This window comes from Pleurodeles waltl, chromosome 6, assembly GCF_031143425.1.
Source record: "Pleurodeles waltl isolate 20211129_DDA chromosome 6, aPleWal1.hap1.20221129, whole genome shotgun sequence".
In the NCBI taxonomy this organism is placed as follows: domain Eukaryota; kingdom Metazoa; phylum Chordata; class Amphibia; order Caudata; family Salamandridae; genus Pleurodeles; species Pleurodeles waltl.
This window is the reverse complement of record NC_090445.1, coordinates 167327040-167875409: the sequence shown is the minus strand read 5'-3', so window position 1 is coordinate 167875409 and position 548370 is coordinate 167327040. Positions and strand designations below refer to the sequence as shown.

Below are 548370 nucleotides of genomic sequence, written 5' to 3'. Positions count from 1 at the left end.
TCCCACGGAGTGCTGGAGGATGCAGAGTTGTTTCTGCGCAGAAATACCGCAAACAAGCCTTGCTAGCTGCAAGAGTCACAGTTGAGGATTTTGGGTGCTGCTAGGGCCCAGGACGGGCCAGGAGGTCGCCCCTTGGAGGAGGAGACAGAGGGGGCGCTCAGCAACTCAGAGAGCCCACGCAGAAGCAGGCAGCACCCGCAGAAGCACCTGAACAGGCACTTAGAAGATCTGAGGACAGCGGTCAACTCAGAGTCACAAAGGAGGGTTCTACGACGTCAGAATCAAACTGAGCGAGTTGGGCAATGCAGGATGGAGTACTGGGGATCTGGGCTAGGCTGTGCATGAAGGAAGTCTTGCAAAAGGGCACAGAAGCCCGAGCAGCTGCAGTTCACGCAGTACACAGGATTACTGTCTGGCGTGGGGAGGCAAGGACTTACCTCCACCAACTTTGGACAGAAGGGCCACTGGACTGTCGAAGACACTTGGACCCAGCGCCTGTGTTCCAGGGACCACGCTCGTCAGGATGAGAGGGGACCTAGAGGACCGGTGATGCAGAAGTTTGGTGCCTGCGTTGGCAGGGGGAAGATGCAGTCGACCAACTGGAGATTTCTTCTTGGCTTCCAGTGCAAGGTGAAGGCAGACAGCCCTCAGAGCATGCACCACCAGGAAACAGTCGAGAAAGCCGTCAGGATGAGGCGCTACAATGTTGCTGGTAGTCTTCTTGTTACTTTGTTGTGGTTATGCAGGCGTCCTGGAGCAGTCAGCGGTTGATCCTTGGCAGAAGTCAAAGAGGGAAGTGCAGAGGAACTCTGGTGAGCTCTTGCATTCGTTATCTGGTATACTCACAGGAGAGACCCTAAATAGCCCACAGAGGAGGATTGGCTACTGAGAAAGGTAAGCACCTATCAGGAGGGGTCTCTGACGTCACCTGCTGGCACTGGCCACTCAGAGCTGTCCATTGTGCCCTCACACCTCTGCATCCAAGATGGCAGAGGTCTGGGACACACTGGAGGAGCTCTGGGCACCTCCCCTGGGAGGTGCTGGTCAGGGGAGTGGTCACTCCCCTTTCCTTTGTCCAGTTTCGCACCAGAGCAGGGCTGGGGGATCCCTGAACCAGTGTGGACTGGCTTATGCAAGGAGGGCACCATCTGTGCCCTTCAAAGCATTTCCAGAGGCCAGGCCCTTCACACCTATTTCAAAGGGAGAGGGTGTAACACCCTCTCTCAGAGGAAATCCTTTGTTCTGCCTTCCTGGGGCCAGGCTGGCCAGGCCCCAGGGTGGCAGAAACCTGTCTGAGGGGTTGGCAGCAGCAGTAGCTGCAGTGGAGACCCCGAAAAGTTAGTTTGGCAGTACCCGGTGTCTGTGCTGGAGACCCGGGGATGCATGGAATTGTCACCCCAATACCAAAATGGTATTGGGGTGACAATTCCATGATCCTAGACATGTTACATGGCCATGTTCGGAGTTACCATTGTGACGCTACATATAGGTAGTGACCTATATGTAGTGCACGTGTGTAATGGTGTCTCGCACTCACAAAGTCTGAGGAATTTGCCCTGAACAATGTGGGGGCACCTTGGCTAGTGCCAGGGTGCCCACACACTAAGTAACTTTGCACCTAACCTTCACCAAGTAGACATATAAGTGACTTATAAGTTATTTATGTGCAGTGTAAAATGGCTGTGAAATAACGTGGACGTTATTTCACTCAGGCTGCTGTGGCAGTCCTGTGTAAGAATTGTCTGAGCTCCCTATGGGTGGCAAAAGAAATGCTTCAGCCCATAGGGATCTCCTGGAACCCCAATACCCTGGGTACCTAGGTACCATATACAAGGGAATTATAAGGGTGTTCCAGTGTGCCAATGAGAATTGGTAAAATTAGTCACTGGCCTGCAGTGACAATTTTAAATGCAGAGAGAGCATAAACACTGAGGTTCTGGTTAGCAGAGCCTCAGTAATAATACAGTTAGGCACCACACAGGGAACACATATGAGCACTGGGCCCTGACTAGTAAGATCCCAGTTAGACAGTAAAAACACCCTGACATATACTCACAAACAGGCCAAAAGTGGGGGTAACAAGGCTAGAAAGAGGCTACCTTCCTACAGGGTTGGTTGCAGGCTCTGGTGCCAGGTGACAGAAAGCTGTTGTAGATGTCCTGGATCTTGGGGTGGAAAAAGGAGGCAAGCTTGTCGCAGAGGTCCTATGACGAGGGATGCAGGTGGCTTCAGAGTGGGGATCTGTGAACTCTTTGATGACTGAAAAGAGTTCCTTCAAGTTGTTTGCAGAGGAGTTGATGAACTCCCGGAGTGTGTCCTTCCTTGCGTTCTTGATTTTTTGTCGGTTGGTGGGGGTTGCGGCTTTGAAGGAGGCAAGGTCTTCGCTGGATTGGCTGTTCCCCCATTTTTTCTCTAGACGTCTGCGGGTACGCTTTGATTCTTGGAGTTCGGTGGTAAACCAGCTAACCTTATAAGTACGCGTTTGGCTGATGTCAGCCTGACAGGGGCTAGAGCATCAGCACATTCGGTGATCAATGCTTTGAGGTTGCACGCTGAGGTGTTGGCGTCGTCAGAGGGGGAGGGATTTGGCGAGCGATGAGGTGAGTTGCTCGTTGGTGATTTTGTTCCATTTCCTGTGGGAGGTCCTGGAGGTGCGAGTGCGGCTGCTGGGTGCGGTGATTGTGAAGTGTATGCAGCAGTGGTCGGTCCAGTCTGGAGTGGAAATTGTCTTGATGGTGATCCGGTTGCTTGAGGTGAAGATGGGGTCCAGTGTGTGTCCTGCGATGTGTGTGGGTGCGGGGACCAGCTGTCTGAGGCCGAGGGTGGCGATGTTGTCAAGTAGAGCGGTGGTGTTTGGGTCGGTGCGGTCCTCGAGGTGGAAGTTCAGGTCACCAAGGAGGAGGCAGTCGATTGACACCAGGGCCTGGGGGGTAGCGATGTCTATGACATCATCTCTGAAAGCTGGTCGGGACGGGTGGCATGTACACCAGGGATCTGCGGATGAAGGAGTTGTGGTTGGAGTGGACCAGGAAGTGAAGGTGTTCCATGGTGGTGCAGTGATCTTCTTGGACGGCCTTGACACGTAGTGAGGACTTGGGTACGATGGCGAGTCCTCCCCCTGGGCGAGAGGGCTGGTCCCTCCTTAGGATGCTGTAACTGTCGGGAATGGCGATGTCTGGACCCGAGGTAGGTTTGGTCCAGGTATCGGTGAGGGAGGCGATGTCCGGTCAGGTGGTGTTGATCAGGTCCCAGAGTTCGGTGGCGTGTTTGTGGAGGGAGCGGATGTTCAGGAGCAAGCAGTTGATGGAGTGGCGCAGACGAGATTGCTTTTGGCGCGCTTTTGGAGCGCCAGCAGCGTGCTGCAGCTGCCATTAAGAAGGAGAGGGGCGGGAGGAGCAGTCAGCTGGGAGGTGGGAGGGTGGGAAAGGTGCTTCGCAGAGGGGGAGGGGCAGAGGAAGAGGGGAGAAAGGGAAAAAGCACTAGGGAAAAACAAGGGGTGATAGAAGAAAAAGGCAGAAAATGCAAGAGTGAAACAGCGACAGAGAGATGAAAAGAAAAGGAAAATACTTGTGATGGCCTCTAGATCACCAGGGATGAGGCACAGGGAAGAGACTGCGGGTGGAGGAGGGCCTCGAACTGAGAGTCAGGAGACTTTCGGTTCATCCCAGGCAAGAGGCGGAGGCAGAGGCAGCAGCAGCCAGAGGAGCTGGGGATGGCAGCAGACGCTGACCAGGAGGTGCCGATATAGGCAACTGGTTGATCCTGGCCCTCATCATTGGTTTGTGCTAACATTGCCCCAATCCCATGTTCAGAAACGTTTGTCTAAACAATTAACTCCTTGCTATAATCAGGTGCTTTGAGTACAGGTGCTGAGCACACAGCCTCTTACAGGGTGTCAAAGGCCTTTTGGCATCCTGCAATCCATATGACGTTTTTAGGCTGTTTCTTTGAGGAAAGTTCAATTAAGGGAACCACAATGGTCCTATAATTCACAAACCGTCTACAGTACCCAGTCAAGTCAAGGAATTGGATTGTACTAGGCCTCCACCTACAAGGTGGCCCTGGAACACAACAAAAGTCTGCCCTATCCTTCACTTACTGGCCTAGATAGTTAAGCAAGCCTGCTGCAGGGCCTGTAACACCTCCTTCAGGTGGGCCAAGGAATCCTTCCAGGTGGAGCTAAATACAGCAATGTCATCAAGGTATGCTGCACTTAAGTCTTCCTGGCCTGAGAGAACTCAATTCACCAACTACTGGAAGGTAGGAAGGTGGCAGGTGCATTTTTAATCCAAAGGGCATCACAGTAAACTGGTAGTGGCCCTCTAGGATGGAAAATGCAGGCCTCTCTTCAGCTTCCTGGGTGAATCCGATTTGCCAGTACCTTGAGGTTAAGTCAAGGATACCTAGAAATTTGGCTGCACCCAACTTGTTAATCAGCTCATCTGCCCTAGAGATAGAATGTACATCAGTTTTGGTATCTGCATTGAGGCCTCTGTAATCCACACAGAACCTCATCTCAGGTTTTCTACCTTTTGAGTGAGGTTTGGGTATCAGCACCAGTGGGCTAGCCCAGGGGTTGTCAGAAGGCTCAATGACCCCAAGCTCTAGCATCTTGCTGAACTGAGTCTTTATGCGAGCTTTAACAGACAGTCTGTATATTTTGTTTTTTGACAGGGAGGCTGTCACCTGCGTCCACATCACGGGTACACCATGTTGTCTGACCAGGGGTTAAAGAAAAGAGCTCAGCAAGCTGGTCTAGCACTTGCCTACAGTCAGTCGGCTGTTGGGCTGAGAGGGTGTCAGATAAGACTACACCTTCCACTGACCCATCTTTGGGGTTGTTTGACAGAAGGTCAGGGAGGGGTTCCATTTTTCCTCCTGTCATTCATTAGTGACCATAAGCATGATCATGTCATCTCTCCTTGATGTTCCCGATTTGGGGTCCCTGGCCTCAGTGTACAGGAGTCCATACTCCCAGTTGACCCTGTGGGTACCACTGACATCACACTCCTCTTGCCTTGCAGCCTGCTACCTAAGGCCTTCAAGAGTACGGCATTCACTTTGCCCTTGGCATAAGTCCTCTCTGGAGGGCCACCCTGCACTAGTGAACTCTGCCTGGTCAGGCCAGGCTCCCTCAGCTGCAGTTCCCTCCTCAGACACCAGGGTATCTCCCTCTGTAGAAGTCTCTCCCTGGTCCTGTGACCTCTTTGAAGCTGCCTTAGCAGACTTCTTGCCCTTTCTCTTGTTAGGGGCTACTTGGTCCGCTATTTTAGGATCCAAGTCCCCTCTTTCTGTGACGTGCTGCCTGTGGTCTGGTGGAGACACACCCACTCAGGGAGACCCAATATCCCTGCCTGAGCCTTCCTTTCTACCTCTGCCCAAGCAGAAGTCTCTAGATCATTTCCCAACAAACACTACACTCGGATGGCAGGGGACACAACCACCTTCTTTAGGCCAGTGAACCCTTCTTATGGTCACCTCCACCCTGGGACTTTGTAGGCACCCTGGATCTGACTCATTTGTCAGCAGTCTTTCCCAGCTCTCTGGGAGAAGACAGATCAGAATCCACCAGATGCTGACACAATTTCTCTGTGGTGCAATTAGTTAGTATGCGCTCTTTCATGATCAAATTGTACAACCCATCATAAGTGTCCACCTTATTGCCTTTAATCCAGCCCTCCAGTGCTTTGACTGAACAGTCCACACAGTCCACCCAGGTCTGGTTTTGACCTTCAGTCTGTATTCTTCAGTGGTGAGTCCAAATTCAGCCACTTCCTCAGGAGGTGTCAGAAGTCTATCTCTACTAGGAATAACTCACAAAGTAGAGAGCCCCAGTGATTAGTTGGTATCTTCCTCATTCTCTAAGCCCTCTCGAAGGCTGCAAACCATTTGTCAATGTCATCTCGATCACTATATCGCTTGTCCCCTCTCCTCTAATTAAAGATTTCTCCACTCCAAGGAGATCAAATTCAATTCCTCCTCTAGGAGTCCTACCTTCTTGCCAGTGGGTGTCTACTAGAAGGACTTCAGTCACTTCCCATAGGTGAAGAGGGCATGGGGAAGGGTTGAGGGCTGTGGTCCTCACCTTCTTTCCCTTCATTTTATGGAGCAAGAGCATCTTCCTCCACTGCTAAGGTTCATCTTCTAAGGAAGAAGCCTCCTTCTCTACCCTCTCTTCTTCATAGAGGCTGAGGGCTTTCTCCAGGTCAACTTTGTTTGGCTGTAGTTCTATAGCCAATGCCTCTAGCTCTGCACAGAGCTCTCAGGGTACTGATCGTCATGGCTGGCAGGATGGACAAGTCGAGACGCATGTCAGCATACTTTGTGCATTTTAACCTAAGAGTTTGGACCTTATTAGAAAATAAAAAAACTTTTAAGAAAACATTCCTAATTCATTAGGCCTATATACATGTCTAATGGATTGGGGATCTACAGAGAGCCCTTACAAGCCAATTAGAAACATTGAACACAATTCTCAAAAACAATTTGATGCTGAAGTCAATTTAGTGGATTTCTTGGGCAAAATACACTAATGACCAAGTAGTACTGTGAAACACAAGTTCAGGATCCAACCACTGAAACACAAGTGTAGGAAAGTAGAGAATTATGTGGTGTGGGGGTTAGTCCTTGCCATGTAATACTCTCACAATACCCCAAAGATGGTCCTTCAATTCACACTAGTAAATCCTTAGCTCAGTCCTGGTAGTGTGGCAAAGAGCAGTCAGACTTTACTAAGAGGAACATGTGTTAAGCACGTAAGAGCACCAACATGGGTGATAAGTAATTGACAGGGCTCAAAAGAAATCCGACACCAATTTATAGAAATGGATCTTATTTTGATCTTAATTTAATTTAGACACCAAAATAAACAGAACTGAATAAGTATAACCAAAGTTACAGGTTTCAGAAGCAAAATTAAATCACAGCAGAACTGGCATTTAAAAATTGCATTGAATTCTCTGGGAGAAATATCACTGGTTGCAAAAAACATATTTATATCTATGATGCAAAGGTACGTTGTCAACTTATCATGGCCTGAGGTTTAACATAACTACCAAATGTGCCTTTAGCACTACCACAGGACTCAGGAAACGTATTTCACACATGTCCAATTATAAACACTCCCAATTTAGGTAAAATGTTTTCAAATTAAAATGATGCTCTTTTGGGAGTTGCCTGCCTAGAAATTCCTCCCAGGTAGTGCTTAATTTGTAAAAAAAAAAAAAAAGTTAATCTCAGGACCCTACTAGGGCGACCACTGCAGCCTTCACCACTCATTGCCACTGCCAGCGCTGCCAATAACAGAACCAATACAAGTATTAACCATTGCACTTCTTCAAGTGTGACAATTCAAACTATCCTAGGCCACTTAAAGATATAATAGTGGTGTAAGCAACAGATGTTATTATTTTGTAATGTATATTGACTTATTAAACACTGTTGTTGAACTTATCTCAAAATTTGACAGACAGTGCCACCATGTGGTGGACTGTCACTAGAGCAGGAGCTGACAATTAAGTGCTGGCGCTGAGCACTGGAAACCACCAGCTCAAATTAAGCTCTGCTCTCAGGTGTTTCTAAAAGTTGCCATGTATGTACTGCACAGGTGCATTATACAAATATAACATATTATAAAACTGTACCTTCCGGAGCTTCTAGGTAAACTGTGTTCTAGACATAGGGGGTTATTCTAACTTTGGAGGAGGTGTTAATCCATCCCAAAAGTGACGGAAAAGTGACGGATTTACCACCAGCCGTATTACGAGTCCATTATATCCTATGGAACTCGTAATACGGCTGGTGGTATATCCGTCACTTTACCGTCACTTTTGGGACGGATTAACACTCCTCCAAAGTTAGAATAACCCCCATAATGTGCTGTTTGTCAACAGACGAAAAATCAATCTAAAGTTAGGCCTGTCTGTCTTTTTCCCTGAACGAACCTGGCCTCTCTTCAACTAATATGTGGGAAGCACTAGCACAAACCAAGAAAATGCATCCAAAATGGGCAACAGTTTAAGCAAAATCCCAAATTTTGGTAATCTGCACAAAGTTTTTTTCTCAATCACAAATGAGTTAGAAAAATCACACATATGTGTATGAAATATCCGATTCACGCTTCTCGAGTTTTAGGTCAGTTGTATCAGAGATTGTTTTACGCATTACGAGTCCATGAGAAATTGATTGATATATGAGGGCTTATATGGTTACCACATGTTGAAAATCAAAACATAAGCTGAACTACAATTTTGCATCTACAAAGGACACAGAGAAGATTATTCAACACTACTCATAGCACAAACACACAAACAATGAGGAATAAGGGGGTATAAAATGCAAATTTCACTGCAGTTTTGTATATGTTACTGGACTAGGGACTTCTTACTGTAGTGAACCATCCAGCCCCTACATAAGGAGTAGTACGAGTGCGTGCACCCAAGAGGCTGGGGGCAGATAAAGGGGATACATAAAAGGCAATTGGACTGCATGAGATCCACTCCTAGATGCTGACCTGCTTGTCTGGGTCTTTGTTTGTGCCTTGTGAGCCATAGTCGCTAAGTTTCTCAGGTCCATGTGTGATGTGCTCCTCCACTCCAGCTGTTTTTCCTTTGAGTTCTAGGCCTGGCAGTCCAGTTTTATAATGGAAAAAAACACGACTAAAAGTCCCTGAATTGAAAGAAAAAAAACTGGACTGGTGCAAATACAGACCACTGCAACCTCCCATCAGGATAATTCTCATAGACAGTCTGTGAGACGGGCTACTCAGCATATTAAAACGTAAGTGAGCGACTCAGTGAATACCATAAATAGTACAAAGGAAACAGCAGGGCCTGCCACCTAAAAGAATCTCAAAGCTGCTTATGTAGTCTCCAGAGCTCAACAAGGAGCTCAGCTACATTGTGTCCAAGGAAACATCAGTCACAGTGCTACTTCCCATGTCATGTGAGTTAGATATCTTGCACTAGTGCAAACCCGTTGTGAGACTGGCAGGGATTTGCAGGGACATATAATGCTGTGTTCAATATTTAGTGAAGGTCTGAGTGAGAGTGCAAGCTTGTGTGGAGTCTTGAAAAAAAAACTATCAATTGGATGTTTTAACAATTGAAGGGTTGCAAGATGAAACATGCAAAGGGAGTGAAATGGGGACTGCAGATTTGAAGGCCAGAACATGTAGCTTGATTTCAAATGTGGTTCACCACCTCAATGATGCAATTAAAAGGATTGTGAAAACAAAGCAGCATTGGAGATCCCTTATTGGTGCTCTTTAGTTACAATGGTTCATAAAACACATGCTAAATGCAGCCGAATAAGAAAAGGCATCCATTTACATGTTCTGCCCTTAGTTCAAGCAGAAAATCAGATTTTATATATCCACTCAGCTGTCCTTTGTTCAACAGTTTGTTTTAAAAGCTGCATCTGATAGAGAAATCTAGCTGCACATTCCTTAACTTAGAATCTTCACCAGGTGCCAGCCTGGATCCGGAAACTTTTTCCCTTAGTACGTCTGGGCACCGGTGGAGGGCATTGCGCGAGTCTGTATGACATCATCTGCCGGATGTGATGTCAACAGAGTCTGTATAACTCCCCTGCCGACATGAGTTCCTTCTTTTCTACGCTTGCAATGTGGATCAGGAGGCAGTTATTCTGGCTGTTTTCAGCCTTCTTCAATGTTTTCCTCATCTTCGGTAACAGTGTGCTATGTCGTCGGGGTTCTGTGGACTGGCAGATGTCGGCTACGGATCCCCATTTGGTGTACATGTGGTGCGTGAGTGAGCATCATCACGCTGAAGACTGCGGCTCCTGTCAGCAACTTTGGCCGAAGGCTCTTCATGAGTGTAGGATTAAGCTTGTGGCTGAGAGGATGGCAGAGTCTTGGACTTCATGTCACAGGAAATCTCTCTCTTGGTCCGAAGTCGTTCTTGTGGACGCCAATCTCCTTCTATGTCCACATGTAAGTTCCATAGATAATCGAGGCCTTAGTATTTACTGACCTCACCCCACTCCACCTCTTGTCATTCCTCGGCTAAGGAGACGAGGTCAGGTTCTGCCCTTCACCTTCCTCCCTTTCCGGGAGATGGGAAGAATCTATAACCGATGCGTGGATATTATTCTTTCTAGCACGTCATCTTGGGTCAGCCACCTTCCTCCAGTGCGCCTGTCAGCCCCAAGGAGGTGCGCAGTGCCTTGACTGTGGCCACACTGGCGAGTTTGCCCTCGGCTTCAGTTAGGCCTGCAACGTCCTCTGAAGTGCCTACTGCGGCACCAGTGCACACCCCTTCGGGGTTCCCACCTTCAGTGCCAACATATGATCTGCTTACTCCGGCAGCTTGGCTGGCAGCCCCGATCAAAGTTGATTCCCCTTCTCCGTTTGACATCGATGATGAAGTCGCGGCTTCGCCTTCTTGACGCCGGTCGACGTTGGGAACGGTGCAGTCCTTCCTTCTCAAGACTCCATTCCTGTTGTTCCTGCGGCAGGGGATGGTGGTGAGGCGGTATTGGAGTTGAGGCCTCCTAGAGAGGATAGCTGATTATCTGATCTGGCTACTGCTAGTGGCTTGGATTCTTCTCTAGCCTTCTGCCCCCTCCTGGACTTGCTACGGAAGCAAGTTCCTCCTTTGCAGATATGCTAAAGAGGATTGTAAAAGTGTTGGGTCTCACCCTTCCCTTAACGGAGTTGGCTTAAGATCCTTTAATTGATATACTCCACCATGGCCAGACCGGGGTTGATCCGGTGCTTCCTTATAGCGAGGCATTACATGATGTCTTGTTGGGTGCTTGGGCTAAGGTTTCTCCTGGGTCTCCGGCTGACCGGGTATATCCCACAGCCACCGTCCTCCCCTGGGTGACCCAACTTGTTTAATCAGACATCCTACTCCTCGCAGTTTTGTGGCACAGACCGCTTTACATTTCCCTGATATGGAGTCCCTTACCCATGCTCCTCCTGATAGAGAGTCTAGAGTCCTAGATCTCTGTGGCAGGCATATTTTTACTCCACAAGTTCTGCTCTACGTTCTGTGAACACATATAATGTTCTTGGATGTTTCTCGCATTCCTTATGGGACTCTTTAGCAAACAGCTTGCCCTCGTTTCCAGACAAGGTCAGGAGTTGTCTTGCTCCTATAATTCAGGACAGGCAGTATGCAGCTAAGTTGATCGTTCTCTGTGGCATGGATTCCACTGACTCTGTGGGTCAAGCTATGGCTTCCTCAGTTGCTCTTGGTTGCTGTGTCTGGTTACTTTCCTCAGGGTTTTTACTGCCAATACAATCTACATTACTGTACATGCCAATTGATGGTGCCCATTTGTGTGGTGCACAGGCTGACTCAGCCTTGAGATGTTTTCGAGATAGAAGGGGTGGAGGTATGAGTTAACCTCGTTTTCTCTTCACCCTTTGGCTTTTTCATCTTTACTTTGAGGTTTTAAGTTATACAGTTGTGCTTCATTGGGATACCGGTGGTGTTCCTCCTTGTCAGGTGCTGAGTTCCCTGGCTTGCCACTTTCATGCCTGATGTTAAGGCTTTTTCCTTATCTTTATTACTTGATGTAAAGTAATGATTTCTGCTTCATGTTCAATGTTGCTCAATTAGATGTTATAATTTATGACACACCTGACATAAGGTGATATTGGTTGCTTCACTCTGAAGACAAACTTATGCTTAAGAGTCGTACCTGTTTGGTATATATTATACTCTAAGTGGAGTATTCACGTCCTATGCTGGTATGCTTAAGAGCAGTTCTACCTGTTTTTTCCTTTAATGGTTTTTTTTCTCCCATTTTCCCCAAGGCGTATAGTTAGTTTTTCTAACCTTTGCATTTATACCATTTTACTAGTATTATCAGTGATTGGTTTTCTTTAACACTAGGAGTAACGGTTACTATGTCCCCTAATACTGTCAAATAAGTTAACTGTGCTGGTACTTTTTGACAGATAAATTTCTCTTTTTCATATATCACTCCCTTCTTCAATATTTTCAGACTTTCCTTGTTTTGATCTTATATGCTTTGGTATAGACCTTTCTATAGTGTTGAGCTGTTCTTTGCACGTTTTTATTTCTATCCTGATTTTGGTATGACTTCCATCATACGTTTTCATATAGATGTATCTCTGGTCAATTCTTCTTAGTTTATTGAATAGACTTCTTTTTTTAACTCTTTTGGAGTTCTTTTACATTTGTTGCACCAGTATGCAATACTTCCTTCCTTTTGAAAACATGTTGCCCCCTTTTCAGGGGTACTTCTTTTTCTCTATGAGGATGTTATATCTGTTAGATATGATAAGGTCTATTACATGATAGTCATATGGATACAATTACTTCATTATTTTACGTACCATTGTTGTAGTTGTGTTCACACTTGGAAGTGGTTGTTACTGGATGTATTCTTTAACTTTGAACTGATTATTTGCCTAAGAATGTAGTCAGTTTATCATTTTCATCCAGTAGGTCTTTCTAATACGTACTGTGATCTCATATTGACCTTTGTTTTTCCTTCTATACCAAGGCCTTCTTGCCCCTTTTTAAAAAAATAAAATAAAAAAATAAAAACATTTGAATCACCTTAAGTGATGACCCTTTGTCCATCTAGCGATATATATATATATATATATGTCTATATATATATATATATATATGAATGTGCACATTTTTACATATATACGTATATACATGGTACTACATAGGCGTTAGTTCTTCCTTCTTATGTCAGTAGCTGTGTATTTTACGCATCTTGATGATGTTTTCATTATGTTTGCTACTTTCCTGTGGGTTATATATTTCATGGCCAATGATTCGTCTTCGTCTCATCATAGGGGAAACTATCTGTCTTCACTACAAGAGCTACTCTATTACTTTGCCTTTTGATGTAGATCTGATTGGGACATATTGTCCTTGGTGCGAGATTCTGCTCCTTGGCCAGTTATACTGCTCTGTGTTCCAACAGCATGGACCTTTACTTACGGTCTACATCTAGAAATGGATATATGTATATCCACTACTCTTTTTCTGCTACTATCATGCAATCATGGGTAGTCTTTCTTATCCATGTTTTCTTGTCTTTATATTCTCAATGCTATGGTCATTCCGCAGTGTTGCTGAACTGTTCGCATGTGGGGTTTCATTCCTTTTGAGGAGCGTGTAGTTTTATCTTTGGTACTTCTGTTCGTCTTTACCACTGAGTGCTTATGCTTACATGGCTTCTTCATTCCATGTTTTCTTTATGGCTCCTAACTCCTATTCAGTGGTTCCTCTGTGGAGTCCTTGGTAGTGCAATATGTTAATGCTCACATACTTTCTCATTTTTTTAGACCGCTCCTGTTTTCAGAACATAATTTTCCAGGTAGCAAACTAAATTTTCATTGTGCAGTCATAGGTGAGTTTTTTCCCCAGGTTCTTCCCGTTTTTGTTTCTCTTTTTTATAGTTGTCTTTTCACCAGTTCTTTTTCTAATGAGGATGTTCTTTCTCATAGGGATTTTTTTCACGTACTTGGTCTTTTCCTCCAGCACTAAATCAGCTTTCCCTCTGGATAAAAGGCTTCCATTGTGGTTGTCGCTTATGACACATGATTGCCATGCCAATGTGGATGAGCTTATTCTATGCTCTAACATGGTTGAGCTTCTTTCTGTGCTCTCCTGTTTTATGGTGTTATCCACCTGTGCTTAATTCCACAGGTTAAGATGTCATAGAATATGTTTTTATTCTTCTCCATTTTTCTTCTTCTTCTGACTTTTACTCTGGTTCTTGACCGATTTTATGACACTTGGAAACTTTTCAGGGTCTCAGTTCGCCGCCCCTCCTCTGGGGTTTTTGTGCTTTGGTATCCGAGTCTAAGTTAAGGAATCTGCAGTTAGATGTCTCTATCAGATGAACAAGTTACTTCCCTTTTAACAATGCATTTGGTAGAGACAGCATCTAGCTGCAGGTTCATTAATGACCCTCCCTTCCTCCGCACTCTGAGACCTGAGTTTCTCTGTGGTCTCCATAGATTTAATTTTAGTAATCTACACCTGGTCTTAAGACTTAGGTGATAATTGACACAAAGGTGTCATGCACACTGTTTCCATTGCCAGTATCTATTGTGGCTCCACGTTTTGAGTACCGGAAACAGTCACGGAAGAAACTGGCGTCAGCGCGGGAGTTATATATACTCCATTGACATCACATCCAGCGGACGATGTCATCACCAAGCCATGCGACGCCCTCTGCCGACGCTGAGATGTACTAAGGGAAAAAAGTTTCCGGATCAAGGCTGGAGCCTGGGGAAGATTCTAAGTTAAGGTATCTGCGGCTAGATCCTGTCTCTACCAGATACATTGTTACCGAAGGTCTCACTGGGGAGAGACTGGAACAATGTTTAGGGTGCTTGGGCTCTCTCTCTTTTGGCCCCACATTCCCATGGACACTAGCTGAGCCAGAGTCTGATATTTGTCTTGAACAAGGCTTGACCTTTGCTTGGGTTGCTCAAATTGCCATTATACTACCTAAAAGGGAGATATTTCTGAAATTAGCCTTTTGATATGGGTATTACTGCAATGCCTGACACACGGTAAAGTGTCACACATAAAGTATTGAAATGTCACACCTAAGTAGACTACAAACCTGGAAATTTCACACAAATAAGCCCTCTGAAAACGTGGCAACTATGCAAGTATAAATCTGGGAAACTTCATACATGCTAATAGACTAGGGTGGCCAGATCACGAGTACCAAAAACAGGGACATTTAGCAAAAACAGAAGGGCTACATTTTTACATCAACTGAATGTCGCAAAATGACAGCTCTCATCATCATTGGAACGCAGAAGAGGCACTAAGAAAATAAATGAAATGATTTTTTTAAACCAGCATCCTACCTGTTGATTAAATTGTTTACTTATAACAACCGCTAACTAGCCCTGCTCTCGAACACCTAAAAATGTTCTCTATTTTCTGTTGAACCCCTCCAAAAACAGGGACATAAGCCAAATTTGCTTAAATCTGCCATGACAGCTGGCGAAAAACCGGGACAGCCCCAGCAAATCCGGGACGTCTCGTCACCCTACAATATATACCCGATTTAGGAGGGAGACTCATGATTTTTGAAGCCAAAAATGTCTTTATTTTTGCCGGCTCCCGCCTGAAATTGCCTCTGCTTCAATAGTATTTGCAGTGTATATAGTCGCAATAAAGTGCTTGTAGCACGATTTATGTGTAGCGAATTTACTACAGTAGTCAATGGGAGAAACACATTCTCCCGAATATTTTTTTTAATCTCTGGCTTGCTACAAAAAACATGTAGGCATGTATGAAACTTCGCGGAGCCGATGGACCCTCCACAGTACACTAACTTATCTTGCACTGAAACACATGAATTATTAATTGCTTTCTTCTATGTTCATTCGAGCCTCTACATTTCCTGAAATTAGCCGGGACAGATTGTGAAAAAGACGGCCTGTCCCAAGACATACAAGACCCCTGCTCACCCTACTGGAGACTGAGGCTGTGTAATCGCTGCTGCCTTGCCGGGTACAGTTTCTAAAACGACCGGAGGTGGCGCTCTATCCACTTACGGCCGCTCTCTCGGCTTTGCTGTGACACTCAGGGCCTTCACGGTATCTCTATGGTAAAGAGGTGCGTAACCGGGTCAGAGTTCACGGACATTCGGAAAGATGGAGCAGAAGTCGGGCGAAGGGGAAAAAGCTGCCAAGTTCGCGCAGAGGATAGATCCCAAGCGGGACCATCTCGAGCCCGAGCAGAGAACATCTATGAGGCGAGCGGAGCTAGCGCACTGGCATAAGAATGTGCATAAGCTTCGGGGCAGAAACGTGGCTACCGGTCTGGGAATTGGAGCCATAGTGTTGGGCATCTGTATCCTTCACCAGACCTTTACATGAGAAAGCTGATACAGCAGGAGCAACACTGTTAACTGCAGTGTAAGGTGTTTTTGTGTGTGAGGCGCGAGAGGAAGCAATGCCGCATCGTAGTTGTTAACTAGTGATCCACTTCATATTTGACACAAACATCAAGTCTTGACTTTTGACTCAACACACTTTGTTCAGGTGTATTTTTCAGTTAAGCATGTCAAGTTATAAGTATAAATCATAGTCGAGTTTTCACAATGGTTATGTGTGAAAAGTCCATGTCTTCAGTGTGCTTACGTGTGACACTTTATTACGTGTACACCTAATCACTTCCCTTCGCGTAATGAGATAAACATAATTGAACTCCACGTGCCTTACGATATTTGTAATTGTGAGATTCTTATGCTGTTTTTGAGAGGCATGCGTCATTCTTGCAATGGAGTTGGCTTCTGCACTCTGGTACCTGCATCGTGGCATGACACGACATAAAGTAAACTGTGACAAGCGGTTCTCTTCAGCCTAATAAAGTCTTTGTCCTCACTGTTAAATTGTGATACTTTAAGTGAGTAGTGGCATTTTAGTTTTGGGATTTGTGGTTTTGCTTTTTATATAGGTTTTAGATACAAAGCCAGACTGCTAAGATTGTTACGTCAGTAGTATCATTGTAATATGGGCTCTAAAACGGCGAGTTAGGCCTTATTTTATTAAAACGCTATATCCAGTGCTGGTCAGGAAGTCCATCAAAAGTTGATTGCAGAGCAGAACGGGGACATTGTAGATTGTCAGCATATTTTGCAGCTGGAGTACAGCCTGTAAAGAAGGGTGGCATACTTTTGAGACTTTTATAAATAGGACTTGCACACAACAACGTATCTAGTAATCCAAACTCTGTATACTTGAATTGCAAACTCTCAGAACGTTTGCCTCGCACTGCTGGCGGTCTGGACTCGTCGAATACCATGATAGATAATGATCAGAAGTTCCATTAACGGTAACAGGCTGTGGCTGTCAAGGTTGCCGAGATTACAAGGAGCAGGTTTGTCACGCTTCCGGCTGCTGTATAATGTGATGCTTGTAGCTGCTGGCCGGGAACATGGCAACTGTAGTGTTGGGGGACCTAGGCCCTCATGCTACTAAAATAAGGGACACCGACTCCGTAGCATGATAGCTTGATAGTTAGAACTGGCCTCGGGCACGTGTGCCTGGCTCTTTTTAGTGGCAGGATCACCTGACTGGTGACTCCTTTTGTTGGGTGGGTGTGGGGTGTGAATGTAAGACCAGCCCTCAGCCGAGTGGCTGGCATAAACACTAGAACGTGTCCAGAAGGACACTACATCCCTCCCAAACTTTATTGAGGAACGAAACAACAAAGTCTAACTTGTGGGAGAGAAACAAAGACACAAAATATATACTCCGAGTCTCTTCATGCAGTGCGCCTGAGCTGCGGCACAGAACAGATGCAGCTGGGCACTCAGCATCACAGCACACCTCCGTTGTTCAACCAGACTGCGCTGGACACGAACAGAAGTGCAGGTGACATCCGGATACTTCAGTCGCTTGTCCACGACCTCACGGTTCGCTGGATATTGTCGGCATGGTCCCGCCTGGGCTCACGATGTCCAAGTCTATTTATAGTTTCTGATGCGGGTGCATCTGGAGCAGTGGGGAGTCCACTGTACACAGTTCGGGGCGGCATTCCGGCTCTGGAGATTGTCCACCTCCTAAGTGCAGATAACGTGACGGCCTGGTGCACCTGGGAGTCCAGCGGCAGTCTTCCCTCTCGTGCCAGTCCTCCTCAAACAGGAGTCTCCTTGAGGCCCTCTGGCGGGCTGCCACGGGACTGTGTGGACTGTGATGGCTTATCACAGGCTCAGCAAAGGCGTAGCAGAGGAATCACCTACAGGACCAAATCCTAATCTTGTGTGGAGCCACAAGGGTGGTTGATGCAGGGTCAGCCTGCTCAAGCCATCAGGATTCAGGTGCTATGGCCATAGTGCAAAGTCTTTGGGTGACCAGTCTCTCTATATGAGACCTCCGTGCTTCCCGATGCCTGACGTTGAGCTGTCTCAGATACATTCTCTCACAGCAAGATTCCTCTCTCACAGGAATTCGTTGGAGGCCCTTGCCCCTGAATTGCCACTGCACTGCGTGGGCTGTGCGGGCCAACGTAGGCCGCGCCAAAGGACTCGCTCTGAACTCCCATTAGGGCCACGTCCAAGTCTTGTACAACCCCAAGAGTGGATGGTCCAAATGATCTGGTCTGCTCTCACCAGCAGGTGTCTGGTTCACGGGGCTCTTAGCAGGTGTTCAGGTGGTAAGTTTCTACGTTGCCAGACATGCCTTGTCAGCGTCGGTTCTTGTTACTGACTGCCTCCACTCAGGTGGTGCTGTGCTCCTTCGGTGGTTGGGCGATGCACCTCATCACGATGATGATCTGTTTTCCATCCTTCTGCAGATCAGACAAGTGGCGGCGTCTTCGTCAGCGGAAGGATCACTTGATGGATGTCGTGGCCACTGGTGTGCCAATATGCTCCTTGTGGAAGAGCAGAATGCCATCACTCGCAGTAAAGCCAGCCGAAAGAGAGAGAAATAGAAGTTTAATAAAAACAAAATGTCTTTGTTAACACCAGACCTAATTAGGGACCAAGACCCACATGTAGGTAGCTTTTTGCATGTCGCAAACAGCGACTTTCACTGTTTGCGATATGCAAAAAGCACATTGCGATGCACAAACCCAGTTTTGCGATTCGGTAACCTGGTTACCGAATCTCAAAACGGGTTGTCGCAATTAGGAAGGGGTGTTCCCTTCCTAATTGCGACTAGCAGTGCAATGTAGGATTGTTTTGTGACCACGAACGCGGGCGCAAACCATTTGCAGTTTGCACCCATTTCAAATGGGTGCTAACACTTTCGCAAAAGGGAAGGGGTCACCATGGGACCCCTTCCCCATTGTGAATGTCACTGTAAACATTTTTTCAGAGCAGGCAGTGGAAATGAAATGAAAATGTTTAATTTTTCGTTTTTGTAACGCATCTCGTTTTCCTTTAAGGAAAACGGGCTGCATTACAAAAAAAAAAAAAAGAAACTGCTTTATTGAAAAGCAGTCACAGGCGTGGTGGTCTGCTGTCTCCAGCTGGCCACCATCCCTGTGAGGGCCGCTATTCGCAAGGGGGTTGCAAATTGCGACCCACCTCATGATTATTCATGAGTTGGGCATTTGCGAAGCCCTTGCGAATCACAGATGGTGTCAGGGACACCATCCTACATTCAGATTTGCGACTCGCAAATTGCAAGTCGCAAATCTGAACCTACCTACATGTGGCCCCAAATTCTTAAAGAAAGTCACAAAAGTGCACCCATGGTATATGTCGTACCCCTATAAAATATTTGTGAACTGTATTTTAGCATGGGTAAATACGCAAGTGTAGATTTGCTCATGTGAAAATCTATTGAGCATTTGCAAGTTCATTTTCCCTCCAGCCACTTTCTTCCCAACCCTGGAAGAAGTTCTAATTCTGCCATTGTCAGGAGTAAATGTCCAACCTTTCTTTTATGGGAAAATATTAGAGAGAAGCTGGTGAAGATCTTTAAAACATGCAGGTTAGTAGGTTTGCAGACTCAAAGGCATTCCAGCCCTGGAACTATTGCTTACTGCTTCCTCCAGCCCTAGTATGCAGATCTGCAGAAAGGTGGCAAAATAAGGAAATTGCTACAGTAGGGATTGAAACTTCAAGTATTCAAGCCCTACTATGGTAGTAGCCCTGGCATAATCAGAGAGGCTATTATCAGAGCTCTTACATAATGAATTCCACACCCCTGTCACTGATGGGCCAACGGTGGCCATCTTCTGTCGTTGTGTGGCCAACTGACACGGCCTCTTGTCCCGTGGGTTACATCACGCCCTTGGGTGCTCTCTATATCTTCGCAGGCTTCTGCCCGTGTCGTCACGTTCTCTGGCGCAGCTCTCTGCACACCAGTGACAGTCTTTTTTTTTTTTTTTTTTTCACTTCTGGGTGTCCCTTAACGCCTGGCATGTCCATCACTGCTGGGGCATGTGCCGTTCTTTCAGCGGTGGTGGCGGACGGCCGCCAGGGGCTGCGCAGGCCATGGATGTTCTCGTGCCTCACATGACACTTGCGTCCATTTCTCACCATTGCAGCTTGGCTGGGACAGCTGCAGTCTTCTCCTTCTCTGTGCAGCGTCGTTTCCATCTTCTGCGCCATTTCCATCTGCGGGCACGCTGTTGGTCTGGTACAGTCCCTTTCTGGGGTGTTGCTGTAGACTTGTCTTCAACATAACTTGCTTCCCTATTAAAGCAGAAACAAGGGTGAAGTACCTACTTTGTCCACTAGATGCCAGTGTTGCACTTGTTTCCAGCTTGAGAGACAGTCTTTTCCTCCCACCGGGCCTCGTTTTCCCAAACAGATGCTGGTGAGGAGCCATGCTTCCAGAAGGAGTTCATCGGGCTGCAGGAACTGCAGGTAAGTTTTATTTACTTCTTTTTGTCCCACTTTTCTCTCTTCTTCTCTTCTCTTCTTCTTTTTTTTTTTTTTTTGTTTTTTTTCACTCAACAAAAACACAGCCTCGTGGGAGGAGGCACACTGCTGGTCGGGAGGGCTCTGGACGCTTCATAAGTTCTTTTCCGGTGCGTGGCAGCACCTTCAGCTTATTCTCTCCCTTCACGCAGCCGCAGCAGGCTTATTTTACACTGCAGGCCGGTCTCTTGATATTTCATTTGGAAAGGTGGTGCAGCCCTGGGCACTTTCCTTTTACTTCGGTGCGCAACAGCACCATTTTCTCCTTATACGCATCCACAGCTTCTTTCGTGCACGCTGCGGGCTGTGCGCTTCTAGCAGTATCATTTAAAAGTGTGGGGGGGAGGTGGCACTGGGCATTTTCTCTTGACATTTCATAAAGCGCAGGCTGCGGACCGCGTTACCTTCTTGGGTGTGGAGCGGGCATTGTTTGGAGCCCCTTTTTTTGCAGTACTTCACGGTGCGCAACAGCACCGTATGCTCACATTATGCGCGGCCCCAGCAACCTTCCCCCACGCTGCGGGCTGCGCTTCAGTTGACACGGGGGATGGCCGAGGGCATTTTGCGCACAGCTCTTCTTTGGTGCGCAACAGCAACAAGCACAGCAGCCCTCCCTGACTTGCGGGCCGTTCCTGGTTTTTCTTCCACGGGGGGAGGGTAAAGGGTGGCGCTGGGCACTCGCGCCTCAACGCAGCGCTGTAGCACTTTCACTTACGGCGACCGCAGCCGTATTGGCAGTGCTGCGGGACGCTACGCTCCTCACCGTTCCACGTGGTGCGTGTCTGCACCATAGTGCTTCTGCTGTCGCGGCCTCAGTCAATCAGAAGATTTATAAAGCGCGCTATGTACCCGTTAGGGTTTCGAGGCGCTGGGGGGGGGGGGGGGGTGCTGCTATCGTTCGAAGAGCCATGTCTTGAGGAGTCTCCTGAAGGTGAGGAGGTCCTGGGTCTGGTGTAGTGGGGTGAGGAGAGAGTTCCAGGTCTTGGCGGCGAGGTAGGAGAAGGATCTGCCGCCAGAGGTCTTGCGTTGGATTCGGGGGACGATGGCGAGGGCAAGGTTGGCAGAGTGTAGTTGTCGTGAGGGAATGTAGAAGTTGAGTCTGGAGTTCAGGTAGGTGGGTCCGGTGTTGTGCAGTGCCTTGTGTGCGTGGGTGAGGAGTTTAAAGGTGATCCTCTTGTCCACGGGGAGCCAGTGGAGGTTCTTCAGGTGGGGGGAGATGTGGCACCGGCGGGGTACGTCGAGGATCAGGTGGGCGGATGCGTTCTGGATGCGTTGGAGTCGTTTGATGTCTTTCGTTGGGATGCCTGTGTAGAGTGCGTTGCCGTAGTCGAGTTTGCTACTGACGAGGGCTTGGGTCACCGTCTTTCTAGTTCCTGTTGGAATCCACTTGAAGATCCTGCGGAGCATGCGGAGGGTGTTGAAACAGGACGAGGAGACAGCGTTGTCCTGTTTGGACATGGTGAGGGCGGAGTCGAGGATGAAGCCTAGGTTTCGTGTGTGGCTGGCTGGGGTGGGTGGGGGGCTGAGGGCGGTGGGCCACCAAGAGTCGTTCCAGGCCGAGGGGGTGCGCCCGAGGATGAGGACTTCCGTCTTGTCGGAGTTGAGTTTCAGGCGGCTGTTGCTCATCCACTCGGCGATGGATTTCAGTCCCTCGTGGAGGTTGGTTTTGGCGGTGAGAGGATCTTTGGTCAGGGAGAGGACGAGCTGGGTGTCGGCGTAGGAGATGATGCTGAGGTTGTGTTGGCGGGCCAGTTGTGCGAGGGGGGGCCATGTAGACGTTGAACAACGTTGGGCTGAGTGAGGAGCCCTGGGGGACGCCGCAGATGAGGTTGGTGGCATTGGAGCGGAAGGGTGAGAGTCGGACTCTCTGAGTTCTGCCGGAGAGAAAGGATGAGATCCAATTGAGGGCTTTGTCTTGGATGCCGGCTTCGTGGAGGCGGTTTAGTAGGGTGCGGTGGCAGACTGTATCGAAAGCGGCTGATAGGTCTAAGACGATCAGTGCTGAGGTTTCGCCGTTGTCCATTTGTTGTCTGATGTCATCTGTGGCGGCGAGGAGTGCAGTCTCAGTGCTGTGGTTTCGTCTGAAACCAGATTGCGAGGGGTCTAGGATGGAGTTGTCTTCTAGGAAGTGGGCGAGGTGTGGAAGGAGAGATTGCGGTGTTCGGGGGCGATGGTGGCGTCGGCCTTGTTGAATACGTGATGAGGGCAGGGGTCAGCGGGAGATCCTGAGTGAATGGAGTTCATGGTCTTTCGGGTTTCGGCGTCGTCTACTTGAGTCCAGGTGGTGATGCTGTAGGCGTGGGAGGAGTTGTTGGGGGTGGGGTCCGGCAGAGGTGGGGTGTTGAAGCTGTCGTGGATGGCTGCGATTTTCTGGTAGAAGAAAGTGGAGAGATCGTCGCAGAGTTCCTGGGAGGGAGGGACGTCGTTGGCGTTGGGGTTGGAAAGTTCCTTCACGATGCAGAAGAGTTCTTTGCAGTCGTGAGCGTTGTTGTTGAGGCGTTCTGTGAAGTGGGAGCGTTTGGCGAGTCGGATCAGTTGGTGGTGTTTACAGTTGGCTTCCTTGAGGGTGGTAAGGTTGTCGGGTGTGCGCTCGAGGATCCAATTTTTTCTTGAGTTTCTGGCAGGTGCGTTTGGAGGTGGTCAGTTCGTCTGTGAACCAAGCTGGTTTTTTCTTGTCTTGGTTGGCGGTGGGTCTCTTGAGAGGAGCTAGGATGTTGGAGCAGTTGAGGATCCATTGATGAATGTTGATGGCGGCGGAGTCCGGGTCGGTTGGGTTGGGTGGTGGGTTTTTGGCGAGGGTGCTGGCTAGTTGCTCTTCGGTGACTTTTCCCCAGCGGCGGTGTGGCGGTAGAGGGGTGCGGTGGTGTTCGGTGTTTTTCTTGAAGGTGAAATGTACGCAGTGATGGTCGGTCCAGTGGAGTTCCGAGGTGTGGCTGAATGAGATGTGGTTGCTTGAAGTGAAGAGTGGATCAAGGGTGTGTCCGGCGATGTGGGTGGGAGCGTTGACCAGTAGACGGAGTCAGAGGTTGGAGAGGTTGGAGGTCAGTGATGCGGTGTTGGCGTCATTGTTGTTCTCCAGGTGGAAGTTCAGATCTCCCAGGAGGATGTAGTCTGGCGAGGGCGTGGGTGCTTGCGAGGTCGGAGACGGTGTCGCTAAAGGGGGCTCTTGGTCCTGGAGGACGGTATATGAGGGTTCCTCTGAGGGTAGTGTTGGGGTCCGTGTGAATCTGGAAGTGGAGATGTTCGGCTGATTTGAGGGTGTCGTCCGTGTGGGTGTGGATCTTGAGGGTAGATTTGTGGGCGATGGCTATTCCTCTGCCGATTCCGTTGGTGCGATCTCTTCTGGTGATCTTGTATCCGTCAGGGATGGCGATGGCGATGTCAGGGGCCGAGGAATCGTTCCACCAGGTTTTGGTTAGGAAGGCCACGTCTGGGGCGGTGGTGTCGAGCAGGTCCCAGAGCTCTATGGCGTGTTTTCGTGCGGAGCGTGTGTTGAGGAGGATGCAGTGCAGGTGGTTGGTGTTGGTTGTTGCTGGCTTCGTTGTTCTGTTGCAGGAGAAGTTGCAGGTACGGCAGGAAAAAGGTCCTTTGGTGTGCTTCGGGCTGGCCTGGAAGCACTCTGTGGAGGGGCCAGGTTTGAGGGCGAGGAGTTCGCTGGCCGAGTAACGAAGGTCTGGGGCGCGGGGCGCGAGGACCAGGGGGGGTGGTGCTGGGTGCGGTACGGGCGCAGACGGGCTTGCCTCTGGTGCGCCTCCGGCGCGCCAGCGCAGCACCAGCCATTAGGAAGGGAGAGGGGAGGGAGGAGCAGCTGGGAGGCGGGAGGGAGCAGCGAATGGGGGTGCAAGGGGGGCGGGGCCGCAGGGAGGCAGCGGCAGGGAGAGAACTGCAAGGGGGAGCGCCCGAGGGGCGAAAAACAAGAAAACAAGGCACAAAAAAGTCGGGCACAATATGAAAACAGTCACAGAAATACACTAATGGCACAAAATACAATCGGGGTACAGCAATCAGAGGGGCACAACGGGGGCAGAAGCGCAAGGAGGCAAGGCGCTGAAAATTAGGAAAAAGCACTTACAGACGGCGAAAAAGCGGCACACTGGTCAAGAGAGGCTTACCAGGGCCTCGAACACGCTAGCAGCAGCGTGGGCGGGGGTCAGGGGCACGAGACAGCTGGGTGGTGCTGCGGACGTGGGGGGCGAGCTCTAGACCTAAAGCAGGTCAGAGGTCGCTCCTTCTTCTCCCTCCTAGCACAGCCTAGAAGTTGCTACTTGCGGCCACGTGGAATCAGACCAACTCGTCGCCATTATAGTGTTGGGGGCCCTAGGCCCTCATGCTACTAAAATAAGGGACACAGACTCCATAGCATGATAGTAAGAACTGGCCTCGGGCACGTGCACCCGGCCCTTTTCATTGGCAGGATCACCTGACTGGTGATGCCTGTATTGGGTGGGTGTGGGGTGTGAATGTAAGACCAGCCCTCAGCCAAGTGGCTGGCATAAACACTAGAATGTGTCCAGCAGGACACTACAGCAACCTAGATGGACTCCTACCTGGTACATTAATTGGACTGGGGCTGATTTGCTCCGTTCAGCAGCCAGTCTGTCATGAAGGCTCTTCCTGATGACTGAGTCACTGTTGGAGAGGACAGTGCTCTCCCCTGCTTGTACATCTCCTGCATGGCTGCTTTCGTGGGTTGGTATCAGTACAGGAGGCAGGTAGCATTAGAAAGCAACCTCTTGTTTACCCAATCAGCGAAGCAGGAATCTCCAAGGGGACTGCCTGAATATTTCACTCAAACTAATCAGCAGGTCGAAGAGCACCATATGTATGAAAATCAGGACGACAACCTCCAAATAGGCCTGCTGACAGAACCATATGCAAATCTAGAGTATGGATTTGACCAGTTATCTGCAAGGAACGGTAATATTTAATTTTCTGCTGCCTCTAATTGTGTGATAATCTCGGGTCCTGGCAATACTGTGAGGAAAACCCACCAAAATGTATTTTTCTAACCTAGGATACTTTGTAGGGCTGTTAAATTTAAGTATCTCAGTATGTAACCTCTTGTTGGCTAAAATGCAGAACTGACTTGAAGGTGTTGGACATTACCTGGGAATGCTTGGCAGGGTATGTGTGGTAACCCTTGACAAGAAGAGGATAAGATGGACATTGGGTTGAAGGGCCGGATCGGGCTGTGTACAGGAGGAAGAAAATATTTGCTTGGCCGTGTAAATTAAGCGTTTACCTTAGACCTGGGACATTTAGGCATTAATGTGGCCTGCTGCTTTAATCTGTGATTAAGTGGTTGCTTCTTTTTGTATGTATGCTCTATTTGTATAATGTGAACCAAGCCAAAGACTTGCTGCATGAGCAACCAGAGATGGATTCTTGCCTTGGGTCGCTGCATCTTGGTTTGTGAAGGCTGATAGATATACAAAACAACCAATTTACATAAAATAATTTTTTTTTCTGATTGTGCGGTTGTGTATAAGATCTACCCATGAGTAACAAAAGAGCAGCCCATGACATGCAGTGGGTAAGGCATTAATTAGCAGATCCTTTATATATTCGAGTGACTCCTGAGAGCCTCACAAAGATGCATTGTTTACAGCCAGGTGACGTGACGGTGATGTGAGCTTGCTTCCGGTGTCATTGCCTGTGTTGGCAGGGTCAGTGGGGTCAGTAGAGCCTGTGGAGTTGTGGTGCAGGGTGTCGCGAGACATGAGTGGAAAGGGGGCGCTGCTGAGTAGGGGTACTGCGAGGAGGCTGGGATCTTCTTCACTGCAAGACCTGCAAGCACTGAAAGTTAATCACAGGCCTGCAAGCCTTGCTCCCGCTATATTTTGGCCCTCTTGACAGCTGTTGGTGAGCAGCTGGGCGGGTAATCCGGTGGGAGGCCTTTGGCGGCAATAGGGCAGCTCCAGAAGGCATTTGGTGGCACAAGGTAGCACTTGGAGGAAAGTGGGAAGTGGTTCCCCCAGCTGTTTACCACAAAGCCTAGCTAATCAGCAGCTTGGACCCCGTGGTGGCACCCAAACTGGCACCTTGTAAGTGAGAGGCAGGAGGTATTAAAGCCCAGGTTGGAGAAGGCGAGCTAAGACTTGGAGCCACTGGTCACCTCAGGTGGGGCGGAAGCGGCTTGCTCCCTTGCCGGTCACATCAATAGGGGCCAGCCTGGAGGCAAGGCTTTTGGTGGTGGGGAGGAAGGAGGGGGTGGAAGGGGGAAGAAGGAGGAGGAGGGGGGAGAAGAGGGAGTGGTGTGAGTCGGGAGGGTCAGAGGTGGGTGGGTGTAGTGGTTGTGCTAGGGTACTATATAGCACACCGTGAGTAATACTCCTGTAGCCTGTGTAGGAAGCTTTTGAAGAGGAACTTTGCTGTAAGGCCCTTTTCTGAGGTGGTGGGAGTGTGACTTCTCTGTGAATAATTGGGCCTTTGCAGAATTGGTATTATGGCCCCCAGTAGTAAGTCACTGGAAAAGAGGGCTTTCTCTTAAAAGAGTAAGGTATGACAAGTAAGAAGCTTTGCTCGGGGAAGCTGGTTTTCTCGAGTCTGTACAAAGACCAGAGCTAACCACCTAAGGAATAAGTCTGCGCACTTGAATGCAGTGAAAGATTTAACACAATTTCCACCTTTTCTCCGGAAAGAGAAGTATGGACAAATAAAGGGGTCTTGAGGGAGAGTCCGCAGGAATTACTTACAAATTCCTAGTTCGATATAGGGACTGGAGTGGAGCCAGTATTACAAAAGAGAGATTGGTGCAGTTAATTCCTTCAGCAATGGAAAGTGTTCCTTTGGTTCAAGATTTCACTCTCCCTGACATTGATCTTGCTGCAGTGCCTAATTTGTCACCACTCTGTCTCTTTGCCACCTACTTCTACACAGGTTTCAGCAGGAAGTAAGTTGTGATCTCTGTTTGATTCCCCGCCTAGGCTACAGTTGTTTAGTACTACACCTAGTGGAAGTCATTCAGTCAACTTGGGGATGTCTAATACCCCAGATCTTTTTCTCTTGCCAAATATCTTTTGACATCCCGTGGAAGAAAGGGATTTGTTGTTCGATACCTTTAAGTGCTTAGAGAGAATCCTATCTTCGATTTTGGCTTTGATGGAGGAGTCAGTAACTAACTCTGATCAAAACCTGGACACAATCCTGGCTTTAACTAAACATCTTGTTATGGATAAAAGGACCCTAGTTGAAAAAGCTACTTCCCTAGCAGTTAAAGGTTATGAAGGTTTGCCTCTGCGGTTTCTGAGTAATTGTGCTATTAATAAGGGTCAGGGAGAAATAGAGAGTCTTACATCCTTGGGCAAGGATTCCAGTACTCAAGCAGGACCACCTTTGTGTGGGCCACAGGGGAGAGGGAGTCACGATGTATTTGGGCTGGATTCATCTTAGTCCTTAAAGTAGTGTTTTCAGATAAGAGAAGAAGAGTTACAGCCCTTAACTATGCCCCACGTAATTAAATCGGAAGGGGAAAATATTTACCTATTTTTGGAGATATGGAGGATTCAGATAAACAAGAAAAGATGGTTAAAGCTGCTAAGAATAAGAGCGTAAAGGGGCAAAAGTCTTCAAGGAGGAGGAAACTCTGCCGTATTAATAAGAGACGGCCAAGAAAACTCAGTTTTGATGTGAACTCTGCTACAACCTCTCCTCTAAAGGCTGGTCTGACTCAAAGCATAGTAGCAGCAGAGGGGGAAGGCCATTAGAAATTATAAGTTCCCCTCCATCGGTATTGCCTGTTAGGGCTCCACTGTGGAGTTCACCAACCATGCAAAGGAGAAATGGCCAGTCTGTAGTAGCTTTTGTTCAGATAGCAATGTCCCCTTCTTATTCTTTGATTCCCCGAGCTGACCTATTTTTCTGAAGTAGAAGATAAAGGTATTTACGATACAAGTAGGAAGGGGCTAATAAGAGGTGTTACGCCAGTCGTTCAGGTACCAATCACAAAATCATTAGAATTTTTCAATATTTTTGATCAGGAAACCTTGAATAGGTCTTTCTTACTGGGCTGTTTTGCCAAAATCCCTGAGCCTAGAATGACTCATAGTAGTGACCTCACTTTGATTCAAGTTATCAACCACAGTCACTATGGAGGGGCTAGAGTTGGCTTTAATTCAAAAGTAATATCTAATCTGGTGCTTTTGAATGGTGACAAACTGCGTTGCTGTGGTATTGATGTTCTCCCTGACCGGAAGGAAATGGTATCTGAGCTTTTCCATAATCAAGTTGTTAACCCGGTTGTTTCTCACGTATCGACTAGTTCCCTAGCGATTCTACCATCTGAAAGGGATGAAAAATTGCTGGCCTCTGTGGGGAAAGGTGGCAGGAGGGTTTCTTTGCACCCTGGAGGTTGAATGGCGGTAGATTGACTCTCATCCATAGAGGAAGATGTTGTGAGTTGGAGATGGATGGCAGAGGTGCTTAACTCTAATCAGTCGACAGGGTTAAGGGCTAATATTAATTGCTAGTGCAGGCCTTAGATTTATCTCTTGGAATGCTGTGGGTCGATTGTCTGATAATAATAAATTATCATTCCTGAAAGGTTTAGAGGCTGATATACTTTGCATACAGGAAACATGGTGTGTAAATAATTGGGCTACAAAAGGTTATCATGTGTTAAGTGCACTAGCTTGCCAGGTTAGGATGGGTCACCCAAAAGGAGGTATGGCAGATTTGCTTAATGCCAAAGTTAGGAAGGACTATAATTATTTTCTGCACATCTCCAATTTAATTCAGGCAGAGAAAACAGAGCCAAATAGGGACCAGAGGGCCAGGGATTCTTTCCTGGTTGTAAACACTTATATTCTGCCTGATGTTAAGTACTTCCCCTCATACCTTAAGGATTTTTGCAAATGAAGCCAAAGGGGCTTTTAAAATTCCTCTGCCGTGTTTCCTGTCAGTGGTAGAGGAAACAAAAGAGATTTAATCTTGCTTGAAGGCCTAAGATCATCCAAACTTCTGGCAGTAAATGGTAGATCTGAAAATGACTCTCTAGCAAAGATTACCCATTTGTCTTGCACTGGTGGGTCTATTGTAGATTATGTACTTACTAATTTTACTTTTTTAAATAGATTGTCCCATATGGAAGTGCTTGGGGATACCCTTAATGACCACAGGTTAATTTTTTGTAGGTTAGAAGTGGGCTCCTCTGAGGTAGGCTCCTGGAATTTCAAAAATGAATTGTTAGAATTTTTAAAAGAACTAATTGCAGAATGTATTGGAATGCCAAAACATGTGTAAAAATGAAAGAACCACTTATGGTACTAATGGAGAATCCGCAGCATCATGTGGACCCCTTGGTGAGACATTGAGTGTGTGTAAAGTCTATGATTACAGCTTGTTCATTTAAAAATAATAATCTAACCTTCAATTGTAGACCATGTTTGGATCCAGTGAGTTGCTTGAATAGAGAAATAAATAAATTAGTAAGAGCACAATTTTTAGATAAATCCCTTGAGCAAAGTAAATTAGTTGCCCACCTTATTCGGAAAAGAAATAGGCTTAAATATTCCATAAGAAAGGAAAAAGAAGATAGCAATTGGGTTTTGTTAAAGGAGGCAGCTACCAATAGGGATGCAAAAAAAAAAAAATTGGGAAATTATTGCGGACGCCTATGGCAGCAGAACTCGGCCTTTGCCAGTTCCTATAAAAGAAAAAGTATGGAGAGAGTATCTTGAAAACCTGTATTCTGCAAATTCCTGTTCGTATTGGTTGTCACCTCTGTTTCTGCCAGTTACCGATTCTTCTAGTGGCTATGCCCCCTCTGAGAATGAGATTATTAGGCTCATTAAGAAAATGAGAGCCTCAAGGGCCCTGGGCCCAGATAAAATTCCAATGTCTCTCCTTAAAAAGGAGCCGGTGTTGTGGGCTTCCTTTTTATTTCCTCTTTTTTTCTATTTCTATCAGAATAGGGTTACTCCCCCTTTTTGGTCGGGTAGTATAATCCCCCTTTATAAAAGGGGCTCCAGACTAATGCTAGGTAACTATCGACAAATTGCATTATTAGATGCAATGGGGAAGTCTTTGCAGAGAGTTTATTGGGGCATCTTACTGACTGTGTGGTGGAACGTAATATTCTCCCCTTGGAGCAAGCGTGCTTCCGAGTAAAGCATTGTATTTTTCAATAACATCTGCATGTTGAATCTCATTGTGGAAAACTACACAGTCATAAGGGAGGTCAATGTCTATGTGGCTTTCATTGATTTCTCTACCACCTTTGATAAGGTGGATCGACCTGTGCTTTGGAAAAAAAAATAACTGCAGAAATTGAGAATTCCCAAAATCCTTTTGTCTCTAATAATTACTCTGTATTCGGCCACATGGCGCCAGGTGCTTCAAGGGGGTGATTGTGGTTTGTCTGAGGCGATTCCAACACAAAATGGGCTAAGGCAAGGGTGCCTGTTGGCCCCTTTAGTCTTTTCCCTGTAGGTGTCTGATTTACCACACTGTTTGGCAGCTAGTATGGGAGATGCTCCAAAGATAGGTGGTTGCGCCATACCCTGTTTGATGTATGCAGGTGACATAATTATGGATTTAACTCAGTGGGGGTTGAAGGAAAGATTGTTGTCCCTTCAAGGGTATACATCGTCACATTTTTTTTAAAATGAAAGTTTCGAAGAGTAAAATCTTAATACTGAAAAGCAGAAAGTATGGGAAGCGCTATAATTTGCCTTGTGGTCTAGATGAAGAAAAATTGGAGATGGTTAAATCTTACTCCTGTGTAAAGACAGTGGTTTTAGGTAGCATACGGTATGTAGCCCATATTGATAATTGCTCACAGAAGGCCTCCTCACATGCAAATGGTATACACACCTTTTATAAGGCAACAGGGCAATGCTGTTTGTCTTTAAGTTGAAAGTCCCCCTGACTTCATTGTATGCCATAGAATCTGTTAATTAGGATAGATGGGGCTTTCTAGAACAAATGTAGGGGCAAATTCCACGTAACATCTGAGGGTTTAATATAGTTACCCTGATACTAGCAATCAGGCTGACTAGCTCCTATGTACAAGGCCTGTCGGACGGTTCGGTGGGGCTTTCAGTTGAAGAATAGTGAAAAGGAATCTATGTGAATCCTCATGAACTGTGAGATCTGAGTCAGAGCCTGTGAAATACTAGTTTTCTCAAGATTTTTTCCTTGCATTGTGATATTTAGGCTGGCAGAAAGAGATTATAACCTTCCTTTCCAATTTAGAATTGAAATCTTTGTTAAAAATGATCACTAGTACTTTTAGTGTGCAGAGAGATTTTATGCATCGTGAGAGTAAAAAAAGGTTACAGGTGTTAGCTAGGGACAGAGGGCTGAATGTGATTCGAAGTATTTGTTTTGAAACCTGGAACATGGTCTTTGTCGCTTTATGGCTTCATTTTGAATGAATTTGCTTTCTTTAAATGATTAAATTGCAAATTGGCTTCACATGGAAAAATGGAGAAAACATGTAATGTTTTTGATTTTGGATGTCAAGATCTCAATTGTGTACCTTTTTGTTTGCCTGGTTCTGCAGCCTCTATCGTTATTTACGTCCAGTGTTTGTAAAATATAGGGTATCCTTTGTTGAGATGACACGAGAGGTTCTGTTTTTCCCTAGGAATGCTGTAATTTATGAATGCATATTAATGCATTCTTCTTTAAACTGTTAAGGGAATTATAAATGGATACAATCAGACATGCATTTGTTGCTAGGAAGTGGTGGTTCCCATGTTTATACGAAGGGCGTGTTGTTGTAGTAGGGTGGAAATGTTTATGGGAAGATTATGGGCGCGAGAGTCTCTTCTCCGATTGCGATAATTTGCACAAGAACCTTAATGTTTTTGTGATTTATAAATTTATATTGTTGTTTTTGGTGCTATGAGGGTGGTTTCCATGTTTACACGTCTTATAGGTAATTTATACTAGAACCTATACGTTTTTCTGGTGTGCTTTGAATGTATACTAAGGGATATATTGTTCTCTGCTAGGAGGGAGATTCCTTTGTTTACATCCATGGTGTGTGGCTGGTGTAGGGGGGGAGCTCATTATGGGGAAATTGTGGGAGTGGGTACATAATTTTTATTACCTTCCATGCTGCACTTTACTTCTCTCTGAACCATGTATTTGTTTACCTGGGATTTGAAATGTCATAACATTTACAAAGAGTTTTTAATAGTTGATATTTGCTGAAGAACTATTTTTATGATGTTTTATTGTGGGTGTTATTGAATATTATGATTATTTTGCCTATTGGATTTTATGCTTTGAATCATGTGGACCTCATTGAGTTCCAAATCATGAATAAAGAATGAATTGAATTACAGCCAGTAATAGTATCTGGGGTCATCTAGGAGCAACATTGAATGACTCATATGCATGTATGTTAAAAAAAAAAAGATTTAGTAATGTTCTTTAGGGGCTATGCAGGGGTGGCAGCTGAGCGACACACAGGAACGCAGCGGGTTGCAGGCAGCCAGAATAATTGTTCTGTCGTGTTCATCCATGTGTGAAAAAGGAACAGCCCAAAGCATGCACTAGCTGCAGACATCCATGGTAAATGTTCCATTGGCTCCCTCCATCTGGAGCACCAACAAAGGACCAACGCATTGGGGTACGCTGATGACAGACAACCAAATGCTGTGTAGTGTCCCCCAAATAGTGGCAGGAGTGAGACCATTGGGGGCGTTCTGGATGCAGTTGTCCAGCATAAAGTAGGAAAATGGTATCCTACAGGTATACAGCCATAGTGAGTGCACCCAGGAGTGATTTGTGTTTTTTAGGGATCAACAATCACTCTTAGTTAAATTCGCTAAATTAAGAATCTGCAAAGTTAACAGTAATGATAGTAAACAACAAAACATATGTGTTTTTATATAAGCTCAAAGAACTGAAGAAAATAGTTATGGTTCTGAGTTAATATGGTAGTTATTTTAGTGCCTTGGCATTAAGCACATAAAAGGTGCAGCCACTAAGATGGACTCTGGAAACACAGGAACCACCAGTGAGTTAGCTTGTCTCAATCTTAAAATTCTTGTGTGAGTGCATTTAAAAAAAAAAAAAAAACGTTTTGCACATGGTGAATGTGGTAACAGGAACAATGAATTACTTTGTGACTAAAACATAACGCCTTTAAAAGACATCTTTTAATGACAGAAAAGCAGTAGAGAGATCTCATATAAGAGGGAATGTGATTTCCCTCCACCCCCCACACCCTCCAAGAATGCAATAATCAGCAGCATTTGAGAGGTGCTGCAGTCTCGAGATGATATAGGAAGGAAGTCCCAGTTAAAGAGAATTACATTAGTCCAGGTGTGGGATCATAATGCCTGGACAACATATTTCCTGTTGGTTTCCTCGAGAAAATGTAAAATGTTCCTCAGTGTGTGCAGAGTAAAGAAACCGTTTTTGTGAAAGCTTGTCAATATCATTTTTATGAAACATTGGTTCTAAATTAATCCCTATATTTCTGGCAGATTCAACAGAAACAAACGGTGGTCCATTTCTTCAGACCACCAATAGGTGAACCAGCATAATGAGTTCCATAAATATTCCCATCCGTCTTATCAGTATCACGATGCAAAAATGTAACAAAAGACCTATTTACAGGTTTTATCACAGTGTGACAACAGAGCACCCTTACAAGCCTATTGGCCCATATATTTTTCACAATAAAGTTGGGCTTATTGCCTTTGTTGTAACATTTTTCTTAATTACACACCAGAACTCTGGCATCAGCTTGTCACCATAACCAATTTAGGCCTACTGTACTGAGAAACTCTTTCCAATATGACATAAAGTATAATACAGGCACTCTTTTTCAGTGGAAGTGTGCAAGTTCTGCCCAATCAAATGCTATAGTTAAGGAAAAACATGTAGGAAGAGCCTAAGCACCTCTTCAGTAATGCCAGACCTAAAAAAGCATTATACTTTTTTGGCAGCTTGATCAAGAAATGTCTATTTGTTTCTAAAATAAAAACTTCTTTAAGAACACGCCTTGTCTGCAAGTCAGATCTAGAGTATGAATATGAGATTAGTTGTTGTTTGCTTGTTAATTAAATTGTATCTCAAACTATATTTGGCAGCATGAAAAAATGAAACTTACTGCTAACTTTGTAAACAGTTTTAGCTGGCATATTGTATATTTATGTATAATAAATCTTTTAATGAAACTCCTATTTAATGTATGCCAAAGATTGAAAAAATGGAGATTCAGTGGAAATGAATGTTTCGCTTATAGAAATCATAACGTTTTCACTCTGCCAAGACTTTGTAAAGTTCATACATTTCTAAAGTGACATGCTCAGCTCATTATCACAGTCCACCTCACCCGAATCCCAGGTTCGGCAGAAAAGGGGATAGTTTGTCCTCTCGCCTCCAGGCTAACTCGGCGCACTGAACGGTAACAAGTGTGAGCGATTAGCCGTAAGGGGGAAGAAAGTAAGAGACAACAACTCTCTTGGACACTTGGCAGCTCTTTCAGGAGTACTGGACTTGCTTTCTTTATGTAAGGACACCAACAACGAGCTCTCGTCCAAACATATAGTGATCATATGATTCTAAAACAAATCAAGGCATACCAAGGGTTATAGTTGTATACCCGAAAACCTAAAACATACACACAGCAGCCTCACGGTCAAACCCCTTTGAATACAAGAATCAAGCTCACCCGTATTAGAAATAACTGAGGAATATATGGAGAACCTAGTCCCTATTTCTTCGTAGAGAATTATCCATAAAATCCTATTTCAATCATAGGATAATGACCAATGAGCTCCATTCTAAAGTAGGAAAGCAAACTACTAAATCGGGTGTAGTGTCAAAGAATACAGTCTCTCATAGGCAAATATTTGTAGGATCAACATTTATGTTCCCAGCACATCACAGTCGGATTATGGAGAGGGAAAGAAAAAGGCTAGAAAAAAGGATTACTAAATAAAGTTCGCTATACTGCCTATCTGGGAACTATGGTACAGTGCACTGACCTGCTAACTAACAGGGGAAGCAAGGGATTGAAAGGGTTAGCAACACCTGACAAATCCTTAGCCAGGCAATGCAGGACCTCTGTGCTAGCATCGGGATGTAGGAAATCTCTTTTGGCACGTGGTGCAGGCTTCAGCGCTAGCGGCGCAATACAGGAAACTACTGAGGAGGCATAGCGAGGAATTCAGCTTGATCAGTGCGAGGACGGTAGCGCTGAGCTAGCGAGCAAAATCCAGGATATGCCCCAGAGCTGTCAAGCCAGTAAACCTTCTCCCGGATTGGAGAAAGTAAGTCAAGCATCATGAAGACGGAGGTCTGGCCTTAAATAGATGGTGCTTCCTCTACCATGAGAATATGAGAGTTCTTGCCAGAACTTGTGTTCCAGACTTACCTTAGGAGTCGAAACAGAGCCCTTAGTCGTAAGTTTGACCTTCAGTCATACCCACACAAGCATCCGGGAATCTCGGGGGAGACAGGACACAACCCTAGGGAGCCATGCCTCTGATCTTATAGTCGACAAATGGGGAGCAAACTGCACATGAAGTGCGAGTCTTAACACTCACACAGGCCTAATGCCATTGGTAAATGTCCATAACTTTTGTAAATAAATGAACTTGAGTCATAGTGAAGTGAAGTCATTTGAGCAAGACTGTCGTTCAGTGGAGAGCATCAGCCTGAAACATTTCTCCTTGTTCCTTACTGGACAGCCTAGGCTCTGCCGTCAAATATATTCTAGGTTTATTTACAGTTATGTAAAATCAGAGTGCGCATCTAAACCAAGCATGGCATGCATAGAGTATTGGAATATGCACAGACATGACCTAGTTGTATGGTATAGTCAGTCTTGTGTAATCAGAAAGATTTCAGACCTTCTTTATTTTAAAGTGTAGATAAGTGAAGGTGTAGATTTCTATACTAAAAGTTGTTGAATAACCGAGCAGTCTTGTACATAAAGCCAGAATGATATAAATGCAGATTTGGTATTCAGCTTTCTCCTACTTACCTAGTGATCTGTGTGTTTGCTGCTTGTCTTTTTTGTTTAGTAATTACTTGTCATTTATTAGGAACTTGCCCCCTACTTATGGTGTCTGTTGAATTGATATCGAAATGCTTTTGTCTCCAGTTCAAGTGGATTTTTCATCAATACGAACCTAGTTTGTGAAGCAATATTGCAATATTATTACATTACCAATGCAAGTGATTCCTTAACTATGTAATCTAGATGGATACACCTTCTATTCTGTTTCCCAAGAGAAGTTTCTGGATGAACTTGAAGAGGAAGCCAAAGTTGCCCGTGCCAGAGTCCCCAGAACATCTGCAAACTGAGCATAATATCGCAGAACTGAAGTGGAGAGGAGACCACACGTTGCTTTGGGCTTTATTGAGGACTTGTTACTGTTACCATTTTTCTTCATTGTTTCTCCATGTTGCTGCCAGCTTTTGGAAATAAGTTTATGCTCTCAAAAGTTTTTCCAGAAAACATACATTCTTCATTTTTAAATTACGTCCTTCTTACACTGCTGCTGAGTGACCTTTTTGAACAATCACGGGTGAAGGATGTTATCTGACACGTAATCAATTTCAAAGTTAATTCTGATCTCCTTTTTTATTTCATGAAGGTAAAACCTCCATGTACTGAATGTCGATGACCATAATGCAATGTCTTCACTGGTGTGTACATTAATTTGCTATAGTGATTCATGAAATAGATACTTTATTTTAAAAATAAATAAATGTGGAAGTAAAAAGTACTGTTGAATGTATTGAACTGCCCTCTCTTACCAACCTTAACAACGGTAATCAAGTTGCTTTCTGTCTAGAGGGGTTTTCTGTGCAGAAGTACATTGATTGGAGTTTTCTCTTGTCATTGTTATTTGTGCCTGAGTTCACCAATTTTGTGCTTCGCCTAGCAAAGTGTTGATTTAATTAGTGATGCTATTTAGGAATTCGGAAAGTGGTGAGCAGATGTAGCATTTCTTTTTGTTTTTAAGATGAGTTCGTTGGTATCGTCTCACTGAAGTAAATGCAGTATGGTGGGATAGATGGGAAATGTCTATGGGAAGTGCAGTAGATAGCCTATTGAATGGAACATGCCTGTCCCTTTTGCTGTTTGTAATGCAGTATCCTTTTAAGTCGTTGTGTGGTTTGCTGACAAAACAATGGAAATCCCTACCCATTTACAGCTTTTCACCATTCCTGTCCATACTTATCTGTCCATTCATTATGATGGCGACTTCAGCTTTGTTTCATCTTTAAGACATTTGGTATGAAGGTCCCCCGAATGTTATAGGGTACAACAAGAATCCATTGCAGCTACTCATATGGTGTGGTGCATTACCATATTCCTGCAAATACCACCAGTGTTATTTGCATTTGTTAAGTGCCCTGTCACCAGCGTATTCTTAGAGTATTCCACGGGACCACTGCCTACTTTGAAAAAAGTTTTGTGCCCCCATTCATGAAGGGGAAGGGGTCCCCTTTCTGTTTTCGAAGGGTTACCACCAACTTGATGTTGGAGGTAACTGTGAATGTTTTGCAACCACATTCTCAGTCACACAACATTCATACATGCTACTGCTATTCGGTTTTATGAAGGGACGCCGTAAACACGCCTCTTCCTAATACCAAATCCAAAAAGCAAAATGCGATTCGGTAACAAGTTACCGAATCACATTTTGCCTTTTGTACATTGGAAAAAGCATTTTACCGGTTGCAAATGGCGACCAGTAAAATGGTTTGTACATCCATCTGGCATCAAACCTCCACTTCTCGGGTCCTAAGTAACTTTTTGGATGGCATGACATTTGAAATATAATCTTTCAGTGTGACAATCCTTTATATGCTGAACCAGAGGAGATCTCACATCCCCTGATCTAACGGCTCTACAATGTTCCTGGATTCTTAACTTAAGCACCCTCTTGATACTTAAATATATTTCCTTTGGCAGTTACACACAATAGCATAAATTACAGACTGACTATTGCAAATAGTGTGTGTAACAGTCTTCATTTTATGAATTCTATACTGACACATATTGCATCCTCCGCAGGTATAAAACCCAGTAGGTGCCTCTGTACTTTGTGAGAGGAGGAGAGAAGAAACGAAGATACCAAACAATACAGTTGTTGGACTCTTGAGGCACTCCCTTCTTTGTGTATTTTTTCTGTTTAAATGTACATATGGTTTTAGAGTAGTTTGGCCATTAAAGGGTGAGTGCTGACCCCTATTACCTTTAAGAACTAGCACTTGTGCAGCTATCCTTAACCAGAACTACTCTTGCTTTGGGATTATTTGTATGTCTAGCCCTACCCATGGTAGGGTGGTTAATTGAAAAGCCAGGTCTCAGCTTCTTGCGAAATTCATGAAGAGAGGTGGAGGCTCTGATGTGGAGTGTGAGGCTGTTCCACACTTTAGGAGCAATATAAGAGTACAACTGTCCTCCTGATCTTGTTCGGTGTATAGATGGGATACGTACTAGCAGGATTCCTGTGGACAGGGGTGTCCAATTCCAATTATATTTGCTTAAAATACATTTATGTCCAGAACACTGTGTAGAGCCTGTTTAAGTGATATAAATAAGAAAACTCATGCATGTTTAATTTTTAAGTCAAAACTATATGTTTATTTTTGAGAAACTAATTTCCATATGTTGACGAGCCAAGTCTGCCTGTCCATCGGAGCACCTAGCGTGAACAGGAACACTTCACTGTACTTAACTCTGTATATTAAATCAATATTTTTATCACATTGCAAGAGAATTAACCTTGTCTACTCTGATGGGTCAACAGTAAGAACATCTCATACAGAAAACATTCTAAAGACATGCTCGTACCCATTCCATTGTGTAGCCAGGCACCCAACCAGGCACTATGCATACATCCTTAAAATAACTTTCTGTTGTGTGTCCATATATGTAAACATGATATGCCCTGTTTTGCTTTGTATCAATCACCAGTTTGTTGCTGATGGAACTGGGGTGTAAACATGTCACTATACACCCAGCTCTATATGTGGCGTTTGTCTTAAACCAGATAAATAAATTGTCCCAGCTTGGTCACATCACACACTTTCTAAGGATAGTCTGATTAGAGAGTTGGCACCGTTAAGAGGCTTTTTTTCTGCACAGGGGACAATTCCTTCAGATATTTCCCCATAATGTGTGAAATCCTGAGCCAATGGGAGGCGGAAGTGACTCCTTTCTGCACATTTTTAAGATTCACTCTATTTGTAAGGCCTCCTCGTTGCAACACTTTCCTGCTTGATTTGTTATTGTACTGTTTCTCACTGCTTCAATTCGTGATATGTAAGAGTTCATCAATTATATTGAATCATTTTTCCTTCTATCCTGTTTTTTTAAAAAAAATTCTGTCATGCCAAATTGTCTTGCTGGGAAGAAGCGGCAGTGGCTCACCTCACAGAGCCCCTTGCTAGGCAGTCTGAGACGTCTAAAGAGATCTTTAAAGACACCTTCTTGCGAGACCTGCTCTTTAGTCCTTATTTTATTTTCATTCACAATTATTTTACTCCTTTTTCCTAAAATGTTGGACCAAAAAAATGTCACCCACCCTACTCTCCAACAACAGCCCAACATCAAAGGCCGCTTCGTTCAGTAGGAGGGGATGGTATTCCATTCCTCCCTTCAATAGCTGTACCTGAGCGCTTGGCTCCTGAAATACTAGGAGTTTCATTGGAAGATTGTAGGGGATATGTATTACTGATCATAGTCTGTTGTTCATAAAGGCTTGAGGTAACATTTTGTCTGAAAAAAAGGTTAATTGTAGTGTTGATCCAGTAACATCTCTATTCGGTGATGTCATAGACAAAGTTGGCTTCATGTTTTTCATTAGACTCTTGATCATCTACTACATTAAGTATAGACCACTTTAGATTGTGCCCTTTAATTTATGACACATTTAGATGATTTATTGATCCTAGATGACCCCACTATAAGCATTTGTCTCTTTATCTATGATTGCCTTTGCTAATGGGCTTGAAGGCCATTTTCTCTTAAGAACGAAGCACCATTATGGCACCTTGATGGCTAGCCACTTTTACAAACACTCATTGTAGATTCTGCTTCCTTGTTCAGTCAAGCTATTAGCTGAGACTAATCATTTGCACCAATATCCCTATGTTCCTTGTAACATGGAAAGCAATGTGGAAAGCAATTGAATCTGCAAGGAGGATTGGAGGTCCTCTCCATAAGAGGATGCCAACTTAGTTTGCAGTAGAGATGAATGATTTTACTGAATTTCATATGTTGTCTTTTCTGGTATACTCTTGTGTAACCCCTTAGCTACTGGGCCTTTCCACCAATGCTCCCTCCTACTCCCCTAATGCTGAGCTCTTTTTTTTGGCTTATTTGGGGTGGTTTGTGCTTAGGCCTCCTTAACCTTTTGTCCACATAAGCAGGGGTGTGGACTTTAATAAAATATCTACTTGACCATGGGACAGTTTGCTTTATAAATCAAAACTAACAACGGTACACTGTTCCAAAAAAGGAGAAGAATTAAAGAAACCACCAGGCACTTCTATATATGTAAAAGCAAGAGCCCTCACACATCTTGTTAGATTTCATGCTTCATCATAGGGCTCGCTCCTCGTCAGACTGGCGCTGCAATATCTGACGGGCCCCACAAGGGGCCTCTTTGCCAGATATCTTAACAGATAGTGTGTGCCAAGGTGAAGAGCACATAGGAATACATTTAAACCTACTGGCAAAGACCGAGGGGAAAAAAGTAGGAGAGAAAAAGAAGCAGAGTTAAAATTGACTCGGGAACCTCCAAACCCTACTTTATTGAATGTGGCAGTGTCCCGGTCAAGGTTAAAAGCATTGTAGAGCGAAAATCATGGTAGAAGGAACTTGCTTCAGCCATGAAAAAAGGTCTACATGTTTTGCGCCTCACAACAGTCCAACCGGATCTCTTGGCGCTTCATAAGGACCAAAGATACAAAACCTTCTCCTGAGCTGAAATGTAAACTATATACAATAAATACCTATATGTAAAAAGCCACATCAAAATAACACAGAATGTGGCCCCGGGGTAGGTCTTCGGATACAGACAGGCATTCGTAAATATACAGCGCCAGCCTAGTGGCACGCTTTGTCCCGTGGAGTCCCATCCCTAATTGAGGATGGCTTTCTTCTATTACATTCATTAGATGTGTAACCCTCTGAGTAAGTTAACTCATTCGTTTTGATTTGGCTTTTTACATATAGGTATTTATTGTACATAGTTTACATTTCAGCTCAAGAGATGTTTTTGTCTCTTTGGTCCTGATGAAGCCCCTAATTTGGTCTGGCATTAACCAAGAACTTTTGTTCTTATTAAAATTCTATCTGTAATTTTCTGTCTATTGGCTGGCTTCACTATGAGTGACAGCATTGCACTGTTTCACAAAGAGCATATTAACACACAAAATAGTTTTATTCAGTGCCAGGAACTACTGTGGCAATTAATGCTTTTTGAGAGAAAAAATATTTTTGCTTTTGGGCAGTGTTTGTTGTAATAGTGAGGGCCTGGCAGCCCCCACAACAATGAAGTTTTACAAAAATCATGTCAAAACAAGTCATGCATTGAGAAAACCAAATGGTTGACAACCAAGTTCAAACCTACTAGCTTTGCCAATGCTTGTTTATTTTCATCTTTCCCATAAACTTATTACACTGATTTCTTTTTTTCCATTATGGATTTATTGTTTTAAAAACCTAGCATGTATTAACACATTTTACTCAAAGAAGTGGTACCTAAAATTTCACAGTAGTTTAGCAAAACTATTTTTGCTAGTTGCATTTTTTTAAAGGACGTTTTGATTTTGTAAGCAAATCATCCTCAGTATTGCTTTTAAGCTCCTGCAAATAGCTGCATCTAATTAGAGAGCATTCTGGGAGCACTAGATCTAGCCTTGTATTGATAAACTTTGCAAACTTGTGTACACATTTTTATACTGGAACTACTATTAGTAGTGTAGTCAGAGCTTACAGCATTTCATTAAACCACTCACCCTAATAATAAAGGCTTTGCATTAATGAACCATGAATACAAGTTCAAAGAGCATTAGCATAAGGACAAAAATGTTACCTTTAATGTAGACAATACCCTTCCCCTGATTCATAAGGTGGTACTATAAAGTGGTATCGCTGTAATTACAATGCAGTGCACCATGATGCTTGTTAGCACAGCTACGTCAGAATTTCTGACACAGTTCTGACGTTTTGCTGGAATAACAGCAAAAATGTTGCCGCTTTTCCAGCAAAGCTCATGGAGGCCCATAGAACAAAGCACAGCGTCATTTTTACACCTGCGCTAAGCAGGTGTTAAAAAATGACATTAGAATGACACTGTGAAATCTTATAGATTTCACAGCGCCTTTCCTAAGGGCCTCCATGTGGGGGAATGCCTCCCTTGCATACATTACACCTGGCACAGGTATAATGTGGCACAAGGGTTAACAAACTGGCACAATGGACCATTGCGCCAGTTTGTAAACATGGTGCGGTGTTGGGGACTGTTCTGTGCCATTGTAGCATCAGAAAAAATGACGCTACCGTGGCACAAGAGGCTTGTAAATCAGCCACTAAGTGTTTAAATAAAGAAATATTGAAAGTGACTAGGAAAAAAACAGCCATTTGTGACCATGTTTTTATCTGTACCTTTTTGTCTCAATGGTCGATTTACAAAAGCAATGTACCATTATGTGCACTAGAACCTTTTGGTTGTGGGGATATATAGGGTTTGTAGGTTCTCCAAGAACCCGAGGTACCCAGAGCCAAACAACTGAGCTGCACCATACAAGGTATTTTTTTCATAGAGTACTGCATATAGACCAGTTAATATGGTGAATTATGTAGTGGGAAAAATAAGTATCAAGATAACCTATATATTTCTGAAAAGGACACAAGAAGTAGAATGTAGGGGCAGTGGTTATTTGTACATCTCTAAATTTGTTGGTATCCATAGGAGCATATGATTTGGAGGGTATTGTTGTAAAATGTCTTCTTACAAACAGACTAGCTTATATTTGGAAAACACCAATGCAGTGTCCTTACACGGGGTCTCCTACTGACCTTGTTTTGATCTGTTCCTGTCGCTGGCGCTAGGCTCAACCACACAAGTGGTGCAGCGTTTTTATCGGCACAAGTGGGGGCAATGGTGGATGGGTATGCATTTGTGGATTCCTATGTACTCTGGAAGTTTCCATCACAAAAATGTAAGAAAAACTATGATTTCAGGCAAAGTTTGACGTTTGCAGGGCAATGTAGGTAAGAAAACCTCAAGGGGTTCACACAAGGCACACCACCCTAGAATTCCCTAGATGACTACTTTAAAAGAATGTCTGTGTTTGGTGGTTTTCCATGGGTGGTGGATGAGCTTCGCCCATATTCACGCAGCTACCCCTGTTGCTGATCTCTCTAAGTAGCATTTTATGGCCTTTTGTGTCAAGGTCTCTTGGCCCACCCACACAGTTAAGTTACCATTTTAATCAGGAGACTTGGGGAAATGTTGTGTGGTAGGAAATTAGTGGCTCCCTGCAGATTCAATAAGTTTTTCTCATGGAAAAATGAGTGGAAAATGTGTTTTTGGTCAACGTTTGAGGTTTGCAGGGCATTGGGGATAAGAAAATGATGCGGAATGCATGAATGCTAACCACACCACCCTGGTCTCCCCCAGATGTCTAGTTTTCAGAACTGTCTTGGTCTGGTAGGTTTTGCCAGGTGGTAACCTACTCAAGCCCTCAAACTGCAGCTATTCACCATTGCAAGTAGGATAATACTGGGAGCCAAGCAAAATAATGATGGATTAAACCCAGATCTGTAGCTGGGGGTGAGTGTTTGAAAAGTTTCAACAGTCCATCCATCATTTTATTTTGTGATATTGCCTTGTGCGCCCAAGTGGCCAGGGAATGTCCAGACGTGGGTCCCTTGCTTGCTGCGCCACTGGATTCAAGCTAACATGGCTGATGAAGGGTGATACCCTGAAACCGGTCACAGGATACTTGAATTCTGTCCAGGGAGGACCTGGCTTGGCAGTCGGACGGGACTGCTCCCATAGGGAGCAGGATCAAGACTGATTTGCACATAGCTGGGTCTGAACTGGGGTGACGTGGCAAGCAAAATAACAATTAGTTAAACCCAGATCTGTGACTGGGAGCGAGTATTTGAAAAGTTTCAACACTCCAGCCATCATTTTATTTTGTGATATTGCCTAATACTGAGAGTTAGCCAAACTCTCTTGGCCCATATGTAATAACACCCAAAACAACTAGATGTCCTCTTGCTTGCTATTCGGATGGGATTCTATAGTCTGCAGGGGAGCAGAAATACTGGTGAGATTTTAGGGTGATGTGGGGCCTGATGTTAGGATGGGAAAGACCCACCTCAATTATTTTATTAAAAAAATTAAATGCGGCCATGGAGTGGTCTTCCTGCCCCTACTGGTGGGCAGTTCGGGGGTATTTACCCCTGAAAGACTGTTGCCTCTTTAGTTGGGGTGGGAGCATGGTCATGCCCACGTGGTCAGCCCCCATCCCTATATTTGTTTAAAATTCCTGGTGTCTAGTGGGCTTTCTGCCCCCCTTCTAACCATCGCCTGTTTGGCATGTTCAGCATGGTCAATATTTTGTGGGTGGTACAATGGCCTTACTATAAAGAACACCATTGGAAGTTGAGAAGGTGGCAACTTAAGCAGATACAGATTGGGTTCTATTGCCACTAACACTCTGTTTAGGAAAGATTCTCTTCCCTTGAAAATGAATCTTTGAAGAACTCAGGGCTTACTTAGCAGTTGGGTATTTCAGGAATTTAATTTCTTGCCAGTTGCTGTAGTAGTATTTTATAACTATAGATTAGTTCATGGAGATGGACTACTTTTTCATGAGCCCAAACAAATCTACACCTTCCTTCTGTCATAGTCCACCAGGTAGGTCTATGGGATGAGTGGGTTAGATCAAAATTTGTAATTTTTGTTGGATTCCCTACGTATTTGGCACTTAAGAGCATACATATCTTGATCTCAAGTATTTTCTTTGTACCAGCCATTCGCAGGTGCCAAAGATATAAGATGGGCTTTAGGCTCCTCACATTTACACTCGGCACATCTTACCTAAAAATGACATCATTTTCCAGGTGTGGTTCGAGATTTCTGTCAAAACACTTCTCCTTCGCCCACTCCTTTGCAATATTTTCAATGTCCTGCCTTACTTAAAATCACACTGAATAGCATGCATCCATTGTCTACGGTTTACAACATGCTCTGGCATCTATCAAATATGCAACAGCAACAACCTTATCCCCTCAGCCTGCACATCATTGTAAACCACTGAATTGCGCAGCATACATGACAAAGTCAGCAGTTATATTGGGCTTTCCTGGCATGTATTCCACTGAAAATACATGTCTGAGTAATTTACTTGCTAACTCCGCTGAATGCACATACACTTTTTCAAACTCTATAGCAGCCTCCATGCATGCTAAAAGCTCATGCTCAGTCACAGAATAGCTGACCTATGGTTTCCTAAACTGTGAAGCAAAGTCAATCAACCATTAGGCACCACGTCCAATTTGACTGTGCCAAGACTGGGCCACGGATTATTATTATTATTATTACTTTTTTACGATTTCAAAGATGGAGCTCACTGTAGTTCTTTCTTAAGTCCTTGCATGTTTTTCAGTCTTCTGCTCATAAGAAGTCAACATCCTTAGCCATCTTTCTCCTTTGCTTCACTATCTCTGCATAATGTGACGTAGAGCTTGCATAAGCAGAGGAGGATGCAAATGCTTTCTTGTTGCTATTTCTCTAGGCTTTTTCAATGGCAGACACCAAGGAGGCTTTAGGTGCCACACCTTGGTCGTTCATGATGTGACCCAAGTATTCTACACTAGGCAGCATGAACTTGTATTTTCTGTGAGACCACTATCTTAAACCTTTTGCAGTAGTTCATATTCAAAGGAGGCATTTTGTGAAGCCACAGGCTTAATTTCTCCGGTCTCTACATTCTCGGTTGAGGGGCAGTATGAAGGATTGAAGTTCACAGCAGATGATATAAGTCTTTTGTACCAATTAATCTGGACTATTAATATTTTACTTCAGCAGGAAAGGGATTAATAATGTATGATATGTACTGGCCAAGACCCACTCGAGTGGTAAAATTCATAGAGGTGTGGAAAGGCACAAGGCAGTAATTATACATGGCAGGGAAACTCCAGACGGCATAGCTACAGCCATACCTCTTCACTAAGGACACTTCAGAAACAGATTGGGATGGTCATTGACAGCCTCTGCAACTTACTCCACCCTTTGGATGTAATAGAGGCACACTGAGGACAAACTGCTGGTGGGATGCTGACTCCAGAGCTGATTCCTTCCACAATTCATGGTGAAAATGCTCAGGATTGCAGCTTAGAAGCAATGAGGGTGGCATTACAAGGGCAGAACATGAAGATAGGGTTGCCTGAGGGGATAGGCAAAGCACCCATTTATGGGTAGAGTGAAGGGAAGTAAAATAAAGGAGAACTGGGCACTGAACTTGACCCACATCTTCATTTAATGAATTGTTACAAAAAATTCTGTTGCAGAATGCACTTTTCATGCCTGCCAACCAACAAACCCCTAATGTTCTACCACAGACCTGGACCCTTCGTATTATGCACACTCCCATTATCCTAATTTTGAACTTATGTCATTCGCTTAGTAAATTTGAAGTAGCTGTCCTGAGCAAGGGCCTCTCCTTTGGTCCCATACACAGAAATGATACCTTTTCTACTAAACTGAAATTATATTGTATCTTCGGAACAATTCACCTGAACTATTTCTTCAGTACACATAACACTTGTACCACTGACTCTACTGGTCTTCATTACCCATCCACTTTTTATCCACCCAATAGTGAGATAAAAAAGGGGATCATAAATTTGAGAATGTGTTCTATCTGAGGTTGACCATCTTTTTAATCATAAAAGATTCACTAAATTGAACATGTCTCAAGAACAGCATGAGGCATTGAAAACACCACAGTCACTCACAAATATAGTGATTAAACTGGCTGCTAAAGGTGGTGGAATTATTCTGCAAGATAAGAATGACTATAACAGTGGAACCTATAGACAACTCAACAACAAAGTGCATTACACACAGTCACAATGTGACCCTGCAGCTTCAATTAAAGTATGTACATCAGATATTACTAAGGTTGGTCTTGACAAGAACTGGCTTAGAGAAATAATTTGCGTACTTGAACACTTGATTACTTGAACACACATGATTACACTGTTCTTGCAATTTACACCTAAAATCCATAAAAACAAATTAAGATCTCCTAACCATCCTATTATAGCTGGCTGTGAATCTATTCTGCAACCTATGGCGAGTATACCTACTTTTTCATAAAATCATGTGCATATCTTAATCATTTGTTCACAATGTTATTAACATTGTTCAAGTTCATTCTTTTGATGGCAACATTGAACTATTGGTCATTGTAGATGTAGAGGCTCTCTGTAAAAACATTTGCCAGTCCTTGAAACTGTAACTGAAGTAGACCCTGTCCTCAGAGTTCTCACATCATTCATCAAAAATGACTTCATTTTTGCTGGCCTTTTTTAAGACCAAACAAAAGGTGTAGCCACGGGATCAATTTTTACCCCTAATATATCAAATCTGTATGTTGCAGATTTTGAAGCAAAATATATCGATCATGACAATAATCCATTCAAATCCAACATTTTCAAATGAATAAGGTACACCAGTGGTTCCCAAACTTTTTTGATCCCCGGCTCCTTTGACCTATTGGCCGTGTTGGCCACGGCTCCCCATTATGTTACTTTTTTTTGGCGGGTGGGGGAACGTAATCCCAGCCTGTACCTGTACCTACACTATTTACAGTTTGACTTCTTAATTCTCTCGTTCAGGTTCCTGAAAACCATTTATTTTAAATTATTTCTTTTCTTTTGTCATAGGGATATTATTAATGGTACTCTGGCGCCCTCCGCTGGTCACAATAATTAATGCAGGGGGTTTTGTTTCCAAAACCACGGTGAAAAGCTACCGATTAAAAGCACCTCCGAGTGGTTTCCAGACTGTGTGCGGCGCCCTTGGCTAATTTTGACGGCGCACCAAGGAGCCGCGGCGCACAGTTTGGGAACCACTGAGGTACACAGATGATTTATTCTTAATCTGAAGAAGTAGGGACAGTGAACCCATCATATTTCGAGAGTGGAACAACTCTAGAAATATGGATTTAGCATTCCCACTAGAATATATTAAGACATCTATTATTATTTAGATGTGATTATCAATAAAGATTACACACTGTGCTCTTCATTTAATGCAAAATGTGCGGAATACACTTCTGAAATTTAGCAGTTATCATCCCAGAACCTAAAAGATAAGCAACCATTTGGTCAGTTTTTGCTCTTAAAATGCAATTGCACTAAATATTCAGACTAGGAGTCTAACTGCCACACAAAATGTTTATTACAAGGTCACTAAATTGTGCTTAGTATAGTGACCCATCAGTTACTACGCCAGGTAAAAGGCCAACAAAACCATAAAAAAATATTCTTTAACAAAATAGAAAGATAATTCTCCAATATTGGCATTTGATTAATAATGGTATATTTCAGCTATATATATACCAGTTTCAAGCATGGGCAAAACTTATGTGACAGAGTAGTTAGGATTTACAATGACTTCTCTACCCAAACTCTGATTCACCAACTTGGTCTCAATCCAATCATTAGCCATTTTCAATGTGTATGTACAGCCTGCAGTACTCACAGTGAAATCTTTTAGTACGTTACACATTTTTTTAACTGTATGACCAGGAGTGTGATGTATTGCATTCACTGCTCATGTGGTCTCTAATACACTGCTAAAACTACTCCAAAAAAGAAGTTCACAGCATCAATCTAGAATTAGATGTTTGGTTCAGAACTCGCAGCTAGTTGAACATTGCATAAAAAAAAGAATTCTGGAGATACAATATAGCGGGTCGTTGCAATTATCAACGGGTCTGTCAGCTAAATAAAATGTTGATTACTTGCTTTCATTGCACAGAGAACAGGGGATCTACAGAACTAGGAATCAAAGGGTCTGCCAGCTAAATAATATGTGGCTACTTGCTTTCATTGCATAAGAACAGATGGATCTATAGAACTAAATTTATGAACAAAAGTCTGAACGCTTGCGTAGAACAGTTCTTGGCCACTCACTAATCATCATTCCATTACTGGGTACTCTATGACGATTGAATCAATCTTTTTTGTGTCCTGTTGCAAATATGAACTGAACTGTGGATAATCTAAATATTTACTTGCTCTCTAAATGATCCCTAAATGATGTCCATGAATTTACCCCAAAATGTAAACCATGGATTCCACTTATTCAATACTTTGACTCATACACACTATCCTACTACTGCCTATTATACGTGCTACACATATACTGGCTGTGGGGCCACATGCATTTGACATACAGATAGGAGTTCAGCGCAAGGTTCTGGGTTTTCCTGTAACAGTGGACCTTTATGTACCAGAGGCCACTAGGCCACACTATCCGGAACGGATAAAAAGGTCTGGTCAGCAATATGAGATCACAAAACATGGTATCCTGCCACCACTGCTTTATGTGCTAAATCTAAGTCGGTGACAGTAGTCCTCTCTTGACTGAGTGTATGCTCTCTCCAGGTCACAGGATAGGCCTTGGACAGCTCATCGTTAGACAGAGGCCTAAGCCTCTGTGCACACACTACATTAACTGGCCACTCAGGGCAGAGGTACACAAAGATGTACAATGCAGGGGGCATTCCTGTCCCAACAGTTACCCAAATCAATTCTCTGGCTTGATAGCATCTTGGAACTGGAGTTCCAGCTATTGATATACTGCTGTGCCTTTCCAGCTCCTCCTAGTCTCTTCTGTCTAGCTTATTGAGCTTCTTCCTCCTTTGGCCTGATAATAGATAGAAGAGCGTAAGAGCTCCTGCTTACGCCCTGCTATTGTGTGTCCCACGGATGCTCTTGCTCTACTCTACATTCCCCACCTGTCTCCAAAAGCAACCACTGCTAATTGTGACAACTTTATCTCTGTAACAGCATGAGTCTTTGTCTGAACTAATTTCTATACGAGGTTTATATTTTTTTTAAAATACATTTCAATGAGATAAGACAGAGACTGTGAAAAATAAGAACATGAAAACTAGCATAGGAGTTCATTTTGTTACACTTTGGGGACAGTGGTGGGATGTGTGGAGCAACCAGAACAGAGCTTGTATATAAACATGCACTTGATAGGTGCCTTGTAATGTACATTATTGTTTCAGCTTTGCATTGGTTGTATCATTTCTTCACTGGGCACTGCAATCCCCACACTTTATTTTCCTTCTTTCCAGTTCCCCTTGTTATTTTCATTCAATCCTTTTTGCTTCCCTTGACCCTGCGTGTGCTGGTCTCAAGTCTTGTCCCTTAGGCATTTACCTGAACGTACCAGAGCAGTTTGCATCTTTACACTGTCTTCTAGTCAAAGTATGGCCTTCTTGTAATCTCTGCAGTTCTGCTTTCCTTCACATTGGTTTTGTGGGCTCCAGTCCGATATACTAATAGCACCAGGGCTCGTTAATGCCTTTCAGTGCCAAGTGAAGGGTAAAATGCTTAGACCTCAGATTATTGTCATGCTGATATTAACGCATTTCTCTAAAGCATGCCTGCTTTTTTTTTTTTATTCTTGTTTTGTCAAGATTACCAAGCAGTGGTTCTGTGACAGTTCAAGGTATTGGCACTATTCTGAACCAGTGGCTCCACTTTGATGACTGTACTCTTTGGGCTTATATACTACCATACAAATCCAGACATTCATCAATTCTGATTGACTATAGTCAGTCAGATTGGCACTCTGAGATTGAGATAATTTTTATGGTCTGAGAAAACACAGCTCAATCACAGTTCTACCATATTTGCACAAGGGATCAGGGCAGTGTCTCTTTTAGAGCTGTGGGGCTACGCTCCAAATTCCTACAAATTCACAGAAAAAATATTAAATATATTGATTTGTTTAGAGATACAATTGTATCTGTAAACAAATCTATGCATTTAAGTCTGGGCTGCCTGCCCTGCCTCGCTTTCAAACAATAGATGGAAGCCAGGCAATAAATCAGCTTTTTACACTGCGACACACGATGCAGGGCTGACTGCACTGAAGCCCTTCATTTCCATTGTGGTCTATGGCAGTATCAGCTATAGTCTACTGACCCTTTTAGCATCATGATTTTGGGCGACGGAGGCTTCATCCCTGCATGAGAGCAGCCATCTGTCATTAACGGGTATAGATCCCACCCTTTCCCCATTTGTCACGCAGAAGGGGTGGATGCAAGCACATGTGATTTAGGGCCATATGTATGAACACATTTTCCCATAGACCTAGAATGGATAAAAATCTTTGATACATCTGGCCCTTAGTTCCTTGTCTTCAGTAACCGTAAGGGGAATATTTAAGAAAACTGGCCCTGCACTCAGTGCAGCGCCACTTTTCTTGCACCCCCATGCACTCCATGCACTACATGTGTGCAGCGTATTTAAAATACGGCGCACCATGGTGGTAGTTAGGGGACTAGCGTCAGAATTTTTTATGCTAGTCCGGCGCTTTGCAGGATTAGTTTAAAAAATGTTGACGCTAATCCTGCAATGCACCCAGAGGGCCATTGTAATCAATGGGAGCCTCCTTTTAACGCCTGCTCGGAGCAGGTGTTAAAAGGGCAGAAAAAAATGACTCAAGGAAATCTGAGATTTCTTTGTGCTATTTTTTTCGGTCCTCCTAATAGGGGAACACCCCCTTTACATACATTATGCATGGCGCAGGCATAATGTAGCGCAAAGGGTTACTAAGTGCATTGCGCCACTTTGTAAATATGGTGCAGGAATTTGGGCCACGTTGAGCTACATTAGCGCCAAAATAAATTATGCTAATGTGCACAAGAGGTTCTTAAATATGCCCCTAAGTGCTATAATGCTAATCTTGTGTTGTTTTTACTGTACTGAGACCGCTTGTCACGCTAACCCCGCCCATGTGACACCCCAGGCCCTGGCTGTAGATATCTGGCTTCTTTAGAAGTGGAGCTTTTGTATTTGTTCCTCGTGAACCTGTTCCAAAGGATGAGCACGGTTCTTGCTCCAACATGGTTCCAAATATCTGAGTCAAGCCCAAGGGGAGAAATACCTGCTTACAGTAAAGGCAGTCATCTGCTGTATGTTGTTGAAGCTGGCCCTATCTTCATGCCTTTAACATTAATGCCACAAATATGGATTGATATGCGAATAATGAATGTTAAAATGTGTGTAATGTTAGCCATTTAGGGCCAGATGTAGCAAAGGGTTTTTCCCATTCTGTGTCAATGGGAAAATGAGTTCGTACATATGGCCCTAAGTTCCTTTTATTTCAAATGTTTTACTTAATGTTGCATTCCTCAAGAGAGCTGTTTCGTCATGCTGTGTATCTGTGCACTGTACTACTCTTGCATAGTGCATACTTTGACTCGTGCCAGGTGTTTATGAGGGGCTTTGATTGAGAGCGCTGGTGCTGGGGCTGAAGGCAAAGCAAAGTGCCTGACATTGGGTTGGTCTCTGCAGAGCACACAGAACAATATTCATGTATTCCAGTTGGAAATGAAATTGTGTAAATGTGTGTTTAGAGTTAAAAATATTTAGAAGACACAGGCAAAATGAAATAAAGTGCTTAAATGTGAATGAGTACCCTGTATGTTTGGGTTGGTAAAATGAGGGCGATGTGACGGAGTGCATTTAGGGGAGAGGCAAAAGAGGTTGCTGAAGGGGAAAGAAAGGGCATACATATCTAATGTAAAGCACACATAACTGAAGGCCATACTCCTTCCATAGACCTCAATAATATTTAATTAACAGTCTCACAATTTCAGAATTGAAACATTTCCAATGTTAATTATTTATAAATAATCATTGTTGTTACTCACTTATCTTTAACAACTAACAACCATTGACAAAGCCAATAGTACTGACAGGTTTTAGGTGTATTGCAGTTGCTGTGTTATGTTTCCTGATGCAATAACATCTCGGAGGGAAACCAAAATATAGGTCAAATGGCACACTATGGGAATCAGAGAAATGTATTTTATATGTTCCATTTTAGCGAGCCCCTACTTTTTCATCCCACTTAAAGATATAACTGCACATATGTCTGTATGATTGATTGCAGCCAGCAGCTGTGTGTGCTTCTTGATGCCTGGTTAGACCATTTTCTTCCACAGTTGGTGCTACATGCAGTGCAAGACACTGGGCAAGTCCACACTTTAAAGGACCTGAAGTTGTCGCACTGTACAATTTGCAATTAAAGTAACTGTTGAACGTATTAATGCAGTAAGATATGGGGCAGTTTTTAATGTGTTTAGTATTTCAAGGCTATATATTCCCACTGCTTTATAAACCTTGCCTTGTCACTAAATTCATTTGCTTTCAAATGCACCATTTGTCAATCTTTTTTCAATTTTTTCTCGGAAGGAGGACTGACTCACCTTGGACCCCATGTTTGTCCATTTAGCTTGCTCGCTTCACTTGCTACGTAAAAGTCATACCCAACCTTTACGCCCCAGCATTTTCAAATGTCACCAGCCACCACTGCAAGGGAAATGGCCTTTTCTACTCAGTCCACAAATTGGATGATGGGGGTGATTGGGGTGGGGGGTCATGCTGTGCTCTGCAAGTGAACAAAATGTTTACCCATTCGTCATTGTTCTGGCAGTTTGTTTTCTTGGTAATTTGCAGCTCCCGAGTGGAGAGTTGTCTTTGCTTGGCACATCATTGAAGTATTGAAATTTTACCTGAGTGCTCCTTCAGGCCTGTCTGTGGACCTCTGGCAGTTTAACATATTTTATACTTCAAAACACACCATTTGGCACCATGGCCAAGATTTAAGAAGTTCTAGCGCCACATTAGTGTCATTGTTATACGCTAATGTGGCGAGAGGCTTCAAAAATCGCCGCACCATATTTCCAAAGTGGCGCAGTGCATGCATTGTGCCACTTTGTAACCCCTTGCACCACATTATGCCTGCGCCAGCCATAATGTATGCAAGGGGGGCATTCCTTTGTTTGGGGGGGCTGAAAAAAATGGCGCAAAGAAATCTAAAAGATTTCTTTGTGCCATTTTTACAGCATTTTTAACGCTTGCTCAGAGCAGGCGTTAAAAGGGGGCACACCATTTGTTACAGTGGCAACCTATGTACTGTTCAAGGTTAGCTCCAAAATGTTGTTATCCTTGAACAGTACAGCAATGGCGTAAACATTTTTGATCCTATTGCCCCCTACCCTGTGCCATGGTGCGCTGTATTTTAAAAATGGGGCACACATGGTGACGGTGGGGGGAAGGCACTAAAAAAGTGGCACTGCACTGGGTGTAGCGCCACTTGTCTTAAATCTGCCCTCATGTCTTTCACAAGTTTCTTGTGTGGAGATCTAATCTCTCTCCCATATGCCAATCTGTGCTGAGCAAGTCAGGCTTGCTAGCTTGCTGGTTACTGTTTATGTCACACCACTTTCAAGGTTCGCCAGCAACCATCACAAACCTGGAAGTCTTTTCTTAACTAAACTTACATAAGCTTGGTCAACAACGTACTGAGTTCATCGCTTATGTATCTTCCTTTAACAATATCTTCTAGGCTAATTCAATTTTGATAATTAGGCTATCTGAAAGTGTCGCGTTGGCTCTCATTATCCTAATGAGACTACTGGATTTTTGGGGTAGCAGGGTCGTTCTCAGTGTGGGGGACTAAGTCTAACCCACGGAGAAGGACCGTTGTCGTCCTCAATCCGGTTTTGCTCCGGCTAACTAACAGTGCCTCATCTCTCCCAAAGGGAAGGGATGATTGGGCAGCCGAGCGCATGACATCTTAGAGCTTCTCAGGGAAGTCGTGGTCACTCAGATCCCAACCAGTTCTCTCATACCAAGTGTGGTCTCATCTACAAATGACAGAGGCAGTTTAAGTTTTACAGATTGATTTAATAAAACGACTGCATTTTAGATAACAAGGCGTGAGCCGCAATAACCAGAACCAAATAACACAGTAGGATTGAAATAGTAACGAGGAGAGTAAAACATAGGAATAACGCTATCATAGTTCTACCAGATTATGTTCTCTCTTCTAAGTTCTATTTTGAGCACAGCATGTTAAGCTCTAAGCTTGCCTTTCAGGTTCCCCGGGAGGACATCAACCCTCATACCTGAGCAAAGGCCTGTGATATGGATCAGCATCTGCAACAGGGCAGTCAGCGTCTAGTTGTAGTTCCCTGGTCGGAATCTCCCTCTCACGTGTACCAGGACTAGGAAGTGTTTTTATATGTAACACGCCGGTGTTCTAAGAAACTTCTCTATGTAAGAATGTGTTCTACGAATCCTAAAGACTAAACTCCTACCACTTCTATCGGCAATGCCCCAGACTGTATCCTTGACTGAAGCACAGAGCGAGCAAGAATGTATTGTTTGAGAACTCCGGTGCTGAAGTAAGCTAAACAGTGTGATAGAAAAAAATAAAACAAGACCGTGAAACTGGCTATTGAAAAATAACAGTGCAAGGCTAAATAAAATGTTTCTAGAACAAAGTGCACAAAGGCCTAACGCTTTAAGCAAATGCGCAAAGGCTATATTAAAAATGGCTACACTACACCCTCCCCTTGTCAGTAGAAAGTGGTTTAAATCTAATCCTAAAAAATGCCCTATGTTAAAAAATTTAACTAAAAACCCTATAATTTCAACAAGTCAAGAGGACACCAAAGCACAACAATCCTAAATTTAAAAATAAGCATGCGGCTAAAAGCCAAATTCATGTAACAGTGTCAATTTAGACCATATCCAATTCAGACGGTAATCATTGAAAGCAGGAGGTTCTCCACTTTGGCAAATGACAAGACTGGAAAATCCACGCCAAATACTATTATGGAGCAGGTGTGTTCCAAAGCCTCAGAATCAACCAAGGCGGCATCCCGTGCAGGGCCTGCGAACAAATTGATATCAACTTCCTCCAGGAAGGGTATTTCATAATCAGCCTCACGAAGCAAACACAGCCGCAGCGCACATGACTGGGAATGAGCCCTCATCGGGAACATCAACAGATCAGCATTAACCACTGGGGGGCGTTGCTGTGAGAGACAGATGTCTAGTGCATGTTCGAAAGAGCACCAACGGCACCGAAACACGGGCTGCACACAATCCAAAACCGGTCTGAATGACAGAGACCAGTCACACTCCAAAGGTCCCAGGAGTGTTGCTTCGAAGTGCTGCATCATGCGTTCACGACACAGCTGCGCTGATGGGAGCGTCCACATTCGTTCTTGTTGCGGCGGGACAGCCATTGCGGAAAAACAATAGCAACAGCAAAATGCCGGCTAATAAAGCCAAAGTGATCGGAAATCCCCCAAAAATGCTTCCGAAAATTGAATGAATAGCCGAAGGTATCAAACCGAATATGGAAGAGAAGGTGTAAACGAAACCAACACCTACGGCTTTGAAAAAATGTGCCAATCCAGCTGTGCTGGAAGCATTAAATATACGTCCCACGAGTTCACCAAAGTGGCTCGGAAAGTTGGTATTCAACAGGGACTGTACTTCTGCTGATGACCTTGCCACCTGAAGTGCGTAGGTCTTGCGCGCAGATGTAAGGGCCACATGCTTTTGAAACAATAAAGCCTTTAGTCTACTTAACTTGTCGAAATTCACCTTGGAAGTAGCAATGTGAGGCCAGATATCTGCTACCTCCCTTAATTTAGTGGGGTGAAACAACACATTCCCGCAGCAAGTAACAACCTTGGTGACCGAAACAACGTAAACTATTCCAGCCCGCATGTCACAACAGTCTTCACTATTGAGGAGGACGTAGCTGCCGTTTGAAAGCACCTGGAATGTGCGTTTAATCAAGGGGACCGGAACTCCCTTCAGATAGCAAGCCAAGTTCGCAACCGAGGCATTACACGCCCCATGCAAGGACAGCTGCTTACATACTATCGAATGGCTAATTGAAGTCTCGCATTCACTACCGCTAAGAAAAACCTCTCTCAAGCCATTAAGACATTTGTACAAGAAGGGAAGTTCCCACACCTCATGTATATAACTGTCTCCCAGCTTTTCATATCTACCTACTGGAACATGTTTTAAACAAGAAGTGAATTGTAGTGTAGAAATAGGAAGATTAATAACCTTGTGTATCAACCACTCAGCTGAGGGAATCTCGGCCACTGTAAAAGGCAATCTTTCCAATTTTTTTAATGTTTAACATGACATAGGTCGCCTCCTTCATAGCCATCAGTTGCTGTTGATGTGTCAAATTAAAGGAAAAAAATATCTCCCTGGCTCTGATGTGCTGCCACGGAACGCGACCCGCCTTCAGTGTCTGAAGTGTCCAACCCAACTGCATAATGGACCTTGTTTGACTTTGTCCATGAAATAATGAAGACATGTCAGATCGTATAATGTCTATAGCAGAAGAAATAATGTTGTCAATGGTATATATTCGGTCGGACAGGGTGTGAATTCCATTATCTACAACAGCTAATGCCTGTTTCAAATTTTCCTGATATATCTGCCTTAATCGGGCCGCAGCCTCTTGTTGGGAAAGTTTTTATATTTCATTGTACACTTCGTACAAAAAACGTTTCCTACGTGGTGTCTTCGGGCCTGACAAAAAACCTTGCAAGTCAGTTTTATTAGACAGGAGAGTGAGATGTGTCTTAACTGCATCTAGCGTAGATGATTTTAACCATTGTTGGCACAATTTCCCCACGCTATATGTAGTTATAATTTCAGCATATTCAGGTGATATGTAGCGAGGGTCTGCTGTACTCATCCTGAAACCCCCCGAGGAGGTGACAACACGCTGATGACACCCGTTGGTGTCTATAGGCCACAATAACCACCTGCCCGGACGTGACAATGAAGTGTTAAATGTACCATTCTGTACCCAGTCTGTAAGTTCACTAAAGGTGGCATTGATATATGTCTGCCAATCCTTCATTTTGGTAGGGACAGGTATACCAGGCATATTCAATTCTCTAATCGTTGCTAAGCCCAAGCAGCTAGTCTGTTGCACAGTTTCATTTAAAAAGATCATCTGGACAGGAATGAGACATGCTCTAAAAAATGTTTCTCTACCCCGTGCCTGCCAATGTTTTGTCCCCCAAACACTTTTGAAATCAACATTTTTTGACCAATATTCATAGCCTTCAATTGACAGTCAGGAAACAAAAGAATCTGAGTATATGAATTTCGTATTAGTCAACAACATTTGCTTATCTTTATACGGACTTAACTTAAAATAATATGACTTAGCATTCATTTGATGATGCCCAGAAAAATATGCAAATTTGTCAGAATATGTTTTAGAACTCCCTTGCGGGGTAGTTGGGCAATGCTCCCATTGCATGTAGTCAAATATTGTTTTTGGACTTATGGCTTTATGTATAAAGTGGTGCCCATAATAATTATAACAAAACATGTCACCATACTTGTCTTTAAACTGGTAAACATCTTCATTCTCATAGACAGTATAATATTGTAACTCAGTCATCATGGAATCAACTGTCTTCACGTCCCAATCATCAGATACAATGCCTGGTATTACAATATCATTCATGGATAACTTTAGAACATATGGTATTTGAATTATCTCAGTGGGACCGTATATATCAAACATCACTTTATCCCACACAGTCCCATCCAGAATTGGCACTGCAGAAATGTTCACAAAGGACAAGTCTCTTCGAACCTTATGTGATGATAAATGCGGCTTCAACACCTCCTCCACCTGTTCAACCGCTGATCACTCAGGAAGAAAATGACCATGTATCAGCAGAAAAAAGGTAACGACAAACCCTATCTATAGAAGAAATGCTATCATAGTCAGTAAGAGCCAAAGATAGTTCCAAGGAAAAACAAAATACGTATCTTTAAGCCACTAAATCAGCTTACGTGGACCTGGGTCAGGTGTTGAAGAGGCAAATGAGTCCGACAGACCATCGTCGTTGTTGGCAAAGCACCCAGAAGCAGTTCTTGCAAAAGGTGCCGCCATATACAATGGAGGAGTAGGTGTTTCTCACGGTGGTACACTGTAAATAACACCACCCGCAACATCAGTAGTCATTGTGACTTGATCAAATGTTTCCAAATTATTCGTTGTCAGTGGAACTATCGCAAGATCATCTTCCCCCCTCCCTAAGCTTGGAGAGGCAACAGTGGTGGTGTAAATGACTTGGAGTGGAACATCTTCCCCAGGAGTGAGAGGGATTCAGGAACTACTGGACGTTCCTCTTGGTCTGCTGTGCAGAATCGGCCACATGTTGTAACTTGACATTGTCGATGGAGACAAAGTGATTTTCTTTGGCACCTGGCAACGGTGGTAAAATAACAGTTCTTGTTGTGTGTATCCCCAACACGGGGACTGGTGTGCGATAAGAATGGCCAAATTCTTTTTTCACTGCGACCTTTCCACGCACAAAATCCCCAACTCTGGGAATCCAACCAGTAGGCGTTACTGGCACATCCTTAATTCCTGTGGAGGCAGCATTTTTAGAAGAGTTATCTTCACGGAACTGTTGTAATTCCTGCAAAACAGTGACACGATCATTTATGTCAAAAGGCGTTTCCGCCGCCTCCACACCAGGACCATCTAGATCCGGAACAAACATTTGTGTTCCGAACAGGCACTCGTATGAAGTACGACCCCCCAGGGACCTTCTAGGCAAGTTATTCAGTGCTCTCTGTACTCCATACAGGTGAGTTAGCCAACTACGACCCGTACCTAAGACTCTAGCCGTTAAGGATTGCTTTAAATTGCGATTTAAACGCTCCACAACAGAATTTCCCTCAGGATGAAATGGAGACGAAAACTGGAGCTGGACCCCCAACGAAGCCATGGCGTCCCTGAATGTCCTTGAGGCAAAAGCAGGGCCCTGGTCCGAATGGAATGCCGCAACTGCATATATACCGACAAAGACACGCAAATCTTTAATAACAGTTCGAGCGTTAGCCGAGCGTTGTGGCCATACCCACACAAATCTGGAGCAAGAATCTACAGCCACCAGGATATATTTGTATGCACTGTCCGGTGTCAATGGACCTCAATGATCCAAGTACACACATTGTAATGGTCTGTTTGATATTAAGAGAGGCGTCTGCGGCGAGCGCTTAGCCGTTGAATCTTTAATTTGTTAACAGATATTGCAACAAAGGACATGCTGCTTAGTCTCCTTATAGAGTCCAGGCCACCAGTAACAGGCCTGTAATAGCGAAATTGTGCCCGCCACTGCAGCATGTGCAGATGCCACCCCCTCATGCGCTGCATTAATCAGTTGAGGTCTTACAACTTTATTGGGGATCTCGCGTACGCCTATGCCTGGAATTTTAAACTCAGCATTCAGCATACTTCCCAGAAAGTATTGATATTTGGTAGGAAATCCTTTAGGATAAGGCGTGCTATCAACCGTAGCTTTTATGGCAGCCAGAATCTCTATGTCTGGTTTGGAACTCGAACCAGTAACTGCGGCCACAGTGGCAACTGCCACTGCTGACTTTGCGGCTTCATCAGCCAAAGTATTCCCAGCGACGTGTATTCCAACGCGCTGGTGTCCAAGAGTATGTACAACATGGACTTTAGGTAGCGTCTCTTTCAGGTCTGCTACCTTCCCCCACAGCAGTCTGTGTTTTATGGTGTTGTCCTTTGAATCTCTGCACCCATTCAATCGCCAGTAATGTAGGTATTGATTAAAAGACTGGACACAGTAATATGAATCACAAACAATCAGTGTAAACTGTGCCGGATCCGTATGTTCTAGTGCCAGCAATAGAGCTTTCAGCTCAGCCAACTGTGCCGTACAGTCCCCTAATGTTTGTGTATAAGTATGTTGGGGGCAGAATTTCTCCCCCTCCATATGTCCACTCACTACTGCACATGCAGCTGAATATTGGTGTTTTGTCCCCACTGCCGGTTGCGCAGAGCCATCGGTGTACATGACCACTTGATAGTGATCAATAGGCAACGTCTCAGCGGGGACTGGATATTCAATCTCATATTGCAGAAATTCCTGTGTTAAACTTTGGGTCAAAAATGTAATCTACATCAGTGGCTGTTAAAGACGTAGCCCATTGTATCCATTGCGGGTGTAATGCTTTCGCGTTAGGAACACTCACTTTCGTAACAGCCTCTAAGGCCGGAATAGGGGAAACGACTATAATGCGTTTTCCCTGGGCAAGAGGTCGTTCTTTAATAACAGCCATCTGCACAGCAGTGAGAATTTTCTCTGTTGGTGCGAATCGTTGTTCAGCAGTCGAATACAAGTGAGACTTGTATCCTATCGGGACAGTCTCACCTTCATTAAAGGTGACATACGTAAACCCAACGGCCCCAGCTATTACCCTGATGACCAAATGTACCTTATTGTCCCGTGTATGTAGATGTTTTGCAGCTAGAAGATCTGCTTGCAACTCTCGAAGAGTATGTGTATGCTCAATCGTCCAAAATTTGCTTGAAAAATCAGGACGTATTAACTCGTATAATGGTTTTATGCGTGTAGCATAATCAGGAATGTGCGTTCTGCCAAAATTTAGAAATCCCAGTAATGATTGGAGTTTCTTAACCGTATTAGGAGGTTGCAATTGTGCAAATTTCCTAAAAATTGTGGCGCTAGGCTCTTACCTTCGTTTGACAGCTCATATCCCAGAAATATAACACTGAGGAAAGCAATTTTCAACTTCTTGAAGTTAAATTTGTAGCCAATTTTGGCAAACCCTACAACAATGCAGGCTACTCGTCTTAAATGTCGCAGCAATTAATCATCTGTAGGATATATATCATCTACATATGACAATGCTTCAGGGTCCAACTCGTGCAATATTTCAGTCACACAAGCCGAAAACAGTCCTGGGCTATTCTTATACCCCTGAGGCAAACGACAGAATTTGTTCTGGGAGCCTAACACACTAAAACTTGTAAGGTCCCTACTTTCGGGTGCCATATTCTGACAGAAGAAACCATTCGAGATATCTAAGGTCGTTTTGTACTTTTTCCGCACAATGTTGTTCATTAGTGCCGCGCTATGTTAATTTTGTATAGCATATGTACGTGTATGTCCGTTCAAATGTCTGTAGTCTAAGACTATTCTATATGAATGGTCCGGTTTAGCTACAGGGAATAAGGAATTATTCATCGGCGAGACACAGGGTTAAATTACTCCCTGGTACTCTAATTGTGTAAGTATTTCTCTCACCGGTGCCCTTGCTTAATGTTTTATTGGATATTGCGGTTGTGGCTGAGGTTCGCCTTTAATCGGAATTACATGATATGGAGAATCCCTATCCCACCATACGTGATTTCTATATAAGGCAGGTGCTTGTGCTAGAGCCCATTTGATGCTATATGACTCTGTGAGTTCCCCTGGAACAAGTGGTGAGAACGAAGGTTTAATAACCTCCTCCTCCACTGGGCATGTGCGAACAAAGTCAGGCGGCCAATCCTGTTCAGCCAGCAAAATGTCATATATCTTGACTACACGATCCCAAAAGATTGCGTTTATAGTGCGTTCAATGTCTCCTTCCAATTGTAAAGTCACTGTGTATACCCTATTGGGATCAGAGACAAGCATATCTGCTGTTTCAACTTGTATGAAGTCATCAGTTGCTTTCATCTCCAGATGCTCTAGAAGATTCCGGCGAACTATTGTGACCTCTGCCGCGCTGTCTTACAGTGCTAGCGCCCACGTCTTGTTCTTCAAGAGAACTCTGTTCCTGTGTGGCATGTCTAATTGAGACTGCTGCCTCCTTCTTCTTTTTAAACTGTTGTTTTTGTTGTATCAGTTTCTCTTCCTTCTTGACAGAAACCTCTGAAGAGCGTTGTGATTCCTGTCTTGGTATCACGTACTCTGTTCTTCGCTCTGACCGCCCACCTCTCTCATTTCTCTTTTCCGATGAGTCCTGAAAGGAACGAGATTGGCGTGTATCATTGTATTGATATCTATCAGGCGTTTTCAAGTTATCCCTATTTCTGAGATTATACCTAGTCTGCGGGGTCTCCGCTCTCGGAGATTCTCCCCTTTCTTTTTTAGGTGTTTGTTGTTTCTTCTCCCAGCGCCTCTTGTTACCCTCAGGTTGCTGTTTAGTATTAACTTTGCTAATTTTTCCTTGAAACTGTGGTTTCTGTGGTCTAGCCCCTAGGCTATCTCGACCGATACTGGAATAGGTTTCCGCTATTATTTTGGACAGTTTCCGCTCCTGATCTAGTTGCGGGACGTCGCGGAGGCGCATGCGCACCGCTAATGCAACTGCCTCCCCTTTAAAATTACTTAGTATTATAGAAGAAACCGTGGCAAAATTGCCCATCAGCTGCATTCCCAAATCTAAGGCTGGGGCAGCCCCATATTCATCTTGAATCTGTTTAAGCACTTCCGGTAGGTTTGCCAATGTTGGCGTACTGTGTGCCGTTGTGTAGAGCGCGGCAAACACCGTGCCCCATGTATTACAATGTTCCACTGTAGGAACCATTCCAAACGGTAAACACATTGTTAATATCCTATGTTTATCCTGAGGTCCCGTATGGGGAAATACCGCCTCCAGCATATTAATTTTTTGTGCCAACCAAAATGGAGTCTCTTCCCGTTTGGCTGGAACCTTACCCATGATAGAGTGTACAGTCGCCGGGTTTATACCTGGAGCTACTGCATGTTGTTGAGCTGGAGCAGCGCGCGCTAGGTTTGTATTTAATGTCTGCATCACAAATTGTACTAAGCGTCTATATGTAGCCGTTAAGTCTGTATATAAACGACGAACTTCAGCCACCGGCGTATTTGCAACCGCAGGATGTGGTGTATATGTGGCCAATAAAGGCCAGGTCGGACCATCATTACTCAGTGGACCTAACCTCACTGGTAGTATTGTATGGGGTAGGGCGCCATCAAGCCAATTATTATGTTCTTGATAAGATAGAGGTATCTCTAAATATGCATAGCCCTGTATTGGCCAGGCGCGTTCGCAATCGTATATGTATGAAATGCATTTGTATTCCCATCGACTGCTGGAAATGGGACCCAAGAGTAAAAAAGTTCTATTCTATAGGCTGCATCGGCGGCCACCACAAACGTGACTGGACCCCCCTGGTTCGTAAGACCATGTGCAAGCAAATGCGCTGTGAGTGGTTGTCTCATTTTAAGAGCTATTTGTATTATCTGGGGATTCGCCATTAAAAAAAACAGCGATGGTTCAGAGAAGGCACACCAAAAACGGGGTTTTTCCTTTTAAGGTTCAAGCTTTAACAACCATCCGCTATATCTAGGATTACCTATATCGCGGTGGTGGAAATCCTCAGTGCCACGGACGTCTCCGTTAAAGGAACCGAGGGATCATTATAATATATGAGACCAAAGGGACTGGTGGACCCGAAAATAAGAGCCAGACCAATCGTTGACGGCGCCATGTCGCGTTGGCTCTCATTATCCTAATGAGACTACTGGATTTTTGGGGTAGCAGGGTCGTTCTCAGTGTGGGGGCCTAAGTCTAACCCACGGAGAAGGACCCTTGTCGCCCTCAATCCGGTTTTGCTCCGGCTAACTAACAGTGCCTCATCTCTCCCAAAGGGAAGGGATGATTGGGCAGCCGAGCGCATGACATCTTAGAGCTTCTCGGGGAAGTCGTGGTCACTCAGATCCCAACCAATTCTCTCATACCAAGTGTGGTCTCATCTACAAATGACAGAGGCAGTTTAAGTTTTACAGATTGATTTAATAAAACGATTGCATTTTAGATAACAAGGCGTGAGCCGCAATAACCAGAACCAAATAACACAGTAGGATTGAAATAGTAACGAGGAGAGTAAAACATAGGAATAACGCTATCATAGTTCTACCAGATTATGTTCTCTCTTCTAAGTTCTATTTTGAGCACAGCATGTTAAGCTCTAAGCTTGCCTTTCAGGTTCCCCGGGAGGACATCAAACCTCATACCTGAGCAAAGGCCTGTGATCTGGATCAGAATCTGCAACAGGGCAGTCAGCGTCTAGTTGTGGTTCCCTGGTCGGAATCTCCCTCTCATGTGTACCAGGACTAGGAAGTGTTTTTATAAGTAACACGCCGGTGTTCTAAGAAACGTCCCTACGTAAGAATGTGTTCTACGAATCCTAAAGACTAAATTCCTACTACGTCTATCGGCAATGTACCAGACTGTATCCTTGACTGAAGCACAGAGCGAGCAAGAATGTATTGTTTGAGAACTCCGGTGCTGAAGTAAGCTAAACAGTGTGATAGAAGAAATAAAACAAGACCGTGAAACTGGCTATTGAAAAATAACAGTGCGAGGCTAAATAAAATGCAACTAGAAGAAAGTGGACAAAGGCCTAACGCTTTAAGCAAATGCGCAAAGGCTATTTTAAAAATGGCTACACTACAAAAGATTCTGTTGTCACTTAACTATTTGTTTTCCTAATCAGCGACTTCACACTGCTGAGTGTGCAGGTAAGGGGATCCATTCTGGATCATGTTATTGTTTCCCAAGGGGCGCTGAAAAAAGAGAAGCTGACCATTTCTCTGAAGTTAAGAGCAAAGGGCAACCTAGAAGACCAAAGCAGTGAGTCCAAGAACTGAAAAAAATGTAATCCTATCACCATTACTTCTAAAATATCTTCAGCCTTCTATAACATCCCTGATGGCCAGGAGCTCCATGTGTTCACGACTTAGTACGCAGAGGCAATTAGCGGCATAATTGATCTTTTGCCTCCCGAAAAACATAAAAAAGGCAAAACAATTAAAAGATCATGGGCTTGCTTTTGGAAAGAATTGAATATGTCAGTGAATCTTGGTAGAGCAAAGCACACCAGTGGTTTTGTGCTAAGATACGGATATTATCTTGCAATTTACACAAATATACTTATTTAAACAGACAGGTCTTTAAAGAACTTGTAAAAGAGGCCTGCTGAGTTTCAGGCCTCAACGAAAGAAGCAAAGAGAATTGGCGTTGCCCCCTGCTTTAGATTTAACACATCAATATTTTGAAATAAGGTGACCAGAACATAGCTTGCAAGAAGGCAGATGCCAACTGATGCGCTGCACATCAAAAGAAGGAGCCACACCATGATGTGCCTCAAAGACAATACAAAGGGGCATAATTATGCAGCCATAGTCTATTTTTTTATGCTAAGGTGGCTTTTCCCCCGCACTGTATTTACAGAGTGGTGCGATGCTTTGCTACCCCTTGCGCCACATTATGCCTGCCTCATGGAGGCCCGAAAAAAATGGCGCAGTGAAATTTACAACATTTCACTGTGCCCTTTTTTCAGTCATTTTAACGCCTACTCAGAGCAGGCGTTAAAACAACAAACCCATTTTGATCAATGGGTCTCCCTGTGCTTTGCTGCACCAGCGTCAACATTTTTAATGCTAGTGCAGCAAAGCACCACAATAGGGTCAACAATTTTGACCCTATTGTCCTAACGACCGCCATGGTGCTCAGTATTGTAAATATGGTGCAACCATGGAGTCGTTAGGTGGGCAGGGGCGACACAGGAAAAGTGGAGCATCGGGACAGATGCACCACTTTCATGTAAATATGCCCCTAAGAGTTTAGAATTGAATTTTGTATTTCACCAGCAGCCAGTGAAGGTCTTTTAACACATCAGTTACACGAGCCCTTTTGGGGGCCTTTTAATTCGTTTTGATCAGAAGCCTATTGACAGCGAGTCAGCATCATCTAGTTTTGATCCAATCAGTGCCACTTACACAGTTTTGAGGACATCAGCAGTTATGCACAACAATCCTAATCTAGTTAAGCAGGAAAATGCCTTTGGATACTGCCAAAGAAATCTGGGGTGTAAGTTAAGCCACTGTTGATTACTACTCCTGGCTTTTTGCTGCTTCTATTGGAATGGGCAATGCACACAGCTAAGGAAGCCAATAAATGTATTTTCAGAGGTCATGTTTGTTGTGAGTAACTACTACCTCGGGCTTCTTTGTGTTCAGTTTCAGATTAGTTTTACCAATCCAATTCCAGATGTAATGCATCACATTTTGTAATGCGAGTTGAAAAGAAAGATGATCATACAAGAGTGGTAAAATCTGCGAGTCATTGGCATACATGTGCAGTTTCCAGCCTTTAGCTGTAAGTTCCTTGACATGGATGTCAAGAAGATGAGGCGTTAGGAACGAACCATGTGGGACTCAAAAATAAGATTACAGCCTTTTAGCCACAAAAGATAAAACATTTTTTTTTTTTACTGATTAAGAGTGGCCAGATAAGAACGATTTCAGCCCTAGCAGCCAGGACTTCAGGAAAGAAAAGACCTTAACCACAGAGTGCCAACGATGAGAATATTCTTTAGCACAAAACCATTGTAAAAACTATGCCACACACATACAAAAATTGTTTTTTTGAGATTAAGTCCATGATGGTCTGAACGAATATCAACAAAATAAAAAAAATTAAGGCTGGAATACTAAAAGTAGTCAGTGATGCACTACACATTCTCAAGAAAGGTGGACTACAAGATGGGGGCGCATGGATGATCCTCGTCCGAACAGTGCAAGAACCTCAGACAGTTGAAAGATAGCGCCCGCACTGTGGGTGCATGGTCTCATTCAAAAGGCTAACTCTATGCCATTTCAGAAACCAAATGAAAGAAGAGCCACACTATATCCTTGAGCAGTCCTCATATATGAGGGTAATTTTATTTTGAGACGGCTCATTTTTTGAGCGGCTTGTCCGTTCTCCCTGAACAGTTCCTGTGGCATAGACTTTTGTGTAAGATCTGATTTTAGCCATGAGTCAGTTAAGCGACGATAGTAGCTGTGGAAGCAAATACTTTCCCTCCGAAAAATTGGGGCTACATTTTCTCTTTCAGAACCAGCTAATCTGAAAATCAGCTACAAGCGCGAGACTCATTACTGCCAAAAAAGCATCTGAAGTACTGGAACTGCTGGGGAGGAAGTGATGGTTGGGGGGCACAAGCATGTAGCATTACAAAGTAATGTCAGGTGTAGGGTGATAAATTGCAAAAAAGAAGAATTAATTGCAAAGGAATACATGGAACTCTAGCAGTGAGTATCAGACTAAGAGGGTGTTATGATAATCAGGGATGAAAGTAGACAGGGTCATAATCAGGATTCAAATATTTTGTCCTGGAACATTAATGGCATGAAGTCATTGAGTAAAATTAAGCTTCTGAGGGAAACACTTTCTACACTGAAGCCAGATATTGCAGGATTGCAGAAGACACACCTTTCTTAAAAGGAAGCCGCCAAACCACATATTTAGGTTAGGAGATTCTTCTATCAGGCTTTGATGGTGCACAGTGCGGAGTGGAACTTCTTGCCAGGGGCAGAGATTGGCATCTGATTAATGTACAGATTGACAGCTTTGGCCACTGACTAATTGCTCACATAAGGAGATGCAATGTTCAGGTTACTATCTCTATCAACAAAGACGACCCTTCTGTTTTTAACTTCATGCTGGGAAAGTTCCATCAATGGCACTATCCTATAATTATGTTTGGTAACTTTAATGTAGCCTTACAACCTGGTCTTGATACCACGTCAGCTGACTACATTGGTACTAATAATATGAAACAAAACAAGTTAGTTACTCAAACAAATCATTTAATCATACACCTTAATAGATGTATGGCATTCACATTACTCTGCCCGACATCCGCATCTTGGATCAATATGTTTTTTTCAGCCACACTATGGTGTCACATCAAGGCAAAAAGCTTAACTCAGTAATAGTCTTGGACCATCATTTTCTCTCCCTTCCTGTTAAGATGGGCTATAATGGCCACCCCGCCTAGTTTCACATTTGACTGTAAATTACAGATTGATACAAGATATAAAAACAATATGGAAGATAAGCTCAGAGAGTTTATTGACTTCAATCTAGGTACAACAACTATAATGATGATGTGGGAGTCGTTGAGGAGACACTCAGCTTTTCTAGCTAAAAAATTCAGGAGAAAACTGCTTGTGAGACCCAGCTCAGGTCTTCTGTGCCCTGTCCAGTGCTTTTTTTGGTAAGAAAAGACAAGTTATTTAAGCACACCAAAATGTAATATGGTACATAGGGATAAAGTAGTATTGGTGTGCACAATAATAGGTTTATGGGGAAACAGACAGTCTCAGAATTAATTGGAGGTGCAGGCTTACTACAATGAAGTGAAGCAGCGTTCCTGTACCTATGATCCACATGTCAATCCATAATTTTGACTATGCAGTTCTGGTATGCAGATTGCAGTTATCTTTAATATCCCCACTACAACTGTTTATCAAAATTAAAAAAACAAATGTATCTATGGCATTAGTGTTTACCTGATGTGGAGTGCACCCAGGATTTCTAAGTGCAGGTGTGCAGTTTTTGTCTGCACAGGGCATGCAGTCATGCTCGCAGTCACTGGATCTTGTTCAGGGGTCCCTGCCTCCTCCTTTCTGCATCTGACCATTGACTGCAGCAGCTTAGCGAAGGAAAGCTGGACAGGTGGGTCCAGCACTTACTGGGGGAAATATTTCCTCTTGTCTTTGGCGTTTAAGTGAGATCTTTGGGGTAAAGCAAAAGCAGCGCCAATCCACTATCTTTTCTGTTGTGGTTGCTGAAACGAGCACTCTGGTGGAACATTTGACTTGCAAACTTTGTCCTTAAAGAGGCCCAAAGGCCCTTAGGCTCACACAGGTCAGTTCAAGACATGTTGCCTTGACAATCTGTATCTTCTGCGCTGTTCCTCTTCTCGGACATGGTGATGGGGCTTCTCCTCAGGCTAATAACTCCTGTGGACCAAGAAACTCCCTTTCTACCTTCTCCACTGGCAGACAAAAAACTACCCAGCTTCTCCAGCAAGATGCACAGATTTCAGGTAATGTCTGGTCACCTCCATGAGACTATCAGTTATTTCTGATACGAGCCCTGAATTACAGCAGCTGTTCGTGTATTCAGTTAAGTTCTCCTGTACATGATCAGTGAAGCAGCCTGGAACTGGAACCACGTGATAACGTTTGTTCCCACTTGTATACAGGATTTGCAGAGAATGTTGATCTACTGTCTACAGTTCAAGTATGTAGGGTTCCTTTTCATAATGTCACCTCTGCGGTGCAGTTAAGATCTTTGTGTAAGGTGATGGTTCCCACAGCAGGTAGAGATGATCCTGGCTCGGGCAGGAGTATTGATAACATGAGGAAGTGCGAAGCTCTGCTCTTGGCTGCCATCAGCCTTCCTGGATAGGCCTCTTAATGTCACAATCAGAACTTTTCTTTCCAACTTTGGTGCAGTGGGTCAGTTCTTGAAGGTTCTGGTCTGTCTGAGGTAGGGGTGACCCTTTCTGGTAGCCACAGTGCTGCTGACAGTGAAATGTCAAAGCAGACTGTGCCTTCCAGAAGGAGTCGCAATGAGGAAAAAACAAACAAAGGGAAAAGCCTCTTAAACAAGTGGGAACTCGAAGAAAGAAAGGGAGGCTAAAGGAGAAGGCCAGGGAATAGACTGTAACCGGCTGTGTGGGTGGGTGGGTAAGACTCCAGACAAGAGCAGAAGACACCAAGGACTCCTAAGAGGAACAAGAATGAAAGTACAGCAGGCAGGAGCAGGATGCACCAGCAGGAGCGAGGACACAGCAGCAGAAGCAGGGAGTGTTGCAATGCAATGAAATGAAAGATTCCGCCCCTTATATACCTATAGACAGGAAGTGACGCAACAGGAAGTAAAGAGCGTCCATCTTGGAAAGGGAAACAGTAATCTAAGAGATAGAAAAGGTTGCGATGTTAGACTGGTGTAACAAAACCCTACCCTAGGCATTCTAGGGAACAAGACTGGATTATCGGAAGAAGACCTATGAGAATGGCTACTAGCCAGTTTGTAATATTGGCTTCCAAAGCATTAGGTAAGCATGTCAGGGCCCCAGCAGAGTGTTATGTTGGAGCCGCGGTTCCAAGACTGGAGCTGCGGCATTCTTGAAATGCTAGAGACAGAATAAAGGGCCACTGCGTAAACCCACGGCATGCCCCAAATGAAAAGGAAGCAGGCATTGCAGAATGCACCTGCGACACCAAAACAGCAACACCAGCCAGTCGCACCAAACTATGGAAGAAGAGGGAGACGCTGCTGGCTGCGCTGTGGCCCCCAGTGGTGAAGAGGGTATCGTCGCGGGCTGGACTGCAGCCGAAATGCGCAATGATAGGTCCCCCTCCCAAGGCCCCGGGTTTGTTAGGAAAACCCCCAAAAAATCGGCGGAAAAGAACTGGAGCATGAATGGAGTCGACATCCTCCCAAGATCTATCACTGGGAGGGTAACCCTTCTAATGAATTAGGAACTGTAAATGGTTCCTAAAGAACCAAGAGTCACAGACTTCCTGTACTTCGTACTCAGGAACATTATCGACCAGGACTGGAGGAGGTCGAGAAAAACCCCTCCTATACGTTTCAGTGACATAGTGTTTCAGTTATGAAGTATGAGACAGAGTGTACCTTCCAGTAAAGCAGTACCTGTAGCCGAAAAGACAACAGGTTTATCACTTGAGTGTTCCTGTAGGGTCCATAGAAGCATAGTTTGAATTTTTTAAGGGACAGGCGATGAGGCAAGAATCTTGAGGAAAGCCGATCCTTATCATTAACCTGATATAAAGAAGACAGACGTCGAAGGACATCAGTGGTTTTTTTAATTTTCTTTTTGGCTTCCTGCAAGTTGAAATGTGTCTTTTGCCTAACATATCAGAGATGTCGGGTAAAAGAGGCTGCAGCTGGAACGGAATTTGAGTCCTGTAAAACAGAAGGAAAGGCTTTTCAATGATGGCCCTATAAACAAAAAAAATGGAGTAGCCTCAGCTGCACTGTGGACAGTGTTGTTATAGGAAAACTCAGCTAACGGTAAGTAGGAAGCCCAATTGCTTTGGGTAGAATTGCAGAAGCAACGAAGGTATTGTTCCAACCCCTGATTTAAACGTTCAGTTTGACCACTAGTCTTAGGATGAAACCCTGAGGAAAGGCTACCTCATTGTGAAGGGACTTGCAGAAGGGTTTCCAGAACCGAGATACATACAGGGGACCTCAGTTGGATTTAATGACTTGTGATAGACCATGTAGGCAAAAGATTTTTTGTATAAAGAGTCTTCCTAATTGTCTCGCAGTAGGTAGTTTCCTTAAGGCGGTAAAATGTGTCATCTTGGAAAAAGAGTCACCTGTCACCTTAATGATTTGGTTTCCTGCAGATGAGGGCAAAGAGGTAATAACATCAGTGGACATTGTATGCCATGGTGCTGAGGGAAGAGGCAGAGGGTGGAGCAACCCTACAGGTTTTAGGTGAGTGGTTTTGGCCTGGGCACAGATAGGACAGGAGGATACGTAGGTCTCAATAGCTTCTTTTACTGATGGCCACCAAAAAGTGTGAAGCACTTGACACCACGGTGACTGGCAATGGGGGAATCATTGCACATCTGTAAGGCTTCTAGTTGTACCTTTTTTGTAGGGAGGAATAACGCTTTTCCATTGTAGTAGTGCTTATCGTGTTGATTAAGCTGATCGATCACATTCCTTCATTCTTCTCCAGTTAGGGAGGCATATTCTGATTGGACCCTATCAATAAATGATTGAATTCACCCGTGATGTGAAAACAGCGACAGCAGCCTGCCGTGCAGAACCGCAGAGTCCCCCAGAAGAAGAGGTGGTCAAGAGGGTAGCATTGTGGGCTGGACTACAACCCACAGCGCAACAATTAAGGGAAGACAAAAGGTCCATGGTCTGCCTGGAAACATCCCTCCCTCTAATGCATGAATCTGCTGACTCACCACCGTCAACCAAATGGCAGTGCTCAGGAAAAACACAGCAGTAATACCCTGTTAAATAGACCACAAAGAACTGTCTCCATCCCTGTCTTCATCGATCACACTTCAGTGTCCAGAGCTGCAACATTTCTCTCAGATACAAGTGAAAATTTCAAAGAGCACGCAGATTCCGAAAAAAGGTGCCCTGGTGCTAGCTAAGTTCAATTGACTACAACATAATGAAGAATAATATAAAGAGATCATGAAGGAAACCGATGAACTTTCAGAGCTTTTCTAAAGAGTGGGAGATTGGACTGCACCTTGACTGAAAGGAATTCCAGAATATAGTCTTCTAGATACGAAAAGGAGTCTCCAACCAGATAGACATGCCTAATGTTAGGAACATTCAAAAGATGAATAGAGAATGAACCCAATGAACGAGTAAATGAATAATGAAATTATGTACTGGAGATAGTGAGGTCTTAAACGATGTATAGAACGATGATGTAGCATAAGTCCTTAAACAAAGACTTTTTGGCTAAGGGAAGCCAGTGTGGGCTGGTCGGATGATATGAGATGGAAGCATGGTGAGAGAAAAGTTAGAAGGATACGGGCAGCAGAGTTCTGTACTAGTTGATGTTGAACAAGTAAACACCAAGGGAGCACAAGATAAAGAAAGATGGTAAGTAATACCTGCTTGGACCACAGTTTCTTGTGTTGGAAGAAAACGTCGAATATTTTTCAAAAATATTCTTGAAAAGCCAAATATAATAAAACCATGTGCCAGTAACCTGTGATATGTGAGCCAGAAATGAAAGAGAAAAGTAAAAAATGACATCTAAATTACATACAGAAAAAGAATGATTGGAGCCAAGATCTAGGATCTACCAAGAGGATGTCCAAATGGAAGTTGATTTCCCAAGCAACCAAACCTCAGCTTGTCGAACTTTAATTTCAGCCAACTTGAGTTCATCCATTTGGCTATGTTAGATAAGCAGCTTCTGAAATTTTTGCTGGCCACGGCCGGTGCGTGAAATGGTGCTGTTGGGTGGAGCACGTTGTAATGCAATCAATATGTCGGGCAACCTCCAACTTCGAGTATCCCCCAGTAAAACACAGAAACACAGAAAAGCGAAGCCCTGTATTCTCTGAGTGCAGCTCTGAGGTCAACACTGGAAAAGAAAACCATACTAACAAAGTCACAGGCTAAAATAATTGAACCAAGACGGTCTTAGCGCTGACAAGCGCAAAAACCCACTGTCTGGAAAGGCTGCATGACAACCTCCATCTAGTGCCATGTCAAAACTAGGGAAATCGAAAATGGACCCAACTGGCTGCAGCAAACACAGACTCACAACATGGAGTCCTGCTAACAGGCATTACACACCCCACACACACTCAACATAAACAGGTATTTTAGTGCAGAATCTATGTATCACAGACTCTCAGAACAGTTTAAAAATAACTATTCAAGCACCGTGGATTAAAAAATGGTAGGCTGCCACCACCGCTTACTGGATATGCAATAGAGACACAGAGGGGCATATTTACAAAAAAGTGGCGTGTCTGTCACGATGTGCCACTTTTCGGGCATCGCCTTTGCCCCACCTAACGACACCATGGTTGCAAAGTATATACAATACAGTGCACCATGGCGGTTTTTGGTGCTATTGTGGCACTAGCATCAAACATTTTGACACTAGTGCAGCAAAGAACAGGGAGGCCCATTAATTAAAACAACATTTTTAATGCCTGCTCTCCGCAGGTGTTAAAAATGACAGAAAAAATAGAGCAGTGAAATAGTGTAAATTTCACTGTGCCATTTTTTCGGTCCTCCCTGCATCGGAACACCCCTGCCCCCCGTTGCATACATTATGCCTGGAGCAGGCATAATGTCGTGCAAGGGCTTACAAAGTGGTGCAATGCAAGCATTGCTCCACTCTGTAAATACAGCATGAAGGAAAGACCTCTTTAAAGCCACCTTAGCTTAAAAAAAATTATGCTAGGGATGTGCAAGGGTGGCGCTAGGGGCTTGTAAATACGCCCCAGAGAGTATGCTTTTGCCCTCCCTGTTAACCTCAGAGCGGTGCGCTAGCAGGGAGCAACCTTTGACCCTGCTTCTGCAGGCAGGTCTCTCCCCGCTCCGTCTTCCGCGCTTCCATCCTGTTCCTTGCTGCTGACTTTTTTCCCCGCTGCTGGGTCGCCTGCGGCCCCTCCCGCCTCCCCCTCCTTCTCACCGTTCCTTTAGCCTTTTTCCCGCTGCTGCGTCCCCTGCGGCCACTCCCGCCTCCTCCCTCCTCCTCCCCTACTTCTCACCATTCCTTTAGCCTTTTTCCCGCCGCTGCGTCCCCTGCGGCCCCTCCCCCCAGCCCTCTCATTCGCCAGGCCCTCCCGGCTCCCAGCTCCCAGCTCCCAGCTGCCACTCCCACCCTCCCCTCCTCTTATGGCAGCCACGGTGCGGCCGCGCAGCGGGCGCGCCAAAGGCAAGCCCGTCTGCGCCCATCCGCACCTGGACCGCGCCCAGCGCCAGAACCTCTGGCCCCGGCAACAGCCACCCCGCCAGCATTTGCTACAACGCCGACACCCTCCGTGCACTCACCAGCCGAGACACCACCTGCTTCCAGGCCTCTCCAAAGAGCACGCATGGACCCTTCTCATGCCACAACTGCAGCTTCACCTGCAACAGAACCCGCATACCTCCAAGGATCAAGACCAACCACCTCCATCGCATACTCCTCAACACCCGCTCAGCACGCAAGCACAGCATTGAAGTCTGGGACCTGCTCGACTCCACCTCCCCGGACGTGGCCTTCCTAACCGAAACCTGGTGGAACGACTCCTCAGCACCCAACATCACCATAGCCATCCCGAACGGATACAAAGTCGCTCGCCGAGACTGCACCAACAGAACCGGAGGAGGCATAGCCATCGTCCACAAAGCCACCCTCGAAGGTAAAACCACCCCGGACGACTCCTTCAGTGCCGCCAAACTCCTTCACTTCCAAATCCGCACCGACCCCAACACCACGCTCAGAGGAACACTCATCTATAGACCCCCAGGACCCAGGGCACCCTTCAGCAACGCCATCGCCGACCTGGCCAGCACCCACGCACTCACCTCCACGGACTACATCCTCCTGAACTTTCTCTTACATACTCCTGACCTGAACTTTCACCTCGAAAACAACAATGACACCAACTCAACCACCCTGACCGAAAACCACGCCAATCTCGGCTTCACACAGCTCGTCAACACACCCACCCACACAGCCGGTCACACTCTTGACCCCATCTTCTCCACAAACAACCACGTCACCTTCAACCATACCACCGAACTCTACTGGACCGACCACCACTGCATTCACTTCACCTTCAAGAAACAGACAGAACACCACCTCACCGAACAACCACCACACCGCCGATGGGGCAAAGTCACCAAACTTCAACTAATCAACGCCCTAGCCCAGAAACCACCCGTCAACCCCACGAACCTGACATCGCGCACACAACCTCAAGCTATGGATCACCGACTGCGCCGACCGCCTTGCTCCACTCAGAAAACCCTCCAACAACCACATCAACAAAAAAGCCACCTGGTTCACCGACGACCTCCAAGCCTCCAAACGCCATTGCCGAAAAATCAAGCAAATATGGCTACTCGAACGCACTTCAGACAACCACACGGCCCTCAAGGTTGCCACATGCAAACACCACCAACTCATCAAGCTAGCAAAAAGATCCTCCTTCAAAACCTGCCTAGAAAACAACGCCCACGACTGCAAAGAACTTTTCAGCATCGTAAAAGAACTCTCCAACCCTAACACCACCGTCAACGACATCACCCCCTCCCAAGAACTTTGCGACGCCCTAGCATCCGCCTTCCACCAAAAAATCACAGACATCCACGACAGCTTCAACTCCCCTCACACTCCAGACGCTCCTACCCCACCCACCACGAACTCCACCCGCTCCAGCCGACTGACCTCCTGGACCAACATCAGCGACGACGAAACCCGCAAGACCATGAACTCCATCCACTCCGGATCACCATCAGACCCCTGCCCACACCACATCTTCAACAAAGCAAACGCGGCCATCGCACCACACCTACGGAAAGCCATCAACATCTCCTTCGAAACTGCAAGATTCTCAGACACCTGGAAACACGCCGAAATCAACGCCCTACTCAAAAAACCAAAGGTGGACCCCAAGGACCTGAAAAACTTCCGGCCCATCTCTCTGCTCCCGTTCCCGGCGAAGGTCATCGAGAAAATCGTCAACACTCAGCTCACTCGGTACCTCGAAGACAACAACATCCTCGACCCCTCTCAGTCAGGCTTCAGACGCAACCACAGCACTGAAACTGCCCTCCTTGCTGCCACAGACAACATCAGAAGCCACCTCGACAATGGAGAAACATCAGCCCACATCCTCCTAGACCTATAAGCCACCTTCGACACCGTATGTCACCACACCCTAAAATCCCGCCTCCACGCAGCAGGAATCCAGGACCAGGCCCTCGAATGGACCGCATCCTTCCTCACCAGCAGAACCCAAAGAGTCCGCCTCCCCCGTACCAATCCAAATCCTTCAACATCATCTGCGGCGTACCCCAGGGCTCATCCCTCAGCCCGACGCTGTTCAACATCTACATGGCCCCCCTCGCAAAAGTGGCCCGTCAACACAACCTCAACATCATCTCCTACGTCGACGACACCCAACTCATCCTCTCCCTCACCAAGGACCCGCACACTGCCAAAACTACCCTCCACAAGGGACTAAAAGCCATTGCCGACTGGATGAGAGACAGCCGGCTAAAACTGAACTCGGACAAAACAGAGGTCCTCATCCTTGAGCGCACCCCCTCTGCCTGGGACAACTCATGGTGGCCGTCCACGCTGGGTCCCCCACCGACGCCCACAGACAGCACACGAAACCTCGGCTTCACCCTCGACTCCTCACTCTCCATGTCAAAGCAGGTCAGCGCCATCTCCTCCTCCTGCTACAACACCCTCCGCATGCTTCGCAGAATTTACAAATGGATCCCAACAGAAACAAGAAAAACAGGAACCCAGACCCTCGTCAGCAACAGACTCGATTACGGCAACGCCCTCTACACCGGTATCTCATCCAAACTCCTCCAACGCATCCAAAACGCCTCCGCCCGACTCATCCTCAACATCCCTCGCCACTGCCACATCACCCCCCACCTAAGAGACCTTCACTGGCTCCCCGTCAACAAGAGGATCACCTTCAAGCTCCTCACCCACGCACACAAGGCACACCACAACACCGGACCATCATACCTGAACAACAGACTCAGCTTCTACACCCCCACCCGGTATCTCCGCTCCGCTAACCTCGCCCTCGCCTCCGTCCCCTGCATCCGATGCAAATCTTCGGGCAGCAGATCATTCTCTTACCTCGCCGCCAAGACCTGGAACACCCTCCCGCCGGATCTACGACAGACCCAGGACCTTCTTTCCTTCAGAAAACTACTCAAGACTTGGTTCTTCGAGCAGTAGCAGCACACCCCCTCCTCCCCCAGTGCCTTGAAACTCTCACAGGTATGTAGCGCGCTTTACAAATTAATTGATTGATTGATTGATTGTGTCTTGTGGTCAATGTTGGGCCTAAAAATCAGCATGTATGCAGGATGTTGTGCGTGCTGGGTCAAAAGAAAGTCAGGCTACCAGATTCACTTTGTGTCTGGTCACTCAAGGCATGGGTGAGCGTCCATTTACCATTCTGGAGACACTCTAACCCCAACACATCACATCACCGCAATTATTCTCACACTTCAATAGTTGACTAGCCTGCATCACATTCAAAATGATACACACCCGAACACCAAACTAATATAAGTATCCATATAGGCCAGGCAATGATACCATGGGCCTGATTTATGAAATGTTAGCGCCACCTTTGCATCATTTTTTTGATGCAAAAAGCGGCGCAAACATACAAAATATAATTATGGGGCATATTTATACTCTGTTTCCACCGAATTAGCGCCATTTTTTTTTGTACTCTAATTCGGTACATATTTATACTTTGGCGCTAGACCCGTCTAGTGCCACATTTATGGAGTTAAAGCCATTTTTGCGACGTGGAAACCTACATTGCCTTAATGAGATGCAAGGTAGGTGTTCCCGTGCAACAAATGACTCTAGGGCCTTAACGCCATATTTATACTCCCATGCAAAAATGGTGCATGGGAGGGAGGAGCTTGCTTTGCCCCACTGTTTAATGCCTGGGTCAGGGCAGGCGTTAGGGGACCTGTGGGTCTATTTCCAAGGTGGAACACCATGGAATAAGCCCACAGGTGCCCTCCCCAAGCCCCAGGGACACCCCCACCCATGCATGAGGGACAGGCGAGGATAGGGGACCCCATCCCTGGTAAGAACAGGTAAGTATTTTATTTTATTTTTTAAAGTGCCATAGGGGGCCCTGAAATGGGCTCCCATACATGGCACAGGGTGCAGTGGCCATGCCCAGGTACCCTGGTCCACTGTGCTAGCCAATGGGGTGATGGGCATGACTCCTGTCTTTTCTAAGACAGGAGTCATGTGATATGGATGGTTTTGCGTCAGAAAATGACTCTAACTTGCCTGACGTCATTTTTTGGTGCAAAACCCTCTTCTTTCATAACGCCAGCCCCACCTGACTAATGTCATTTTTTTTTACACTAGCCTACCCTTTGCACCGGCTTGCACCATTCCATAAATATGGTGCCCGGCTGGTGCACAGAATGGTGTAAGCTGGTGCTAAACTTTTTGGTGCAAAACTGCGTTAGTGAAGTTCTGCCCCAAAAAGTATAAATCAGGGCCTTTATTTTGAAAGTTTACGCCGCTTTCGCGTCAAAAAATGATGCAAAGGTTGCGCTAACTTTTCATAAATCAGGCCCCATATTTCTGACACTCTCCGTCTTGAAATTCCATTCTTCAGGAAGAAATAAAAACCCTAAAGCAAACCTCATTGCCCCTGAAACTCTATCCAATCAGGTGTCAGGACTGCCTCGACCTACGAAACCTTCAAAAATAATGTAAGATATTTTCCTCCAACATCACTTCCTAAGGTCTCTTGCCTTCACATTGATTGTGCCGGTGCATGTTTAAACAAATTGCCCTTTTCTGTACTGCCAAACTACTACGCACCACTAGATGGCAGTGTTGCTTTATACGCCTGAAAAAGCTGTAAACTATTTCTCGTCATGTTATTCTCCACAATCCCCGTATCAGTCCATTTGACGAAGGCATGTATCTGCTCACCTGTCCCCAGTCCGGGTCGCTTATTCCCAGACCGTGTCTTTTGTCCCTCACACTGAAATTTTTAGAATCCTTCCTTCCAACCGTATTGCTGCGCTTGCAGTCCTAACAAGCCAGTATTAAGGACAACAGTTGTGATAGAAAGAAAAATATATTTTTATTAATTTTATTGGAACATTTTAAGAAAAAATGTTTACGAATCTGAAAAAGAATGCATGGTTGCATCAACTGCACAGGACAGTGGATGGACCAAATCCATGGACATAACTTGATCAAAATGCCAGGGATAGAGGAAATGGCATCAAGCACCCCTTGATTAACAACATCAAAAGTTTGACCCCTTGCCCATGGCTTCTCTAGAGGGGGGAAGATGGGTCCCCTGCCCCAGCTCCATTTGTCTTTCCCCACATGTGCTCTATACCTACAGCTGCTGAATGAAAAAAACAGCCACACTACCTCGCACACACATTAATTTGTCCAAATACTTTTTGTTGAAAGCAGTGATGCTTGCTCAAAATATTGAAATTTGGCGTTGTAGTTATGTGTGTATATAGCTATATCTAAATAAATGAAGATATATGGATACATTTACACACACATACCAAGTCAGATTTAAATATTTAAATCAAACGTGTGTGTGTTTGTGTATATATATATTCACTGAAAAAATCAAGGTTAAAGTCTAGTTAAACATAGGACTTTTAATAATAAAAAAAACTACTGTTTGACAACCCAAAAACAGTGAAATTCACATGCTATACGTAACTCCTCTAAGTACATCTTGCAAAGCTATAGATTTCAGATGTCATCTGTGATGTAACATGTGAAGTGATATGCACTGCATCATAGCGGTTTAAGTTCTACTTAGGTCAGTTACCTTAGGCTGTTCATGACTGGGGTTTGGCTGCAGGGCTTGCCTGCGCCCATACCTCTGCAGGTGGCCAACCCCCTAGCGTGCACAGCCAGAAAGGGCTTCGGCTGTAAAGACCCTACACCCAAGCCCCTGTGAACAACCAACCTCTCGCAGGCCAACAACCCACAGACTCCATAAACTTTTTTTTCCTTTTAATTTCACAAGTTCTGTAAAGAAAGAGGCCCAGGGTATTCTCTTTGGATCCTCTCCCCCAAACAACGACTAAGGGGAAAAAGTGTTTTATGACCCATCCCATTTTCTTACCCCCTCTCACTTGCCGGATCAAACTGAAACTTTCCAGGAAGAAGCTAAGGTGGATGACCTTTTAATTTAGAATGGTTTGTGAAGATTCATCAAATGGCACCAAAGTTTGTAGTAAAACAAAAAAGGTTTTCCTATGGAGTCTCTGACTTATGTATAACCGATCGCCACTGTGTAATATATATAGCTTTTATAGATAGTCCCACCAGTTTTATTTGTGACCTTATGCGCGCCCCCCCCTCAAAAAATATAGGGGCATATTTACAAGAAATTGGCACATCGGTCCTGATGCGCCACTTTACTTGCATCGCTCTTGCCCCACCTAACAATACCATGGATGTGCAGTATTTACAGTACATGGCACCATGGCGGTCGTTAGGACAATAGTGTCCAAATCTTTTATGCAATTTGGCGCTTTGCTGCACTAACGTCAGTGCAGCAAAGCAGAGGGAGGCCCATTGATTAAAACGGGTGCGCCATTTTCATGCCTGCTCTGAGCAGGCGTTAAAAGTGACATAAAAAAATGGTGTAGTGAAATGTCGCAGGCAATGTTGCACTTTGCAAATACGGTGCGGGGGAGAAGCCACCTTAGCGCTGCATTAGCATCAAAAACAATGACGCTATAGCAGCGCAAGGTGGCGCTAGGGGCTTGTAAATATGCCCCATACTTCTGGAGACACTACTGCCCTTGCTCCAGCCTCAGCTTTTAAATAACCCTCCATTTGCTAGGCTAAGGCAAGGAGTGAAACTATAGAAAATTAAAAAAGGGTTTATTTCAATCCCACTTTAATTTTTTTTCCTGCCAATTATCTTCTTGACCCCTGAGATCATTAGCAGCGATGCCAGGGGTGCCAAAGAGCAACTCCATTTGATTAACTTCCTCCACGACCAAAACCCAACATGAAAGCCACATATTTAGGTGCTGAGCGGAGGGGCGGGAGGAGAGTGTGGGTCGAGTCTGGAGGGACTTGAACAGTTATGAACTTGGCAGCTCCCGGGATGGTTCTCTGCGTGAACAGCCTTGTTCCGGGGGAAACAGTTCTTGAGGGACAACTTAAATTACTTGAAGGAAGTTTTATCTTTCAGATCGAGTGGTCGGCCGCATGTGCTTGTGGAGCAGTGCAAGACGGGGAATTTCTAAACCAGGAGGTGCTACGTGGTTGGATTTGGGGTGATTGGTGAGTTTGCGACTGAAAGGGGGTTCCTTGTGGTCTCCATGGAGATGGGCTCACAGAGATATCGGAGAGAGGATGAACTTGGATAGAAAGAAGAGACATCTGTGGGAGGCTCTTTAGTTGTTCATAGTGTCAAATAATTCAGCAATGACGGCATTGGGAAATGTGCATTGCCTGCTTTGTTTCCCAGTTACCAAGAACCACCTCCTCTAGAGTCTGTTTCCGTTCTCTTCATATTTAGGAAATATTTCACCCCCACCTGCACCTGATATTCATGTGGCGGCCTTAATAGCCTTGAAAACAAACCAACGAGTTCTTAGAAGCGGGTTTTAATGGTATTATTTCACATGTATGTGCCACATCAATAATTACAGCTGTTATCCCAAAAACAAAACTACTGTCCCTATGCCAGAGGTTTATTTGTCGTTCAATAAACCTGCAAAAGTCCACTTAGGTATAAGCAGCATAGGTGATTGCCTATAGCAAGCCAGCCAAGTCAGCAACTGGACCACACCCAGGATGCTTTATAACAAGATGACAAATTATCACCTTGGCAAATAGAAAAGATTCCAAACCGGCTCTCTTCTGTGACCAATGCTGATTTATTTATTGTGTTGAAGTTTTTATATAAGACATAAAAGGCGAACGAAAGTGCTGGAGCGCTCTAAGTAGAATGTAATGTGTGTGAGTAAACAAAGGCAGAGTAAGTAAATGAAGGCAATGCAAAGCACAAATGTGTTGCATATATAGTGTACGTGATTTAGGAGAGTATATCTTTACACAGTGTTCAGATTGTGCATAGGCACCATGGCCCGGCGCAGTGTGGCGCAGCAAGCCACCTTGCTATACTGCCTTGCACCACTGGGAAAGGGCAGGAATGCACCATATTTAAGGAATACAGCACATTCCTGTCCTTTCCCCCCTGCGCTGGTACACAATGGGCTGCCTAGTGCCAACGCACGTACCCTTGCATGCAGGACTGTCCTTCGCAAAAACAATCCTTAGAGGCATATTAATCTATGTGAGCTGCAGAATGCAGCACACACATAGAAAGAGGAAGTAACAAGGAAAATAAAGACATTTCTCCTCGTCACACCTCTCCTGGGGAGGCGTATCTTTTTGGGACATTTCCAGGTTTGCCAGGTTTGATAAATGTGGAAATGCGCCAAAAACCTCTGGAGTTGCGTCAGAACACCAGCACAACACCCATGGAATGCCTCCCTGGAGTAGAGTAAGGAAACTCAGCGATTAGCGCTGCATTGCCTAACTCCATATTTTTGAAGTATTTCAAAGCCATGCAAAGTGGGTTGTGCGGGTTGTGTCAAGCTTGTACCACGTTGCGTAGTGCAAGCATGATGCAAACTGCTCATAAATATGGGCCTAAGTATCTAAGGCAAGGAACGTATCCCAATTAGTATATATTTGCAATCAAGATGAACAAAGTCTCCATGGCAGCTAACATCCCAGAGTCTCAATCTGTGAGTAGACTTATTACTAGGAAGACGAAAGATGCATTCAATCCATGTAGTGGTCATGGAGAGATGTGGAGTACATCCCTAAACCACAGCAGTCCTCCTGGATTCAGTTATGAGTCAGGCGGCCAGTAAGAAAAAGGTGTTTTAGTTTATCTTTATAAGTTTGCAGCAAGGTGAGAGTAAGACTGGCCAGTTGCAGAGTTCCAAACTTTGGGTACACAGCCAGAGAAAGACTGGTTAGAGTCTAGGTATGTTTTCTGTTAAAAGACGTTTTTTTCCTAAACGAGAGTCAGTGCCGTGGAAGTGATAAGAACCTCAAGAGAGTTTCAGCTTCTTTTGTAGATAGTAGGATAGTAGGGGTGGTGTGATTGTATGTCCGTTCTATTTTTTATTTATTTGTTTAATTACTTGACATGTGTAGTTAAGTAAAACCATTACATGCATAATAATTACTGAATAAAACGTAAAACAAATACCTCAATTACAACTTAATAAAACTCACATAAAACACATTTAATGTGATTAATTATAGTGTAATTCAGTAGCCTCCCATACATAAGCCACATTTCATAACATTCAATTTAAGATGAGCTTTAATCTTTGAAAATGGGTGGTTGATCATTATATGTCTCTACTAAACCATCACAATATCCACAATGCTGAGGTAGAAACGTTTGTTGCAACACTCAATAAAGTGCTGATCAAATACTAAGAGCATCACAATAACATGCAAATATAGGTGGTAGACGCATAAAACACATATATGAAGTGCAATTGGTGATAGTGCAATAGACTCACTGCCCGTAAAAATAAACTACATGTTAACCTATAACAGTGCAAAAATGCTATTGGATTAGTTCAAGGGTCCTACTTTGAGGAGGTCCTGAGTGTCGTATAAGAGATTTTGCATGCAATGAGACAAATTTCGTTAATTTACAGTTTACTTGGGGGTCTGCAGCATCGACACCCTTCATTATTGCTGACCGACATATTCGAACCCCACGTTAATAAAAATGGGGTTTCAGCAATGAGATATGGGGTACTTTTAGCACCGGACACATGCAGACCAAATGTATAATGTCCTCCCTTGCAGCACCACATAGACTGCATGATTGTGGGCCATGATATTTCCTTGCAGGTTAATTGGCCAGGGATGGTAAAGCCCCTAGCCATAAGGCTAATAATTGATGCTTGAGATACACTGGAAATGTCGTGCTCAGATAAGATGCTGGCTTCAAACTGTTGTAGTTATGGATAACCATCCATGCATCCGACAGAGCAGCCAATTTGTGTTTGATTATATGGGTTTATGAACTATGGAAGCAAATTTTGTAGGTGGATCCGACCACTATAGGAAACCAGCTCAATTAGTAGCAGAGTATGGTAAAGTGATACAAAATCAGGTCATTTTACCTCAGTCCTCCAACGGGATGCTGCTGCAGTAGTCACAGTGAAAGGTGTGTTGAGGTTCAGTAGATCCATACACCATGTGCATTGCACATAGATGTGCCTGTTTATTTTATTTTTCTGTAGAACCATCATTGCATTTATGGCTTATTATGTTCGGAGTCTTCTGTGGAGTGAACTGAGTAGTTGCCTCCTGAGAGGTGAACCAGTGGTAGTGTTATATTTCTTCCCAAATTCATAGAAATAATTTGTATTTTGAAAACTTTACCTTTTGAGGAGGCCAAAATATGAGCTGGTTGGAAAAGTGGTGAATCTCTGTTTGTAGTGGATATGCCACCATACTAAAGACACCAGCCAAAGGGTTTAATCAGTTAATAAATTTGCAATCATTTTGTGTTGAAAAGACCCAAAGGGCCTGATTTATATATTGGTGGATGGGTTACTCTGTCACAATGTTGACAGATATCCTGTCCGCTGAAATGTAAATCCGATAGGAAATAATGGATTTTAGATTTCAGCGGATGGAATATCCGTCATTGTTGTGTTTGAGTAACTCATCCGCCAATATCTAAATCAGGCCCAAAGTCTTCCAACAGTCGTAACAACCTTGAGACCCAAGGGGTGAATTTGTATAATCTTTCAGAACTTTGTTTGCTATATGTGATTATTCTGAAATTAAGTATGAACTTATTAGAGACTAACTTGTAGGGAAGATTAACAATATAAAGACACAGTCAAAAGTGTTGTAGACTGAAGCGCTCACTTTAGAAGCAACCCTTGAAATAGTATGCAGTTCTAAACACTCAGAAAAAGTATACAAGGGTAATGTCTTTATCGTAAATGGGGACTGCAGGTGAATGAGATAAAAAAATAAAAATGTATCTAAGAGTCTACAGCTTATAAATAAGAGTAATAAGTGCTGTGTTTCAAAGCATGATGGGAAATAGGAATGGTGTTACAGATGTCAGGGAAATGCACATTTTAGGAATAGGAGGTCTTACCTGGCTTGTCACATTTTTTCCAATGTGAAGTGAGAGGTCATGTAGTATGGATGTGAAAATTGGTGCCGAACTATGGCAACAAAGGTACTAGTTTGTGCAATCAATAACAACCAGTTGATTCTGATGGTAAGAGTTGTGTATGAATGTTAACCGAAGATGGAACAGAGGAGGTGTAAGTCACTGAAAACAAATTTTATGAACCCGGCAGGTATCTGTCACCATTGTGACGGAGTAGCCTGTCCACTGAGTTCTAAATAAGGCCCTTAAGGTCATAGGGATTTTAAGATTTTTGCCCATGGAAAGACAGAATAGATGCACTGTGAATTCATGACAGATGATATAGTTTGACTGTAAAGAATCAAAGGGAATTGTGTATCTGGTGCAAATGCTTGTTAAGTTGGCTGGGTTAAAGTGAACTAGACATAATATTGGATTACAATCACATATATCAGGATTTATCTAAGAGCAGAGTTTATATAATTAATCAGAGAGTAGAGAATGGCGAGATTAGAGTATGGTTTAGACACGAAACTACCCAGAGGTTTGTAATGATCATTTGGGTAATTTGAAAGGATTGCATCATAGAATAAGTCTAAGAACGGAATTCAGTTGTGTGTCAGCAAAGTTAGCAAAGTGCCTTTTAGGATTGAGGTTAAGAAAGGATTACAAAAACTATGTCAAACAGTTATTAAAGAGGAGATAGAAAATTCTGTGTGGTTAGCTCCTTTTAGATTGGCGCATAGGCTGAATATGTCATTGGGAATATTTGTTGTTTTTCAACCTCAACTGTAGCACTGGGAAAGCTTGACAGCTTCTACCAAATATTGCAGAAATTTTGTTTACATGAAAGAGGGTTGGCAAGTTCAGTTCCTTAAATATATCAGTGACTTACCATTAGACTGAGTTACATCACAATTATGTTGTTTGTGACATCAGAAGGTGAACATTGTTATAAGCAGATGTGTCTGCATTCACAGTATTCACAAGAGTGATGGTAATGTTGTTCAAGGATGTGAGTAGGGTATTTTTCTTCCAGTACAATATTTTGGTTGATGACAAGGATTTGAGACAACACTATAAAAGGTTAATGTGAGTGTTGGAGAACTTAAAATAAGTAGAATGACTCTGAAGAAAGAAAAGTGCAAGTTTGCAGTGGTAGATGGGGATTATTAGGACACCATATACCACCTGATAACCTAAGCCGATGGTTTATGCATTTCTTGCCATGACGTTGATCTTTTGCCAAAGACTAAGGCCCATATTTATACTTTTTTTTGCGCCACATTTGTGTCATTTTTAGATGCAAAAGTGGCGCAAACGTACAAAATACAATTGTATTTTGTAAGTTTGAGCTGTTTTTGCGTCACAAAATGACGCAAATCCGGCGCTAAAAAAGTATAAATACAGACCTAATTCTTTTATCAAGGACAAAGCCAAGTGTGTTGGTGAATTTGATAACTGTTGAAGAACAGGCTATAATCTAGGTGGAATTCAGCCATTGTTGAACTGTGGTAGAGAAAGTATCTGATGAAATAAGTAGAAACTCAGTTTTTTGGGGGATTACATTTGAGGTGTTGAGCAGTCACCGAAGACTGTGTGTTTCCATGATTTAGAGTCAATAAGGTTATATAATTCTGAGAGGTGACATTGAGATAGAAGTGGGTGTTATCTGCATATTAATGGCTAGAAATGCCAGATTATTTTAGGATGTTGCCCAATGGTTTAAGATGAAGGTTAAAGAGACCGAGAGCTAACATCACATTGGGGAAATCCAGAGACTGATATGGACAATTACACTTAATCTTCTAAGGTGTGAATAGGATATTATAGTTAAAGACACGGGTAGTGAGTGGTAAGAATGCCGCACTTCCGTTCCGTTACAATTCTTGTTAAGGTAACACTATAAGTTAAATGAGAAAAGGAGGTGCCTCTTGGTCAGGTGCCCCACTACCCTGGTAGGCACAAAGATTTGTGTATCAAGATACACAAAAACAGTAAGTACAGGTAGACCAAGGCACACAGAGAAGTAAAAGTTCAACAATGTTCATGGGATGAAAGTAGAGCCCAAGTACAACGAATCCAAAGGCGAAGAGTAAAGCGATGATTCCGGGTAGGTGTTAAAGGTAGAGTCTTTATTCACAGGTTTAGGTTTGTGTCGTCTTACAGGAAACAGCCAACACGTGTTTCGTCACACAAGTGACTTTATCAAGGCTGTGAAGAAGTAATAAAAAATATACCAATATATACAGTTGGTCTGAATATATGAAATTTACAAAATTTTTACAATGTATGTTAAACCCGTAATCATCAATGAAAAAGATGCATGCGCGATTAGATGCAAGTGAGAAAACAGTCATGCGGCATGGCAAAAAATGGATGCTGTTATGTTGATCCAAACACAAGTGCGAGTTAAAGCAAAGACTGTGTGCAGTGAGTTCGGCGCGACGCGTCTATTTTGTATGCCTACGAATATGGTGAATATATCGTGAAGTGAACCCAAACATCAGTAAGATAGAAAGCAAACAGGTAAGGTTACCACAGTGACAACAGTGATTATGTTGGTAGAGTAAAGTATAGTACCATATGAGAGGGTTTGGCCCGAGAAAGCGCTCAGAGAAAGTGGCAAGGTAGCCAGAAAGGGAATGAGTTCAGAAAAGGGGAAAGAAGAGGGGGAGGAAAACGTGATGTGGGGTAATATAGAAATTTGCTACAAAGGTAAGTCATGGAAAACCATACCTGGGCCCGTCCGGCCAGAGGCACAAGAAGACAGTAAATTCAGTAAATGTAGAAATGAAGATTTCCAGTGGTCGAGTATACGGTGATATCAGAGCCCTGATAAGCCCAAAATGTAACCTAATTGGGTAAACAGAATTGTTGTCAAAGAAGTTGTAGGGGTTGGAATCTCCAAAAAAGGCTTGCGGCGTAGAATAGTTTGAAAAATTAAATCGAAAAAGCTCGATTGCTGGTAAGGCACAATGTTGCGCTAATATATAAGCGCGAGGTAATATTATCCATGCCCTGAAAAAATAATAAGACTGAGCCAATATAAGGCATTAGGTGTCAGCGTGACCGTAGACTTAAAGTGAAAGCCGGGCAGATTCATCAACATTAGACACTAGAGTAAGCCTCCGTTGCATAAGAGTAGGTAACAACACCTTGGAAAGTAAAAGCAAAAAGCTTGCTTGTATGTCAATTGAATATGCCAATGACCGAGTTGTAGCGTGTACGAAAGTCGGTTTGCATAATACTATTTATCCAAGTATGGTGAGTGGAAAATAGTGAAAAAGAACCCCCCAGTAGTATGAGCCACGTTGGGAGGGTCCCGACTACCTGAATGTTGGTCCGGGAGTTTCTAATTTGGCGAAGCGAGTCCGTAGCTCAACGACGCGCGTTCGTTTTGAACTCAATCAGAACGGGTAGAAACAGAAGAGGGACTAGGCTAAACCGTTGTAGGGAGGTGGGTGGCTAAAATCACGGGAAGAAGGAAGGGAACGTAGGCGGCCATATTGGGAAGGATACGAAAGCATTAGAAATATAGTAGAAAAGACTGAGAGATGACTATAGAAAATGAAATTACAGGAAAAATATGGAAGAACAAGTCAATGTAAGTGGACCAACAGAAGTCAATGTAAGTGGACAAACAGAAGCAGTGAAGCTGTTTACCCAATTAGGTTACATTTTGGGCTTATCAGGGCTCTGATATCACCGTATACTCGACCACTGGAAATCTTCATTTCTACATTTACTGAATTTACTGTCTTCTTGTGCCTCTGACCGGACGGGCCCAGGTATGGTTTTCCATGACTTACCTTTGTAGCAAATTTCTATATTACCCCACATCACGTTTTCCTCCCCCTCTTCTTTCCCCTTTTCTGAACTCATTCCCTTTCTGGCTACCTTGCCACTTTCTCTGAGCGCTTTCTCGGGCCAAACCCTCTCATATGGTACTATACTTTACTCTACCAACATAATCACTGTTGTCACTGTGGTAACCTTACCTGTTTGCTTTCTATCTTACTGATGTTTGGGTTCACTTCACGATATATTCACCATATTCGTAGGCATACAAAATAGACGCGTCACGCCGAACTCACTGCACACAGTCTTTGCTTTAACTCGCACTTGTGTTTGGATCAACATAACAGCATCCATTTTTTGCCGTGCCGCATGACTGTTTTCTCACTTGCATCTAATCGCGCATGCATCTTTTTCATTGATGATTACGGGTTTAACATACATTGTAAAAATTTTGTAAATTTCATATATTCAGACCAACTGTATATATTGGTATATTTTTTATTACTTCTTCACAGCCTTGATAAAGTCACTTGTGTGACGAAACACATGTTGGCTGTTTCCTGTAAGACGACACAAACCTAAACCTGTGAATAAAGACTCTACCTTTAACACCTACCCGGAATCATCGCTTTACTCTTCGCCTTTGGATTCGTTGTACTTGGGCTCTACTTTCATCCCATGAACATTGTTGAACTTTTACTTCTCTGTGTGCCTTGGTCTACCTGTACTTAGGATATTATAGTTGATGTTATTAAATGCAACTGAAAGATCATGCAAAATCAATAGAGAGGTATTGATGTTATCCAGGATTCAGGGATCATCATAAATGACTTGCAAGATGGCTGCATCTGTATTACAGCCAGTTTAAACGCCAGGCTGCAAGTTGTCAAGAAGGTTGTCATCAAAGATAAACTGCATAAGTTAAGACTGAACATTGCTTTGCAGAATTTTGGCCAGAGAAGGTAGAACAGACACGGAACAGAAGTTGTTTAGGTCATCTGGTCAGCAGCGGGTCTTTTAAAGAGAGGAGATAGTGTCAAACTTTTTGCAAATCTGCAAATGTACCTTTGACAAAATGAGAAGTTGATATGGTTGGACCAGTAAGGGGGAAGGTTAGTTTGCATCTCTTTTCACAGGTAAAGGAGGAGAAAAGATATTGGAGAGACAGAGTTTGAAGATGGCTTTTAGCTTAGTCTGGGATATTTCATCAAAATAAGAAAAGGTTGCTAGTAGATATTCTGCCCAAAGCAACAAAGTGAGAGTTGGACTAAAGTGAGAGGGACAATTCTGTTGTTTTGTGTATAGTGTTAAAGAACTACAAATCTCTCACATCTCTTGTCAGGATCAATCATAGTTTTAGGGTTTGCAATGCCATTGAATGTCTCAAGAAGTTTCTTAGGCCTTTTATTGGCATGGCCAATGTGAGATTTGATAGACAGAGATTTTGTATAGTTGTTCTAAATTGGTTCTGGTGGAGTTTAGCACCAAGTGCATTAGAACATTCTGAGCAGTTTCTTTTCTTCATTAATGTCTTTTCTATACCAAAGAGCAGGCCTTTTCTGCTTGGTTCTTTTTTCCATGAAAGGACACATTTCCCAGGATCCTAGTCATGGTTTTGTTAAAGTTATTAGTGACTTCTTTAAGATCTCACTCGTGATATGGAAAAGGTAGGATACAAGATATGTAGCAAGATCGGTTATGGTTAATATTTTTAGTGCCCCTAACCGTGGTTTTCAGTTTTCAGTGTTGGCCACAACTCAAAGATTTGGTGAATGACTAGTGGAATGGTATTCAACATATAGAATATTCTTTCAACATGTAGAGTATCCTTCGAACAGCAAAATCTTTCAAATGTAGAGTTTCAGAGAATGTTGTATCACATATCATTCCCATTCTCAGCAGAAAGGAGGAATGTAGCTGAAATGATGAGTCTTTCTGGGTTAACCAATCAAGAAATCATGTAACAATATAGGATTGTTGTTGGAGAGGATGAGCTCAGTGGTGCTATGGTCCATGCAATGTTTAGCAAAGCAATGGTTGATGGATGCTAAATAGTACTAATTCTAGAAGCTTTGGAGTTAGTGGCATTGATTTCTACTGTGTGATATTGAAAACAGGGAATGAATCAGATCCCAGAAATGGTTAGAGAGTATTATTGAACCACATTTACATCAATATCTTCAGATCTAGGTCCGTAAAGAAAATTGTGGGTGTAATGTCATCCCAATGTTTGACTGCCAACCCACAATATCCTGCAAGCACTTGTAAATTTAAAAGCCAGGGGAGTGGGGTCTCAATACAATTTTTATGTTCTACCCTTCTTTTGAAATGATTGTCACAAGGAAGTCCTTGTATGATTTGGTTGTTGTTAGTGTCCATGTTGGTTTGTGGCAGGGGGTGCTTGTTAGGTGTTGAGGATTTCAGATTGCATCTTAGACATATTGAATTCAGCAGCCTTACACATGTGGGGTTAATTATTCTTGGCAAGTTAGACTTCCAGTAAGCCATCAGGTAAAAGGGGAGGAGGAGTTATGTGTGAGCATGGTAAATAGTGGGAGTGGAGTGTGTATCTTTCAATATGTTGAGTTTGGAGTGATTGGAAACAAGACAAGATGGTGAGGATCATGTGATCCAGGGTGCCAAAACTAGATATTTTAATTGTTAAATAGTCGGCATCAATACATAAGGATTTCATTTTATTTGAGAGAATACTGAGAGCCTCAGAAAAGGAGTTGATCATATCATGCTCATCTGAGGCACATTTGCATTTAGACAAAGGTGAAATGGGGTAAATTAGAGGTGTGCTAGGTGAACAGTGAGTTTTCCTCAATACTTCATCAGGGGGAGCTAGAACAGTGGCGGGTATTTGGATGGTTAACAAATGTCGTAGTGTGTTCTAGGGCGGGTCGAGATATCAGTGGGAGGTCTGCTATTGTGAATTAGAGCAGTAGCCTTTTGGAAGGTGAGCGCACTGTCAAAGTAAATAACTGCTTGTCATTGAGCGCTTTCAAGTCTGTGGGATAAATGATGAGAGATACGAGCAATAGTGGCGATGTGAGAGAAGGTGAAAAGACTAGGTGGAGCGAGTGGAGCACATTTTGTAGATTGCTGTAAAAGGTGGGTGGGAACGTCTTAGGATGAAAGAAAAGGTGGGTAGATGTCTCAGAGTAAAGAGCAGCAAGTGTTGCACATGCAATTTTACATGGATTATTCTAGTTTGGATACATCCTGAGAGTAAGTGAAAAGTATGCTGGGAGAGAATTGAAGAGAGTTGTCGGCAGGATTGGAACTGGTAAATAGTAAGGAAGAGAGGGAGTCTCATAAGGTGATTTAGGGTGACTGGAGAAAGAGGAGTGGAGTGTCTGCAAATATAGGAGGTTCAGGGTCCTTGATGAATTGACTGCTTTTGTCACATAGGCTCTCATTATCCTAATGAGACTACTGGATTTGGATGGCAGAATCACTTGTGCTGTGGGGGACTGAGTCTAACCCACTACAGGTGACACCTGTCAGCCTAATCCGGGTTTTGTTCCGGCTAACTAGCAGTGCCTCATCTCCACCCAAGAGGAGGGATGATTGGGCAGCCGAGTGCATGACACAATTGACTCCTCAGGGAAATCGTGGGAACTCAGATTGCATCCGTTGCTCTCATTTACATTAGTCTCACATATACAAGGACAATCAGAGGCAGTATATGTTTCAATAAGGTTTTATTGAAGCAACTGCATCTTAGATAATAAAGCATGTACTGCAATAACCAGGACGATAAAGCATGACAGGATTAAAACTGTGACAAGAAGAGTGAAGCATAAAAATAACGCTACCATATTGTCACTAAAATCGTTAAAATAATTCCTACCTAGGCAATGTTAGAGCACAGCATGTTAAGCTCTATTTCTGCCCTTCAGGTTCCCCTGGAAAGACATCATCCCTCATACCTGAGCAAGAGGCCAGTAGTCTACAAAAGCAGCTGTAGCAAAGCATTCAGCAATCAGCATACAGTCGTGGTCATCTGGCTGGAATCTCCCTCTAACGTGTATGGGACAGAGAAGTGTTTTTATAAAACAGCTGATGTTCTGAGAAAACGTCCCTACGTAAGGATATGTATGTTTCTATGAACACTAGAGACAAAGCGTTAAGACGTTTACCAGCAACCTATCTTACTGCAGCCTTGAGAAAAGCACAGAGTGAAAGAAATGTCTTGTTTAAGAACGCAGTGCTGACCTAGACAAAGAACAGCTAGATGGAGAGAAATAAAACAAGTCCGCAAATGTGGCTATTGTTAAAATAATAAACAATGCTGAATAAAATATACCTAAGTTAAAGTGCACAGTGGCAGGCCTATTTTATTAAAATAATGAGTATGAAGCTATAACTAAAGTGGCTACACAACACTTTGTGGAATGCAGATCAGTTTTTCACATTCCCGTAAGAGGTTTAAATCATGATGTTATCATTAATAAAAATGAATATTCAGATGGACTTTGATAAGTGATGAATGGGTGATGGGGAACTTCTGACCACAAGGTATCTTGGATTTACATGAGATGTTTATAATTCTAGGAAAGAGATCCATCTATGAGGATGTGTTCTGAGAGAAATACATATGGTCTATTTTTTGGCTTCCGTTCGTCATCTTTGGTACTGCTCCATAATCAGTGTTTGATAATGATCACATGAAAACCCATTTTTAAAGTTTTTGTCTGCATTTTAAGGTATATTGAATGGGAAGATGTATATAGATTATTGGGTAAGCTGGAAGGATACATGGTCAGCAAATGTGAGGGAGAAGAGCAGGTGCCAGAATAGACAGTAATTCTAGGTATAAGAGTAAGTAACATTTTCTTAGCTGGGCCTGTGCACTATAAGGTATCAGGTAAGGCTTATGGTAAGGAGAACTATCTGCAGGATCTAAAAAGATTGATTATAGGAGGTCCTATAATCAATCTTCTGGGATCCTGTAGATGTCAGATGATGTACTAGTAGTGACTATCCTATGTAACAACCTGTAATGATGTCTCTGGTGCAAAGGCTGGTTCACATAATGGAATGTTGGGGAAGAATAAACATCTGTGGATGGGCTGTATCCCTACATCGTTTAGCTCAGATGCACTCGTTTGAGTGGGGTGGATCGGAGGCAGCGTTGACATCAGTTTCACTGAGGTAAGGTTAAAAATACAATCAAGTAAGTAAGTACTGACTCAAAGTGATATGTAGAGCGGAACTTAGGAAAAAACGTGAAGGTTTATTACAAAAGTTAAAAAGTACAATACAGAATATTGGAATGTAGAAGCTGCAAGTTTACATAGATGTCAATTGCTATAAGGCCATCCATGTAGAATAATGCAAACTAGTGATAGAAATCAGAGAAGTGCTAAGTTCCAAGCATGCAACAAAATCAGTAAAAAATTAGACAGCATCCCTAGCAGTATAGTAAAGGTCTCAAAAGAGTTCTTGTTCATCCCTGAACTTGGGTTGATATAGTCATTTTCTCCACAGACAAGAATTAGGACTGCAAAGTAACCATAGTGTGAGCAAATAATTCAGGAACAAGCAAATCCAGGTCTTGCTGAACTACATGTAGCAGAAACACAAACAAAGAATAAGCATGATATTGTGACATCCATTTAAAACAAGATGATGTTGAGGTCTAATTGAGGCCAAGTTAGATTAAGCCAGGAAAACACACTTTAGCACGCCATAGCAAATTCGTTTTAACTGCAGTATTTTTCTGTCAGTATGCACAAGTGGATTCTAAAGCAGATTAATTTATTTGCACACTATTAATAATGCACATTTTGAATAAGATGCATAAATGCGTCATCACATCCGTAAGTCTCAGGACCAGTATCAGCTGCATAAATGATCCCCTAGATCGATCACTCACCTGAAGAGCGGGTCGCATTAATGACATTTGTACATAGCTAAATTGTAAACAAATAGTCGGAGCTGTCCACACCCATGACATTTCTAGCACTGGAGAAAGATATATGGGTCAACGAGATCAGAATTGAAGGTCACGTCAAGCATGTAAGCATTTTCTTTCTCAAAAGAGATTGGGCGAACAACCTTTTACAAATACCACTGGTGTTGCTAGTCGTATTTTCTTTTCGGAACCAGTGTCGAGAAATAGGTGCGATCTCTAGAAAATACGACTTGCCACTGCTCCTTCGTTACGCATTCAAAGCAATATTCGAGTCCCCAGTGTGGACAAACAAGCCTCCCCTGTCGAGCACTTACCAAGCCTCTTATACAACAGACGCCATTTTGAAATCGCAACAAAAGAAGTGATGACTCACTGCACAGAACCCATTTTCGTCTGTCACCAGGTGCAGTAGAAACAGTTATTATCAGAAATGTGAATAACAATTTGAAAACGTTTGATTCCTAAGTGCATTATTTACGCCTTCGTTTTTAAAAGTAAGTTGTGTTTAGATGAAATTGTGCAAATAATGTGGTGTGAACTTGACTGTGATATTCTTAGACTAAGGCCAACATTATGACATTGCCGGTATAGACCGCCTACTGCCGCGGTGACGGCCGCCAAAAGACCGTCACTGCGGCTACAATCCATTTGCCAGATTATGACCACAGCTGGACTTCCGCCACAAGAAGGGCGGAAATACGGCAGTGGCCATACTGGCCGATGGTGGTAAGGTGGTGCTGCTACCACCAGCACCACCACGCCAGTAGACCGCCGCCAACCATATCATGACATATGATACGGCCTGGCAGTGTTCTGCTGGCGGGCGCTGCTGGTGGTAGCATCGCCCCGTCCCGTTCCCTGACGGAAGACCAGCTGGATGAAGGTAAGTTGGGCTTCCGACAGGGAATGGGGGTTGGGGGTGTTGTGTGTGTGTGTGTGGGGGGTTGTGTGCATGAATGTGTGAGTGTGTGCGTGAATGCGTCTGTGTGTGTGTAGTGTTTTTTGCGTGGGTGTATGCATGTGTGTGAATGCCTGTAAGTATGGAAATGTGAATGCGTGAATGCATGTCAGTGTGAATGTGTGTACGGATGTGTGCGAGCATGACTGGATGTATGCATGTATGAATGCATGTATGCTAGTGTGAGTGAGTGGGTGTATGCGTGGTGCATGTCTGCGGGTGTGTGCGTGTATGGGGAGGGGGATTGGAAGGGGGAGTGTGGATGGAGGGGGATGTGGGGGGCGTCTGGGGAGTGTTTGGGGGATGGGTAGTATTTTTCACATTGAGGGTGACAGGTAGCATGCTCCAATGATAATTCTTGAATTCTCACCCAGTTTTGAAACCCTTGACTATTCCGTAATATTGAAAAAGATTAATGGAAGTGGTGCAAATGTCAGAACTGGCCAGAAGATAGTTCTTTTCTTATTCTAGACACTTCCAGACACCTCTGATCATCCAAGCTCCTATTTGAACACATCCCAGGCATACGAAAAACCAGATCCGGTGGTCAAATCGTCTTCTATATTGCTCTTAAAGCATGGAACGACTTGCTGTTACACATAAGAGCCTTCTCCTCACTTCTTGAATTCTGTAAGAAGCTAAAGACCTGGCTTTTTTGTGTAGTCTCCCTAGGCCATAGGTTTGGATGGATTCTCCCCCGTTCAGTGTCTGGATATCCTCTGGTTACTTTGCAGAATTAGCGTCAACATTTAGCTTCAAAATTTTTTATGCTAATCCTGCAAAGCGCCAGACTAGCATATAAAGTTCTGACTCTAGTCCCCTAACTACCGCCATGGTGCGCCATATTTTAAATATGACTAAGGGGCACTAAGGGGCGCCAGAAAAGTGGTGGAGCACTGTGTGCAGCGCCACTTTTTTCAAATATGCCCCATAGGGCAGTGCTTAATTTGTAAATAAAAAGGTGCTGGTGCCCAAAGCCTTCCTCTTAAACATGCGACTGCTGCAATTAAATGTGTGAACACGTAATACAGACGCAGTGTAATCCTGAAGCCATCTTGGGCCTCTTCAATCCAATTACAGGCACTCCCTGCCCCTTCAGCTCACTCTTGCGGATTTCTGCTTTTTCCCATTGTGACGTTCTTTCGTTTTTCTCTTCCTCTGTCTGTCCCGTGTGTGTCTTTTTCTCGCAGTAAATGCTTGAGGCAGGAAAATAAGCGCCGGCCCTCAAAAATAAGTGCTGGTGTTCCGCACCGGAAACAACAGGCACAAATTAAGCACTGCCACTGGGGCATATTTAAGAGCCTCTAGTGCCATTATAACACCACGTTTTTGTCATTTTTTTTACAATTTTGTGCCTTAAAAGGCCAAAAACGCTGCACCAAATTTACAAAGAGGTGCAATGCATGCATTGCACCACTTTGTAACCCTTTGCTTCAGGCATAATGTATGCAAAGGGAACATTTCCCCATTAGGGGGGGCAAAAAATGACGCAAAGAAATCTGTCAGATTTCTCTGCATCATTTTTTTCGGCACTTTTAAAGCCTGCTCAGAGCAGGCATTAAAAGGAGGATCCCATTGGTTACAATGGGCCTCTGGGTGCTTTGCAAGCTTAGCGTCAAAAAGCGCTGGACTACTGCCATGGTGCACCGTATTTTAAATATGACACACACATGGTGGCGGTAGGGGGTGCAAAGGGGTGCAGGAAAAGTGGCGCTGCACTATCTGCAGCGCCACTTTTCTTAAAGAGCGCAACTTTTCTTAAATATGCCCCATAGTTCTGTTTTTTGCAGCAGGCATATTAACCCTCTGTGCTACTTTATGTTGTCAAAGCTGCCACTAGGCAAAACTCCCATCTCTCTCTCTCTAGCAGGAACATTAATCACAAGAGGTATCTTGACATTTTAATTGTTTCTTGAAAGCTAAATGCACAAGGAACTTTTCAGCAGATGCCTTTAAATCGCATGTTTCGTAAGTAATTGTTAAACACAGCGCCCCCCTGAGGTCAGCGCCCGGTGCGGTCGCACCGCTCGCACCACCCAAAAGCTGGCCCTGGTATTATACATGTTACTTCCAGTTCCATCTGTTGTAAACAATGTGGATACATGGAGGCAGGAGTTCTTGCATCCCACACTTAAGCAGAGTAAAGAGAGGATTGGGTCCGTCCCCATTTTTTTATTTGCTTAATTTCAGTCCGTGGTTTCCGGTGGCGGGCATTGGCACTTATTTTTGAGGGCTGGAACTTATTTTTCTGCATCAGGCATTTACTGCAAGCAAAAGACACATATGGGAAAGACAAAAGAAGAACAAAAACATGTCATAAAGGGAGGAAGCAGAAAGCTGCAAGAGTGAGCTGAAGGGGCAGAGAGTGGCAGTAAATGGATTAAAGAGGCCTGAGATGGCTTTAGGATTACGCTGTATTCTGTGCTCGCACATTTAATTGCAGCAGCCTTGTGTTTCAAAAGAGAGCTTTTGGGCACGGCACGTTTTTCTTTGCAAACTAGGCACTAGCTGGTGGCCTTCTTTTCCTGCTCTTGCACCAGGCACTGGGATGTTACTTGTTCCTTTTTCATTTTGTAAGTAGCCTCATGTAATGTAATTGTGACAGTGATCTGTTCCATCCATAATTAATGTGCTTCTTATGTCCAGGGTCCCTTATATTCTCCCACACCCACACAAGCAATCGTAGGCAGTAGAGTGCATACTGTGGGAATCCCTACACCACGCAGTAGAGCAAGGATGTCCAATGTATATCAGATTTTTAGATTATTCACACGAAACACATTTTAAAAAGTTAACATAATGGATCTTCTCTCCATAGTTGGAAATTATCTTGAAAATGTGCCATTGTTTGGCCCTCCTTGACCTACGTTGATCAGCCATGCATTAGAGTACCCACAATTTATGCACCTCTCTGCGCTTTGCAGATCACTGCTGTAGATATTTGTGATGCAAGGAAGTCAAGATTATGGGACATAGTCATCTATAACATGCCTCCTACGTGCTGTATATGGCTTGGTGCCCCATTCCAGGATGTTAGGTTTTGTACACTTATCTACTCCTATGTTTTGCGAAAAAATGCAATATGTTCCTCTTGAAAAAGTCAACATGTTTGTCAAAAATTAATTTCCCGAAACTACTGATGATCCCATTGTTCGCTTCTGATGAGTTGAAGCAAACTTAGGAAACATTTTTGGGATGTACTCTTATGTTATGCAGATTTGTAGAGCGCACTATCAACTGGGAGGGTAGCCTCGTCCTGAGCATTTGTGAGTCTAGCCACACCTAGGGCCTAGTGAGACTACTCGAAAAGCCAGATATTCAACTTCTTGCAAAATTCAAGAAGTGAGGAGGAGGCTCTAATGTATAGTGGCAGGCAGTTCCACTCTTAAGGAGTGTTGTAGGAGGATTGACCACCCAAATGTGGTTTTCCGTATGTGTGGGAGTTGTTCAAGTAGGAGACCGGACAAGCAGAGATGTCTGGAAGGTTTTTGAAAGCAGATGCGATTGTTGAGGTTGTAGGAAAGTGCCCTTTTTTACATCGTCACCCCTACTTTTTGCCTGGTATTTGATGCAATTTTGAGTGAATATGCACTGGGTTCCTGCTAACCAGGTCCCCAGTGCCAGATGTCTTTCCCTAAAACTGTACAATTGTTCCCTAATTGGCAATAGCTTTGTTCTCCCTGTAAGTCCCTAGTAAATGGTACCCCTGGTATCTAGGCCCTGGGTACCAAAGAGGGTCCCAAAGTACTGCAGCATGTATCGTGACACCCTCAAGGACCCTTCACCTAGCACGCACAGACTGACATTGCAGGCTGTGGGTCTTGGTGGGTCTTGGTGTAGGTAAAAGTGTAAGCATGACACAGCACACCACTTGTGTGCCATGTCCCCTAAAACTGCATGCAATATATGTAAGTCACCCCTACAGCAGTCCTACCAGCCCTAAGTCAGGGTACACTACATTGCATGTGAGGACATATCTGCATGAGCAAATATACCCCTGCTATGTCTTTGTCGATTATCAGACATAGTGAGTGAACAGGGAAGTCATTTTAATTACATGTGCTGGATACTGCTCACTACGAGTTCCCATGCAACATAATGGCTTCACTGAAACTAGGGACGTTTGGTATCAAACATCTTGTATTAATAAACCCTCACTGATTCCAGTGATGGATTCATTAATGCATGCACCCAGGGGGCACCTTGAGGTGCCCCCTAAAAACCTGCCAACTACCTGTTTGGGGACTGACTAGTTTTAGTCGGACTGCCACCACCAGACACGAGTTTGACTTCCTAGGGTGAGAGTCAGTGTTCAGATATAAACAGTTGGTTGTCACCCAGTGGAGGATTTCAGTCATGCAGGCATTGAACTTGTTCCAGGTACAGGGCATCTTGTCCATGAGGGAGAGAATGAGTTCCGTGTCATCAGCACGAGAGGAAATTGATGTCATGAGAGCAGATTATGCTAGCTAGAGGGATCATGTATGAGTTGAAGTGGGTTGGGCTTAGGGAGCATCCTTGTGGCACTGCAGATGAGGTTACGGGTGTCCAAAGTGTACAATGCCAGACTGACTGACTAGGTCCTTCCAGTCATGAAGCAGCAGACCCATCAGAGTGAATATCCTTGGATTCCTATGTTGTGTAGTCGTTGGATAAGGATGGGTGAAAGACTATGTCAAATGCTGCAGATCAGTCCGGGAGGATGAGGGCTGACGTATACCGTCGTCCAGAGTCATGTATAAGCTCTTAAAGTCCTTGCATGAGATTTAGCCATTGCCTGGGCCTGACTGTTCAAAAATATGTGCTGAATGCCATTTCCTGGTGTCTTATTATAACATTTGATCCTTGTTGCTAATGGAAATTGCTTTATTTGCACAAGGACTATATAAAAAATTGCACTCTGTGACTTGGGTCTTGGCGTACTATATGAAAAACTAAATTAAATTAATAATATAAATAAAGAAATTGCTGATAAATAACAGCTTTCTCAATCCAGGTGTAGAAGGTTCATAATAGCAGTTCAAAAATTAGGGCATTTGCAAATGTACAAAAAAGTTTGAAGCACTTATGCACATTCACAAAAAAGAGCATGGTTCTAACATTTTTGCAAATAAATAACAACTATTTGCAACACTCTGCACTGCACAATGAATGGATTTCGCTGAGAAAAATCTCTGAATTACAAAACAAATAGCAAAATTCACTAATTTATATGCACTAAATTTAACATGGATGTTTAGACCATGTTTTAGCACTACGTGGAGGAAAAAACAAAGTGCAAATTAGAAAAGAGGACAACAATGCAATTTTTAATCGATATTTGAGATCAATTTACTGACAAATTGGGTTAGAATGGTGAAAGGACTGCAGAATTGTACTTCGTATCCCTGACCATGTTTATAAAATAATGGCATGAAAAAAATACCAAAATGGGAAATTAATTTCTAGTGGGTTTCTCCTCTGGTAAAACTAATAACTTGTGCATTGATAAACTTTATCAGCTAATAACTTATGCTATTAGAACTTTTATCTTCAAGAAATTAGAGGTCATATGTGTACTGTGCATGTATACTGAAATGTCTAACTGGCCATTCTAACTTTCCAAATGTGCAGAAAGGACCACACCATACATATCTATTTAATTTGTTTTTTTTTACCGCAGATAGTTACTTGGAACTGCAAATTCCTCTTCTTTAGAATACTCCCAGGCACTAGACTGGATCCAAAGAAGTTTAAAACAATGTCTCCACATGCTGGTAAGTGGTGCCATGTGGCTCCCTGGTGCTTTGTACTGCCCTGTGAGTGGAGTGGCGCTGTATATAGGCACCACTCCTACATGCTGATGTCAGCTTTTTTCTATGCCCTTCAACATGAATCTTTTGATGACTTCAAAATCCTGCAATGAGAGTAGGCTAATTTGTCCCCTCCAAAAACAATAGGATTTGAGCGATACCAAAACCTCTGGAAGTAGATGTTGGTTGGAACTACATAATGTGTGTTTGTGGTGCTTGGGCTCTAATCACAATGCAAAGTCATGCGATGTGTGCCCTTATGCAACCAAAGGCAATCCGGGAAATGGATGTGAAGCTCTTCAATACTGAACATAAAAGGAGTTTGCTGATGAGGCACAAATCCCACTCCAAGTTACAGGGCCGCTCACGGTCCCGGACACAAGGCCATTCCTTTGAAAAGTCCAGCCCCAGGTTGAAGTCTTGCAGTAGGTACAAGTGAAAATACACCATAAATACAAAAAACAAGCTCGAAGACTTGTGTGAAGGCAGGAGAGCTTCAAGCTGCAAATTTCACCCCTCCTGTGTCACCCAAATCTGATTTGGTCCTGCAAATGATCCTGGCGTGTCCCAAATTCTCTGGGCTGTAATCAACCCCGCAGCAGACAGCACAGTTCAAAAAGCCATGCTAACAATTTTCAATGTGCTTCCAGGTTCCTGTGACTCCACAGGGTCCGCCAGTCAGACTACCAGCATTAGGATCTGCCCAGACGAGGCATGCTGCCATTGGTGCTAATCTGCCAGCCCATGATTAATTTCTAATGGTGGTCCTCTAATCTAAAATGTTGTTGGACCACTCCTGGCCTAAGCCACTGCTGGCAGGTCTGTATCCAATGCTGACTGTCCCTTTGGGACCTGCTTATTAGGTCTTTAGCCAAATATAGAGGAGAAGGTGTGAACAAACCTAGAACCAACAGTCTTAAAACAAATTGTGATTCCAGTAGTACTGGACGCATTAAATATTCATCGCACGAGCTCACCACAGTGTCTCGGAAAGTTGGAACTTAAAAGGGACTGTATCTCTGTTGATGACCTTGCCACCTGAAACTCATGGCTCTCACGTGCAGATGTGAGCGCCACATATTTAAACAATAAAGCCTTCAGTCTGCTCAACTTGTCAAAATTCACCTTTGAAGTAGTGATATGGGGCCAAATCTCAGCTACTTCCCTCTGTCTTGTGGGAGAAACCCGGGGCATGTAACAATCTTAGAGACTGAAGCAACATAAACTATTCCGGCACGCATCCCACAACAGTTTTCACTATTGAGGAGGACATAGCTGGCATGCGAGAGCACCCGGAATGCAGGTCTAATCAAGGGGACTGGGACTCCCTTCAGATAACAAGCCAAGTTCGTTGCTGAAGCGTTACACGCCCAATGCAAGGACAGCTGTTTACAAACAATAGAATGGCTGACAGAATTCTCGCATTCACTACCACTAAGAAAGACCGCTTTCATGCCACTGAGACATTTGTATGAGAAGGGTAGCTCCCACACCTCATGGATGTAACTATCTCCTAGCCTTTCACATCTGCCTACTGGAATGTGTTTTAAGCAGGACGTGAATTGAAGTGTTGAAATAGGCAGATTAGTGACCCTGTGTATTAACCACTCAGCAGATGGTATTCCAGCCACAGTAACATTTCTAACTTTTCAATATTTAACATGACATAAGCCACTTCTTTCTTAGCCATTATTTGTTGTTGTCGCGTCAAATTAAATGTGTAAAATATATCCCTTGCGCGAACGTGTTGCCAGGGAACGTGACCTGCCTTCAGTGTTTGTAGTGTCCAACCTAACTGTATAATGGATCTTAGTTGACTCTGCCATGATGTAAAGAGGACATATTACTTTGTATTATGTCTATTGCAGAAGAAATGATCTTGTTTAAGGTGTATATCCGGTCGGACAGGGTATTAATCCCATTATCTACAACAGCTAGTGCCTTCTGTAAGATTTCATGATCTATTTGCCCTAACCGGGCAGCAGCTTCTTATTGAGAAAGCTTCCAAATTTCATTATAAACTGCATATAAGATGCGCTTTCTGCGATGTTTTCTGGGGCCTAACAGGAAATTCTGCAGTAACAGAAGCCGTAGCTACTGCTGATTTGGCTCCTTCATCAGCCAGTGTATTTCCAGCAATGTGTATTCCAATGCGCTGGTGTCCTAGTGTATGTACAACATGGACGTTTGGTAGCGTTTCCTTCAGATCTGCTATTTTCCCCCACAGAAGTCTGTGTTTGATGGTGTTGCCTTTAGAATCTCTGAACCCATTCTGGCGCCAGTAATGCAGAAATTCATTGAAGGACTGGACACAATAGTACAAATCACAGACAATCGGTGTTAGCTGTGCAGGATCCATATGTTCCAGTGCCATCACCAGAGCCTTTAGCTCTGGCAATTGTGCAGTGCAATCGCCTAGGGTTTGCGTGAATGTATGTTGTGGATATAATTTATTACCCTCTATGTAGCCACTTACGACTGCGCATGCAGTGGAGTATTGATGCTTTGTGCCTATTGCTGTTTGTACTGAACCATTGGTATACATGACTCTTTAATATTGACCAATAGGCAATGTATTTGCCGGAACTGGTTATTCTAGTTCATATTGCAAAAATTCTTGAGTTTGTAATTTTGGGTCAAAAATATAGTCATCGGCTGTCAGAGACGTTGCCCATTGGATCCAACGTGGATGTAATGCTTTAGCGTTTGGAAGTCTGGCTTTGGCAGCAGACTCAATGGCTGGAATTGGAGATACGACAATAATGTGTTTCCCCTGGGCCAGTGATTTTTCTTTAATGACAGCCATCAGAACAGCAGTGAGAATTTTCTCAGTGAGAGCAAAGCGTTGTTCTGCTGCTGAATACAAATGTGATTTGTATGCTATTGGGACTGTCTCACCCTCATTGAAAGTTACATAGGTGAAACCAATGGCACCAGCAATTACTCTGATGACCAGATGTTTTTGCTGTCCCTTGTGTGTAAGTGTTGTGCTGCAAGCATGTCTGTTGGCAAAGCTCTCAGAACGTGTGTGTGTTCGACTGTACAGCATTTACAGGAAAAGTCAGGACGTATTAAGTCATATAAAGGTTTTATACGTGATGCGTAATCTGTAATGTACCTTCTGTCACAATTTAAGAAACCCAATTGTGATTGGATTTTTTTTAATGGTATTTGGAGGTTGTAACTGTGTGCATTTTTCCAAGAATTGTGGTGCTAGGCTCTTTCCTTCATTTGATAGCTCGTATCCCAAAAACAGGGCGCTAAGGAAGGCTATTTTTGTTTTTGTTTAAGTTGAATTTATAGCCGAATTCAGCAAATCCTACAACAGTGCGGGCTACCCGTCTTAGATGTTGCAGTTGTTCATCATCTGTGAGATAAATATCATCTACATAGGACAATGCTTCCGGGTCAATGTCGTGCAATATTAAAGTCACACGAGCCGAAAAACAGTCCTAGGCTGTTCTTGTACCCCTGGGGTAAACGTCAGAATATTTCTGAGAGCCTAGTGAGCTGAAACTTGTTAGGTCTCTATTCTCGGGTGCTATATTTTGGCAGAAGAAACCATTGGAACTGTCCAGTGTTGTTTTGTATTTTTTGAGCACTATATTGTTCATGAGTGTTGTGCTATGTGAGTTTTGTATAGCGTAGGTGCGTGTATGACTGTTTAGATGTCTGTAGTCTAAGACTATTCTGTATGAATGGTCTGGTTTAGCTACTGGGAATAAGGGATTATTCATTGGTGAGATGCAGGGTTTGATTACGCCCTGGTACTCCAGTTGTGTGATGATTTCCCTCACAGGTGCTTTAGCATCATCTTTTATTGGATACTGTGGTTGAGGTTGATTTTTAATTGGAATTACATGATAAGGGGAATCTTTATCCCACCCTAAGTGATTGCATTATAATGTGGGTGCTCTGACCGCCCACCTCTCTCACTGCGTTTTTCTGGTGAGTCCTGAATGGAACAAGATTGGCATGTATCAGTATATTAATATCTGTCAGGCGTTTTTATATTATCTCTGTTTCTGGGATTATATCTATTTTGTCGGGTCTCCGTATGCGGAGATTCTCCCCTTTCTTTTTTAAGGGTTTGTTGTTTTTTATCCCAGCATTTGTTAGAACCCTCAGGATCTTGCTTGGTAGAATCTTTAGTAGATTTACCCTGAAATTGTGGTTTTGTAGGTCTGGCCCCCAGACTATCTCGACCAATACTAGAGTAGGTCTCCGCGATAATCTTTGGCAGCTCATATTCTTGATCCTGTGGAGGAACGTCCCGGAGCCGCATCTGCACTGCTAATGCAATTGCTTCCCCTTTAAGGTTACTTAATATTATTGAAGATACAGTGAAAAAATTGCCCATAAGTTGCATCCCCAATTCCTGGGCCGGGGCAGCCGCATATTCATCTTGAATTTGTTTTAACACTTCCGGTAAATTGGCAAGTGTTGTGTGTACCATGTGCGGTAGTATAGAGAGTGGCAAATACCGTTCCCCAAGTATTGCAGTTATCTACTGTGGGAACCATCCCAAATGGCAAGCACATAGTTAGTATTCTATGCTTATCCTGAGGTCCCGTATGGGGAAATACTGCTTCCAGTGCATTTATTTTTTGAGCTAACCAAAACGGAATATCTTCTTGTTTGGCGGGTACTTTACCCATGATCGAATGTACAGTCTCAGGATTGATGCCTGGCGTTACTGCATGTCGTTGCACCGGAGCAGCATGTGCTGAGTTTGTATTTAATGTTTGCATTACAAACTGTACTAATAGTCTGTATGTGGCCGTAAGCTCAGCATCTAAGCGACGGACTTCAGCTGCCGTTAGGCTCGCTGCAGCAGGGTGAGGTGTATATCTGGCCAATAAAGGCCAGGTAGGAACATCATTACATAGAGGACCTAACCTAACATGTAGAATTGTATGGGGTAGGGCACCATCAAGCCAATTAATATGTTCTTGATAAAATAGAGGTATTTCTAGATATGCATATGCTCTGTATTGTGCAGGTACGTTTGTAGGTGTATAGTGATGAAATGTATTTGTGTTCCCATCAGCTGCTGGAAATGTGACCCAAGATTAAAGCAAATTCTGTTCCAATGTAACTGGACCCCCCTGGGCCGTTAGGCCATGTGACAGTAAATGTGCAGTAAGGGGTGGTAGAATATTAACTGCAATTCCTACCTGTTGTGGATTTGCCATCATGAATGGTGAGTTTTGTTCAGAGATAAGAACACCAAGGCCTATATTCATACTTTTTTAGCTCTGCATTTGCGTCATTTTTTTATGCAAAAGCTGAGCAAACTTACAAAATCTAATTGTATTTTGTAAGTTTGCACCACTTTTGCGTCAAAAAATGACGCAAATGCAGTGCTAAAAAAGTAAAAATATGGGCCCAAATTTGGGATTATCCTTTTAGAGTTCAAGCTTGAACAACCTACAGCTTTAGTTAGGTACTCCCTACTTAGCTGAGGAGGCAAATCCTCAATACCACGGACGTCTCCGTATATAGTACTGAGTTGTCTTTGTATGTAGTGAGACAGAGATACTCAGGAGGACCTGAAAATTCGAGCCTGACCAAACGTTGGCGGAGCCATGTCGCATAGGCTCTCATTATTCTAATGAGACTACTGGATTTGGGCGGCAGAATCACTTGCACTGTGGGGGACTGAGTCTAAACCCACTCCAGGTGGCACCTGTCGGCCTAATCTGGGTTTTGTTCTGGCTAAGTAGCAGTGCCTCATCTCCACCCAAGAGCGGGGATGATTGGGCAGCCGAGATCATGACACAATTGACTCCTCAGGGAAATCGTGGTCACTCAGATCTCATCCGTTTCTCTCAGTTATATTAGTCTTGCATATACAAGGACAATTAGAGGCAGAATAGAGTTCATTAGGGTTTTATTGAAATAACTGCATCTTAGATAATAAAGCATGTACTGCAATAACTAGGATGACGAAGCATGACAGGTTTAAAATTGTGACAAGGAGAGTAAAGCATAAAAATAACACTACCATATTGTCACTAGAGTCGTTAAAATGGTTCCAACCTAGGCTATGTTAGAGCACAGTATGTTAAGCTGTAATTCTGCCCTTCAGGTTGCCCTGGGAAGACATCATCCCTCATACCTGAGCAAGAGGCCTGTAGTCTACATAAGGAGCTACATAAGGAGCTGCAGCGAAGCACTCAGCTATCAGATCCACTCCGGTGCTCCATCGGACCCCTGCCCTCACTTCATCTTCAATAAAGCCGACGACATCATCGCCCCGCACCTCCAGGCCGTCATCAACTCCTCTTTTTCTTCTGCTGCCTTCCCCGAATGCTGGAAACACGCCAAAGTCAACGCACTACTAAAGAAACCTACGGCTGACCCGAGCGACCTGAAAAACTTCCGCCCCATCTCGCTCCTCCCCTTCCCCGCCAAGGTAATAGAGAAGGCCGTCAACAAACAGCTGACCACCTTCCTGGAAGACAACAACCTGCTCGACCCTTCACAAACCGGATTCCGAACCAACCACAGCACTGAAACCGCCCTCATCTCAGTCACAGACGACATCAGAACCCTGATGGACAACGGTGAAACAGTCGCCCTCATCCTCCTCGACCTCTCGGCTGCCTTCGACACCGTCTGTCACCGCACCCTAATCACCCGCCTCCGCTCCACCGGGATCCAAGGCCAGGGCCTGGACTGGATCGCCTCCTTCCTCTTAAACCGATCCCAAAGAGTCTACCTCCCTCCGTTTAGCTCAGACCCCACCGAGATCATCTGCGGCGTACCTCAAGGCTCATCACTCAGCCCGACACTCTTCAATGTCTACATGAGCCCCCTCGCCGACATTGTACGCAAGCACGACATCATCATCACCTCCTACGCCGACGACACCCAACTTATACTCTCCCTCACCAAGGTCCCCGCAGCGCCAAGACCAACCTACAAGAGGGCATGAAGGACGTCGCTGATTGGATGAGGCTCAGCCGCCTAAAGCTGAACTCTGACAAAACGGAAGTCCTCATCCTCGGCAACACCCCGTCCGCTTGGGACGACTCCTGGTGGCCCACGGCCCTCGGCACCGCACCGACCCACGCAAACCACGCCCGCAACCTCGGCTTCATCTTGGACCCTCTTCTCACCATGACCAAGCAAGTCAACGCCGTGTCCTCCGCCTGCTTCCTCACCCTCCGCATGCTCCGAAAGATCCTCCGCTGGATCCCCGCCGACACTAGAAAAACCGTGACCCACGCCCTCGTCACGAGCCGCCTGGACTACGGCAACACCCTCTATGCTGGGACCACCGCCAAGCTCCAAAAACGCCTGCAACGTATTCAAAACGCCTCGGCCCGCCTCATCCTCGACGTACCCCGCAACAGCCACATCTCCGCACACCTGAGACACCTGCATTGGCTCCCAGTCAGCAAAAGGATCACCTTCCGACTTCTCACCCACGCACACAAAGCCCTCCACAACAAGGGACCGGATTACCTCAACCGTCGCCTCAGCTTCTACGCCCCCACCCGTCTCCTCCGTTCCTCGGGCCTCGCGATCGCTGCCGTCCCTCGCATCCGCCGCTCCACGGCGGGTGGGAGGTCCTTCTCCTTCCTTGCAGCCAAGACCTGGAACTCCCTCCCCACCAGCCTCAGGACCACCCAGGACCACTCCGCATTCCGGAGACTCCTAAAAACCTGGCTCTTCAAGCAGCATAACCCCCCCCTTTTTTTTCCCCCTAGCGCCTTGAGACCCACACGGGTGAGTAGCGCGCTTTATAAATATTAATGATTTATGATTTGATTTGATTCATACAGTCGCGGTCATCTGTCTGGAATCTCCCTCTAACGTACATGGGTCAAAGTAGTGTTTTTATACTAAAACCGCTGTTGTTCCAAGAAAGAATTCCCACATAAGAGTGTGTATGTTTCTATGAACACTAGAGACAAAGCATTACCACATTTGCCAGCAACCTATCTTACTGCAGCCTTGAGAAAAGCACTGAGTGAAAGAAATGTCTTGTTTAAAATCGCAGTGCTGGCCTAGGCAAAGAACAGCTAGATAGAGAAAATAAAACAAGACTGCAAATGTGGCTATTGTTAAAATAATAAAACAAAGCTGAATAAAATAAATCTATTTTAAAGTGCACAGCGGCAGGCCTAGTTCGTTAAAATAATGTTTATGAAGCTATAACTAAAATGGCTACACAACAGACACCCATTCAAACTTCTACACCAACACTAAGGTCCACATCTGTCCCTTCTGTGCTGGCACAGATGCTGACTTGGCCGGCCCAAGATCCAATTTCAATGCTGGTCTCTGGCCCCAAATCTTGATTTTACCTCTCGAAGCCTGTGGCATGCCACACTATACCAAATGTGCAAGCAATCATTCTTCAGCTAAACACCAATCCTAGGCCTCTGCCATGACACCAGTACAAATCTGATTCAGATGGGAATCTGGACATACTCAATGTCTCTAATGACACCGATGTTGATATGGATGGGGCAATTTATTTCACCCTCATTATACTAATGATGTAGGCTTACAAAATGCCAGTACACTAGATACTTGAATCTTAGCTAGACCACCTGAGCCACCAATGGAAGAAAGTGCTTCTTGTGCAGGTGTAGTACAAAAGACAGGTAAAGTCCTATACTTACAGTTGTTTACATTTGAAACAAAGAAAACTTAACCAACTGAAATTATTCACCCAGGACCTGCTTCATTTAAGCCATTCTTGCCTTTCAATAATGCCTCAGTGAAACCATGTGCTAAACTTTGTTCTTGCCACCTAGTTAGTAGACCTCTGGATAGGTGACATAGGACAACCCCTGATTATCTGGATTTCCTGTAAAATATCCTCCATTGGAATTTGGAAACCCTGGTAGTCTAGGCACCTAGAATGTAGGTGAACTAAAATTATTTTCCAACCAAAACCCTGGTTAAAGAGTCAAAATGAATTAATGATTTTGGCAAAAATGTTTACTTACCTATCCCTGAGATCCATCATCACAGGACGCTTTTGGGGTAGGTACACCTATGCTTTGTGGGCCATCTTAGAAGAACTTAGAACCTCGTTGGTCAAAATATTACAAGATGATTAGGATGCAGCCAAGTAGGTACTGCCTGTCTGCTTGGACACTATGGACTGTATCGGTAGAAGTATTAGCACCAGTCTCCTGTTCAAAAGGCATGCCTGGATAAGATCAAGACCCAGCCCCTTTGGGATATTGGATGTGATGGGCCTGAGGCTGTTCACACCAACAGGAGCAACAATCCTCCAACTCCACCTTCCCTGATGTAGCTGTTGCAGCTGTGCTTTTGTTTGCTCTCACAGGCACACGCCCGACTGGTAGGAGGTAGATTCATCATATTAGACAAATGGATCTTGCCGAATTTTAAAAGGGACTACCCCCAGCCCTACTGACTCTCCACTTCATCTTTCTTCTTCTTCACCAGAGTGGCTTTCATAGGATCAGTCTGTAAGGGTGCCATCAAACAGTATTTGTAACCGAGGAGCAGGATGGATTTACAATATGTTTTTGTTCCCAAATATATACAAAGCCCTCAGGCCAATTTTGGATCTCTGTGTAAAGAAAATAGCAGAGCACCCTTATACTACGTCTTCAAAAGTTAGTACATCATGGTCCAGGAAAAACATTTCAGAACAATCCTTAAAATCAACAGTAGTAAACATTGTAAATCTTCAGCTTCTTGAAGAACAGAAAAACCTCCAAATATTTCAATAAAAAATATTTCCTTTTCTTACTCCTGGTTCGTTTTACATATAAATCATGAATATATCGACATGAGACATTCAATGATGCTGCATGGCTAGTATGATGATGTTCCTGGTCGGTGGATGACACGTGTTTTGTCCTTGATGCAACTTCTTCATGACTCATGGTAGTAAAAGTCAGGCGTAAATATACAATTCACTATACCATACACCAAAAAAATGTTAGGACCTCTCATTTTATTAATACTAAACTATTTATAAAAATAAGACACTAAAAAAATATGAGTGCAAACACAAACTAAAACCGAACCTTGAATTTATTAGTGAACTCTAGATATTTACCTAAACCTGGTGATGGTGTGAATAAAGATTAAAACCACATTAAAGTACACACAAAAGGTTACCCGTGGAACAGGAAAAGGCAAAGTGACCACCACCTGGACCTTAAACGAGGTGAGTAGTATTTGTGAAGAGATTGAACTCCCCGTGATGCCAGAATAAAAAGATTAATAATAAATCAATCAAGAAGTAAAGGACACAAAGATCTTGAAACCAAGAAAAGGGAAAGATTCAGCATATCACCCATCAACAAGTCAAGTAGTCCAGAGAAAGCATCCTTGCATGGACCATATATCAAATATGTAGCCAAACTCAATGTAATTACTAATAAAACTGAACTGAAAAAAACAATACATTTCATATAAGTTAAGATCCTCCAAGCACAGTTAAAGTCTCATAACCTTCTTGCCCCATATTGAATATGTAATATCTTCACCACAACCCAGTCAACAACAATTTCCATAGTCCAATACCAGTATGTCCTGTAAGAAACTAAAGAATAATCACTTCCAAATTGCTCAATGGTCCATATAGGCTCTGTGTCCAGAATCACCAAAGATCACTTGTCCAGTCTCAATAACGTTATGGTTGTCAAAAAAGAAACCTGTTGTCGCAGTAAGAAATAAACTATGGACATCTATGAACCTTGATAAGTCCATGTAAATAATCTGTAAACAACAATGTGTTATACTTTCTGAATAGAAATATAACATAAAGAGTTAAACTAAATAACCTAAATTCATCAAGATATATAATTAACAAATCCTTTTTACAGATTTACGTGGCTACGTGGCTAAGCCGACCTTAACATTAATACAATCATATAAACATACTCAGATAGTCCTGCAACAATAATTGTCATTCCACTGATAAACTAGTTCCAAAATATGATAACACTGGGAAAACTGGTGTGAATGTCCCCAAAGGAAATGCGGCTAGAAAACAAGTATCTGATACATAATCCAATCATAACTGCACTTCATATGATTTGGCTTAAAGCCATCCCCTTACGGTTCTCCAAAAACATGGCTCCCCCAACCTTTAACATCCTATTCAAGTGGTCTTTACGACTCTTGTTGTGGTCCAAAGGAAACCGCCAAGGTATCAACAAGAAAGCGAAGCTAATGATCGTAACATGAATCCCCCCCCAACCCACCCCCGAGGCAAGATCATGTATTATAGATAACTACAGTAAAGCGTAACTTTAAATATTCTTTTGAGGACATTTGCATGACAAAAATAATAGTGGCCCAAAAAGTTATCTGCTTTGCAGGTCTCTCACCACTGCACTACCCAAACCTACCATTAAATGATCAGCATACTGTGCGGCTGACACATAACTGACGAAACAAACGGGCCATTGTGAACCCCTATATAGCGCCACATCTGCCTGTTTACGTGACACCAAACACGAACTTGGGATGGATCAAACAGGAACAACGTTCCTGGCCCCCAGTAACCAAAATAATGATAACATATACACCGTACCATTCTTATCATATCTTTAGTCCTCAAAAAAAAAGTGGACTTAAAAACACAGGACTACCATACCCTTACCTTATCACCAATCTCATAAGATAAGCCTGTTTTAATACACAACTCGCAAAAGATCTATAAGTCATAAGCATGATAAAAAAAACATGCTTTTATTGTGCGAAATTTAAAAATAAGAGGCTATGATGCCTATATCTCTTTTAATTGTATATGTGGAATGTAAATTACAAAGAACTGTATTAGTAACACAGTTCAAATAGTGAAGTAAAAAGGAAAGTAAAAGGAAAGTAAATGGGACATACTATTGGGCATATGTGTGCACAAGAGCCATGACATACCTAAGTGTATTTGAGTATAAAACTGAAATGTTGTTAGTACCATGTGCAATATTGGATCTCCAGCCATTGAATGACCTTTCAAGGACAGGGAAATGCTGACTTGATCACAGATTCTTTCTGCTCTGGACCTAGGAGATTGGATGGTGTCCCTGGAGTTGCAGAATACTTATTTCATATACCCATCCTACATTCCTTTGGGTCTTTGGTTTACAGTGGGGTTGGAAAATGCCCAATTTACTTTGCTCCACTTTGCCTTGCTTTGTTCCCGTGGGTTTTCATGAAAGTGATGGTGTTCGCTGACCATCTTTTGTGGCCGGAGATACATACATGTGGTCTCATACCTCGACAACCTCAAAAACTGACTGCAGGCTCAATGCTGTCAGTCACAAACCACCTCCTTGAGTACATTATATACATGAAGGTGAGTTAGTAGCTCAACCTCGATGGTCATTCTGAAGTTCACTTCTGATAACAATTAGGGTCAGCTGGTTTAGGGGGATAAGAACAGAGAGATACATGGAAGCAAAAATAATCTTCCCCATTTTATAAAATGTTGAAGACGAGACTAGACATCGGTTAATATTTTACACCTGAAAATCTATTCACCATTAAATCTCCTTAAAATAACAACCTTTCATATCCACTGAACTAACAAGCAGAGCAGCTTTCACTAGAGGTTGGCATAGAGGGTTGGTCGAGGAACGGATTGAACTGGTGTGGGACAATTTAGCAATGATGTCTGCGCAATTTTCAACTGTAGTCTGTTATTTGCACCAACCGACTAGTACAAAATGCATGTTATCTTAAAGTTAGTCAGCCTGTCGTCTGGTGCAAAATTGCACAAACACAAATGCCCAGCAGTGATGTGGCCTTCCACAGGATCTGAGAGAGTAAAACTGCTTTACCTCGGCAGCGAGCCAGAAAGCATAAATCAGCTTGTCTTTGCTTTCAGCAGGATAGAAGCAATTCAAGTAACGGGATTATCAGCTATAAATGGAACGGGAGATAAACCTTTAGCCCTTGGCAGACCAGCAAAGTCGAACCAGCTCTGTCTAAGGGCACAGCGCCTCCAAAGCTCTACAAGATATCCCATGTAGTCATTTATCGTGTTTCCTAAAGCGCCAAGAAGGAGCCTTTTGTCTGCTACACAGGACTTACAAAAATTGAAAGGGAAGAGGGGAAGTAGAGATGGTGAACGCGTGAGTATGTGACAGGGCAATTGCGCAACCACAGCGGAATGAACTGTTCTCTACCGCGCCACCCAACTTGAGAATGTTTGACGGAGGTTGCACAGTGGATGGGAAGAAATGTCTTAAGCTGAAAGGCAATAGGACGGGAGTGCTAGTTGTGGGGACTTAGCCCAACCTTTGGGGCCATCAATGGTGGCCAACACATCTTGGGGCTCTCCCCCCTTCTTCATCTTGAGAAGTTAAAGTTCTAGGCTTCTGGCTCCACAAGAAACTGACCAAGGAATACCAAATTAACAAAGTAGCCACTGGTTGTTTTGGCCTATTCAGGTGTTTAAGGAAGATGCCCTAGCTATAGCCAGCCGCTTCTCAGAGGACCATTGTGCACGCTCTAATTAACATTGTGCAAGCTTTAATTATTTCACACCATGACTATGATAATGTCTTTTATTTAGGAGCTACCATGTCTGCTGTGAAAAGACTCCAGATTGTACAGAATGCCGTGGATCGCCTGCCCAGTCATATTCCAACATTTGAATTAGTCTCGCTGCATCTCTGGAAGCGGCACTGGCTGCCGGTTGAAGTGAATTAAGTGTAAGGCTCTTTGCTACATGTATAAAACTATGACAAAGTCTGGCCTCAATTCCTTAGCGCGCTAGACCATTCCTACTGTCCAGAACGATTGTTGCACTCAGCAAGCTATAACCTATCCTGTTTTTTTCAGTACAAATGGGAAAGGTAACAGGGGGCTGTCCTTTTGCTTTTCGAGGACCCTCACTCTGGAACTGCCTTTCTATTACGCTGTAATTTTGTCCCGCATATGAGAAGTTTAAGACCCTTTTGAAAACATGTGTTTTTTTAACTACTAATGCTTGATCTCTAGTCTTTCACTGTAGCAGGGCTGGCAAGCACCATTAAAGCAGACCTGCCTTTTATAAATTAATTACATTTAATTATTCAGAGTTGGCCAATCTATGCGGCAGCGAAAGAAAAATTGTGCAGCAAAGAAACACAATTTATTTAAAATATCTTGCAATTAAAAACAAATAATGTAACCCATTCTCTGATATGATTACCTAGGTAATTTGACATTTTACCACTCTGATACAAAAGGGAGTACAGTGATATAAATATGTTGATTTATTAGGAAACATAGCTAAACACATTTAGCAGATCCTATTCAAAATGCTATCCACTAACTATCAACAAGTTTAGCTTCTACCAAAGCACATGAACACTGTCTGCGATTAATTTGTGCCAGTGGTTGCGCGTGGGCACCACTTACTCTTCTTTCAGGGAACCATGGGCCTTTGCCACTTCTTGCACTGTCCCAGTTCGAACACCTGACGAACAGCAGATTAGTCCTGTTTTATTACTAATGGGCATAGATATAGAAGAGGGACTGGCGATAGAGCGATTTTTCACCATTTCAGGTTATTGGCTTTCCTCCTCCTATTTCCAAGAACAACATTAGAAATTACTATTCCTTTATGGACTTTCACACCATTTTGCTAACACGAACCTTTCTTCCTTCCGTAGCACGATTGCATGAAACAGAGAATGCTGAAGCCAGCATTAAATACACCTACATGTACACTTTCTAGTAGGTATACTGATTGAGTTACGATATGTACACACTACATGGCCTCTGGAAGTTCCTCCTTCCATTAAGAAACAGCACCATTCCAATTTGTGCAGTACGCTCATATTTATCATGTACGTCCCCAATAAGAGGCACACTGGGATTCAATATGTTGTACCTTAAAAAGAGATGCAACATGTTTTTGGGAAATTCTTTTCAAATCTTTAAATGTCTGAATACAGCAATTAGTAACAGAGTAATAGTGTCAAGGGGGGAGACATTGCACCCCCTGGTAATGTTAATAACCGTTATTCTGATCGAGCTACACACAAAATCTGCAAATTGTGCAGTAGATAGTGGATTCTGGGGTAAACCCATATTCATGCAATAAAATCTGTGGAATCCCATTTTTCCAGTGGCCCTGGATGGAGAGAGTAATTGCAGGATGCAAGTGAAAGAAAATGGACATGACAAGGAGTTGGGCCTCAAGGAGGACAGTGGAATAGCTGCTAGGCCAGACAGTGAAATACAATAGGTTCTTTAACTTGCATCCTGCAGGCACTCTCTCCTGGCCTACCAGTTGGCTGACCTCTTCTCCTCTTTACCCTCGCATTGTTGGCAGACAGATCAGTCCTGTTCCCTCTGTCTGTCCCTAATCAGTACATTTTTCTAGAGATGCCTCAGAACCCAATTTTGTTCATTATTTGATGTATTTATGAAGCTCATCCCCACTACTGAGGCAGCTTGGCTCCAACAGAATCATAGATAATGTAAAAGACAGAAACTGGAAGACAGTATACATTCAAACTTGAAACTCAACAAGACAATAAAGTCTTGAGAGGTTTTCTTTAAAAAAGTAAATTAGTTTGGCAGTAAAAAAGCTGAAGAGGAAACGTGTTTCAGAATTAGTGACGTAAGCACTTCAGTACTAAGAACGGCCGTTCCTACCTGTTAGTTTAATCCTAGGAGCTTCTCTTAGAAGAAGTAAGTTGGACCGCAACTGACTAAATTCTGTATAAGGAAAGACATTTCCTAAAACATGAATGGTCAAGAACATAAAAATGTACTTATATGAGGCAAAGGGTCTAAAATTGACTCGCTCCTTCACAAGAAGCTAGTGAAAAAGCGTTTTCAAATGTATGACCTTCATGACCACAAAATTTAGTATGCACTATAGTTTCTTGAATGAGGTGTCATAAAGCCCGAGGTAAAGACAGTTACAATGGTCAATATTGTAATGAACACAGGGAGTGGCAACCTTTGAATTGGAGGTCTTGGAGCAAGGACAGAACATTTTTTCCAAACAGGTGAGGTGCATGGAAGCATAAAGAGGAGAGAGAGGATTCATAAGTGCCTTAAATGAATGATTCATGTGAACAAGCGATCCCAGATATTTACCTTTGAATTATGGCTTGGGGCAGTTCCCTTAGGTGGAGGTCAAAACTGCATTCTGATGGTAGTGGTTTTTCCAGAAATCGGAAACTCTACCATGTTGACATTTAGGGGCATATTTATACTTGTTTTGCACTGAATCTGTGCAATTTTTTTCAACACAAATTAGGTGCAAAACTAACTCCATAATCATACTTTGGCGCTAGACCCGCCTAGCTCCAAATTTATGGAGTAAAGTCATTTTTTGGATGTGGAAACCTACTTTGTGTCAATGAGATGCAAAGTAGGTGTTCCTGTGCAAAAAATAACTCTATGGCCTTAGCGCCATATTTATCCCCCTCTGTGCTAAAATCGCGCCCAGGGGGGAGGAGGAGTCAAATAATGTTGCAAAGCTTGTTTTGCACCATTTAACGCATGGGTCAGGGCAGGCATTAGGGGACCTGTGGGCCTATTTCCATGGTGGAACACAATGGAATAAGCCCACATGTGCTCTCCCCAGGCCCCAGGGACACCCCCACCCACATCAGAGGGACAGCGGAGGATAGGGGCTCAATCCTAGGTAAGTATAGTTAAGGACAGGTAAGTATATTTTTTTAAGTGCCATTGGGGGCCCTGAAGTGGGCTCCCCTACATGGCACTGGGTGCAATGGCCATGCCCAGGGGACCCTGGTCCCCTTTGCTGGCCATTGGGGTGGTGGGCATGACTCCTAAGACAGGAGTCATGTGGTGTGGATGGTTTTGCATCAGAAAAAGATGCTAGGCTGTTTAGAGTCATTTTTTTAACTCTCACCTGCCTAACGTAATTTTATGGTGCAAAACCCCCTTCTTCCATACCGCCAGCCCCACCCAGCTAACGTAATTTTTCTTTACGCTAGCCTACCCTTTGCACCGGCTTGCACAATTCCATAAATATGCTGCCCAGCTGATGCTCAGTAATGGTGCAAGCCGGTGCTAAACGCAGTTTTGCACCAAAAAGTATAAATCAGGGCCTTAATTCCAAGAACTTTTGCCCATCCCAATCCGATTTCCTTTCCGATTAGTTGTGCAAGGCAGGTTTGCTGATCTAGCTAGTCTACATTAAGATGCCCTTCGTCTGCAAAAATAACTGCAAAACAGCTGATGCTTTAAGTCAGAGGTCCTACATAAATATTAAGGAGCATGTTGTAAGAAATTGGGTTATTAGTTGATGGGGGATACATCCCATCAAGTAATACTCATAATACTTGTCAGGGTGAATGACTTAGGACCCTAAACATACCTGAGCTCAGTCCCCGGGTAGCTACGGAACAGAGCAGACAAGCTTAACTTAGAGGTAATGTGTAAGTATTTATGCAATACCAAAACAGTAATAAAGTTGAAATACAAAACAATAACAATTTCAAAATAAATTAGAAAAATAAAGTGCAATTTAATAACCAAGAAGACACGAAAATTACAGAAATCTAATAAAGATTATCTGAGATATGATTGTTTCAAGTTTTAAGCAGACATAACGCTAAGAGTCAAAAAGTGCCAATGATAGTCAATGGTCACTGTAGAACAAGACCTCGGCACTGACAGCAGTGGGAGGCAGGTCAGATACACTAACTAGGTTTGTCTTATTCAAAGCTTTTACCATATGAGTTTAGTCTTTTAAGTCCCAGTCTTCCACAGTTGTACACTTCTAAAGCACCTGGGAACTCAGGAGAGGCACTTAGAGACTCACAGAGTGGCAGACAGAGGCCAACAGGAGGGTCCAATTCAGGTCCAGTTGATACTGGTCAGCTGGACTGTTGCAGGAAGAGGCCTCTTGTAGCTTGCTGTGCCCCTCTAGCTTTAAGGAGATCAGTGTTATGATCCTTGGAGTCCACCTTTTTGTCCTGGATACAAAAAGGGGAGCAGTTCCACTCTTCTAGGCTCTCCTCAGACCTCAAAAAGCAGGTTAAGTTCTCTTCCGATCTTCCACACTTCCAGGGGTGTTCTGAAGAGGGTCCCTGGAGATGCCACATTTATGCCTGGCAGAAAGTAGTGGGTGGGAATGTCCCCTGGGGATGCCCTAATCAATGGGGAATGGTTTGAGTGGCTATTCCTACCCACTTTAGGCATTAACTAGATTAGAAAATATTCGGCCACATTAAACTTGGGCTCTGATGGCATGAGGTGTGTGTGGATGTGTAAAGGGCCCAGCCCAAGTGTTAGCTAATATTTACCTGTGACAGGAGACACCTATTTAAAGAGATCCACAAGTGTCATATTAAAGAAAAAAATAACAGCAGGCTTGTCAAGGAGGTCTTGACACTTTAGCAGGTTCTGACACAGTGATGTCAAAAAGAGGGCTCACTGTGATGGAGACTGCTCTGACTGGGGGTTAATTTCCAGAAACAATTCAACTTCACTATTAAAAATTGTTATTTAATTATTTTTCTTGCTAGACCAATTCCCGGGCTACAGTATTAATACTTAATATTGCATTCTAGTGCTTTCCTAGTGAACAGCCAACTTTGCTAAAGTGAAAATAGCTTTTAGGGCTTTTTCACTACTAAGCCATGTTTAACATTAAACTTTTACATGTCCTACTTTTAAATATCATGCACCCTGCCTTATGGGCAATAAGGCCTACTTTGATGTGACTAATAAATATTTAAAAAGAAGGTTTAAGTTTGCCAAAAGGGCTAATTATGACAAGCGGAATTTAGAATTTAAAACCTGTACAGCCAAGCCTACAGTCATGTTTACATTGTCAGTGTTGCGCATGGCACAATGGATGCAACAGTCACTTGTGACATTTAACTTACAGGTCTCATGAACACCTTGGTACCATATAATAGGAACGTAGAGATAAGTTAAATATTCCAATCAGGTGCATACTGATTTTACCACGTTGAAAGGAGAAGCACAAGCACTTTACCTATGGTCCATAGGGGTAAAGTGTACCGAGTTCTATAGCCAGCAAAAATAGGGTTCAGCAAAAAGGCAAAAAAATATGGGGTGGCCCTGCAAAAGGAGCAAATTTCCAACACATGGTCAACAGTGGTGATCTCACAATTCATGGCACCGTTTTGTAAGTGAAATGGTGCACAGAAAGGACAGACACTGCAAAGGATTTTCAAAGAACAAGGTGAGCCAAGCACTAAGTGTGCCTGTGATGTCAACTTTGCCTAACCTGGTCTTGAAGATTGAGAGGTCCACTGCGTTGACTATGGCAGGCAGATTGAACCAGATAACTCCAGCCAAGTCCCCTTCATCAGCAGCAACTCTGAGTTCATCTATAACTATTGCCGAGGCAGTGGCATAACACAAAATGATGGGGTCCCCTTTCAGTTCCCCATATCTGACAGATATTCATTGGCCTTAGGCTTAAAAGGTAACTCTGAAGGGATAGGGGCCTCCTAAAAGGTTGCCCCCTTACACAGCAGGGGCTTGAGTTACACCTTTGTGCAACCTAGCCAGCTTTTGGCAGAACTTCTGCAATGTTTGTTTGTTAGTATTGGCTCATGCAATGTATGCAGCTGCAATTATATGGAAAAAATGTCCACCTCAGAGTTTGTATCTCTTATTTTGGTGGCACAGCTGCCTCCAGTGTGGCAGACACATCTGGCACAACAGTGACTTGGCAGACCTCTCATCAAACCAGCCATAAATAACCAAGTCCTCTTGCGTCCTCTTCTCAGTCGAATATGATATATTCACCAACCTAATGAAAGCTCTGGCGTTTCTTTACCTGTACAACTGTGCTGCCAATATCAAGGCTTTGTAAGGGAATATGCGATAGTTTAGTTCCTGTCACGGTCATTGAAAATGAACGGGCAAGTCTGATGTCCAAGTAAGGAGTGAATCTTGGGTCCATGCTTTGAAACATGGAAAGAGATCCTACCTATGCCCTGTCTCGCCCACACAAGTTGGTGAAATATAGTAATGCCCTGCCTTGCACCAACCACTTACTGCCTGGAAGGAGTCTAGGAGAGCTCTACTGAACGCAGTTAATTTTCCTCTTTATCCTTACCCCGAGGCACAGAGAGGGTCTAGGGTCCTGGTACACGTGGGCACTGATGACTCAAGACAGTCTAATGATGGCCAGTCCATGCTTTGCCCCTAAAGGTCTTGTCAGGTCCCTCTGAAACCTGATCACAGGCTCAAGAGGGAACCATGATTCACATTTCCTTACCTTCACGGTGAATCTGGGCTGATCCGCTTGTCACAAGGTTTGTTCTGATGTCTGGAGAATATAGTCACTGCCCAGCAGCCACGCCATGCAATCAGGCTCTTCTAGGTAGCACCAGTCAATCCTTGCTCTGCCAACGCACACCAAGGGCACTCATTGCCACTCAGTGAGACAACAATGCCTCTCCTCCCTTTTAGGGACACCCATTTTTGCAGTGGTAGGAGGGGTGCAGGAGCACTGCAGCCCCACAGGAGTACATAAACATGAGATCATGTCTGCAGTCACATTGTTATGTGATTTGTAAAGCACACTAATCCCCACATAGTATCCAGTAGCTCGGGCAGCTGTGTAGTCCCCAAGGGGCTTATACGAAGAGCTAGGTTTTTACCTTCTTGTGGAACTCAAGAAGTAAGGAGGAGGCTCTGATGTGTTGAGGGAGATCATTTCAAGTCTTCGGTGTGATATAAGAGAATAAGCAACCACAAGTTTTGCTTTTGTGAATGCACAGAATGTGTGAGAGTGAGGCAAGCATAGGTGTCTGATGGGTTGGAATATTCTGGTCCTGTGTTGTGTAGGGCTTTGTATGTATGCATGAGAAGTTTAAATTGGATGCGCTTGTGACTGGGGAGCACGTGAAACTTTCTGAGGTGTGGTGTGATGTGGGTGCAGTTTGGGAGGTCGAGTATGAGGCTTGTGGATGTTCTGGCTGGTCTGGAGTCTGTGTATGAGTTGTTTGGAGATTCTGGCGTAGAGTGTGTTCATTCACATACTCTCCTGCAAGGAAGTGGTTCTTAAAGTTACAAATAAGTAAAGAGTTCTGTGAGTCAATCTAGGCTGAGTTTCTTTCCAGGACACAGAACTATAATATACATGTCACTGCACTTGTCATATGAAATGTAAAGCGTATTGATAGTCTGATAAAAAAATAAGAAAGTAGTTTCATAAGTTCTCAGTGACTGTACTGCTGTGAATGTCATACAGGAAACACATTTGAATGATCATGGCGCATCCTTCCTGCTAAGAAATATGTTTGGGAAACTTTAAGAGAACAAAACTGTTCTAGCAGTTAGAACCGAGGAACATTATGCCTTACCTATGATTCTAGCTATCTGCAGCCCACATAGAAAGCGGAAAATACCATGAATGATTCTTTATGTGCAGGAAGGTTCCTGCACATAAACAATTATCCCTGCAATGCAGGCACCCTTGCACCATTGCGGAAGGGAGTCGGCGCTATACAGCAGTGTGTGCACCAGCGCAGAGAAAAGTACAGGGATGTGTTATATTTCTGTAAATACAACGCATCCCGGCACTTTCGAAATGATGCAGCGTGGCGCAGCAAGCTGGCTTGCAGCGCCATGCTGTGTCATTTCCCAGTAAATGAGGCCCTTAGTTCAGAATCTGGATGTTAAGGAATACACATTTTTCTAGCCTCCTCTCGTTCTTATTCAAGAAATTCTATTTTCTCCTTTCAGGCTTCTTAGCAACTAAGGTTTTGTTGCTGGACATCAAGCACATTTGCAAGGACTGATTTCTCATTGTTTCCCAGTTTTTCTAGGAAGCAGCTTATATGCTTGAATATGATCTACACTGAACACTGGAAGTTGAGCCATGAGAGAAGATAATGGTAATGTAATTTTAGTTTGAGATACACCAAAAGGGGATCTCATAAGAAAGCATAGATTCTTACAACAGAATATAATTTCCAAGAAGTACATATGAACGTTTAGATTGTTTATTGTTGGAAATGGCCCTTTTTGCAGGGTTATCCCCAAACTTTTTGCCTTCTTCCTCCTATTTTTTGTATCCACTTGCCAGGCCTCAACCTTCCCTTTTATCACATGTAAGGCACTCGTACGTTAGGCCCTAGGTAGCCCTATGGGCAGGGTGCAGTGTATGTTTAAGGTAGGACATATGCTAGTGTGTTTTATATGTCCTAACAGTGAAATACTGCCAAATTCGGTTTTCACTGTGCAAGGCCTATCTCTCTCATAGGTTAACATGGGGGCTGCCTTTAAATATCCTTAAAGCGCAGATTCTCTTTGAGAGTAGATAAAAATATGGAGTTTAGGGTCTCTGATCTCACAATTTAAAAATACATCTTTTAGTGAAGTTGTTTTTTAAATTGTCTGATTGAAAATACCTCTTTTAGAAAGGAGGCATTTTCTTGCTTATACCATTCTGTGACGCTGCCTGTTTGTGGATTGTCTGTCTGGGTCAGTTTGACAGTTGGGCTGTTCACACCTCTCCTCTAGACAGTGACACAAAAGGGAACGGGGGTGTAGCCTGCATATCCTGATGAGCCATCGGAGCTAGAGAGGAGCGAGGAGTGGTTATTCACACCTGAAAGGACTGTGCCTGCCCTCACACAATGCAGTCTCCGACCCCCTGGTGTGCGTCTGGGGGCCTGGCCTGAACAAGGAAGGATCTTGCAAACACTTGAGACTTTGCTTTGAAGTTTGCCAACTTGGGTATAAGAAGAAGACCCAAACCCCCAGATTTTTAGAATCTTTTTGGAATCAAGAGGAACCTCTGCCCAGGAGAAGAGCTGAAGAGCTGAAGGAAGAGTACTGTTCCTTTGCTGTGTTGCTTTGTGGACTGTCCTGCAGTTGCTGCTTCTGCCTGAAAAGAGTGCTAAGGGTGAACTTTGCTGTGTGTCCTGCTTGAGAAAATTCTTCAGGGGCTTGGAGTAGAGCTTGTCTCCTGTTGGAAGTCTCAGAGACACCAAAGACTTCAGTTTCCTCGACCTGCATCACTGGGAACTGTGTGTTTTGTGCTGCTCAATAGGAGAAACCACTGCAACACCGCCTATGACGCAGCTGGCCTGCACTGTGACCTGCCGATGCTGCACTGAGTCGTATTGCCCCGCTTCGCACCGCGTCCCTGGTCTCCCCGGCCGTCATCGGACGACTTCACCGAGCCGCTGCTCGCACCGTGACCTGTGGGCCCCGCACTCCGGCGTCACCTGCTCACACCTCAGCCTGGGCATCCCCAACGATGTCGCTCCTGCTGACACCGGTGCCGCTGCCTGCACCGTGGCCTGTGGACACCGCTTTTGAGGAGCACGAAGCACCGCCCCGTCCCGCGCCACAGCCCCGGTCCACCGACGCCAGCACCATTGGCTCCAGTGTCGTCACCAGGCATCCTTGCCTGCACTGTGGCCTTTGGACACCGCTCGTGAGGGTCACGAAGCACCGTCCCGTCCTGCACCGCTGGCTTGGGCCTACCGACGACAGCGCTTCCGTAACGACAATGCCGCTGCCTGCACCGTGACCTGTGGGCACTGCACGTCGCATCGTCCCGCTTCGCTCCGCAGCCCCGATGCCATCCATGCCAACACACCTGATTTCATCAGCCCGGAGTTCGATCCCCGCGGTGCATGACTTCAAGGGCCTGACGACTCCTGCACCAACTCCAGAACCGACGCCAGTGACGCCGCTCTCCAGAGCTCACCACGAGGATCACAACGCCCTGCAAATTCAAGGTACTGTTTGCGGGTCTTCCCGACACCGCAGCTGGCCCGCGACGCCGAGGCCAGCCTGAACGTTTGGTTTTGTTGTTCACAACGCCGTGATAGCCCCAGGTGGGGTTATCGACTTCAAGGAACTGTATTTTTAAGTACATCTTGCAGCATTCATATTTTGATTACTGTATGTTGGATTTTTATCGTATCTGGTCTTGTTTTAAATAGATAAATATTGGCTATTTTTCTAAAACTGGTGTGGTGTCCTTTTGTAGTGTTTTCACTTGTTACTGTGTGTTATGTGCAAATGCTTTACACATTGCTTCTGAGATAAGCCTGACTGCTCGTGCCAAGCTACCAAGGGGGTGAGCAGTGGTTATCTGAGCGGGTATCTCCCTTATCCTAACTAGAGTGAGGGTCCCTATTTGGACAGGGTGCAAACCGACTGCCAACTAGAGACCCAATTTCTAACATTTATGGTGGGATTGCTGGTATTTTACTGGTTCTTTCTTGCATATTATATGAACCTGTGCATGAATTGAACAATTTTCAAATTATATTTGTGAAAGGAAACATTTCATTTTGGGGACTATGTTTAAGAGTTCTTAAAGCGGAAGTTTAGTCTCTTGTTGCATAAAGTCTATCCTCTGGCTAAAAGATGGAACCTCAGGTTGTGGAAGTTATGATATCACCTTCATCTTAATAGCTGTCTTAATGACCTGAAATATCCATACATAAAAGACTGGATTTTCGATAAAATATGAAGAAATGTTCAACATCTTTTTATCTCATATGAGTTAATATGTCTGAATTCCATATGGCCTTCAAACAATAACTGCATCCCACATTTACACAATTCTGTTTTCTTGTTCTTTAGCCCATTCTCTATTTTCTGTTGTTGATATGGCACACCAGCTTTGTTGCCACATTATTTACACTAGAGTTAAGTGCCACTTTTCACATAGTTCTTCATAACTATGTTTTGCAGTGCGCCTTGCATTTTTATTTCTTTCAGCATGACATCAATTCTAGTGTTACTGGTATTTAATACCTGGGTTTATGTATCATGAAAAAGCCCAAAAAACTAAATATATGACACCCATAACTTTTGCTGCTACGGAGGCAATGCTCATTTCACCTACTCACATCACACTGCATCTTAACCAGAACTGTTACCAACTTGCACTGGACAACAGCACATAGTTTTATCAACCGTAAGACTGTGAATTAGCTCCCCAAACCCTGCTCCTTCCAGAAAGCATGTGCTAATAATATTAACACATGTTCTGGAATACATTATCACTGACATTTGTGGTCCTTCACACTCCTTATGTAGCCCTACATTCAGTTTGGGATGCATAACTTGGGCAATTATCTCATGATGATGCCCTTGGGAGCATTCATAAATAATGCACATTTGATGACACCAGTTCCACTCAGTGTTTCTCAGTTCATTTATAAAACATCAGCCTCTCCTTTTTCAATCACAAAACCTTTCCAAGAAAAGTAGTATCTCATCTTTTTGTCTTCTGCCTCACATGTGTTGCCTGTGTTCTTTATGGATGGCGGCCCTTGCCTTGGGAATAGTTCCTAAGGGGAGTTCATGAGAGGGAGAGCTGTGAACGATAGCAGAGCACAAAATAAAACAGACCCACTTGACATATGTTCCACAACAATGTTGTGATAATGTTGATAGCTTTATATTGCTACATAGCAGCGCTGTGCACATACAGAGGCACAAGTTTAGGGCGAGAGGAACAAAAACACATCAGCGTTTATAGGCTTCTGCATTATAGTCACAAAGGTGAAAAGATCAGAAATCCCGCCTCTTCCCGTCCCTTCATAAAAATGAAGGTACATTTGTATGTGTATATTTACATTGTACAATTAATCAGAACATTCTGCTCTTCCAAACCCTTCACCATTATCCACCTGTCAGCATCCTGATTACTGTTATGTTTCATGGTAGATCACTTGACATTATCCACCAAAAACAGTTATTCCGAAATGGCAGCGTAAGCCTTGTTAAATGTAGCGATCTTCTTTTGTATTCACACATAAAGGAGGATGACGGATTGGCAACCTGTCTCTTTAAGTGGGTGGGGCCAGCGCAGTGACGTTCATGTTTCCACGCACCTACCACATGGCCATCTTTTTCACACTGGAAAAAAGACATACTCCGAAGAATTTGAGAAGGACTTTGAGCAAACATATAAGCACTTCTGTCCGTACTTCCGACTTTGTGAGAGTTTGTGGGTATCCAGAGAAGCCTGTCTTCCACAGCAGTGAACGGAACCATGTGTTTCATGCAGAAAAGGCCTTGGCGAGAACTTCTGTGCACTGAACCCCTAGCACACCCCGCAAACACTGAATTATGTCTCTTGCCAACCATTGGCTTTGTCCATGCAGTGTTTCTTGTGGTCACTCGAGGAGCAGCAGAAATCAGGCGATTTGTTGAGGTAGTCCAAGAGACTTTCGTTGAGTTTCTGTAACGATCTGTCTCATGTTCACTAGATTAGACAGAGAAGGTGAAAATGTAGGTTAGCAAAGTGCAGTCCAGCAACACTATTTGTGACGAGAGGTGTGCTGTATTATCCAACATAAATCTGAGCATTATTTTCTTAGCATAGTGCTTAATACCGATACTTAGCTCCGTCCTTAATGCTCCCATTAACATGAGAAGATAAAGTAATTTACCAAAAATCATAAAAGTTTGGTTAAGTGACTAAGACAGGAAAATAACTCTGGTATTCCGGTTCTACAGCTTGGCCACTAGACCACACCTCTATCTTAGCCGAGGCAAGGGATGGATGCAAGCAATGACAGTCCACAGCCATTCATTATCATATAAGTAATATTATGATTATAAACCTGAATTCATAAAAATGTTTAAAATGTTTACTTTCAAGGAACACAAGATATGAAAGCCACACTGGTTGTTCACACAGCTCTGATGGAAATTACAAAGGGTCTGTGAGCATAATGGAACATTGGTGACACACTTTACTATTTATTGTTCTTGGGGCAGGAGCGAGAGGTTCCCACACAATGCTCTAGATCATGGGTACTCGCAAACATTTTCCCAGGGGCCAAAAAGTTTGGTCTGTGACGTGCCTGGGGGCCGCATTGATGCCAGGGTAGTGGCGGTCGGGTGGGGTGGCTAGGGGGATTGATGGCAAGGTAGGTGTAGGGGAAGCAAAGGATATACATCTAGTGGCTGAAATAAACAATAGGAAACCAGAAAACCTAGAATTAATCCCGGCTTACCCACTTTTCCAAATTGTGTGATCCTAGGCAATTGTTTAGTGTCACTTTCCCTCCTTTTTCTACATTATCACATTTAAGATGACCTCGAAATACATGATTCATGTATGATAGGAACCCAAGTGACTTGCCTCTTTAATTTACTATTGGTGGTGTTCTCAGGGTAAGGGAAATAATTAATGTTTCCAAATTTGTTTCCAAATGTATGTTTGAAAACTATTACTTTTAAATGAATACATCTCAATGCACTGATAAAATAAATTGTACTAAGACGAAAAGGTTCTGCATGTTAACTAAATACACTTTTTTTATTTTGAAGCAACTGTCTTAGTTTTACACTTATGCTGCAAGATGTCTTTAAAAATGAAGGCGTTTCTAAAGTTAAGTGCAAGAGTCCCTAGTTACATCTTTTCTTTAACACCAATTCAGTTTGAAATAAATTATAAATAAATGATTTATTGTGTGTATTTAATATTTTTGTTAGTGCGGAGTCAAGCAAACAGCTGCCCAGTGCTCCTGTGCCCAAGGGGCCACATATAAAGGTCAGAGGGGCCGCATGAGGCCCACGGGCCGTTCTTTGAGTATCCCTGCTTTAGATAGTGGCAGCCAAGTATGCTATTTCAGGCAAACAGTGGTTGGATCGTATAGGTGACCCTAACTTAATTTGAACTTAAGATCTCATGGAATGTGAGGAAACAAGAAAAATGTACTTTCCTCCCTATTACTATTACTATCCTATTACAGGAGCAATCCTTGACTATACCCACCTCTAGCAAACCGGAAAAAGAAGGCCTCCTGTCCAGTACAATGTCCATTCGGCTGAACATTATGCTCCATTCTGACATTTTTGCTGGGAAGGCTAAAGCTAACTAGCAAGTGTATGAAACTTGTACAAATAGTATACTTCCAGAGGTGCCTTATCTTGCTAGATTAGCCTCCTTGGGTGAGTTATGATATCCATAAAGGAGATAAAAGTATTAAAAATGTTTGCATCATGTTTCTCACTGATGTGACTCTTGCTCTCTCTCTCTCACACACACACACACTTTCTCTCTCCTCCTTTCTCCTTTATTGAAACATTCAAAGTAAACAAAAAAGGAATCACAATTATCTCACATTATTAATACCCAGTAAATACACAACCTCCTCACCATTCTATTGAAGTCTCCAGCAAATGTGACTCCTTTATTTGAGCGTTGCTCTTGGGACCCTGTGCTGCTTCCACTGAAGGAATTCTTTCTTATGATCCCTACGAGACATGAAGCACAGATTAATTAAACACACTCAGGCATTAAAGGAACATCTTCAGTTTAGGTACAATGGCCATCTATGTACATTGAAAGGATCTGCCGTCCTGGCGGTTCCTTTCAATGTACATAACATTTGGGGGACAGCTCCTGACAGTTTTGATGGCCATTCAACAATGTTTTTCAACATTTGTTTTCGGAAACAAACTCACAATATTGAGAGTTTGTTTCTGCAAAAAAAAAAAAAATCCCACACCCTAGGAGCTTTCTTTCACGGGGGAGGACATTTTTCATTTTGCAGTCTCTCACTGCCAGGTTTTTTTATGGTGGTGATAGACTGGAAATAATAAACATTATATTGTCTACCCTAAATAGGGCGGGTAGCATAATGTGTTTCCTTTGACAGCCTTTGGTCTTTTGGGACGTTTTCAGTCGATGGAGCTAACGTGGGCTCAGTGAAACAAATATTGTCCTCCCATATCTAAATGAGGTTGGAAGACCGAGGGTTTGGTGGACAGGGTACTTTCTGACAAAACACATTATCCACTAAACTCTAAATCAGGGCGTTAGTCCTTTTGCATCTTAGACCATAGGCTATATGGACTACTATGCATCTTACTGGTTGAGAAACTGGCAGCAAAAGCCTACAGCAGGTGATTCTGCACATGACCGGTCCATTAACTTGCCTGGTAAATGGAGATGTCTATGCGTCCTTTTTTGGGAGCTAGTGAAATTGAGACATGTCTTGGCAATTAAATGGCATTTCTCATCGGCGTTATGAGGTTACTATGACTTATTTTTAATAAGAAGAAGGAGCACCTTTGCAAGGGTCTGAAGGCAGAGATAAGAAGTAGAGCTTGATTTACACCTCTGCAGTTGGATATACTGCTGTAAAGAAGGATTCGCAAAATCTAATCACGCCCAACCACTAACGTAACCTGAGTACCTCCCAGAATTACATCTGTATTCTAATAGTCTAGCTCTGAGGAGTTGATGCTCATCAACAAGGTAATGACCGTATGACACTGATGAGACTTATGGGTGAAGAAGATCTGGAGCGAGATGTAAAAGCAATTCTGTGTTATCTTTATAGCTTAAAATTTTAACCCAAAAACCCATGAGAGTGTGGCAAGGGGTTGGTGTATATGGTAAAAAGGGGTACCCCAGAATAACAATTTAAATCATATTAAAAAGTGGCAAGGTGGTGGCCAGAAATGTAGGACAGTCTTGGAATCTGCAGTGCACCACTTCCATGAAGATATTTTTAGAAGGGAGAATAGAAAACAGTGTTAAAGATGGGGGGTCAGAACTAGCAAGATGAGGGCAGCACTGCCACACACATCCAAAACAAATATAAAACACTATCAAGAACGTTATTTCTTTCAATATGAGATTCTGTAGGAAATCACACTGCTCAGGATTTTAGTGACCCCTGGCAAAATTTGGTCGATGTTGCCAGGGAATCAGGAGCTGTGTTAGGTTTGTTCAAAAGACATTTAACTTTTTTTTAAAGAATTCTAGCAGTGTCGAGGTTAGTATAACGGAAATGCATAGTTCTGTAATAAAAGGAGAGATGGCAAGGTGATGTTCTAAAGGTGCTTACTTGAAATAGTTTTGACGTTGAGTCTGACCTGAGCACAAGACGTTTTCTTCTCTATGTGGGAAAGGGAAACTGGAGGAAAACTCTTCAAGAAAGGAAAGCGAATGGGGGAGACGGAAGGTGAAAAACTCAACTAGTGGCCCTGGAGATAGTGAAGAAAGAAAAAAGGAAGCTTTGATGTAGTTTATCTTATGAAAAGCAGTCGAAGAAGCCACCATAAAGGCTTTGTAGAGATCAAAGACGTGTAGCAAAGTGGTTTCGAAAGTTATTCAACTATCCTAGAATTCTCTAATTCAGGATCCCATGTTTCAACTATGTGAGTGTGAAAGAAATCCACTTGGACATTCCTGAGTGCAACTTTGTTTTGTTATGTATCTGAGTGTGATGTTTATTGGTGGTCAGTACAGCATGTTTATAATATTTCAGACACTGGTGTATTTTATGGTCACTATTATTAGATGGGCATACAAAGCTTTGACATGGCAAAGGAGTTGTACCCATTCAGGAGTAAACAGCTTTGAGAACTCATGATTCACCTATGTGTGTTTCATCAGAATAATAATCTATTTGCACATGTCCCTTCAGAGGTTCCACATTTCTTGGAAAAACAAGAAAAATTATCAAGCTTATGCCTCAGAAAGGTACATGGGGCTGAGTGACAGGTCACTGCATGTCATACAGGCCATTTTGGGTTTGGGACAATTGATGAATTATTTTTATCAGCCTTTATCTCAATCTGCCTCTGATGACATCTAAATCTCGATTGAAATTTCACTACCATTGTTTCTCAAGGTTACCTGTAGGTGGTAAGATTTCCAGCCGCTGCAAACTATTGCGGCGGGATGACGTGTAGTTCCCCTTGGAGAGGCGTCGCTGGCGGTTGGATAGCATGGCAGCTGGAGACACAATCCCAGCGGGAGGCACTTTGCCCATCTTAGAGTAGAGCTCCTCGATCTCCTTCTTCTGCAATGTCTGCAGCATCTGCACTTCTGACAGGTGCCTGGAAGCAGAGGTAACACTCTTTATTGGCTTGGTCTCAGCATTCTTTCTGTCTGATTCTTATAGCATGTACACCAGTTGCGTGAGAACACATTACAGGTATGACGTTAGGACAGAAATACACATATCAGATCTTTGCTGAGCCCTAACTGTGTTATCATACTGCTTTATACATAAAATTGGGCCAGGAAAAAAGCATGGAGCTTCAGTAATAATTTTAATGTGAAGGTGGGCAGCGAGTTGAAACCATAACATTAATATAGAAATTAATATAGAATCACTCATTTAATTATATATATATATATATATATATATATATATATATATATATATATATATATATATATATATATATATAACAATTAAATGAGAAGGTTATATATATTCCCCAGCATTATTATTAAAATTGTGATTTATATTTTTATTGCTTGGTTCTCAAATCTTGTGTTGGATTTAAGTACCCTAGACCCATCTTCTTGTGTCCTGCAGACCTTCCTGGAATATGAAGATTTAACAATCCAGCACAGGCTTTTGACGAAGAAAGTATTTTTTGCACTGCAGCTGTGCTTTATCAGCCCCTGCTACACATGTCATTTGGCTGTGTGCAGCGGGGATTGGTAACCTGTGATGTGTTGGACACAGAGCCTGGCAGATGGCCAGGCTTTATGTGCACAGCAAGGGTTGGCTGCCAGCAGTGAGTTGGGTGATGGCCAGACCCTGCGGCCAACCTCCACTGCGCAAAGGACATTCTTGGAGGGAATGATGATACTCCTTGCCTTCCTCAACTATGATAATAAATAATATATCGCATTCAATGCATATGCATGTGTGGTTTTTGCAATACTGTTTTAGGCCTGGCTTGAAAGCAGAGCTGTCTCCAGACGTTATGTGAAAAACAAAAAACTTTTAAGAAGCACTACTGAGAGAAGGGCTTTGCCTTCACCAACATGTTGACTTCCTTTGGTGCAGAGTTTGACTGCGTAGAAGTTGTACGCCTCTGCTGAATGAAATGTCTTGCAATTTATTGCCTTGTGGGTAAGCTTATGCTCAATACAGGAGGGCTAAGTTGGTTCTGGTGACAAGCCAGTGATTTAAGCTATAGACCTGATCATTTTCTTATCAAAAGTTATGACAAAGGAGTAGGCCTGACTAATTTACTCTGAAATTCATATGTTAAAACTAGAGTATCCAGTTATCAGCTTCAAATGGTAGAGACCCTCCAGATTGAAATCTTTCTTACTTTGTTTAATATACTGTAGACCCCTGACCTCCCCACATATATCTTTCGAGTACTGTTTCTGTGAGATATTAACCACAATGTAAGTATGTTTTTCTCATGGTCTCAAGTTGCCTCTCGAGTGGTGTGGGGGCGTGTAGCACCATGGCTACTAAATCAATTTTGCCATTGTAGCATATTGTGCTGATTTAGGGCCTTAGGTCATAGCACCTCTGAAGGCGTTTCCCAAAAGCAACCTCTATCAGAATATTTTGACTGCTACTGTTCTTCTCTTCCATTCACATTTTTTCCAAGCAGCATTACAGCGAGGAAACACTGAAATGCATGATATGCAACAAATTACAACATAAACAGATGGGTGTTCACGTGAACTGTCATGAGGGTCACGAGGAGAAATCACAAGACTTAATTGAACTCAGCTAAAATTATTTTAACCCCTAAACGTTTTCCAAAGACTTAATTATTGGGAGATACTGGGGTGTCCCTTCGGATCTTTTCAAGTAAGAATTTGTTGCTGGCATGAACATGTTTTTTCGCCTTCGGCAGGCAGGAGGCGCTCAGCAGTATTCTGTATTATAAACAGAAAGACATAATTCCCAATGTTATCCACAAAAGCGCCAATAGGTGTTTTACGAGGACAAGCAGGATCAGTATACACAGGGAAATGGGATGGAATTTTCCCACCTGAAGTTACCAATACAGGGGGTAATTGAAACTCGATGGGGGGGGGGGGGAGAATACAGCCCATTATGAGCTGGACCTGGACAGCCCATAAGAAATCCAGAATTCATTGTGGAATCCATTTATTCTTGATTTGATTGCCCCAGTAAGTTCTCACTTTGTCCCAGAGAGTATCCTTATCTTTACAGTTGAAAGTTAAAGCTCTGCTGAGTTTCCATAGATCTCAAAATACAAAGGGACAGTAAGTAAATTTACCAGCCCCACTGGAATTAAGTGAAAAATTTGTAGGTTTGAGGTCTTAGGGGATATTTTGTTTTCTCATTTAGGGGCATATTTGTACTGTGCGCCAAATTTGTGTAATTTTTTCTACGCAAATTCAGCGCTAACCTAATTCCATATTTATATGTTGACGTTAGATACGTCTAACGTAGAAATATAGGAGTTTGCACCATTTTTTTGGATGCGTGTACCGATGCAAGGTAGGCGTTCCCATCTAAAAAATGGTGCTATCCCCATAGCCCCATATTTATCCCCCCATGCTAAAATGACGCACGGGTGGGAGGAAGGGCTAAATAATGGTGCAAAGCTTGCTTTGTACTATAATTTAACGCCTGGGTCAGACCAGGCGTTAGGGGACCTGTGGACCCATTTCCATGGGTAAACACCATGGAATGGGTCCACAAGTGCCTTTCCCAAGCCCCAGGAACACACCCACCCACACCAGATGGACACTAGAGGATGGGGGACCCCATCCCAGCTAAGTAGGGTAAGTATTGGTAAGTATTTTATAACTTTTTTTTAAAGTGCCATTGAGGGCCCTAACTTGGGGCCTCCTGCATGGCACAGGGTGCAAGGGCCATGCCCAGGGTACACTTGTCCCCTGTGCTGGCCATTGGGGTGGTGGGCACGACTCCTGTCTTTCCTAACACAGGAGTCATGTTTTTGGTGGTTGTGTGCCAAGAAATAACGCTAGTCTGTTTAGAGGCATTTGTTTGTCTCTAACCAGGCTAACGTCATTTTTTGGCACAAAACCTCCTCCTTCCCTACCCCTACCCCCACCCGGCTAATGTCTTTTTTGAAGATGCTAGCCCAAGTTTAGCTCCGGCTTGCAACATTCCTTTAATATGGTGCCTGGCTGGCGCTGTAGAATGGCGCACGCCGGTGACATACTTTGTGCTGCAAAAACTGCATTTGCGCAGTTTTGCGGCAAAAAGTATAAATCAGGCCCTTAGTGCCCAAGTTCATATGTTCTGATTGACCACCACCATTTCCAGTTAGGGCTGGGTGATGGGCCAACTGTGTCTGAGGGAGAGAAATGGACTGTGAAGTGTATGATGAAGGATTCTCCAGATGCCTTCATTAGCATGTGTGCTTTCCCAGAACTGATAAAAGCAGCACTTGAAAGCTTGGAACAAAACACACTTACTGTTCTAACTAATTATTATAAATTCAAGCATGTTCCCCAATTTTGTTCTGCTATCTCACCTACCTCTCTCCTCCTCTCAAAAAGAAAACATAGGGCCAATGATAACGTCCCTTTTCTTGCTTTCCTTCCGTCAACAAAAATATTTTGTGATTATCTGCGTCGCTCCAAGAAATTCACTACAAAAAAATGAAACTCCTACGTACCACTAAAATAAAACTGGCATCTGTAAATGTTTTTTGTAAGCACTGGAAATCACGTCTACTGGCATTTATTTGAGATTTCCAAAATGTGTAAACCCTGACAACTATCCATTTTCAGACTTTGGTAAACATTGGAAAAATACCCACTGAAATAAAAAAAAAAGCCTGGCTAAATCCAAGGAGCCACTAAGGGTGGATAGTCATTACACTGTGTTAAAGCTTCTAGACAAATATTTTGCTACATGGAATTTCGCAGATGACATAATAGCCAGGGGGTTTTATATAGGTCAACCCTCTGACAAACACTTTTAAAGATCTCAAATGTGATCATCTTCCTTTGGCCCTTTTCAGAAGGGCTGTATATTGTGTTATAATGACAAGCAAATGGAAAGTGCTATGGGCTTGATTGGTTCATTGAGAAATATTACGTCAGATGCCATAGAATACATTTGTTTATTGTGAAAAGAGACAACAAACATAGTGGGCTGATTTATTTTCTGAGAGATACTTTTATTACAGTCTGTAGACCTTTAAGGTTGGATTCTTATTAAACCATTTTGAAGGCTGTAAACTGGTATTTAGGTAGATGCAATCTTAGTGATTATTTAGTAAGCAAATGTTTTGCTGTTGGCTGCTACCTCAGGGTAGACGAGTGCACTGTGATAATCCTTGTTAGACCTTCTTAGGAGAAACTATATATTGTTTGCCAACTGTACTTTTATAAAAATTGATAATTCTACTAAATGTTTGCCTGATGGCTGCATTGTGTGAAAGCTTTTGCTCAACAGAGTAGGCCTGAGTTGGTTATAGGGAGAGCCAATGCTAAAGGTGGGCTTTAAACCTGTAATTACTGTTAACACTAGACCTGGGAGTAAATTAATTTCAAGAGTACATTTAGTCAGCGAGAAAATGCATTGTCGTAACTATTTTGGATGCGATAGTTCAGTCTGAACTCAAAAAAATAGCGCTTAATACAGAGTTATTCTTCTTGTGTAATTCTGCATAATCTTGTGGAATTTATAGGTAACCCTGCATTATTACACTACACAGAATTACATGAGTTAAACCCACACCCAGATAACACCCCAATGAAAGGGAAACAGCCCTCAGCAGTGGCAGTGTGAATATATAAACACTGATAAACACATGCACCAATACAAACTAACATGCCATTCTAGGAAAGGAAAGTCAGAGAGAATGAGTCATTTTAATTTCTTCCTTAAGTGGACAACACAATTAACTTTGTTATACAAGGTAGCAGCTTGAGTTTTTTTGTTTAGGGGTGTAACTAAAATATTATTTCTTCTTCCTTTTGTTTCCTCCATATTTGTGTGGTTGATTTAAAACAGCAGGGCTTACAAGCATGTTTAGGTCTGATGTAATTATTTTATACTCTATTGAATTGGGGAATATTAAAATCATATTTGATCTTTTGATAGTGTTTAATTCATTCACCGACTGGCAAAATAGCTGGCTCATTGGCATCTTGATTATATATATATATATATATATATATATATATATATATATATATATATATATATATATTCTAATAGTATTTATTATATCGTATATATGATACAGAATGAGTAAACCCTTTGATACAATCAGCCCACTTTTCTAACAAGTCAGTATCAATAGAAAGTCCACTGCAATACAACCCGGGCTTTGTGAAAAGAGTGCTGTCACTAATGCGTGTGGGATAATGGTGAAACATGACACAGGATCTTCTGCATACCCACAAAATTAGTAGATGCAAAGTCTCCCATTGTTATGAGTGATACCTTCAGAAAATCCGGGCTTTTTACCCAGTTGCACATTACTGCTGGGGTTATCAAACACATGGTAACAATGTTAAAAGTCAAATTTCACGTCTCAGTATAAAACGTGATGCCTGCTAAAAGATAAGGCCTGACTTAGTGACACTTCTGCCTTAGAAACACTTTGAAAACTATGAATGTCTACACAACAGCAGTACCACATTAATGTTGTCAGGCAACAGTGTGGAAAAACAGCGACAAGCATGCTTAAAGTTAAAAGTTTAAGGTGCCTTAGAATGCAGTGCTACAAATTAATTAGATGTAATTCAAACGTTTAAAGTTTTCACAAGGCACTATGCTGTTGGCAGGGTTGACACCCCTGCAATATCATAATACTCAGTAAGGAGTAGGTGAATGTCCCCCAATTGTGTCCAGGAATATCTTTATTGAAACATTTGAATATGGCACTCTTACTTTTTAAATCCATTATTAGTCCTGTAAAATAGACAGAGTTCTGAAAGAATAAGTGTGAATGGTAATGATATGTGAGCGAGGGTAATGAGATGTGAGTGCGAGTGCAATACACAAATGTTCTGTGCCTAAAACAGTATAACATAAGTCCATTGGGGACACTGCCAATGGGAGGACACTACATAGCCTGTATTGCTTCTCATTTAAACTACATATGTGCTTTATAACAATCAGTGCAAAAACATGGTTTGTAAATACTGAAAAAACAGTTTTTGCCTATTTTGTGGGCTAAGCAGCTGAATAAACACCGATTAGCTCTGATTTCGAAAGGTTCGGAAGACAGTGAAAAACTACTGCTGAAATCCACCAAAATAAAAACTGAAAACAGACCTAGATCAAGACTATAGGCCTGACTGGTTCAAGAAAAGTTGTGTGATGTGCCATAGGTCGAATCTGTTTATAATGAAGCTGACAACTAAGATAGTCGGCCTATTTACTGTGAGAACCATATAGTAAATCCAGAAGGCCTCTAAGGGTGGATTGTTATTTAACTGTGGTGAAGCATGTAGACGGTATTTTGTTACTTGGACTCTCATAGATTATCATAGTAGACAAGGACTTTGGCGTTAGTTCCTTTGACAAACTCTTAGGATTGTCTGTTAGGTCTAATTGTCTGCTATTCATTTCTTTTCATATTCTCTTTCTTTTTTCAGATTGCTTTGCAGCTCTCTAAACAGGCCCACTAGTCTGCCCCTTTAATTTATTCTGCTTATGCTTGTTGAGCTTCTGCATCTGTTTCACTGCCAATGGTAAGTAGGTGGATGCAAGAATAAATCAGTGGATGAATGGATGTATGAGTGGAACGATGAGTGACAGAGTGCTTGTCATATTGAGTGCCTAAACGTATCAGTGACTGAAGAGGCGCTTTCAATATGCAGTACTTACAAAAGTGTTTTAACCATAACTAGTAGACAAAGGTTGAAATCCATGCAGTGAGATAAATATCAATTAGCCAAGCATTGTAAGGCCTCAGTTGTTTTCTTCTGTAGAGTGAGTTTTCTCAAACCTCTGTGTACTGTGTTAATAACTCATTTTCTATTCCCACCGGGAAAGGGGTCATATTTATTGCTTTCATAGCTGAACTAGGGCCACCCATTTGTGTTGCCCTAGCATCTGCCCAGTGTTGTCTTGTTTTATGACCACCTTGTAAGGTGCCAAATGCTAACGGTCACTCCAATCTCTTGTTTTTAAAAGACAAATATTGTACAATGAGCAACAAATGCATTATACACTGTAGCGATGGTCAGAGAATACCATCCATTATCCCATGATCTGCATGAGTGGTACAACAGAAAGTGGAGAATGAAACCTTCTACTGGAACAAACCTGCATTAAATGGATGAAATAATGTTCTCCCTCCATTGAAAAATATTGAAATAAGACCCTCTATAACATATGTTCATGAAGGTTAAAAGTTTAGCTGATCCACCTCTCCTGTCTCATATCCAATGTAAACAAAACTACATGTAAAAATGGTGAGCACCAGAGATGGAGAATGTCATAAGACTATGGTTCATATACACCACAGAAAGTTGGACAGCAAAGATCATGATGCAGAAAAGAACGTCCTAAATAACTAGGTGAACCTTGATACCAAGACATACCCTGGTGCCTAAAAGCTTACATCCTGCCTTTGGTTTAAGTTTTGAAATACTGTTATTTTTTGATTTCTCAAAGCTTCAAGTTTCTCAAAGCTCCTTATAGCATGCCAAGGTAGCATGTTTGCATGATATAATTTCCAACATAAATCTAATGCTGATGTCTGTCCACTCCTGGCCACGGCAACTAGCATACTCAAAAGCAGGTGCTTACTTTTGCCTGAGGTTCTCTAGTTCCTCAAAAATATCCTCGTCTTCGCTATCCGTGTCATCGCTGCTCAGGTAGGAGATACCTCTTGTGTAATGCATCCAAACCTGGACTGTTGATGACACTTGCTGAGGACTCTGGAGGCTATCGTCGTCACTGGAAAAGTTGCTGTCTGGTTCATTCCGATCGCTCACATTCACATCAGGTGTGAATGTGATGAGTGGTCCAGCAGTTTCAACAGTCACTGGGCTGCTGTTGATGCCCCCATTGATGCATGGCATGGGCTGGGTGGGAGCCTCATGAAACAATAAGCTGCTCAGCTCATTATCTTGGTCAGTACTCGTGGCCTCTGTGTCTGAAGAAGCAGTCTCATAGACAGAGAGTGTTTGTTCTGAGGCCTTCAGATCTCTGGTAGGACTTCCCTGGTCCAGATGATTATGGCAGCTGTCGCCATCGACACACGCACTCTTGTTCTCCATGATGGTATCTGTTGGCTCCTTGGTTGTGGAAACCTGGAATCGTCCCACTCGTGTGGGTGTGGCCTCTGAAAAAGACCAAGAGCCAATGCATTTACAGATCTACCATAATGATTTGCAGGTACATATTATACCAGTCTGTAGGCCTCCTGAATTTACACAGTGTTTTCCCACTCACCAAAATCGTATCACTTTATAGAGCCCCACATCTGTGGCATACTTCATACTTCATCATACATGTCAAGAATTCATGAACAACATGCAACTTAATTTGCGAAACCTAAAAGCTGTTTCTCACAGCTTTGTTTAAGGAAAATTACGATACTCCAGTTTTTCATAATACTTTAAACTTACTGAGAGTTTACATTATATAAGGCTGCAGGCACTGCACAGTATTTACTATACAGAGAGCTCAGCTGCCCAGCATACTACAACTATTGAAAAAAACAATAACAAAGTAATGTTTCAAGTGTGTTTGAGCAGTTAATTCGCTCCCGGGGCTCTTCTTGTTCCTGCATATACTTAGGAGAAAAAGCTCATCATGAGAAGAATGATGATGTTTAATACTCGGCGATGAGAGGGGCATAACATACTAACAGGAGAAAAGAGAAATTAAATACTAGAACTGGCTGCAATGAATGTCCGGAACTGAGGGTATGGATGAATACATGGTGTGTTGAGGGGATTATTACATTCTAGATGCAATACCTGTGTACAGGAGAAATGATACCCAAATATCCATTAAATCTGGGAAAAGTCAGACCCAATTCTTACAGCTTCAGATGTCTCCAAGGATTAGGAACACCACTGAAGTCACTTCAGCTATGAAAATAACTTGCTCGTAGCCTATGTACTCTATAGACATTAGCCACAAGCATGAACAGGAGGACCAATGAACTGCATGTGCAAACTCCTGAGTACTGCACCTGATTGGGTATCGGCTTCGGTACTGAAAAAATGCTTCATATGCCTGAGGAAGAGTGAACTCCATGTGCAAGCACCTCAGTAGTAAATGTAAGAGGCTGTTGTCCTTGGTGGTGCAGTAGCTTTAACAGTGGAGGCCGCGCCAAAGCTTTGGTGATAGGCAACTTATGGTTAAATTCTGATGTAGCCCTGGATGGTAAGGAAGAAGCAAATAAGAAGCAGGTCTTCAGCCCTCCAAAACTGCGGCCTAATGTTTCAATGTTGTGTTTTGAACTATCTCTGACCTGTGACTGCGCATCTACTGCCCACCACACTGGGGACATCAACTGATGCTGGAGTGTGAAGAAACATAGACTGGGGGCGAAGGGCTCAGGTTACAAATGTACAAATACAAATCATGCTGCAGATTAACAGGGCCCATCATTCATTTCTGACTGCACAAATACTAAGATGTTTACCATCTGTCTGTCTTAAGGAAGAAATGGCCATCTAAATTGCCATTGCTTCTTTGCATATCCATTCTGGTAATTCAGCTATGTAAGTGATTCCTTTGAAGTTAATTCTCTGTAACATAAATGTGAATGGGTTTCAGGCCACAGCCATCCTGTTGGACCCTTTGTCAGGACTGATGGACTGAACATGGATTAGCCTAAGTTATGGACACAATTTAAGAAGCAGTAGGGCTTTTTCAATCCTCCTCTAGTTTGAAATAGGGGCTCAATTAGCTATTGTCTCGAGCAAAATTACAGATTTTCAGAATGACCAATTTAACTTTTTTTGTGTGATTATGCACAAATCTGTTTGCTTGTAGCAGTATGCAAGCTGAAATAGTGGGCATGTTCGAAGTAATTGAGATGTCTACTGGTTGGTTATTCACAGGGGATCGAAATCAATCGTGGCATGTCTCACTTTACCCTGCAACTAGTGTACTAGCCAAACCATCTTCGGTTCTGTTACAAGCTCATAACTAAAGTATCATCTCGTCAGCACGTAGCGTTTGCTTAATTCTAAAATCCACCCTCTTCTGTTCTCTAATGCCTACTTTTCTTTCATTATTTCTTTTATCAGTATTAATGTTTGACCTTAAAAGAGCTTTCACTCGCAGGAAATGCAACTCTCCTCACATTCTTGAGAAAGAGAATGACTACACTAGTTAAGTCCACAATTAAATTAAATAAATTACATTTGTTTAAAAAAATGAAGTAGGAGAGAAACTGTACATGGATAAATACTGACAAGCTGCAACAGACAACTTACCGTTGGAATTGGAGAGCTTACTTGCTGCTACAGAGTTCATTACCGTAGATTCATGAATTTGAACGCTGTCTTTGGAAGGTGAAGGGGGCACCTTTTAAGAAAAAGAAATCAGGCTCCATTAGATCGCATCTCCCTGCTATGGAATTATAATGTAATTAACAATCATTGCTAATGGTGCATCCAATAGCAGGTTCTGGAGCAACAATTTTCAGAATCCCATATACAAATGCATTTGGGATCCCTCCATTCCTAAGAAACAAAGCCACTTTATGACCTTTGTTGCAACCTGGCACCCTCTTGTGGCCACTCTGAGCAGCATCCTAAGGTAGCTGCAGAGAGCCATCTTAATGAAGCACTGGTCTTATCTTTCTTCGGTTGCAAATGTGAACATCAGCCATAGAGCATTATAGAGCATTCAGGTTTATATTGGAGGGCCTCATTTTGTATGGCCTGTGGACAAAGGTTTGTTCTAGTGTGGAAATGGCCGGAGAAGCTTTAGAGCACCTTCTGATTTTTTATCCAAGAAGATGTTAATCTGACTTTGCCATCTTTGACTGCTAACAGTTAACTGTTATTTGATATTTTTATTTCTTATTTTCTCTTGGAAGTTAGATGGACATTTCTCAAGAATAATAATGAGACTGACCAATAGCAATCTAATTCACTAAAATAGGTTTAAGTCACAGCAGATCACACTAGGACCTTTATTCTAGGTCGCTAAACTGAGTACCATTGCAAAATGCCAATTTCTGAAGTAGCATGGTCTATAAGTAAAAACAAATAATCTCTTCACTTTTCAGAATTAGGTACCATTTTTAACCAATTCGATAGTCCTCATGGTATCAAAATCTAAAGGTTCAATGGGTGAGTCAGTAATGCCATGATTTATTTTTAACCTCTAAAATGAAGGTTGAACACAGATCTCTCTAACATGGGCTCATTTACTCATATGGGGCTAGATGTATCATTATCCCGCTTTGCATTTCCGAAATAGCGATTTTAAAGAAATCGCTATTTAAGAAATGCAAAATGGGATGTGTGAAAATTGCGATTCGGTAATAGCGATTTCTTAAAAGTTGCAATTGCTATTACCGAATCGCAATTAGGGAATGGGACACCATTCATTCATATGGGCCTGCAGGCCCATAGGTGCGAATGTTTTTGCAAATTAGGTAATGCAAATCCCAGGGTGCTGGGGGCCTGAGGTCCCCTTTGATTCCCCCCTAAAAAAATATCAGTGGACATGTGAAGTGCACACATGCCATAGGGGCATGTGTGCGCTACATGTCATTTTTAAAAATGCATTTTTAATGCATTTTTTAAATTGCACATGGTTACCACCAAATTGGATTTGGTGGTAATTGCATTTCCTAAATGCCCAATTCGCATTTAGGAAATGCATGATACATGTGCTTTGGAAATCGCAAATAGAAATTTCATATTTGCGATTTCCTATTTAGAGAATCGCAATTTGCGATTCCCTAAATGGAGTCGCAATTTCAGGGAATCGCTATTTTAGCGATTCCTTGAAATTGCACAGCAAATGCCTTTCATTAATCTTGAAAGGCATTTTTGCATTCACAAATGGTCGAATTTTGCGATTCGCACCGTTTGCAAATGCAAAAAGGTTTGATACATCTAGCCCATGGCCACCAGAAACATTAAGGGTTTCACAACTTCTGTTGCACACCCAACTTCATCATAGGTGTACAAAAAAAACTGCAGGTGTAAATCACAGAATACCGTCTCAGTGGACTTTACCATTTGTATATGGAACTTATTACCATAGAAGATCAGCCATTTTCAGATGTTTTGTATTTTACGTTGTACTAACTTTAAGGGCTGCTACTACAACATGAGTATTTGAAGTGGAGGGGCAATTAAAAGGAGGGCAAATAGCATCGACAAATTCACAACTTTTAATGTACTCACGTACTGTTCCATTGCTTTCCCTCCTGCGTGCCAGTGTAGATTTACTTAAAACACGACTACAAATGTAGTGGGAAAGTTCCCTAATCACCTCATACTTCAGAATGGTGCAAGCAAGGGGAGTTCTCAAGCATTAAAAATATGTTGTCAGTGGAGAAAAAGGAGGGAAGAACGTTCCACTAAGTGATGAGCATCTACGCTTACGTACCTCTTCTACGCGTCATACAGTCTACATTAATAGGTGTAGAGGAGGTGGACTACTCATGGGCAGCTAAAATTTGGTTAGTTTTTTCTGATCATTGGTAGGGATATTCCTGAACTCAAAAAACTGCAAATCTACATACACAAAAGATAATACACTAAGGTTTAGAGCAAGTAGATTAGATCATTTTTTTAAACCATTTTGTAAATTGGTCCCTTGAAGTCCACTAATTCATCTATAATCTTACTGTCGATGAGAAAATGTAATCTGTTCCAACCCCAAGCTAAAATAATGCTGCGTTACATGAAGAAACCAGAAGGTATTAAACTGCATTCTCTGCCAAGGGGGAGAAACAGTAAACAGGGTATTTTGTGCTTTCTGCTCGGCATGGTGCAAACAGAGCCGAGGTATCCACGGCGATGTCCAAAGGCTTAACAAGCTGCTACTTTCCGCTGCCGCATATTTTGTGCCACGGTAATTAACAATTTTATGGCATTTATTTTTTGGCCCTTCTACCTCTAATTACCCATATTTATTTGTAGCATATAGTATCTGTATGTACCCACATTTATTTTGTGTACCTTGAAAAACTGAAGCTGCAATTAATATACGCCCATACTTTTTTTTTACTGATAAATGTACACACATGTACAGATGCCTGCGGTTCAAAGAGATATATATATATATATATATATATATGTATATATATATTTACAATGATTCTCTTCTGTAAGCTTATAGATATTTTGCACTTTTGTTTAACTCCACCTATTGCCCATGTGCATTGCTATTGGCCTGCCAGTCATGACTGACACCTTGGAGAGTCAGTCGAAGCAGACCTACTTTCCATGGTCTATTTTTAAAAAAAAAGAAAAGGAAACATATTGCTTTCTGTTTTGTGTATAAAAGTCAGTAAAAAACAGAAAACTGGAATCCTTAATTAAAACAGAAGATACCTTCATCTGTAGGCCTGCAGCTAAAGGCAATTAACGTTTTTCTTCTTATATTACAGACTTATTGAATTTGTTTATTCATGCAGATAGCCATATCCAACAAAAGAGATATTGAAGTCCTTGCTTACAGATTTGCTCTCCACCTCATCCTTTGCTGGATTTGTCAAATCTACAGGACGTACTCCGGGGGACGAAGGTGCCGCTTTCATGTTGTCTAACACTCCTGGAGCTAGGTGTGGCAGTGAAGAGACTCGAGAAAGCGTTGGTGATGAAAATGTCACAGCAGCATGTGGAGAAGATGGCACCGCTGTCGAGGCAGCCACAACGGGGTTGACTACATGATCCCAGGGTGAGATATTTTGCGATCCCTGAAATGGCTGCGGGATATTGGCACCAACAGTCGAAACTGGCAGGTTCGGTGGGAAGATCTCCTGTGCCCCACTAGAATTAAGGCGTACATTTTGGCACTGTCCTTGGGCAGGAGACCTGGGCACCATCTCCATCTGAGGCTGTGAGTAGTTATTTTGGTACACCGGCTGTCGCTGACCGTGGACTGGCATATGATGGGGTGGCGGACAGTGGACTGGCATCTGAGGAGGATACATTTGGTTGCCTGTCTGGATCCCTTGAGGTTGTGCAGTAACAGCCGATGCACCGGGCAGGAAGGTCTGGGCCATGCTCATTGCCAAGGAAAAGACATTGGCCAACGAGAAGAGTGGCGTTGTGGCGGACCAGTCAGGAGCTGATTGTGATGTTGACACAAAGGGCATGGCAGCGCTGTTTATGTTCTGCGGCACAATGCCGCTGCTCAGCATATGTTGCAAAGGGTTGGGTTGCATGACTGGTGGACTCAAAAGACCTTGATAAATGGGACTTGGAGAATCGCTCCCACTTCCACCACTTGTAGAATGTGAAAAGGAAGCAGCCGCAGGAAACGGTCTGTGGGCAGGAGAAGCTGGGGCATTTCCCATCTGAAGAGAGCTGAATGCTGATTGCGGACACGACTGTGACGTTGGCATGGGGTGACTCGAAGGCAATGAAGCTGCCTGGTTGGAGGATGATTGGAAGGAAGGCCACGTTCTACTTGCAGCCACTGGAGAGCCTGCAAACAGACAAAAAGAGTGAACATCAACACACTTATTTTTTCCGCACCTGAATGCCCCAAGGTAACTCCTGCATGTCAATGCATGCATGATACGTTAAGCAGCACCACTGTTAAAATGTGTGTAATGTATATAAATATATATATAATAAATAATAGTGTAGCCAACCAAAACATTGAAATAGCTACTGTGAATAACTGATGGATCATCATAATTGTAGAGTGCCACTGCCTAAAATTGTTTGCGTGTGCTTGGCAAGTTCTGCCTGTTCCATTACCGGCAAAGTCTATCTACACCTGCAGTAGTCAGTCGGGCCACAACCCCTTGCTATGCATTATCTGCAATACACAGGACAATGCTTATACCCTCTTGTTTAACAACACATACCATTAACCACTGCCAATTGCCTCTGCAATTGTAAGCTCTCTTGCGGTGGTCTACCTACTTCTCTTCCTGTGCACTCCACATTCCACCCTCTTGTAATGCAATTCTACTCCAGAAGAATTCTCCTTTGCCACTACCACAGCTCTCTTGCAATGCTGCATCTAGGACTGCTAGATAGACAACTAAAACCAACTTCGTAGTCTCAGGTATTACAGCTCTTTCTTAGGGATTACCACCAGTTAGCTTGCATGTTTACTGGTACTTGCTGTTAACTATTATGTTTATTGGTGGACTACCTAACTGATGTATCAAACCAAATCACTCAAAGGCTACCTAGAGGTGGACCCTTGCACCGTACAACTCCAAAACTGGTAAATAAAATACATTTGCAAACCCAGCAGAAATCCTGTGCTAACTTCACCCTGTTGACTCACACGCTTTAATATCAAAATAAGTGCACTGTTCCACAACAGAGAGAGAAACAAGAAAACTAATCGAGTTTGAAAGTGGCAAATCTATACTGAGTATTCTTAGGAGGGCCCTCAAGCACCCATTTGGGTGACAGGTATCATCATCGGGCTTACTCCTCGCCAGACTGGTGCTGCAATGCCTGGCGGGCCACCCAACATTCTGGGTGGCACTCAACCATTGTAAAATTGCTAACAACGAGGGTCTGGGAAAGAAACTGAATCAGAAACGGAGAGTGTAGAACAAGAGACAAAACTCTAAAATTAGCTCTGAACCTGAGCCACTGTTTTAATGCGATAGAAATTGGGTTCAGGCCAATATTAAAAACAAAAATATAAGAGTGTTACTGGAAATAATGTACCGTTACACTCTATAATCAGGGAAGGTAGTTCCTGTCGTTTACAGGCGCGCGGCAGAGGGCAGGTTCCCGGACGAACTGAGGATCTAACATATTCGTTTTCCTTGGTTGATGCTAGCGCAGACCTAGGGAGCCCAATCTCTAATATGGGATGGGCGACTATACTGACCGATTGACTTAGACATACTCTGTCTTCTACTCTATAAGTGACTGTATGTCCACTTGATAAATTACTGACACATAGGAGAAGTAGTTTGATAATCAAAGGCTTTTTTCGTGGGTCATGAAGAAGCGTCACTGGATCACTTTGTGACCAAGCATAGACGCGAAACATGTTGACCATGTAGGATTAGGTGAACTACCTTCCCTGATTATAGAGTGTAACGGTACATTATTTCCAGTAACACTTTTATATTTTTGTTTTTAATATTGGCCTGAACCCAATTTCTATCGCATTAAAACAGTGGCTCAGGTTCAGAGCTAATTTTAGAGTTTTGTCTCTTGTTCTACACTCTCCGTTTCTGATTCAGTTTCTTTCCCAGACCCTCATTGTTAGCAATTTTACAATGGTTGAGTGCCACCCAGAATGTTGGGTGGCCCGCCAGGCATTGCAGCACCAGTCTGGCGAGGAGTAAGCCCGATGATGATACCTGTCACCCAAATGGGTGCTTGAGGGCCCTCCTAAGAATACTCAGTATAGATTCGCCACTTTCAAACTCGATTAGTTTTCTTGTTTCTCTCTCTGTTGTGGAACAGTGCACTTATTTTGATATTATAGGTTCATTTTGGGAGACTGTGCACTGGACCATTAATCTCCCAGTTCCCACTTTTGTTTATAGAGACTCACACACTTTGCCATGAACTATCTCTCATGCAATGCCAAGCCCTCTTATAATGCTCACCCTGCTCTCTTGCAATGTTCTGACTCATACAATAACACAACCTACTTCTTGTACCACAGTGCGTTCCTCTCACTTCAAATGTATCTCTGCCCTCGGGAGCCACTCCTCCAACCCTATCCTCTCCTGAAACCTTTGCCCACTCACAGTACTCCTTCAACAGGGAAGTGGCTCCTGGAAGGGGTATATTTCTGTCAAGTGGAAGAGTGGAGCTCTAAGGATGTATGCAAGGAAGCTGAACTGCTGTCCAGTGACCAAATGGTGTGTTTGATGTCCAGATTGTACTGTCTGAAGGGCGGCTGGTTGTGTCTGGTGGTGCACTGTGAGGGTAGTCTGGGGGTCTGGCCAACAAGGTAATGAGCGTCTTTTGCAGGACTGCCTGAGGAGTCTGAGAGAACAGTGAGGGTCTTTAGAAGCTGGCTGAGGGAGTGCTAGAACCAGCTGTGGATGACTGAAGACAAACTTCAGGCTTCTTGAGAGCATCCTGGAGGTATAAAGGGCATTGTAATGGTTGATGAGGAGCACTAAATGACCAGCTGAAGCTAGGGGCACTGACTGTGAGAGTCTCTGAAGGCATGCTCATTGATTCTAAGGGCATGTTGGAGGTGTCTGAGGGTAAAGCAAGGGTCTAAGAGGGCACATGCGGGCTGTTTAAATACTAGATGGTGGTGCCTAAAGGCAGGCTGAGGGACAGCAGAGCATGTCTAAAGGTCAAATGGTGGTGTCTCATGGGTGGCTGGGAGCGTGCATGGGGTATCCAAGAGCTTGTCAGGGATTTCTGGGAGTAGTCTGGAGGTACCTTAAGAGACAGAGAGAGTGACTGCTGGGAATGTTTGAAGGCAGGCTAAGGATCTTTGAGGGACGTTTCACAGTAGCAAATGACTGGCTGTTGGTGTTTGGAGGAGCACCAAGGGCTTGCTAAGGAAGCTATTGATGGTATAAGAGCTTCTGAAAGCTGGCTGAACCTTATGGTATCTGATGATATGATGGAAATCTCTGATAGTGGTTCAGAGAACTGAGAATGGGCCGAAGGTGTTTGTGAGATCCACCTTGGGGTGTCCCTGATAGAAAGCTGTTGGTTACTGAGGGTGAGATGATACTCTTGGGGGCTATCTGTATATGACCAAGGATCTTTTTGTTTTTTTGTAATAGCTCTGAGGGCAGGGTAAGGGTCTGGCTGTCTCAAGGCAAGATGAGGGCAACGGAAGTCCAGCTCAGTGTAGCTCAAGGTGAGCTGAGGACTGTGATGGTTAGTAGGATGTCTGAAGCCTCCTTTAGGGTCTATAAGAAGATCTAGGGTCTTTTAGGACTGCTACTGGTCTCATGTGGCCCACTGAGGATGCCCAAGGACCGGTTCCAGGTGGCTGGGGATGCTGAGGATCTCTGAGGAAATGCTGGTCTTCTGTAATAGATTTTGGGCATTTGCGTAACATGCCAACATCACCCTTTCACAATACGTCTTCAGCTGTGCCTTTCACACCTCTCATGCCAACTCTGCCATCTCTCAATAATTCTTCAGCTCTACCCCTTCACATTACATATTCTAAGTCCACATTCTAATAAGACCACTTCTGCTTTACCTACTCATGCATCACACGTTAACTCTGCCCTTTTATCATTCCCCTTTAGGTCTACTCTCTAAGACCTTAAATGCCAACCCCGTCCTCCCAAAATAAACATTTAGCTTTGCCTTTTCACATAATAACACCACCCTCTCACATTAACCCTTGCATTTTGCCCCCTTACACTCACATGCTAACTCTTCACCTGCACACTGCTTAATCTGCTCTACTCCCTCATACTTGACATGCCAACTTTGCCCTCTAACAATACCCCTTCAATGTTATCCTAACACGCCTCATAAGCGTACTCGGCCCACACAACATCCCCAAAGTTCTTCACACCTCACATGCCAGATCCAAACTATCACAAAAGCCTTTCAACTTTGCACTCTCACATACAATGTACACCTCCCCAAGCAATACTCACTAAATTATGTGATTCTTCTGTGATGGAGATTACTGCACAATCAGAGATTGATCACCGGTGATTTATAATTTCATCATCTGCTGCATAATTTGCAGATTGCAACAAAAATGGTTTTGATTCATATTAATAAGTGATTTTAAAAAAGTGCTATATATGCCTCTGCACAGCGGCATGGCCACTGCATAGGTTAACTGGTTGTATCTAGTTGTTGATTGCTGTCTGCATTCAGGTACTAAGCCAATAATAAATTACGTGAATTATTTGTTCAATCAGCATTTATGTCTGTTAAAATGTCGAAGTGCAAAATAGTACAACCACCGCCAAAGAACATGCAACACTACCAAGCATAAATGAGCTTTTATCACCGCATAATTTATCAACGGTGCTACATAATTTGGTCCTTCATTGCCGCATAACTTTAGTGGCCACCACTATAGTTTAGGGATGCTAACTCGAGTACAGAAGAGTTTATAATATCCTGAATATAAACATGCCAGGCAGATAGAGTCTAGATTAGGAGTTTAAACTGGCATTTGTCCGAGAGTGTGTGCCAAGGGAGTACATCTCACTACTGGCAACAGAGTACCATCCTCCCGCCAACAGACAACAGAATCTAAATATCAAAAGAAGCATACAATGGATCAAGCGTAGGGATGAGTGTTCTCTTCAGAACACACACCACCTAGTAGTTCTAGTGAATTGCACAAACTGTGTGGCCCCGTCAATAATGCATACTAATTAGGCACAGGTAAAACCCAAGCCTTAGGCGCACAGACTTGCAGTTTGTTATTAATATTTGTGCATTTCCCTGTTGGCTCATTAAAGTATAAACCGCAGATGTGAGCTTTATTGCCAGATAACAGGGTTCAGCTGCTTTTTTGCCAATTAAGTTTTAGGAAGTTATGGATTTTTCATTTCTCTTGGATGGTGCAAATTCCCCATATACATTTACCTAAGCTAATGTGTTTCTGCACTGAGGGATCATTTTCACAGTTTGGCAATATAATGTTTGCGCTGTATGACTAACACGTGCCAAGGTTTTCTATACACAAGTGTATCTGATGCAGAACCATTTTGTTATTGGTAAGTAAGGATGTGTGCAACATAAATTGTTACAAAAATCAGACTGGCTCAGGCAGTGAAGATCCTATGAAGAGCAAGTCACAGATTGGATATCGCCCTTGGCAGAAAGAAGTTGGGATCCGCACTTCTGCTGGTAAATAAAATGAGGCAACAGGGGACTCATACTTTGTGTCAGCGGGGGAGGTTTCTCCGTTAGTGCTCTAGGGCTGCGCCCCTCTGAAATTCCTAAATGTTTACCTCCAAAAACATTAAATAGATCAATCTATTAACAAATCAATATATTTAGGTTAGGGCTGTCTGTCCCACCCTAGTCTGAAGCAGGAGACGGAAGCCAGGCAATAAATCAAATTTCTTGAATGTGACGCACAACGCAAGGCTTACCTTTTTAAAGCACTTCATTGCTATTGTAGACTATGGTGGTATCTACTGTAGGCCGGTGATAGTCTATAGGACGGTCAGGGTCAGGATTTCGGTCTTTAGAGCAGGCATCCCTGCATGAGGCCTGACGTCAGGCATAGATCCCACCCTTTCCCATTCATCACACAGTAGGACAGGATGCAAGCATGTGTTATTTGGTGCCTTGTCTTCAGTAATGGTAAGTGTTATAAAACGAATCTTGTGTTATGTACATTGTTCTGAGACTCTTGGTCACGCTAACCTCCCCTATTGTGGCACCCCAGGCCCTGACTGCAGGTCGCTGGCCTCTTTAGAAATGGAGCTGCTGCATTAGTTCCTCATGAATTGATCCAAAAGACGTGCAGCGTTTTTGTTCCCTTGCCATGCTGCAAAGCTGATCCAAATGTCTGAGTCAAGCGTGAAGGGAGAAATATGCATAATATATGGTGAAGACAATTACGTGCTGTATGGCGTTAAAACTGGCCTCATTTTCATACCCTTAACATTAATGCCAAAAACATGTACTGACTTACAAACATGCATGTCAGCAATTTAGTTCCTTTTTATTTCACGTTTTACTTAATTTTGCATTCCCCACAAGTGTTAGCTATTTTGTCATGTTTTGTTTCTGTATTTTCTCCGTGCAACCTATTACTCTTGCATAGTGCATACTTTGAGTCGTGCCAGGTGATTGCGAGGGGCTCTTATCAAAAGCTCTGGTGCGGAGGTGGAAGGAAAAGCAAAGTGCCTGTCAGTGGGTTGGTCTCTCTACAGAGCCTATAGAACAATGGTCAAGTACTCCAGTTGCAATTGAAATTCTGTGTAAATGTGTGTAGAGGGTACACAGCTGTCAAAATATTTACAAGACAAAAGTAAAGTAAAATAAAGTGCTTAAATGTGAGTAACAGAAGGGTACATTTGGGGGTGGTAAAGTGAGGGAGATGCTAGGTACTGCATTTGGGAGAAAGTTAAAAGAGGGTGCTGAAGAGGAAAAAGAAGAGGTTAAAGATGTGCAGATGGATGAGTTGTGCAGAGAAAAGGGGCATCTATATCTAACATAAAAGGCACATAACTGAAGGCCAATACTCCTTCCACAGGCCTCAGTAATATTTAACTTCCAATGTTAATTATAGATTCTAATTATATATAACAAATCATTACTGCTCATTTCTCTTAAACAGCTAACAACCATTGACAAAGCCAATAGTACTGGCAGGATTTAGGTGTATGTCAGTTGTTGTGTTATACATCTGAATTCAATAACATCTCAGAGAGAAACTAAAATAGCGGTTAGGTGTCACACTTTGGATAACACCGAAATTTAATGTACACGTTCCCTTTTACAGAGCCCCCACTTTTATAATTTAAGCCTGGTTACAGCACTTTCTTCAAAAGTTGATGTGCATGCAGTACAAGACACTGAGCAAGCACACACTTTAAATGGCCTGCCGTTGTTGCGCTGTACAGTTTGCACATTACAGTCAGTATCTGTTGAACATATTAATGAGTAAGATATGGGGCAGTTTTTTATGTGTTTAATATTTCAAGTCAATACGTTCCCACTGCTCTATTAACCTTGATTTCTCACTAAATTCATTTACTTTAAAATGCACCATTTGCCAATCTTTTTTCACTTTTTTTCCCCTGCTACGTAAAAGTCAAACCCAACATTTATACTCCACCACTTTCACATGTCACCAGCCGCCACTGAGTGCCAGGCCTCTGAACACACACATTTTAGTATAACTGAATTGAATCACTCATGGCTAGGGCTGACTGGCGTATAGGGCAATAAGGCACTGCCCTATAGGCTGGTCTGAAACATCAGTGTGTAGGCCAGTTTTATTTTATGCTGGGCTGGTTTTAAATGTTGATTTCTCTACTATTAAAACAAACATTGCTTGCAGCAAGCTCACATCCACGCAGTCTTCCAGACCTTGCAAAACTCTTAAGACAGTGTGTCTTTACAAGCTCAAAACTGCCCCAGTTTGTAAACATAGGTCACTTCTTTAGCAGACTAATTTCGTAATGAGGGGCCACTTTTATTTTGGTGCCAGGGTCTATTTTCTGTCTCAGTCCAACCTTGCCCACAGCTTAGCTCTCTCACGCTGGTGCCAGGTTGTTTGTTGTGGGGGAGGGGTTCTTGGTGTGTGGCAACAATGGGTGTGAGGAAGAAGGGAGGGGAAGACAGAGGGCTGATTGGGAATTATGTTTTTAAAATTCTATAATCACTTTGAACTCAATCACTTAAGCCATTTGAGACTGGCACTGATGTTATCACTAGCTTAATGCAGACAGCTCTGTGTGCCCATCAAGATTTGTGCCCTGGGATTCAACTCAGCTCACCAATACCAAAAGCCAGCCCTGCCTATGACACTACCCCTCGCCTACTTGAGGTGTTGGTAAGGACCCATCCCTTTTAACACACAAAAGATGCATAAAGGCTGCAGCTTTCCATAATATGTTACTGCTTCTAACCATGAAGATAAAAGTGTTTCGGGTAGAGGGTCACTTCACTCCCAGGATGCCCTACCCCTGATCCCTCGTCCGAAGATGGGATACAGACAATACTGTAAGTTCCTTCACAGCTATGGGCTGGGCTCAGGTAAATGCTTCTGGTGTATTTTCTTCCCCCATCACTCTCACCCTCGCCTCCAACGAGAGCTTTGAAGTCACCATCCAGTTGCCAAACCGCTTTTGTAAACTTACTTAATATAAAACATTGCCAGCGCACAGAGGTTGCTAGACACCATCCTATCTGGGTGTTTTCAGCCCACCCTTGCCAGCTCTCAAGCATTACATGCCTTCACCTTGGAGGTCCCGATTTTTGTCTTCCCTGAAGCTCCTGTTTAAAGCTCTATAATGCACCAGTATGTACTACTGCCCAATTGAATAATTTATCAACATCAGAAGAACGAAGGGCTAGGATGGTCTTGCTGGGATTCCAATTTGTGTCAAGTAGGCCACAGCAGATGTCACAAGCGAGCATTTAACTCACTGAGACATATTTCCAGAATAGTATCCATTACGTACTACTGTGCTATTCACATATGTCTTAAAGACCGTCCAAAGCAGTAATGTTTCTAATGCCATTATCCTACTCTAAACAGGTGTTTCCGGTTACGTTTGAGCGTCACATAGTTCAGGCCCCAAACGCTCTGGCTCCGGCCAGAATCACTGCACATCTTCGAGCGTACACCTTTCCTCTGTCTGCCATAACAGCGCACATCCCTCTGTTTATGTTAATGTGGATCTAAAATTAGCATGAGACGCATGAAGCGGATCCCTTTTCAGCCCCCAGACAAAGATAGCTGCACAATATTTATACACAAAGAGACAGGCCCATTGTGTTGGCGCAGCTGCTGGGACTGTGGTACTGCGCTCTGTGTTTATCTAAGGTGCCAGCTGAGCTCCGGCACTGGCAGCCATCTGCTGGCACCACAGGGTCAAGGGCAGTACCTTCAGCTTTGCAGAGGTGACACAGGGAAATAAGCCGCCCATAGGGGCTACCCTTATGCGTTCTAGAGTGAGTTTAGTAATACCAGTGAGTAGTTTATATGTGCTCTGGATACTTTACATAGCACATTAGCATTATCCACGTTAATGGTGCCAGACTTACCATCCTCAAAAGGGGACTGTTGAGTCTGCCTTGTGACCTACAGATCAGTAAAATGTCTAATTTTATACACATGGACATATCCCAGTAATCCCTGACTACAGACTGTCAGCCATGCATGCCTATATTGAAGTATGTTATTGCCCATGCACTCGACTGGGGCTTGAAGCTGTCACCACTGCAGTGCCATATTCTTTCACTTCATTAGCATAAATTAGGCTCCTAAAGTGTCCATGTGCATGACTCAATACAAGACCTTTGAATATTGCATGGGTGCTAGCTTTAGTGAAATTTTAGGGGTACCTCAGCTGTTTTCCGAGGGAACGGGGGACCTAATTTTTGTGTCTGCCACTGTCTCCATTCACACCAGCAGTGGTCAAAGATGTAAGTGAAATGGGACTTTAGACTCAATGCCCATCCATTCCCTATTCTCTTTTCTGATACTAGAAAATATGTACCAAGCTTAACGATGGGATACGCCAGAGGCAAAAAGTAATACAGATGGGGTAATTTGGTCCCAACAACTGAGGCTCTTACAGAGCAGGTTTTTGTGGGTTATTAATATAGAAAAAAACATCCTGTGCCTCATTATTAAAATAAACATATTTCCAGAGCTGGTTTGCGTCTGAACAACACAGCAGTTCATCGGCACCTCCCTGATGCTATCCGAAGGTGTTTTGGGCAATACAGCTCATAAAGTTTCAGAGCATCATCCAAAGCAAGGCACTTCCTATGCACAGGCCACAAATTGACATCCATGCCATTTCCTCATGGAAAAACATTATTGATGAGCCCGTTAAGGTCTGGTTCGGCTACACCACAAAGAGAGGTACTAAAATATACATCAACCAGTGCCGCACTACCTTGATAGGCCCTTGTATAAAAGTGGCTAGCCAAGCAGAAGCAGACAAGGGTTGTGTGCATGCACATTTTTCTATGTTTGATAATGTTGGCATGACTTAATAGCTTCAATGCACATGCATATGATCTATGATTTTGAACTGAATGATATAGCGCACACGCCTTCAGCTCTGGTTTCTTCAGCTAACAAGGGATTTTCCATTCTCTGCTCAGTATTCACAGTGACCCTGGCTGCGGACGTCTTCTGTAGATTGACCATGTACAGCTCCGGTGGACTTCCAAAGTTCCAATGAACTCTTTCTTACGCGCTTCCTAATATTTGTAGGAGTTCAGCTTCTTGTTGAAAATATGGGTCCTAAGCTCACTAGCCCCCATCTGATCCGTAGACTTCGTAATGGGAAACATCGTTTTAAATGCCCCTTAGAACTGGAGTGGGGGAGGAAGAACGACCTGTTGCTGAGAGGAATGCTGTCAAATTGGACACTGACTGGAAGACCTTCTGGCTTACAGACATGTTAGAGGTAATATATGGACAAGATATACACAATAGTGAAATGATGACACAAGTCAAGTAGGGCTTTAAAACTAATAGGCTAGGGATGTTTGGGGTATGTGACATATTCTCTCAAATCATTATTAATTGGTGAGGCATTCCTAATGATGATGGCTACTTTTTCCACATCTGTGCAATAAACATGCAAAAGAGGGTGCAGCGAAACACTGCACCCACCTGCCGTGGTTCCTGCACCCCTCCAAATGCAGGCTTCTTCACTGAGTTTGTGCCTGCACTGAGGGAATACATTTATTTTGTATTTGGGCGTGTGGTCCCAGTCTTTGCTAGGCATGACCTATTATGTCTCCTCTCTGGTCTCCTCATCCCCTAAGTGTCTTCTGACTGATGACCCCTTCTTTGTTTGTCAGTGAACGCACTTTATAGGATGCAATAGCATAAGGTCAGAAAAGTGATATACAACGTAAAAGTTTACAGGAAAAAGTATTTATAAATCTGTGATTTCTAAAGTGTAATGGGCAACTTCAGCTTTGCTCTTGTTTTTGTCACTCAGTAGAGCTCGGTGGAAAACACCCCTGATGTTGACAATGTACATATTACCATTCTAAGACAATGATATGAACCTTGTATAGCAAGTATAGTGACATGAAATCTGACATCTTAACTCTTGTAGCAACAATAGCCTTTCTGCACCGCTGACTTCTGGTCCGCGTTTGCATCGCTCCAGCAGCGCAGCGCCGCCTGTTGCTGCCCTTCGTCCTCTGAGCCCGCCTGCCTTGTGTGTTTCAGCTCCACCCACAGGCCTTCTGTATCTCTCTGTCACCTCCTGCCTTTGCTCTTTTTGCCTCCCCCCCCTTGGTTTTTATCTTTTTCTGCCCATTTTAACCCCTTTTGCAGAGTTTTTCACCTCCTCAGCGATCGCTGCGCTTTCCCTACCGCTGCTTCCCTGTGCTGCCCCCCCCCCCCCACAGCCATGTTTCCCACCCTCCCGCCTCACAGCTGAGCGACCCCTCACATCTCCTTCCCCTCCTTAATAGCGGCCACTGTGAGGCCGCGTGCAGCAGGCGTGCCAAAGACGAGCCCATCTGTGCCTGTCCGTGCCTAGACCGCACTTGCGCCATGGACCCTGGTTCCAGCACCACCCATCGATACAGTGCCAGCACCCTGCATCCCCTCAACACCAGAGGCGCCACAGCGCCTCACCCAAGGACACCCACGGCCTGTTCTCCTACCACACTCTCCACCTGCTCTGGAAGATCTCCAAGTGAATTCCCATCGAAACAAGAACAGTCACCCAGGCACTCGTCAGCAGTAAACTCAACTATGGCAACGCACTCTATGCCGGAATCAACAAGAGCCTCCAAATAAGACTTCGGAGAATACAGAACGCTGTGACCAGACTGATCCTGGACATGCCCCACCACTGCCACATCTCCACCCACATGAGAGACCTACACTGGCTCCCCATCAACAAATGCATCACTTTCAAACTCCTGACACACGCATGAAAGACCCTTCACAACATCGGACCTGCCTACCTCAACCACCGACTCTCCTTCTACACAACCAGCAAGCAAGTCCGCTCTCCTCAACTGGCCCTCGCCACCATCCCCAGGATCTGAAAGAACACGGCTGGAGGAAGATCCTTCTCCTACCTCGCCTGGAACACGATGCTGCTTCACCTGAGACAGTCGCCCTTGTTGACTCAGTTCTGGAACGACCTCAAGAACTGGCACTTTGACTGACCTCCATCCCCCCAACTAGTGCCTCGAGACCCCCTGGGTGATAAGTCGTGCTCTATAAATGCTTGATTGATTAATTGATTAAAGCCAAAATCTTTGCAAAAGGGTAAAATCATCATAGTATTATTTGATTTCCTGGTTAGAGAAGATGTATTAAAGTGTGAAGAATACAGTGTATAATTCTGTTTAAAAAAAGCCAGCTAAACATATAACAAAAAATATGGACTATAGGTACAACAACCTCTGCAATATGGCAGCATTTTCAAGCAAACCGAAAGTGAGCAATCCTGCTAGACTACACGCACTCATGAGAAGAAGGCCATAACATCAGTTTGAGTGTTATCTTGCCTGACTACTGCGTCAAATGCTGACTTTATGTTAGTAAACTATTTACCATTTTGCATGCTCTTTGTAGTCCCTCTAACCCACCAGGCACAAAAAACGTACATGTTAATGGTTATTTGTATAGTTATTTTTATATACTCCGAGCGTATGACCTAGGGCAATTTGGGGTATTTAAACCTTAGTGTCCCAAACCACGATACAAACAGAACATTTGTTTCATAAAATCAAATTAATTGAGACTCAATTAGTCTTAACATGTCTCGTTAACTGTCAATACATTTCACCATATCTGATGATTTCAATAAAATTACAGAAATGTGTAACAGTACCATTGGGTAACAGATGTAAACCACGTACTGAATTGCACCATTTGCTGCACGGCAGCACGGGTAGCTGTCTCCATGTCAAAGATGTTTATTTTTTACTATGTTTCGCCAATTATTGAATGAAAAACCATGGAAACTGCAGAAGGACTACACTTAATCACCCAGTTTACCTCAATCCTAAGAACCTCAATGAGGAAGGATCAGAATGTAAGTTAAAAACTGAGCATTAAAGGACGATTGCCTGATGACCTATGGGAATGGTTACCACGAAGTATTAAAACATAAGTATTTAAACAATATAATGGATACGAATTCCTGATTGTAATGGTATTATTGATTGCAGCCCCGAGAAACCTCTAGTTGCACATAGGAATCAACAGAGCAAAAGACATGACGGCTGCGTGGGGAACTACAAGATATCAGATATCAGCATTACATTTCTAACTGGGCTCATAGGGGCATATAAACTTGATTTGTTAAGATAACAGCTGACTGAGGATAAATAACAGGAGAAATACAATTCCACATAAATTCAATTTAAAAAGGCGGAAAGGAAAAACACAACAGCAAACAGGAATTTGCACTCACAATAGAATTACAGGCCCCATCATAATCAAGGTGTAAATGTAATGTTATGCGGATAGCCTGAGAATGTATAATAACTTGCGGAATGTATGTTCTTAAGGAGATTATGCATTTCGAGATCTAAATATACTTTTTTGTTTCAAATGTACGGTAATTAGGAAGAAACTGGATGTGTTTGTCCAAATAAAAATTCATTAGTACAGAGTTACTAGAATTATGCTCAGTGCCACATTTCCCAGCTCGATAACAAAGTGGAATTCGTACAAAATTTGGGGTAGATTTACTAACATTTTGCCCTGGTGCTCACATTGCGCAACTTAACGCAAAACACGGTGCCTACACATTATGTGTGTCCACCGCAAAATTGCTCCGTGCCAAGCAAGCCCCCCTGCTGTGTTTTGCACATTTCTTTTTGACGGTTTAGTCATCAAACAGAAGGCAGTCAGGGAATGGTAATGTTAAAGTATTATGCACATGGGGATTTCCGACAGTAAGTGAATATGGCTTTATTCTCCAGAATCCTAGAGTCAGGCAGACTTGCAATAAAATGGCGACAATGATATTGCCTCACAAGAGAGTTGAGGTGACCTACTGGGACATGTCACAGTCAGTTAACATGGGAGTTAGCCCTAGTTAGCTCTACCAGTCCCCACTCTGCCTTCCAAGAAGCAGTGACAGGTACCCGAAACCTCGACGATTCGTAGTGGAACTTTACACTTTATTTCTTGTTGGACTCAAACCGGGAAATCCCATTAAAAACAACAAAAGCAAGGAGCAGGACTGTGGAGCTGTACAGGGAGTTGGCAGGGATGCTGTTGTGTGACAGAGGATGGCTTTTGCTCCAGGGCAGGTGAGCCTGTGGTGGAGCAGATGGTGTTGTTGCAGCTGCTTGTGAATGTGCTATTTTTGTTGTTTTGTGAACAGCACCCTGGACCTTTTTTTAGGGTCAGCATGTGAGGTACATACAAAATGCCATTCCCTGCTTCTTGGGTGGGGAGGACCATATTAAGCAGCTGGAGCGAAATCATGATTACGAGGAGGGCCACAAGACATGGAAATTTACCAGCCTTCTGAACGTGGTGTACCCACTGTCAGAAGTGTGTCCATATATTCCTCAGTCACAGACCTACAATCTTTACTGGACCACAGCCTCATCTGGAAAGCAGTCCAGTTTCCTTTACGCCTTTGTGCTTCTGTAAAGGCTGGAACCACAAGCAAGGCCTTCATCAACCTATAGATCAGCCTTCTTAAGCCTTATATTCAAGCCTGATGTAATGCTACGAGACTGCAGTCTCTCTATGAGGCACTCGTGTTCCTATTGCCCTTACACCCTCACAAAGTACAATCATCTTAAGGGGGGAGTGGGAAGGCCCGGTCGGCTCTATATGCTTTTATATCTTGTGTTTCTCTGTGAATCCCAGTGCCATACAACGTACAGGGGATTCTGATAAAAGAAATGTGTACACAATCATCGGATAATATTCAAAATGTTATTCGCCAACAAGTGATGATTTTATCTTTGATAGAAGTACTAGAATGGTGCCATATTAAAAATGTCCAATCTAACTTGCAGAAAAATAGTTTGTTATTAGCATATACAATGCTGCACTCAGCAGAAAACAAGACTACACACATAATGAGCAGTGAGCCTCCTTTATTCTGTGCATTCCAGCTATCTTTTAAAACCTGACTTCAGTTTTGGGTTTTATTTTTGTTCACACCTTAGGCCCCTTGGAAGTACTTTTTCCATTACTAAAGAACAATGTAGAACAGAGGCTTGCATTAAAGATTTATTAGGTGTGTGTTTCACCAGAAAAGCACTTTCAAACTTAAAACATCTGGGGCCAGATTTACTAAGCTTTTTTTGTAGTCGCGAATGACTCAATTCGCTGAATGTATTTTCTTATGTACAGGCCATAAACCACGATTTGGCAACAAGTTATTGAACAGCAATTTGGGTCTGTGACCCAATACCGATTAGGTACTTGGAAGGGGAGTGTTTAGAGCATCCATTCCAAATACCAAATCAGATTGGTATGTATTAATATCTTGGGACCAAATTCTGGTTTCAAGACATTCATTTTTACCACCTCCTCAAGGGAAGTGGTAAGCCATTCGCAAACGGAACCCCTTTCCCTTTGTGACTGTTGACAAAAACATATACCACTGCCTTACACTTTTAATATTTTTTTTTAAACGCTTCCCATTTTCCTAGAAGAGAAACGGTCTGCATTAAAGAATGCTTTATTTAAAAGCAACCTCAGCAGGCCACTATCCCTGTGATAGCTGCGATTCCCAGTAAATTGCACAGGAAAATATGTTCCCCTATGGAGAAACCCCTTCCCTTACAAACCCAATGAATCCGGTGTGATTCCTTTCCCTTCCTCCCTGGAAAGGAATGTAAGCCAAAACCTGGGAAGAGTTAAACTCTTACTGTATCTAGGGAGGAAAGCAGAATGAGGAGTTTATGAACGCCCACATATATAGAGGGTTGTAGGCATTCACAAACTTCCAAGGCAAAACATGCATTGGAATGCCCATTTTCCTACTGCTTTGAGTAAGATTTACCGGGGCGGAGAACTCCATACTCATGGTAGAGATCTCCACACGTTTAAATGAGCCTACACCTGCCAGCAATCCCTTTGTAAATTGTTGGCAGGTGTTAAAAGAAGGAAATGTGGTGCTAAACATATGTTTACAATTGAACTTCACTTTGTCAGTAGGGTCCTTGGAATCTGATTTTTCAGCCCAGTGTTTAGGTGAGGACTATACTAAAATGAAAGTCTGATGTTACCTGTAGACATTGAAGGAATATATGGTTGCATCCCCAGAGGAAGTGACAGTGAGGACGGCTCAAAACCACCAAAGACCTCATTCTCCAGGATGGAATTGCTTGGGGACTGGAACGCTGGGGACTGCATGCCCTGATTTGGACTGGTGCACCCCAGATCTGCAGGTCAAAAGAAAGAAAGGACAGTCACACAAAGAGCAAACACACACTAGTACATTTACTGTCTCTCCTCCCCCACCCCTTCCTGCAAAGATGAATGAAAAAAAAAACAATACTTCTGAGTGGTTTGTGTTTTTTACTTACTGCCCCCCAATACAAACCAGGACCAATCTGTATAGAATGTATTGGGTCCTACTAGAAGTTTGGCCCTTGAACGGGGGCGTGAACATATGGCTGATATTCACAGACGTCTGTTGAATTCATTGTGTACTCTAGGTTTCTGGAGGGCCTTACCAGTACTGCATTGGGAATGCAATGCAACTTTGCTACAAAAACAACCACAGCCAGAACCCCTTGCACAGTATTACACCTACAAGCTTGGGTTTATAAATGGGAACTCAATTGCCAAAAGGTGGATGCCTGAAACCCCTCTTATATGCACTGTGTCAAGAGGAGAGCTGTATACAGACAGGGCCGGCTTTAGTGTTGGTGGTGCACAGTGCAAAAATATTTGTTGGCGCCCCCTCAATGTCTTTCTTCTTCACAGATTGCCTACCACTCTCCAATAGTGTCCCTCGTCTCTGCTTAGCCCCTCTCTCACATTTATTGATTTTATAGCGCTACTCATCCCATCGTAGACTGTCAGAACACTTTGCACCACAAACATATTATAAAGAGACAATGAGTCATACAAGTGTGTAAATCATTGTATAGGAAATGTTACTTAAGACAAAGAGGACAACAAGTAGTAAAAGTCACATGTCATCCATACCAGTAGGCATTATATGTTAAAAGTGCTTGGTCAGGGGAAATGAATGGACAGATTAACCAAGTTTTTATGATGAACAGTAACCAAAGTTGTTACGCTGGTGAAAATGAAAGAGCACAACAGCACCATATATACTAACATATGTGTCTGTTGCTCTCTCCTCTAGTGCTAGCTAACTTTATTCTGCATTATGCCAATGCACACCTCCTTACACCATACTGCAAAGGTGTTTGTGTGATGCCAGGCTTAGGTTTTATACTGGAAGGGTACTCAGGACAAAATTCGATCCTTTGACAAAGTTTAACACTTTACCACTCTGAATGTGTGTTGTACGGTGCAGCACATATGCAAAGTTGTAAAGGTTAGGAGAAAACTACGATTTTCTCTAACTTTACACCTGCCTCAATGGGGTGTCATTTTTTTAAATTCCAGTCACATTCTACCAAAGTTAGTAGATAGGGGTTAGCATCAAAATCAATAGGTGAGTGCTTGGGAACATTCATGTACCCCTATTGGTATGCCTCATTGACATAAAGTAGAGAATAGTGCTACTATGTTTGACTACTGCCCAATGCAATTCAGGATTTGTGCTGGAAAATAAGCCCCAAAACACTTTGCACAAGGTTTGCATCACTTTTGAGATGCAAACCAGGTACAAGTTATTAGTAAATACACTCAAATGTACAACAATGACGGGGGAGGCAAACTTATACAATTGCATTGTTACCTGAAGGGACCCCTCTAGAAATCTTAGAATAACAAAAGATTGAGGGAAAAACAATAAGGTTTAAACCTATACCTTTCAATTTGCATGTAGCACTTTGATGCCAGTTCATAGATCAATATACTGTATTAGAAGGACTGTTATGAAAGCCATGAAATAAAGGGATCTTAGTGACCAAAGCAATAACCCACTGAGTTATCTGCATTACATTACTGATCAGTGATCTGCATGCACCACATTGTGCTTTGAAGCAGGAGCATTAACCCTCTATGCTACTATATCATGAGTCAAAACTGTGACTTAACCACCAGTTATCATACCATTGTAAGTATCCCTTGAAAACTGCTGGGCACATAGAGTTCTACAATCTGTTCTTGTCTCATCCAGCCTGTCATGCAGAAGGGGCCCACTGACTTTGGTGCCCAGTGCACAGGTCGCACAGCCCTAAAGCTGGCACTATATACAGATGTATGAGAGGATGAACATTTCTTACGTTGACACATTATCCTGGCTCTAGTGATCCAGCTAGATTTCTCATCTGTAAAGTGCTGCATGGCTACGACAATATGCCTGATACAATAATTTTTTGATAAGAAGCCAAAAATGACTATATGACCATGTGGTGCTGTGAGTGTTTGATGATCTCTTTATGAAGGTTGATTGTGGCCGCGTTGGTGCCTTAATCTTTCCGGACTATTCCCTTTTTGGAGTTGGTAAGTAGAAGTCAGGGTCTGAAACCTCATTCTGAATTGAGTTACTTTATTTCCAGAGACAAATAAACAGTGTTTGTTCTCACGTCTTAAAGTGGGACTGCCATAGGGCTCAATATTTGCTCGTTTTTATTTCAATCTTATCTCAGACCTTCCGGTAAACTGCTCTAGATACCTGATCCAAATATTAGCTGTACATTGACAGCAATCAGCTAATCTCCAGTGTTAATGTGAATGACCATACTTCAGCCAAGGAACTTAGCCTTGTTCTTATACCAGCCTGTTGGTGTGCAAATAACTTTCCAAAACCAAATTCAACAATATCACAAATACTGTTGGCCAAATTAGATTTCCTCAATTGTGGACGAAGTTGCAAGCCTGTCTCACTCACACTATCTAAAATGGATCAGCAAGATGGACTTTAGTCAAGAGGAAGATTCTTAGGTTAGCGGACCCACTGCGCAGTGTTTTCACCTACCACTCAGTGATGAGGAGGAGAAGGAGCGGGATAACTCTTGCAACTTCAAATCAGCCTGCAAAAAATAAAAATAAGGGAACAAAGTATCACATGCTATGCTTTTTTGAAAGAAACTGGAAAGGCTCACAAATGTGTTACTTCTAATACTATTGTAACTCCATTTGTAATGTGTAGTATTGTCCACACCATTGCTCTAGGGATTGTGAGAAGTCTTCTATAAGTCAGCAGATTTTGGTATCTTGATTATGATTACTGATTTGTAATAACAAACACACACACATTGCAATTAATAATTAAAAGAGAAAGAGTAAAGCCCAATTTTCATGACAGAGAATCACGTCTTGGTTCAGTGCTCAGTCTTGTATTGTTGACAAAAATGTAAAAATATTACAAAAATATAAAGTTTTATCAGAACTGTCACATATGATTTGTAAACTGTTGTCTAAAATGTTTTCAAATAACTGTGTAAGAACACAGAAAATTCTATATAATGGTGGCAAAATAATGGGAAGAGTGTGTCAATTTATTGTGTAGAGTAGTGAAGGGTAGCGTTTGATGGCACCCAAATGAGAGATTAAAAAATTAAAAGAGAGATGAGAATAGTGAACCCACTTATGCTGTCTAGTACAATAGCAGAGCTGAAACCTGTGATGAAAATAAAAAAGAAAGAAGGTGTGGTTGCCTTAAACAGAAAATCATAATAGTTGCCCATCTGCTACAGTAGGTACAAGTCCATGTCAGGTTTTCAGAACAACCACTGACACTTTAAATTCCATTTACATTCATTATATATAAATTATTAAAAACGTCTAGTTTACACCTGCCCCACGTAGACTTAAAACTGTAATTTGTGGATAAAATAATTACAAGAGCCCTGTTCGGAAGATCAACTGTCAAGTTTGAAGATCCCGCACTATCTGGATGCAGTCATTTAACTTTCTGCATATTTTCTAAGCCAACCAACCTGTTATTTGATTATATTTGTGGAGCAAAATTAAAGTTGTGTTTTTGGAAATAATTTTTCCCATGTTTGCCTTATGTATCCTCCTACGCTGGAAAGCTTGTTAAAGCATATGTGTGATTTTGGGCGCTCACGTCATCCCTTGACGGTTGTTGTGGGTTAGCCCCACCCAAAGTTATTCAGATTTATGCAGTGCCCAATCACAGATAGTTACTGAGGAATTAACCAACCAACAGTCTGTAACTGCGGCATTGGCCCTGCCCATATATTGAGGCATGGTCTTTACCCCTGACCATGACCAGATACTGGGGTTTAGTTCCACCCAGAGATTACTAAAGAGGAGAACAGAGACCGGTTAGAGGAATTTCATGCTTGGATGCTGAATAAACTGTGGTGTTTAATTCCGGTTTGCACACAGGTTTGCACAGCGATCGGAATTCAGAGCTGTGTGATAATTATCACACAATGGCCTTTTTCCCCTGCTATATTTCATCACTTTAAACCTGATGTAATGTATCTGAGGAAAAGCCCCAGAAAAAAAGGCAAAATGTGTAATTTAGAGTGTTCAATACAAACTATGCCTCATTTCCAAGACAAAATCTTCAACTAGGAGCTATTTACCAACACAGTTAATACCTTGACCTAGGATAATGGTATTTACTGATTGTGGTAAAGACACCAAAACCCATCCGGCTACCTTGTAATCAGGGCCACTCCCACTTAATGTAGCTGTCAATAGGAGTCTCTCTGGATTGCTCTGTGACTTGACTGGTCGTTTCTGAACGAGCAGTATTTCCAGGTCGCGAGCCTGAATCCCAGTAATACCAGCGTAGCCATCGTTCGTTTTGTAGATGGGGGAACTGAGTACCATTCAACAGGGTAATAATACATACCTGTCATTTAATGCACCTGGAAAACAAGGAAGTGGTATGAAGCACTACACAAAAAATGATTCTTAAAATTAATTAGTTGTGAATACGTGCCCAATCTTGCATCTTATCGCTGAGAAGGTTCACATTAAATGTTAGTGATAATATCACAGGATGTTAGAATAATTCAACTCACGCTAATTCACTTTCCACCTATTTGAAAAATAGCAGCATAAAAAAAATAATTGTATCTTTCTCCTTTTAAGCACCAGAAGCACATAGAGGGGGCATCCTAGTAAGTGCATAGAGTATAGCCTTTTACTTGGATGCAATGCTTACCTGCAGATTTGGCACCGAGGTGCTGGATAAACTTGTTGCTGCCGGAGCTCCATTTGACTCGTTCTCTCCCTGAGCATGTTTCTGCAGCAGCGTCTCCACTCTGTGAATGATGTCCCGAATTCTGTTGGTGAAACTCTCTTGCTCAGACTTCATGATGAACTCACTGTTTACCTGCGAATAGATATCATAGTACCATGGTCAAGGCTTAGTTCCTAGGATCCTACTTCCCTGCACTCTTCACCTGGCAATGTTTTTTTGTAATTTAATGTAGATGACACTACTGCAAAATCCATCCTTTCTTGCTCTACTCGTAGTGTTAATAGTTCACTTTGATTAACAGGAGTTTACTCAAAACATACAGTTTAAACTTTTAACGCATCTAAGTCATCCACCTCAAATAATTCCTCTCAAACATCCACCAAGCAACAGGATACCTCATCATGGAAATGAGAAGGTACGACTTGAGCACTGTAACACTCAAGGAGCTGCACGGGCTTCCCCTACAAGCCCTACCATCTTCATGATCTGCTGCGTCATCCAGGTTGTTGCCTCCAACATAGCAGGCTACCTACTGAACAAGACCAATATCTCCAGTGCTGAATGCAACACACGAATCCAGGAGTTTGCCACGCATAAAACAGACATGCAGGAAAGAAAAGTCTAAGGGCCAGATGTACCAAGCATTTTTTGCATTGTTACTGAATCGTAAATTGGAATTGCGACTACATACCGATTCGGTATTAGTACGGTGCATGTCAAGGGCGTCCCTTCCTAATACCGAATTGCAGTGGTATGCAGGAATGTTCTGTGAACGAAATGCAGTCGCAAAACATTCGCATTTTACCACCTACGTTAAGTAGGTGGTAACCCATCTGTAAACGAGAAGGGGTCCCCAACGTTAAGTAGGTGGTCTGCTAAGCCCAGCAGGCCAGCATTCCTGTGATTTTAGCGTTTCCTAATGGGTCGCAATTTGCGACCAACCTCATAAGCATTAATGAGGTAGGTCACTTTGCGACCCGTTAAGAAACGCAAAATGAAACTCTGTGAGTTTCATACATTAGAATAACAATTACATAATTGGGAATCGCAAGTAGGTAATCGCAATTTAACAAAATGATACATCTGGCCCTAAAAGACTTCCCTTCTCTTGCTATGCATCACGGGTCTGGAATTCCATCCACCCACTGATCTACAAACACCTTCACACCTTTACTTCAGGAAGGAGTAGAAACCTTCCTCAGTTAAGAACAACTTGCGGAGAAATAACCATTCTGACTGTTTATAACACAAGAATGCCAAATAATAGATCCCTCCCAGTTGTAAGCAAGTCTTGCTTGCTGTCACTTTGTACCCTTGTTTTATTGTCCAGCGCTCTGTTGCTTTATACCTAGGTTTCCACTACATACATACAAATACACACATAACATCTACAAGAGTATTGTCTGTCTTATGTATGTGAACTAGAATCCACTGCTGTGCCATACAGTGAACCCATGGTGGCCTGAAGCAACATACACATGGGCTAAATACACATTAAAGACTGTTACTGTCTAGACTCTCCTGTGGCTTGTCTCAATACTTTCAAGAACTACAACTGAAAGTATTGAGGAGAAGGCACCTATTACCAATATAAAGCAGTGCTTTCACAATACAAACTTTGGGGCTTATTTAGATGCCATGCGCACCGCTGGTGTGTCACTTGTTGTGACGCACGGGCAGCGCATAGTGCAGGCCCATATCTACAAGGCCACGCAAAGCCACTTTGCATGGCTTCTCATGGCCTTGTAGATATAGTGTAAGGCAACGCAGCACAAGTCGCTGCGTTGCCTTCCTCTGCCTCAGGGAGGAGTTCCATGGGTGTTGCAGCGGGTTTTCTCATACAACACGCATGTGTTTTAATGCACTCCCAGATTTAGAAGAATCTGTAAACCTGGGAATGCATCAAAATCTTATGTCTCCCCATGGGAGGCGCAACAAGAAGAAATACCTTTATTACTTCTTGTTTTTTCCTCTTTTTATGTGTGCTACATTCTGCAGCATAAATAGAAAGAGGAAAAGGCCTCCAGGGATTGTTTTTGTGCAGGAAGGTGTCCTTTTTCTGTGCAGAAACAATCCTATCTGCGATGCAGGCATCCTTCCTTGCACCATGGGGCAAGGGTGACTGCATCAGCGCTAGGCAGCCCGTTGTGCTCCAGCACGGGGGTGGGGACAGAAATGCGCTGTATCTTCTAGATATAGCGCATGTCTGCTCTTTCCCTGTGGCACTAGGCAACGCAGCAAGGTCAGTTGCTGCGCTGTCCTGCACCACAGGGCTGGTAAATAAGCTCCGTAGACTTCTAGATTTTCTCCTGACGCAAAGCAAATATCATGGCCAGCATAAAAGGTGGAGTTTGATAATACAGAAACGGCAAGCCAACCTTCCGGTACTCACCATCACTGCTGCAATCTCCTCGGGGTTGTCCCCATCCAGATCAAACTTGAATGTCACCATTTTGTTGTTGTAGGTTTGCAGCTGGCACTCTACCACCCGGTCACTCTTATCTGAAATCTGAGGGGAAGACTGACGTCAGCAACAGCTCACAATGCCAGTCGCCTAATAACACCAAGATTACTTTTGCTGATGAAGATTGAGGAAAAAACATATTTGTAATAGGCCATGGCCATGGACGTATGTCAGAATATCGATCACAAACATATGCTACAAAAATGTCAAAGCCATAGTGCTGGCTACCAAACAACTGTGAAGTAAGAAAATAATTAAGTGTATATACCTCTATATGTAGGTTTATGGTATTTAGGTATAGGTATATACTGGAAAAAATCAGCTAAAAGTGACATTATAATTAGGTGTTGTAGTAAGTTAAGAACTTGTGTTTAAAAAACGAAAAAATACTCAAATTGTTAATTTATAGTTTAGTGAAGTATAACTTGCACCCTTGTGATACACTGCTTATGATCCTACATATTACACCACTCATGACATGTTAAATGAAATTGTTGATGACATCTCAAATTATATAATTGATGATGTCACTGATGACATCACCCAGTGGCTGTGACAATTTGCTTTAGGCGTTGTGGACTGGAAGTAATTCAGAAAGCTACATCTGTGACCACTTTTCTATCCCCAATCAAGTGATAATGCACATAACATTGTTAATATGCAGTACACACAGCATAACTATAAAGTCACCCATACTTGGTGGATGTTACCCTCTTTTTGCTGGTACTCACCAGCTTAACAAACAAAATCCCTCCCTAGTCTTTAATAGGTCACTCACGTTTTATACCTTGAATACCTTCTCTATTCACATTAATGGGATCATCCTATTAAAGACTTGATATGACCCCAAATTTGAGTCAAACCCTGCGTAGTTTGGTAAAATACGCTACATATATTCCTGTGATGAGCAGTGTGGCATACAACCTTAGATCCGCACTTACAACCACACTGTAAGTTAAACCATCTCTAAGTGCCCCCTTACGTTCTACAAACTACATCATTCAACATTGTGCAATGTTTCAAAATCATCACGGTAGTTCTGCAAATAAACACCCACACCTTATAAACCCTCACTTTACAAAAAATGTGTCTGTAGCACTGCATGATAACTATTTAGCATGGGCATGTGTCTGGACAGCAACAGGTGAACAATCTATTTTGAAAATAAGTTTTGGCTATTCAAACAGCTTTTTGACAGCAGGCTTCGGTTTTACGCCACAACCTACTTTGAAATGTGTTTCTGCAACTCACACCAGGTGCGCACAAACTTTACCTTGTTTAAAATGGAGTGCGTTTTGCATCCAACCCTTACTGGTAGGGAAACTATGCAATATATAACGTTTGACATCCCCAGCCAGACATGGCTCAAGGGCCTCTGCTATTTTCATTCTATGCACCCACACATGTACACACTGTGTGCGGTTAGGCCCCGTGCCCAATCCTCCATGAATGGCCAAACTCCTGCTCTGCATGAACCAACCCTCCTTGTAGTGGTCAAGTTCTTTTTTGTACCACAGCACTACTACAAGAACTGTGCTGGTCATGCAATAGTACTGCAGTACAGGCAACAAAAACTACAATTTATTTTAAATTGTAATCACTGATGGGGGTCACTGTGGGTCCATCTCTGACCCCCCTTTCCACGTGGGCTTGAGAGTAAGGGTATGCTCACCCTGCCTCTTGATGTGCCCTTTTTTCTTTTTTTTATTTTTTTTACTTACGTTCTCCTTTAATTTGTGGCTTGATAAAACTGATTTTGTGAATACCAAATAGGCTTTCTAAAATACAACCTTTATTCAGCATGCAGCTATTTTTGGTTTTGTAAAGTATCTTATTTGTAGATTTGCAGAAATATGTTTTTTTACATGTATCCTTAGTTTACATGTTTTGCTAATTTTAATGTAAAGATTGTACTTTAATAGAATAAGTCACATTAATTGTAACTTCTTTTGTAATAAATCTTGACTTTTTTTTTTAAGTGATGATTGATTAATCATTAGATTTGATTAAACGTGTCCTTACATTTATTATCCGGAGCCGGGACCGCCCTCTGCGTCGAAGAAGTTTCCCAGCGGTCCGCTTAGCTGGCTGCTTTACGTTCCGCTCACCCGCGGACAGTCCTTCATATCCGTCGCTCAGGCCAGACGTCACATCAGAAGCATAGCTAGTGGAAAAGACATATCTGTTTCAGCATACCTCTGGGGCAACTACCAACAGAGGGGTGCCCTAATGACATGTTTGTGAAGGACGTGGGCTACTACACATTATGACCATTGCTGCAATTTTTGAGATTCACAGCAGTAACGTATAATCATGGACATTTCTTGAAAGGTTAGCACCAGCAAAAAGCTATTGGCAAAATGTGCATTAACCACTGTCCTCCTCTGTACGCCAAAAGGATGTTTAGCATTGGAAGTTGTAAATCTGCCGGCCTGAGTGCAGCAAGCTGCTTTTCATCTAAAGAGAAGATTTTCTATCCAGAATCTACTGCAGGTGGTGCTATGATCAAGCAGAGGAAGCGGAGCACGATTTGTAGAAAGATTTGCCAGGAGAGATGGGACCAACCGTGAATGTGATATTGAATAAATTCTAGAGGTTAAGAAGTGGAGTCAGAGGAGGGGCCTAAAGTTGTGGAGAAAAGCGGACTAGCATTTATGGAAAGGGAGGAATTCCCAGTGTTGGCGTGCATGGGTGTAAATTTGTGGGTGGGTGCATAACATGCCCTTAATATTGAACCTCTTAGCATTTGACAAATTCAAGCATCCTACACTCATCCACACCCTGCAATCCTGAATAGGATTCACTAATTTTTCAATCAACACAAGTTAGTTCACATGGGAACCTCCATCTCACATAAAAACCATTCTTATGTGGAGTCCACTAAAATTTCATGCTATTCTACATCATCTTCAACCTCTAAATGTCTTCCCTTGGGACTCTACTCGCGTATAACCGCTTCAAAATTCACAAATATGCAGAAGAGTCATAACTCTACTCTCGAAAGTCTACTCCCCTCAACAAATTCAGTGCCTCAATCACTGCATACACCTCTTCCAGACCTCGATCTCTAGCACCTAGATTAAGTTTAACCCCATTGAGACAGACGTTCCATTAATTGTCAACAAGAACAAGCAAGAATAATCTAAGCCTGGTTCAATGACTTGAAATGTGATGGCTACAAGCCACACCAATCACTCAGTGCCAAATCACTTGGATCCATCCTGACACCAATCTCACCCTCAAAATACCATTGCCAAAAACACAAAGGCGACCTTGCACCCACTCTTCCCACTGCCTTAGCATGGTGTTTCACAAATAACGCGTCTGCAATGGCATCTTTGAAGCTATGATGCACGGAGATAATAAACGTGGCTGTATGTGCTGCATGTTTGTCATGGTACAGAAGAGGGATCTCCTGGGCTGAGAAAAACAAAGAACTGACACCCGCTTCCTACTGATCAACAGACTTATAACTATGGGCCTGATTTAGAAGTTGGCAGATAAGCGTCCAAAACAGTCAGATGTCCTGGGAATCCTATTTAAACTGTATACATGCAATATTTTTTAAAGAGAGTGAACAGGCCATCAATATCTTTTTGGGGGATGTCTTGTAGCTGCCAAATCTTGGTGTGGTGTGTGTGTTAGTCATGAAGGAGGAGGTTAGCAGAAAAGTGAGAGACAGTGAGGTTTGCATTTATGCGTGGAACAGAAGCGTCAGAAGTTCCAGTCAGAAATAACAGCTCAGATGGCAAATGTGCCTGCTGAGAAGATGTTTGCATATCCTGCATACTATAGGTTATCATCACATATATCTATGGACAACGTGCATTGAAGATGTTCCACTCCCTGCAGGGAAAACTCAACTTGTCATCTTTAGTTCTCCAAAAGAGCAAATCTGTGTGATAGCATGAACTGTATGAAAACATAAGCTAATTAAATTATACGTGTATCAATAAATACATTATGAACACATGAGCAGAGGCTGAACAGGGCATGGTACCACTGTCATTTGTATTTGTTGCAAAGTGTGTCTGTCATCTGGTTATGGAAGGGCCTATTTTAACAGAGATACATGCCTAGTCGTGAACTATCCATACTAGACTGGTGCATTCTGGAATTTGCAGTTTTTGGTTTACTTCATATTAAGTTTTTTTCAATCATTTTTACAAAGGAAAAACGTGGTTCACGTGGGCTATCAGTACTATCCTGACGCATTCAGGAATTTGCAGTTTTTAGTTTACTTCAAATTAGGCCCTTTTCAATAGTTTTTGCAGGAAAATACGTAATTAACAAGAAGACATGGAGCCACCGTTTAACCCTTCAGTGCAGTCCCTTTGTAGCACTAAAAGCATGTTGTAACTGTTGCATGTTTGCAATAATCCCCTCATAGCAAAAATAAGACTTGAGGATGATACTGTGTCACTGCCAGCCTGAGCACAACATGGGTAAGGGCACAACATGATAGTCTGACTGCCAGTCTCATGACATCATAGATAAACTAAGGCTTGAGTGTGGCAATGGACACGTGATGACAACATCGGCAACTAAAGGCAAAAATGTGATAAGGTGACGGTGTTAACTGACCATACAATGGGTATACTTCGAGCAGGTTGCCCCTGCCAACCTAGGGCCGGATTTAGACGTTGGTCACAACCGGGATGGATATCCGGTCCGCTGAAATATAAAGGTTATAATGGGATTTATATTAGGGGGACAGGATATCCGTCACCATTGTAACGGAGTAACCCCTCCGCCACACTCTAATTCAGGCCGCAAGTGCCATCTTGAGCAGGGCTGAGCTCATCTATCCATTGAATGGTACATGCAGATAATGTCCACTGAACCTCATTGTATGCCAACACGCTTCATACATATTCACTGAGGAGACCCTGAAGACCTGACAGAATTTTACTGTTTGGTTGGTGAACGAGCTCGTCTCTAATCTTGAACAGATCAGGAGTGAGAGTGAGAATGTGCCACTGCTAGTTTTATCACATCATGGACAAACCGGGGTGAGAGTGTGACTGTCTCAATGCCAGTCACATGACATCATGGCTAGGCTAAGAGGGACTTTTAGTATGAGAAAATTAGGAGAATAGAAGATCTATGGTACCAGTTCCTGTTACATCACCAGCATACTATATATGAGTATTTGAAACTTCAACAACGTATATTATACGTACTATCTGCCACACTTTTGACACACTGAAATTAATTGAAGTTACTGTTATACATGTAAACTTGATTTAAACTCAGAATAGCCTACGTCGTTGAGCCAGATTGGAGTGCGTATTAGGACATGCATTTTTTTGTTGTTGTTCATATAGAAAGCAATATCTCCTGAGAGGAAAACATATTTCTACTTGTAAATCGATCCTTTCCTTACAAAAGTTTGATTTTTCCACTTGGCACGCAGTAGCAATATTTTCAGCAGGGGAGGGTTGTTGTTGTCATTTGTTGTTGAAGTCCCTTTGCCCCCCTTCGGGCATTAATACCTAACTCTGACTGCCCTGACCAATGTCCAAAATGAATGAATTGTACAAAGGAGCATGAGGATTCAATATGTCACTAAAGGCGTTTGACACACTTTCAAGATGATGAAGCCACTTGACCTCCAAAAGCTCTTTTACATGAAGATTGGCACGCGCGTGTGTCAAAATCGTTTAACGCACACCGCACAATTTCTTTTGAGCTGCTTGGCCTACTCTTTGGAGCACACTAACGCCTAAGCTAAAATCTACCTCTTCTCCACTAATATTTAAAGGAGTCTTAAAATCCAAACCCTAAATTAAGAAACCTGGCCTACACCTATTAACATTGAACTCTCCTTAAGTCTACATCAGTGCTTAATTTGGAAAAGAATAAGGGCGGGGGCCCAAAGTTCTGCTTAGAAACCGTCGACGCTATAGAATTATCAGGGTGACAAACACAAAAGTAGCTTGGTCTTGATGCAACCTCATGCCTCTTTAACCCACTACCAGACTACCCACTGCCCTTCTCTCACTTTTGCAGGTTGTTTTTTTCTGTCTCCCTCCTTCTTTCCCTTGTTTGTTTTTTTTCTCTTTCTTACTCTGGGTAAACACTGGATGAGGGAAAATATGTGCCAGCCCCCAAGAATGCGTACCATTAGACCCCACCTCAAATTAAACACTGCTCTGCATTGGTTTGCCTGAATTATAAATGTATGTATTCCGTACATTAATGTTTACCGTGTATCAGGGACTCTTCGAGTCTGTGTGAAATATGCATATCATTCAGCTCACACAATAACCTGTTATCAACTCCTCTCTGCAGTTTTCTTCCTTTGTACCATCTTGAGCCTCACAATTCTCAATAAATTCAAACACAAATAGATACAAAGTATCAGGTTGTCTCCTTCTCTTTAAGCCAACTAAGTGTTCAGTTCGCCAGTACTGAGGTTTATAGATACAAGCCATTTGTTCCCTGAAGGAAGGAAGAGTAACCCTGTGTTTCACTCAAGATCAGTGCATACTCTTGTGACTAAGCGCCACCAGCAGTGTGGAAATGGGGGGCTAATACTGTGGGAATAAACGAGTTTCTCTCCCGATCCGGAGCTCATCCTTTAAAGCAGGGGTACCCTGATAGCCCGAATCATGCAAGATTTTCAGAATAATCAATGACCATTTAAATTAGATCCATTTCGTTTCATGTTATATGAATGTATCTTACATATGTCTGCTGTAAAAAGGGAAAACGTGAATTAATGCACAAGCTGCTTTAAAAAAAATTTAAGATCTTGATTTGAATCCTGAACTTGGCTCTTCATGGAGATTGCTTGATTCTGGGCAAATCAACTAATTTCTCTGTGGTTGAAAAGGTACATTTGTGAACAGCATTTGTAAATACGTGAAACATAATTGTGTAATTTAAAGGCGTAAATTCCCCACTTGATGTAAAAGACATTGCATCATCTAACAAACGCCACCGACCTGTACAGTGCTCCTTTGATTGCCTTGCTGTAAATAAATGTCAATATATACATACAGCATAATATTGTCCTGTCCAAAATCTATAGCCAAAAATTCCTGTATTTTTACCACCCAAACCTCCAGTCGTGACACAACCGTATCACAGAGTTGGTAAGCAAATTGTGTTTAGTGTACCCAGCTGCTTCACCTAGATACGCTACCCAGAAATAATCAGGCTATCTGAATAGCGGACTTCTTTGGGATGAATACATTTGTTATCAGTTACATTTAGTGAATTTCTATCCCTTGTAGCAAAAGATGGTAGTAGATGGACCACCCAAGGTCTACACAATGGAATTCTGGTCATGGGTGGCCTTCAGAATACAAGTGTAATGACAGTTAAGTGAAGGCACTGTGGGAGAACTGCGCAAAATCCCACCAACGGGGCACCAAGGAAAGTTTTATGTCCATAGGTACCTAGAATGCCTGGAAAGCTTGGGTAGTGACCATACATGTGCTTCTTGACACCTATTAAGTACAGTTTGCATCTTCCCTATTGGCAGAATCCATCAGAACATCACCTTTTTTGTATGAAGCATACTAGGCCTGAGAGTAACTGATCTCCTCACCATGACTATTATGGAAAAGGGACCAACCAGTGTCTTACAGACAAAGATATATAAAACACAATGTTGATTTTTGAAACTCCTCTTTAACACGGAAAAACCAAACGTATCCACACGTGATAATTGTACCTGGTACCTACTGCTGTTCGGCTTCCCACTCCGAGTAGGTGGATCTTAATACACAGGTCTTTAGGTAAACACTGGCGGGCTAAGGAAGGTGTGCCCCTCCCTGAAACCAACTCAATGGGCCTATTGAAGTGCAGGCGAGCACCATGACAAGGTGGAGAAATATTGGATTTGTGAAAGGTGTGTTCATAGAGATGAGTAATGGCGTCAATCTCCTCTTGGGTGTAAGTTGAGTGGGTAGGGCAAGGGAGCTCTGAATAAAAACTCTTGGGCTGGGTCCAAAAACATTTTTGACTGACACTATTTCCTGCGCTTGGAGATAAGTTAAGGCACTGCTTGGTGAAAGCATATTTTATTACCATATTATGAAAGCCGGATTCTAGAAGTGATAATGTTTGACAAGATTGTTTGTTCATAATTGTTTTGTGGCACTTTGTTGTGGTGGTGTGTTCTGTTGTTGTGTGCTGCTGTGTTTCTATGCTGCATTATTACAATGGGATGCTGGAGTTGCCGTGTTGTTTTCTATTTTCGCTGCTTTGTTTTGTTGTGCCCTGTTATGGTTTAATAGTGATATTGCATTGCTTTGTGGTATGTTGTCATAGGTTCTGTTCAGTGCTTAATTTGTAAATAAAAAGGTGCCGGTGCCCAAAGCCCTCCTCTTAAACACGAAGCTGCTGCAATTAAATGTGTGAACACGGAATACTGAGGCAGGTAATCCTGAAGCCATCTCGGGCCTCTTCAATCCATTTAAAGACACTCCCTGTCCCTTCAGCTCACTTTTGCAGCTTTCTACGTTCTCCCTTTTTGAAGCTTTTTCGTTTTTCCCTTCCTCCGTCTTTCCCAGGTGCGTCTTTTGCTTGCAGCAAATGCTTGAGGCAGAAGATTAAGCCCCGGCCATAAAAAATAAGTGCCGGTGCTCAGCACCGGAAACAACATGCACAAATTAAGCACTGGTTCTGTTGTTTAGTTTGGAATTCTCAACGAATGCTGCTACTTTTCCAGCAAACAGCAGCGCAACCCCTTAAAGTTCTCGTGACAAGCTACCATTTACCACTGTGTAATGTAATAAAATAAAGCTGCTCTAGTTCTCAACCGCTCACACCATTAACGTCAAAACTGGAAGAGACCACGTCTTACATTAGCACTTGCAGTGATCACTTTATGTGATGCTGCCCATGGACCAGTGTGCCTGAATGGATTTGGAAGAAACACGAAGAACTGGCAGCAAGGGATAGGTGTGTATGTCTGTAGTGGTACTTACAAAGCGCTAACCCGCCTGGGACCCAACAGGGCACTGTAGCTAAGGCAAGTGCCCAAGTTACGATTCAGGGTGGTGAAAAAGTCACATGGGAAGGTACAGAATTGTGACTTCTTGGCTAGTTCTAAAGGACAGATTACGATTGCTTGCAGTAAGAACATGTTGCATACAGCAGGAAGGCTTTTGTTAAGCGATTTTAAAGAACACTGATCATTTGAGTGTGCAAAAACTTCGGTTTTAAAAGGAGAGAATAACTGACTGAGTTTGATCAGAGATCTCAGACCGGGGAAGCACAGGACAGACAATCAGTGCTACCGAAGGTTCAAGAGTGCAGGATCTGTGCCAGAGTTTCAGGATAGCCACAAAACGCCTAATTACATACAGTGAATCTAAATACAGGCATCAGACGGTGATCGACCTGAATTCTAAACATGGATCGGCCCACCTGGACCTACGTTGAAGGCCCCAGACATAGAGAGCTATGAGGTTAAATAAAATCATTTGGATGAGTTGAGTATCATTGTGAGGTACCAGGGTCTGTGATGCTCCAACTAGGCTGTGTTAACAGCCAGGTCACCTTGAGTTAGGGGTTTATATGCATTCCGTCTCAAAGCCTAAGTATGTCGAATCTCATCTCAAAGCACGTACATAGAGGACCATGCTATTTAACACACCAAAGATACATTTTTCCTGAACCTAGATGCCTTTTGACTATGTTATTTTAGCATGTTAATTTTTTTGTTTTTTTGTAGGCAAAGCTAAGACTTTTGTTTCCACTACAAAGTGGAGCAGTTCCTTGGGTGTTTTATTTAAAAATGTCTGCCCCTTCAAGTAGAAGAGTGCGTTCTTATTTTCTATTTTAGATCTATAGGCATTAACATGGTGAACTCACACTAAGGCACTGCTGCCAAGAGGTCCAATTTTGTTTCAAACACATTCAGCCAATCCTGGCTTTTCAAACATCACTTAAAATGCCGTAGCTAGTAGCCACATACTTGCACCACAAACACAGAAATTACTTAAAATGTGAAAGCTATAACTACAAATCCCAGAATGCAATGTGTTGTTAGCCAATAAAATGTGTTAGTTAAAGATTGTATTGGATTTTAGCACGTATATAGGGCTTTATACCCCTGATGAGGTCATGAAGTGCTCTAGTTTGCATCAGGATCCTGAGCCCCCTTTTCAGAGTGTGTGGTTGAGCAGGGCGTTGATGTACATTTACCCGGTGGTGGAGCTGCGTGAGGTAAACGTGATGAGCATGGTGAGGTAGCGTCTCTATTCTTAAGCACGAGGTGTAAAGAACAATGTATGAATAGACTCGTTGTATTTTAAGGGGGGGTTTGTAACCTGTTGCATCACATTAATTCTGGATTACCAGTAGGTGTCAGTGGGTATGCATACCGATTGGTAATATCAGTAACGTTTTCATGGTAGCTTCAGGCTGTCATAGACAGGATGCAGAAATGATAGCCGGTACTAAAATTACCACTGGTTATTAACCAAAATGATTGGGTTTCCTCTCCATTTGACCTTAATGGCTTCCCGTAATGACATTACAGCTGTAGCAATTGCCATCATTTTTTGGTGGGCTCAAAAGTAGGACCCTAAACTCATGAAATTCCCCTAAATAAACCACACGATAGAAAATATAAAAAGGCACAATCTTCCTATAGTGGTTCATAGTATAAGGACTGCCCTGGAATAAAGGTAATAACACCAAAATTAGAAATGCATTCCAGTTTGAACAAAATAGATAAGCTGGGATAAAGAACCCACCATATTCTTCAGCTTCCCCCTCAGGGCAGCAGTGGACATGGTAGACAGTGGGAGGACACATTTAATATTCTAACTTCAGTCGCAGAATACTTGGGCAAAATGCCATTCTTCCCCAAATATTCTAAAAGGCTTATTTTCTATTCTAACTAAAAAGTTAGAAATAAACCAAGTATTTAATTAAAGGGTTTAAAAGTGCTTTGTGGAAAGTGCTGCCCAGAGGGCCCCACTCAAAGCAAAGCACTAGGAATACACAATGAAATCAAGTTTATACAAGTTTCTGACCCTTTGGAGTAAGTACACCCCTCTCGGGGTATCATAGTCAGTCGGTTGGAAATGCCAGATTAGGCGCAAACAGTGTTTGCAATCAACTACGTTATCGTGCTGTACTTCTGCACAATTGCATATTTTTCTTTGTGCACATTTGGTCAGGTAAAACATGGAAAAATATGTACAGAGGAAATAAGTAAGGAGGAGAGAAAATGAGCAAAACGTGGGCGCATAACTCAGATTTCAAATGTTATCCCACTCGGGTGATGTTTGCCACTTGGCCATTTCAAGGCAAAGCCACAAGATGAGGTAATACCGAACCTTTCCTATAAAACAAACAATAGCTAAGTCAATCTCAGGCTTACTTGGATCGAGTTATTAACTTGTCTCCTTTACTCATTAACCAAGCATTGGTAAAGCCAATAGGTCTAGCTTTGGTCGTCGATATTTTGCCTTTAACAATGCTTGTTTTCTTTTGTCATCGTTTTTGCAAAATCTTAGTGTTGAGGAATATGATGTGTCCTTCTCACTCTAAAAATATTTGCTAAAGGAAAAAATATAATTTTGGTCTAAAAAAATTACATATTGGCTTAGTGGGCCCTGCACATAAAACAACTTCTTTGTGTGTGGATGTGCTCCTTGTGAAAGGGCAGAGTGCGTCTCTCACAGTAGAGTTGGCAAATGGCTGAAGTGAGCTGAACCAGTCCCCTCTGCAGTAAGCTGTAAGGGGCGGACGGCAAATATGAACAACATAATAGATCAATGGATGAAAATGACTGGCTGAAAGTTCCGATAAATAACTATATTACAAATACAACTTTGATAAATTCAAAACGTTTTCTCTAACGTCAGCCTCAACAAAAAACACAGATGTGTTTAGCCAATTTTGCACTCCCAGTCTGCCTCCTTTATAATGTCTCAGTGATGTCCCAGGAAACCTATAACCGATAAGTTAGTGGTTCATACCTGTTTACAAGTAATACACAACAAGAAACGCAAACCACAGACAAAGCAAGGGACTGTCCTACCTGTCCACTGGAGATGAGAGCTCACTCACTCCACCGGTGGAGGCCTGGCGCTCAGCAGCCACACTCACGTCGATACTCTGGGGAGAGAAGTGACATATGATAACCCTTCTGTGGCATTTTAAGCACTCACGTACATAAAATAAAGGTTATAAAATGCTCAAATCCAATGGTTTAGAGGACCTCTGATGAATGAAAGGCAGAGTTCAGATGAGCAGTCAAAGGAGCCTGTGACCTACTTAGTATAGTTAACCCAAAATTTCCCCAATCACTTCTTTAATCCATTTAGCTATTTTATCAGCTACATCTAGACCTCCCAACACATAGGTTTCCACTACTGTTGTGTGCCACTACCGTGTGTCACAAGTTATCGGCTATCTTCACATGATCACCAGGTAGGAAGTGCACATAAAGCAAGGTGGATCAAAATGTGGTTTAGAAACCCCTGCATAGTGTGGGTTTATCCCCTATGTCCATTACAGGGTGTGGAAATACCCCAGGCCATTGGCAGTAGACTAAGAAGCTTTTTTAGGGGAAAGGCATGGAGGAGGGTAGAAGTACCTCACAAATAGTGCTTAGCTTAGAAGTTAGCACTTCTGTAATTCCCCCTTTACATTCGGCTATCACTGAATGTCCATGCCTGTGAACAGAAAATAAAGAAGCAAATGGAGGCATAAACTCAGGCGCATATTTACAAGCCCTGTGTGCCAGCGGTGCGTCAATTTGTGTGACACACCGGCAGCACCCAGTGCAGGCCCATATCTACACGGCCAGGCAAAGCCACTTTGCATGGCTTTTCAGGGCCTTGTAGATATGGTGTAAGGCAATGCAGCCATTCGGCTTTATCCAGGACAATGTATCATCGTCAGTGGTGGAGAATATGGAGGTTGGAGGTAGCCATTAAAGACACCAACCATCCGTGCCTGTGATGTGATATTTTCAAAACATTAGATATATCATTTGATAGTGTGCTCTAGACCTATGTCCAATGGTGGTTGAGGTTAGGTTTTTGACATAGGACATGTATCAGGTCACCTCCCAGCTGGACACATCAACCGAAGTCAGAGTGGGCAAGCAGTCCAGCCTAGTACATTATCCACTGTCCAACACTTAAAAAAAAAAGTAATTGTAGTTTTGCTTCCGTAGAAAGACATTTATTGTGTGTTTCCAGTAAGTAGAACCATTGTTCCATGGTGTATTCCTTTCCAAGATCGCTTGTCAGCAGTGCTTAGAATCAAGCAAGTTAAAAAAAATAAAAAATAAAGAGCTGTTCCACCAGGATCCTAAACAGATCAGAGCTCAGTCAACTTATAAGTACCCTAAAATATGATACATTTCTGGATTGGGTTATGTGGTACAACCATGGGTACCGTGTGTGCTCCTTGTCGCCTATGCACACAAAGCATATGGTGTTGGAGTTTCTATTGTAGGAAGTATTAATGAAAATTTCCCCTGTGACACATTATAAAGATTTGGAAGTTGGCCAACATTAAGAATGCTTTTAGATTCCCACCCTGCCCATGTATCGGTTTATTGTCTATTCTGATGCCTTCAATGCAGCACAAGGGTTTACTGGAGTGTAGCAAAGGGTCAATACCCAGTTGCTAGTGTATTAGCCTGCAGATGGTCAGACATCTGACTTCTAGAGTGGTTGCAGGAGCAGACACTTGCACCTGAAGAGGGCTGTGCCTGTCCTTACAAAAATCGGTTGTCAAGCCCCTGGCATGTGCCTGGGGCCAGGGCAGGAAAGGCAGGGTCTTGTGCACTACAAAGAGTTCTCTTTAAGTTTTGCCTACTTCAAAGACAGAAATCGGTATAAGTACTGGACCTCTGAGCCCACATAGTTAAAACACTTCTGAATTCAGGGCATTCTGCCAGGAAGAAGAGCTAGATGCCATAGGAGGGACTGCCTCTCTGCCGGTTGCTTTGCTGTGCGGGCCTGCTGCTTCTGTCCTGGGAGTGAAAGGACTGGACTTTGCTTTCTACATCCTGCTTTCCAAGGTTCTCCAAGGCCTTGAACTGAGCTTTCCTTCTGTTAAGAAGTCTCAGGACCCTCAAAGACTGCACCTGCCAGTGCCAGCGCTCTCTTGCTGAGAGTCCTGACTTGCCAACTGGTACCAAATTCAGTTCATGGGCCCTTGGAAGTGACCTCTGGTGCAACCAGGAAAAACTAAGCACACTCACTTCAGAGCAACGTCGAACCGGTGCCGCTCTCCAACTTTGCGCCACTGCCTGCACCAGAGCTGTGGTCCCCATTGAGTGCAATGACCACGACCTGTAACACAGGCCCGACGCTGCCACAGCTCCTCTGAAGTCCTACCACAGTATGAGTCCCTAGTGCTGTGTCACTGACGTCCGTGACACCCGACTCTGCCCCAGTACCAGTGGCCCTGTGGTGTGATTGCAACACTGTAAAGTCGACACCTTGTATCCTGACCTGATGGATTCATCGACCTTGCCGTAAGGAACTGACGCCTCGCCACTGATGCCACATCACCTCCACTGCAACCGTAAGGTACCAATACCTCACTTTCCCTGCCTAGCAGTAAGGAACCAACGCCTCACCTCCTCAGTAGCAGTAAGGAACTGTTGTCGCAACAGCTCCAGCGACACTTCACCTCTCCGACTCCATGCAATATCTTTGTTTCCTCGTTTTCCAAGGTACTGTGCCTGGGGTCCGTGTGACTCCGTAACCGGCCCGCCCTCCCTCCCTCGCAAGTGGTGTCGGCCTTTTGGAAGTGACTCTGTCAAGATGCTGTGATAGCCCCAGTTGGAGCTACTGTGTTTCTAAGCACTATACTAGGATTTAATCTTTGAAAATTCATATTTTCACTTGTGTATGTTGGAGTTTTGTTGTTTTGGTCTTGTTTTACTCAGATAAATATTGACTGTTTTTCTAAACTGCTGCTTAGTACTTTTGTGATGTTTTCACTGTCTTACTCGGTGTGTGTGTGTGTGTGTGTGTGTGTATACAAATACTTTACACATTGCCTCTGAGATGAGCCTGACTGCTTGTGCCAAGCTACCAAGGGGGGTGAACAGGGGTTATCTTAGCTGTGTGGCTCCCTTACCCTTCCTAGAGTGAGGGTGCCTACTTGGACAGGGTGCAAACCACTGCCAACTAGAGACCCCATTTCTAACACCATGCATAGGTTTTCATGAACTAGAGCATGAGCACAGGAAACAGCTGTGTTGGATAAGCGGTCTAAGAGATCAGTCACCTCTAGATCAATGATCAGGTGACCAGCATGTGGAAAGAAGGACCATATAGTCCAACTAATGATGCTCAGTGAGAAGTTGGGTATTCCTCTAATTGTAGCCAGGTGGATTCAAACCTTTACAAGCCAGCGGCAAAGTAGAGGGTGGGCTTATGCTCTGACGCATAGTCAGATCAACATACAGTGATGGGAATAGTATCAGGCAAGAAAGTGGGGTGAGTACATGATGGACAAGAGAATACTGAGTGAACTGATGATCAAAATGTGGCCTTCTGTGAGGGCAAGCAAAGAACAATGACTTTACCACCTGTCTGCTTCTTGAGGTTCTAAGAGACACAAACAGAGATGACTGCTCAGCTGTGTCATATTGTGGAGTAAAGAACATGTGAATGCAACAGAGGAAGCACCGCATTGGATAAAGATGGAAAACTAAACTGAATGTCAACAGTGTGGTGAGCACAGCAACTGCAGATACAGTCACATTCAAGGATGTGCAGGTGCTGCTTCTGAAAGTGGAACAACACAATGGCCATTGAGATGGTGGATTCAAAGGGATAGTGCTTTTAAAGTCTGTTAGTCTGTACCAGAGGGATCAGAAACTGTTCAAAAAACTGTTCAGGATGTCTTGTTCTTCAATGGGTAATGGTGATCTGGACATATCCCTGTCTTTTGTTAGAATCCACTATCTGTGTAGACTCTGACTGAGAGGCGGTGATTGTTTAGGGGAGGCTCCCTCTCATTCTAGACAGGGTGGTAGGCCGTCGAGTCAATACAGTCGGACATTTGTTGCATTGGCAGCAGGTACATCCCAATCCAAGTGGGCTCAAAAGCATCCACAGCCCCCTCAGGGTCGTCCAAGTCATTGTATTCGGTGGTCCTGTTATAAATGATGATGATCATAGTGGCCAGTTCTAGCGAGTCAGATGCAGACAAAGCACCAGAAAGCCCCTTCTTCTCATGCTGGTATCAAGCAAATAATCTGCAGATGCATACACCATGTAACTACCCAGGGAAAAATGGCCATGTGGAGTGTGCCTCTTGCATGCTGGTGGCAAATAAGTTGGACAATTACAGGGCGGAGTACTTTGGATTTGTTCAGATTCCTGGAACAAATGTGATGGGCTCTCTGGATTTCCAGATATTCTGGAAATATGATGTCCAATAGCTAAAACAGGAGGATTGTCATGAAGATCATCATGTCATTTTGTTCTGTCTTTTCAGGAATACTGAAAAATCAAACATTGGTACAGCTGGCACAGCCTTCCATATCCGCCAAATTTCTTTGCTCTAATCCGGTGCAGAATCGAGCCTACTTTTCACTTTTGTAAATCTCTGCTTAGCAATGTTAAAGTGTGAGTGGAAGAAGCCTACGTCCCCTCAAATCTATTTTACTTCTTCAGAAATTTCAGTGACTTTGGGTTCCATTTTCCTGCTGGAAGTACTGATGTTAAAGGCTCTTTCACTAGGGCGTCCAATGTGATGTATGCCACTTTTGCCATACTCGGAGATGAAGCAGATTTCTCACCCACTAGTCATTTTGAGAACAGTAGCTTGCGCGCTGGATTAAGTGCAGACCTACGGGCCAGGATGTGGAGACAATCAGGTTGTAAGAATGCAGTGATCTTCGTGCTAGGCAGGGGAGCCCCCACCATGAAAGAGCACGGGGCACTGCTTACTCTGGGTTCTCTACAGTCTCAGTTCTGGATTGCAGCTGCAAAATCCTGGGTCAGCCAGCAACACCCAGGAAAGTGCACATCAACTATAAAGAGCTATTGATGTAAACCTGTAGAAAGAACCCTCTAATGGCAGCGCAGAGGTGGTGAGTAGTGGGGTGTCAGCAAGATGGCTGTAGTGCAGGCATGTACCTCAAGTGCACCACAGTGAAAATGCAACAATTATAATGTATGGGTAGGTGTTTTTTATTTTCTGACTTTCTTGTACTGAAACAGGCAGTCCACTGAGGTCTCAACACCTCCAAGTGGGCGAATCAGCATACTGTTGTGCCCCAGCAAAGAAAAGAGGAGGAAGGGTCATGGGCAGAAGTAGTCTATCGCCACAGGTCACAGTCTCATGGAGTCATTGCTGACCAAAGACGTCCCTCGCCACTGCCTTCATCAATAGGTTCAGCACTGTACACCATAAAATGCAGTGTGAACTCTGGGTAAGGCCGAAAATGGTCTGCCAGGTCTTCCATATTTATGTGGTGCTGCACCGGACCGAAGACGTCACATGCCATTTTGCTACCGCCGCTCTTGGTAGAAGAGAAATATGTGGGTGGCGGATGTAGCAGGCCTCAAGACCCAGCATGATAATGCCAGTCCACACTGTGAGATGGTCACAGTCTTAGCAAGGTGGCAATAGAGGAAGCAGAGGAGAGCTCTGGTAGAAGGCAGGCGAAGCGAGTCAACACTGTTTTGGCAGGGATCACTGAGTGGGTGCTTGCCCACTCTTCTGTTTGGATGGATTCTTTCCTTCACAAGTATCAAAATACCCCCAATGGTTGCAGATCAATCCAGATTCCACTGTGGCACTAACAGCCTCAAAGGTGGACAGCCATTTTAGACATGACCAAGCATGGCCTCCCTTGTCCATCACTCCTGCTGCTGGTTTATTTATTTCTTATCACACTTTTAAATTCCGTCCCGTTTTGCATTTGGACTTATAGTCTAGAACAAATATTTTCTTCTTAGAACTGCTCAAACGCCACAATAACTAATCAATTGTTAGGGTCCGTAGAAAAGAGTACTCAAAGTTTATGAGCAAGGAGTAAAGGGTTCTGTATATTAATTAAAGAATGGTAAAATAGGGACAGTAAAATATGGACTGACGAAGATAGTATGGGCTGTTCTGCACAGGGCTGCAGGAACTTTTATTGACTGGCTTGGTCACTATGGACATTAAATACAGAATGGGTAGGGACACAATGGGTCCTCTGCACAGTACCCGAAGGGCTGTTGGTGACAATGCAGGACCTTCTAGGCAGGACTGTGGGTACTGTTAAGAACAGTATGAGTCTCTCTCACAGAATTGAACTGACTGACAGGGACAGCTTATGAGCACAACACCAGTGACTGTTAATGATTGGTTGGACTTATCAGTACATGAATACAGGAATTGTTATGGCCAAGATGGGCTTCGCTGTGCACTACCAAAGTAACTGATGAGGAAAGTATGCGTTCTTATGAGAAAGAGTGTAGGTACATTTAGAAACAATCCAGCTCTCTTTTACAAAGCTCTAGAGACTAATAGAAACACTCTTGCTTTGCATAAGTGCTCTCCTCTTCTTCCATCCACTGCTGCTCCTGGGCATTGTTGTCTGACCCTTCCACTCACTTGCTCAGGGCATTGCCACTCAGGATGTCATCCATGTTGGTGTAAAAGCAGTCATGGAACCCAAGGCTGTGGCTACCACGTGTGTGTCCAGTTGTGTCTGCCCCATCTTCAGCATGGCCAATCCACTTCCCACGTGTGCACCCCAAAATCTGTGACCCATCATCAACACCGCCAGTCCACTGCCCGTGTGTGCACCCCAAAATCTGTAGCAGTATGCCACATCTGAATGGTAACCTACAAAGCAATTTGGGGTCCACTGCAGGATTCAAGGATCTCAGGATTCAAAGATTGTACCCAGGATTTGAGGATCCTAGGATTTCAGGATCTGCTGCAGGAATTGAGGATGTGCTACAGGAGTAAAGATTCTACTGTAGGATTCAAGAATCACACAGTTTATAATAGCCTCTTCCAGGTCAAGGCCAGGTGCGTTGATTTTTCCTAGTCGATGAGAGGAAGTGCCTACTTTTGCTTTGCCTTTTACCTGTAGCTCTCTGCATGTCTTTTGCTCTTCACATGTCTTCTTGGCTCTGCAGATGAAGCAGCCTTCAAGCCAAATGGCAAATTCATTTTCTCAGAAGTTTTCTGCTTCTGGCACACCTTGGAACTTCTTCTGCAAAGTCACTTCAAACAATTCCCTTGCATCATCGGAACTCTTTGACCTCTTCCAACTCTGTCTTCAGAAGCCTCAGGGTAGTGATTAGCTAGAAAGAGTTAGATTTATTTCGTTGTATTGCAAAACTACCTTTTGATTATTGAACTGCCTCGCCTTCTAAATTGCGGTAACAACTGTCTCTTGGGCCTTCACAGAGTTATTTACAAATCATAAGTGATCCTTTGCTTCTTTTCGGTGCCTCTTGTCGTGGCGCTTAACAACTGTGTAGGACATCATAACAGGACGGGTCTTGCAGCGATTCCCTTGGCTCTAGCAAGATAAAGGTAATCTGCCATTGATACGATGAGTGTTTACTATAACGCAGCTAGAGTGATTCTTGGGTATTCCCCAGTTTCTGCAGAATGGTACCATTCATGTGAAATCCATGTAACACAAAAAACTGCACGCAGCTAACAATAAAGTGAGAACAGACAGTAACAGTAGTCCTATGTTCTCTATAGTACCAAAAAACAATCACTGTTGAGAGATTTAAGAACACCTGAGAGGGCTTTCACTTGATAAGAAGAGCTGTGTGGCTACAACCAATGACATCTCTTGTGTGTCTTCTCTCATTTCTCTATCCACATTGCCGCCTTTTCTCCATCAGTATCGATCACAGTCTTGGATGTGTTCCTCGCGGTCGATAGGAAGGAGACTGGAATATTCCACATCATCCTACAGCACCATTCGGATTTATAGGTTAGTCGCACCTTGCACCTAACAAGAAACAGTATGGGTGTCTCTTACAGGGCAATTGCAAATATCAGAAACACTGTAGTCTCTTACATAAATGCAGGGACTGTCAGTTACAGCTTATGGGCAGAAGAGCCGCACTCTTAATGACTGCCTGGGTCCTTCTGTACAGGAATACAGGAAGTGTGTATGCTAGTTTGGGCCTCACTGTACACCACCACAGGAGCAGTTAAAATTGTATGGACCCTTCTGTGAAGGATATCAAACAGTGCTAGAAATAGAATTAGTCTATCTTGCAAAAACAGTGTCAGACTCACCTATAGGACTTTAGGTACTGTCAGATATAGCTGATGACCAGGATAGCTGTTATTTATGGCTGCCTGACCCTTTAGTACATGAATTCTGGAATTTCTAGGGGCAGACTGGGCCCCTCTGTACAGTACCACAAGGACTGTTGGTGACAGCGTAGGCCCTTCTCAGCAGGAATGCTGGAACTAATTGTGATAACATGCCTCTCTCTCAACGGGTATAGTGTCGCTTGACGTTACCTCACCGGGTATAGGTGGACCGTTGGCTTACTATGACTACATTAACTCTATTCACTGCATTTGAAATTTGTACTGAATTTGCAATTGAAGCACTGCATAAAAACTGCAGGTCTGGGTGTGGTGAGGCAGGCATTCATCCAGCTGCGGTGCACAAAGGCTGACAGCTTGCCAGACCTTCCACCCTCTCCGTTCACCTCTTCTGCCCCCATCTGTTCACCTCCAACACTGTATAATTACGTGAAATTAAGGTTTCACAAGAAGGTCGTAGGAGGTGAGTTATGAGGGGGGTGATCCAACCTGCAGATTATTTGTGAAAAAATAAAACAAATACCTTAATAACAATAGCTGGTACTGTCAATCCCTAGAGTGTTGTTCCTTCAGGTGTTTTTCAGGCACAGATCAAGTAGATAAAATGAGACTCGTCATGCCTGTATCTGTACATTAAGCCAGTTGAGGAAGATTTTATTGATTCAAAATGATTGGTCTGTTGGCCAAATGCCTAATCCCACTGGCACAATTTCCCCCAAAATCATTGGGGTAGTGGAAGTAATATCAAAAGAGCTTATGTATTCATGCAGGGTTTTTGTATCATCCTAGAAGACACTGGTGTTAGTCTCAGAGCGCTACGTATCAGATAACATCGGTAGGGAGATGAATACGTGCACAGTGACAAAGACAGAAAAAGTTCGGACTATTCTAAGATGAAGATGTAAAAGACTCCTGTAGACTCAGAGTAGGGACTTTGGATGGAGCAGCTGATTTTGGGCATCTAACCACAATGCCTGAGTCTTAGGTGTTAGGCAGCCAGCATCTTATTAGGTCAGGCAACCACATAACATAAAAGAAAGTGACCCCACAGGGCCTTTCAAATCAAATCAAATCAAATCATTAACATTTATAAAGCGCGCTACTCACCCGTGCGGGTCTCAAGGCGCTAGGGGGGAAAGGGGGGGTTATCGCTGCTCGAACAGCCAAGTCTTTAGGAGTCTCCGGAAAGCGGAGGCCTTTGATCCAGCTATTATCACATGTGGTGACAGACACTACAGTAAGTGTAATATTAATACACAGATCAATGTTTCCACCGAAAGCTGAAGGATGCTTCTGCCACCAGTTACTATGAACGAAGAAGGATAGATCATCAGTTCTTTGTTATTTTCTGTAGGAGGCTGGTGTATACAAAAGCACGTATTTCAAGTGTTACAGGCGCTAGCATCTCTGGAGACAGCACATCTGACTGCAGAGGACTTCAGGACCATACAAATTGCCTTGACAACCAATGAGATTAAGGGTGAGCCCTAAATAAGTAATTTGCTTATTACGGTCCATAAAGAAAATGTACAAAGCCCTTGTATGTTCCACAAATGAAGAACTAAGTCACCGCTAATAGGTAGCATCAAGCACAACAGTCCCTCACCAAAAACAAAATCATTGCTCCCAAGTAAAAAAAAAAATACACGATGTGTTTATTGGCCTTTGTGCATATCAACATGTAGGAATGTTCCTAAAATGCAACAAAAAACTGGGGAGTGGCAACCACTCACTGCCAAAGTTTCTCCCTCCTCCAAGGGTTTCCTCAAGAAAAAGTATTCTCCCCAGAATGGGTGCCAAACACAATATTTCTTCCTTTCATGTGTTTACTTTAGGATGGCTTCCTCACACCTTTCTCAGTATCTTTCTTAGTTTACATGTACTCAGCTCATTCAGCCCCTACCTTCTAAGAAGAGAATGGGTCCTAAGGTTCTTTCTAGAGACCCTTACGTTTCTCACTCTATGTATTATCTCCTTTAATGCCATTATCTCCTTGTATCATCTCTGCAGAAAATATAAAACTCTTCTCTTTCTGTTCATTGCTTATTAGCAACCTCTGCACTCCAATCATTGGTTGGCTGAGTACTATTCAGCCTTGGACAATCAATCAATAAATCAGGAACTTGTAAAGTGCGCTACTCACCCGTCAGGGTGTCACGACGCTGAGGGGGGTGGGGCAGAAGAGGGGGGGGAGGTGCTGCTACTGCTCAAATAGCCAGGTCTTGGGAAGTTTCCTGAAGGTAAGGAGGACTTTGGTTTGTTGCAGGTGAGTGGGAAGAGTGTTCCACGTTTTGGCGGCGAGGTGTGAGAATGATCTACTGCCGGTTGTAGTTCTGCGGATGCGTGGGACGGTTGCGAGGGCAAGGTCGGCGGAGCGGAGATGTCAGGTCAGGGTGTAGAAGGAGAGCCATCTGTTGAGGTATTCTGGTCCGGTGTTGTGCAGTGCTTTGTGAGTGTGGGTGAGGAGTTTGAATGTGATTCTCTTGTTGACTGGAAGCGAGTGCAGGTTTCTCAGGTGGTCTGTGATGTGGCGGTGGCGGGGATGTCCAGGATGAGGCGTTCAGAAGTGTTCTGGATGTGTTGCAGCCTCTTCTAGAGTTTGGCTGTGGTTCCTGTGTAGCGGGCATTGCCGTACTCCAGTTTGCTGCTTACGAGCTCTTGGGTGACTGTTCTTTTGGTTTCGGTGGGTATTCATTTGCAGATTTTTCGGAGCACGCGGAGGATGTTGAAGCAGGAGGAGGAGATGACGTTGACTTGCTGGGCCATGGATAACGAGGAATCAAAGATAAATCCTACGTTGCCTGCATGGTCGGTGGGAGTCGGAGCGGCTCCGAGAGTGGCAGGCCACCAGGAGTCATCCCATGCGGAGGGGGTGGAGCTGAAGATGTGGTGGAGGTTGGTCTTGGCGGAGTCCTTGGTGAGAAAAAGGGTCAGCTAGGGGTAGTTGGCGTATGAGATGATGTGGAGGTTGTGGGATCGGGCGATGTTAGCAAGCAGGGTCATGTAGATGTTGAAGAGAGTCGGGCTGAGGGATGAACCCTGGGGTATGCCGCAGATGATTTCGGTGGCCTCCGAGCAGAATAGGGGGAGGCGGACTCTCTGGGTTTTGCTGGTGAGATAGGAGGTGACCCAGTCCAGGGCTCTGTCGCGGATTCCTGCATTGCTGAGGTGTGAGCGTATAGTGTGGTGGCAGATCATGTCAAACGCGGCCGAGAGGTCCAGGAGGATGAGAGCTGCAGTTTTGCCGTTGTCCAGTATGGTTCTGATGTTGTCGGTGGTGGCGATGACGGTTCTTCAATCTCATGCTCAACTCATCCCAAATTTAGCTACAATACTTTCTTGCTTTTTTGAACCCTAGTGCCCCAAACCTATCTATCGCTTTACCTTCTGATGCCCATACCTCCCCCCACTCCTAGCTAGACTAATATTACACTGAACAATGTCAGTAGAATCAGTCATCTTAACCATGGTCATAACCACTGGACTGAAGCAAAGAATATGATGAAAGTGAGCGCTCAATTCCTAATAAAAAATGCTAAGTTACTGTTAGAAATGGGTTTTTTGGATGGCAGTCAGGTTGCCCTCTGTCCAAGCAAGAACCCTCACTCTAGTCAGGGTAAGTCACACACAATCCAAAATCAGCCTGTGCCCACCCTCTGGTAGCTTGGCACGAGCAGTCAGGCTTAACTTAGAAGGCAATGTGTAAAGCATTTGTGCAAAAAATCATACAACACCATAATATAACACCACAAAAATACACCACACAGTGTTTAGAAAAATATATATTATTTATCTGGGTATTTTCAGGTCAAAACGATCAAAGTTGCAATATGAATTTGTAAAGATATCACTGAAAAGTTATATAAAGTGTCTTAAGTCTTTAAAAAGCAAGCAAAGTCTCTTTCAAGCACAAAGTACCTGGTTTCTGGTGGAAAATCTCCTCAGAGGGCCACAGGAGAAGAGATACGTGGAAAACTGGTGTGTGCGTCGATTTCTCCTCAGCACACACGGACTTGCGTCGTTATTTTCCACGCGGGGAGTCGTGCGTCGTTTTCCGGCACGCGGACAGTCTCTTTCTGTGGTTCGCGGGGAGTACCAGATGTCCCGGGTTTGTGCGTGGATTTTCCTGCTTGTTTTCGGGCTGCGCGTCGTTCTGCGGGGCTGCGCGTCGAAGTTTCGATCTCACGGCAGGCGTAGCGTCGATTTCTCCTGGGGAGTCGGGCGCCATTGTCCTTGCGAGGCCGTGCGTCAATGTTTTGATCTCACGGCAGGCGTCGCGTCGATTTCTCCTGAGAAGTCGGGCTGCGTTATCCTTGCGAGGCCGTGCGTCAAAGTTTTGATCTCACGGCAGGCGTCGCGTCGATTTCTCCTGGGAACTCGGGCGGCGTTGTCCTTGCGAGGCCGTGCGTCAAAGTTTCGGTCGTCCCGAAGGCGTCGCGTTGATCAGCGTCGGTGTGCGGCGTTTTTCTTGCCGCGGAACAAGCTGTGCGTTGAAAATTTCGGCACACGGAGCATCCAAGTGGAAGAGAGAAGTCTTTTTGGTCCTGAGACTTCAGGGAACAGGAGGCAAGCTCTATCCAAGCCCTTGGAGATCACTTTTACAGCCAGACAAGAGTTCAGCAAGGCAGCAGGCCAACAGCAAGGCAGCAGTCCTTTGTAGAAAAGCAGACAGGTGAGTCCTTTGAGCAGCCAGGCAGTTCTTCTTGGCAGGATGTAGTTTCTGGTTCAGGTTTCTTCTCCAGCAAGTGTCTGATGAGGTAGGGCAGAGGCCCTGTTTTATACTATGTTGTGCCTTTGAAGTGGGGGTGACTTCAAAGAGTGTCTAAGAAATGCACCAAGCCCCCTTTCAGTTCAATCCTGTCTGCCAGAGTCCCAGTAGGGGGTGTGGCAGTCCTTTGTGTGAGGGCAGGCCCTCCACCCTCCCAGCCCAGGAAGACCCATTCAAAATGCAGATGTATGCAAGTGAGGCTGAGTACCCTGTGTTTGGGGTGTGTCTGAGTGAATGCACAAGGAGCTGTAAACTAAACCTAGCCAGACGTGGATTGAAGGGCACAACAAGATTTTAGTGCAAAGAAATGCTCACTTTCTAAAAGTGGCATTTCTAGAATAGTAATATTAAATCTGACTTCACCAGTCAGCAGGACTTTATATTACCATTCTGGCCATACTAAATATGACCTTCCTGCTCCTTTCAGATCAGCAGCTGCCACTTCAACAGTGTATGAGGGCAGCCCCAATATTAGCCTATGAAGGGAGCAGGCCTCACAGTAGTGTAAAAACGAATTTAGGAGTTTTACACTACCAGGACATATAACTACACAGGTACATGTCCTGCCTTTTACCTACACAGCACCCTGCTCTAGGGTTACCTAGGGCACACATTAGGGATGACTTATATGTAGAAAAAGGGGAGTTCTAGGCTTGGCAAGTACTTTTAAATGCCAAGTCGAAGTGGCAGTGAAACTGCACACAGGCCTTGCAATGGCAGGCCTGAGACAGGGTTAAGGGGCTACTGAAGTGGGTGGCACAACCAGTGCTGCAGGCCCACTAGCAGCATTTACTCTACAGGCCCTAGGCACATATAGTGCACTCTACTAGGGACTTATAAGTAAATTAAATAGCCAATCATGGATAAACCAATCAATAGTACCATTTACACAGAGAGCATATGCACTTTAGCACTGGTTAGCAGTGGTAAAGTGCCCAGAGGTCAAAAGCCAACAACAACAGGTCAGAAAAAATAGGAGGAAGGAGGCAAAAAGTTTGGGGATGACCCTGTCAAAAAGCCCTTCTGGGGTCCAGCACCCTCCAACTAGGAGTGGCCTCCTCAGAAGACAACATGGTAGGGTCACTGTTATCAGTACCCCCTCCCTCCAGGTCCAGGGGGACACCCTGAACACGGTCCTCCAGCCCAGGGTCTGTACCCTCAGACTGGATCACTGCCTAGCAAACCAGGACTTTCTGGGAGGCACACCTACCCCCCACCAGGTCAGAGTTTAACCTCTGCACCTGACCATTCAACTCAGAGTCACCACCCTGAAGTTGAACAATTACCTGGCACGCCAGGACTTCCTGGAGGGCACCCTGACCCTCCACCAGGTCAGAGTTTAACCTCTGAACTTGGCCATTCAACTCAGAGTCACCACCCTGAAGTTGAACAATTGCCTGGCACGCCAGGACTTCCTGGAGGGCACACTGACCCTCCACCAGGTCAGAGTTTAACCTCTGAACTTGGCCATCCAACTCAGAGTCACCACCCTGAAGTTGAACAATTGCCTGGCACGCCAGGACTTCCTGGAGGGCACACTGACCCTCCACCAGGTCGGAGTTTAACCTCTGAACCTGGTTTTCCAACCTAGGGTCACCACCCTGAGGTTGGGCAACTGCCTGGCACACCAGGACTTTCTGGGAGGCACACCTACCTCCCACCAGGTCAGAGGTTAACCTCTGAACCTGGCTCTCCAACCCAGGGTCACCACCCTGAGGTTGAACAATTGCCTGGCATACCAGGACTTTCTGGGGGGCACACCTACCCCCCAGCAGGTCGGAGTTTATCCTCTGAACCTGGTTAGCCAACCCAGAGTCACCACCCTGAGGTTGAACCATTGCCTGGCAGGCCAGGACTTCCAGGGAGGCACACCTACCTCCCACCAGGTCAGAGTTTAACCTCTGAGCCTGGTTCCCCAACCCAGGGTCACCACCCTGAGGTTGGGCAATTGCCTGGCACGCCAGGACTTTCTGGGGGGCACACCTACCCCCCACCAGGTCAGAGTTTAACCTCTGAACCTGGTCATCCAACCCAGAGTCAACACCCTGAGGTTGGACAATTGCCTGGCACAGCAGGACTTCTTGGGAGGCACACCTACCTCCCACCAGGTCAGAGTTTAACCTCTGAACCTGGGTATCCAACCCAGAGTCACCACCCTGAGGTTGAATCTTTGCCTGGCATGCCAGGACTTCCTGGGGGGCACTCTCACCCCCCACAAGGGACACACCGTCCCCAAGGGCCACACAAGAGTCTGGTTGGCGCAGGTCTCCCGACCTCTGCCCATCCGGCAAAGTCTGGGTTTCCCCCAAACCAGAAACGGTTTCACCTGGGTCATTCCTGGAGGGCTCTGCTCTCAGAGCTGACCCCTGACTCTCAAGGTCCTCCACTGGGGTCTGCAACCCCCTCTCAACCCTATGTCTGGACTTCTGCACCCCCTCACTAGGAGGGGTACTGCAGAAACACCAGAACTGTTGGGATGCTGGCTACAGTCACCCCCCCCCAAGTTCTTCTGACACTGCGGGGCTTCCCTCAAAAGGTGGCCCTACAGTACAGGCTAGGCTTCCCTCCTGTGTTCCCTCATGGAACCCTCTAGGACCTGGGACCTACCTGGGACACTACAATCCTTTCCCACCTCACTCGGTTGGGAACCACCTAGACCACTCCCTTCAGGAGCACCCCCAAATGCCTCTTCAGACTCTCTGGTACTCACCCAGAAGTCTGCCTCCATTGTAAGTTCCCTGGGGTCAGAGAACTCACACTCCACCTGGTGTTGGCGTAGCTCTGGAAAATAAGGACCAGACATATGCTCTCCAGCAATTACATCATTCTGCCCTTCACATGTATTAACCACAGTACCCTTCACCCAACCACCCAGTAGCTCAACCTTGGAAAAACACTCTACCTCACCCTCCTGAGACTGGTGAGACAGTATCTGTCTGTCCCTGACACTCAACCCATACTCTTCTGGGATGTCTCTACACTCTATATCCAGGACGTCCACCAGGGGGGAACCCTTTTCTCTGTCACTCTCTGCTAGAGTCAGTAAAGTGTCCCTCCCCCTAGTAGGAATATGACTCCCTGTGCCAGTTCCCCAATCCTTCTCAGGGACCCTGTGCATAACGGGAACTACCTCATACCCTTGAACCGCCTGGGGTGTGTCAACTCCCTTCTTCAAGTTAGGCACCACATCTCTGGGCTTGTGCCCTTCTTCAGCAGTACTAGATGCAAGATTTTTGCTGCCACCATATGAACTGGACTCAGCCCTTCCGGCCTCCAGTTTCAGCTCTTTACAGCTCAGCTCTTGAGCTGCAATCTTTTCTTCCTCCAGGGCTAAGAGTCTTTTTGCCTCAACCCTTGCAAGATACTCCTCTAATTGTTGCTCCTGTCGCCTTTGACCTCGGAGCCATTCATCTATCTCTGGGTCTCTTTCCTCATCTGAGTAGTCTTCCTCCTCATGTGAGCAGTCTTCCTCCTCATGTGCGTAGTCCTCCTCCTCATCTGAGGGGTACTTAGTCATTTGGTTTCTTGCTGCCTCTCTCTCTGCCCATCTTTCCTCCCCCCAGATTATGTAGTTATGTAGCATCTCCGCCTTAGTAGATCTCCTTGCTACAGGAAGGCCCCATTTTCTGCAAAGCTTCCTTAGGTCAGCCTCAGTGAGGTGGTCAGTACGAACAAAGAATGAGTAGGTAAGCAATCCCATTCTGATAAGATCTTACCAGCAAAAACCAAAATCCAAAGTCCAAAATATCAATAGTATATCCAGGAGGACATCAGAGAATCAAAAGCCAAAAAAAGATGAAAAATCAAGTTGACCTTCAACTGTGGGTAGGTAGTGAAATACTTAGCTACTGTATGTCACTGCACAAACACAGGTCCTATCCTCACCGCTGATCACCAATGTTAGAAATGGGGTTTTTGGTTGGCAGTCAGGTTGCCCTCTGTCCAAGCAAGAACCCTCACTCTAGTCAGGGTAAGTCACACACAATCCAAAATCAGCCTGTGCCCACCCTCTGGTAGCTTGGCATGAGCAGTCAGGCTTAACTTAGAAGGCAATGTGTAAAGCATTTGTGCAATAAATCATACAACACCATAATATAGCACCACAAAAATACACCACACAGTGTTTAGAAAAATATATAATATTTATCTGGGTATTTTCAGGTCAAAACGATCAAAGTTGCAATATGAATTTGTAAAGATATCACTGAAAAGTGATATAAAGTGTCTTAAGTCTTTAAAAAGCAAGCAAAGTCTCTTTCAAGCACAAAGTACCTGGTTTCTGGTGGAAAATCTCCTCAGAGGGCCACAGGAGAAGAGATACGTGGAAAACTGGTGTGTGCGTCGATTTCTCCTCAGCACACACGAACTTGCGTCGTTATTTTCCACGCGGGGAGTCGTGCGTCGTTTTCCGGCACGTGGACAGTCTCTTTCTGTGGTTCGCGGGGAGTACCAGATGTCCTGGGTTTGTGCGTGGATTTTCCTGCTTGTTTTCCGGCTGCGCGTCGTTCTGCGGGGCTGCGCGTCGAAGTTTCGATCTCACGGCAGGCGTTGCGTCGATTTCTCCTGGGGAGTCGGGCGGCGTTGTCCTTGCGAGGCAGTGCGTCAAAGTTTTGATCTCACGGCAGGCGTTGCGTCGATTTCTCCTGGGAAGTCGGGCGGCGTTGTCCTTGCGAGGCCGTGCGTCAAAGTTTCGATCTCACAGCAGGCGTTGCGTCGATTTCTCCTGGGAACTCGGGCGGCGTTGTCCTTGCGAGGCCGTGCGTCAAAGTTTTGGTCGTCCCGAAGGCGTCGCGTCGATCAGAGTCGGTGTGCGGCGTTTTTCTTGCTGCGGAACAAGCTGTGCGTCGAAAATTTCGGCGCACGGAGCGTCCAAGTGGAAGAGAGAAGTCTTTTTGGTCCTGAGACTTCAGGGAACAGGAGGCAAGCTCTATCCAAGCCCTTGGAGAGCACTTTTACAGCCAGACAAAAGTTCAGCAAGGCAGCAGGCCAACAGCAAGGCAACAGTCCTTTGTAGAAAAGCAGACAGGTGAGTCCTTTGAGCAGCCAGGCAGTTCTTCTTGGCAGTATGTAGTTTCTGGTTCAGGTTTCTTCTTCAGCAAGTGTCTGATGAAGTAGGGCAGAGGCCCTGTTTTATACTAAGTTGTGCCTTTGAAGTGGGGGTGACTTCAAAGAGTGTCTAAGAAATGCACCAAGCCCCCTTTCAGTTCAATCCTGTCTGCCAGAGTCCCAGTAGGGGGTGTGGCAGTCCTTTGTGTGAGGGCAGGCCCTCCACCCTCCCAGCCCAGGAAGACCCATTCAAAATGCAGATGTATGCAAGTGAGGCTGATTACCCTGTGTCTGGGGTGTGTCTGAGTGAATGCACAAGGAGCTGTCAACTAAACCTAGCCAGACGTGGATTGAAGGGCACAACAAGATTTTAGTTCAAAGAAATGCTCACTTTCTAAAAGTGGCATTTCTAGAATAGTAATATTAAATCCAACTTCACCAGTCAGCAGGACTTTATATTACCATTCTGGCCATACTAAATATGACCTTCCTGCTCCTTTCAGATCAGCAGCTGCCACTTCAACAGTGTATGAGGGCAGCCCCAATGTTAGCCTATGAAGGGAGCAGGCCTCACAGTAGTGTAAAAACGAATTTAGGAGTTTTACACTACCAGGACATATAACTACACAGGTACATGTCCTGCCTTTTACCTACACAGCACCCTGCTCTAGGGGTTACCTAGGGCACACATTAGGGATGACTTATATGTAGAAAAAGGGGAGTTCTAGGCTTGGCAAGTACTTTTAAATGCCAAGTCGAAGTGGCAGTGAAACTGCACACAGGCCTTGCAATGGCAGGCCTGAGACAGGGTTAAGGGGCTACTGAAGTGGGTGGCACAACCAGTGCTGCAGGCCCACTAGCAGCATTTAATCTACAGGCCCTAGGCACATATAGTGCACTCTACTAGGGATTTATAAGTAAATTAAATAGCCAATCATGGATAAACCAATCAATAGTACCATTTACACAGAGAGCATATGCACTTTAGCACTGGTTAGCAGTGGTAAAGTGCCCAGAGGTCAAAAGCCAACAACAACAGGTCAGAAAAAAATAGGAGGAAGGAGGCAAAGAGTTTGGGGATGACCCTGTCAAAAAGCCAGGTCCAACAGTTACTTAATGCTTGTCATGAGTAAGCTGGAGCATTGTAACAGCCCGCTCCTGGCTCTCCTAAAGTACTGCTTCTCCACAATTAACAAACTGATAAACTTTTGAGAACTCGTTTTGCTTCCAATTACTTATGTCAGTTGGTATTGCTTTGAATGAAAATGCCATGTTGATTAGCCACAGCCATGTTTGAGTGCCCAAGTTATACTTAGACATCCAATGCACTTGCACTTCTTTTGTATTCAGCCTCAAGGAAGCTATCAAGGAACATATGATCAGTGACTGGTGACCTGATCAAGTGACAACATTTATTGTGGATGGAACAGGGAGGAAAATCCCTGGTATTACTATCCTTTAGGTTGTGGAGTGTTCTAAACCCAAACCACAAGCCGTTTAAGATACACTTGTCAACTGGACTATTCAAACCTGCCGTCAAGTGATCTCAGTGCAGAACAGGTGTTGCAAATGAAGAATACTGGACAGGGTTCTCGCTTATCTCACCCGACTGGGCTCTACCTTTCACCCATTCCCGTGCAACGAGCTGTCAAAATCCTCAGCAGTCTGAATTTACCAAAAAGCAATGCACGTTATGAAACGACTAATAAATAAATAAATGAACATTTAAAGTGTTTATGTTGGAATGTTGGAAATGCTCAAGCTCTGGACATACAAATACATAGAATGATAAATACATAAATTAATTGATTAATCAAGAATATCAATTATATGGCCTACACAAATGCGTCTAAAACATGCATGCCCGCTGCAGTCAGAGTTGAGCTGCTGAACCACGCTAGGAGCTTAGAGACATGCGTCGCCCAGGATTTAGCAGATGAGTGATATTTCCTATGGGAAGCGGTGGGTGTGGTGCCAGTTAATTATGAAGTTAAGAGAGGTTCCTTCCACCCACAGGATTTCTGGAGCGCGTCCCATGCTCAGCAGGGTCATGTTAGGGTACGTAAGCCTGCTTTCATTCATGTGCCTTTGCTGTAGCAGCTGCAGGAGCCTAAACCAAAACTGTAGTCTCTGAGGAGCAGTGGGTACCACCTCCTTTGTGGGGTGAGGGTACAAGAGGGCTCGTTCAGTAGACTCTATTCACGGTCTTAAACATTGAGACCAGAAGGTGACTGTCATCCAAACTTGAGTACTCAGAGACAGTGGCAGCAGGCTTGTGATGTAACACAAAATGATGGGGCCCTGCAGAATATGATGAGGACCACAGAAATGTATTGATCTTGGGCTGGATGGGGTCCCCATTTAAAGACTGGAAGGCCCCTGCTGGAGCCTAGGGGATCCACGGGCCCCAGTTATGCCCCAGCAGCAGGCCAGCACCTCACTGCCATAAAAGGTTTGTTTGTTTGGGGGTGATGAAGAGCGGGCCTCATACCCTTATATTTGCAGGGATTTTACGGTATTCTCCATTTTATGTTGTCCCCCGAGCAGCTGCAGATTTAATTTCCTTCACATTGAGTCAGATTACTGTATCATGGTAGGAGCAGGCCCTTGAAATACTGGACTCTACCAGGCCACAGCGCAAACTACAGACACCACTTCCTAACTAATTAAAAATATTTTGTAGGATTGAAAGGTTTACCTCTAAAGTTCATACTCTAATGTTAATTCATAACTGCTGCCAGAACCTTGACTATGGGATGAAAAAAGCTTGATAAACGGCAGGAAATGGCAGTATAGGACATTAAAAAAAAGAGTTTATATAGAATGGAAGGATAGATATATACCTAGGAAATATATGTAGTTCTGATAAAATGTTGTCTGACTTTGTGGCACGGAGAATGAACAGTAATGACAGAAAATGTAAATTTAAAAAATACAGTGAAAATAAAAGCAGTTAGGGCCTCATTGCGAGTCCGCCAACTGGCAGACGGCGGTTGGACCTTCGAGAATGCGGCACTCTGGCGGGTGGGCCACCAGGGAACCACAAGCTCCACCAGGCTTGGAGATCCTGGTGGTCTGGAGGTGGCAGCGGTCCTAATCGACCAGGGCAGCGTTGCAAGCAGCGCTGCCCTCGGAATTATGACCCCCTTCTCTGCCAATGGTTTCATGGCAGTACCCACACCATGAAAATGCTGGTGGAGAACAGGTGCAGGGGGCCCCAGGTGGTGCCCTGCATTGCCCATGCACTTCTTGGTATTTGCAGTGCTGGGGCCTCCCTGGCCAGTACCATTGCAAAGTTCACTGTCTGCTTTGCTGGTGCACCCTGTGTTCTACATCGTTGCCACCGGCTCAATTATGAGCCGGAGACAATGCTGTAGGCTGTTTCCTGCTCGGCCAGCAGGCAGAAACTCAGGTTTCCGCCGGCTGACCGAGTAGTAAACTCTTAATGGGGCTTGCGGGGAGGTAGGCAGTATGGCAGCAACCTCCCAGTCTGAAGCTCGGCGGACGGTGTAAACCATCTGTCGAACTCATGATCAGCCCCTTAGTGATCACCATCCAGTGTTTTTCAGTGCTAAAAATAATAAAAGAGAAAATGTAAAGCAGCTTTTTTTTGCTGGCAGTGCTCCAGGTAAGGAATAGAAATGGAAGTTAATGTATATATATGTTGTTTGGTAGTGAAACATTAATTTTCATTTATGACAGGGATGCTAGAGGTGAGTCAGATAGATTTTAGTTTTAAAACATAGCAACTTTTTGTGAAAACGCTGTCTTTGTAAAGGGTTAATCACGGGCGCCTCTTGCCACCAGGCAACAAAACTAAAACAGCTCCCTCTAGAGGCGTGGTGATCATCAACTTAAACTAGGGTTAGAACAAGACAGCACACAGTAATGCTAGCTTTCACCTTGACTCGCCGGTAGTACTCCTTGTCTCTTAGCTCTGGGCTTAGTGGACGAAAAGGCACTGCAGGCACAAAACTAAACAGGGCTAAAACAGTCCTGTTTACTTTGTGTAGTTTCCATTTGTTTACTTTTGCATGGCGTCCCAGCCGCAAAGGGAAGGCTGTTGAGGACAAGGACTGGCACATATGATGAGACAAAGGTCAAAGGGTGTTTGATGTCACTTTTGCTACCCCTGACATTTGATTAATCTACGTCCTTAGTGGTGCTGCTGGTGCAAATTTTCTAAACAGATCCTCAATGGAGGGCACATCTCTACTTATCCACTACTTATTTTTTTTTTCTACCAGGCAAAAAAACATGCCTGGTGATAAAGGATAAAATGACTGTTCGTTTATTGTGTCATAGTTCTGGGACACCACCACATCGCTACATGGAATGAACTTGTATTCAGGGTCTGCAATGAGATGACAACCACTGCTTCACAAAATGCAGAAATGAACAAGTAAATGTTGTTGGGAGAGAAAGATGTGACCTGTTGCTATAGGGACAAGGCTTCTTAGACCTAGACCAGTGGGCTCAATCAATAGTGTATGAAGAATACCTCTGCTGTGACTGGGGTACCCTAAACAGAAGAAGGCGACAATGATGGATTGACAAAGCAGGAAAACAAGTATTTGAGGGTGTAGCGTACTCACAGATGGGAAACATATCTCGGGTTGCATGCTGGCAGGGCTGTAGGGGTCATCCAGCGAGACGCTGCTCGAGTGCCGAAGGGACACGTTTGGTGAATCCAGGTATCCAGAGGAGCTCAGGTAGCCATCAGTCTCACAGTCCGCTGAAAAATGTTAGAGGTATAAACCAAAGACATTCACTCAAGTCAATGTAAATCATATAAATTCCTGTTCAAAAGTACCCACTACTGCTTCTGATTAAAGTGATGCCACTAGCCACATATCATTCCCTAACATATGCTCAGAGAAGCACCAAAACAAAATAGTCAGCCTACATGTATGGTGGGCTGTGAAAATATGAAAAAGCGAAGAAATAAAGGAAAATGCAAGAAACATTGAAAGATCAGTTTAATAGTCTACATTTAATAAAATGAAAAACAATACACCTGGGCAAAGCTCACTGAAGAGATGTGGGATGGTTGGAAGTAGTGAGGATGGAAAGTTACTGAAAAGAAAAAAGAATCACTTAACCCCACAAAAAGATAGAAATATTTACTTATTTTTGATGCCTCAATTTTTACTTCTGTATTTATAACATAACTCAAAACAGACAATAAATAGAAAGCCCAGGATAGGTGTGCAGACTCCATAAAAGGAGTTTGCATCTGTTGGACACACTTGCGGGACAACTTCTTTGAGCGTGGCCGGTTGCTCCAATGCAGCCAAGAGACCCATCTAGGGTGAAAGGTTTGGGTGAGGCTAGGTGATCATCCAGACATGCAAGTGAGCTGAAGGCAATGAAGGACAGGGAAACTAAGAAACAGCTAGATGCAGGTTCTGAAGTTTGGACATAAGGTGGACGGCAAGGATAACAAAATGTGTGTATTGACATATGACAAGGTTGGGTTTCGTCTGAAGGATTAGAATTCGGATGGAGGTAGGGAGGACTGTGCGAATGTGAGTGGGCTGAACACCAGATGGTCAGACAAGGGGGAGATCAAGGCGTAGAAATATTTGTGAGCTAGAGACTGACATGATTATCAGGTTTGTCCGAAGGTGCTGGTGATCAGAAGGTTTGAAGCGGTCAAGAGGCCCTTTGGCTTTGAAGGATGTACACTGAAGGCACAGCGATTGAAAGATTTAGAATGAGGGTAAGCTACGTGTGATCTTAACATTGTGAATGCACTGAAGGTCTCAGTAACCAGTGGGTTGAGACTGAATGGAAGGGAAAGGGAAGTTTGCAGAGTGGTGACGTTTTGTGGGTTTGTCAAGGCGGTATTGGGCTGAAGGCACAACATCTTCTCCAAGGTACTCTCGAAGCACAAGCTTTTTGCAGTACACATGTTCTTTCATCAATGCCTACACCACCTGTAGTTGTGTGTTACCTTTTAAAGTTTGGGTCATTCTGATCGGACTGCCAAAACACAGCAAAGGGGTCGGCCCTTTAAACTACAAACCAACTATCCCATTAATAAAAACAGACGATCTACCCCTGAGCGTGTGAGCCAAGCACACAGGGACCGCATGTGTGGTCTTGGAAAGAAAAAGAGTTAAATCACGAAACCTCCTTCCTTGCTCCTTTTCACTTCAATATTCGTGCAAACAATTTACCTACGTTGTTGTATATATAGCTGCATTCTGTGCTGGGTTGTACTGCAGCTACACTGGGCCTGGGGGGTGGAAGGGGCGGTGCATGAGCCTCTGTGAGATAAAAGCAGGCTCAGTTACTGTCAGATAAACCCCCCTGGGGCCTGCGTGTCTTCTTATGTGCCCTGGTGATTAGTCAGAGCCTGCCTGTCCCCTGGAGTGTGGTGCTGCTGTTTCACCAAGCTCACGGACAAGTTAGTTTTGCTAAAGAAGTACTGTTAACAAACTTTTCTGGGAAAAACATGCTTTTGCCTCCTCTAGGCTTTTTAAAACAGGATTTTCTACGTTCATCCACACAGTGCCCGCCCGGGGCCACTTCTGAGCAATGAGAAGCACCACAACACAAAAGAGAACACGTGTTTTAATAAGTAATGAACAGATGACACCAGGCCTGAAAAAAGGCAAGTTAATAGATTTATGAACTAGTGATTATTGAAGACCCTGCCATCTACTTCCAAACCCATAGATCATCGCTTAGTACTTGCAATTAAAGCTACTTCGGAAACACTGAAGCTGGAGTGAATCATATGACGTCATAAATGTGCAACTATTCTATTTATTAATTTAGGGTGGCAAAGTTTCGGCCCTAATGCCACACTAAAAAGAACAAGTAGCTCAAGCAATAAAGTACGCCAAATTAATAACTTGCAGTCTACATTTAGTAACATCAAAAGCAATACACCTGGGCAAAGCTCAGTGTTAGGAATGTTTAATGGTTGGAAGGAGTGAGGATGGAGAGTTACTGAAAATAATTGGACAAAACAATAAAACATTGCAAATTAATATGAAATTTCCTTATCTGGAGTCAAAGGGGCAAATGGTGCAAGTCTGACCATGGTACACACACAAGCTTTTCAGAAAGGCATGTTTTGGGCATTTTAGGGATTGTGCTAAACCTTGAGTGCAGGGCCCGTTTGACACCGGAGGCATCAAAGCCGATTAACCGCAGGCTGCAGGAAAGATGTAATTGTGGAAGCAAATGTTAAATACTAAAATCTCAGCAAATGCTGAGGCCCAAAGCTTCAAAGGACCATTGTCTGGAAGAGGAATTCCTTCCTCGGATTAACCTGCTGTAAATCTCACCTGGAATGAGGAGAGGGGGCTTAGAAATCAAGAACCCCACCACTTCCCTCCTTGCCTACCCTGCTCTCCTGCATGCAGTAGGGGACGCCTGAGAAAAACGTGCGGGTAAGAACTAAAGGCCATATCTACAAAACACTGGTCTCAAAAATACAACCAGTGTTGACCGACAATGGCGGTCAGTACTTTTGCCAGCAGTAATATACTAATAGGTCGGCTTGTAAAGTTCTGAATATTGTTGGTTGTCATCTGACTTACCGCATAAACATTAGTAAGGTAGGTTGCAAATTCGGACTCACTAAGTTTGCAGGCCATCATATGGATGGTGGTCATCTGGGGTAAGTAGAACACCAAGTCCTGTGATCACTTTTAAAGAAACGGAACTTTTTTTTTTTTTTAATGTAGCTGTTTTCCTTAAAGAAAATGCGGCTGTTTAAAAAATAATGTATTTTCTTGCCAACGCTATGTTTTGGTGAGGTGGTAGCAGTCACCTCGACAATGAAATGTTGCAGAAATTTTCACAGCCAATTTTATAACTCACTTGCAGGAAGCTTTTTCCTGAATCAAAATTTGTAAACTTTGTGTTAGCTACATGTGGTATATGTTTTCAGTGATACATATGTTTCACTATTTCACTAGGTACCTGTTCTGGTTATTTTCATACTAAAATGGTAATGCTGTACTTTCGGGCCTCATACAACTCAGCCTAGCCAGAAAAGCTACTAAATTTTGTTTCATGTTTTTTCAATAGAGGACCGGTAAAAAGTGTGAGGATAACATCATTTGGAGATGTCTGGGAGCAGGTCAACATTTTGTTATCAAGAGTTTGCTTTCTAAACCAAGCTATTCAAAGGCAGGAACATTAAGAGATATTCAAAGTTACTTTTAGTTCAGATATGCACAACACATCATTTCCCGAAAATAATATTTTCCAACGCCGTTATTTACAATCTGTTGATAGAGTGAACCCCAACTTACACGTTGCTGACGAGTAGCCGGTGCTCCTCAACAGAAAGTGCTGATGCTGGTCTGCCTCGGGCTCCTCAGGCTCAGGTGCAAAGGTACCTCTGAACCCAGAGTCGGCGGAACCCATTGTCACAGGCAAAGGCTGGGTCAGCGAGGCAGCTTCTGTGGATGGTGACGTTTGCCCCTGGGGGGACTTGAGCTGCTCTAGAATGTTTAAGATGTCCTGCTGCTTTTCCACCTCTTTCTTCTTCAGCTCCTCCTGGGCACGTTTTAGCTTCTCCCTTTTGCGCTTAATGGCGATGACGCGATCTCTGATGGCCTTCGCGACGAGCTTGTAATCTGCTTCGCAGACAAAATTCAGAACCACCTGCAACAGAATAGACAGTAGCAGGGTCGCTTCCTGTAGAGCCATCATATATTGAGCTTTCCAAGGACTTACACTTTACAGCAATCTGTTCTAGATTTTAATAAAGACAAACATGGATATCCCACAGAGATGGCTATTGCATCCCTGCTATGCGTACGGAGACATCAAACGTCTTATGAACCAATAACCACTATATCCCGGTGGTGTTGTACCATAATATAATGATCGAAATACAGACCTGTGGATATCTGACCATAATAAAGACTCACAAAATATTATCACAGCAGAGTTAATAATAGTACATCTACACTCACCTAGATTATATTTTGGTAGTCTACAATATTGTAGCAGCATATCTACCAGTTGATATTCCATCTGTGGTATTGTGAAATATCAGCATGAACAGGAATGTTCAGAGTCAGTATCACATCAGTCGGAACAGAAAATGTTTTCTGAGATACTCATGGGTTCTGTTTTTTGCCTCAGTCCTTGATTGTTTGGCGCACTATGTGAAATAGGTTTGGTGGTCACAAAGTGGTTCAAAGGAGGCATGCTGTGTCACTTTGGGCATTATGGCATCCACCACTGACAGGATGAATATCATTTTCTCACATTCAGAAAAAAAAAATATTTGTGTTTTGAGGAAGAGACCAAGGGAGTCATTTAGGGGTTCTCCATAACTCAGCGGTTCTCCGGTCCCGCCAAACCAGCAGTTTCCCCCACTTTTAGATTCAGAGGATCCACCATGTTTCTGCAAGTGCAGCTTCGGCCAGCACTATGGAAGGGATCCCTTGACCGGGCAGTCTGTCTGCCACTCGTCTGCTGGGCCACTATGAAGATCACTGCACTCAATTTACAACAGGGCAACTGCCACTGATCTTCCCTGCTCGGGTCCACTGTTCGAGGCACAGTGGTAGCAGGCAGGGAAACCTTACACTAGCCTCTCTACACATGGGGAAACAAACTACTGCTTGGAATGTTTGTATGTATAAAGCAAAAAAGATGCCAAATGGGTGGAAATAACATGGCATTTAACTCTGTCTACAGTGGACTGGTCGGAGTGGTGGCTAGATTGTAAGCTAAGGGGACACAAGGTTCTCTAAATGTGGCAGGCTGTTTTCCGAAAGACAGGTGGAGACAGGGTTTTCTTTGATCCAGCAGGCTGGCAGACTACTTATCATAATTTTAAATGAAGCCCTAAGGAATGCTGTGGCAGGTACATCTCGTTAATGCCAATAATGCTCTTTTACGGTGCACTCTCCATACTTGAGCCTCTGAATGCAAGAAGACCACCTGGGTCTATGGCAGTTGCAGCTCTCAACGTTCCTGCCACGAGTACTGTTTTCCATATCACCTGCTTCTGAACTTTGGAGCATTCTAATCTTATCTCAAGACAAAATGACCTCCCTCAATGTAGACGAGGACACACTCTGCAAATGGCCTACATTTGGATATCCGTATTCTTTTTAAAGGACCAGGCCTTGATATTAATGCTTTTTAGGAGAGCGTGCACATGTGTCCATGCATGTGAGCCTTAACGATGAGTTCATTCTAATACAATGTCAGAGTAGGGTTAGTGTTCACAGATATTGAGTTGCAACATTTACAGAGCACTACACAGGGGTGGCTCCTTCTCACTGGTGCCATTCTACTGGCTGAGCCAGCAGCTGAAAAATAAAATTATATTTTACTATTGTTTTGTTTTTCAGCTGCTGGCCCAGCCAGCATGTGCAGGATGGGGCAGGGCTGTGAGGGGGGAAGGAGAAGGAGGAGTGGAATGCACTAAGTGCGCATGTCAGTTTGGCCGGTCGTCTTAGGCCCCAGTGCACTGTCTGAGTGGCAGACCAAGCCACTCCGACAAATCCTGATGATTCTCTCATGCTAAGCATGAAAGCAGCACCAGGACTGCATGGGGGGCCTGTGCTGGTGTCCCAGGAACTGCTGGCACACCAGAAGAGCGGAGGAGTGAGGCGGCAGGCAGCATTGGCAACGTTGGAATGGTAAATGTTTAAAAAAATTATTATTATTATTTTAGTCCCCCCCATGGACGTCTGTACAGTAAGAAGCATCGGTGAAGGCTGGCCCCTGATGAAGTGGTGTTATTGACTGCCAAGCCAGCAGCTCAACTTCTATTTTGACTTTGGCTGCACTATTGTTGTTCAATGAGGACTGGAAGGATAGATAACTAATGTCAACTACAAACGATTTGCCACAAGTAACTATCACACCAATGGGTAACGCATCCCTTTCCTGTGGCATACTGCCACATCACTTAAAAGTGATCATAAATATTATATATATATATATATATATATATATATACTTAAAAAAAGCAAAGGCTAGAGAGACGTTATAGTTAGGATCAGAATTTACATTACACGCACAAAACCACAGAAATTCAGCTGTTATAGTTAGAGTTATTTCAAGTAACTATAGCTCGTGCCCTAAGATAACTCTAACTCACGCCCACACTATGAACAGTTTTCAGATCAATAATTTTATTGCAAATGTTGCAATGGTATTATCAATGATATCATAGAAGATGCAATTACTGATGTAATATGTGATGTAATTAGCAGTGCATGAGTGCATGGCGAGGACGGGAATTGTAGTTACTTGAAATAACTAACTATAACAGCTGAATTTCTATGTTTTTGTGCATGAAAATTCTGATCCTAACTATAACGCCCCAGTAACTTTTGTTTTTTGTGAATTTATAAGGTTTTCTAAATGCTAATTCCTAACTATAACGCCTCTGTAACCTTAGTTTTTTTCAGTGAATTTCTATGGGTTTTTTTTTAACGCAGCAGGGGGTTGGCCATAGGGCTTGGCCTGTGGTCGACCCCCCCACATTCATCCAACCCCATGCCCTGAGAGAAAAGCAAGGAGAAGGCATGCTAAAAAGGGGGGTGGAAAGCAAAGAGAAAGCAGTGAAAACTAGGGAAAGGCAAGGAGAAGGCACTCAAAAAACTGGGGGAAAAGAATGGACAAAGTAGTGAAAACACAGGAACAGCAAGGAGAAGGCACTCAAAAAAACAAGGGAGAAAGCAACGAGAAAGCAGTGAAAACGAGGGAAGAGCAAGGAGAAGGCACACGAAAAAACTAGGAAAAAGCAAGGAGAAAGCAGTGAAAATGTGGGAAAAGCAAGGAGCGGGCATATAAAAAACAGGGTAAAAACAATGAGAAAGCAATAAAAACGAAGGAAAAGCAAGGTGAAGGCACGCAATAACGGGAAAAAGCAAGGAGAAAGCAGTGATAACGAGGAAAAAGCATGGAGAAGGCACTCAAAAAATGGGTGAAAAAGCAAGGAGAAGACAAGAGCAATCCAGCAAATAGCTGTTTTTTAAAAACTTTTTGCTGTGGATTGGCAGATCCACTGCAATTTTGCAGCAGAAATTTTAAAAATAAATGCTTTTGGCCCATGATGGGACGTCACCATCAGGCCTAAGGGGTCAGGGTATTCCTACCCTGGCCCCTTCTATTTTTTTTTTTTTCTTGCAACTTGGACAAGTCTGAGTCCCAAGATGGATGCCAGCTCTTCCTGGCTGAAATGTTGGCAGCCAAATCAAATCTTAGTAAGAGATCTGTCGGATCCATGGAGGATCCGCGTCCCTAGATATCCACATTTATTTTTCCTTTAATATGGATGAAACTCTTGAACAGATTTACAGCAAATCACAAAAAGTGATCTTTCTGCCAAATTTTGGTGAAATTCCACTTGGCGGCTCGGGCTATAGTCATGTCTAAAATCTCAATAGTGAATAACATGGGAAACACACAGTTTTTGACCCCACCCTCTTTTCTCAGCCCCCACTTGACAGATCACCCCCGCAACTTTCCATGCAGAACAAGACAGAGTAGGGCACTTTGTTTGGAAAATATTGTGAGGATTTGTTAAACGGCTCTAAAGTTCTAAGCAAACCAAAAAATGTTTTTCCTATGGAAACTAGGGCCCTCATTATGACTTTGGCGGTCTTTTTCAAAGACCGCCGATGCCGCGGGTGCCATTATACCGCCAGTGCTGGTGGTATGATTGCCGCCCTATTAGGAGTTTTCCGCTGGGCCAGCTGACAAAAGCAGTGTTTCTGCCCGCTGGCCCAGCAGAAAACTCACCACAACATTGAAGCTATGTTGAGGTGCGTTGGTGGAGCAGCACTTGTCGCGCATTTCACTGCCCGGAATTTGGGCAGTGAAATACGCGATTGGGCTGTGCATGGGGGCCCCTGCACTGCCCATGCCAAATGCCCAATCGCGCATTTCACTGCCCGAATTCGGTCTTTACCGCCATGGAAAGGCTGGCGGATGGGGACTCGTAATTTCCAGGGCAGCACTGCTTGCAGCACTGCTTGCAGCTTTGCCCTGGCGGATTACAACCGCTGGGACCGCCAGGCTGCAGGCTGGCTGCAGCCTGGCAGTGTCGGCGATATGACTGTGGTGGATCAGCCAGGGTCATAATAGGGCGGTCCAACCGCCATCGCAAGACTGGCAGTCTTAAGACCGCCAGCCACTTAATGAGGGCCTAGGTCTTAACTATAACTTCCTATTGGTAACCACCAGTAGGTAAAAAAATATATATATCACCTACTGGCGGTCACCAGTAGGTAGTTATAAATAGGACCTAGTTTCCATAGAAAAAACGTTTTTTGACTTGCCTATATCTTTGGCACCATTTGACGAATCTTCACGAAAGTTTACAAAAAAAAGGGCCCTGGTGAGTCTTGTTGCGCATAGAAATCTTGGGGGTGATCTTTTAAAGGGGGGAAGGAGGGGTCAAGAAAAAGGAGGGTCAAAAAAGTTGCGTTTCCCATGTTAATTCTCAAAGGAACTTTGGACACGACTACAGCCCGAACCACTGGACAGAATTACACCAAATTTAGCTGAACTCTAGCTTTTGGTATGCAGATTACGCTTTTGCTTACTTGGTGTAAATCCGTTAAGTCGTTTTTGAGATATTAAAGGAAATCCAAATGTAGTATATTTGGACTCACAAATAATTTGCAAATATTTGTGCGAAAAGAAGCGCTGTAATGGCCTGACCGGAACCTCTCTAGAAAGTTGCGCCCACCATTTTATTTCATGGAACACGTTCGCCAGGGGTGAAATATTAATTGAAAGTGGCATAAGGGGTCAGGGTGGAGGTAGCCTGACCCCAGGGGTGTGATATAGGTGTGTTTTAGAGGCAAATTATGGGTTTAAAATAATTTTGCACCACCATTCGTGATATTTGCAAAAATTCACAAATGTTAACAAATTATTCACAAAATATTCGCGAATGTGAAACAATTTGGAAGATAAACCACTGACTCATTCATACACAAATTAATTCACTAATACATGCACTCAGAGACTCATGCGCCCCGCACTCAGACCCACATGCACCCACTCACAGACCCACTCAGACACGGATGCACCCACTGAAGACCCAGTGAGACACTGATGCACCCACACACAGACCCAGAGACATTTATACACCCACTCACAGCATCACACACCCACTCACAGACCCACAGAAACCCTCACACATCCACTCACGGACCCACTCAGACACTGACACACCCACTCACCGACCCACACAATCCCTCATGCACCCACTCACAGACCCATTAAGACCCTCACACACCAACTCACAAATCCACTCAGACTCTCATGAACCCAGTAACAGACCCACACAGACATTAACACATCCACTCACAGACCCATTCAGACCCTCATGCACCCACTCAGACACTGTCGCACCCACTCACAGCCCCACTCAGACATTGATGCACCCACTCACAGACCGACTCAGGCAGTGACACACCCACTCACAGACCACTCAAATACTGACACACCTATTCACTGACCCACTCAGACCCTCAGGTACCCACTCACAGACCCACACAGACACTGACTCAACCACTCGCAGACCCACTCAGACATTGATGCACTAACTCACAAACCCAGTGAGACACTGATGCACCCACACACACACACTCACTGAGACACTAATACACCCACTCACAGACAACTCAGAGCCTCATGCACCCACTAACAGACCTACTCAGACATTGATGCACCCACTAAGACACTGATGCATGCACTCTCACACCCAGATAGAGACTCCCACAGCCACACTCACCCCAGATACACCCTATTCTCACACCAAGAGAGATATGCTGCAGCTAACTCCCTTTGGCCGAGCGCGACGATGGTTGGATTAACATATAGTATTGAAAATTACTATACATTAAAAAAAACATAGAAATTCACTGAAAAAAACAAAGGTTACAGGGATGGTATAGTTAGGAAATCGGATTTTTTTAAACATAGAAATGCACTGAAAAACCAAAGGTTACAGGTACGGTATAGTTAGGAAATAGAATTTAAAAAAACGTGGAAGTTCACTGAAAAAATTCAAAGGTTACAGGGACGTTATAGCTAACAATAACTTGCGCCCATGTAATGCACTGTTTATGACATCACTTATTACATCACTCATGGCGTAGTGAGTGACATCACTGATGACATCTCAAATGACAACACTGCAGTATTCTTACATCAGGATGTTCCACTAGACACTTTACTTTTCACTACTGCTACCATAAGCCTGGAAAGGAATATGACCATATTTTATTTTCGTCATACTTTATCTATATTGATTTTATACATATCCACTGATTGCTGTTGGAGGTACCTCTTGCAGCATTTGCACTTTAGGACCTTGCACTGTGGCACTTTATGTATATGGTCACTGCTGCTAAACATGTGGAATAGAGCCTTTTCCATCTCATACGTAGTGGATATGATTTCAAATTTAGATGTCCCATGTTCCATGAAAAGAACCATTCAAACTTGGACGTGCTAAGGGTCATTGTAATGCATATGGTGTTCAGTAATTATTGTGTATGATATCTTAATAACATAATAATTGTTCACATATGCCTTGCTGGAGTATGATATACCCTTTTTAGGATTTGCACTTCCTGACTGTGCGACTATATGTCAGTTTTCAATAGCAATAACGCGTTGGGTAACCACTTGGATCATCTTTCAATGCGGAGCGATCAAGTGGTGACATAATATGTAATATTTGAATCAGTATAATTTATGGATGTACATGGACAATAAGCACAAAACTACAATTCTTATCAGAATAATGTGTGAAAATGGTCAAAACATATGCCATATGGAAAATGTCACTTACCCAGTGTACATCTGTTCGTGGCATTAGTCGCTGCAGATTCACATGCTGTGCATAGTCCGCCGTCTGGTGTTGGGCTCGGAGTGTTACAGGTTGTTTTTCTTCGAAGAAGTCTTTTCGAGTCACGAGACCGAGGGACTCCTCCTACTTTGGTTCCATTGCGCATGGGCGTTGACTCCATCTTAGATTGTTTTCCCCGCAGAGGGTGAGGTAGGAGTTGTGTATGCTAGTAATAGTGCCCATGCAATGGAATGAATAAGTATGTACAAAATGAAGGTTAAAGTAATATATTTACAAATGTACAAATGTTGAAGAATTACTTCCAAACGGCTACAGGCTGCCGGGGAGGCGGGTGGGCGCATGTGAATCTGCAGCGACTAATGCCACGAACAGATGTACACTGGGTAAGTGACATTTTCCGTTCGGTGGCATGTGTAGCTGCAGATACACATGCTGTGCATAGACTAGTAAGCAGTTATCTCCCCAAAAGCGGTGGTTCAGCCTGTAGGAGTGGATGTAGTTTGAAATAAAATTCTTAGTACGGCTTGACCTACTGTGGCTTGTTATGCAGATAACACATCTACACAGTAGTGTTTAGTAAATGTATGAGGCGTAGACCATGTTGCTGCCTTACATATTTTGTTCATTGGAATATTTCCTAGAAAGGCCATAGTAGCACCTTTCTTTCTGGTTGAGTGTGCCCTTGGTGTAATAGGCAGTTCTCTTTTTGCTTTAAGATAGCAGGTTTGGATGCACCGTACTATCCATCTGGTAATACCTTGTTTTGATATTGGATTTCCTGTATGAGGTTTTTGGAATGCAATGAATAGTTGTTTTGTGTTCCTAATTTCTTTTGTCCTATCAATGTAGTACATTAGTGCTCTCTTGATGTCTAATGTATGTAGTGCTCTTTTAGCTATTGAATCTGGCTGTGGGAAGAACACTGGTAATTCCACTGTTTGATTTAAGTGGAACGGTGAGATAACCTTTGGTAAGAATTTTGGATTTGTTCTTAGAACTACCTTATTCTTGTGTATTTGAATAAATGGTTCTTGTATGGTAAACGCCTGTATTTCACTTACTCTTCTTAGAGATGTGATGGCAATGAGAAATGCAACTTTCCACGTTAAGTATTGCATTTCACATGAATGCATGGTTTCGAAAGGTGGACCCATGAGCCTTGTTAAGACAATGTTGAGGTTCCATGAAGGAACAGGTGGTGTTCTAGGTGGTATAATTCTCTTTAGGCCTTCCATAAACGCTTTAATGACAGGTATTCTAAAGAGGGAAATTGAATGAGTAATCTGCAGGTAAGCAGATATTGCGGTGAGATGTATCTTTATGGAAGAGAAAGCTAGATTAGATTTTTGCAAAAGTAGTAAATATCCTACTACATCTTTTGGAGATGCATGCAATGGTTGAATTTGATTATTATGGCAGTAATAAACAAATCTTTTCCATTTACTTGCATAGCAGTGTCTAGTGGAAGGTTTTCTAGCCTGTTTTATGACCACAATACATTCTTGTGTGAGGTCTAAGTGTCCAAATTGTAGGATTTCAGGAGCCAAATTGCTAGATTCAGCGATGCTGGGTTTGGATGCCTGATCTGCTGTTTGTTTTGCGTTAGCAGATCTGGTCTGTTGGGTAGTTTGACATGAGGTACTACTGAAAGGTCTAGTAGCGTTGTATACCAAGGTTGTCTTGCCCATGTTGGAGCTATTAGTATGAGTTTGAGTTTGTTTTGACTCAATCTGTTTACTAGATATGGAAGGAGAGGGAGAGGGGGAAAAGCGTACGCAAATATCCCTGACCAATTCATCCATAGAGCATTGCCTTGGGAGTGCCGGTGTGGGTACCTGGATGCAAAGCTTTGGCATTTTGCGTTTTCTTTTGTTGCAAATAGATCTATTTGAGGTGTTCCCCAAATTTGAAAGTAATTGTTTAGTATTTGGGGGTGAATTTCCCTTTCGTGGACTTGTTGGTGATCCCGAGAGAGATTGTCTGCTAGCTGGTTCTGGATCCCTGGAATAAATTGTGCTATTAGGCGAATGTGGTTGTGAATTGCCCAATGCCATATTTTTTGTGTTAGGAGACACAACTGTGTCGAGTGTGTCCCCCCCTGTTTGTTTAAATAATACATTGTCGTCATATTGTCTGTTTTGACAAGAATGTATTTGTGGGTTATCATGGGTTGGAATGCTTTCAACGCTAGAAATACTGCTAACAGTTCTAAGTGATTTATGTGGTACTTTCTTTGATGAATGTCCCATTGTCCTTGGATGCTGTGTTGATTGAGGTGTGATCCCCACCCCGTCATGGAAGCATCTGTTGTTATAACGTATGTTGGCACTGGGTCTTGGAAAGGCCGCCCTTTGTTTAAATTTGTACTGTTCCACCATAGAAGCGAGATGTATGTTTGGTGGTTTATTAACACCAGATCTAGAAGTTGACCCTGTGCCTGTGACCATTGTGATGCTAGGCACTGTTGTAAGGGTCGCATGTACAACCTTGCGTATGGGACAATGGCTATGCATGAAGACATCATGCCTAGTAGTTTTAATACTATTTTTGCTTGTATCTTTTGTGTTGGATACATGGCTTGTATGACCTTGTGAATTGTTTGGACCCTTTGTGGACTTGGAGTGGCTATCCCTTTTATTGTGTTGATTGTCGCTCCTAAGTATTGTTGTGTTTGACACGGCAAAAGTTTTGACTTTGCATAGTTGATGGAGAAACCCAGCCTGTGAAGGGTCTGTATGACATACTTTGTGTGATGTGAACACTTTGTTAGCGTGTTGGTTTTGATTAACCAGTCGTCTAAGTAAGGGAACACGTGTATTTGCTGCCTTCTGAAATGTGCAGCTACTACTGCTAGGCATTTTGTAAAGACTCTTGGCGCAGTTGTTATTCCGAATGGCAACACTTTGAATTGGTAATGTATTCCCTTGAATACGAACCTCAGGTATTTCCTGTGCGAAGGATGGATCTGTATATGGAAATACGCATCTTTTAGATCTAATGTTGTCATGTAGTCTTGCTGTTTGAGCAGTGGGATTACGTCTTGTAATGTGACCATGTGAAAATGGTCTGATTTGATGTAGGTGTTTAGTGTTCTGAGATCTAGAATTGGTCTTAGTGTTTTGTCCTTTTTCGGTATTAGAAAGTACAGTGAGTAAACTCCTGTGTTCTTTTGTGGACCTGGTACTAATTCTATTGCGTCCTTTTGCAGTAATGCTTGAACTTCTAGTCCTAGAAGATCTACATGCTGTTTTGACATATTGTGTGTTTTCGGTGGGACGTTTGGAGGGAATTTGAGAAATTCTATGCAATAACCATGTTGGATAATTGCTAAGACCCAAGTGTCTGTTGTTATTTCCTCCTAAGATTTGTAGAACTGGCTTAGTCTTCCCCCCACTGGTGTTGTGTGAAGGGGTGGTGTGACCTGTGAGTCACTGTTTATTTTGAGGGGTTTTGGGACCTTGAAATTTTCCCCGGTTTCTTGGGAATTGTCCCCCTCTGTATTGTCCCCGAAAACCTCCCCTTTGATATTGTCCCTGGTAGGTAGGTGGTCTTGTTTGTGAGGTGCTGGTTTCTGTGGGTTGACCTCGAAACCCTCCCCTAAAAGTAGTTTTACGAAATGTGCCAAATGTGCCTCTGCCCTGCGGGGAGTAGAGTGCGCCCATGGCTTTGGCTGTGTCGGTGTCCTTTTTTAATTTTTCAATTGCTGTGTCCACTTCCGGCCCAAACAATTGTTGTTCATTAAACGGCATATTAAGCACAGCCTGTTGAATCTCGGGTTTGAACCCAGAGGTGCGCAGCCATGCGTGTCTCCTTATGGTGACTGCAGTATTTATTGTTCTTGCAGCTGTATCCGCTGCATCCATAGAAGAACGTATTTGGTTGTTGGAGATATTTTGTCCCTCTTCAACCACTTGTTGCGCTCGTTTTTGGAACTCTTTGGGGAGGTGTTCGATTAAATGCTGCATCTCGTCCCAATGAGCCCTGTCGTATCGCGCTAGGAGTGCTTGGGAGTTGGCGATGCGCCACTGATTTGCAGCTTGTGCTGCAACCCTTTTCCCAGCTGCATCGAACTTGCGGCTCTCCTTGTCCGGAGGTGGTGCGTCGCCTGATGTATGCGAGTTAGCTCTTTTACGAGCTGCTCCTACGACTACTGAATCTGGCGCCAGTTGTGATGTAATAAAAGCAGGGTCTGTAGGCGGTGCTTTGTATTTTTTCTCCACCCTTGGAGTTATTGCTCTGCTTTTAACTGGCTCCTTAAAAATCTGTTTAGCGTGCCTTAACATTCCCGGGAGCATGGGAAGGCTTTGATAATGGCTATGGGTGGAGGACAGGGTGTTAAAGAGGAAGTCATCCTCAATAGGCTCCGAATGTAGCGATACATTATGAAATTCGGCTGCCCTGGCTACCACCTGTGCATATGCTGTACTGTCCTCAGGTGGTGAGGGCTTAGTTGGGTATGACTCAGGGCTATTGTCCGATACTGGAGCGTCATAGAGGTCCCATGCATCTGGATCATCTTGGCTCATGGTGGTATGAGCTGGTGAATGTGGTGGAGTTTGTGCCGGTGATGCATGGGTTAACGGTGGTGAAGAGGGTGGTGGAGTTATTTTCTTTACCACCTTCGCTTGTGGCTGCTTGTCTTCTTGTTGGAAGTCCAGTTTTCTTTTTCTCTTGACTGGGGGAAGAGTGGTGATCTTCCCTGTATCCTTTTGGATAAAGATCCGCTTTTGTGTGTGATCTGGTTCTATTGTTTGTAAGTCCTCCTCAAATCTGTATTTTTTTAGTTGGGAGGACAGTCCTTGTTCCTCTGAGTAGGAACTGGTTTTCGGTTCGGTTGCCGGGTGTTTTGGCACCGAAACCGTGGCTTTGGATTTTTTCGGCTCCGACAAGATCTTTCTTCTTTTCGGTGTCGTGCCTTCTCGGTGCCGACCATCTTCGGTGCCGTTGTCTCTGTGCCGAGCAACTTCGGTGCCGCTATCTCGGTGTCGACCCTTTTCTGCACCACTCTCTCGGTCCTGAGATTGCTGCGTGCCTGTGTCTCGACCTGAGTCGGACGACTTTGGCACCAGCTCGCCCTTTTTCAGTGCCGATGGACGGTCACCTACTTTATGGGTTAAGCCATGGCCTGTTGGCAGTGGCGTCCCCTGGGCTTTCTCTGTTTTTTCGTGTGATCTTTGTTTCGACATCTTACTCACGGTTGGTTGCTCTTCGACGTCGAATTCTTCGGAGTCTGAGTAGGGGATGGAGAATGTTTCTTCTTCCTCCTCCTCGAACCGTTGTTGTCCTGTCGGCGTGGACGCCATCTGCAACCTCCTGGCTCTTCGGTCTCTGAGCGGTTTTCTCGACCGAAACGCGCGACAGGCCTCGCACGTATCCTCCTTGTGCTCGGGGGACAGGCACAAGTTACAGACCAAATGTTGGTCCGTGTGAGGATACTTATTGTGGCATTTAGGACAGAATCGAAACGGGGTCCGTTCCATCAGTCTCGATGTTGCACGCGGTCGGGCCGACCAGGCCCCGATCGAAATTACCCCGAAGGGCTACCGGAGCTTCTTCAAGATTCGGTGTCGATCTGTCTAATCTAACCCGATACCGAACAAAACAATACCGACTGATTTTTCCGAGATTCTGACTAACTTTCCGACCCGAAACACGGAGCGAAAAGGAACACGTCCGAACCCGATGGTGGAAAAAAAACAATCTAAGATGGAGTCGACGCCCATGCGCAATGGAACCAAAGTAGGAGGAGTCCCTCGGTCTCGTGACTCGAAAAGACTTCTTCGAAGAAAAACAACCTGTAACACTCCGAGCCCAACACCAGACGGCGGACTATGCACAGCATGTGTATCTGCAGCTACACATGCCACCGAACATACTGTTACTGGAAATTATTGCGTGACTATCATGGCGTTTCATTGCACTGCCCTCTGAAATCTGGGGCAGTGCCATGAAAGAAGGACTGCTTTTTAGTCACATCGGTGGAGGGCTAAGGGTTGGCCAGTTTTAGGCATAAGCCGAAACGCGTCGACGTTCTGTTGGTGCTTGCACAGCAATAAAGGAAGATAATTAACACCCCAAAGTGCCTGATTTATGTGCATCGACGGTCTGGTGCCTTTGCTTGGATGATGAAAAATAACCAGATACAACGATTGAGAGATATATATATATATCGGCCCAAATCCTTCGTTTTTGTTTACACAAAGGCTCTGACGCTTTGCTTTTTTGCTAAGAAATGTTTATTCCATGTCTGCTGTCAAACGAGTTTCAGTCGCCGCCACCACCATGATCACTGACTATTTATATATTAAAGACCTATGTTTAGGTGAATGAATATTTACTTATTTCAGAATTGACCTGTGTGTGCTTTAACACTACTTGATGTGCTAGTGGTCATTTCTAAAACCGAGGATGGGCTAATAATTAAAAATTGCAATTTTCAGCGACTGCAATTGGACAGTTTCGTTCCCAACCTCTTACATACAATTGATAGGAACACTTGATTGGAACAGCAGCGCAGTGAAATTCTGCTGTGTGCATTTACCAGTTACATGCTGTGCCACGGAATTTTATGCGGACATCTGTGGCAAACACAATTACAGCTTTGTTAATACAGCGGTGGGGAGAGTCTAAATAGTAAAATTAGAAAGATAGTTTAGGCTAAGAAAAGCAGAAAAGATATACAACTGCGTATTTATCTGTTTTACACAAAGTATTTTTTTAAAGGCTGACTTATCTTAAAGTCTTCTTTGCAGTAAAGAAACACCACTTTCAAAAATCATCTATTCTTGCCCCTGCATGCAGCTGTGCAACATGCTTTGAAAGGCTGAAAACCTTCACTCAAAGGTTAGACTTTCTCAAAAGGACTAGACCTACAAGGAATGTGACCACCTGGGACACTATGTAGCAAGGGAGACTTTATACTCAGCATGCACCTCTAGAGTTTCTCAGAACATCTGCTCTAACTCAATAAGCAATGGAGGAGGCCCAAGAGAAAAGATGCAATGATGAGGGATAAAGACAAAGAACTAGCATTACTGGTACATGGGAAGACCAACCTACAGCCACAGAAGAAGTCACACAATGCGTTGGTGAAGGAATGGGGATATCCAAGGGTTGCCATGTCATTACCACTGGGAAGGATCAATCATCCCTCACTCAGTCGGTCTCTGCCACAGGCAAAGGTACACAGATTTTCATGACGTTTCCCGGCAGCATTAGACTTAACTAGCATGAAAACAAACCATCCAGGTAGACACGATCATCCACTCATTTTGAACTTGTATGGGCCTTACCATTTCCTGTGCCACCTCTTCGGCTACGTCTTTGTAAAGCTCAAAGAGAAACTCAATGGCATTGTTGTCTTTGTATCGGCCGTGGAGCTTCTTGGTGTCATCCATGCGCAGCCACAATTTCAGGCCAGACTTGACTCCGTCGTCCTCCTCGGCTAGCTCTACGTGCACTCCAGTGTCCTCTTGGAAGAAGGAATGCTCCAGTAAGTCTTGAATTGTGTACCTACAAAGCACAGGCATGATACAGTGTCAATACTACAATAGTGGCTTATTGCACAATTTATATTCTTATCTAAGGGGAATCTTAATCCAGGTGACCATGGTACCTAAAATATCTGGCAGACTATATGCTACTGCTCACTCATTAGTGAATAATGAGATCTTCCTAACAACAGCAACTGAAGCAGGTTCAAGACTGAGGTCAGTTTCCTCGTGGACCACTTACTGGAGTGATGAAAATGACCTGTTGCCAAGACGACCTGGTACCCAGTACATTGCATAGGTCAGCATAAGCTAGCAATGCTAGTGGGGAGAGCACCACTTATGGGCATTCTTCAATATCTTTCTTAATGACTTTTGGGACCTATGACGTGGAGAGTGATCTGTATCACATGGTCTTAAATAATTTCTGGCGATGCTAAGTGACCTATTCATGCAGTTGCTCTTCTGAGCTCACTTGTAATAGAGGGTACACCAGGGCCAGGCAATTTCCATTTGAAAGATGCCTATGGTTGCTCCCTCAGGCCCCCCAGAGATAGGCTACATGTCTGTTGTAGACCCTATGGTGCTGCAACAGGCAGGGAAATGAGCGCTCTAAAGCCTAGCATTGTTCCAATCACTCAGTACTGCGTGCATCCAAGCAGGTATCTGCTCACTACCTGGCATATGCTGCCATCAGTAGATGAATTATGATGGTTAAGAGATTATCTCAGTATTTTTGCTTTAAATTGTTCTACGGTGTTAGAGTGTATTTATCTCACATGGTGTGTCAACACAGAAATTTTACGCAACATCTTACATAGATTATGGCTTCGGCACTGCCCTCCTTTATGCAAAAGGCATTTTCCGTCGTACCTTTCATTTTTATTCATCCGAATGCACCCCTCTATGATCTCCTTCAGCTCGGGCACCTTCACTTTGTAAAAGCTGTCTGGCTTCATGCCCTACGCAGGGGAGAAAAAAGGGACAAAATTAGATTTCGACTCTTTGATTGAAGTAAAAAAAAACGTCCCCCACCTCTCATCACAGTGAACCAGGTGGCCAAGAACGCTTCCGTCACGAAGGTGTGGCACAAGGGGTCACCTTAGTTGTGAGCACAAGCAACAATAGACCGGTGATTTTCCGCTGTGGAAAGAAGGAATTAAACTGGATACAAGAAAGGGCATAGGCCAAATCTGGCTTTTTCCATAGCAGTTACTCCAATAACACTGACGCACAGTTTCTGGTGGCAATTGCTGGACAAACTCTGGCCGTGGTCCAGCGGCAAAGAAGATTAGCTCTCAGGAATGAGGCGGAAATGTGCGAGAGCCAACAGGAAGCAAAAAGGACCACTAATTAGGCCGACCTCTGTTAAAAGTAATTTTGGGACTATACCCTGACATGTCAACCTCTGCCCTATCATCACCTCACAATCAGAGGCCTGGAGGTATTTTGGAGATTTGCATTATGGATCTTAGATTCTGAAAGGTTTGTAGGGCTAAGGCAAACTCCGTTACATGTGACTTACTCTTCCAGAGTCCAGCAGGGTTGTTGAAGACTCCAGCCTACTAGGAAGACTCCACACAACTTTGTAACAGGATCTAGGGATCACTCACCAATATGGTCCATCACTCAACTTTATATTAGTCTATTCTAACCTTACCAGCTGTAGTTTCCTGCTGGACACATTCTAGTGTTTATTACAAAGCCACTCCATGGCATCCCTGTTCGCAACCGCACAAACCGAAGGAGAAGAAGTGCACCAACCACACAACGAGCTACGTGGTTGCGAAGTTCCTCCAGTCACCTTCACTCCAGTAAGTCATCACCACATGTTGTCCAGGTCGTCTAATGGCAAACACACCATCACTGCCATGTGCCTCACCCAATCCAACGAAGGAGCATCTCATCACCAGGTTGGAGCCTTACCCCGCAAAACATCAAGAGACCAACGAGGCACTCCTGGCAAAGTGTGAGACCAATTGTCCAGAGACTGTCTGATAGCCCACCGCACCTAGGTCCTGTTGGCAAGCACACCGACCATATATCATCCACCCTTGCAGTTGCGCAAATGACTTGGCCGTGGCTCCCATCAGCAATCCTACAGCGGCCTCAAAGAGGCCAACACGCAATCCAGCCCAGTCCACATAGTCCCGTGACGACCCACTGAAAGGGCATCAAGGGAATCCCTGCACGAGAGATGGTCTGGAAACTGCTCTACCGACAGAGTAACAGGAATCACTGGGGATTCAGAGGAAGGCGTCCAAATATCGCCAGTGTCTTCCCAGTCTTCGTGGGATAGGCCTGCATGGAATCAGAATGCCTTACGAGAAACCTCAGCAGTGGACTCCACCAACGATCCTGGTGCGCCAAGTTTGAACTGTTTGACACCAACTGCAAAACAGCAAAAGCATGCAGGACTGATCAACAGTGCATGAACGGTCACTCACCCAGCCAACCAGCTGTCAAAGAATACATCTCCACAGTGTTTGTGCCCAGTAGCAGCTGATTAAGTCATGGATGCATGCAGAGATGCCCGGGTGCACCCAGCTGCACCTGTTCACTGCCATCTTGCAGACTGCCTCTCGAAGATGAGAGACTATGTTGGTGCCCAATGTTTTTGTTACAGGTGGGACTTATTTTTGATACAGGATGGACTTATTTGTATTTTTTTTAAAGTTTGGGAGGAATGTTTTGTGCTGCACGATATTTTCTAGTGTTTGTTACACAGCCACTGCTTGAGTGCTAGATGTTACATCCATTCCACATCCATCTAACACAGGTGTCACCAGTCAGGTGACCCTCCCAATAAAAGAGCCCGAGTGCACATGCTTGAGGCCAGCTAGTATTACCACAACCATGTCTCTCTGTGACTTATTTCCTTGGCATGTGGGCCCAGGGCCCACAACATAACTCCAGCCATGATCCAATATGATGACCTCTAAAGAAAACAAAGGCACTGCCAACAGGCCAACCTGGCTACAGTCAATGAGACTCACAGAACTGTAAATAGGACCCACAGACTAAACCACTGAGGGTCCCCACAAGAGGCTGAAATGCGTTATACAACATAACTACCTCAAAATCTTCGATTGTACCTTCTACATTGATCTCACTCACTCGTTCACTCACATACTCAATGAGAAAATGAATCTCTTCTATGGGAGGGCTAGACATGCAAATGTGCAGCAGAAGAGATAATTTCTCTTTAGTAATGCATGACTAGAAAAGCATGACTCACTATGAGCTCAATTCATCAACCTCAGTGGGATACAGCTGCACGTAGCTTGTCCTGTTTGCGGTTTAAAGATTTTGCAGTAACACTTCTATGCTTGGCACACATTACCACAAACATCTTTAGAATTTCATACTGAAGCAGCACTCACTGTATATAGGCTACTCTATGGGACCGTTGATTAATCAGCATGTTTTTTCCCCAATATGATCCATCCGTGTATTCATTACAAGCTGTTATATAGCGTTTAGCACTGTAATGTTCCGGCTATCTTGTCTAATGTTCTTTACAACCCTGCTCAAACTTGTGCAGACTGTGAAATCAGGGATTCCTTAGGAGTGAAGTTTCTGGAAAGAAACCCTCATTCAACCAGCCAGCCTTACAGATGTTATAAGCATACGATTTACTACTATCAGAATCAACATGTGGGGACATAAGCTCTATGTAACTACCAGAAGGAAACTTTCCAAGATGGCTACCAACACGATGCTAGAAACATACCGGCATGCTTACCTTATAAATTGGAACTGACTTTCCAAAGAACAGAGTGGGCATTGGAGAACCTTGGATTCTAGCAGCAGCGCTTTGGTGGAGCATGTCAGTAGGCTCCTCCTCAACTAGGTTTGCCAGGTTGGAATACTGATTCCTGAAGCCTTTAGAAGGGACATGGAGCTATATCCCTGTTTCATGAAATCACGAGTTGCCACCTAGCCTGTACTTTGTGATAATCTTGGGTGAATCCTACACTGCATTGCTGTTAAAGATTAGTCCCTACGTCTTGTCATGTGTACTCTCCAGAGTCTGTTGTGTGTAGGCAGCACTAGGCCCCATCACAATTCTTTGTAAACGCAGGAGAGACCATTGTACTCCTCATGGCTGCCAAGTGTCACAAGAACACGTCCAGCCATTTCTTGCCTGTTGGCCAACAGCTCCTAATTTTCTTAAACTTGTTCACTACGTTTTATAAAGGGAGAGGCGAACTAGACAAAACCTGATGTAGAAAGGGTGCTGGCTAAGAGCCCAGGACTAGCTCAAAATGTCCCAGGACATATAATGCTTGCTATGAGTGACCCGACGCAGGAGGAAAATGAGCCGCAGGCACACTGAATATCAGCAGTAGCTGAGCATCAGGACGAAATAGTCGCCAGGCGTGCTGAAGGACCCACCAGCTGTTGTGAAACTAGAATACTGCTCAAAGACTTGCAAGATACAGACTTGGTGTGGCTGTCATGGAGTGAGATCACCAAGCAGTGGTCCAGCAACATGGTGGCATTGGTCGAACGGCGTCCTAAGAATTATCAGTGGGCGGGGAGATATGATGAAAAGCAGCTAGGGAGAATTTTGAAACGTAGCATTGCACCAGCAGCAGGATGAGAGTTAACCAGTGGGCACACTGACAGATATCAACCGGAAATTTCACAAGATCAGGACTTTGGTGGCCATCTTTGGGTCAGGCCATCATGATGCAGAAGACAATAGATGGGCATTTCCATGGTAAGGCTCACAAGTGACTGCTAACAAAACAATAAAAAATAGCACGCATCAGTAAAAATAAATACAAATGATGTACAGAATGCATGTATGAGATAAGACATGAATGTGTGATGACTGAGTGTACTTTGAAGATGTAAAATTATCCCAATTAAAATGGAAGGCACAAGGATATACATATACAGTTAATAGCATGGTGTGAGGAACAGAGATACTCCTATGGGGTACAGCCATCGTGTGCTCCCTCTGAGCTTTAAAATATTCGTAACAACAGGTAAAAGAGACACCCCCAGAGCAGCTTTCAGCTAGACCTAAAACGACAGAGCAATGTCCGCAAAATGGGAACAGCATAGAACAAAACTGCACTCTCTGCCCATTAATGTTGGCGTCTGTTAAAGAGAAAATTAACATCCACTTAATATAGGTGCACCTATAGGTGCAAACACTTGCACACTGATAGGAAAATCTGCAAATTCCACAGTAACTATATTTAGCTTTTAGTGCATATTTATGCGCCCTTAGACTTAGGTACTCTCTCAGGGTTTTTCACACCTGCATTTATGCTCTGTTTCAAAAAAGATTAAAAAAACAATCTTAACTTTTAATTTATTTTCTCTGATCTTCATATCCGGTAAAATAGATGCAATGAGGCATAGCAGTCTATTAGGAAGAGCCAGGGGTAACCAGGGGCGACCCCTGGTATGCCCTTTGTTAGTCATAGCACTGTCCTTGCTACTCTTGGTCTTATGTATCATGAAGGAAGCAACGGGAGCAGAAAGTATACAGGGTTGTAAGAGAAACGTTGCCTTTGTGTAGTGTCCAAAACCTGACCTCTCCCCCTTGCTCACATGTCAGTGTAAGGCAGTGGTTCCCAAACTTTTTCGACCCGCGGCTCCCTACATCTATATTTGCCATTGCCCGCGGCTCCCCATTATGTTACTTTTTTTTTTCTTCGGGTGGGCGATGTAAGCCCAGCCTCAGGAGTACTTTAATTATATCAACGAGCATAACATGGATGTTTTGTATGTTTCCTCCTCCCTGCTAGACCACATCTCCTCCAATTCAACCTCTCATTCTTAAACGTCTAAACAATGTAGCCACATCTCCCCCCTGTGTCACAATTGCTGTCCTCCATGCATGTGTTTTCTTCTCTGTTTACAACGTCATTACATTGCCTTGACCACACACACATATCACACCTCACCTTTGGTGCACACATTCTGCCTTCAATCTGGACACTTTCTCCTCTAAAACTACTTAACAGTACTTGATCATTCACCAGTGCTTAATTTGTGCTTGTTGTTACCGGTGCTAAGCAAGGAAGAGAAAAACGAAATAGTGTCACAATGGGAGAAAACAGCTGCAAGAGTGAGCTGAAGGGGCAGGGAGTGGCTTTAAAATCATTGAAGAGGCCTGAGATGGCTTCAGTATTACACTGCCTCAGTATTCAATTTTCTCACATTTAATTGCAGCAGCCACATGGTTAAAAGGAGGACTTTGGGCACCGGCACGTTTTTATTTACAAATTAAGCACTGCTGTTCACACTCCCACTCTGCAGTTTCTTGAGAATTTAGGAGGCACTGCTGCCTTAAATTATTTCAAAGGCTTCAGCTTTTGATAACTGTGCTTTCCAAGTTCCACTTGGTCTGTACCTCCCATAGCCGTTTTTCTGGCATCCCAACGAAAATTGCCTTCCCCTGGCAGTAAGACTCAGTAAGTAATCTGATTTGGGCATGCAAGTGAGGGAGGACTGTGGTCCTATAATTTATTTTTAACAATTTACTAGCATTTAGTAAACACAAATGGGGAAAAAAGGAAAGGTGTGCTTAGTAATAAGAAAAGGGTGGAAGGTTAATCTTTCACAAAGCAGAAATGCTGCAATTTTCCCCTGGACTTGTCATCAACAAGGAACTAATAATTCTAATAATGTCTTCTAACCTAAATAAACAAACTCAACCTCTGTGTGTGTGCTGAATCAAGCTGTTAGCAGTTTTCTTCTGTCCCGAAACTACACAGGGGCCTCGTGCTCGCCCCTGGGAAATATCCATCTGTTTTAAAAACAGAACATTAGTTATTAATAATACTATAATTACTATATAGGTTCTGCTTAGGAGAATTTCCTGCACATTCCTGTGATCTCCGGTCCTGCGGTGCCCTCTCTCTCACCCTAGATTAGAAATCCTAATAATAATAACTTTTATTTAAGAACTAATCATGTTTGGTGAAACCATGCTGCAGAGGGCAAGACCTTGACAGGTGGGGCTTATGTAACTCTCCCACATAAAATGCTAAAGAGTTACTCGGCCGCAAAATACTTTAAACTTGTCATAAACAGGTCATTTATAAACTGCACACATAAATCTTTTTAAAATGTTCAATTCATGTTTCCAAAATGTGCGTGGCCCCTGGCAACTTTTAACGGCGCACCAGGGTGCCGCGGCGCACAGTTTGGGAACCACTGGTGTAAGGGCTTGAAAAGGTCAAGCCTGTGTTGTCTGGAAGGGAGGAGGTGATCACAGGGTGCATAATGTTACTTCCGCTACCCACCCCCTCCCCCCACACACACACACTCTTTATTACTCGACACCCATGCCACAGTACCTACATCCAGGTCCGGACAGGCCTTTCAAGCCACTGGGCATTTCCCCGGTGGGCTGGAGACCTATGAGGCCGGTTTTAAAAGCCAATGGCCGCTCCTGTTGCCTCTGTCACTTTCCCCATCTCCCCCAGTTTCCCCATCTGCAGCAGGCACAGGCTTCAGACAGAGAAAAAGAGAAAAAGAGGGAGGGAGGAGGAATGTGGGGAGAAAGCAATCAGAGATGGAGAAGAGAGAAAATACATGTAAGGAGAGAGCGTGTGCTGCGTGATGAAGGGAGTGGAGCTGGTTTGAGCATTTATGCCAGGGGCAATTTTGCTTCACCCAGTGCTTTAAATGGGCCGGTACTCTCCGGTACTGAGTACCGGCACTTTTTTATTTTGAGAAGGAGAGTAGCGGCAAATCTCAAGAAAAACATAATACTTTTAATTGGAGAGTACCGGCACTTCTCAGAAACAAGCAGGTACTCTATTGCAGAGTACCTGCACTTCTATTTTTCCATTTACAGCACTGGCTTCACCAGTCACCAGCCCTGGTTATATTATGACCCCCTTCACTCCCTTGGGCATCTCGTAGAACACTGACAGTCTTACACAAAACCTTTCTTCGAGGCACAGTGCAGTGCCTATCACCCGTCTCCCAAACCCACCATTACTCAGATACAGATCTTCGTGTTAAGTGCACTATAAAAAGTAATTTTCCATAAATTCAAAAGTGGCATTTAGGACAACACACCGTGCCATCATTACGCATATGCATTCATTTGTAAACAGTATCCCAGCTCCCCACACAAAGGTAAATATGAATATTTAACAGTGAGTGACAGGGCACCTGGTCTCGTGGTTGAGGCCTTCTCCGTGCCAGTGGCCCCCAGCTGCCCCAGGGTTATGCGATGAGTCTAAATATTTGCAGTACAAAAGGTGTGGCCAGGCCACTAAGCTCGGGGACTCATCTCATGAAGTTCCAGCCGAGAGAGCGAGGTCTGATTTAAAACCTTTAAGCCCCATAGAGGGCCGTAGGTTGGCCGAAGTGCTAACACCGCCCGCTGCTGTTGCAAAAGGAGACCTGAAGTGGATTTCCTATGGAATGAAGGAGAGGTCAGAGGTCGACGTGGGTCCCACGGTACACCCAGGAAATCCAATACACGTGTAACCTGCTACCTGCAATGTAGGTTGAACAGAGGGGTGTGAAATTGCAAAGTTTGGGTTTTTTTGCAACCTCCAAGAACGTTTGTGGAAAACACAACTTTGCAAAGTTTGTCAAGGTTTTTGTGTTGACAGAACTGTAGGACAACCTTGACATTAGCAATAATTTGATGCTGCACATATGCTTATTTGACTTTAAAAAACATGCTCTCCATAGGATCATCTTTGCAGAAAACAGCGATCCTTACTTGAGGAATACCATTTGTACAAAAACCTCTGCAGCACGTAAATTTTGGAAGAAAATTCTGCATACGTTTTCATTGAGCATAGATAAACATGCAGAGCAAAATTCTGTAAGCCTTTTCCAGGGTAGCTGAGTTTATTTGGAGCCCGGCATTAACGCAAAACGGTATTACCGTGCCTACTTATAATCTGGTCCCGTGTGATGAAAGCTGTCGCAACCACCTGGAGAAAAAAACTTCCTGGGTGAAAGCACAGGTCCACTAACAAAAGTAAAGGTGACAATTAAGCAAAACTCCATAAAACTCAGAAATGTACCAAATTTAATTCAAACATAGGTATGCACAAGATTTGACAGAATGCATGAAACGAAAAAGGTTTGCCCATTGCGCTTTTGAGCATTTTGCAAACATGGACACATGGCCATGAAAAAATAACTCTACTACCTGGCAGTCGTGGTTTACAAATGTGCTTGTTGTATGTACCAACGCCGACCCTTGTTTGTAGCAACACTGACTACTTCTAGTTTTTGATCCATCTGTGGCATACAAAGTGAGAGCCATCGAGAGGACCTCAGATACAGAGGTCAAGAAGAGATAAATGTATGCCTACCCACTGCTTCACAACTAATCCTTTCAATGTCACTTGCCTTATGCTTTGTTGACTCGACCCCCCAAGAGTAGAGGTGAAGCAGGGTGTAGGGTATTAGAAACAACAGAAAGCAGTCAATGTAAGATCGAAGGGATGCCTACACGCTACAAAGGGACTTGTCCGTTCTCCACTACACACCTTCATCTAACTTTGCAGGTAATTTGGGGACGTAGAGAGGGTTGGTGGGGAAGGGATTTGGAGGGGCCTCTTGGAAACTAAAACTAAGGGATTATGGAAAGGATCAGGCAAAGTGCTAGAATGCTGTTGACCCCTTTGATGTCCCCATTCTTAAAGCACGCCCTCTGGGACAGAAGTAGGGGACAAATGGTAGTGGAGAGAACATAAGGCTGGGAGCGAATTAGTGGAATAGAGAAGCAGCTGGATGGTAAGCACAGAGAAGGCAAACTCATGTCTAGTCTGCCTCTTTTAGGAGAACTCTGGCTAAGTTAGGCTACAGACGAGAGGTTGGACAAAAACTTAACAAAGTAACTGAAAAGGCACATTGCCTTGATGTCAGGGGTGGCTAGTAACTTTAAAAATTGGTGGGGTGCGGCACCGAAAAACTCACCGAGATGCTACTGGTCAGTGTCTCTCCTCCTGGACGACGAGCAGGAAAGAGAAGGAAAGTGGTTAACTTTGTGCATGCCAATCCAACCAATCCTGGAGCTGCTCTCATGCTGTTTTCAGCATTACAGCTGCTCCAGGACTGGTTGGAGCAGGTTCACCTAGCACTAATTTTGAGGCTGGTGGCCTGCGCCTGCAATTTCCTGGTTGTTTTACAGCAGTGGGATTGCTGTCTCTGAAGGGCACATGTCGGGTACGCCAGCTGTAGACAATCGGACAATCTAACATGCGCACTGAGCACCCGCAGATGTCATCCTGCACTCTGCCCCACCATCACACTCACGCAAGCGCGGCCGGCGGCACACAGAATAATAAAACGGTAATGACCATTTTATTAAATTGTGCTTACATGCTGCACAGGAGGCGGGCGATGCCCCTCAGTCTTTAACGGAGAAGCCGCCACTGCTCGATGTCTTACTCCAATGGTTCTTAACCTGTGGTCTGGGGTTCCCTGGGGATCCACAAAGCCTGCTTAAGGCGTCCGCGACTGCTTAGAAAGTGAACTAATATTAACAAATTAATAAAGCGTATAAGAATAAAGGAGCAGAATCTAAAATTGAAAATGTTAAAGCCTTTTGTATATTTTAACTAATTTGAAATCGGTGGCTAAAAAGTGGTTAGTACCCTCAGGTTCGGATCAGTGCTTAGAAAAGAATATGAATGATGAGTGGCCTCAACTGAATTGATAAAATGTCCAACCTTCCCAATAAAATAAAAAAATAGATTTTTGTTATATTTGTGAATTAAATAAAATAGTTCCTCATTCGAGTATTTGTTTGGTGAATGCTTATTTTGATTATTATTCTTACACCAGACTGTCTTAGCGTGAAAAAAATATCGATATAGTGACAACGCTGTGCTATACAAACTAAATACGTGAATAAATGACATACTACTACTCTTCCGAGACGGGTTAGCCCAAGATTCCAACATCCGCCATACTCGGGCACAGCATAGCGGACACCTGAAAAGAGAAATATATAACATTATTCGGGTCTAGCCTCTACGAAAGGTGGGAACCGTGGGTAAATGAGAACTGAACTTCCGGTAAGGCTGCCAGTCACAAACGAGGAGTCCGGATCCAACTATGTGACCTCCAGTGCACGTGCCACGTGTGGTTTCAGGAAGCGCCTCTGTCTGGCTCCGGTAGGCGCGGTTTCCTACCTAGGGTATCCCATAACACCCATAACATGTGCCTCCAAGCCTGGCACCGAAGAAGCTCATGAGGCCGCCACCGAGATCAAGCAGAGCGAATCTTAATTAGTGTGTAAAACACGCAGCAAACGTGACTCACTCGACACAGCAGACGTTCACCGGATAGCGCCAACACACGTGGGCGGCCCAGCGGGGAGCCACTGGGCGGCATTGACTGAAGTAAATAACACACTGCAAGAGCTCACAGCTGTGGGCAAGAATAGGGGTTATTTTGCATCGTTTGTGATAAGCAATAAACACCCACAGGCAAGTGCCACGCACAGTGTCTCGTCTTATTAGTGGCATCTCTAGTGGGCCTCGCCATTGTGTACGGCATTTAAGGTGCGCTGTTGGCAAACACTTAACTTGCAGGGGGTTTAAGAGACACAGCCTTCCATCCTTCCAAGGACGGTGAATTCGAGTATCGTCTAATCAGGCAACTGTAACACCTGATATACACAGTGCTTAGAAACTTTATCAACATTGTATGGAGCACTACATAAAATCAAGTTATTATTAGGTTAAGTAATAATTTACATATGTAAATAATAAATGTATGGTTATCATGTATAATTTAGTATTAATATAGTTATTGTGTAAAAGAAAACGTCCCCCCCCCACACACACAGAAAAACTTGGCCTATAATTAAATCAGCCGCAGAAGCGCACATCTTAGTGCTGAAACGAACAGAAGTGCTGCTGTTTCCAACCCAATCGCCCACATGCGCTCTGAGGCCACACTGCTGGCAGATAACCACTACACAAACGCTGATAACATAAGGACATCGAGCTGAACAGTTTGTTTTTACAGGCGACAGAGAGGAATTCAAAGTTACAGTTTCCAGAGTTAGGACTTTTTAGGGGGCACAGGGCAGGGCTTGGAATAAGTCAAGGGCCTTCTTTCCTCTGTTTTACTTTCTTCCTTAAATAGCGAAGAACAGACTTTGGCGATCTGAGACGATTAATCAAAATTTTGTTTTTGGGGGGTTTATTTAGAATTATGGCCCATATTCTACAAGGGATGTCAAGGAGAGGGGCGGTATCATGACGGACTTTTGTGGAGCAGAGCAGAGTCACGCGCCTGTTTTATGTGCCTGCAGGGCGTAAAGTAAATTCATTCCACTCAATATTTCTCAGTTAGTGCTTTATTTTCAGATAGTACGGTTCGGAAACAGTGAGCAAGGTTTGACTCTTTCTGTTTCTGAGCTATTCTGCCTGCAAATAAAGCACAAACTGAGAAGTATGCATTGAATGAATTCACTTTACGTCCTGCTGGTGTACAAAACAGGCTCTCCACTATGGCTGCGCCGGAAAAACCACCATGATACAGTCTCCGGTGAGCTTTTATTGGTACCTTTAGGTTTCAATTTTAAAATTGCCATTTAACAACTAAGTATGTATTTTTGACTTCTGTGTCCCATCCTAAAATGTCCTCCTCCTTATTGCTGTCAAGTAGCCCACTTCAGGTGCGTCACATCCAGTTCTTCCTGGCTTGTTAAAGAAACATCCATTTGTATACTGCAATTTGTATTTCTATCCCTTGAAGCGTGACATCACCATTGACTGAGCTGGAGTAAATTTTTACTTCGGCTCAAAGTGACCAGAATTCATAAAAGGAGCCTTATATTGAAATTAAATATTTACATTTCTGTTTTACCACTCCTGCACAACCAGCAATTACAGATCTTAGGAATTCTAGAATGTGCATTTTTTTATGGTGTATGCTTCGTTTTGAAACGGATAGTGACGTCCCTCATTGGATGGTCCCTTAAACAACTGGTGCATTGTGCCCCCTCTGCCAGTTACTTTGAAAGACAACCTGTGATTTGTACTTCCACTGACACACCTTGATGACAATCTAAGCAGAGAGCCCAAATTAAGAATGTGCCTGGGGATGGTGCTTCTCTCTCACGTCAGGTTGTAGCAGTACATCAGTTATATCAGGAGATATATCAGATGTGCTCCCCACCCACACATCAGCTGTCTAAAAATGTGCCTAGAGGAGACACAGAGGGTGATGTTAGTGATAAAAGGATGTAAAACCGTGTGAACCCACTAGGATTAGAACCTGTGGCCATGGAGTCAAACACATATACCCACTGTGGATGCATTGGTAAACTGACATTTCAGGTACCTGCGTAGGGTTGGTTCTACAGCGCCTACTTAACAGCTGTCTAAGCGCTCCAGCAGAAGCTGCACCAAATAGGCCTTAAAAGCATTTGATATAACCCAGTTGCCAGTGCAGGGCGTGGAAAACTAACTTCGTCTAGGGAGCTAGAAAATCTTTGCACGAAATATACGAGACTTTACATCTTCGTGAGAGTGCCTAGTGTTTGAAACGGAAAGAGAGAAGTGTAGGTACTCAATGTGCTAGAGTAGCAGGTTGCTACAGAGAAGCACAAGACGTCCCCCAGTAAAAGTATTCGACTCCTGCTGAAAGGGCAGCTATTGTCCACTTAAAAATAAATAAGTTCTCAGTACTGGAAAGGGCCTGCATGTTTAAAGTTTTAAGATTGTGAACCATTTTACTATGCCTAAACTTTAGACATGAGAAACAATTTCCAGAAAACGAGAAACACTACCTTCTCTGACTTGGCTACCTGCTGTCAAAATGTATTTTTTTTCATAAAACACTTTAATTGCATGGATATTTATTTTAGTTCCAGTTTGCGCTGGAGTGGTGGGGCCTGGCCCTGAGGGGGCGGCTCGTGTGCGTGTGGAGAGTCACTCGAAGGGGCAGCGAGACATTGCTGATTTTGTAAACAGCCCGTGAGGGGTGTTTTCTGGTTTCAGCTCTGGCCCTATGAGAACGTGTTTTTCCTGGCATCAGGAGAAGGGATATGAATGCGGGGCCTGTACCTCCTGGGCGGCTCAATACGGTACTTCATGTCTGAGCGCGGGAAAACGCTGAGGCGCCTGGCCGCGATGCACCCTGGGTGCCTGCTCAATATATCGTGTGGGGCACAGGGGTGAAAGAGCGACCCCGTTTTCTGTGCCAGGCCCCTCACCTACCTCCACACAAGGTGGTGTCCTTGGTTTTTATAAAATTACTTCAAATCTTAATTAAAATAATCTTCTATAAACTTAAATGTCATCAGTTAAGTAAACTCTCCTCCAATGCTGTAGCAGATAAAGAAATAGGGGAAAAGGAAAAAAAACGGACTACATTATGCATTAGAAAATATCTACGTTTAAAACACATCACATATAACACTGAGCAAACATACACCATACTGCAGATATTCACTATAGTGGGATAAGCTCACAGTACTAACCATATAATGAATCAGCACAACCTCCAACAATGCAGAAAATAGTTTCCGGTCTATGCCTAAATCCTGCATACCTGGGGCTGAAGATATCCAAAGAGGTGAGAGCTGCAAGCTCATACTAGTAGCAATAAAGCGCTAAACAATCCCCTAACCCGCATAGACGTCATTTAGTGGTCGCAGATGCGACCCCTGGCGTGCCTCTTGCGACCCCACGCACTGCCTTTGAGCCCTGGCCTTAGAGATGGCAAAATGAGTGCCTGGAAGACAGGGGCAGCTCCTCTTAATGGACGTTATTTGGGTTCCCACTTTCCTGCTTTTCTGTCCATTTTTAAAAAACCCACAGTGAATATTATTCACTATTTGTGTCATAAAAAATGAAATGAAATCAAATCAAATCATTAACATTTATAAAGCGCGCTACTCACCCGTGCGGGTCTCAAGGCGCCTGGGGGGAGAGGGGGGTTACTGCTGCTCGAAAAGCCAGGTCTTGAGGAGTCTCCGGAATGCGGAGTGGTCCTGGGTGGTCCTGAGGCTGGTGGGGAGGGTGTTCCAGGTCTTGGCTGCCAGGTAGGAGAAGGACCTCCCACCCTCCGTGGAGCGGCGGATGCGAGGTATGGCAGCGAGCGCGAGGCCAGAGGAACGGAGGAGACGGGTGGGGGCGTAGAAGCTGAGGCAACGGTTGAGGTATTCCGGTCCCTTGTTGTGGAGGGCTTTGTGTGCGTGGGTGAGAAGTTGGAAGGTGATCCTTTTGCTGACTGGGAGCCAATGCAGGTGTCTCAGGTGTGCGGAGATGTGGCTGTTGTGGGGTACGTCGAGGATGAGGCGGGCCGAGGCGTTTTGAATACGTTGCAGGCGTTTTTGGAGTTTAGTGGTGGTCCCAGCATAGAGGGTGTTGCCGTAGTCCAGGCGGCTCGTGACGAGGGCGTGGGTCACGGTTTTTCTGGTGTCGGCGGGGATCCAGCGGAAGATCTTGCGGAGCATGCGGAGGGTGAGGAAGCAGGCGGAGGACATCGCGTTGACTTGTTTGGTCATGGTGAGAAGAGGGTCCAAGATGAAGCCGAGGTTGCGGGCGTGGTCTGAGGGGGTCGGTGCGGTGCCAAGGGCCGTGGGCCACCAGGAATCGTCCCATGCGGTCGGGGTGTTGCCGAGGATGAGGTCTTCCGTTTTGTCCGAGTTCAGCTTTAGGCGGCTGAGCCTCATCCCGTCTGCGACGTCCTTCATGCCGTCTTGTAGGTTGGTCTTAGCGCTGGCGGGGTCCTTGGTGAGGGAGAGTATAAGTTGGGTGTCGTCGGCGTAGGAGGTGATGATGATGTTGTGCTTGCGTACGATGTCGGCGAGGGGGCTCATGTAGACATTGAAGAGTGTCAGGCTGAGCGAGGAGCCTTGAGGTACGCCGCAGATGATCTCGGTGGGGTCTGAGCGAAAAGGTGGGAGGTAAACTCTTTGAGAGCGGTTTGAGAGGAAGGAGGCGATCCAGTCCAGGGCCTGGCCTTGGATCCCGGTGGAGCGGAGGCGGGTTATTAGGGTGCGATGACAGACGGTGTCGAAGGCAGCCGAGAGGTCGAGGAGGATGAGGGCGACTGTTTCACCGTTGTCCATCAGGGTTCTGATGTCGTCTGTGACTGAGATGAGGGCGGTTTCAGTGCTGTGGTTGGTTCGGAATCCGGTTTGTGAAGGGTCGAGAAGGTTGTTGTCTTCCAGGAAGTTGGTAAGCTGTTTGTTGAGTACAATTGAGTACTGTTGTGGAGTACAATTAGCTGGAATATAACCCTAGGTAAGTAAAAATGTGTTTAAATGTATGTTATATACATGCTTGCAGGTGAGAGTGTTTATGTTAAAGAGAATGTGTGACTATGTGTGTATATGTAAGCATGTGTGTGTGCGCCAAATTATAGTTCAAATGGCGTGGTGTGTGATGTCACTTCCACTACCCCTGGCATTTTGGTGAATTGACGCCCATGCTAACAGAACGTAACATATTCAATAACCGGACACCAAGCAGCCATTACCTGTTTTTCACTCAGTAATTGAGACAGAAGCAGAAACTGTTACTGTGCTTATTGTTTTTTTATTACTATCCATTTTTAGGTCTGGCATTAGCAGAGACCTTTTAACTTCAGTACAAATACATGTATAATATTCTTACTCAGAGGGACTTGCACCCAGACCTCTTTATCCATTGGCCAGTTATTGTATCATTCACATTTTTTTTCTTTGCGTGCTACAGCAGACAGCCTGGGGCAATGTCCTGGGTGATACACAGTGCAGTCTAAAACTCCCAATAGCCAAGCGGTGAAAAGTTTCATCATGGCGGGGTTTGGGGCAGTTGGTGGAATGCATAAAGCAGTTTGAATGAATGATATTCTAAAATCATACCATTACTTCGACTACTACTTCTAACTAAAACTACAACTAATAAAATAACTTTTTTTGATATGGAACCTAAGCCACACCTGGGTGTCTCTGTGTTGTTTTATGTTGGAGTCCTTGTCTTTAACTCACAAGCATAATAGCATAAGGCATAGCTGTGCAACCTGATGGTATGAAGTAAATGGCAAAGTTCTGTGCACATGCACATAAGACAGCCCAACTAAGCAATACATCGGCCACTGAGACCCTCTCTTCATTGAAAAATGCAGCGCCTCCAGACTATGAAAACTTTGGTCACTGAGAATCCTGATCGTCATACAACATGGGCAAGCAGCTTTCAAAAGTGCCATATACTAATAGTATAGATGCACTATATAAATGATAACAAAACATAATAAAAACTTCTCTAGTTCCTCCATCATGGGAAAAAAGCCACAATTTCTTCATTATTTAAAAAAAATACTGCTGACCCCTCCCATCTTGGCAATTATAAGTTGATTTATCTTCTGCCTTTCCTTCCAAAATTATTGAAAGGTGTAAATTTTCAGCTCTCTGCCTATGTGGAAGAAGATTGTTCACAGAACTCAAGATAGTCCGGCTTCAGACCATTGCACTGCACCGGATATGCCCTTCTGGCTGGTTTGGATGATCTTAGAATTACCATGAATCAAGGGAACCTGACAGCCTTGGTCCTTTTAGAGCTTCCAGCAGCCCTCAATATTATCTCAAGCAGTATTAACCGACTGACTGAATTTTATATCGATATAAGGGATCCTGGTTGGCTGTGCTCAAGTCTATCTGACCGAACCAAGATGGTCTCTTTTCCCCCTTCCAGTCTTCTTCATTTTTTTAGGTCGCAGCCTACCAGACAGCACAGCTGTCTGTTTTGTTAAAGACATCTTGGGGACATTCAGAAAGTTGAGCTAGGAATGCATTCTACCCGTTTCTTGCCATTGGCTTTGTGGTTTGTAACTCACATTTTCTTTCCATTTGCTGACTTTATTTATTTCAGGCTGTTCAGCTTGAGTTTGGTCCTTTCCTTGTCAAAACCAAATTGACTGTATACTTCAGATTGCTCCCTTCCTGTGAACAGGCCTGTAAATCGTGTTCTTATCTCATCACATCTGCTGTGCATTCAAAGACCGAGGTCAAATGTCAGGCACTGTCTTCCGAGGGTGCTTGTTTACTTTTCTTTCTCTGACTTCAAAGTGAGAGGATTTATGTGACAATCTTGCTGGATACTGGGGGTAGGATTTTTGTTTTTTTTAGCACACATTTAAATGAGCTGTGTAAATATTTCAGAATATATCAGAATTAGGAGCACAATGAAACACATTTTATGTTATTTCTGAAGTGTGTTGAAAACAAATACTTTAATATGATCTAAACAAATCATTACGCTGGGTGATGAAATGTCCACACATATTCATATGTGCATTGTATAATTTTTATTAGTATGTTTGTGCAAATGTGATGGTCATTTCAATTGAAAACATGTTGCCTGCAATGGCAGTGTGCTACCGCACCATGAATGCTCCACTTTACATCACTCCACTGTACCCTACACCACTCCACTCAACACCACAGCACTCTACTTTGCACCACTACATTTTACACCACTTCACACTACTGTACCCTATACCACTCAACTCTATGCCACTGCAGAATACGGCACTTCACGCTACATCTCTCTACTATACCCTGTACCACTATATTCTATGCCGAAGCGCTTTTCGCCACTATACTGCACTGCACATTAACCACTGACCTCTACACCGCTCCTGTCTGGCCCACAGCAATCTATTCTGCTCAACTCCACTCTACGCTGCTATACTCTATGACACTGTGCAACACTGCACTCTATGCCACTGCACTCTATGCCAATACACTCTATGCCAGTGGTTCCCAACCTTTTGATTTCTGTGGACCCCCACTTTAACATTAATGGAACCCAGGGACCCCCACTGAATCATCTTTGGAATCCAGGGACCCCCGCCTGAGTCATTACTGGAAGCTGGGGACCTAACTTGTCATTATTTGTTAATATTTTTTAATTTTCTAAGCTCTCGCGGACCCCCTGAGAAGGCTTCGCGGAACCCAAGGGGTCCCCGGACCACAGGTTGGGAACCACTGCTCTATGCCAATACACTTTACTCTGTAACAGCTATATTTCCCTGCACTCCACGCCATTGAAATCTACTCTGCACCACTGCACTCTATGCCACTGCACTCTGCACTACCTTATGCCATTACTTTACGTCTCTGCACTCTATGGCACTGCACTGTACTCTAAATCACTGTACTATATGCCACTCTACTCCACTCTTTTCCACTACACTCTGACACTCTACCCTGCAACACTACACTCTCCGTCATTGAACTCTATGCCAATCTACTGTGCACTTCTCTATGCTACTCCACTCTATACCACTTCACCCTATGCCACTGTACGACACTATACTAAACTCTGCACCACTCTTTGCTACTCTGCTTAGCACCACTCTATGCCACTGCACTCAATGCCACTCAACTTTACTCTGCACTCTATGCCACTGCCCTCTTCATCAGTTAACTGTGCGCCACTCCACTCTGCACCGCTCTACTCTACACCACTGGACTCTATGCCACAGCACTCTACTCTAATCTGTACCACTCTATTCTGTGCCATTCTCCTCTGTGCCACTCTACTCTGTGCCACTCCACTCTGTGCCAGTCTACTCTGCACCACTGCACTCTATTATGCAACCACTCCAATCTACATCACTGCATTCTACGATGCTGCATTGTAGGCTGCTGAATTCAATGGCACGGCACTCAATTCCACTGCACTCTACGCACTATACTCTGCAACACTCTATGCCAATGCAGTCTACACCAGTCCACTCTACGCCACTCCAGTGTATGCCACTGTACATGACTCCACACTATGCCCCTTAAATACATGACACCCTCTGCCACTCCACTCTACAACACTCTACTCCACTCTTCGCCATTCCACTCTACGACACTCCATACCACTCTTGTCTGCACCACTAACTTTTAGCCATGCTGGTGAACAACATGGCTAAAACACATTGGCAAAGCCAATAGCTATTGCACCGGCAAGACTTATTGGCTTTGCCAATGCTTGTTCTATATGTTGTGGATTCCTCAAGTTTTTCCCCTTAGCCCCACACTATTTAATATTTAGATCTCTCAATTGGCTAAAACTGGTAGACCTTCTGGATTGAGTATTGTCTTTCATGTGGACGAAAAATCATTGTTTCTATCACAAAAAATCTGCGCAGCACCAAACTGATGTTTCAGTAATGTATGTCTGCCATAGATACATGGATGCTTTTAAGCTGTCTAAAATTAAACGGAAACAAAACAGAAATTCTTATGTTTAAAAGACAAACTTCGGCATGGACACAAACACGGTGGCAAGAGGATATGAAGTTTCCACCCTGCCCAGTACCATCAGCTAAACATCTTGGAGTGATCTTCGATGACCAATTCTCATTTGCCAGTCAGATCAACCATGTTTCATCCATGTGCTTTTACATTCTCAGATTACTGCACAAGCCCTTCTGCTGCTCTTGTTCTCTTCACGCAAAAGGCTTTTCCACGTCCTTATCCCTTATTGGCTTGACTACAGCAGCTCCTTTTATTTGGGAACGCTACTTAACACTTTACACCGCATACAGGGTATAGGCTATGCCTATACCCAGGGCAAAGTGCTTTGAGTTCTATTTCTACTCAACTTGCAGCTAAAGGGATAAATCAGGCAGTTGAAATGATGAAGGGCTCTGCAATGTCAAATTGTACAAAACAATAAATAGGGCAACGGGATATTGCCATAAATTGCATATGAAGGATATTAAAACACCAAGTCTGATTACGTTCGGTGACTGTTTCCTAAATTGCTGAAAATGGTGATTTGTCATCTCTTTTTGAATTTTCAATTTTTCTATTATATTGAATTTTCTATTTTTGTACAGTAAAGTATTGCACCTGCGGTGCTAAATCGTTCTGGTTAATGGATAGATTTGCAGTAAAATATTTAGGCAGTCATCTCTATAAATTACCCTTGCCTTCCTAATTTCAGAGCCCACGGTGACCAGGATCCAACAACCGGCTGGTCCACATTTGCGAATGTACTGTAAATATTTTAAATGAATTATTGTACTAATTTATTTCCGGGTTTTCTGTATCTGGATTTATACCTACAAAAAGTGCAGGGGCACTGAAGGAATAGTTTTGTTGATTGGCGCTCTCATGTTTGACAGTCTAACACCAACTGAGTCAATGAGAAACCTGAGTAGTCTCACCTTGTGATTGTTTTTTAAAAAAAGTCAAAATTACTATTGTAACTCCAATTTTAGAAAACTTGGGGCACTGTGTTCGACCCAGACACCCCTTGCGCCTTCCTCACCCTCAGGATCCGTCACCCGGTCAGTGCTTAATTTGAGCAGGTGATTTCAGGTTCAGGTCACAGGCCCTCCGTTTTGGCGACCACCACATATTTTTCCTCAATAGTCTTTGATCAAGAGCAAGAGAGAGAAAAACTCAATGGGGGGAAGAAGGGGAAAGAGAAAGATGGAAAAACAGTAAAGAAGGGAGAAAGCACGGATGAAAAAAGCCTGCAAGGGTGAGCTAAAGAGGCAGGGAGTGTCTGGGGAAGATTATAGACTAGAGGATCAGGCTATGTGGCTTTGGTATTTAGCACGCTGACCTCAGGGGCGTAGCTTAGTCAATAATATTATGGGGGATGAGTCTGAGATTTCCCAACAAGCAATGAGGTGTACTCAACTTCAAGGCAAAGGGGGCAGTTGGAGCAGCTGGGGTCCAATAATGAGCAGAGTTTGGGTGTACAGAATTAGAGGTATTGACTTGCACTTGTTTGGAAAAGTACAGCTATGTTTTGGTAACATCAATGTATACATACATAGGGGGTTATTACAACTTTGGAGGAAGTGTTAATCCGTCCCAAATGTGACGGATATACCACCAGCCGTATTACGAGTTCCATAGGATATAATGGACTCGTAATACGGCTGGTGGTATATCCGTCACTTTACCGTCACTTTTGGGACGGATTAACACCTCCTCCAAAGTTGTAATAACCCCCATAGTGCCAGAGGCAGTTAGCAAAGGTCATGTAAAAATGTATGCATTTGCTGTATGCGCTGTTCCAAACAGAAGGCTGCAGAAGAATTTCCCTCTAGAATGGTGTGATTGCAAATGGCTAATATCATGAATAGTCAGTAGTTTATTTTGTTTGGCTTGTGCCTTCGCTGTGTTGTCGGGTCTCGGTATAAAACCTGTTTGTGTTTCATGCTACCAGAGGGCAGATGGAGGGTCAAATCATCTCTGCCCATCTCTAGCTCACAGTTTCTCCAGAAAGTAAGTTGCATTTTTCTTTTGCACCTCTCTTGCCTCCAGGCTCTGAGCAAGTTCTGTTTAGCCACCAGTCTGAGTAGCTCATCAAGGATGATAGACTTCACAAGTTGACTAGAGATTAACTACGATTTAAAAGTGTTTTTGATTTTCGCAAGCTGCTTAAAATGTAGGTCTGTGTGTCCTCTGTATAGACATCACTTATGCTGGCTTGTGTGCGTTATTATATTAATAATAATTATATATATGGCACATGATACAAACTGACTTTTTGGCCCCAAGCATCACGTTTTTCTATTACTCAACTAAAACAATTTTATAAACTTTACAAACAAAACCATGACCATAACCCTTTATCAAATGGGAGCTTATGTCTTGCAGGTTATATGCAACTGTTAACAGAAGAACTGTAAGATGCCGAGCTACTTTAATAGGAATGTACATTGTGATCTGCAGGTTGCACAATGATCTCTGCAACAAAAACATAAACCAAATGAGCTACCTTAAACAGAATACAAATCTGTGACATTATCTTACATGCAACTCTCTGGAGCTGGTACATTAACCCTCTAAGAATGTTATGATGCTTCAACGCTGTAACCAGGTATGACACGGTTCTCTGCAGCAACTGCATTAAACCCCCTCATTTATCTTATTAGTATTTAGTATTATAGACTGACATGTGATGGCTATACATAGAATCCTGGGTCACATGCCTGAATGATGTATTTTACAGAAGAAGAAAAAAATAGCACATTCTGCACATCTACTTTCTATATTCAAGGTGATTAACTACAGAGCTCTGCAACTCTGCCAGGTGTTATTTGCTTGAAACACTTTTAAATCTTTACAGCTGTCTCAGGTGCTGTATGTTAGTAATACCCGGAGACCACTGCCACAATAGGATTCAGAAAGAAGTTTATACTACATTGGATAGATTCAGCCTTAACAATAGGATCTTAGTATCACCAGGGCTCTGCTGCCCTTACAGGGACAACATAGTATTTACAACATGCAAGATTTGCATCTCTAACAGGTATAATAGTAAAGAAGCCTTCATACCCAAAGATCTGTGAGGAGCCACGAGATGCTAATATCCTGAGGTCCTTATAGACTGGGCCCGTAAAATTAGGAGTTTAAACCATTCGATTTACGAATCCCCGACAGTTGCTGAGATTTGTAGAAACTTTGCAACTATAGTGTGGGGTTTATGCCATGAGCCCTATTCAACTCCTAAAGATACAGTTTTGGGGGTGTAACCTGAGAGTGTTACAGGTAGGCTTACAGTGCAATGTGTCTGCACCTATGTCATGCACTGGACAGGACACTCCGGCCTCATCAGTTTAGCGTCTGTTTGCTGGGTGATACCGAGGTGTAGAACTATACATCTTTCGACCACGTTGTTACAAGTGACATTTAAGGGGATGGGGTGTAATCCTCACTCTGAGACAAGTCACAGATGACATGCTTCAATGGCACACATGATGGCACTTTAAGTGAGGAAACTCCACACACAACCAAACCCAAAAGGCACATCTGGAGCAAATTGGGTACAAGTGGGCTCTAGGACAGCGCTTTACACTATACGGCAACACAAAGCACACCTAATGCCGCTGTGCTGACTCCTATCTCAAATAATACATTTCCTTAGCTGGGGTTGTTTCCATAAATGTAGGCTGTACTGAGCTCCCAGGCTCTGGAATGAAAGCCCCACTGCCCAATACCCGAAAGTGCAATGATCTGAGGGTGACAGGCAGGAGTACTTGAGAGAACAGTTCAGACTTCTGACACCTGACAGAAGTCTTGGATTTTGCTTCTGTGCTGAATGACAGCGGCAGCTCCTCCGCTAAGGCGTAGGAGCATCGTCCCACTGCTTGTGGGGAGAAGAAAAAATAAAATGATAATAACAGAATGTTACTATTATATTATTTTTATCTGGAGCCAGGTTGGGGGGCGGGAGGGCTGGAGGAGGAGTGGTATGTGCACCATAAGTGCCCATGTCTGTTTGGCCGGCCGTGTTGGGCCAGCCAGCCAGACATATGCACTTAGCATTTCTCCACCCGGCTGTATTGCACAGCTGGGAGGAGGAAGTGCACAGGGTCCCACTTCCTGTGTGAGCACCGAACAAGGCCGCTCACACCAATCACAACGCTGCTGTCATGATTGGCTGAGGGGAGTGTGGGAAGAGGATGAGGTTGCTCTGGACAAGGACGGAGACGATGCCGTATTCCGACGAACCAGGTTCGTTTTTTATTTTTATTATTTTATTTCCCACCCCTCCACCCCCATTCAGTGGCAGCCGCCACTGCAACTCTCCCCTCCTGAAAGGTCTCTGGCACGGTGCTCTGACAAATACATGCAAGCAAGATATGAAACCCAATGCTGCTGCAAGGACTTGGAGCATGACAAATTTCAACCTCAGGTATCTGAAGGAGAACAAACACCCATTCACCAGAGAGGACTTGGCACACAACTCCGACTTCAGCCATTGTGCCTCGAGTCACTCGGGGTAATGCGGTATTACTGTGATAGTTATGGGCCAGCTGGTGTGCCCTTTTTACCCAGATCTGTGCCTGTAGCCCTGAGACCTTCCTGCCCAACAGTAAACACAAGGGCACACATCGCAAGCCTCACGCTCCAACCAGAAGGTACTTTATAACCTGACCCGACCACCAGCAAGCCGTGGGGCCGACAGGGGAGTTATAGGGGAGGGGTGTTCCAACCCAAACATCCTCCCTAAAGATACGCCCCTGACTGACCTTTGTGAGCAACAGCTGCAGCCTTCTCAGCAAATGAGGGCCCTAGCACTTACAATTTAAGCACTGCACCCGGCCCCAGTGTCCCTCTTACTCTGTTCACCTCCGCTCTGAAATCAGAGCTTAATTAGGACTGATGGTTGCAGGTAGTGGGCACTGGCACTGGATTTTGGTGCAATACCTGCACTCCAAGTTATTGTCTTCTCTTCACATCCTATGTGATTCATTATTTCAACACTGAGGGTTCTTTTTGGCCGATCACGAGAGACTAGGATAGCTTTATATAACATCTTCAAAACTTCAAAGCATCTTTCAAAATGTATCCAAGTGCCAGCATAATACATAGGCTGAAGTAAATAGTCTGAAGAAACTCAATTTTTCTAAGTATCTTTACATATATACTCTTAGTAAGATAGCCCAGTGGTTAGTGCACCCTACAACTTGTTTAATTGCACTATACAAATGTATTTAACATAACTTAATTTAACACAAAATAAGATCCCGTCATTTTGTCGACATGTGTGTCAAATTGGCTGGCACGGATATAAACCCTGTAAAAGCCCACTCAGCATTTCATCTTCTCAAGCTGCGACACTTGTCACGGTAATGGTAACACCAGCTATTTGCTCCACAATAAAGTAGTAAGTGATGAGCGTTAATAAAAGTTACACATTGCTGATTGTTACCGCATGAACATTGGCACGATAAGATATGCCCTGGAGTGTTTTCTAGTTTGATGTGATGAAATGATACCAGATACCTGTGCAGAACATTTCTGAGAAAGCATGGGGAGTGAAGCCAAAGAAGACTGGGTGTGTTCCCTGCATCGTAATAAAATTAAAAAGCAAGTGTCACTAAAACCTGGCACCAAATGTAGGAAGAGTGCCAATAAAATTGCAATCCCATGAAGTGCTGCTTTACCAACTAAAAACAAATTCCATCCGCCACGTCTTCAAGAGAACATAAGGTAGAATGTAAATTGCAATATAGCACTGTATTATAGTATTTGTATCGTGTGTACTGTGCCTATGTGCTTGCATGTTATGCTTGATGACGACAAAGATGCAGTTATCATGCGGTGCTTTTAGCAGTGTGATGGATGAGGAAGTGTGAGAAAAAGACATGCATTTTATAGCTTGTGGTGTGATGGCAGCCCTGCAGTTCCATTTATTGCTGATAGTTTATATTTTATGTTGCTGGTCATGTTTACTTTGCTGGCTGAGGCTGGAGGTTGTGCATTCTGTTATCTTATGGATCTCCTAGAGGTTACAGGCCACACACAAAACTGGGATTTCAAGTCAGTGTTGTTCGCCCTGCTGTCCTACACCTGAAATAGGAACCAGAAGATTCCACTGGTCGGAATGTATGAGATCCGAAAAGAGTTTTTCAGAGAGGACGTGACTATTTTAAAATATTCTCAAGTTCATATCTCTAAAAATATTCTAAAATCCAAATGCATTTGAACTTGAGAACATGTCCTCCCTGAAAAAATCTCTTGCAGAGGTAACAGGCATCGATAAAGAGTGATGGGACCGGAGAACTGCCTGGATAGACTGCTACAGTCCTTGATTATATGATTACCATTGTAAGATGTCCGTTTAAGAGATCTGCCAAGACGGAGTGGACACCTTCTAAGTGAAATGATGGTCTTTGGTGGCTCGTTTTCCCAAACTCCATTATGTGGAGAAGACAATGTCAAAATTGTGTTTGCGTTAATCAACAGGGATTGCCCAACATTTGTGTAGGAGAGCTGGAACGATTTTATCCTTCTATATAAAGTGCTGCCTTCAGGACATCTGGCTAAGTGAAGTGAATGCTGATGATTAACGAGGTGCAGCCCTGCCAAGTGTCCCGCATCTCACATTAGAATAACGCATATCCGGTCATTTTCCCGCATTACAGCAATGCCTGAGACTGTCACGCAAAAGGACTGTGTCCTGAAGTGCGGTAAAACCTTCTTCCAGTTTCTCACTTTGCTAGGTAAGCTCCGAGTAGTGTTTATCAAAGGCCACAAGGTGGCGCTGGTGTACAATGGGAGGTATAGGATTCTCATTATATTACGATATTTCTATGGTTCCTTGTCTTCATCGCTTGATTTCGCTTGGTGTCACTCAGAGTTATTGAATGTCACTCATAATTACACTGAAATTATGAAAGTGTCACACACAGCAATCTGAAACCTTGGCAGCTATGGGGATATTACAGGAATCATAGGTTCGAATCCCAACAAGGCAGGCTCAGCCTCCTCTCCAACTGAGGTAAGCTGAGTAGCAGTACTGTCTTCTAATTACAGTCTTTAGAACCGTCAAATGTGCTCTATAAAATGCTATATTTGAATAAAAATATATGTCTATTGCAGGATTCTTCAACGAATGGCTTATGAGCTACTGATAGCTCTCCATCAACAGTCAGCAGTTTTTGTGTGTATGCAGCCCAGCCTACTAAAATGAAGCTTTTATGTGGCTGAATTATTGTATGTATACCAACGCTGAAAAGTGTGTATGTGACGCATAACTGAGTGCATTTTCAGAACTCAGAAAAAGTGAGGTTTAGAGAAAAAAGGTTTAATTTCCAAAATATATTTCAAGATAAAAATTGAGTAATAAATCATATGGAGGTGGAGAGACCTTTACTAATATTATTAACTTGATGCCAGGGGAATTGCAGCTATGGCTGTTGTGTAATAAACATGTAGAGGCTTTCCACATTCACAAAGATGTTTTACATTACTGCAGGCAACCCTGCCTGATGCACTGAGGTGATCACTGCTGGCCACTAATGCAATCTTCCTTATATGCCACTATTACAACTCTGTTAATATTAGTTGCTCAGGATGATTTTCATTGAAGTAGCTCTTATTATAGAAAAGGTTGGAGACCCCTGGTCTAATAGATACACTGAAATGCTGGCCTGGATCCAAGTACCCCTCACTAGGTGATGCCAGGTATCATATGGGCAGGTTCTTCAACCGTAATCTTTGACTGGGTGCCTTCATTCACTGTGCATATCCTGCAACTTCAGGAAAAAGTACAGATGATGGACGGAATGTGGAACAAATCAAATATTCACCCCCAGCACAGATCTGGATTTAGTCCATCATTTATTTTTGCTTGCCATGCCATTCCAGTTTGGCCCCAGCAATATATTAGTAATGAGTCTCCCCAGTGCAGCATGATTTAATATTCAAGTTTCAGCTTTAAATATATTTAGGAAATTAAACCGTTTTTATCCAAAGATCACCCTATGAATTCTGAAACTATATACATATTTAAAGTTTTGTATACATACATAAACAAAATCATTTAACTAATAAGCTGCACAGAGGGGGGCTACTTACTGATAGCTTGAGAGCTACCAGTAGCCCACGAGCTACTCTTTGAAGAAGCCTGCTCTAGTGTATCCTGTTGTCTCTCCACCACATTCGGCTTCTGTTGGCCCATATGCAGTCATGCACTGGTTCGCTGACCTGGCAGGAAAGAGCGGAAGGACGGAGCGCGTGCCCTTAAAGATCAACACACCAGGTAGGGTTCCCTAGCCTCTGGCTAGTACAAGCCATTGCAGTCAGGCCTCACTTTTTATAGCACAAACGGGACTGAGGGGATTTAGAGCACTTTGCAACAGAACCAGACTACTTACACATTTTTTTCATGCACAGGGTGATTAAGTGATTTGCACAGAATCAGGGTCAGACTGGGACAGAAAAGAGGCCTCGGCACCAAAATAAAAGTGGCCTCAGTTAATCAGATAGCTAAAAAGTAACCAACATTTGCAAAACAAGGCAGTTTTTAACTTGTAAAGACATTCTATATAAGTGTTTGCAATGTATGGCCTACACACTGACCTGTCAAAACAGCCCTTCGGCACTGCCAGATTGTCCTATAGTCCAGTTTGATCTTGCAGAGGAGCACAGTATGGTGAACCGAGGACAGGATTTGAACCTGATTCCCAGAGTTCCAAAGTCGGCAGCTTTAGGACAATCCCCTCCCATGGCCACTGAACACCAGTAGCTGAAAAAGTGCCTGAGTCACTAACCTAATAGTGGTGAATAGCAGTCTGTCACATCTGGCCAAAGATATTGTATGAATAACTATTGGTTTTGAATGAGAATCCTGGACATGATTGACAAAGATGTGTCCACGAAAATCCATCACCCCGTTTTTAAATTTAGCTTCCCTTACATGTACATTTTGGACCCCAGTTAGTATTTAATAATGATTAGACCATGTACAGTAATATGGTGTGTCTCCCTATTAAATGAGAACGTGACAGCATTTAAATCTACATTTGCATTTATTTAAATAATCTCTTATTTATACAACAATCATGACAGCAAACACCCTGTTTTGCAACAATCATGACAGCAAACACCCTGTTTTGAAGAGTCCACAATATAGACAGATAGACAGACAGACAGACAGACAGACAGACAGACAGACAGACAGATAGATAGATAGATAGATAGATAGATAGATAGATAGATAGATAAAAGAAATGAAGCAATGGAACATGAAGTAATGTGACCAAGATCACACAATGTAACAGTGGGGTGGTGCAGCATTAGAGCCAAGATCAACAGTCAACTGCAAAACTGCCAGACCACACCTCCAATATAGTGAATGAAATTGAATTAAATGAATACTGTTCAGTAGAAAATAGGAGTCTATCCTGCTACCCTGCACTCTGAATAGAGCATTAAATTCTGAAAACTGCTCTTGAAGTCTAGAAGACAATTTACCAATTCAGCGGAGTTCAAAGTAAGCACATTGGAGACAAGGCATAATACAGAAAAGCCACGTTGTGCCTTCAATTTTCCCCTGTTCAGCCCGCCTTGGACTCAGAGGTGGCCATACTCCTTGGCCACAGCCCATCCAGACTTGGTGGCCGACAGCTGCCAAGAATTTTTACCACCATGTGTGGCCAAGCATATACCCTTTGTTGTTTTGCCTTCCCCCCCTGTTGGGAGAGGTGGACTTGTTAAAGGATCTAGGGCCTCATGTAGCAACAATCCGAATTGCGACCCGCAAATTGCGAGTCAGAGCGACTCGCAATTTGTGAGTCGCAAAACCCTATGCACAACAGTGTCCCCGACACTGTTTGCGACTCGCAAGGGGGTCGCAAATGCCCACCTCATGAATATTCATGAGGTCGGTCGCAATTTGCGACCCCCTTGAGACTCGTGGCACTGGAGACAGCAGACCACGTCTGTGACGGCTTTTAAATAAAGCAGTTTTTTTTTGTAATGCAGCCCGTTTTCCTTAAAGGAAAACTAGATGCATTACAAAACTAAAAAATGAAACGTTTTTGTTTCATTTTTTCAGAGCAGGCAGGGGTCAATAGGACCCCTGCCTGCTCTGGATAAATGTTTTTAATGCCATTCACAAAGGGGAAGGGGTCCCATGGGGACCCCTTCCCTCTTGCGAATGGGTTTGCACCCATTTGAAATGGATGCTAACTGCGATTGGTTTGCGACCGCAGTCACAAAGCAATCTGGCATTGCACTGAGACTCGCAATTAGGAAAGGGACTCCCCTTCCTAATTGCGACTTGCAAACCCGTTTTGCGATTCGCTAACCAGGTTACCGAATCGCAAAACGAGTTTCGTGCTTGCATAGTGAAGTTTGCACATCGCAAACAGCGAAAATCGCTGTTTGCGACGTGCAAACTGTTTCCTACATCTGGCCCCTAATCCCTTATAACAGAGGAGGAGAGGGTCTGGTTTAACTTGATGAGATTCGAAGTACACACAAGCAATACTGGAATAGGTGCAAGTGTTATATGAAAGAACTAATGCCACATTCCCTCCAACAGCTCCTCACACCTTCTACACATAAGGGTATGGACACTCGGATTGTCTCACCTGTCATCACGAAGAAGAAAACGCCCAGTCCTTTGAGCTGCCAGTGCAACAAAATTCCCAATTGCAAGGGTTTCCTTTTTGGCTTCCTAGCACCCAGCCCTCCATAATGGAGAACTCCTCAAAAGAGAAAAAGATATGAAGAAACAACCTCATGAAACGTTTTGTTTGAAGGCTAGTTTTAAAAGAAATCAAAAGTGTATTTCTATTATTAGGTAAAAGTAAGGAAACAATGAAAAATGGGGAAAAGAGGTTATAACGGGTGAGGGTAAGGAGCAAGGTAGCAAATGGGTTCTGCCCATTTAGTACACCAGGATTTTTCCCTGCTGATTACCCAGTTTTTGGACTGAGTCTCACTACCTGAATCTCACTCACTCTAAATTCAAGGAAATTGGACATGTTAAACCCCGGTGTCCACCTTGTAAGGTAAGGTTGCTACTGTTAAGCTAGGGTAAGAGGCACTGGGGACGGTTACACATGAATCCTTGAGCACACTCGTGAGCACACATGTGCATGCTGCACATAAGACTACCTTTGTGTGTGCACAGGTAGCCTGTCGCAGAAGGGACTCTGCAAACATTGGCACTAAGCTGGGGTAGGCCTTATGAGTGAGCATTCATATGAACTGTAGTGGTTATTGGAAAATCTGTGGTGTTTTCAATGTTTTATAAATATAGACAAAATCTACCCTAAGATACAGTTTTATTCCGCTTAGGCCTACAAGGTCCAACTATGTGCTAAACGGGGTAATCTCATGCACACTGAGTTTGAGCTTGCAGTCCACAATGACCGACATCCACATCTTATGAGATACTTTTCTGGCTCAACTCATAATCAGATTACTGGCCAACAGAAGCAAAACAAGCCCATGATGAGGAAAAAAGAAGGAAAACCGAGTGTCGGGCACTCTGCATAGCCCTTCGAAATATTCTTGCGGTGGGCCAAGGCTTGGGTGGGGGGTCAGCACAACCTGTATTTACATTTTTTAATTATTATCCTTTAGGGAGGGGGCGTGCCAGGGGCCCTCTCCCCATTACAATTTCTGCTGTAGGTGGCCCTCATCTCCTCAAAGGCCGGCGCACTGTGGCTGGGGCCCAGGACCCCATCCCTGGAACCCAGATGTGAGCAAGAGAGAAGAAGAGCCACCAAACCCTTCCACGAAAGATAGTGTGCTGCCCCGCACTCAACTCCTTGTCAAGGGGTGTACCTCAGCTTCTATACCCGGCATGTAAGGAGCAGGAAGGGAGAAGTAAGATGCTGGCTTCTGTGCCTGCAATCAGCAGATCATTGCCAGATGGGGCAGCCAGGAATGGGATCTCCACTATGCCCCCAACGTGGTGCAACTCCCAGATGCCTGTTGGGCATGGGCACTAGGGTTTTGGAGAAAAAAAAAGGCAAAAGGCGAAAAAGATCACAGTATCCTGCTTTGGGAAGCCACCCACAACATATACACGGTTCCTTGAAGGGGTACCCCCATAATGCCCTGCTAGATAAGCTGTTTGAATAGGTATTGCAAAATTGATTTTGTTGAGCCCCAGAATGGGCAGGATCACCACCAATATAAATGTATGTGGGGGTAGTAGGAGTTGCAGCAGCCACCCAGGAAAGCCACCCTATGTCCCCTGGGGCCTACAGAACATGACCCTTGAAGATGTTTACCATTAACTCAAGCACTCCTAGAGCTGGAGCTTTAGCTCGTGGGCTCTGGAGTGTGGGGATCCCTTGTGTTTTTTTCCATGGGTGCGTTTTGTGGACTGTAGATTGTTAAGACACTGACATACATGTTTACTTGAACTCAAGCGCTTTATTGTCAAAATTCATATTGAACAATGCATATTTACCAATATAGTGGATTCTACAGATGATTAATATGGTGCTTACTAAATGCAATGGTATTTTAATTTGACACACAACAGGTTTTATCAATCTGGTGACAACCTGACAAAGCGAGTAATCCTGCCTTATACATATTTATAATACTCATACCATGTTACAGTGACAAAGTGTGACCTATGGTTATTGACCAATCCATTAGGGCTGCCTAATATAAAATGGCATCCCCTCATAGTGTGAAGTTACATTTCTTATAGGTGGGGGTGTTGCGACTATGGGGTTCAGGCTGGACATATTTGCATTTTAATGTACAGTATTTAATAGTGTGTTTGTATGTGTAAAACAAGAGATCTTTTCCTTTTTAACCCGTTGGGTGCCCTGGACGTAACAGTTACGTCCTGGGCAGCACAGCTCGGGTGCCCAGGACATAACCATTACGTCCAAGTAGGTGTCCTCGGGGGACGCTCTAGCGCCCCCTCAGGGGCCCCGCACCCCTCTCCCCTGGGCAGGGATGGAAGGGGAAATCCCTTCCACCCCCACTCGCCCTGATCCCCCGTGGTGTCTGATGACGTCAGCGCACGATCGCGGATCGGAGGAAAAGCATTTCTCCACCAATCACTTGGAGGGGCCAAGAGAGGCATCAAAGGAAAGGCCTTTCCTTTCCTTTGATGTCTTTCTCAGCATTTCTGCTGCCCGATCGTGATGCGCTTGGGCAAGGGTCGCTCCCCATGGGGGCACATTACTGTTGCCCATATCTGCCCCCCTTGGGGGCAGTTCGGCCTATTTTTGGAAGGCCCATCTGCCGCATGGGGGGCAGAAAGCCCTCCAGAGACCAGGGAAGATTTTTTTCAAAATAAGAGGGTGGGGTATGACCATACCCCAACCCCAAATAAATGGGGCCAAAGTTGTTCTGCCCACCAGTGTGGCAGATGGGTCAATTACCCCCAATTCACACCCCTAGAAAAATCCACAAGACCTAGACACATCTGAAAACTAAACAGCTGGGTGAATCCAGGGTGGTGTGCTTCACATGCCCCCTGCACCATTTTCTCACCCACAATGCCCTGCAAACCTCCAACTTTGCTGGAAATCACACCTTTTTCCAATGTTTTTGTGATGGAACCTTCCAGAATCTATACCAATAAAAACTCTGCCCCACTGTCAGTCTAAAAATGATTTTTTTTTCAAACTGCCCTTCTGGACCCGCTTTGGTTCGCCCTTAATTTCAACATGTTTTTGGCTCCTCCTTGTCGCAGGCACTTGGCCCACCTACACAAGTGAGGTATCATTTTTACTGAGAGACTGAGGGGAACGTTGGTTGGTAGGAAATGTGCCCTGGTGCGGTGATCCCACACAGAAATGTGGGAAAAATATGATTTTTTAGCTAAATTTGAGGTATGCTGAGAATTCTGGGTAAGAAAACATTGGGGGATCCAGGCAAGTCACACCTTCCTGGATTTCCTGTGGTGTCTAGTTTTCAGAAATGTATGGGTCTGGTAGGTTTGCCTATATGGCTGCTGAGCCCAGGACCAAAAACGCAGCCCCCCGCAAAAACAGGTAGTTTAGTATTTGATAATTTTGATGTGTCCACACAGTGTTTTGGGGCATTTCCTTTCGCGGGCACTAGGCCTACCCACACAAGTGAGGTACCATTTTTATTGGGAGACTTGGGGGTACGCTGGGTGGAAGGAAATTTGTGGCTCCTCTCAGACTCCAGAACTTTCTGTCACTGTCACTTTCTGTCACTGATATGTGGGGAAAAAGTGTTTTTTGGCCAAATGTTGAGGTTAGCAAGGGATTCTGGTTAACAGAACCTGGTGAGAGCCCCACAAGTCACCCCATGCTGGATTCCCCTAGGTGTCTAGTTTTCAAAAATGCGCATGTTTGGTAGGTTTCCCTATGTGCTGGCTGAGCTAGAGGCCAAAATCCACAGCTTGGCACTGTGCAAAAAATAGCTCTGTTTTCTTTGGGAAAATGTGATGTGTCCATGTTGTGTTTTGGGGCATTTCCTGTCGCGAGCACTAGGCCTACCCACACACGTGAGGTACCATTTTATCAAGAGACTTGGGGGAACGCTGGGTGGAAGGAAATTTGCGGCTCCTCTCGGATTCCAGAACTTTCTGTCACCGAAATGTGAGGAAAAAGTGTTTTTTGGCCAAATTTTCAGGTTTGCAAAGGATTCTGGGTAACAGAACCTGGTGAGAGCCCCACAAGTCACCCCATCCTGGATTCCCCTAGGTGTCTAGTTTAAAAAAATGCACAGGTTTGGTAGGTTTCCCTAGGTGCTGGCTGAGCTAGAGGCCAATATCTACAGCTAGGCACTTTGCAAAAAACACATCAGATTTCAATGTAAAAATGTGATGTGTCCATGTTGTGTTTCCTGTCGTGAGCATTAGGCCTACCCACGCAAGTTAGGTACCATTTTTAATCAGGAGACTTGGGGGAACACAGAATAGCAAACAAGTGTTATTGCCCCTTGTCTTTCTCTACATTGTTTTCCTTCCAAATGTAAGACAGTAAAGACGTCTATTTGAGAAATTGTGTAATTCACATGCTAGTATGGGCACCCCGGAATTCAGAGATATGCAAATAAACAGTGCTTCTCAACACCTTATCTTGTGCCCATTTTGGAAATACAAAGGTTTTCTTGATACATATTTTTCACTCTTTATATTTCAGCAAATTAATTGCTGTATACCCGATATAGAATGAAAACCTGTTGCAAGGTGCAGCTCATTTATTGGCTCTGGGTACCTAGGGTTCTTGATGAACCTACAAGCCCTATATATCCCTGACTCCAACAGATGTAACGGTATATTGGTTTAAAAAATCAGACATCGCAGGAAAAAGTTACAGAGTAAAACGTGGAGAAAAATAGCTGGTTTTTTTCACCTCAATTTCAATATTTAATTTCAGCTGTTATTTTCTTTAGGAAAACGTTGTAGGATCTACACAAATTACCCCTTGCTAAATTCAGATTTCTGTCTACTTTTCATAAATGTTTAGCTTTCTGGGATCCAGAATTGGTTTCACACCCATTTCTGTCACTAACTAGAAGGTGTCTGAAAGCACAAAAAATAGTAACAACATTTGCAATGCAACGGGTCTCGCATTTCTCCGAGTTACAGCTATTAGCAGTTGTAAACACCCAACCGGACTTTTCTTGCCACATTAAATGGAAAAAAAAGAGCGCGACCGCGCTGCTACAGTTCACTCGTAGTGAAACCTATCTGTAAAAGTGCAATTATCTACGGAACCGGCAAAAGTACAATTAACTATGTAACAGGCCCGATGTCATGGAAAGCGCTCGACTTCTGCCAAGCGAGATCGTGCTGGCGAACAAAGATAAAAAGTAGTCCACTAATTGGACGGAAAACAGCGAGCCTCCAATGTTTTCAGTACTTGGTCGCAGCACTCGAGGAGGGCTAACCACTGGAAAAGGCATGAGGTATGCATACCTTCCACTAATGAAATCAAGCAGATTTTAACAGGCAAGCCCACGAACCAATGAAAGACCACTGACGTGACATGGACGGGGCTCCGAGCCCTTTTCTAACTCTTAGAGCGTCTCGCAAGCGCATGCGACGCACGGTCGACCCTAAAAATGAGGTATGTCACAGTAAAATGCCAAAATTGCGTTGAAAAATGTGGTTTTCTGAGTCAAGTCTGCCTGTTCCTGAAAGCTGGTGATTTTAGCACCGCAAATCCTATGTTGATGTCATTTTCAGGGGAAAAAACACAAGCCTTCTTCTGCAGCCCTTTTTCTCATTTTTTCTTTTTCAACTAAATTTTTGCTGTATTTTGGCTAATTTCTTGGTCTCCTTCAGGGGAAACCACAAACTCTGGGTACCTCTAGCATCCCTAGGATGTTGGAAAAAAAGGAAGCTAATTTTGCGTGGGGAGCTTATGTGTACAAAACGTTATGAGGGCCTAAGCCCGAATTGCCCCAAATAGCCAAAAAAAGGCCGGGCACCTGAGGGGAAAAGGCCTGGCAGCGAAGGGGTTAAAAGAAAAAGCACTGTTTGGGCAATAATTTATTGAGTGTTGCTGAATGTCATTGAACTTGGATTGCTAGCCCACACCACCTCCCTTCAATATGACCTGGACTGCTCTACTTCACTACCATGAGGGAGTCAACTGCTGCAGTGGGGTACTGGGTTCCCAATCATAAGGCACACCTTCCAGCACTATGTGACATGGGAGGACGCTGACTGTTCCATGGGACATACCACCAGACTCAACTGTTCCCAAAACTTTCCGTGCAATGTTTTTCAAAGAAATTAAGACATTTAGCCTCAGCGGACATGATCAGCGACCTTTACTGACCCTAACATCAAACAGGAGACTCCAAGCGCTCTCCAGTTCCTGCCCCATGATCTATTGGTTGTGACTATAAGTCACAGCCTGTCCCACAAGCCACAGCCTGTGCCAAGAAAATAAGTGGCACGTTAATTAGCCTCTCTAAACGGCAAAATCTGAAAGTTTTTCTTTCTAAGTATTGATTTTCCTACCACTAGCTCAGCCAATTTAGAGATTTTAAGGTGCCAAAGAGCATTTTAACCAGGTTGTAATATAGAAGGAAATACCTGCGGCAGAGAAAAATAATTTAGCTTGTTGCCATGATGGCCTTGGTATTTATTAGTAATTTAGATGAAACAGGTATGACATTTGATATCCTCGAGCATTAGACAGTATGCTATCAATTCATTTTCTTTCTGACAACTTTATTGTTAGCTCTCCTCCTACAATATCTCCAATAAACTTTTTTGAGAGAACCTCCATCAGTGCTAATAGTTTTCTGTATCTTAATTATTTTGACTTGTAAGAGAACATTATTAGACATCGATTCTTCAGCCACAAGGCCTTGTCAGTTCCAGGCTAAAACGTACTCTAGTTTATACAGAAAGAGCACGGTTTGCAGTACTGACCTACTCTTTATTCATATTGTTTTTTTCAGATATCTTTATAACTCCGGAGATCCCACTTACTGTCTCCTTTGTGAGATGCTTCTAGCTTCTCGAGATCGCCCCATGTCTGGGATTACATAAAGGCTGCACGTAGGGACCTGATCTCACTCCCAGGCAGTGTGGTTCCAAATGTGTGTAATCACAATTGCTTCTCTAATTCACCTGCACCACCTCTCACTGCAGTGGACTCCTACTGGACCAGAGATACCTCAGCATGGTTGCCATGACAACATCTTGGCCATATAACAGAGATCTGCGGTGCTGCCACACAGGTCACTCCATGTACTCTGGATTCTGGTCCAGAACAGCCCATTTGCTAGAACCCAGGCATTTGTGGATACTTTCCAATATACACCGTGACCCTCAGTCATGCATGTATGGACCGTGGCCTAATTTCTTCCCAAAATATAAATGTGGTGTCAAATCTCACAACAAGTTGCCTCTTGTCCAGGACGTGGGTATTGAGAAATACCCTTGGGACAAGAAGTGCTGCAATTACTGGCAGGACGCGTTACCTTTCCGAACAGGTTTCACAGATGACAGAGGAATGCTGTGTAAAGCAAGGCTCCGTCCCAGCACAGCCCCCAGCTAGGCTGGAAACTGAATACAGGCTGGGTGTAGGGCAGTAGCTGAATCTCACTGATCCACCCTTGTCCGCCACCGCCTCGGCCCTGGGCAACGGACACATTCTCAGCTGTTGTTGACCGTCAGTCGCTGCAGAACATCAGTTAACTCCGGGCAAAACGCGTAGGTGGTAAATCCAAAGTTATGAACAGGGATATCCCCCGAAGGCAGGAGTTGTGTTCAATTGGGCGGGAGCTCCTCTCTAGCAATAGGTGCGACTGTCAATTCCACATCCTACTCACATGGGAAGTCTGACAGCTCTCCTGTCCCCACACCGGAATCTACAGGGGCGAGTATGACAGGCCCACACAGAAGGGCTGACTTAACACTGTATCAACAGCCATACTCCAGTATTTTCATGTAAACTCATTTATTAACAAAATATTAAGCATCAAAAATGATTCTTCAAGTGATTATGAAAATTAGTCCCTTTTTACCATCTGGGCACATTGACAGAAGAGTAAGGAACGCATTGAGCTTGTCCTCAACAGATGTTATTTTCAGTTTCCTTCAGGTGGCTGAATTATTTATACAGTCTAGAAATCTTGCACAACAAACAAAAGGGCTTTTGGTGTGGACATGAAAATAGTTGGCTCAGAAGGACATGTGCATCTAATTTGTTACTGTAACCAGGAGTACAAAAAGGATTTTAAGCTGCTTTTAGCCCACATGTACTGCGAGAGGTTGTGATGCTTACAATGGCTTCTTTGTATGCAGCGCTTGCTGTCATGGTGTTGCTGTTTTGTTGCTCTGTAAATAACTTAGTTTAATGGTCCTCAGTGTATCCATCCTGGAAGGATGAAAGACTGGAGATAACAACACAAACTGGCATGAATACGTGGGGTACAATTACATTGTGTTTTGGTAAAACCTCTTATTTAGAGCACTATAGAATGGCAACACTATGTTAGCAAATGCTTTTTCATAAGGACCCAAAACAGCTGCTACAAAACTATAAGTGTGCTTTGAACCCATGAGACACCTGGACATTGTGCCAGCAGCACAGGCTACCTACAATGTCCCATATCATTAACTTACATGGACTCTTAGGTATAGCTTGACAAAGCAACTGTACTCTGACCTTTTCCCTACCCCAGATTATTCTACAGTTCTTTGCTTCCACACAAATACATATACTTTATCATGCAACGTTCCTTTAAAGCCAGACCTGCTGGTATTGCCAATGCTTGTTGTCATTATTACCCAAACACTGTCACACATTAATGTAAAGTAAAAGGAAAGAAATTATAGTAAGTGCAGGAGAATCCGAATGCCCGGGGTGGAGATTCCTTATGTGTTCAACCCCTTTCCCTCATGTTATGTTGCGTTGCCTATGTTATTGGCATTTGTATCGTGTGCCATCTGCCATTCGTTTGGCGTTGTAGCTCTGCTAGCTGCTCAGGGTGCTTTTACATATTGTGGGTCATAATACATTTCCGGTGTGCTAGGCCATCTGTAGGACCACGTGGGTTGGGTTGCCTGGTGTGACTGTGCTAGCTGGACTCATAACTAAAACGCTCATCTGTGGTCCTGTTCAACAGTTTGGCTGTGATATAACTTTAATGTGCTGTGGGATTGCATATTGACAGTGCTTTAAATGGGCATGTACACTCCGGCGCTAAGTACCTGTTCTTCTTTCATTTGAAAGGCAGAGTACATGCACTTCCCAGTGCTACAGTACATTTAACAGAAGAGTACCGGCATTTGTCTGGAGCATACAGGTACTCTAAAGAGTGAGTACCTGCACCTCTAGATTTCCATTTAAAGCACTGTATATTGGTGAAAGAGACATGCTTTGCCGATAGTTGCACAACTTTTAGGTCTATAATATACATGCTTTGCACTTAATAGCCCAACTTCAAATTAGCTTCCTACAAGACGCGGAAGTACTGTCATTCAAGAGGGAATGATTTTTTAGGGTCGAGCATGCAAAGCGCTCAGTCCCCTGTTGTAATCTCTCTGTGGGCTTTTAACCACGCCCATGTCATGCCCATCAGTTTGGTTGGTTTGTAGGCTTGCCTTTTAAAGTTAGCTTGATTTAATTAGTGAAAGGCATGCATACCTCATGCCTTTTCTGGTGTTTAGCCCACCTCGAGCGCGTCGGACAACTACTGAAAACATACGAGGCTCCATGTTTTCAGTATGGTTTCTGGACTACTTTTTCTCTTTATGCCATAGGCAGCACGATCTCGCTGGGCAGTAGTCGTGCACTTTGCATAACATCGACCCTGTTACACAGATATTTGCACTTTTGCAGGTTACATGGATAATTGCACTTTTGCCGATACGTTCCAATGTGAGCGAACTTCTGTTTCCTTTTGTGTGTCTGCCTTGTGCTCATGGAGGCCGTCAGCTCGGTTATGTGAAACTGTTTTACTTTTAATTTTTAGTTTATTTGGCAAGAAAAGTCCGGTTAGGAGTTTACAACGCTAATAGATTTAACTCGAGCAAACACAAGACCCACTGAATTGAAAATGCATGTTATGTACTGTGGTCAATGACATTGACGTGTGTATTGCTCCTAAAGGTCCGCATGTTAACACTTGTTACCAGATATCACTGCGCAGGGAATAGGGACACCATGTTATGCAATAGTTCACTACATAATTCTTCAGCCTTGTCTCAAGGACATTTAGAGGGTAGCTCTGAACCAGCCGGTCCCTGTTCCTAAAGCCCAATGACCCTTACTTGGCCCGTGTGTGTAGATTAATCTCAACGCCCGTTTATGAACTGTAGGTCCATATTCCATCCCTACAATTAAGACAGATCTTTATAATACATGGGGAGCATGTGAGCCCAGTGCTAAGGAAATCAAAGCCAACTCCAGGGCAGAAAGTAATGTCTTTTCTTTCAGAGCCTGAACGCCTGTCACAAATCATTTAGAAATATTGCTAAGTGAAAGTTTCCAAAATATTTTAGAAAATGTGAGCTGGTATTACTTTGCAGTTTTATCCAGAGTGGTTCTGATTTTGGAAACCTAAGTACTCAAAAAAACAGGAAGGTATCACCTTTACCTAATCCTTCATTATATTTTACAGAATTCACCAAAATTCCATTCACATGGCAAAATTGTTTTTTTTTTAAATAAATAATAAAATAAATAAATAAAATAAATATATGTTACACTGAAAAATCATTCAGTGATGTGTCTGTTTTATTATAGATATTTTAAAATAACAAGGCTTGCAGCTAAGCCATACAATATTTTAGTACAATTGTTGGTGAGGCAGGCAAAAATGATAACCAGTAATTAATGTTACAGTAAAAAATGAATACAGTAGACTGAAACAGCCTTGTCACTGAAGAGAAAATGATCTCTTTTTAAGTGGAGGTAAAGGCAAGGTTCCTCAAAGTGAAGGGAGCCAGTGGGAAAAATGGGCTGACCCTTTGCTTTAAACTGTTGGCTGAGATAGGCAGAAGGAACATGTCAGGGGCAGTTAAAACAACTAATACATGAAACCTGCTTACCTAAAGCTCATCTATGTATGTATATTATATATTTTTTTTTTGGAAAAACAATAGTCTGGTGAGACTGCTAAAAAGGTCTTAAAGGGCCAGACATCAAAAAGAAAATGTGAGCAGTGGACAGAAATATCATTTAGACCAGGTGTCAAACACTGGTCCAAAAGTGCAATATATTTACAAGGCATGCACAATAAGATATAATTGCTTTTAAATTTATGCCAGATGGATAGTCTGTAAATCTGGTTCCAACAAACTACAATGGATTCTCCTTTTTTAGAACAACAAAGACGTACTGGAAGAATGTGGTGTATTACATAAACTTTCAGGACAACACAGATCTCAGCTAATCAGAATAGTAGGAGTTGGAACTAAAGAACATGATTAGTTCATCTCCTCTTTACACAACTGTGCATAATTGTTGGAAGGTTGATTATCATGGCTTAGAAGAATGCAAATTGTTAAGCAATAACAAAATAAGCTATTGGGCTATCTCATTGGGTTAATGTGTCAACAGCAAGGGACTGTTTGAAGCCTGAGGATCACGGATTCAAATCCAGGAGAGATCAATTCATTTATCTGGGTGCTCTTAGGCACCTGGAATGAAACCCGTGAGACAGTAAGAGCTTCCAGGTCCTTATGGACACTATTTCCAGTTCAGGACTTTCATATGATAAACTATTCCATTTTAGGTTTTGTTTCTTATTTTTGTCTTTGAACTAATTAGATTAACACACCTGAACACAATGATTTGTAGGTGAAATGTTCAGTACTTGACTTGGTGCCTGTAATTCCTGGAGTAAAGTGAGGATCGGAACCCAAACAAGAAAGAAACCAGCTATTGGGAATGCTCCTATTTAACAAGGGAGAGGGTTCCAATGTATCCGAAAGGTAATCCTGCAATGCCCCTGGATGATGTGCCTAGTGTTAAAGTATTGTAAGTAACGCTGTGAAAGAGGCCTGCATGAGGAACAAATGGTTCATGGTGAGGGAAAGAAAAGAAGGTGGACCATGCCTGTTGTTGCCGTCACAGCAGAAGATTTTCAACAATTCTGTGGTTAATAATGGGGTCAAGACAAGGCCTGAGTCTGAGGTGTTACGAGTAGCATAACACCCGTAATAAATTAATTAGCCTATAACATGACATCATATATCCTACACAAGTGTGGTGAATTACTCTGTGCACCTTTCGGTGCAGGCAACAATGATGAGCCCCAGAAGGTACCAAGAAATGCCCCAGGACCTTGAAGGAACAACCATGGTAGACACCATTGGAAAACTCCTGGTGGACTTGATGTCACCATATATGTAGAAGAGGAAACAGGTAAAAAAAAACTCTGGGCACTCTGCAATTGGAAAAGAAGAGGGATATGCAGACTGATGACTGAACCCCCCCCAAAAAATGAGGAACACATAGCCGGTAAAGAACTAAGCGAGAGCTGGAGCATTACAACACATGAGAAGTTGCAAGGTGCCTTTCTGCTAGATCTCCCTCTGGAACCAATGTGCTTGCTCTGCTGGCCCTCTACCGGAAGTGAATGTTGGTGGTGGGGGAGGGGGTGTGTGAAAGAGAGTCTCTCTCTCTCTCTCCTTCCCCCCTTCCTTCCACAATCTCCATTTAATAGGTTCTATTTCTCTTTCCAACCTTACTGCACTCATGTCCCTTCCTCTTTTTTCTAATAAACCTGACACCAACAAAAAAGCACATATATTAAAAGCCAAGTGTGACGGTGCTTAGAGTGTATCACTCATCCTTGCAAGGTCGACGAAAGGACATTAGTCTAATAATGAGACATGTCATCAGGGCTTTGAAATTGCGTGAGTTAGCTCATACCCAGGATCTATCATCAACAGCGTTACAGTTTCCAGGAGTTTAAAAACTAAAGATAAGTATGTGTTAGTGAGAGAGGTGTTAAATGATGATGGTATTTAGATGCAAGCAGGATAATCAAAATCTATGAAAGGAAGAAACCTGTAAGCAAAGTCATCAAAATGTCTATGTTTAATTCTCTGAAACAATTTTCATATGTCCCCATAGTTAATTATTTATTTCTCAGTAATCTAATAAGCACTTGCATACCTGGAAAAATCAGTGCAGGGAAATACCATGGGTGAGTGCAAAATGACTGCACTACTGGATGCAGAAATCAGACATAACCCCCCTTTGCGCCGGATTTCAGTGGTGCCGGAATAATTTGCACGGGGGTATGCTGCCACCAATGTTAGATCACTGAAGTCATAAAGATCGTGAAAATTCAAGTGTTTCACAACATATAAACACAGGAAATAAACCATGGTCTTTCAGCAGGCGAGTGGTACAGGTGTTGTATGTAGCCAGTGCTGCATTTTGGAGCACAGTGATGCAAATGTATTACTAAAGCACGGTGTAGCAGCACACTCATGTACAAACACCACATTTTCATTTGAAATGATCACAAAATTCACACTAATATGCAGTCTCACTGATAAAACTAAATAGCGCTCAAACGATAATGTGTGAAAATTGGATTTCAGTGAATATTTATCATTTGCGCATCACCAGTAAAGTGCCTGGATTTGTTTTAATCCTATTAAAAAATTTGTTTCCATCACACTAGAAATACAAAACGTGTTTCATTTGTGCTTTGCTAACTGCTGGTATATTTTTAGATACTTGTACAGATCATTTAAAGGTATGCAAATGTGTTAGAAAAAATTGGCACTGTACAGCCTTCCTTTTTACTGCCCCTACCTCAGCAAGATTGCCAGGGAGGCTACTTTACAAAATCCTCTAACTTTGTAGCCAGAGAAAGAGAAGTACACCTCAATCGCCAGGTTAAAGGAATAAGCAGCATTTTGAAGACACATTTCACCTATCTTTGAACGCACAGCAAACATGACAAATTTAAAAACATGTACAGGCATCCTCATTCCAGTCCTGAACTCCAGCATGGTAATTTTGGGTTTGCACAAGCAACCCTGCACCCCTACTTCCAGTACCTGTTCCGGATTTCTTATTTCGAACTACGCTCAGAATCAGGGCAAATATGTGTTCAAAATGTTTTAACCGAAATCTTCAGACTAAATTATTTTCAAACAAAATGCTTTAAAAATAACTATGTCCCGCTGTTCCGTTTTTCGATTTTCTGCCACCGCACAGGCTCCCCCATCCATGGAGGAGGGGCGTCTTGGGGGTTGTGGGGGAATACCGGGTACAGCTTCGCTCGCACCTTGCAGTCGCAGGTTATTTTCAGCCCCAGAAGGTCACCAGGAGAGGTTCTCAGAAGAGAAGGAGCTCGTGTTTCCCTTGGCTGGGGCTCAAGCTGACCTTGTAAAGACCAGAACTGGACTGGATTCAGCCGACTTTACTTCCCGGGCCACCGTGAATCGGGATTATTACAGGCCTGACTTCGCATGACATTAATAACCAATTAATGCCCGCCCGAGGCCAGCGTTGCCTTGGCTTTGCAAGGGCTCCAGTTCTGGAAGGAATGCCTAAATGGCCGTTTTCTGCCCAACGGGACTTTCCCTTCACTAGTACGGAGTGTGCCGGCGTGAGGTTAAATTCCACATCAACCCACCTGTGGGGGAGAGCGCCGTTCGTGCACGTGACTCTGAAAACTGTGCAACCGCATAGCAGGGGATGTTGTGTGATCGCTCTAAGTGCCAGCTCATGTAAATGCGGCACGGGCGGCCATTTTGCCCAGTTTGCAGCACTTTCATACCGGTGCTTTGCAAGTTTTCACATGATGAACCACCTCGACCCAGCGACTAACACAACATATATGTTTTTCTAACACCATTTTCGCGCTTTTCGTCAGCGCAAATATAAAAAGCACTAAGACCTGCTGCACTGCAAAATTGCTCGGGATGGGTGCACTGGGGCGATGTGCTTGATCTGATCTGGTGCCCAGATCACTCCATGTTGGCGTTGATAAATATGTAGTAGCTGCAAAGCTTCAATGTAAGGAAAAGAAGACCACATCTCCCAGAATGCACTGATCTGTGGACTAAAAAAAAATCCTCGGGATAGGTTCATGGTGTCCTTCCAGCCTGGAGGAATCTTGCCGAATGCTTACCCTGATCAGTGACACTCGAAGGTGCCTAACTGCAGCCTGAGGTATTTTAGAAACACCTATATGCATTAACAGACGTGACCTCTGAAGTGGGGTTATATGGATGAGAGGGTAGGTGTGTTGGCAGCATGAAAAGGTTACCATCACGTTTTTTATAAGCATTTAATTAATCCCGATAGAAAATCCTACAATCATTTCGTCATTTTATGTTTTTTTCTATGTAACTTCGATTGCAAATGCGTTTTTTTAGCTTTTTATAGAGGGTAATCAAGCAAAAACACTGCAGGCATGAACAGGCTAGATTTTGTTCACAGTAAACAAAGTCAACTAACAGTAAAACATGACAATATTAAAATCTAACAGAAAACTGTCTCAGAACGTTGTCCTAAAAATACTACTAACTGATATCTGAGAAAATTATTATTTAACAATCTGCAATGAAAGGAGGGAAGACATAATGGACACAATTGGAAGGAATCATTACCAAAGATAATAGGTCTCACATGTAAATTATGAGGCCCAAGCTATTGGGTTTGCCAGTGCTTATTTGTTTTGGCACTGACAAAAAGAAAACACACTTTCAAAGTGGCCACAGGTGAATCACGGCAGACACACAAGGCCAGCCACCTATTTAAGTCAATTTTCTTTTACTTTATGAAAAATACCACTGAGTGACAATAAGCATGCACGCACACACGTGGCCATCTTGGAATTTATTTTCTCATAAAGGAAAAGCATTGAAAGATTTCTACTTGTACTCATGCGTAGCAATGCAAAAACTGCAATTGTGTAATTTTTATTTTTTTACCATTCAAAAATGGACGAAAGGCACTCTGAACAATAAATTTTAAAAAAATGGCAGGGGCACAGAAAGAACCAAGTAGCACAATATTAGCACAGCAGTTGGGCTCTCACAAATGCAGTCGGGTAAAAATACAAAATATTTAAAGAAATACAAAAATGAAGTGGCATCACAAAGGTAAAAGACAGGGGGACACGGAAGAGAAGGATGGAGAGGTTGTGGGCAGAGGGGAAAGGGGAAAGGGAGCCAGACAATCTATGTGCCACCATTAAATGCTGAGAGACAAATTAAAAAATAGTTCCAAGGTTTAAAAAGTGGAAGGATATAATTCATGCAATCAGACCAGTCGTAAAGAAAGAATGGGACAAAAACAAGAATGGGGAGGAAAGCCACTGAACCAGACGCAGTGAACTGAGAAAGGCAAGAAAACTCATCGAGTCATAAGCAAAGATTTGTGCCTATGCTCACTCTGTGTATTACTGAAGTACAGACAACAGGTCTAAACCTGCTTCCTATGCGAGACCTACAAACACACCAAATGAGCTAAAGAGGAAAAAATAGGAAATCAAGAACCATTTTGCAGAATGAAAGACACAGAAATAGATGAATAAAAAACCACCAAATTATTGTATTTTTCTACTAAGAATTTGCTGGTAAACAAACTGCACAAAACTACTGGTTTCAGATATTTTTTTTGGTCAAGCGGAAACTTAATTGTAAAAACATCACCATGGGAGAAATGAAATGCATTTTGAAAACCACACAATTCCTAGAAGTTAAAGAAATGTTCACTTATGGACATTTTTGTCTCCATAATATGCACATCTTTATTCGAGTGAGTTACGCTAGATTTGTTTAGCTGCCCGCTGCTGATTGGTATGTGATGGTGAGGTTGTTTAGGCATCTGTGTAACAATGCATTTAGGGCAAGGTGCACACAGATTAATGTGTGTTTATGGTTGTGGTTACCTGAATACACTAAAATATGTGTGAAGTTAAGTATACGTACTACAATTTGTTGCTTCTTGTTGGTTGGTGAGCACAAGTGATTGTACAGGTAAGCATAAAATGTGCAAATACCGTGGCTCCTATCAAAGCCAGAACAGACCACAGGTAAGCTGGTGCTGGAAAGAGCTCAGACTCACCAAACGCTACTGCAAGCAACTTGAATACAGGTGGAGATAAAGTCAGAATAGCACAGGCAGGAGCACCTACAAATCTGCCCGCAGATACTACAGTCAGCAAATTAGAGTCACCAAAAGCTCCAGGCTCACACTGAAAGCAGCATTAACAGTGCCAAGGAAATCTTTGCCATAGTGAAAGACTTCATCTCTCTGTTAGCAAGTTCCACCAGTGTAGCCCCCTCTCAGGACTTCCGCACCCAGCTGTCCCTATTCTTCAGCAACAAGATCACAAGCATCTACAAAAACTTTGAGCCCCAGGCTAATCTTTAACCCTCGCAGATCTCCTATCCATCTCTACAAATACCCAGATGATCACCCTGACCACCTGGCCCACCATCACTACTCAAGAAACTGCAACAACCATGCAGTCCATACACTCTGGAGCACTCTCGGACCCCTACCCTAACCACGTCTTTACCAAGGGACTGGAACTTACCAGAGCAGTCCTCACTTCAACCCTGAATGACTCAATCATCTTAGTCACCTATCGAGACACTTGGAAACTTGTCACAGTAATACTCCTCTTCAAGAAACCCTCCAAAGACTCAAAGAGACTATCCATCTACGAACCCATTTCCCTGATATGCTACCTGGCAAATGCTGTGGAAAAGATAATAAACAAACCCATACCCACCCATCTCACTGAGAACCACGCTCTCAACACCACTCTATCTGGATGCAGCAACAGAGACTGTCCTCACTACCACCATGGACGACATCCACATGATCATGGACAGGAGTGACACTGTGGCCTCATCTTACTGGATCTTTCCGCAGCCTTCAACACAGTCTCCCACCCGACCCTTATCCAACAACTGCATGAAGCTAGCATCGCAGGTCTTTCCTTTTGCTGGGTTTACTCCTTCCTGACAGGCCACAGTCAGTCACTCGGCCTGGCCCCTCCACCTTGGATGTCATCAGCCTCATCTGTAGAGTTCAACAAGTTTCCTCCCTCAGCCCCACTGTTAAATGCCCATATGACCCCAGTTGTCAGCATTATTCACACCCATTGAATCAACATCATATCCTATGCTGACAACACCAAGCTCATATTCTCCCTCTTTAATAAGACACCAGACTCCCGGATCAATTTCTTCGCCTGCATGACCAAAGTCACCAGATGGATGAAAACCAGCTGCCTCAACTCAACACTGACATGACAGAAGTAGTAATTTCGTCAAAGACAACTCGCTCTGGGACTCCACCAGGTGGCCTGCCAAAACCTGGGCCCACTCTCCTCCTGGCACCTACACCTGGAACCTCAGAATGGCAATCGACAACCAACTCACCATGACCAGCCAAGTGAATGCAGTCTCCGTATCCTGCTTCCACACACTCAAGATGCTCAGGAAACCCTTCAAATGGCTCCCCATCAACACACACAGAACTGTCACCCAAGCCCTCATCTCCAGCAAGCTGAATTATGGAAACACACTCTATTCTGGACTCAATGCATAACTGAACAGAAGACTCCAGACCAGGCGAACTGCAGAGTTCACCCACAACTGTCCAACCCATACTCACATCCCCCTCAAAGAACTCCACTTGCTACAGATCCTCAAACGAGCACTCTTCAAACTCCTTAGGCACACATACCAACCCTTTCACAACATTGGCAACATGTACCTCAACAACTGCATAAACCTCCACAAACCTACAAGACACCTCTGCTCAGCAAGACTCCTACTCACACACCCCTGCATACGCAGAACCAAATTCAGCAGTTGTGCCTTCTCCTACCTCGTTTCTAAAGCCTGGAACAACCTGCCCCTCCCCATCAGAGCCTTCTCCTCAGTTTTTGAATTCCCCAAGCAAATGAAGACCTGGCTCTTTCTCCCACCCCGACCCTCGCTCAGACTATACAGCTCCTGCTTCAGCACCAGGATTCCCTTAATGAGCTGTGCACTATACCGTAACATCATAACATAACATATTATAGACTGATGTAAAAGTGTGTTTTAGGATTTATTTGTAGGTGATGTGGCTGTAGCAGCATCAGAATTAGTGTGCATAGCTTCATATTGTATATGGTGTGAGGGGAGGTATGTGTGTGTGTGTGTGTGTGTGTGTGTAGGACATCATTATAGCCATGTACTGCTTGCCTGTGAAAGTGTATTTAGCTAACTGATGCTACATCCACTGGACTGGTGTGTCGATGTATTTTTTATTTAGCTGATCGTAAATTGTAGCACACTGTCACCTGGTGTGTGTCTAGCTGATTGTACGATAAGTTACTACCTGCTGCATAATTGTTTAAAACTGTCTGTATGTTGCTGCATGTGGATCAGTGCTTAATTTGAGCCAGTGGTTTGCGGTACGGGGCACCGGCACTTATTTTTGTGGGCCGGCACTTATTTTTCTGCATCAGGCAATTACTGTGAGCAAAAGACACATATGGGAAAAATGGAGGAAAGCAGGACGGAAAAGCGTCACAAAGGGAGAAAGCAGAAAGCTGCAAGAGAAAGCTGAAGGGGCAGGGAGTGGGCATAAATGGATTAGAGTGGCCCAAACTGGTTTCATGATTACACTTCCTCAGTATTCTGTGCTCGCACATTTAACCGAAGCAGCCACGTGTTTCAGAGGAGAGCTCTGGGCACCGGCACGTTTTTATTTACGAATTAACCACTGATGTGGATTGGTATGTGAGTGTGTTTAGCTAACTAATGCTGCTTACTTTGTGCCTGTGTTTATCTGATTGTATCTTGCATCAGTATGCTATATACATGGTGTGGATTGTTGTGCGATTATGTTTGACTAATTGCAAGTAGATGTATACTGGTTATTGCTGTGTGTGTTTAGCTATGTATGTGAGACTGCAAGCTGTCAACTGGTGTTGGGTACATTAGTGTGCCTAGCTGCAAAATGTTGATTGGGGTATGTGAATAACTGTGCGTGTCATTCAGTGGGTTGGTGTTGAATTCAGTGAATGAGTGTGTAGCTCAGCATCAATACTATTGATTACTGTGTGTTAATTGTGTAGGCGTGTGTAGCTGCATACTGTGGAGTCATGATTGAGGGTGAGGATTCCGTGGGCTGGTAAGTGAGAGTAAGTGTGTACGTTGTTAGTATTCAAGGGTAACTTGTATCATACTCCCTGTGAACAGCAGTATTCTGTGAAGTGCTGTTTGATGGTGGGTTTTCCCAGATGGTTGTGTTCAGCAGTGTACTGGGAAATAGTGTGATGGAGGGAGTGTGCAAAACTCGTTGGCAATGGCTGCAGGATTTGAACTGGTGTGTCACACTTAAAGTGCATAGCCATCTCTCCATCGATGCCTACTGTGAACTTGTATGTGAGAATGAATGTGCATAACATCCTAGTATGATCTTGTCTGTGAGTAAATGCACACCGATGGATGTCCATAGTTGCCTCCTGTGAACTGGTGTATGAGAGTTAATAATTAATGCTGGCTGTGTACAGCAACATCCTGTGAACTGCATTATTAGAGTAACTGTGGAGATCTGGTTGTCTATGGCTGCATAATGTGAACTAGAGTGTGTGTGTTAATGTGGGACGTTGGGTGTCCACATCTGTCTGCTGTAAACTAGAGAATGAGAGTTTGTGTGTACATCTGGCTGTGTATATCTGCATACTCTGCTCCAGCATGCAAGAGTGCATAGGCACAGCTGACTAGGCATTGGTGCATACTGTGAACTAATGCATCCAGAGAATTCGTGTGTGAGAAGGAATGTGTGCAGCCTGGTGTTTACAGCTGCATACTGTGAACTGGTGTATAATGTAGAAAGGGTGCTTGTCACAGCTCTCTACATGTATGAATAGGTCTGAGAATCAGTATTGTGGATCTGTGCGTAAGGTAGGGTGACCAGACGTCCCGGTTTTCAAAGAACTGTCCCGGTACTTTTGTTTATTTTAAATAAATGTCCCAGTATTTGGGGCAAAGGTCAGGTCAACCTGTGAATGAGAAGTGAAAGGTATGCTCTCCTTTCACATTACCTCTACAGTCTTAAATAATTGAAGTGTGTGTGTGTGTGTGTGTGTAAACACACACACACATTTACAGGATAGGCCAGATATAAAAGTGAGACTAAAGGTTTTAGTCCTACTTTTATTTCTAACCTGTCCCGGTTTCTTTCTTTTCAAAATCTGGTCACCCTAGCGTAAGGGTGAGTGCACGTGGCTGTATAGTGGGATGCCATGAACTGTGACATATTATGCCAGTGAGTGTGATGCTCAGGGCACACTCGAGTGCGGGGATTGGTGTATGAGGATGAGTTGTATGTAGTTCACTGTTTATAGCCGGATACTGTGAACTGATGTGTGAGGGAGAATGTGGGAAACTCAGTGTGCAGCTGAGTAATACGAACTGTTGTAGGAGTACATAGCGTGTGCATGTGAAGCTCACTGGGCAGCTACATACTGTGGACTGTGGTGTGTGAGGGTATGTGTAGCAGCTCCCCTGGTGAGTGACGGTGAATGTCTGAAGCTCAGAGTGTGTAGCTTAGTACAGCGCATTTAGGGCCTGATTTGGAGTTTAGCGGGTCGGTTACTCCGTCACAACGTGACAAATATCATGTCCGCCGAAATCTAAACCCCATACAATACAATGGGATTTACATTTCGGTGAACAATATATCCGTCACAGTTGGGATGAGTAACCCGTCTGCCGAGTTCCAAATCAGGCCCGTAGTGTGAGGGTGAGAGCGTACATCTTGTATGTGGGGTGAGAGCAGCAATCCTGTGTGTGAGAGGATGTATTCTGTGTGTGAGGATGAGAACACACATCTTGTGTGTGTGGGTGAGAGCACCAATCGTGTGTGAGAGGATGTATCCTGTGTGTGGGGGTGCAAGCACGTATCTTGTGAGTGAAACCATGCATCCTGTGTGGGAGGGCGATAGCACATATCTTGCAGTGAGAGAATGCATCCTGTGTGTGAGGGTGAGAGCACATATCTTGTGAGAGCGTGCATCCTGTGTGTGAGGGTGAGAGCACATACCTTGTGAGTGAAACCATGCATCCTGTGTGTGAGGGCGAGAGCACATATCTTGTCAGAGAGCATGCATCCTGTGTGTGAGAGCACATATCTTGTGAGAGCGTGCATCCTGTGTGTGAGGGTGACAGCACATATCTTTTGTGCGAGGGAAAGAGCACCTGTCTTGCTTTTGGTAGATGGATACCGTATTGTGTGTTGCTTTTCGGCTGCGAGGGCGTGTTCCTGGGTGTGAGCAGCAGCCTATCCTGGATTGACAAGCACAGTTCCTTTTCTCACTGCGGATGAAATCGCAAAGCACTTATTTGTACAGCTCCGCTTCTATATGTGTAGGGCGTCCAGAAAAAAATAACAAGTCTAGATGAGGCGCACCCCCGTGGGGAGCAGGCTGCCTTCAGGCGAGCACTACCCAGCACGTGGGCTCCTCGGTGAGGATAATGATGTTTTCCAACACTCCCTAAAGCCCCCGTTCGTCTCCAGGCTCAGCCCATCCCAGGATGCCATGCACGTGCCGCCCGCACTGTAACAGGTCCTAAGGCGGAGGTAGGGACGATCCGTGTTTCAGGAGATGGGAGACTTATCCGCTCTCCAACTTTAGGTCAGTAACGTGAAAGAGAAATGTCAGGATTTCATGCGCTCTCTCAGTTGTGCTAGACAACCTCTCTGCGCATTCAGAGACTTTACATAACATCTCCTGGTACTCGACTCTTTTAGGCCTCTCCTAGTACTCGGCTCTGCTACACAACATCTTATACTCAGCCCTGTTGAGTAACATCTCCTGATACTCCCTCTGTCGGACACCATTCACTGATACTCAGCTCTCGTGGACATCTCCTAACACCCACCTCTGTTGGACAACCTCTCTTGATACTCAGCTCCTAATACTCAGCGTTGCTGGATTTCTCCTGATACTCAGCTCTGATGCACAACATCTTATGCTCAGCTCTTTGGGACATCTCCTGATACTCAGCAGTCTTGGACATCTCTTAACACTCACCTCTGTTGGGCAACATCTTGCGCTCAGATCTGTTGGATAAAATCTGCTGATACTCGGCGCTGTTGGACGGCATGTAATAATCAGCTCTATAGGCAAACATCTGCTGCTAGCTCTCTAGGGCAATATGTCCTAATACCTCTCTTGGACAACATATCTTCATATTCAGCTCTCTTGGACAAAATCTGATACTCAGCTCTCTTAGACCACATGTGCTGATACTCTGCTCAGCCAAACAGCATCATCTGATAATTAGCTCTTTCGGACAACATCTATAATCCTCAGCCCTCTTAGACAACATCTCCTGACACTCAGCTCTGTTGTAAAACATCACACACAAAAGGTGATGGGAGGAACGCTTGCAATAAATCTAAACAATGGCAATAGCTCAGGGAAGCATTTCATCCCATTGTTCTTTTGCCCACCATGCAACCTCAGATTAGACCAACCATATGCAAATCAGTCTTGACCCTGTTCCTCATGGGAACAGTCCAGCTCGAACTACCAAGCCATGTCCTCCCAGAACCAGAACATAAGCAACCTATGACTGGTTATGCCCTAGTTATGGGCTGATCAGCCAGGTACAGCTTGGTTTCATTCTCTCTTTGAACATAAGCAACACAGGACTGCTTTGCACATTTTTGGGCCTCTTCTGTTGGATGCCATCTGGTTCCAGTGGCACATTGAGAACGGGACCCACAACTCAGCATACTTGTCCCACTTAGGCCGTCACAATGAAGAATACAAAAAAGTAATGGAAGGAATGCTGGAATTATTTTCAGCCACAGGTAATTACTCGGGTCATATCCCAGTCCAATCCTTTTTAGTGTGCCTTGTTTTTTACACTGGCAGAGGATGCATTCATAAAGTTATAGTAGTGGTTCTACAATCTCGAACAGGTCCACAGTCATACTTAATCATGCAGTGTTTGATGAGGTCCTCCCAACTTTCTTGGAAAAAAAGGATTATCCACAGGGAATGTTTCCAGGGAGGAGGCATCCCCGAACATGGCTGATTTACTTTTTTTTTTAAGGTTAGCAGGTTGGGCAGTGCTCTAAGTTCAGGGACCAGCAAGTTCCACATGGCACTGCCTGCACCTGTGAGGGATTGACTGCCAACTTGTGAAATTAAATTGAGTAATGTGGCTTGACAAGAACGTCAAGATCTGAGTGAATAGGTCTGGCATTTGATGTAACACTTGGGGCATGACACCCAGTGTTCTTCCAACAGAATACATAGCATTTACCTTGATTCTCTATTTTGCAAAGCTCCGGTTCAGTGATTCTAGGGAGGAGGTATGACAGCGGGATTATGCACTGTATGCAGTTTTCTGATTTCTTTATTAAAGTCAGCTCTCTAGACATTATTACAGCAGTGAACTGAGATATCACCAGAGTCCTGGTAATTACCACCTGGAGGCTGGTTTCAAGAAGGGGGAGAATCCTGTATCATCTTCAGTTGAACAGCTTGAGGACAATGATGAGCCTTGAGGTACTTTAAATAGAACATGTGCTGATGTGGACATGGACAGACCAATCCTGATTAGAGAAGAGTGCATCTACTCATAAAGCACTAGCCCATTGTCCAAGCCACTTTGCTGGTTTCTTCAGGCTTATTTTAAGGTCTAATTCATCTCAGGCTGTTGATAAATCCAACAGGGTCACACTCCGCCCATAAAGGAGTTTCCCAGAATCCCAAAGGACCACTCCAACCTTGAAACAGAAAAGCCAGAAGATCTTCTTCTCTCTCCTTGGACCCAGTGCTGTGGGACCACTGGCATAGTGCCATCATGTAACACCCACCTGGGTGTTATTTCGGGAGCCTCAAATGCGGCAGTTGATGATGCTGCAACTGATGGTGTTCGACAAAGTCCTTAAATTATTTTGTGACCTTTCCTTTCAAGAGCATCATGGGATAAAGGAGGCTTGATGTAGTTTGGAAAATCGAGAGTCTTTTTGGTGAGTCAATAATTCCTTAAATACCAAGCTTATGAGTGAATGTTTAAGAGAGCTGGGATGCGGGCTAGTTTAAAGGTGATAATCTTTTTGATGTATATAATTAATGTAGGGATGGTGGTCCTAGATGAAGGACGTAGGGGGTGAATCTACTAGAACATTTGGCTCATTGGTTTTATGGGGTACCTGAAATACATGTGTTTCACAGACTGATTTAAAGGCAGTGAAAAAGGTGTAGGTAGGAGTGCCTTTTCGGAGATTAAGGAGCCATGAAACAGGTAATAAAACGCTACTTGGTGTAAATCTCGTTCTGCAGACAAAGAGGGCGTAAGAACATGATCACTGAAAGCACAGAGGATTAGGTGCACAATTTGTGACAATGTTGTGATACCGAGCTGGGCACACGATGTTGCCCCCTTTGGTAGTAGTGGCCCACCAACAAAAAAAGCAGGTTCAAGAAGGGCCTGGAACAGCAACACTGTACCTTGCAATGTGCAATAAGAATTGGCTAGCAAACAACGCACGACTGTCATCAAAATTAGTTGCTATGTTTTCCAAATGTTGTCCATAATGTTAATATAATTTGTTAGGTGAGCAGCTGTTCCACCTAGTTACTGGCACAGCCACTAACAATTTAGCAGTGGCAACTATTATGAGATGCAGATCATTTGATCTCTGTTAAGGGCTTCTACTGGCTCTTAGAAAGTGAATGGATCATATTATTTATTTTTTTACGGCGCATATCCCCAGAGATTGGAAAAAGACCAAGTTTTAAAGTATATTGCTTCTTTATAACTTCGGCGCCCCCACTTTTCCTCTCCTCTCTACTGAGTGTGTACATTTTTTCTCTGCTTTGCAGATGCTCTTCTTATCTTGACGAAAATGCTTTGGTGTTTCTTTACCTGCGACATACCTCGTCACATTTACTTAATGGCTTTCACCACAGAAATGTCCTCCATGACATAGACTGTCCTAAGACCCAAGTTTGACCTCCTAGCCCGGGGACTAGGGGAGGGAGCGACTGAAGCCACAGGAAGCGCGTGAAGGTGTCCCTGAAGGACATTCCTCGACTAATGTCAGAAAAAAAGTGAGAAGCTGGAAAACTGCCAGGCGTGTTATTAACATGAATACTATCGGCTTAGCATCTCCTCAGACCTGTAAAATTCAGATTACGCTGTACCAAATAGAGAATCTTTTATCCTTCCCCAATTAGGCACGCGCCAGCCGCGCTTCAAGGGGACTCACTGGGAGTCCAAGGTCGGTCGGTCACTCTCTGCTAATGGAGCTTAATACGGTTCATCAGAATTCCAGGCCAGCGGTAGCGGAAGTGACATCACCGACCCTTTGACCTCTAAGATATTACAGATGGGTTTCACATGAATGCCACCATGTTAGAAAAGTAAAGTGTGAGATTTGAAAAAAATATTCGGGAGAATGTACCTCCCCAATCGACGTCTATTGAAGCAGAGGCAATTTTAGGTGGGAGACAGCGAAAATAAAGCCATTTTTGGCTCCAGAAATCAGGAGTCTTCTGCCTGAATCGGTTCTATTTGCATGCATGGTCTCCGCCTTGGCTTCCCATCAATCCAATATTTGCTACTGAGCGGCAAAAGGGCAACCAATGTTATCTACAAGAGAGCTGTTGCACTCTAGCTAATTTTGTTCTTATGCTGCCTTCTCGAGGCTAGGGGCAGCAAGGACATTGCCAGGAGTATAAAAACTCAATTCTGGGGTGGCAATTTCTACCCCATTTCCACCGCTAGTTGGCATTCACAAGTGAAAGGTTTGTTCACTACAAAGGGAAAAGCGCCCCCTCCGAAGTGGGGGGGCGCGGCCCATTAGGAGTTGGGGCCTCCAAGGCCCTGGGGCACTCCTGCTTTCCCTTTTGCCTATGTTCTCGCCAGGAGTGCATTGGGGTCGGCCAGGTTTTCCGCCCTCGCGAGACGTTGGGGTGGAAGTCAGTCCAGCGGGGGGCAGGTCGTGGGGCCGACGTTCGCTATGGGCCGGATCCGGCCGCCGCAGACTGGTGGGGGGCTACTTAAGGCCCCCCCCAAGAAGGCTAGTCCTTCTTTACCTGTGTGCGGCGGCCGGACCTGCGCTGCAGCCAGTGATTGTCCCACCCACCCTCTCCTTTATGTTAGCAGTTTGGAAGGAAGGTTGCAATTGAGATATAAATGTGACTAGAAACAATAGGAGGGGGTCCCCAAGGTTGGGCCCCCCGGAGGACATCTGGGATAGGATCCTGAAGTTCCGAGCCAACCAGCGGATGTACACACCAGATCAGGGGGTAAGAGACCTCAGATCGCTGGGGGAGAACAGCTCTTGGCTCCCCCCATTACACCCCAGGGCTGATTGGTGTTTGGAGGGGGGGCGGAACCCGAAACATGAGGACAAGGTACCGTGTAGTCAGGGTAACCATCCCTCCTATGGATACAGGTGAGACATGGGTCACTTGTGTGGTCCAAATGGTGGTTCAGGACAGGAAGGGATCCTGTCAGATTGATTTATGGTCACAAGAATTTTCTCGTTAACATGTAAATAAAAATGTTTTCTTAAATGATTAACCTTGCTATACTTGCTATTGATATTTTGGCTTGTTGAAGTTATGAGATGTTTTGAAATATGTCTTTAAAAATAAAATAACCTCTTCCAACGATAGAAGCTTGTCGCCCTGTGTATTCCTGGCGGGGGGAGTGTGGGCCGTTTTGGGGGCCTCCGGATCCTATTATGGTTGGCACAAAGGACTTTCCACACCCAAGTGGTGGCACAGACTATCGAGGCCACAGTATGGCACACAGGCATTATTTTTGAGTCTCTAGAGAGGAGGAACCTTTGCGCTGTAATCCAGAATCCCACCCAGAGCCAGATGCTGCAGATGGCAGAATCGACGGGTGACCGAGAGGCTCCTGGGTAAAGCAAGACTTTCATCCTGAAGCTGTTAAGGAGGGCTGCTTTGTGGCTGAAGAAGAGGATGGGAACCTGGGCTGCACAGGGTGGCCTAGTGGTTCTTCTAATGTATCTCAAGACCTAATGCAAAAGAGCCAAATATCCTTGTTATTCTTGAGGTGGGGGAGTAGTGGGTGCAAAAAGTCAAGTCCTTGGGGGATTTGTTTGAAAGGTGCTGTCTGCCAAGGGCACCAGATGGACCAAACATCAAGGACATTTTGCATTTGGCCTCTTTTTTATGTTTGGCACATATGACTAGTTTGTGTAGCCAAAACTTGCATGTGCAGTAACTACTACACAATTCAGAATCCCAATTCAGACTCAAGATAACCCGTAGATATCATAATCAGGGGCATAGATGATGCCTTCGCTTGACAGTACCATTTCACCAAAAACAGGATTCAATTAATTATACTTGAAACACGACAGGGCTGAGCAAGAGTCATATAGCACAGTGCACCTCTGTGCTATCAGCTTCTCCCTAGAGTTCCAGGTACCAGTGATCCACAGTGTCTGTCAAATTCCAGGTACTACCACTCCACAGTATCTGTCCCGTTCCAGGTACCACCGCTCAAGATTGCCAGTTACGTTGCAGGTACCACTCCTCCACAGTTTCTGTCCCTTTCCAGGTACCACCACTAAACATTGCTCCACAATGTCAGGCCCGTTCCAGATACCGACGCTCCACAGTGTCTGTCCCATTCCAGCTTCTCCCTACAGTTCCAGGTACCACCGCTCTACAGCGTCAGTACCATTCCAGCTTCTCCCTAGAGTTCCAGGTACCACCAATCCACTGTGTCTGTATCGTTCCAGATATCACCACCCCACAGTGTCTGTCCCATTCCAGGTATCACAGCTCCACAGTGTCAGTGAAATCCAAGGTACCATTGTTCCACAATGTCAGTCCCTTTCCATGCAGCAATGCTCCATAGTGTCAGTCCCTTGCCAAGTACCATCGATCCACAGTGTCTGTCCTGACCTAGGTACCACCGCTCCACAGTGTCTGTCCCTTTCCAGGTACCATCGCTCCACAATGTCAGTCCCAACCCGGATACCACCGCTCCACAGTGTCAGTCCTGTTCCATGTATCTCCACTCTCCAGGATCAGTCCTGTTTCAGCTACCATTGCTCCACAGTGTCTGTCCCGTTCCAGGTATCACCACTCCACAATGTCAATCCCATCCGAGATACCACACCTCCACAGTGTCAGTCTGGTTCCATGTACCACCACTCCAAAATGTTAGTCCTGTTCCCAGTACCACTGCTCCACAGTACCAGTATCATTCCAGGTACCACCGCTCCACAGTGTCCGTCCCGTCCCAGGTACCACCGCTCCACAGTGTCTGTCCTGTCCCAGATACCATGGCTCCACAGTGTCAGTCCCGTCCCAGGTACCACAGCTCCACAGTGTCAGTCCTGTTCCACTTACCACCACTCCACAGTGTCAGTCCTGTTCCAGGTACCATCGCTCCAAAGTACCAGTACCATTCCAGGTACCACCGCTCCACAGTGTCAGTCCCATCCCAGGTACCACCGCTCCACAGTGTCTGTCCCGTCCCAGGTACCACTGCTCCACAGTGTCTGTCCCGTCCCAGGTACCACTGGTCCACAGTGTCTGTCCCGTCCCAGGTACCACCGCTCCACAGTGTTGGTCCTGTTCCATGGACCACCGCTCCACAGTGTTAGTTCTGTTCCAGGTGCCACTGCTGCACAGTAGCAGTATCGTTCCAGGTACCACCACTCCACAGTGTCAGTCCTGTTTTAGGTACCACTGCTCCACAGTACCAGTACCATTCCAGGTACCACTGCTCCACCGTGTCAGTCCCGTCCCAGGTCCCACTGCTCCACAGTGACTGTCCCATCCCAGGTCCCACCACTCCACAGTGTCCACAGCGTTCCATGTACCACCGCTCCACAGTGTTAGTCCCATTCCAGGTACCACCGCTCCACATTGCCAGTCCCATTCCACGTACCACCACTCCACAGTGTCAGTCCCGTCCCCCGTTCCACAATGTCAGTCCCATTCCAGGTACCACTGCTTCACAGTGTCTGTCCCATTCCAGGTGCCACTGCTCCATAGTGTCAGTCCTGTTTCAGGTACCACCGCTCCAGTGTCAGTCCTGTTCCAGGTACCACTGTTCCCCAGTGTCAGTCGTGTTCCAGCTACCCTTGCTCCACAGTGTCTGTCCAGTTCCAGGTATCACCGCTCCTCAATGTCAATCCCATCTTAGATAGCACCACTCCACAGTGCCAGTCCTGTTCTGGGTACCACCGCTCCACAGTGCCAGTCCCATGCCAGGTACCACTGCTCAACAGTGTCTGTCCCACTCCAGGTACCACCGCTCCACAGTGTCAGTCAGATTCCAAGAACCACTGCTCGACAGAGTCTGACCCATTCCAGGTACCACCGCTCCACAGTGTCAGTCCCGTTCCAGGTACCACCGCTCCACAGTGTCAGTCACATCCCAGGTGCCACCGCTCCACAGTGTCAGTCTTGTTCCAGGTACCACCGCTCCACAATGCCAGACCCATTCTAGATACCACCACTCCAGAGTGTCTTTCCCGTCCCAGGTACCACCGCTCCACAGTGTCAGACCATCCTAGGTACCACGGCTCCACAGTGTCTGTTCCTTTTCAGGTACCACCACCCACAATGTCAGTCCCATTCCAGGTACCACCGCTTTACAGTGTCTATCCCTTTCTGGATGCCACTGATCTCCAGTGTCAGTTGTGATCCAGCTACCATCGCTCCACAGTGTCTGTCCCGTTCTAGGTACCACCGCTCCACAGTGTCAGCCTCATCTCAAGTACTACCACTCCACAGTGTCAGTCCTGTTCCAGGTACCTCCGCTCCACAATGCCAGTACCATTCTAGGTACCACCGCTCCACAGTGTCTGTCATGTCCCAGGTTCCACCGCTCTTCAGTGTCTGTCTCGTCCTAGATACCACCAATCCAGTGTCAGTCCCGTCCCAGGTCCCACTGCTCCACAGTGACTGTCCCATCCCAGGTCCCACCACTCCACAGTGTCCGCACCGTTCCATGTACCACCGCTCCACAGTGTTAGTCCCATTCCAGGTACCACCGCTCCACATTGCCAGTCCCATTCCACGTACCACCACTCCACAGTGTCAGTCCCGTCCCCCATTCCACAGTGTCAGTCCCATTTCAGGTACCACCACTCCACAATGTCAGTCCCATTCCAGGTACCACTGCTTCACAGTGTCTGTCGCATTCCAGGTACCACTGCTCCATAGTGTCAGTCCTGTTTCAGGTACCACCGCTCCAGTGTCAGTCCTGTTCCAGGTACCACTGTTCCCCAGTGTCAGTCGTGTTCCAGCTACCCTTGCTCCACAGTGTCTGTCCAGTTCCAGGTATCACCGCTCCTCAATGTCAATCCCATCTTAGATAGCACCACTCCACAGTGCCAGTCCTGTTCTGGGTACCACCGCTCCACAGTGCCAGTCCCATGCCAGGTACCACTGCTCAACAGTGTCTGTCCCACTCCAGGTACCACCGCTCCACAGTGTCAGTCAGATTCCAAGAACCACTGCTCGACAGAGTCTGACCCATTCCAGGTACCACCGCTCCACAGTGTCAGTCCCGTTCCAGGTACCACTGCTCCACAGTGTCAGTCACATCCCAGGTGCCACCGCTCCACAGTGTCAGTCCTGTTCCAGGTACCACCGCTCCACAATGCCAGACCCATTCCAGATACCACCACTCCAGAGTGTCTTTCCCGTCCCAGGTACCACCGCTCCACAGTGTCAGACCATCCTAGGTACCACGGCTCCACAGTGTCTGTTCCTTTTCAGGTACCACCACCCACAATGTCAGTCCCATTCCAGGTACCACCGCTTTACAGTGTCTATCCCTTTCTGGATGCCACTGATCTCCAGTGTCAGTTGTGATCCAGCTACCATCGCTCCACAGTGTCTGTCCCGTTCTAGGTACCACCGCTCCACAGTGTCAGCCTCATCTCAAGTACTACCGCTCCACAGTGTCAGTCCTGTTCTAGGTACCTCCACTCCACAGTGCCAGTACCATTCTAGGTACCACCGCTCCACAGTGTCTGTCATGTCCCAGGTACCACCGCTCTTCAGTGTCTGTCTCGTCCCAGATACCACCAATCCAGTGTCAGTCCCGTTCCACGTACCACCACTCCACAGTGTCAGTCCTGTTCCGGGTACAACCGCTCCACAGTACCACTACCATTACAGGTACCACCGCTCCACAGTGTCTGTCCCGTCCCAGGTACCACCACTCCACAGTGTCTGTCCCGTCCCAGGTACCACTGCTCCACAGTGACAGTCCCATTCCAGGTACCACCGCTCCACAGTGTCAGTCCCGTTCCATGTACCAACACTCCAAAGTGTTAGTCCTGTTCCCGGTACCACCGCTCCACAGTACCAGTATTGTTCCAGGTACCACTGCTCCACAGTGTCCATCCCGTCCCAGGTACCACCGCTCCACAGTGTCTGTCCAGTCCCAGATACCACGGCTCCACAGTGTCAGTCCTGTCCCAGGTACCACCGCTCCACAGTGTCAGTCCTGTTCCATGGACCACTGCTCCACAGTGTCAGTCCTGTTCCATGGACCACTGCTCCACAGTGTTAGTTCTGTTCCAGGTGCCACTGCTGCACAGTAGCAGTACCGTTCCAGGTGCCACCAATCCACAGTGTCAGTCTTGTTTCAGGTACCACTGCTCCACAGTACCAGTACCATTCCAGGTACCACTGCTCCACAGTGTCAGTCCCGTCCCAGGTCCCACTGCTCCACAGTGTCTGTCCCATCCCAGGTACCACCACTCCACAGTGTCTGCACCGTTCCACGTACCACCGCTCCACAGTGTTAGTCCCATTCTAGGTACCACCGCTTCACATTGCCAGTCCCATTCCACGTACCACCACTCCACAGTGTCAGTCCCATCCCCCGTTCCACAGTGTCAGTCCCATTTCAGGTACCACCGCTCCACAATGTCAGTCACATTCCAGGTACCACTGCTCCACAGTGTCAGTCCTGTTCCAGGTACCACTGCTCCACAGTATCAGTACAATTCCAGGTACCACCGCTCCATAGTGTCAGTCCCGTCCCAGGTACCACCACTCCACAGTGTCTGTCCTGTCGCAGGACCCACGCTTCACAGTGTCAGTCCCATTCCAAATACCACTGCTCCACAGTGTCAGTCCCAATCCATGTACCACCGTTCCACAGTGTCAGTCCCATTCCAGGTACCACCGCTCCACAGTGTCAGTCCCGTCCCACGTACCACCATTCCTAAGTGTCAGTCCCATTCCAGGTACCACTGCTCCACAGTGTCTTTCCCGTCCCAGGTACCACTGCTCCACAGTGTCTGTCCCGTCCCAGCTCCCACAGCTCCACAGTGTCAGTCCCATTCCAAGTACCACAGCTCCACAGTGTCAGTCCTGTACCACGTACCACGGTTCCTCAGTGTCAGTCCCATTCCAGGTACCACCGCTCCACAGTGTCAGTCACGTCCCACATACCACCATTCACAGTGTCAGTCCCATTCCAGGTACCACCGTTCCACAGTGTCTTTCCTGTCCCAGGTACCACCGCTCCACAGCGTCCGTCACGTCCCAGTTACCACCTCTCCACTGTGTTAGTCCCATTCCATGTACTACCAATCCACAGTGTCAGTCCCGTCCCTCGTTTCACAGTGTCAGTCCCATTCCAGGTACCACTGCTCCACAATGTCAGTCCCTTTCCAGGTACCACTGCTCCACAGTGTCAGTCCTGTTCCAGGTACCGCAGCTCCACAGTACCAGTCCCAATCCAGGTACCACCGCTCCACAGTGTCTGTCCCGTCGCAGGGCCCACCGCTTGACAGTGTCAGTCCCACTCCAAGTACCACTGCTCCAGTGTCAGTCCCGTTCAACGTACCACCGTTCCACAGTATCAGTCCCATTCCAGGTACCACCGCTCCACAGTGTCAGTCCTGTCCCACGTACCACCGTTCCACAGTGTCAATCCCATTCAGGTACCACCGCTCCATAGTATCTTTCCCGTCCCAGGTACCACCGCTCGACAGTGTCTGTCCTGTCTTAGGTCCCACTACTCCACAGTGTCAGTCCCATTCCAAGTACCACCGCTCCAGTGTCAGTCCCGTTCAACGTACCACCGTTCCACAGTATCAGTCCCATTCCAGGTACCACAGCTCCACACTGTCAGTCCCGTCCCACGTCCCACCGTTCCACAGTGTCAGTCCCATTTCAGGTACCACAGCTCCACACTGTCAGTCCTGTCCCACGTCCCACCGTTCCACAGTGTCAGTCCCATTCCACGTCCCACCGTTCCACAGTGTCAGTCCCATTCCAGGTACCACCACTCCATAGTGTCAGTCCCGTTCCACGTACCACCGCTCTACAGTGTCAGTCCTGTCCCACGTACCACCGTTCCACAGTGTCAGTCCCATTCCAGGTACCACCGCTCCACAGTGTCAGTCCCATCCCACGTACCACCGTTCCACAGTGTCAGTCCCATTCCAGGTACCACCGCTCCACAGTGTCAGTCCCATCCCACGTACCACCGCTCCACAGTGTCTTTCCCGTCGCAGGTACCACCGCCCCACAGTGTTAGTCCCATCCCACGTACCACCGCTCCACAGTGTCAGTCCCGTCATGGTATGAAACATTGGTAGACAGTTTCTGCCTCTGTCTATGCGGCTGGCTGTAAATTCCGCACACTTGCAGCCTTTGCTGGGAAGGGATATTTCCGAGTTGCGATTCCCTCCTGTTCCTGTCAGACACCAGCTGCTTAGCAGCATTCCGCGTCACTTGGATCTCTACACCAGCATTTTTATGACTCTGACGTAAAGACTCTTACTGTAATGCTGATGGGCCAAAACCATTGTGCAAATCATATGGTAGAATAGGCAATTTAGTGTTCAGTTTTCAGAAATTCGAGGGACGCAACGCGGAGTGCCTCATAACTGCCTTGCGTTTCATAGTAATAAATAAGAAAATAGCTAAATGAATACAAGTTTCTGGCTACCTCCCCGGAACAGCTCTCCCAATCTGTTCATTTGATCAGGGCTGCTAAAGAACGATTCGCAACAAGAGGAAAGAGCAGCTGGGGCTACATAATTCAAGGGATGCGCTGGCCCAGTCTCTCTTTCAATTATGTTTTGGAGTAGCCATTTCCCATTTGACGAGCACTGGCCCCTCTTCCTCATGTAAACGCGGAGAAACTACTGTGGAACGAGGAACATTGGCAGCCAGACAGCCTGCTTGTGGGGCTAAACGTTCTTTAGTATTTATTCGCTATGTGTGACAACATGTAATTTTATTGGTTGACAGAGGAATCCATGATTTTCACTGGCTGGCAGTAACGGTCGTTGACCAATGACTGAAAGGGTAACCATGGACCAATGATTGGGTTTAGAGTGTCCTGAATTCTCACGGATTCATTAATGTATCTATCACTACTCAGAGGACGAACAAGGTGTACAATGTTTCCACTGGCTCTTCAATAAGTAAAGGTTAGGAAATAGGTTTTACCTGGAAAAATCCCCCGTTCTTCGTTTTCTGGCATCTGGTATTTCAACTTGAGCTGCGTGATAAAATCAGCCTCCCTAATGGAGTCTGTCTGTATAATATAAGGCCAGTTGCCTGTAGACAGCTAGGCTAAAGGGATCTGAATAGGTCGTAGTGGACATGCATTGTGAGTGGCTGTGCACTGTACAGGTTGTGTACGTGTATTAGGGTGAACGCAAAGTGTTTCTGTAGGCCTTGACTACACAGAGACAGTAATCCATTTAGTATCCCCTATGTATGCAAAATGGAGGATGGAGAGACTGGCACAACAGCGATCCTGACTGCAGAACATTTCTCAGGTCCTTTGAAGTGGACCAGGCTTCTGTGAAAGGAAGGAGGGAGACAGTCCTTGCCACCTGCATGCTTCATTCTTTGTCTGCTGTAACACCTCTGAGAGTGTTGAGTAGCATCTGAGTTGGAAGGTCTACTTCTTTTGTGCCGGGATTCTGGATTTGCCCACAGGGGAGCTCCCATTGCCACCCACTCTTTCTGCTGAAGTTGGGTGATAAAAACCTCAGCCTGATGTTCTAGTAAAGAAAATGTAAAGATAAAGAGTTTTGGAATCCACATTGTAGTATGCCATCCTAGGATATACACAGGGTGGAAACCAGGTCAGTGCACCAGGATTCTCAAAGCCCAGTGCCAGAGCCTACCCAGAAGGGTGATTCGAGAATCACTTCAGCTCTGGGACCAGAATCCTCGATTGCTGGGTAAAACCCCTGCAAAGAGAGCTGTAGACTACTTGCAGCAGGAGACACTGCCTGCTATCGAAAGCGGCTTGATGGACTGGATCCACCAAAGGAGAAGGCTTCCTCATATAATGCTCAACCCTGCTGCCTGGTGACTAAAGAGGTGTTCAAGGGAGCTGGGTCTTAAATCTGCAGAGTAGATGCATCTCCCTTGATTTCGAGAGAGAGGCTAAGGGAGATTAAGGGGGTTATTCTAACTTTGGAGGAGGTGTTAATCCGTCCCAAAAGTGACGGAAAAGTGACGGATTTACCACCAGCCGTATTACGAGTCCATTATATCCTATGGAACTCGTAATACGGCTGGTGGTATATCCATCACTTTTGGGACAGATTAACACTCCTCCAAAGTTAGAATAACCCCCTAAGTGTTAAAGGTGGTGCAAGAGGTGTGCAAGGGTACCTGCTCAGAATGTCCTGCCAAGAGTCTAACTTTAGTAAATTGACTGGGTTAGCTGGCCCATGCTGGGTCCTGAGGTCTGCTGGAAAACCAAGATACACAAGGGGGGAGCCACAGGCATGGTGACAAGCTGGTTCCCAAAAGGTAATGATCCCTTCTGCATAAACAACTGCACCCATCTTAACTGTGTTGGCCTGTGGATGCTGGCAATGTGAGATGGCCATCTCTCCAAGGCTGGACCCACGCCTGTTAGATGTGCCGTCAACACTTCTGCAATGCTTGTCTGTGAAAGCACCTGTCTGAGGACAGTAACCCCACCTGCCAACTTAAATGGTGCCATTGTGTGTCACACGATATAGGCTCCGTTCAAATGGTCACCAAGGAAGGAGCCAATATCACACAGGGAAAACGAGCTGGTAGCAAGGTAAAGAGTGGATTTCCATCTTGTCTTCCGAGGCTTTAAACAACAGATGTCCATTAAAGGGTGTGAAAACACCCCAAGACTTCGGCACTAGCCTAAGGTGTTAAACTGTACACATGATCCTTGTTAAACATCCCAGTAACAAGATACTTCTTAGGGACACTGAACCACTGGATGCAAGTGTCTTTGATTCCAAAGTTACAGTGATCAAAGGGTTCAGCGACACTCCAAACCTACCTAATAAACAGCCAGGACTCCCAGCAGGTCAACTCTGTTGGAATCCTAAAACTTCACTCATTTGTTCAAATTGTACTCTCATTTTGAGATTTAGGACCAACATAATCAAAATCTTAGCCCTGTAGATCCTTACATCAGGGCACTTTAGTTTTAACTACAGGTGGAGAATGACAACATATTGGTCCCTGTACCCTACTGTGACCCCTGAATGCAATCACACGTTTGTGAGAGAGCCTTACACCCATGGGCGGAAGTCATAATTCTTTGATCGTGACCAAAAGGCAATGGAATAAATTTACCATGATTCAGTTTCCGTATTATGTTGATGTATTTTTACTTATATCACACGGGGTACAAAAAGAATAAACCCTGTCTATACCAGGAGAATGTGTTCACAATAGCACTGAATGGCTGCTGTAATACGGGACACAGTTAACTCCTACAGTAAAAACTTTCAGCACTCTGAAAACCTTCAGAGCCATCTATGGTGCTTAAAGATAACTGGTAGGAGCTAAGAGTCCCCTTTTCTGACAGGCTGTGCTGCATCTACACAAGATATCCTGGAAGCCAGGCTGCGCCCATTGCTTTGCAGTCTGTCGCCCTGCTTGGAGCTTGCTTTGTTTTGCTAATGGTTCATATTTTTATGCAGACAGCATTCACGCTGAATTTAACTGAACTGTGTAGTCTCAGAAATCTAATTACACCAGCTTGTCTGAGCGTCTCTCCCTTGCTTCATGTCTAGCAATGCAGATTAGCAAAGCCTCGTTCACATTTGGACCCAAGAGTTCTCTAGAGAGGAAAATACCTCTAACTAACAGCTCTAAACATTATGGCTGCTCTGGGCACATTTTTGGTTCAATTGGCCAGGTGTTTGATATTGCAAGTTATATTATTTAAATCTTAGTTGGTTGATTACTTAAAGAGACACGTTGGAGGCACGTACCAATGTGGGAATTGGCATGGGGTACATTATCTTAGTGAATAACCTGTTTATTGGCAACCTATATTGAATAACAACATACAATTTGGAGTTATCCCCAACAATTAGTTGACAAACTGCTATGAATGCAGAACCAAGCTTTATTGCAAAATGATTGACCTCAACCCATGGCCACTTGGGCTATGCAGTAAGGGAGAACCGGATTATGCGGCAGAGTTGACTACACAATGCTGCAAAAAAAAGGGCTAATTGTGTGGTATAATGTAGCGCATTTTATGGCAGGATTACTTAATTATTTTTTCCTTTTTACAGATGTTAAAAAGTCTGGTCAAAAGTGTCACTGCATTAGCTTCTAAATACAGCAATACAATTGAAAGGTGATCAATAAACATTTGCTAAAGATCCGCCTCTGTGTGGTAATGTGTGGTAGCCTTTTTACTAACTAACCATTTGAGCTGGAAACAATTTTTTTGTTCAGATCTGCAAATTATACAGCAGATGATGGATCTAACAGGTCACCATGGCTTCTAATAAAGAAGGCGGCGGCATTTGAAGTTCCCTTATCAATACGGAGGAAAACCTTTGAGCTATTGGCTAGACACACTCACAAGAAACACATTAACTCTTTCAATTAGTGCACCCCATTTAGTACGCAAAGTTGTCCACGTGTAAGCTTTTTGTGCAGGGACTCAATTCCATGATTATTTTGAAATGCACTTGAATTTTAAGACAGCCTACGCAAATGTATCCCACATTACTTTGCAGTCCTGCCCACGACGGTACACTCATGGCCAAGATAGTTCACCAAAGAGTCGCTGAAGGCTAGGCTCACACTCATACAACAAACTAAGTAAAAATAGCAGTCTGGAAAAGTACTCTACACTGGTGCGCCTGGGATCAAACAATGAGTCTGTGACCGGGCTGGAGGATCCACTCTAAGAAAATTGTTAGAAAAAACTGAATTAAAATGAAGGTCTCCAAGTGAGTTGATTTATCACCCTCTTTTCCCACCATATTTTCCTGAAGTTCAGCTTTATGCCTTGGTCTTGAGTGTGGTATATGTTTTTGGCCTCAAATTCGAGGCTTATTCTTACCATGTAAACAACCAGCATGCAAACTCTGATCCCATCGTTCCACACCTCTACGCATTTGCAGTAACTCCTTGTGTTGCCCCATGCACTCCAATGGTCAATCAATGCCTCCCAGGTCCTGCTTAACTTACCTGTAGCCCATGGGAAACTGACTGGGTATGGAGAGATGTGATGGTTCACACTTACTGGCACACTTGTGTCATGCACTGTAGGCAAGGATTGGCCTCTCTGGCAACTTGGAAATGCTAGAGGGCTGGCCCAGGAGTGTGGGCTCTGCACTTCGGCCAATACAAGTAATATTGCTTACGTGGACAACACTTACAGTCTCTGTAAACATGCCTTTATAATATATCTAATTTTGCACGTTACTGGCTAGATGGCTTTTAAAAATTCAGATGCACCACATTTTGCAAATTTACTCAAAAGTGAGTTCCCAGGTACTGTCAAAACAGAGTTGGGTGAAAGCTCCCGAATCGTAATTTGTGTATGTGAGCCATTTTGTGGGTGTCCAGGCCTGTTTTTTTTGCGCAGTCCGGTCCAGATATTGTCTCTCTTGGTTAAAGCAGCTGCCTCTATCCGGCACTGTCAATGAAATATAAATTCGGCTCTTATTAAATTGGTTTTGAACACAGAGTGGTTTGAATTCCATAGCCCACTAGCCTTGGCAAACTTCAGTCTCGACACAGGGAGGTTCCGGTAATGGAGGACTGAAATTTCCAGCTGTCTGATTATACTGTGAGCACGTGGGGGATCTCCCAGAGTGCGACCCTGAGTCTCGAGATTGTCCTTCCTCGCTGTCATTGTTAAAGTCAAAGGAGTTCTCTTCAGGGTCATCCATCTATCCTGTTATCAGTCTTGCTATTTCCGCTCTCCTGCGACAAGGTGTCCTTTCTATGGATCAATGTGTGCATCCTGTGTCCTGATAAAGGGCTGATAAATTCAGAGCACTGTGAGAACTCTGTGTATTTATACTAGAGAGATCAAGTGGGCTCATTCTGAAAGAGTGTTTTCACATTTGGAGCAAAGATATAAAAATATTTTCATATTGTAATTTAAAAAACGACATATTAGTTTATACATCAGTTAGACTTGGAAGCTCAACCTCTAAAGAAATCCTCGTGAAAGGGTTTGACCATATTTTGGTCAGTATGCTCAGCCTCTTAGTCACGTTTAGGAAAGGGCTGTAGCATGACATCCAATTTCAGGTTTCCTGAATTTTGGAGCTTGTGGGACTGGTCCAGTGGTGCCTGCAGAGAGCCGAGGGGGGGAGGGGGGGGGAAGGCACAGTGGAACGCTCAAGCAACAGTGGCACCTATAGAACAGCCGTGGTATTGCATTTGCAGTGATAACAAAGGCGCAGTTCGTTCCCCAGCAGCAGGGGTCAATGAGATGTTCCTTTGTAGCAGTGGACTCGAGCAAGTTGAGCACCCCCCCAAGAGGTTTTCACTTTCTGTTTAACAAAGTAGTATGGCTACCCCTGGTGTGTCTCTCATTTTGAAGTTAGCAAAATAGGAAAGACACCTCTTGAAGTGAATGTCACTTCCTGATTAGCAAACCAAGATGTACATTCATAAAGTGGTGGCCACTTCCTGCTTAGGAAAAGATGGCTACTTCTTGGAGCGACTGCCACTACCTGGTGGCCAAAATATGAAAGTAAGCAACAAAAGCAGCTCCACTGTTGTTTGTCAAAATTAGTTGGCAGGTCCCTTAGTGCAATGAACTTCTTCTATGTCTGAGCAAGAAAAATACAGTCCATTTTTAAAAAGTTCATACTCCAAAGTGAGTAAGAGATTTCTAATTGCAATGGGTTGGATATGTTTCCTTTACTTTCCACATTATTATGTTAGCACGACTGAAGACATTTTGAAAACTCCCATCTTTTATCACAGAAGAGAAGGGCATTTAAACAGTGGGAAATGAGAGATGATGGTCCCCAGATGTAAGCAAGAATTTTACTATATAATGCTAAGATATGACAAAAGTAGTTAAATGAAAGCAACGTGCTTGAAAGGGTAGGGAGGTCAGCAAAGGGAAAAATGGGACGTGTCATGAAAGGTCAAACGCAATCTTGAAACTGCCCCTGAAGGTACATTACTCACAGAGGTGACCTTGCGGTAGATCTGAGCTGCGTTCTGACACTCGGAGTATGGGTACTCGGAGGTGGCCATTTCCAGCATGCACATCCCAAAGGCGTAAACATCCACCGCCTCGTCATACTTCTCCTCGTACATCTCAGGCGCCATGAACTCGGGCGTTCCTGAAAAAGGGAACCCAGGACCACAACTGTTAGGATCAGTTCAAGCTTCACAAACGTTTGAACAATACAAGGTGAATCCACGGATACAGCACCCCAACAATCCAAGGAAGAGGCCTAATGGTCGGTGATGCAACATAGCTGAACAGAAATCCCAATACAATAAATATTACGTCACTGAAGAACCAAGGAAGCATGCCAGCCAATCAGAAACAGTCATTCTAACCAGGCCAACTCTGGCCTTAAAGTAGCAAATGGATGGAAATGCCCCTAACGCCAGAAATGTATATGAACTGGACCGTTTCCAAGACTGGCATTGTTTCCTCAAAGTGAAAAATATAACAATCTTTTGCTTTCTAAACCACTGTTGTAGATAAAACTCTCATGGTTCTTGCACTAAACCCATTCCACAAACATCTGCTATTAGTTTTCAGTACATTCTACTTGAGTCTAGTAGCAGAGTCGGACAGTATTTGAGATTCATACTACCCCGGCGGAGGACAGTGTAATTTGTCAACATCCTTCAATTGAAGTGAACAGCAGACAAAAATATTATTTCTAAAGGTTGGAGACAGAGGAAAGTACATTTTCAATTTAGTTCAGATTGATGTATCTGGTGCCCTCTTAGATACCAAGCAATGCATTAAAGCAGTGATGAGAGTGGGAAAGGCATCAGCAGCAGAAAATGAAGGTTGTGTTTTATCTTCTTACATTCTTAGGGAGCATTAATCTAGACTGCTGTGAAAACAAGCATTGGCAAAGCCAATAGGTCTGAGCCGATTGTGCTAACACATACCGCTTAAGCATATTAGAGTGAGACACAGAGGTGGGAGCCAACAAAAGTGAAAATAGAGGGCTATAGTTGTAAAGTAGTCCCGCTTGCAGTTCAAAGTAAACCCTCGAGGGGAGGCAGAACAAGCCACGGAAACTGCCCATCACATTAGGTGCAGGATGACTACTCCACTGTGCAGGGTGAAGACATAACTGACACAATTATAAGTCAATCACTCAAAGAGACAGGTCAAAGAAAGGCAATGGCCAAAAGGGGCAGACCCTAGGTACAATCTTTGTACAGTTTTAGCAACAGGACTGTTTGCATACATGTTTCAATTGAAGCACACTCTTTAGAACTACAAAATATGGCAGGAGAATTTTGTGGGAGGGACTTAGAGACAGAAGCAGTAGAAGAGTTGCACAACGTCTAATATAAACAGAACTAAATAGGTATGGGAAAGCTGGTGACCATGTTCAGCAGCAGTGTCTGATGGTCTACAAGGAAGATGCCAGATGTAAAGGATATTAATGTGGGTTAAATTTACATAAAATAAATCTAACTGGAAATTATTTACATAGCTGCAAATCTAACATGGATCTTAGCCTTCTGGGCCAATGCTGGACACTCCTGATGTAAAGTCAGTATAATAAAAGAGGAGGATGAAAATGGCCAATGGGATCCACGTGTGTGGGGTCTTTATCCAAATGAATGAATGAATGAAACTAATGAATGAAATTAGCTTGTAAAGTGCACAGTGACCTCGAAAGGAATTGCAGCGCTACAGAAACGTAACAGAAAGGAGTTAACAGCATGCAGGGTAAATGGATAAAGAAAATGGCCACGTTTTTAGATGTTCCCTATGAAATAAGTTAATAGGTAGTGCAACAAAGATGCAAAGGAAGTGTGTTTCGTTGCCAGGTATGACATTGAACGCCCTTCGGGCCTCGAACATCTATGTGAGGTGCTAGCAACATGGCGGACACCGATTAGCTCAGTTGTCTGTGTGGCTGGTTGTAGCCTCCTGTTTGAGATTAGTATAAATTGTTTTACAGATATGTTCATGCAACGACATTTGGATATAATTTAATTAGTACTACAGATAATTGTATGTGCGGTTTTAGTTTTGCTCACCTATTTGAGTTTCATTTTCATTTCACGTTTATAGGCATTTGCTTGCTTGGAATTTTCTTTGAAAACAATACAATTTTGTTTAAAAATGAAAATCCTTGGCTTTCGTCAATGAAAAGAAGGCAATAGAAGGCTTTGGAGACCTGACTGACTGCCACTGAATTATGTATACCACTTCCTGGAACATGGGCACTGCTCGTACACCCGGCACGTTCTCTGGTCTCCAGCTTAAGGATCAAGGATTCCACAAGAACCCGGGTGCTCACCCTGTGCATGCACAGACTGGATCACCCTGTTCCTTGTAGGTGGTCAGCACTGCCAAGGAATCCAAAGGGGCTGCAGATTTGCCAGCCTATGAATGTTTTTTACTATATGAGTATTCACACCTGAGCTGGAAACCCCTTCGGTGCAAGAAGTTCCAGCTCACCATCTGATTTTGCCTCTTCATTGTGTGGTTTTGCGCAGGGGTGGCTCCTACACTATGGCGGAGGAGCGTCGCCCCTCCTCCCCCCACCACCAGCAGCTGCAAACCTTTTGCAATAAAACCAAAATAAAATATGTTTATTACGGTTTTATTTTAAAAGGGGTGGGGCCATGGGGAGTGACAGGGACTGAGGGGGAGTGCCAGCAGCATGAAAGCAGCATTAGCATTGGCCACAGGGCAGGCTGGGACCTGTGCATGCAAGTACTGGAGCCAGAGGAGCGGCATGGCGTGGCAGGTACGTTTTTAAAATGTTTTTTTTTTTTGTCGTTACCCCCCATGACGCGCTGTGCCGCAAAGTTCCAACCCCCCACCCCGAGAGCTGGGACTGGTTGTGTGATGAGGCTACTCACTAGTAGCTTTTAAAATGATAAACAAGCAAAATATAAAAAAAAAAACACAAAAACAACGCAATGGTATTGAAGCATACAGCAATTAGAGCGAGGTTCCAATTTGCTTTTCAAAAGAAATGTGGCTCGGATGTCTAGCCTTTCCCCAATCCTGTTTTCTGGATGTTCCCCCCAGGCTGCTACCCACGTGTCTGGCTGCCTTAGTTACAGACTGGCAGATGATGGCTGTGCTTTCTGCAGACAGGTACCAATCAACAGAGCCAGACTTGCGTTGGACGTTGTCAGCATTACTAACACAGGGCAGTGTTTATGCCAAGAAGATTACAATCGAACAGCAAGACACTTTTCATTCCCTCGGCTGAGCATTGTATTTATTTTTGTGTGGTATTATATGTAGCGGCTAAGTGTTGTCTTACGACAACTTCGTGGCGCTAGTTCACACTCTGCTGCACACTGGCAGACAAGAGTTCTCGAAAAAAGGGTGGGATTCTGCTTCCTGAGTGAGCAAATCTCATATGATCCAGTCTCCCCCATAATGGGTGCAAATACCTCAGATGAAAGATGTCCAGCCACAGTCAAGAGTAGACTTATTCACTTATTTATAAGTTTGTCTTTATAAGGGACTAACTAGACCTTTCCTAGATTCAATTTATTCATTTTTGTGTAATAGCACTATGTAAACAATTGCTAGATTTTATTTATTTATTTATTTTATATACCACTATGTAGACCCTAATATGCTTAATTATTTGTTTTACATGGTAGCATCTAGACCTGTACTAGGTTATATTTAACTATTTGTTTTCTATGTACCACCATCTAGACCCTTACAGGTATTACTTGTTTCCTTTTCTATGGCAATATATAAGTTCCTACTAGTTTTTATTTATTTGCTTTTATGAAGCACTATCCAGGCCCTTAAGCCATGCGCACTGTCTGGATCTCAGAATGGCTTTCAACAAGACTGACCATGAAATCCTACACCATCGCCTATCAGCTGCTTCTCCTTCCATGGTTTGTTTCCTTAATGTACAGAGATTCTTAAACACTCAAGCTCTGTCCCTTCTCCTCTGATCTCAATCAAGTATTGTGGAGAAGATTGAAAAGACCTTCTCTGTCGCTGCTAGGCTTGAATATATCTTTAATGTGAGGATCATGGCCAACCACAACCTACTCCGTGTCTTTGTTGCATCACAAAGAGTTTTGTGATGTTCATGGAGGTAAAGCAGAATATGTGTTCCTGAAACACACTGCCAACATCTCTTCAAATCAAACCTCACCACGCATCCTTGGTCCACCAAATATCCCCAGCATCAGAGTCATAAACAGGAATGTCTCTCAACACCAAGATCACACCACTCTCTTACCTTAATATTACGCATAGTATTCAACTGTTCAATCCCCTCACCCTTTCTCAAGAGCACCCATCAGTAGTGAGAGTCAGTTTTAACTCCAGACTTTACTACTCCAACCTACAAAACACCTCAGCTCTCATCTTTAAGTAATCCACCAAGCAAGGTTAGTAGCTGGGAAGAAACCCTCAGCTGAACTAGCGCCATCTCAGTCATAATGGTTAACTATCTGCTCCTCCATCATCACCTTTAATATATGCCTGAGACTACCTGCACTCATCCTATAAAACCTTCTCCAAGTCCTGTAAGTTCATGGTAGCTTGAGATAAGGTAGGTGGTTCGCACTCCAGGGACGTCAGCTATGGAATGAGGGATCTACGAACATCAACAACAAAGGTAATTATGTAGCCATCAAAAACCAAATGAACCCAATTTGTTCACTTCCTATGTGGAATCCCTCTAAAAAGATTTCCATTATATAGCTATGAATGGGCCTTAATGTATTCGTTAATTCATTCAATCAGAATATTTTTGTGCCACTAAATCTAAAATGTTTTTAAAGAGCAAACAAGCAGCGAAAAAAAAAGAAAATGAGTTTCTCATCTTAACGGAGTCATCCATCACTTCTACTACTAACTGCACCTCTAGAACTATTGTTAGCATTACCACTGCTACTAAGTATAAAGGTGCTACTAATATTACTTTGCCCAATAATAATAATAGTTCTATCATACATACCCTAACTATTACAATTAGTAATAGTACTAGTTGCTGTCCTATTACAAGCACTAAGACACTACTAATACTAGTACTTATAATGATATTACTTTTATAACTAATTTTGGACTACTCCTTAAGCCCCTACTCTGGATCCTACTACTAGACATACTGTAAGAAGTACCACAGATACTATTAATAGAGACAGAACTACTGGAACTAATATTATGACTGCTCCCATTACTATTACTACTACAGATACCAGTAAAATCTTTCCTACCACTATGAGTACTGCAACTACTAGTAGGAATATGTCTACCACTAGAAAAAGTTCTGAAACAAATACTAATTCATGTATTACTAATGGTGCTGCATCTAGTGCTGCAGGAACAATTGCACCTACTAATATCACTACTGATACTGCTAGTACTAGTACCGCAACGGCATTTACTAGAACTGCTCTTCTTACCACTGATACAACTACTGGTAAATCTACTGCTGTTTTCTAACAGGTTGGCACTTCCACTTGGTCTCTCTTGATATTTTTTTTACAGATTATATGAGGGGTTATCATGACGCGTATGTTACTCTATGAATTTTCCTCCATTTAAATTGTAGCCAATGCGTTGAACCCAGTGCCCTCCAAACCCCCAGAGCAAAGCCAATAATGATACAGTAGAGGCGCTCCATTAGCGATACCTATTACACTTTTTGCGAAGGAAGCGCTCTTTAGGGTGGCAAGTCCAAGGTCCCCGATTTTCACGAAGCCGGTGGGCCCCGTGATGAAGATGTTGTCGCACTTGAGGTCCCGGTGGATGATGGGTGGACAGCGAGTGTGCAGGAAGTGCAGGCCCTTCAGGATCTGCCGACTCCAGCGCTGCAGCACTTTCAGCTTCATCTCCTTGAACCTCTTCAGGTAGCTGTGAGCAGGGAAAGCGGAACAGAACACTTGTTTAAGAAATCCCTCCTACATCACTCTAAAGATTGTGCAGACATTTCAAGAGGACATTTTTCAAGCAGTCAGGGAAAGTAATTTTTTCATGTAGTTCTACACTAAGTACTCCCCCCTTCCCACCTCAGGGGTCATTCAGTGCTGCTGCACCCAGCATGTACCTGCGCTGTTAATAACAAGCTTCAGTGCTTTAAAGCAGTATCAGGCAGCAGCTTAGCACAATCCAAATAGTTTATTATGTAACAGGACACCCTTTAACCCTTTCAAGGGAACACTCACTGTCTTTATTTGGGCCTAATATTATATTTTATTTAATTATTGATAATACAATGAGTACACTAGTTATCATAATCCTAATTGAGAAGTAACTGTTGTGTTATGCCAAACAGAGAGGAGAAGGTACTGCACATTTTGTTGCAAAATTTCTGGTACAAAGAAAATTCAGTCAAATATGGGAAACTAGGCTATTACCATTAGGTTTGATAACAATAGTTTACAAACTACTACAAGTATTTAGGGTCCAATACGGAGGCCCTCATTCTGACCTTGGCGGGCGGCGGAGGCCGCCCGCCAAAGTCCCGCCGTCAGGTTACCGTTCCGCGGTCGAAAGACCGCGGCAGTAATTCTGACTTTCCCGCTGGGCTGGCGGGTGGTCGACTTCAGGCCGCCCGCCAGCCCAGCGGGAAAGAGGCTTCCACGATGAAGCCGGCTCGGAATCGAGCCGGCGGAGTGGAAGCTGTGCGACGGGTGCAGTTGCACCCGTCGCGTATTTCACTGTCTGCGCAGCAGACAGTGAAATACATGTAGGGGCCCTCTTACGGGGGCCCCTGCAATGCCCATGCCAGTGGCATGGGCACTGCAGGGGCCCCCAGGGGCCCCGCGACCCCCCCTACCGCCTTCCGGATCCCGGCGGTCGGACCGCTGGGATCCGGATGGCGGTAGGGGGGTTGGAATCCCCTCGGCGGCGCAGCAAGCTGCGCCGCCTTGGAGGATTCATTGGGGCGGCGGTACACTGGCGGGAGCCCGCCAGTGGTGCCGGTCCGACCGCGGCTTTACCGCCGCGGTCGGAATCCCCATTGGCGCACCGCCGGCCTGTCGGCGGTGCTCCCGCGGTCCTCCGCCCTGGCGGTCTTTGACCGCCAGGGTCAGAATGACCGCCGGAGTCTCTATATATTGTCTTTGCTTTGCATCTCAAATGTTCTTAAACCAACAGTGGTTTAGGACGTCTACCTCACTTTCTCTGTGTTACTTTTTAAACATTTTTAATGTTCAGTGGCACATTGCTGTTGCTTGCACCTTATACACCTGGTGGTGGGCTTGCAGCTTAAAATGGAAAGTGCTTCTATGGGGATAAAGCCCTTGTGATGCTTATTCTTAACCATTGTTTGTGTATTTCTATCTCTTCTTTAATTGTGGTGTTTGCCCAGGGGGCATGTGTCCCTATCAGTGTAGTTCAGCGGTTCCCAACCTTTGGGCTTCTGTGGACCCCTGCTTTATCAATATTTTATCAATACTGGAACCCAGGGATCCCCACTAAATCATTATTGGAATCCGGGACCCCCCCCTGAGTCATTACTGAAAGCTATGGACCTAATCTGTTAATGTTATTTAATTTTCTAAGCAGTCGCAGAACTCCTGAGGAGGCTTCGCGAACCCCCAGGGGTCCCCGGACCACAGGTTGGGAACCAGTGGTCTAGTTCATAATCGATTCTCCTAATGCTTGTGGTTTCCTAAATGGTTGTATGTTCTCACTATTCAGTTGCTCTCTGTCACCATGACTGTTCATTTTTAGTTGTGGGTTATCATCCTGGGAGCTGGTCTTTTAACTTGTGTGAGCACCTCTAGATTTGTTGTTGTTGTGTGCTCCTGTCAATATCATCATATCCTTGATGGCCCTCTTACTGATGCTTTATTACAATGAGGTTGGGAGAAAATGTCTTCCTTCCAGGTGTGGTAACGGAAGTTCTCACAGCAGTTCCGAAAGTCGGACCACATGATGTTGCTACCCACACTAATGTTCGCATGTACTGTGGTCTTTTTGCCATCACCAACCCACCACCAGATGACTTTGGCCTAGCCATGGTGACACTGTAGCACCCATGGGTATGGGCATCAGAGCAGTATAGCATAACAAAAGCAGGAACTCAACCTTGTTTTGCATTTTCTGCAGCCTTATTCCAGGAACTGCTGTTCCCTCTATGTTCTCATTGTAGTTATGTGGGTTGGTGTTTGGTCTGTGTGTTAGCGTTGGTCTATCAAGAGAACTCTTCCCATGTATGAGAGATCAGAGTAGGTATGCACCAAGCCTGATTATGCCAGAGGATCTGGCTAGAGGCGCCTGGAAACCTGCCACTGTTGCAGGTTTCCAGGTTCTTTTGTAGGTTGCAGGTTTCCAGGTGTTCTAATGAAAAAACGTTTGTGAATTCCAAAGTAAGGCCATGTGTAGACATGTTTTCATATGAACATATTTGTATTATTTTACTTTTTTGTTACTTAAGATGTTTTCCATTGAAAAACTACTTCTGCTACATCCTCACCAATTTTGGAGGTATTCAGTTCCCATTCTCACCCTCAACAGTTATTTGGTCGTGGAATTGTAATTACATTGCAAGGTTACACTGCACACGAGTAAATGGATTTACAAATTCACCTTTTGTGCAGATTTGCACTTTAAAATCAAAATATTTGCTTATGCAAGCAGGACTTAAACACATAAAAAGCCTTCAGACTCCAGCAAATGTAGCCTTGTGACTCTGGCAAAAGTATTAAATTGGGTGAGGCGTACCAGGAACAAAACATCAAAAGTTTTAAAGTTCCCTAATAGGCTGATATTTGAATTCTGAAAAGGTCATTTTTTTCCCTAACCCCTTCCCTTTACCTTACACTCTCCACTTCCCCTTGCCTTACACTCCCCAGTTCCCTCCAAGGTTCTTTACACCGAGTTCTTTGCTTTTGTAAACATTTTTGCCCTTCTTGGTTGTCCTCACCTCCTTCCCCATACCTTTCAACTCCAGTTTCCTCTAAGGTTGTAAACAAGCAGACTGTCGCTTTTATAAACATATATTTCATGTGTCCTTCACTACTTCTATGTAAAGCACTCCTATACCGATAAGTACCCAGTGATGAAACCAAGAAAGCCATGAAGCAGGTACTTACGTTTTCAGGGTGCCAGAGGTCATTAGTTCCGTAACTAGTACAATACAGATCTGTCCCTTCACGGTGGACTTCCAGGAGTCATAGAATCGCACAATGTTGGGGTGCTGTAACCCCTTTAACATTTCCACCTCCTCGCTGAAGCGCTGGCGCTCTGCCTTGGTCAGCTTACGGGTCTGTGGACAAAAAAAAGGGACAGGTGTGAGGTGCAGTCTACAGAGTCTGGTGGCCTCAGAAGGAATGAGCTAAGAGTGACAAGTCACTGAACAGAAATATTGATCTCTCTCTTCTCTATCTTTGGCTTACATGTCCTCAGCAGAAACCAACATTACCTGATCATCTCACAAGATAGCGCCTAGACACCACCATGTGCTCTACAAATACATACACATACACTGTATGGCCCGGGGAAAGGATACTCTCTTTATGGGGTAGGGAAGGGATAGTGCGAACTTTGCTGATGACTGGAATTTGAAATCAGAAGTGTTTAGAACCACATTTTAATTAACCAGTTCTAGCCATTCTTCTTCACAGTGCATAAGTAATCTTGACGACCTTCCACCGGTCTCCACCTCAAGTGACCTAAACCGTTCCCATGCAAATCTTATTGAAATGGTGCAAGTGATAGAGTAGCTACTGTGAAGACTGGACTGCACAACCCTCTCCGTGGGGGAATTGGCTAAAACATTACTACTTGCCAGAATTCATCAAGCAAGACTCACACGAGACAAGATGGCTGCCATTAAATGTACTTATGACACTAGCTTACCATTTTGAAAGATCAATTTACATTCAGTATTGGCAGTGGAGAAAGTAGATGGTCGAATGTTTATATGACGTGTCAGCTATGCATTACAGATAATGAGATGGAGGAGGGATTTAAAACTCCTGGAGGAGTATTTAACTTCAAGTTAAGGGCTAGACAGGCCTTGCATTCAAGCCTCTTCTGGAGGCATGCATACAATTTACATGGTTTAACACAGAATCGCTGTGTGTGCTTCGGTTGACTGCAACAGAATCACACACCATATGCATCACTTAGCTCACTGTGCACTAACTGGATTACAACCCCAAATAAATCTACTTCACGTAAAATCTTTCTTAATTCAGGATGAACATGTTGGTGGCTCTGGGAAGGTGGAGCGGTCTGTGCAGACCATTCATACTGACGCATAAGGAAGTCTTGTTAAGCACCACACAGTGTTCAGAGTCCAAAACACAAATAGAGCTAGTACTTTGCTTCGTTAACACTTCAACATGTATGGTTTCAAGAGCACAATCCATACAAGTTTTTGTGTTCGTGAAGAAGCCATGATTTTGCATTTATTTCAAATAGCTAATCGTGGAATGCACATTTAAAGGGGGCATGGTCTCTTGTAATGCAGTCTACGTTGGATCACCCCAGCCCGACGGGCAATTTTACAATTAAGTTACATATTTCTCCAAAGCACAATCTGAAATAAGCAAACGATATCACTGCCAGGTCAGCACCCAAGATCTATATCTTTTCTCTGGTGTTTCAGCCCAACCTCCTTCTTGCTTACCGTTCTGGAGTAATCTTTATATGGCTCACTAGAGGGGCCTAACCATCTGCTGTGCCATGAATCATACCTACTGGCATGTTAGCTCTATGTGAGAATCCTTAGTCACTTTTTCACATAACATTGCAACAAAACAGTTCCATAATAAACAGAAATATAAACCAATCTCACATATAGCAAATATAAATCAGACACTCTCAACATGCAAACTTATCCTAGTATGCTACTCAAGGGGCAACAGCTAGGACCGGGAGTGGTGTAGTCCTGATATGGACTTTGGTGATCCCCGGCTGGAATCGGCACTTCTGTCTAATTGATTAAGCTCAGTAGCAGGTGCTGAAACAGTCTTGTAAGAATTGCAGACAAGGGTTGTTGCTTCACAAGTTCAGAGAACTCCTTACAGTTCTAAGTAAAATCCGGCACAGATTTGTCTTCCAAGTGTGGGGGATAATACCTCCTGTACATAGAAATCTACATGTCCTTTTATAGGACAAAGATGCAAAGATATTCGTACATGCTATGGAAATACATGGTTCTCAAAGTATGCACCAATAGGGAAGAAGATAGAGGAAACATTTTACTAAAGAAGTTTCTCTCATGGTAATAATACATTGGGTTTGCAGACAGTCTCAAAGTTTATTTGGACACACAAATTGATACATTGTATGATGACTGCCTGGGACATTTGAAATGCCCTTGGTTAGGTTTAGTAGGGGAAAGTCTCTAGAAACACTCTGTTAGTGTGAGCCACACAATTTGTCATTGGGAACAGGAAGAACAGCAATTATAACTACGTGATATATTGTGACGTTGGTGCAATATGAAGGACAGTGTAAACACAAACTAGGTTAGAGTAAGCTCAAGTTATGATATGTTTAGTATGCAGGGAAAACAACTTTCACAATACCATGCTCTCCTCTAAATGTGTTGTAGCAGGTAGCTGGTAATTACAAACAAGCCCTTTAGGAGGAAAGGGAAGAGACCGGGTCTCAAAAAGGAGCAAAATCTAATCAAAGATTATACCAAGAAGGAGATTCACACATAAAGATTGTGGTACCGTAAACCATCAGTTTGCCCATCCTTCCCCATCTGTGTGACTATCCAGTACAGATCAGTGGCGTCTATTGTGCAGAACTTTAAGCCATTACATCATCAACAGAAGCGTCTTTACTGAACATGTATTCCTTGAAAGGTCCCAAGATGTCTTTTGGCCTATTTCTAAAAGGATGCAATTTATAAATGTATTGATGAAATTGATACTTATGCCACCTCTTACAAACAGCCATGGACACTTGCCATATTCGAAAGCATGTGAGTACGTCTAATGCACTAGTTGCTCCAGTTTCACAAAACAGCTGGATGGTTAAAAAGCTCTACCTCTGTGAAACAGCTGTCTCCTCTTAATAACTGTTGTCAATCTAAGATAGCCTTAACTAGTCTATTCATTGTCGAGGATGAGGTTACCAGAGATTGGAATTTCTGGAGAATGCACTCAAATAGATAGTTGACTTTAATGTGCAAGTTACCACTCAGTCAAATGATTAATTTACCACTCCCTCAATATTTTCCATCTAGAGAACACTGTTAGTTTCCATAACACATGGAAATTTCCATCGAAGTATACAGAAACCATGGATGCTTGTTTACCGCTGGTGCCAAGAAACCCTTTGTGCTGTAAGTAGTGCTTAATAAAAGTCACTTTGTTCACTCATTTATAAAGAACATTGACCTTAACCACGTACCATTAGTAATTCAGAAATTTTTATTGTAGGTTTCGCAATAGAATGTGTTAAATGCTGCAAACAACAACTGATTTAATGGCTAGTCCGTGCTGCGTCTTCAAGCACTGCAATCAGGCACTGTTTTTATTTGTTTGAAAGAAAAATATTCGTTCAATTTCTATCTTAAGCCAAAGAAATTTCCAAAATGTTTGTAGATACAAAAAAAGATTAACTGTTTTGTACTTCCCTACTTCTCAGTAGTTTTAGCAAATAACACACAGAGCCCTTTAGTGGGGCGTTTTGGCCAGAAGCTTCTCCGTCATTTACATACCCTGCTTCCTATGACCTAACAAATGAACATGGAAAGTGGTAACATGCATCTGTATACTGAGACTACAGTTGAAGAACAGTTCTTAATTTGGTGATGACCATGTCTCATTAATGAACCTGAGGTTCTCTTCCACCTTTTGGGTTCCGCCATCTCTGAGACCCAAAAAACAGCACTACAGCCACATGAGGCCCTGCCTTTAATTTGCACACAGAGGTTATGGTTGGAATGCCTGTTGCTTTTCCATGTAAGCTATTGAACTATAAACACTAAGCTACATTCTGTCACTTTTTCAAGATTCACACTTTCCATACGAAGGGTGGCCGACCATATGCCAACCAGTCCAGCCTCACTCCAAAAAAGCGATCCAGCCTCAAGTATTAGGCCGGGCACTTTCTACACAAAGCAAAGCCAACCAACAAATCAGGGCCCACAATTTTGTTTGTTCTACCCCGCAACAATCCAAGTTGTCAGTATCAAAGCACTGTCTATTACTTTGTAAGATAAAAGCCATTATCAGTATTTTTTAAAGCACCCTAGATTTGGAACAACATCTCAGTCAAATTAGACGTGACAGTCCATGACATGACTGCATCTAAATACTTGAAGGGCCTACCGCTTCCGGAGACCAAGCCACATTTACTAGGGGTGACTATCTACCTTCCTTCAACCCTGGAACCCTCACGGGTGACAAGTCGCGCTTTAAAAGTCACCTGGTTTTCCGCCACCATCAAAGGAAATGGTAATTTAAACTGCAGAGGACTCATTCTGGGGTAGCAAGTGATGTGGTGGGAGTTAGTTATAGCAGGCCTCTAGCCCAGTTCTGCTTCACTTGCCTTGGCTCTTGGTGGCGGTAAAGATCACCGTCAAACAAGAAGCATAGACCAGAGCCTCCAACCTTTTAATGTCTCAAAAGAGGTCGGGAGGCCTACGAGTTCTCTAAGAAGTGTAGTGCTGTTTGGAAAACAAATTACTTTTAAAAAGTAGAGAGAGAGTTTCTAAAAATAAATAAATAAACATAAAAGGTATACAGATGCATACTGAGATCAGAACTGCCCCCCTCTACGTGGCAAAAAGAAAAGCACTTTAGTTAGGAAACAGTATTTAAGTGGTGTTAGTCCCCTCGGATCTCAACAAAAAATCTCTTTAATACATCGGTCAGCTGCATGAAGGGGATTTGTAAGTTTGGAAGCTCCTGTTTCAAAACACAACTTCCAGTTGGTTTTTTTATCTCATCATATCAAGAGGCGAACTGCACGGAAAACTGAAGTATTCCGTCTCTGAACTAGTTTTCTCTGTTTGCGTACAGTAATAGCCATTTAACGCTCAAATAGTCAAATGGTTTTTAGCACTGTAGTAGAAGCACACAGAACAAGGCATAACAACGTGAGTCAGGCATTCAGACGGAGCCCAAGCAGATAAATGTTGACAGGGATGCCAGCTGCTCAAGCTTTGCTTCAAAACTGCACGAGGGTTATTACGTAGTTATTTATCTGGAAAATGTCTTTGGCGAAAACCACTCGTAGAAGCATTCAGAAGCGGCCAGGCGAGGGGTTCTAGCTAGGAGAGGCAGAACCACCGACCTATGGCTTCCGGGAAGGGCTAGAACCGAACAGGGTCGGACCGGAAACTAAGGGCCCAATTTATAATTCCTCTTGCATACAAGGGATACGCACTAATATGTCACCTCATAAATTGTATATTCGCATGGAGTCGTAAAACAACCTGCCTAATTATTAATATTAATTATTCAGGTCACAATTGGCGACCTCCCTGTGAATTACTGTCAATCCAAGGATGCAGGCCTGAAAGGCATAGCACACCTCTGCCCCTGTATTTGTTTACAAGAAACCCGTTTCCATTAAGGGCACAGTTACTGCTTTTAAAATAATTGTTGTCTTTTAGTTGTGTGTAGTTCGTGGTCTACTGTCTCAATTGCATGTGTGGGTTCCATATGATTCATTGTTTATATCATCACCCATGAACTACATCATTAGATTCTGATGATGCAAGAAGGTTCTGAAAGGGTTGTAAGAAAGGTTTTAAATCTGGAGCTGGCTGGTCTTTATGACTGAATATCTTGTCTGATGGAACCAATAAATTGGTACTCCCTTTCCGTTTATGGTGTTGGACGTCCTTATACCAGCTCTCCCTGGTGCCTGAAGAGCTGTTCGTGCCTCGTACCTGAGTTCCTGCCTGACGCTTGCTTTAACAGCTCTGCTTTGCTTGTTGCTTTGTTTTGGCCTCATATTGTGCTGTGACCCTCTGTTTAGTCCTGCTGATAATGTCCTGTCTCCTGTTCCCTGCTCTCTGCCCCATTGCTTAATTTGTTCAGGTTGTAGCGTTTCTGTGTACTTTAGCGCCACAACCATCTAGTCTTGCAAAGTCACTGAACTGTATTGTTATAGCCTCTGCCACTGTTTTTGTTGCTTTTCCTCCTTCACTGCAGTGTGTCGCTCTCCTGCCCATTTCTCCCGCTATTTTGTCCCTCCCACTTCCTGCTTCCCGACACCCAGCGGCTCTCCCCCGTCCCAGGACCTACTTAATGTCAGCCACAGTGTGACTGTGCAACAGATGCATACTGCGGCACGCCGTCAGCTCGCCAAAGTCAAGCCCATCTGGGTGAAACCACGCCAGGACCGTGCCCTGCCCCAGGAACCCTTGCTCTCCTGCTATGCTCAGCTTCACCGAGCTCGGAGCCCTGGACCCCAGACCCTGCATCAACAACTGCTGCAGCACCTCTCCACAATCAACGGAAGGACCTTTCTCCTGCTGGCACTGTCTCTTCTCCTGCAACACTGGAGCACCCGCTCGCACGACAACCAACACTACGCCAACCTTGACCATGTCAGAACAACTCTACTGCCTCTTACTCAACACACAATAACTCTGCAAACATGCCACTAAGATCTGGGACACCATCACCTTCCTCGCACCTGACTTCCTCCCAGCATCTGCACCCGAGATCGCCTCAGCAATGCCCAAAAGCTACAAGATAGAACACTGAGACCGCATTAACAAACACGGAGCCATCCTCCTTATCAATGAACACCTCAACTTCCAACTCCAAATCAACAGCGAAACCACTACTATCAGAGGCACCCTTGCCTACAGACCTTCAGGACAATACCCCAGCTTCTGCGATGCCATTCCCAAATTCATCGCTCCACTTGCCATCGACTCCAAGCACTACATCTTTTTCAGAGACATTAATTTCCACCTCAACAACACTAACACCGATAATCTCCTCGAGAAGAAGATCGGCCTCACCCAACTCGTCACCAACCCAACACACAGTGCAGGACACACACTCAACATCATTTTCACAGCCAGTGACAGAGTCAAGTAAAGCCATGTCGCCGAGCTCACCAGGACAGACCACGCCATCATTCACTTCATCATCTCAGAATCCCCCGGCACTGCCATCAAGCCGCCCAACTCCTCCTACTGTAGCTGGAACAAAGTATCAGAGAGCTAGTGAACAGACGTCCTCAACACCCCCCACACTGAAACCGCAACCAACCTAGAACAGACGGTCAAGAACTTCTCTGCCTGGATCACCAACTGTGCCGACAGATTCACCCCCGTCAATCCCACCAAACACAACAGATCCTCCAAACAGGCCAGCTGGTACACCACAAAAGTGAGAACCTCTAAACGCAACTGCAAGCGACTCGAAAGGAAATGGCACACCAGCAAAAAGCCCAAAGACCGAGCCACCTTCAAGACATGGTGTGGTATCCGAATGTTGTGGATGTGTTCTGCGTGTACTGCGAGTGCGAGAATGACAGAGATGGAATCTAGAACGGTGTGAGTTCGGGAGAGACGGTTGAGACTGGGAGCAGATGTGGACGAGTCAAGACGTGGTTGGAGTAGGACTTTTCACTCGACGTATTTTCCAATAAACCCTTCTCTAATCAAAACATATGCAAGTGTTCTGCTGACTTCGTTTGTGCTTCCGCCAATACTTTCACACATCCCTCAGCCAATACCACCAATTCCTGAAAGAAACGAACAAGAGCACCCTTGTCGAATGCATCGCAGCCAGCTCCAACCACAGGAAAGAACACTTCAACATTGTTAGAGTTCTCCAACTCTGCAGCCACTGAAAACACCATCACCTCTTCCCAGGAACTTTGCAACACCCTGGTGGACTTCTTCCATGGCAAGATCTCCACCACATACAAACACTTCAAGCCCCAACTCACTGCTGATGACATCATCCGCCTCCCCGCTCCCACAGATGCTAACCCTGACCACCTGCTCACCACCTGGGGTCAGCTCACAACACAGAACATCACAGCCATCATGAACTCCATCAACTCAGGAGCTCCCTCCATCCCCGGCCCCCACCACATGTCCAACCTCGGAAGCAAGGCCATCAGCACCATGCTCAACGCAATCCTCGATGCATCCATCACCACCTTCCCTGAAAAATGGAAACATGCAGTAGTGAAACCCCTTCTCAAGAAACCTTCCGGTGATCCCAACAAACTCAAGAACTACCGTCCCATCTCCCTGCTCACCTTCCCCGTCAAAGTCCTCGAGAAGCCCATCAACTACCAGCTTACGGAACACCTGGAGAACAACAACCACCACCGACTACATCAGAACTCTCCCAGACAGAGGAGAAATGGTGGCCCTGATCCTCCTCGGCCTCTTGACACCTTATCCCACCACACCCTTACCACACTGGAATACAAGAAGATGCCCTCAAATAAATTGCCTCCTTCTTCACCGGAAGAACCCAGAGACTCTGCCTATCACCTTTCACCTTGAAACCTAAGGACATGATCCACGGTGTCCCTCAAGGGTCATCCCTCAGCCCTACACTTTTTTGAACACCTACATGACCCTTGTGGCCAACAACGTCAGACCCAAGGACTTACTATCATATCCTATGCTGATGACACCCAGCTCATCCTCTCACTATCTGACGACCCCTCCACCATGATGGTCAACTTCCGTGGGTGCATGAATGAGTGTCACTGACTGGATGAAAGAAGACTCAACACAGAGAAAACGGAAGTGCTGATCTTCGGGAACAACACCTCTCCTTGGAACGATGCCTGGTGGCCATCCGAATGCCCACTCCAACCGACCATGCCCCCAACCTTGGCATCATCCTGGAAAACATACTCATCATGAGAAGCCAGGTAAATGCAGTCTCCTTGCCTGCTTCCTCACTCTCGGCTACTCTGCAAGATCTTCAAATGGTTTGCCGTCAACACCGATGTACCATCACGCAAGCCCTAGTCACTACCCGGCTGGTATACACAAACATACTATACATAATCACCTCGCACCTTCAAAAGAGGCTGCAGACCATACAGAATGCTGCAGCCAGACTCTTCCCCAATTTCCCAAAGCGGACACACATCACCCCGCCACCGGTTCCCCATTTAGAAGAGATATCAATTCAAGATGCTGATCCACACCTACAAAGACCTACACAACCAAGGACCAGCATACATCTACCACCGCCTGAACTTCCGCTAACCCTCCAGACACCTGCGCTCCGCCTCCCTCTCCCTCGCTCACACCCCTTGCATCTGCCAAAACAACAGTGGAGATAGTTCCTTTACCTCCCTCACTGTGAAGTCCTGGAACGACCTCCACCTGGTCCTCCAGACCTCATCCTCCCTGCACGAATTCTGGAAAAGGACTAACCCCTGCAGCAGGGTTTTCCCAGCACCTGGATCCCTCACGGGTGATTAGCCATGCTTTACAAGATTGTGTTGGAAAGGAATTTAAAAAATAAGGGTTCCCTTTTGGAAAGACAATGGGGAGCAAGCAGTGGTCGGTTGGGTAACTGCCTGCTCCCCCAAGGTCGCTGGCATGATTCACAAAGAGAAAATGGACACCTTCACCTTTGCGAATCATTTACAATCCCAACTTGGGAGTCAGTTAGTCATCAATGGTTTGCGACCACAGTTACAGTCACAAATCATTGATACATTCCTTTCCAAATTTCAAGTAGGACGGGAATATCCCTTTCACACCCCTTTCTATTTGCATTGGAATCATTGGTTTAATTTTCCATAGAATCTTCAGTTGGTACTGACTGTGCTTTTTCATGTGGTTGTCACAATGTTGTCTGCTGCCTAATATGAAATTTAACTATTTGCTTTTTTTAGCACCGTAGTTGAAACCAATTATATCTTGAGGAAGGTAATTCAGTTGATAATCAAGGACTTATCCAGGGATGTAGACACCCGTAAGAACTCCGTTTAGGCTGTGTTTACATGGTGTCTTGGAGGAGTTAATTTGCTCAAGCAAATTAGTGATTATTAACTGAGTTTATTCAAAGACAGAAATTAGTGTCATAAGTGTACTGGTGGTAATTAATGCTGAGTTCATTTAGGAAGTTCTCCGGTGACTCCATGTACATGGTGAATAATTAGGGAGTAAGTGTGGAACTCTTTGGTATAATGCTGAATGTCTGGTATATAGTTAAGCAGCAAGTTCTATACTTTTTTTTGAGACATGAGAAGAACTGTTACATCCATGCTGAGAGTCTACCAGAGGTGGTGAGCCATTAAAAGAGGGGTAGCTGATCGTCCTGTCAGGCAGCGTGCTACAGGATGTCACACACAATGCACAGCTGGCCATCATAGTGGCCTAGACCTCTGCAGAGTTTCCTCAGTCACGGTCATCTGGTGGGGTGCGCCATGACATACGAGGAGTGTCGAGCAGGGAATACAAAGTGCTGCATCCGATGAAAGATGTCAAATTTGGGCTTCTTCCTTGCATTCTTGATTGACACCATTTGTTAGAAGAGAGAGGCATGGTAAAGCCTTATGACTTGCATTTGCCAAGATGGTGGTTGGTGTAGATTTATCTGCGTGACATTCATAATCCAAGATGAAGTTGACTGTTTTTCCTGTATTGTCAGTTTCTGTTTGCATTATAAATAAACAAGATAACGAGTGAAAGATACGTTACAGCGCATTTGTTCCCTTATTTTCCATAGCATTTATTGCCCACTTGTACTATTTTTGTCCATGATTTTTGGTTCTTGCAGCCTAGATTCCATTTGGATGTACTACTCACAAACTCTTTGCTTTCCTCTTCTCCAATGGCAGGAAGAGTTCAGTGCTTTGCTTATCTACTTCTAAGTAAACTTCATCTTCAGTTAAGAGATATATTATTTCCAAGAGGGTATGAACCTTTTGGGCTTTTTCTTCCAACTCTGCGACCCTCTTAAGGAGACACTTGACACCTTTAATGTGTTCTATTAAGTGTAGGTTGGCACTGTGGCTACTCAGCATTTCTTACGGAAACAAGAAGGAAACTTTACAGACTTGGACACCATCCATTTCTTGACAAGCACTATTTTAATGAGTCTCAGGTCCCCATCTATTTCTAATGTTATCACGGAAAATGTTATAGTCAGTGGAGTACAATGCAGCATACCTCTCCACTGTCTAGGATGTTGGAAAAAAATAAACAACCACTTATTGGTGAATCTCTAGTGAAGCACTCACCAACCAGTGGTTGTATTCAACTCACACATACAATTAATTTCTTCTAGTCAAAGTATCATGCTCTTTAAACTTGAAAAAAATGACCACGTTTTTGTTTCATGATTGATGTAATCAGACATTCAATAGGGTCCGTCTAGTCAAGCTCTCAGCAGGCAAGACCCTGAGTGCAGCTCAGTTATTCAAAAGGTACCTACTGGTCACGTTTTCACCAAGTTGAAAAATGAGTGCAGCTTGAAACTTGGACAAATCCTTCTGGGCAAACCTAGAGTAGGTACAAATGTTAATAAAATGTAAAAGCTAGTGTTGGTTATTAGGTTGAAAGCAGACTCTGCTTAATGCACTTCAGAAAATGATGAACTTCCTTCTGGTCTGTTGCTTGCTAGATATGAGCTTACACCCAACACTAAAACTGCTCAAGTCCCAACTATTCTGACTCACACAAGGCCCAAGGTTAAATAGCCCAAGCTTAAAAGTATTTCATAGCTGATGAAGCTCCTACTGGCTAAGCCGTTGTGAGGTTTGAGACTGAATGCAATCAGACATTCAATAGGGTCTGAATCAGATTGCAGCTGATAGACTGCTTTATTGCCTTCCAAAGTCTGCTTGAGTATTCCAGCTTCTCTGGGAACTGCACTGGCTTAAGATTTCTAAGCGCATTGATTTTAAATTACTCTGCTATATATGTAAGGCCAGAGCGGAATTAGGACCATGCTATATTCAGGAGCTGGTGGTGTCTTACCAGCTCACCCGCTCATTGAGATCCTCGAATCGAGCCTTGTACACTGTGCAGAGGTTCCTCTGACCCGGATGAAAGGCCACTCCTTTGCTTACTTAGGCCCAAAACTGTGGAATTCTCTCCCTGAGTCACTGAGAAATTGCAAGCCACTACTGGCTTTTCGTAAAGGTTTGAAGACCTGGCTTTAGTAACTTTATATACTAGGTCACCCTACCTTTTGCCTTGTGCTGAGAAACCCTCTATGGTAGCTGTGCATATCATAAGATTTCTAAATAATAATACAATTATTAATAATAATGAGCTGAACCATGTGGAGTGGTCTTATGACGTTATACATGTCCATGATGTCGCAGTCAAATGATACTACTTAGCCTGACAAAAGCCATGGTAAACAAGAAATGCTCAAAGGGCGGGACGAACTCAAGAATAGGATGGAAAGCCATCCACTAAAGAGCAAGAGGCCGACTCAAAGCCGCCTCTATGTAGTACTCTAAGCAGGTCTGTCTGGCAAAGACAACTAACGCTGTCTGTAGTAAGACTGCAAAAATTATAGATTTTCTACTGGTAAAGTCCTTATAGTTTCAAACATTCTTGTTGATGACGTATAGTCCCTGAAATGAGAAAAGTAAAATTGTTTTCTGGCCTCAAAAGGTTTTTTTTTCAGATCACCTACCTACAAGGTGTCTTAAATTATGTGTCCAACAGTGTTTTATTGCTACCCTTTGGTACAGATTGTACAGTTTGCTGAAATGCCTGTAGCATCCTACCTTCATTAATAATCTGAAAGTATTATAAACACCTCAGAATTTATGGGCCAAATACAAATATTGTGTGTCCATGACTGCAGGGCTGCTGGACTCACGTGAGCTGTTCCTCTGTGGGATGTGGGATGGGTTGTTGGCAGAGATCCTTAGGCATTACAAATTAAATCGGTGTTTTCCTGCGTCAGATCACAAGAAGCAGAGTTGAAAGAAAACAGGACACACCAGGGAATTTGAATTCAAAGGCTGCGCCCTGCTGCGACTATGTGCGACCTGTTTTTATAACTTGATAGGGTTCCGCTCGCACAAAGCAGAACAAAGAGGCAGTAATTACCGAAAATTACACCTCTAAAGACTTTCTCAGGATGTGTTGAGTTGGGTTTAATAGAGCTGTTAAAAAGGAATTAATGACAGGTGGTTGTCTAAGGAGATGGTAGCATACATATTGATTTTTGCTTAGTACTGCAACATACACAGCCCCACCCTTGAAAGTGAAATGAGATGTTTAACAGCCAGAGGCGGCCCTCCTGTTCTCTGGGAGAGGGTGTGGCGGGAAGGATGCCTACCACCGCTCTCCCACCACTAAGAGGGCAGCATCAGCACTAGCAGACTTTGCCCTTGGCCGTATGACTGGTGGATGCTCAAAATTAACTGTAATAACTATTCCCACTGTCAACCAACCGCGGTCAAGCAGACGTAAAACAACTGACCACCCGGCACCGATCTAATGAGAACACAGCACTAAGTATAACAAACAGGCTTCCTCTGCAGATAGAGCAACCCTCTCGTAAGCAGACTCAATCTCACCATGAATGAGGCGCGAGATACACTTGGGCCATTGGTTTCCCTTACAGGGGGCAGCAGAAGTAGATCCTCTGCCTTCCTCTATGAAGAGGGCCTTCACAGACAATAAGCGCCCATCTTCCCCTCTGGAGACGGCATAACGCAATGACACTAAGGGCCTCATTTTGAGTTTGGCGGGCGGGGAGGCGTAATGAGGGCCTAAGTCTCCTCTACCACAGACAGCACAACAGCACAACAGGACACAGCACAAAGACTGATCCTGAACCTCCTCCTCAGAAAAGGGAACAAGACAAAGACCTTAAAACCTCTTCCCTGGAGACTGCAAAACACAATGACCCTGAATCTCCTTCTTCAGAGAGGGTACAACAAAAACAATGGCCAGGATATCTACCTGTGTAGACAGCACAACACATTTTTTTTTCCTGAATCTCCACTCCTTGAAAGGGCACAATACTAATATTGGCCCTGACCATACACTTCTAAAGAGGGCAAAACAAACAATGGCGCTGACATTCATTCTCTGGAGAGGACACAATACAAGGACCGTGTATCAAGAAAACACCAGTGGCTGAGACGAATTCAAGCATTCCATAAATCACTCTTTGTATTCAATACTGTCATACCCTACGTGCAGCAGGTATTCTCAGACATGGAACCTGTGCTCACTGTGCCACTGAAACCAAGTACCACCTGATTGAAGAGGCCCAACCAGCCGCAAAATCAGTCTTGGACTGCTTGTCTTCTGATTCAGAGAGGGCCTGGCAGGCAGTTTGGGTTGAACTGTTTCTACTGCAGCGGGACCAAGACTGATTTGCAAATGGCTGCGTCTGATCTGAGGTGGCATGGTGGGTTAAAAAAATGATGGACGGAAATGCAGCCCAAGTAATTACCAGTGGCAGAGATTAATTCAAGCATTCCCTGCATCACTTTTTTGTGTTCTTCGTTGTCACCTCCTCTAGCGAAGGCACAACACAATTACTCTGAACCCTCCAATCAAGGGAGAGAACAAAATGCAGTCATGCTAAATACTTTTGCATGAAGAGGGCACGATGTAAACAATGAGCCCACAACTCATCTTTTAGAGAAGACATAACACAAACAATGCCCCTAAATCTCCTCTTCAAGAGAGGGCAGAACACAAAAAAGGCCCTGACTGACCTCCTCTGAATGTGCCTGTGAAGGGGAGGGGGGGGGGGGGTAACACAAACAATCTCCCTATATTTCCTCCTCTGGAGAGTGCAAAATACAAACAATGGCCCTGGATGCCCACCTTAGAGAAGGCACAACACAATTACTATGACTCTTCAGGAGAGACTGAAAACACAGCAATCCTACATATTGTTGTGTGAAGAAAGCACCATGCAAGCAATCAGCCTAAATCTCCTCTTCAAGAGAGGGCAGAACACAAAAAAGGCCCTGACTGACCTCCTCTGAATGTGCCTGTGAGGGGGGGGGTAACACAAACAATCTCCCTATATTTCCTCCTCTGGAGAGTGCAAAATACAAACAATGGCCCTGGATGCCCACCTTAGAGAAGGCACAACACAATTACTATGACTCTTCAGGAGAGACTGAAAACACAGCAATCCTACATATTGTTGTGTGAAGAAAGCACCATGCAAGCAATCAGCCTGAATCTCCTCATCTAAAGAACGGACATCAAAAACAATGACCATGAATTCTTTATACTGGATGAATCACAACATAGTCACTACCCATAAATCCTCTCCTCTGGAAAAGTCATACAGAAATCATGGCCACCATTTCTTCCCTTGGGGAGGAAACAAAATAAACAATAGTCCAGAATTCTCTTCTCTCCATAAGCCATAAAACATATAATGACCCCCAGTATTTTACTCTGGAGAGGGCGCAACACCAACAACAGCAATTTGTCTACTGAGGGTGGCGAGAAGAGCAAGAAACACATGCAATACATTCCCATGGAGTGACAGAAGAAAATGAAAAGAATAGTTCCCTAAATGCAAGCAGTGGAAGAACAGAAGTCACTGAAATAATAAACAGTACAGACGAAATGCTCCTGAGATGGTACAAACAGAAAATAGGGAGGAAAGGCATTAAATAAGAAGGAGGGAAATAAGACAGACAAGAAAGCCTTCCAGTCAGAACAAGAGGCAGACCCAAATGTCACTTGAATGTGTATTTGTTAAGGGAGTAGCAACAGTAAGTCAAACACAGCTAAAGCTGTGTGTTGGCAATACCTAACAACGTCCCTTACCACCCACATCGGGCACATTAACCCTCGTTTTTTGCATCAGGAGGGAGCACATTACAAAAAAACTAGTACTCATCACTTGGATGCAGAACAGCAATTACAATGTCGGCGTCTATCCCGGGAAAGGTTACAGCACCATGCTTCTGGAGAAGGCATAGCGCCCCCTTCTGCCTGCCTGAAGAAGGTGCAGAATTGATTATCATCCCCGTAGCCCAGACAGGCTTATTTTGCTGCTCTCCTTGTATGTGCTGATGATTTGCAAACCAAAAACGGAAAACATACCAAACCCCGTGTTTCTCTGTCAACCAACATATTTCAGAAAACTAGGCTCGATGTCCAGCTTTTTTTGTTTTTTACTGGAGCCACTGCTGTTTCTTTCTAACCACCATAAAAAATAGTCATTCTTTCTGGGCTTCTTTCTCATTTTTCGAAATAAAGAATGCAACAGGTGTCCTGAAAATATCGGTCTCCAGGAAGCCCTGGGGCATCGGGACCTGCAGTAGGAACAGTACATGAAGGTGCCCCTTGTACCATCCAGCCCTGGTACAGGGAGGGCACAGGAGGAATTATTCCCAGAAATGCCATTGTCTAAATCAAAGCAGCCATGGATGAAGCAGCCCCTGAGTCTGACAAGAAACACAGTGCCTTTATACATTTAACAAAACTTGTGATTGTAAATGTACTACTTTCACATCCGTAGCTTAACCCTGAGGTGCTCTCTGTTTTTTTGAACAATGTAAATGTCAGATATGGGAACTCGAGTGGGGAGGAAGATGAAGTGGTTTGCCCAGGAACACACAATTGATGTTAGTGTGGAAGCTGGAATTAAAGAACTGAAGGCATTATCCTTGAAGATAGTGTTCAATCAGAAAACTTGATAGTGGACAAATTTATCCCTCCTTCATGTCTGCCCACGACCACCAAAACCCCCGACCACCACAGCCAGACCTTGGTCTGCCTGAACCACTTATAGACAGACTGATCCCATCTGTTAACATTCAACACCGTGAACCTGAGCACTGATACACCTGTGGGGAATAAAATGGAACCTTGAACAAACAAGCACTGGCAAAGCCAACATTTTTTTTTTTTTGCTTTGCCACTGCAGATCCATTGCCTTTGCCAAAGGATGCTGAGGGATCCTCTCCCGGGGCATCAGGAGGAATTGGAGTAGACTGTCACTGGTGGAATGGATGGACAGTCCAAAGGCAAAATGAGATGTGGCATGGACTCGGACTGCCTGAACCAAGGGAGCATAAAACACATTTTGGCCATGTAGGCTAGGGTCTGATTGCAGAATCAAAGGAATAGCGATGGTGTGTATGCAGGTGAATGAGCAACGTTCTTATTTTTATTGGTTTGTAATTAGAGATTTGTGGATGATGTTTGTATATGAAGCAGAACATTTAGACACTATATTGTTAGAGCACTGAGTGATAAAAGGCAAGGGAATCCCAAACCATGTGCCATTTGTGGTATTATTGGGGATCGATTGGTTAAGAGGATCTTTAGGCACCTGCCTTTTGCCCTGGAAATATGCTTTCAGAGTACATATCCGTTTGCATGGATATCCAAGGCCCTGACGAAAGTAACAAGGAGGCAGGGTGTCTGCCTGATGAAGGCAGATCTTTACCCGGACAATATATGTGCAACCTTTGCAGAAGTGCAGGAAGCATGTGGAATAGAAAAGGGTCAATTCTTACAATATGCAAAAATAGCATCCCCTAACTGGGAAATATGGCTGTTGTTCCCAGATGCCCTAGCACCCACAAGAACAGGCGGGCTCCAAGCCGTTTACTGATCACAACAGCGTCTCACATACGAGACGCATGCACAAGCGCATGCACTTGCAGGCTCGACCCTAAAAACATTCTGGGCTGCTGTCTCCTATTATCCAAATTTCTCCTGCTTACAACATTCACCTCAGGTATTAACGTCACATGCTCAAGTCTCCAAAAATAGCGGTTACTTGTAAAGTGGTCTTTAACAACTGGAGTCAGAGACCAGCAAGGCTCTCTCATCATTCACCCTTGATCCCTTTATTTCCCTACACTGGAGCCTAACGACGCCTCGTAGCTGCTTGAGGTGGACTTAGGGTGGTATAAAGCACTATATAAGGAACAAAGTAAACATAGTGGTGGTGCCATAGTAAGTTTAGTGGTTATACAGGTTTAGGATGAGAAGTAAGGGATATTTTAGGAGGGAAAAAGTGAAAAAACTTCATAATTTATTGTCTGTAATGAAGCTGTAATGCATAAAAATAGTTAACTATCACCCGAGAAGCCGACTGAGTTTGCCTCTGAATCCCACACACCAACTCTATTATGACACATCAAATTATAAATAGTATAATCGGGCTAAATCTGCCCTACTTGGACATGTGCATAAGGTTCTATTCAGATCTTAACTTTTGTAAACAACCTGTACCCTCAAATGTAAGGGCCAGAGATGCCCGTGCTATACTCGCAATTCACAATAGCAGCTGCAGGATTTTATGTCAAGACAAGAGGCTCATATTATGTGCATTATCCAGTTGTCAATAATCTCCCAGATCACCTAGATCTAACAATATTACTGGAGAGCTGGCTTGGGAATAACTGCACAAGTGACTTTGCATGGGATATTTGCTGCAAGTAAGAGATGACGGGGGGGGCACTGACTATGATGGATATATGCATGGGTCATGTAAGGGTAGCAATGCAATAACACCCTTGCCATTATGGGGCTTAAGTGTTGTCATGGTAGCTGCAAAGTTTGTGGTGGCTGGAGGGAACCAGCAATAATTTTTGGACTGTGATTTCCAAATTTTGGGCAATTCAGAACGATAAGGAACTGAACACTCTAGTCGGCTTGAGAAAGAAGTCCCAGATTCTGAAGGCAGTATCTGAGAAAGGTTGCAAGAGAGTACGTTGCTTGTGGAAAGCTGGAACCTCCAGGGACGATAAGTCAGTACCACGGAGAGAGTGTTGACGCCAAAGATTATCAGTTTCCCAGCCAGGTAATGGGGAGATTAAGACTGTGTACAGACATGCCATTTTGTAAATAAATCTGACCTTAATATGGAACGAGTGACGTGACCTATTGTATTATATTGTTCTGCATTGTATTGAAGTGCAATATTTATATAGTGCTTACTAATCTAAGTGGAGCACTGAAGCACTTACGTAGATGGGTAGCTCGCTACACCTTGTAGAGTGTGTGGGTGGAAGTTTGTGGTGTGATATCACAAAGGCATTTAGTATAAGAGAGAAGCTGCGAATAGCAAAACTTCAATGAGAAATAATGAGATCGGTCAGCCTGAAAGGAAACTTATCACAGTCCAACCTGGCGAGGACTAATACTTGGATAACAATAGCGAAGTTGCCTACTGAGAGGACTATTATTTTTTTTACTTCTCAGCATTTTAAGCAGAAACTGAGCAATCTTGTTGACATGTGGTTGTATTTACCTTCTGCACGACAGAAGGGTCCATAGATATGCACAAGCATTGGCAAAGTGAAGCGGTCTTCCTTTTAAAAACGAGTGGTAGGGTATTGGCTTCACTAACACTTGTTTCCTCTGGCGGAGGCCAGTGATTTTTGCAGATTCTCAACACTGGCAAAAAGAAAAAAAATCCATTCCAAGATGGAACATGCCAATATTGGAACAGTAAATAAGAAAAAACATAATGTCCATTGGTGAGCGCATGGAAGAATGAGGAAAGGTGATATAAAAAAAGGGATGAGCGTGGGGTCGGGGGTGAGGGATGGGTGGTGGAAGGAACAGATGAACCAGTGTTTGGGTGGGTGTAGCACACAGGGTACAGGGGAAGACAGCTAGAAAACACATGTACTCCTGGAAGTGCTAATGGGAAAAATAAAAAAGTAGTTCCCCGAATGTAAGAAGCAGGATGATGCAAGTCACCCAATCACCAGTCAGAGCATGATAAAAAAGAAATGATCCACAGGAGGGAAAAACAAAGAATAAGGAGGGAACCCATCAAACATAAAGCAGGGAAATGAAATAGAGAAAAATGCCATTAAATGAAGAATAAGGGACCCAAAGCGTAATATAGGTATACGTTGTGATGTGTTGAAGACAATAGGTCTTTGACGACCGACAGCTTTGCTTTTTGTAGGCGAGACCGAAAAATTGCTTTTGTCCAAGGAGCACAGGTACAGGCTTACCTCGCAATGGTTGCTTGCACAGCATTTTTAATTGCCATAAAATTAGCACAGCCTTCATGTCCTCCTACCGGTTCTCACATATGAATTATGTGCAACTGTATAATTGTCAGATCATCAGGAAATGTAAAGGTGCTTTGGAAAGTTTTCCTTTCCATAAACAGCAAGGAAGCGCGTCTGTGGCGCACACAGGAGAGCGAGCCAAGAAAATGTTCCTCCAGGACTCAGGCAGGTAGCATTAGGCAGAACAGAATATAACACACCACAGCACTGCAACGTTTTAGGAAACCCAAGCTGCTGATCCTTGGAGAGCTATGTATGCATGGTTCTTATGTATTTTGGAGGTAACGTGTATTAACCAGGTGCAGCACGACTCCTTCCAGTTGCTAATTATAGGATGCAACTCGACACATTCTGTGTCAATATTATTTCTCTAGTTTGATATTTTAAAACATATTAATACTTTCCGGGCAAAAGTTTCCCCCGATTAGTACCAGTCAAGTACCTGAATACAGCAACCCACAACTAAAAGATGTCCAGTTTGCAAAGGGTCTTCCATATTTTTAACGAGCTGTCAGTGCTTGGAACAATTATATTCTTATGAAAGCTGTCAAATCTTCGGCAGGTAGTGGGCTATATGGCAAGTACAGTAAGTTTATAATTAGGCTGAAAATGTAGTGGCTGCAGAACTGCATGCTGCTGTGGCCCTGACCTTTGACACCCACTTACAGCGGCCCCACCTTGGCCAGCCTCCTAATGTAGCCGTACTTTGGCCAACTATCTACAGTGAAAGCAATACAGGAAATTACTCAACGAGGACATACCAAACGTATGGGACATATGAGTCAAAGACCATCACGGAACATAACTGAGAAAAATAGGAATTACTTTGATCAGTCTAGATATATTTTGACCAATCAACCAGAGTGGTCATACTTTAGACAGTTAGGACATATAGGTTCTAATCAATGTAGTCAATTACAGAGGATATACCTTTCTAAACTGCTCAGTCGACAAACATTGGCCATTTCACCAGAGAAGGATGCACATTGGACAAGCAGATACATTCAACATATGTTTGTAACTTACAGGGGCAACAGCCTAAACTCATACATGAGGAATTCATTGTTCAAATGCGTATACGAATAAGCTACAATGACCAGCCAATAACAGGGACCCTATTTTTTTTTTTAAACAATATTTCTTTATTGTTAATACAAAATAAAAACAACGAAAGAACATAGCACAAATAAGGCATCCCTGCAAAAGGCAAACATATTACAAAGCAAGAGTATCAAAATGTTACTTATTTCTGTACTTTGTGGCATGACAGCACTTCCCTCCCAGCGGGGTGTAGTTAGTATCAAGGACACATATTGGGTATGTTCCTGTACGTTGCATGGGTCCTTCCTAACAGGGACCTAAATTAGCGGTTCTTCTCCAGAGGACATACTTTGACTCACCATCCACCAAGAAGAGAGCATACTTTGTCAGGCAACAAAGAATGGGATATTCCCTGGTCAACTAACTACATAATGTTGGCAATTAGCTCTATGTGAGCACTGTTACGCCAATCCACTACATGGGACATACCTTGGTTAACCACATACAGACATCATGTATTTGTCTATCACCTACGGAGGACTTGTGGTGAACAAACATCCAGAACATGACAACATATCTTGGCCCAGGACCCTGGGTAGGGCATGGTCCAATGAGGTTAGGACACAACTTTGCCAGGTGCTTACAGGAGAGAATACCTTCTCAAACCTCTTAAGCATGACATACTTTGGCCAATGGCTTATTGGAGCAAGGAGACATATTTTGGTTAGCTACATATAGGGGGTCATTCTAACCCTGGCGGTAAAAACCGCCAGGGCGAATGACCGCGGTCGCACCGCCAACAGGCTGGCGGTGCACCGCTGGGCATTCTGACCGCGGCAGTTCAGCCGCGGCCAGAAACGGAAAGTCGGCGGTGTACCGCCGACTTTCCACTGCCCGTGAGAATCCTCCATGGCGGCGGAGCGCGCTCCGCCGCCATGGGGATTCTCACACCCCCTACCGCCATCCTGTTCCTGGCGGGTCTCCCGCCAGGAACAGGATGGCGGTAGGGGGTGCCGCGGGGCCCCTGGGGGCATGGGGGCATGCAGTGCCCATGCCAAAAAAAATGGCATGGGCACTGCAGGGGCCCCCGTAAGTGGGCCCCAAAAAGAATTTCAGTGTCTGCCTAGCAGACACTGAAATTCGCGACGGGTGCTACTGCACCCGTCGCACTCCAGCAACTCCGCCGGCTCCATTCGGAGCCGGCTTCATCGTTGCTGGGTCTTTCCCGCTGTGCTGGCGGGCGGCCTTTTGGCGGTCGCCCGCCAGCACAGCGGGAAAGCCAGAATGGCCGCCGCGGTCATTTGGCGGCAACCGCATGGCGGGCGGCGACCGCCGCCCGCCGCGGTTAGAATCACCGCCATAGTGTTCACATCACTTGCTGATACGGTAGGTCAGTGGGGTAGGGTATCCACTACAGAAATCTATGAATATCTTCTGGTGGGGAAAAGGCTGAGGCAACATCACAAAACAAAATAAAATGATGGATGGAGTGTTGAAGTTTTTCATATATATTTATGCTCACCCAGAGCGAGAGAACATTCACATTGCGAGACAGAATACAGGACCTCTTTGTCACATGAGCCACAGCCAGAGGGCAAAGACTGGATCATGAAGCTACAGCCACAGTTTATAGGTTCCAATGAAGGCAGCACACGTAAACAGAACATGTTTGGCCACAAGGGTTGTTGCTAAATACACTCTTACCCAATGAAAATTCACAATCTTATTATTTATAAACACCTGGAATGACGCACCACAAAGCATAGCAGTGCTAAAGAAAGAGCTACCAGTGCCAACACTCATTCCTTTAACGTCATCATGAGAGGGGACAAGATTTTTGGGCTGTTTTCTATTGCTCCAACCTGTACATTCCAGGCTCTAAACTAACATCAGCAAACAGAAATACCAAAGTTACTGAGAAATTGAAGAATGAGTCCCAGTGGAGCATCAGCTAGTGCAGCCTCTGCAGTGACTGATGGCATGGATCCTGGGGTGCTCAGGTAGACCTCAATTTACCAAGAATGGTGGTGACTGCAGGAAAGGCCACCTTGTCAAACAGACCGCAACCCACCTCAGACGATTCTCCCACCTTTTACAACACATAAGATTGTAATGAGCCCAACTTTCATATTCGTTTGTGGGTTTTGAGTTTTTTAAACATTGAGAGAATGATGTTCTATCACTCCTCATAAGCCAGGGCTGTGCACATTTATAAACTCAGATTTTGCGACTTTACCTATGTACTAAAAGGTTGCATTGCAAACTACCCTTTTGCTGGGGAAATCACACAATTGTCCACCTAATGAATATTACTAAGCCAGGTAGCCTTCTACAACCTCCCCATGAGAATGGCTGAGAGCGGGGATGTGGCCTGCAAGAGACAGCAGTTTCCCATCCCTACATCTGCTTTCTCAAAAAAGTAACAGAATTTTATTTTTTAAGTCAGATGTACCCATTAGCGAGAAAGGTGATACTTAAAAAAAGAAAAGCTTTCTCATTTGAGGGGATCACTGCTTCCTCCCTCCAAGGCTATCCAACACAATCGTCTAAGTGGAAAATGTCTTGTGAGGACAGCTTCCCTTTCTCTATTAGGTAACAACCCAACTTAAGAGGTGGGAACTTGCCAATAGTTTGCAACCGCAACTGAGGTCACAACTATTGATACATTTCTATGCAGCTCGCAAAAAGGAGGAGAATGTGTGAAGGGTCACAGAAGCTCTCCAGGCAAGCACATACTCTCTTGTAATTGCTTTTATAGCGATTTTCAGCTATATTGGTAACCTGAGCTCCCTAGCATTTTACACATGGTTTATTTTTCTTTTAAGACAAAACATGTTGTCTATATCTTTCTAGTGTATTTTTTTAATGTTTTTTTTTTATGGCTGTGTCAGGGCAACTGTAGGAAGTGTCAGGGAATGTTAAATAAATGACTGAGGCGATGAGGAAACAGCATATACACTAGAACCAAGGCTGGGATGGCTCTTCAGCCACTCTACCACTTTCCTGGTAGGCTGTAGTCTAGGGGCTGCCTTCAGACTAGGGTGGGCTGCCATGACTGAAGCAGGTAGCATAGGACTCCTTTGAACATTTTTGCCAGGGCTGATTTTGTTGGTAGGTCTCAGCTCTACAAGGCGCGAATGCGCTGTCTGGATCCGAGACATACTGTATCTACATCATGGGTTTCAGCCCTCCCATAACCTTTCCATTTGCTGGCACCATTGTTGTTCCATTTTTGACTATAGCATGCACACGTCATTCCTCTTCCACTATTTAGCCCTCCCTGAGAGCACTGCCCAACTACTGTTTACTTACGCAGTGGCGATTTTTTAGTAATTGTTTCAGGACTACTTTATTTTGGTTTCAGTGGGTGACCAGTCCTGCCACACATGAGGAGTGCTATTACTCTTGTTACTCTGTTTCATATGGCTGCTTTCTTTTCCATGTAGGATTGGATGTTTAACATTGCCGTGTGCGTTTTAAGAGCTGTGCCATTGAGTCTGTGAGACTAGAAAAATGTTAAAGTGAAAGTGTTTGCTAAAGGAAAGTTCCGTGCTATTGTTCCTGTTGCTCCATTTGTTTCATATGGCTGCTTTCTTTTCCATGCAGGTTTGGATGTTTAACATTGAGCTTTGTGTTTTATGAGCTGCGCCATTGAGTCTGCCCTCTGTTTATGCCTCTTTGCTCGTTTTCTGCTAGTTTCTTGCCTTCTGTTTGTGTCTTTCTGCTCATTTCTTGGCCTCTGTTTTTGGCTTTCTGGTTGTTTCATGCCCTCTGTTTCTGTCTTTATGCTCGTTTCTTGCCCTCTGTGTCTGCCTTTCTGCTAATTTCTTGTCCTCTGTTTGTGCCTCTCTGCATGTTTCTTGCCCTCTATTTGTGCCTCTCTGCCTGTTTTATGCTTGTTTCTTGCTCTTGGTTTCTGTCTTTCTGCTTATTCTTGCCCTCTGTGCCCATTTCTTGCCCTATGTTTGTGACTCTCAGCCCGTTTTCTGCTTGTTTCTTGCCCTCCGTTTGTGCCAATCTGCTAGTTTTTTGCCCTCTGTTTCTACCTTTCTGTATGTTTCTTGCCCTTTGTTTGTGCCTTTCTGCTCACTTCTTGCCCTCTGTTTGTGCCTGTGCCAGTTTTCTGCTTGTTTTTTGCCCCCTTTTTCTGCCTTTCTGCTCGTTTCTTGCCCTCTCTGCGTGTGCCGCTGTCCATTTCTTGCCCTCTGTCGTGCCTCTCTGTCCGGTTCTTGCCTTCTCTTTGTGCCTCACTGGCCATTTTCTGCTCGTTTCTTACCCTGTGCCTCTCTGCCCGTGACTTGCCCTCTGTGAATCTCTGCCCGTTTCTGCTTGTTTCTTGCATTCTGTTTGTGCCTTTATGCTCATTTCTTGCCCTCTGTTTGTGCCTCTATGCCAGTTTCTTGCCCTCTGTTTGTGCCTCTCTGCTCGTTTCTTGCCCTCTGTTTGTGCTTCTCTGCCCATTTTCTGCTTGTTTCTTGTCCTGTTTGTGGGCCTCTGGTTTCTCACATCCCAAACTACCTTCCCATTCACCACCTCCACCCCATTGCCAAAGGCAATAGGCTGTCCATTGCCGAGGCCTTTTGGCTTTGTCAATGCTTGTTCAATCTAGCACTGGGTAAAACAGCAGACAGAGTCGGTAGTCATTTAAGGCTAAAGGTTTTCTGGAAGAGGTGGGCTTGCAGGTGTTCCCAGAATGTTCTGAGGACGTTCTCAAGTGGAAGAGATAAAGGAATGGTGTTGCAAAGGGAAAACCTTAAAAAGGTAGAGGCCTTCCCCTAAGTCACTTGTGCCTTGGAGACAGTGGAGTAAACACCCTGAACTTCCATGGCTGGTCTGAATATAAGTAGTAAATAATGTGAGGTGGTATCAAGAAGCAAAGATGTGCAATGCCTTATGAGCAGGCAAAGAGTTTGAAATTCGACATTTTATGAGTGTCCACAAATGAACTGGGACATTGCATCTTGTGTGGACTTATTATTTAACTGAAACACCAGCAAAAGGATTTTGAGGTAGCTCTTAGCAAGCTCACCATAAAGAGAAACCATTCTTCACCAAAATATACATTTTGCAAATGGATTTGCTGCCAAGTTATTCCATTTTGCTAGGGCAGGAGTTGCAAGATTTTGGCAAACAGTGTTGATAAATTGCGTTTTGTCATATTTTTGTCAGTTTAGAACGTTTTCTTCTTTTGTTAGAAATGAAATATCTGGAGCCATTTAGGACACACACAAAACATAACTAGGACTTGCGATGTGCACTGAATCCTTGAACTAAACCCACCACTTCTAGTTCATGTTCACTCCTTGGCATGTGCACTGAATCCTTGAACTAAACCCACCACTTCTAGTTCATGTTCACTCCTTGGCTTTTGCTCCAAGACTGCCATGAACGGTTCCATGTTACCATGGATAGAATGCTCCATCCAAGGCTTTTAGATTACAAGCTAAGGCATTCTGGTGTCTGGTTGTATCCTTGTTTCCATCAATGCAACCATTTGGAACGAACTTCCAGCTTACAATGGTTTTTAAAAGGTATGGGCTGGTACGGTGCACTGTGTCACTGGTGACTCCATTGCACTGTCAGGCTTAAACATTCAATACTACCTAAATCCAGTCAGTCGCGTGAACCATTGTTGAGTCAGGCAAAAACAGAGCTCTGTCAGGTCAACGTTCTAACATGCAACAACGCCCAGCAGGCCCAAGAACCAAAGTCATTCATGGCGTATTAACCAGTCATAGACAATTTCGCTCCCATCTGCTTCAAAATGGACAATTTTGAAAGCACTGAAACATCTCGGAGGAGAACAGGAAGCCCCTGTTACCGGAACTGCTTGTGCCACACCAACCTCCGCACTTCGTGCCCTGGTAGGATACAAGGCACCTTTATTAGATGCTGCTCCCGGGAGACATGCCCTTCCCATGTGCAAGCCCTTTGTTCCCGCCATCAGCCTTTGTTCGCTTTGACAATTAATTAATGTTCTTCCCGGTCACTGGGAACAGAGCTAATTAACTGCACATAACTCCTCCGTTTCGGTGACGCCTCCTACAGCTGTAGAAAAAAGGGTTCATTAAGCGCTAGTGAGACAAAGTGTTTCCATGTAGTCAACAACAGTGAGGACAGGTGATGTCCAAACCCTATCAAAGAGTTCGTTTTCTGTCGGCCCTGTTCACATTCCTTGGATGGGTCCGCCGGTGGTTTGGAAAGGCTTAATAACTTTCCAAGTTGTATGCACTGAAAACATGGCACCAACATTTCCTTTGCATATGATTTATGAAAGTTAAATTTGAGGCTGTGGGAGTATTGGAAACTGAGGTCCTCCATCCTATGCACCATCGTTGCCAGCACTGGCAGTGGTAGTGTAGGCTTAGGTTAATGGTTGTGCAGTGGTGATATAGGGCTGTGTGCTGGAGTTCACTGCCCTCAAGGATGATGTAGCAATGGCTCTCTGCATATCAACAAGAATCATCACTCTGGGTGGACAGGTGCACTACAGGTGACTATGGATACCTGGCCGCACTGTAAGGCTCTACGCACATTCATTTTGTGGCGTAGCACACGGCTAAAGTGGGTAGAGTATACAAAGGGGCTACAAATAATTTGAGATGAGGAGACTAACCACGTGAACTCACACTATTGTGGGTGAGTAGTAGATGGGGGAAACTGAGACGACTTGAAACTGGACGTTGATAGGGATTAGCGTTGCAGCGGATGTTTGGGTCTCAGGGGACTAAAATTGTGCAAATATGTGCAGGTTCGTCATGCCATATGAGTTAATGTTAGAAAAGACGTTTTTATCACAGATTGCACACCAAGTACGATTGGAAAGGCTGTTGATGAAAGCGATCTCATTGATATGCAAGACACTGATTTATCAATAACACATTGGCTGTATTTGGCAAGATGGGCGACTGAGCGAGGGGTATATAATTGATGCCAAGTGGCTGTAAGGATCTGATTTAGTACAGTTAACGATCCTGCTTCAAGTATACTATACTCAAACTAAGTTGAGAAAAATGTGAAAACTGCTATTGGAGCTCTGTGTTAGAGGATGCCATCAGATTGGTGATTTCCTGCATGTACTATGGCTTTGCTATTGGATATAGGAATTTTGGGATGAGGTAGGCCAATGGTTGAATGGCATCACGAGAAATGGGTGGTTGAAGTGTTTACTGGGGTACCGAAGGACAATCCCCTTGACAGTACATTACAAAATGCTGCATAATTTGGGTTTGATGATTGTCCCCCACAATATCGCCAGGATGTGAAGTATTACTAGGGCTCTAAGTCTGTCAGAACTGTGTTCCACTGTGGACTGGCGTATGCAGGCCGTTGATAAGACTGGTGTTCAAACTGAAAATGTCACCTCTATAGTGTAGGTAGTGGCTGCTCAAAGGAAAATAGGAACGAGTCCTGCCCTCCAATTTACAGCACTCCCTTGAAATGGGTCGGCCTTTATGATGTGACTCATTGACTCTCTTTTATAAGAACTGAACAAATCTGGATGGGGGCCCAATATGTCTGGACAAAATGTGTGTTTGTAAATGATTCATGTGCATGTGTTGCCAACTAAGGGCCTCATTACAAGTCTGGCAGTCAATCAACTGGCAGACTCGCGGTGACGGTCAGGACCGCCACTGCTGTGGCGGTCCAACAGTGACATTATGACCCTGGCGGTCAGACTGGCAGGGTTCCGCAGTCTCTGCCGGGATTGGTGATCCCGATGGCTTGACGGCTGATGCAGATCGGAATCAGCCATGATGGTGCTGCATACCGCTGTTGATTATGACCTGATTCTCCGCCAGCCTTTTCATGGAGGTTTCACCGCCATGAAAAGGCTGGCAGAGAACAGACACATGGGGCCACAGGGGGCCCCTGAATTGCCCATGCGTTCCCCTGCCCAGAACGCTCGCAATGCTCACTGTCTACTGTGCATTGCCGCCCGCTCAAGTACGAGTCGGTGACAATGCTGCTGCCACTTTCCCACCGCCAGTCAGCCCAGCGGGAAAGTCGGAATGGGCCCAGCTGGGAGGTAGGCAGCATGGGGACAACCTCCCTGATGGAAGTTTAGCGGACGGGTTATCCCACGCTCAGAACTCATAATGAAGCCCTAAATAATTTATATATTATGTGACAATGCAAAAAATAATAAAAATGTCTTTGCGAGGAGAAGGTGATGCAGTAGATATTTAAACTGATGGTTCATCAGGGGGCGCAGTGGGGGTTCTGCAACATGGATGGTTGATTCAGTATTACTCATCCCTTGAAAAGTCCTTTGGGCAGGTGGACGATTCTCTTTAATGGGGGCACAGGCATAGATGACATTTCCTTCGTCTAGAGGGGAAAGGACCAATGATTCAATTAATGGTCCAGACTAGGGGATGTGCGAAATTCACATAATTTGCTTGTGAGTCATTACACAAAATGTTGGCAAAATTACACCAAATTACATGTAATGTGAAATACCATTTAGTGCTGTAGTTTAGTTCCAAATGCATCTTTCTGTCAATTTTTGATGCAAGCAAACAATTTTCACTAGAATAATAGTGAAAAAAACGAACGCACCTCAAACAGCCATTTACATTCTGTTGTTCCTGTCCATTCGCATTACACGTTTCCCCCAACTGTTGTGTTTGTGGTAATTTGTTTCAGCACATGGTGCCTAACTGCACAAAGTGGCATAATGGTGCAATTTTGGGAACTTTGCATAACAAGTGTTACGTGAAATTCCTTAATTAACACAAATTGTGTTGGCATAGTTTAAGTTTTGCTCAGGCCTACTCCGGACTCGTATATCCTGGAGCAGTGGTTCCCAACCTTTTCACTTCTGTGGACCCCCATTTTATCAATACTGGAGCCCGGGGACCCCCACTGAATCATTATTGGAACGGGGGACCCCCACTGAGTCAATACTGATAGCTGGGACCTAATATTATTAAATTTTTTAAGCAGCCGCGGACCCCCTGATGAGGCTTCGCGGACCCCCAGGGGTCCCCGGCCCACAGGTTGGGAACCACTGTCCTTGAGCATATATTTTCGGATGCTTTCGTCTGGTCTCACTATCCAAAGCTACTGGACTGCTCGCTGACTGAATTCAGATGTAATATAGTCCTTCATTCTTTTTACTGGAGCTGGGACAATACACCCAAACAGCTAACAGAAAAGGACTTGAGACTAAAATATTTTTTGGGCTGTGCCAAAATGACATTGGCAATGCCCCCAGGCATTGGCTGAAGGTTCTGGAACAAATGAAGAAAGGTTGAAGGAGACTGACCCAAAGTGGCTTAAAGTAAATATAAGCACAGTTTGTATGCCATGAATGGTGCAAGTACTATAAACTTCAAAACTAAAAACTAATCCCCCTTACGTTTGCTCAACAAACCCTGATATTCCACTTTACACAACTCGGACCAGAAGGAAAAGTGCGAGGCAATAGTTACTTGTGTGTGATAACAGCCCAATAAATATCACATTTGTGTATAAATAAAGCAATTGCCTATAGCAGCTGGCTTGAACAGACCCTTCAATAACTTTAATATTCTGAGGACAACTGGAAACAAGACAAATATTAATCTAGTTGAAATTAGAAGAAAATTGGGCAGAAGATTTCCAATTACTGTTTGGATTCGGAAAAGCACATATCCATGGAAGAATAGTTATTAAATTGTGTTGGTGGCTGCAGGTGATGGGTACCTGCACTCACTTTTGTAGAGAAAGAGCTTTGTTTGCCAACCCTTGACTTGAAGAGAAAGGCAGAAAAGGGAGAAAGAAGGAGGAAGAGACTGATAGAAAATCAGTGACAGGATGAGAAAACATATCTTGCAATAGGAATATTGCCAGGAAGTGCAGCATGGTGGAAGAAAGAGGCAAGAGATGCAATCAAGACAAGAAAGCCGTTTGCCATTTCTGTTTACCTCCCTTAAGGGGACCTGAATTATGAAAAACACTAGGAAGCCTTGGTATGCGGCAGCCACATTTGGCATCACATCACTGGTGTGGGGCTTATAAGAAACATTTTCTACCCATGCACTTATCTTTTTTTCTACAAATTAAGTATTGCTGAGGCAGTTTCAGAACTTTGTATGGATTGTTTTGGGAGCATTTCTCCAGGATACAGGAACCAGGGGCCAGATGTACCAAATGATTTTACCCATTCTCTGTCTATGGGAAAAAGCTTTCGTACATATGGCCCCAACTTCTAATCGATGAGATGCACATGATCCCACTGACCTTTTCAACATACATGAATCAGCACCTACATGTACTCAACACTCTTCCATCCAAGCATTCTCCCTTGGTGTTGCGTGCAACCCATCCAATAATGCTGTTCAACACCTCATCAGGGGTATGAATGAAGCACTATATAAATGCAATTACAATATTGGCACAATACTCAACAGGCATTATTAGGTCCCACTGACCCATTCAGGATACATGAACCAACTCCTACATGTACTCACCACTCTTCCATTCAAGCATTCTCCCAGTTTACCATGTGGCGTAGTGTACAACATATCCGCACGTGCTATTCAGGTGTATGCATGAAGCACTATATAAATGCAATTAGAAAATGAGCACAATGCTCAGCATGCATTACATGTTCCCACTGTATGTAATATATGGTTATACCCTAAATCGAATAACTAACTGTATTTAGTATTATCTGCATTTTTTTTATAATATCTGTTTCCTCATTTTGATGCTATGTATGTTTTCCTTCTGTAAAGCGCTCTGATACCCCATCTGAAAGTCAAGTGCACAAATAAAACGTTAAAATTTAATATTGGATGATGGTTGGCTGCTTGAAAAGACAGGACTCTGCTCTATTCCTTTAAAAACGAGACATAAACTTGTTTAATTTTACAAAATAAAACGCATCTTGACCCCAAGCAGCATCTGCTACCTGGATTTCAATTACTCTTTTTGTGTTCGTGGTATTGGTTGTGGGACAGAAGTGTTCACAGATGATGGCAGAGTATATACACAGCACGAACTGTTAAATTTTCAGACACCAAGACCATTTTCAGAGGGCTCCTGCTTGGAGCCAACAGACGCTAGAAACATTCAGAAAAGAACGTGGTGGCGGCAAAAAACGTGTAAATATTTAATATTTGCAATGTTTGATCTGGCATTGGAGGCTCATTACGCAGCTCTGGGCGGCACCATTTTGAATACAGCCAAGAAACAGTCAAGAGACCCATGACTGGGCTAAAAATATTTTTATTGTCTCAAGAAAAGGTACATTTTGTCACTCGTGAGAGCTCGCCATGCCCCTGCAAAATTCAAATGTAGTGCTGTCGCACACAGAGATGGGCCACAGACCTCTTGTGTCTTTCACAAATGGTGTGAACCTGACACCTGAGAATCTTTCTTTTCTTCTGCATTTACCAAAATACATGACAGTACAATACAGTGAAATATTTTTTATATAAACATTTTACAAAATCACTGCTAAACAGGATTAAACCTTGAGTTTCCTAGGTGATAACAAACACCGTAAGATAAGTCGGACTTAGAAAGAATGAGTAACAGGTTTAGCTACCATAGAGCAGAAGACGCAACAGTCGGGTCGAACTATAGCATCATACACAATGGACCTGAGGCTGAAACATTATAGTCAGACAAGAATGAGATAGGACAGAAGACCCACGGGGCTTAAGAATGAGGTTCGACCTAAGATACATCTTTAGGAAAGGATGGAACATCAGACACGCTCGACTCCGGGCTTTAACAGAACAGAAGATCCACTCGGCACCCGGCTGAGACTTGAAAGAAGGCACACTCAACTCCAAACTAAGATAAAATAGAGAAACCCTCAACTCCAGGCTATACCAGAAGGAAAGACCAGAAGACACACTTGTCTTTTGGCAGATAGAAGAGAAGGCACACTCGACCTCGGGACGAACTAGAACAGAAAACCCCTTGGCTGAAAGTGATACCAGATGGCTAGAATGGAACCCACATTCAGCTTTAAGGTCACATAGGACAGAAGTCCCACTCGGTTTCAAACAAATAGAGCAGGCAAACCCTTGGCTCCATGCTACACAGAAGGATAGAACAGAACCCACACTTGGCTTCTTGCTGAGCTATAGAGAACACACCCTTGGCCTCAGAATATACAAGAATGATAGAACAAATGGCACACACTGCTTCAAAATGAAATGGGACAGAAAACACACTCGGCTTCTGATTTGATTGAGATAAGACAAAAAAAACAACTTCAGAATGACATGGACCACTTAGCTCCAGCTTTACGAAATCAGAAGAGACACTCAACTTCAGGCTGGAGTAGAACAGAAGGCACACTCGTCTTCAGGCTGAGATAGAGCAGAACACACATTCAGCTCCAGGCTTAAGAGAACAGAAGACACACTTGCTTCTGGCTGAGATAGAACAGAAGGCGCACTGAGCTTCGGGTGGAAACAGAACCAACAGAACAGAAGACATTCTCGCCTCCAGGTTCAGAAGGCGGACTCTACTTAAGGTTGAGAAGAACAGAAGATAAATGTGGGTGCAGGGTCAAAAGAAACAGAAGCTTGATCTCAGTTTTCAAGGGAATATTTTCCTAAAGTATTCCTATGCTCCATAATAACACCTACACAGGTAGAACATTCAGCAGGCAGTGAAATCAAGTGGTCACGTCACTCATTAGCCCGGGATATTTCAGTCCTGGATGGCCACCAAGGCACTGTATGTTCTTAAAACAGTCTTTTACTGTCCTTGTAGTTTACACTGCGGACATGAGGAGATGCACACATTTTGTTTATTCCCTTGTTTGGCGCACTCGCTGTACAGGCAGGCAGCTGTACAAAATGGCATGCAAGAGGAGAAGCAGAGCAACCATTCAACATGACATCCCACAGGCTAATAGCAGACACCAGCTGGGGCAGCAATGAACCAGGATTTGTGGGCAACACAAGGTGACCTCTCTCCAGTGCAGGCCAGTTTCAAGCTTATCATTGAAATAAACCGACATCCGGGGAAGGGTTGAAGCTAACAACAATTGGTATTAGCTAAAATACAACAAAATTAGAACTGGTCCCTCGTTCAAGTGGATATTTTTAGGTCAACCTTTTCAAGGCTGAAATTAATGTACTATTTATTTGCACATACACAATGGACAGAAACCTCACTTAGCATTCCCGACCACAAAGAATATATTACCAGCGAATCTTGGATGCAGATCAGGGATACACAAATCATTTAAATGTAAGGGCTAACTGTACTAAATGTTTTTTATGGTTGCAAGCACCCTAAATCTTTGTTTGCAACGACAGAAAGGTTTTTTCCATTTACTAAGGTAGGTTAGAAGACAGTCATTTTTACCTGACTCCTAAAAGTGGTTTGTGATTCCCTATTGAATCACTATTTGGAAGGCATGTGTTGTAGGCTTCCCTTTAATATGGCAATTCAGGATGAGATGCATGAGATGACTGAAATCGTGTTACAAAACACTGAAAAATTACAGGCTCCACAGTTGGGGTGGTTAGCCATTCACAAGAGGTAATTGGTCCCTTTTTGGTGGGGGAGGGGTCGGATTAGGACCAACTCCAAACTGGAATTTTATGAATCAACCTATTAGTACATAGGTCAGTTCTTAAAAATCTATATTAGTTAAAAAAAATACTGGTTGCAAATTGTGACCAATTCAGTGAGACCATAGAGAGGAGGGTCAGAGTTGAGAGGCAAGTATTTTCAAAAGAAGTGAATTCCACGTTCTAGAATCCTGTACAGAGAAGCACCTATTTACAGGTGTTTTACATTTGTAATTGTTAATTTTATTGATCATTTAGTTACTTATTTGGCCACGCTATAATGTAATTACATCTGGACACCAGCTAGCTATCAATAAAACATTCCAAAGGCAAAATAAGACATCATGACTTCAGAGGGAGAGATGATCAAGAAAACAAATGTGTTTTTACTTCTTAATAATAATAAGGGTCATTTTCTGACGGCATGGTATTCCACAAGTTGGGACCTAGAACCAAATATCTTCAACCACCTCTCCATCAGCAGCAAGAGCTTTTAACCCAGAGCAGTCCCTTTTTGCATGACCTCAATGTTCTTGACAGGATAAAGTGAGAGATTTTTGCTGGCAAGCTATCTTGGAGTTGTTCCGAGGACACATTATTTGTCAAAATATAGGACCATCTTGCAGTGAGAACTACCCAGACCCCAAGTCAACCAATGATATCCTACTAGAATATCACAGTATAAATACTATGTTACAAAAATACTGCAGGCAGATTATCAACAACAAAAATATAATGAAAGTAAATGTATATAGTTAAGCATAGATATACTATTCTTAACTTTAGATATTTGTACCTTGACAATATACAAATCTTGTAGGCAGTGATTTGTGCACAGCTGTCATCTGTATTGCATCATTTCTCTCTGTTGCTTTGGCACCACATGAATTCATATCAAAGCCTGTGAAGTGGGAAGCCCCTCACTGGCATTTTACCCCTTTAACCAGCTTTTAGTCTTTTTGCATTACCTCGCAACTCTTTCCATGTATTATAATGACACCGGCAGTGTATCAATCCAGGTCTATCATCAGTAAATTTGTGAACTTTTAGATTGTAAAATGTTTTAACCAGACTTTAAAGCATGTGAGATTTTGGTCACATCAGAAGGTTTGTAATTTTGACGCTGCTTCAAATAGCAGCTGCCACACTCCAATCATCGTTATCAGGAATTTGAGACTACTATGGGTTCCAATCTCTCACTAGTCCTCAAATATCAGGGAAGATCAAAATCTGCTTTTATTAAGCTTTGCTTGTTGTGCCATGGCCTTACCTTTCTTGCATTACCCCACCACTTGCCACAGGTAAACACATTGGGGGTCATTAGGAGTCTGGCGGTCGTTTGAACCCCAGACTTGCGATGGCGGTTGGACCGTTGCACTACATTATGACCACGACGGTCGTGCCACGATCGAACCGTCAGCACCACCAGGATCAGAGATCCTGGTGGTCTGGCAGTTGTGGTGGTCCTAATCTGCCAGGGCAGTGCGACAATCAGCGCTACCCTGGGGATTACGACTTTGTTCTTTTCCAGCGATTTCATGGCGGTAGCACTGCCATGAAAAGGCTGGTGGAGAACGGGTTCATGGGGTGGCAGGGGGGCCCTACACTGCCCATGCACTTTGCAACATTGCAAGGGTCCAGGTGCACCCTGCAGCCTACAGCATTGCCGCCGGCTCGATTACAAGCCAGACACAACACTGTAGGCTATTTCCCACTAGGCCAGTAGGCAGAACCTCAGGTTTCCGCCCGCTGACCTAGCTGGAAACTCTTAATGGGCCCGGCGGGGAGGTAGCCATTATGGCGGCAACCTCCCCATCGGAAGTTCGGTGGTCGGCCGATTCGTCCACCAAACTCGTATTGAGGCCCATAGTTCTCCTGTAATTCTGATCATCAGAATGGCATACACCTGGGACTGTAGTAGTATGCCCTACAATGTCTTCAACTTTTCCAAAAAGTTTAGTACTTTTTAACTTTGATCCGAAAAAAATAGAACACATTTCTTCTCACCTTCATGCATTACATTGGCTGACTGCTTCAAAGCATGCAGGCTTTATTTGTATGGTTTGTATATCACTACATATGCACCTGTGCTACTTCAGATAGAAAGTACAAAAATAAACTTAGCAACATGGATTTCAAAATCCAGCTGGATGCCTAAGATGAACCTAGATCTTGCATTCTTCAATTGCTACCATGTGGATCCTGGACTTAGTTGAAACACGTTTAAAAAACTGTCATTTTATTACTTTCCTGAAATGTAGCTAATCAAATTCCATTTGTAGATGGAGGCTAAGGTTGATCCATATTTATGGATCTGACTCCCAACTGATCTCATGCCATAGGTGTGACACTGAATGTAGCTTTGTTTGCTTAAATTTGCTAACATGGCTTTTTTAATTTTCTAGCCAGAGCAGACTGGCATGTCAGACTTTGAAGGTAGTTATGGCATTTGCCTCAATATACTTTGTATATAATAAACAGAATTTTGAGCTTAATCTTGAACTCAATAGGGAACTAATGGAGACCAGGCGGGACTGACTTGATCTGGTCTTCTTTTTGAAGATGAGGATACATTGTAGTTGCCTAATTTTGTAACTGTTGCATCCTCATAAAGAGATGTTTTTAGGAGACCAGTGTATTGCAATAGTTCAAACGGGTCATGACAAGAAAACAGCACAATTTACTTGTTAGTGTGGAGGAGTGGTCGGATTTTTCAGAGGAGCAACACTTTGCACTTGATCCCCTTGACGACTGTGTTGATTGGTGGTGTATTATTAGTAATATTCCACCCTGAAGTCTGCTATTTCTACAAGGCAGATCTCTTCAGATCCAAGGAGCAACAAAAATGTGCAATGCAATGGGTCTCACGTTTGCTCAAGTTAAAGCTACTACCGTTGTGAAGGCCTAACTGGACTTTTCTTGTCACTTAAAATGAAAATGAAAAGTAAAACAGTTGACATAAGCGAGCCGATTCAATGCGCCATGGCCGCCATGAGCATGAGCCCGAAGGAGAGACACCAAAGGAAAAAGAAGTTTACTCGCAGTCAAATGTATTGGCAACCGCGCATTATCCATGTAACAGGGGCAGTCTGCAAGACGGTAACAAAACCGCCTCAAGGAGAGACAAGCAAAAAGCATTTACCAGTGATGATAAATACTTTTTTAAAGGCAAACCATGAACGAGTGAAAGTGATGGGCGTGCTGTGGGCGTGGTTAAGAGCCCACAATGCTTACTACAGGTCAAAGCACTTGCACCCTCGACCGAAAAACGGTGGCACTCTTTTCTCAAAGGCCTTATGTGGGGGGTATAGCCAAATAAAATTACTACTAAAAACCTGGCTCATTGTAGCTTACACTTCTTCCTCTCTCTACTGCTAATGGTTGTGCTTCAGTCCTACCCTTCCTGGTTTCTACTGCTCCTTGAAGGTGCATGCTATGCAATATAAGATTAATTTAAATGGTGTAACACACAGAGCATTGTCAGAGTCAAGCCCTGAATGCACTAACAATCTGTTTACAATTCTGGGGTGTACCGTAGTTAGGAACAGGTGTAACTAGTAAGCTGCAGAATGCCTTCACATGAAAATAGCCCATATCTGTGATTCCATTATAGACTTCATTCTAGCTGTTTTCAACCCAAAATACAGTTCCTAGTGAAATATGACCCTAACCACTACTCTGGACATACCCCCTGCCAGTCCTTTTGTAATGTAAAGAAACAAGCTACCTCTCTTCTTCCATTTTGATCTGCACCTCTATTAAAATGCACTGGGGTTCTCCTTCCATTTTAAAAGGTGTGCAAATTGCATGAAAACATATTTCCTTTCAAATACATTCTTACTAGATTGTGCAGGGAATAAGAGACAACGCCTGATATACTGATATCCAGGAAACATGGTGGAATAAAGCAAGTAAATTTACTTACAACATGTATGAAATGCAATGTACCCATGGCCCAGGCTTTTCAGCACCTATTTTAAGTAGGTTTTTTTTTTTTTTGGAAAGAACGTAACTTAAGGTATTGCTACCATGAGCAAAGAGATGTATTGATGCCCATCCCCTTGGTAGACTATATTTGCTACTTATAATGCAAACATGGAAACGTCGTCTGCTGGTAGTTCCACCCAATATTGCCTTATCCTAGTACCAACTACGCTTCAAGCAATTTGTCTTCTATCCAGCTTGCAGACAGACTAGTCATACAAGGGAGCAGTGGCATAGCGTTGGGGGTGCAGGGGGGGGGCGGCCGCACCGGGCGCAACATCTGGGGGGGGGGGGGGGAGGACTCGAGTGCTAAAATCCACGGGTTAGGGGGCGCAAATTACTTGCCTTGCCCCGGGTGCTGACAACCCACGCTACGCCACTGCAAGGGAGGACTTCCAAAGATCCGCAGAGTGGTCATATACCTTTCAGAGCACCTACTTAGGAGGACTATGATCAGTGAATTTAATTTTTTTCTATTATTTAAACCTTTTTTTATAATATATCAAGCTCAACACACTAATCCAGAAGTGCCCTCAGCATTTATGGATGACATCAGTATATTTACTTTAAACAACCACCATGTGCTGGGTGACTTCAGTTATTGGCTAGGACAATTTACAGGAGCTGTTTCCTAAAAAACATAGAACTATTTATTATAAACCCACTGGGCTGGAAACATACTTCTTTTTCCTCTGACGTTTCATGATTACTACAACATGCTCTTTCTCTTGCTTACAGACAAATAGTTCCGGATACATACCTGATCTTCAGGCTTCCTTTAAGTGAAAGTTAACAAATTCTTTTGCTACCATAGTACAGGTAAAAAGCTGTTTCGGTCCACTGCCCAGAAACCCAAAGTTAATCTCCGGTTTACGCCAGAACTAGCCTCCCCAAAACTTGAAACTTGTAAAACTGACAGATGTTGGAGATCAATGAAAGATTATTCAGGCAAATTAAAATACACATTCCCACAGTCTAAACATAGACTCAGTATACGCCTCAGTAAATAGCATTACTATTAAACTCAAATTATTAATGCCCCAAACCTAGCCAAGGAACTGTTCTGCATAATTAAAGAGTTGGCTTCTCCTAAGTTCAATCATGGCTCAGAAACTCCCTCCAAAGATTTTTGCCTCAATTTATCTTCCCTTTTCATCTCTAAATAAGATAAGATTATACCAAGATAAAGGAAGGTCATGTTGCATTGATTTGTTCATTAATAAATAAAGCTAACATAATCCTGGGAACTAATTTCTTTTCTTTCTGCAAAGTGACTGATACTGAGATAAGCAATTTCATCACCAATGCTAGACCTTTGAGTTCACCTGCGGATATCTGTGTTGATAGATAATGGTGCTATTGGTTCATTTAATAATTCCAGACATTGTTTTTCTTATTACTCATTCTTTATTCAGCATAAATTACTAGACTTATTGAAATCAACAAATCTTTGCGTGAAAAATGTACTCTATCTCAAGACAGAGCTAGCAATTATCAATCAATTTAATTGCTTCCAATTTTGGTTAAAGTCCTTGAAAAGTTGGCATTTAACTAACATACAAGGATTAACAATGAACTGCCTAATTATTTTCATTGTTTTAGACCAGGTTACAGCACTGAGCTTGTGGTGACATCTGGACTGGAAGATCTTCGTAGATTATCTGACAGGGGAGAAGCTGAAGCTTCTTTTGCTGCTCGTGTGCTGTATTAAAAAACATAAATGACTCCCTCCTATTAGACAGTGCCAAAGCATTAGGCTTGAAGGACTGTGTGCCATGAAATGTCCTCTCTAACCATTATCAAACTGTTTGTCTTCATCCATTCATATCACAAGGTATATTAATAAACTGTGGTGTCCCTTAGGAATCAGTACACTCTCTCTTGATAGTTTACATCTAGGTCACCTTTGTCGTGTGCCTTCCAACATATGGGTGTCCAGTTTTATAGGTATGCTGATGATACCCAGCTATTAAATTACCTTTTTTCATGTAAACCTTCAAGTTTCCTATTTGATAGAAAAAAACTTCTGAGTGTTGTCTGATTATGGATGGCTAAAAACATTTTTTTAAATCTATCTAGCCAAACTAGAGGTACTATCTGATTCAGAGTTATGGGCTCTCCTCTCATTCTTGCTAAAACTGTAAAAAAAAAAAATCTGGGTATCAACAAGGACTGAAAATTCTCACTCGAAACCTCAGATTTCAAGAGTTGCTAGTACCTGTTGCGGGCATCACAACCGTTTGAAAAATAATCTATCATTTATATCACCAGATTACTTACCACAGGCATATATGGTTAATTACCTAATCCAGTCTATTTTGAATTACAGCAATTCGTGTAATGTTGCTTTACCAAAAAATCTATTAGGAACACTTCAGTTGGTCCAGAATGTTGCAGCACGTCTACAAGTAATGAACATTCTTGTTAAACCAAATAGGTTGCCTACAGAGCAAGAGGATCTGTTTAAATCACTAGACATTATATATCGATCCGTGCTCCTTTTTCAACATCAAAATTACATATTCACACTGCAGACTGTATTATGCACTTCCCAGTCGATTCCTGCATGATATTCCCAAAATCAGAACACATCTGTTCAAGACATGGCTTTCTCCGTTGTCGCTGCTAACGAATGGAATAACCTTTCTTCTGATATGCGTACACTTTTGTGATAAATAATGTGACTTTTAAAAACTTTTGAAATTATATTATGAATTTCATGTTTTTTTATTTTTTTATTTCCTATTACCTCTTATTCTCAAGTGCAAGCCATTTCAGGTAGCTTCAAGAAACTCTGGTGTACGGGTGCTTTATAAATGCCTATTCACATAACACTTCTTTGGTTGTTGGGGCCTAGGGTCCTTCAACAGTGCTGTTGTGTAGTAGCAATGGCAGAGGGCAGCCCTGCCAAGTTTCACAAGTGAATGCGTTACTGGCTGATCCAGTCCGGGTTTTTATTTGCATTTGGGACTTTTAGGTTGATTTATAATGTTAAAATATGTACTACAAGTCCCAGAATGCAAAGAAAACAACCCGGACTAGACCAACTACGGATACATGGACCTGGGAAAATTAGCAGCTATGCATGGACCATAATACAATCACAGAAAATCGGACCAATTTGGGTAGTAAAAAAACACGGCTATAATTCAGGTGCTGTGGGCCCATCAAACCCCTGGCCACTGGTTCTAATGAAGCAACGTTCCTGGTGTCCACTATCTTTCATAATGTTGCTTTAATATGCCATCTGAAAACACCCATATACGCACATCATATCCAGTCTACCACATTTCTTTGAATTGCGTTGTACATTGAGAATATTATCCGAGTCAGAGAAAGCCTGTGGGGTGAAGCACAAACAAGGAGAAAGCCAGAGCAGAACTAGCAAATAGTTACCAAAACGCTGAGGCAACATTCTACCTCGCCTTGGAAGAAGAACCCCCTGCGGCCATTGTACACATGAAAAGCATGCTTTCTCACTGCAGGCTCTCTACTAAGGCAAAAAGAAGATGGTCCAAGTTTAAAATCCCACACTGCAACAGGGCAAAGTTCAACTTTCTAAAAATGTTCTTTCCTTTAAAAAAAATAAAATAAAATAAAAAAAATTTTAGAAATGTTTTATGCTGCAATAAGGGCACTTTCAACGAATTTGTATTGTAAAAGTGGGCTGTACAATCTTTTCGAAAGGAACAGAAGAACGTCATCCCATTTTTAAATTACTGTATGTGATTTTGCACAATGGAGATTTTTTTTAAAATAAGGCGTGGCTCTGAGGCTAGAGGACTAGAATAGAGCCCATGGGAAGATCATTTTGCATGCGACTGAAGGAAACGTCATCTTGGAAGAAAGAGGCATTAGGTTGAATCAAGTATAGGCATCCTTGTCAGTCAGTAACCCCGTCATTCAGCTGCACCAGGAAAGCAACTTTCCTAGAAGTCGTGTTCCATTTGTGTTGACACTACCTCTCCGCCCCAGGCTCTGATTAAAGGGAACCAAGAGGAGCTCAAGCTGCCCGACTTCCCGGGCAACAAAAGTTCCTAAAAATGAATATCCCTTTTTCAGAGACCTCACCGTTATGGAAAGATTATACATAATTGAACGTCTCGCAGTTGTTGTTAAGTAACTTTGTAAAGATTAGAGGCACGCAACCTTCAAACTTTTTTTTTCTTTCAGTGGGTTTAAAGCTCGGCGTGGAAACGGAAGCTTCGGGATAATATGATGTTGTTTTAACAGATATATAATATACATGATGCCACAGTACGCAAATCCAAGTCATCAATATTATCACAAAATAGAAGCATTCACGTTCAAAGTAAACTTGTTTGGTTTTACTTACCCAGTACATTTACGCTGAATTCACATAAACAAATCATACTGGAAATATAAAAATATAAGCATTGACTTGACATTCAAGTGTGTCCTTATGCCAAAACCCTATATGTCATATACCAAAGTTTATTGTCTGATTAATAAAAACCTTCACAATATAGATAAAAAATATTTCATAAGCAACCTTGTTAAAATGATTAGAAACATTCAAATGATTTGGTTTGTTAAAACATGTTAAAGTCCCTAAGACCATTCAGGCTAAGATGTGTTCAAAAAGAGTTACATCATATGTACAAACATGGTGCGGGTGATATCCACAGCTTTGTTTTAACCCTGGCATCGTAAGTGCAAATTAACATTAATATACTCATGAAAACCATGTGCACTAAAGTGCATTGGAGAATGTGAAAGCTATATGTGCAAACATGATGACAGCATCATCGTCTAACCTCATGCTACAGAGAATCGTAGCTTCATCCTCCATGAAGATCAGCCAAGGCTGATGTTTGATCTCATGGATGTCGCTCCCAGAGCTGTGGTGCTGACCTTGCCACTGCCACTGCCCTTGATGCAGTCGCAAACCTTTTTGAAACTGCTATTACGTTGGCTGCTTCTGGCCTTGCGTGGCGCTTCAAATAACTTCCCACACACACACCACCGATGTACAATGGAGTCACTGGGAAAACTAAAGTCCCCATCTACGCTTTATTATTTTATAACCTCGCGCTTCCCCCGGAATCCCTCCCAAGTCAGTGTCCATGGTGACCGGTCCCAGAACTACTAAACCGTCACAGGACACTACAATTGCCTCTGATTACCCTACAACCATTAATATGGCTTTCGTCCGTAAGGATCTCTAACCATCTTGGACTGGTTAGATTGCTTAGTCTTTAGTCTGTGTTCACAATTGTGATAGTGCGCTCAATATACAGGGTGCCATGTGCGGAGGCTGATGGTCCCGTTGTATAGTCCCGTTGTAGGGCAATGGAGGGGTATCGTCCTTCGATTGCCCTAATATATCTAGATTTGCTGTGTTCTCTTTAATGCAGAGAAGAGAGGAAACTACTAGAGTCCTGTCCTATGTTCCATTGTGCTTCAGCGTGAGGAGTAATGTCAGGACAAGACAGCAGGGGAGGAATAGAGCACCCAAACATATGGGTGTTGGGGCAACGGGTGGCAGGGTGTTGGTCGGTCAGTTGGTGGACATTGGGTGGCTGAGCACTCACCCTCAGAGTCACTGTGGAGTCCTCTGCTGTGCTGACGTACTTTCTGCAGTGCCTCCCAGCATCTCCCAGCAGTATCTCAACCCGGCGAAGCATGAGTGGTGGCCCAACTCATGACTTGCCGGGTAACCCTGGGGCACAGTCTGGCACCCGCTTGCCAGGTACTCCTTGTGGAGTGCAAGCAGGCTTGAGTTCCGATCACGCTCTGACGGCGGCCAAGACCTGGAACTCCCTCCCCACCAGCCTCAGGACCACCCAGGACCACTCCGCTTTCCGGAGACTCCTAAAGACTTGGCTGTTCGAGCAGCGATAACCCCCCCTTTCCCCCCTAGCGCCTTGAGACCCGCACGGGTGAGTAGCGCGCTTTATAAATGTTAATGATTTGATTTGATTTGACGGCAGCCACCTCTCCTTGCCACACCCTCTTTCCAACTCTTGCAATCACGCAGTCACCAGTCTGCGTCTTTCTGCTCCAACAAAAATGTATTCACTCAAAAAACTTTGCAACATTTTGTGAATGTCTTAAATTAGAGAGAAAAATAGAAAATGTGAGAAAGAAGGAGACAAATGGAAAAACAGTTACAAAGAGAGAACGTGGGGTAGAAAAACAACATGCAGGGGTGAGATAAAGGGGCAGAGAGTATCTATTGGCAGATCAAACAAGCATTTGCAATGCAACGCATCTCGCATTTCTCCGAGTTAGAGCTATTAGCAGTTGTAAACTCCCAACCGGACTTTCCTTGCCTCATTAAATGGAAAAAAAAGAGCACGATTGTATTGCTACAGTTCACTCGTAGTAAAACCTATTGCAAAAGTGCAATTATATACGTAACCGGCAAAAGTGCAATTAACTATGTAACAGGGTCGATGTCATGCAAAGCGCTCGACCTCTGACAAGCAAGATCGTGCTGCTAAAAAAGGGAAAAAGTTGTCCACAAACCGGACGGAAAACAGCAAGCCTCATATGTTTTCAGTACTTGGTCGCTGCGCTCGATGAGGGCAAACTACCGGAAAAGGCATGACGTGTGCATGCCTTCCACTAATGAAAGCAAGCAGATTTTTAAAGACAAGCCCACAAACCAATAAAAGACACTGATGTGACATGGACGGGGCTCCGAGCCCTTTTCTAACTACTACAGCATCTCGCAAGCAATACGCATGCGCAAGTGCTTGCTAGCGCAGGCTCGACCCTAAAAACCAACGGTACACAGTCTTGGTTTATGGCACACCCAACATTTGATAGCGCGGTCCATGGGCCTTTGAGTGAAATTGTGGGCACCCAGCACTTATTCTCTTGCACATTAAGCGCTGAATCCAGGGGGCCACTGTATTCTTGCTTTCGTATTCGATTGTATCATGACAATTTATTTTTCAGTTGGAGTCCCTGTTTAAGGGAACAAGGGTTGCAATGATGGCCTTATGCAATCTTGAGTACGGGGATGGACGTCTGATGACAATCAAGACTTCCAGACTTGCATCTGCAGTTCATCCGAAAAGATTCACAAAGAGAATCCAGCCTCATTAATATTCATGAGGCAAGGTTTCGGTAAATTCTACATCCTTGTTTCAAACGGGAATTTGATGGATTAGTACATCCACTTCATCAAAAAACAAAAAGGGACCAGATTGCCAAGCAGCGTGCTGTATTGTATTCAATTGCAATCTATTTTATTATAGCGTTTCTATAGTGGTTACTATCTGTATGTGGCGCTCTGATGACATTATCCACACTCATAACAAGCTACCACAAGCTGTGTGGTTGCATATGAGAAGTGTTTTTCTCGTTTTCACCAACTAGACTACAAGAAGTGCAATACGGTCTGGGAGTAGTAGTCAAAATTTACACCAAATGGACTGTATGAAGTAGAATAAGGCCTGGGACCTGTCGGAGTAGTTTGTACCAAATGCACTATAAAAAGTAGAATGAGAGTCTGGATCAATGCAAAGTCGCTGACTGACACAAGGCCACTAAACCACTAAACCATGGCATTTTATTTTAATAATTCATGATAATGTGTGTGAATAGTTTTTGTCCTTTTGAGAGCCAAGATTTAGCTAATTTTTAACAGCTACCTTTGGTCTTGGACAGAATGGGGACTGCAGCTGTGAACAAGCCCAGTCTCCAGTGCCAGGCTCACACTGCAGCTGACTCTTACTTCCTTCGTTGTAACTCTTACAATGGAACAATCAATAACCCCTAGATGAGACATTCCGCATGCCTCTTCCCAGTCAAAGCTACCTATATTTGGATACCACTGAATCACTATTTGCATAGTTTATTCTTATTAGCCATTACATCTTCTACATACTAAATGACTTGTATAGATTTCAAATTCTGCAAATTATTGTAGCAACAGCAAGAGGCAGAGATTGTAATACAAGATTGGAACAGTACAGGAATCAATGGGCAGAGCCTTTAGGGACTCTATGCCCAATGGGTCTTAATGAGATGCAAGACGTCTATGAAAATTCCTTCTATGAAAAGTATCTTCTATGAAAAACTAAAATGGACAACAAAAAGTACTAAAGAAAGAAGAAAACTAATTTAGAAAAACTACTGAAGAAAATGATTATGATTTTGTCACATGATATAATGAGTGGAAAAGAAGGCTATGAAAATTCAACTACCATTAACAAAGCATGCCAATGAGCAGTAGCACTTCAAAGGAGACTTCACAAACTAGACCCTTCCAGGTTATAGACATAGCTCTAAATGGAATCTGGGAGCTCAGGGAATAAAATTTCCCAATGTAAGTACACAGCCATAGATAAAATGCCTGTTTTATTACATTGTGGAAGAATTTGATAGTGGATCATTATATCCCTGATGAAGGTGCTATACAGCGCAGAAATACATTGGGTTATATAGTGGATAATGCGATTGAAACTTTGTAAATGCTGGCTCAGAAGCACATTATTGGGTATAAATCAATAGGTGTGTATAAAGGTGAATGTCGACTAAGGATGAACTAAAAGAGTAACAAATGAGTAACTTTGAAAATAAAAGTGGATTTGCACAGTTAAAAGGTCAAATAATGTTCTCATAAGGGAGCTCAAGATTGTTTCCATCATAAAGTTTACAAAGGAGAAATTGAGTGTTCTGGACTATTGTAGGAGTCCTTCACATCTAGGATATTAAGAGTCATAACTAACTGAAGTAATTTTATGTTTTGAATACACCATCAGCACCTCTAGAAGTTCACTGATTCTATTCATGCCCATGCAGCTTAAAGGCACACAGTTTATAGTAAATTTCTGGATTCCTAGTTCAGTCAGTCTCTGACTCAAGTAACACATGGCAGACAACACAAGGAAAGGGGTCACCTAAGTCCTCATCATCAGTAAGACTATGCGAACACCTTGTATGCAGGGATAGCCAACAAGCTCACATGAAGACTGCAGACCATCCAAAATGCACCAGCCGAGCTAGTACTCAACCTTCCATACCGAGCCCACATCTCGCTACACCCCAGGGGAATCCATTGGCTCGCCATACACAAGCATGCACACAACTCCTCACCTGTGTCTGCAAAGCACAGCAGAACACTGACCCTGCTTCCCTGAGGATCAGCAAACATTTCTACCAACCTTCCAGACACCTCCGCACTGCTGGTCTCTCACTAGCACACACTCCACACATACACAAAAGCAAAGCAGGGGGCTGCGCCTTCTCATATCTGGCTCCTAAAACCTGAACCGAACTCCTAAAGCACATCAGAGCCTACTCCTCTCTTCTTGACCTTCACAGGAAGCCGAAGACCAGGCTCTTTGAGTAAGCCCTCCAGGACTGTCCTCACACACAGCATAGAGCACCTGGATACCCTCACAGGCGATTACTGCACTATAAAAACACTGATAACATATCATACAATATCATCTGGTTTTCATCTAAAAGTGGTAAGCTTGCTGGGTGTTTCAGTTTCTTACTTGCAGTTTCTTATTAGGATCCCACAATGCATATGATGATACCTGAAAAACCAAGACTGACTTACAGCCACCCTCATCATTGAGGGCCAGTGGGCAGCAGTGCTTATGTAGCTGGAGTAAACAAGGAGCGGCTATGATTGCTAAAGACCACACACCAACCCTATTCCACAGCATCTAGACTGACCAAGTCACTAGAGAACCTTCCAGACTTTCTCTTCAGTCACAAACTTTAAACATAAAAAACATTGTTTCAGGTGTGTTACTCTTCTGTAAGCATGATAACACTGAGGATGCATTAGGTATGCACTGAAAAGCCCAGGGATGGAAAACATGTCAGTAAGGACCTGAAAAGAGGTAGTCCCCCTAGTCACAGCATCATGCTCAAAACAAGCATAGCCAACACTTGATAAACAATACTTCACTGCTGAACAAGCCCTGCTGGGCTTTGAGCCAGTGTTCCCAGAAGGCCTTGTTTACTGGACGACGCCACTGTTAGCAATTTGCTAATTAGAAGTCTTTAGAAAAAGATGAGGTTTCCATGGCTAGTGTGTCCCCGACATCTGGATATGTTTAGCTTAACTACAGGAAATATCCCATTTAGACACTTTTTGAAAATGAAGGTGGGCATCATGTCATCTTGATTTTAACATTGCTGCCAACTTGCCCCAAGAGGTGTGATACCACCAAGCAGTCCCGAGCTCTTAGCCAGCGGTACGTTGCATTCTTAAACTTAAAGCATTTATTTTAACTTCATAAATATGGGCTCAAGCACTTTGTGTTTGGTTAAAATTCTGGATTGGCAGAAGATATGCACGGAATGGTGCCACTTGGCATAAATGCAGGAATGCATCACAGTGACAGCGCTGTAAATAAATTTCAAACTGATTCCTGTCTCGCGTGACTAGATCATCTATTTCTCATTTGCATTCAGCCAACCTGTTGGAGGTCTATGTGTTAGTAGCTTATCCTGGGCTTCATTATTTTTCTTTGCATTTGGTATGTGTAGTCCTGTTTATCTCCTTGTATCATCAGGAGTAGAAATAGCAGATGCACAGAAAGAAAACTGGACATAGTGAGCTACTCATGTATGGACCTCAGAAATGGAAGAGGTCTCAGATCCAGGTACGAATCTCACCTGAACCATGTGCAAGCCCACATCACCACTTGCAAGAGAGAACTGAGCTGTCTCAGAATTCACAAGTACCAAGGTGCCCACGTGCCATGCGTTCCAACTTCTGCCATTCCCTGCTTTCCAAACACAAACAGTTATTAGAAGCATGGGGACCTTGCTTCATAGCATCATAGGTGATGGGTGACATCCTACTGCATTCAGAGCGGAGGTTTTCTGGAAGGTCGGTAGTCTTGGCTCGCTTCCATTGCACAAAGCAAAATATCACACCTGACAGCAATGATTTGCGGGTGGAAAGGCCAGGGCTGTTAGAAGTGAACATGAAAACATTGAGCGCGGTGACCCCCTTACTTATGACCAGCAGCTCGTGCTGTGCCAAGAGCCTGTGATTTACCACAACAGATTACAACCTTGCCGCGGGCTGCCACACCCTGGATGTGCGCAAGGGCTCTTCCCATGAGAACAGAAGCAGCGCGATGACGGCGGTGACACCAGCTACTCCAAAGGTCATGGCGCGGTCTGCACTTCCCTATTTACAGATGGAACTGGCAATCCACTAAAGTCAAAAGACTTGAATAAAATAACGAGGTGTGATCGGGCGGGTGAGGGTAGATTCAAAAGCACGAGCCTAGCAGGAGTGGTGCGTAAAGTTTTTTTTTTTTTTTTTTAAGCTGGTTAAGGTTTGCAAATTTCTCTCCTTTTGCACACCAGTAAGTGTGAAACGTTCGCTTTTGTATAATAGTAAAGTTTTTTTCTGATCATCTTCAGCGCTTTGTGACATGATTAGGCATTGCTAGGCATTGCTAAGAATTCCAGTAGGCAGAACCCGAAGCAGTCTGTCCTGAAGCTAAGGGGAAATAACCCATCGGTCAGCCGAGCCTACTAATCTCTTCTGTGTAATTGTTACATCTGCCCGTCCCATATCCGCAGATAGAGAATCGGGAACTTTCCGTCCAAAGGCCCTGGCAGGAGGGGCTGGATCCCACCTGTCTGGACGGAGAATTATTGTTCGATGCTGTGTGTCATTGTGTCTTAACTACAAGGATTCAATGTATCCCTCACGATGAAATACTGCAGATCGCAGCAGCATGGATGCTGAAACTGGAAATTACGCCTCTTTGATAATGATTTGCACTACCTAATATCCTCTGCAGCAGACTGAATTTTCCAAGGTGTTTTTTAATGCTCAATGGAGCTTTGGATTTCACTATCTGCAATATTGACTGGCGAGTCAGAGGTCCACTAATGAATCCTCAGACCAGACCCACTGTGTTGCACTTGACTGCAAGACAGTGCACCTTGTCAAGTTCTGCATAGGCAGTCTGGAACTCTGCCCAATTGGACACTGACACCCCGGTTACAGGTGAACCAGATTGTGTAGGGTGGATACCACGATGTTGGAATCTTTGATTCCAGCTGATATCCCTGCATCAAATTTCAGCAATTATGAGTTTTCTCAATGCAATGGAGAGAAAATGGAAGGTAACTACACAGCCTAGGTAATACTGGGTATTTGTCCATGTAATTGTCCCCGACTCCGGTGAGCACCATTTTCTGCCTGCTTGCAGCAGAGACGGTAAGAGCAGGTTGGGGGGCAGAGAGGGTGAGGGAGGTGGTGGATCAGGATTGGCTTGTGCTTGACTCAGGGGGTCATTACATGCTCCACTGATGCCTGCTGTAGTGGTCGAGTGTTGTCACAGGCTCAGAAGTATTGGATCCAGTGATTGCAAATCCAAAAAATTGACACTCATAATTATAGGTGGCAGAATCTCACTCACAGAATTCCACCCAGAGTTATTATTCTGGGTGAAACCCTCTCACTGGTAGAGGGCCCGTCTCGCCCACAGTTCTATGTCCTTTACAGGACTTCCACTTTACCTTTCTTAACGACATTTGACTTTCATGCTGATGCCATCTTACCTCGAAATACCCTTAATTCATTGATATGTTGAGTAAAGTTTGTTACTGCGAATTGAAAAATCACGTTTGCTACATACTGCATACAAATGCCTGGTCTTACTGCACTAACGAATACTGCAGTGGACTTTCATGGACGTGCACATATCCCGCTTGGGCACCTGCAATAATGAGATCTTTATTTCAGCTTGGATAAGCTATAGCCACACTCACTTAATTCAGAAAGGAATGACAATTCATATTTGGTCAATATCTCATGGGTGTCACCATCTCACCAGTGATGGCCCGTCATTATGGACATCCTTTTTCAAAGTACAATGAGGGTCTCTCGGCTGAGCAATGGTCAACCAGGCAGACCTTCATCATGTCAAAGTCAGTCAGCCAGGCACTTCACATGTGCTAATTCACTGGCATCTGGCAGCCTGAGCAAAGTTGTGCCTGCTGATGTAACACCCCTGTGGGCAGTGACATCATCAGCTCGGCAAAGCCCTGCTTGCATCCTCTGCCTCATGCTGAGGGAGAATGTCACTAATACAAGCAGCAGTGGACACTACAGTTTTAAGACCTGAAGTACACAGGGCTGACTGTCTATCAGTGACTTCCCATACCACCCGTTCCTAACTCTCCACAGAGTGGGGTGGGATCAGCAAGTTTCACAAACCCCAAACGTTAGGGAAAGTCTTCCTATGATTGAGTAATACCTGACACGGTTAGCCGACGAGAGGCGGCAGCAAGATCTCCTGGTTCCAGCTTCTCTCCTGCAACCTTCGGCTCCTTTCTAAGCCACTGAGCTTCTCCCTCCTACCACCTGACAACCCTGCCGCTTCTGCCATGGTCCTGCAACTGCCTTATTGAATGTTTGGTGTATGTGTGCATGTATATCTTTATGTGTATTTGGATGCATGTGCTGTGAACGGGTGAGTGCAAGTGTGTGCATCTATGTGCTTGTGATACGGTGAGAGTACGTGTGTGCATGTGTGCTAGTGAAGGGATGTATGTGAGTATGCGTGTGTGAATAGATGGATGCGAGTATTTGTTGAAGTGCGATTGTGAATGGATGAGCGTTTGTGTACTTTTGGGTGTGTGTAATGAGTGTGCAGATGTGTGCCTGTCCCACTACTCCTGGAAGTTGCCAGCCACCACTGCATCTCACAGTTACCCGGGTCTCAACACTGAATTATTCAGGAAGAATGAATACAAATTAGGCAGGCACGTGGGTAAAAAAACATCCACTAGTGACCAATAACAGTTCTGCTGCCTCGTATAGAATACGTCCATAGGGCTGTCCATGTATCAGGATTTCACCCCGTCGAGCTTGCTGCATCACTTCTGCATGGCAGACGTAAAGTATAAGGCATTGGCTGTGTCATGAGAACCGCGGCATAACAAAACTTGAGGGGCCACCTATGCAAAGTACATGGAGGGCCCCACTCCAAATTCACTCAGGAGCTCTCAGGCCAAGTTTCTGTGCAGAGGGGCCCCCTGGAGCTCGGGGCCCTCCTCCCCCACATCGCAGGGGTTGCGGGGGGCCTTTGCTACGCCACTGCTTGAGAAGCCCTGCACCAACACGATGGTGCTAAGGCATATGCAGCTGCCTCCAGAACTGTCATAATGGCAGCTACCTGCAATGGATATGGTTGGCCTTCCTTGGCACTCTCAGTTGACTGCCTCTTATTCATCTACCAGCTTATCAATCTTGCGTTCGTCTGCTTGCTTTTCAAGCACTACTTTTTTTTCTGTTAAGCACTCTAAGCATGCATGTGTTTTTGAGCTGCTGCCCTCACGTAATTCTCTCCCACTGTACTTTGTGCTCCTCTCCGTCCCCCAAGTGCTTTTCCACACCCCTCCCTGTTATGTTCGACCATGTGCTTCTCCCAGTAGCCTCAGGCACCCTCTGCGTTTCTTCCCTCAACTGCTCCTCCATGTTGCTTTCCCGTCCATACCACCCTCCCCGGTGTTGCTTTGGCTTTCTTGTCCCTCCCTCCTTCCCCACGTTGCTTTGACTTACCCTCCTGCCAACCCCACATATTGCTTTGGCTCCCCCACCACCTCCTGCCTTTCACCTGCCCCCCAGTGTTATTGTCGGCCCCTCCAGCCGCCTCCGCCACCCAGTGGTCTTCCCCCAGGTTGATTTGGCTTTCTCAAGCCTTATTCTGTGTTGCTTCCACGCCTCCCCCCCACAACCTGCTCGGATCGTAACTAAAAATAAATAAATGGCTGGGATAATTTTAGGCGCACGCATGCATACTGCATGTGCCTACAAAATGAAACAGCACTCACGTCAAAGCCACTTAAAAAAAAAAAAGTTAACTTTAGCCATGCTGTACAGCATCCCCGGCTAAAAACCATAGGCAAAGTTAACAGGTCACAAAGGTGAGACCTACTGGCTTTGCCAGTGCGTATAACAGAAGGACCACGGCACCTGCGCCAATCTGAGACTACAGGTCATTGAGGGCAGAGGATGAGAGCAGTGACAGCGTTTGTTGACTCAGAGAGGACAAGGTGGGGCTTAAATAGGTAGCAGCAACAGTGACCAGTTCCTACTGTAGAACCATCGCGCAGATGCAGTGACACCCTTTGCTACAAAGAGGTATCTGACTAACGCAACTCGCCATGTGCCAAAATCAGTCATCCCCGGCTGTCTGCAGTAATGTGATCAACCCAGGCCTGTAATTGTATACACGTATTTGCCTTTCTATCAATGCATCTGTCACCTATTTCCATTTGTCTCTATCTTTTTATCTATCATCGCACGCACCTCTCCAAAAAATGTTTGTCTACAGCCTCCAAATCATTTTGGAAGTCATTTTGCCTATCTGCCTGTATATGTGTCTGTCTGTCCGTCTATCTTCTCTGCTGGGAGTCTATTAGTCTGTTTAGCAGCAGTGCCCTGTTCTGTTTTGCTATCAGATTGACAGTATATCTACATATGTGTCTACATATGTCTGCAGCAATCTACTTATGTACCCGTCTGTCTATGAGTCTATTTACCCAGGGATAGACAGACAGGTTATCCCCGTTTGCCCGCTTACCAAGCTGTCTGTCCTTCCAAAAGCCCAGTATATGGATACCAATAGCTATCTGATCATCTAAAGCAAACTTTCTGCCACTTGATAATGCCTACTTGGTAAAGGTCAAAGCGAGGATTCGATGTTAAATCTTGTTCTACAGTGGCCTATAATAACTCTGCCAATAATTAACCAAGCTGCATGCTATTTTAAACACATGGCCTTTGCTGCAGGGCCCCAAACGCTTTGGGGTTTGTTATATTATTGCACTCTCTTTGGACCTGAATAAAGCTGGACCAATGCCTAATTTTGTGAGCGCCTTTTCAGATTTCATCATAACTTATTTATTTTAACAGTATAGAAGCTTAAACAGGTTAACAAAAAACGCTCCTTAAATAGGTGGAAATTCAAGCTTTGCTCCTTTCTTTTGAAAAGCGTTTGCAAATGAGTTACCACCTCCTTTGAGGACTCAGTAGCTTTTCAGTGGTGTGCGACTGCAACTATAGTTCCAAACAATCAATCCATTGCATTAAAAGCATGTCATGCGTTTTCCTCTAATTACCCTCTATTAATAGTAAATGGACAGCCGATTACGTGCAGTTCCTTACAAACAGATATCAATGCAGAAAAGGAGAATGGATCTGCATGGAACAGACGTCAATCATGTGTTTTTATGAACTGTAATACTTGTAAAGCAATGACACAAACACGTTTTTAATTAAATCTATTAGGAACAGATGACAATTTGGAAATAGAAGATGGACATAATAGAATGGCAGGCGTGATTCAATAATAATGTTCAAAGCACAGAGAACTGAAGACAAATTCCGTGGATCTACAAATAACTTCCAGTGTCCCTGAGAACAGTTAGTTCTGCTCTCAGCCAGTCATCAAATGGATGACAATGAAGAGGAATGAAATACGCAGCATATTGTTGACAACCTCCCTACAGTGAGCTCCTGATTTGATTACGCGATGGAACCTGGTGATGGAGGGCTCTACAGCTTTCCATATCTAACCTGAGAGGAAGTGGCCTCTAGTGCTATTGCTGCAACCTCCGACAAGGAAGGCAATGGAAGTAAGTTTCCTACATTCTTCCTCCATGAAATCTTACATAGAATCGGAAGTTCCTCAGTGTTGTGACCATGCTACATTTATTTTCAACATTACTGAGGGCCTGATTTCCCTGCTAGGGCAACGGAATAAACAACTCCGTTGCCCAGATAGAGATGCCGCCCACCTAATTTATAAATGACCGCCAAGCTGGCAATCAAGAATTGGTAGGAACTGCTGTCATGGGGTTCCTGTCAATGCTTTTTAAAGTTTGGTGCAGGGCTCTGCACCAAGAAAACACGGGCACCTGGAGCAGAGGAGCGGTGTAGGGAGCGACCCTTGACCCTGCTTCAGGCAGGTCGCTCCCTACACCGCTGCCTCTGCTCCAGGTGCCCGTGTTTTCTTGAATCCTTTTTTACCCGCTCCCCTCGGCCCCTGCTGCTGTGTCCCCGCGGCTCCACCCCCCTCCCTCCACTTCAGATCTCCTTTCCCGCCGCTGAGTCCCTGTGGCCCTGCCCCCTGCTCTCCCATTTGCTATTCCCTTCCCTCCTCCCTGCTGCCACTCCCTCCTACCTCCCCTCATATGGCAGCCGCGGCACGGTGAAGAGAGCGACCCGTGACCCTGCTTCAGGCAGTTCGCTCCCTACATCGCTGCCTCTGCTCCAGGTGCCCATGTTTTCTTGAATCCTTTTTTTCCCGCTCCCCTCGGCTCCACTCGGCCCCTGCATCCCCGTGGCCCCGCCCCCCTCCCTCCACTTCAGATCTCCTTTACCGCCGCTGAGTCCCTGCGGCCCCACCCTCCTGCTCTCCCATTTGCTGATCCCCTCCCTCCTCCCTGCTGCCACTCCCTCCCACCTCCCCTCATGGAATCCACGGTGCGGACACGCCACTGGCGCGCCAAAGGCGCACCTAAGGCAAGCCTGTCTGCGCCCGTCCGCGCCCAGACGGCGCCCAGCACCAGGCCCCCTGGCCCACGCGCCCCCCGCACCACCAATCACTGCTACACAGCCAATGACCTCCACACCCTCAATCCAGGATGCTCCTCCATCTGCTTCCAATCCACTCCGAAGCACACCAAAAGACTCTTCTCCTGCAGAGCCTGCAACTTCACCTGCACCCTAACCACCGAGCTCCGACACAGAGCCGCAGACAACGGTGTCAGCTGCATTCTGCTCAACACCTGCTCCGTCCACAAGCACGCAATCGAACTCTGGGACCTACTGACCTCATCATCACCTGACGCCGCATTTCTCACCTGGATGAATTCGGCCTCGGAACCAGACATAGCCATAGCCATACCTGAAGGCTACAAGATCACTAGAAGAGACCGCAGCAACAAACCAGTAGGAGGAATCGCCATACTCCACAAAAGCACCATCAGAGTCTCCACCAGCTCCCACGACACCATCAACTCCGCCGAGCACCTCCATTTCAAAATCCACGTCAACGCCAACACCACTCTCAGAGGAACACTGGTCTACAGACCGCCGGGCCCCCGACCCCACTTCTGCGACGACATCGCTGACATCATCAGCACCCAAGCCCTCGCCTCAACTGACTACATCCTCCTCGGCGACCTGAACTTCCACCTAGAAAACAACAACGATATCAACACTACCAACCTACTCGCCAACCTCGGCCTCAAGCAACTCGTCATGTCGCCCACCCACACCGCAGGACACACACTCGACCCCATCTTCTCAGCCAGCAACCATGTCTCCTTCAGCCACACCACCAAACTCCACTGGACCGACCATCACTGCATCCATTTCTCCTTCCCGAAGCCGGTTACTCACCACCTCACCACTCAACCCTCCCGCCGCTATTGGAACAGAATCTCGACAGAAGAGCTGATCTCCACCCTCGCCCAGGCACCTCCTCCTAGGACCCGGGACCCCAACACAGCGGCCACCAACCTGCATCAATGGATAGACGACTGCGCCAACACCCTCGCACCATTCAAACAACCCTCGGACATCCACCACAGATCCAAAGCCAGCTGGTTCACCACCGGCCAGCAGGCCTCCAAACGGAAATGCCGAAGAATGGAGAAGACCTGGCGCCTTGTACCTACCAAATCCAACCACATCACCCTCAAGACTGCCGTCCGCAAACACCACCAGCTGATCAGCACCACCAAAAGAACCTACTACAAAAGCCGCATAGACACCAAGGCTCACAACAACAGAGAGCTCTTCAGCATCATCAAAGAACTCTCCAACCACAGGCCCTGCTCCTACGAACCCCCGCCATCACAGGAGCTCTGCAACTCCTGCACCACTTACTTCAGTCGAAAGATCGAAGACATCCACACAGCTTCAAACCTCAGATCCACCAGCCAACCACAGACAGCCACGAACCCAATGCACCAAGCAACATCAACCCTCTATGCTCTTGGACCCACGTCAACAATGAAGACACCTTCAACACCATGGCCTCCATCCACTCCGGCTCCCCCTCGAACCCCTGCCCACACCAGATCTTTAACAAAGCCACCGACTTCATCGCCCCCCACCGCCACGCCATCATCAACAGCTCCTACGAGATAGCCACATTCCTGGAGAGCTGGAAAGACGCCGATGTCAATGCCCTGTTGAAGAAGCCCAAGGCGGACTCAGATGACCCCAAAAACTACCGTCCCTCCTCCCCTTCCCAGCGAAGGTCATTGAGAAAATCGTGAACAGCCAACTATCCCGCTTCCTGGAAGACAGCAAAACGCTCGATACCTCCCAATCCGGATTTCGCAAGAACCACAGCAGTGAGACCGCACTCATTGCTGCAACAGATGACATCACGACCATGCTTGATGAAGGCGAAACCGCAGCGTTCATCCTCCTGGACCTCTCCGCAGCCTTCAACACCGTTTGTCACCACACCCTTCGAACAACCTCCACAACGCCGGGATCCACGGCAAGGCCCTCGACTGGATCTCTTCATTCCTCTCCGGCAGAACCCAGAGAGTCCGCCTTCCGCCTTACCTGTCCAAATCCTCCAAAACCATCTGTGGCGTCCCCCAGGGATCCTCCCTCAGCCCAATTCTTTTCAACGTGTACATGGCTCCTCTCGCCAACATCACACGATCCCACCACATCAACATAGTATCCTACGCAGACGACACCCAGCTGATCATCTCCCTCACGAAAGACCCTACAACCGCAAGAAACAACCTCCACAATGGACTTCACGCCATCGCCAACTGGATGGAATCAAGCCACCTCAAGTTAAACACAGACAAAACAGAGATCCTCATCTTCGGCAGCAACCACTCCGCTTGGAATGACTCCTGGTGGCCTACCTCCCTAGGAGCCGCACCCACACCCACCACCAAGTACGGAACCTGGGAATCATCTTGGACTCAGCACTCAGCATGACTCAGCAGGTCAACGCAGTCTCCTCTTCCTGCTACAACACCCTTTGCATGCTCCGCAAGATTTTCAAGTGAATTCCCGTCGAAACCAGAAAGACAGTCACCCACGCCCTGGTCAGCAGCCGACTGGACTACGGCAATGCACTCTATGCAGGAACCACGGCCAAACTACAAACGAAAATGCAATGTATCCAAAACGCCTCCGCCCGACTCATCCTCGACGTCCCAAGCCACGACCACGTCTCTGCCCACCTCAGAGACCTACACTGGCTACCCGTATCGAAGAGGATTACCTTCAAACTACTCACCCACGTACACAAAGCCCTCCACAACACAGGTCCGGCCTACCTCAACGACAGACTCACCTTCTACACTTCCGTCCGCCAGCTCTGCTCCTCCAGCCACGCCCTCGCCTCTGTCCCGCCCAAACGCCACACCACTGCCGGAGGAAGATCCTTCTCTCACCTCGCCGCCAAGACCTGGAACTCCCTACCGCTCCACCTAAGCCAGGCCCAGGACCTCCTTACTTTCAGGAAATGCCTCAAGACATGGCTATTCGACCAGTAGCTGCCCCCCAGCGCCTTGAGACCCTGACGGGTGCGTAGCGCGCTTTATAAATTACGCGATTGATTGATTATCAACAGGACGGAGCCCTGCACCAAACCGTTTTCTTTTTTCTTTTCAAAAAGAAAATGCTCCCTTTGCCATAGGAGTCCTCTCCCATTGCAAGGGGAGCATTTAGCAGTTTTCATTTCCCCTTAATGCCAGGGTTTATCCTGGAAGTGGTGAGCAATAAACAATGACCTTTAATTCCACCCATCTAAATCAGGAGGGGTTGAATTAGAGGTCTACCTCCTCAGGCCCTTATTCTGTACGGTCGTTAGAGGGGTTTTATCAGTTAGGTAGACCACCATGTCAGACGAGGGAACAATGTCGGCGTTTCAACAGTTCCTTCTCAGCCTAATTATAATTTAGACCCTAAGTTTGTTATTACTGATCTGCCTAATAAGACAACCTGGTCATTTCCATCTACTCACCTTAATGGTTTTCACCTGTCCTAACAAACACTGCCTTAGAGGCTGCCAACTCAGTGAGCCCTCATCAGTAGGCAGGGAGGAATACTGCCTTCGTTGTTCACCTTTGAAAGACCTGAACAAGGTCAAATCTATCGTATGCAATGATTTCTTAGACAAATATTGCCAATCCCACCATGCCAAGAACGGTTATGATTGACAGGCACAGTTGTGCTAAGGCTGGGTAGCACACTACTGTAACTCATCAACACGTGCAAGAGTTGGCTGTCTGCTATGAAGTAATGGATTTATTAACTTATAGGAGTGTCTACAGTTAACAATACCTTTATTAACAATAGGGGGTGGTGTAAAAACAATAAAAAGGGAGAGGGAATATTTTATTAGGCATTAGGTACTCATTATCAACAGGAATAACAGGTCAACGGGGGAATAGATGGAGAACAATAGAAGGAAAGGAAGGTTGATATCCTATGGATGGAATGGCCTCAGGAGGTGAAGCGCATCCTCCGGGCTGCAGAAGAAAGAATTCAGCACACCCGACGCCTACTCAAAGACTTATAAAAGACATGCATCAGTCAGGTGAGGTGATGATGCCACCAGTGACAAAGGGCAACGTGAGGGCGTTAAGAGATAATTGCATCCCTTTCACAACCCATCCTAGCTCTTAACTGACCAACGTCTCTGTATAATACGGAGGAACATATCTTCACATGCCACTGAATAAATTATCAATATTAGCAAACTCAAAGGCACTGATTTATTCGACCACAGAAAGATGTACGGCTGATTAGGTTTCACCAGACCACGAGCTGGTAAGACAGAGCTCTGCTGCAGTTTCTCAACCCACTCAACTTCTTATTGTCCTGGCTACAGAAACTGAGGATAATGAGACTATTTTATGTATTCTGTTCCATATCATATTTGCTTGCAGGAGTGAAGCCTGAAATTGAGGTGTTTGCCTTTAAAAATTACTAAGTGCTTTCTACAAGCAATCTTTATATTTAATGTAACCTAGAAACCAAATCGTAGCAAGCTAAAATACTGAATATCAAAACACCTTGTACTTCAGAACCTCCTGTCAAGCTACTTTTTTCCAATGGGACAACATTTGTGTATTTGCAGGAAAATCATTTCAGTTGTGCTGCAGTTTTGGATAAGAACGCAGCTCTATGAAAGACCTATTGCAAACAATATACATCAGCTGATTTACATCAGCCGCCTTCAGTCATTGGCTTCATATTTTGTCAAACACGTTAAAGAGGCTAGGCCTGGAAGATTATTTCTCTACATCATGCTCTTGGCTGATTGGTGCCTCACTCCACCTCTTATGGAATGCTTGCAGTATAATGCAAGATAAACTATTTAACTTATAAAAAGTACTTTTAACCATCACAATTTTGCTACACTCAGTTATCTCATGCATGCACTGAACACTTGAAAGCAAACTATACTTCTTATTTTCTTTTTACTATACAAGGCATTGTAAACAGACCCGGCATCACTCAAGTGCGAGTCTGATTCTAATATTGCCTTTTAACTGTTTTTTTCACTTTAGGAGGCCATTGTGGGCCATCATGTGATATAGAAAAACAATTTAGTAGGTGTGAGACCTGCACGTGCTAATACGTGGTTATATGAAAATAACCACTACTACCACAACCACCAATACCACAAAACCAGTACCACTGCTGCTACCAATACCATGACCTCTAATACCATGAATAATACCATTAATAGCACCAGCCACACCCTCACCAATAACACTAATAACATCACTAGTTATATCACCACCACCAATACCACTCATACCACACCAGTACCAGCACCACCAGCACCAATGGCATCAGCAATATAATCAGTGCTACATCAATATTACCATGCTGCCACTACCACCACAATACCTCCTAGACCAATACCAATGCCATAAATCCTACCAATACCACCAAGAATACCACTACACCAATATCACGACCATCAATATCAGCACCTCCATGCACCACAAATACTCCACTACCAATACCCAAAGTGCCACTAATAATACCACCACCACCAAAACCATCAATGCCACCATTATCGAGAATTACACCATCACAGGTCCCAATACCACCACCATGACCAATACCACACCACCACTTTTCCAACAGCACTATCACAATACCACCACCACCATGACCACCACCAATGCCTCCTCACCACCAATACCACCAACATCACCACATGTACAGTGCTCTACTGCCTTTTGGCTAGGTTTGCGCTGCATAAATACCAAATACTTATAAACCAACACACAAGTATATTATCCTCAACCCCAGCACCAACCCAACACTTCCAATCCTACCAATACCACTGTAAGTACCACCACCAATAGCACCATAAATACCAGACACAATAATGTCACCGATATCACCATCACCAGTAACTCCTTGTGCCAGCTGTCACCACCTGACACCACCAAAACCACCACTAATACCACAACCACACCACCATCACTACCAATACCATCAATAATACTACCTCACCTATACCGCTACTAATACCATCAGCACAATACCATCACCAATGCCACCAAAACCAGTATCAACACCACAAATACCAATACTACCTTTGATACAAAATGACTAGCACCACTATCAGACACTGACAAATCCAGTAGGTCTGACTGCCATATGGAAACATCATTTGCGCATGCGTGTGATTGAATGCATAGTCAAATTAAACCCTAACCAAATGGCTTTGTCAATCCTTATTTTGGGTTGAGTTCAATCCCGCCAGTGATTTCTTATCAGTATGCTAAGAGACCCTTCCTGTGTGGAAAAGGCTGTAAATAAGAGAAAGAAGGGAATCTCTGTTAAACCCATTATTACCAGCACCAGTATCTTGTGCACCATTAACGTTTCTTGTAATAACTTGCTATCATATAGTGCTTGCACTTCTGTTGTTTCTAAGACAGCAAATAAATTGTTACCATATAACTACGTATACGTGAGAGAGAAAGGTATGCCCCCAATCTCACAAAATACCGGCAATCACAGTATTTATAGCTCGAGTGGGTTCACTTTGATTTTTGGGGGGGTGATTGAGAACATTTCCAGAACTTTGAAATGACAATTATAGTGTTACTTCCAGGTGTGCTACATTTCCTTCAACATACAAATAGCTATAGTCGGGTCTGCAGCAATAACTTTTTCTGGGTTGATGCACACTGCTGCTGGTAGAAGTGCAACATGGTTAACTCGCCAGATATTGGGTCTGGTGGTTGGAGAATATGGTATGGAAGAAATCTAGGACTCATGCATGTGGGGGCTATGGGTTGACTTTCCACACAGTTATGAGGTTTCTAATGCAGACTAGAGTATGATTCAGCTTGTGAAGATGAGCTATTTTTAAACTGAAGGGTAGGTGCCTATGCTAAGTGAATACACCAACTTCAACTTGCACCTCATCTTCCAGGAGGACATGCTGTGCTTTATTTGTGCTGGTGATTTCAAACAGTGGGCAATGGTACTCCATTCTGGGGAACATTGCCTATTTTCATCATCACACCTTAACCCAGAGCAAATGAGAGAGGAAGAAAAGGGAGCAGAAAGATAAAAATAGGAAAACAGTGGCAAAGGGAGACCACAAGGATGAAACAGAACTCACAAGTATGAGATAGAGACAGATGTGTAGCTTGCTGAAAGAGGTATGAGGTGGAAATAAAACAAGGCAGCTTTGGTGTTCAGCAAACTTGGCATTTAACAACACTGGCTGCAAGCGCCTAAAAAAACCTTTCTACCCCTGTGAGTAATACATTACCTAGCACTGAGTTGTGGTGTGTGTTGAAACAGCCACTAATGGCATATTTGGGCTGTGTCGGTGTGTGTTAGAAGCTCTAATGTGTTCCATTGTCTGGTAACATTGATGGAAACCTGTTCTGGAAAACCTGTTCATGCCAGCAGCAAATATGCACATGTAAGCCTCTTCCGAGGTGTGTGAGGCAAGGGACATGTCATCAGTTATGGTGACATTCACCTGCTGCCGCTGACAGGTGCCCTAAGGGTGGCCTGCCTCATGCACTTCCCCTGCAGGTTAGGGCTGCCCCGCTCACCAGGGCAGAATGGGTGTGTTTAAAGATGCAGAAGTACTCATGGTACATGGTACAGCCAGAGGAAAATAGACTGGGTGAAGGGAAATATACCCTTTGGATCTATTCATGACACCTGCTGACACCTGCCTCAAGCCTGCAGCCAATACAAATACAATATAAATAACAAACGGTGGTCATGGCAACCCAAAGACAGCCACTGGCATTAGGCCGTGAGTTTAATGAGCTGCCACATGCAGAAGCCAGCAGGAGCGGAGCGAGAGGGTTGTCGTCGTAAAGCAGTCCCTCGTGCAGTTCTATGCAAGCACTCAAATAGAGGCAGAAGGATGCACCTAAACACAAAGTAGCACTAAGTGAAGGACAAATACTCTACTGGACTGAGCCAAGTAGTGATTGACAAAGTCTCAAGCCAATGGCTGAAAGAGACTGATCAAAGGAAGCCAGTGGTTCAACAGGGTGGACCCAAAGTCTAGTCTATGAATGTTGTAAGCAACAGGTCGGTTTGACAATTGTGCTGTAAAAAACCCGGACATAAACAAGCATTGGCTCAACAAATGTCTGGCTTCAATGTGCCAAAGCATGTGAGCACAGGCATTATCAGGCGTTGTTTATATGCATGGCATGCACAAATGTTGCTTATCACATAACAGTAATCCCTATTGGCTTTTCCAGTCTTGGGGTATAAAATGCCAGAAGCGCTGCACTGCTAAAATGCTATTTTGCCTGCAATGCTAAAACTCCTTCTACTAATCCTACGCCCATCCCATGTACACCAGCATAATAGAGAGTTTGTTTTAGTGAAGAGTTGTATTTAGAACACAGTTTTTCATAATAAAAAGTGGATTCTCCTGCCACCTTAAGGAACTAAGGGCCAGATGTACAAAACATTTTTGTGGTCACACAAGTTCTGATTTTCAGAATCGGGCCGTTTGCAATTGCAAAAATGCATTTCTTTATGTACAAGCCTCAAATTGCAACTCAGTAACAAGTTACTGAATTGCAATTTGGGTTTGCAACTCAATACCGAATCAATATTTGGAAGGGTCGTGTTTAGGACATCCTTTCCAAATTCTGAATTGTAGTGGTATGTATTTATGTTTTGTAACCGAATTCCAGTTGCAAAACATTAATCTCTTACCACCCCTTCCCAGGAGGTGGTAAGCCATTTGCAAACTGGAAGAAGTCCCCAGACGGACCTCTTTCCCTTTGTGACCAAAACGTTTTTAGGAGTAGGTTACCCTTAAAAAATGAAAAGTATAATTTTCATTTACCTTTCGGTTCGTCCCATTTTCCTTTAAGGAAAATGGGATTACAATAAAAAAAAGAAAAATTTATTTAAAGGCAATCACAGACAAGGTTAGTCTGCTGACCCAAGTAGACCACCATCCCTATGATGGCTGCTATTCATACGGGGTCGCCATTTGTGACCTACCTAATTATTATTCATGAGGTAGGTCAAATTGCGGTCCACTAGGAATCGGTAATTTGTGATCCAACTTATTAGTACATATAAGAGACACAAATATGGATCACAAATTGCCACCATTATTTTGCAACCAGTTCTTAGTAAATCTAGCTTGAAGTGTGATAGAGCACTTTGTTTAATTATATCACCAGTGGTACCGACAAGAGTTAAGGCTCGCTGGGGTGGGATCACCATGAGTGCTGAATAGTGGTACTAAAGTGCAGCTGGCTGCTACGAGGTTTGGGCTAGTCCAAAGGAATCAAGACTCCAGTGTGTGCATTGTCATTTACCCAGGATTGTGGACTGGAGATGTCCAGGGGTTGGGCTAGTGGTAATTCATTGTTAACCATTGTCCTACCTGTGGCCAATGACACCAGGTCAGCAGCAGCCCTATGTGCATTAACATCCAGCCTCTTCATCGTACGGAGGAAGGAGATTGCTGGAAAGCCTTCTTATATTTGGAAATACAGTTTTAGAGAGCCTCAGAAAAACTGGAGGGTGAAAAAGTACTTCCTACATTGTTGCTTTTGGGAGACTCACAGAAGATGGAGCAAGCTTTTGCGGCAGAGGAAGGATGCTGCATCCTTTTGTTAAATTCTGGTTAAATTAAGGCATATGAAGTCTAATCATACGTTGCTTCACATTTTAAGAGGCAGACTGTGCAGTTTCGCTGAAGCACAGACAGCACCACAGCTGGCAGTGTCGGAGCATCTATGTGCTTCTCACCCAATGTGCTTATTCCTCTTTACAAGGGTCTCTCCTTGCTTATGGTCTTGCTCATGGTGTCCATGTGCTGCTGAAATTAGGAGGCTGGGGGAAGTGGTGCAGGCCATTGCCCCTCGCGCTGCTCCTGAAGTAGGACAGAAGGAGAGAGGCATGGTCGGAGATGCTGCATGAGGTAAGCCAGGAACTCTGTGGTGTGGCCACAGCAGCTGGGTCCAGAGAGGTGAGGGTGGCTTTGAGTTAAGGTGTTCCTTCTTGTTGCTGCCTCCTTCACTATCACCTTTACAATGGTGCTCTCCAGAGGACATGGGGTAGCGGCTCTCATTGGTATCTCGGCATCAAGAGTGGGCTCCCTATAACCCCCTAAGCATGGTTTCCAAAGCGTTTTATATCCCAACTTTGCTGGGGCTGCACTGTACACTATACCATGATTGTGCACATAGTTAGGAGTGTGTTGTATTTATACAAGACCCCTCAAAATAATAAAGTTGATTCACCAGGCCTCTTTGTCGGGGATAAACCTAAAACAGAATTAAATAGAAACCAACATGCAAGGAACAGCACAGAAGCAAAGAATACTTATTGTTGAGCATGGATACACCTCCCCTGTTGCCCTAACAAAATGGTATTACTAAACCAAGATACAAGTCACTTATCATGTGCACCCTAGATGTAACCTATGTTTTGTAATGCTTGCATGTATGTAATACAGATGGAGCAAAGTTATAGTCAATAGATTTTGTTCGTACTGTGCATATTTCAGGGTGCTCCTAAATGTGAGAGTGAAGGAAAACCAGGCACAATGGCCTTGGACCACTCAATATGGTTAAGCATGGAAGCCTGGATTCCGCTCAGCTTTGCTGGTTGCACAGTTGAGCCATTAGGTAGCTATCTCTTCATCTTGCTTTATATCAAAGATTCATGCTGGGTCTTTAATTCTCTGAGAAGCGACATAGATACACTGTATTATATGTTAGTTGCATGTTTATATCCTTTACTACCCATGAAGAGGTGTTGAAGCACTTTGTAAAATTCTGCTGATTGCACTACAGAGTGGCGAGCCCCAGCAGTTCCGCCCACAGAGGCTCCAATATTAAATGTCGACACCACAAAAACAACTTAAGCCCCTTAACACCTCCTACCCTAATTTCCTTATACCAGTATCTGCTGTTTGCCCCTACTTCAGCTGTTCAGGCAACACATTCTGTAAAGAGTCCTTCCTTCACTGCCCATGTAGGCTTTGGTCTGTAGTTGTAAATACAGATCAGCACTGGAGTGTGCCTCTTGAACCCTCAACCCCTTTACCCACCACTCCATCAGTCTGCAACTCACACAAGCTCCCAGGGACGGGAAGTGCTTCAGTAGTTCCCAAAACTGTTGGAACCTATCCAAGTCCCTTCGCCTTTAAACAGGATATAACTCTTGCAGTTAAAAAAAAAACATGTGCACATCTGATGTTGGAATACGGATTTTGCTCAAGCTCTTAGGGGCAGACCACTTCTGACGCGTATTCACATGACACTGAAGAACAGTCTCTCAGCAAACGCAAAATCCACTCCGCACAGAAGCATGAAATTACCCGGTAGCTCAATAATGAAACATTAGAGGCGGCAGTTCTTTTCAGCCGCATCCCAAAAAAATATGTATTTCATAGTACATTTCTTAAAAGCAATCATGCTTTGCAGCAAGTTCCCTGTTGTCTGTTTAGAAGTGTGCTTGAAATGTAAATGAATCAAAAAGGGCTTTGTGATTACAGGGATATACCGGTTTTACTTTGATCGTTATAAAAATGTAATTTAGTCTAATTGGTAATGTGCTTTATCTAGAAAGTGTCTACTTTTAAAGACGTGCTTATTTCTTTCCCATCTGAAATGTTGGTGCTGAACATAATTACTGACTTCATGAACTTACTGTTCCCTGTACAGTACATCTCCTTTGTATGTGAAACTCTGAAACCATAGCAGGGCTTGATGTTTGCTATCTAAAAGCTAAATACATCAATAGGGGGTTGTCTTCTGAATGTGGTGCATGTGTGACACACATCTGGACATCTTGTACTAGATTGCTGTGAAGGCATTTTAGCCCCACTCACCCCTGCCCCATTCATTCAATGGTCACAACCGCTTAGAATATAAATTAATGAAAACTTAGTTCTAGGTTGATCTGAAACAAACAGTGCCCATCAGGGCTGCTACTAGGGTGCTTAAACGCATGCATACATATGCTTCTCACTCACTGCACAACAAAGACCCAAGCACAAGTCTCCCAGCGCACCTCTGTCTTACACATGTTGCAGACAGAAACAGCTCAGATTATGTACCTCAATTCTGCAGCAATCATGGATTGCACGGTGCTTAAACCCATTGTAGCTCTGCCAGGGCTCCCGAGCCCTGCTCAGTAGCACCCCTTGGCGTTCCCCTGTTTGAAGTTGCACACAGTGTGCCTAGTGAATCTCTATCCTGTAGCTGTGCCTGCTATGATAATGCTCAGACTCACACATAACTCTGCTGATGCCCCCCAGTCCCGCGGCAGCATCTGCTGTTTCAGTGCTGACACCTACTCACTGCTAGCGAGCCAGTGCGCATCGCACACATTACCACATGAAACTGCCAATTAACCAACATTTTCTGATATTTACCCAGCTGCCTGACAGATAACATCTTCACACCTAGTCAACACCGTGTAGCTCCATCTATTCTCTGCAGCTAGTCATGCTGTTGAGAGTAAACAAAAGTATGTTTATCTTGCTGACTTAATAACATCTACGTTTTTAATTCTATGTATCTGGCATCCAGAAATAGAAAGATACACATATTGTATGCAGTTTATCCATCTGCTAGTGCCACACGAGGTGTTTAAGATTAAGCTGAACTTTGCTTCGTAGAGCATTTTATGCATTTTCTCCTGTGGCTCCTCCTTAAGAATCAAACTAGAACAGTTTTCTCAGTAACAGAGGCATTATGAACATGCTCCGCAAAGGTGCTTTATGGAGACCATTTTCATATGGTCTAGTATCAAGTGCGGCTTCTATGTCGATCACTGAAAACATATTTCACTATCTATATTGTTAAACAGTTTCAACCAGATGTTTGGTATTAAGCACACATTTCATAACCCTTAGTACATCTCTCACCATCTGCATTTCTGAACACTGGGGCAAGAGAAATTGCTGTGTTCTAGTCCAAATCTAGTAAAGGAATTGTATGAAAAAAACACCATTCTTTCAAGGGGTGCCATGGCCCTGGCCATCCCATACTGCTCTCAAATATACAGCTGCACTCTGAAGTCTAACCATAATGATGAAAAGAGAAGGGGAGGGCGCTGGGGCTGGGAACAGCACTACATTCCTCATGACTGTCCTCTCATCCAGAGGCACAGCTAACAATGGTGCAGCAGGTGCAGTGGCACTGGGGCCTAGAGCCCCGAGGGCTCCATGAAGCCCTGATAATTGCTATATTTAAATACCTCAGTAGCAGTCAAGTTGAACTTTTTCCTTGCTTGCACAAGGTCTCACTGCATCCTTGCTACACATTGAATCAGTCAGCAGCTGCGATGTTAAGTTAGACCTAAAAAGCAATGGATGGAAAGGCCATCTGAAGCACAAGAAGCTGTAACTCACTATGCTATTGCTGCTATTAAACATTTCTGCCAAGTAAAAGTGTGTGTTTTGGATCCCATGAAGGTCTCACAGACCAACCCACCAATTGACACTTTCATTGTCAACAACATAAAATGTGTTTGATTAAAGTCGGACAGAGTGGCCTGGATCTGAAACGTACACGTGTGACAAATCAGATGGTGCTGCCGGCCCGCATCATGCCACACACATGGTGAGCTGACTCAGGCATCTGACTCCATTATTCTACATTAAAAACTGGCTCATGCTGCGGCTGGCCAACCTATGAATATTCACCTGGGAAGATTCTTCTCCCCTCCCAGGGGGCGCTTCCCTGGAGATACGGACTCTTGTTTGAACTGGAATAGAGATTCATTTATCGCATGCCTGAGAATGTAGCTGACAATACCATGCAGTTTCAGGGAGCAGAGATTTGCCCCGGGTCTTTATTAAACAGGATTGCAAATCCCAGAATGCAAAGAACAAACCTGGACTGGATGAGCTACTCACACATGGAACTGGGAACCCAAGAGCTCTACGATGGTAGGGACCTACAGATAGGTTCATTACAGATTTTGAGGATAAACATAACCACTGCGCTGTCAGTGGCAAGAAATAATCTAGTAACCCTATACTGAATGAAAGGCAATATGCACTGGGATTTGAGGCAATGGAAGGAATGTGTGCAAATGTGTTTAGTAAGGAAAAGGAATGTGCAATATTGTCATCAATAATGGAATGGAATGTAAACTGTTTTATCCAGGATGAAACAAGGAACAGGCATTTTTGCATTCACTAAGAGAAAGGAATGCACATTTTTATTCGTTAATGGTAGGGAATGCGCAATGGCATTTTTCAGTGACAGAAAAACATGTGCACTAATTAAGGGGCGCCTACACATTTATCAATATAAAGGAATGCAGATTTTTTTGCACACTCACAAATAAAATAGAACAGACATGGTTGCATTCAGTTATCGAAAGGAATTTGCACGAGTGTTTTCAGTAATTCAGAGGAATGTGCACTGATAGATTAATTAAGGAACGAGCACTTGCTTAGTGAGCAATGGATATTAGCCTGTACTTGTGTTTTCAGTTATCGAAAGGAATGTGCACTGATTTATTCAGTAATTTTCTGAATTATTCATTAATGAATGCACATTTTTGCATTCAGCAACGGAAAGGAAAATGCACTAATGTTTTCAATAACTGAAAAGAATGTTTCAATTACTGAATTGAGTGTGCACTGATTTACTTTATGCACACTCAGACTGGAAAGAAGAACGTGCACGGTTGTTTTCAATTATTCAAAGGAATGTGCTCTGGTGTATTTTCAGTAATTGAAAGGAATGTCCACTGGTGTTTTCAATAACTGAAAGGAATGTGCACCGGTGTTTTCAATAATTGTAAGGAATGTTTTTAATAAGTAAAAAGCTGTGCACTGACTTACTTCATAATGAATGATAACTTGCACACTCGACATGGAAAAAGGAGTGTGCACTGGTGTTCTCGATAACTGAAAGGAATGTGCACTGATGGATTCATTAATCAATAGAAACGTACACATGCAGCAGTGGAAATGAACCTGCTCTGTTTCATTCAAGAATGAAAACTAACAGGCACTATTTTGATCGGTAATGGAAGCGGAGCACTACTTTATTCGGTAATGAAAATGAATGTGCACTGAGGAAATCGTGTCAGTGGCTGATAGTTGTTTGATGCAGCAATTTACAAATGGGTCATATTTTGTCAGTTCTTTGAACATGTACTGGGCGAGGTGAACACCGATGGTCCTTGAAGTATGTCCTCTCGACAACGCCGTTCCCTTCAAATCAGACATCTTCTTTAAAACGCTGGGTGTGGGTCTGCCAGTCCAAATATCAGACTGTTGTCCGAATTTAAATGATGACATCTGCCTCAGCTTGAGCTTGGAATCATTGAACCAACGGGTGTGCTTCTCCGGAAATTTACGGAAAAAAACCTCACAAAGGCTCAGGAAAAGCGGCCAGCTGACCCAACACCGTCCCCTCACCCTGTACCTCTCCTTTTATGTTAATGAGAGCACTTCCAGTGCAAGGTTATGTCATTAAAAATTAAATCAAATGAAAGGACACACGGGGCAACATTTTAAACTGGGGTCGAGAAGCACTACACAGTGCTACGGTGGCGGTCAGATTTCCATAGCGCTCTAGCTGTTTTCTTGTGCCACGCTTATTTAATGGATGCTAGTGCGCGGGTGGCCCACAGTCAGTGATACTGGTTTTAAATCTCTTCGTAGTGTTATTCTCTTGCTTGAAAGACAATATTTCTACTTGTTGGGGAAACTACACAGGAGGATAATAGGGGGGAAACTGAAGGAGAGTTTTTTCTTTTGGGCACATTGGACTTTTCCATTGTATTGGGCTGGCACTAGATAGTTCTTTTTTCCAGCCATTGTTGGGCCAGTGTGAGGCAATATCAAGGTTGGCGCTCTAGCTGTTTTCTTGTTCCACCCTATGTAATGGATGTCATTGTGCAGACATGCAGCAGATGCCTGCATGGCAAGGGGTCACAAACCCTGGTTCTCGGATGCCAGACAGAGACCTTATTCCCCTGACCAACTGTAAGCGCTACAAGTAAGTGGAAAATGTAGGAGCTGAAAGGCACGCATGTGTATAGCAATTTTCCCGCCTGACCATAAACGTAACCTTTTCAAATTTTTATATAACGAGCAGCCAGATATCTTGTTCTTAGCAAAAACTTGACTCCATGAAGGATCTACACCTGACATTATTCAGGCACTACCAACAGAGTACACCATTGCAAGACAAGATCGGCAAAGCAAGTTGGGTGAGGTGGTGGCTACAGTATACAAAGCGTCATTCATTTGATTTCTTTCTCGCCTAGACATTAAAGACTCACTACGTACTTTATTTTCAATAAAGCTGTTTCGCATCTTCACTTTATCAGGATTATTAATTTATCATCCTCTTGGCCCACCTGTGCAGTTTGTAAATCCTCTTCCTGAAGTTTTGGCAAGCTATATAAAGCAAATTTTACCTTGTTGGGGGGACTTAAATATTCATTTAGAAGACACAAAGTGCTATCCTGCCATTACGCTAACACAAGTTTCAGAAGTGTTACAATTAGAACAAGAAGTGAAAACTGACACACACCTCAGAAGGGTCAGCTGTTGCACCCAGTGTTCACAAATATTAACAATCACAGCCCTCAGCCTGTGGTGTGATCAGATAATTTTATAATCCTGATATGGGTGCAGAAACTGGAGTAGAGCATTCTTACGCATGCTCCTCCTAGAGTTGGTTGCCGTTGGTCTAAACTTGACCCTATAAAATTTGTAGGTTCTCTTTTAGATACCGTACCCAAACTTGATAAAAATGTGTTCAACGCTGCACAGAACTTCAATAAGTGGATCGCCTATGCATTAGGTAATAATATTCATTCTAAAACTTCTGGCCCGGAAACAAGAGCACCTTGGTTCAATGCTCAGTTGCAAGTACTAAAATAAGAGTGTAAAAGATTAGAGAGAAAGTGGAGAAAAGGAAATGATCCAGATAATAAAGATTACATAAAGGCAATTAATAACTACCATCGAGCTATCAGAACGATACAGACATAATATTATGTAACGAATATTTAATCTGCAGCAAATTCTCCCAGAGATTTACATACAGTAGTGAAATCGTTAACTAAAATAGAAAGCCATGGGACAGTCTTGCCTGCTTATTTTTTTTGTCAATAAAATCTCTGGATTATATCCATGCGTTAATGACACGAAAGCCAGAGGGGTTATGTCGGATAGTATGATACCAATTAAGACGAACACAGAGTCCGTATCCTTTCAAGAAAAAGAGGAAAAATAAGTTATTGATCTGATGATTAAGGTATAATCGGGATCCCTGCTTGACCCTGCACCCCCATATCATGATGCAGAAATAGAAAATAATACTCCCAACCTTGCAAGGACACTGAACCTCTCCTTACAATCGGGTTTAGTACCACCCTCTCGGAAACTCATTGAAGTTGAGCCCATCTTAAAAAAAAATCGGTTCTTAACCGTCAAAAAGTTAAAAATTATTTACAAATATCCCTATTTCCTATAATGGGAAAGTCCTAGAAAAACATATAAATCAGCATCTCTCTACTTTTCTAGAACATAATGGATTGCTCCATCATACGCAAATGGGCTTTTGATCAGGGTATCACACTGAAATGGCCCTATTAACCGTGGTTGAGGAACTAAAAATAAATCTGGGCCGTGGAGGCGCTGCTGCAGTAATCCTTTTGGATCTAAGTACCGTGTTTGACACTGTCTCTCATGGTAAGCTATGGCACAGATAAACAGAGGGAGGAATATCAGGATCAGCATTTCATTGGCTCACTTCCTTTCTTGGTGGAAGAACCTTTCTGGTGCATGAGAACCCATTTTATTCCAAAATCTTCCCACTGAAGTGTGGAGCCCCTACAGGGTTCCTCACTTAGTCCCATGCTTTTTAATTTATATGTCAGTCCTTTAGTAGAGATTGTTCTATCTTTTGGTCTCTATCATCTCATATGCTGGGGATACGCAGATTATCATCTCCCTTACTGAGGATAACCACTGTAACATAAATCAATTAGAGCCATGTTTAAGGGAGATTGCCGATTCCATGGATTGTTTCTGCTTTAAACTCCATGGTGATAAAACTGAGGTGCTGGTGGTCCGAAACAATATGAACCGCTGGACATCGGTTTGCTGGCCGGGATCCCTAAGTAGTAAGCCCTGGCCTAAACCAACAATTAAAAGTCTGGGTGTCTGGATGGATGAAAAGCTCAATTTTGAGACTCAGGCTTGTAAACTGGCATCCACATGTTTAGATATAATGAGTATGCTTGGAAATATTGTAGACCTCCTACTACTGCCCTCTTGAACGATTGTGGTGCTGCAGGCTCCGATTCTTTAATAGATGAACCTGGAAATTTCCTCTACCTTGGATGCCTGGTTTATATACTGAACAGATTTCAGGTAGTCCAGAATACAGAGTTGCAGCTTACACTTAAGATACCGAGATATAATCAGTATCCAGGTACCTGGCTGCTTTGCACTGGCTTCCTGTCAAATATATAATTCAATTTAAATCGGTATGTATTGCCAACAAAGCTTGTCGTAAAAAAAGGCCTCAAATTTTATTTCCTTTGATTCGCCCATATGTGGCCAGGAGATCGTTGAGGTCATCCTCCCTAAAGTTAGCCGAACTACCTATAGTTCGGATAGTTAGGAGTAGAGGTCGATCCTTCTCCTTCCTTGCGACAAAACTATGGAATGATTTACTAATTAGGTTGAGGAAGAAAATGTGTTTAGGAAACTACCAAAATCCTGGCTGTTTGTTGATGACGACCTAATAGAGCTCTGGAACTTTACAGCGCTGGGAGGCCCCAGGAGGGTAGCCAGGCACTATAGAAGTATGTTTGAATTGAAATGAATGATAAACTCTGATTATATAAATAATTCACATTTAGATTAACAGTGTAGAGCTCTCCTGGACCTAACCTGGATACCAAGCCATCAAAGCAGGCTTTCACAGTGTCTCACAATGCCTAATAGAGAATAATATATACTATGTGGGAATCAAAAAAGGAGTAGTGTAAACTAGCAATGGCAGTGACATAACGCTGAATGAGGAAGCCCGTCCAGAATGTTGTGAGGAGTTCCTGAGACTCCTGTATCTCACAGATATTTATAGGCCTTGGGCAGATGTGGGCCCCCCTGAAGTACGGCGGTCCCTCTGAGTCGCAGTGGCTGCAGGAGTCTGTGTTATGCCACTGGGCAATACAACGATATCTGTACAGAGGCCCTAGCAAGCCTGCACCCAAGAGAAACTTTGGAAGAATATGAATTTTCCCTTCTGAAGCTGTGCACGGGGCTTCTCACCAAGCATAGAACAATAATTTTATTAATGTAAAGAACACTGGCCTCCTTAGCACTCTTTAATCTTGCTCCTGGAGGTGGCAAAGCCACTTCTGCAGTGTTTAATACAGCTGATAGCAGCTCGAAATGCCTAGTTGGCTGTGCCAACAGAAATTGTAAGCTGATTGCCTGATGTTCCACCAGATAAGGTAAACCGCAAAACTAAGGCAAATTGGCAGCAACATGTACCCGGGACTTGATTTCAGGGACCAAAAAGGAAACAAAAAAGGTTTATGCACATAAAAACCGCAGGAGATGTGCAGCTGAATTGGATAATTTTTCTGGACTGCATTCCAGACCCGAGTCTGCCTTCAAACAGAAGCGACCTTGAAAAGAACACTATATTCCGTTAGACTTCAGAAATTGAGGCAGCCATGTTGGTGCTTGTTTCTCATCCAGAAACGTCAAAGGCTGAAAGCAGGCAGCTTGTAGGAACAGCATGTGCACCATTCATGTAATAGGCCAACATTTGCTAAACGTCTCCTTTGGAATATTTGCATTCCCAAAATTTAGAAATATGTACATTCAATTAGAATTCAATGCTACAGGAATTTGAATGTCTTATGGGAAATTAAGAGTTCTAATGAGCAAATATTCTTGCCATTTACATTCTACCAATGGAAATTTGAATCCAATTAAGCCGGTAGGAATGGGTTTAGCTTTGGCAAAGTGAGGCACTGAAATGAGAAGTCTTGCAGACTAATTTTGAATGGATTGGAGTCTTTTTGGTAGGTTATGCATGTCTAAATATATGGCATGCAATAATCCAACCTACAAAGGCTGCTATTGCTGATCTTCTACCCTCTCATGAAAGAACAGGAAGAACAGGTATACGATTGTGCATATAGAAAGTGCAGGAGGAAACTACTGCAGAGACCTGGATCTCCATTTTCAGTATGGACTCTAATCTAAAGCCAACCATCTTAAGACTCGATCTTGGTTGAGGGCAGACCTAGTGGATATGGCCTAACAGAAGATCTATAAATGGATCTAAAAGGACTGCCACAAAACTGTAACCCATGCCCTGGATACCAGCAGACTCGATTATGGCAACGCCCTTTACACCAGTACCACCCAGAAGAACCTCAAGAAATTATAGCACATCCAAAACGCCTCTGCCAGACTCATCCTGGACATTCCCCGCCATTAACATATCTCCAGTCACCTAAGAGACCTCCACTGGCTCTCTATCGAGAAGAGAATTAACTTCAAGCTCCTTCGCCACCCTTACAAGGCCCTCCACAACCTAGGACCTGCCTACCTAAACCACCACATCACCTTCTACTCCCCCACCATACCTCTCTGCTCCGCTCAACAAGAACTAGCCACCGTACCCCGCATACGGGAAGACATCCGTTGGTGGGAGATCCTTTCCCTACCTTGCAGCAAAGAGCTGGAACACCCTGCCCCAGCGCTTCAGGCAATCACCATCCCTACCCCAATTCAGGAAGGACCTTAAAGCCTGGCTCTTCCACTGAAGCTCAGGGGACAACCTCCTTAGCGCCTTGAGACCCTTACGGGTGAGTAGTTGCGCTTTACAAACTCTGATTGAGTCATTATGTAATGTTATATACTTAAATTCTGTTGTCATGAAGTTTGAACCAAATGAAGCCCCCTCTGGCATGGATAACTGCTATGCCCCATTGTAAGCGAAGAGATGTTTGTTACAAGCTCAACTAATCCAAATTTGTCTGGATGAGTGAATGTTGCCAAAGTGGTTATGGTTTGGCTACCAACAACGGACACTGCATTCACTAAATTCATTCACCATTTTGTAAAAAACAAAAGTCATGTAGGGATGGGGTAAAAATTATTTTCGTTATAACACACCCACTGGATTTGACATCTCAGTTTGCATTTTATTGTTTATAGTAGAAAGCAGTGGACAGTTGATAGATAGATAGATAGATAGATAGATAGATAGATAGATAGATAGATAGATAGATAGATAGATAGATATGAGTGCTGGCCCAATGTTTTCCCCAACAGTCGCCACCTACTTCATGGAAATTGATATCTCAGTGTTCAATGAATATTTCAAAGCAAAATATACAACATTGGTGTTCAAACGTTTCAAGTACTTGGTCATCTATAACAAACATGCAGGAAGACCTGGAGGATAACAGGAAGGCCAATAAGGGCTCTAAAAGGTTCGGGAATCACGCAGACCTATCGGGAAAGAGAATAGGGGCATAACACAGGGGGTGGGCTCACCGAAAAAGGGTCAGTCAAGTTTAGACAAAGAGGCCAGTCTCTGTGGCTGTGGTTTAAGCCAGACAAAGAACAACAGTTCTCTGGTCCTTCCGTTCCTACAACATACAAAAAATAAGTAAAACCTCGGGACCACGTGTAAACAGCTTCTGCAATATTCCTGCTTCCCTGGAAGATGTGACGTTCTCGTAGCAAACAGAAGTCTCTTTATCTGCGTCAAGTCCCCTACAAAATGGCGAGAGCAGGTGCTGGTTGTGTGACTGCGTGGTGAGCATGCGTCACACATTGGAGGCGCGCGGCGTTACACGCGGGCGCTGCTGGACAACAATCTTCATAAGTACTGTTAGTTGGTTAGGAGTATACGAAATATATGCTTGAGAGGTACTCCGGTCTGCTCTAGAGGCTGTGTCTGCCTGGTGTTTTTCAATCTTCCATATAATTGAATTCCCTGGAGCAGACGCTGTTCAAAATCCGCTTTTCTCCGTACAAACCACCTAATCTGCTCACTGAGCGGACCCTGAATGAACGCAGCGGTTGCTATGGGGAACTGAGCAGGTGGGCAAGCAGCTTATCACCACAAGCCGCTGGGCAGGAAAAGCATTTAAGTAACTAATATTCAACCAGCCTGTTGCAGTGAGTCCCCCTTTGGGAACTGAGAGTACTACTCCTTGCTAGCAAATGTTAATTGAAAGCTGAGGGCCTTAAATGGAGGGGGAGCTACTCCAAGGAGGCGGGAGGGACGATGCTACGTCACACTTCAATAAACTCCACACACAGCGCTGGCGTCCTATTCTCTGAGTGTAAGGTGCAATTGGAGATGTTTTGGGCACCTGTAAGAAAGAAGGGAAGATTCTGTCAGCATCCACGAGGTAGTGTTCCGAAATACGTGTTTTTACAGGGATAAGGCTTTGGAGTTGTGTGATAATTATCACACCTTCAAAGTTTTCCACTGATAACTTCTGAGGTCAAACCTGTCCAAATTTTCCGGGAGAAATGCACCCCCCCCCCCACACACACACAAAAAAAGTGATGAGTTAAAAATGATTCTCCATGTTAGTTGCCATTTTCCTTTTTTTAAACTCAGAATATGTGGTAGTTACCACGGGTGGTAAATAACTCACATTGTTTTTCCCACATGTGGTGAACACTCCACCCTATTACGACAAATTCGAAATGAGGGCCTAATTTCCCCTGAATACACTCGTAGTATTACATATCTTTTCAAAGGAACTGACCTCTTAGTGTCACGACTCACGTGCTGCTTGCGCCTGGAATTTGCAGATCTGGTGGCGTGAATCTTCAATGTTCGGCTTTGGCCCAAAAAGGGGCGACTCTTTCTGGTAGCCACGGTGCTGTAGGCAATGGAGACACCAAGAACAGACCGTGCCCTTCAGAAAGTAGCGCCAGAGGGAAAAACCCCTTCCAAGGGGAAAAACCTCCAAACAGGAAAAGTCCTGGAGAAAAACAAGAACAACAAACAGGAATCCAAAAGGAGCAAAAATCAGAAAATACAGAATGCTGAGTCCAAAACCAAAAGGCAAGGAAATCAGGAGCGAAGACACCAACTGAGCAGAAAGTGTTGCAGCGCAAGGAAAGAGAAAAAACACAGCCCTTATATACCAACAAACAGGAAGTGACCCACAGGAAGTAAAAGGACACCATCTTAGATAGGGAAACAATATATAGAACAGAATAGTAGAGGAACCATAGAGAATAGGGAACAAGGAATGCTGGGAAAGCACAGGAATCTGGGAAGGAGGAAAAGACATAAAGAAAGGCACACAACAGACTGCAAACAGAAGAAAGGACAAAGAAACGAAGAAAAACAGGTAAGAGGGTTCAGAGACCCCTGGGACAGTGAAAGGCAGAAGGAAGAACGAGGCCCCAAGCAAATCTGGGGCCTCGAAACGCGCAGGAGAGGCTGGGGGCGCGCCGCGTCTTAATAACGCGGTGCGCGGCCCGAGCCGAACGCCCGGTCGAAGTCGAGCTCTCGGCTCGCGCCGCACCGCGCGGCGCGACAGTAGGTCCCCCTCCCGAAGGCCCAGGTTTAAGAGGGAATAAACAGTGAAAGCGTTGAGTCAGGAGAGGAGCGTGAACGGAAGAGGCATCTTCCCATGAACATTCACTGAGAGGATAACCCTTCCAATGAATCAGATACTGAAGTCGTTTATGAAAAAGACGAGAGTCACAGATTTCCTGCACTTCATATTCAGGAGCATCATTCACAAGGACAGGAGGTGGACAAGGAAACTGACGTGAGTAAGGATCAGGCACATAAGGTTTAAGCTGAGAAACATGAAAAACCGGATGGATCTTCCATGTATGGGGTAAGTGAAGACGGACAGTGACAGGATTGACCAACTGGAGAATACGGAAAGGCCCATAGTAACGAGGTGTGAACTTGTTTTGAGAGAGACGTGAGGGCAAGAATTTGGAGGAGAGCCAGACTTTATCTTGCAGATGATAATTTGGATTGGTTGTACGTCTCTTGTCTGCAGCCTTCTTCATATACCTCTTGGTATGTAACAAATTAGATCGAATTAGTTTATGGAGTTGGAGAAGGCGTTTGGAGAAATAGTTAATAGCAGGTAGAGGAGAGTTGGATTGTGGGGAAGTAGGGAAAGAGGTAGGATGAAAACCATAGGAACAGAAAAAGGGAGTGACCTTGGAGGCACTATGGACTGAGTTATTGTAGGAAAATTCAGCTAAAGAGAGGTAAGTGCTCCAGTTACTTTGGGTAGAATTGCAAAAGCATCGAAGATATTGCTCTAGTCCTTGGTTCAGACGCTCAGTCTGTCCGTTGGTCTGAGGATGGAACCCTGAAGACAGGGCTCTATTCATATTCAGTGTTTTACAAAAATGCTTCCAAAATCGGGAGATGTACTGAGGTCCTCTATCAGAGATTATGGTATGTGGAAGTCCATGGAGACGGAAGACATGATCTATGAATATTTGACCTAGTTCTTGGGAAGTAGGCAGCTTTTTTAGGCCAGTGAAATGAGCCATCTTTGTGAAAGAATCCACTGTGACCATGATAACCCGGTTTCCTGCTGATGGTGGGAGCGAACACATAAAATCAGTAGAGATAGTATGCCATGGGGCCGATGGAACAGGCAAAGGTTGTAGTAATCCTGCCGGTCTGGTGTGAGGTATTTTGACTTGGGCACATATGGGACAGGCCTGAACGTATCTTTCCACATCCAGTTTCCAGGTAGGCCACCAAAAAAATTGTGAAAGTAATTCTTGTGTGGCTTTGATGCCTCTGTGACCAGCTACAGGGGAATCATGGCACATTTGTAATGCTTTCTTTTGCACCTTGTTTGTAGGGAGGAATATCAGGTCTTGGTAATAAAAATATCCTTGTTTCTTGTACAATAATGGTCTTAGTTCTTCTATGTCATGGTCCGATTGGTTGGCGTATTCTTGTTGTACTTCTTCCAAGAAAGACTGAGCCACTCCAATGATCTTACTGGGTTCTAGAAGATACTGGGATGAGGAAGGAGAACACTCTGGATATCGGCGAGACAGAGCATCAGCCAGAATGTTTTGGGATCCTGGAATATATGTAATATAAAAATCGTACTGACTGAAGAAAAAGGCCCAGCGGGCCTGACGACTATTCTGGCATACAAAATTTCTTAAACATTGTAAATTACGGTGGTCTGTCCTCACCTCAAATGGTTCCTTGGAACCCATCAGAAACTGCCTCCACTCAAGGCAGGCTGTTTTCAGAGCCAATAATTCCCTTTCAAGTACGGAATAATGTTGTTCAGCTGTGGAAAGGATATGAGACAAATAGAAAACAGGATGTTCAAGGCCATCATCCTCTTGTCGTTGGAGTAAGACAGCTCCGATGGCTCTCTCAGAAGCATCAGTTACTACTATAAATTGCTTGGTGGTATCTGGATGTCTTAAGATGGGGGCTTGGGTGAAGGCTCTCTTTAAGCTTTGAAAGGCTGCTTCAGCAGCCTCAGTCCAGACAAATCCCTTCTTTAAATTGTCCTTCTTTAAGGTGTGAGTTATGTGGCTAGTCTGACTGGCAAAGTCTAGAATGAATTGTCGATAGAAGTTTGCTAAACCTAGGAAACATTGTGTTTCTTTTATGGTAGAAGGAGAAGGCCACTCTAGGATAGCTTGTACCTTTTCTTGGTCCATAGCTATGCCGGTGGGACTTAAATGATAGCCCAGATATTTGACTTCCGTTATGTCGAACTCACATTTCTCTGGTTTGCAAAATAGTTGGTGATCACGAAGTCTTTGAAGAACTTGTTTCACATGGGAAGTATGGAGTTCAGGATTTCTAGAATAAATAAGAATGTCATCTAGGTAGATCACGACTGTCTGATTAAGTAGGTCTGAAAACACTGAGTCCATAAATCTCTGGAAGATTGCCGGGGCGTTAGTAAGACCAAACGGCATAACCCTATATTCAAAATGGCCAAATGGGGTCCTGAATGCTGTCTTCCATTCGTCGCCTTCTCTTATGCGTAAAAGGTGGTAGGCTCCTCGTAAATCCAATTTAGTAAAACGTTGGGCCCCTCTGATTGCTTCCAGTATGTCCCTGATGAGAGGCAAAGGATAACGATCTTTAATGGTGATTTTATTCAGACCTCGAAAATCCAGGCACGGACGAAGATCCTTAGTCTTCTTGGGCACAAAAAAGAGAGGGGCCCCAGCCGGAGACGACGATGGAACAATAAGACCACTCTGTATATTTTCGTCCAGATACTCCTTTAGAACTTCCCTTTCGGGTTCCGTGAGGGAGTACATCCTCCCAAAAGGAACAATTGTGCCGGGTTCTAATGGAATTGCACAATCATATTCTCGATGTGGAGGTAGCACAGGTTTTGATGGTTTTTGGAAAATATCCTGAAACTCCAAATAGTGGTCTGGGACCCCTTGGACCGTATTAATGGACATACCAGTGGCACCTTCAGTAGCTAAGGATCTTTTCGGAGACCAATACTTGTCGGAAGTAAAACAGTTCTCGTGACAAAATTGCGAAGACAAAGAGACTGTCCGGGTAACCCAATTTATATATGGGTTATGTCTAATGAGCCACGGAATTCCAAGAATGATGGTATGGTTAGGGGACGTAATAAGATCGAAGGAGATGTGTTCTTGATGGTTTCCCACCTGTAGACTTAACATCAGGGTAGTGGTGTCTACAGGACCAGAGGATATCAAAGATCCATCCACAGTGTGTACCTGTTCGGGTACTTCTTTTGCTTGAGTAGGAACTAGGTTAGCAGCAGCCCATGTCTTGTCCATGTATATACCACTAGCACCACAGTCTAGTAATGCCATAGTCTTTTCTTGACGACCGTCAGGAAGTTGTAACAGGACAGGAAAGATGAACAAGGCAGTTGTATTGTCATTAAAGGAGCTGATGGAAGGTATAGCTGTAGATCCCGTCCCCTCCCTTCTTACAGGGGACGGGAGGTGGCGTTTCCCGAAGGTCTGGACGGACGTACTGGACAGGTACGGAGTATGTGACCAGCAGAACCACAATACAGGCACAACCCTCTCTTGCGTCTGTCTTCTCGTTCACTAGCAGAGAGCGGACCTCGGGTAGTATCCACCTGCATGGGTTCCCCTTCGATGTCTCTAGCAGGAGTGCGAGGTTCCTCGGAACGCTGTAGGTATGCACGGGAGCTACTTGGTTGGGTAAACCCTCTACTCCTTTTCTTTTCCGATCTCCGTTCCTGAAGACGATATTCGATGGACAGTGCTTGATCCATCAGGCCACGAAGATCTTCCGCTCTGGTAGAATGCACTAGTTCATCCTTTATTTCTTCTTTGAGTCCTCTACGAAATAATGTTACCAGAGTACGTTCCACCCAAGTGGTCTCTGCCGCCAGCTGACGAAAACGGGTTATGTATTGCAGGACGTCTTGGGAGCCTTGTTGGATGTCGCACAAGGCTTCTTCAGCGGAGGCTTCCAATCCAGGACGGCCAAACATTTGTTTGAAGCGACTCACAAAGGCGGAATAGTCTGACAATACAGGGTCGTCGGAGGACACCATCGGGGTTGCCCAGGCCAAGGCTGGGCTGGATAAGGCACTGATAAGATAACCCACCTTGGTCCTGTCGTGGGAGAATTGAGTAGGTCGGAAGGCGAAATACACCGTTAAAGCATCCAAGAACTCGCGAAGCTTGGTTGGTTCACCAGAGAAACAAGGGGTAGAAGCGGAGATTGTCGGAACATCACTGGTGCGGAGGGCCAAAGCCTGTCGTAACGCAGCATTTTCATTACGTAGTTGTTGCAACTCCTGGGCTTGTTGCTGAATCGTGGTTAACAGAGATTGCTCCGGATCTGCAGCAGCCGCCACTGTATTATCCATGGTGTTTGAGGACGTCGGAATGGTTAGGCGCTGCAATCTGTCACGACTCACGTGCTGCTTGCGCCTGGAATTTGCAGATCTGGTGGCGTGAATCTTCAATGTTCGGCTTTGGCCCAAAAAGGGGCGACTCTTTCTGGTAGCCACGGTGCTGTAGGCAATGGAGACACCAAGAACAGACCGTGCCCTTCAGAAAGTAGCGCCAGAGGGAAAAACCCCTTCCAAGGGGAAAAACCTCCAAACAGGAAAAGTCCTGGAGAAAAACAAGAACAACAAACAGGAATCCAAAAGGAGCAAAAATCAGAAAATACAGAATGCTGAGTCCAAAACCAAAAGGCAAGGAAATCAGGAGCGAAGACACCAACTGAGCAGAAAGTGTTGCAGCGCAAGGAAAGAGAAAAAACACAGCCCTTATATACCAACAAACAGGAAGTGACCCACAGGAAGTAAAAGGACACCATCTTAGATAGGGAAACAATATATAGAACAGAATAGTAGAGGAACCATAGAGAATAGGGAACAAGGAATGCTGGAAAAGCACAGGAATCTGGGAAGGAGGAAAAGACATAAAGAAAGGCACACAACAGACTGCAAACAGAAGAAAGGACAAAGAAACGAAGAAAAACAGGTAAGAGGGTTCAGAGACCCCTGGGACAGTGAAAGGCAGAAGGAAGAACGAGGCCCCAAGCAAATCTGGGGCCTCGAAACGCGCAGGAGAGGCTGGGGGCGCGCCGCGTCTTAATAACGCGGTGCGCGGCCCGAGCCGAACGCCCGGTCGAAGTCGAGCTCTCGGCTCGCGCCGCACCGCGCGGCGCGACACTTAGAGGTATATTTAGCATGACACTTTTGTATGTCACCGATCCCAAAATAACTTTGATCCACACTTCTCTTTCCTTTTTATCTTCCTTCTGGTTCCCACCAGGCGATTGATTCAACCACTATGGCGCTGATGACAAGTAGCGAATCTCAGCAGAAGCACAAAAATCAATGATGAGTGACAGAAGCACTTGAGGAAGCCTTCTGGGGCATGAGTAAATCATGTAAAGATAATTAGCTTATAAATACGCACTCGAGGTCTAATTTGAGCATCTCATGCTGCCAGACCGGAATACACTCTGTGATAGGTGTTGGATGCTCGTCCACAAATTTACAACTGATGTGACTATAGGTGGGCTGCTGCCAAGGCAATATTTTCATATAGAAATCTCACATGTAAACTTTGTGAACTGTAGATCTCTTGAACTCTATGAGTTACTAAATCACCTTTCACTAACATAAGTGGACCACAAGAGGTTACATCCAGGAAGAGTGCAGTGATGAGGAACACCTCAGGCAATGCAATATTTTGCTTCTTGGGTGATCGCTATCTGCTTGCAAAAAGGCAGTTTTTCAAGTCCTTCACTATTAGTTACCACTATCTTGTGGTGCACTACACCCGTTGTCTAACCTCGCCTTGTAGAAGCATTGTTTTTTTTGCATCTGGTTAATGAGAGAACTCCCTGTAAAAGTGGTCATTGGCCCATTAGTAGTAGGTATGTTTTCACAACATGCATTGGCAAAGCCAATAGATCTGGCTTGCCTATTGATTTCTTACCTAAACATTTAAAGAAGCATTTTACACTGAAAAAAAAGAAAGAAAAACTGATTGCTCTCAGCATATAACACATCTGTGAAATAAAAAATGTAATCTGTCATGAGTCAGTATGCTTTTGAGAGGTTGAATAGTTATTCCTGCATTGCAATACAAGCACTCCACAGGAGGCGGAATAATACAACAAAGAGCCAATAGCATGTGGTGAGAGAGTTTTACTCCCTTGGGTGGAGCCAAGGACCAATCTATGTATATTTTAAAGAATGGTTAACAATAGGTGACAGAGAGCTCCACTGTTAAGCCAGACCTAAAAAGGACTCCACAACACATCTAAGGAGTAAACTGGAGGGTGAAGGAAATTGAACTGGTTCCCTTGTAGCTTCTGCCAAGTACAGCACACTCCCACCAGGCAGGAATCCCATTCCTCATTGCGGAACACCAAACACCGGGAACAGCGTGTACCTTTCCCCACACTAGCATCTTCAAATAAAACAGGGAGAGGTAGTATGCGACTGCCAGGCCTGTGGTTTGCAGTTCTCCAGGGCACACGTCATGGCCACTGGTGTGCTTTTAACAATTCTTAATTCATGTGAATTCACTGTGACCGTAATTGGCAATGTAAAGTCCGCCAGTGATCAGGACAAGTGTTCCATCAGGAGGAGTTTGGTGTGCAGTAAGGTTTCTATGCCAGCGAGAACCTCTGGTGACAATATCAAATGCAAGACCTAAGTGTATGTGAGCTGCACCTCCCACTATAACCTCAAAATTGTATTATAGGTTCAAAAACATAAATCTGCTTTATCAGGACCATTTTATTGCTAGTTAGACATCTCTGTCCTATTCCGTCCACTCAGGGATGAAACATTGTTATATGACCATAAATTTGATGACCTCATCACAACACAAATCAAATTACTTTAAATACGATTGTAACATGCATGCAGTAGAGTGTATAGACTGAGCTACATTGTCTAAGTCCTTCTTCTTTTACATATGCATGGTTCAATGTCCTTCTATATGGCCTGCCAGACTACACACTGGCATGCCTTAGAGCCAGCCTACAAGCTGCAGTATGTCTCATCTATGCCTAAATAAATAAGATCACATCACAGCTCACTCCTGATGGAACTCCACTGGCTCTCCTTATCAGCCAGCACTATCTTCAAAACCAGCTGCATCAAGTACAAAGCCATTGTGAACAGCACTCCCAGTTATCTTGAATACAAGCTCACCATCTCTGGTGGTTTACAGCACACTCATAGCCAGGACAGGAGCACTTGGGACGCAGCATCAGACTTCTGGCTAAGAAGTGTATAAAAGAAAAACAAGACAGCAGGCCCTTTCCCATCCAATTGTACCTTGAACAACATCCCCATATTCATCAGGACTACCCCAAATCTGCCCCAGTTTAGGAAAGAGTTCAAGACTCACCTCTTTAAAGAAATGTACAATAGAATGCACTCACTGTCCACAACCTTCCTCATCTATTACTTAATGACTTTATGGTTGTCCTGGACCATGTGCAGTATTCTGCTGCCAGTTGGCTAGGTTCATGATCTAGAAATACCATATATATACATGCATACATACATACATAAATACAGTGTCTATTATGTTTTTGGACATCAGTATCTTTTACTTAGCTACCTGCTTTCCAAAATTGAACATAAATTGATACTTTTTCTTGACATCTTTTGGGAAGCATGAGGAATAGTGGTTATGCTAGAAGTGTAACCTGTTCGCTGTTTTCTTGCATTGCATTTTATTGGTGCTGTCCTATTTGGCCAGTAGTCTGGTCGATTTTCTAAACGCAGTTCTTGGTACATTTGCCCCCCTTCATAATGTGGAATTTTTCGTTAAGGAAAGCTACCATCATCAGTGCACACTAAAGTGGGAGAATCCCAGTCCTTCAAGACACTACAGTCCTTTGGATCCCTGTATTTTTGTCCAACGATTTGGAAATGTCTGGCCTGGAGTCAGGTGTATTTTAGAGTTTTTGCTCTCATTTGGAGACCCAAGTTCCAAAAAGAAAAACGGTCATGGCGAGGAACCATAAATGCCCATTATCTCTGGCAGGAAAGGTGGCTTTTTAATAGGCAAAGCCTATAATAATGCCAAAAAGGACACAGCATGAGGGGTAGAAGTTTTCTGGCTGCTTGGCACTGAGATCAGCAATGGCCTGGACTGTGCCCAGGTTCTCCAACCTCAGCTTCTTGCACAAAGCAAGGTTTGCCGCCAGATCAGCTTCAGAGGGACCTGGGTTAGAAGGCTATGTAAAACAGTTTAAACATTTGTTCGATGTACGTTTGCTTAGGGATATTCATGACTTGAAGAACGTTGTTCTCATGTGTATCTGATCTGTGTTGAACAATGGGGTCAATTTTGGATTTTGAGAGTGGTGCACAATTGTGAATTTAACTAGGTCACAGGTATGTCTTTGGGACAGGACAATATTCAGGGCTTTAAGTGGGACGGGTCCTGCCGGTGTAGAACAATGGCAGTTTTAAAAAGGGGGCACTGAAACAGGTCCTTACCGGGGTCTGTTTGTATGCCCTAACCACTCTATGCAATGCCCTGGCAATAAAGACTGGTGGAGGGCAGGCCTAACAAATATGACTCACGCATCACTGAGTTAGTCACACATAACACTTCCCATTATAAAACCGGAATCTCAAAAGAAACCGGATGTGAAAGACCCAGGTCATTGTTTTCAAAAGTATTTCAGCCCATCATGCCTCCTTTCTCTGCTGGCTTTGAGCAATGGGGGTAGAATCACTTTGGGACCTTCTTTAGCTGTCCTGCGAGATTTCCTGTGCATCAGACCTTTCCTTTGCTCCTGGGTGTAGTGGTGTTCAAAACTGGACCGCAGACATGCCAGCTCACATGGCCCCACTGTGTGTCACACAATATCGGCCCCCCTCACACGGTCACCTAGCGAGAAGACGATATCACAAGGTGGCGGACAATGTGAATTGAAAACACCTGCAGAGATTGTTTTCAACCCCCATTGTCTGGAGGCTGAGCACAGCTGGGGTCCATTTGGGGTTAGTGGCAGCCTTTAAAGCTTTGTATGTTTTATGCTTTTTTGGAGGGGGTTACACTGGGTCACGAACAGTGACCTGCACAAAACCTCACCCCCTTCCAAGGGCCACGCCCCTTCAACACTCAGCGCACTGACACACTTGTGCTACTTATAGAAATTACACATTATGATAAGTAAATATGGGACGGCGTAATATAGGTGGGTAAGCTTCCCCTGGGACACCCCTTGCCATCTGCATGCATTCTTAACATCCTCGAGGGACAATGTGTACACGGTGCCTGCAGGGGTCAGAATCGAAATATCATGTTTGAATATGTTAACCTGTCTTCAAAATTTTTAAAGTGCTTTTCTTTAACACAGGGTATCGTCCTACCTTAGTGCATCACATTATTTCAAGCAATTGAGAGGTATATATTAAAAGTGAATGTTTTAAACATGCACAAGAAACATTTCTGTTCCTACCCTGTTGTCAATGATGTTAGTGAAGTAAGAGACAAATCAGTATATCCTATATTTGGTCACTATACATGAAGCAACATTATAGGCATTTAAAACAAACACAAAAGAAATTGTTGTATAGCGCACATCCTGAATTCGCTGTTTTGAAGGTGCTCACATAAGTGATAATGAGCAAAAGGGAGGCTCAGTGGACTATTTGCTTAGGCCCGTTTTGCGCCTAAGCCCAACATTAGCCCAGTTTAATTACATAAAAGGTTAATGCTTTGTCCTTAATTTGTGGAGGATGAGATTAGATTAGGAGCAGGGTTGGACTGGGACACAAAAAAGCCCCAGGTGCCACAATAAAAGTGGTCTCCATGAAAGAATCAGCTAAAAAAAAGTGGCCCATATTTGGAAATTGGACAGTTTTGAACTTGTAAAAACACGCTGTATAAGTGTTTTGCAAGGTATGGAAGACTGGATAGATTTGAGCTAGTTGATGCCAATGTTTGTTTTAATATCATGGAAATCAACAGATGCGCCCACCAGACGGCCCAAAAAACCAGTCCATACAGTAGACTGTTAGACCAGCTCTTTGGGTACTCTCTGATTGCTCTATAGGCTAGTTTGACCTTGAGCTTGGATGACAGACAGAATCCATATTTTATTTTTGTCAGTTTTACATATTGCGAGCTTTCAGTGGCTTGCCCAGCCCTGGTGACACTGTACCATGTTTGTGGACGGTTTTGCTCGTGTTTGAACTTTGGTGCAAACAAATTCAAAACATTCTTCCATCCATTTGGTTTAGGCACTACTGTGGTTTCTTTCAGTCTCTTTAAAAGGCTGGTATGCTACAGCCATTTAACCTCTGCAGTCTTTGCCATTCTTTTCCTTCACCTCTGCCTCGCCGCCGCCGCCACTTGTTGAGAACAGGTGCAGTGACACTGGGGCCCATAGGTCTTCTGGGGCCCACTGATCCCTGATTACTACTCTATTTCACAGCTCAAGCAGATGCCACTGGCGTCAGTTCCTTCCTTGCACTAGGGTCCACTACACACTAACTACATCACTATTGTTTTAAACGGGCTAACTTGTGCTGCTTGCCTGTGCTGTGCTGTGCACACGTCTCATGTTTTAAATAAAAAAAAGTGCTGGGTTCGTTTTTGTTGAGGAAACTTTGGTAGCAGATTCAAGGCCCTGCAGTCCATAGTTAAGGTTGCCACCTTTCTCAGAGAAAACTTGCTACAGCACACGTCCAGTTCTCACGTTAGGCCACACCCCTGATTGCGTAGCCCACGCCTCTTTAACAAGTTTGCCCCTCCCCTTTTACAAATGTCCCCAGGTTTTTCATCCCACTGAAAGCCCTTGGAGCCCTGGCAACAGTTGGGCATGTGTTGGAGGAGTATGCATGCTTGAACATCAAAATGTCACATAGATGTGTTTCCAATCCTTATGGAGGGAAAGTATTTGGTTCAGTGAGATGTGTGAATGTCTGAATGTTGTACACATTTCGTCAGTGCGTTTGTTGACTTCAGTGAGAAATGCACATGCTGACGTGTCAGACTGGATGTGTATTCTGCGTGTACGTTGGAGAGTGTGTAGGATTAAGTGAGTGTGACTTGTATACATCTGCCGTACAGATCTGCATTGGGGTTGATGACGCAGAAATAAAGGTTTTACATTTATTAGTGCATAAACGTAGTGTGAAATAATCATGTGTGACTTTAACTGAACTAATAAAGATTGTACGGGGACAAAATGTGCCCTTAGAGTAGTTTGCCAACATTTATAAGCGTGCTTTATATAACGTGATGTATTAGAATTGTACTAATCCGACATAATCGTAAACGTGTGCTATGATTTGCTTGTTTGAAATGTTTTAGCTTAGCATAACTTTAGTGGAGGCTTTGGCCTAGTTGCCTGGTCTCACGGTTTAGATGCTCGTATTTTTCCAATGTGCTAATAAACGTGTATTTTTGCTTGAAGCTGTACTTTTCCACTGAGATCGTTCACATGCTTATCTTAAGGTTTCGTGCCAGCTTGGCATTTTTCTCTTTGCTCCAAGGTCGATCTGCAGGTGCGGACAATGGAAGCTCTGAAAGTGAGTTAATTGGTATAAAATGTTGCAACTTGCGTACCCATCTCCAAGGATAATGTATGCTTAAGTAAAAGCTTGAGAACTGTTGTTTTTGATTGGATAATTTGAAGTCAACCTATGAACCCTCCAATGGAAGACCCTACTGGATTTGAACTGTTGCCTATTTAAACCAGGTGCACGAGAAGAAAGTAGCCATTACCAGCTATTGCCCGACATTGCGCCATTCTGTAGCTATTATGGCCCACCTTGCTGCGACGCCATTTTGAAAGAGACTCTGATGCTTTCTCTAATCGAGAGAAAGAGACTTTAATGATTCTTGCCCTAGAGACTTTAACTTTGATCCCTTTGCATGAAGTAGTAGTTTATCTTGCCGCCGTGAGGCAATTGCCCCGTCCACCCTTGCCCCTTTGCCCCGTCCCATGCTGAGCGAGAAACGGTACCTGTGAGACAAAGACTTCCTTGTATGCTGATCGTAATTGGTAAATATGAAAGGAAAATTGTAAAATTGCATTGTGTTTCTTTTAGGTAACCAACTGCTGATTTTTGATAAGATCCCTAGCTAGGAGTTTTTCCAAATTAATGTTGCTAAATTGTTTTTGCATGAAGTCCCACATGCTGATGCTAATTAGAGGTTAGATGAGGATTCCTTTTTGTTGCACGATGCAATTTGAGACCTTGTTATGCTGACTAAATGTATGCAATTAGTTCATTACAGATTATAGTATTAGTGATTTGCATTGCTATTATCGAATGCCTTGTTATTCAAATGCTGCATAGATTGCACCTGTTTCGCCGCTATGGACAGCTATTAATGTTCATTTATGGTTATCATTTGGTGTTGAGACACATCTATATTGTGCTAAGTTGATCGGGCGTGGTCAACGAGTCGGTACGTGTATTAAGGGAGTGAAAGAAACTTCGACTTCGGGCTTTGACAAAATTCTAAGTGCACTAGAATAGATCATTGACAAGTTGAGAGTAGGTCTGCGGGTCAGATTTGCTTGCAAAAGTGGGGACCGAGAAAGATGGCATAACTGCCGAGGCTAGTGAAAAATCCCTAAGGTCCTGAAGCGATTGTGTTACCCTTCCTGTAGTAAACCGACAGATCTGTTTTATATTTTTGGTAGCTCGCGATACATGCAAGAAGTTGTTACGAAAACAGCTGAGTGAAGGAGGACTAGCCGCGAGGCTTTGTCAGCCGCAGTGTGTGTGAGTGTGACATCACTAGGAGCCGCGCTGGGATAGGATGGTTGCAGAGAAGGGTCGCGCACGGATTGGACGCAGTCCGTGGGGCTCGATTGGAAGGGGAAAGGCAAGCGAAGAGTATTCCGGGAATTAAAGTCACCTATTGATTACAAATTTTGTGAAATAAAAGACGAGAAAATGAAATTTTTTAAAGCATTAAGGAGTGCGATGAAGGGGGAGTCTTACATTAAAGCGAGCGTAGGAGAGGAGACGCCACCCGAAGGTACACCAGCTTACATTGTAATGGAGGAAAAAGGGGTAGCTCCGTGCCTTTGGCTAAAGCAATGGCACAAGCTGACAGAGAAACATGGGAGTGTAGCGTTCCCGATCCATGGGACATTCAATATAAGGATACTAGAGAATCTGAGATTCGCGATGTACGACATGAAGGTACCTCCAAGGCCAGCACAGTTTGAGGCTCTAGCAATTTGGGAACTGATGGCTAGACAGCAACAGCAAAATAAATTCGAGACCAGGATAAGGAAGGTAGAAAAGACACTAGCGGACGCTAGGTGGGATAATGCACAGAAGGTGTGGAGGTCAGATGTATTGCAGGGGATAAAATTGTTTCCCGCAATTACTAAGGAAGAAGAGGAGGCAGGTAAGAAAGCTACCTGTAAGACAAACAGGAGGTGTTCCAAGGATAGAGAGGACGAGGAAAAGTTGAGAAGAGAAGAGGAGTTAGAGGATGAGGAGTTAATAATGCAATTGCTGAACGACCGTCCACCACCTTATGCAGAGAGTGGACAAGGTCCAAGTACCAGTTCTGCCCCTCCGGCATCGGTACAGAACAGTGAAAGTCAGAGTTCAGGAGCATCATCGGGATCTAAGGACCCGAGTCTACTGTTCACCCCGCAGATACCGCAGGTTAGGAGAATATATCCAGATGTGCCCATGTTGAAACCAGCAGAAAATTATCAGCCTCAGATCCCAAGGTACTACAGCAGTGACAACAGTACGGGAATAGTTCTAGATCCAACCGTAAGGGGAGTACAGAGTGGTCACAACCCGACATTGGTACAAGCCGAATCAACTCAGTTTTTGATGCCTCAAAAGCAGATGCAGGGGGGAACAGCACATGCTCAGATGACGGGGAGTCAGATGGGCATGCCGGCAATGATGACCCATAGTGTGGGAATGAACATGTCTCAGAACATGGGAAATGGACAGAACCCAGATGCGATATCCCTACCCATTACTGTAGGTCCACCGGTACCCTTGTACATGCAGCCAAATTCAGGTATGAGCAGTCAAGGATCAATACTGCAGAATGGGACAGAAAGGAGGTGCATAGAAAACACTCCAGGGATAACTCCGATAGCGGCTCAGCCAACTGGATCTGGATCCTTGATGGAGTTTAGTCCCATATGTGCTCAGTCAACACTGGTGAGGTCAAGTCCCCCACTGGTGATACCGCTGTCATCGAATACTGAAAAGTTGCCGCAACCATCAATGGCAGTCGATGTGAATGCTACACTTATGGGGTTGAATGCGCAACAGCTGACACAGTGGTTCAACAGTCTGAATTCCACACAAAGCTCAGCCAGTGGGAAGGGAGAAGACTATCTGAATAGGGTCAGGTTGAACATGGAAGCACAAGAATTGGTGGAAGGGACTATGGGTGTGAATAGGTTAGAGTCCTACTCGGAAGAAGAGCTGAGGTATCTATGTCCCAGGATTATGAAAGAAGTGAATAAGGTACATAAAAGCTTGCAGGAAATAGCTGACAAAAACAGGGTGGATATAGACAAGACAAAACACTTGAGCAGAAGCTACAGATTGGATTTTGGGACCACAGATTTTGAACACATGAGGTCAGCAGGCATGAAGGCGCACCTTAGAGAATTGCTGCAGAGTGCACAAGTGTGGAGGTGCTTAGACAAGTGGGAAAGCAGGTGGGTAAAGAGGAAGGAAAAGAGGAGGGACAGTGCTACAGAGCTTAACGAGAAAAGACCACAGAGTAGCGAGGCAGTAACCATGTTACCAATGAGGGAGACAGCAGGGGGAAAATTAATACATGTACCATGGCACAGAAGCGACATTCAGTCTTTTACGGATGATTTTCCCAAACTAAGAGAGAAACCGATTGAATGGTATCAACAGACTGACAGGTTTGTGAAGCTTGCAAAATGTCTCTGGGAAGACCTGAACACCCTCTTTGAGATTGTAGTTCCGGCAGATTTGTGGGAGGATTGCAAAAGAGCTGTAGGTTGGCCGACAAGTGAACCAGAGAGAGACAGGGAGACGGGTGCACCATCACCTATGGTAATGAGCCTGTACTATAAGGTGATTGAGCATTTGAAGACGAAGGTTGCCGCGAAAAATGTGGATTGGCAGAAGATCGATCAAACTGCCCAAGAGGCTAAAGAGTCGATTCATAGTTACTATGAGAGGTTGTTGAAGGCGTTTAAGAACTACAGCGGCACGGAAACAATAGAGGCGAAGGAGATGCTTCATTTTGTGTTTAGATTTGTGGAAGGGCTGAGACCAGAGATAAGCCAGATGATAAAGTCGCATTTGATTTGTTGGCAATCGAAACCTATTGATGAGGTGTTAAATTATGCGAAATACTGTAGCGACGAAATTGAAGTGAAACAGAAAAAGCTGAAGGAGAAGGTGATGATGATGCAACTTAAAGCAGCTCAGACAGGTCTGCAAGGTTTGCAAGGGATGCAAGGGTTCCAACAGCAGGTACCGCAACCGCAGCCGCAGTTGCAGGGAAACATGGCGTTTCAGCCACAGGCCAGAGGCAGAGGCAGAGGAGGTTTTGTGAATAATGATCCGGATTTGAACACTGTTGTGAATGGTGTGCAGGCAATGAAGAAGGTGATGCCGTGTCACGTGTGCGGAATAGTCGGTCATTGGAAACGCGAGTGCCCGATGGTGGTGCAGGAAGGTGCAGGTGTTGGTCAGCAAAACAACGATGTCAATGCATTTCAGACAATGAGGGGACCGAAAATGAGAGGTCCAAACCCAAATTTTCAGACCATAAATCAGTTGCAGGGATCACAACCTATGCAGCCGCAGCAGATGCAGATGCCTCGTATGCAGGTGACGCAAATGCAGCCAATGCAACAGCAGTTTCCCATGGTACCTAATCAGCAAATGCAAATACCTTTTGCACCAATGAGTCAGCAGCAAGTGATGGTTCCTCCACAGGTCTCGGGTCAGGTAATGAATACAAATGGCACAGTACAACAGTTCCCACTACACAGTGAGAGTGGAATAAACAATGTATGGGAGAGTGAAAGTTCAAAAGAAGAAGGAGATTGTGTGCTTGCAGCATCCTTGGAAGTTGATCAAAAGGGTCCGTACGTAGAGGGAAGAGTAATGGGTCATCGTGTCTCATTCTTGGTTGACACAGGAGCGACACGTTCAACTGTTAAGAGCATTGAAGTACCAAATTTGCCACTCTCAGGGAGAACAGTTCAAGTGGTGGGAGTAGCAAACAGGCACCTGACGAACCCAATAACAGATCCGGTACCAGTCAGCATCGGTAACTATCAAGGGGTACATCAGTTTGTGGTATGTGATTCAAGCCCGATAGCACTGTTAGGGAGAGACTTGTTGTGCAAATTGGGTTGTTCGATTATGTGTTCGGACGAGGGAATAAAAATTCAGACGAGCAGTGATGGGGAAGAAGAGGACAGTGTAGAGGGGGATGAGATGGAAACTGTTGATGAAGAGTATCCTCTGATTTGCCTTTTCCCGATGATAACTGAAGAAGATATTCCAGCCGAATTACGGGAAACAGTCGGAAGGGAAGTGTGGGATATGACAGGGAAAGAGGTGGGATTGATGAAAGGAGTGGAACCAGTGAAAGTGACTGTAAAGCCCAATGCAATCTTTCCCCAGACCCCACAATACCACATGGCACAAGACACCCTCATGAAAGTTGCCCAACTTATTGACGAATTTGTAAAACAGGGAGTACTGAAAGAAGTGTTAAGCAGTCCATGTAATTCACCAATAATGGGACTAATAAAGCCAAGTGGAAAGGTCCGACTAGTGCAGGACTTGAGGAAAATAAATGACATCATAATTAAATGTTGCCCTGTAGTACCAAATCCAGCTGTGATAATGTTTCAAGTCCCTTGCGATGCCGAGTGGTTCTCAGTCATTGACTTGTCACAGGCATTCTTTTCTGTGCCTCTTCATGAGGACAGCCAATTCCTCTTTTGTTTCAAATTCCTAGACAGAGTGTACAGTTGGTGTCGAATTCCTCAAGGGTTCTCTGAGTCACGGTCAATATTCAATCAGATTCTAAAGAAAGATTTGGAAGCATTAGAATTGCCATTCGAGTCAACCCTAGTACAGTACATTGATGACTTACTGATCGCATCAAAGACAGAAAGTGGCTGCACAGCCGACACCATTGCCCTACTGAACCATTTGGGAAGGAATGGACACAAGGTGTCTCCTTCCAAGTTGCAGTTCTGTCAGAAGAAAGTGAAATACTTGGGTCACCAGATAGAGAAAGGGTCACGGAGAATAATGAAGGAAAGAATAACGAGTGTACTTCAAATGAGTCCACCCAACACAAGGAGGGAGGTGAGGAAGTTTTTGGGAATGGTGGGCTACTGTCGCCAGTGGATTCCCAACTTCTCGACTCTAGCAAAGCCTTTACTGAAATTGACCCAGAAGGATGCTTTGGATCAAATTGAGCTGAAAGGAGATGAGATGGATGCTTTTATTGAACTGAAAGAATGCATGTGCAGGGCTCCAGCTTTAGGTATGCCTGATTACACAAAGCCTTTCACATTGTTTTGTCATGAACGTGATGCATGTTCTCTGTCTGTCTTGACTCAGGCCCATGGTGGCGTAAACAGACCAGTAGCGTATTTTTCAGCTACTTTGGATCCGGTCGCAGCAGCACTTCCAGGGTGTTTGCGCGCCGTAGCAGCAGTTGGTATCAGCCTCACTCAGAGTGAAGGAATAGTGATGGGACACCCAGTAACAGTCATGGTCCCTCACTCAGTTGAGATACTTTTGACCCGCTCCCGAACGCAACACATGACTGGAGCAAGACTCACAAGGTATGAAACGATAATTCTGGGCTCACCGAATGTGCAGCTGAAAAGGTGCACTACGTTGAATCCAGCAACCTTGCTTCCTGGTGAAAATGCTGAAATTGAGAACGCTGAGGACGTCGAGCATGACTGCCTTCAGGTGACTGAATTTTGCACAAAACCTCGACCTGACATTAAGGATACTAAGCTTGATGAAAATGACCAAATTGTTTTTGTTGATGGTTCATGTCTAAGAGATGGGATGGGAATTTTGAAAGCAGGATATGCTGTATGTACTGTAACAGGTGTCTTGGAAGCGGGCTGGCTTCAAGGAGTCTATTCTGCACAAGTAGCAGAACTTGTAGCCCTTACAAGAGCATGTCAACTGTCTGCATTGATGAAAGTCACCATTTACACTGATAGTCAGTACGGGTTTGGGATTGTGCACGACTTTGGACAACTATGGTCACAGAGAGGTTTCCTGACTTCTTCAGGATCCCCAGTGAAAAATGGGGAAAGAATAAGGGAATTGTTACACGCCATTCAAATGCCAGCCGAAGTTGCAGTGGTAAAGTGTAGTGCTCATACGAAAGGACAGGACTATGTTTCTCTGGGAAATGCATATGCGGATCAAGTCGCAAGATTTTGTGCCTTGAACTGTATATTACTCAGAGATGAATGGAATTCGATAAGTGAGCCAGAACTCGAACCAGCTGAAGCATTTGCCTTGAAAGTTGTAGATACAATAGATGAATTAAAAGCACTACAGAATAACGTCAGGGAGGATGAAAGAGATTCCTGGATTAAGTCACAATGCACAAAGAGACCAGATGAGTTATGGGTTTCAAATGAGGGAAAATTTGTTTTGCCAAATAGTCTCTTATCACAGCTTGCGCAATTCTATCATGGGCAAGCTCACATAGGGAGAGATGCCATGATAGGATTGTTCAAAACTGATTGGTTTAACCCCAGATTTCGTCAAGCTGCAGAAGCAGTTTGCCATCGATGTGTCACTTGCCAGCAGATGAACCCAGGAAAGGGAATAGTTGTGTACGCGAGCCACATTGGTAGAGCAAGTGGCCCGTTTAGTCGAATGCAGATGGACTTCATTGAGATGCCTGTGCATGGAGGTCTGAAGTATGTGTTGGTGATTGTGTGCATTTTTAGTCACTGGATTGAGGCATACCCCACACGTAGAAATGACAGCCTTACAGTTGCAAAGCTATTGTTGAGAGAGTTGATACCACGCTTCGGATTCCCGATCTCTTTAGAATCAGATAGGGGAAGTCACTTCAATAACGAGGTGATAAAGTTACTTTGCGAAGCGCTGAACATTGAGCAAAAACTGCATTGTAGCTATCGCCCTGAAGCATCAGGACTGGTGGAACAGATGAATGGTACACTGAAATCAAGAATGGCGAAAATATGTGCATCGACAAATTTGAAATGGCCTGACGCATTGCCTTTGGTGCTAATGTCAATGAGAAACACCCCTGATAGAAAGACTGGATTGTCTCCGCACGAAATTCTCATGGGCAGGGCTATGAGACTTCCTGCAGTTCCCGCAAACGCGCTTTTGAATATTACAGATGATATGGTGTTAGACTACTGCAAGGGTCTGGCTGACGTGGTTCGCTCTTTCTCTCACCAGGTGGAAGCAACCACCTTGCCACCGATACAAGGTCCAGGACACGCACTGAAAGCAGGTGACTGGGTCGTGGTAAAGAAGCACTTGAGGAAGTCGTGTCTGGAACCCCGTTGGAAAGGCCCTTTCCAAGTGATCCTGACGACAACTACCGCTGTGAAGTGTGCGGGAGTTCCCAACTGGATTCACGCCAGTCACACAAAGAAAGTGTTGTGTCCCACAGATGAGGAAGTTGAAGCGCTGAAACTGCCAGTGCCTGATAAAACAGTGCTGAGTGCTGACACAGAGCAAAACCGAACTGAAAGTGAACAGGCAGGAACGGAAGAGAGAGAGATATTCTCTGAGGACGAAGAGACCAACTCACTTGGGGAAGACCAAGGAGAAAGTTCAGACAGCGACGAAGCAGCTGAAGGTGACAAAGAACCTGAAGCAGCTGAGGGTAGCAAAGAGCCTGAAGCAGCTGAAGGTGACAAGGAACCTGAAGCAGCTGAAAGTGATAAAGAGCCTGACGAAAATAACGGTGACGAAGGGCTCGAAAAAGGTGAAAAGGCAGGAGAGCCTGATCAGAGGAGGGCTTTCCCAGAAGCAGACGATACAGAAAAAGAAAAAGAGAACGTGATCGATTCCCCAGAAGGAGGGGACAAGGCAGAACAGAACGAAAAGGTTCAAACTTCCACAGAAAAGGTCGCAGGTCCATCAAATGGACACGGTGCAAAGAGGAGACTAAGTATATCACCAGTAAAACAAAGAACTAGAGAAAGTTTGAACGACGGAGAAAGGCCAAAAGTGAAAGAGAAAAGAAAAGAAGTAACTGTCGTGGTACCATCCTCGAGTGCAGAAAAAGACTTGACAAAAGTGGAAAGTACCAGCGAAGCAGAATCGAAAAGAGAAGCAAAATTGAAAAGGAAAAGGATACCGAACAGAAGATATTCCGGTCCTGAATGGTCATATGTAGTTCATGACGATTGGACTGACGAATTTGTATCTCTTAGCCTCGAGAACGAAGAAGAAGAGATACCAATAGAAAAGAAAAGTTTTATGGACGCTGTTGATTGAAAGGGTGATAAATGACATTGCTTGCTACAATCTAACGTGATACAACCAGCTGAGATATTGCTAAACCGGATGAGACACTTGCTGAACTGATAAAAGACTGAGTTATTGCCGAATTGAGACAAATGCTGCTAACCGATAAGTGACTGGCCTCTTGAAGAAGACTGTGTGAACATTGCGCTCGTTCAGCTTTGTAACTGAATTGCTAAATAGTTTCTTTATAGGTGCTTCTAGCTCTCTGATTCTATACAGATCATGACGCAAAACAGTAGAGTGAAATATTGTAAATATGCGTGTATAGGCTTGATAATTGCATGTGTACTAATAATAATGGCAATAGTGCTTGCAATGCATGGAAAGGGTGAGAATGAGAAAATTGATGTTTCTACTTTCGCTCCTGTTACTGTCACTGAACTAACTGCATTGAAAAGGCTAGAATTAGATGAGAGACACTTGCTTGATAAGAAAGAGCTTTCGTATAACGTTTTCTATCGCTTATTAACAGAATATGTTGAGACTATGGATGCGAAAGATTGTTATGTGTGTACACAGATACCGACATCAGTAAAGGAAGGGGTGACTTATCACCACATGCCTCTTACATACGGGATTACATGTAGTATAGTAATGTCTAGATTTTATGGTCAAACTAACATACAGTATTTTTACTCAAATTATGATGTTACCTTTGCATATGTTCCTATAATAGCGCAGCTAAGCCAGATTGCTAAAGATTGGGATGCTAAAATAATGAGGGAATTTTTCGAGCCAATGCTACCTTTTGAAACGGCTCACGCTCATAGGGAAAACCTTACCTGCTCGCTCTCTGCAGTAGAAATAAGCTTTTTAGATCGTACAGATGATAGAAGGGCACAAATGAATGCGAAATTAGAAAAAGAGCTACATAAGAGGGCTTCAGTAGATAATTATGATTTTGCTGCAATAAAGACACAAGGGAGAATAGCTTTAGATGCTTGGCATGTAGGGAAATTTTGTATATATCGAGGTGAATCTTATTATGACAACATTTTCGTAGGAGCCAGTGAGTGTAAACATACGTTTATCTTTAAGGCCAAATGGACATTCATGATGAACGGACTTGACCCTGTCATTCCAGGTGTATATTACATTTGTGGGTATAATGCCTATTATCGTCTTCCAAAGGGATGGTGGGGGAGATGTTATTTGGGTATAGTGTTCCCAAAGGTTTATCAACTGGATGACCTATCGATGATTTCAAAGACATCTGGATCCCATCGTATCCAGAAAAGAGAGACCGCAGCTGCTGTGGTAGGAGATATATTTGGAGCCATGATTCCTTCATTGGGAGTTGTGCTGAATTCCATCAAAATAAGAAAGTTGTCTACTATAGTGGATAACATGTTGACAAAGTTTTCAGGTGCTATAATCCTGATAGATGCTGAGCTTGCAGCGGAAAGAGCCATGACTCTTCAAAATAGGCTTGCTTTAGACATTCTTTTAGCAAAGGATGGCGGCGTTTGCAAAATGCTTGGTGCACGACACTGTTGTACGTATATTCCCGATAACAGTGTGAAAATTAAAACTATGCTTGCTAATCTAACAAAAGAGAGTGCAGATTTGAAGGAACTGAAAGAACCAGGAGTGTGGGAGAAGGTTGGAAAAGGACTTGCTTCAGTGGGAAATTGGATTGGGGGAATTTGGAATGGAATATTACTAAAAATAATACAGGGAATATTAATAGTAATGATTTGCATATTTGGAATTTGGGGAATAAAAAGGGGAATAATAATGATTATGGAAAGAATTAAAAGAAGGAAGGAAGAGAAAATGATGAAAAGAATGGCAGAAGAATACAAGGCAAAAACTAGGGGAATTAAAAGGAAAAGAGAACTGACAGAATTTTAATGGAATAAAATTTGTTGGAATAGTTTGTGTGATGACAAGTAGTCATCAGAGGAGGGATCGATGACGCAGAAATAAAGGTTTTACATTTATTAGTGCATAAACGTAGTGTGAAATAATCATGTGTGACTTTAACCGAACTAATAAAGATTGTACGGGGACAAAATGTGCCCTTAGCGTAGTTTGCCAACATTTATAAGCGTGCTTTATATAACGTGATGTATTAGAATTGTACTAATCCGACATAATCGTAAACGTGTGCTATGATTTGCTTGTTTGAAATGTTTTAGCTTAGCATAACTTTAGTGGAGGCTTTGGCCTAGTTGCCTGGTCTCACGGTTTAGATGCTCGTATTTTTCCAATGTGCTAATAAACGTGTATTTTTGCGTGAAGCTGTACTTTTCCACTGAGATCGTTCACATGCTTATCTTAAGGTTTCGTGCCAGCTTGGCATTTTTCTCTTTGCTCCAAGGTCGATCTGCAGGTGCGGACAATGGAAGCTCTGAAAGTGAGTTAATTGGTATAAAATGTTGCAACTTGCGTACCCATCTCCAAGGATAATGTATGCTTAAGTAAAAGCTTGAGAACTGTTGTTTTTGATTGGATAATTTGAAGTCAACCTATGAACCCTCCAATGGAAGACCCTACTGGATTTGAACTGTTGCCTATTTAAACCAGGTGCACGAGAAGAAAGTAGCCATTACCAGCTATTGCCCGACATTGCGCCATTCTGTAGCTATTATGGCCCACCTTGCTGCGACGCCATTTTGAAAGAGACTCTGATGCTTTCTCTAATCGAGAGAAAGAGACTTTAATGATTCTTGCCCTAGAGACTTTAACTTTGATCCCTTTGCATGAAGTAGTAGTTTATCTTGCCGCTGTGAGGCAATTGCCCCGTCCACCCTTGCCCCTTTGCCCCGTCCCATGCTGAGCGAGAAACGGTACCTGTGAGACTAAGACTTCCTTGTATGCTGATCGTAATTGGTAAATATGAAAGGAAAATTGTAAAATTGCATTGTGTTTCTTTTAGGTAACCAACTGCTGATTTTTGATAAGATCCCTAGCTAGGAGTTTTTCCAAATTAATGTTGCTAAATTGTTTTTGCATGAAGTCCCACATGCTGATGCTAATTAGAGGTTAGATGAGGATTCCTTTTTGTTGCACGATGCAATTTGAGACCTTGTTATGCTGACTAAATGTATGCAATTAGTTCATTACAGATTATAGTATTAGTGATTTGCATTGCTATTATCGAATGCCTTGTTATTCAAATGCTGCATAGATTGCACCTGTTTCGCCGCTATGGACAGCTATTAATGTTCATTTATGGTTATCATTTGGTGTTGAGACACATCTATATTGTGCTAGCTTTGTTAATATAGGGAAATAAATTCACTAACTTTGAATAAACTGGTGTGGTTATTCCTGACTGAAAGGTCAGGGTTCGCCGAAATGTATTCTGGATTAATTGTTAAGTGTTATGTTGATCAGGGTATTGCTTATGTTCGTTATTGATTATTGATTTAATGAAATTGACTGATTAAGGGTGTCGAGGGTCCCACTTAGCCAAAAGATTCATCGGCCTAAAGAGCGTCCAAATACAGGTAAATTATTGGTACGGAACGCTCTATCAGGGTCTACAGGCAAAACAGGGGCATAATCTTCTACTATGACAGCTGCACGTGTATTGATAAATTATTTTGTTCTGTGCATGCCCAGATTACAGATAAATCCTCATCACATTTAGAAACCTTTTCCTGCAAAAGGCGGGAACATCTTATTTAAAGATTGAAGCAGACAAGTGTTACAATTGAGGTGCAGGTAGACCTTAATTTTTTAGCTATTCCACTTTTCACGCGTGCCACCTCACCTCAAAAACAGTAATTTACAAATCGTAGTTCAAACTAGAAACTCATAGACCACGTCAGCAGGCAGGGGTCCCCATTCAGTCAAGGCCTTTTAGCATTTATGGTATGCGAGTCTCCGGGCCCCTCACCGCATTCTGCAGGGGTGGCCCCATCATACTGCCTTGCCATTGTTCAAACGACACCACACTTGCAAAGGTATCTGAATCTGAAGAGGCTACTTCCAGTGTGAGGCACTTTTCAGAGAAGGCCAGTGTTCGAGATCCAACACAATTCCGATATCCCTTGGGGAATGCGAGCTGTCGCTGCAGAATACTTTATATGCACGCTTCATCTGATAATCAGGCAGAGGGTGGTGGAGCACGGCATACGCTTCCATGACAGAGAAAGGGGAGGGGCGCCGCTCATGTGCGTCATGACGCCCCTCCACCCAAGAGGTGCCAGTGAGACATGTCGGTGAGCTCTCTGGTCCACTTACCCTCCTCACGCACACATATGACCTATGCAGTAGCCGTGTCTAAATATAGACGATCCCTGGTGATTTGACACCTAATTACCGGTGATTAGCGACGGGGGGGTGTCAGGCTTACCCCCCCCTATTCATTCATGGGTTAGATCCGCAGGGTATGCTGAATGAGTCAGAGGCGCATCCCAGCCGGCCCTAAATTTCTCCTTCCCTATCGCTTTCCTGTCCCTTACAAACATGGAAGCCCTGTTTAGGAGCCTGGGGATACATACCGGTCCAAGACCCTCCTTCCAATACTTCGCAATCCATTTACTGCTCTGTACTGCTGGCAAAGAAACTGGGGTTCCTTTCTCTGCCTCTCCATCAAGGCCTAGTCTGGCGGGGGATGCTACCGTACTCTGCTCTAGACAGGGCTTTAAGTGGGATGAAACCAGTGGAGGAAACAAATGGGGCGTGGCCTTAGCAATTAGGGATGTGGCTTAAACAAGTAAACTAAAATTTGATAGTGTACCTCCAGTGTGGTTTGGTGCCTCTCTGAGCTTTCTGTTTATTGCACCAAGATACATAACAAACCAACAGACATAAACCTCAAACCAGCAAAGACTACTGGCTTAGACAATGGTTATCAGCTGTTTAAGATAAATGACGGACAAAAATTTTGTTGTGTATAATTAATATTCAAAATGTTTTATTTCTGAAATTATGAGACTGTAAATTAAACATTACAGAGGCCTCTGAAAGTGGTAGTGTTTAATCTCTCAATCACTCCTGTTCACTCTGTTAGACACGTAAGTCCTTTTTCTCTCCACATCTTTCATCTGCATATCTTACACCACATCGCTTTCCTCTTCAACACCCTATTTTCCCTTGCTGCTGAATTCACATTCTCACATCTCTTTCGCTTCACCACCGCCAAACACAGAAAGCATCCACTCACCTGTAGGCACTGCATTTTCTCTCTCTTTCGCCTTGTCAATATTTTGACAGCTGTGTACCTAGTCCACACTTATCTGCACAAAATCACTATTGCAACTGGATTACATGACCATTGCTCTGTGTGGTCTGCAGAGAGGCCAAGGATTGGATGACTGTGTATTCGGAACACCTTTCTGACCCACCGAGAAGCACTGTGAGAAACTCACCCTGCCTTCAGACTCAACTCCAGAGCCCTCAATTGTGGTCCCAAGTATGCACTATGCCAGCGTAAAAACTACATGAAAAAATTACAAAAAGACAGCATCCTGGCAATAGCTAACACTCTTAGGGAACTGCAAGTTTATGTACAACATGTGAAATATAAACAGGAATTAAATTGCTGACATGGATAAGTGTTACGTTTTTTTCCCTGTCCAGAAACTGATCCGTGTTTTTGCCTGTAAACTTAAAGACATGAATATAGGGCCCTATAGGTACCCATTTCAATGTCCTTTTTTAATTGCTAATATGCTTTACATAGAGATTCATACCTCTGACGGAGGCATTAGGCAACCCGATTTGTATCAGGCTCCACCCTGATGCCATTCTGATGTGCTTGTTCAGAAGGATGTAATGTGTACTATATATGAGGTGTATGAGGTTTAAAGACACTATTTGAAGATGATGTGATGCACATTGCTGTAGTTAAGCATCTGCAGTCGTGATGATTATTTGTAGTTTTTATAAAGTGCTACATTTCCTTTAGGATACATCAGAGCGCTACATAAGATAGAGAGTGGGCGAATTAAACTACAACTGGTAAAAGGTGGCTCCTGGTATGACATTCTTCTGTCATTGCAGTAGAGGGACGCACATTGGAATAGCTCTGTTTTCAAACCTTTACTGAAAAGCTTGTAATTTGGTTCTGCCCTGAGACTCGAGTTCAATGAGTTACATAATCTCCGCTAAGGTACTCCCAAAGATATGCCTCATATTTGTTCCATCTGAAGGCTCGTTGGGAAATGAGACTTACTATTAATGATCACAGGTTTCTGTTGGGCACATGGTAAAGCAACCAGTCTCAACATGGATCACCAGGAAAGCTTGTGCATGGTATAAGGAGCTTGGTATTTTTCTCTTGAACCCAATGCAAGCCAGTGAAGTGCTTTTAAGCTGGGCTTTGTATGGTTGCCCAGCCAAAATATGCATGGACATTATTGCTGTTTGGAGCTGCTGAAGTCTGTCAGTGAGCCTGTTTAGGAACCCAATGTAAATGACGTGGTAATTTAAGACAGCTACTATTAGTGCTCTCATCCAATGTCATCTGTGGGTTTTTTGGGGCCCAGGGCAAGAAATATTTTAGGGGGCCCTGCGTGGCACAAGTTAACATTTTATTACCTATTTTTCAAGCCTGATGTTGCATAAGAATACTGAATTATATGTTGAAAGTTGAGATACAGAATTAGAAAGAGAGAAAGTTCACTTTCGCTGGTGCCTTGAAAGGTGGGGACCCTGGGGAGTTGCCCACTTTGCCCATGCCTTAAAATGACTCTGCTCTTATCAGCTCTCCCCGTGGTCTGTCCAAAGGAATGGGGGGATTTTGCTGAAAGGAGGAGCTCTAGATTCATGCCCTTTACCTACCTATTGAATGGGGAAACAAAAGAGTTCAGGGTCGCATATCATTTTCGGCTTCTTAACTTTCCAATCCAATCCAAATACATTTAAGGTATGGTTTTTACTTTAAAATTCCAACTTGTAAACAATCATCACGGGGATGGAGCCTGGTTATGGGCTTGCCAGCCACCTGCTGATATCTTGCAAGAAACGTGTCCACTTAAAAAAAAAAAGAACATCAACTGGCGACTCTGTCGATGATATAAATTTATTTCCTTCTTTATGTGCCCAAACAGGAGGAAATGGCGCATTTCGACCTAGAAGGTCTTGGTCACATGCCACCTCTCCCACAAGTGAGTTCATTTATTAAAAACTGAAAATAGACTATGTAACACATCCAGCATGAAAACCTGCCCAAAAACTAAGATACACAAAGACATCAAAAATCCCCTTAGCAGACCAATAATTTCAGCCAGAGAACACTCATCAGGATACACCGTTTTTCTTTTTTTTCTCCTTTTGTACACTGCTTGCCATCAGGGACACTAATGCCTTTATACACTTTAATTTAATAGTTAATTTTATACTAGCATTCAGCATCATAATGGCTTAAAGGTATGCAGGCATTTCTTAAGAGCAAGAGGGGTTAACCTCCTACAACACATCTATGTGCCATTAGAAATCCTGGAAACATGCCTGAATGAGCATATCTTTGTCTTCAATATTCAACATTAAAAACAAATACAAGAACAGCATTGGGCACCTGCTTCGCCCCCAGCTATGCAAATTTATTCATGGGCTGTTGGGAGGAGCAGGTGGTCTGGTCTGAATCGATGGAGAAATATACCGGTGATATTGTTGTATGGCTGGGATGCATCTCTTCCAGATATTGAGGGGTAAGGCACATACCTAACACCCTTTGTGAAGATCCTTAATGAAAACAACTTGAATCTAAAGCTGACAATGACTTTGAGCCACACCACACTAATATTTTTAGACCTAGAGCTCTACATTCAAGGCAAAGGGGTTGAAACTGTGTTGTATAGGAAAAAAGGGAAAGGAATTCAATCTTGCACTCACAGCAGTCACCCATCATCATTCACGCTAGCAATTTCCTATGGAGAATTCATAAGAGCCAAAAGAAACTGCACTGTTGAGAGTACATTCTGTGCATTCTTTAGAACATGGATGGAGATATTTTCCAGGCTTAAAAGAATAGGCTTTTACAACAAAGCCATGAAAAAATCTATAGAGAGTGGAAAAAACAAGAGATACAATTCTGCTTGCTGACAATAATATTTTAGAAGCACAAGTCAGTAAATTACTTTTTTAACAACTTTAAACACAATCACGGTAAACGTTCAAAACGCTCTCTAAACACTTGGAAATACTTAGGACAGCAACAGCATTAAAGTATGTCTTAAGACCAAAACCAATGTAGTAATTGTCCATCACTGAGGGATATGATAGTACACAGCCATTTACAGAGTTCCCAATCCCATAAGTGGTTGGTACCTAGAATAGGTTTCCATCTGTGCAAACACGGCAAAGCATGCAAGGCAGCATACCCATATGCACATTTTCAGATCCTAACACTAGCCGAAAATTCCTGATCAAGAAACACATTAAGTGTAATACAGAATTCACAGCACATGGCATTTACCGGCCATATCTACAATTATACATTGGGAGTACCATCTTCCCAGATAAAAAATGAATTCTTGAACACATCAGGGCCATTAACAATAAAGATTTGAATTACTGTACTGCAAAACACTTCAAAAACTCTCATAACAGTGACTGGGCCAAAATGAGATTTTTTGGTATTGATCATGTTCCAAAGTACATGTGGGGCATAGGACCCTTTCATTACGAAGATTGGAATCTCATGTAGTAATAGACATAAACACTGTGGTGCCCTTTGGAATCAATTATGACGAATAATTTATTGCACCTATATTTTAACCTTGAAATAAGCCTCAATGTTTAACAAAAAATGTATGATCTCTAGATTTCATGTAAAATATGATTATCACGGTCACTTTTTTAACTGTATATATCTTGCACTTTATGATTGCAACATGGAGAAAATACGATGGTGTTTTCAAGCTTTTGTACTTGCCTTAGAAATTATGAAGATGAACTGGAATCATGACATCAATATGTAAACATTACTAGGGCTGCTTAAGTTTGGGAATTTGAAACTGTAGATGTCTGACGTAAATTAACATGATGATCTGACATGTCATAATGTAAAATCCATTACCCTTATGCACCATATTGAATAGTACTAATCATTGGGCCACTAAGGTTATGTTTATGAAACAGACTGATGGCAAATCATTGGATGCTGAGGCTGCTAGAGCCATTATTTAAATTATCCCGGGATATGTTGTAGCACTGTCACTTTAAATAATGAATTAGACAACTTTACAAGAGCGCGTGAACAGTTAAAAGCCAAATGGGTAGTCCTTTGAAATCTTCGAAGTGAAGTGCAAGCTTGATAATCATAATAATGAGTTTGCTAACTTGGACAATGCCATTTCAAGAAATAATACACTGTACATAACCAACCAATATGCAAGAGTTATTCCAAAACTCAGTTGATCTCTGTACAGTATTTTTAAGAAGGTTGAGTTTTTATGGAATTAATCAATTTGTAACTGTTCCATGTCACTGAACAGTTTTGGGGCAGGTTTTCATGCTGTATGTGTTTCACAATCTATTTTCACTTTTGTATAAATGAACTCACTGGTGGGGGAGGTGTCATGTGATCTAGACCTTAAGGTTGAAACACGTCATGCACATGTATTCTCACACTCGGCCCTTTATCAATTTCTTTATTCAAGTGTCCTCATATTGCTTCCTCCCAGGATGGCATACAACATGTGACAATGAGCAGTCCAATTTAGCCATTGTATCTCTTCATGGTCTGTGACAGAGGTTTGCTTGTGCACATGTGCATGTATGCCTAAGAAGTAGTCCACTTTAGCACAAGCTCTGGTGGTCGTATCTCTGCTTTGAATCCATGTTTTTTTAAGTCTTCTGAAAAGACCTATTGTGGGCTCACCAAGAACATCACAGTGGGCTTACAACCGACTCATTGCTTAGCATTGGTTGGCTTTATTATAACTCTTATTTGCTTGTTTCTTACTCAGTGGCTTTCCCTGTCCCATCTTATGTTTGTTGCTTGCTTACAGTACAGCTTCTTTACCCTTCTTTTGATTTTCTTTGTATCCTTTAATTACTTATTTTGAGGGATCATCTTTCTTCTTTTTGATTAAGCACTCCATGAAAGTGGAGGTGTTTTGCAGCTCTTTCTCTCATGTGCTTTCTCCCCACTATACCCCCTGCTCCGTGCTGTGTTGATCTCGCTCTCTTGTGTTTCCCCAGTCTCTGCACTGTATTGATCTCTCCCTTGTAGACTTTTCTCCTGCAAAATCCACAGTCAGAGTTGCTCTCTCTGTCGTGTGATTCTCCTCTTAAAAACCAACCTCGCCACTCCTTGCATGTTGTTGCTCTCTCTTCCTACAAATCCCCCCTCCCCTTTGCTCCTCTCTCCTTATGTGCTTCTCACCAAAAGCTCAGTCGTGCTCCATGTTGCTCTCTCCCTTGTGTGCTTCTGCACCACTAATATACCCCCATCACCCTTACTCCATATAGCTCTCCCTTGCCTGCTTCCCGTCCACTCTATCTTGCCATCTCCCTGATGTGCACCACCTCTGCAACACCCACGCAATCCACTCTCTCTGCCAGTGACTTTCCCAGCCTCCATGAAAACACTCCATTTCTCTCTGTCAGTCTCTCCCTTGTGGCCTTTCCCACATGCAAGCGCAGCACTCCAAATAGCATTTGGAAAGCCAATAGGTCCAAAAGGTGGAACCTATTGGCTTTGCCAATACTGGCTTTAATTTGTAAAAATGTTCACTCCACCTTTCCACAATAGCATTTTTACATTATATGATACTTTTAATGTATTTTAATGCATGTTCCTTATGGCTGCAAAAATAGTAATAGAAAAAAAATCGTCGAGGCCAGACCTATTGGCATTGCAAATGATTGTTTTACAGAACAGGCAACTGTATGTTCCTAGTCACTACTGAACAGTGGACATTTATTGTAATTACTTAATAAAAACGTGTTCTCTCGTTTTCATTATAGTATAAAACGGAGCACATTCCTTTCTTTAACTGAATAAACAGTGTACATGAATTTCCATTAGATGGTAACATAAAGTACATGTCTTTCAATTATTGAATAAAACAACACTTAATTAAAAACCTCTTTAAAACTGAGAAGGTGAGTTTATTTGCAACTGGGTCCCTGAAATCTGCAGCTCGGTGGTTATGGCATAATAAGTAACTTTCTATGAGTCCATGAAGTTAAGAAGCAGCATCCTTCGCACACTGGTGTCACTGTATGCGGTGGAGGCACCATGTAGCAGCCTGGCAGTCACATTTTGCCTGGCCGTGGTAATTCTGAATACAGAGTCTTGAGCCTCACCACTCCACATTCACAAGCTGAGTCATAATTCCGAATTATGCTCACATTTTGATATATGTTTGCTTGGTACCTACATTGCTATAGTTACAGGTTATGGTGAGCACAAATGTGCATTTCACTACCCCTCGCGCCGAGAACTTCAAAGCCTTCTATATATACTACTGGCCAATGCATAAAGCTGCTTTTGAACAATTATAGAAAACACTACCGAAAGGTGCATGCTGGTAGTAGACTAATCATGAAAATCAGCCAGCTATTCCTTATTCCAGTCTCTGTGGCATCCAGATCCTAGATGACTTATGCATTCTGGGAAAATCCTAATTATGCACATACAATGTCTACACCTCACCCTGGTCTCTATGACATCCATGTACCAGCTTGTGCTTTATTGCTGTTGTCACAATTGCTCTCTCTGCTGCTTGTCTCTTAAAGGACTGATGCTCTATGGAGAAGAAGAGCAACGCAATTGGGCACAGTTTGTGCAACACCATGGGTTGCCTGCAGGTAACTATGTCTTCAAATCCCACAAGAATCTTGCCAAGTATCACTCAACAGAGGTGTTGTTCTCTTTCAAGGTAAGATAATTTTGTAAGGTGTGTCCCATTTCAAAAGAAGCACTTTTCTATGTGACACTAAACACATTCCTACAGGCGATATACCTCTTTCCTATCCCTCTCTCCTCAAAAAGCACCCAAGGTTGGTAATGTGACCCAGAAACCTTTGTGGATGCCACACACTATTGCTGCAGGGTGATGATAACTGCGCTGGAAAATCCAATTACCCAGTTACAAGTGTGCTGGGTTCCTAGGAAGGTAGAATGTTGCTTCAGAATGTGGATGGCAGCAGCATAAGGGTTCCATGCTGCAGGAGTTGATGCCTGGAATTAGTTGGCTGTTGGCTGTATGAACCTTAATAAGGGAAATTTGAAGTACCTACCTGGCTAGTGTCTCTTCAAAGTAGCTTTGTCTTCAATTGGAGTACTACAGTTTTAGACATTGTACAATCCATGATGAGAGGAAAAAATACAGTGGGAAATGCACTTGTTAAATCACTATAGAAATCCAAGTTAATAGACACCACTCATCTCTGCTAACCAGTAACATGTTGCAACTAAAAAAGCACATTTGTTTCTCCATGAACACCTATTAGATGGCCAAAACCCCTCAAGCGTCAAATAGATCCAAGAGAATACATCCTTAAGTGGTCAAAATAAATTTCCACCAAAGAAAGTAGGCTTCTGGGCATTTACACGGCTCAGTAAACAACTAAGTCCACTACTAATTTTGTAGCTGGAGGCAGCCGTGAAATGCAAAAAACAGCAAAGGAGAAAATGCAGGTTAAAAAGGTGCTCTGGCATGAACACCCATCTCAAAGCCATTACAGACACTGATTCTAGTCCTGAAACTCAGATTGAATTAGGCTGTCACACAATAGTCCAGGACTGGAAACAGGATCCATAATAACCTAGAGGAAGGTGGTCACCCTAGGCTGCCCAGCCTTTTAAGAGAAAGAGATATCGCCCATTCGTCTACATTTTGACTTCTGACATCGCCAGTCCAAGTATGTTTATTGGGAATTTGTTTGAAAGCTTATGTTTAGGACATTTCATCTCCCTTTGGCTTATTAAGATTGGTAACGTGGGCTTCCTTATAGCACTTGTTACTTTGTATCTGTCCACTTTTCAAAAAACTGCTGTTACTGTTGCCAAAATCAATGACATAGACACATCTGCTGGAATTTCCATAACACCATCCTATCTGGCTAGCAATGGTGAGCACTGTTTATGAATGAGGGTTCTGGGAGGAGAAACAAAATCATGAATGTCAGTCAGTGATCACAGCTTTAAATCGTACAATGACAAAAGATTTAAAATATTTACAATTGCATTACATTTCACACATATTTACAATTTTAGGAACAAAGAGCTCGAGAGATCTGCTCAGAACCACACACTTTTCAGTCAAGTCAAGAGCCATTGCTGCATAGAAACCCAAGATCTCAGGTTCCAAAGTTGGTAGTTAGAGCATTAATCCACATTGCATCATCAGACACTCACAGGGCTATTCTCATAGCTAATTTATGCATGTGAGTTAGTTACACATGCAACTTTACTCCTACACTTTTGAGTAACTTTAATACTTTGGACTATTCACAAAATCTGAGTGTTAAGTTACTCAAAAGTGTAGACTTGCACATCTCCATCTCTTGAGATGGGGTGGAACCAAATTTACCAGTGTAAGTTACTACTGCCAAAAAGAAACAGTAGCCATGCCAGCACCACAACTGGCCAACCATCAATACTACAATACCCGCTCATAAAAATAATGAAGGTAGGGACTTAAAATCAAACCCCTTAGGAAATAATGTTAAAATAATTATTAAAAACAGTAAAAATATAAATAAATGACTTTTTTTTAAAGTGCATATAAATAAAAGTTTTTTTATTTAATTATAAAATTGTTTAGCAAACATTTTAATTCAGAAATTAATGTAACATAATATTTGAATAAAAAACAAACATTTAAATTACTTTAAATGAATTCTATACATGACTTAATAATTATTAATTTAAAAAAAAAAAAAGGAATTTACTCTTCCTAATTTAAACTTCAGCAACATAATTTTAATCTAACATATTTAAATAAATTAAGGATGTTATTTAAATTAAGTTAATAGCGCTGTACATTTTTTCTTTTACATTTACAATAACATTTATTGACGATAATATTTAAGAATATATAATATTTTCGAGGTGTAATACATTTTTTCACTTTTCCCTATGCTTTACATATGGAGATCTCCACCCTGCGGATTCTCTCTATGAAAAAGCATAGGGGAAAAGTAAAAAACTAAATTAGCTAAAAAAAAAATAGTAAAACATAGTCTAGCATACATTACATGGAGTGCAGGCTATACATCAAAATTGCACTGTTTACTTACGCATAAACTGGACACACAAGGTGTGTATGGGTTCATTTGGAAGTAAGTTCTCCTTTTTTTAAATTGACCCCTACATGTTAATAATACCGAATTGAAAAGAAAGGACTCAAGAGGAAAAACAGGTATGGTTTACGCCATGGTTAAATTGACGCAGTCTACACTATTCACAAAACGTTCCTGCTCAAAAAAGAATACCTTCTGCTCTTGGAGGAAATTGTGTCAACTCCATGCAATTCATTGATAAAACACAATTAAGCCTGCCTTCCTAGTGTCATGTGCAGGTACTCTAGAAATTACACAGAATATGCAAGTTTAGATTCAGGGAACTTGAATCATTTTTATTTTAACTTTTGATGCTCTTTTGCATTTCTGGTCGGAAGGATTTTCCAGAGCAAATCTCTGTGGGAAACATCACTTTAAACGCGGTAAATGCAACAAGATGCATTTACCATGATGCCTTTACAACGCATATGTGTTTACCACGCATGCCTTAACCACGAATATACCTTTACCATGCATGCCTTGACAACAAATTTCATTGTGAGGGCATGAATGATAAAGGTGTATGCGTGGTAAAGGTTTTAAAGGTAAGTACAGGTAAGTATTAAGTATATATATAGTGTTTATGGTGGATAACAGTTATCGGTGGTAAATGCATTTTTAGGTTTTTGGGTGGGCATGGGATTTGGGGTGATAAGGGCATTTTTCAGTTTTAGGGTGGGCTTTTTGGGTGGTGAGGGTATTTTTTTAGGTTTTAGGGTAGGTATGGCTTTTTGGGTGGTAAGGGCATTTTTAGGTTTTGGTGTGGCTATGTGATTTGGGGTGGTGAACGCAATTTTAGGTTTTAGGGTGGCTATGGGTTTTTGGGTGGAAAGGGCATTTTTAGGTTTTAGGGTGGCTATAGGTTTTTGAGGTGGTAAGGGCATTTTTAGATTTTAGGGTGGGCATGGGTTTTGGGGTGTAAGGGTATTTTAAGGTTTTAGGGTGGATATGGGTTTTGGGGTGGTAAGGGCATTTTTAGGTTTTAGGGTGGGTATGGGTTTTGGGATGGTAAGGGCATTTTTAGGTTTTGGGGTGGGTATGGGTTTTGGGGTGGTAAGGGCATTTTTAGGTTTTAGGGTGGGTATGGGATTTGGGGTGGCAAGGGGTGTTTAGGGTTTTTGGGTGGAAAGGTGTGTTTGTGTGTGTATATATATATATATATATATATATATATATATATATATATATATAAATAATGTGTGTTATACTTTACCTACTTTTTACCATGCATATGCCTTTACCAACTATGCCTTTACTACGAAATTTTCGTGGTAAAGACATGCGTGGTAAAAGCCTATGCGTGGTAAAAACATTTTGTGGTAAGTGCATGTGTGGTAATGACCATGCATTGCACTTACCATGTTGTAAAGGCACGCGATGTTCCATCATACATCCATCTCTGTTTACTATGACCCCACCTATGAGAACTGGAGTAAATAGTGCATTTGCCTCTACTTTCAGAAACACTTAATTATAGCTGAACCATTCAGGTTATGTTATGCTATCACTATTTGTATAGCGCATCATTCCCTTGATGGTGTCTTGGCGCTTCGCAAGTGTGTGAGTGGAATTTACCGGAAAAAGCCAGGTCTTCAGTCTCTTACACATGCTGTAAAGTATACGGAATAGATTAGGGCTTGTTTGTTTCTGATAATTGCTACCGTAAAAAGATCACTACCGGGATGCCAACATGTTACCGGAATGTTACAAGCATATCTCTACAGTTGATCGCTCAAACTATCTTACTGAAAATAGTCTAATATTTACAAAGGTAAAACAAATCGCGTGATTTTGGTGGCGAAAGTGAGAGAGCCCTTCATTTAATTATCCCTTTAGGTAAGGGACCTCTCTGTGAGGCAAGAATGTGTAAAACACTCGTTGTATTGATGTGTAAGCTAGGCAAAGTCTGCCCGAGGAGCTGGAAGCTTCTCTCCTAAGATGGTCGGTACAGGCGACAGTTGGACAAGGTCACCCGTCTGGATATGCGGTTTGATTTGCGTGACAGCTAGAAATCAGGTCAGAGATGCGCTTTATATAAAGCAGGAATGACTCAAGACGTGTCCAATAAGGAAACTGTAAAAATAGCCTCTCAGCAGCCACGGCTTAAGGGGAGCAGTGACGAAAGGCTCGCGGGGGGGGGTCGGTGTTCGAGAGCACGGTGGAGGGCTTCCCGGAGGCCTCAGAGCGACAAACTCAGATGCTGAGTGTAACCTTCCGCTCGGGCATTACAATGAGCCTTGGGTGTAGAGGTACATTGGTGGACACAACGAACCAAAGAAGGCTTCCAACCTGGCTTCTCCGGGTATTATGACTCCCCAGAGCAGGACAATAATTAATTCTGTGGAGGTCCCCCAGCCAAAAGCCACCTATGTGAACCCGGCCCCTGCCTGGGACTCATGCCCCGCAAAAGCTCATCGAGGAAAAACCTATGGAAAGAACCCGATCTGTGGGGGCAGCGCGAGGTAAAAATATCAAGCAGTAATTGAAGCATTTAGTATTAAAATAAAATTAAGCACAATTGAAAGTGTGATCTGTGAATTCCCTCCTCTCCCAGGCGCTATTTTATACATGACAGTGTTGCATAAGAATGCCTTATTTTATATTTTTCATTTAAATTAGTTATTGATATAACGTGAACTATTCCAAAAGAATGGGTATTGCTTGAGGATTTGTTCATTAAAATGCACTTTTGATCTCCTAAAGCGGGTACAGGATGAGTAGACCCAATATGGTTGTAACAACTGAGACATATCAAGAGGAGTTACCCATTTTACACACAGCATTTATTTATTTGCTGTTTTATACAGCTCACACGAGATCTGGGATTAGAATTACAGCACTTTACTCAGAAAAGAGCAGTGCATAGTAACAGCAAAAGAACAACGTATCTGCAACAAATAAAGCAATCAGATCCCACAGTAATCAAACACCACAAAGGAAGACTTATGTGAAGGGGCATTCACAAATGCTATAAGAGTATTGTTGAAGGATAAATGTAGCTGTTGTAGCAGGATTCATCAAAGGGTAGAGGGCAGCATCAAAGAGTAATATCAGAGTCATTAGGACATTGAAGATGGGAATGCCATTGTCACGCGAGAGTAGTTGAAGAACCACTATGTTCATGCCTGAGCTAGCTCTAAAGCTTGAGTGCAAATCTGATATTTAATAACGAGACGACTTACTTTAGTTGGGTTCCAAGAAACTTTTCGCTTAAAGCAGAGTTTGGGTAGTGGAAGTTGTTCGGATCCATTTTGGTTCTTTTACACTCCCTGTTAACAAAGGGAGGAGATGACTAGTTTAGGCCAGTCAGGGGCAAGAGAAGTGCTGGTGGGTTTCAGAAGGAAATGATTTGAGCTTTCCAAAGGCATCAATTAAGTTCTGATTGGGTGTGAGTTGTTGAGGGTAAGAGTTAATGGAGGGTTGGAATTCTGTTTCATAATCCTGAGTACTTTTTAGCAGAGTTTATTTCAAGTCTGAAGATTGCTGCTTTGTAAAGAGTTTTGTGATTCATCTAGATCAGTGGTTCCCAAACTGTGGTCCGGGGACCCCTGGGGGTCTGCAAAGCCTCCTCAGGGCGTCCGTGATTGCTTAGGAAATTAAATAACATTAACAGATTAGGTCCCCAGCTTTTGTAATGACTCGGGGTTGCCCAGATTCCAATAAAGATTCAGGGCGGTTCCTGGGCTCCAGTAAGGATAAAGTGGGGGTTCACAGAAGTCAAAAGGTTGGGAACCAATGATGTAGATGCAACTTCTTCACCAAATGCATTCAGTAGATCTGACATATTTGCTCTCTTGAATCAGTAGAAGTTGTTTGATTTTTTTAACATCTTTAGCGTGAGTGGCATGAGCTCATCAATGATCATTATAAGTTCTGGTGAGCAACTTTAATGCTTTCTCTTCCGAGACAGCTTGAAATTGACAAGAAATTTAGAGGACAAGTTAAGCACCTTTTTATTAGTGGATCCAGTGTGTGGTTAATGTTTTGGAGAGAGGGAGGAGAAAGAGACAAAAAATGACCCAACCAATCTTATGAGATCAATGTTTCAGTTTTGAGAATGGCCTGCTTGACAATAACAGCTCCATCCACATAAAACGGAGTAGAGCCCAACTATATTAGGTCACTGTTTAGTATGAAAAGTGATAGTTGGCAAATGGGTTAGTCACTGGATGCAGATAAGGCTCCAAAGAAGATGTTATTGGAGGTGGAGCTTGTATTATAAACAGTGAGCTCCATTCCCTCTTTGAGAAATAGGAAATTATTTCATGGGGTGGTATCTGGGCTTCTCTATAGTATGATTCAAGTACACTGGTTTAATTTCCTCTTATAAATATTTAAAGGTGGAGAAATGTTCACACTTCCAACTCTTGCAGTGAATTGATTTTCTGCGGATGACTGCCACCTCCTAGTTGACCTTTTTGGTCATGATGGGAACAGAGTAACCTGGGGAATGAGGGGATTCACTGTATGCTGAGAAGTCATTAAGCCATGTCCCGTTCGGAATAATAGGTCAAGCTTGTTACCGAGGGTTAAGTCAGCAGACTCAAGCGAGTGTTTAGCAGTCGCTTGGCAATGCTGTAAGATTGTCTGAAGTAGGGACTCGGAGGTTGGTAGTTCAGTAAGGTTGCAGTGCATCAAGTATCTGTTGGTATCACATTGAGGAGTGTGAATAGACCACATCTTTTTGAGGAGTAAGTGACTCTGGATTCTGGAATGATAATATACTTAACTACTCTTTGAGAGTGCTAAATAAATCCTGATTTGTTCACCACCAGGAGTCTGCACGTGAATCAGGTTTCCGAGTTGTGCTACAACTCTGCAGAGGCAGGATTTTTCTTGGACCTATTTCACATGAAGCAAACAGTTGAACTTGTCTAGGTGTAAATGCAGAAAATGTAAAACATGTGGTAATCGCTTCAGCGTGTTGCTTAACCCGCTGAACTTGGAATAGTTGGTAATCACCTCCACTCAGTAAATATGACACACCTGGAAATGGGTGTTAAGCTACAGTAGTGTATAATGGGGTTTAAGGCTAAAATATTCTAGAACAAGTGTTGACTGTTGATGAAGGTGTAATACTGAACAATAACTTGTAAATAATTATTTTGTAAAGTGCTAGCCTGTGGCAGATAGGCACTTTGTGGTGCTGTTGACTATGCACAGGCAGCTCTTATGTTTACCAGAGATCTAACCAGGTGATGGAATGTACTAATTTGCAGTGGAAGGGGACTCTTATGAAGATGATTGTGCTCTGGACTCTGCCACTCGGACAGCCTGTCCCTTGTTGTAGTGGTGAAGGAGTTAATCCCCTGAGATGGGGTGGATAACTCCCTTTTGAATGGCCTATCTTCATGATTTTTTCGATGAAAGCTGTAAGGTTCAAAAGATTTCTGGGGTCTAGGGACAGTCAGTTCTAGCCTTCTGGACCCTAAATCTGCCCTGTGGAATCAAGTTTGCCTTGTTGGTCTCAGGTTTTCATTTGGGTACGTGGTTCAGAAATAGACGCTGTAAGTGTTCTGGACAGCGGCCTTCACTTGCTTTGAAGATGGTGTAGATGCGCCACAGGGAGTAAGTGAAGGACTGCGCTAGCGTTCACTATGTGTGCCCTGATACAGACTTAGGGCCTCATTACGAGTGTGGCGGTCCAAGGACCGCCACACTCACAGTGATGGTCGGACCGCCGTACTCCAGGCAGTCCGACCACCACATTACAACGCTGGCGGGCGGACCCACCAGGGGACCGTTGTCACGGCCGAAACTGCCCAGCACCACTGGAACGAGCACTGTCTGCTTTGCAAGAATGCAAGAAGTCATGCAGTACCTCGCATTTTGCACAGGCCTGCCTACAGAAAAAGATGTGAAATTCAAAACACACACTTTAATTGTCTTCGTAAGTAACAGCTTTTAGCAGCGTGAAAATGTTGGCAGCCTTCTATAACTACCACCACCATTGTTGTCACCACACCCTGCTTCCACAACAATTATAGTGATGAACAATCTTTCAACAGCACGTACGATAACGAGGGTTTCACATAGGCAATAGAAAGTCCAAACTTATATGAAGCTTAGACTAGCCAAGTATGGCAAGCTTCAACACTTCTAGTTTCTTGGAAAAATACAGACTTCAAAAATAAAGAACCAGCCATGATAACTACAAAAATATAGATATCTAGCTACTTCAATGTCAATCTGTTAAACTTCCTACGAACCAACCTAGCTCACCTGCCACCCATTGACAGATACAGGAACAAAGTGCTGTTTAAACTCCCGTTTCAGAACACGATGGTGAGATTAAATTAAGGTGGATATTTTTGTAGATAGATTGTTTGTAGCCTATACTTTATACAGTCCATATTTCCCATGATACCTAATCTCGCCAGTAGCAGCTATTACGCTACCTTTCCATTGCTACTCTTGGGAACGATACACAATTTAGGGTTTTAATGAGGTCTGGAGCAGGACAAGGGACACAAAAGAGTGCATTTTGTAAACGGAGTCATCACAAATGATGCCAGTTCCAAACAGGGCGCTCATGAATTTGCATCAACATATGGCCAGAAAACAGTTCATCAAAACAAATCTGTTTGCGCAGAACGAAAGTACGCCAAAATGTGCTCCAGGAGCCTCCCTGTGCAAAGACAGACCCATGCAGAAGAGTAAAATGTCTGCCAAAAACCCGCCGCTTCTTCCAGGGTCCTGCGGGTGTGAAACCCAAGAGCACGAGTCCCGAGGTCCTAGCCTCGTGCCAGGCTGCTGCGACCTGGTACAGTTTCAGATGACTCCTCGTCAGACCCTTCGTCCTCGTTCGTCTCCTTGTACTCTTCCCTCTCTAGCTGTGCCCTCCCTCAGCTACACCCACTCACCAGCTATTTAAAGAAGTGCAGAATTATCCAAGAAACTCCTCAAAACCAAACTCGGCAGTATCTTGGCTCCGTTCCTCTTTTCTCACTAAGCGCATCTAGGGTGTTTTTTAGTATGTGCTCCAATGTCAGGGCAAATTGGAAAAGATGGCCACTTCAGCAAATTTGACACCTCTCCCTTCAAGATGTTCAGTCAATATTTTGTGTCAGACTGGCACAAGAACCAATTTAGCAGCATGGATGTCATTTTGGAAAAGCTAGAGATAGCGACTCTAACTTTAACCTTTTTTAGGCCGAGCATAGAAGCGCGCAAGCGCTACTTTTCCGACGTGTTGGTATGTATCTGGGCTTTTAACAACGCCCACCTCACGCCCACCACTACCACTGGTTTGTGGGCTTGCCCTTCAAAAATCCTTTGATGACATTGGTAAATGGCTTACGTTTGTCCCTCCTTGGGGCGGTTTTGTTACCGCCTTGGCCATCGCCCCTGTTACATGGCCAATTGCACTTCTGCCAATAAGTTTGACTGCGAGCAAACTTGTTTTTCCTTTTGATTGTCTCTTCACGCTGATGCTCATTGCGACCGTGGTGTTGTAAATCGGATTGCTTATGTGAAACTTTTACTTTTAATTTTCAATTTATGTGGCAAGAAAAGTCCGGTTAGGAGTTCACAAGGCTAATAGCCCTATCTCAAGCAAATGTGGGACCCATTGCATTGCAAATGCTTGTTTAACCCGGTCACTGTGCTTGCTCAGCCTTGGTCCAAAAGGTAATTAAAGAGAACACTCAGCGAAGCCTACATTATAATTACTGTGGGTGATTGTCAGCACTGCAGAATTAGGTAAACAGAACTGTCTTTTCATCTACGTTACATGCCTCCTTTAAGGATGCCACATCAACCACAGAGTACAAGGATCCAAGAGCCCTTTCTGTTGTTTCAACTTTTCAGGGTTGAGCCTGCGTATCGCTTGCGAGACGCTGTAGCAGTTAGAAAAGGGCTCGGCACCCCGCCCATGTCACATCAGTGTCTTTGACAGGTTCGTGGGCTTGCCTTTTAAAATCTGCTTGCTTTCATTAGTGGAAGGCATGCATACGTCATGCCTTTTTCAGTGGTTAGCCCTACTCGAGCCCAGCGACCACGTACTGAAAACATATGAGGCTCGCTGTTTTCCATCCGGTTTGTGGACTACTTTTTTTCTTTTTTTGCAGCGCGATCTCGCTTGTTTAGCAGCGCGATCGGGCTATTTTTTTTTTCATTTAATGAGGCAAGAAAAGTCCAGTTGGGAGTTTACAACTGCTAATAGCTCTAACTCGGAGAAATGCGAGACCCGTCGCATTGCAAATGCTTGTGTCTTTTTTCCCGTCTCCAGAAAGGGGAACTGACGGTGGGAAAGGAGGTCAGCCCAATGATGTCAAATTGGTGCGTGGCCTCACCTTCACTGTCCCATATATTTTGGTGAGTACAGGACCACGTGAAGAAGAATGGCAGGGACTGCAGTTTTTCAAGAGCCAGACTCATCAACTGTGAGGTTTACATTTCTCTTATAAACCAGTCACTTGCAGCAAACTGCAGCGTATATTTAAGACCATTGGAACTATGCAAGTCTGCGGCCGAACCATTTTTGCATAATTATGGGTTTGCCACATTTGCCACTCAATTATTTATCTGCACCATAATCTGCAGATTCTACCACAGAAAATTTGTTTCTTCCTCAAACGGATCAAAAGTTTAAAAAAATGCTGCAACATGTGTTCCTGTGTAGTAGAAGGCCCTTCTAGAAGACGGACTGTTCATCTTTCAGTTGCATATTCCTGTATTTTGTTGTCAAACTGGTACCACTGAGGTGAAATCTTTACCCGGGCAGATTGGCATGACTAACAAGCATTAGCAAAGCCAACAGGTCACTCCTATTAAAGCAATTGATTTTTGGCAATATTTTATAGCCGTGCTGTGGAGCTGTACAGACGACCAGTAGTGTAGTTACAACTAATTCTAAAAAAACATTATGACACAGCGAGGGCCAGTGTACTTTTTTTTAAAGGGTATTCATGCTGGATGCATCATAATAATGTTTTAATTATTATTTTTAGCCAGGCTGCAAAGCAGAAACACTGCTATACAGCATGGCTACAAATCATTGCCAAAGTTGGCTATGCCCATGCTGCACAGCATGAACAAAGGCAATGGCGGTGCCAATAGTCTAAAACATGAGACCTATTGGCTTTGCCAATGCTTGTTATATCTCTGCACAAAACCCCTGTGATTCTGAGCAAATCAGTTCATCTCCCCATGTATGATAAAGAAATAAAATAAGACATTTTGGGGAAAATCCTACACATAAAAAAAACTATTGTGCATGTGACCAGGTCTTAGTGAAAATACATTTGGAAGCAGATAACATCTTGTTTCACAATAAAAACAAATAACATCAGTAGTTACAATAAACAGCCATTTCAAAGGAGAAAGGGGCTTTTTTGAAGTGTAATTAGCATTGTAAAACATAGCTACGAATGGCAAGATGTTCAACAAGGAGGACAGGGAAGAGGAAAAAATAAAAGTAGTGCCTCAATCACAGCGCGATCATCAGAAGGACAGCAATCAAGCTGAAGCAATCAGTACTTGGTCCATGCTCCAGTCAAAAGAAGAGGACGTGAAGCGAGGAAGTGCTGGCCAATTTAAAGGCATTCAAATAAGAGTGGAAGGACAGAAGGAAATATTTATCTTATTAGTTAATCAAAACCATAAAAATATCTGATCACAGAACATCATTCTGAGAGGAGGCAGACCTGTTTAACAATACCATGAGTATTCTTGCCCATTAGCCCACCCATAACCATCTTTAAATCCTCACAGTTGACATACAAGACTATTATGCTAGCATTAATAAAGTGCAATACAAAAGTGTCAAGCAAACGCCTATATACTAAGACAATAAAACACAATCATAATAAAAATGCCCGATGCCCAGGGACAGTACTTATATAAAATGCGTCCTAGCCACCATTTTATTACTTCATGGTGCCTGATGGGCTAGGAACAGATATTAGATATGATACTTTCCAAACTTTATCTCATTTTATCTTAAAAAGCATCATATGGCCCTCGCTTCCCTTAATGTATAGAGGGTTAGTCGGGCTGGAAAACATCTATTCTATTGACCTTAAACATTAGGATAAAATTATCTGTCTGAACAACCCCTTCTCCTTCCTTAATGGGAGTGCGATGGGGCAACCAAGAAGGCGAAGGGTCTCAGAAACTGAACTAGCCTGATGTTTAGCACTGATAATGGCTTGGATCAAGTGCTGCGATGACAGATGATCTGCAGGATCGGACCCTTAGAGCATTGAATTCCCTTCTCTGGCTGGCCAGGACTGGACAGATACAGACCACATGGGTCAAAGTCTCCATAGTCTGATGGCATAGCCTGCATTCCTGGGTCTCTGTCACAGCATCCTTTTTCCATTTGGGTAGGAAATCCCGGGTTGGGATGACTCCCAGTCTTAGCCTTAGAAGGCTCTGCTTGGTTTTCAAGGAGGAAGTAGTGGACAAGAAGGCTGATTACTTAACTAGTTTATATGAATTTGAAACCAACCACTCATGAGACCATTTAGATAACTCGTCCAACACTCCTAACCAGCTTAGGAGTTTAACTGATTTGGTTACTGCTTTCCTAAAGACTGGGTCAGGCAATGTGTTAGCCCATAGGTCGCCCAGCTCCAACTGTCCTATGCTTTTTTCCAGATACTCCTTGAAGCTACTATTACCCCCTTAAAGATTGATTCCCTGCCATACTAAATTGGCTAGAGTCCCTTTAGTGGCAAGACGTAATTTATAACATCCCTTGATAAATGCTGCTGGCCTGGCCACTGACTGCTTTACTAAGGAAAATTCTAGTCTGACTTGGGCCACGCAGGTCAATCTGGGTAGCTGAAAAACTTGTTTATATGATTTGACTATTAGTTTATCTAACAAGACATTCTCCTCCCCCTCTCATTATTTCTGTACCATATGAAAGTGTTGGGAGTAATTTGGCTCCCATTACCATGGTCATTGGCTTAAGAGGGTGCCCAAGGATTGACTTTGCTAGATTTCAAAAAGCACGATTTAGAGCTTGTGCCTTCTCCCTTATCACCTCCCTTTCCCCGCAAACGTGCCTTTTGAGTCAATACTGACCCCCAAGTATGATTAAGTTGCCACATCCTCAATACACTGTCCGTTCAAATGCCATTTAAGATGTAAGGTGGGTTTGTGATTGAAGGCAATTATTTTAGTTTTCCTTGATTTATTTTCAGGTCATTGACCTGCGCATACCCTCCTAAGCTATTCAGGAGTTTCTGAAGACCTACTCTAGAGTTGCTAAACAACAACAGATAGTCTGCATAAAGTAGGTTACATAGTTGGCAACCACCAAGGGTTGGAGGCTGTCTGGCTGATTATCTAATACTGGAGACAGATCTTCTATATACATGTTAAAAAGAAGTGGAGACCAGCACACAACCCTGCTTCAGACTGGTTGTAGTCTTAACGGGCCTGGATTAATAAGAACCATCCTCAAGTTTAATTTTTGCCCATGTGTTAGAGTAGAGCATAATAATGGCATTCAGTAGGTATGACGGCAGCCTCCATTGCTGTAATTTTATCCATAGTTTATCTCGAGGAACACAGTCAAAGGCAGCTTTAAAATCTACAAAACACATGTAGAGAGGCATCCTGTGGCCTTTGCTATGCTAATTATCAAACTCAGTGCCATAAGATTTGTTAAAGTGCCCTGCTTCTTGGTAAAGCCAGTCTGGTTAATGGGGAGCCTTCCATTGTCTGTGGCCCACAATTTTAAGTGAGACAGAATTCCTACAGAAAAGTATTGAGGTCACATCAAAAAGGGGAATTAGTTGAAATTAGTTAGCAATAGATGGGAGGGAGGCCTTCCCTCTCTTGCAAATAGGATGAATTATTGAGGTCTTCCAGCTGTCTGGAACAATACCTGTTGCCAAGATATAATTGAACATTACAGTAAAGAAGGCAGCCCATCTTGTCGTTAGTTGTTTGAACAGGGCCTGGGGTAACCCATTAGGGCCAGGTGTGCAGTCTGGCTGTGATTTTTCAATTATCTTGGTTATTTCGAGAGAAGTAAACATAATGGACTCCCGGACCTTGGGCCCATATAAGCCCAACTCCCAAAGAGCCAGGTCAGCATCTGCGGCGATGATTCCTTAAAGTGGGATTTCAGGTATCCCACCCATGACTCTTCATTTATATTTGCATTGTTGGCAGCCCTTAGGCCTTTTTCAATGTTGTTGACCAATGTCCAAAAGTGTCTCGAGTCCGCAGACACCGATGCATGGTGCAGTTTAGCCCATAGCATCTCCTGCTTTGATTTTTTTAAAGAGCCAGGTGTCCATTTTTAGATGTTTCTTTTCCTACATAGAGTTTTTAGGAGTGTTTCATCTTCCTGAAGTTTCCGCAGTTGCCTCAAGAACCTATTCAGTAGCGCAGTAGCGGATATCTGTCTCCTTGGTATAAGATAACCTCAATTCCCCAGGCTTTTAGAAGGTTTTTCCTTTCCATGATTTGCGTGGGGAAGTCCGATGACACAAATACCACTACAGTGAGGTCCACTTGTTGACTTCCCCAGGCTTGTATAAATTTGATGGCAGAAATGTCTTCTCAGGACACAAGCTCCAGGCCCTGGAGAGCATTTATTAGTTTGAGGACTGTAGAGCGGTTAAGCACACCTTGAGGACTTCTAGATTCAAACTCTGTAATCCAAAGCAACTGAAGTCCTTGGGCCGGGTAGGTCTGATTTGGATTATTTACAAGACTTGACTGTTGTATAGAAGTGCCTGCTCGGCTTGGCCTCAAGAGGCGGATCCACAGTGTGGAGTCTTACCCTCCCAACCACGGACTCCTGGGTACCATCCCTACTTGCCTTCCAATGGGGCCACTGATCTCCTCCTGGTTTAATTCTGAGGCCCGCATTGGGATGATTACTTGCTGATCCTTGATGGGCCTAGCGGTACCTCCTGTTCTGGCCCTTCAGTTGCTGGCGCCAGAGGGGAAGGCCTCCAAGGGCCTATTTCCTTTTGTGAATAACCTGGGAGTTTTATCCCCCACATCGTCATCCTGTGTTGTGTAGGTTACTGCCTTTGTGATATCTGTGAAGGCCACCTGGGTATTCTTCCTGCCCTTCCTTGCGTGTTTCTGCTCTCTCTTTGTCAGATACTGCCGGGGGAATCCTTCTGATTCCCTAAGGTCTGATATTTGATCAGGATGTTCCATGACGCTTTCTTGGCTAATTATAAGTGTTAGTCTATTAGCGTTTTCCTCTTTATTGCCTGTTCTTTTAACTGGAGTTCCGGACGGTCTATGCTGACTAACCTCCGGAGTCACTTAGGGAATAGTGGGTGGACCTTGGGGCAGGGTAACCTCTGTGCCCTCCTTGGTTTGCGGAGTACGAATCTCTTTCATGATTTCTTCAAGGGTTGCTGGCAATTATACCATGTGATCTAGTACCTCCTTGCAGGAGCAAATGGAAAAGTCATTGAGTTGTTTTTTTGTATCCTTGTTATCAATTAATTTAGTTCTTGTAACTTGCCGTCAATTCCCGCCACAAATATGGCCAATGTATTTAACAGGTCCACCTGGATGTCCGTTTTGTTGGAGTGGAACTATAGGGCTGTTACTGTTGCCTGCAAATGAGTTCAAAATTGCAGCCCATATGTCCGTTGCGGGAACCGAAGAGACTGCAGTCTCCCTGGTCTTTCTCCTTTCGTTTCCCCTGGGGTTCCCTGAGAACCTTCCTTGGACTGAGGGGCAGTCCATAGTCCCTTGCCTTGCTCAGGTATACTTGTGGGCGCCCCCATAGACTCTATATTTCTTGGTCTATAGGCTGGGAAGCAATGAAGCCTGGCTTTAGGGCTCCTTATGGGGGCATGGGGCTCTTCTATTTCGTCGTACTTGAGATCACCATCCCCCTCACTGGTTGATTTAGATGAACTGGCCCAACAAGTGATGGATCAGCTTTTCAACTAGTCAGGCCGATGCATGTCTGGTCCCTGACCATTTGGAATGGGCTCCAGTTAAACAAGCTGCTTGTGCTGGCATCCCTGAGTAGTCCTGCAGTCTGAGTTGCGCTATTAGCTCTCCTTTTCTGCTGTGTTTCAATTAGTACTCTATCCTCCTTCCTTTTCATCTTATTTGAGGTTGGAATCTTATCTCTTGTTTTGTCTTGTTTCATTCTCAGCAATCAACATGGCCTGGGGATTTTTGGATTTCAGAAATGTCTCAGTAACTCCAGGGAGAATCCTGGGACCAATAAGGGCCCACAATGCTCAGAGGGGAGTCAGCACGGCCACACTCTTCCACAACGCGTCTGCTTCAAATGGACCACAGGAGAGGTTAAAAGGACAGTGGCCGAAAGGCAGACTCCTCCCAACTTGGTCAGCTCACTTCCCCTCAGCTGTTCATCCGTTATCCCTTACTTTTTTTATAGTTTTTATTAAAATAGTTAGCTCTAGGGATAGCACTATGTGGAGCTTTATTATCAACTCTTTGCAGCCTTGTTCTTACTCTTTAATACTTGGAATATTTGGAATTCTAGTAAAAACGGCAGTTGACGGTTGACGGAAGCAGGTGCACTTAAGTTTCTGACCGTCATTTATTATGTTTTTGTCATCCTTGCTGCATGCTTAGCGTGGTGCAGTGTGGCTACGAGGTGAGCGTGTCTCACCGACCTCCCCACAAGCCGCACCTAGGCCTAGCAGGGCCGCTTCCGGTAGGGAGTCAGGGCACACACTCAGCGGCAGAAGTCTAAGACCGCTGCGCTCGCAAGGTAGATTGCCCTTACCTCTGGCTTCGCATTGCTGCAGCTCCTGCCTGGGTCTGCCATGCCTGTGGACTTCTCCTCCTCAAGAACCTCCACCTGAATCAACATTGGTGTCCTGTTAATTGCCTTCTTGGTGGTCCGCTGGCTCTCATGGGCTGGAGTCACGTTGATCCAGGAACCGGGCAACAGTAACTTAATGGCAATAAGAAATAGCCCTTCACCTCTTCCCTCAATCAGCAGGTTCTGTGAAGACACTCAGCTGAGAAGCAAATGACTACGTAAAGCTTTGCTAGAGCTTCTTTCCTGTCAGTAGAACGGAACACGACAAAATACTATTTTGGCTTCAGAAATGCGCATGCCTGCCGCTTGAATCGGGAGTACTAACATATATATAAATAAGAGTGAGAATGAAGCCAACAAATGTTAAGCATTGGGGGCTGCAAGCCCCTTGTATAGAATATCTCTCAAAAGCGACAGCACACGCGCTGTTCCAGGCGAGACCTAAAAATGACAGAATGTTCAAGTAATACTGTCACAAAATGTGCTGTATTAATCTGCATAATTTGCCTTTCTTGCCACATAAGTTAGACAACCCTGACACATAACTTGGTCCTGCTCTGCCACATAATTGCAGTGGCCCTGCTTATAGTGAATGAATGAATAAATAGGCAAATGGAAACATATCCATTTCACAGGAGTTTATATTCTTTGTTTGGAATATATTCAGCCTCTTTTTAGATCCTAAACCAGGCACCTTAACCTTTTCTTTAATTTATTTGAACTACCTTTATTTTACATATGGGGCAGGTGGACCAGGGGCAAGCGGTCAGCCTGGCATGCCCAGTGAGCGATAGCGGGATTACCTTGCTCGCATGATGTGCACAGAGGCCATCATGATGCATTGTGAGAAAGCGCCAAGCACACACTGGAGTACCTCCGTCTTGGGTCAAGGACCAGCAATAAGAGGACAATGAGACTCGCTCTACCGTCACATGACAAAAGCCCTGCTTCTGTTGTTGACTCAAGCCACGCTCTTGGCAGGCGTGCACCATCTCCAAACATATGCCTTTCCCACCTGATGCATCACACCAAGGAACCTTCTGTATTTATCGAATAGGGAAAGGCTCAGTCATGTAAATTCACCAACTTCCGTCTGCCGCACTTACCCATATCTTGGTGGGATTTATAATTATGGGGTAGCTGAGTAAAGACCAGAAAACTAAAATAGGAGGCCCTGACATCAACGTATGACATTCTGGTCCTACATGATCATACTTCTGTATAAAGACTTGGCATATTCTCTCCCTGTCACCATGCCACTAACCATATACTACTCATGCCTTATTCGGTCTCTAGAAGGTGGGCATTAATGTGCATAATGCCCTGTTGGCCTACTTTAAGCAGTCCCTAACTGGCTTCCTCATTTTGTGGCACACCATAGCTTGGTGGGCTCTGGTTTTCAACTTGAAACTTAATTGGTAGTGGTTCATGGGGCCTCTTTCCCCTGTAGGGTAAAATAAAATCTAGTAATTATGTTTATTCGTATTCTGAGCATACCACATCATCGTCAAATGTATTACGCAGAAGTTGTGGGGATGCTAAGCCAGTGGGCAGGCAGACCCTGGAGGAGTCTACTATATAGCATCGGTGAAGACCAGGCCTGGATCCCTATGACCTAAAAATAATTTTTCATATTTTGAAACTGGCAGTGACTGTGTGACTTATGACCAACTTGCCCCATCCGATCTACCGGCAATAATGATAACGTGTCCCATTACATATTTACATGGCTATCTCTTGAAGTCCCACTTTGCTTCCTACCTCACCCTCTTTCTCACCCAGTTCTGTTTACAGAGCGCCGTGTTTGCTGTTGCTAAGCTTCTTGTTACTAAATCTACCTGCCACAGTTTTAGTTCCAAGTGTTATTGAGTCTAAACCCACACTTCAAATTCATCCAATGGGAGAAAGAGAAAACCAAGGTAACAATAAGCAGAGTTTGGGCAGTGAGGATTTCCGATTGGGAGATGATTTAGCAGAGAAGTGGTGTCCTCCAAGGTGGGTTAAATGGATCTGTGGTACCAGCAGGCCAAGGACAAGCTTACTTAACAGCCTTAGTTGCATATATCGAGTATGCCTTCTATCGAGGAGCACAAAGCTAGCATGACAGCCTAAGCCACACCACTCTGAACTCTATCATCATACCCATCCACAGCCAGTAAACAAAGTGAATGCTGGAGAGACCTCATCTTTGTACGCTCCCAGTGGCTTTGCTGCAGTGTTTTGTAGAGACTCACAAAGGCCAAACCTGAGTGGAATCGGGCAGTCATCAGAGTCTTTTTGTCGAGCTGAAGTCAAAGAAGACACCTTTAAGCCCCTGAGCCACCAATGGTTCTAGAAAAAGGTCTAAGGGCCTTATTACAAGCTTGAACGAGGGGTTTCCTCCATATCAAATATGGTGGATATCCCGTCCGTAGTATTACGATCCTCATTGAATATAATGGAATCATAATACAGTGGACAGGATATCCGCCACTTTTGTGATGAAGGAAACCTCTCTGTCAAGGTCGTAATAAGGCACTCAGGGGGTCATTCCGACCCTGGCGGTAAAATCCGCCAGGGCCAGGGACCGCGGACGCACCGCCAACAAGCTGGCGGTGCATCCCTGGGCATTCTGACCGCCGCGGTCAGAAACGGGAAACCGGCGGTGTACCGCCGGTTTCCCGCTGCCCTGGGGAATCCTCCACGGCGGTGCAGCTTGCTGCGCCGCCATGGGGATTCCGACCCCCGTTACTGCCATCCTGTTCCTGGCGGTTTTGGCCGCCAGGAACAGGATGGCGGTAAGGGGTGTCGTGGGGCCCCCTAACAGGGCCCCACCAAGATTTTCAGTGTCTGCCATGCAGACACTGAAAATCGCGACGGGTGCAACTGCACCCGTCGCACCCTTTCCACTCCGCCGGCTCCATTCGGAGCCGGCATCCTCGTGGAAGGGGGTTTCCCGCTGGGCGGGCCGGCGGCCTTCTGGCGGTCGCCCGCCCGCCCAGCGGGAAACTCAGAATAACCGCAGCGGTCTTCTGACCGCGCAGCGGTATTGTGGCGGCTCCCGCCGGCCCTGCGGTTACCGCGGCCGGCGGGAGTCAGAATGACCCCCTGAGTCTTTTACTTGTTCCCAACTATGTGTGGCTCAGGAAAGAAGCTATACGGCTGGGATACACCAGGCAAAGTCTGTCCTAGCAAAGGTTATCCACCACCATAATCTAGGGGTGAGCAACATTTTTAAAGGTTGTTTGCAAAAGTTAACAAAATTCACAAATATTTCACTCTGCACACAGAACAATGTTTTGCAAAGTCTTTTTGTGAGAAATGTCTACTAACAATGAGGCTTTATCAAAGTATTCCACATTTGCAAAATTGTTATATGCACTGTTGAAATTTGCAGTATTCTGAAGGTTCTAAACTTTTCCAAATTTTAACGTGCATTTCATACATTTTAAGGGGTAAATCTTTGCAGCATTTTCTGGCCCTACCAACATCTCCTTCTTTGTGGGATTTCATTTTAAGAAGTTAGTATTTGTGTAGGACTTAATGTTTGCCACACGACTGGTGAAGGTCTGCGGATCACATGTGAACATGTCTAGATGTACAAATGTCTGGGAACCATCAGCATTGTTAAAAAAAAAGGAAAAATTAAAGCTCTAAAGATCAAACAAAGCCCCAAGCAAAGTGAAAGAAATATTAGGTCATGCATAGCATAGTCCACCTGGAAATACCAACCTTAAAAATACACCTAACTTGGATCTCACAGAGAGCAATAAACTGTCTAAAAGGGGGACAGATGTGGCAAGTGTCTTGATGTCTTGGGACACAAAGCGCCCCAGACCTGATTATATGTTAGTGACTACAGGTGGTGGGATCTGGCCCTCTTTTCTGGGGATGTGGACATTGATCTAGAGCAAGGGTCTTCAAACTGAGAGGGGAGGGCCACCTTAGTGGGGCTTTAAGAAATACCAGGGTTGGCAGCTCTGGACAAAAGAAGTATCATGCTGATAACAGTGCTTTGTTTTCAACTGAAAAAGATGAGCAGCAATAAACCGCCCTGTAATGGGCATCACTAACATCTTTTGTCACTGGGATCTGGCTGAGAGTATGAAAGTGAAGGGGCCCCAAATGTTCATCAACGACCCCCCTTGCAATTTCTAATGGCAATCATGTATTTGAATGCCTTTTTAAAAGGGGTAAGAGAACTTAACTGCAAAGTTTAAACATTGGCAATTTAATAGAATAATTGTGAAACATTCTGAGGAGAAGGGACTTTTTTTAATACACTGGGGAGTGCAACATCAAAAAGTTTGAAGATCACTGAACTAGAGCAAAAGAAAAGGATAGAAAGAGAGAGAAAGATAAGAAAACTGTGGCAAAGTAAGGAAGCAACCCTACTTTGGAAAACCTTTGAGCTGCGCTTCCAGCTTATACACTGGGCTACATCCAGCTACTTTTCTGTATTATGGGATCATTGCAGGAAACGAGGAGGGATTCAGCTGGATCTCGATCAGGCAACCATTAAGGAGCTGGTTCTTGCTTCTGAGCTGACTCCAGTGAAATATGCTGAATGTGTGACAGTGTAATCTGCTGACACTGGGACACATTCAGCAATTCTCCCCCTTGCCCCCCACCCCTATGTTGGTTGTTTTTGGTATGGAGCAGCAACCTAAAGGCAGTAAGAGGGCTTTCGATTTTCACTTCCAGCTGGGCCCAAAACAAAGGCCTTATTTAAAGGGTCATCAGCCCTCCTTTTGTTTGCTTATGGTCCTGGCTAATAGCTATCTGGATCCCAAGAACTAGATGCCAACGAACTGCAAGTAATAAAAGGGTCTCTATAACCAAAGGAGTAACTCACTGAGCTATATACGTAAAATACAACTCTGTGATCTCTATGTTACATGATGTGGTTTGCAGCAGGCACATTAACCCTCTATGCTACTTTATGAGTAAAAACTCTGGCTAGAAAAAAATAGCCAGTTTATTAACCACCAGAGTTATCTTACTGTTAGTACTAGCCCTTGAAAAATGCTGCACACACTAACATGTCTGCAGCAGACGCCTTAACCCCGTGTGCTATTTTAAAACACAGGTTCTTTGTGATCTTTTAAGCAAGCTAGAACAGATTTACTGTCACATTCAGCCTTGTCAACTATTTCTTTGTGTGACCTTTATTAAAACAAAAAAACAAAAAATGTGTAATTTGACTGTCAGACTCTGCTTTTCGTGACTCACTCCACCCCTCGTGACTCCACCACCTTTCTGCTGCCACTCCTTAACCCCCAATTTGAAAAGTAACGGTTTTCCATTTGCAGCACTGCATGACGTCCGATCTAGCTGTGGAAAAAAAAAACCTACACGACTCTAGCTGAACAGAATAACTGGAAAAAGCGCACTGCTACAGCTGCCTCCCATAGCGCTTGGGAGACGGACTCACACATGCAGCGCTGCAAGGATCGATGCGCCTCGCCACTTCCGGTGGCCGCACGCCCGCTCTTTCCTCTCTAACGTCATAAACTCATTGCACGGGTACCTGCTCACCGAGGAGGGATGACAGCCCAGACTACAAGCACTCGCGGCGCAGGCAGACGGATCCAGAGCACGGCCTGTCCGACAGCCACGGCACAGCGGCTAGCTCTGCATCAGCGCTGCTATTTCGGTCTCGTCCTGGCCAATTAGAGGCCTATTGTGCTAAATCGATTTGACAAAAGATAAAGGGCACCATCAACTAACAAAGGGTGGGTGCGCTCTCTCTGAATTATTAGTCTCTGTTTTTGTTATCCACTTTCTGCTCAAGTCTCACGTCCTTCGCAAGTCAAAGTGTTCTTAGGTATTGACCCACATTTCATTTTACAGAAACGACGCTGGACGCACGTCTTCCCATTGCACGTCTACGATGACGTAAATCCGCAGTAAACAAGACTCGTCTGATTTCCAACTGTGACCAGCGCTATTTTAGGGAGGGTTTTGTTTTCCAAATACTTTTAAGGGCAGCTAAGCTTAGGCTGTACTCCCAAAAGGTTCATCTACAGGACTGCTGCGCCCCTACCGGAGAGCACAGGTACACTTCTGCAGCCTCTGCGAAGAGTGCTGGTAAAGTGCTACTGTTCTTCTGCACAGGGAGAGTGCTGCATGCCTTCTGGGCGGTACAGATCGCTCTCGGGAGAGCAAGTAAAGTTCTACAGCTCCTACAAAGTGTGCAGCTCCCTTGGAAACCTCAAGGTAAAGCGCTGCACCTCCTCCTCGAGTGCCAGTAAAGTGCCACAACGTCTGTAGGTACGGCGCTAGAATGAATGAATGATAGGATAGGGTTTGTAGAGCGCAAACAGTCGGTCCGAGGAGCATCCCAGACCTAAGAATGGAATACGGCCCAGCAGCCCAAATTAACTGGTGGAGAGCAGCAAAGTTTTTTTTAGAACCAAAATGTTCTGGTCCTGCTCGGTAGACCTGGTAACGTTCCGCAGCACGTATGAGGTGCACCGCTTAGGTACTGAAGCTCTCCTGGAAGGTAAGGGCAGGGTATAGACGCTGTTCTGAGCGGTGCCAGTAAAGTGCCGCTGTCTCTGTTGGAGTGGAGGTAAAATGCTGTAGCTCTGCTCGATAGGACATGTAAGATTCTACAGCCCTTATGAGAGGTACCGCTTAGGTACCGCAGCACCACCTCGAAGATGAGGGTAATGTATGACGCTGTTCTGAAGGGTGCCAGTAAAGTGCTGCTGCCTCAGTTGGAACGGGTTTAAATACCGCAGCACTGCTCGATAGGACACGCAAGGTTCTGCAGCCCTTATGAGGTGTGTAGCTTAAGTACTGTAGCCCAGTGGTTCCCAACCTTTTGACTTCTGTGGACCCCCATTTTATCAATACTAGAGGCCGGGGACCCCCACTGAATCATTATTGGAATCCGGGGACCCCCAAGGAGTCATTACTGATAGCTGGGACCTAATATTATTACATTTTTTAAGCAGCCGCGGACCCCCTGAGGAGGCTTCGCGGACCCCCAGGGGTCCCCGGCCCACAGGTTGGGAACCACTGCTGTAGCCCCTTAGAAGGTTTTAGGTAAGTACTGCAGCCCTGAAGAGTGACAGCAAAGTGCTGAGACGTCTGTAGGGATGATGGTAAAATGCAATAATGCTCCTGTAGTGTGCTGGTTAAATATTACAGCCCTGTTGGGATGTCCTTACAAGGTATTACAGCTCTGTCAAGAAGGGCTGGGAAAGTACTCTAGGCCTTCCAACTAGTACTGAAAAAGTACAGCTGAGCTTCTATGAAAGAAAATGCGTCTATGCTGATAAACACCAGTTAAGTACTGCTGTCTTCTCCAGGAATATACATAAAGCACAGAGGCTCAGCATATCTGCTGCTCAAGTACCACAGCTCTGCTGATATGATGCTCCTGTACTACAGCCCTGCTGACACAATGCTTATGTACTACAGCCCTGCTGATACGGGATGCTCATGTGACAGCCTGCTGACACGGGATGCTCATGTATTGCAGCCATACCATGGAGTGCTTATAAATTGCGTCAGTCCTTGAAAGAAGTGCAATTGACATACTGCATTCTGAAAAGTGCTTGTGCTGTACTGTAACCCTACCAGGCAGTTTGGAAGTGCTAAAAAAGTATGGCTGCCATGATGCAAACGTGCTAAGAAAGAAATGAAGTTCTACTAATGACAAAATATATTTTCCATGAAAATACAGAGGGTCTCATTTCAACCTTGGCGGTTAGGATACTCCATCACAAACATGACAGATATCCCGTCTGCAGTATTACAAGTTACATTATATCCTATGAAACTTGTAAAACGGCATGATATCCATCATGTTTGTGACGCAGTATCCCATTTGCTAAGGTCGTATTCAGGCCCAGAGATTTTGGTGGATCTGAATCTGAGGTACCAGGTTTTATAATTCCTAGTATACATTATTAATTATAATGATAAAACCTGGTACCTGAGATTCAGAGCCATAAAAAAAACAATTATTTTTACAATTCCTAGTATGCTGGTAATAGAAATAAAAAAAGGGTCTCATTAGTCTTTTTTATGTCAGCAGTGACCTGGTAGATTTAAAAAATGCCACACCACAGGGCAAAAAGCAGAACTCAAGGGAGATGTAAAGGTGAATAGGAAAAAAAATAGAGTGGGGTATGGATGGGAGGCGGTAGCTTAGATATGGGATTAAGGGGGGAGGTTTGCAGGGAGCACTAGATACAAACACGCATTAGAAATGCCATTAGGTCTGGATTATGAAAGCATTGTGAAGCTAGACCTAAAAATCTATGTACGTTAATGACTGCCCTCCTCCTATCTGTACTGCTGCCAGAGAGAAATGCCATACATTATCTAGTTATCTAAGGCACTCAAATAGCATGGCAATGGCGAGTGTGTCCCTAGAGGTCTAAGCTCAGTCAGCTGGATAAGTAAAACAAAATCAGAATAGCTGTGTGGCGAGGAAGCACTTTTTTGTGGAAGCACATAATGCATACCCAATCAAAACATTTACTTCTGGATCCCAGCATGTGGGTGGAGCCAAAGCCCCTCTCCTAATGATATTCACATGATTATCTGGGGACAGCTGTGCTGTGAAGTCAGACCATCAAAAAGAGTGCCCCCCCCCCCCCGAGGAAGGTGGGGGAGGGAGGGGTGATGCAAGAGGAGTCAAACAAGAGGGAATAAAGGAGTGGGAAAAGTTGAATGGAATCCAGATGGTTTGGGAGGGAAGCCCCCATTAAAAAGAGTCAAGGGAAGGACATAGTGGATACAAAGAGAATGAAGAAAAGGGGATGAGGAAAAGGAGGTGGGTCAGGGACTTTAAGAGGGGGAGCCCTTGCTAAAAAGAAAAAGAAAAGAGGCAAAAGCAAAACATGGAAAAAGGTAGCCTTACAGGGAAGATGACCAACCTGACAAAAAGCTTTTCCCCAAAAAGGGCATTCACCACATGTGTTCTGTCAGCTCCGTGAAAACCATTGTTTGAAAAAAAAAATCAAAACAGATTTGAGAAAAAGGATTCATCAAAACCACTTTGTTCGGACTGTTTTTACGTCAAACTCACAAAAAAGTACAAATAAAGTCATGCTGAGAAGTGCTGATGATGTACTGCAGCCCTACTGCGAAATGCTGATAAAGCGATGCAGCCCTAGTGGAAGGTGCTGATGGGGGACTGAATCCCAACTGAGAACGGGCTCAGACGTTTTTCAGTCCTAACGAGAAGTGCTGATACAGTACTGTAGTACTGTAGCTCTGCTTAGAAGAACATACACAACCACACTGAGAACAGATTATATAGCGTGGTCTCGCTGAGAAGTCCTGATTTTGCACTGTGTAAATTTCATGGTCACGCATGGACATTTCAGAGTGATCTGGGAACCTTTCAGATTGATATATGAGTTAAAGGCATTGATATTTTAAAGATGTTTAATGGGGCTACTTTTAGAATTATATGGCGCAGAGGCAATTACCATTACCTGACCTGGGGAGTACCATTATCTGTCACTCCTGTGCATCTTGTCAGCTGTGATGTGATGCTCTACCGTTGGTTTACAGGGTCCCCAATGGTGGCAGGTGAAAAAGACATTGAGTCTTACTGACATTTCATGGTGCTTCTTTGATAACGTCATGGTGCAAATGCCGCCTATGCATAGGTATTATAAGTATCTATGGCCCTCATTATGACTTAGGCGGTCAAAACAGTTGACCGCCGAAGTCACACCATCCAGGACACCGCCAGTAATGGCGGTCTTCAGACATAAGGAGAGCTGCCAGCATCCACACTGGCGGTCTAGTGGAGGTTGCTCCGCTGGCACCGCCACGTCATCACAACACAGCCCGGCGTACTACAACTTTGTAGTCGGCGTGACAGTGTTGTGGTGACGGGGAGGTGCCAGCGGAGCAGGCCCCATGGACCCCGTTCCCTCCCGGAGGACCACCAGGTAAGGTGATCGACCGACAGGGGAGGTGGGTGTTGAGTGTTGTGTGCGTGAATGGGGGTGTGTGTGTGTATAGAGAGGGGCGGGGGGTGTTGTGTGTGCGAGTGTCTGTGCGCTTGTGTGAATGCGTGTATGCAGGGAGTGGGTGAAGTGTTGTGGCCATGTGTGAATGAGTGAGCGTGGATGTGTGCGTGTATGTATGTATGTGTGGATGTGTGCGTGGATGTGCGCGTGTATGTATGTGCGGTGTGTGCATGTCTGGATCGGTGGGGACAGTACGGGGGATCAAGGGGTTGGAGGGTCAGTATGGGGATCAGGGCAGGGGGTCAGTATGGGAGGAGGGGGGTGTCGCTGCTTGGGGGGTGGGGTGCTCCTGATGGGGTCGGGGGGGAGTCCTGTAGTGGCAACAGGAATTAGTATTCCTGTCACCAGTATCCTTACTGCCAGGGATTTCGTGGCAGGGCTGCCGCCACGGAATCCCTGGCAGTAAGGATACTCAAAATACTGCGGGCGGTGTTAGGTGGACTGCTGGGCCGAAGTTGGTCAACCTTCGGCCAGGCAGTCCTACCCCCCTGGCGGTACAGGTTGTGAACTGGCTGCATTGCAGCCAGTTCACTACCCTTGTCATAATTTGGCGGTCTGGCCGCCACCGCCAGCGTGGTGGGGCAGGACCGCCAGTGTCATAATGACCCCATAAATCTTTTAAGTATCTTGCCAGCCACCATGTGAGGCTCTGCGATTGGTCTGCAGGGTCCCTACCGAGTGACACGTGCACAGTTGAAGGAAAAAAATGAAAGATTATTACTCTTGATTTCTCATTCGGACACTCCCTTAGGTAGGCGTGAACACACAACCACAATTGTAGCGAGCTATACTCACTGTGCCTTACTCCTTACAGGTTTCTCCTGATCCACATCACATTTTATTGTACATTTTTACAGTTGATTAAATTGGGGTAGGTGGTAGCCACAGGAAGTAAGCATGCATCATTTTTTACAAGAACTGGCAATGCCTGATGCCCTACCAAGGAATGGCTTTTAAATGTGACAACATTCAAGATCACCCTACATTGTGCCTTGCAAGTAGAACATATTGTATGTCCTCGAGAGGAGATATTAAAGATTTCATTGTCTAAACAAGGCAAAACACTCCTGGCCTTAAGCCTAGCTAAAAACAGAAATCACCGACCAGAAAAGGGACAATCAGACCTGAGAAAGTTAAGAACAGAAGTCTTGTAGGAGTTTGTGAAACAAAATGGACTTAAGAAGCTGCCAAGGCAGATTTTATGAGCTTTTGCAAGGACGGGAGAAGCACAACTGAAGCTAGGTTTGTGGAATTACAAGAGTCAAATTTAGTGGTAGTCCGAAATACTGAAGTGCAAGTTGTAAGCAATTTTAAGCGATTTTCAACGTATTCTGTTTTTGTGTTCCTTCTTGATTACTGCCATGTCGGAAAATAAAATGAGGTATGAAATCTTAGCTAACACACTAGAGATTCCAACAGAGTTTCTGCTACATCTCAGAATATGTGAAGAACAGGTGCAACCACAATTGACTTTAGCTACCTTGAACGTTGTGTGTTACAAAACCCCTAACACCCTCCCCCCCCAGTGTGTGATGATGTGTCTGTCAATATTGGGAAGGCTATTACTCATCGAACACAACAAAGATTACTTGTGCGCTATGGAATGTACATGTAGGTATAAATACTGTTGACAGTACGGAATATTCATAAGTACATTGGCTCTTTAAGATAACTCTTTCTCTAAATTTCCATTTATTCATGTGGGTGCCCAACTTGGTCAAACTACTCGATTCATTCACACCACACAAAGACTAGCATTACCAATTTAAAACAGGTTTATTGCCATGAGCACAGGCTGAATTAACATGCAGGAATTTTACAATGTAACAAACATAAAGTACTATTTTTTGTGACACTATTTATAATAGGAAGGTTTTATTTAGTGTTCAAAGTATTTATGTATGCACAAAGTAAAATATAACATTTATGTACGACACAAATGAGAAACTAGCCATCTAAGCAGAGATGATTTTAGAAACAACACTGTTTCAAGATAATTATGCTAATTAAGTTGGATCCAGTCAACAATCAACATTTCATTCTCTCATAGCATTCAAAACAAACAAGCATTTTCAATGCAACCGGTCTCGCATTATGTTGAGTTAGAGCTATTAGCGTTGTAAACTCCTAACCAGACTTTTCTTGCCACATTAAATGATAAAAAAAAAAAAAAAAAAACAATTGTGCTGCGAAATAAAGAGAAAAGTGGTCCAGAAACCATACGGAAAACATGGAGCCTCATATGTTTCCAGTAGTTTACCAGTGCTCTCGAGGAGGGCTAAACACCAGAAGAGGCATGACGTATGCATACCTTTCATGAATGAAAAGAAGCGGATTTTAAAAGGCAAGCCCACAAACCAATAAAAGTGACTGATGTAACATGGGCGTGGTTAGAATCCCCCTTAAATGAGATTAGAAGAGGGACGGAGCGCTTTGCGCTCGCTCCTTAAAAAGGCCTTCTTCAGGTGAATACAATTTGGGCAATACTAACACATGTCAACACATCCTAACGTAGAACAATTATTACCCAGGAGCAGAAATATGTGACTACATCATGTTAGTTGTGATTCGTCCATTCTATTACAAAGATTCATCACATATTAGGCGATCCCCTCTCTGAGGCTTTGAAAAGTTGAAGGGTTAGTTTTTCATAAGTATGGCAACAGAGCACACAGCATTCAGAATTAACGATCCGAACAACAAGTTAGCTAAGGGAATTTTAAACTTTTCTTTTCCGAGTTTACTCTACGAAAAAGGTGGGCTACTGTTTTTTAAGTAAAACTTTGTAAACTGTAAACTTTGCACTTGTATAGCGCACTACTCACCCATTAGGGTCTCAAGGCGCTGTACGCATACTGCTATGGAACCCCTCCTGGCTCTTCCCTGTGTGGTGCCCACTCCTGGGCACCCCCAGAGTGAAGCCAGGCATCCCAGCGCTGTTGGGGCCGTTGTGGAGATTAAGCAAGCTATTGCCCAGAGTTACAGAGCCGGACCCATTAATTAGATTAGGCACCGGGGCGAGAATTATCTGGTCCAAGGGAATTGAGCCCAAGACCTGCCGAAGCAGGACTTGAATCCTGGTCCTGGGAAAGATCTCTGCATCAGGGTCTGCCACTCTAACCATTGTGCCACACTTATCCACTTACTTCTCAAAGGGCCAGATGTAGCAAAGGTTTTTACCCATTCTGTGTCTATGGGAAAAGTGTTTGTACATATGGCCCTAAGTAATTATCTGCTAAGAATGCTGACAAAACCGATTTGTACACCAAAGATAATTTGGCATTGTGGGATTGAATAGCGCTTCCCCGATTCTGAATATTAAAATTGAGGAATAAAACGAAAAAGACATATTAGCCATTTTTGTGCTGTCATTTGGTGAATTTTCAAATGGTTTCCCTGCTGCATTGAATGACAGCCGATCTGTGTTGGAAGTCATTTTTTCGAAAATTCACTTCGGGTTTCTTGGGAGGAGATAAAGTTAAACTGCAAAGTTACATACATCAGAACAAAAACCCTCATTTTCCCTCTTTATCAAATTGTGGGATTCTTGTTGAAACATGTACCAGCTTTTATTTTAGAAAGCTAGAAGTAAGGCATTTTCATTTTTGAACAGATACACAAACTTTTAGGGCTCAGGTATTTCACTGCAGAAAAGCACAGGGAAATATTGCTGCTCTGAAAGTATATGCTCTCTTTTATGACCTTGGTGCAGTTTAAAATTAATTGCCCTTTGAGTCCTATTCTGTTAGGTAGGAACATTCTGCAAAGCAATTATACTTTAAGCCACAACAAAAGAGGAACCATTACGTCGTAATATCCTACCCCCCCCCCCACCAAATCCTTAGCATTTCTTGCACCTCCAATTTTTCGGCAGTTTGCTCCACTGCTATCTGTCTATTTCATTTCTTGCAGCAACACAATACAATCTAATCACTTCCTCGTCTATCAGCAGGCTTTGACTAACTAGAAAAATAAGAAAGACTACTTAAGGGATGTAATGAATCAACAGTCTTCTTCCCTGCAATGGTATAGGGGAGATTGTGTGTCTCTGGTGAGCACTGTCTTAATTAAGGACTGGAACGAGAAAGACTAGGTCTTAAAGTAATGAAGACTACCTGTAAGTAATCGGCAGCTCACTCTCCCGCTCAGGCCTTTGCACATATGCTACACTTGCTTGCCTCTGTCTGCTAGAATTCTACCACTAACATTGCCCCCATGAAAACCCCGCTGAAATGTGTTTCCAGAGGGCAAGATCAGAAGTGTTTTCCTACTCATGCATCCATCCAAACAGTCCTTCAAGGTCTCAGGGCGCTGAAGGATATAAGGTTACAAGGGACCTGCCTGCAATTATTTAAAAAATTCATGTTGCCTCAGGGCCGCTTCAGAGAAGGCTATTAGGCGTGCCCCTACAGTGACCTCATGGGGAGGTGTGGTCAAGTCATAGATTTGTGATAAGGTGACCCTGAGGACATTTACTCGGGCTGAGTGAGTCTGAGATTGGACAATCCCACCCCCTCCCCAACCAGAGGTTCTCAAGGTGAAATTCAGATCTCCCTTTACAGCCAACATATTCTGAAATTGAGGTGACTCTCTGATTCGCTCATGCCTCTGAAAAGGACCAAGGCGCCCCTTGAACTCCCAGGTAAAAAGTTAAACTACTTACCTTAAATCTTTCTAAAATGGCTACAATGACTCCACATATATTTGAAATAGACACGATTTTAAAAATAAATAGATTAGCCCAACTCTTATCACGACAGTGACTTCCAGCCAGTCCTAGTTTTTCAGTAAACAAGCATTGGCATGCTCTGATTTGTAGTTTCACTTTCCAATTCAAGTATGGGGCTGTAAGCCTCAGCAGGCATAGAGCTGTTAGCAGACAAAATAGAACTGAATGAAAATCACATTCATGACTTCGGACCAGATTCGAGGCCTACCTATTATGGCAAACAATGAGTACCACAGTCAAACATGTCCTGAAACCCAACATTGGTGCTACATGTGAAATCCATAAATACAGTAAGTTCTGATCGTGTTTCTGCCTCAACAGCCTATCACTTGATCACAAAATTACCCCTCACAAAAACAAGAGAACATACTAGACCACAGTACACCATCATATGCTCAACATGATACCAAAGCCATTTAACTGAGAATCTGTTGCCACAACAACAACGTACCATTCTCCTACAATCACACCCCAAGGCAACACCAGAAGGTGCTAGCTAAGAACACACATGGGTAACGCAGTTCTGTAGGTGGATAAGTGGAAAACTAGGCCATTCAACAGCACTAACTCATTCAGCTGTGTAACAGAAAAATGTAAAACTTCACTAAAGGAATTCCTTTGCAAAGCCCTACCACACACAGATCCAAGCATACTGTTCACCAAAACTAAACAATACATCGACTAGTCAGAGCTTCTCCATACTGACAAACACGGTGACACCTGACCACCAAGTATTTGCTCAGTAAGGAACCTCACAGCTGCTTGGAACGGGCACCCAGTTTCTGATAAGTCTACAAGACCATTGAATGATGGAAACACCCATGCAAATGTTGATATAATATACATGGATATGCACAATGCAAAATGTCTATTAGCAATACTATACAATGAGGTCCTCCCCAGCAAGGATCTAAATATAAATTGCTCATTCATAGATTCCAACTTGTCCCATCTCATCGATCACATTCAACCAAGTTGTAGACATTTAGCTAAGTTTGCAGTGGACTGCAGGACTTTTATTTTAATTTCTTACATTATAATCATGGGCTTACAAGTCTTAGGGTGCTGACTGTTACCCTGGCTGAAGAACTGGCTGACTATGACCCTGTTGAAATTGTGACAGTAGTCAAATAGAGTGTCCAAATGATGTGCCCTAATGTAAATATGGGAGAGTGGTCACAAAACATTGAAGCTGTGAGGGGCAGAACAGAGTAGAACAGAGACCTGCGCAGATTTACCCTCTGCTACCACAGGTGAACTACTACAGCAATATCTGCAAACAGCACAATACACCTCTCCCCTTCCAAGGCATCTCCTCTGGCATGCTCATATTTCCTTTTCCACTTCTAATCAAGATAAAACAAAATGTCTGCAACACAAGAAACAGGCCCAGCAGTAAATTACCACTCTTCCAAGAATATCACTCAGACGGGTGTTAACTCTCTGTGAAATTGCAATCATATGTTACTACTGGCAGCATGGTATTTCCACCATGGTTTTAATATACTGCCAACAGGACAAAATACCACCAGGAGGGTACTTCCGTTTCAGGTGCTAGATACCAGTTAGGTCCAGGCGTAATTTCAATTATAATAGCATAATTTGTGTAATTGCTGGCATTTTGCTTTTTATGCAGAATTCAGCAGAAATATGTCATTACGCCATATGGGGTACCTGGAGGTTGCTTGAGTAAAACATGTATTGCAGGAGTGAAGAATTGAATACTGCCATTAAATCCATAAAGCCCATATGGATGGAGGCCTTCTTGGCCTTGGTATATTTGCTCGCCATCAGCAGGAGATTGAGACACTGTTCTATTGTTCCCAGACCAGGGCGGAAGCCATATTGAATTTTGGAAATAATCCCTTTTTCTTCTGACCAACTCTCCCATCTGGTAACAAGAATTCTGCCCAAAATGTTTACCGTGGAATTAGGGAAAGAGATCGGGCTATCAAAAGAAGGGAGACTCCTGTTATGTAAAAATTGAAACTATAATTGCTTCTGACCAGGATGAGGGGAAAACTCCAATAGCAGCTGCCCTTGTCAAATTTTTTACCCAAACGGCCCAGAGTGAGATGTTACTTTAAAAAACGTAATCTGGAACTCCATTGGTCCGGAAGCTTTGCCGGATAAAGCGGGCGAACCTGTATGGTGTGAGGGAATAGTTTGTTCTAGCATAGATGTCAATTATAAGTGGATTATGGTCACTGATATTTAGGAATGACCATAACATTACACATTACAGGAGCTAAAGTGGCTGAAAATAAAATAAAATCTATAGTGCTTCCTGTAACTGTCCCTGTAAATAGTGAGGTTCAGGGTCTCTCTGTTCACGAAAAGGAAAAGATAAGTTGTATTTCATGATGAGCCTATTCAGAAACTCTCCATATAATTTGTGTTTAAAATAGGGATGACCATCCCTGTCTGTATCCAAGAGGCCACAGCCTCCTTTGTTATGGTATTTACGAAGCCTGATGTTAAAATCACCCATTCAGAATGTTGGAAGGAGAGTATGAAATTTACTTAAGTGCGTATCTAAATCATGTTCCTACCCCTTTACGACTGAGGTGTCTGCATGGTAAAAAACATTATGATAATAATTGATTACCAAATCCTGGCAGGCATTCTAAATTTTTAACAAAATCAATTCTTAACAAGGAGTAGTGAACAATGCCTTCAGAGTAAGATTAGTACAATTTACTGCCACTAAAATCACCAACCCTCAAGGTCTTAAAACTCTACAGCATAGGTACAAATAGAGTGGAAGCCATTGATGTGAAAATCCTCAGCAAACCAGATTTCCTGACAACACATTCTATCAAAACGTACATACAAGAAAGCCAGTCTTGATTCTTCAATTTTACAGGAATGCCAGCTATATTTCATGATACCACATAGTACACTCGATTGACCTCAGGAGCACCTAACGAGTGTTCAGCCACAGATCAACATTTATCATGAATATTAGTCTAAGTACTTCTGCAACCAAGCCAGTGCCGTGGAGCCTCGTTTGGTGTGACATAGCTGGCCTTTGGGCCGGAGCATAGACCTGCGTGCTTGGGGACCAAAGCTCGGATGGAAGGGGGTTGCCTCCATCGCCCTTAGTGCACGGCATGTTCGTGGGGCACCCGGTGCTAAATCATTCTTAGACGATTTGATTCTGGGTCAGAGTTTCGTAAGTAGCAGAGCATCAACCTCGCTACGATCTATTGAAAGGCATCCTATGAGCCAAGCCAGAGTCAATGTATATTCAGGTACAAAGAGCCCCCACAACACAAACTACACTTCAGGCACCAACTGCTGGTTTTCATCCATTTGAAGACCACCCAGAATGACATTTATAGAATAATCGTATTTTAACAAAGCAAAACAAATTATTACTAAACCTCTACCTTTTGACTACATAGTTACCTATGTTCTCATTTTTAATGCTTCCAACCCTAAGCTGATTAGCTGACCTTGCTGGAGTGGTGGTCTAGTGGTAGCCTATCAGTGGACAGACTGTTCGCCTGATTCTGGTGCCCATCAGAAGTACCTAAAATATAATTTTCTTCACATGCAAATTACACTGTTTCTTTCTACAGTCTTGCATCTTCCAATTGCAACCTTTTTTTCAGAAAGCATTGCCTATATTTCTAAATCCAGCATCAAAAACGGACCTTCACTCAAAACCTCTGCTACCAATCATTTTTTTTCTTTTTCCCTTCCATCCTCTACATGCCTTCTCCTTTCTGAGCACAACTTCTCAGTCGCCTGCATGTTTGCATTAATCCCTATGATTGTTTTTTTTTAAACATTGCGCAGAACTCATATCAAAGGCCACAACCTCTCTTTCTTTGAAAGTCATATCCCACAATCTTACGTAGCCCAGTCTCCTCAAGCTCATCTATTATCCCCACTAACCCACCTGTGTGAAGGACTCACATTCACCCCCCTCCCCCTAATATTCACACTTAACTCCTATTAGTTGAACCTACTGCAAAGAAACTGGAAAGAATGCATGGAATGGTTTACTTGCTTGCACAAGACTAATCCGACTAACCAGTAACACTGGACTAATCACTAACCTTGAGTTCCACAGCAGCATGCTGCCCGACATAGAGCGCTTCAATACTTCGATATGGGTGGTATGCGCTATATAAATGGAATAACAATTGCAAACACCTATAGCCCAATTTTTGACTTACCTTTTTCAATAAAGGATTCCCTGTTTGAAAATGCCCCCTTTTCATGCTAACATCAAAGTAAACATAATATAAAAGTGAATAATAATATACATAGCAGGAACTATTTGTTTTACATTGCTCTGTATTGCCATCTCTGGGTTCTGGGGTCATGTACAAATGTCTGGTCAGAAGCTAATTTGAGAACAGAAAAAATCCACGGAGCTGTGGAGACTGTTGCTGATCTGGGATTTCTCTGTGCTCTTCGGATGACGAATCTCAGTTGGAAATGGTCGTTAAACATCAAAGCTGAAATCACTTACAGAGTTTCTCAAATGAACTTCAGACTGCTGTCCATTAGACAATTAGAAGCGTGTATGGACAACAAGGATGGACGCTTCACAGCAGCCCTTCAGGTCAAGGAAAGTTTATTTGTGTTTGTGATGCTTCGAGTACACCCTCAAAACCCTTCCCAGGTTCTTGCCATACCAGACCGTAGGTGGGCCTTGGCATGAAGGATGTGTATTAAGGGGACATGCAAAAAATGGTGGGCACACAGAGAGCTTAGTGGAACTTATGAGAAAGGAACATGACACATTGCAGATCTCATGTGGAGGAAATAAGACATCTGATGGACACCATGAGAACGTAGAGCATGGCTGGAAACACACGAAACACAGCAAGAGAAGCTAACTTACATCTAACAGAAAATATCTCTCTTCGTGGAGCCATAAGAACAGGGGAAACACAAAAGGACAAGGTAACATGAGCATAAGAGGAAATAGAAGATATTAGTGAGACTTGAGATGGAGGAAAACAAACCAGAGACATACGAGAAAAACATAAATGGAAATACATGGTAATAATACATCCTTCAGTCAAAAGAATAGAGGAAATCACATACAGAGGTGTGGAGAAAACAAAATACATATGGTGGATATAAAAGAAACCAAATCCGGGGTAGACATGAAGAAGAGATGGAATACCCTAGAGACACAAGCTGATGGTAAGACGCAAAGCTACCTAGAGGGACACAGAAAAAAAAACAATAACAAAACCTGAAGATACACAAGGACAGGAAAGTAAATCTGGAGAAAGACATGAAAAAGGTAGTAGCACACAGGGGGAGGGCAGAGGACGGCCGAATGAGTACTTAAAGAGACATGAGAGAAAGGGCTGTTGGTTTCTGGGTGCACTAATGGAGGGCAAGGAAATCTGAAGGCACAACAAGTAGGGACATCAGCAACTAGAAAAAGGCCAGTAGATAGAAGTGGATTTAGGTTGGTATTTCATGCAACTTTGCCCACCACAGCGTATTTTGTGTGCACCACACACTCCATCATTCAATTTCTTGTTCTCCCTAAAACATCTGTCCTTGAGTCTCTATAACTTAGGCATGTTCACCCACTGCTAACAAAGCATATTTCTGATCCTAAGCAGGTTGAAAAACAGAGACCAATTACCGGACACCCCTTTCTTACTACAATCCTTTGTAGGTGATTTGATAACCAATCATTAAACTATAACACAAAATGTCTACTTCTGGGCGTGGTTGTGGAAATAGTATGGAAACCATCCTTCTTATGGCTGTTGATCTTACCATGTGATTGATTCACTAAGCCATTCGATGACTTCTAGTCCTACTGGGCCTTTTATCAGCTTTCAATATAGCCAATCAAGACGGTTCTTAATGAATTCTTAAAAAAATAGGACTATGAGCTACGCAGAAAACAGACTTCAACTTGTTAAGATAGGAAGCTCAACTGTTTAACCTGCCCTAGTTTCCTCTTGCTTGCGTCAAGGCTTCTTACTTGCTCCTTTACTCATCATCATTTCTGTGGAAGCCCTGGAGGATTGTTGACCAATATTGGAAGGTCTTACACCAGTGTTTTTATGGCTGGTTTTGAGGACTGAATGCACTGATTTGTTTTTCACACTGTCCAACTGGTCAATCAAAAGGTAGGCATGTATAACTAAGATGAAATTGATGCTTAGTCCTGTCAAAATGGATATTTTCCTTCTTTCTCCCAGACACAAAGAAAACTTGAACTTGCTACACATCAAATCACTTAGTTTCACTCCATGGTCCACCTCGAAGCCTTTGTTAAGGCCTTAGTAAGGTGAGCCTTTCACCAACTTAAACTGCTGTGAAAGTTATTTTCTCTCCATATCTGCTTTAAAATTGCTGCTGAAAGCAATCATGATTTCTAGGATAGACTACGAAAATGCCCTCTTCAATGGATTTCCTTAAACATGCTTAGCCTCGCTCTAAGATGTCATTCACAGCTTCACAAAAGGTCTTGTTTCCAACACTAAGAAATATGACCGAATATTCCCTGTTCCACTTTGGAATCTAGAAGTAAATTCAAAACAGCACCCATTGCCTAAAAAGCACTCTCCATGAAAATCCCAGCAACCTAACAACAACCAAATATTTCTAGTGGCTTGAAGGAACTGGGGAGTAAATCCACACTAGGATTAGAAGCCTCCCCCCCACCCCCCCGACAAAACAATCTGGAATGCTGTCCCAAAACAAATTAAGCTCGCCCCTCCACTAAATATTTTCAGATACACTGCAAGATTTACAAGTGAACTCCATCCCAGGTGACTTCTGAAATATAGATCTGTTTTTGTTGCTTGATCAAGCTCTTATGCAGTGTGAAACTCAACTCCTGCCTTTTCCCAAATATCCCAATTATGCATACAGATCACTGCAACACGGTTTACTTTTGATACGAATGTATAAAAACGTATCTTTGCTAGTAGATGCACCAGTACCCCCTTTGAAGGCAAAGCTCGTGCTATGCTGAAAACGAATACATAAATTAAATAAATATATATGATCCATGTTCCATAAAAAACAGAATTTCTAGGTAGGTCAGCAGAGTGAGCACTCCATGCATGGACCTGCATGGAACCTTCGCATCTGGATCCCAGCAGGGGCGACTCAGCCTTCCAACCTTCACAAGTCAATAAGTACAGCATCAGGGAGTTACGTAGGGAAATCATGCCATACCAGTTCTTACCCTATAGTCTACAACAATGGACTGTATTTATTTTACTCTGTAATTATTTGGATCCTTGGTGCCAGGAGACTCGTAAGGTATCTCCACCCAGGGATGGCTGTTTATGCAGGCCTTGATTCAATATATATACAGATTTCTGAACCTCCACACATCTTCTAGGTAATATAAAGGACACTGTGGCGAGCGTTCCAACGTACTCTGCCAAGACTGTTGAAAAAGGCAGAAGTGATCGCATTCCAATGCAGCCAAGCTGCGCAGACAATGACGCTATTCATAGTGCGTTATGTCACTGCGTCACCCAGGCCAGGCGTGTTGCAATCCTTGTGGGCCTCACTGGTGTGCTCCCAGGAAACCCATGCACTTTGGCTTCAGTCTGGAAGCCATCTTGGCACCGTGCAAGGCCTTCTGAGGGTAACTGAGAAAAATGGCATAAATGAGCAAAAAAATATTTTACTTTATGAAGTTTATATGGCATATATCGGTACTGTAAGCAAGGCAGTGGTGGGACAAATTTGACCCTTTCTGGTTTAGGCGACGTTTGCCATCTTTGTGCTAAAAAGGTTTTTACAGGGCATTTTACCAGCAAACACATTTTGAGAGACGATTTTACTGGTTTAGGTCGGTTTTTGCAGGTCAAGGGGATACTACAAAACGTACCTTAAGGTATCTGGTGCACTTAAGAAAGTTGCGAAGGAAATAACTTTGGAAGTCCACGTCTCTGGCAGTGCACCTTAGAGTGAACTTGTGTCATTGGACAACTCAGGCTGATCGGCTGCACTGTAGAAGTGTTGGGAGGGGGCCAGAGGCAGGCAGCAGTCCATATCGACCTGGATTTCAGTGTTTTTCTGAATTGAAGCAGGAGAGTCTCATATATCGGAGAGATGGGACTTTCATATTGGAGGTGTGACCAATTAGAAGGAGCTCCCACCTTTGAGAGTGGGGCAAGTTTTAGGCTTGGCAAGGAGGGCTTGCATTCCAAAGCAGTGTGTGTTTGGTAAATTTGAGCCACTTTCCTGGCCTAGCCAGAATTTGTGGAGATTAGATCGAACACCCAAAGAATTATGAAACGTAGGCAAGAACAGCTTGTATCCCTGTGGGTTATTTGGCAATAAGGGGAGTGGCTGTCCACTGAATGGCCAAAAGGTTGGAGTGGTGTAAGGATTTTCAGTAGGCCTTGGAGTAATTTTAATTATTCCTGAGTAACCTGAGTAATTTCAATAATTCAGCGTTACCCTGTGAAACGGATTTACTAATAATACCACAGTCACACCTGCTTGCATAATTAAGAGTAATTTGGAGGAAAAAAATCTACAGCGAGAGCACAGAAACTATGGCTAAATGCTGGGATTAAGGTGGGGGGAAATCCCACCCCAAGTGCACATTTAGTGAGCACAAGCAAATGCTTGTTCTGCTCTTCATGTGCTGGTGCATTTAGTGCTATTTATTAGTTCAAAATGCAACCCCCAAGGTCCATTTTGGACGCGAGGCGTCACTTTGTGCTAAGAAAATAGTACTAAATGCAGAATTACTCTTCTCACATAATTTCTGGGTAATTCTGTGTGATTATGCCGCCAGAATTACTACAGTTATCCTCGCCCCTAATTTTCAGCACACCTGCAAAATATAAATTTGGCACCTGGAGGACTTCCTATACATTGAAAAACAGGCCATGTAGCCCAGTTTCAGTACTTTGGCAAAGTGTCAAACAAATGCTTATGGCAGAGCTGTTCCTGTCGAGGTCTGCTATTCTAATTGTTGCGCCATCACATGGGCCTTGCCTACAAACAAGAGCCCCTTTGAAAAACGCCTGCATTATCCCCCAGCCCAAGCATGGTCCATCTTTGACTTGCTTAGCATTACTCACTTTCAATCAACAAAGGTGCCACAGTACACCAAGATCAACCTGCGGTCCACGTTAGCATTGCATACTATTTGTTAAGATTTTAACTTAATATTCACCAGTGGTGGGATGATGATTACAAAGAGGATGTTTACATAAGGCTTTATTTGTAACACATCTCAAAGTGCCATGGGGGAGGCACAGTAAAGTGTGGGTGATGAGTTCTAGAAGGGCGGCTGCATAAAAAACCACTTTCAGTGGTTAAAGTCAGGGTAGTGTCTGAGAGACCAATGGACAGAGTGATGTTCACATCAATGAAGGGTAAAATAAAGGATTGGTGAATGAGCAACGATGGAGGATTCTAAAAAACACAAGGCATTACGTTATCGACGTCATCCTGGAAGCCAGCGTAACCGCCAAACCAGCCGAAACATATTTACGCCTGATTTGAAGTTATGGGTTTCACACAAATCGCACTTGCACCCAGAGATTTTTTCATGCACAGTTCCATTCATGTAATACCCAGAATGAATTTGTGTTGGCAGAGCAGAAATGGGGATAACTCTACGCAGGAACCACGGCCAAACTCCAGAAGAGGCTGCAACGCATCCAGAACACCTCCGCACGCCTCATCCTGGACATCCCCCGCCACTGCCACATCACAGACCACCTGAAAAACCTGCACTGGCTCCCAGTCAACAAGAGAATCACCTTCAAATTCCTCACCCACGCTCACAAAGCACTCAAAGCACTGCACAACACCAGACCAGAATACCTCAACAGACGACTCTCCTTCTACACCCCAACTTGGCATCTCTGCTCCGGCGACCTCGCCCTCACAACCGTCCCACGTGTCTGCAGAACTACCGGAGGTAGATCATTCTCGCACCTCGCCGCCAAAACGTGGAACACTCTTCCCACCCACCTGCACCAGACCAAAGACCTTCTCAAGTCCTGGCTGTTCGAGAAGTACCAGCACCTCCCCTCCTTTTTCCCCCTCCCCTCCTCAGTACCTTGAGACCCTCATGGGCGAGTAGTGTGCTTTACAAATTCCTGATTGATTGATTGATTGATACCATTAGGTATAACCAGCCTTAAAGACTGTTTCTCTAAGCTATTCCTCATTTCATGTGGGAAACCATGGAAATGGACGCAGAAAGACTCGTAAAAATTCTATTACTGCGTTCTGTTTTAGCTTTCTACCTGCTGTGCATTGTCACATTGGATGTGGTCAAAGGGTGTATCCATTTCTGGCAACCCGGAAGCATTCACATAATATAAAAATACTGCTTGCATAACACTCAGCAAATTACAAGTGTATCATAAGTAGATAAAGAGTTAAACTAGTTAGTTTAAAGGTGCCTTGAAAACCTGGTTTCCAATGAGGACAAAAATATTATGTGATAGTTTCCTTGAAAGAATAGCAACAAATAAATTACTGTTACAACTCAACCCTCCCCTGCGCCAACAACCTCTCTTAGGTGGATTTTCCTGCACTTTAGGTAATAAATAAAATAATGCCACAGAATGAGTTATAGAACTTATCAAAAACCTTATGAACAGCAGCGTGGTGTGATATTACAAGATTATCCACTAACTTGTTTCGACAGGCCAAAATCTGTCCTAGAAAAGAGCTTTATTCGCATGGCAACAAGCTACTGTTAAAGTGAAAGAAACAAATGCAAAACGAAAGAGAGATTTACAACACTTCATCACTCCTGACAGCAAACCCATGGATCAACGCACCTAAAAGAGGAGCACACGTGCCATTACTAAGGATGGATTCCAAGGATCCTACAAAGGCATGCAGAATTTTCTGGGAAACCTTAGAACCCGGGCCATTTTGATTTTATGTGGGCATGGAGCACGTTCCAATTATAAGCTCGTGCCTGAAAAACGATTGGCTGCTTTATCACCTACGATTTAGACTACACAACACAAAACAAAACATGGCAAGGGCAAAGAAGGCTACTTGAAGGTCAGTGGAGTCAAGGCATTACAGTTAATATTCAGCTCAAGTCACTGCCGCCTTCCCTTAAATGTAAAAGGGGCCTTTTCCATAGAACAGTTAAGATTTAATGGCACTGAAGGTAAGTAATTGGAAAACAGGCCAAGTAAAAACCTTGGTAGATTGCCATTTAAGACAAGCATTTGTAATGCAATGGGTCTAGCGTTTGATCGAGTTAGAGTTATTAGCGTTGTAAATTCCTAACTGGAGTTTTCTTGCCATTTAAATTGAAAATGAAAAGTAAAACAGTTGACATGAGCAAGTCAATTCAAGTGCCACGGCCGCCATGGAGTGAGCGCGAAGAAGAGACACAAAAGGAAAAAGAAGTTCGCTCACAGTGAAACATATTGACAAAAGTGCAATTATCCAAGTAACAGGGTCAATGTCGAAGGCGGTGACAAAACCGCCCAAGGCGGGACAAACATGAAGCATTTCCCAATGTCATCAAAGGATTTTTGAAAGGTAAGCCCACGAATGTGTGAAAATGATGGCCGTGAGGTGGGTGTGGTTAAAAGCCCACATAGATACTAACAGGTCGGAAACGGCTATGTTCAACTTAAAAAACAGGAGGGCTCACAGCCATTTAGCACTGAATTCGCAGTTGTGGTGCAGTCTCTACTGAAGCGTTATTGCTTGCAGGCTGTTTTTTTTAATATTGGCTGCAATTAAAATATATATAGAATACAAAAATATAAAATACATATATAAAGGCTCAAAATGTAGACTGCAAAAATAAAGATCAGAAACAAATCACATACAAAAATCATACAAAAATATAAGCATGGGCCCAATCGCACCAGCAACCACTTGTGACCAAATATTCTATGTATTTATAGAGTTTGAAATGTAACTTAACCCAGTTCTACAATAGATGTGGATTTCATGTGTCTGATTTTTTAGAATTTGTACTGGGGCATTTTTGTGCCTAGATATTTTTGAATTCTCCTTTATTTTTCATGTCTGCATTCTCATGTTATTATTTTGTGAACCTGTTTTTTAGATAGATCATTCAGATTACATATAAAATGGTTAAGCCTCAATAAACCTTGATGTCGTGGCCCTGCCCTCCAAAAAAGATCTATCCAGACCACAAGAGATGCAGTACAAAAGAAAAGGTTGTAATCCAATGGAAATTAAGGAGGGCCTAATTCACAACAGATGATCAGGGTATCCAGATAAGATGCAGTTTTTATCTAGAAACGAGAGTCTGACATGCATCTGGCCCTTTCGGACATGCGCTGGGCACTGGTGCTTGACATGGGATTTTGGTGAACCGTATGTTTCAAGCAATGAAATGACTTGACTCCCTTTCTTGAGGGTGAGACTGGCTAAAACCCCAATAGATACCCATGCACTGGGGTCATGTTTATTTTAATGAGCATCATAAGAGAGATTTAGAACAAGTCCAAGCTAAAGAGAAATGAACAATTAAGCAGGCCTGAGGGAAAGGATAATCCATTAGATAATTTCATTTTTCAAAAAGAGTAGACATAATCTTGAAGAGAGGTATCCTAAGAATTTGTAAATAATATGTCTCAATCATGCTGTTCGAAGACTGATATCTCATTTACTGAATTACACTGATCACTTTATAAAACAAGCGTTTACAATGCAATGGGTTTCGCATTTGCTCGAGTTAGAGCTTTTAGCATTGTAAGCTCCTAACCGGACATTTTTTGCCACATAAACTGAAAATGAAAAGTAAAACTGTTTCACATAAGCGAGTCGATGGCCGCCATCAGCATGAAGGAGACATACAAAAGGAAACAGAAGTTTGCTCGCGGTCAAACATATCAGCAAAAGTGCAATTATCCATGTAACCGGCAAAAGTGCAATTATCCATGTAAAAGGGTCGATGTCATGCAAAGCGCCCGTCTACTGCCCAGTGAGATCGTGCTGCGTAGAAAATTAAAATAAAAAGTAGTCCAGAAGCCATGCAGAAAACACAGAGCCTCGTATGTTTTCAGTAGTTTACCAGTGCTCTTGAGGAGGGCTAAAGGTCTGTATACCTTTCACTAATGAAATCAAGCAAGTTTTAAAAGGCAAGCCCACAAACCAACCAAACTGATGGGGTTGGTTAAAAGCCCACAGATAGATTACAACAGGGGCCAGAGCGCTTGCGCGCTCGACCCTAAAAACTATTGTGACAGTAAATATGCATGATCTCCACATCAGGTGCTTTCAAATTCCCTGTTGTCCTAAAGTATTATATACAGCCTGTAGCCAGTCAGGAAAATTGGACCCATCACCTAGGTTGGCAGTAATAAACAGCTATAAATGGGATGGGCCCCATAAACCACAGGACCCTGGTGCCACTTCACCTGCTGCATTATTGATAGTTTTGCCCTGTCTCCATGAGCTGCTACTGCTTGGTGAATTATGGTGGCCAATAACGTTATTTTAAGTGAATAATAGAGTTAAAAATTGTTAATTTTTAAAAACACAATGTTTGTATTTAATATTGAAACCCTGTGCATTTCGTCTTGAGAAGCGTGTGAAATGGCTGCCTGCTAAGGTTGGTTGTAACTGACTGAATACTGTAGCAGAAGGATTACAAGAGGCCATTATTATCCTGGAGTATTTCTTCTTCTTCAATGGAGCTACCAACATTCCAGTGTTCGAAAAGAGGTTGAACCTGTGTGGCAGGCAATGGTGCTTTACAACCACAACCTCTTTAATATTACTGCCCTTTCCAAATGCTTTCCACTACAATTCTAATGACCGACCGATTGGCTTTATCAATTTTCGTTACATTTTGGATCCTCTAATTTCTACAGTGTATTTAATGGCGATCGCTCTCACGCAGGTGAAGAACACTTGACAATGGGAGTGCAGCCAGAAGCTGGCAGAGTGCCAGCACCCCTCAGGGTGCCATGCGCAGGGGGACTCCGAGTTCTCAGGCCTGTCAAGTGAACAACTTTCCCAGGACTTCAACTACTGAAAGGAAAAGTCAACAAGGAACACGCCCAGCCACAGAAAGGGCTCCGAGGCGCATCCAGACAACCTCAACAATGAGATGTCAAGCGCCTCCAGGCACGGCGCACACATTCCACCCTGCACACAAGCCGCTCCATTAGGGCACCAAAAACAGAGCTGAGCCCGGGGCGCCAGCACCGGCCGTGACACACAAAGGTTCGGTAATCTTAGATGTTTTCCACTTCCATCACGTGCCATCATGTAAAGAAATAAGTACTTCGGAGGGCCCACCTTACTGGGTAAGGCCTGGTAAAGCCGAAGACCGTGTAGACTCTACATGTCAAGGGTGGGCACGTGACAGGCCCCTACAGTGAATAGCTACATGACTCGCTGCTGTCTCTCTGCCTGTGGCGGATATTTCCCTCTGCCCCCACCCCGTCCCAGCAGCTGCGTAGCAGGACACTGTGGGGCCCGTGCAAGGACACTGTGGAATCTAATGCAAGCATGAACCTGGACCCCTATCCTCTGGTAATAGAGGACACCTCTAGGCCCTAGTGCCCTACACCTGATGCGTTATTGGTTGCTACACCCCCGCCTGGTGTCTCCCCCTAAATCCCGCCCCTTTTATCTTACAAAGTGAACCAGGGCACGCCTTCAGAATTACAAGGGGTTGGTAAATGGGCCTACTGGTCTAATATTACTCCTTTTTAATTGTAAACCACCCCAGCTGCCTTATCGGAATGGTGCACTGTGGTTGGCTACTGACTGTGCAATCAGTATAGGGTGGGCCTGGCGCAGTAAACGTGTTTCATGGCAGATAAGTGAGGGAGTACACTGAGGCCCACCCTGTAGTGACTACACAGTCAATAGCCAATCACCGTGCACCATTCTTATAAGGCAGGCGGGGCGGTTTACGATTTTACTGCTTCTTACTGGTACATTTAAAAGGAATAATATTACACCAGTAGGCCCATTTACCAACCCCCTGCCAATCATGGCAGCCACTCATGCCTTTTGCAGGGGAATGAAAGACGCCACAAACGCAGTGAAATCCAGGGGCTGAAAAAGGCCGGTGTAAGAAAGCCAATGCTTGAAAGGGCTGCATCAAAGCCCACTGTGTGGATTCTGCAAGCAACAGGTCTGGTAAACTGCTGGCCTGTCAAAATCGAGTCCTAAATACAATTTTAGTTGTCAGTGTGAACTCACACTTTAGTATGTACAGGCAGCGGTAACAACAAATACACAACAGCAGTACTGGGGGAAGGGAAATGCTACTCCCAGATTGTCACTACCTGGGGTAAGGTTTGGCGGAATAATCACACATGACTACTTTGATTGCCACCCCAAATTTTGTTGCAGTAGATGCAGTTCAGGTGCAATGAATTTTGAAGCTCTATGCAACAATATTTTTTGCTGTTTTGGAACTCCACCTCCTCCCAACCTCCAAAAAAAACACATTTTCTAGGTATTTATTGCAACCTGGCGCCCTCTTGGATTGTTACTCAGGAAGCTGCCTATGTGAGCTTAAAGCAGACTTATCTCTTACCCGATATCGCCCTGACTACTTGGCAAAACGATTTTTAGTCCCTTTTACAAGTCACACCATTCTGACTATTAAGTCAAATTAGGCAACGTGCTGAAAACCAGGACTCCAACTCCAACAATGCTTTGCATAGTTAAATGCAACCCAGAGGTCAGAGATTGCTGTGAGGAACTGCATGCAGTAATCCCACGTAAGAGTGACAGGCTTATTAAAATGCTCAGAGCATTGTTGACAGGTTGAAATACTGTACAGCAAAAGATGTCAATGCAGAGCTGTCAGCTGACTGTCACGGGGGTGGCATTCAAACAGGCTGGTTATTCAACCTACAGCAGTTAACGCCCTGGTACTGTTAGTTTCACGGTTCCAATTGCAAGTATTTGCCTACAAGTCCCAGAATGCTTAGTGCTTTTGGCTGAAACACTAAGATTGACTGGAAGTTACCCGTTTGAGAAAGATGACGGCCAAGTAAGTAAAATCAAGATGGCTCCGAATTCTCGTAACAAATGCTGCGCCTCTGCCTTCTGGGATTCAATGAGCTGTCCCAGCGTGCACTGCTCTGACCTCATCTCGATGCATGCATATCCACTCTCTTGAAGGCTTGTTTGCTTTTCTTTCATGTTGACAGCCCCGGAGCCGGAGGAATTTCCTTTTCTACAGCTAAGACACAAGCTACTTTTAACAGAAATAACAATCCATTGATAGTAAAGATCAATCGTGGTACCATTCGGCGCCTCCCAATTTCCCATCGTTCCGGGTCAGGGGTCATCGCTCATTTTGTTGCTCTTGCTGGAAACAAGGACGATGTTTTGACTTGTATTTGTTTTTCTTTTAATAAAGAAAATAAAAGACAAGTGCATTGAGTAGGCAATCATGGGTTGTTTTGCCATTAAGAGCATACATGGCATTTCTACTAACTGAATACTCCTTTGAATCTAATTGCAATAAACTGCCAATAAGACAGTCGGAGGCTTCCATGGCTTGCTATAAGTCATCTAAAACATACAAATAATTAAAAGGAAAAATACGGTGTTTCGCCAGATTTTGAGGGTATCCATATAAAATAATGTTGCATCCAGTGAACATAAATTAGCATTTTTCCACAGTTATTAAATATTTTGAGAATGTGGCATGGATCTGGAATTCCAGGGCCTATGTTGGACAGCTCTGCAGGTCTCCAGTTTAGCACCTATGGTACCCATATAATTCGGTCTGAATATGACTCCAAGAAAGTACTGCGTTTACAGCTCCAAGCTCTGCTCTACCACATGAGTATGTTCTAGGAGCTATATTCTAGGTTAGGTTACATTTTACAAACTGGACCACCATACCAGCAAAACAAGACTCGGTAAAGGAATGCACAGGACTGGAAATAAATTCTCCTTCTAACATGAAGTTATTTTTGTTACCATAAACTTGACTGTAATGCCTCAGTTCCCATTTATATACAATTTTAAGTCCTGTAAATCAAAAAAAAAAATGTACATAGATTGTATTGTCTTTAAAATATGAAGTCCACTTTTGGGTTCCTGGATCTATTCATAGTGGTTTGATGTAAATTTTTCCTTCTGAGATCTATCCATGTCCCTTCTCTTACTCCCTTGGCTTAATTTGAGGTTCTTACAAAAGCCGACTGGTAGCCTCGTTTTCTGTTTTGACTGAAAATGAGAAAGCATAAGTGAGGAAGATTCAATCACCCTCCTTCCCTAAATACAAGTTTACATACTTTTTTCATAAGGATGTTTACTCCTAGAATTGTATGCATGGACTCGTAAAATAATTGATAACTTCCAAAACAATGTTAGACATTGCATTTTATAACCCCCTCTCCCGACCCCCAGAAAACAAATCAGGACCTCGGCTTAGCTATCTTTTCGAACCACTATTCTTTATACGAGTACAGTAACGAAAAAAGCCTAAATCACTAAAAGTCACTGTTTTTCCACATTAGTGTAACACAAAGTTACAACGAGAAAGGCGTTCGGCAAACTATCTAATCGCCCACCAGAACCTATGAAACAGACCAAGAAAACATCCCCAGAATGTCACTCTACTTCGCCTCCAAAACATGGGATATGGTCTTGAACAGCTCAAAAGCAAAAAGCACAAAGAATTGATAGTAATTCTCTTAAAAAGGGAAATCACCACCACTGCTACCATGCGTGGCATCATTCTTTTAGTTAGGGAACCAGTCTTATGTTGTTGCATTGCTTGTCACTTTAAAAAAAAAAGTCTACCATTTTTATGTGCAGCTTAAATATGACATTTATATGTGTTTGTTTTATAGGGATGCTGAGGCTGGTGTCCCCTGATGTAAATAACATCACTATAGCTCATTGTTTTGCTTATAATCAGGTGAGATTACACACTTTTAGCAAAATATATATACATATATATATATATATATTCCTCTACTATTTGTAGTTTTAAAACCATTCCGTTGAAGCAGATCAGAAAAGATAACGTCTTTCTAAATGTCACAACAGCAAACACTGCACAAGATGTGGGTATTACAGGCTAATAATTCTAAGCTTTGAAAATGTGTACATTTTCAATTTTGGATCTTCAAATACGTTATATACAAAAGACATCACTAGTGTTTATTGTATTTTTTTCTAAAACATTGGAGAGGATTAAAAACATACCCAGGGAGTGGTATCTATTTTTCTGTCTTTACAATCATCTAATTTAAAGAAGGTTATTCATACTTATGTCTGAAGCATCATTGAACCAGAGGATATATTATGGAGAGGATTCCATTATACAAAAAAATAATGTTTTTAATGCATACGATTTTATGAATCTCCATAATATCGCTAGAAAAAGCATCTATTGTAACTTACAATATATAGCAAAACTTTACTCTAAGACACAGAAATAATACGCAATCTGAGGGCACTCAAACAATTTAGGGTTATAATCCTTACAATCTAACTGTTTTACAGTATAAGCCTGTAATTCGTGGTGAACTAAGGGACACCAAAGGCATTGGTACAGTGGTACAAGGACCAACCCTGTGCCCGGATCCCTTCTTGAATTGCAGAGAGTATTATAAAAAAGGCATGGCTATTTGCTGATTACACCAACATCGTCAATGGGGATTCATAGTAAGCAAAGACACAAACCCACAACAAATACTCACATTAGCACAATGCACCCCCAGACTCTATATGTGTTCATACCAGGCTCAACATACCTTCACATATGCCCCAGCAGACATCAATCAATTCCAACAGAACATATGCATCCACAGCTACTGTCTCACAGACATCAATGGACCCTCGCACAGCTTCAATAGACGTCACATGGTTCCCTACAGAACTCACCATGGCAAAGGTGCTAGAAGCAATCACATCACCACTGCAACAAGCTCTAACAATGATCCAACAGTCAGCCGCAAAGGATCAAGAGGCCATCAAGTATGTCCCAACCAAACCTGATATAATGCCCAACCGAAACAGGATGGTGTTCCTGGGGGTCATTTGGTCTAAAAAAAAAACTCAGTGTCTGTTTGTTACCAGAGTTTAGCTGTGACCTCATAGGTGGATCCTCACATAGCCCCAAAAACAGACCCTAATACAGTGGTCTTCAAACTTTTTAATGCCGTGCCCCCCAGTTGAAAAATAAAAATAACTGGGGGGCCCCCTCAGAATTTTTCACAATTATTTTATAAAGTGGCAATGGCTAAATATGTCTAAACCTTTTCAAACATTGCAGTTAAGTACTGTTACCTTTCTAAAACTGCAACAACACGCTTCTGCTTAAAACAAAGGCCTGTTATCTGTATGATATTTCTTTTGGCCAGAGTTTGCCCCCCCCCGATCACTTGAGGCCCCCCCAGTTTGAAGACCTCTGCCCTAATATAACCTCGCAAAACCTCCGGTAGCTCCCGCAGTATTTCTCATCCTTTCTGAGTGCACTATATATGCCCAGGATACAATATACGTCGGCGCTATACGACTGGCCCAATCAACATGTCCATTCTTTGTAGGGTTGTATGTACACCGATAATGTCAATCTCTATATTCTGAAAGGCACTCAGGGATTGCCCACACCCCGACACTGTGCAAACATTTGGATCTCGTGGTTGCCAAAACATTCTGATGAGCATTGTACTAAAACAACTTCTTTTACTGATAATCTAGGATCATTGAAAGGCTGGTTTTGAAAGAACATTAGTATGCTTGAAAACCTTAGGTGCCACCATTTGCCATGCTGACTGCATGCAGACCACAACCACTGCATTAGATAAATGGAGCGAGCTACAATGTTACTAACCACATACACCTGCCTGGAATGGCACTAAGGAATGACCCAAGGTTTACTGTGTGCCACTAAGGGTGGTCACACCCAACACCCACCCAAGGAGACTGGCTCCCGACTCTAGTACTCCAAACCACATCTGCTCCGCCATGTGAGTCCAAGGGCGGTCTAATTATTTGGCAAAGTCATGTAAATTATGTGGCACATTCTGTGTCAGTATTATTTTTACCTATTCCAGATAAAAACACAATTTTGGTGAAATCTGGATATTTTGCAAATTATATGGAAAACTATATGTCATTGCTAAAACTATCAAACACCAAATTGCCTAAATATACTGATACTCACCATTGTCCATCGTTGTATTAACAATTTGTTCAAGAAAAGTAAATAAAACCTCAAACTTTTAATTCTAATCAGTGCAAATAGTTGCACTTTTAAGAAAACAGCCCTTTCAAGATAACTACCACATAATAAACATGCATTAGGGTTTCTGGTGACATTGAGATTTATGATGTCCCCAGAACCCCTCAAAAAGCAATGTTGGACCATACTGCATAGTTACCCATTGTATGGAGTGATTTTAAGTCCATTCTATCATATGAATGTCATGCAGGTTGGGAATGGGTATAACTTCCCTAGTGGGCCCAAGTCAGCGAAGTGATATATATTTTTTTATTGCTAAAAGATGAACAAATGTGTCATCAGCTCTTTAAGTGAGATGATAGATGGAGCAAGGTTGATGTCTAAAGTGATGTAGTAAATCCGGACACAGAGGTGGTAACCAACTGCAGTCGCCAGTTCATCAAGGAGCTCTCACAACAACGCCTCTCCTTTCCACCCTAGTTGATCGACCAGGGGGTAACGCAGCAGAGTTCCTGATTAGTCTGTATCTCTTGATTCCGCCCAACCAGTCTGGCAGGCCTCTCAGAGCACATGCAGAGTCTGGATATGTTATAGATAAATCTGCCTCTGTGTCCCGCACCCTCTTCAAACATGGCTGACATAACATATATAGCAGCTCGAGGCAATCCACAGATCACTGACTTCACCATAGTCTAACCAATACCGTGTAAATTTAACCCGAGCTGGAGGCTTTGAGGATCCAAAATGTGCTTCGTTGACCAACAGCGGAAGAAACCTTTCTCATGGACAACAAGTCCTAGGCACTTAGAGTAGGGAACACATTCCATAACCTTTGCGGAAGGGTTTGGCTCCAGGCAGCAGTTAGCTTCTCTTACCTGATTGAGCTGCTTCGGTTCATTTGTAGTTCAACTGCATTGGATTGTTTCTCATTATTTGCTTCCAGCTTAATGGTTGATCTTGTTTCACCCAAGCCTAAAGCCGCACGGTTCTCAGAAATACACCTTTCTGCACTACCAAGCTGCCAAGACAAGCATTTGTGCACATTGTGTCCGCAGCATGCTACAGAACAACCTGGATGTGAACAACATTCGGAGTATGTTCAGGTCTGCAAGGGAGTTCTTATTTAAAATAGAGAACTACAGATATTTTTTAAGAAAATACTTACATGCTCTTCATTGTCCTATATATTTACATCACAAAAGGATGATGGACGGAGTGCTGCACAATGCAAACCCTCACCCCCAGTCACAGATCTGGGTTTAATCCATCATTCTTTTGCTCACCATGCCACCCAGTTTGGACCCAGCCATATGCAAATCAGTCTTGGCCCTGTTTCTCATGGGAACAGTCCAGCCCGAACTGCCAGGACAGGTCCTCCCTGGACCGGAAACATGCATCCTGGGACCGGTTTCAGGGTATCACCCTTCATCAGCCAGGCTAGCTTGAATCCAATGGCACAGTGAACAAGGGACCCACGTCTGGGCATACCCTTCCCACTTAGAGCAACTTTAGCAACACAAAAGGTTGATGGATGCATATGGCTGGGTCTAAACTGGGGTGGCATGGTGAGCAAAAGAATGATGGATTAAACCCAGATCTGTGACTGGGGTGAATGTTTGATTGGTTCCGCATTCCGTCCATCATTTGTGTTTTGCTTTGCTTTTGCTGCTATAAGTGTGCCGGGTATGCCCAGATGTGGGTCCCGGGCTCACTATAACACTGGATTCAAGCTTGCCTGGCTGATGAAGGGTGATACCCTGAAACCGGTCCCAGGATGCTTGTTTCCGGTCCAGGGAGGACCTGGCCTGGCAGTTCGGGCTGGACTGTTCCCATGAGGAACAGGGTCAAGACTGATTTGTATATGGCTGGGTCTAAACTAGGGTGGCATGGTGAGCAAAAGAACGATGGATTAAACCCAGATCTGTGACTGGGGTGAATGTTTGATTGTTTCCGCATTCCATCCATCATTTGTGTTTTGCTTTGCTTTTGCTGCCACAAGTGCGCTGGGTATGCCCAGACGTGGGTCCCGGGCTCACTATGCCACTGGATTCAAGCTAGCCTGGCTGATGAAGGGTGAAACCCTGAAACCGGTCCCAGGATGCATGTCTCCAGTCCAGGGAGGACCTAGCCTGGCAGTTCGGGCTGGACTGTTCCCATGAGGAACAGGGTCAAGACTGATTTGCATATGGTTGCTTCTAAACTGGGGTGGCATGGTGACCAGGAGGGTGACAAGAAGTGACCAGCCAAGTGCCTGCACTAGATGGGGAGGGGCACCAGGGGCAGCCAAGGAGGGGAGCTGGCACAGAACCACAAAGTTTCCACAAAGACAAGGCCAGTTTGGCAATTCCTCCATATAAACAGGTATACTACATCGATGAAAATACTGTGAACACCAGATGCTTGAAGTCCTGTTTGTGGTATTGTGATTGTGTCTGAAGAGGTAGTTTTGATGTAGGTTTCTTGCCGTTCAGACTGGCAACATTGTGTCCTCTTTTCAGACTTATGACTTGCTATTCTGCACTTGACAATTAGTTATTTTAGATTGCTTCATATTCTCAAGTATAGCACTGGAGTTTATGAGAAGACCTTACTCATCCTTTCGTATTCTTGAAAGAAGGACTTCAGATTATCATAATTATTTTATGAAGAACTTCATAAAGTTGTGAGGCTCTTTATCTGTTGGTCCTATCACTCTTGACAAATCATTTATTTCCTCTGTCTCTATGAATGGTTTGGCATGCAAAGATACTATCCTTGTTCCTATTAGTGGTCTCATTCTCTGATGGTGGAGCCATTGTCAAATGTGACAAAGATGTGAATTTCAAAAGTTCGTATCAGATAGTTACTTCCTGTGTGGATGAATTGAGATGTTGCAGAATAATAACCTACTAACTTCAGGGTAAAGTTGGGGTGGAAGTCTGGCATAGAGTGAGTTCACACTCATGCTTGCCAAGGCAGTTCATTCTGAAGGGGCTCTACAGCTTTGCATTTCACCAAGTTCCTTGAATCTTGCATATACATGAGTTATATCTTTGCCAAGGGGTTTGCGCTCAACACAGCCAGGAGGGCTGTGAGCCAGTGTACTACTATCCATGTTTATAGATACCTCAGGTTGGCTTTGTTATGTATGGGGATAGTTTATAAAACATGCCAACTCTTGGATTCCGGAATCAGATCCCTCTATAGTTATTTTGTTTGGGCAGAAAACATCAGTCTCTGATCTTTTCCTGTGTTGGGCTCTAAAAATACCTTTTTTACTTTGCAAGATATTATAAAGTCCTCATGACGAACACTCGTGACATGCATTTTCTTTCAATAATTGTTGTACACCATTTGAGAATGGTCAAGTAAAACATTACTTTAATTTGCTTGCTGGATATGTATTTTGATACACTTTAGGTACACTGATGTTAATAAGGATACACAATTATGCATTTATCTGATAGAATACACAATGAAGGAAAATTAAGTACATTTGTATTAAAAGATATTGTGCATTAATTCTTTTGATGCTATTGAGATAAATATTTTTGGCATAGATTTTTTTTAAATTAGGATATTAGTGAAATTTGAATTTGTCAGCAAAGATAGTTTTACATTTTAAACTGAATAAAGCCTTATTTTAAACACTTCGGGGCTTTTGAATCCTATTACTTTTTTGCAACTTGGCAGATCTGAGTAACTGGGCAAAGTGTTTTATTGGTTTATATTAAATCATAGGATTAGCACTGCATGCATACCTAAACCAGCATATTTGAAATTGTTAAATTATCTGAGCTTTTTACAAGTGCAAACTCGCGGATGTGAGCATGCTGTTGTTTGTACAATGATTATTTTCTTTAAGTTGCTCGAAAGAGCTGGGTGGGACTGGAAAAGAAAGTATAAGTGAGATGTCAAAAGAGAAAGTAAGTGTAGAAAGAAGGGAGTAAGAGAGAGCAGAAGGTTATGTCATGCTGGTTGTTTATAAATTTCCTAGACAATCCCAAGACAGCCTCAAAAAAGGGAAGGAGGAGACGAACAGGAGGCAAGAAAACAACAATGAAAGAGGGTGCAGGGGAAAGGACGAAAAGCTATGCCATGTTGTTATAATGCTTATGACACCCTACAACATCGTTGTAGGGTTCTCCAGAGGAAAGTTTGGTGCCATAGAGGCTGGTGACTAAAAACAGAGCCAATGCTCCTAAACCCTATTTTGGACTAACCTAAGCAAACTACAGAAGAGAAAAAAGTTTAGAAGTATCAATAACGAAAGAAAGCACATTTGCATGAAATGAACACAAAAATACCCACCCATCTTATTCGTGCCAGGTTGCCGGGTGCGATCAAAATACCCAAGTCCGAGCTTCCATTTGCTTTGCTTGGCATAGGACTAAAATGAAGCACTCTGTCTCTAACCTCTTCGCCCCCCGTGAGACCAGTAAAGCGCCATGCCAGCACTGGGCAGCCACACAAAGATCTTTGAGAACATGGCCCTGGCTGTATCACAGTGAGCCACTTCAACGTTTCCTAGAATTCCTAAATTAAAATGTTTGCCTTAAATCTGAAATGACTTCCTAGAATCTAGAGGCCAGGTACACAACCTCAGGGGGAAGTCCGTCAAGGTGAAAACATCTTGGCGTTGAAAAACACATTTCTTATTGTATGTGTGCAGAGACAGTTGCTGCCCTACAAAACATCTTAGAATAAACCCTTTCCTGTCACAGTTTTGTTGTCGTCAAAAAGTTGCTAAAAACTTGCCTATTTTAGCCATTTGTCTCTTGTCTGACTTGGCTGCTACTCGCCTTTCTCTGTATTGGTCTATAGCGCCGGGATACTCCTCTTGGAATGCACTGTTGCTATATCAAATATTGATAACATAACATATTGAATTAATAGTTTCACATTAAGGTTCTGGTGGAAGGCAGGCCGAATGTCCCTACTGAATATGCGAAGGGACTTTGCGGCAATAGGTAGTTTTCAAGATTGACCGAATGAGTTAGAAAACGTTTAACATATACTGTGCAGACTTGAAGGTAAACAGAAGTTAGTATGAAAAAAGATATTTATTTTTGATAGGGCTGTTACCGGCTAGAGGTGTTGCAGCACTGTGCAACTTAAAAGTTTTAAAAACAACAAGAAACAGAGGAAAATGTAAGAACCTTTCACAGACACTTGGATAATGAATAACTATTTCAGCTATACCTGCAGGCAAACCTGTCTCTAACTTCTGGTAAAATTCAATTAAATGAAGTTAAATTAAATTGAATTGAACTGAATTGAATTATTAACTTTTCATCTCTTAAAACTATTCTCCATTTCATTAATCTGCCACTTTTTTAACGTTGTCACAGCATGAGGTCAATTCGAATCTACTCCCTATTCTGAAGAAGCATCTAATTTTAGAAAAAGGTTAGCAAAGCTAAACCAAGTGGTTTGGGGTTTAATTTGCCAACACATTCATGGAAAGCACATTAAAGGCAGAAGGAAAGACAGATATGGCAGTCCAATACAAGCACCTGGATGGCAGCAGGAGGATACAATCAAATAGCCAGAAGGTATGAAGAGAGGTGAATGCCAAGACAAGGAAACAATTGGCAAAGCTTGAGGCTCGTCAAAGGCAGTGATTGAAAGGAGTGGACTCGTAGCTCACTCCTTGTATATTGTAAGCAACGGGTCTACTTGACAGCCATGCTGTCAAAACCCAGAACCAAACGTGACTCAATCGAAACCCAGACCTAAAAATGGCTTGAGTCCAAAATGATCTTAAATTAAGATAATGATCGCTTTCAGGAACCTCTGATAAGGCCGTGGTGTCATGGACACCGTCTGTGTTGGCGTGGTTGTAGTTATCTTACTCTAAATTTTTTGGGTGTAAAATATTTTTCTTCTGATACAATATGTTTTTTTGCCCAATGTGCTGTCATACCCCACTACTCCTTTCAATGTTCACCCATGTAACTAGGTAGATCATAAAACAGAAAAATTAAAAAAGAATATCTTGTCTTCTTACATCTGGAGAAAAAAAGAGCACCCTGGGACTTAAAGCAATGTTCCCAGAAGCATTGTGTTCTCCTAAATCATAGAAATAAAAAAATTGTCTCAAGTAGTTTTATTATTAATAAAAGCGTTGTTTTCTCTAGTGCCCTTACACCTATTTTTTTTAAATGAATCTCTGCCCATTTTCTTCGCCCTTGCTTAATCTCACTTTTGGCCAGTTTCTAAGAGCTCCCAGTTGTGACAGATGAGTAAAAATAGATCAGAGGGACTCCGTGTTCTGCCCATTCAATTTACAAAATGTGATCAATATCGAGAGGTAGAACTCACGTCAGAAGCACGACATAGGCCACTCCAATTCTGTGGTGTATAGGGAGAACCCTCTAGGGCCCGCTTGGGCCAATGACTGGCTTGGTTTATTTGTGGGACAGGCGCCCAAGTGAACGTTTCAAGTCTGTCACCAAATCTGCATACGCCACTGACTCAGATGTCTTTGTTTCAGAGAGAACCACAAGTATAGCGGACTCCCAGTGTGAGCCCGAACTATGCTGCACGTCAACTGAGGCGTGGGGGAAGTGGAGCAAGAGTTGTGGTGGAGATGAATAGGGAATGAGATAGGACTGGCAAAATGGGAGATGTAATCTAAATGTATATAGTAGTAGCAATACAATAATAATAACATTATTTTCCATAGTAACAACACTGTGTACCCCTCAGGCAATTAACAGCTTCTGTGGAATGTAATGTAGTTACCATTTTTTTTTTTTTTTTTTTATTAAATCACTACTGCAACCTTTGAATAACACACAAAAATAGTTAGGTGGCAAAATTCTTAAGCGATAATGTTGGATCATAGCGTCAGAAATCTCACAATCCACTTCTTAAAGAAGAGGTTATCTTACGGGGTTCCACAGTTCTTCACTTCGTCTCTTCGTTTATTCAATTTGTCCTTGTACTTCGGTATAGGCAATCCAACTTCCCCTTCTAGATTTACTAAAGCTGGGGTTAAAATCCCTGTAGAGTTTAGAAATCACATATTAACAATGACCTTTGCTTTCAGTTTCCAAATGCATGGTTTGAAAACCGCCCAAGATTGGCCCCAGTCTGTTATATTTACATAACTTGTAAAAGACAGAGAGGGGCAGGTTTCTTTCATTGCATCGTAAAATGGGCAGAGTGTATGGCCAGGAGGCAGGAGTCAAATTATGTTTTTCACTAGGTGAGGTAGTCCTTACTTTACATGGTAAAAAACTAAATCCTGTGGGCATAGTGACTTTCAGAGAATACCACCACAGTACACCATAATGGGACACAACCTAAAAAGGCATCTATTTAGAACTTGGCAAATTGAGGTTTACCCATCAGGGCAAAGGAGTACAGTACTCCATCGCCCTGATGGAGCCCAGCCTGCCAAATTTTTAGATGTTTGCCAACCCAGCGGACATCTGTAGCATTGCCTGGAACTGCCATCATGGTAGTTCCTGTCAATGCACTGTAAGTTTAATGCCTAGTCCCATCAGTGGAGGCAAATGGTAAACTTACAGAAAACCTTTCCAAAATAAAAACCCAAAATGGGATGACCACTGCAGTGGACCACTACAATGTAGTGAGTCTCAAATAACTTTGATGTCTATGTCTATAGAGTGCCGCCCCTAACAGTGAAGAATAACACTGAAGGAGAGAAAACACTAACAGGTAGTGAGGAAGACGTCTATGAAGGACTCAAAATTACAGTGAGATAGGACAGCACCAACCAAGTAGGAGGAGGTGTCGCCATCATCTTCAAAGACTCCATCAGCGTCACCACCTCCACCGAAGACCCCCCCCTCGCCGCTGAACACCTGCATTTTCAGATTCGCACCGACCCAAGGACCACCCTCAGAGGATCCCTCGTCTACCGTCCTCCCGGACCTCGCGCCTCTTTCAGCGACGCCATCGCCGACTTCATCTCCCCGCACGCCCTCGCCTCACCGGACTACATCCTCCTAGGCGACCTCAACTTCCATCTGGAACAAAACAACGACCCCAACACCACCACCCTGCTCGACAACCTCGCCAACCTCGGCCTCAAACAACTGGTGAACACCGCCACCCACATCGCCGGACACACGCTCGACCCTATCTTCTCCGCCAGCAAACACGTCTTCTTCAGCCACACCTCTGCCCTACACTGGACCGACCACAGCTGCGTCCACTTCACATTCCGACGCGAGACCTCCCACCTCCGCACTCAACCCATCCCTCATCGACAGTGGAACAAGATCCCTGAAGAGCAACTCTTCTCCGCTCTCGCCGCCAACCAACCCACCCTCACCACCGACCCCAACGACGCAGCTCTCAACCTCACAAACTGGATCTCCAACTGCGCTGACAACCTTGCTCCCTTCAAACGCACGCATCGACAGACCAACACCAAAAAACCTCTCTGGTTCTCTGACACCCTCAAAGAATCAAAGAAAACTTGTCGTGCCCTTGAGAAGGCCTGGCGCAAGGACCACACCGCTGACAACATGACCGCCCTCAAGAACGCTACACGCGAACACCACCACCTGATCCGCACTGCCAAAAGGAACTTTTTCACCGACAGACTAGACAAAAACAGCCACAACAGCAGAGAACTCTTCAGCATCGTCAAAGAGTTCTCCAACCCCAGCGCCAGAGCCAACGCCGTCACGCCCTCACAGGATTTGTGCGAATCCCTCGCCACTTTCTTCCATCGCAAGATCAGCGACCTCCACGACAGCTTCGGACACCAGACCCAACCATACACCACTGAACCCGCTTCCCCGGACATCACCCTCAACAACTGGACCCACATCAACACGGAAGAAACCAAATCCATCATGAACTCTATCCACTCCGGCGCCCCTTCGGACCCCTGCCCGCACTTCATCTTTAACAAAGCCGACGACATCATCGCCCCGCACCTCCAGACCGTCATCAACTCTTCTTTTTCTTCTGCTACCTTCCCCGAATGCTGGAAGCACGCTGAAGTCAACGCCCTACTAAAGAAACCTACGGCTGACCCAAGCGACCTGAAAAACTTCCGCCCCATCTCTCTTCTACCTTTCCCAGCCAAGGTAATAGAAAAGACCGTCAACAAACAGCTGACCACCTTCCTGGAAGACAACAACCTGCTCGACCCTTCACAAACCGGATTCCGAACCAACCACAGCACGGAAACCGCCCTCATCTCAGTCACAGACGACATCAGAACCCTGATGGACAACGGTGAAACAGTCGCCCTCATTCTCCTCGACCTCTTGGCTGCCTTTGACACCGTCTGTCACCGCACCCTAATCACCCGCCTACGCTCCACCGGGATCCAAGGCCAGGCCCTGGACTGGATCGCCTCCTTCCTCGCTAACCGCTCCCAAAGAGTTTACCTCCCTCCGTTTCGCTCAGAACCCACCAAGATCATCTGCGGCGTACCTCAAGGCTCATCGCTCAGCCCGACACTCTTCAATGTCTACATGAGCCCCCTCGCCGACATCGTACGCAAGCACGACATCATCATCACCTCCTACGCCGACGACACCCAACTTGTACTCTCCCTCACCAAGGACCCCGCCAGCGCCAAGACCAACCTACAAGAGGGTATGAAGGACGTCGCAGATTGGATGAGGGTCAGCCGCCTAAAGCTGAACTCTGAAAAAACGGAAGTCCTCATCCTCGGCAACACCCCGTCCGCCTGGGACGACTCCTGGTGGCCCACGGCCCTCGGCACCGCAACGACCCCCGCAGACCACGCCCGCAACCTCGGCTTCATCTTGGACCCTCTTCTCACCATGACCAAGCAAGTCAACGCCGTGTCCTCCGCCTGCTTCCTCACTCTCCGCATGCTCCGCAAGATCTTCCGCTGGATCCCCGCCGACACCAGAAAAACCGTGACCCACGCCCTTGTCACGAGTCGCCTGGACTACGGCAACACCCTCTACGCCGGGACCACCGCCAAACTCCAAAACCGCCTGCAACGCATCCAAAACGCCTCGGCCCGCCTCATCCTCGACGTACCCCGCAACAGCCACATCTCCGCACACCTGAGACACCTGCATTGGTTCCCAGTCAGCAAAAGGATCACCTTCCGTCTTCTCACCCACGCACACAAAGCCCTCCACAACAAGGGACCGGAATACCTCAACAGACGCCTCAGCTTCTACGTCCCCACCCGCCCCCTCCGCTCCGCTGGCCTCGCACTTGCTGCCGTCCCTCGCACCCGCCGCTCCACGGCGGGTGGGAGATCTTTCTCCTTCCTGGCGGCCAAGACCTGGAACTCCCTCCCCACCAGCCTCAGGACCACCCAGGACCACTCCGCTTTCCGGAGACTCCTAAAGACTTGGCTGTTCGAGCAGCGATAACCCCCCCTTTCCCCCCTAGCGCCTTGAGACCCGCACGGGTGAGTAGCGCGCTTTATAAATGTTAATGATTTGATTTGATTTTGATTTGACGTTATTATGAGAATGTCAACAGACAACGAGGAGCGGTCCCCAGCTGGCAGTTTAGCATGCCACTACAGACGGGAGAACCCCATGAGAAAGAAGATCCCAACTGAAAGTGAGTGGAGATCACAGGAGGGGAGAGGACCCGTAGAGGTGGTGAGATAGTCAACTACTGTGAGTATCTCAGAAGACAGTGCGGTAGATTATTGCAGGGAGAGGAGCCCAACTGACAGCAGAGGTGACCACTGCAGTGGAAAGGACCCCTATACACACAGTGTGACAGATCACTACAGGCAGAAGCTCCCAAAAGAGACTGAGCCAGAACATTACATGGGTGAAGTTCCCAACATGCAACGAGATAGTTTGTTGCAGGTAAGAGAACCACAAATATGTATGAGATTCAACACGCAACAGGAGACCAACAACAGGACTGAACTGCAAACAGGATCTTGCACTACTCCTGGAATAATAACTTCTCTATGAACTCCCCACTTCTAGGTGTATGCTGCTGTGCTTAGAAATGTTCTAAATTACACCATAAACAAAACAACAAACTAAGATTCCAGCACTGCCAAGTTCCACTGTTACATGCGCTGAATAGAATAAATTAGTGACTTTCTACAGTGTGTCTCGCACACAGGCCCAGTGTCTGTCCTTAGACTGCTCTAGTGTTGTGTGCACTGCCCTCTGAGGCCCACCTCAGCACCTCTGCATGACCAAAGTGTTAACACTGCTATAAAAAGGTGAAGTCAGACCCCCTGCTGTAAATAGATGTGTCCTCCTCTGTTGGCTCAGCGCATGACACTGACCTCAGCTGGGCCTGTGCACCAACATCAATGGATCTTTGTTCACGTTTGAGCAGCCTGAGCCATCAACAGAGAAATTAAAGCATAAAAGCAAACGATTCAGTCACTAAAACAGAATACACCCATGGGCATCTCAATACATCACACTGTCAGTACATCAGAAGTTCAGCCTACCAGATATTCAGACCTCTGGCCAGTCATTCACACTGCAATTACTTCCCTTTGCTAGTACATCTTTTGTTGCCTTTCGCCCTCTTCCGTCTCGCTTGTCCTGATACCTGCCGCTTCTGCTATCCTTTCCTTCATCACTGCCTGGTCCCTCGCTCCTCATTCTTGCAGTACATTTAACAGTTCACTGCTTTCATCTGCCTCCACTAATTTTGGCCTTTCTCTCTTTCTTTGATTATGGTCATTGATAATGAAGATTCTCGTTGGATTCTGAGTTTCCTGTGGTATTGATTTGTCATTGTTCTTTGTAAAGAGATCCTTGTTCTCCACTGTTTTATCTGTGAAGTGCACTGACACCTTTTTAGGGTCGAGCCTGCGTCGCATGCGTCGAAGGCATGCATATGTCATTCCTTTTCCGGTGGCTAGCCCTCCTCGAGCGCATCGACCAAGTACAGAAAACATGCGAGGCTCGCTGTTTTCTGTCCGGCTCGTGGACTACTTTTTCTCTATTTTCCTAGCACGATTTCACTTGGCAGAAGTAGAGCGCTTTACACAGTTAATTGCACTTTTTCAGGTTACGTACATAAATGCACTTTTGCCGATAGGTGAAAAGTCGGGTTAGGAGTTTACAACGCTATCAGCTCTAACATGAGCAAACGCGAGACCCGTTGCATTGCAAATGCTTGTTGTTACAGTTGTGCTATATAAAAGTGTGAAATAAAAAAATATGTTCAGAGTACTAGATGTAAACAAACTGGCTGTCAGTAATTGACACCATCATGTCTCTTAACATTAGTGTGACATTAGTTTGACAGTACATCGGGTGTAACTGCATCAAAATGTCAGTATATCTGTTTGTTAGTAGATAAAAATAATAAACAATGGCATGAATATACATACATATTTTTTTTCTCTGAAAAAGCCAAAGGCTACAGGGACATTATAGTTAGGTTCTGAATTTACTTGTAAAAAACCTCAGAAATTCAGCAGTTAGAGTTATTTCAAGTAACTATAACTCATGCCCTAAGGTAACTATAACTCCCGGCCTACACAGTTTTTCTTCATTTATTTGACTGCTAATGCTTCATTTATATTTTTAATAACATTATAGAAGTTTTCATGAGTGCTGTAATATCTGGGGTAATTAGCGGTGCGTAGCGAGGGTGTGAGTTATAGTTACCTTACAGTGCGAGTTATAGTTATTTGTAATAACTCTAACTATAACTCCTGAATTTCCAAGGTTTTATATGAGTAAGTTCAGAACCTAACTATAATGTCCCTGTAAACTTTGTTTCTTCAGTGAATTTCTACGTTTTCTTTTAATTCTAATTCCTAACTATAACATCCCTGTTACCTTTGGTTTTTCCAATGAATTTCTGTACATTAATCCAACTTCTTTGTTTTGTGGAGAAGTCCTTATATTCCTCGACATCAAGAATGTGGTACCAAAATCAGCGTGAAACGCACTGGGGGCCTCATGGTAAGCTGTACATCATCCTGGCAAAAGGCGAGAAGACCTTTGCATACTAAGGTGGACAGTGCTGGGCCAAGTGGGCACAGCTTCCAGGTGGTTTTCACATTTGCATTCTTGTAACAATTTAAAGAGAGAACCATGGACTCTAAGGGAGAGGCCCTGGGGACCCCATCTCTTGGGGCACAGTCATAAGTAAATGGAGGAGGGTGGCCACACAGCCCCTATCCCTCTGCCGATCTTGGCTCCGGGGACCCCATTGCCTGGGGCCCAGCCAAGTCTCCTAGGTGCCCCACAGGGCATCCAGTGTCCAATGGGACTGCGGGGAGCCTTAAGGCGCCCGTAATCCCAGCCAACTCCCTGCCTCCTGCAGGAGCCAGCACTGCTACTGCACACAGGAAGCTGCTAAACATGCAGCTCCCTGTATTCAAGAGCAATTGTTTCATCTCTTTCCCTGCCCTGCATCTCTGTGGGCTGGGAAAGAGATTAAACCTCTGCTTCCAGTGGGCGACAGCACTTTGACAGCTCTCGCACGCTGGAAACAGAGTGTTTGTTCTGACTTGAAAGGAGCTGTCAAAGCTCCCGCCAATTCAGAGCAAACAGCTATGTCTCTGGGGTGGGCACCCCCGCGGGACATAGCAGGAGGCGGCTCTGTAGGGTGGCAGTTCTCAGGGACATTATTGGTTCCACAAGGTGGAACATGCTGGTCCCTTGTAATGTTTAACTTAGCCCCAGGGAGGCCCCAGGGGTCCACGGTGGACCTCCTTCATTTTTTTTTTCAGCCAAGGGGAGGCGGCAATAAACTGCATCAGGAGATGGCAGTCCCCGGGCCAGGAGGCCATGTGGGCATAAATTTCATATTCAGCCCTGGCGAGGCGGCAGTCATCAGGGCTGCGGGGGGTGGATGCGGCCCTCCCTTAATTGCAATAAATTGCCCCAGGGAGGTGACGGGTCCAGGGCTGTGGGGGAGGCCATTATAAATAAACATTTTGCCCTGAGGAGGTGGTGGTCCCCAGGGCGTGGGGAAGGCCGCACTGAAGTTTACGTTTTGAAATAAATTGGTGATGATTCATCAAGCGGCACCAAAGTTACTGGGACCACAAAAAACGTTGTTTCTATGGAAACTAGATCCTAATTATAACTACCTACTGATGACCACCAGTAGGATATATATATATATATTTTTTTTCCGTCACTCCAACGCAGATGCTAGCGTGCTGCCAAAGAGCTGGTGGTGCTACTGATATGAAGCGTTCACAAGGGCTTCACATATACTCAAGTCTCATCTTCATATATAGAAAAACAGAGAGCGGCATTTCAAATGTGGATCCCAGAAATGGTTTATTGCAGGAAAGAGCGAAAAGTATATGCGTTTCGGTTGTACAGTTACAACTTTGTTCACACTAGTGAGCGCCATTGCTCTTACCGCTTATATCATGTCACCTGGCATAAACCAGGAAAAAACAAAAAGGAATAACGGCACTGAAAACAGTTCATTACAATCGCCATCTTGTAACATGTCAGATCATTCAATTCCATTATTGTTTGACTTGGATAACCTTAGGTATGCCAAATGTGTTTCAGGCTTTTGAAGCAGGTTCAGGCAAGTAATGAATTAAATGGAGAACATAATTAATTTCATGCAGAAGACATTTCCACTGTTAACAATGGTTAACAAAGGTCATATGGGAATTAACATGGAAAATGCAACTTTTTTGACCACCCCCCTTTTCTCGACCCCCCCCCACTGGCAGATCACCGACTCTTTCCGTGCGCAACAAGAATCACCAGCACAGTTTTTTTTGTTTTTTTTGGTGAAGCTTCGTCAAAAGGTGCCAAAGATATAGGCAAGTAAAAAAAAAAAAACACTAGATTTTGCATATATATATATATATATATATATATATATATATATATATATATACACACACACACACACACACACACACAGACGTGCGCACACACACATACAGACACACACACACGTAACTGACGCAAAAATAAAAGCAAGGACATCAGAAAGAAAAAGTAACACAACAACAGGACTAACGGTGGTGAATGTGGGGCTGGAGAGCCAAAAGGAGGTCTCATTGGTACAAAAAGCATAAACAAAAACAAGGTGAATAAAGGGCCTGTCCTTCCTATGTTTGAAGTTTAAAGTATGGACATAAAACTACATAAGCACTGAATATATGGACATTTTTACCCTTCTGTCTTCACAAAAATCATGATAGACACGTAGACTTATGTAGACTTTGACCATAATCCAGGGACTACCAGCTCGTCTAGTCTTTAAATTTTTCTGTATACTGTTGACTTACGTGTCCTCCACTTCCAACCTTGCTTTTCTCTGTGTATCTTTTATGGTAATAACATTTCAGTGCCTATAGGTTTTGTTGTCTTTAAAAAACTACAGGACTTGGTTTCCGTAAAGTTTGTGAAATTCTTAGCTACACCTTCGAATTTCGTGACACTAAGGAATTTACACACACAATTTTACACAGACTTTAATTCAACCTGCAAAATAAATGAAATATCCTTAGGGGTCTGTTTCAATATGTTGTTGAAAATAATCATTTATGAGAGAGAGTTTTCTTCAGACATGGTAGAATTACACAAGTGACATAATTGACAAAAAGCAAACCAAAATAGCAATTTTATTATTTTGGTAAAATTAGGAACTATGACCTGATTTATAATTGTGCACACTCACAGTCTCTTTCCCTTTCTGAAACTGATAAGAGTACTGTTAGAAATGGGGTCTCTAGTTGGCAGTACGTTTGCACCCTGTCAAAGTAGGGACCCTCACTCTAGTCAGGATAAGGGAGATACCCGCTCAGATAACCCCTGCTCACCCCCTTGGTAGCTTAGCACGAGCAGTCAGGCTTATCTCAGAAACTATGTGTAAAGCATTTGCACATAACACACAGTAATAAGTAACAGACACCACACCAGTTTTAGAAAAATAGCCAATATTTATCTATATAAAATAAGACCAAATACGATAAAAATCCAACATACAGTAATAAAAATATGAATTCTGCAAGATTTACTCAAAAATACAGTTCCTTGAAGTCGTTAGCTGCACCTGGGGTTTTCACGGCGTTGTGATCGACAAAACCAACAGTTCAGGCAGGCCGTGGCGTTGCGGACCAGCTACGGTGTCGGGAAGACCCACAAACAGTACCTTGGATTTGCAGGGTGTCGTGATCCTCGCGGTGAGATCCGGATAGCAGCTTCGCTGCCGTTGCGGTGTCAGTTCCGGAGTTGGTGCAGGAGTCGTCGGACCCTTGAGGTCACACGCATTGCGGATCGAACTCCAGACTGATGAAGTCAGGTGAGCCCGCGTGGATGGTGTCGGGGCTGCGGTGCGAAGTGGGACGAAGCGACGTGCGGTGCGTGGGCACCTGTGGAGGTCACGTGCAGGCAGCGGCTCGGTGACGGCATCCAGTGGCGTCGGTGAGACCAGGGCTGCCATGTGAAGCGGAGTGGGGCGACGTGCGGTGTCCACAGGTCACAGTGCAGGCAGTGGCGTCATTGTTGCTAAAGCGCTGTCATTGGTAGGCCCAGGCCAGCGGTGCGGGACAGGACGGTGCTTCGTGACCCTCATGAGCGGTGTCCACAGGCCACGGTGCAGGCAGGATGCCTGGCGACAACACAGGAGTCGATGATGCTGGTGCCCGGTGGACCAGGGCTGCGATGTGGGACGGAACGGTGCTTCGCGTACCTCATGAGCAGGGTCCACAGGCCATGGTGCAGGCAGCGGCGCCGGTATCAGCAGGAGCGTCGTCGTCTGGGATGCCCAGGCTGTGGTGTGAGCAGGCGATGCCAAGGTGTCGGGCCCACAGGTCACGGTGCGAGCAGCGGCTCGGTGAAGTCGTCCGATGATGGCGTCGGTGAGACCAGGGTCACGGTGCTAAGCGTGGCAATGCGACTCCGTGTGGTGACAGCAGGTCATGGTGCAGCCCAGCAGCGTTGTTGGAGGCGGCACAGTAGTTTCTCCTCTTGAGCAGCACAAAACACGCAGTTCCCAGTGTTGAAGGTCGAGGAAACTGAAGTCTTTGGTGTCCCTGAGACTTCCAACAGGAGGCAAGCTCTACTCCAAGCCCTTGTAGAACTTTCTCAAGCACGACACACAGCAAAGTTCACCATTTGCACTCTTTTCAGGCAGAAGCAGCAACTGCAAGCCAGTCCAGCAAAGCAACACAGCAAAGGGGCAGTACCCTCCTTCAGCTCTTCAGCTCTTCTCCTGGGCAGAGGTTCCTCTTGATTCCAGAAAGATTCTAAAAGTCTGGGATTTTGGGTCTTTTTCTTATACCCAGTTCTGCCTTTGAAGTTGGCAAACTTCAAAGCAAAGTCTCAAGTGTTTGCAAGATCCTTCCTTGTCCAGGCCAGGCCCCAGACGCACACCAGGGGGTCAGAGACTGCATTGTGTGAGGGCAGGCACAGTCCTTTCAGGTGTGAACGACCACTCCTCCCTCCCCTCTAGCTCAGATGCCTCATCAGGATATGCAGGCCTCCCCACCCACCCCCTCTTGTGTCATTGTCTAGAGAGGTTCAAAACATCCCAACTGTCAAACTGACCCAGACAGACAAAACACAAACAGGCAGAGTCACAGAACCGTTTAAGCAAGAAAATGCCTACTTTCTAAAAGTGGCATTTTCAAACAGACTATTTAAAAACCAACTTCACTAAAAGATGTATTTTTAAATTGTGAGTTCAGAGACCCTCAACTCCACATTTTTATCTGCTATCAAAGGGAATCTGCACTTTAAGGATATTTAAAGGCAGTCCCCATGTTAACCTATGAGAGAGATAAGCCTTGCACAGTTGCAGTCCCCATGTTAACCTATGAGCGAGATAAGCCCTGCACAGTGAAAATCGAATTTGGCAGTATTTCACTGTTAGGACATATAAAACACACTAGTATATGTTCTACCTTAAACATACACCCCACCCTGCCCCTGGGGCTACCTAGGGTCTACCTTAGGGGTGCCTGACATGTATTAGAAGGGAAGGTTTAGGCCTGGCAAGTGGGTACACTTGCAGAGTCGAATTGGCAGTTTAAAACTGCACACACAGACACTGCAGTGGCAGGTCTGAGCCATGTTTACAGGGCTACTAATGTGGGTGGCACAACCAGTTCTGCAGGCCCACCGGTAGCATTTGATTCACAGGCCCGGGGCACCTCTAGGGCATGTTACTAGGGACGTATTAGTAAATGAAATATGCCAATTATGGATAAACCAATCCACAGTACAATTTATATGCGGAGCACTTGCACTTGAGCACTGATTAGCAGTGGTAAAGTGCACAGAGACCATAAATCAGCAAACACAGACCTGAAAAAAATAGGAGGAAGAAGGCAAAAAGTTTGGGGATAACCCTGCAATTAGGGCTATTTCCAACAAGTACCTATGCAAAAAAAATTGTTGCACTAATAGATCAAATTCCATTGCCGTAGATGTGGTTCAATAGTCTTCATATTTTAAACCAAAAGTTATAATCTCTGCTTCTGGATCAAGCTCTATGAAGACCTGCAAATCTGGTCCAACTGCTTAAAATGATTTGTCAAACATGCACACAGCTGCCTCGTGACGGAATGGGATTATTAATATTAGTTGTACGCGGAGGGGGCGGGGGGGCAGTAGTAGTATCTTAAATTTTGCAAAGCTCCAATACAGGATATTAATGATTCCGACCCCTTTCTTGAGAGTGCTACTGCCCAAAGTTACCATCCTTTTCAAAGTTGAGTTTCTTTCATTGGGTGGATATTTTGCGCTCATACAAATATATGGTGAAGGTAAGTTTGCGTGACTGAACTCTTTCTCTATTCCTTTCTATCTGTATGTCTCGAACGCTCTCTCTTACGCGCTCTCTCTGGTTATAGAAATACGTCTGCGTGTTCCCTCTCCCTCGTCTCTCCTCTCCTGTGCGCGCGTGCATGCGCGCGTGCGTCTCCGTCTCCCTCCCCACCTCGATCTCCTCCCCTCACATCCTACCCCCTCTGTGTGGCGGGACTTATTTTAAACTCCTGAGGCTTCACACGCTATTTTTAGAACGCTTTCTTTGCTCAGGGATAATATGTTTTTATTTCTTTTGGCTGGTGCTGGCAGTCTGATGCCCGCTGTAAGAGTATGCCCACGAGCCCCGCTTTAAAGACACTGCACCATGGCCCTATTCAGTAGTATGGCGGCCTTACTCTACTCTGGCACAGACTCTTCAGAGACTTTATTCGGTATGAAAATGTCTGCAGAGCCCTCTCGCGTTAGAGAGCCGAGAGAGCCCGCAGGGGCACCCATTGCGTAGGACCAGCTGCAGTGACCCTATTCTAAGGGACAGAGTCCACCAGGGCCCTTTGCTCTGTTCGGGAGGGGAGAGTCTGCTGCGGTCCCTTTTAGTAGGACAGGGTTTGCTGAGCCCATATTTTATAGCGCAGATTACTCAGAGGGCCTGCTCTACAGGACTATCTAAAGAAGCTCCACCTAGTAGACCGGAGTCTGAATAGGCCATCTTCAGCAGGGCAGACTCTGATGCAGCCCTATATAGTAACACATAGTCTGCTGAGGTCCTGTTTTATAAGACACATTCTTCAGAGGCTCTATTTTCTGGGGCAGAGTCTGCTGAGGCCCTGTTCTGGAAGACAGACTGCAGTGGCCCTATTGTACGGGACAGCTCCCCCTTAGACCCATTTTTCTAGGACACATTCTTCAAAGGCTCTATTCAGTGGGGTGGAGTCTGCTGAGCCGTAATCGGGAGGACAGAGTCTAATGGGGGTCTATTCATTAGGACAGAATCTGCTAAGGCCTTGTCATGGCAGCTAGAATCTGGAGTGGTACTATTCTATAGCACAGTTACTGCAGCCTGTGGTACAAACTCTGCTGAGGCCCCCTTATATACACCACACGTCCTTTAGAGGCCCTTTTTACAGCACAGATTTGTCAGAGACCCTCTTATATAGCACAGATTCTGCAGAGACCCTGTTCTGTAACACAGATTCTGAGAGGTCCTCTTATATGGCAACGATTCCACAGAGACCCTGTTCTATTGCACAGATTCTGCAGAGACCATGTTTCGAGGACCAGGGTCTGCTAAGGCCGTGTTTCCTAGACCAGTGTCTGCAAGAGCTGTATCTGTTGAATAGAAGTAGTCCATGCCCTAATTCACACTGCCCTTAAGGATTGTTGGAGCTATAACATAGTACAAAACAATAAGAGTGAGATTTCTCCAACCGACCATAAATCAACATGGGTTTTGTCAAATGTTCAAACTGCAATATATGTTTAATAATTTAGTCACATTTCATTATATTTAAATGAAATTTATAATCACATTATACAGATCTGTAAGAGTCATCCAATGCAATTAAGTTTAAAAAATGTGTAACACCAAAACACCACGTGACATCGATCACCATCTCTATTAGTACCTTGACCACCAAGCTTACTGGTGAACCATCAATTCAGTATTATTATTTTTGTATTTTTAGAGGGTCTTAGCCTTGGCATTTCAATAAGACCACTAACAAATATAAATATATTTCGCTATAGGTGGTAGGGACATTAGTACATTTACTTTTATGTGTTTTCAAAAGAATGTTTTGAAAAAAATATTCGACCATGTGTTGACAGTTTTCATGCCACTCATTGGCACTTTCTATGCCATTGATTTTGTCCAATTCAGTGGACACATTGATCAAGCAATGAAAATTGTTTTTACATAAATACACCAGAAGTAGCCAGAGATCTGGGAACATACCAAAAAAAACACAGGACTAATTGCATTTGTTGTTTTTCTTTTGCAACTTTTTTATGGGCAATAGAGTCTAATTTTATAATAGCAGGTACATATCAATTTAGTTAACAGCTGATACCATACATTCCACAGTAGTCACCTGCTAGTCCACAGGTAAGGCACTCACTGCAATATTTTGCCACATTTAATTTCTAAATTTAGCAATTTTGGATTGTTTTTTTCAGTTTCTGGTTCGGATATTGAGTGACAAATAATTTAAGCTAAGTATCAGTTGCAGGTATCAGAAGAGGCATGTTGTCTGTTATAATACATAATTATCTATTTTAGGGCCCTAACAAAAGTTCAGTTGCAAAGTGTAGTGTTGACGTTTTCTGGAAATACCCAATTTGACCTCAGTTTGTAGGATACACCTCGGCCCAATTAGGAAAGACAGACGAATATGTTCTCATCCGGCTAGGTAAATTTGTTGTGGCTAAATAGTTTTGGATGGAAACTACATTCTGTGTAGAAGAGACTCCCTGAGGTTTCTAACAGTGGAAATACCTCTCTGGGCGTGTTTGGTATGTTAGATTCATTGTGTCCCATTTAAAAGAATGGAAAGACCACTATGATGGGGTCCTACTTTACAGAGTGGGAAGAACTCTCAAGCCGTATTCAGTGGAACTGATTTATTGTGGTTCCACTGTGATAGAGTTCACTGTAACAAAATTCCCAAAGAAAAGATCCATTGCGCTCATTTAGTAGGCTAGCCTGCGCCATGACCCTGTGCTGTGAAATAACAACTCGACGATGACCCCATTCTTAGCTACAGTGTAGGCAGCGGCCACCTGTGAAAAGAATCTCAGCGGGTATGCCCTCGTGAAGTAGGAACGAGAGTCCAGTGTAGCTTCGTTGGGCACGGAAGCCAGATTTGCCACATTCTATAGGGCACAAAATCCGCTTCTGTGAGACAGGTTCCCTCTGAGCCTTACTTTCTAGGATAGACTACACTGTGGCACATTTTCATTGGCACTGATGCCCTCTTCACTCAGAAACCAACGAAGACCAAATGTGGGTGTCATTAAGCACTGCAGGGGACCCTGGAGCTTTCAAATGAGTCCTTCCAGGAAGAGAAGGGCTGCTTTTGAGGGGGTTCTCTTTGGGAACATCTACTTTTGTTTACAGCTACTAGCATTTTGGACAGAAGTCGGCCACGTTTAGGACTCTTTCAGTGAGATTACCCAGTAGTCTCTACCGCATACCAGACATGGTTCTAAACAATGCAAAGAACCTCCTGTTTAACAATGGGAACTACTTCAAAACAAGGCGTTAAGGGCTCTGTAACGTTTGTAAGTGACAACGTAATTAGAAGTGTGTTATTACTCTTTTAACATAGCTATTCTTGTAGGTTTGTCTCCTCTACGTGCTGTAATACATTTTTATCCACTTGAGTTAAACCCCAGGCTTCCAACAGGTTATTTTAGGACCCCTGCACACAGCTACCAAACTATCTAGTATCCAGTCACATGGCAAAACAATTCCCAAATGATTCGCTCATGGGAACTGGGATGCCGTTAGTAATGCTAGCAGGATGAGACCAGGCACACTCAAAAAGAAAGGGGCGCTCTTGTGACACTGCAGTTTTCTTACGAACGGATGTGTCGTCCACTGAACAGTAAAATCCAGTCAATTTTTCAGAATTTGCAAAATTATTATGTATGGGATGATTCTCCACGTACTGAATTTCAACAGAAGCAATCTGCATATTAGAGGCCATTCTGAAATGTGTTATGTCAGCATTCGATAGGTCGAAGCACACAACACGTTTTAGACAATCTTGCAGACACTGGAAACATGGAACTGCATTCTAAATACAATTGAAGTACAAACAACAAGGGCACTGTCCAATTTTCCATAACCATTACCATAAATATTGAGTTAATTGAATTTAAATTATGATTCTATGACACTCTATTGGCGTAGCAGTAGCACAAGTTAGAAAATTAAAACAAAATCAAAATACAGACACCACTTAACATTGAGGAATTAATAAACGTCTAAATGAGAATGAACAAGTGTCTTTCTCCTGGATACAAACTAGATTTCTAATGAGACTTACTAAACGCGCCCCTGCCTAGTTTGTATGAAAAGTTGAAAATCCAGAAGTTCCAAAAATGTTGTTCGACTAGTTTTTCCACTGTTTTTTTACGCTTCGTTTTACCCAAGGGCAGCAGCGCTCGCTGTACAGCATTGAAAGCAATAGAACAGAAACATATTAGAATCAGTTCCTTATTTAATTCATCTTCACAGCAAAATAGATATACCTGGCCAGGGAGCTTTTTAAATTCACTGCTGGTTTATTTCTTAGTCGAGTTTACCTTTTAACACTTGATCCAAGAGGCCATGATTCAGGACAGATTTTCAGAAAAGACATTATGCGAATGGATTCCATTTAGATTCACTAAGGCCTATTCACAAAGGCTTTTTGGCGTACGTAAAGTAGTACTCCTGTAGTACTCTTAAACGTACGCATGCATGCCTGCCTGTATTGACCCCAAATATTTAAAATGGGAGTGAAAAGGTCACATTCACGGAATATTCATACACAGTTAGTACAAACAGAAAGCACAGTTTTGCACGGTTTCTTTGCAGTTTTACTAATGGACAATTGGTTATTTTGGAGTTGATTCACTACGGCGTACGTAAAAGAGGACTCTTGTAATACTACTTCTTGGACTTATAAATGCTGTTGTGAACTGGCCCCACTAGATTTAAAATATATCCTATGAGGTTATCCAACATGGATACAGCCCAGGGGAATGGAAATCTGCATGAATGGGGGGGGGGGGGGGGGGGAGAGGATGCTTCTGGATACCCCTGTTGTTTGAGATACCTTCTTGATGCACTTTCACACAGCACACCCACTTCATACCGGGAAAGGAAATATATGAAAATGTCAACTCCGAGAAAATGTTGGAAACATCAGTCTTGGAGGAAATAGCCAAAACGCTGAAAATGTGACTGTGAAATATGTTAGTGGTATTAACATTAGGATCATATTCACTGGCTGATGCTTGCATTTCAAGGAAAATATTCTCTTCAGTGAGCTAAAAACTACATTGTGTCCTTTTGTACACTCATTATAAAAAATGCTCCTCGACGTTTCACATTTAGGAGTTTTACTCCACCAGAAACGTGAGGTGAATAAACCTCATGCGCGGTAGAAATTGCAGGTGACATTTTGAATGACACAAAGGTGTGTGCCTCTCTAATGGCCATCAATATAGTTCACCTACAAACTTCGTATTTCAGGTTATTTTGTTCGAGAATGCAAAGACAAACCTAGAGTGGATAAGCTACTCACACTCCAAACGTTTACTTTTTTCTACCTACTCTCCACCCTATACTGCCTGACAGTCTGGCATCACATTGCACTAGAAGGAATAATTCAAAAACACACAGGTGAACTCATATTTTGTAAGATCCTCTAAAACTCTATCAAAACATTGCTTACAGCGATAATAGGCCATGTCAAATCAATTTTCCTTTTTAAAACAGAACCCTATTACCCTATTTGTTTATTTTATTCTTTAATCAGAATTGAATGCACTCAAAGGCTTTCCAATATTGGCCCATGAGGGGCAAGCCATGTTACGTTTTCAGGATAGCACAATGTATATCCATATATACCGGTGATTATGCAATTTACGGCAATTTGTATTGTATGACTATTTATCTTATGTGGGTAGATGGAAAATCTAAGGTGGATCTCATTCCTTGACTCACCATTCAATTCCCGGTTTCTTCTTTTGTAGCAATCCTTCTATGGTGCCTTTCCTAGGCCTTCCTGCCCATAGAAATCAAACAAAAGGACCCACCACTTCCTCTAATAATGCAAATCAAACAAAAGAACCCATCATTGTCACCTGGCAATGCAATTCAAACAACAGAACCCCTCACTGCCGCCTAATAATGCAACTCAAACAAAATAACCCATCATTCCCTCCCGTCTATATACTTTAAACAAAAGGAGCAATCATCCCCTCAGACCATGCAAATCAATCAAATTAACCCATCATTCCCTCCTTCCCATGCAATCAAAAGATAGAACCCATCATTTGAGTTCTGGAATTCTTCGGTGATTGGGAAGGTGCATGGACACATACCATGGAAAGAGTGGAACAGTTGACTTTTCTGCAAATGCCATCACAAACATCCCTCATCAGGACACATAGCACTGTTCCTTCGACTATGAAGATTTGCCAGATACAGCTATGGGCTCCTGCCTTGAGGAAAACTCCTTGCAAACATATTGCAGAGCACCAACTGTATCAAGAGGGACTTTAAAATTATTGCAGAGAAGTTATTGACTGGTTGAGCTGTGAGATCAAGTTAAAACAAGTGGAAATACAGCCAAGTTTAAAGAAGATATTCAGCTAAATGGATTGCCCTTCTTTTTACTGGAGATGGTCTTATCTATGACTTCTCCAGGTCTTCATGGTGACAACAAGAAGGAGAATGGACGTCGTCAAGGTGTGCTGCTCAGCCCAATGCTAGGCTTGACACAGCCATGATTGGCAAGAGGCAATGGAAACATTGAATGTCTTAAATATCTCTTGTGAAGGAAATGCAATTACTGAGTTTAACCAGAAAAGTCAGGAACTGGTCTTAGGCATTTGGTTCGCTGGAGCATTGGGGCTAATGCTGGATGTGGACTGACCAAAGATTATGTTTTGGTCATCAGTGTCCAGAACGATAACAAGCTAAGCAGAAGGGTTTGGTACTGAGGCATCACTGTAACTTTAGGAAGTTTTTCTTTAGTCTCACAGGGATAGGAAAGCAAATTAACATTCTGAGCGTAGGCCAGTTGGTGGCCACTCGATGTAGAGATGCAAATTTCATTAATCTGTTTGATTGGTAGCTATGGAGGGCTTAAGTTAAGTAGTAGGGGCTATGTGGCCATCAAGGGACTTGTTAACTATGCAAGTTGGTTTAATTTGTATCCTCTCTTTGACCAGAAGCCAGCAAAGGAACTACAATATGTATGTTTTGTAGTCAGTGCATCTAAAGCCAAGTGTGTTGTGAGTGTCTTGGTTCTGGACTCTGTGTTCTTTGGATGCTAAAGCACTAATTCAGACAGGGATGCACCATGACAAGTAAAAGTTAAACTGGCTGAGGGCCCCCTACAACAGCAGTGCATAAACAAGCATTGGCGAAGCACATAGGTCTCGTCAATACAAGAGCTATTGGCTCTGGCAATTAGTTTTGCAATGTTGTACACCAGTACTGCTGCTGTTAAACATGGCTAAATGTTAATGGATTAAAGTGGGGCAGATTGGAGTGAGGTGGACTGGAGTGTGTCAGTTTGTTTTGGATTGGAATGGGGCAGATTGTTTTGGATTGCAGAGGAGCAGATTGTTTTGGATTGGAGTGCAGCAGACTGTTTAGGATTGGGGCGGATTGGAGTGGGGCAGATTGTTTTGGATTGGAGTGGGACAGATTGTTTTGGATTAGAGTGGGGCAGATTGTTTTGGATTGGAGTGAGGCAAATTGTTCTGGACAGGTATGGTGCAGATTGTTTTTGATTAGAGTGCGGCAAACTGGAGTGGACAGATTAAATTGGGGTGGGTTGGGAGGATTGGAGTGGGGTGGGTTGGAGTGGATTGGATTGGGGTGATTAGTTTGGATTGGAGTGGGGTTGGTGGATTGGATTCAGAGAGGTGGATTGGTGTGGGGTAAAGTGGTGTGGATTGGAGTGGGGTGATTTTGGGTGTACTTCCTGTTTATGTTAAAGCATCATTTCCGAAATTACACATAAGAAACAATGTCGCTTTGCAATTTTTCAAACACGTTGTCATCTTTTGAGAAGAGCACCCACGAGCAAAAACAAAAGAAATAACATGAGTGGAAAGTGAGAAAAGATGACTTTGCAAAATAAAAGAAAGTTAGCTTTAAAAAATAAAACTTTACAATTTAATTTTCCTGCTGGGCACGTTTATGCCAGTCACAGGCCTTCTGTTTGCCAGGCACTAGAAGTTAAAAAGAACAAAATAGTACCTCAATCACGTCGGCAGCAGTGGACAGACAGTAATTAATTTTAATCAATCAGTGCTGGGTCCCTGCTCCCTACAGAGGAACAGAAATTACTCTTGGCCTGGAGTGACGAATTACAAGGCTGTAAAGAAGAATGCCACGCAAACCAACAAATGGTAGGCGATAGGCAGGCTCCAAGCCCTTTACTGTACACAACAGAGTCTCGCAAGTGAGAGGCATGCACTTGCACAGACACTCACAGACTCGACCCCAAAAATAAGACCAGGTGAAGGTAAAGTTAAAGTAAACAGGGAACCTTACATATTTGTCAAAACTTTTCTGGAATAAAAAAAAATGTGCCTGCGATAATATGCATTTGCTTTTGATAACACACTTAAAACGTGCTTACCTGTAGGAACTCACACCAGTGCTTTGATGGACTCTGGAGCAACGATTCACGTTACAGAAGACCATAAAACACACACATACACAACATATAGAATACCGACTGTCGAACTTTGTAATGTTGTCACAGATGACAAAATTGAAACGTCCTACCTATTGATGTAGACTGAGTGGAATATGCAGATGGACACCGACTTCCAGTCTGTTTGGACTCAGGAAAAGGACCCCTGCCAAATGTGCACATTCTGGCCCACTGACTTACTAAACAATCATGGACAGAAGCAATTGGCATGCTTGTATATTCATATCTCGTGGCACACTGGACGTCTACTCCAGGGATCTGTGTTTGACCTCAGAGTCATAGGATGAAATACAAACAGGTCAAATCAACCTTTCGACGGTTTGAGGTTGATAAAATGAGTGTCATTGAGTTGGATAATAATATACATCTGTTATCTGTCAACAGCTACAAGAGACTCCTCCAGAAGGGAATGTGCTCTCATAAATACACAGGTAATGTTATGCCCCTCACTATGAGGGAAGTAGACCACTACCATGTGTACATTCTGGGCCACTGACCTACTACATAATCAGTGACTGAACCAATCGGCATGCTTGCATATCCATGTGCTGAATACATTTTATTTTTTCAATCAATGGGGTCCGCCTTCGGATCCTGCGTAAGGGATTAGGGGCCAGATGTAGCAAAGGGTTTTACCCATTCTGTGTCTATGGGAAAAAGTGTTCGTACATATGGTCCTAAGAGTGTTGGCTGCCCTCACATTTCTTCTGTGATGTTCGCACAGTAGTGCCATAGACTATGGCAATAATTGTGGTTTATAATAAATCCAACTCGATCTCTGGATGGGAAGAACTAATTCCAGTGAAAAGGCACACCATAGCACAAAATATGCCCCACTGTTGGAACCGGAAAACATTACTTCCAGATTTAACAAATATTGGCTCAAGCAGCAGAGATGTGGCATAGAACAAAGGGGCGGGGTCAGAAGGAGTGGAGACAACATATATATGTTTTTTTTTAAACTCTGCCCCCCCCCCCCCCCAACAAAAAAATCAACAAGGACAAATGTGATAGTAAATGTGTTTTGGCTTACAAAAACAGATCGTGTTTCAAAATATTTTACAAGATTAAGATTAAGGCATGTGCTGCTGAGATTATTGTGTACCCCACAATGTCAATGTCACAACAGAAGATAACTCTGGTGGTTGCTGCACTTGCTGGGGAGGTCTGTGTGCAGTGCAGTCACAGGTCTAATCCATCATAAAACAGCATAGGGAGATAATGCGTCATCTAAAAATATGCCTGATGCGAAGCATAGAAAGTAACACACAGCTCACAGATCTTTATTTTACGTAGATAGCTTGTGTAGGTTACTGACTGAGTCACATAAACCTTTGTGTTACCTGCAGGTCACAAGTTACAGTCCTCATAATATACATCAGTGAGTGAGTGAGTTGTGAGCCACAATCAAGGAGCTGCATACAAATGGCATAGCATACGTTTAGGACCTTACTGTTAAGATTCAATCATTCATTATTATAAGGTTGCTGTAAAGGGTTCCTTTCTATAGTAATAAGCAGTCACGTCTCGCACTGCGTGAAACGGGTGGGGCGGGGTGGCATGCAGGGGGTGGGACAAGGGGGGGTCCAGTGGGTATTAAAATTAAATTAAAAAAAAAGACTTACCTCCTCCGCCGCGCCGCTCCTCTCCTCGGACGCTTGCAGGCACAGGCTCTCAGCCTGCCCTGCGGCCAATACTGACACTGCTAAGAGCAGCGTCATAATTGGCTGGGAGCGCCCAGGCTGAGCGCTCCCAGGCAACTATGTTGCTAGGCTGGAGAGAGCCCTGTGCCCATGTGTGTTTGGCCGGCCCGAGACAGCCGGCCAAACACACATGCGCTCTGAGCACTCCCCCTCACTCCTTGTCACCCCTGTGGCCCCACCCCTTTATAAGGACACAATAATAAACACTGTTTATTATAAGTTTCCTTGTAAAGGTTTACAGCTGCCGCTGCTGGCAGGGGTGACACTCCTCCACCCTAATGAAGGACCCGCCCCTGGTAATAAGCACTTACTCATATAGACAGTTTCACCTGAGTTCTTACAGTTTATGTGTTTCTCATATACGGAGTTGGAAAAATAACAGACCGGCTTCCTCATCATAGCTTATCTCTTGTGAAGTGACAACACACTGAGTATTTCCGTTTCTTCGATGGCACTGGCATCTAGCTAGCTCTAAGCCTGGATGAGGCTAGAACAAAAGGCATGCTGATGGCTCTTTAAGTGAGGCATTTATTTTGGGCCCAGTTGGAACAGAAAATAAAAGACCTCCCTCTACCCTTGCAGGTTAATCTTCTGAATTCAGTGCACGCAAAGTGAAGGCACCAATGAGTGTGCCCACGTGTCAGCAAATTGCTGTGCTACACAGCACAAATATTTACTGGGTCCTGTCAGGAATCCGCCTGGATCCCCCCTTTTTTCTAGCACTCCTCACTGTGCCAAAGGATTTAACAGACTATGGCACAATATACAACCAACTCTTCCAGGCAACTAAATGATTGATGAATTTAACCCATTTACAAAGCACAGAAATACAACTTATTGACACTGACTCTCTAATAAACTTTGCAAGTGAATGCGGGACAGTCTACCAGTGAATAAGGTCACTTGTGCCAGAGAACAGGCCATACTGCACCAATCAATATGGCAGCCCTTACTCATATTACCAAACTTGCCAGAGAATACAGACAACTGGGCAAGACAATAAGGTCTTCAGTCCCAGAGAATATGTTCAACTGGGATACCCAGTTAGCCCATTCATGCCTATTTATAAGCCACGTTTTGCCAGCGACAGACCCAAGCTTGCTAGGGAATAATCACTGTGAAAAAATTAGGCCAAAATGTTACAAAATGTTTTCGGTGGTGCCACAGAGTATGGTCCATGTTCCCAGGGAAAGCCCCAACTGATGTGGCATGGCAGAGATCAGTTGTACCAAACAATAGGGCAACTGAGGTCAAAGAATATGTCTGACATTGTGAAATTGAGTATTTCAGATGCACAAGACAGTATGCTAGTCAGTGTACTCCAAAACATGCTGATAGTTGTAGAAAATGTGCTTGAGTGCATTGCAAAATGAAGAGCACCGTAAACCCTTAATGGGAACCAAAGGCAATGGGCCCTGGAGAAGGGTTTTCCTAGATACTTTGGAACACTTAAGTTCATAGTAAGGAGTATATATTCTAGCAAGTATTTTTTATATGAGTCTTGGATGTGAGTGGACAGTAAAAGGACTTGCAGGGGATCCGTCTAATCATACCATTTATTGATGGACGAAAGGAGCTTTGTTGGTAGGTCAAGGAAATCTATAGTCAGAGAAGGAAGCAGGACTGGCTGACTTTATATGGTGACAAGGTGTACCTCGACACATGATGAAGGACTTGTCAAGTTTGTTGGGGCATTGGAAAAGGTGATGGACTCTGCATTTACCCTTTATGCACCATGAGTGGCTCTTCTTCCCCTCACTGGCAATTGACCAAAGCTGAAAAAGCACAGTCTTGATCGTTCAGTGGATCAGTTCTCCTTAGGGCCCAACTAGGAACTTAAAACAGTGATGCAATCAAAGGGTGTTGACCTAGGGTTCAAAAAAGGGCGCTCGGGATCCTATATCCAGCAAGTAAATATTCTGCAAACGGAAGGTGCCAACACAAGGGAAACACCCAACCCCTCAACGCTTAAGAATTAAGCAAACTCCATGAAAACAATGTATGGCATCTGACTCATTGCAGAAAAGAATATAAATTGTACATCACTATTGAAAAGAACATAATCAAACATTTGAATTCACACTGTGCTAATAAAAACATGGCCTCATTACATATTTGTAGCTAAATTACATTGAACAAGTGTTGAAAAATAAACTCAATTGAGAATCCTCTTCCGTGGTGCTGCAATTAGATTTTAATATAAACCCAGCAGCCTAATAATAACATCTCAAACATTGAAGATTTTTTGTATAATCGCTGCAATCTGATGACAACATTTCAGCCAACATTTCAGCCAACACGTGTTTCGTCAAGGGAAAACTTCTTTGATTTCCCGAGCGACTTCTTCAGGGCTACAAATGTAAACATATGGCATAGAATGAGAACCAAAATGCTCCAACTCCAACAATTCAATTCAATTCAAAACAATTAGGAACTTAAAACAGCCCTGGCAAAAAATTATAAATTCAGCCCCCATGTGCACATGTGCTAATGCACGATAGAAGCAGCTAAAAAAAATCAAAACAAAATGAGTAACTCTTTGAAATTGCCACTAGCATCGCGTAACATGTACCACTCCTCCTGGAGGCCGAAACCAGCCTCCAAGTGTCAAAACCAACCTCCTGCGGCTCCAACCTCCTTGGGGTTTGCCCGCTTGCCGACTGGCCAGTCCACCCATGATTCTCTTGTCTCTGCACAGACATCCCTTTTTATACATGGACCAATCACACTTAACAGCTCTACCGGGTAGTGCAACAATCACTTTCACCACCCCCACCTGATTTGTCTATGCAACATTATCGCCTGCCATTGATCCATATAAGCCGCTTGTCTATGCCACATTACGGTTCCCAGATTTGTGAGACTACTCTCCTGAAACAGTATGAATTACAATACGTCACATTTCTGTCCAGCCAGCATGCACAATTCCCAAGAAAGCCTTGTTGCCCATCAGTGCAATCTCTTGATGGTGGCCGGGGTCTGAGGCAATGATGCTTTCTACCATGCGCAGCCAATGATCTGCCTTGGGGGAGTCTCCTATACAGCTGGTAAAAAATATGTAATTACGCTGCTCTCAGTTTCAAAGACAGGCCTCTAAACTTTGGAGTTTTGCCTCTAACTATGCAAGAGGTGATTCGGACACTAACAAAAACCAGAGTTAGGGCTACAGTTAGGATTAGGTTTAGGTTGTGTTAGCGGAAGATTTATGTTCAGGGTTAGACTTAGCGCTATTGCATGTGGCCTTGTTTAGGATTTAGAGATAAAGTTAGGCAAACAGTTATGTTTGCTGTTGGGGGTAGGGATTGGGGTTATGTATGATGATATGCGTTCTCAGCTATTTGGTATTTCTCATAATTGCTTGTTTGCCATTGTCACAGCAATCGTGATTGATGGTTTCTCGTTATATAGCGTTCGTCAGTGTAGTTACTTCATTATTGTATTTATCATAAAAACACCAATACACTCGTATAAGTCAGTTCTTTGCTCCACAAACACCGATGGCTGATCTCATAATAAGCACTACAGATACGTGCCTGAGTCCATGTTAAGCATAGGGAATCCCAGCTGCTGGAGCAGGGCATGGCCTGTTGGACAATATTTTGACTGAAAAGGCTGGCTTTAGAAGTGATTGCATCTGAGGAGCAAAGATGCTCATTGACCAGTGGTTTTCTCAGCAGTACCCAAGGGTTATCAAACTGACAGAATAATAAACGCAGACAGGGCGTGTTGCCAGTCCCGAGTTTTCCTTCTCCAAATCATTGCTGTGTGATGTGTTAGCTGAATAGGTGTAAATGATACAAGTGAAGACCACAGCTCCCAGAATGCAATGGCTTGTTAAAAGGAAAACCTTGCAGTGAACCCTTATCCAGCTAGAGAGGGTACCATATTGCAAATTCATAGGGATGGGTGGTGAGTGAACTCGAAATACCTAAGTTCATCTTGGAGGTAGATCTAGTCTGGCTATGGAAGAAATGAAATTCCAGCTAGCCAGTTTCAAAGAGTTTCTAGACGATTTAATTGAACCATATTGTTTTGCTTATATACATAACTACTCTAATTTTGGAAAAGGTTGTTAGCGTATAAACATGTCTTATGGTGGTTCAAGTTTGTATTTCTTTGAGCCAGTAAAACGCTCTTGATGTTTTTCTTCTAGACACATCTTGTGTAGTTTCCTGAAAAGCATATGCTTCTGTTGGCTGCCAAAACCCCCCAGAGATTTGAATATCCAAGCAGTGCCAAGAGTGTAGTTCGAGCGTTTTAGAACCTCAGTTATTTAACTGAAGAAATATGATAAGCCCAGGGGTAATGCCACTGAAGTCCTCTGAATCCAAGCTAGACACAGTGCAGGTTTTGAGTCAAATGCTATGACGCAGGGACCTTTTTCCGAGTCCAAAAGTATCATGTCCAACTTCTTGAGAATTACCTGCATTGACAGTGTCACAGAGTTACCTCTCTGGTGACCCACCATAGTTTGAGGCATGATCTCCGTCACAACAATCTTCACCCTGAAGAATACATCAGACCGAGGTTACGGAATATGTAGAAACATGTCAACAAGGAGGAATGATGGAACTGAACCCTTGTTATTTTAATATTGTGGAAAAAGGATACAAATAAAGAAACTATTATCCACCTAAACACGGTCTTAACGGATAACCAATTTTAAGTACTCTATTTTCCGTAGGACCTAAAATGTGAGAAAGTTAATGGCAATTAGGCTGTATGCTATGCTGTGCTAGGGATTAGTAAAGCGCATGGCTACCCAACGGGCCTCTCAGCGTGGACGCCAAGTCTGTCACACAGTGGTCAAGCAGGCCAATCATACAGCGTAACATCATCAAAGCACACTGCAATCAATCAATCAATCAATCAATCTAAAAAATGTATAGAGCGCACTACTCACCCGTGAGGGTCTCAAGGCGCTTGGGGGAGGTCAAAAGGGGGGGCAAGGAGGGTCACTGTTCGAACAACCATGTCTTGAAGTTCTTTCTGAAGAGCAGGAGGTCTTTGGTTTTGCGGAGGTTGGTGGGAAGGGAGTTCCAGGTTTTGGGGGTGAGGTAGGAGAAGAACCTTCCTCCTGTGGTGGTGCGTTGGATGCGGGGGACTGTGGCTAGGGCGAGGTCGGCTGATTGGAGGTTGCGGGTGGGAGTGTGGAAGTTTACTCTGTGGTTGAGGTAAGTTGGGCCGGTGTTGTGGAGGGATTTGTGTGCGTGGATGAGGATCTTGAATGTGATTCTCTTGTCTATGGGGAGCCAGTAAAGGGATTTGAGGTGTGGTGAGATTAATTTGTGGCGGGGGAGGCCAAGGACGAGGCGTGCGGCTGTGTTCTGGATTCTCTGGAGGTTGCGTTTGAGTGTGGTGCCGGCGTAGAGGGCAGAAGTAATATGTTTGGTAGGAGATAGATCACACACAATTTCTGTGGTCTGTATGTCCAAATCCACCCCTTAGATGCTATAAAAAAGGTAAAAGACCAGGTGGTACACAGACTAGCACCCGCTACCTTTTCTCCACATCAATATTACGTCTGAGGACTTTTTCTGAAATGCCAGTTGGGATTTCCAGAATCGTGGAACATCTCATCTGCAGAAACGCTGGTTTAGTATTGGCCTTATATCCACTGCCAGTTTCCAAAGGACCAGAGCAGGTCACTGGCCTCTCACTCTGTGGTAAGGACATATTTATATTGTTTGGATGCGTCAGAGAGGTTATATTCACTCACTGCTTTAACTCTCTTTTCACTCCCTCCTCTGTTGTTAAGGTTCAAAGGGCCATCCTGTGAATGATGTCACAATGCATCTCAAAATCCGAAGATGAGGTCATCAAACAAAGCAAAATGTTAGAATGCCCACTGTTGACGACTGTTAGAAATGCAGAACTGGTGATAGGGAATTGTTTTTTTTCCACATTGGACGGCTCTTAAAGTCATTTAGGCTTCTGAGAGTCGTTAACAGAGAGACTGTGCTCCAGGGTGTCGAACAGGTATTTAAGTATGAAACTGGAGGTATTTCCCATAACTCTTTCATCTCTAAAGGCACTATAAGACTGAATTGCTTTTTCACTGCACAGTGTTTGTTGTTGTGGGTTCTTCAAACATGGCCCCCAGTGGAGGTTCACAGTTTCACAGGTACGCTATGATGTCAGCTTCTTCAAGGTAGAGGTCTTTTCAGATAATGTTTAGCTGTTACTGGGTGCGCGTGCTACGAGGTAGTATATTCTGGCACTCATACTAGCCAGCAACAATTCAGATAATCCTTCCATTTGAATGTTTCTGTGAGGGAAGGAAGTATGTTTATTTTGTTTCGTGTTTTCTCTCTTTGGGCTAGACTTGGCCGAGGTCCCAAAAATATCTTCCTTATTGCTTCCTTCTGGCTCACCGCTCAAAAGCTGCCCAGACCCTAGAGACGGGAATAAAGCTGAACTCGAAAGACCTTGTGGAGAAAGTTGAACTCGGAGCAATATTTTAACTAACTGTTCATCTACATATTTTAACTAAACTATGCAACAACATGTTGATACAACATTAGCAGTTAAATACTGTAACTAGACTGAGCAACGACATATCGATAGCACGCTATCTCGTTTCAGGACCCCATAAGTGACCTTGCACATTGTTGGCTATTCCTATTCCACAGTTGTCAACTGGCCCCAGGTCATGAGGGCTGCTTTCAGCCAGCCCTTGATTTTCAGCCAACAACGCAAAGAAAACTGGGACTTGTAGCTTTACCCTTCCTACGGTTCGGGTCTCTAAGTCTCAGCCTGCTTTTGGACATCTCAAGTCTCACTCATATGGCGTGAGACTCGCTTCTTGAATCACAGTCTCACTCTTTGCCAGTTATTGCTTAACACACATTGTTTGTCCATATCATTGAAATAACTGTACCACATGTTTCTGGGCGTCCAGAGCTCTCTTTAGCATAAAAATCTAGGCATAGGTGTGACCTCAAGTGTAGAGTTACATTTGTGCGAGTCACGCACTGTTTGTGCGACAATGCTTATGCACACATGCACTTTATATACTTTAACTTGTAGATCATGCTTAATTTATGCATGTAGTGGAGAACAGGACTGTGTCTGTGTGTGTTTATATTTGTATGTTTGTAGTCTCCGTGTGCTAAAAGAAAATTATTTTCCAAATACTTTCTACTTCTAAGTTTACTTTAGCACGTAATGCGTGTGATTTTTTTTTAATTCTGCTATTCTTTCCTCCAAATCATATTTTAAACTTTATAGCTTCTTGAGGCGTATTCCAAACAAAAAACTGACTGGTGACCCCAACTACTCGTCACAGGCAAGGCTGGACTAGAGTATAAGGCAATCTGGCAGTGCCAGAAGGGCTGGTCTGAGAGGTTAGAGTGTGGGTCGTTTTTTGGCTGTTTGTGAGGCTGTCCTATGACCTGGTGCACAAGGTGGTGGGGCAGTGCTCGTGGTAATATCCGTGATATTAGCACAAACATTGCTTGTAGAAATCACAAATGCATGCAATTTTCCATACCTTGCAAAACAGCAACACAGGATGTATTTACAATTTCAAAAAACCTGTGTCCCTATTTGCAAACGTGGGGCACTTTTTTTTTTGCTGATTCTTTAAACTGGGCCCCTTTCATTTTGGTGCCGGGGCCTATTTTCTGCCCAGTCCGACCCTGGCCGCAGATACATTTGTTGCAAGTAGGGTGTTCAGATAAGTGTATGAAGCCATTTCTATATGTTTGTGAATGCTAAAAAGTTATTAATAAGTGGATGGCAACCTAATTCCCATTGGCTTTCATTGCACTCCTCTCAGTTCACCACTTTTCTAAGCTGAGCCTACATGTTTTTTCACATATGTTGTTACGTGTGCACGCTGCTAAGCAGGCACATGACATACGTGTATAGCTGAACATTATATTTCTTCGCTCTTGGAATGTTTGCAAGCTTTCTTTAACACTTTTTGTAGTTGTAAGACTTATTTACACCAGAACAAAGCTTTACGAATCAGCCCAGATGCCTCAAAGTAGTTTTGCAGGAAACAGGGTTTTCGAGACCAGAAAACGTATTTTGCTTTTAGTAATATTTTTTTAGATTACTGATGGCCTGGTCACTTCCCAAACGCAAACATTTTGCAAAAAAATGACGAAACCAAAATAGGCATTGACAAACACTAAAGGCTGGTGGCCAACGCCAGATCTATTGTCTTTGCTACCGGAGTGTTATCAATAAAAAAAAAAAGAAATGGCCAAAAACCAAAAAAACGTTTTCATCTCAAGAAGCATACATTGCCATAGAGGTTCCTGGCACGCATGGAAACTACTTTGTGTGTGCATGTGTTCCTTATAAAAGGGCAAAATTCAGACAATCATAGTGAAGTTAGGTAAGAACTGATGTGGGATGAGCCATTGCCACCTGTACACTGTAGTGGACCGAAGAAACTGGATGAAGAGGGCTAGCTAAAAGCCCATAAGGGTATATTATACTAATAGTTTTATTAAAATCAAAAAATCCTGGCTAATGCCAGACCTAAAACTGAATAGGATCTTTGGAAATAATATAGTAAATACCAATATTCAATACGTTATCAATACATGCGTAATATTCTATCTTTCTGATCTTACTACTACTAAAAGCAGGGCACTGTCTGAATGAGTAACGACCGGCCTAGCTGACTATCGTTTTGCATTTTTTACGCCCAATACCACTTCTTTTGCTTACAAATTGTTAGAGTGACCTCAAAAACTGTTGAAGGAAGGATCTGCCTCATCAAACCTGCCACGCTGGGGACAAAACATGGGCTGTGTGCATTATTTTGGAATCTGGATCAAAGCAATGCCTATGCACTGGTTCACAAAACCAGACTGGCGATGAACCCAGATCAGTCTTAAGATCGCAGTCCAGAACCTAATCAAGAGTCAAAGCTGAAGTGTAGAGGCACTGATTTTCATGGGTCAAAACAACCGTAAGGCAGCCATCTTGTGTCTTTCTGCTGCCATGGTTTCCACAACTATACATTAATTATGTTCTCTCTCCAGGAAATTACTCCTTTTACAGAGGTTCTTCTGTCACCAATTCACTGGCGGTTTGCGGCTATTAGGGGTTCCCCTGCACTGGAAACAGAGACTGGTCTGTGTCTTCTAGACTCCACGGTGTGGGAAGTGTAACTGGGAGAATACACCAACACTGGGGGCTAATGACCGCCGGCAGCTGTATGTCTGCCTTTAAGGATGGTGTTAGGGGAAAGTAAAGGCTGTGTGACATCGAGTACGGAAAATGCTTCCAGCCTCCATTTAGTACATGGGACACACAAGAACACACATGTACAACGCTCTCCGTCAACACGGTTTCCTTTTTGACTGAAAGCAAAACTTCACTTTCAAGTTCAAAGCCTGGAATTTCTCGATGGAGACCTGCAACTGTTAATATCGTACGAGGGAACAGAGAATGAGGATGTCACATCAAGGCCCCAACAGTAGTGATGACGTATGAAGAGAAGCAGAGTGATGATGTCACATAAAGGAACTGACAGCAATGATGTCATACAACAAAAATAAACACAGCGATGGCACATGAAAATACAAGAGTGACGATGTCATAAGAGCACCGATGTCAAATGACAGACATAGCAACACTGGTGCCTTTGAGGGAACAGTGTCTTGTGGACTTTACCTCAACACATAAAAGAAAGGACAGTGGTAATGTCATGTGAGAGATCTGACAGTAGTGATGTCACACTAGGGAACTGTCTGTGGAAATGCAAAATAACAGGGCAACTTAAAGTGCTGATGAACCACAAAGAAACTGACTACAACACAATTAAAAACGCATGGAAACCAACAGAGGTTAAATAATAATTGCAAACTAACCACAGTTATTCAGCACAAGAACTGATAGCACGGGATAGAGTTAAACTAGAAATACTGACAGAATTCCACAAGAAAAGTAACAGTTAAAAATGAGGAAACTTTTCTACAGCTATGTCACACATGAAAAATGGACGCTGTGGAGCCACAAACGCAAAATGTCAGGAAAATTCCAGGGAACTGAGAACAGTGATGTCGTATGAGGTAAACTTGCAGCAGTGATGTCACTTCAGAGAACCTACAGCTGTGCTTGGAAGGAACTGGCAGAAGTGATGTCACAGAAGGAAACTGACAGCAGTGATGCCATATGAGGTAATAGGCAGCAGTGATGTCACATCCAGGTATTACAACCATGGAGCGAAGTCACACAAAGAGAGTTATGTAACAAGGGACACTGGCAAGCTGACAGAAAGGAACCACAGCTGGTATATCCATGAGGAAAAGGTGTGCTGGTGAGAGGAGGAGGTTGCAGGGCACTGCACGCTCTATAGTCAGATTAGAAGGGTTGTTTTTTTATTTTTAATGAATTGTGTTACTACAATGATGTATATAACTACAAAAGTCTAATTTGTGAACACTGAAAAGTAGTAAACTTATTCAAAAAATGAAAATTATCTTTGAGAATCAGGTCCTGCGGTTCTAAGAAAGATAACGCGCTAGGATTCAACACACAGCAACCAATCAACCTGGACAGATTACATGCCAAGACAGGGGAGTACCGTCCACAGACACTCCCCAGACACAGCCAGCCACACACACCAGAATGACTGACTCTGCCCGGTTCAGATGGGAAGGGGGGTGAGTCGAGCCAAGAACTGGTTGGAGACCAGCATTTCTCCGACGAGGTTGCGGTGTCCGAGTACTTTCAGACACTGACTGCCAAATTCGCTTCACGTCAGCCAAGATATCTCTACAAACTGGACAGGGGGATGGAACAGCACACACAGACCGTGAGTTTAACGGTACTCGGCTCCGGCTGTACCGATGACGGTGTACTATCCAGTCCTGGCACTCTAGCGCCCCGATTCGACGCAGCCAGACTAGGCTCTATCAGGTTGAACTGTTCTTCTGTACCGTTTCTTTCCCAGCCCGCTGCGGGACAGCTGTAAAACGATCCCAAATACGGGTTAGCGCCTGGCACTGCGCCACAAATGGAATGTATATGTTGCATCACTTAACACGCGCGCGCAGCACGTTCTACCCGAAGGAGATCTCAAGGCGCAACTGACAGAAAATGATGTTTATTGTTATTCAGTTTTACTAATTTTATCGACTGTGTAAGGATAAAAGGGGGTTTGAATGTGAGTATCTCAACTACAGACCCTCGGAGTGGAAGCGCTGGCCTACTGCGCCAGCAGACCCTTTTACGAACTGGATGTCCCATAACAAGTAAAGCAGCCCTGCGGGCAACTCCATGACGTGTTCAGATGAATCGTACTACTGGTCTGTCGGGCCAGTGGAGAAAGACGTGTGCTGTCCTAATAAAAGTACAGTAGTCCTGCTGAGAAAACCAGGTGCTGCCCCTTTCAAACTCTAGCATACACTCCTACTGACAGTAGCGAAGCCCTGCCGACAAGTGATACTGTACCATTGAGCCCTACTGAGAGTAAAGAAGCCCTGCTGACAAGTGTGATACTGAAGCATACCGTCCTGACAGTAAAAAAAAGTCCTCTCGACAACTGTGATACTGTAGCATATAGTCCTACTGACAGTAAAGAAGCCCCGCTGACAAGTGTGATACTGTACCATACAGCCCTACTGACAGTAGCGAAGCCCTGCCGACAAGTGATACTGTACCATTGAGCCCTACTGAGAGTAAATAAGCCCTGCTGACAAGTGTGATACTGTTCCATACAGTCCTACTGACAGTAACGAAGCCCTGCTGAGAAGTGTGATACTGAAGCATACCGTCCTGACAGTAAAAAAAAGTCCTCTCGACAACTGTGATACTGTAGCATATAGTCCTACCGACAGTAGTGAAGCCCTGCCGACAAGTGTGATACTGTAGCATACAGTCCTACCGACAGTAGTGAAGCCCTGCCGACAAGTGTGATACTGTAGCATACAGTCCTACTGACAGTAAGGAAGCCCTGCTGAGAAGTGCGATACTGAAGCATACAGTCCTGACAGTAAAAAAAGCCCTCTCAACAACTCTGATACTCTAGCATACAGCCCTACTGACAGTAAAGAAGCCCTGCCGACAAGTGTGATTCTGTAGCATACAGCCCTACTGACAGTAGTGAAGCCCTCTCAACAAGTGTGATGCTGTAGCATACAGTCCTACTGACAGTAAAGAAGCCCTGCCGACAAGTGTGGTACTGAAGCATACAGCCTTACTGAAAGTAAATAAGCCCCCTCAACAAGTGTGATACTGTAGCATACATTCCTACTGACAGTAGTGAAGCACTCTCAACAAGTGTGAAACTGTAGCATACAGTCCTACTGACAGTAAGGAAGACCTGACGACAAGTGTGATACTGTAGCATACAGTACTACTGACAGTTAAAAAAGCCCTCTCAACAAGTGTGATACTCTAGCATACAGTTCTACTGACAGTAAACAAGCCCTGCCGACAAGTGTGATACTGTAGCATACAGCCCTAGTGACAGTAAAGAATCCCTGCCAACAAGTGTGATACTGTAGCATACAGTCCTACTGACAGTAAAAAAGCACTCTCAACAAGTGTGAAACTGTAGCATACAGTCCTGACAGTAAAAAAACCCTCTCAACAACTGTGATACTGTAGCATACAGCCCTACTGACAGTAAAGAAGCCCTGCCGACAAGTCTGATAGTATAGCATACAGTCCTACTAACGGAAGTGAAGCCCTCTCAACAAGTGTGATACTGTAGCATACAGTCCTACTGACAGTAAAGAAGCCCTGCCGACAAGTGCGATACTGAAGCATATAGCCTTGCTGAAAGTAAATAAGCCCCCTCAACAAGTGTGATACTGTAGCATACATTCCTACTGACAGTAGTGAAGCCCTGCCGGCAAGTGTGATACTATAGCATACAGTCCTACCAACAATAGTGAAGCACTCTCAACAAGTGTGAAACTGTAGAATACAGTCCTACTGACAGTAAGGAAGAACTGACGACAGGTGTGATACTGGAGCATACAGTCCTACTGACAGTAAAAAGAGCCCTCTCAACAAGTGTGATTCTGTAGCATACAGTCCTACTGACAGTGAAGAAGCCCTGCCGACAGGTGTGATACTGTAGCATACAGCCCTACTGACCTAAAGAAGCCCTGCCGACAAGTGTGATACTGGAGCATACAGTCCTACTGACCGTAAAAAAAAGCCCTCTCAACAAGTGTGATACTGAAGCATACAGTCCTATTGACAGTAATAAAAGCCCTCTAAACAAGTGTGATACTGTAGCATACAGTACTACTGACAGTAAGAAAAGCCCTCTCAACAAGTGTGATACTGTAGCATACAGTTCTACTGACAGTAAAGAAGTCCTTCCGACAAGTGTGATACTGTAGCATACAGCCCTACTGACAGTAAAGAATCCCTGCCAACAAGTGTGATACTGTAGCATACAGTCCTACTGACAGCTAAAAAAGCCCTCTCAACAAGTGTAATACAGTAGCATACAGTTCTACTGACAGCAAAGAAGCCCTGCCGACAAGTGTGATACTGTAGCATACAGCCCTAGTGACAGTAAAAAAGCACTCTCAACAAGTGTGAAACTGTAGCATACAGTCTTGACAGTAAAAAAGCCCTCTCAACCACTGTGATACTGTAGCATACAGCCCTACTGACAGTAAAGAAGCCCTGCCGACAAGTGTGATACTGTAGCATACAGTACCACTGACAGTTAAAAAAGCCCTCTCAACAAGTGTGATACTCTAGCATACAGTTCCACTGACAGTAAAGAAGCCCTGCCGACAAGTGTGATACTGTAGCATACAGCCCTAGTGACAGTAAAGAATCCCTGCCAACAAGTGTGATACTGTAGCATACAGTACTACTGACAGTAAAAAAGCACTCTCAACAAGTGTGAAACTGTAGCATACAGTCCTGACAGCTAAAAAAGCCCTCTCAACAAGAGTGATACTGTAGCATACAGTTCTACTGACAGCAAAGAAGCCCTGCCGACAAGTGTCATACTGTAGCATACAGCCCTAGTGACAGTACAGAATCCCTGCCAACAAGTGGGATACTGAAGCATTGAGTCCTACTGACAGCTAAAAAAGCCCTCTCAACAAGTGTGATACTGTAGCATACAGTTCTACTGACAGCAAAGAAGCCCTGCCGACAAGTGTGAAACTGTAGCATACAGTCCTACTGACAGTAAAGAAGCCCTGCCGGCAAGTGTGATACTATAGCATACAGTCCTACCAACAGTAGTGAAGCACTCTCAACAAGTGTGAAACTGTAGCATACAGTCCTACTGACAGTAAGGAAGAACTGACGACAGGTGTGATACTGGAGCATACAGTCCTACTGACAGTAAAAAGAGCCCTCTCAACAAGTGTGATTCTGTAGCATACAGTCCTACTGACAGTGAAGAAGCCCTGCCGTCAGGTGTGATACTGTAGCATACAGCCCTACTGACCTAAAGAAGCCCTGCAGACAAGTGTGATACTGGAGCATACAGTCCTACTGACCGTAAAAAAAAAGCCCTCTCAACAAGTGTGATACTGAAGCATACAGTCCTATTGACAGTAATAAAAGCCCTCTAAACAAGTGTGATACTGTAGCATACAGTACTACTGACAGTAAGAAAAGCCCTCTCAACAAGTGTGATACTGTAGCATACAGTTCTACTGACAGTAAAGAAGTCCTGCCGACAAGTGTGATACTGTAGCATACAGCCCTACTGACAGTAAAGAATCCCTGCCAACAAGTGTGATACTGTAGCATACAGTCCTACTGACAGCTAAAAAAGCCCTCTCAACAAGTGTAATACAGTAGCATACAGTTCTACTGACAGCAAAGAAGCCCTGCCGACAAGTGTGATACTGTAGCATACAGCCCTAGTGACAGTAAAAAAGCACTCTCAACAAGTGTGAAACTGTAGCATACAGTCCTGACAGTAAAAAAGCCCTCTCAACAACTGTGATACTGTAGCATACAGCCCTACTGACAGTAAAGAAGCCCTGCCGACAAGTGTGATACTGTAGCATACAGTACTACTGACAGTTAAAAAAGCCCTCTCAACAAGTGTGATACTCTAGCATACAGTTCCACTGACAGTAAAGAAGCCCTGCCGACAAGTGTGATACTGTAGCATACAGCCCTAGTGACAGTAAAGAATCCCTGCCAACAAATGTGATACTGTAGCATACAGTACTACTGACAGTAAAAAAGCACTCTCAACAAGTGTGAAACTGTAGCATACAGTCCTGACAGCTAAAAAAGCCCTCTCAACAAGAGTGATACTGTAGCATACAGTTCTACTGACAGCAAAGAAGCCCTGCCGACAAGTGTCATACTGTAGCATACAGCCCTAGTGACAGTACAGAATCCTTGCCAACAAGTGGGATACTGAAGCATTGAGTCCTACTGACAGCTAAAAAAGCCCTCTCAACAAGTGTGATACTGTAGCATACAGTTCTACTGACAGCAAAGAAGCCCTGCCGACAAGTGTGAAACTGTAGCATACAGTCCTACTGACAGTAAAGAAGCCCTGCAGGCAAGTCTGATAGTATAGCATACAGTCCTACTAACGGTAGTGGAGCCCTCTCGAAAAGTATGATACTGTACCATACAGCACTACTGACAGTAAAGAAGCCCTGCCGACAAGTGTGATACTGGAGCATACAGTCCTACTGACAGTAAAATAAGCCCTCTCAACAGGTGTGATACTGTAGCATACAGTCCTAATGACAGTAAAGAAGCCCTACCGACAAGTGTGATACTGTAGTATGTAGTCCTATTGACAGTAAGGAAGCCCTGCTGAGAAGTGTAATACTGAAGCATACAGTCCTGACAGTAAAAAAAAAGCCCTCTCAACAACTGTGATATTGTAGCATACAGTCCTACTGACAGTAAAGAAGCCCTGCTGACAAGTGTGATACTGTAGCATACAGCCCTACTGAAAGTAGTGAAGCCCTCTCAACAAGTGTGATACTGTAGCATACAGTCCTACTGATAGTAAAGAAGCCCTGCTGACAAGTGTGGTACTGAAGCATACAGCCTTACTGAAAGTAAATAAGCCCCCTTAACAAGTATGATACTGCAGCATACATTCCTACTGACAGTAGTTAAGCCCTCTTGGCAAGTGTGATACTGTACCATAAAGCCCTACTGACAGGAAAAAGCACTGCTGACAAGTGTGATACTGTAGCATACAGCCCTACTGACAATAAAAAAGCCATGCCGACAAGTGTGATACTGTAGCATACAGCCCTACTGACAGTAGTGAAGCCCTCTCAACAATTGTGATACTGTAGCATACGGTCCTACTGACAGTAAAGAAGCCCAGCCGATAAGTGTGATACTGAAGCATGCAGCTTTACTGAAAGTAAATAAGCCTCCTCAACAAGTGTGATACTGTAGCATACATTCCTACTGACAGTAGTGAAGCCCTCTTGGCAAGTGTGATACTGTACCATAAAGCCCTACTGACAGGAAAGAAGCCCTGCTGACAAGTGTGACACTGTAGCATACAGTCCTACTGACAGCAAAGAAGCCCTGCCGACAAGTGTGAAACTGTAGCATACAGTCCTACTGACAGTAAAGAAGCCCTGCCGGCAAGAGTGATACTATAGCATACAGTCCTACCAACAGTAGTGAAGCACTCTCAACAAGTGTGAAACTGTAGAATACAGTCCTACTGACAGTAAGGAAGAACTGACGACAGGTGTGATACTGGAGCATACAGTCCTACTGACCGTAAAAAAAAAGCCCTCTCAACAAGTGTGATACTGTAGCATACAGTACTACTGACAGTAAGAAAAGCCCTCTCAACAAGTGTGATACTGTAGCATACAGTTCTACTGACAGTAAAGAAGTCCTGCCGACAAGTGTGATACTGTAGCATACAGCCCTACTGACAGTAAAGAATCCCTGCCAACAAGTGTGATACTGTAGCATACAGTCCTACTGACAGCTAAAAAAGCCCTCTCAACAAGTGTAATACAGTAGCATACAGTTCTACTGACAGCAAAGAAGCCCTGCCGACAAGTGTGATACTGTAGCATACAGCCCTAGTGACAGTAAAAAAGCACTCTCAACAAGTGTGAAACTGTAGCATACAGTCTTGACAGTAAAAAAGCCCTCTCAACAACTGTGATACTGTAGCATACAGCCCTACTGACAGTAAAGAAGCCCTGCCGACAAGTGTGATACTGTAGCATACAGTACTACTGACAGTTAAAAAAGCCCTCTCAACAAGTGTGATACTCTAGCATACAGTTCCACTGACAGTAAGGAAGCCCTGCCGACAAGTGTGATACTGTAGCATACAGCCCTAGTGACAGTAAAGAATCCCTGCCAACAAGTGTGATACTGTAGCATACAGTACTACTGACAGTAAAAAAGCACTCTCAACAAGTGTGAAACTGTAGCATACAGTCCTGACAGCTAAAAAAGCCCTCTCAACAAGAGTGATACTGTAGCATACAGTTCTACTGACAGCAAAGAAGCCCTGCCGACAAGTGTCATACTGTAGCATACAGCCCTAGTGACAGTACAGAATCCCTGCCAACAAGTGGGATACTGAAGCATTGAGTCCTACTGACAGCTAAAAAAGCCCTCTCAACAAGTGTGATACTGTAGCATACAGTTCTACTGACAGCAAAGAAGCCCTGCCGACAAGTGTGAAACTGTAGCATACAGTCCTACTGACAGTAAAGAAGCCCTGCAGGCAAGTCTGATAGTATAGCATACAGTCCTACTAACGGTAGTGGAGCCCTCTCGAAAAGTATGATACTGTACCATACAGCACTACTGACAGTAAAGAAGCCCTGCCGACAAGTGTGATACTGGAGCATACAGTCCTACTGACAGTAAAATAAGCCCTCTCAACAGGTGTGATACTGTAGCATACAGTCCTAATGACAGTAAAGAAGCCCTACCGACAAGTGTGATACTGTAGTATGTAGTCCTATTGACAGTAAGGAAGCCCTGCTGAGAAGTGTAATACTGAAGCATACAGTCCTGACAGTAAAAAAAAGCCCTCTCAACAACTCTGATACTGTAGCATACAGTCCTACTGACAGTAAAGAAGCCCTGCTGACAAGTGTGATACTGTAGCATACAGCCCTACTGAAAGTAGTGAAGCCCTCTCAACAAGTGTGATACTGTAGCATACAGTCCTACTGATAGTAAAGAAGCCCTGCTGACAAGTGTGGTACTGAAGCATACAGCCTTACTGAAAGTAAATAAGCCCCCTTAACAAGTATGATACTGTAGCATACATTCCTACTGACAGTAGTGAAGCCCTCTTGGCAAGTGTGATACTGTACCATAAAGCCCTACTGACAGGAAAAAGCACTGCTGACAAGTGTGATACTGTAGCATACAGCCCTACTGACAATAAAAAAGCCCTGCCGACAAGTGTGATACTGTAGCATACAGCCCTACTGACAGTAGTGAAGCCCTCTCAACAAGTGTGATACTGTAGCATACGGTCCTACTGACAGTAAAGAAGCCCAGCCGATAAGTGTGATACTGAAGCATGCAGCTTTACTGAAAGTAAATAAGCCTCCTCAACAAGTGTGATACTGTAGCATACATTCCTACTGACAGTAGTGAAGCCCTCTTGGCAAGTGTGATACTGTACCATAAAGCCCTACTGACAGGAAAGAAGCCCTGCTGACAAGTGTGACACTGTAGCATACAGTCCTACTGACAGCAAAGAAGCCCTGCCGACAAGTGTGAAACTGTAGCATACAGTCCTACTGACAGTAAAGAAGCCCTGCCGGCAAGTGTGATACTATAGCATACAGTCCTACCAACAGTAGTGAAGAACTCTCAACAAGTGTGAAACTGTAGCATACAGTCCTACTGACAGTAAGGAAGAACTGACGACAGGTGTGATACTGGAGCATACAGTCCTACTAACAGTAAAAAGAGCCCTCTCAACAAGTGTGATTCTGTAGCATACAGTCCTACTGACAGTGAAGAAGCCCTGCCGTCAGGTGTGATACTGTAGCATACAGCCCTACTGACCTAAAGAAGCCCTGCCGACAAGTGTGATACTGGAGCATACAGTCCTACTGACCGTAAAAAAAAAGCCCTCTCAACAAGTGTGATACTGTAGCATACAGTACTACTGACAGTAAGAAAAGCCCTCTCAACAAGTGTGATACTGTAGCATACAGTTCTACTGACAGTAAAGAAGTCCTGCCGACAAGTGTGATACTGTAGCATACAGCCCTACTGACAGTAAAGAATCCCTGCCAACAAGTGTGATACTGTAGCATACAGTCCTACTGACAGCTAAAAAAGCCCTCTCAACAAGTGTAATACAGTAGCATACAGTTCTACTGACAGCAAAGAAGCCCTGCCGACAAGTGTGATACTGTAGCATACAGCCCTAGTGACAGTAAAAAAGCACTCTCAACAAGTGTGAAACTGTAGCATACAGTCCTGACAGTAAAAAAGCCCTCTCAACAACTGTGATACTGTAGCATACAGCCCTACTGACAGTAAAGAAGCCCTGCCGACAAGTGTGATACTGTAGCATACAGTACTACTGACAGTTAAAAAAGCCCTCTCAACAAGTGTGATACTCTAGCATACAGTTCCACTGACAGTAAAGAAGCCCTGCCGACAAGTGTGATACTGTAGCATACAGCCCTAGTGACAGTAAAGAATCCCTGCCAACAAGTGTGATACTGTAGCATACAGTACTACTGACAGTAAAAAAGCACTCTCAACAAGTGTGAAACTGTAGCATACAGTCCTGACAGCTAAAAAAACCCTCTCAACAAGAGTGATACTGCAGCATACAGTTCTACTGACAGCAAAGAAGCCATGCCGACAAGTGTCATACTGTAGCATACAGCCCTAGTGACAGTACAGAATCCCTGCCAACAAGTGGGATACTGAAGCATTGAGTCCTACTGACAGCTAAAAATGCCCTCTCAACAAGTGTGATACTGTAGCATACAGTTCAACTGACAGCAAAGAAGCCCTGCCGACAAGTGTGAAACTGTAGCATACAGTCCTACTGACAGTAAAGAAGCCCTGCAGGCAAGTCTGATAGTATAGCATACAGTCCTACTAACGGTAGTGGAGCCCTCTCGAAAAGTATGATACTGTACCATACAGCACTACTGACAGTAAAGAAGCCCTGCGACAAGTGTGATACTGGAGCATACAGTCCTACTGACAGTAAAATAAGCCCTCTGAACAGGTGTGATACTGTAGCATACAGTCCTAATGACAGAAAAGAAGCCCTACCGACAAGTGTGATACTGTAGTATGTAGTCCTATTGACAGTAAGGAAGCCCTGCTGAGAAGTGTAATACTGAAGCATACAGTCCTGACAGTAAAAAAAAGCCCTCTCAACAACTGTGATACTGTAGCATACAGTCCTACTGACAGTAAAGAAGCCCTGCTGACAAGTGTGATACTGTAGCATACAGCCCTACTGAAAGTAGTGAAGCCCTCTCAACAAGTGTGATACTGTAGCATACAGTCCTACTGATAGTAAAGAAGCCCTGCTGACAAGTGTGGTACTGAAGCATACAGCCTTACTGAAAGTAAATAAGCCCCCTTAACAAGTATGATACTGTAGCATACATTCCTACTGACAGTAGTGAAGCCCTCTTGGCAAGTGTGATACTGTACCATAAAGCCCTACTGACAGGAAAAAGCACTGCTGACAAGTGTGATACTGTAGCATACAGCCCTACTGACAATAAAAAAGCCCTGCCGACAAGTGTGATACTGTAGCATACAGCCCTACTGACAGTAGTGAAGCCCTCTCAACAAGTGTGATACTGTAGCATACGGTCCTACTGACAGTAAAGAAGCCCAGCCGATAAGTGTGATACTGAAGCATGCAGCTTTACTGAAAGTAAATAAGCCTCCTCAACAAGTGTGATACTGTAGCATACATTCCTACTGACAGTAGTGAAGCCCTCTTGGCAAGTGTGATACTGTACCATAAAGCCCTACTGACAGGAAAGAAGCCCTGCTGACAAGTGTGACACTGTAGCATACAGTCCTACTGACAGTAAGGAAGACCTGCTGACACGTGTGATACTGTAGCATACAGCCCTGACAGTAAAGAAGCCCTGTCGACAAGTGTGATAGTAGCATACGGTCCTACCGACAGCAGTGAAGTCCTCTCGACAAGTGTGATAGTGTACCATACAGTCCTACTGACAGTAAAAAAAAGCCCTCTCAACAAGTGTGAGACTGTAGCATACAGTTCTACTGACAGTAAGGAAGCCCTGCAGAGAAGTGTGATACTGAAGCATACAGTCCTGGCAGTAAAAAAAAAAGCCCTCTCAACAACTGTGATACTGTAGCATACACTCCTACTGACAGTAAAGAAGCCCTGCTGACAAGTGTGATACTGTAGCATACAGCCCTACTGACAGTAGTCAAGCCCTCTCAACAAGTGTGATACTGTAGCATACAGTCCTACTGATAGTAAAGAAGCCCTGCTGACAAGTGTGGTACTGAAGCATACAGCCTTACTGAAAGTAAATAAGCCCCCTCAACAAGTGTGATACTGTAGCATACATTCCTGCTGACAGTAGTGAAGCCCTCTTGGCAAGTGTGATACTGTACCATAAAGTCCTACTGACAGGAAAGAAGCACTGCTGACAAGTGTGATACTGTAGCATACAGTCCTACTGACAGTAATGAAGACTTGCTGACAAGTGTGATACTGTAGCATACAGCCCTACTGACAGTAAAGAATCCCTGCCAACAAGTGTGATACAGTAGCATACAGTCCTACTGACAGTAAAAAAGCACTCTCAACAAGTGTGAAACTGTAGCATACAGTTCTACTGACAGTAAGGAAGGCCTGCGGACAAGTGTGATACTGTAGCATACAGTCCTACTGACAGTAAAGAAGCCCTGCTGACAAGCCTGATAGTATAGCATACAGTCCTACTAACGGAAGTTAAGCCCTCTTGACAAGTGTGATACTGTACCATACAGCACTACTGACAGTAAGGAAGACCTGCCGACAAGTGGGATACTGTAGCATACAGTCCTCCTGACAGTAAAAAAGCCCTGCCGACTAGTGTGATGCTGTAGCATACAGCCCTACTGACAGTAGTAAAGCCCTCTCAACAAGTGTGATACTGTAGCATATGGTCCTACTGACAGTAAAGAAGCCATGCCGACAAGTGTGATACTGAAGCATACAGCTTTACTGAAAGTAAATAAGCCCCCTCAACAAGTGTGATACTGTAGCATACATTCCTACTGACAGTAGTGAAGCCCTCTTGGCAAGTGTGATACTGTACCATAAAGCCCTACTGACAGGAAAGAAGCCCTGCTTACAAGTGTGACACTGTAGCATACAGTCCTACTGACAGTAAGGAAGACCTGCTGACAAGTGTGATACTGTAGCATACAGCCCTGACAGTAAAGAAGCCCTGCCGACAAGTGTGATAGTAGCATACAGTCCTACCGACAGTAGTGAAGTCCTCTCGACAAGTGTGATAGTGTACCATACAGTCCTACTGACAGTAAAAAAAAGCCCTCTCAACAAGTATGAGACTGTAGCATACAGTTCTACTGACAGTAAAGAAGCCCTGCCGACAAGTGTCATACTGTAGCATACAACCCTACTGACAGTAAATAATCCCTGCCAACAAGTGTGATACTGTAGCATACAGTCCTACTGACAGTAAAAAAGCACTCTCAACAAGTGTGAAACTGTAGCATACAGTTCTACTGACAGTAAGGAAGGCCTGCGGACAAGTGTGATACTGTAGCATACAGTCCTACTGACAGTAAAGAAGCCCTGCCGACAAGCCTGATAGCATAGCATACAGTCCTACTAACGGAAGTGAAGCCCTCTTGACAAGTGTGATACTGTACCATACAGCACTACTGACAGTAAAGAAGCCCTGACGACAAGTGTGATACTGGAGCATACAGTCCTACTGACAGTAAGGAAGACCTGCCGACAAGTGGGATACTGTAGCATACAGTCCTACTGACAGTAAAGAAGCCCTGCTGACAAGTGTGATACTGTAGCATACAGTCCTACTGACAGTAAAAAAACGCCCTCTCAACAAGTGTGAGACTGTAGCATACAGTTCTACTGACAGTAAAGAAGCCCTGCCGACAAGTGTGATACTGTAGCATACAGTCCTACTGACAGTAAAAAATCACTCTCAACAAGTGTGAAACTGTAGTATACAGTTCTACTCACAGTAAGGAAGGCCTGCGGACAAGTGTGATACTGTAGCATACAGTCCTACTGACAATAAAGAAGCCCTGCCGACAAGTCTGATAGTATAGCATACAGTCCTACTAACGGAAGTGAAGCCCTCTTGACAAATGTGATACTGTACCATACAGCACTACTGACAGTAAAGAAGCCCTGCCGACAAGTGTGATACTGGAGCATACAGTCCTACTGACAGTAAAAAAAGCCCTCTCAACAAATGTGATACTGTAGCATACAGTCCTAATGACAGTAAAGAAGCCCTGCCGACAGGTGTGATACTGTAGCATACAGCCCTACTGACCTAAAGAAGCCCTGCCGAAAAGTGTGATACTGGAGAATACAGTCCTACTGACTGTAAAAAAAAGCCCTCTCAACAAGTGTGATACTGTAGCATAGTGTCCTACTGACAGTAAAGAAGCCCTGTTGACAAGTGTGATACTGTAGCATACAGCCCTACTGACACTAAAGAATCCCTGCCAACAAATGTGATACTGTAGTATACAGTCATACTGACAGTAGTAAAGCCCTCTCCACAACTGTGATACTGTACCATACAGCCCTAATGACAGGAAAAAAAGCTCTGCTGACAAGTGTAATACTGTAGCATAGAGTCCTACTGACAGTAAAGAAGCACTGCCGACAAGTGTGATATTGTAGCATACAGCCCTACAGACAGTAAAGAAGCCCTGCCGACAAGTGTGATACTGTGGCATATAGTCCTACTGACAGTAACGAAGCCCTGCTGAGAAGCGTGATACTGAAGCATACAGTCCTGACAGTAAAAAGCCCTCTCAACAACTGTGATACTGTAGCATACCGTCCTACTGACAGTAGTGAAGCCCTACTGACAAGTGTGATACACTACCATACAGCCCTACTGACAGGAAAGAAGCCCTGTTGACAAGTGTGATACTGTAGCATGCAGTCCTACTGACAGTAGTGAGGCCATCTCCACAAATGTGATACTGTAGCATACAGCCCTACTGACTGTAAAGAAGCCCTGCGGACATGTGTGATACTGTAGCATACAGTACTACTAACACTGGTGAAGCCCTTTCGACAAGTGTGGTACTGTGCCATACAGCCCTAATGAGAGGAAAGAAGCCCTGCTGACAAGTGTGATACTGTAGCATACATTTCTACTGACAGTACAGAAGCCCTGCCAAGTGTGATACTGAAGCATACAGTCCCACTGACAGTAGTGAAGCCCTCTCAACAAGTGTGATACTGTAGCATACAGTACTACTGATAGTAAAGAAGCCCTGTCAACAAATGCGATACTGAAGCATACAGCCTTACTGACAGTAAAAAAGCCCTCTCAACAAGTATGATACTGTAGTATACATTCCTACTGACAGTAGTGAAGCCCTCTCAACAAGTGTGATACTGTACCATACAGCCCTACTGACAGGAAAGAGGCCCTGCTGACAAGTGTGATACTGTAGCATACAGTCCTACTGACAGTAAAGAAGCTCTGCCGACAAGTGTGATACTGTAGAATACAGCCCTACAGACAGTAAAGAAGCACTGCCGACAAGTGTGATACTGTAGCATGCAGTCCTACTGACAATAGTGAAGCCATCTCCACAAGTGTGATACTGTACCATACAGCCCTACTGACAGGAAAGAAGCCCTTCCGACAAGTGTGAGACTGTAGCATACAGTCCTACTGACAGTAAAGAAGCCCTGCCAACAAGTGTGATACTGTAATATACAGCCCTACTGGCAGTAAAGAAGCCCTCACAACAAGTGTGACACTGTAGCATACAGTCCTACTGAAAGTAAAGAAACCCTCTCCACAAGCGTGATAGTGTAGCATACAGTCCTACTGAAAGTAAAGAAACCTCCTTAACAAGTGTGATACTGTAGCATACAGCCTTACTGACAGTAAAGAAGCCCTCTCGACAAGTGTGATACTGTAGCATACAGCCCTACTGACAGTAAAGACGCCCTCTCGACAAGTGTGAAACTGTTGCATACAGTCCTACTGACAGTGAAGAAGCCCTCTCCACAAGTATGATACTGTAGCATACAGTTCTGGTGAAAGTATAGGAGCCCTGCTGAGAAGTGTGATACTGTAGCATACAGTCCTGGTGGTAGTATAGGAGCCCTTCTGACAAATGTGATACTGTAGCATACAGTCCTACCAAAAGTAAAGAAGCCCCCTTGACCAGTGTGATACTGTAGCAAACAGTTCTGGTGAAAGTATAGGAGCCCTGCTGTCAAGTGTGATACTGTAGCATAAAGTCCTACTGGAAGTAAGAAAGCCCTCTGGACAAGTGCGATACTATACCATACAGTCCTACTGAAAATAAGGAAGCCATCTGGACAAGTGTTATACTGTTGCATACAGTTCTGGTGAAGGTATAGGAGCCCTGCTGACAAGTGTGATACTTTACTATACAGCCCTACTGACAGTAAAGAAGCCCTGCTGACAAGTGTGATACTGTAGCATACAGTCCTGGTGAAAGTATAGGAGTCCTGCTGACAAGTGTAATACTGTACCAAACAATCCTGTTGAAAGTATATGCACCCTGCTGACAAGTGTGATACTGCAGCATACAGTCCTGGTGAAGGTATAGGAGCCCTGCTGACAAGTTTGATACTGTAGCATACAGTTCAGTTGGACGCATAGGAGCCTTGCTGACCATCTGTATGTTGATATTGTAGCATACAGTCCTACTGAAAGTAAAGAAGCTCTATCAACAAGTGTGATGCTGTACCATACAGTCCTAGTGACAGTGTAGGAGCCCTACTGACAAGTGTGATACTGCACCATACAATCCTGTTGAAAGTATAGGCACCCTGCTCACAAGTATGATACTGTAGCATACAGTGCTGGTAGAAGTATAGGAGCCCAGCTGACAAGTATGATACTCTACCATACAGTCCTTGTGAATGTATAGGAGCACTGCTGACAAGTGTGATAACGTATCATATGGCTCTGTCAACAGTACAGCAGCCCTGTTGACACATTAATACTGTCTCACTGGAAAAAACATAATGTTTGCATGTATCATACTGTCCTGATGAAAGCACAACAGTTCTGCTGACAAGTGCAACACTGCATTGAAAGTACAGCCTCCTGCGATCCTGTTGGCAAGTGCAACACTGGCCCATCCTGTTCCACTTGAAGTATAGTAGTCCGGGTGCAAATATAATGTTGTCCCATTGAAAGTATAGCAGTCCTATTTACAAGTAGTCGTCTCACTGAAGTACACCAGCTATGTTGACAAGTACAGTACATCCCCATAGTGTCCTACTAAACGTATAGCAGTCCTACTGACAACTATAATAGAGTCCAATTGAAAATACAGCAATCATGTTGGCAACTAAACGTTGTCCCTTTAATAGTTGAGCAACCTTATTGACTCAGTAATACTGTGTCTCTGAAAGTGCAGCAATCATGCTGACAAGCACAATATTGTCCAGTGAAAGTACAGCAGCCATGCTGACAAATACCATACAGTCTCTTGTTTTTTTTATAACAATCTTTCTGCGTGCCCCCCAGAGGCACAAACCAAGTACGGCAGCCACGATGCAAAGTGCTGATGGCACCTCTTCGAAATACACAGAAGTGCAGGTAACTGCGCCAGGCGCTTCCGCCTAGCAGGGCGGCAGCTCCCCCACCCACTCCCTGTCTCCAGGCCCCTTTCAGCAAACAGTGGCTCCTTCCATACCCCTTTCCGTAGGGCCTTCAGGGGAAAGGCTGAAGACAGAGGCAGGCGCCACGGCAAGAGAAGGCTTGTGTTTAACCACGGGGCGGACACGACGAGGTAAAAGTGAAATCACTGGGGAAAACAAGAATCTAGACATATGTATATCTCTCAGAAAGATCTCTGCTTAAAAGCACAAACATAAATACATCCTTATTTCGAAGCAGCGGGCCCATAGTAAATGCAAGAAAACAAACCACATTAAGGATCAGATGCGTGCAAATATTGTACCACCGGTGAATGAGGCACCTATGAAATTCGCTTAAAGACAACTTCGCGCCAATCTCTAACTGTGTGCAGAATAACAGAGCGGCCGCAAAACAGCATATTGGCGCTATACCAAACAGCAAACAAAAAGTTATATCACTGGTGGACCTCAGAAGACACAATTTGCAGTGCAAACGATGTAGCGCAAACAATGGACATGTTACACAGCAAAGGTTGAGTACATCTGAAAGCTTGAATGCATGCCGTGAAAGACCACTGTCGCGCATGCTCAAACTCATTTTTTTCCCACGGTTTATAAAGATGCAGAGAAACTCGAAGGACGGCAAGGGTGCCCTCTCTTGGATAGGAAAACAGAAGACCGGGTGACCTAAAATAACCAGGTTGTCTCTAATCCCTGGTAAATAATGCGTCTGAAAATCACCTGACTGCCCTAACCGACTATTTTCACAAACATTAAATTTCAAGTGCCTAGAGGCGAATCACGACACACTGTACACCTTGATATATTTTACAATGGAGGTGGACATCTGAGTTACCACACTAATTTTCTGGTACACATAAGTCAACACAGCTACTAGACCACAACACATCAGTTCTACAGTAAACCAAACTACTAGAGTACTGTACTTGACTACAGTACTAGACTAAACTAGTGTACTTCAGTATATCTGAGTACAGTACAAGACTGGACAAGATGCCTTGAGCATCAAAATGGACAGCTGGAGTACTGATCTAGATTAGAGTTATAGTGTACTAGATTACTACAGTAATAGTCCAGAACAAACTAACAGTGTATTTGAGTAGACAAGACCACTACAGTATACTAGACATCTTGGGTAGCCCAGACAGAATAGCGGCATACTAGAGTAGTAGGCACGAGTATCAGAGTACTAAATTAGAACAGCATATAGTACAAGAGTACTAGACCAGATTACTGGTGTCTCATGCTGGATTAGATCAGTAGAGTACTATACTAAAATACTAGTGAACACCAGGCGACTATTACAAGACCAGACTACCAGAGTCCTAGATTAGTCTATATATATAATTAAATAAGTGTGGCATGAAGTGAAATCGCCTTCACTATAGTAGCCTTACTCCTACAGAACTAAGACTATGCTCATTGGCTCGTTTGAGAATCCCTACTCAATTATGCCAATTCCTTATATCTATGGTAGCCAAAGGGCCACCGGTTCAGAATCCAAGAGTCTGAAAGAAAACAGGACTTAAGACTTGCGATCAGGGGTGTTGTACTGTGTGTATTTGTACCGTATGACACTTGGAGGGGGCTCAAAGCCCTGGCCTCAAAGGATTCTCGCCCTGAGAAGACCGGAATACTTTGGCTATGAAGTTACTATCATATTTGTCCATTCAAGAGTTCCGTTTATGGAAGGGCGCAAGATATTTTGGTCAAGTTTCAAGCTCTGAATTTCCTTTCATGACAATTCCCACTCTGAGCAACTATTTCTTAAATATGTGGCAATCCTAAAGAAAAGCACTTTGTGCCCAATCTTTCCCAAACTCTCTAGTAAATATTTTATGCAAAAAAATGCAGGGCACTATACAAGCTGTTTTTTTTTTTTCTCTCACTATCACGCACTCAAGCCAAGTGGCTAACTGACTAAAGGACTCACCTGCAGTTCGCACCAGGCCACTTCAACGGTGGTCTCTGTATCCAGTCCCTTGTAGACAGTCTTGAAGGACCCTCGGCCGATTTCAATGTTAAACTTAAGGTATCGCCCATCTGGTGAGGTGGCCACTGCTTTGGTCTCGATTTCTTCATTCTCCTCTTGCTCTCGTTTGGTCTCTTGTAGGGCCGGTCGAGGTGGGGGCGCACTGGGCGTCTTGGGGCTCTTCTCCTCATCTGAATCTGAGCTGAGGTCCACAATGTTGGGCAGCGGCGTGGGCATGGCTACTGCTTCTCGCTGGACCTCTGCCCTGGCCAATGGCAGGCCAGGGAGAGGGGACGTTTGGCACCGTTCCTCTGTCTCAGTCAAGCAAGATGGGGGCTCCTCTGGAGACCATAAAGAGAGGGACCCTGGAGGGTCATAACCCAACAGTTCCAACTGGGCCGAGCTTCTCCGGTTGAACTGGTAGGAGTTCCTCCTGGGACCAGAGAGCCGTCGCTTTCTGAGGGCGGCCATGGTGGGTGACATGGACCCTGAAGCCTCCTCAGGCTGAAGCACTGAGCTGAAGGAGATGCCACATCCAGCCAGGTCCACCTCGGTCTGTGACATTGCCTGCTGGGCACTGCAGGGCACACTGACCGCAAACATGGCAGCAATATGGCACGCAACCACAAAAAAACAATTATTGCTCAGATTACATGCAATATTTCCAAGAGGGAAAATACAGTAAGATTCCAAAGGGTTCGATTGCACAATAACAACACACAAGACTGGTGTGCTTTAAAGAGATCCTTCAAGGCACCTGGTGCTGGACACTGATAGCAAAGCTCAAGAGCACATATACATTCATAGGTCAACACTTGCAAGCATTGGATTCAATCATAAGTTTTATTACTATCAGCACCAATTGGAGACTTCTATGGACATCTTTCAAATCCTTACATCACCAGTGTCCCTAGAGAACCCCGATGGCCTTATTCACTTGCTGGGTTGCAGTACTTCCTCAAAGGCAACTGATGCACAGATCTGTTTCCAAAGAAACTTGGAGCACTAGTCAATTTCTCCAATGTCTATTGCAAATTTCCAAAAAGCCCTCTGCAACAATTACCCCTTTCATTGCTGGTCACCTGTAGCAAAGATGATGAGTGCCTCTCTACAGCCACCACTCCTGGGACTTGCTGCAGCGGTCTGTTACTGCAATTGTCACTTGCTGCAGAGCTCACCTGCGGTAACAGTCCCTTGTGACAATGGCCTCCGAGTTACCAATTAGCACTGACTACACTAATGTCTTTTTGCAAAGGTCACTTGTGTTCTCACTGACTGGAGGTGTCACTTATTGCAACGTTGGTTTTCTGCAGTCCTCACTTGTTGCGAGACTCTCTTATTCGAGCTGTCACTTGGTGCAATGCTCGTAGCTTCTGTTGACACTTCCTGCAATTGTCACTTGTCAATGGTCAGGAGGTTGTAATGATATCTGCTGGTAATTATCACAGGTGCAAAGACTTTATTTCCACAAGTGTCACTTCGTATCTTTTTGCAAAGGTCACTTGTTGCAAATCTTACTTGCTGCAGTTGTCACTTTCCCCAAAAGCCACAATCGCCGATCACGAGGGAGTACTAGGCTTAGATTGCCTTCCTGCCATTTATCACAGTGATGAATTGCTGCAGTAACCCCCTCGGTGGAATGATTACTTGCTGAAAAGGTCACACACATGCGATAGTCCATTAACGCAAGTCCGTTTTCCGACTGCTCAGTCTCTGCACTTCCTTGTTGCAGAAGTCACTTTCCACAGTGGTCACTTGTAGGAGTCACGGTTTGCACTGACACTTGTAGAAGCCGGTTTCTCGGCGCTTTGCCTGCTCCTGCCTCCGGGCACCCGGCGCCCTCCTGTCCAGAGGGCAGGCAGGGCTACCACCCGCTTCCCTCAGCGCCCAGCAGCCCCTACAGCCCGAGAGAGGCGTCTGCTTCCACGCACCGCCAGTGTCGTCTGAGGAGGCACGGGCGGCAAAAGACAGGGCTGTATTTACCGAGGCGGGGGAACATACACTCACAGCCTGTCGCGGGAGAGCACAGCCCGTGCTTGGAGCCCCTCCCGCGGTGGGCGGGGTGAAGGGCGGGCACTCCCACCGCCTCAGCCACGGGAGCTCCTCCTCATGGGGGACTGAGGAGTGCTCTTACCTCACCGGCACCGAGGTAGCCTTGGAAAACACATCCTCCAGACCCCCCCTTCCAGGGACAGCCACCATCGCAGGGGGCGCCCCCAGCAGCCACTCTCGCTTCCACAGGTGGGCTTCCATGGGGCTGCTCCGTGCCTGCCGCCGGTCCCGCCTCTTGTGAGGAATAACATGGTGGGATCCGGCACAGAGTGACAGACCCTCCCGTGACTAGACCGCCCTTCGTGCGACCTACGTGCGCCGACAGAGCCAGCCCCTCTCAGCACCTCCCCCAAAAGCAGCGGGGTCCCCGAGAGCTGCTGAATTAAGAACCCGCAGCCCCATCCCCCGCTTTGTGACTAGCCCCTGGCACGGGCTCCTTTCATAAAGCGCACAGCCCCTGTTTATCCGTCACTCGCACATAAGTTTAGAAACGACCGTAACAGCGTATCCTTCTACAAGTACAAGGTACCGCTACGTACACGATGTAGCACAAGTACAGAGTACCAGGGCCTGACATCTGCTTGTGAGGCCACGAGCGCCTCGGTAGCAGCCACTCATCACTCTATAAGTTTGGCACTAGTCCCCTAGCAATCTTTCCAGACGCAGGGCAGCCACACTCCCTACATTTCAGAGACTCAGATTTGAAGGGACGGACCACTGAGATTCAGGGAACCCGCCCCCCCTCTACTGCTGAAGAGAGCCAGACATGCTGTCTTCCCCTCCTTCCTCAAGAGTGCATCCAGGCACGGTGTGAGCCCTGCCCATAATCCGTCCATCCTTCGGTGCCCCCTTCCAGTCTCATGGGTACCAGCATACGCTACGGTCCCCATCCACGGACAACCCGACTCCCATCTATTCCTCCTCCCGTGAGGTGCAGACAAGGTGCTACGATTTCCCTTCTCTGTAAGGACTGCCACAGTGCAGCTCCCACCTTCAGAAGTACAGCCACCATGATGCTGTGTCACAGAACCACCTCATCCAGCCACATAGCATTTCATCATTTTATTGCAAGTATTTATACATTTATAGATCACGAACATAGCTCCAGAGGGCGACACAGCTCTGCCGTAGAAACAGGTAAGTAGCCAACGTGCCGATTTTATGCATTAAGGTGCTCATGGTAGTGGCCACCTAGAGCCTAATTCACAAAGGTAAACTTAACCTTCAGGATAGCACAGGGTGTATATCTGACTTACCCTGAGAGAGATTGTGGTTCATGTTTGGACAGGGTGCATACCTCTGCCACCCAGAAACCCCATTTTTAACAATGTGAATGACACACAACTTGTGATTCCTCTCTAGGGTTAGATTAGGGTGAATAGTGAGATATTGAATTGTATTAAACAGTATTGTCAACAAAAGGACTGCATGAGATGCAGCAACTGGTCCTTAATACAACAAATATGGATTTGAAGACTGTGGGATTTTTTGCAAGTATCCAGATCCTGAAGGAACTTTATGGAGCCATTTGTGTGGCGGAGTCTCTTATTAGATTATCTGGTGAAGTTGGAAGTCTAGGATTTATATTTATCAACACACTCTAAATGGAGAGACAAGTGCAATGGCTCACCTAAATGGCTGGTATAGAACAGAGCTGTTGGCTGATATCCCAGAAAAGAGTCAATCCTCTCTGCCCGCTACCTCTACTCCTCTGTTTGTGGTTCAGTTTGTACCTGTAGTCCAAACTGTCATATCCTGATGACTAACTGTCCCTAGACGTGACCTTATCACCGCTCTCCTGATTTTTTGTAGACAGCCACCACGTTCCCACGTTTCAGGGCAGATGTCCGGCACATGCCTGTACAGGTCCACCGAGAATTTGAAGATGGCCACTGCATCACTGCTTGTTAGGGCGGTCCAGCGAATACAGTGGTCTAGCCTTGACACGCCCCTCCTTGTGTGCGTCTATACTTATGGCTTTCTCTAATGTATTTTGCGAGTCCCTGTTAGTCGTTCCATCTTTGGGTCAAACCTTTTAAAAGATTGGGCAAATAATTGTATCTATCAGTTGCAATTAATGCTGCGCCTGGATGTAGTAATAGGTATAGAGACATGAGCCCATTTAGTAGTTAAACCTTTTATAAGATGGCTTTCATGAGCCACACCTGCTGAGAGCCATTTGTCTAAAACAACTTCAGGTGTAACTGATCATCAGTACACCATTGCACTAAATAAGGACCTGCTTGAGGTGCCTCTCCACCACATTCGGGAGATGTGGTCTACGGAGCTAGGTTGGGAAGTCCCCACTGAGCATTGGTGCAGTAAGTTAATCCCTCTGACTCCTGGGTCATTAGTTGATATATTTGTTCTTCTTTGCTATTAATATAGGGCTAGCTGGCTGGCTGGCTCTCCCATGTTTTCACAGTGTGTGACCTTTGACCAAAGCAAGACCCTGCATTTGCTGCCATGAGGCTTGGATAATCTCCATTGCCACATATATCTTCAACCTAAAACGCTCGGAGCCTGATGGCTTACATTCATGTATTTACTCTCTTCTTTGTGTGATGATATGTGATGCACTGTGTAAATACACTAGGATAAATAGATGACTGCAAGATATTTTGAACACTAGCGGTTACAGGTACTTTAAAGTCACACCAGTTCACTTGTCCTGACTTATAGATGATATTATCTCTAAGTCTTGAGATCTCACCGTTTTAGAGTGTGTAGTGCACATGTTTCATCTACTACCCATATCCTAATCCAGACATTTTGTTTCTATGTTCCTTCGCCTTTTTAAAAATCTTTGAAGCAGATAATCTCCAGTTTTCAATCAACTCAGCCTGTATAGAAAACAGTGGTGTAAGGAAACTTGAGGGTGCTGCCCTGCAAAGTACACGGAGGCCCCCGACCCAGTCAGGACCTCTCAGACCATGTGTACTCCACCCTGCACAGTGTCTGCCAGTGAGCAGTGTGTGACTGCTGCTGCTGCTGAGGGCCCCCCCTGGAGCTTGGGCCCCTACCAAAGGGAGGCTGCTGGGTCTAATGTTACACCATTGATAGAAAGGTTGGGTAACTATCTCTTGATCTTGCACTGAATGCGGGCAGATGCATAACTCCAGCTCAGTTTAGGTTAGGAGTACAAGGGTCTTAGAGGTCCTGATGAAATCTGTGCATCTTGTGAAGCTGATGAGACATGTCGACCTAGAATAGACACACTGGCTCAGTAAATGCCTCCTTGTGTCTTATGTTTTTAACCATATCACAGGGCCCCACTTATTAAAGCATTAGTTTAGGGTTTCCTGGAGATATTTAGAAGGTGTTCTGTCCTAAATTCCCACTAAAAACATAGAGAATATCAAAGTGCTCTCTCCCACTGCAAAATTGAGCCCACCTGGTGGTGAGGACCCAATGATAAAATATGCCACAGGATTTGCATGTAAGTGAGGGTTCTATAAGAACGTGTAGTGTGCCTGGTGGGCACTAAGGAACAGAGCACAGTGACTGCTTGTTTTGGGAGACACCCTCCACGTTTGGTATATGAAATCAGTTTGGAGAAACAAACTGAGGACCTTTCCCCAATAACTGTTCTCCTCCCTCTCATTGCTTTTGAAACAAAAATAAAATAGCAATTAATTAATAAAGTGTAACAGCACACGTCTAGGCACACATGCACATTTGCATTTTTATAGTACACATTTAGCAATAAGGAATATATGTGAGTCAGTACACTTCCTCTTTTTCGCCAAGGGCGAAATCTATACAAGAACTCAGTAGAGTATAAACAAATAATTTCAGTGGGAGATGCTTTTATTACCACAAGCACATTGTCCAATGCACATAATAAGCACATATATAAGGGATAAAGTACCCCCTGCAGTATACTATAAGGATATTGCAAGTTACAGAGGAGTTCCATAACCATATAGAAGAATGTGGACGAAGGTCGAGTTCAATAATAAGGTTAGGCAACTCCAGGGTGACTAGCAATATCCTTATACTGTATGACAGGGGGTACTTTATTCCTTATAATACATGGTCACACCATCATCTTTCTCACAAACCACTTAAAACCTTGATGCAAAGCTCTTTCATATGAAAGAGAGAGCATGTTTGCAAACATGAAGAATAAAAATAGAACCTGCAATGCAAAATTAAACACATCAAAAACCTCTTAGATATTTGTTGTAAAAGGATAGTAGAAGCAGTTCAATATAAGTCAGGTTTTTTTTAAAGCTACAGTAGCTCAGAATGTGTAGAAACGTAAAAGATTCTAACTTTTCTATAATTATCTAAGAAATGCAAAAATCATTTTTTTTTCTGCTAGTTATTTTAACCCAGAAAAATAGAGCAGAAGAAAGAAAAGCAAGGTTTATTTTCATTGCTTTAAACAGTGATCCATGACTTAATGTGTCTTTCACCTCAGCTTCTGGCTCTGACATCAGGCATTGTGACGTAAGAAATCAACTGAAATAACTTATTATAGTTGAGTTATGACATCTTTTCTCTATAATCGGCGACTGGGTACATCACAAGTCACCGATTATAAAGAAATTAGAGACAGGCGTTTGTGCAGGGATTGAACAACCCATGTATCATTAAGTTACTTTGAGAAGAATAACTGCAATCAATATTATAAAAAGCTTTATTCTCCCAATTCATAAACATCCCTGACCACCAACAGCAGAGCCACTCAAGTTGAAATGTAGGCCATTTTGAATCTTGTGTAATTTCTTCACATTAATGTAGTTTTTTGACTCTAATGTGGCTTATACCGTGCATGTCAAGGAAAGTGTTGGAGAAGTGCGTATAACACTCAAACATATTATTGCATAGGCTTACCCTTTGCTGTTAGGATGTAATATAAGGCCATTCTATTCTGAAAAAAATAGTCTTCTGCGCATCTAACTGATTGGTAATCAAACCTAGGAAACTGTCAGTGGCGTTAGCAGTTTCTTCCAGTGTCTGAGCATTGCATCTAGTCTCTCAGATAGTCTGTCCTACGCCATAGTTGGGAGATAGAATGTAGAAGAATCTGTTTGTTCTGGAGATCTTGCGGTACCCCAGCTGTCATGGAGACGGTGAACAGCAGAATGCCTGATAGTGGAGAGGCCGTAGCTAAAGTAACAAACCCCAGCCTACTCTTGAGACAGCCAGGGATAGGTTTTCGTTGAAAGATGAAATGAGCATATCCTTTTTGACGTTGACATTTGTGAAACATCATACAAGTAGGACGACATTATTCAAATGGTGGTGTTTTGAAATGTATAGTCTTTACAACAATGTCACATTCACTTTGGCCCATAAAGAGACTCTGGTTGTCTGACTTGCGGAGCTGTCAAGCCAACCCCCTTTCAGGAAAGTCAAGACGAGTAACATCGAGTCTGTAACAGCCAAGGGGATTGTTATATTTTTTTAAGGCTGTGGAAAGACTGAGGGGAGTTGCCAGCATATTCAGGCAGTTAGTGCCCATTACAGAACAGATCAAGGCAAGTTTCTTTTTTGCTGAGGGGCACACCGATCAAAGGCATGCTCCACCCAAACATCGATGGACAAGTGAGTGCAGATCCAGCAAGAAGAAAGATTAATTGTTGGGTTATATATTGCAAGCAACAGTACTTAGGAGTTATTTTTAAACAGAGAGTAGCAGCTTGGCTTGAGTAGAGGTTCAGTTCGGTCAGAATAACGTATCCCACCAAACGCCAGGGAATGACGGCAGTGGTAAAGATAGCAGACAGACCCACAGAGAATCCATCCCCTCAGGCAGAGGTGTTAAAGTTTTGGGGTGATGGGCGCAGCATTGTGTGGTCGTGGAGGTACAGATGAGGAAGGTGGGTACTGAGATCAAACTTACGGCATGTTGTAATGCAGCAGCACATCCTGCAGAAGGCCCTGGTTTGGTACTTGATGCAGGCCTGGACGCAAGCGAAATATACAGTTATCTCGGGGACTTGCAGCACGCTTGCACTAGGATGAGTGCATCCATATCGCCAGACCACAACACTTCCAGCTGTGTTGGTGATGAGCACAACTTGGCAGGAGTTGTATCAGTGAGGCAGATATGGTTAAACACTCAGGTCAAGGAACTTAACTGGAAACTGTAAAGACAGCATATAAGCTTTCTGCAATATTGTAGGACTGATTCGTCATTCAGTTTTAAGGTTAACTTGGCAGCAGAGATGACAGGGTTAGAGGGTATACAGCACCATCCCTACTGGCACAGGCAGCTGTGTTATATAAACATGCAATATTGGGGAGTAGAAATTTCAGTGTGACCACCCACCGTGAGCTGTCACACCACACCCCCCCGGGGCCATTACTGTTTCCTATTTTCAGAGACTCGTTCCTGCAAAGAGACACATCTTTTAGGGAAGGTACAGGAAACAAATCAGTCTGTACAACATATAGAGAAGCATCATCCATAAGTGAAAGAGAAGCTTTTCTGGTGGCCAAATCAGCAGTGGCATTCCCCCAGGAATCTTCAACATCTGGGTATTGGTGGTGCGCACACTTAACCACTGTCACTTGTTAGGGCAACATCAAAGTATCCAGCAAATTCTGTACATATCAAACGTTCTTTAGCAGTCAACCAGCAGATGTTCAAAATCGCTTCTGCATCCAGAGGAGCCCAAAGTCATGCACTCCTACAAACATATAATTATAGTTTTTGTGCAAGGTTATAATCCTTTTCTCGGTCAGGATACAGGCATGAGTGCATGCAATGAGTTCAACAACTTGAGCAGGCTTAACATTGGGCAAGCAGCAGCTTTCAAAAGTTTGGTATATAGTACATACAACACAACCCGCGACCAGGACAACTTCATCATTTTTGGGACATGAATTATCCCAAAGTACATTAAATCACAGTTTGGTGTGGGGGGGGGGGGGGCGGGTACTCAAATCAGTGTGGGACTTGGTGACACAGGCAGTTATAATCAGACAGTCATGAGTTTCTCCTTGTTCAAGGTTGAGCATCGGAGATGCGGGGATCAAAGTGGGACAGCAGGCAAGAGTAATATGAGAAGCAGACAGTAACTGAATGGCTTATCTAGACAATCTGGCAGTAAAAAGGTGTTGAGGTTTGGTAGTTAGAAAAATGGAAATGGAAAAAGCATCTTAGGGCACAGCAACAATCAGAATGGTGGTCAGTACTATGTTTTCAGAGGCTTCAGCAAGACCTGCAGCAGCAGCTAAAGAGCTGAGACATTGCAGGAGCCCAGATGCTCCTGGTTGTAAAGCTGGGGAATAATATGCTACTGATCCCCTTGGTCTTGGACCAATACCCCAAGAGTGAACCCATTCTGTTCATGACAATACAGAGTAAAATATTTAACATAATGAGGGAGCTCCAAAGCAGGCACAGAGGTCAATGCTTGTTTTATCTGTATAAATGCATTTCCAGCCTCTTTAGACCACTGCAAGTGCACAGGGTGTCTTTTTATGACTTAGGGCCTGATTTAGGGTTTGGCGCATGGGGTCACAAACGTGACAGATATCCCGTCCACCATAGTTCGATCCCATTACATCCTACGGGAATCATAATATGGGGGACCGGATACCCGTCACGTTTGTGACGGAGTAGCACGTCCATCAATCTCTAAATCAGGCCAGTAGTCTTGCAGAGGCTTTGCCATAGTGGGTATGTTCTCGACTGTCTACAGTACCCATTCAAACTGTGAGCTCGTCTGACCTTATTTGGTCTTTTATGAATAATTCATAAGGGGACACGTTAGAGGTTCAATAGATCATTTTACTGCACTTAGAGGAATCTCACCATCACTACTTTTAGTTTATTCACAGCCAAATCTCGTGACAACAACATTACAACAACCTATTTGTCAAAACCTTGAGTCAGTAAACTTCACACATCATTACCTATGTGGCAATGAATACCTATCCTTTTAGTAAAAGTTAGAAAGTTTATTTCCCTATATTAACAATGCTCACATCACGTATATTAGTATCAATACCAAATGATAAACATATATGAATAACACCGGCTGACCAAATCTTCTAAAGAATCTCAATTTAACTTAAGCCTTTTCAATGAACCATTCAAGGGTCATAGTACATATCAATAACAACAAAAGCTGCACAATAGAAATGACATAGATCTAGATTCAACAGGCGAACACAATCAATTCACAGTTAATAGCATTTGTCAACATTGGGATTACTAACCAACCCTCCAATTAGTATAGCATGTTTGGACTTCATGCAAAGGTAATTTAGTCAAAAGTTAACGTGGAAAACATCTAACTATGGCTCTATCAAAATAGGGGTTGGTACCTAGAACTAAAAGAACAAAAATCTACAACAAACAATAGCATTTTGTTATACCTCTCCTAAGTGGATCGGCAAACTGCGATTCTCTTCATCAGTTGGATATCCTTCTGGTCAGCTTCAGTAATGGGCAGTGAAAGGGAATGGCTCAGACATGGCGGTCTCTAAGCTATCTGAACCATTTAAGTAGCGATTTCTAAGGGTCAGCATCCACCATTAGCATTTTAAGCAATAAAGTCTAAGCTAGAAAATAAAGTCATCTGGAACTGTTCAGCTTCTCAAACAGAACCACTAAGGGGAAAATCAAATAGAAAAGAACCCTCTTCCCTCTCTGTAGTCTAGCTAAGTTAGAATTCCCTCAAGAATCTTTCCACATCGTCATTGGTCAGGAAATTGTATGTTTACAGATGGTACAATAAAAACTAAAACCCAAATTTAAGATATAACTAAACTGTCTTTCTCACGTCGATGATTGGCTCCTCTTTTCCTGTTCCCATCGTCAGGCTCACCAGGTAACTCTTTTGTTGCAATCCATACTCCAGTCAGTGCATGCATTGTTGGTTCTTGGGAACATTTTAGTTTCACGCATCAGGTTTCAATCGTACCGATCTTAAGTAGGACATGGTTCTACAAGCAGTTCTCATGAGAAAGTTAAAGACATCTGCAAATCGTTTGGTCAGCACAGCGTGAACAATGAAAGCATTAATTCTCTAGTCTTACAACACATTTTCTACCATTTATTAAACATTGCAGCTTGACATGAGGTTTTGCAAACTAGGCCCAAACCCCACCAACTTATGGCCTACAGTTAATAAAACAAATACATAACGTGAAATCGTTAATATGACATACTAATACATAACTAATAATAATATGCATTTACTAAAGAAATTAGGTATTCATGACGGCCACTCAAGTGGGCACATTTTCCAAGTCGCTCATTATTTTCTCTGTTAGCCTAATTTCTCCTCTAATGACTAAATATATCATCACACTTTACATCATTCTGTACCAAATTTTGTTCACCTACAATTTGGATTCACTGTAACTTTTAATTCTTTTTTCCCTTTTCGAATTTTCTCTAAAGTACTTTCCATTTTAATTTCTTTCCTCCTCTGATCATTTTCCAGCTTCTTCATTTTAATTACAAGATACAATTTATAAATTCCCGTACTCCAATTATAGTAATCACAATAATCAATATCATCTGTATTATTTTCAAAATTATACTTTTCCCTAGGTTGCCCAGCCAATTTCCCACAGAAGCAAAACCTTTGCCAACATTTTTCCAAACTTCAGGCTCTTTTAATTTGGTTAAATCAGAGCTGCTATTTGTTAAATTGTTAATAAGGCTTCTAACTTGCTTACTATTGTCTGGAATGAAAGTGCAACAATGTTGCGATTGTACCAATTTACAAACTCCGCCTTCCTTTGCTAAAAGGATGTCTAACGCAAGGCGGTTCTGAAGAGTCATAGATCTTACCGCAGCCATTTCTGTATCCATTAAGATCATGGCTCCTGAAAAACTAGCCAGCAAGTCATCCACAATAGTTGAGAACTTAAAAATGTTCACTGAATTCAAAATAACTCCCAGTGATGGAATCATTGCTCCACAGATATCTCCAACTATGTCAGAATAAGATTCTCTCTTTGGTCTAGCATGATATAACCTTCTCAGGTTTTCAAGTTGATAAATCTTTGGGAAGACTATCCCCAAGTAAAATGTGCCATACCATCCTCTTGGAAGACGGTAATACACATTTGGTCCACAAATGTATTAAACCCCTAGAATTGCTGGGTCTTGTCTATTCAACATAAAAGTCCATTTACTCCTAAAAAGGAACACATGTCTACATTCACTCGTTCCCACAAACAATGTGTCAATTCTAGATTTAGGCCTATATACACAAAGCTTCCATACGTGTTGTGCATCTAAAGGTAATTTTCCTTGTGTTTTGATTTCACTAAATGCATAGTCATTTGTAAATGTCCTTTTCCCTAAGCCTTTGTCTAATTTCTCCTTCAGTGCCTTTCTCCTATCATCAGTCTGATCTAAGAAGATCTTTTCTATTCGTGTTAACAAGCATGTCAAATTGTTCCTGTGTGGGTAAGCTGTTCCAAATGTTAATGTAGGCTCAAAGAAACCTTGTACTAGTTCTATACTATTTTCTTTAGCCACTCCACTCAAATAATTAATTATGGGAACAAATGAAAACACTATGATATGATTCGAAAAGAAATATTGAATATAATACTGGTTATGGAATCTTGTTAGTAGAGACTGCAACTAATCCCACAAGATAGTGGCAAACTATGATAGGTAATCCCTTCCTCTACTGATGAAGGAATTTGCGTACAAACATAACACTCTCTCACATTCATCTTCTCAACATACTAATTTAATAAGTGATAGTCGACATTAGACGAAAGATCTCCCTGTGCGTTATTTGCATGTAAATATATTTCATCCATCTCAAACTTCTCTAATTCTGTAAACACAGTAGTCGTCTCTAAAGCAGTAGCATTATTAGCCATAGTCTTCTCGATAAGACTCGCACTCGCAATCAATATCAAGTATACTATCAAGCACTCAATTGATAAGCCAATACCTATGTATATACAATACCTACTCTCTCTAATTTGCTTGTTAGGGTCACTCATGGTCTGTAAATAATTAGAAAATAGAAATAACCAAAAATTATATAGCTATGCAGCAAAACAAAAATCTTCTTTTGCTAATATTTACAGCTTTCAGTCTTTTCTTCCAGGACTTTCTTCAAAAATAGGTAACTTGTCAAAATCGGCAAACGTTGTCACAATCTGTTTAGCAGCTTGTCAATCAGTTTACTCAAATTGTCTCTTCCGGTTAATTTCAATTGTCTCTTTTTATTTCTTAGTTTCATAACTTTACAAAGTTCAGTTCATTGATTTCCTTCATGTGCCAAAATATTGACCCAGAATTTCCTGATCAAAACAAAAAGACAAAAATTCACTCTACCATTCACTTGTCGTTGCATATGCCCATTCATGACCAGCATATCTTCTGTTTGCAATTTGCTTTCTTTTCAACCTTCAGTCTTCATTTAACTTTCCATCGCTCAAATCTTCTCTTCTTGTTGTGTCTATTTACTCTTCAGTTGTCAACACTGTTGCTTCTTTTCTCTTATCTTGTAATTTCGGCCACTTGGCTCCTTTCAGTGGGGCATTGGTCAATGCTCTTTTTAGTGTTGAACTTTCGACTTCTTCTAGTTCTGCAGAGTTTTGACTTGATACACCTGCGAATTCCGTTGGAGGAGTCAGATTATTTTGGCTTTGATCCGCCTGAACTCCTTCCACCTCTAGGTTTGTGGCCTGCTTTGTTTGTCCTTTAAGATTGCCTGCATCTGGGCGAGCTCTACCTTGACTAGACTCTCCTGTTGTCTCATATGAGGTTGGTTCGCTATTATCCTCCTGAATGTCTTCCACTTCGTGTCTCACAGGAGTGCCTGAACCACCTTCGGTCTGCTCAGATTCAGTCTCTGATTCTCCTGTTTCCTGCTCCTTTTCTGGAGAGCGTCCAGAAGTTGTTGGTACTCTCAACAACTCATCTTCATTGTCCAGACAACAGGGTACTTTCTGAGTATAACTTGCATGAATCCAGTTCGGGACTCCTGCACACGTCACAGCTGTAGTGGTAACCAGTACTATTTGATACAGGCCTTTCCACCGAGGCTCCAAGCAAGCCTTCCTCACGTGTTTTCTGATCACAACCCAATCGCCTGCTCTTAGGTTGTGTCTTTGATCTTGAGACAGTTGCACAGTGGTTGATTCCACCTGATGAGAGAAAAAGCGAACCATGTCAGCCAGACCCTTGCAGTAGTCCAACACCATATCATCTGTTATATTCACAAGAGCATTCGCAGGAACCGCCGGAAACCTCATTGCTCTGCCCATGAGGATTTCATGCGGTGACAGTCCAGTCTTCCTGTCAGGTGTGTTTCTCATACTCATCAGAACTAGCGGTAGCGCGTCTGGCCATTTCAGATTCGTGGACGCACACATCTTTGCAAGTCTTGACCTCAGGGTACTATTAATTTGCTCAACAAGTCCTGATGCTTCAGGGCGGTAGCTACAATGCAATTTCTGCTCAATGTTTAAAGCTGAACATAGCAATCTAATTACTTCATTATTCCTCTATCCAATTCTAGAGAGACCAGAAACCCAAATCAAGGTATCAGTTCCCTAAGTAGTAGTTTTTCTACAGTAAGACTATCATTCCTGCGTGTGGGGTAAGGCTAAATCCAGTGACTAAAAATGCACACGATAACCAGCACATATCTCAATCATCCACACACAGGCATCTCAATAAAAACCATCTACATCTTGCTAAATGGACCTCCCGCTCTTCCAATGTGGCTCAAATTGACCACAGTCCTCTTTCCCACGTTCATCTACTGACACTTGATGTAACAGTGGCAAACTGCTTCGGCAACATGTCTAAACTTTGGATTGAAGCAAAACTGTTTAAATACGCGAATCTTGGCATGTCTCCCAACATGTGCTTGACCATGATAATATCTAGCCATTTGAGTCCACAAATTATTCGGTTAAAACCACTTGTCCCTCCCCGGACACACAAACATCGTTTTCTTGCTGAACACATTTCAATTTGACCCAAATTTTCTTCTCATCTTTGTCAACATTATCCTGAAGCGCTTTCAGTTCTTCCCAAGTGTCAATCACATTTAGGGCAAAATTGGTACATATTTCTTCCTCCGGTAACAATTCCCATTTGTCCTTGAAGGAATTACTATTCGGGGTGCAAAACCTTATGACTTTATCTGCATATCCATTTCCCATTGACACAAAATCTTGTGATTTCAGGTGTGCACTGCATTTCACCACAGCAATCTTTTCAGGCATTTGTAAAGCTTGTAATAAATCATGGATTCTTTCACCATTTCTAACTGGCGAACCAGAAGAGTTCAGGAAACCTCTCTGTGACCATAGCTGGCCAAAGTCATGGACTATTCCAAATCCATACTGGCTATCCGTATAAATGGTAAATTTAAGCTGCGCAGAAACATGGCATGCTCTAGTTAGAGCCACTAATTTTGCCTCCTGTGCGGAATACACTCCTCGAAGCCAGGATGCTTCAAGTATACCAGAAACTGTGCACACCGCATATCCTGCTCTCAGTGTTTCTATGTTACCTCTTAAACAGGAACCATCAACAAAAATAATGTGCTCATTTTCTTCTAATCAAGTATCTTTAATGTCAGGTCTTGGTTTTGTGTACAAATCAGTTACCTCCAGACAGTCATGTTCAACTTCTTTCAATTTATCAATTTAAACATTTTCTTTTGGAAGCAAAGTTGCTGGGTTAAGCACTATACACCTTTTCAGTGTGACATTCGGAGAATCTAAAATGACAGTCTCATTTGTGGTCAATTTAGCATTCGTCAGGTATTGGGTCTTGGTTCGGGTAAGCAAAACTTCAATGGAGTGAGGGACCATAACGGTTAAAGGATGACCCATTACAATGCTCTCAGTCTAACCACTGCTACTGTGCGCAAACAGCCAGGTAGTGCTGCTGCAACGTGGTCCAAAGTAGCTGAAAAATATGCTACTGGGCGGTTTACACCACCATGGACTTGTGTCAAAACAGACAGAGAACATGCATCACGCTCATGACAAAACAACAAGAAAGGTTTTGTATAGTCAGGCATTCCCAAAGCCGGGGCTTTGCACAGACTCTCTCTCAATTTAGTAAAGGCTTTCATACAGGCTTGGTCTAACACTAAGGGATCAGTAACTTCTTTGTGAGTCAACTTCTGCAGTGGCTTTGAAATAATTGAAAAGTTGAGAATCCACTGGCGACAGTAGCTCACCATTTCCAGGAACATTCTGACATCTCTCTGTGTGACAAGGAGATTCATTTGTAATATGGCTGTAATCCTCTCCCTGGAAATTGTCCTAGCACCCTTCTCAATTTGGTGACCCAAATACTTTACTTCTTTCTGACAGTATTTTAATTTAGCCTGGGACAGTATATGGGTCTATTATTTCCCAAGTGATTTAACAAGGCAATAGTATCATACTTGCATGTTTCTCTTGTCTTTGAAGCAACCTATAAATCATCAATGTACTGTACCAAGGTTGATTGGAAAGGCAATTCCAATTACTCCAAATTCTTCTTCAGTATCTGATTGAAAATGGATGGTGACTCTGAAAGCCCTTGAGGAATTCTGCACCAACAGTAGCCTCTATCCATGAATTTAAAGCAAAAGAGAAACTGGCTATCCTCATGAAGAGGTACAGAAAAGAATGCTTGTGACAGGTCCACTACGGTGAACCATTCAGCATCGCATGGGATCTGAAACAATATCACTGCTGGATTTGGCACCACTGGACAACATTTAATCACAGTGTTATTTACTTTTCTCAAATTCTGAACAATTTGAAATGTCCCACAGGGCTTTCGTAAACCCATTATTGGTGAGTTACATGGGCTGCTCAGTACTTCTTTTAAAACCCCTTGGTTTATGAATTCTGCAATTATAAGTGCAATCCTTTCAATTGTGTCCTGTGTCATGTGGTATTGGGGTATTTGGCTTGACTGGACTTAAACTGGCTCAACCCCTTTGATTAGACCAATGTATTTTCATGTAAATTCCCACACTTTCATTTTAATTGTTCCCTGTAAATCAGAGGGTAGATCTCGTATTGTAAAAACTGGAAAGAAACTAATTAAAGGGTACTCTTCATTCACTGTGTCACAATCTGTTTCGGCAGTCATCTTCATCATCACTGTTTATCTGGATGGCAATGCCATCGTTCGAACAAGTAATCAAACATCTTGTTTTGCACAGCAAGTCTTTCCCTAGTAAGGATACCGGACTTGAGTCACAAACTACGAATTTGTGTAATGCTTTAAAGTTTCCAATTTTAACCTGAACTGGATCTGTAATTGGGTTTGTCAGATTCTGATTTGCAACTCCTACAATCTGTACAGTTTTCCCTGAAAGGGGCAAATTTAGAACTTCTGCAGTCCTTACTGTAGAGCGTATAGCTCCTGTGTCAACTAAAAATGAGACTTTGTGACCCATAACTTTTCCCTTCACGTGTGGACCCTTCTGATCTACTTCTAATGAAGCTGCTAACACTCATTCCTCCTCATCTGAACTCTCACTCACCCAGTTATCATTCGCTTCATCCTCACTGTGTAGTGGGTATTGGTGTATTGCGTTATTGCTCTGGTAACCCTTTGACTTGTGACCTGCTGAGGAAGCATTACCTGCTGCTGTTCCATTGGGACTTGAGGTATCTGAATTTGCTGCCTAGTTACCATTTGGACTTTGGATTGCATTTGCTGCGACTTGGGCATCTGCATACATGGCATTTGCTTCTGTTGCAAAGGCTGAAAACCTTGCATCTGGTTCACATTACTTTGTAAATTTGGATTTTGACCTCTCATTCTTGGACCTCTCATATGTGGAAAACAATTGATGTAGTTTGTCTGCTGAACAGCATCTTCCTGACTTATCATTGGACACTCCCTTTTCCATTGTCCGAGGCCGCCGCAAGCGTGAGAAGCTAACATTGTTTTCATCCCTTGCACATCATTCTGAATAACTACAGTATTCAAATCAGGACCACGGTCCACATTTCCAATTGCATCACAACCTCTTCTTTCCGCTTGATTCTGCAACCACGCGTTTCCCTGCTGCTGCCGCGGAAAACTTCCCTGCATCCCTAATTGCGCTGCTTTAATCTACATCACCATTGCCTTTTCTTTCAACTTTCTCTGTTTCAACTCAATCTCGTCACAGCAGTACTTTGCATATTGCAACACCTCATCAATCGGCTTCGTTTGGCAACAAATCAAATGACTCTTAATCATCTGGCTAATTTCACGTCTCAATCCTTCAACAAATCTAAGCACAAAATTAATCATGCCTTTTGGCTCATTTGTTGCTGTGCCACTGTGATGTTTGAATACCTGCAACAATCTCTCATAGTACACATATATCAACTCTTTTCCTTCCTGAGCTGTCCTGTCTATTCTCTGTCAGTCAATATTCTTGGGCGAAATTCTCGTTTTACAAAATTCAATCACCTTATAGTGATATTTCATTACATCAGGAGATGGTGCACCTGCAGCCAGATCTCTCTGAGGTTCTCTTGATGGCCAATCTATACTCCTCTTGCAATCGACCCATAAGTCTGCTGGAGCTACTATTTGTAAAAGGGTGTTCAAGTCCTTCCATAGGCATTTTGTGAGTTTTTACTGGTACCATTGCTTTGTCTTCTCTCTCAACCTGGGATTATCACTAGTAAACGACAAAATGTCACTTCTGCTCCAAGGGACATGGACAAAATTCCCTCCCAGGATTTCTCTCATTGGTAATATTTTGACTGGGTCCTCAACCTGTTGCACACTCGCCCTAAGATTTCCAGAATCCCCCTTCTTCTTGTCTCTCTTCTTCACCCATCTGCCTTCCCACTTATCTAATGATCCCCATGTTTGAATGTTCTGAATGAATTCCCTAATATGTATTTCCTTTCCTGGTATTCCCATGTTCTCAAAGTCCTTGAGTCAAACTCTAATCTATAACTCCTCTTTAAATGCTTTGTTTTTTCAATTTCTACATCATACTTCTCTGTCAGATCTGCTCATTTCTGATGTACGATTCCTGCTTTATTGGTGATCAGTTTGCACAAATAACGCAACTCCTCTTCATGGTATGAGTCAATTCTGTCTATCCCTAGCGTTCCTTCAATTAAGTCTTCTGCTTCTAGTCTAAACCTGGTCAAATTCAGGGCACTTCCTCCACTGGAATCTCCTTATGTGCTCCTCAAATTCTCCAACCATTCAGTCAACTGCTGAGCTGTCAGACCTTTTATCAAAAGGTTGTTGTTGCTTACACTGGGCACTTGCTGTAAAGTTAAGCTTGGGGTCTCCGGTGTTACCATGTTTGGATTGGAACCTATGTCCAATCCCCCCTGATTATTTGGAGGAGTCCTAAAAGGACTCTAATCGATTAACGGGCCTGTCCCATCAAATGTCGGTCTTATGGAAGTCATCATTCCTACGTTTTCATTGAACCACTCCCTTTCTACGCTCGGATTCAGGATTTTCAGTCCAGTGCTCTTATTATTTCCCTGGGCAAACAATGGTATAACTGGACCTATGGTAACCGGTACTGACACAGCACCTGGACTTGGTCGGACATTTGGATCTCTAGGATACATTACTCCTGTATTCTGACTTGTCAATGCAGACATCTCTGTCTGTGACCCTGTTATGGGTGTGTATCTCAGGATCGTCTGTGTTTGTATTGGAAACATTAAATTTCGGGATGGACTCTATCTGATTCAGTGTCGGATTCTGGTAGATCTGCCTCAGGTGGGCAGTCTGTCCTGTCGGCACTACTCGGTTTGATGCTGTGTCTATAATGGGTACATCTGGATAAAGTCTGAGTGTGTCAATCTGTGGCATAGGCATTTAAATCGCAGAAGTGGTAGGGACATTATGGCTAACCTGTAACTGTCTCTGGGCATTTTCAATAGCCATCGGAGCTGTAGGGTCTACACTAGTGCTTGAACCTCACTTGTGCTGCATACAGTGGGGAACGATTTCTCAATAATTGCAAAATAAACTCGTCATCATCTGAGTCCTCATCAAAAGTCAAAGTTTTCCTAGACTCGGTCGGTCTCTGCTCCTTGTCATCAAAAGGATAAGAATCCCTCTTCTTAGTACTTTTCCAGCCTCGCTCACGTCTGTGTAATTTCAGGAAACAACTTAATTCCCTGTAAAGTCTCAGTTCTCCAAAACCTCTGCTCACTATCCCATCTTGCCTCAGCTAAAGTCTAGGAATTCTGTGTAACTTGATTAAGTTCAGTCAGGTTTACCAGACCTGGCACTCTCGAAGCAGCATTATGACAGTCCATTTTTCAATGCCTTAGTAGACCAAACTATATGATTTTACCATACCCAGGACTTCTCCTCTGCCACCTACCCACTCTCTCTTCAGCTGTCATCATCTTGTCTCTCCCCCTTTGTTTGCC

The 548370-nt window shown here is 43.9% G+C and overlaps 2 protein-coding genes across 2 annotated transcripts; one reads left to right on the top strand and one right to left on the bottom strand.

Annotated features, from left to right (window-relative positions):
* The first annotated feature begins 15592 nt into the window (after positions 1 to 15592).
* Positions 15593 to 37070, top strand: COA3 (cytochrome c oxidase assembly factor 3). The gene is made up of 2 exons (XM_069237730.1): positions 15593 to 15842; positions 36542 to 37070. Exons 1-2 carry the CDS (start codon positions 15644 to 15646, stop codon positions 36643 to 36645), a joined length of 303 nt encoding a protein of 100 aa, XP_069093831.1. The 5' UTR covers positions 15593 to 15643; the 3' UTR covers positions 36646 to 37070.
* A 91300-nt stretch (positions 37071 to 128370) lies between these two features.
* WNK4 (WNK lysine deficient protein kinase 4) lies at positions 128371 to 530283 on the bottom strand. The gene is made up of 20 exons (XM_069237729.1): positions 527947 to 530283; positions 306698 to 306870; positions 303289 to 303509; positions 297632 to 297789; positions 226444 to 226532; positions 225373 to 225592; positions 210525 to 210879; positions 206844 to 206983; positions 184186 to 184262; positions 174195 to 174336; positions 172101 to 172217; positions 169670 to 169840; positions 167501 to 167555; positions 164664 to 164819; positions 147332 to 148305; positions 144120 to 144210; positions 141469 to 142006; positions 133620 to 133822; positions 131127 to 131224; positions 128371 to 129221 (listed from the first exon to the last, which is right to left on the bottom strand). The coding sequence occupies exons 1-20, from the start codon at positions 528586 to 528588 to the stop codon at positions 129219 to 129221; spliced, it is 4623 nt and encodes a 1540-aa protein (XP_069093830.1). The 5' UTR covers positions 528589 to 530283; the 3' UTR covers positions 128371 to 129218.
* Between the last annotated feature and the right edge of the window lie 18087 nt (positions 530284 to 548370).

What these genes read in the sequence shown, in the direction of transcription:
- WNK4 (XM_069237729.1), bottom strand. Translation starts at nt 528,588, where the DNA reads ATGTTTGCGGTCAGTGTGCCCTGCAGTGCCCAGCAGGCAATGTCACAG. An exon ending in TCTACCGCAAGGTCACCTCT is followed by an intron (nt 226,533 to 297,631) that starts GTGAGTAATGTA and finishes TCCCCTGCGTAG; the next exon opens with GGCATGAAGCCAGACAGCTT. An exon ending in CGGCTACTCGTCAGCAACGT is followed by an intron (nt 206,984 to 210,524) that starts GTAAGTTGGGGT and finishes AACATTTTTCAG; the next exon opens with CGGACTGTGAGACTGATGGC.
- COA3 (XM_069237730.1), top strand. Translation starts at nt 15,644, where the DNA reads ATGGAGCAGAAGTCGGGCGAAGGGGAAAAAGCTGCCAAGTTCGCGCAG. An exon ending in AGCCATAGTGTTGGGCATCT is followed by an intron (nt 15,843 to 36,541) that starts GTATCCTTCACC and finishes TATGTAATCTAG; the next exon opens with ATGGATACACCTTCTATTCT.